This window comes from Acinonyx jubatus, chromosome X, assembly GCF_027475565.1.
Source record: "Acinonyx jubatus isolate Ajub_Pintada_27869175 chromosome X, VMU_Ajub_asm_v1.0, whole genome shotgun sequence".
NCBI classification, from domain to species: domain Eukaryota; kingdom Metazoa; phylum Chordata; class Mammalia; order Carnivora; family Felidae; genus Acinonyx; species Acinonyx jubatus.
The window spans coordinates 119,343,976-119,794,912 of NC_069389.1; the positions used below are offsets into that span (position 1 = coordinate 119,343,976).

General features: G+C 45.7%; 4 protein-coding genes, 1 long non-coding RNA gene and 2 pseudogenes across 36 annotated transcripts; 4 read left to right on the forward strand and 3 right to left on the reverse strand.

Moving 5' to 3' along the window:
• Nucleotides 1–8,560: 8,560 nt before the first annotated feature.
• LOC128311526 (melanoma-associated antigen 9-like) lies at nt 8,561–10,807 on the reverse strand (annotated as a pseudogene).
• A 365-nt stretch (nt 10,808–11,172) lies between these two features.
• LOC128311527 (melanoma-associated antigen 8-like) lies at nt 11,173–14,191 on the reverse strand. 3 transcript variants are annotated; one of them, XM_053201968.1, is made up of 5 exons: nt 14,137–14,191; nt 13,155–13,256; nt 12,078–12,998; nt 11,551–11,727; nt 11,173–11,408 (listed from the first exon to the last, which is right to left on the reverse strand). In XM_053201968.1, the coding sequence occupies exons 3-4, from the start codon at nt 12,981–12,983 to the stop codon at nt 11,680–11,682; spliced, it is 954 nt and encodes a 317-aa protein (XP_053057943.1). In that variant the 5' UTR covers nt 12,984–12,998; nt 13,155–13,256; nt 14,137–14,191; the 3' UTR covers nt 11,173–11,408; nt 11,551–11,679. The 3 variants fall into 3 exon arrangements, with proteins under 3 accessions (XP_053057943.1, XP_053057941.1, XP_053057942.1); XM_053201966.1 differs by having other exon boundaries at nt 11,551–12,012; nt 12,145–12,998; nt 14,137–14,180; XM_053201967.1 differs by lacking the exon at nt 11,173–11,408 and having other exon boundaries at nt 11,452–11,727; nt 12,038–12,998.
• Nucleotides 14,192–45,591: 31,400 nt separating this feature from the next.
• LOC128311528 (melanoma-associated antigen 8-like) lies at nt 45,592–47,705 on the forward strand. 4 transcript variants are annotated; one of them, XM_053201972.1, is made up of 4 exons: nt 45,592–45,702; nt 45,859–46,800; nt 47,151–47,327; nt 47,470–47,705. In XM_053201972.1, exons 2-3 carry the CDS (start codon nt 45,874–45,876, stop codon nt 47,196–47,198), a joined length of 975 nt encoding a protein of 324 aa, XP_053057947.1. In that variant the 5' UTR covers nt 45,592–45,702; nt 45,859–45,873; the 3' UTR covers nt 47,199–47,327; nt 47,470–47,705. The 4 variants fall into 4 exon arrangements, with proteins under 4 accessions (XP_053057947.1, XP_053057946.1, XP_053057944.1 ...); XM_053201969.1 differs by having other exon boundaries at nt 45,598–45,702; nt 45,859–46,733; nt 46,866–47,327; XM_053201970.1 differs by having other exon boundaries at nt 45,598–45,702; nt 45,859–46,733; nt 46,866–47,327; nt 47,473–47,705.
• Nucleotides 47,706–48,070: 365 nt separating this feature from the next.
• LOC128311529 (melanoma-associated antigen 9-like) lies at nt 48,071–50,294 on the forward strand (annotated as a pseudogene).
• A 9,745-nt stretch (nt 50,295–60,039) lies between these two features.
• HSFX4 (heat shock transcription factor family, X-linked member 4) lies at nt 60,040–62,041 on the forward strand. The gene is made up of 2 exons (XM_027052938.2): nt 60,040–60,657; nt 61,337–62,041. The coding sequence occupies exons 1-2, from the start codon at nt 60,160–60,162 to the stop codon at nt 61,925–61,927; spliced, it is 1,089 nt and encodes a 362-aa protein (XP_026908739.1). The 5' UTR covers nt 60,040–60,159; the 3' UTR covers nt 61,928–62,041.
• A 587-nt stretch (nt 62,042–62,628) lies between these two features.
• LOC128311467 (protein EOLA1) lies at nt 62,629–67,994 on the reverse strand. 11 transcript variants are annotated; one of them, XM_053201814.1, is made up of 3 exons: nt 67,282–67,994; nt 64,340–64,622; nt 62,629–63,539 (listed from the first exon to the last, which is right to left on the reverse strand). In XM_053201814.1, the coding sequence occupies exons 2-3, from the start codon at nt 64,590–64,592 to the stop codon at nt 63,223–63,225; spliced, it is 570 nt and encodes a 189-aa protein (XP_053057789.1). In that variant the 5' UTR covers nt 64,593–64,622; nt 67,282–67,994; the 3' UTR covers nt 62,629–63,222. The 11 variants fall into 11 exon arrangements, with proteins under 11 accessions (XP_053057789.1, XP_053057787.1, XP_053057786.1 ...); XM_053201812.1 differs by having other exon boundaries at nt 67,286–67,993; XM_053201811.1 differs by having other exon boundaries at nt 67,290–67,992.
• A 168-nt stretch (nt 67,995–68,162) lies between these two features.
• Nucleotides 68,163–345,221, forward strand: LOC106985752 (uncharacterized). Of its 17 annotated transcripts, XR_008289888.1 has the most exons (13): nt 70,751–72,983; nt 84,737–84,931; nt 99,724–99,850; nt 138,978–139,527; nt 156,077–156,152; nt 188,299–188,441; nt 206,996–207,318; nt 277,635–277,711; nt 311,981–312,152; nt 313,063–313,193; nt 330,075–330,145; nt 334,143–334,561; nt 344,938–345,221. It is a non-coding gene; the product is annotated as an uncharacterized LOC106985752 (long non-coding RNA). The 17 variants fall into 17 exon arrangements; XR_008289887.1 differs by lacking the exons at nt 70,751–72,983; nt 311,981–312,152 and adding an exon at nt 68,163–68,224; XR_003418186.2 differs by lacking the exons at nt 138,978–139,527; nt 311,981–312,152.
• Nucleotides 345,222–450,937: the final 105,716 nt, after the last annotated feature.

Here is a 450,937-nt window from a genome sequence, read left to right on the forward strand (position 1 = left end):
GAGTTGTTCCCTTTCAGATAGGTCCCAACAAAGAGTCTTATTTTCTTGTCCCCAGGTCAAGGTGTCCTTAGAGTTGGATTTAAGGTGGTAGCCCCCCTTTTATTCCTGCACCCCACACACTTCCCTCCTTGGTCTCTTCCAACCTCTTCTGTTGGTTAGTTTGTCCTACTCAGGTAGGGCTCAACAAAGTGTCCTATTTTGTTGCCCCCTAGAAAATGTTGTCCCCAGAGTAGGGTCTCATTTGTAGCGTCCTTTTCATTCCTGCCCCCCCTCCAATTCCTATCTCTTCCAACTGTTCCTGCTGGTTAGTTGGTCTTGCTCAGATAGGCCCAAAGAATAAGTCATGTTTTCTTGCCCCCAGGTAAATTGTCCTCAGAGTTGGGTTTAAGTTCGTAGCCCACCTTGTTTCCTGCACCCCACACGCTTCCCTCCTTGGTCTCGTCCAACCGCTCCTGTTGGGAAGCTTGTCCTGCTCATATAGGGCCCAACAAAGAGTCCTATTTTCTCTCCCCTAGGTCATGTTGTCCCCAGAGTTGGTTCTCATTTGTAGCCTCCCTTTTTATTCCTGCTCCCCCCATTCCTGCTTTGTTCTCTTCCAACACTTCCTGCTGTTTAGTTGGTCCTGCTCAGATAGGCCCCAAGAATAAGTCATGTTTTCTTGCCCCAAAGTAAGTTGTCCTCAGAGTTGGGTTTAAGATGGTAGCACCCCTTTTATTCCTGCACCACACACAATTCCCTCCTTGGTTTCTTCCAAAATTCTCCTTGTGCTTACTTGGTCCTGCTCAGATACGCTCAAAGAAAGAGTCTTGTTTTCTTGCCCCCTAGGTCAGGTTGTCCCCAGAGTAGGGTCTTAGTTTGTCGCCCCCTCCCTTTATTCAGCCCCCCCCCCAACCCCCACACACTTCCTGCTTTGGTCTCTTCCAACTGTTCCGGGTGGATAGTTTGTCCTGCTTAGATAGGCCCCAACAAAAAGTGCTGTTTTCCTGCCCTCAAATCAAGTTGTCCTCAGAGTATGATTTCAGTTGGTAGTCCCCCTTTTACTACTGCCACCCCCCGACACACACTTCCTGATTTGGTGTCTTTCAACTGTTCCTACTCGTTAGATGTTCCTTCTCAGGCCCCAACAATACTCCTGTTTTCTTGCCCCGAGTTCAAGTTGTCCTCAGAGTTGAGTATCAGTTTGTATCCCCCCCCCCCCATTATTCCTGTTTCCCACATACTTCCCTCTTTGGTCTCTTTCAACTGTTCCTGCTGGTTAGTTGGTCTTGCTCAGAAAGGCCCCACCAAGATTCCTGTTTTGTTTTGGTTTTGTTTTGTTTTGTTTTGTTTTTCTCCCTAGGTCAAGTTGTCCCCAGGGTAGGGTCTCAGATGGTAGCCTCCCGTTTTATTCCTGCCCGCCCACACTTTCTGGTTTGGTCTCTTCCAACTGTTCCTGCTGGTTACTTGTTCTACCTAGATAGGCCTCAACAAAAATCCTATTTTCCTGCGGCCTAGATCAAGTTGTCGCCAGAGGAGGGTCCTAGTTGGTAGCCTCCTCTTTGATTTCTGCCCCCCACCCACACACACACTTTCTGCTTGGGTCTCTTCCAAATGTTCCTGCTTGTTAGTTGGTCTTGCTCAGATAGGCCCCAACAAAAAATCCTGTTTTTTTGCGCCCAGGACAAGTTGTCCTCTGAGTTGGGGCTCAGTTGGTAGTACCCCTTTTATTCCTGCCCCCCACATACTTTCCGCTTTGGTCTCTTCCATCTGTTCCTGCTGGTTACTTGGTCCTGCTTATATAGCACTCAACAAAGAGTCCTGTGTTCTTGCCTGCAGGTCAAGTTGTCCTCAGACTAGGGTTTCAGTTGGTACCCCCTTTTATTCCTGCTTCTCCCCCCCCACACACACACTTCCTGCTTCCGACTCTTCCTACTGTTCCTCCTGGTTAGTTGGTCCTGCTCAGATAGGCCCCAACAAAGAGTCATTTTCTTGCCACCAGGTCAAATTGTCCAGAGTCGGGTTTCAACTGTTAGCCCCACTTTTTTCCCTGACCCCAATGCTCTTCCAGGTTTGGTCTCTTCCAACTGTTACTGCGAGTTAGTTGGTCCTGCTCACATAGGTCCCACCAAGAGTATTGTTTGTTTTATTGCTCCCTAGGTCAAGTTGTCCCCGGAGTAGGGTCTCAGTTGTTGGCCCCCCGTTATTCCTGCCCCCACTCAATTCCCACTTTGGTCTCCTCCAACAGTTCCTGCAGCTTAGTTGGTCCTGCTCAGATAGGCCCCAAAAAAGAGTCCTATTTTCTTGTCCCCTACGTCAAGTTGCCCTCAGAGTAGGGTCTCAGATGATAGCCCCCCTTTTATTTCTGCCTCCTCCCACTTTCTGCTTTGGTCTCTTACAACTATTCCTGATGGTTAGTTGGTCTTACTCAGATGGGCCCCAAGAAAGAGTCCTCTTTTCTTGCCCCCGAGGCCCAGTTTCCCTCGGAGTAGGGTTTCCTTTGGGTGCCCCAGTTTTATTCCTGCTCCACCCAACACTTCCCTAGGTGGTCTCTTCAACTGCTCAGGCGGGTTAGTTGATCCTTCTAAGATGAGCCCCAGGAAAGAGCCCTGTTTTCTTGCCCCCTAGGTCACATTGTCTTCAGAGAAGCATATCAGTAGGTAGCCCCTTGTTATTCCCACCCCCTCCGCACACTTTCTGCTTAGCTGTCTAACACCTGTTCCTACTGGTGAGTTGGTCCTCCTCAGATAGTCCCTACAAAGTGTCCTATTTTCTTGCCCCCAAGTCAAGTTGTCCTCGGAGTAGGGTTTCAGTTGGTAGGCCCTCTTTTATTCCCTCTCCCACACTTCCCGCTTCCGTCCCTTCCAACTATTCCTGCTGCTTAGTTGGTCCTGCGCAGATACGCCCAACAAGGAGTCCTAATGACTTGCCCCCTAGGTCAAATTGTCCCCAGAGTAAGGTCTTAGTTGTTGGCGTCCCCTTTTATTCCTGCACCCCCTGCTTCCTGCTTTGGTCTCTTCCAACAGTTCCTGCTGCTTACTTGGTCCTGCTCAGGTAGACCCCAATAAAGACTCCTATTTTCTTGCCCCCTGGTCAATTTGTCCTCAAAGTAGGGTTTCAGTTGGCAGCCCCACTTTTATTCCTGCTGCCTCACCCACACAATGCCTGCTTTGGTCCCTTCCAACTGTTCCCTCTAGGTAGTTGGTCCTACTCAGAAACCCCCCCCCCCGAAATTCCTGTTTCCTTGCCCCCAGGGCATGTTTTCCTCAGAGGTGTGTTTCCGTTGGTAGTCCCCCTTTTATTCCTGCCCCCACACGCTTCCCCCTTTGGTCTCTTCCAACTACTTTGGTAACTTGGTCCTGCTCAGATAGCCCCCAACAAAGAGTCCTGGTTTCTTGGCCCCATGTTACATGGTCCTCAGAGTAGGGCCTTAGTTGGTAGCCCCACTTGAATGCTGCCACCCCGCTTCAAGCTCTTGTCTTCTCCAACTGTTCCTGCTGATTAGTTGGGCCTTGTTAGATAGGCTGCAGCAAAGAGTCCCGTTTCCTTGCCCCCTAGGCCAAGTTGTCCTCAGAGTAGGGTCTCAGTTTGTAGGCCCCCTTTTATTCCTACCCCCTCTGCACACACCTTCTGCTTAGCTGTCTAACAACTGTTCCTACTGGTGAGCTGGTCCTCCTCAGATAGTCCCAACAAAGAGTCCCGTTTTCTTACCCCCATGTCAAGTTGTCTTCAGAGTAGCGTTTCAGTTTGTAGCCCCCCTTTTATTCTCTCTCCCCCACTTCCTGCTTTGGTCTCTTCCACCTATTCCTGCTGGTTACTTGGTCTTGCTCAGATAGGGCCCAACAAAGAGTCCTCTTTACTTGCCCCCTAGGTCAAGTTGTCCCCAGAGTAAGGTCTTAGTTGTTAGCCCCCCCTTTATTCCTGGGCCAACAGTTCTTGCTGGGTAGTTGGTCCTACTCAGGTAGGCCACAACAATCAGTCCTATTTTCATGTCCTTATGTCATGTTGTCCTCAAAGTAGGGTTTCTGTCGGTAGCCCCCTTTTGATTCCTGCCACCCCCTTACACACACTTCCTCATTTCTTCTCTCGTAATGGTTCCTGCTGGTGAGTTGGTCCTGCTCATGTAGGCCCGAAACAAGAGTCCTGTTTTCTTGCCCCCTAGGTCAATTTGTCCTCAGAGTAGGGTCTCAGTTGGTTGCCTCCCTTTTTCTCCCGCCTCCCCACATCCTGCTTTGGTCTCTCACAACTGCTGCTATTGGTTCATTGGTCCTGCTAAGATAGGCCCCAACAAAGAGTCCTGTTTTCATGCCCCCAGATCAAGTTATCCTCAGAGCAGGGTCTCAGTTGGTAGGCCCTCTTTTATACCTGCCCTCCCCACTTCCTGGTCTCTTCCAACTGCTCCTGCCGCTTAGTTGTTCCTGGTCAGATAAGCCCCAACAAAGAGTTCTGTTTTCTTGCTCCAGGTCAAAAGGTCCTCAGAGTAGGGTCTCAGTTGGTAGCCCCACTTTTATTGATGCCTCCCCTCACTTCCAGCTTTGATCTGCTCCCGAGGCTCCTGCTGGTTAGTTGGTCCTGTTCAGATAGACTCCAACAAAGAGTCTTGTTTCCTTGCCCCCATGTCAGTTTGTCCTCAGAGTAGGGTTTCAGCTGGTAGCGCCTTTTTATTCCTGCACCCCCTCACACACTTCCAGCTTTGGTCTCTTCCAACTGTTCCTGCTGGTTAGTTGGTCCTGCTCAGATAGGCCCAAAAAAGAGTCCTGCTTTTTTTTTTTTCCCACTAGGTCAAGTTGATCTCACAGTAGGACCTCAGTTGGTAGACCCCCTTTGATTGCCTCCACCAAACACCTGCCGCATTGGTCTGTTCCAACTGTATCTGCTGGTTAGTTGGTTCTTCTCAGATGGGCCGCAACAAAGAGTCCATTTCTCATGACCCCTAGATGAAGTTATCCTCAGAGTGTGGTCTCAGTTGGTTGTACCCCTTCTATTCCTGCCACCCCCCTCTGCCTGCTTTGGTATGTTCCAACTGTATCTGCTGGTTAGTTGGTTGTCTTCAGATAGGCCCCAAGAAAATGTCCTAGTTTCTTGCCCTCTAGGTCAAGTTTTCTGCAGAGTAGGGTCTCAGTTTGTAGCTTCCCCATTTATTCCTGCCCCCCCACCCCCCGGCTTCCTCCTTTGGTTTAATCCAATGTTTCCTGCTGGTTGGTTACTCCTGCTCAGATAGGCCCCCAAAAAGAGTCCTGTTTTCTTCTTGCCCCAGGTCAAGTTCTCCTCCGAGTAGGGTTTCAGTTTGTGGCCCCCCTATTGTTTTCTCCCCCCACGCTTCCCGCTTTGGTCTCTTCCAGCTGGTCCTGCTCAGGTAGGTCCCAACTAAGAGCCCTGTTTCTTGCCCCCAATGTCAACTTGTCTGAAGAACAGGTTCTCAGTTGGCAGCCTCCCTTTTTTCCTGACCCCCAATCCTGCTTTGGTCTCTTCCAGCTGTTCCTGTTAGTTAGTTGGTCCTACTCAGATAGGCCGCAACCAATAGTCCTGTTTTCTTGTCCCCTACATCGAGTTGTCTTCAGAGTAGGGTCTCAGTCGATGGCCCCCCTTTTATTCCTGCCCCTGCAATTCACACTTTGGCCTCTTCCAACTGTTCCTGTTAGTGAGCTGGTCCTGCTCAGATAGGCCCCAACAAAGAGTCCTGTTTCCTTGGCCCCAGGTTACATGGTCCTCAGAGTAAGGCCTTAGTTGGTAGCCCCACCTTAACGCTGCCACCCTGCTTCAAGCTTCTGTCTTCTCCAACTGTTCCTGCTGATTAGTTGGGCCTTGTTAGATAGGCCGCAGCAAAGAGTCCTGTTTCCTTGCCCCCTAGGTCTAGTTGTCCTCAGAGTATGGTCTCAGTTGGTAGCCTCCCCTTTTATTCCTAACCCTTCTGCGCACGTTCTGCTTGGCTGTCTAACAACTGTTCCTACTGGTGAGCTGGCCCTCCTCAGATAGTCCCAACAAAGAGTCCCGTTTTCTTGATCAAGATCTGTTTTTCCAGATCAAGATGTCCTCAGAGTAGTGTTTCAGTTTGTAGCCCCCCTTTTATTCTCTCTCCCCCACTTCCCACTTTGATCTCTTCCAACTATTCCTGCTGGTTACTTGGTCTTGCTCAGATAGGGCCCAACAAAGAGTCCTCTTTACTTGCCCCCTAGGTCAAGTTGTCCCCAGAGTAAGGTCTTACTTGTTAGCCCCCTTTTATTCCTGCACCCCCTACTTCCTGCTTTGGTCTCTTCCAACAGTTCCTGCTGCTTAGTTGGTCCTGCTCAGATAGGCCCTAAAGAAGAGTCCTGTTTTCTTACTCCCTAGGTCAAGTTGTCCTCAGAGTAGGGTCTCAGTTGGTAGCCCTGCTTTTTTCCCGCATCGCCCCCCCACCCCCCACATTTCCTGCATTGTTCTCTTCCAAATGTTCCTGCTGCTTAGGTGGTCCTGCTCACATAGGCCCCAAATTAGAGTCCTGATTTCTTGTCCCATAGGTTAAGTTGTCCTCAGAGTCGGGTCTCAGTTTTTAGCCCCCCTGTTATAACTGCCCCACCCCCACTTCCCGCTTACTCTCTTCCAACTGTTCCTGCTGGTTAGCTGGTCCTGCTTAGATAGGCCCCAAGCAAGAGTCCTGTTTTCTTGCCCCAGGACAAGTTGTCCTCAGAGTAAGTTCTCAGTTGGTAGTCCCCCTTTTATTCCTGCCCCTCCCTCACTTCTCGCTTTGGTCTCTTCCAACTGCTCCTGTTGGTTAGTTGTTCCTGGTCAGGTAGGCCCCCAACAAAGAGTCCTGTTTTCTTGCCTCCTGAGTCAACTTGTCCTCAGAGTCGGGTCTCAGTTGGTTGCTCCCCTTTTATTCCCACCCCCCACACACTTCCCTATTTGGTCTCTTCTAACTGTTCCTTCTAGTTAGTTGGTCCTGCTCACCTATGTCCCAACACAGAGTCCTGTTTTCTTGCCCCCTAGGTTAAGTTGCCCTCAGAGTAGGGTCTCAGTTGGTAGCCCCCCCCCCATTCCTGCACCCCCCCCGCGCACTTCCTGCTTTGGTCTCGTCCAATTGTTCCTGCTGATGAGTATGTCCTGCTCAGATAGGCCCCAACACAGAGTCCTGGTTTTTTACCTCCAAGTCAAGTTGTCCTCAGAGTAGAGTTGCAGGCAGTAGCCCTGCCTTTATTCCTGCACATCCCAACTTCCCGCTTATGTCTGCTCCAAATGTCCCTGCTGGTTCCTTGCTCTGCTTAGGCCCCAACGAAAAGTCCTATTTTCTTGCCGCCTAAATGAAGCTGTCCCCAAGGTAGGGTCTCAGTTGGTAGCCCCCCTTTATACTCGCAGCCTCGCCCCACACATTTTGCTTTGGTCTTTTCCAAGTATTCCTGCTTGTTAGTTGGTTCTGCTCAGATAGGCCCCAACAAAAAGTCCTATATTCTTGCTCTCTGGTCAAGGAGTCCTCAGAGTAGGGGTTCAGGGGGTACCCGTCTTTTATTCCTGCCTCCTCACTTCCCACTTTGGTCTCTTCCAAATGTCCCTGCCGGTTAATTGTTCCTGCTCAGATAGGGCGAACAAAGAGTTATGTTTTCATGCCCCCTAGGTCAAGTTATCCTCAGAGTAGTGTCTGAGTTTGTACCCTCCTTTTATTCTTGTCCTCCCCCAATTCCCACTTTGATCTCTTCCAACAGTTCCTTCTGGTTAATTGGACCTGCTCTGATAGGCCCCGACAAAGACTGATTTTCTTCCCCCAGGCCAATTGTCCTCAGAGGTGGTTTTCAGTTTGTAGCCCCACTTTCATTCCTGCCACCCCCCAACACACACACACACACACACACACACACACACACACACACACACACTTCCTGCTTTGGTCTCCTGCAAATGTTCCTGATGAGTTGGTTCTGCTCAGATAGGCACCACCAAGAGTCCTGTTTTCCTGCCCCCTATGTCAAATTGTCCTCAGAGTAGTGTCTCACTTGGTAGCACCCCTTTTATTCCTGCCCCTCCCCACTTCCCGCTTTGGTCTCTTGCAACTGTTCCTGCTGGTTAGTTGGTCCTACTCAGATAGGCCCCAGCAAAGAGTCCTGTTGACTTGCCCCCAGGTCAAGTTGTCCTCAGAGTAGGGTCTCAGTTGGTAGGCCCCCTTTATTGCTTCCACTTGCTGCTTTGGTCTCTTCCAACTGTTCCTTTTGGTTGGATGGTCCGGCTCAGATAGGCCCCAAGAAAGAGTCCTATCTTCATGCCCTAGGTCAAGGTGTCTTCAAAGTAGGGTTTCAGTTTTTAGTCCCCCTTTGTTCCCTTCCCCACTCTTCCCGCTGTGGTCTCCTCCAACTGGTCCTGCTTCTTAGTTGGTCCTGCTCAGATAGACACGCACCAGTAGTCCTGGTTTCTTGCCACCGGGTCAAATTGTGTTCAGGAGAGGGTCTCAGATGGTTGCCTTCCCTTTTATTTGTTTCCCCCACTTCCTGCATTGGTCTCTTCAAAATGTTAATGCTGGTTAGTTGCTCCGGCACAGATAGGCCCCAACAAAGAGTCCTTTTTTCTTGCCCCCAGGTAAAGTTCTACTCAGAGAATGGTTTCAGGTGGTTGCCCCCTTTTATTCCTGCTGCCCCCCTCACAGTTTCTGCTTTGGTCTCTTCCTACTGGTCCTGCTGATTAGGTGTTCCTGCTCAGATAGGCCCCAAAAAGAGTCCTGTTCTCTTGCCCCCAGTTCAAGTTGCCCTCAGAGTAGTTTCTCAGTTGGTAGCCCCCCGTTTATTCCTACCGCCATCAAAGTTCCGCCTCGGTCTCTTCCACGTGCTCCTGCCGGTTAGTTGGTCCTCTTCAAATAGGCCACAACAATGAGTCCTTTTATCTTTCCCCCAGGTCAAGTTGTCCTCAGAGTAGGGTTCCAGTTGGTAGCCCCCGTTTTATTCCAGCCACCCCTCCCCAGCACACACTCCCATCTTTGGTCTCCACCAAATATTCCTGCTGGTTAGTTGGTCCTGCGCATTGAGGCCCGAGCAAAGAGTCCTGTTTTCTTGTCCTCTAGATCAAGTGGTCCTCAGAGTAGGATCCCAGTTGGTAGCCCCCCCCCTTTCTGCTTTGGTCTTTTCCAACTGTTCCATCTGGTTAGTTGGTCCTGCTCAGATAAGCCCCAAAAGAAAGTCCTGTTTTCTTGCCCCCAAGTCACGTTGTCCTCAGAGTTGGTTTTCAGTTGTTAGCTCCCCTTTTATTCATGGTGACCACACACTTCCCACTTTGGTCTCTTCCAACTGATCCTGCTGGTTAGTTGGTGCTGCTCACGTAATGCCCTGATAACGCGTCCTGATTTCTTGCCCCTAGGTCACGTTGTCATCAGAGTAGGTCTCAGTTGGTAGCCCGCACGTTCCACACCTCCTCCTCAGGGGCACAGTTGTTCTCCAGGAGGACCACCCCCAAGACCAGCACCAGGAGGCTGGCCGTGGGCATGCCCTGCCTACTGCTTAGCATCCCATGACATATCAGGCCAAGGATGGTGACCAGGAAGAAGGAGTGGTCTCTGGCGTCCGCTTCCTTCACGTCAACACCAAAGACCAGCTGCAGATACTCGCAGGCTTGGCGGAAGATCGTGGGGACGTGGTCCTGGTCATCTTGGCTGACCGCCGCCAGCATCTCCGCCTGTGTGGTCGGTCGGCTGCTGAGTGCGATACTTGAGGAGCAGGAATGCCACCAGGTCAGCCAGCCTCATGCCGAATGCATCTGGGAGCGAGGGCTGGGCTCCTTCTGGGGCCCCTCTGGTGCTGGACCCCTCCTCATCGGGGCTGCTGGGGTCCTCATCGGACTGGCTCCACGGAGCACCTGCCATGTCAGCGGGGGAGGGGCAGGCATTCGGAAGGCTCAGACTCACTCTGTTGAGGGGCCCAGGCTCCCTCTGTCCTCCTTCTGCACCCTCGCCAAGAATGGCCGCAGGACCCAGGCCCTGCCCTCTGCCCACTTGAGGTGTCCCAGCCGCCTCCCCCAACCCACACACACACCCCCTGTGTCTGTGAGACTCCGCTGTGGAAGTCGGGCCCGACTCGTCCACCCAAATGCCCATCCTGCCCCTGGCCCTTCACAGAAGGACGCGGGTGCCCGAACTCCGGCAGGTTCCTTCTGTGTGTCCTAGGGACCTGAGTCCTTCGGTCCTCCCCCCATGTCCCCACCTGGACTCCCTAGCCCGGCCCGTGCCCCTGCCCTTTCTGACCTGGGATCCCGTCCCTCACCCCAAGGTCCTCAGCTCCCTCAAACCCCCGAGGTACAGTTGAGTGGACACAGCCTGCGGCCGCCCTCTCCAGAAACCCCGGCCTCAGCGGGGCCTGAGCGCCTCTACCCAGGGTGGGTGGGTGTAGTAGGCCCTACCGCTCTCCCTCAGGTCCAGACACCAGCTCCAGGAAGAGCCTGGGCCCGTCCCTCTGGGGCCCCGAGTCTACCACCCTTAGCCCCGCTGGGAGAAGGGCTCCGCCTGACCACCCTGCCGGGGTCTCTCGGGCTGCCGGCTGGACTGACCTGGATTCCGGGATGGGGGGCCGGCCGTGCTCCCTCACATGTCGACGTGCACGCCTTGCTGCCCGGCCGGGCCCCTTCTCTCTGCCGGCCCGAACCAGGCATCCCAGACCGAGGCCCCCACCTCTGTCACCATCCTTTCCGGGATCCTCACCTTGACTCTGACCGGCTCGGGCCGTGCCCCCGCCCTCTGAACAGCTGAGTCTGTGCGCCTCAGATCCAGGCTCTCACTCCCCGACTTCCTGGAGACAGAGGCAGGGAGCACACCGCAGCCACTGTCCCCTCCCCGCTACATTGTGATCAGCTGCCCAGAAGGCATCGCACTGAACAGAGATCCCAGGCCAGCCTGGCTCGGGCAGGGCATCTCCACTGCAGGACTCCCCCCCTGGAGCCCCACCGCCTCAGCCTTCTTTCATTTCTTCTGCTCCTCTTAGGGGACCTTTCCCTGCCTTCCCATGGGGACCGCAGCTGCTAGACAGTCACCTATGGGTGGGACGTGTCCTGCCTCTCCTAGTGTCCTCACTGCCAACACAGGGCCCTTCCGAGAGTGAGCAGAGCTCAGCGAATGTCCGGCCACAAATGTCCCAGTGAGCTGGGGACCTCTGCTCAGATCGAGTGTCTCCTCCTTTCTTGGAGACCCAAGCAAAGGCAGGCACACATCTCTATGTCCCTCGTCCAGAATGACAGACGACAAGGGACAAGAAGCAAGAACGAACATCTTTTATTGCTCCATGCCCTGAAACCATCCGTTTACTGCCAAGGTCTTCACGTTTGCAAGACATCCCTGTCTGTGCCCAGCCCAGGCACCGCGATTCCCTTCTGGATCCCGAACGAGGACGGAAGGGTTCCCAGCTCGTTGCACCAAACGGCACAACTCTGACTCTTGAACACCTGTGGCGTGGGTGCCACTCCCACACTGAGCCCGAAGCTCACGAAACCTTCTATGACAAGGAACAACAACTGAAAACTTCCTCGAGGAAACAAAGATCGATTTCCGAGGCCACGTAGACAGAGAACAAGAACCCACCCAAACGTGCGCTTGGCCCGCTTTCCCCCAAGCCGCCCTGGCCCTCCACTACTCACAACGCCCAGCGCCCGCTCTGCTCGCACTCGCAGGGGAGAAGTGGCCTGGCTTCGTGCCCCGCAGGAGAAGCTGCTCGACCCCAGGTGGGAACGGGCCCGGCTGCCCCTCGGGCTCAGGCCCGCTCTTCCTCATGGCTCACAGCCTCTTCGGACAGACACGGAGACCCGGGCTGCCTGCTGTTGACCGCGAGGATGTGCTGCAGCACTTGCACGCCGCTGGTTTCTGCGTGGGCCCTGGGACCCCACAGGAACTCGTAGCGTGTGGGCTCGCTGCCGGGCACCTGCCGGTACTCCAGGTACCCTTCCTGCACCCAGACTTCGGTCAGCAGCTCCCTGGGCTCCCCATAGAATACGTGCTCCCTGCCGGCATACACCCCCATGACCCCCAGCGCTTCCCACACCGCCTCCTCAGGGGCACGGTCGTCCTCCAGGAGGATCACCCACAGGACCAGCGCCAGGAGGCTGGTCTTGGGCATGCCCTCCCTACCACTCGGCGTCCCATCGCAGCTGAGGCCCAGGATGCTGACCAGGACGTAGGAGCGCTCGCGGGGGTCCACTTCCTTCACGTCGACTCCAAAGACCAGCTGCAGATACTCGCAGGCTCGGCGGAAGATCACGGGGAAGCTGTCTTGGTCATCTTGGCTAACCGCCGCCAGCATCTCCGCCCATGTGGTCGGCTGCTTGGTGCGATACTTGAGGAGCAGAAGCAGCACCAGGCCGGCCACCTTCACGCGGAGCGCATCTGGGAGCGAGGCCTGGGCCCCTGCCGGGGCCCCCCAGGTGCTCGACCCCTCCTCATCGGGGCTGCTGGAGCCCTGGTGGGACTGGCTCCCCGAAGCGCCTGCCATGGCACTGGGGGAGGGGCAGGAGCTCCGAGGGCTCTGGGGAGGACTCGGGGACCCGGCAGCAGCAGACCCCTCCTCCAGGGGGACCAGAAGGAGGACAGAGCAGGAGGAGGACAGGGAGGAAGGGGAGGAGGAGGAGGAGGAGGGAGATAGGTACCCCCCGTCCTCCTCCTCTGCTTTCTCCTCCTCCAACTCCACGTCCTCCTCCAACTCCTCCTCTTCCTCCGACTCCACCTCCTCCACCTCCAACTCCTCCTCTTCCAACTCCTCTTCCTCCGACTCCACCTCCTCCACCTCAACCTCCACCTCCTCCACCTCAACCTCCACCTCCAAATCCACTTCTTCCATCTCCTCCTCCTCCACCTTCTCCTCCTTCAACTCCACCTCCTCCACCTCCTCCTCCTCCAAATCCACCTCCTCCTCCAAATCCACCTCCTCCACCTCCTCCACCTCCACCTCCTCCTTCTTCAACTCCACCTCCTCCACCTCCCTGTCCTCAGGCTCTGGCAGCGGTGCATCCCGTGGCAGCGGGACCTCTCTTGGCTCCTCCTTAGGCTTGCAGAACACACTCCTCTCACCCAGGGGCATGATGGTCACCAGACCCTGAACACAGAAGAGGGGTGGCTCCTCAGGAGGAGGCCCAGCCCACAGAGCACGAGCTCCCAGGCCTGAGAGCGGGGCCGCGTGGGGGTTGGGGGCCGAGGGGTCCCCTCTGGGGTAGGATGAACGAGCCCCTGGCCCCACGCGCAGAGCACGCACCTCGCCTGGACAACCGACTGGCACGCGGCCGCGCCTCCTCTGCTCTGTGACCTCAGACTCCTGCCTCAGACCAAGGCCTCAACTGCAGAGCTCGCAGAGCCCCTGGAAGAGGGAGGGACGGAGGGAGGGAGGGGGGGAGGGAGGGAAGGGGCGCCTCAGGGTCTCAGGGTGGGTGCAGACCGCGAGCACCGCCCCGGGCCCCCACCCCCCACTGCGGCCAGGAGATTCTAGCCAGGACTCTGGGCGGCCCCGCCCCGGGAGCCCCCACCCCCCACCCAGGCTCCCCCTTCCAGCCTGGGCCTGCCCCTTCTGGGCCTCCGCTGACAGCCAGAGCGGACCCGAGTGGCAGGGCAGGCCTGGGCCCTACGCAGGTGTCCTGGGCTGGGAGGCAGCGCCTCCTCTCTCCCCTGCACCCCGGCCAGGGCCCGGGATCCTGCCTCGGCTGACCGGGGTCCAGCCCCGCACACCAAGGCCCTCCCCTCGCCCAGACCCACCGCGGGGGCGGCTTTCCGAGGGCGGCCCCGGGGCTGGGGTCCAAGGGGCCTCCGGCCGTCCTCCCGCAGGGCTCTCCCGGGGAGCCCCGGGCCCGCTGCCTCCCACCAGAACCCTCACGGCCCGGCGAGGTCCGGGCCAAGGCGGCTGGCGTCGCACGAGGCGACCAAGTCCGGGGAGGCCCGGGGCCGATGGCGGGGGGTGGGGGGGGGGGCTCACGTGGCTTCCTTGGGGTCCCTCAGCCCTATCCTCTCGTCCCCTTCCGGACTCCCTGGGCGGCCTGGGCCTCGGGCTCTGCCGCCTGACGCCGGCTCCTCGCGCGCAACCAGCTCTCAGTCGGGCTGGGACCCAGAGCCCGAGTCCGCCCACGCCTCACGCCCTGGTCACAGTCGTCGTGGTCGCGCCACCCTGCGGCCTCCACCGCCGCCCCCACCGCCGGACTCATTCCCCTCTGGGTCCCAGCTCCCTCGCTCCTCTCTCTGGGCCTCACCTCCAAGCCCACGAGGCTCTGCGCCCTTCCCGCGCCTGACGGGATTCGAGGCGCGGCCGGAAGACGCCGACGCCGACGCCGAGGCCCCCTCGCCCCCCCGCCCCGCCCCGCCAGTCTCTTGAGACCCGGATGCGGAAGTCCAGACACCCCGCGGGGCCTCATTCCCACTAGGGGCTTCCCTAGGCTGCCGCTAGGGGTCGCCTTCCGGGCCGGGGCCCGCTTTCTGGGGGCCAGAGTCCCTCCCTGGGTGTTCCCTCCGTGGCCTCCTGCACCCCGGGGATGGCCTGTGCGCGTGGCCGCTGACCATGGGAACTCGTGCCCCTCAGACCGGGGTCCGAAGGTCTCTGGGACGCACCGCCCAGGCTCAGTGACGGGGCGCCCGCCACCTCTGGCCACCCGATGCTGGGGCTCCCCGGGCCTGCAGCACGGACTGACTTCGTAGCTCTGGGCTGGGGTGGACCTGGTCTCCTGACAGCACCTGGGCCCTCCTCCCGTCTGCCCACCGGAGCGGCTGCTCCCGACAGACAGCGGCTCCTCGGTTCTCCCCAGCTCACCCATCCGACCCCCCTCCCCCGTCCAGGTGATCCGAGACCCGGATGCCCAAGTCCAGCCTCGCCCAGTGTCCCCATCCCTCCCGGGGGCCTGCGCGGACTGACTCTGTTGTGGGGTCCAGGCTCCTTTGCCTGCAGGTCCCTCTGTTCCTCATTAGGAATCGCCCCGGGACACGGGCCCTGCCCTCTGCCCACCTGAGGTGTCCCAGCCACCCCGCCCCCTGCGCCTCCTCCGGTGTCTCTGAGACCAGGCTGCGGAAGTCTGGCCCGACTCTCCTCCGCGAGTCCCCATGCCTCCCAAGGGCCCTTCTCAGAAGGCCTGAGGTCTTGAACTTTGGGACGTCCCCTCTGTCCTGGGGACCCGAGTCCCTCAGTCCTCCCTCTGACCCCCACCTGGACACCGTGGCCCCGTCCTGTGTCCCTGCCCTTTCCTGACCTAGGATCCTGTCCCTCACCCCAAGGTCCTCAGCTTCCTCAGATCCCCGAGGCACAGTGGAGTGGACGGGGCCTGCGGCCACCCTCTACACGTACCCCGGCACCGCGGCCCAGGCTGATCGCCTCTCCCCGGGGCGGGATGGGCCCTGCGGATCTCCATGAAGTCCCGACACCTGCTGCAGAAGAGCCTGGGCCCGTCCCCCCTATTATTCCTGCCGCCCCGCCACACACACTTCCGACTTTTCTCTCTTGCAACTGTTCCTGCTGGTTACTTGGTCCTGCTCGGATAGGCCTGAACAAAGCCTCCTGTTTTCTTGCTCCTAGGACAAGTTGTCCTCAGAGGAGTGTCTCAGTTGGTAGCCCCCCTTCGATTCCTCCCCCCTCTCTTCTTGCTTTGGTCTCTTCTAGCTGCTCTTGCTGGTTGGTTGGTTCTGCACCGACAGGGCCCCAACAAAGTGTTCTATTTTCTTGACCCCATGTCAAGTTGTCCTCAGAGTAGGGACTCAGTTGGCAGCCCCCCTATTACTCCTGCCCCCTCCCACTTACCGGTTTGGTCTCTTCCAACGATTCCTGATGTGTAGTTGGTCCTGCTCAACAGGCCCCAATAAAGAGTCCTGTTTTCTTGCCCCCTGGGTCAAGTAGTGTTCCGAGTAGGGTCTCAGTTACTAGGCCCCTTTCATTCCTGCTCACCACACTTCCTGCTTTGGTCTCTTCCAACTCTTCCTGCTGGTTAGATGGTCCTACTCAGATTGGCTCCAAAAAAGAGTCTTAATTTACTTGCCCGCTTTGTCCAGGTGTTCTCAGAGTATGGTCTCAGCTGGTAGCCCCCCTTTTATTCCTGCCCCCCAATTCCTGCTTTGGCCTCTTCCAACTGTTCCCACTGCTTAGTTGGTCCTGCTCAGATTGGCCCCCAAAGAGTCCTATTATCTTGCCTCCAGGTTAAGTTGTCCTCAGAATTGGGTCCCATTTGGCAGCCCCCCTCTTATCCCCCCCCATTCCCGTTTGGTTCTCTTCCAAAGGCTCCTGCTGGTTATTTGCTCCTGCTCAGATAGGACCAAACAAACAGTCTTGTTTTCTTACCATCTAGATCAAGTTGTCCCCAGAGTAGGGTCTTACTTGGTAGCCCCCCTTTTTTTTTCTGCCCTCCACACTGTCTACTTTGGTCTCTTCCAACGGTTCCTGCTTGTTACTTGGTCCTGCTCAGATAGGGCCCAACAAAGAGTCCTATTTTCTTTCCCCCAGGTCAAGTGGTCATCAGAGTAGGGAGTCGGTTGGTGCCCCCCCCTTTTATTCCTATTGCCCACCCCACACTTCCTGCTTCGGTCTTTTCAACCTGTTCCTGCTGGTTAGTTGGTCCTGCTCAGATAGGCCCCAACTACGAGTCCTATTTTTATTCCACTAGGTCAAGTTGACCTCAGAGTAGGATTTCAGGTGGTAGCCTCCCCTTTTATTCCTGCCTCCCCCTTCCTGCTTTGGTCTCTTCCAACTGTTCCTATAGGTTAGTTTGTCCTGCTTGTATATGTCTCAACAAAGAATCCTATTTTCCTGCCCCTAGGACAAGTTGTCCTCACAGTTGTGTTTAATTTGGCACCCCCCTTTTGTACCTGCTGACCACGCCCCCCCCCACACACACTTCCAGGTTTGGTCTCTTTCAACTGCTCCTGCTGATTAGTTGGTCTTGTTCAGGTAGGGCCCAACAAAAAGTCCTGTTTTCTTGGCCCCAGCTCAAGTTGTCCTCAGAGTTGGGTTTAAGTTTGTAGGCCCCCTTTTATTGCTCCCCCCCCCCCACTTCTCACCTTGGTCTCTTTCATCTCTTCCTGCTGCTTAGTTGGCCCTGCTCAGATAGGCTGCACCATGATTCCTGTTTTCTTTCCCCCCAGGTCAAGTTGTCTCCCGAGTAGGGTCTTAGTTGGTAGCCCCCTTTTATTCCCGATCCACCCAGTTCCTGCTTTGGTATCTTCCAAGTGTTCCTGCTGGTTAATTGTTCCTTCTCAAGTAGGCTGCAAGAAACAGTCCTAATTTTCATGCCCCTAGGTCACATTGTTCTCAGCGTCTGGTTTTATCTCTTGTGTAGTCCCTATATATGTCACTGCGGTACTCCTCCAAAACACACTTCCTGGCTTGACCTCTTTCCAACGTTTCCTTGCTGTGGTTAGCATTGTCCTAGCTCACATAGGCACGAAGCGCAAAGAGTCCTGTTTTCACCTTGTCCCACGGAGGTCTAGCGTTGTATCACACAGAGTAGGGTGTGTCTGGATGTGTTGCGCGAGCCCTTTCATCCGTGCCCGCCCCCCGACTGATTCCTGCTTTGTCCATTTCAACTGCCTATTGGATCTACTTGGTCCTGCGCCACAATGGGCCACAAAAGGGAGTCCTGTTTTCTTGCCCCCAGGCCAAGTCGTCCTCAGATTAGGGTCTCAGTTGGTAGCCCCCGTTTATACCTGCCCCGGCAAACGTCTCACTTTGGTCTCTTCAAGTACTCCTGGTGGCTAGTTGGTCCTGGTCAGATAGGCCCCAACAAAGAGCCCTGTTCACTTGCCCCAGTTCAAGTTGTCCTCAGGGTGGGGTCTTCGTTGGTAGCCCCCCTTTGACTCATGCCTCCCACACTTCCTGCTTTGGTGTCTTCCAGTTCTTCCTGCTGATTAGGTGTAACCGGCTCAGACATATAGTGTGCGCAGAAGGAAGAACCCTTGGTGTCCTTGAGCCCCCAGGTCACGTTGTCCATAGAGTAGGATCTCAGTTGGTGTCCACTTTTATTCCTGCCTCCCCATTTCCTGCTTTGATCTCGTCCAACTGTTCCTGCTCGTTAGTTGGTCCGACTCAGATAGGCCCCAATAAGAGTCATGTTTTCTTCCTGCCTCGTGTGTCAAGTTGTCCACAGGGTAGCATGTCAATTTGTAGCCCCCCATTTGTTCCTGCCCCCCCCTCCCAACGCTCTTCCTTGGTATATTGGTGTCCCTCTTGTTCCAGACATTTTAACTGACTGGTTTGGGGGGGGTCTGGAGTGTCCTTTGCGAGCGATAGGCCAACCAACAAAATGTCCAATTTTCTTGCACACCTAGTCATCTTGGTCTCATCAGAGTTAGGATTTCAGTTTGAGTCCCCCTTTTATTCCCTCCCCACCCCACTTCCTGCTTTGGTCTCTTCCAACTGTTCCTGCTGGCTAGTTCGTCCTTATCAGATAGGTCCCAACAAAGAGCCCTGTTTTCTTGCCCCCTAGATCAACTTGCCCTCAGAGTATGGTCTCAGTTACTAGCCCCCCCTTTTATTCCTGCCCCCCACACTTCCTGCATTAGTCTCTTCCAACTGTTCCTGCGTGGTTAGACATCAATCTCTCATATAGCCCCCCTCCCCCATAAAAATTCCTGTTTTTATGGCCCCCAGAGTCAAGCTGAGTTTCTCCTCAGAGTACTTCTCAGTTGGATAGCAACCATTTTTATTGCTGCGCGCCCGTCCGTAGCACTTCACCCGCATTGACCGGTATTCCAGACAGCTCTTCCTGCTGGACATAGGTTGTACTGCTCGTCTCAGAAATCGGCCCCATCAACGAAACATATTTTCTGCCTCCTAGGTAAAAGTTTTGTTTCAGAGTACGTCTTAGTTACGGTCAGCACCCCTTTTGCTAGCCCCCCCCCCGCCGCCGTCCCAACAGCTTCCCGCCGCCACCACTTCTCAATTTGGTCTCTTGCAACTGTTCCTTTATCCTGCTCAGATAGGCCCCAACAAAGAGTCCTATTTTCATGCCCCTAGGTCAAGCTGTCCTCAAAGTAGGGTTTAATTGGTAGCCCCCTTTTTATTCCTGCCACCACCAGCCCCAACACACAGTTCCTGCTTTGTTCTCTTCCAACTCTTGCTACTGGTTAGGTCGGTACCTGCTCAATATGCCCCAATAATAACACACGTGTTTCCTTGCCCCCAGGTCAAGTTGTTCTCAGAGTTGGGTATAAGGTGGTAGCCCCCGCTTTTATTCCTGTACCTCACACACTTCCCTTCTTGGCCTCTTCCAACTTCTCCTGTTAGTTAGTTGGTCCTGCTCAGATAGGCCCCAACCAAAAGTCCTGTTTTCTTACCCCCAGATTAACTTGCCCTCAGAGTACTGTCTCCATTGGTAGCCCCCTTTTTATTCCTGTCCCACAACGCTTCTTGCTCTGGTCTCTTCCAACTGTTCCTGCTGGTGAGTGCGTCTTCTCAGATAGCCCCGAAGAAAGAGTCCCGTTTCTTGCCCCCAAGGTCAAGTTGTCCTCAGAGTAGGGTCTGACTTGTGTTGCCACCTTTTAGAAGATTGAGTCTAACTCCTCCACTACTTCACGCTTCGGTCTCCTTCCAACTCGTTCCTGCTGATTAGTTCTGACATCAGCTCAAGAGGGCCCAACCCAAGTTCCTGTTTTGTGTTGCCGACCACCAGTCCAGTTGTCCCTCAGAGTAGGGTCTCAGTTGGTTGCCACCATTTTATTTCTTCCCCCCCAATTCCCACTTTGGCCTCTTCCAACTGTTCTTGCGGGTTAGTTGGTCCTGCTCAGATAGGCCCCCCAAGAGTCCTGATTTATTGCCCCTAGGTCAAGTTGTCCTCAGAGTAGGATCTGAGTTGGTAGACCCCGCTTTGATTCTGCTCCCGCCGCAGCACACTCACCCGACATCGGTGTGCTCCTAACTGTACACCTGGGTTTTTTGGTTGGTCCTGCTCAAGATAGCCCCACAAGACAGTCCTTTTTTCTTTGACATCCTAATTCAAAAATTGACGAGTCCCCAGTGGACTAGCTGTCTCAGGTTCTGAAGCCTCACCTTTTTCTTTCCCGCCCCCACCACTTCCCCGCTTTGAGCCCTGACCAACTACATCACTGCTGCTTAGTTGGTACTCACGAGATAGGCCCCAGTAAACAAGTCCAATTTTCCTGCTGCTCAGGTCCCACTATTGTCCTCGAGAGTAGGGTCTCAGTCCGTAGGCCCACACATGAAGCCACACCCCTCTTTGGTCCTCTTTCCAAATTCTCCCTGCTTGTATTGGTCCTGGTCAGATAGGCCCTAACAAAGAGTCCTGTTCTCTTGTTCCAGGTTGTCCTCAGAGTAGGGTGTAAATTGGTAGCCCCACTTTTATTGCTGTCCCCCCCACCCACATTTCCCACTTTGGTCTGCTCCAACTGTTCCTGCTGGTTTGTCGGTCGCTGCTTAGATAGTCCTCCACAAGAGTACTGTTCTTGTGCCCTCGGAGGTCAATTTTCCCCCGAGTAATGGTCTCAGTTCTCAGCCGCGTAGCCCCAACCATTTTATTCCTTCCTCCCCACACTTTCTGGCTTGGGTCTCTAAACAACCGTTCCTGCTGTTAGCTGTCCTGGCTTTAGATAGGCCCCGCAAAAGAGTCCTGTTTACTTGCCCCCAAGGTCATGTTGTCCTCAGAGTAGTGTGTCAGTTGCGGGGAGCCCGACACTTTTATTAATGCGCCGCAGCGCCGAACTGCCCCACTTTTCCCACTTTGTCCGGTTCGCAGAGTGTTTCCTGACGCGATGAGTTGGTTCCCTTTCAGATAGGTCCCAACAAAGAGTCTTATTTTCTTGTCCCCAGGTCAAGGTGTCCTTAGAGTTGGATTTAAGGTGGTAGCCCCCTTTATTCCTGCACCCCCACACTTCCCTCCTTGGTACTCTCTGTCCAACGCCATCTTCTGTTGCGGTTACGTTTTGTCCTACCGCAGGTGTTAGGCTCAACTAAGTGTTCAGTTATTTTGTTCTGCACCCTAGAAAATGTTGTCCCCAGAGTAGGGTCTCATTTGTAGCGTCCTTTTCATTCCTGCCCCCCCTCCAATTCCTATCTCTTCCAACTGTTCCTGCTGGTTAGTTGGTCTTGCTCAGATAGGCCCAAAGAATAAGTCATGTTTCTGGCCCCCAGGTAAATTGTCCTCAGAGTTGGGTTTAAGTTCGTAGCCCACCTTGTTTCCTGCACCCCACACGCTTCCCTCCTTGGTCTCGTCCAACCGCTCCTGTTGGGAAGCTTGTCCTGCTCATATAGGGCCCAAAAAAGAGTCCTATTTTCTCTCCCTAGGTCACGTGTGCTGTTTGCTGCCCAGAGTTGGTTCTCATTTGTAGCCTCCCTTTTTATTCCTGCTCCCCCCGTTCCTGCTTTGTTCTCTTCCAACACTTCCTGCTGTTTAGTTGGTCCTGCTCAGATAGGCCCCAAGAATAAGTCATGTTTTCTTGCCCCAAAGTCAAGCGTTGTATCACATGTAGTTGGGTTTAAGATGGTAGCACCCCTTTTATTCCTGCACCACACACAATTCCCTCCTTGGTTTCTTCCAAAATTCTCCTTGTGCTTACTTGGTCCTGCTCAGATACGCTCAAAGAAAGAGTCTTGTTTTCTTGCCCCCTAGGTCAGGTTGTCCCCAGAGTAGGGTCTTAGTTTGTCGCCCCCTCCCTTTATTCAGCCCCCCCCGCCAACCCCCACACACTTCCTGCTTTGGTCTCATATCTCAACTGGTTTTCCAGGGTGGATAGTTTTGTCCTGCTTAGATAGGCCCCCTACAAAAGTGCTGTTTTCCTGCCTCACAAATCAAGTTGTCCTCGAGAGTATGATTTCAAGTTGTAGTCCCCCTTGTACTACGCCTGACTCCTCGCCGACATCCAGTGACACTTCCTGATTTGGTGTCATTTCAACTGTGCCTACCGTTAGATGACCTCTCAGGCCCAACAATACTCCACACTCTTGCCACCCGAGTTCAGTGTCCTCAAGTTGAGTATCAGTTATGTCTATCCCCCCCCGCCGAATTATTCCTGTTTCCAACATAACTCCTCTTTGGTCTCTTCAACTGTATCCTGCTGGTAGTTTGTCCTTTGCTTCGAGAAGGGGCCCCACCAAGATTCCTGTTTTTGTTTTTGATTTTGTTTTTCTCCCTAGGTCAAGTTGTCCCCAGGGTAGGGTCTCAGATGGTAGCCTCCCGTTTTATTCCTGCCCGCCCACACTTTCTGGTTTGGTCTCTTCCAACTGTTCCTGCTGGTTACTTGTTCTACCTAGATAGGCCTCAACAAAAATCCTATTTTCCTGCGGCCTAGATCAAGTTGTCGCCAGAGGAGGGTCCTAGTTGGTAGCCTCCTCTTTGATTTCTGCCCCCCACCCACACACACACTTTCTGCTTGGGTCTCTTCCAAATGTTCCTGCTTGTTAGTTGGTCTTGCTCAGATAGGCCCCAACAAAAAATCCTGTTTTTTTGCGCCCAGGACAAGTTGTCCTCTGAGTTGGGGCTCAGTTGGTAGTACCCCTTTTATTCCTGCCCCCCACATACTTTCCGCTTTGGTCTCTTCCATCTGTTCCTGCTGGTTACTTGGTCCTGCTTATATAGCACTCAACAAAGAGTCCTGTGTTCTTGCCTGCAGGTCAAGTTGTCCTCAGACTAGGGTTTCAGTTGGTACCCCCTTTTATTCCTGCTTCTCCCCCCCCACACACACACTTCCTGCTTCCGACTCTTCCTACTGTTCCTCCTGGTTAGTTGGTCCTGCTCAGATAGGCCCCAACAAAGAGTCATTTTCTTGCCACCAGGTCAAATTGTCCAGAGTCGGGTTTCAACTGTTAGCCCCACTTTTTTCCCTGACCCCAATGCTCTTCCAGGTTTGGTCTCTTCCAACTGTTACTGCGAGTTAGTTGGTCCTGCTCACATAGGTCCCACCAAGAGTATTGTTTGTTTTATTGCTCCCTAGGTCAAGGTTTTTTTTTTTTTTTTTCCCAGTAGGGTCTCAGTTGTTGGCCCCCCGTTATTCCTGCCCCCACTCAATTCCCACTTTGGTCTCCTCCAACAGTTCCTGCAGCTTAGTTGGTCCTGCTCAGATAGGCCCCAAAAAAGAGTCCTATTTTCTTGTCCCCTAAGTCAAGTTGCCCTCAGAGTAGGGTCTCAGATGATAGCCCCCCTTTTATTTCTGCCTCCTCCCACTTTCTGCTTTGGTCTCTTACAACTATTCCTGATGGTTAGTTGGTCTTACTCAGATGGGCCCCAAGAAAGAGTCCTCTTTTCTTGCCCCCGAGGCCCAGTTTCCCTCGGAGTAGGGTTTCCTTTGGGTGCCCCAGTTTTATTCCTGCTCCACCCAACACTTCCCTAGGTGGTCTCTTCAACTGCTCAGGCGGGTTAGTTGATCCTTCTAAGATGAGCCCCAGGAAAGAGCCCTGTTTTCTTGCCCCCTAGGTCACATTGTCTTCAGAGAAGCATATCATAAGGTAGCGCCTTTGTTATTTTAATCCACCCCCTCCGCACACACTTCTGCTTAGCTTGTCTAACACCGTGTTCTGCACTGTGGTGCACGGTTGGTCCCACCTCAGATGTCCTACAAAGTGTCCATTATTCTGCCACCCAAGTCAAGTTTCCTACGGAGTAGGGTTTCAGTTGTAGGGCCCTCTTTTATTCCCTCTCCCACACTTCCCGCTTCGTCCCTACCAACTATCCTGCTGCTTAGTTTCACTCCATGCGCATATACCCAACCAAGGAGTCCTAATGACTTGCCCCCCTAGGTCAAATTCGCGTCCCCAGAGAAAGGTCTAGTTTGTTGCGTCCCCGTTTTATTCCTGCACCCCCTGCTTCCTGCTTTGGTCCTCCTTTCCAACAGTTCCTGCTGCTTACTTGGTCTGCTCAGGTAGACCGCCATTAAAGACTCCTATTTTTCTGCCCCCTGGTCAATTTGATCCCTTCAAAGTAAGGGTTTCCAGTGGCAGCCACCCGACTTTTATATATCCTTGCTGGCCTCCCCACACAATGCCTGCTTGTCCACTTCCAACTGTATCCTCTCTAGTAGTTTTGGTCCTACTCAGAAACCCCCCCCCCCCGAAATGCCTGTCTCACCCTTCTACTCCCCAGGTCATGTTTTCCTCAAGTGTGTTCTCCGTTGGTAGCGCCCCGCCTTGTTATTCCTATTCCTCTGCCCCCACAGTTTTATTCCGCGCTTCCCACCTGTGGTCTCTCCAACCACTTTGAACTTGGCTTCCTGCTCAGCATAGCGCCTGCCGGCACCCAACCCCCTAACCACCCCACCAACAAAGAGTCCTGGTTTCTTGGCCCCATGTTACATGGTCCTCAGAGTAGGGCCTTAGTTGGTAGCCCCACTTGAATGCTGCCACCCCGCTTCAAGCTCTTGTCTTCTCCAACTGTTCCTGCTGATTAGTTGGGCCTTGTTAGAAATAGCCTTCGGCAAAAGCAAAGAGTTCCCGTTTCCTTGCCCCCTAGGCCAAGTTGTCCTCAGAGTAGGGTCTCAGTTTGTAGGCCCCCTTTTATTCCTACCCCCTCTGCACACACCTTCTGCTTAGCTGTCTAACAACTGTTCCTACTGGTGAGCTGGTCCTCCTCAGATAGTCCCAACAAAGAGTCCCGTTTTCTTACCCCCATGTCAAGTTGTCTTCAGAGTAGCGTTTCAGTTTGTAGCCCCCCTTTTATTCTCTCTCCCCCACTTCCTGCTTTGGTCTCTTCCACCTATTCCTGCTGGTTACTTGGTCTTGCTCAGATAGGGCCCAACAAAGAGTCCTCTTTACTTGCCCCCTAGGTCAAGTTGTCCCCAGAGTAAGGTCTTAGTTGTTAGCCCCCCCTTTATTCCTGGGCCAACAGTTCTTGCTGGGTAGTTGGTCCTACTCAGGTAGGCCACACAATCAATCCTAATTTTCATGTCCTTATGTCATGTTGTCCTCAAAGTAGGGTTTCTGTCGGTAGCCCCCTTTTGATTCCTGCCACCCCCTTACACACACTTCCTCATTTCTTCTCTCGTAATGGTTCCTGCTGGTGAGTTGGTCCTGCTCATGTAGGCCCGAAACAAGAGTCCTGTTTTCTTGCCCCCTAGGTCAATTTGTCCTCAGAGTAGGGTCTCAGATGATGGTTGCGCAACTCCCTTTTCGTCATTCCCGCCTCCCCAATCCTGCTATTGGTCTCTCACCAACTGCTGCTATTGGGTTCACATTATGTTGTCCTTGCTAAGATAGTCCCCAAACAAAGAGTACTGTTTGTATCATTTGATCCCAATCAAGTTATCCCTCCGAGGCAGGGACCTCAGTGTTGGTAGACCCTCTTTGGGATACCTGCCCTCCCCACTTCCATGGTCTCTCCAACTGCTCCTGCGCTGTACATGTGATCCGAGGGTCATGATAAGGCCCAACAAAGAGTTTACAGTTTTCTTACTCCCGGTCGAAAAGGTCCTCATGAGTAGGGTCATCAGTTGAGGCGTAGCCCCATTTTAAGTAGAGATCTTGGCTCCCCTCACTTCCAGCTTTCATGATCTGCGCCCGAGGCTCCTGCTGGGTTAGATTGGAGTCACTGCGATTCAGATAGACACCAACACAGTGAGTCTTGTTTCCGGTTGCCCCCATAGTCAGTTCCTGTCCTCAGAGTCTGTGGAGGTTTCGCTGGTAGCTTTGCGCTTTTTATTTCCTGCATACCCCCTCACACACTGTCCAGCTACTGCGGTGTCTATGTCATCTCGCGAGCGGTTCCTGTCGTGAGCTCTTGTTCCTGCTCAGATATGAGGCCCAAAAAAGAGATTGTCCCTGCTTTTTTTTTTTTTTTCCCACACTTAGGTCAAGTTTGTCATCTCACAGTAGGACTCTCATTGGTAAAACCACCCTTTGAAATTGCCTCCACCAAACCACCTGCCTGCATGGTCCTGCGTTTCCGAACTGGTATCATATAGCTGGTTAGTTGGTTCTTCTCAGATGGGCCGCAACAAAGAGTCCATTTCTCATGACCCCTAGATGAAGTTATCCTCAGAGTGTGGTCTCAGTTGGTTGTACCCCTTCTATTCCTGCCACCCCCCTCTGCCTGCTTTGGTATGTTCCAACTGTATCTGCTGGTTAGTTGGTTGTCTTCAGATAGGCCCCAAGAAAATGTCCTAGTTTCTTGCCCTCTAGGTCAAGTTTTCTGCAGAGTAGGGTCTCAGTTTGTAGCTTCCCCATTTATTCCTGCCCCCCCACCCCCCGGCTTCCTCCTTTGGTTTAATCCAATGTTTCCTGCTGGTTGGTTACTCCTGCTCAGATAGGCCCCCAAAAAGAGTCCTGTTTTCTTCTTGCCCCAGGTTCAAGTTCTCCTCCGAGTAGGTTCAAGTTGTGGCCCCCTATTGTTTTCTCCTCCCCCCACCGCTTCCCGCTTTGGTCTCTTCCAGCTGGACTCAGCCTACAAGTAGGAGACCTCCAACTAATAGCCTGTTTCGATGCCCCCAATGTCAACTTGTCTGAAGAACAGGTTCTCAGTTGGCAGCCTCCCTTTTTTCCTGACCCCCAATCCTGCTTTGGTCTCTTCCAGCTGTTCCTGTTAGTTAGTTGGTCCCACTCAGATAGGCCGCAACCAATAGTCCTGTTTTCTTGTCCCCCACATCGAGTTGTCTCTTCAGACAGCAGGTGTCCCAGTCGAATGGCGTCCCCTTTTATTCTACTGCCCCTGCAATTCACATCTTAAGGCCTATTCCAACTTTCCTGTTCAGTGACTGTCCTGCTACAGATAGGACCTCCAGCAAAGAGTCCTGTTGACTGGACCCCAGGATTACATGGTCCTCAGAGTAAGCGCCTTAGTGTTGGGTGAGCCGCCACCTGTAACTGCTGCCTACCACTGCTTCCACAGTCTCTGTCTTCTCCAACTGTTCCTGCTGATTAGTTGGGCCTTGTTAGATAGGCCGCAGCAAAGAGTCCTGTTTCCTTGCCCCCTAGGTCTAGTTGTCCTCAGAGTATGGTCTCAGTTGGTAGCCTCCCCTTTTATTCCTAACCCTTCTGCGCACGTTCTGCTTGGCTGTCTAACAACTGTTTCCGCGTACCTGGATGTGATGCTGGCCACTCCTCAGATAGTCCCAACAACAGAGTCCCGTTTATCCTTAGGATCAAGATCCTGTTTTCCAGATTCAAGACATCCTCAATAGTTGTTTCATTTGTAGGCCCCGCCTTTTATTTCTCTCCCCCACTTCCACTTTGATCTCGTGCCAACTGCGTTCCTGCTGTTACTTGTGTCTTGCTCAGGATAGGGCCCAACAAAGAGTCTTCTTAAACTTGGCCCCTAGGTTCAAGTTGTCCCCGAGAGTAAGGTCTTACTTGTTTCTGCCCCTTTATTCCTGCACCCCCTACTGCCTGCTTGGTTCTCTCAACAGTTTCCTGCTGCTTAGTTTGTGTCCTGCCCTAGGCCCTAAAGAAAGTCCTGTTTTCTTCTACTCCAAGGTCAAGTTGTCCATCAGAGTAGGTCTCAGTTTGGTAGCCCTGCTTTTTTCCCTGGCATACGCCCCCACCCCCACATTTCCTGCATTGTTCTCTTCCAAATGTTCCTGCTGCTTAGGTGGTCCTGCTCACATAGGCCCCAAATTAGAGTCCTGATTTCTTGTCCCATAGGTTAAGTTGTCCTCAGAGTCGGGTCTCAGTTTTTAGCCCCCCTGTTATAACTGCCCCACCCCCACTTCCCGCTTACTCTCTTCCAACTGTTCCTGCTGGTTAGCTGGTCCTGCTTAGATAGGCCCCAAGCAAGAGTCCTGTTTTCTTGCCCCAGGACAAGTGTTGTCCTCAAAGAGTAAGTTCTCAGTGGTCTGGAGCGACCTCCTTTAGATTCCTGCCCCTCCCTCACTTCTCGCTTTGGTCTCTTCCAACTGCTCCTGTTGGTTAGTTGTTCCTGGTCAGGTAGGCCCCCAACAAAGAGTCCTGTTTTCTTGCCTCCTGAGTCAACTTGTCCTCAGAGTCGGGTCTCAGTTGGTTGCTCCCCTTTTATTCCCACCCCCACACACTCACCTATATTGGCTCTTCTATAACGTTCTTCTAGTATAGTTGGACACGCTATAGCTCACCTATGTCCCAACACAGAGTCCTGTTTTCTTGCCCCCTAGGTTAAGTTGCCCTCAGAGTAGGGTCTCAGTTGGTAGCCCCCCCCCCATTCCTGCACCCCCCCCGCGCACTTCCTGCTTTGGTCTCGTCCAATTGTTCCTGCTGATGAGTATGTCCTGCTCAGATAGGCCCCAACACAGAGTCCTGGTTTTTTACCTCCAAGTCAAGTTGTCCTCAGAGTAGAGTTGCAGGCAGTAGCCCTGCCTTTATTCCTGCACATCCCAACTTCCCGCTTATGTCTGCTCCAAATGTCCCTGCTGGTTCCTTGCTCTGCTTAGGCCCCAACGAAAAGTCCTATTTTCTTGCCGCCTAAATGAAGCTGTCCCCAAGTAGGGTCTCAGTTGGTAGCCCCCCTTTATACTTGCAGCCTCGCCCCACACATTTTGCTTTGGTCTTTTCCAAGTATTCCTGCTTGTTAGTTGGTTCTGCTCAGATAGGCCCCAACAAAAAGTCCTATATTCTTGCTCTCTGGTCAAGGAGTCCTCAGAGTAGGGGTTCAGGGGGTACCCGTCTTTTATTCCTGCCTCCTCACTTCCCACTTTGGTCTCTTCCAAATGTCCCTGCCGGTTAATTGTTCCTGCTCAGATAGGGCGAACAAAGAGTTATGTTTTCATGCCCCCTAGGCAAGTTATTCCTCAGAGCGTAGTGTCTGAGATTGTACCCTCCTTTTATTCTTGTCCTCCACCACAGTCTTATCCCGACGTTTGGATCTCTTCCAACAGTTCCTTCTGGTTAATTGGACCTGCTCTGATAGGCCCCGACATAGCTGATTTCTTCTTCCCCAGGGCCAATTGTCCTTCCATGAGGTGGATTTTCAGTTTGTGTAGCCCACACTTTCATTCCTGCACCCCCCCATACACAACACACACACACAAACAGGAGCCACACACACGACAGCGGACACACACACACATCTGCTAATTTTTTTTTTCATTTTCTATGGTCTCCTGCAAATGTTCCTGATAGTGCGTATGTCTGAGCTCAGCATGATAGGCACCACCAAGAGTCCTGTTTTCCTGCCCCCTATGTCAAATTGTCCTCAGAGTAGTGTCTCACTTGGTAGCACCCCTTTTATTCCTGCCCCTCCCCACTTCCCGCTTTGGTCTCTTGCAACTGTTCCTGCTGGTTAGTTGGTCCTACTCAGATAGGCCCCAGCAAAGAGTCCTGTTGACTTGCCCCCAGGTCAAGTTGTCCTCAGAGTAGGGTCTCAGTTGCGTAGGTCACCACGTTTAGTGCTGACTCCAACTTGCGCTTTGGTCTCTTCAACTAGTCCTTTGGTTGAGATCTCCACGGAACCAGATATAGCACACCAAGAAAAAGTCCTATCTTCATGCCCTAGGTCACATGTGTCTTCCAAAGTGAGGGTATCAGGTTTTTTTTCAGGTCCACCCTTTGATTCCTTCCTCCCCACTCTTCCCACACACGTGGTCTCCTCCACTCGGTTCCTGCTCTTAGTTCTGGGTCCTGCTCAGATAAGACACGCACCAGTAGTCCTGGTTTCATGCCTACCCCGGGGTATCAAATCTGAGAGTGATTCCAGGAGAGGTCTTATCTAGATACACATTTGCCTTCCCTATATGTTACAGAGTTGTTGTCCCTCCACCTTCCTGCATTGGTCTCTTCAAAATGTTAATGCTGGTTAGTTGCTCCGGCACAGATAGGCCCCAACAAAGAGTCCTTTTTTCTTGCCCCCAGGTAAAGTTCTACTCAGAGAATGGTTTCAGGTGGTTGCCCCCCTTTTATTCCTGCTGCCCCCCTCACAGTTTCTGCTTTGGATCTATTCCACTGTTCCTGCGTGAACATTATCAGTGTGTATCCTGCTCAGATTAGGCCCATCTCTCCTCCACAACAACAACGGAGAGTGAGGACAGGAAAAGAGAGAGATGAGGTCCTATCTGAGCAGTGGAACCACCTAATCAGCAGGAGACCAGGTAGGAAATAGACAAAGCAGAAACTGTGAGGGGGCAAGAGCAGTGAAAAAAAGGGTGGCAACCACCTGAAACGCATTCCTGCATACGACACTCTTGTACCTGGGGGCAAGAAAAAAGGACTCTTTGTTGGGGCCTATCTGTGCCGGAGCAACTAACCAGCATTAACATTTTGAAGAGACCAATGCAGGAAGTGGGGGAAACGAATAAAAGGGAAGGCAACCATCTGAGACCCTCTCCTGAACACAATTTGACCCGGTGGCAAGAAACCAGGACTACTGGTGCATGTCTATCTGAGCAGGACCAACTAAGAAGCAGGACCTCTTATGGAGGCAGTCACCACACGGTAAGAGTGGGAAGGGAACAAAGGGGGAACTCAAAAACAGACTAACCTACTTCTTGATGAACACCTTGACCTAGGGCTCTGAAGATAGGACCTCCACTTGGGGCCTATCGGACAGCCGTGACCATCTCCAACTCAAAAGGAACAGTGTGGAAAACCAAAGCAGCAAGTGGAAGCAATAAAGTGTGGGCCTCTCCAAAATGAGACACCTACTCTGAGTCCAACTTGACCTGGGGCACGTCAACACAGACGTCTTTGCTGAGGCGAGCGCTATCTGAGTAGGACCAACTAACCAGCAGGAACAGTTGCAAGAGACCAAAGCGGGAAGTGGGGAGGGGCAGGAATAAAAGGGGTGCTACCAAGTGAGACACTACTCTGAGGACAATTTGACATAGGGGGCAGGAAAACAGGACTCTTGGTGGTGCCTATCTGAGCAGAACCAACTCATCAGGAACATTTGCAGGAGACCAAAGCAGGAAGTGTGTGTGTGTGTGTGTGTGTGTTGTCTGTGTGGTGTGAGGTGTGTGTGTTTGGGGGGTGGCTGGAATGTGAGGAAATGGGGCACACCAAACTGAAAACCACCTCTGAGGACAATTGGCCTGGGGGAAGAAAATCAGTCTTTGTCGGGGCCTATCAGAGCAGGTCCAATTAACCAGAAGGAACTGTTGGAAGAGATCAAAGTGGGAATTGGGGGAGGACAAGAATAAAAGGAGGGTACAAACTCAGACACTACTCTGAGGATAACTTGACCTAGGGGGCATGAAAACATAACTCTTTGTTCGCCCTATCTGAGCAGGAACAATTAACCGGCAGGGACATTTGGAAGAGACCAAAGTGGGAAGTGAGGAGGCAGGAATAAAAGACGGGTACCCCCTGAACCCCTACTCTGAGGACTCCTTGACCAGAGAGCAAGAATATAGGACTTTTTGTTGGGGCCTATCTGAGCAGAACCAACTAACAAGCAGGAATACTTGGAAAAGACCAAAGCAAAATGTGTGGGGCGAGGCTGCAAGTATAAAGGGGGGCTACCAACTGAGACCCTACCTTGGGGACAGCTTCATTTAGGCGGCAAGAAAATAGGACTTTTCGTTGGGGCCTAAGCAGAGCAAGGAACCAGCAGGGACATTTGGAGCAGACATAAGCGGGAAGTTGGGATGTGCAGGAATAAAGGCAGGGCTACTGCCTGCAACTCTACTCTGAGGACAACTTGACTTGGAGGTAAAAAACCAGGACTCTGTGTTGGGGCCTATCTGAGCAGGACATACTCATCAGCAGGAACAATTGGACGAGACCAAAGCAGGAAGTGCGCGGGGGGGGTGCAGGAATGGGGGGGGGCTACCAACTGAGACCCTACTCTGAGGGCAACTTAACCTAGGGGGCAAGAAAACAGGACTCTGTGTTGGGACATAGGTGAGCAGGACCAACTAACTAGAAGGAACAGTTAGAAGAGACCAAATAGGGAAGTGTGTGGGGGGTGGGAATAAAAGGGGAGCAACCAACTGAGACCCGACTCTGAGGACAAGTTGACTCAGGAGGCAAGAAAACAGGACTCTTTGTTGGGGGCCTACCTGACCAGGAACAACTAACCAACAGGAGCAGTTGGAAGAGACCAAAGCGAGAAGTGAGGGAGGGGCAGGAATAAAAGGGGGACTACCAACTGAGAACTTACTCTGAGGACAACTTGTCCTGGGGCAAGAAAACAGGACTCTTGCTTGGGGCCTATCTAAGCAGGACCAGCTAACCAGCAGGAACAGTTGGAAGAGAGTAAGCGGGAAGTGGGGGTGGGGCAGTTATAACAGGGGGGCTAAAAACTGAGACCCGACTCTGAGGACAACTTAACCTATGGGACAAGAAATCAGGACTCTAATTTGGGGCCTATGTGAGCAGGACCACCTAAGCAGCAGGAACATTTGGAAGAGAACAATGCAGGAAATGTGGGGGGTGGGGGGGCGATGCGGGAAAAAAGCAGGGCTACCAACTGAGACCCTACTCTGAGGACAACTTGACCTAGGGAGTAAGAAAACAGGACTCTTCTTTAGGGCCTATCTGAGCAGGACCAACTAAGCAGCAGGAACTGTTGGAAGAGACCAAAGCAGGAAGTAGGGGGTGCAGGAATAAAAGGGGGCTAACAAGTAAGACCTTACTCTGGGGACAACTTGACCTAGGGGGCAAGTAAAGAGGACTCTTTGTTGGGCCCTATCTGAGCAAGACCAAGTAACCAGCAGGAATAGTTGGAAGAGATCAAAGTGGGAAGTGGGGGAGAGAGAATAAAAGGGGGGCTACAAACTGAAACACTACTCTGAGGACATCTTGATCTGGAAAAACAGATCTTGATCAAGAAAACGGGACTCTTTGTTGGGACTATCTGAGGAGGGCCAGCTCACCAGTAGGAACAGTTGTTAGACAGCCAAGCAGAACGTGCGCAGAAGGGTTAGGAATAAAAGGGGAGGCTACCAACTGAGACCATACTCTGAGGACAACTAGACCTAGGGGGCAAGGAAACAGGACTCTTTGCTGCGGCCTATCTAACAAGGCCCAACTAATCAGCAGGAACAGTTGGAGAAGACAGAAGCTTGAAGCAGGGTGGCAGCGTTAAGGTGGGGCTACCAACTAAGGCCTTACTCTGAGGACCATGTAACCTGGGGCCAAGGAAACAGGACTCTTTGTTGGGGCCTATCTGAGCAGGACCAGCTCACTAACAGGAACAGTTGGAAGAGGCCAAAGTGTGAATTGCAGGGGCAGGAATAAAAGGGGGGCCATCGACTGAGACCCTACTCTGAAGACAACTCGATGTAGGGGACAAGAAAACAGGACTATTGGTTGCGGCCTATCTGAGTGGGACCAACTAACTAACAGGAACAGCTGGAAGAGACCAAAGCAGGATTGGGGGTCAGGAAAAAAGGGAGGCTGCCAACTGAGAACCTGTTCTTCAGACAAGTTGACATTGGGGGCAAGAAACAGGGCTCTTAGTTGGGACCTACCTGAGCAGGACCAGCTGGAAGAGACCAAAGCGGGAAGCGTGGGGGGAGAAAACAATAGGGGGGCCACAAACTGAAACCCTACTCGGAGGAGAACTTGACCTGGGGCAAGAAGAAAACAGGACTCTTTTTGGGGGCCTATCTGAGCAGGAGTAACCAACCAGCAGGAAACATTGGATTAAACCAAAGGAGGAAGCCGGGGGGTGGGGGGGCAGGAATAAATGGGGAAGCTACAAACTGAGACCCTACTCTGCAGAAAACTTGACCTAGAGGGCAAGAAACTAGGACATTTTCTTGGGGCCTATCTGAAGACAACCAACTAACCAGCAGATACAGTTGGAACATACCAAAGCAGGCAGAGGGGGGTGGCAGGAATAGAAGGGGTACAACCAACTGAGACCACACTCTGAGGATAACTTCATCTAGGGGTCATGAGAAATGGACTCTTTGTTGCGGCCCATCTGAGAAGAACCAACTAACCAGCAGATACAGTTGGAACAGACCAATGCGGCAGGTGTTTGGTGGAGGCAATCAAAGGGGGTCTACCAACTGAGGTCCTACTGTGAGATCAACTTGACCTAGTGGGAAAAAAAAAAAAACAGGACTCTTTTTTGGGCCTATCTGAGCAGGACCAACTAACCAGCAGGAACAGTTGGAAGAGACCAAAGCTGGAAGTGTGTGAGGGGGTGCAGGAATAAAAAGGCGCTACCAGCTGAAACCCTACTCTGAGGACAAACTGACATGGGGGCAAGGAAACAAGACTCTTTGTTGGAGTCTATCTGAACAGGACCAACTAACCAGCAGGAGCCTCGGGAGCAGATCAAAGCTGGAAGTGAGGGGAGGCATCAATAAAAGTGGGGCTACCAACTGAGACCCTACTCTGAGGACCTTTTGACCTGGAGCAAGAAAACAGAACTCTTTGTTGGGGCTTATCTGACCAGGAACAACTAAGCGGCAGGAGCAGTTGGAAGAGACCAGGAAGTGGGGAGGGCAGGTATAAAAGAGGGCCTACCAACTGAGACCCTGCTCTGAGGATAACTTGATCTGGGGGCATGAAAACAGGACTCTTTGTTGGGGCCTATCTTAGCAGGACCAATGAACCAATAGCAGCAGTTGTGAGAGACCAAAGCAGGATGTGGGGAGGCGGGAGAAAAAGGGAGGCAACCAACTGAGACCCTACTCTGAGGACAAATTGACCTAGGGGGCAAGAAAACAGGACTCTTGTTTCGGGCCTACATGAGCAGGACCAACTCACCAGCAGGAACCATTACGAGAGAAGAAATGAGGAAGTGTGTGTAAGGGGGTGGCAGGAATCAAAAGGGGGCTACCGACAGAAACCCTACTTTGAGGACAACATGACATAAGGACATGAAAATAGGACTGATTGTTGTGGCCTACCTGAGTAGGACCAACTACCCAGCAAGAACTGTTGGCCCAGGAATAAAGGGGGGGCTAACAACTAAGACCTTACTCTGGGGACAACTTGACCTAGGGGGCAAGTAAAGAGGACTCTTTGTTGGGCCCTATCTGAGCAAGACCAAGTAACCAGCAGGAATAGGTGGAAGAGACCAAAGCAGGAAGTGGGGGAGAGAGAATAAAAGGGGGGCTACAAACTGAAACGCTACTCTGAAGACAACTTGACATGGGGGTAAGAAAACGGGACTCTTTGTTGGGACTATCTGAGGAGGACCAGCTCACCAGTAGGAACAGTTGTTAGACAGCTAAGCAGAAGGTGTGTGCAGAGGGGGTAGGAATAAAAGGGGGCCTACAAACTGAGACCCTACTCTGAGGACAACTTGGCCTAGGGGGCAAGGAAACGGGACTCTTTGCTGCAGCCTATCTAACAAGGCCCAACTAATCAGCAGGAACAGTTGGAGAAGACAAGAGCTTGAAGCGGGGTGGCAGCATTCAAGTGGGGCTACCAACTAAGGCCCTACTCTGAGGACCATGTAACATGGGGCCAAGAAACCAGGACTCTTTGTTGGGGGCTATCTGAGCAGGACCAAGTTACCAAAGTAGTTGGAAGAGACCAAAGGGGGAAGCGTGTGGGGGCAGGAATAAAAGGGGGACTACCAACGGAAACACACCTCTGAGGAAAACATGCCCTGGGGGCAAGGAAACAGGAATTTCGGGGGGGGGGGGTTTCTGAGTAGGACCAACTACCTAGAGGGAACAGTTGGAAGGGACCAAAGCAGGCATTGTGTGGGTGAGGCAGCAGGAATAAAAGTGGGGCTGCCAACTGAAACCCTACTTTGAGGACAAATTGACCAGGGGGCAAGAAAATAGGAGTCTTTATTGGGGTCTACCTGAGCAGGACCAAGTAAGCAGCAGGAACTGTTGGAAGAGACCAAAGCAGGAAGCAGGGGGTGCAGGAATAAAAGGGGACGCCAACAACTAAGACCTTACTCTGGGGACAATTTGACCTAGGGGGCAAGTCATTAGGACTCCTTGTTGGGCGTATCTGCGCAGGACCAACTAAGCAGCAGGAATAGTTGGAAGGGACGGAAGCGGGAAGTGTGGGAGAGGGAATAAAAGAGGGCCTACCAACTGAAACCCTACTCCGAGGACAACTTGACTTGGGGGCAAGAAAATAGGACACTTTGTAGGGACTATCTGAGGAGGACCAACTCACCAGTAGGAACAGGTGTTAGACAGCTAAGCAGAAAGTGTGCGGAGGGGGTGGGAATAACAAGGGGCTACCTACTGATATGCTTCTCTGAAGACAATGTGACCTAGGGGGCAAGAAAACAGGGCTCTTTCCTGGGGCTCATCTTAGAAGGATCAACTAACCCGCCTGAGCAGTTGAAGAGACCACCTAGGGAAGTGTTGGGTGGACCAGGAATAAAACTGGGGCACCCAAAGGAAACCCTACTCCGAGGGAAACTGGGCCTCGGGGGCAAGAAAAGAGGACTCTTTCTTGGGGCCCATCTGAGTAAGACCAACTAACCATCAGGAATAGTTGTAAGAGACCAAAGCAGAAAGTGGGAGGAGGCAGAAATAAAAGGGGGGCTATCATCTGAGACCCTACTCTGAGGGCAACTTGACGTAGGGGACAAGAAAATAGGACTCTTTTTTGGGGCCTATCTGAGCAGGACCAACTAAGCTGCAGGAACTGTTGGAGGAGACCAAAGTGGGAATTGAGTGGGGGCAGGAATAACGGGGGGCCAACAACTGAGACCCTACTCCGGGGACAACTTGACCTAGGGAGCAATAAAACAAACAATACTCTTGGTGGGACCTATGTGAGCAGGACCAACTAACTCGCAGTAACAGTTGGAAGAGACCAAACCTGGAAGAGCATTGGGGTCAGGGAAAAAAGTGGGGCTAACAGTTGAAACCCGACTCTGGACAATTTGACCTGGTGGCAAGAAAATGACTCTTTGTTGGGGCCTATCTGAGCAGGACCAACTAACCAGGAGGAACAGTAGGAAGAGTCGGAAGCAGGAAGTGTGTGTGTGGGGGGGGAGAAGCAGGAATAAAAGGGGGTACCAACTGAAACCCTAGTCTGAGGACAACTTGACCTGCAGGCAAGAACACAGGACTCTTTGTTGAGTGCTATATAAGCAGGACCAAGTAACCAGCAGGAACAGATGGAAGAGACCAAAGCGGAAAGTATGTGGGGGGCAGGAATAAAAGGGGTACTACCAACTGAGCCCCAACTCAGAGGACAACTTGTCCTGGGCGCAAAAAAACAGGATTTTTTGTTGGGGCCTATCTGAGCAAGACCAACTAACAAGCAGGAACATTTGGAAGAGACCCAAGCAGAAAGTGTGTGTGTGGGTGGGGGCAGAAATCAAAGAGGAGGCTACCAACTAGGACCCTCCTCTGGCGACAACTTGATCTAGGCCGCAGGAAAATAGGATTTTTGTTGAGGCCTATCTAGGTAGAACAAGTAACCAGCAGGAACAGTTGGAAGAGACCAAACCAGAAAGTGTGGGCGGGCAGGAATAAAAGGGGAGGCTACCATCTGAGACCCTACCCTGGGGACAACTTGACCTAGGGAGAAAAACAAAACAAAACAAAACAAAACCAAAACAAAACAGGAATCTTGGTGGGGCCTTTCTGAGCAAGACCAACTAACCAGCAGGAACAGTTGAAAGAGACCAAAGAGGGAAGTATGTGGGAAACAGGAATAATGGGGGGGGGGATACAAACTGATACTCAACTCTGAGGACAACTTGAACTCGGGGCAAGAAAACAGGAGTATTGTTGGGGCCTGAGAAGGAACATCTAACGAGTAGGAACAGTTGAAAGACACCAAATCAGGAAGTGTGTGTCGGGGGGTGGCAGTAGTAAAAGGGGGACTACCAACTGAAATCATACTCTGAGGACAACTTGATTTGAGGGCAGGAAAACAGCACTTTTTGTTGGGGCCTATCTAAGCAGGACAAACTATCCACCCGGAACAGTTGGAAGAGACCAAAGCAGGAAGTGTGTGGGGGTTGGGGGGGGGGCTGAATAAAGGGAGGGGGCGACAAACTAAGACCCTACTCTGGGGACAACCTGACCTAGGGGGCAAGAAAACAAGACTCTTTCTTTGAGCGTATCTGAGCAGGACCAAGTAAGCACAAGGAGAATTTTGGAAGAAACCAAGGAGGGAATTGTGTGTGGTGCAGGAATAAAAGGGGTGCTACCATCTTAAACCCAACTCTGAGGACAACTTACTTTGGGGCAAGAAAACATGACTTATTCTTGGGGCCTATCTGAGCAGGACCAACTAAACAGCAGGAAGTGTTGGAAGAGAACAAAGCAGGAACGGGGGGAGCAGGAATAAAAAGGGAGGCTACAAATGAGAACCAACTCTGGGCACAACATGACCTAGGGGAGAGAAAATAGGACTCTTTGTTGGGCCCTATATGAGCAGGCCAAGCTTCCCAACAGGAGCGGTTGGACGAGACCAAGGAGGGAAGCGTGTGGGGTGCAGGAAACAAGGTGGGCTACGAACTTAAACCCAACTCTGAGGACAATTTACCTGGGGGCAAGAAAACATGACTTATTCTTTGGGCCTATCTGAGCAAGACCAACTAACCAGCAGGAACAGTTGGAAGAGATAGGAATTGGAGGGGGGGCAGGAATGAAAAGGACGCTACAAATGAGACCCTACTCTGGGGACAACATTTTCTAGGGGGCAACAAAATAGGACACTTTGTTGAGCCCTACCTGAGTAGGACAAACTAACCAACAGAAGAGGTTGGAAGAGACCAAGGAGGGAAGTGTGTGGGGTGCAGGAATAAAAGGGGGGCTACCACCTTAAATCCAACTCTAAGGACACCTTGACCTGGGGACAAGAAAATAAGACTCTTTGTTGGGACCTATCTGAAAGGGAACAACTCACCGCCAGGAACACTTGGAACAGACCAAAGTGGGAAGTGGCAGTTGGGAGGGGCATTAATAAAAGGAGGGCTCCCAACTGACACACTACTCTGAGGACAACATGACCTTGGGGGCAAGTAAACAGGACTCTTTTGCGGGGCCTATCTAAGCAGGACCAGCTAACCAGCAGGAACGGTTGTTAGAGACCCAAGCAGAAAGTGTGGGGAGGAAGGAATAAAACGGGAGGCTACCAACTGAGACCATACTCTGGGGAAAACTTGACCTCGAGGGCAAGAACAGGACTCTTTGTGGAGGACTATCTAAGCAGGACCGACAAACCAGCAGGAACAGTTGGAGCAGACCAAAGTGGGAAATGTGGGGGGGGGACAGCAATAAAAGTGGGGCTACCAATTTACACCCTACTCTGAGGACAACCTGGAACAAGAGAACAGGACTCTTTGTTAGGGCCTATCTGACCAGGACCAACTAACCAGCAGGAGAATTTGGAAGAGACCAAAGAGGGGTGTTGGCTTCAAAGGGGCCTACGGACTGAGACCCTACTCTGAGGACAATGTGACCTGGAGCAGGAAAATAGGACTCTTTACTGGGGCCTATCTGAGAAGTACCAACTAAGCAGCAGGAGTAGTTGGTAGGGATCAAAGCGGGAAGTGGTGGGGGAGGGAATAAAAGGGAGGCTTCAACCTGAGACACTACCCTGGGGACAATTTGAATTAGGGATCAAGAAAACAGGACTCTTGGTGGGGCCTATCTGAGCAGGACCAACCAACCAGCGGGTACAGTTGGAGCACACCGATGTGGGAAGTGTGTGTGGGGGGAGCAGGAATCAAAGGGGGTCTACCAACTCAGATCCTACTCTGAGGACAACTTGACCTAGGGGCAATAAATCAGGACTCTTGGGGGGCCTATCTGAGCAGGACCAACTAACCCGCAAGAACAGTTGGAAGAGGCCAAAGTGGGAATTGGGGGGGAAGAAATAAAATGGTGGCAACCAACTGAGACCCTACTCTGAGGACAACTTGACCTGGGGGGCAACAAAACAGGAAACTTGGTCTGGGCCTCTCTGAGCAGGATCAACTAATCAGCAGGAAGAGTTGGAAGAGACCAAAGCGAGAAGTGTGGGGGTTCAGACATAAAACAGGGCAACCAAGTCAGACCCTACTCTGAGGACAACTTGACCTTGGGGGCAAGAAACGGGACTCTTTCTTCGGGGCTATCTGAGAAGACGCACTCACCAGCAGGAACAGTTGGAAGAGACCAGAGCAAGAAGCGTTGTGGGACAGGAATAAAAAGGGGGCTACCAATGGAGACAGTACTCTGAGGGCAAGTTAATCTGGGGGTAAGAAAACAGGACTTTTGGTTGGGGCCTATCTGAGCAGGACCAACTAACTAACAGGAGAAGTTGGAAGAGGCCAAGAAGGGAAGTGTGTGAGGTACAGGAATAAAAGCGGGGGCTACCACCTTATACCCAACTCTGAGAACAACTTGACCTGGGGGCAAGGAAACACGATTATTTTGGGGCCTATCTGAGCAGTACCGACTAACCAGTAGCAAGAGTTGGAAGAGAACAAAGCAGGAACTGTGTGTTGGGGCTGGTGGTGGCAGGAATAAAAAGGGGGCTACCAATTAAACCCTACTTTGAGGACAGCTTGACCTAGGGGCATGAAAATAGGACTCTTTGTTGGGGCCTATCTGAGCAGGATAAAGGAACAGTTGCAAGAGACCAAATTGAGAAGTGGTGGCGGCGGGGGGGGGGCTATAAAAGGGGTGCTACCAACTAAGACCCTACTCTGGAAACAACTTTACCTAGGAGGCAGAAAATATGTTTCTTTGATGGGGCCTATCTGAGCAGTACCAACTATACCAGCAGGAAGGGTTGGAACAGTCCAAAGCGGGAAGTGTCGGGGGGGCAGCAATAAAAATGGTGCTCCCAACTGAGAACGTACTCTGAGGACAGCTTGACTCTGGGGGCCATAAAACAGGACATTTTTTTGGGGGGGGGGCTATCTGAGATTGATGTCTAACCAGCAGGAACAGTTGGAAGAGACTAATGCAGGAAGTGTGGGGGGCAGGAATAAAAGGGGGGGCTAGTAACTGAGACCATACTCTGAGGGCAAGTTGATCTAGGGGGCAAGAAAACAGGGCTCTTTGTTGGGACCTATCTGATAAGGACGAACTAGCCAGCAGGAACAGTTGGAAGAGACCAAAGCAGGAAGTGGGGTGGGGAGGGAATAAAAGGGGGACTACAAACTGAAATCCTACTCTGAGGACAAGATGACTTGGTGGCAAGAAAATAGGACTTTTTGTTGTGGCCTATCCGAGCAGGACCAACCAACCAGCAGTAAAATCTGGAAGGACCAAACCAGGAAGGTGGGGGGGGGGCAGGAACAAATGGGGGGCTACAAATTGACATGCTACCCTGTGGACAACTTGACACACGAGGCAGGAAAACATGACTCTTATTGGGGCCTATCTGAGTCGGACCAACTAACGAGCAGGAACAGTTGGACGAGATCAAAGCAGGAAATGGGGAGGCAGGAATAAAAGTGGACACCAACTGAGATCCTACTCTATGGACAACGTGACCTGGGGGGCAAGAAACCAGGGTTCTTCCTTCTGGCCTATCTGAGCGGTACTACCTAATCAGCAGGAAGAACTGGAAGACACCAAAGCAGGAAGTGTGGGAGGCATGAGTCAAAGGGGGGCTACCAACGAAGACCCTACCCTGAGGACAACTTGAACTGGGGCAAGTGAACAGGGCTCTTTGTTGGGGCCTATCTGACCAGGACCAACTAGCCACCAGGAGTACTTGAAGAGACCAAAGCGAGAAGTGTGCCGGGGCAGGTATAAACGGGGGCTACCAACTGAGACCCTAATCTGAGGACGACTTGGCCTGGGGGCAAGAAAACAGGACTCCCTTTTGTGGCCCATGTGAGCAGGACCAAGTAACCAATAGAGCAGTTGGAATGGACCAAAGCAGGAAGTGGGGGGGGGCAGGAAAAAAGGGAGGCAACCAACACACACCCTACTCTGAGGACAACGTGACCTCCGGGGCAAGAAAACAGGACTCTTGGTTCGTGCCTATGTGAGCTGGACCAACTAACCAGCAGGAACAGTTGGAAGAGACCAAACCAGGAAGTGTGTTTGGAGGAGTGGCAGGAATATAAAGGGGACTACCAAATTAAACCAGACGCTGAGAACAATGTGACCTAGGGGCATGAAATTAGGACTGTTTCTTGCAGCCTACTTGAGAAGGAACAATTAACCAGCAGGAACACTTGGAAGATACCAAAGCAGGAACTGGGTGGATCGGGAATAAAAGGGGGCTACCAACTAAGACCCTACTCGGGAGACAACTTGACCTGGGGGGAAAGAAAACAGGAATCATGGTGCAGCCTATCTGAGCAGGGCCAACTAAGCAGCAGGAAGAGATGAAAGAGACCAAGGTGAGAAGTGGGGGGGGGGAGCAATAAAAGGGGGCCTACAAACTTAAACCCAACTCTGAGGACAACTTGAGCTGGGGCCAAGAAAACAGGACTTTTTGTTGGGCCCTACCTGAACAAGACCAACTAATCAGCAGGAGCAGTTGAAAGAGACCAAACCTGGAAGTGTGTGTGGGGGGGGGCGTGGACAGCAGGTACAAAAGGGGGGTGCCAAATTAAACACAACTGTGAGGACAACTTGTCCTAGGGGCAGGAAAATAGGATTCTTTGTTGAGACATATACAAGCAGGACAAACTAACCTATAGGAACAGTTGGAAGAGACCAAAGCAGGAAGGGGGAGGCAGGAATAAAAGGGGAGGCTACCACCTGAAATCCTACTCTGAGGTCAACTTGACCTAGTGGAATAAAAATAGGACTCGTAGTTGGGGCCTATCTGAGCAGGACCAACTAACCAGCAGGAACAGGTTGAAAAGACCGAAGCAGGAAGTGTGGGGTGGGCAATAGGAATAAAAGGGGGGGGCACCAACCGACTCCCTACTCTGATGACCACTTGACCTGGGGGAAAGAAAATAGGACTCTTTGTTGGGCCCTATCTGAGCAGGACCAAGTAACAAGCAGGAACCGTTGGAAGAGACCAAAGTAGACAGTGTGGAGGGCAGAAAAAAAAAGGGGGGCTACCAAGTAAGACCCTACTCTGGGGACAACTTGATCTAGATGGTAAGAAAACAAGACTGTTTGTTTGGTCCTATCTGAGCAGGAGCAAATAACCAGCAGGAGCCTTTGGAAGAGAACCAAACGGGAATGGGGGGGGGGATAAGGGGGGGCTGCCAAATGGGACCCAATTCTGAGGACAACTTAACCTGGAGGCAAGATAATAGGACTCTTTGGGGGCCAATCTGAGCAGGACCAACTAAGCAGTGGGAACAGTTGGAAGAGGCCAAAGCAGGAATTGGGGGGCAGGAATAAAAGGGGGGCTACCAGCTGAGACCATACTCTGAGAACACCTGGACAAAGCGGGCAAGTAAATTAAGACTCTTTTTTGGAGCCAATCTGAGTAGGACCATCTAACCAGCAGGAAGAGTTGGAAGAGACCAAAGCAGGAAGTGTGGTGAGCAGGAATGAAAGGGGCCTAGTAACTGAGACCCTACTCGGAACACTACTTGACCCAGGGGGCAAGAAAACAGGACTCTTTATTGGGGCCTGTTGAGCAGGACCAACTACACATCAGGAATCGTTGGAAGAGACCAAACCGGTAAGTGGGAGGGGGCAGGAGTAATAGGGGGGCTGCCAACTGAGTCCCTACTCTGAGGACAACTTGACATGGGGTCAAGAAAATAGAACACTTTGTTGGGGCCCTGTCGGTGCAGAACCAACCAACCAGCAAGAGCAGCTAGAAGAGACCAAAGCAAGAAGAGAGGGGGGAGGAATCGAAGGGGGGCTACCAACTGAGACACTCCTCTGAGGACAACTTGTCCTAGGAGCAAGAAAACAGGAGGCTTTGTTCAGGCCTATCCGAGCAGGACCAAGTAACCAGCAGGAACAGTTGCAAGAGAGAAAAGTCGGAAGTGTGTGTGGCGGGGCGGCAGGAATAATAGGGGGGACGGGCCCAGGCTCTTCTGCAGCAGGTGTCGGGACTTCATGGAGATCCGCAGGGCCCATCCCGCCCCGGGGAGAGGCGATCAGCCTGGGCCGCGGTGCCGGGGTACGTGTAGAGGGTGGCCGCAGGCCCCGTCCACTCCACTGTGCCTCGGGGATCTGAGGAAGCTGAGGACCTTGGGGTGAGGGACAGGATCCTAGGTCAGGAAAGGGCAGGGACACAGGACGGGGCCACGGTGTCCAGGTGGGGGTCAGAGGGAGGACTGAGGGACTCGGGTCCCCAGGACAGAGGGGACGTCCCAAAGTTCAAGACCTCAGGCCTTCTGAGAAGGGCCCTTGGGAGGCATGGGGACTCGCGGAGGAGAGTCGGGCCAGACTTCCGCAGCCTGGTCTCAGAGACACCGGAGGAGGCGCAGGGGGCGGGGTGGCTGGGACACCTCAGGTGGGCAGAGGGCAGGGCCCGTGTCCCGGGGCGATTCCTAATGAGGAACAGAGGGACCTGCAGGCAAAGGAGCCTGGACCCCACAACAGAGTCAGTCCGCGCAGGCCCCCGGGAGGGATGGGGACACTGGGCGAGGCTGGACTTGGGCATCCGGGTCTCGGATCACCTGGACGGGGGAGGGGGGTCGGATGGGTGAGCTGGGGAGAACCGAGGAGCCGCTGTCTGTCGGGAGCAGCCGCTCCGGTGGGCAGACGGGAGGAGGGCCCAGGTGCTGTCAGGAGACCAGGTCCACCCCAGCCCAGAGCTACGAAGTCAGTCCGTGCTGCAGGCCCGGGGAGCCCCAGCATCGGGTGGCCAGAGGTGGCGGGCGCCCCGTCACTGAGCCTGGGCGGTGCGTCCCAGAGACCTTCGGACCCCGGTCTGAGGGGCACGAGTTCCCATGGTCAGCGGCCACGCGCACAGGCCATCCCCGGGGTGCAGGAGGCCACGGAGGGAACACCCAGGGAGGGACTCTGGCCCCCAGAAAGCGGGCCCCGGCCCGGAAGGCGACCCCTAGCGGCAGCCTAGGGAAGCCCCTAGTGGGAATGAGGCCCCGCGGGGTGTCTGGACTTCCGCATCCGGGTCTCAAGAGACTGGCGGGGCGGGGCGGGGCGAGGGGGCCTCGGCGTCGGCGTCGGCGTCTTCCGGCCGCGCCTCGAATCCCGTCAGGCGCGGGAAGGGCGCAGAGCCTCGTGGGCTTGGAGGTGAGGCCCAGAGAGAGGAGCGAGGGAGCTGGGACCCAGAGGGGAATGAGTCCGGCGGTGGGGGCGGCGGTGGAGGCCGCAGGGTGGCGCGACCACGACGACTGTGACCAGGGCGTGAGGCGTGGGCGGACTCGGGCTCTGGGTCCCAGCCCGACTGAGAGCTGGTTGCGCGCGAGGAGCCGGCGTCAGGCGGCAGAGCCCGTGCCCAGGCCGCCCAGGGAGTCCGGAAGGGGACGAGAGGATAGGGCTGAGGGACCCCAAGGAAGCCACGTGAGCCCCCCCCCCCACCCCCCGCCATCGGCCCCGGGCCTCCCCGGACTTGGTCGCCTCGTGCGACGCCAGCCGCCTTGGCCCGGACCTCGCCGGGCCGTGAGGGTTCTGGTGGGAGGCAGCGGGCCCGGGGCTCCCCGGGAGAGCCCTGCGGGGGACCGCCGGAGGCCCCTTGGACCCCAGCCCCGGGGCCGCCCTCGGAAAGCCGCCCCCGCGGTGGGTCTGGGCGAGGGGAGGGCCTTGGTGTGCGGGGCTGGACCCCGGTCAGCCGAGGCAGGATCCCGGGCCCTGGCCGGGGTGCAGGGGAGAGAGGAGGCGCTGCCTCCCAGCCCAGGACACCTGCGTAGGGCCCAGGCCTGCCCTGCCACTCGGGTCCGCTCTGGCTGTCAGCGGAGGCCCAGAAGGGGCAGGCCCAGGCTGGAAGGGGGAGCCTGGGTGGGGGGTGGGGGCTCCCGGGGCGGGGCCGCCCAGAGTCCTGGCTAGAATCTCCTGGCCGCAGTGGGGGGTGGGGGCCCGGGGCGGTGCTCGCGGTCTGCACCCACCCTGAGACCCTGAGGCGCCCCTTCCCTCCCTCCCCCCCTCCCTCCCTCCGTCCCTCCCTCTTCCAGGGGCTCTGCGAGCTCTGCAGTTGAGGCCTTGGTCTGAGGCAGGAGTCTGAGGTCACAGAGCAGAGGAGGCGCGGCCGCGTGCCAGTCGGTTGTCCAGGCGAGGTGCGTGCTCTGCGCGTGGGGCCAGGGGCTCGTTCATCCTACCCCAGAGGGGACCCCTCGGCCCCCAACCCCCACGCGGCCCCGCTCTCAGGCCTGGGAGCTCGTGCTCTGTGGGCTGGGCCTCCTCCTGAGGAGCCACCCCTCTTCTGTGTTCAGGGTCTGGTGACCATCATGCCCCTGGGTGAGAGGAGTGTGTTCTGCAAGCCTAAGGAGGAGCCAAGAGAGGTCCCGCTGCCACGGGATGCACCGCTGCCAGAGCCTGAGGACAGGGAGGTGGAGGAGGTGGAGTTGAAGAAGGAGGAGGTGGAGTTGAAGAAGGAGGAGGTGGAGGTGGAGGAGGTGGAGGAGGTGGATTTGGAGGAGGAGGTGGATTTGGAGGAGGAGGAGGTGGAGGAGGTGGAGTTGAAGGAGGAGAAGGTGGAGGAGGAGGAGATGGAAGAAGTGGATTTGGAGGTGGAGGTTGAGGTGGAGGAGGTGGAGGTTGAGGTGGAGGAGGTGGAGTCGGAGGAAGAGGAGTTGGAAGAGGAGGAGTTGGAGGTGGAGGAGGTGGAGTCGGAGGAAGAGGAGGAGTTGGAGGAGGACGTGGAGTTGGAGGAGGAGAAAGCAGAGGAGGAGGACGGGGGGTACCTATCTCCCTCCTCCTCCTCCTCCTCCCCTTCCTCCCTGTCCTCCTCCTGCTCTGTCCTCCTTCTGGTCCCCCTGGAGGAGGGGTCTGCTGCTGCCGGGTCCCCGAGTCCTCCCCAGAGCCCTCGGAGCTCCTGCCCCTCCCCCAGTGCCATGGCAGGCGCTTCGGGGAGCCAGTCCCACCAGGGCTCCAGCAGCCCCGATGAGGAGGGGTCGAGCACCTGGGGGGCCCCGGCAGGGGCCCAGGCCTCGCTCCCAGATGCGCTCCGCGTGAAGGTGGCCGGCCTGGTGCTGCTTCTGCTCCTCAAGTATCGCACCAAGCAGCCGACCACATGGGCGGAGATGCTGGCGGCGGTTAGCCAAGATGACCAAGACAGCTTCCCCGTGATCTTCCGCCGAGCCTGCGAGTATCTGCAGCTGGTCTTTGGAGTCGACGTGAAGGAAGTGGACCCCCGCGAGCGCTCCTACGTCCTGGTCAGCATCCTGGGCCTCAGCTGCGATGGGACGCCGAGTGGTAGGGAGGGCATGCCCAAGACCAGCCTCCTGGCGCTGGTCCTGTGGGTGATCCTCCTGGAGGACGACCGTGCCCCTGAGGAGGCGGTGTGGGAAGCGCTGGGGGTCATGGGGGTGTATGCCGGCAGGGAGCACGTATTCTATGGGGAGCCCAGGGAGCTGCTGACCGAAGTCTGGGTGCAGGAAGGGTACCTGGAGTACCGGCAGGTGCCCGGCAGCGAGCCCACACGCTACGAGTTCCTGTGGGGTCCCAGGGCCCACGCAGAAACCAGCGGCGTGCAAGTGCTGCAGCACATCCTCGCGGTCAACAGCAGGCAGCCCGGGTCTCCGTGTCTGTCCGAAGAGGCTGTGAGCCATGAGGAAGAGCGGGCCTGAGCCCGAGGGGCAGCCGGGCCCGTTCCCACCTGGGGTCGAGCAGCTTCTCCTGCGGGGCACGAAGCCAGGCCACTTCTCCCCTGCGAGTGCGAGCAGAGCGGGCGCTGGGCGTTGTGAGTAGTGGAGGGCCAGGGCGGCTTGGGGGAAAGCGGGCCAAGCGCACGTTTGGGTGGGTTCTTGTTCTCTGTCTACGTGGCCTCGGAAATCGATCTTTGTTTCCTCGAGGAAGTTTTCAGTTGTTGTTCCTTGTCATAGAAGGTTTCGTGAGCTTCGGGCTCAGTGTGGGAGTGGCACCCACGCCACAGGTGTTCAAGAGTCAGAGTTGTGCCGTTTGGTGCAACGAGCTGGGAACCCTTCCGTCCTCGTTCGGGATCCAGAAGGGAATCGCGGTGCCTGGGCTGGGCACAGACAGGGATGTCTTGCAAACGTGAAGACCTTGGCAGTAAACGGATGGTTTCAGGGCATGGAGCAATAAAAGATGTTCGTTCTTGCTTCTTGTCCCTTGTCGTCTGTCATTCTGGACGAGGGACATAGAGATGTGTGCCTGCCTTTGCTTGGGTCTCCAAGAAAGGAGGAGACACTCGATCTGAGCAGAGGTCCCCAGCTCACTGGGACATTTGTGGCCGGACATTCGCTGAGCTCTGCTCACTCTCGGAAGGGCCCTGTGTTGGCAGTGAGGACACTAGGAGAGGCAGGACACGTCCCACCCATAGGTGACTGTCTAGCAGCTGCGGTCCCCATGGGAAGGCAGGGAAAGGTCCCCTAAGAGGAGCAGAAGAAATGAAAGAAGGCTGAGGCGGTGGGGCTCCAGGGGGGGAGTCCTGCAGTGGAGATGCCCTGCCCGAGCCAGGCTGGCCTGGGATCTCTGTTCAGTGCGATGCCTTCTGGGCAGCTGATCACAATGTAGCGGGGAGGGGACAGTGGCTGCGGTGTGCTCCCTGCCTCTGTCTCCAGGAAGTCGGGGAGTGAGAGCCTGGATCTGAGGCGCACAGACTCAGCTGTTCAGAGGGCGGGGGCACGGCCCGAGCCGGTCAGAGTCAAGGTGAGGATCCCGGAAAGGATGGTGACAGAGGTGGGGGCCTCGGTCTGGGATGCCTGGTTCGGGCCGGCAGAGAGAAGGGGCCCGGCCGGGCAGCAAGGCGTGCACGTCGACATGTGAGGGAGCACGGCCGGCCCCCCATCCCGGAATCCAGGTCAGTCCAGCCGGCAGCCCGAGAGACCCCGGCAGGGTGGTCAGGCGGAGCCCTTCTCCCAGCGGGGCTAAGGGTGGTAGACTCGGGGCCCCAGAGGGACGGGCCCAGGCTCTTCCTGGAGCTGGTGTCTGGACCTGAGGGAGAGCGGTAGGGCCTACTACACCCACCCACCCTGGGTAGAGGCGCTCAGGCCCCGCTGAGGCCGGGGTTTCTGGAGAGGGCGGCCGCAGGCTGTGTCCACTCAACTGTACCTCGGGGGTTTGAGGGAGCTGAGGACCTTGGGGTGAGGGACGGGATCCCAGGTCAGAAAGGGCAGGGGCACGGGCCGGGCTAGGGAGTCCAGGTGGGGACATGGGGGGAGGACCGAAGGACTCAGGTCCCTAGGACACACAGAAGGAACCTGCCGGAGTTCGGGCACCCGCGTCCTTCTGTGAAGGGCCAGGGGCAGGATGGGCATTTGGGTGGACGAGTCGGGCCCGACTTCCACAGCGGAGTCTCACAGACACAGGGGGTGTGTGTGTGGGTTGGGGGAGGCGGCTGGGACACCTCAAGTGGGCAGAGGGCAGGGCCTGGGTCCTGCGGCCATTCTTGGCGAGGGTGCAGAAGGAGGACAGAGGGAGCCTGGGCCCCTCAACAGAGTGAGTCTGAGCCTTCCGAATGCCTGCCCCTCCCCCGCTGACATGGCAGGTGCTCCGTGGAGCCAGTCCGATGAGGACCCCAGCAGCCCCGATGAGGAGGGGTCCAGCACCAGAGGGGCCCCAGAAGGAGCCCAGCCCTCGCTCCCAGATGCATTCGGCATGAGGCTGGCTGACCTGGTGGCATTCCTGCTCCTCAAGTATCGCACTCAGCAGCCGACCGACCACACAGGCGGAGATGCTGGCGGCGGTCAGCCAAGATGACCAGGACCACGTCCCCACGATCTTCCGCCAAGCCTGCGAGTATCTGCAGCTGGTCTTTGGTGTTGACGTGAAGGAAGCGGACGCCAGAGACCACTCCTTCTTCCTGGTCACCATCCTTGGCCTGATATGTCATGGGATGCTAAGCAGTAGGCAGGGCATGCCCACGGCCAGCCTCCTGGTGCTGGTCTTGGGGGTGGTCCTCCTGGAGAACAACTGTGCCCCTGAGGAGGAGGTGTGGAACGTGCGGGCTACCAACTGAGACCTACTCTGATGACAACGTGACCTAGGGGCAAGAAATCAGGACGCGTTATCAGGGCATTACGTGAGCAGCACCAACTAACCAGCAGGATCAGTTGGAAGAGACCAAAGTGGGAAGTGTGTGGTCACCATGAATAAAAGGGGAGCTAACAACTGAAAACCAACTCTGAGGACAACGTGACTTGGGGGCAAGAAAACAGGACTTTCTTTTGGGGCTTATCTGAGCAGGACCAACTAACCAGATGGAACAGTTGGAAAAGACCAAAGCAGAAAGGGGGGGGGCTACCAACTGGGATCCTACTCTGAGGACCACTTGATCTAGAGGACAAGAAAACAGGACTCTTTGCTCGGGCCTCAATGCGCAGGACCAACTAACCAGCAGGAATATTTGGTGGAGACCAAAGATGGGAGTGTGTGCTGGGGAGGGGTGGCTGGAATAAAACGGGGGCTACCAACTGGAACCCTACTCTGAGGACAACTTGACCTGGGGGAAAGATAAAAGGACTCATTGTTGTGGCCTATTTGAAGAGGACCAACTAACCGGCAGGAGCACGTGGAAGAGACCGAGGCGGAACTTTGATGGCGGTAGGAATAAACGGGGGGCTACCAACTGAGAAACTACTCTGAGGGCAACTTGAACTGGGGGCAAGAGAACAGGACTCTTTTTGGGGCCTATCTGAGCAGGAACACCTAATCAGCAGGACCAGTAGGAAGAGACCAAAGCAGAAACTGTGAGGGGGGCAGCAGGAATAAAAGGGGTCAACCACCTGAAACCATTCTCTGAGTAGAACTTTACCTGGGGGCAAGAAAAAAGGACTCTTTGTTGGGGCCTATCTGTGCCGGAGCAACTAACCAGCATTAACATTTTGAAGAGACCAATGCAGGAAGTGGGGGAAACAAATAAAAGGGAAGGCAACCATCTGAGACCCTCTCCTGAACACAATTTGACCCGGTGGCAAGAAACCAGGACTACTGGTGCGTGTCTATCTGAGCAGGACCAACTAAGAAGCAGGACCAGTTGGAGGAGACCACAGCGGGAAGAGTGGGGAAGGGAACAAAGGGGGACTAAAAACTGAAACCCTACTTTGAAGACACCTTGACCTAGGGCATGAAGATAGGACTCTTTCTTGGGGCCTATCTGAGCCGGACCATCCAACCAAAAGGAACAGTTGGAAGAGACCAAAGCAGCAAGTGGAAGCAATAAAGGGGGCCTACCAACTGAGACCCTACTCTGAGGACAACTTGACCTGGGGGCAAGTCAACAGGACTCTTTGCTGGGGCCTATCTGAGTAGGACCAACTAACCAGCAGGAACAGTTGCAAGAGACCAAAGCGGGAAGTGGGGAGGGGCAGGAATAAAAGGGGTGCTACCAAGTGAGACACTACTCTGAGGACAATTTGACATAGGGGGCAGGAAAACAGGACTCTTGGTGGTGCCTATCTGAGCAGAACCAACTCATCAGGAACATTTGCAGGAGACCAAAGCAGGAAGTGTGTGTGTGTGTGTGTGTGTGTGTGTGTGTGTGTGTGTGTGTGTTGGGGGGTGGCAGGAATGAAAGTGGGGCTACAAACTGAAAACCACCTCTGAGGACAATTGGCCTGGGGGAAGAAAATCAGTCTTTGTCGGGGCCTATCAGAGCAGGTCCAATTAACCAGAAGGAACTGTTGGAAGAGATCAAAGTGGGAATTGGGGGAGGACAAGAATAAAAGGAGGGTACAAACTCAGACACTACTCTGAGGATAACTTGACCTAGGGGGCATGAAAACATAACTCTTTGTTCGCCCTATCTGAGCAGGAACAATTAACCGGCAGGGACATTTGGAAGAGACCAAAGTGGGAAGTGAGGAGGCAGGAATAAAAGACGGGTACCCCCTGAACCCCTACTCTGAGGACTCCTTGACCAGAGAGCAAGAATATAGGACTTTTTGTTGGGGCCTATCTGAGCAGAACCAACTAACAAGCAGGAATACTTGGAAAAGACCAAAGCAAAATGTGTGGGGCGAGGCTGCAAGTATAAAGGGGGGCTACCAACTGAGACCCTACCTTGGGGACAGCTTCATTTAGGCGGCAAGAAAATAGGACTTTTCGTTGGGGCCTAAGCAGAGCAAGGAACCAGCAGGGACATTTGGAGCAGACATAAGCGGGAAGTTGGGATGTGCAGGAATAAAGGCAGGGCTACTGCCTGCAACTCTACTCTGAGGACAACTTGACTTGGAGGTAAAAAACCAGGACTCTGTGTTGGGGCCTATCTGAGCAGGACATACTCATCAGCAGGAACAATTGGACGAGACCAAAGCAGGAAGTGCGCGGGGGGGGTGCAGGAATGGGGGGGGGGCTACCAACTGAGACCCTACTCTGAGGGCAACTTAACCTAGGGGGCAAGAAAACAGGACTCTGTGTTGGGACATAGGTGAGCAGGACCAACTAACTAGAAGGAACAGTTAGAAGAGACCAAATAGGGAAGTGTGTGGGGGGTGGGAATAAAAGGGGAGCAACCAACTGAGACCCGACTCTGAGGACAAGTTGACTCAGGAGGCAAGAAAACAGGACTCTTTGTTGGGGGCCTACCTGACCAGGAACAACTAACCAACAGGAGCAGTTGGAAGAGACCAAAGCGAGAAGTGAGGGAGGGGCAGGAATAAAAGGGGGACTACCAACTGAGAACTTACTCTGAGGACAACTTGTCCTGGGGCAAGAAAACAGGACTCTTGCTTGGGGCCTATCTAAGCAGGACCAGCTAACCAGCAGGAACAGTTGGAAGAGAGTAAGCGGGAAGTGGGGGTGGGGCAGTTATAACAGGGGGGCTAAAAACTGAGACCCGACTCTGAGGACAACTTAACCTATGGGACAAGAAATCAGGACTCTAATTTGGGGCCTATGTGAGCAGGACCACCTAAGCAGCAGGAACATTTGGAAGAGAACAATGCAGGAAATGTGGGGGGTGGGGGGGCGATGCGGGAAAAAAGCAGGGCTACCAACTGAGACCCTACTCTGAGGACAACTTGACCTAGGGAGTAAGAAAACAGGACTCTTCTTTAGGGCCTATCTGAGCAGGACCAACTAAGCAGCAGGAACTGTTGGAAGAGACCAAAGCAGGAAGTAGGGGGTGCAGGAATAAAAGGGGGCTAACAAGTAAGACCTTACTCTGGGGACAACTTGACCTAGGGGGCAAGTAAAGAGGACTCTTTGTTGGGCCCTATCTGAGCAAGACCAAGTAACCAGCAGGAATAGTTGGAAGAGATCAAAGTGGGAAGTGGGGGAGAGAGAATAAAAGGGGGGCTACAAACTGAAACACTACTCTGAGGACATCTTGATCTGGAAAAACAGATCTTGATCAAGAAAACGGGACTCTTTGTTGGGACTATCTGAGGAGGGCCAGCTCACCAGTAGGAACAGTTGTTAGACAGCCAAGCAGAACGTGCGCAGAAGGGTTAGGAATAAAAGGGGAGGCTACCAACTGAGACCATACTCTGAGGACAACTAGACCTAGGGGGCAAGGAAACAGGACTCTTTGCTGCGGCCTATCTAACAAGGCCCAACTAATCAGCAGGAACAGTTGGAGAAGACAGAAGCTTGAAGCAGGGTGGCAGCGTTAAGGTGGGGCTACCAACTAAGGCCTTACTCTGAGGACCATGTAACCTGGGGCCAAGGAAACAGGACTCTTTGTTGGGGCCTATCTGAGCAGGACCAGCTCACTAACAGGAACAGTTGGAAGAGGCCAAAGTGTGAATTGCAGGGGCAGGAATAAAAGGGGGGCCATCGACTGAGACCCTACTCTGAAGACAACTCGATGTAGGGGACAAGAAAACAGGACTATTGGTTGCGGCCTATCTGAGTAGGACCAACTAACTAACAGGAACAGCTGGAAGAGACCAAAGCAGGATTGGGGGTCAGGAAAAAAGGGAGGCTGCCAACTGAGAACCTGTTCTTCAGACAAGTTGACATTGGGGGCAAGAAACAGGGCTCTTAGTTGGGACCTACCTGAGCAGGACCAGCTGGAAGAGACCAAAGCGGGAAGCGTGGGGGGAGAAAACAATAGGGGGGCCACAAACTGAAACCCTACTCGGAGGAGAACTTGACCTGGGGCAAGAAGAAAACAGGACTCTTTTTGGGGGCCTATCTGAGCAGGAGTAACCAACCAGCAGGAAACATTGGATTAAACCAAAGGAGGAAGCCGGGGGGTGGGGGGGCAGGAATAAATGGGGAAGCTACAAACTGAGACCCTACTCTGCAGAAAACTTGACCTAGAGGGCAAGAAACTAGGACATTTTCTTGGGGCCTATCTGAAGACAACCAACTAACCAGCAGATACAGTTGGAACATACCAAAGCAGGCAGAGGGGGGTGGCAGGAATAGAAGGGGTACAACCAACTGAGACCACACTCTGAGGATAACTTCATCTAGGGGTCATGAGAAATGGACTCTTTGTTGCGGCCCATCTGAGAAGAACCAACTAACCAGCAGATACAGTTGGAACAGACCAATGCGGCAGGTGTTTGGTGGAGGCAATCAAAGGGGGTCTACCAACTGAGGTCCTACTGTGAGATCAACTTGACCTAGTGGGAAAAAAAAAAAAACAGGACTCTTTTTTGGGCCTATCTGAGCAGGACCAACTAACCAGCAGGAACAGTTGGAAGAGACCAAAGCTGGAAGTGTGTGAGGGGGTGCAGGAATAAAAAGGCGCTACCAGCTGAAACCCTACTCTGAGGACAAACTGACATGGGGGCAAGGAAACAAGACTCTTTGTTGGAGTCTATCTGAACAGGACCAACTAACCAGCAGGAGCCTCGGGAGCAGATCAAAGCTGGAAGTGAGGGGAGGCATCAATAAAAGTGGGGCTACCAACTGAGACCCTACTCTGAGGACCATTTGACCTGGAGCAAGAAAACAGAACTCTTTGTTGGGGCTTATCTGACCAGGAACAACTAAGCGGCAGGAGCAGTTGGAAGAGACCAGGAAGTGGGGAGGGCAGGTATAAAAGAGGGCCTACCAACTGAGACCCTGCTCTGAGGATAACTTGATCTGGGGGCATGAAAACAGGACTCTTTGTTGGGGCCTATCTTAGCAGGACCAATGAACCAATAGCAGCAGTTGTGAGAGACCAAAGCAGGATGTGGGGAGGCGGGAGAAAAAGGGAGGCAACCAACTGAGACCCTACTCTGAGGACAAATTGACCTAGGGGGCAAGAAAACAGGACTCTTGTTTCGGGCCTACATGAGCAGGACCAACTCACCAGCAGGAACCATTACGAGAGAAGAAATGAGGAAGTGTGTGTAAGGGGGTGGCAGGAATCAAAAGGGGGCTACCGACAGAAACCCTACTTTGAGGACAACATGACATAAGGACATGAAAATAGGACTGATTGTTGTGGCCTACCTGAGTAGGACCAACTACCCAGCAAGAACTGTTGGCCCAGGAATAAAGGGGGGGCTAACAACTAAGACCTTACTCTGGGGACAACTTGACCTAGGGGGCAAGTAAAGAGGACTCTTTGTTGGGCCCTATCTGAGCAAGACCAAGTAACCAGCAGGAATAGGTGGAAGAGACCAAAGCAGGAAGTGGGGGAGAGAGAATAAAAGGGGGGCTACAAACTGAAACGCTACTCTGAAGACAACTTGACATGGGGGTAAGAAAACGGGACTCTTTGTTGGGACTATCTGAGGAGGACCAGCTCACCAGTAGGAACAGTTGTTAGACAGCTAAGCAGAAGGTGTGTGCAGAGGGGGTAGGAATAAAAGGGGGCCTACAAACTGAGACCCTACTCTGAGGACAACTTGGCCTAGGGGGCAAGGAAACGGGACTCTTTGCTGCAGCCTATCTAACAAGGCCCAACTAATCAGCAGGAACAGTTGGAGAAGACAAGAGCTTGAAGCGGGGTGGCAGCATTCAAGTGGGGCTACCAACTAAGGCCCTACTCTGAGGACCATGTAACATGGGGCCAAGAAACCAGGACTCTTTGTTGGGGGCTATCTGAGCAGGACCAAGTTACCAAAGTAGTTGGAAGAGACCAAAGGGGGAAGCGTGTGGGGGCAGGAATAAAAGGGGGACTACCAACGGAAACACACCTCTGAGGAAAACATGCCCTGGGGGCAAGGAAACAGGAATTTCGGGGGGGGGGGTTTCTGAGTAGGACCAACTACCTAGAGGGAACAGTTGGAAGGGACCAAAGCAGGCATTGTGTGGGTGAGGCAGCAGGAATAAAAGTGGGGCTGCCAACTGAAACCCTACTTTGAGGACAAATTGACCAGGGGGCAAGAAAATAGGAGTCTTTATTGGGGTCTACCTGAGCAGGACCAAGTAAGCAGCAGGAACTGTTGGAAGAGACCAAAGCAGGAAGCAGGGGGTGCAGGAATAAAAGGGGACGCCAACAACTAAGACCTTACTCTGGGGACAATTTGACCTAGGGGGCAAGTCATTAGGACTCCTTGTTGGGCGTATCTGCGCAGGACCAACTAAGCAGCAGGAATAGTTGGAAGGGACGGAAGCGGGAAGTGTGGGAGAGGGAATAAAAGAGGGCCTACCAACTGAAACCCTACTCCGAGGACAACTTGACTTGGGGGCAAGAAAATAGGACACTTTGTAGGGACTATCTGAGGAGGACCAACTCACCAGTAGGAACAGGTGTTAGACAGCTAAGCAGAGAGTGTGCGGAGGGGGTAGGAATAAAAAGGGGCTACCTACTGATATGCTTCTCTGAAGACAATGTGACCTAGGGGGCAAGAAAACAGGGCTCTTTCCTGGGGCCTATCTTAGGAGGATCAACTAACCAGCCTGTGCAGTTGAAGAGACCACCTAGGGAAGTGTTGGGTGGAGCAGGAATAAAACTGGGGCACCCAAAGGAAACCCTACTCTGAGGGAAACTGGGCCTCGGGGGCAAGAAAAGAGGACTCTTTCTTGGGGCCCATCTGAGTAGGACCAACTAACCATCAGGAATAGTTGTAAGAGACCAAAGCAGAAAGTGGGGGGAGGCAGAAATAAAAGGGGGGCTATCATCTGAGACCCTACTCTGAGGACAACTTGACCTAGGGGGCAAGAAAAGAGGAATCTTTGTTTGGGCCTACATGAGCAGGACCAACTAACCATGAGGAACAGTTGGAAGAGACCAAAGCAGGAAGTGTGTGCTGGGCAGGAATGCAAAGGGGGCTTCCAACTGAAAATCCACTCTGAGAACAACTAGCCCTGGGGGCACGGAAACAGGACTTTTTCTTGGGGCCTATCTGATCAGGACTAACTAACAAGCAGGAACAGTTGGAAAAGAACAAAGCATGAAGTGTGGGGGGGGCAGTAGGAACAAAAGGGGTGCTTCCAACCGAAACCTTACTCTGAGGAGAACTTGATCTGGGACAAGAAAATAGGACTCCTTGTTGGGGCCTTTCTGAGCAGGACCAACTACCCATCAGGAACAGTTGTTAGAGACCAAAGCAGAATGTGGGGAGGCAGGAATAAAAGGGGGGGCTACCAACTGAGACCATACTCTGGGGAATACATGACCTGGGGCGGGGGAAGAAACAGGACTCTTTCTTTGGGGCTATCTGTGAAGGACCAACTAAATAGCAGGAACAGTTGGAAGAGACCAAAGCAGGAAGTGGGGAGGCAGGAATAAAAGTGGACACCAACTGAGATCCTACTCTGGACAAGGTGATCTACGGGGCAAGAAACCAGCGCTCTTCCTTCTGGCCTATCTGAGCGGTACTATGTAATCAGCAGGAAGAGTTGGTAGACAGCAAAGCAGGAAGTGTGGGGCAAAGGCAGCAGGAATAAAAGGGGGGCTACCAACTGAAACCCTACTCTGAGGGCAACTTTACCTGTGGGCAAGAAAATAGGAGTCATTGTTGGGGACTATCTGAGCAGGACCAACTAACCAGCAGGAACAGTTGGAATAGACCAAACCAGGAAGTGTGTGTGTGTGTGTGTGTGTGTGTGTGTGTGTGTGTGTGTGTGGTGGTGGGGGGGAGTGGTAGGAATAGAAAGGAGGCTACCATCTGAAATCCTACTCTGAGATCAGGTTGACCTAGGGGAATGAAAATAGGACTCACAGTTGGAGCCTTTCTGAGCAGGACCAACCAACCAGTAGGAACAGTTTGAAAACACCAAAGCAGGAAGCATGGGGTGGGTGGTAGGAACAAAAGGGGGTCCACCAACTGACTCCCTACTCTGATGACAACTTGACCTGGGAGAAAGAAAAGAGGACTCTTTGTTGGGCCCTATCTGAGCAGGACCAACTAACCAGCAGGAATAGTTGGAAGACAAATTGGGAAGTGCGGGAGAGGGAATGAAAGGGGGGCTACAAACTGAAACCCTATTCTGAGGACAACTTGACCTGGGTGCAAGAAAATAGGAGTCTTTCTTGGGGACTATCTGAGGAGGAACAACTCACCAGCAGGACCAGGTGTTAGACAGCTAAGCAGAAAGCGTGGGGAGGGGTAGGAATAAAAGCGGAGGCTACCAACTGAGACCGTATTCTGAGGACAACTTGACTTAGGGGGAAGAAAATTGGACTATTTGTTGGGGCCTACCTAAGCAGGAGCAACTCACCAGCAGGAACAGTGGAGCAGACCAAAGCGGGAAGTGGGGGAGGGGCAGAAATAGAAGTGGGGCTACCAACTAGGAATGTACTCTGAGGACAATTTGACCTGGGGCAAGAAAACAGGACCCTTTGTTGGGGCCTATCTGAGCAGCACCAACTAACCAGTGGGACAGTTGGAAGAGACCAAAGCAGGAAGTTAGTTAATGGGTCCGGAATAAAAGGGTGGGCTAGCAACTGAGGCCCTACTCTGGGGACAATTTGACCTAGGGGACAAGACAAGAAAATGGGACCCTTTCTTGGGGCTTAGCTGAGCAGGAGCAACTAACCAGCAGGAGCAATTGGGGGAGACCAACATGGGAAGTGTGGGGGTGCAGTAATAAAAGGGGGGCTACCAACTGAGACTCTACTCTGAGGACAACTTGACTTAGAGGGCAATTAAACAGGACTCTTTGTTGGGGCCTATCTGAGCAGGACCAACTAACCAGCAGGAACAGTGGAAGAGATCAAACCAAGAAGTGGTGGGGGGGCCAGGAATAAAATGGGGCTACCAACTGAGACCCTACTCTGAGGACAACTTATTGTAGGGGGCAAGAAAACAGGACTCTTTGTTGGGACCTGTCTGAGCAGTAACAACTAACCAGCAGGAATCTTTGGAGGAGACAAAAGCAGTAAGTTGTGGGAAGGGCGACAGGGATAAATGGGGGGCTACCGATTGAAACCCTATTCTGAGGACAACTTGACCTAGGGGCATGAAAACAGGACTCTTTGTTGGGGCCTATCTGAGCAGGAGCAACTAACAAGCCCGAACAATGGAAGAGATCAAACCATGAAGTGGGGGGGGGGGGTGACAGGAATAAAAGGGGAGGCTACCAACTGAGACCCTACTCTGGGGACAACCTGACCTAGGGGGCAAGAAAATAGGAGTCTCTTTTGGGGTCTATGCGCAGGAGCAACTAACCAGCAGGAACAGTTGGAAGAGACCAAAGCGGTGAGTGTGGGGGGGGGGCAGCAGGAATAAATGGGGGGCTACCAACTGAAACCCTGCCCTGAGGACAACTTGACCTGGAGGAAGAAAATAGGACTCTTTGTTGGGGCCTATATGCATAGGAGCAACTAACCAGCAGGAATACGTGGAAGAGACCAAAGCAGGAAGTGGGGGGGGGGCAGGAATAAAAGGGGGGCTCATCAACTGAGACCCTACTCTGGGGACAACTTGACCCAGGGGACAAGAAAATAGGACCCTTTGTTGGGGCCTATCTGAGCAGGACCAACTAACTAGCAGGAACAGTTGGAAGAGACCAAAAAGGGAATTGTGTGGGGGCAGCATAAAAGGGGGCCTAACTGAGACCCTACCCTGAGGACAACTTGACACAGGGGGCATGAAAACAGGACTTTTTGTTGGGGCCTTTCTGAGCAGTACCAAGTAACCAGCAGGAAATTTTGGAAGAGACCAAAGCAGTAAGTATGGGGGGGGGGGGAGGGCAGGTAGGAATAAACGGGGGCTACCAAGTAAGACTAGGACAAGTCCTCTAGGGATTGCCATCTTCTGAGAGGTACCGACCCCAAGGGTCCATCTGACCCAGGCAGTCTTGGGGGCAGCCCAAGCCAGGACTAACCAGGGCCTGGCTCTTGACCAAATCTGAGAGACCAGCAACTTGTCTCCCCCATCCCTGGAGTGGGAGTGGACCTCGGATCATGGTTTCTCTTCCCATCCAGGGCCTGGTCCCATGAAACAATGTTCCTGGCTGCAGACAGGAGCCCTTCCTGGGAACTCAAACCAGATGTTTGCATATACTTTTGGAAAAGAGAGAAGCTGGGGGCCCTGTGCCCATCCCCTCCCCCACACTTGGCCAGTGCTGCCTTGCCAGATCAGCTGTGAGCCACCTTTGTGACATCACATGACAAATAAAGAGGCGATGACTTAGGTAGCTGGTTGCCTCACTACGAGATTCTAGAATTTTGTGGACGGTATATATTGGGCATCCCCATACTGACCGAAGGCATTTGCGACTTGAGAGGTCAGTGAGACATTCTCATGGCAAAAGTGCTCTTGGTCTAGACTAGCTCCATGGCTAGTCAGAGTGCTAAGGAGATACCCAAAGGGAAGCTGGCCCCATCTGGTGATGGAGAGCCAGCACCAGAATTACCATCTAGTTCATCCCAGGATCCAAATTTGGATTCCGGGGAGATTTTGGTGATGAATAGGGACCAAGCAGTGATCCAAGATCCAGGCCCCCAAGACAACCCACAACCACAGGCCCCAAACCAAGGCACCGCCAACGTGGGAGAAAACAACAGTATTCTTGGGCTCTCCTTCCCAAGAAAGCTTTGGATGATCCTGGAGGACAACACCTTCACGTCGGTGCGCTGGAACGATGCTGGGGACACCGTGATCATCGACAAAGACCTTTTCCAGAGGGAGGTTCTTCACCGCAGAGGCGCGGAGAGAATCTTTGAAACTGACAGCTTGAAGACTTTCATCCGCCTGCTGAACCTGTACGGCTTCAGCAAAATACGCGCAACCGACCCTTGGGGGATTCAGTCCCCAGGGAATAAGAGAATGCTGGTAAGTAGAAAGTCCTTGGTTTCCCATGTTTTCTGTCTTTTCAGCACCTTCCTAGTAGACCCCAGATGAATGATCTACTGAAAGGGTTTAATTTCCGAGGACAACTTTCTTTCTCGAGAGACATTATGGAGAGATGAGAAAGTCTAGGCTTTCCTATTAACCTACAACCCCCTTAGATGGAGTGTGCAGGTATGACTAAACATTCAGAGGCCAGGTAACGTCAAATAGGTATGTGAATCCCTTCAACTGGGCTTTATGTGTCTTTATTCAGTGAGTTTAGTTAGGTCCCAGGGCATAGTGAGCCTTGTAGACAACTTAAAAGGAACTTTTCTCCATAGTGGAACCAGACCATTATGACTGCTGTGGGAGGGGCCGGGGGCAGGGAGTGGTGGTGGGGGGATCCAGGGGCAGGGAGTGGGGGGGGGTAAGGGGGGAGGGGGAATGGGAGGAGGAGGGGGAGGGGGGAGAAGAAGAGGAAGGAGAGAGGTGGAAGGGGATTGTGGGGGGAAGAGGAGGGAGAGGGAGGCAAGGGGGAGGATGGGGGAGAAGGGGAGGAGGAAGGGGGAGGGGGAGGGGAGGGGAGGGAGAAGAGGGAAAGGAGGTGGCAGTCTCGGTGGCAGCAGACACAAATCTTCCCTCCCAGAATGACTAAAATGATGAATCTCGCATCTCGTTTCAGATTTACCGCAACGCCAACTTTCAGAGAGACAAGCCTTTCCTGCTCAGGAACATTCAGAGGAAAAGTGACCTGAGAGTCACCACCACCTGGCTAGGCACCAGTGCACCAACTCCAAAGAGAAAGAAGCCGGTGGCAGCAACAAGACAGTCCCCACGAATCCATCACGAGGAACCCGCCAACGACGACAAGACGGTCCTCGGCGCAGCCCCAAATGCTCAGGGTCCCAGCGGCAGCCAGTCCTTCGCCTTCTCTGGCATTTGGTCTCTGAGCAGCGCAGCCGGGTATGCCATGGCAACTCATGGCCCGAGTGAGCCAGGTGGCCTGAGTGGGGAGGGCACCTCCAGGAACATGATGTTTGTGCCCCTGGCTACTGCCAGAAGGGATGACACAGGGGAACTGCCCGTCAGCCCCCCAGTTTACCCCGACTATGGTACGGTGATGTCTCTGTATAACACCTGTTATTCCATCCTGCTGGCAGCCCTGTCAGTCATGTCCCCAAATGAGGCCCCCAGTGAGAACGAGGAGCAGGAGGGCTCCTCAGATTACAAGTGTGCCCTCTGTGAACATTTCAAGGAAAATCCGGGTCCCTAGGCTCACAGGCCACTGATGACAGCTAAAAACTCACCACTGTAACCGTTAATCTATTTTCGGCTTTAATGGAAACAAACACAACTCCGCGGGAGTAAATAAACAGTCTGACTAGAACGGCGAATCTGTGTTCTTTCTCACGTATGATGCTACACACACCTTATGCGATAAGCCCGGGGAGGCTGGGAATCCTGGTCTGAGACAGGTTCTGGCCCCCTACTGTCCTCTGTCCTTCGAAGCGGCAGCGTTTTTGCAGCCTCGGCCAAGGACCTGGCTAGGGAGCATGGAGGAGGCAAGCCCAGGAAGATCTGGTCCCCTGAGCCTCGCCCGCGGGTCAGGAGACAGAACCGCCTCACTCCTGACCTTGGGGGTGTCACCTCGTATCATTCGTGTGTTTGAAACAGGAGGGCTTTTCCTCACAGGTGCCCCTGTGATGCCGGGAAGTTTCTGATCAGCAGCTGAGCGCCTCTAGCCCAAGAGCCAGGGGCCTGCCAAAGAGGCCCACCTAAAAGCAGGGCCACCCCATCTGCCAAGGGACGTGGGGCTACTTTCTTGTTGCTCAGAAGAGACGGGCCATTCTAGTCAATGCCTGGGGGTTGGGGGGAGGGACAGCCCATCTTCCCCATCGGTAAGGACCACCAGAAACTTTGCTAAGAAAGCACACAACGACAACAAAAGATTTCCCACAGAATACACAACACGACTTTAATCATTTTCCCATCGGTGCTGTATTTAGGATCCTTCCTTTGGCCATGAAGTAGCTAGCTGTGGGATGTGTCGAACACGCATACTTCATGGGCCAAGGGACGCTTTGACAACAGAGCAAGAGTCATTTGTAAGAACAGACGGATGCTGTGTCTCAGTCTGATGCTGTCGTCATGGTGAACGGGGGCACCCGTGGCTGGCCACCCCTGCACACCCCTTTAGCGCCTGCTCCCAGCCTTCCCACAAGGTCCCCTGGATGCTGTTCAAACGTCCTATGAGTTCTGAGCAGAACAACGAGAGGAGGAAACACGAACCGGTCGTCTTCAGACCTATGTCTTTGTACGACCCGGAAGTCAGAAGGACTCAAGTAGTGGCGGCACCAAGACACTTACTGGCCGCTTCCCCTTTATCCCGAACGTCGAAGTCCTGGAGACTGCTGGCGAGCCCAGACAGGCATCTCACGAGGAAAGTCCCGCTGCCCTGTCCCCTGCATCTGAGTGGAGAGACCTGTTTCCACGAACAGCACACAGTGGCAGGGCCGATTCAGACTGAACCTGGCTTGTAGGTCTGCGGCATGATGGTCAGTCGATGGGTCACGATTTAGCCGGTTTCTCGGTAACCTTCCGCACTCGCCAGGCGTCCTGCCCCAAGGGCATCAGGTGCTCTGGGATGTCTACCTGGAAGATATCCTTTCCGCCTTTCCTGGGTATGGGCTCCAGTAACCACCTGGGGTTTGAAAGCACAGTGAGGTACTTCTGCTTCAGGCTGGTCAGTACAGCTTGATTCTCCAGCGCCACAACCTCATCAGGAGCTAAGTCCTCTGGGCACTGCACGGTTTCCCCAATGTCAACAAGCCCTGAGCACAAAGAGAAGCACACGATGGTTTTTCCTTCCAGAAACCAAGGCCCGCCTGTTGGAGAACATGATTATTCAAAGTTACAACCACCAGAGACCAAGAGGGTCTCCCCAAGGGGACACCGGGTACACTGGGCCCCTCGGACTGAGCATGCCCGACACGCCAAAGTCTGCTTAGGGAGTTCTGGGTGAGGCCGAGGGAGGGAGCGAAACGGAGTGGAGGGCCTCGTCCTCAACGACCACCCCCAAATAATGGGCTGGCCCCAGCCAGAGAGCTTAGGGCAACAGGCAGAGGTCAGACCAGAAGGGCCCCAGATGCTGGGCGGAACAGGCACTCAGGTCCCCGAGCACTTCAGCAGGTGGCAGGTGCTCGTGTGGGACCTCCCCCACCGAGGGCTTAGGGGACTCACCCAGGATACAGGGACAGTGGGGGTGGGGCATCGCACAGGAAGCCCAGCAACAGCCCGGGGTCTGGAGTCTGCCCCGACCCACTGTGTGCACCGTGCTGCCTCCAAGGTCTCTGTCGCACGCACGCACACGGGCACACACGCGCAACCGTGAGCGAAGGTCACATGCACACTTGGAACCTGTCCCTGTCTCTCAGGTCAGGTCAGAACCGGGCACTGAGGCCCAGAGCGGAAGCAGGGTTCACCTGAAGTCGTGGGACCTCAGCAACTCCCCCCATCCCCAGTCCCAGGGCCCCCTGCTGCCCCGCCGAAGGTGTGCTGCTTAAAGAAACCACGGCCCCCACACCAAGCAGCTCACACAAGGGAACAAGGCACAAAACTCCTGAGCAAGGTCCTGGGGAGTAGCCCTTGGGGGTGTCTCAGCAGCATGCGGCTTCTCATCACTTGCCAGCGATCACGCCACGGCCATACTTTTCCCCTTCCAGAAGCAAGGCCTGAATCTGAGCAGGGGTCATTCCAAGCCTCTCCGCCAGCAGCTCCCTCCATGCGGTGTCTTCCCAGTCCCTGTGAGCAATGTGGATGGCGATGGTACGGTTCCGGTGGCTGCTCAGCAGAGGACGCCAACGCGTCTCCAGGGTCTTGACCCCGTTTAAGACAAAACCTGCATAAGGCTGCCGGAAGGAGAGGCAGCCGAACTTCATCTCCGCAGAGCGCCTTGGGCCTCACCAGGCCTGCGGAGACACAGAACCACGAAGGTCAACAGGCATCGTGCCCAGCGCTCCAAGCTCATGACCTGGGGGCAAGACCTCTCCCCAGGGTCCTCCGGGGGTGCCCTGACACCCCACTGACCTGGACAGTGGGGGAACGGAGAGCCTTGGCTCCTCCTCCTCTGTCACTACACGGTCAGCTGACGGGCACAAAGGAAGGGGCCGGCGGTCAGGATGAGGTGTCCATCACATGGAGTCGTTGGGGACCTCAGAGAGGAGGGCGGGGATAGCTAGAGAAAGGCATGGCCAGGACAGCCTGTGGTCAGTTCTACATCGGAGGTCACTGAGCCCCAGGAGAGCACAGATGGCGAGGGGCCCCTCGGCTGGACGGCTCAGTGAGCTGGCTCTACCCCTCTCCCAGCACAGACAGGGACACCCTGGGCTTCGCCACCCTGGGGCTGCTGAGCGCAAACCCTTGGTATCCAACCTCAGCTCAGCGCTGGGGGCACCCTGTGATCGCACATGGTCCTGGCAGCTGTCTCCTCCCGACCCCTTTGGGCGCCACTCTCCTCTGACCCCTTCCTGCCCCACTGCTCTCCACCATCAACAGACACCCCCCGACCCTGACCCGGGCCTAGAGAAACCAGGAACCAGAGCAGGAACAACTGGTACCAGGGCGCACGCGCCGTCTCCATGCCAGGCACTGGGGTGGGCACAATCCACACATCACAGGATTCGATCCTCACATAACCCAGTAAGGCAGCGCTTCGTCACCCCGCTCTATAGCTGAGAAGGAGGCGCCGAGGGATAGAGAGACAGCCCATGATTGCAGGGGACCTGAGTGCACCTACCCCTTGTCCTTGCACCTGGACGAGGGGGTCCCTCCTCCTCGCGCACGGCAGAGCTGTGCAGTGGGAGGAGCACGACCCCAGCCTGAGCCTCAGCTGGGTCCTGGCACCTCAAGGAGCCCCAGTCTCCATCGGGGCCGCGAGGACCGGGGACAAGGTGCAGGGGCACCTAGCCCGGCATGTGGCACCTAACAGGACAGCCACAAACAGTGGCCGCCCCTCATCATTATCATCATCCTCATCACAGGGCCTGGGGCACTGCGCTGCACTCAGGAGCACCCCGAATCTGGATCATCTCTCCTCCCAGTTCTCGAAGGACATAAACCTGGCCTCAACCCCTCCTCTCGTTTAAGAGAACACATCTACTCTCAAAGATAAGGCCCTGGGATCACCCCTTTCCCAACCCACCGTCCTGCCGCCCTGGCACCACACCCCCTGCGTTCCCTCTGTCTGGGGCTGAGCTGCGCGGCCACCTGCCCTCAGCTGTGCTCTGGGCCAAGCACAGTTCTTCACTGGAGGACCTCACTCCGTCTGCTCTTGCTCAGGCAGCTCTACTCCCCTCCCCTGTGAGTAGATGGTCTCCCTTTCAGAAAGCCACACCTGTACACCCCTCACTGCAGGGACAAAGACCCCCCCCCCCAGCCCCTGAGCCCGCACGTGTCTCCAGCACCTGCCAACTTGTCTAAACCTCTGCATAGCAGAGGTCCCAGGAGCAGCGGTCTACACTCACAGTCTCTACTTCTTCGCCTCGCACTGCCCGCCCCCCTCCATGAACACACCGGTTGCCGCAGGCACCAGCGACCTGCCCCCTGCCTGTTCCATCTTCATGGAACTCACGGCCAGACAGCCCTGACGCGACTGACACCCCTCCTTCACTTCTCAGCCTTCCACGTTGCATCTCACTCACGGGTTGGTTCTGCTAACCACATAAGGCCCCAGCCGGCAGCAGAGAAAACCATTTCATGTAAGTGGCTCGTGTTCTCACAGCCTAGCAGACCCGTATCCAACAGGAGAAAGAGGACACCAGGCCTTCACACTGTCACACGGGAAGGATTTGGGGGCCCTACAGTCCAGTTCCCCTCAATCAAATCCTGGAAGCCTCCCCCTCCCCCCCCGGGAGGAGTGCCAGGGGCAACCGGCTGAACCCCGCACAGCCGGTGGCCTCGGTGAGGTCGCAGCCCTAAGGGCCCAGCGGGAGGCTGCGTGCGGACCGGTGCCCGTGCAAAGGTATGGTCGCGTTTCTCCGCGCACACGTACGTCGCGGGCATGTGACGGTGGCGGAAGGAGGGGACAGGGAAGGGTGTCCGCGGCCGCTCTGCGCTTGCTTCCAGACCTCTGGTCCGGGAACCCCCAGCCCAGAGGCACCGTCCCGCCGGGGGTCGAGCAGGCCGCAGCCGCACGGGCTTCCTGGCTCCCTTCGCGCGTGGCGGGTCTCCCCGCCCCCGCCCCCGCCCACCGCGGGCGCGCTCGGCCCATTCGGCTGCGGCCACCGGGCGGGACCGTCCGCTTCCCGTGACCCTGCGAGGCCACCAGCGCCGGGACGACCGCCTCCCACGCCCAGGCGAGGAGACGACGCGGCCCACCGAGAGAGGACAGAGCGCCCGGTCCGCGTCGTGGCTGTCCCGCCATCGCCGCGGCCCGACACCAGGAAACGCTGACAGGTGCCGGGCGCCGGCGGCCCCTCACCTGACGCACCCGCACAGACGCTGCCGCTCCTTTTTTTGCGGGGCCTACGCCGGCTCGTACCCACGTAGTTACGTACGCACACGGAGGTACGCAGCACGCCAGGGAGAAAGCCCGTAGGCACGCAGCCAAGCAGTTACGTGGACACGCACTTACGTACACACGCCCATAGGCCCGCAGGCCCCGGTCGCTAGGAGACGTCGTTGGACTCAAGGGGCCGGGAGGCGCGCGGGACCATCAGGCTTGATAGGGAGCTGGCGCTGGCGGCTGGAGCGGAACCGGAAGGAGGATAGAAATGGGGGTGGGGCGTTGGGGGGAAAGGGGCGGGGCGAGTCGAGTCTAGGGGTGGGGCTGTGGGCGGGGCGGCGGGAGGCGGAGCTGGGGGAGGAGTAGGTGGGGGCGGACCTGTGGGTTAGGAGCTGGGGTAGGAGGAGCTGTGAGGGCTGTGGAAGAAGCTGGCGCCAGTTGTGGGAAAGAGTTGGGGCAGCACCTAGGGCAATGAGCGGGAAGGAGCAGGACGGAGATGGGAAAGCTGCGGAGGAGTGGCTGTGGGAAGAGCAGGGTGGGCCTGGGGAGGTGTAACTGGGGGAGTTGCAGGGGGGAGCTTGGGGTGGAGCCAAAGGGGAAGCTGGGGACCACTGGGGAGGAGGGCAGAGCTGACAGGAGGAGCTGGAGCAGGGGCAGGATGGAGCTGGGGCAGTGGAGGCGGAGCTGGGAGAAACTGTGGGGGATCGAGTCAGAGGAGCTGGGGACCCCTGGGGGGAGGGCCCTGGGAGGAGCTGAGCGGAGTTGAGAAGCGGAGCTGGAGAGGGGCGGGGTGGAACTGAGGAGGTTGGGTAGGCGGAGCTGGGGCAGGAGGGGGCGGAGCTGAGAGAAAGCTGTGGGTGGGGGGGTTCAGGGGAGGAGCCAGGGAACCCATGGGTGTGGGGGTAGGGAGGAGCAGAGCGGAGCTGAGAAGGGGAGCTGGCGAGGGGCGGGGTGGAACTGAGGAGGTTGGGAAGGTGGAGGTGGGGGTGGAGATGGGCGGAGCTGGAAGAAAGCTTTGGTGGGTGGTGGAATCACAGGAGGAGTGGGGGAACCACCGGGTAGAAGGAGGTAGGGTGGAACAGGATGGAACTAAGGGGAGCAGGTGGGGAGGAGCGGGGCGGAGCTGGCGGACGAGTGGGACGAAATTTAGGAGACGGAGGTGGAGCCATGGGAAGAGCTGGGGAAGCACAATGGATGAGCACCTGGGGAGTAGCAGGGCCGGGCTGGGGGACCCTCCAAAGGCAGAAGTGGGGGACTAGGAGGGCGTGGCTGGTGGCAAGTTAGGAGAGAGAGGTGAGGTTGAGCCGGGCCGGTCTGGGGGAAAGGTCGGAGAAGTAGTAGCTAGCGCCGGGGGTGGGGAGGGTGGCACGGGGATGGGCAAAAGCTGGGAGAAGGTGGGGAGGTGACAAGCGGGGCTGGGGTTGAGTAGAACGACGTGGGCGGGGGAAGCTCGGAGCAGAAAATGGGGAGGAGTGGGGCGGGGCTTTCGAGGCTCGAAGTGGACTGTTGAGATAGCTGGGAGGGGGGAACAGGGCGGGGCTGTAGAGAGGCTGGGCGGGACTGCTAGGATAGTTCGGAGGAGGAGCTGCGGAGGGGCTGGTGTGGAGAGTAGCAAGGTTGGACTGGTAGGGTATCTGGAAGGTGAAGCTGGGGTGGAGCAGGGTGGGACTGGTGGAATAACTCGGGGGAGGAGCTGGGGTGGAGCAGGGTGTGGTAGGGGAGGAGCGGAGCGGGACTCGTGGAATAGCTGGCGGGGAGGGGCTGGGGTTGAGCAAGGCTGTGCTGGTGTAGTGGCGGGGAGGAGGAGCTGGGGTGTCGCGGGGCGTGGCTGGGGTGGAGCTACGGTGGAGGAGGGCGGAGCTGGCAAGGCCGGAATGTTGGACCTTGGGAACCGCGCGGGGCTTAGCAAAGGTGTGCCAGTGGCGCAGACCAGGCAGTGCCCTTTATAAGCGTCCAGTCCGCGCCGCACTCGTAGGCAACAAAGTGGCAGCCCCAGGGTCCTCAGCGACCTGAGGTGACCCTTAAAATGGACCCCGGAGAGCACGGAGGCGGGAAGAGGGTGGTACCCGCAGGTTGAATCCCGCACCTCCGGGCTGAACGCCCAGGCACCCTGGGATGGCCAGTGGGGTCCTGAGGGACGGACTTTATATGAACGTATTTTGCAGGTGAGAAGAAAAATTCCTACTCTGTTTCCTGCTGCCCCTCAGACCTGACATGTGCCAGACAGAGTCAACCGCCCTGTCAGAGCTGTTTCCTGCCCTCTACCTCTCAGTCAGGGACCCAACACACTCCCTGTCGCCCTGCTTTGTTCCTGGGGTTCCCTTACCCTCACCCTCCTTCCGCATTTGCTTGGTGACCAAATCCGGTGTCCCTGCCTCCCAAATGCCTGATCAGAATAGATGCTCCTCTTCTTGTCCCCACTGCTACTTCCTGAGTTCAGGTCTGAGGTCTGGGGCTTTTTACCTGAGCCTCCACACCCGCCTGGATGCCTCCTGTCTTTCTTCCTCTATAGGGGTAACTTCAAAAACATTCAGGTCACCCCTGGTACTTCAGAGTGGCCTGCAAGTGAGCTTTTTTTTCCTGAACACTTTTTTCAAAGCACGAGAATCTGTTTTACCTCAGCTACCCTGCTCTCACTCAGTAACCCACCCCTGCCAATGGAACAAAATCCGCAAGGAGAAATAGAGGGACTACAGATAGAATCCTTAAGGAAACAAAGTTTCTGGAAGAGTGTCCTGTATCTCTGGTGTTTCCTGAATTCTCTCATAGCTAGGGGCTTTTTTCATATGACTCAGGCAGATTTTTAACCCCTCTCTGGCCCTCGTGTGATCCCAGCCAACCCTGTAGCTTAACCATGCTTCCTAAAACACAACTTTGCCCAGAGGTGGCCCTGGCTCCTAATTCTTGGCATTTAAGTGCCTGAACCTCTCTGGCCTCAGTTTGTCCAGGTGTCAAATGAGGATAATATAAACGATCCTCAGGTTGTGAGATTACTATGAGCACTGAATGAGCCCAGCTCAGCCATAGATAACATGGCCTTGTTCAAGGGAGTCCTCCTGTCTCCTTGGGCATAGCTGCCTCTCTAGTCTCACTGCCTGGACCCTTCCCCAGTTCCCAGCACTCGGTGACTGTGCCCTCCACACTGCTCTCTCATGGCAGATACTCTCCCTCACTTCCTGTGTGTGTCCTCATGAAGCCTCCCCTAACAGTCTGAGCCGGGTGTCAGGGCCTTCTCCTTCTTCCTGACAACTTTCCAGAATCCTGTCTATGGTACTCCTTTTGTGCAAGGTTACCTTGGGCTTTTTCTGTTTTGCATGTGTATGTGTGTGCCCAGTTACTGCAGCTAGACTGGAATCTCTCTGAACAAGGACTCTGTCCACTTCACCTTTGTGCTGTCCCCAGAGCCTGCCTCTGCCAGAGGAGACACTCACTAGATGTTAACGATGGCGATAAACTGTCCAGTTTGAATCATCCAGGATTCATCGACTCTCTACCATGATGAGCTACTGTACCACACTAGGCTTCAGCAGATGAGTGACATAGGCCCTGACCCGGAGTCGGTGCATGCTAGTTGGATAAGAAAGGCAAGTATGTCAGTAGCTCTCATTTGAAGTAGGACCAGACACTGTCCACAGAAAGAACTGTGAAGTGCTACAAGGCCTCAGGAGAGGCCAGGATGCACCTCACTGGGAGATCAGGAAGTTTTCAGAAGCAGGCTGGTTCTGAGCTGCGCACTGAAGAATAGGCAGGGTTTGGAAGGTGGTGATACAGAGTCCAGTCCTGGGAAGTCAGCTTTAGACTGGGAAAACAGGAGATTAGAGGCAATAAGGAAGAATATCCCAGGTAAAGGTGCTTCTCGCATCCTGTCTCCTCTGGTCCTCGAATCAACCTGGCAAGCTAGGTGCTGATAGATCCACTTGATGGATGAGGAAACCAAGAGCACAGAGGCCAAGGGACTGGGCTAAGATCTCTCATTCGGCTGGGGTGGGGGAGAGTTGGGATTTAAACTCAGGATCAGCCAACCCAGAGTCCACGTGGCCACAAGACAGGTTGGGAACACAGGATGCACACTCTGAACCTGGTGCTAAGGCCATCAGCCTGCTACCCTGAGTTATGCTTCTGAAGTATATGGCTGATCCTGGGCCTTGCGTGTATTCTTATTTCCCATCTGGAAGGCAAGGGGCTCAGCCTCTGACCACTCCTACTCCTTCCAGCTCTTGTGCAGTGTGATTCAGGGGCTTTGATTTATTTCACTTGCCTGTGAGCTGGTCTACTCCTTTTAGATCACAGGAGGGAGTATTGCACTTGAATCAAGATAGTATGCATTTCACAGAATGTACTTTATGGTGGCTGTGAAAGAGTCAATTCTGTTTACTCAGCTATGGCTGGTGCTCTCTGGAGTGCAAGGAAAGACCGAACCAAAGGGAGGATTAATGGCTTGCTGTGTGACATAGCCACCCAAAGGCACTGTCCTTAGATTTTCATCCCCATTTGTGTAGCTGAGAAGTGTCAAATCAGGCATATGCATTTAGTTCTGCTCTTGAGTTTCCTGCTGATGGATTCTGCAGAATGACTCAGGGTAGCAGAGTTTCTGTCAAATCTATTGCTTGCTTCTGGGGATCTGTGTGGTCCAGAGCCAGGTGACTTTACCATATATGTCTTCCTACCAGGATAGAGCAGGGCTTGGACAAGGGCTGGTATGGAGGTGAGGGACTACAAGCGTCATCTGTAGTCCTACAAATCTGCCCTCTGAGACATTTTTTTATTCTATTTTTTAATGTGTACTTATTTATTTATAGGGGAGGTGCAGAGAGAGAGAGAGAGAGAGAGAGAGAATCCCAAGCAGGTTCCGTGTGTCAGTGCAGAGCCTGATGCGGGGATCGAACTCACAAACCGTGAGACCATGACCTGAGCTGAAACCAAGTCAGATGCCTAACTGACTGAGCCCCCCAGGTGCCTCTGCTTCTTCAGACCTTGAAATGCTTGCCTGTGTCCTCTTCTCCTTCCTTCTCCAGTCCTAGCGAAACTACTTTTTGGAGTCCATCCTATTTGTAAAATGACTGTTATTCATATCGAATTAATCCGAAAGTAGTACCATCAATTTCCCTCTAAAATACCAACAAGACCACCGCTTTAAACTGTTGATACACGAGGGGCGCCTGGGTGGCTCAGTCGGTTAAGTGTCAGACTTCCACTCAGGTCATGATCTCACCATTCTGGAGTTCGAGCCCTGCATCGGGCTCTGTGCTGACAGCTCAGAGCCTGGAGCCTGCTCTGGGAGATTCTGTGTCTCCCTCTCTCTCTCTGCCCCTCCCCTGCTCATGCTCTGTCTCTCTCTTTCTCTCTCAAATATAAATAAACATTAACAAATTTTAAACTGTTGGTACATGAGGGAGAGAGAAGAGTTGGTGAGAGTCGGCGTGTTCTGAGCGTTCACACCGTATGCAGAGAGGTAGTTTGCCGCAGCTCCTGTGCTGCCGTTTCCACTGTGGTAAAACAAAGCTGGCATTCCCGCCAGGCTTTGCAGTTCATAGCTTGCTTACCTGTGGGTCCTTAGGAAGAAAGCCCCTCTGGGTCCTTTTCCTCATCCTAATACCACATTGGATTCTCCTGGGGCTTCGGCGGTGACATTATCATTCTCTTCACTTTAGAGATGAGGCACCTGAGATTCAGAGAGAGGAAGTGATTTACCTCCAGATGCACAGTGAGTGACCGAGGCAGGACTGCTTGAGTCCAACTATGGTGACCTGCTTCCCCTACCCACGGAGGGTTGTGGTTGAATATGCTACCTAGAAGGCCCTTTCGAGCTTGAGCAACATTTGATGCTGTGAGTGTACTGTTTGGGAATTCAGTCTTGACCCATTCAGACTTATTTCTTGGCTGCTTCTCTGGTTCCTGGCCTGCTCAATTTGGTTCTGTACCTGCCCAACACAGTTGCTCTCCGCCTGTGGTTCAAGAAGCCCAACTCTTCTGAAGTAATTCTTCCACTGCACTCGGTGTCTACCCCCACTCATGCTAGACTGTTCATGTCGGTCATGGGAGAAAGACACTCTGTTATTTGCATACTTGTGTTGGGGCCCAGCTCAGGCTGTCTTCTCATTCCTACGTCACATGCTAACCACTCATTCCCAAGTACTTTGGCATGCTGGTTATCTGGAATTCATCCTGGTTTCCTTGTCCTTGCTTCTACTTATATACACTCCTCCCTTCTGCCACATTATCTGGGTCCCAGGCCTTTTCTGTGTTTGATTTTTCTTCTGTAACTCCCTGGGCTAGACACAGAGGCACAGTGAAGCTAATGAAGTTTAAGACTCAGCTTCAGGGTCACTTGCTTGTACAGGCCTGGGAGAGACCCTAACGTTATGGTTTATGCCAGTCATACGGCTTATAAAATCAACAGAAAATGAAATTTTAGCTGCTCAGGGCACCTGTCTTTCCATTCTGTTGCCTCCATTATTCTTGCTGTTGTGTTGGGTGGCAATGCAGCGGCCTTGGGCATATTGAGAATCTGACTAAGGAGATGCTAAATGGGGATATACTTAGTGTGCATTTGGAGAGTCCTATTTAAGGGGCTCACAATCAATTCCATACATATTTGGGTTATTGCTAGCTGCCCTATATTGAAGTAACTTTCAGGAATACCTATGCTTTCTGTACCTTGGCACACAGTGTCAGGAAAAAAGGTATGAGGTTGTAGAGGACTGGGTGTCGTGTCTTGGAGAGCTCAGTGCTGAAAGTGTGTCGGCAGTAGAGGAGAATCAAGGTTCACGGTGGACCGAGCCAGAAGCTGGTCTGTGGGAAACTCTTCCAGTCACAAATCAGATCTGTAAAATCGACCAACACAGGTTCCATCCTGTCAGGAAAATTCTCAGTGTGCAGTGTATGCAATCATAAACACAGCACGCATTATGTTAACATTTGGACGGGCCTGTATGAAGTGGAATTTTCCAGAATTCTTGTGACTGTGAGGCACACACCTGTATCAGAACTACAGACGTTGAGCGGCATGCCGAAAAGAGTTCATGTAGCTGGACTGAGACTGCTGTCATTTCAAAAGGTCTGCTTGCAAGGCTGGCTTCTGGGGACTTGGCCTTCAGAGGGTGTCCAGGCAATAGTAAACTGATAAGAAGGCTCACTGTGTTCAGACTGTTTATACAAACTACATGGTTTATGCTGAACACCTACTTTCCTTCTGGGCGTCTGAAATTTTGGTGCATGCTAGCTAGGCAGACAGTTCCTATGTGACCAGCCCTGACTACAATCCCAGGGCACTGAGTTTGGGCTTCCCTGGGCAGAAATGTCACATCCGTGTCACTGTATGTTCATTGCTGAAGGAATCATGTGGTCTGCGTGGCCCCTCATGGGAGGGATAGAGGATAAGGAGTCTGCACAGGAATTCCTCCAGGCTTTCCTCGTGTCTTTTCCTCTTGCGATCTGCCTGTGTGTCCTTACCATGTTGCTGTAATGCATTTTAGGTGTGAGTACAACTGTATTCTAAGTCCTGTGAGTCTCCCACTATGATAGACAAGAAAAGTAGGAATAACGTATTGCAGAAATATGTCAGGCAATTATTTAATAAAATATACTTTTATTTATTGTGTCATTTTTTTCTGAATTTTGAGATGTGCCTCACGTTTGTTGACTTTTTCAAATGTGTATTCCATTGTATTTCTTCTCTCATTTTAAATATTCACTTCTGTTACCAATCCTATATTGATATTTTTGTATTCTTATCCTTGGAGAGGGCCCCAACTGTTATAAGCTTCCGGTTCCACAGAACCTGGATCTGCCTCTGTTGTGGATACAAGACTTGTGACTTCTTGTTGATTTTGTTATTGTCACCCCATATTTCACAGGTGGGAGATTAAAACTGAATGGGGGAAGTCAAGTATATGTGGCAAAACTGGGACAGGATCCAGGTCTTCCAACTCCCAATTTAACGCTCTTTTCCTTCCATTCAGTAAAGCGTTTTGATGATTTATCTGTAAACAATGGTCAGGGTGCATTGGACATAGACTGGGTGGCACTTGGAAGACTGAAGTTCTACTCCCTTCTTTCAGTAGATGGGTCATCTTGTATGAGTCCTTCCCTTCCTGGGACATATTTTCTGCTTTTGTAAAACAAAGGCACTAGAATAGATGCTCTTTAGAGTAGAGGCCTTTCTCTCTTTGATGTTCTGTGAGTCTGTCATTCTAGAAACGCTGGAGTCACGCAATCATAGTTGAAACCATTTATCTTCTTGTCCTTGGGTCTTCTCTATCTCTAAAACAGAAGTAAAATACCTACGTCTCTCAGTTGTTGTCAGCTCCCTGGCACCATTCCTGGTAGAGCAGGTGATCAAAAGTTGCTTCCATCCTTTGGTCCAGTCAGGAACAAAGGTTGTGGTGTATAATTCTCACTCCTCCCCTTTGGAATCAGAGGATCTTTGATCAGCAAACCAAATTAAAAAAAAAAAAAAGAAATACACACACACACACACTCTGCTTCTGAAACTTTTAAAAATGGAAATATAATTTGCAAACAGAAAAAAAAAGCACAAATATTAAGTGAATAGATTAGTGGATATTCACCAAGTTAACACACCAGTAACCCACATTTATATTAAGAAATAGAACACTGCTAGAACTGCCTTGTGATCTCCTCCAGGTCACTCCTTCTGCCCAAAGGTAACCACCACTTTGGCTTGTTACATCTTATGGAATCCTACATTATGTACTGTTATTATTGTCTGGATTCTCAACACTTAATATTGTTTGTGAGATTCATCCGTATTGTTGCATGAACAGTATCTCCTTGATTCTCGTTGCCATACAGTATACCGGTTTATGACTACACTGTGATTTATCTATTCCACTGTTTGTGGACATTGGCATGGTTTCCAGCCTTTTGTTGTTACAAATAAAGCTGCTAGGAATATCCTTGTATTTACTTTCTTTGGCAAATATATGTTTCTGTTGCATATATGTCTAGAGGTGTAATTGATGATTTATAGGATGTGACCAAGTTTAACTTTAGCAGATACTGCCAAATAGCTTTCCAAAGAGGTTGTAGCAACTTCTATACTACCACCAGCAGGGTGTGAGTTCCAGTTAGTCTCCATCCTTGATAGCACACGTTGTCACTTAGGTGGGTTGCAGGGGGATCTTATTTTGGTTTGTTTGTTTACATAGATCAGACTTCTGTGGTGTACAATTTCATGACTTTGGACAGAAGCGCAGAGCCATGAATCCATTACTACCATCAAGATACAGAAAAGTTCCCTCACCCACGCTCCCCCCCCAAATGGCCTGGCACCACCTCTTTGTGTTCTACTCCTCCCCCATTCTCAGACCCTGCCACTGGCCTGATCTCCATCCCTATAATTTTACCTTTTCCAGATTCTCGAGTAAATGGAATCAAATGGTATATAGTCTTTTGGATCTGGCTTCTTTTACTAAGCAAAATGCCTTTGAGTTTCATCTGTGTGGTTGTTGTGTATCAGTAGCTCACTGCTTTTTATTGGTGGGTAGTCATCCATTGTATGGATGCACCACATTTTGTTTATCTGTTCAACAGTTGAAGGACATTTGGTTTGTTTCCAGTTTTTGGTCTATTGTTGTAAATATTCATATAGAGGTTTTTGTGTGGATATAAGTTTTCATTTCTCCTGAGTAAATATCCAGAGGTGGGGATTGCTGTAACTTCCACCACCAGCAAGGTATAGAACTGTACCATCACCACGTCATCCTCATACCTCATAGTACCCCTTTATATCCTCACTCACTTCCTACTCCACATCCCTTACCCTTGGCGACTACTATTTTATTCTGCATCTATGTCACTGTGCTATACCAAGAATGTTATTTACATGGACTCATATGGCACAGTATGTACCTTTTGATAATGGCTTTTTTTTTTCACTCAGCATAATTCCCTGGAGGTTCATTCAAGTTGCTGCCATGTATCAATAGTCCACTTCTTTTTATTGCTGGATAGCATTTAATAGTAGTGATGTATCACAATTTAACCGTTTACACACTTCAGTAGTTTTCATTTTTTGGCCATTTAATGAATAAAGCTGCTATAAACATTCATCTACAGGTTTCTGCACTAACGTAAGTTTTCATTTCTCTGCAGTAAATGCCCAAGAATGTGATTGCTGGGTCATCCAGTAAATACATTTTTAGTATTTAAATAAATTGCCAAACTAATTTTCAGAGTAGCTGTACCATTTTATATTCTGACTATCAATGTATGGAGATCCATTTTCTTGGCATCCTCACTAGCAATTTGGTGTCACAGTTTATTATTTTATTCACTTGGATAGGCTTGTAGTAATGTCTCATTATGGTTATAATCTGCATTTTCTTCAAAGGCTAATGATGTTGAATATCTTTTCATGTGCTTCTTTGCCTCTGTGTGTCCTCTGCAGTTAAATGTCTCTTCATGTCTTTTGCTCATCTAATAGAATGAGTTTTTTTGATGCCGAGTTTTGAGATTCTTTATATACTCCAGATACAAGTCCTTTGTGGGACATAGAATTTTCACACTTTTCTTCCAGTCTGTAATTTGTCTTTTCATCTCCTCTTTAGTGTCTCCTGTATATTGGAAGGTTTTAGATTTGATGAGGTACAGTTTATCAATTTTTACTTTTGCGTGTCATGCTTTCAATCCATTGGGCATCTTTGTGTAGGTATATTCTGTATTCTCTATTGTCTTCTGCTGATGTATGTGTCTCTACCTCCCCCAGTACAAGACTTTATTATTGTTATTGTTGAATTTGGAGAGTTGTTCATATGTTTTGGATATAAGACCTTCTTCAGCTATGTCATTTGCAAATATTTTTCCCAGTCTGTGATTATTCTTTTCATTCTCTTAAACAATGTTCTTTACCTTTTTTTTTTTTCTATTGATTTCTAGCATGGCCTGAGACCATACATTTAATGATTGCTGTTACTTAAAATTCATTGAGGTTTTTTTCTATGGCCCACACAATAGTTGATCTTTATGAAGGTTCCATGTGCGAGAAAAGAATGTGCTGGGTGGGATTTTATACACCAGTTTCATCAGATTGGTTGCCGTGCTGTCCAGGTAATCTGCAACTTTACTCATTTTTTGCCTGTATGTTCTGTCAGTTTCTGAGAGGAGTGTGGAAGTCTCCAACTGTAATTGCGTATTTGTCTTTTTTCTCCTTATAGTAGTGTCATTTTTAGTGCATTTTTAAGCTCTGTTAAGTGAGCACATTTTTATGATTTTTATCTTATTGGAGAGTTGACCTCTTTCTTGTGTAATGTCCCTCTTCATTTCTGACAATATTCTTTATTCCGAGGTTTTTGTCTGATGTTACTCTAGCTACTCCACAATATTTTGCTACTATTGTTGCTTTATACTTCTCTTTTAGATCAATTAAATATAGGAAAAATCTGTTTTACCTTCATTTCTTTCTTTTTAGCACTCTTGATTTGTTTGTGAAGATCCATGTTTCAGACTAATGTATTACTTCAGCTTGAAAAGTTACTTCAAATTTTTTGTTGAGTAGGACTACTGGCTATGATTTCCATCATTATTTGTGGTCTTCTGAGAAAGTCTTTATTTCTCTGTCATTTTGAAAATTAGCCTTATGGAGATATAATTTACATACTGTAAAATTCACCCTCTCAAATGTATACTTCAGTGACATTTGATCAATTTGCAAAGTTGGGGAACTCTCACCAAAATCCACTTTTAGAACATTGCTATCACCCCCAGAGACCCCTCATACCATGTCAGTCATCTTCTCACCCCCATTTCAGGCAACCACTAATCTGCTTTCTTCCCCCTTCCAGTTTTATTGAGATATAACTGACATACATCATTGTTTACATTTTTTTTCTGTTTTATTTTAGAGAGAGAGAGAGAGCACACACATGAGTCAGGGAGAGGGGCAGAGGGAGAGGAAGAGAAAATCCTAAGCAGGCCCCACGCTCAGCACAGAGCCTAATGTGGGGCTCGATCCCATGGCACTGGGACCATGACCTGAGTTGAAATCAAGAGTCAGACACTCAACCGAGCCGCCCAGGCACCCCCATCATTGTATACGTTTAAGCTGTAGAAATCTGCTTTCTATGCCTATAGATTTGCCTTCTTTGGAATTTCCATATAAATTGAATTATACAATACTGAGTCTTCTGCATCTGGGTTCTTGCACTTACCATAATGTTTTTGAGGTTCATCCATGTTGTAGCAGGTGTCAGAATTTTGTTCCTTTGTGTTGCTAAATAGTATCCCGTTGTATGGACGTAGTATATTTTATCTGTTTACTAATTGATAAACATTTGAATTGTTTTCATTTTTTGGTTCTATGAATAATGCTGTTATGAACATTTGCTTACAGGTCTTTGTGTGGGCATATATTTTCATTTTACGTCTTACCTAGAGCATACATAATTGCTGGTTCACATGGTAAATTTACGTCTAACATTTAAAAATTTTTTCAAAAAACATTTTTTTTGTTTTAGTAAGTTAAAATATTTTTAGAAGAGATTGAATACACTATTTAAGAGATACTTGAATAATGCTATTCTGTATTTTGTTCAAGGTGATACTTTTTAAAATGTGAAGCTACTCTTGTGTCATTAGATTATTATGCCTTTTACATCAGAACTAAAGTACATTATGTTTTACATTTTAAGGAACTAATTGCCAAACTGGTTTCCAAAGTGGCTGTGCCAGTTTACATTGACACCAGTTCATTTCTAAAGATAATTTTTTCTGGGTATAGAATTCTGAGTTGCATGGTTTCTGATGAGAAATTTCATGTAATTCTTATCTTTTTATTCTATGTAATGTTTCTCTTTTCTCTGGCCGCTTTCAAGATTTTCTTTAACTTTTGTTTTCAGCAGTCTGACTCTGATATGCCAAGGGGTGATTAACTGGAGACCCTGAACTTATATCTGTGCTTTGGTGTCATTTAATTTCAGGATATTCTCACCCATTATGACTTCATAAAAATTTTTAAAATAAATAATTTCCCATCCCCCTGCCTTCTTTCTGGGATTATACTATCTTAAGGCTGTTTTATATATTATCTTGGGTATTCTTTTCTGTTTTTATTTGTAATTTTTCTCCTTGATTTCAATGGGGGTAATTTCTATTGACTGATCTTCAGGTTCACTGATTCTTTCCCTGGCTGTGTTGACACTGGTGGTGAGCCCACTGAACATATTATTTATCTCCACTACCATGTTTTTCATTTCTAGCATTTCCATTTGGTTTTTCTCTTAGAGTTTGTGTTTCTCTGCTGCAATTACCTTCTGCTCTTGCATGATATCCACTTTTCCCATTAGAACTTTTAACGTGTTAATCCTAATGGAAGTTCCTTGTCTGATTGCCGCAGTGTCTGTGTCATAGCAGATGCTGGCTCTGATGATTGCTTTGTTTCTTGGGAGTATGATTTTCCTTGCCTTTCTGTGTGTCTTAATTTTTTTTGTTTGAAGCCATACATCTTGTGTGGGACAATAGAGACTGAGGTATATAGTTTTTATGCCTGGATGTGAGCGTGAATTTCCTTCTGCTAGATCTTTAGAACAGGGTGTTGAGTTACCCTGATTAGGAATTGAACTGAGTTTGAGACTGTCCTTGCAGAAACCTGTGCACCACAGGTTTCAAATTCCTGTAGCAACTCCTTGTACTTAGGGGGAGAGGTGGTTTTCCAGAACGTTTTGTCAACACTGAGCTTTAGGTCTTCCCTTCCCACTGCTTCAGGTGGTCTCTTTGCCTACTCTTCCTCTTCTGTCCCTTTCCCAGCACTATTCTGCTGTTACCAGTTACTGGAACTTGGTTGCTTAGTGGTGTGGGGGACTGGGAGGGGGCAGTTTCCGTTCTTCTGCTTGAGCCTCAGTCTTAGGTCCTGGGTCCCTTGGTCTCAGGAGTGTGGCCTTCGTAAGTCTTTTGCCCCTGTCCTTGGTCATTGTGGGCCCAGCACACATTTCTGCCCTTCTCCTAGGACTCGTTTTACTTGTTTTCCTGTTTTCTTCTCCCAGTTGGCATGGGTTGCTACCACGCAGTCTGTGGTCTTTGCCTCCACAGAGAAAGGCGTTTTCTTCCTGGAGGAAATAAGGGAAATGCAGAGGTGAGGATTCATAGCCCTCCCTAGTGTTCTTCTCTTCAAGGTCTGCATTTCAATGGTCCCTTCTTAGTGTTCTTTCTGATCTTTTCTGAGAGCAAAGCACCCAGTAGAGTTTCTGGGGTAGGGACTCCCACAGTATCTGAGGCTCTCAGAGGCTTTCCTCTGCCTTGCAGGTTTATATTCTGCATTCACCAAGTCATCTATGGTTCCAGCTGACCTCTTCTTCCTGGTTTTCAGTTAGCTAAGCCCAGATGAGTGAGTGCTTACATCTTTTCTCCTGCAGAAATGGTATCTCCTCAGGTTTGGGGCAAGTTTGTTGCTCTGTGGCCACAGTTCTCCAATGCATTTGAAAACATTGATGAATTTAAAGTTAGTCTGGCTTGTTTTTTGTCTTAACTATGGGAATGATACTTCTTCCAGCCTACTGCATCCCAGAGTAGAAGCTATCTCCTGGCTGATCAAATTTAGATTTCTTTGAGCTCAGACTGTCAGCCCCTCACACCCCTTATTGTTATTCATATATTGTAATGTGCAGAACATTTCCTTCTTATGATTGTTGCTCTCAAAATATTCTGCTCTGCTTTGCAGTAAATGCCTGTTGACTATTTTGTGGTATTCCTATTTTGGGGTATTTCAGATACCCCATTTATTCCTTCTGCTTCCCCCTAGCAGATACTGCCTGGTCCTATTTTGGGTTTCATTGGAATATCTTTTCATCTAGTTTTGTTGTAGATGTTGTTTATGGGTTTTGTTGTATTATTCTAGCACTCCATCTGTTTTCAGTGGGTGATTCAGGGAGACAGAAACTATGATGCCACTGTTAACATTTTCCTCCTAAAGTCTTGCCTTTCTTTTTCAAAGGATATTTTTGCTAGGCATAAAATTCTACTTTGACAGACATTTTCTTAGTCTATTGGTGAATGCAGTTTCAGAACTCAGTAAATACCCTGAGGGAAAACCTGGCGGAATACTGCACCATTTTGCCCTCTTCTTCTCACCAGAATCCTGGCTCTTCAAGCCTCGAATAATTTTTCTCCATCCCACAGAGACCACCCAAAGCTCTGCTGCTTTCTCTTGTCTTGGTAGAGGCTCTCAGTGTAGGCCTTTACTCCTATCCCTACTCATTTACCTCATGCCCAGAATCAGCAAACGTTCTGAGGAAAAAGTGGCTGCAGGGTGTCATTGCCTCTCTTTTCCAAAGTCCTGGTTGCCTAATCATTACTCTAATGCCTTCCAATAGATGTTTTACATTTTGATGTGACTTTTCTAGTTATTCTTTGCTACAGGCTACTCCATGGCATTCACACAAGTCCACCCCCACACTAAGTAGTTTCACATGAAATCTTCTCCTCACCAACTGAAGAAATTGCTGAAGGGCAATGTTTTAGGGGGTTCCTTCTCAGATAAATCCATCACTGCTCTTCAGGAGGAAAGACTCTCAAAGATGAATAAAAATGGCTGAGACTGAGGGAGACTGTTGTATTATCGCATCATTTCCATGACCTCTGTTTTTGGCCGGTAAAGGTAAGGAATTATTTAAGTTAGCATGAGTTGATTAGGTTAGAAAACTAACTTTTCACAAACACAGCAAATGATACCAATCCTAACTTACACACTTATAAGATCTGAATGAATGAGGCCCTGCTACCTTCTGTCATTATGAGACCCGCAGCACAGCTACCACTCAAAATTATTTCCTTTTGGTATGTTAATTGTTCTTGTAAAACACAAATCATCTTCTGTCTACTTTTCAAGGACTCAGGCATAGGCGCTCACAATAAATCATAGGTGCAATGCCTGTCTTTGGATATAGAGAGCTCCATGCTGTGGAATCTGTCAGAGAAGATGAACTCCCTTGAGAGTAGAATTTACTCTGCTAATTATCATGCTTCCTGCCACAAAGCCACGGCCTCCCTTGACTGTATATCCCACAGCTGTGCAGAGTGTTTCAGGCAAAGATTAGATTGTGTCTTCTGCAAGGTCTTCATCCTGGAGACTCTCCAGAAGGGGTGATAGGACCATAGAAAAACAGAAAACTGTTTTCTGTTCATGGGCCCCTTATTGCCATGAAAGCAGTATTCGGAACTTAGCTCTCTTATGCACCAGCTGCATGACTCTGGGTCACCGACTTACCTCTATGTGCATAGATTTCCTCATCTCTAAAATCATCCTAACAACCTTGGCTTCATAAGTCTGTTGTGAAGACCAACTTTAATAATGGGGCAGAAGTTATTTATCAGTTTCAAAGTGCAGCATACCAATTAGGGGTTGGTGTGATCGCTGTTGCCTTATCTCATTTTAGTGCTGCTGGAGTCCTAGGGCTGGAAGACGTCTAATCCCACATTTCAGCCAATGCAATAATCTTCAGCGTCCCAGACAGATGGCCTTTTAGCTTCTGCATGCAGAGCTGTTTCAGATGTAGGATAGATTTCACTTATGCTTGTATTCCAGTCCATATGTTGGGTCCTGGGAGTTCTGGAGCTTCTGATCTCCCGTGACTGGGGAGGGAAGGGCAGCGAAGACTTCAGAAGCCCAGAGCCATGCTATGTGTTTTGTTTTGTGTAGCTTCCAGTTTGGGAAGGTGGTAGCCTCCTGTTGGGATATCTAGTCAGTTCTGGAAGCGGGTTTGGTTTAATCCAGACCACCTTCTCTAAACACAGGGGAATTCCTAGGGGAAACCAAGTGCTAGCCCATCCCTCGAGGTTTTCTTTGGGTCTTTGGAATGGTTCTTCCTCTGAAAGGACAAAATCACCTGTGATTCTGATAAGAGCTGGAGGCACCTAGTGACCTAAGCCGGTACTCAATGGGATGGAGAAGAAGAAGTACTAGAGAAATAGGAGGGAGTCTTCAGCACTTTCCGGTTATCTAATGGACTAATTTATGCTGACCTTTTTTTAATATGTAAAAAAATAGTCATAGAATCTGGAAAGGTGATTTAATCTTATTATTTGAGACCATGCACATGTATTGTTTATTTCACATTAGTTGTTTTCATCGGAGGTTACCAAGAGATACCTTCTTAACATTAGACCTATATAAAATTAGCATAAACCTTTGTTCTCTGCAAGAAGGCTACAGCAAATGATCTCTAGAAGTCTCTTCTGTTTCTAAGATAGGTCTACCATTCTTGGATTCTTTCTTGTAATGCTTTTAGAATGACGTGGACTCTTCCAGTCTACTTGGGATAGCCTTCTTCTTACACAGCCTGCATGGTCTGTCACCCTCTCTTTGGTCTAAAACCCTCTGGTGACTTGTAGAACTCTTATTTGTAGTTACAGTTATAGTCTGGTATTGGAATTCTCTATAGACTGCTGCTTGGAGAAGTTCAACATCTTAGAGATGGTTTCAATGAAAGAATTCTATCAAAAAGAATTTGCTGAATTGCGATTGCAAACAAAATAGTTGTGTGGGGACAAAATGTACTCCTGACAAGGGAGCCTTATGTTTGTTTTCCAGCCTCTCCTTCCAGTGCTTCACTTCTAATCTCTCTGCAGAAAGAAACATTTCAACAGAAAACCCTGTGGAAATTGAGACAAGTTATCTTCTCAAAGTCCTGAACTCCCATTCCTACTTCAGAAGGAACTCCTCTGTTCACAGCAGCTAAAGCTAGCCCGAAATCCAGTTCCTTCCCAAGGAAATTCTGTTTGGATTTTGGATGCACACCTTTCCAAGCATTGTGTTCTTCAAATGTAAGTTCAATGGCATAAATGTCTTTCTGTGGCCTGGAAGAACTTTATATCTTTGTGTTTTCAAATAATGTGATAGTATAGTGTCTCATATTTTGCTGGTGCTATTTAGAAAATTCTGTATCATAAGGGGATTTTAGAGTTATGACTGCCTTGTTTTATCTGGATTATATATGGCTCCTTCATTCTGGGGAAAACCAAGTTCTTCATATACAGCATGTGTTTTCCCAACACCAAGGCTGAGAGACTTGGGAGGGAGTAGGAGCTGGCTCTCGTTCTGTAGGTGGTAGCAGTAAAGCACCGAGAGGCAAATGTACTTGCCAAGACACCGATTCTCAATTCCATTTGGGGGACATTCAGGGTGTCTCACAGGATCTCAAAGTGCCTCACAAAACCACTCGAAAATTCTCAAAGCCAAATTCATCTTAGTTGACTTCAATTTTTTTGGAGTTACAGCATTTTAGGGTGGAGGTGGGTGTGTTTTACAAAAAAAAAAGTAATACAAAAACAGCCGCCGCCCCCCCCCCCCCAACCAAGTAAAGCCAATAAAATGTAAAAACTCAAAAAACCTTTGGGAAGCAGTGGACTAGTCAGTAAGTACCAGAACAAGCATTAAAATAACCCAGGTCAGGTAACGAGAGGTATAAATTCTTGACTCATCCTCCATGGATTTGTACTTAAATACATGTCTTGTGTGATGGCGTGTCTGAAGATACTTTTCTGGGCAGGCTTTCTACAGCACTTGGGGACAATCCTAATGGTCTTTTGGGGTGACCTGATTTTTTTTCACTGCCTTTGAAAGGTGAAAAAATATATATGGATACACTTGCACAGTGAGGAATTTAATGTCGCTGGAGCACAGGCTTATAATGGGAGAATTATGCAAACATGTTTCGAAAGGTAGGCTGGGGCCCCATTTTTGAGGGCCTTGAATTCAACTTTCTTCCATAGGTAATTTGGAGGCACTGCAGGTCTTTGGACAAGGACTAAAGGAGAAATATGAAATGGCCAGAGTTAGACTCTAAGGATATTAATAAGGCTGGAATGTGTAGGTTTCACCAGATTGAGACAAGTGAAGACAGAGAGATCAACCAGAAACTTTCAACAGTCTGGGATGAAAGGTGTTATTGAGGTTTTCCAATTTTATTGTGAGCTCTGTTATTGTGTTGGTGTGTAAAAGCTGATGAAGTGTTACCTACCTCTTGGGATTCCATAGACTTTCTAGTTAATGCTGGCTAGGATTTCTCCTGGCACAAATGAAAACAAAAGGACCCTTTGCCTTGCCTTTCGAAGGTACTCATTCAGAATGGGGTTCTCAAGCCACGTATCGTACTCTTGGCATCATGAAGTTTATGTGGTTCCATGGAGCTCCAAGTTCAGATAGACTGTCTGCAGCTTATTGTGTTGAAAGAGGGGACGTCACATAGACCAGGTGTGAGGTGTTTGACCCACATGTGCTCTCAGACTTGTCACGCGTGAGCTTGAATGGTGGGGCTTCATTTCATTCTGATGTTAGAGGAGATGGAGGGATTTCCCTGCACTCGGTTTGACAGCCACTATTTGGCTTATGTTTCAAGGGGGAAATATAAGGGTTGTGCAATACCAGACCTGAGTTTTTCTGCCCCTAAAAGCTGTTTTCTAAGAACAGGAGTTGGTGGCTTTGGATGCCTAGCAAAGGTTTAAAGGAAAATTTGTCTTAATGAAAAAAAGGTATTTTTCCATACCTTCTGTTATATGAACTTGTAGCAAAGGAGACTTCCCTCTTTACATATTTCTTATGATAATACAATTCTATCTTCTTCCCATCAAGAGAAATAGTGGCTGAAAAATGGTAGAATAATTTTAAAGTTATAGGAGTACTGTAGCATCCACAGGAACCTTGGCACTTAAAGTTCATACGTAAGCCCTTGGCAGTGAGATGGGACATATTTCCTTGCTTTGAAACAAAGGAAACCTGTTGCATCACAGGTAAGTTGGTATATTAATGTGATATTGACTTTGTTGCTGTCATGCCCTTACACAGACTGTTCATCTGGTCCCCACTGTTCCACATACTGTGATGATGTGTATATTTTTATTTCAAAGAAGATCTGAACCATTTTATTTCTATGTTGACCTGCTTTCATCACTGCCCATGCCTACCCCATTCCACTAGGTGGCGATCTTACCCATGAGACTGCTGCAGCCGTGCGCACCGCAAAAAACGGCCAAGCAGTAGGCTGGGTGGTGCTTTCCTGTTCGGATGAAACATTTGTGGGTTGCCTTGTCCCTCTATTCCCATCAGCAGCAAGATGCAGTTTCATACCTGCCTGCTTTTCAAAGTCTCCTAAGTGTTATTTAGTACCCACTCTATTCAAGGTGCTATGGTAGGCACAGAGGCAAGATTTGAGTCAAACAGCTGTCCAGGCCCTCCAGGAGCTCACAGTCTAGTGGCAGGGGACAGATGGCCTAGAGCTACAGTAGAGGGCCATGGCAGGGGAGTGAATGCTTCAGACTGGAGGCTCTAAAGGCCTAGTGGTCCATGACCCTGGTTTGTGGGACTGTTGGCATAGGATGAGGAGTTCCCTGCCATATACTGGAAGGGAGAGACGGGCACTGTTGCATTATTTCACTGGTAGTGACCCTGTTCAGCCCCAGAGGCCAAGGCAGGAAAGCAGTAGCCATGAATGCTCCCTCCTATCCCAGGAACAGACTGGGCTTTAACCCAGTCTCAGAGACAGATGATCAAATGTGTTCCCATTGCTCTGGGACCACTGAGTGCAAACATGTATGGCTCTCTCATTTGGTTTTATTATGTAATTTTTTTATTTTTGGAAAATAAAAAAAATAGAAAATAACACCCATAAAAGTAGCCATAATCCATATTCCTATCAACAAGAATTAAACCATCTTAACATCTTGATATATCGATTTCCAAAATTTTCTATGTTTATTTTTTAACCATTATGCAGACAACATATTAGTATATTGCCCCTTTTCTCATTTGTCTTAACCTGTGTTCCTCCCATTCTTACAGGGCCTATTCTGGGATTCAGTTTTAGGGTGCCAATGTGCCTGACATAAACGCTTCTCAGCATGATGGCAGCAAAGAGAATTTTTATGTTGTTCTACCTTTTCTCTCTCCTTCCCCCTCAAATGCAAACTGAAATTTTTTTCTGGAGTTTAAAATTACAATTTAGAAAATGTGTAAAATGCAGATAGATGAAAATAAACAAACCACCTGTGGTTCTACCACTTGGAGAGAATCGTAGTTGATGTTCATTTTGGTACATTTTCTTCCAATCTTTTTTCTACGAAGTTTTTTTTTTTTTAGAATATTAGCTTTTTATCATATTTAATATTTTATAATTTGCCTTTTCAGTGAATTGTTTATATATTTAGATATTCTTCTACCTCATGATTTTTAGTAGTTGCCCAGTATTGCATCCTATAGCTATAACATGCTTGATAATTACTATTGCTAGATATTTAGTTGGCCTCCTTTTCTTTTGTGATTATAATAATGTATGTTCTCAAATATAAATCTGTACATGAATGTGTGATCATCAGGGTAAATTTCTAGAACTGCAACTTCTGAGTTAACCAGTGTGAACATTAGAAGGCACTCTTTCATTGTATCTTTCTTTAGCAAAGTCACATGTTTATTATAGACCGTGGAGACTGTGGAGACCGCACAGATATACAAAAAGGAGAATATAAAAGTCACTCATATTCTTACCACTCAGAGGTAACCACTATTAACCTTTTATCACAACTGTTCAGTCTTCTTTTCTCTATTTTCTTCATACTCTCCTGTTCATTTTTTTAGTTAATATATTCTGAAGAATCTTTTAGGTTCCTTATTCTCCTACGCATTCAGTGGTTACATAGCATTCCGTTGTATAGAAATACCGTAATTTATTTGACCAACTCGCTACTGTTGGGCAATTAGGTTATTTCTGTTTTCCATGCTGGAAACAATGCAGAGATGAGCTTTCTGTGGCCAAGTCTGTGCAAAAATCTTTGGTTGTTTCCTTTGAATAAATTCTAGATGTGCAGTTGTTGGTTCCTACATGTATGCACATTTTTAAGCTTGTGATTATTATTGCTAACTGGCTCTATAAATAATTCTCATCTTAGAGGCAGAGTGTGGGCATGCCCCTTTGCCCCTTTTGTCTGAATTCTTGATTGTCACTGAGTTTTTTGACAATATGATTGCAAAGAATTAGTGCCTTATTTTAAAATTTACGTTTACTTGATTGCTAGTGAAGCTGAACTTTTTTTTCTTTTCTTTATCCTTTGCCCACTTTTCTGTTCTGGTATAGATATTTTTCTTATTTACAAAGAGATTTTTTTCTAAAGGTTATATATTTTTGAGAGAGAGCATATGCATGAGCAGGGAAGGGGCAGAGAGAGAGAGAGAGAGGGAGAGAGAGAACACCAAGTAGGCTCCACGCTGTCAGTACAGAGCCCAATGAAGGGCTCGATCTCATGATGGTGACATCAGGACCTGAGCCAAAATTATTAAGAGTTTGATGCTTAACCAACTGAGCCACCCAGGCACCCCTACTGAAGAGATTTTTAAAATAAATTTAAAATATCAATTCTTTGTCATCCATGCTGGTTTTCTCTTTTGGCTATTTGTTGTGATGAACTATATGTCTAGATTTCCTAATACAAGTAAAACCTTAGTTTGCAAGCATAATTCGTTCCAGAGATATGCTTGTAATCCAAAGCACTTGTAGATCAAAGCGAATTTCCCCATAAGAAATAATGGAAACTTAGACGATTTGTTCCACAACCCAAAAATATTGATATAAAAGTGATTACAATACTATAACATAATACAAAATAATAAAGAAAATACAAAATATAAAGAAAAATAAACAAATTAACCTGCACTTACCTTTGAAAACCTTCGTGGCTGGTGTGAGGGAGATGAGAGAGAGGAGGGTTATTGTGTAGGACGACTTTCACTATCAGTAATGGAATCACTGCTATCTATTGGCTCAATGGAGCCTTTTCCTGCATGAGGCCATTGTATATGCTTGCATGGATGTTGACTACAGTGCAGTATTAATAAACTCTTGTCATATACTGTATTTAATGTAACGGGCAATAAGGCAGCAGAGGAAAGGGTCTCTATCTGCAGGCAGCCTGACCTAGAAGGAAGCAAAGCATTCCTAAGCTTACTCTTGTGTGCAAAAGCAAAGGACTGTCCATAGGTGCTTTGAAGTGACAAAAAATACACTAGTGCCAGTTGTGGACACCTTCCAGAGTTCTGAAAAATTACTGATTTCTGCCAAACACTGTGGCCTGAGACCGAGCATCCGAGCATGAGAGATGATCACCCACAATCCCACAGCAAGAGAGAGAGAGAGTGAGAGAGAGAGAGAAGAACCATTGGCTCAGTTGTGATCATGTGACGTTTGGCATCACATACTACTTGTATTGCAAGACATCACTCGTTTGTCAAGGTAAAATTTATTACAAAATTTTGCCTGTCTTGAAGAACACTCACACAATAAGTTACTCTTAATCCAAGGTCTTACTTTAAATTGCAGTCCTGGAAATCCCCTTTTGCTTATGGTGTAATATTCTTGTCTTACCAGGTTTGGTTTGCTGGCATTTTATTTAGGATTTTTGCATCTCTATTTGTAACTGTTAGCTTTCAGTTTTCTCTCTCTGCGTGTTTATGTGTGTATTCACCAAGTTTTATGGACAGGATAACTTAGTTTTATAAAACATATGGGGCTTTTTTCCTTCTATTTCTGTATACCGGGAACTACTTTCAGAGCATGGGAATTATTGGTTCCTTGTAAATTAGAAAGAACTTGCCCATAAAACTATCTAGGTGCTGTAGTAACCATTGAAGGAAATGACTTCTAACAACATGGTTTGCCCCATGTTCTCTACTTCTTTGTGATTACAATTTGCTGTTTCCTAGAAAAACATCCATTTTATTAAGATTTTCAAATTTATTAGCATTTTTCAAGCTTCAGGGAGATGTAATCCCCATGCCATACACTTCATCCGTTTTAAAGTAGTTTCTAGTATATTCAGAGTTCTATGACCATCACCACAATTGCCACCGTAAATTTTAAAACATTAAAAAAACAACAACAACAACAAAGAAACTCCATAGCCATTAGCACTCACTCTCCGTTTCCTGTTAGTCCTACCAGCCCTAGACAGCCTTTAATCTGTTTTCTGTCTCTCTACATGTGCCTACTCTAGACCTTTCATATAAATGGAATCACACAATATGTGGTCTTTTGTGACTGCCTTCTCTCACTTAGCATCAAGCTTCCAAGATTCACCCAGTTGTAACGTGTACTAGTACTTCATTCTCTCTTTGTTTTTTTTTTTAATAGACCTTTATTGTTTTAGAGCACTTTTGGGTTTGCAGATAATTGAGCAGATAGTATAGTGTTCCCATATACTTTCCTCTCCTGTATGCTCTCCTGACCATAGTCTTCCCCACTAACATCTTGCATTGGTGTGATACATTTGTTATAATTAATGAGTCAATGTTGATATTATTAACTAAAGTTCACAGTTTACATTAGGGTCCATGCTTTGTGTTGTAGTTCTGTGAGTTTTGACAAGAGCAAAATGTCACGTATCGTCCATGACAAGTATCCTATAGAGTAGTTTGATGAATAGTTGGAGTACAGGGGATTTATAGTGCAGTCCTTCCCTCCTCTGCCAGAACTTCTAGCCACCACTGCTCTGTTTACTGTCTCCATGGTTTTGCCTTTCCCAGAATGTCATGTAGTTGGAATCATACAGTATGGAGCCTTTTCACATTGGTTTCTTTCACTTGGTGGTATGCATTTAAGGTTCCTCCATAGTCTTTTTCATGGCTTGAGGGTTCATTCCTTTTGCGGGCTGAATGATATGCCATTGTCTGGATAGACCATAGTTTATTTTGTCCATTCCCATACTGAAGGAGATCTTGCTTGCTGCCAGGTTTTGGCAACTCTGAATAAAGTTGCTCTAAACATCTGTGTGCAGGTTTTTGCATGGACCTAAGTTTTCAACACTTTTGGGTAAATATCAAGGAGCACAATTGTTAGATCATATGGTAAGAGTATGCCTTGTCTCGTAAGAAACTGCCAAACTGTCTTCCACAGTGGCTAAAGCATTTCACATTTTCTCTAGTAAGGAATGAGAGTTCCTGTTGCTTGGCATCCTTGCTAGCATTTGATGTGTCAATCGTTTGGATTTTATCCATTCCAATAGGTGTGTAGTAGTATCTCATTGTTTTAATTCGCAATTCACTGATGACACATAATATGGAGCATCTTACCATCTGTATATCTTCTTTGTGAAGTTTTTGTTCAGATCCTTTGCCTATTTTTAAATTGGGTTTTTTGCTCATTGTTGTGTTCAGCGTTCTTTGTATATTTTAGATATAGGTCCTTTATCAGATATGTATTTTGCAAATATTTCTCGTTTCTTTTTTCATTCTCTTAACAATGTCCTTTACAAAGCACAATTAAAAAATTTTTTTTAAATTTTGTTTCTAAGTAATTCTACACCCACCATGCGGCTTGCACTCACAACCCCGAGATTTAAGAGTCACATGTTCAACCGACTGAGCCAGCCAGGTGCTGCACCTGTTTCTAGTTTCTTGCCATGCCCCCGCAACCCCCTCTACTCTGTCCACTGACACAAAGTGGTTTTCCAAACCGAACATTTAGTCATGGCATTTCACTGCAAAGAACAAACAAAAACAAAAACAATAAACAACAAAATAAAAACAGGAAAAATTTCGAATTTCCCTGGTGGTGCCTCACTTTCCTAAAGGTATATAGTTCCAGCTCTTTAGCCTGGCATATCCATGTGCTTCTTACTTACTTCTTTACTTTCATTTCACCTTATTCTCCCACCCCCATCTTATCTTAGGCTCCAGCAATATTCCGGGATGTTTAACATGTTCCCTGTGCTCAGACTCCTTTGCCTGCCCTGTCTGCTTTTGTTCTTCACAAACCCTGTCTGGGTGTCCCCTACTTGGAAAAGCCTTTTTCCAGAACAATGAACTACATCCAGCTCTGAGATTCTTCTGTGCTTCACATAATGTCATATCATAATTCTTTTGTTTATGTGTCTGTCTTCCCTCCTAGGCTGTGAGCTCTCCAAGGACAGATTGTGGCTGTTTTTCCAGCAATATAATAAGTGCTCAGTAAATATTTATTGAATGAATGATTAAGATGTTCCATGGACTGAATTGTGGTCCCTGAAGTCTAACTCTATGTGGCACTGAGTGTGAAATAATATGATACCACAGATTTCATGTCTTTTATTTTCTCTCCTAGTCGGCAAGCTCAAACCTTTCGTTTTCTTGGAGGTAGACATGATCACCTGGCTGGTATTAGAGGGGATGACTGATAAGAACCTGTTTCAGTGAATGTGGACTTGATGCTTTCTAAGGGCTCTGTACATGAAAGAAATCTCCATCCCCTCTTTGCTTAGCTCTTGGCATAACTTCTGATAGCTCCCCCACTCTAAGAGTTACTTCTTGGGCAATGAGAGATCAGTTTCCTTTAGGGGGGTGGACATTATGCCACATGGTGTCATTGCCCGATATCTGTAGGGTTTGGGATTCTAAGAAGTAATCTGTGGGCTGGGACCTCCTCCTAGAGGATGAACAGCTCCATAGGAGAGAGTAGTAGCTTAGAACATGCCAAAGAACCTCTAGTCCAAGGGCTTTGAGGGAGTTTATGGTCCCTTCTGGACCTGTAAGATATAAGCCCTCAGGGACAATAGTGCAGTTTGGTAGAGAATAGCCCAGAGCTCATCTGGGCTCAGATTCCTCAGGGTCAGCAAATCAATTTGGTTTCCCTGGGCTCTGTGGGACTGAACTTTAAGACTGCTACCCCTGGGAGTTAGATCCCCAGGAAAATCTCAGGGGACCTATTACTCACCTGAGTAAACAGGCTTCAGGAAGACCTGGAAGAGTCTTAGGAAGTTGGGTTGTTGAGCCCGTCTAGCATGCTGCATTGGGCTTTACACCCTTTATCATGGAAACCTGAGCACAGGTAGAAGTCACTGGGGAGGATTGTGGCTTAGTGACCTTTTTTCAGTAATGCTCAGCTGTGAAGCCTGTGTCCTTGGGATATTAGCACTGCCCCTGCTAGAGCGGGTTCTCACTCTCTTATGCTTTCCCAGAGTGGACCTCCAGTCCTAGTTAGGCCAGTGCACTTCCTTATGGACTAAGTGGCTTTCTTACCCTGATACCTTGGTGAGCCTACTGGAGATTATCATTCAGTAGACTTTGGTCTCATGGAATGAGATTGTTATTTCTGGTTCAGAGAGACTAAGGAAAAACTACAATTGCAGAAATGTCTTTGCAATACTGTGTAACAGTTTACAGAAAAACTTCACATATATTAATTTATTCATTCGATCTTCACACAAACCAGTACCTGGCACTTAGTAGACATTCACATGTTTGGCATATGAATGAGCATGGGGATTTATTATGCTGTTTTACAGATATGGGAACTGAGTCCCAAGCAGATGAATTGAACTTCCTAAAATCCAAATCTAGTTAGTCAGTGTAGAGCCTCAACTTAAAATTAGACCCATTGCAGGTTGACATTTACTAAGCACTTATTATGTGACAGGCACTTGACAGTGATAAATAAACATATTTCTTGCTTTCAAGGAGCTTACAGGTTTGTCAAGAAGCCAGACACATGAGGAAATAATCTCAACACAATGTGCTAAGTGTTAGAATAGAGAACTCCGTGCAATGCTATGGGGTCACAGAGGAAAGGTGCCTAATCCAGTCTAATGAGGTCATGAAAGGCTTCTTGAAGAAGTGACACCTCAGTTAAAATTTGAAGGTTCAGTAGAGGTTGGCCAAAAGTAGAAAGAACATCTAGGCTGAGAGGTCAGCATCAGTGGGGACACAGAGGTGTGACCCAACATGGTATATTCTGGGACTGCTGGAGTGTTCATTGCCAAGGGGGAAGTGGCAGGAATGGTGACTAGACAGGTAGGCAGGAACCAGGTCATTGAAGGTGTAAACTTTGCCTGGTACACCATTAGTTCCCAAACACTGCTGACTCATTCAAATCGCCCAGGGCACTTAAAAAATATAAAGATGTCTTACCCACATGCCCAGTGATTTCTCGATGAGCTGCGTTTAACAATCACCTCTTTAAAAAAAAAATAAAGTTTATTTATTTATTTGGAGAGAGAGGGAGCACAAGTGGGGGAGGAACAGAGAGAGGGAGAGAGAGAATCCCAAGCAGCCTTCTGACAGTCAACGAAGAGCCTGATGCGGGGCTTAAACTCACAAACTGTGAGATCATGACCTGAGCCAAAATCAAGAATCGGGCACTCAACCAACTGCGCCACCCAGGTGCCCCTAACAATTACTTCTGGAGGCAACAGGAAGCTATTGGAAGGTTGGTAGCAGGGGAGGGACATAGATTGTCATATTGGATCACTTTGGTGACGATGTACATGGAGGCAGGTCGATTTGAGAGGAATGCTCCTGGAGGCACAGAGACTCCAGCAGCATGTTGAATTGAGAGTTCATGGTGGATAGAATAAGGCAGTAGCAGTGGGGTTGGAGAGGAAGAGGCAGATCAAAAGAGATTTCAAAGTGGTGGAATCCTTATGACGTTATGGAAGAGAGGTGTCTAGGCTAATTCTCCAGGTTTCTGGCATGGCTTCTTGGGTAGAGGGTGGTATTTCTGACCAAGACCATAAATGGAGTGTGGAGAGAGAATGGGGGAATAATTGATAAATTCAGCATGGAATCTGCTATATTTGAGGTACTGTAGGACATCTAGATGGGAGGGTGGCTATTTAGTTTCAGAGCTCAGGATGATTGCCTGGGCTGGAGATAATAGACCTGAGCTGCTCTGTATGGTGGATTTGAAGTCATGTGAGTGGCAGAGATCTCTCAGAGAGTGTGTGGAGAGTGCACCTTCAATTATTCTTTCCCTTTTTGTCTTCAGGGGTTGTTCTTGTGAAAAATCAGAACCTTTTTGTTTGTTTTCAAAGTGTCAGTAAGGCAAAGTGGGAGAACGAAAAAGGCATAGAAGGTGGAGTTAGGGAATGTGAATTGAAGCCCTGCCTCTGCTGCTTCACCGTTCTGCAACCCTGAGCAGTCACCAAGCCTCTCAGCCTCCAGGCTTCATCTATAAGGCAAGGGTTGTAGGAATATCTGCCTCACAGAGTTATTGGGAAGATCCAGTGAGAACATGCATGCAAAAAACACCACGTAAAGAACCAGAAAAACATTGGTTTCCCTCCCCCAAGAAACTTGGACCAATATGTGGGAATTATAGGGAGGCAGACTTTGACTTAGTGTAAGGAAAGACTGTCTAATGCTTGGAGCTGTTGGATGATGGGAAGAGTTTTGGGAGAGGGGAAGGTCTGAGACTCTTGAGGTGTTTAAGCAGAGCTAGGTTTCTGAGCTTCTGCTGAGAGTTTTGTTGCCAAGGGTGGTGTCGCCCTGGATGACCTCAGCTCTCTTGTGGCTCAGATAGTGTTTGAGTTACTAGAATACTTCTCAACCCTTATTTCTGAACATTTTTACACTACTTAGATTTTTTTTTGAATTGTAAAAGCAATATAGGTGCATGGTTATTTCTTTTTCTTGAAAATCTCTTAAAGCTCTGGGCATTTTGGTTCCTAGGTGGAGTCTTGGTTTATATACCCTTAATAACTAGGCAGCCTGCTTCAGATCTTACTGCATGGAGCATTTATAGACATTTTGTTTTAAATTCTCTTTAATGAGGATTTGGTGGATGCTAAAATGTGTCTGTGTGGTGCAGTTAAGGCCTCTCTCATACAGACCAGCAGTACGGGGGTGGGGTGTGGGCATTCTAACGTCTTGACAATTCTGAGTTATAGGTTACTTTAAAGTGATTGATTTTTATTATTTGCAAGCAGAAATGATATTACAAACAGCTAACAACATTGCCAAGCAGAGGTCTTGCTAGAGTATGCTACAATGAGTAGGTAAAGATCATTTGAAATTAGCACACTAATTATTTCTATGCAAATGAATGTTGTCAGAGAGCTTAGAAACAGGTTGTTCTCTGAACTGGGTTAAACATCCCCTAAGAGCTCATGTTTATACTCTTAATTTGCTCAGAAACCTGTTGTTGGTGTTTTTTAAATAGAAGAAAGGTAAAATATGCCAGCCCGTGATTGAATTATCACTAATTCAGCAATAGTTTGAAAAGAATTATATTTTTATGTATTTATTTTATTGCCAATTATTAGTGTAACACACATTTGCTAAAAGGAGGCCTAGTTTTCTTGCTAACTTTCTACACACAGAGATTATTTTTCTAAATGGTAGATGTCCACCCATGCCATTTGATGAGGACTTATCTTTATGACTGATAGTTTAGATGACTTCCAGGCTCTTTTATTTTTGTTATTTATTATTTATTTGTTCGTTTGTTTGTTCGTTTTTCAGTAAGGTCTGTGCTCAATGTGGGGTCTGAACTCATGACCCTGAGATCAAGAATCTCATGCTCTACTGACTGAGCCAGCCAGGTACCCCGCTTCCTGGCTCTTTTAAGAACATCACCAAAACACTTGTTCCCAAATGATAGTAATTTCATATCTAGCAAATATTCTAGCTGGGAAAAAGTTACTGTAAGCCATATATAGGTGAACAGCTTTGAAAAGCAAGAATATGAGAAAATGCACTCAGCCCTAATTGTGGGAGCAGCTTACTTTCATCTTTTTCATTCAGCAGGCACTTCACAGTCTTGGAAGGCCCTGGGTTAGCTTTTGATTACACATTTTCATTGCATGTAGCGATGCCAAGGGTTGGTTGAGTGAAGCTTCTTGATATTTTGAAACAGTAAGTGTTTAATTATGCTTACCTTCTCCACCTCACTCCATGCCCCTGGTCCTCATCTACAGGACCTGGTGGATCAAGGAAGAAGGCCTGTGGTAACCTGTACCTAATCTTCTGAGATGACAGGTCTCGGAGGGGTAACAGTAGAGGTGGAAGATTCGCAGGGAATATGGTTGAGATGGATGTTGGGAAGAAGGGAGAAAGAGAATCTATGAACAAGCCCAAGTGGAAAGCCATGGAGTGTTAGGTCATGAACTAGACCACAGGAAGATGGGTCAGAATCGGGGGTAACAGACACAAGGAGCAATGGGGTAAAGTCCAAGCCTAAAGTTGGGCCATGGTATTCCAGCAGGTTGTTAAGCTTTGGTCTGACCATGGAGGGAAGCTAAGCAGATCGATAATCAGGCTGCTCTATAGAAGCCTTGGAGTTCATGTTCATCTATAGCTTCATAGATGTGTCTTTATACCAGTTAATTACTCCACACAGCTCACTGCTTGGACATTTATTTTCTGATAGACCGACTTGAGGAGGTGATGTAGTGTGTTGGAAAGAGCATTGCCGGGAGGCACCAGTACTCTGGGTTTTTAGCCAGTGCTCTGCCAGTGATTGCCCATGAAATCTTAGACAAGTCATCTAATCTTTGAGAGCCTCAGTTTCCCTGTATATAAAATGGGGATTGAGGAGGTAAAGACATATGGTTCATCTTTCAGTTGTGAGTTCTAAAGCATAGAAAAGAATTCTGTGGCCTTTGACATTTGGCTTGTTTTACTTGGAAAGAAATACACCCGCAGCACTACATTTGACCTGAACCTATGGAAAGCCCCAAAGTCAAAATCAAACTATCAATAGTCAAATCCTTTCCCTTGCTTGCTTGCCAGAGCCAGGGGTGTTGAAGATAGTCTGTTTCGTTGGGCCATTTAGCGTTTGTGGGAATGGCATGAAGCAAAGTGACTAGGGTTGAGCAGTTGTTCTTCTTGGCCTCTGCATATGCGATAGCTTACGTAGTGGTATTAGACCAGAGGCCCGCTGCACTGCAGGTACTCTTACGGAGCTGATAGCCCCTAGTGATGCACACAGCACCAGCACACGGGAGAGCTTTAGTCCTTTGCCCAAATCACACATGGGTCATTGGCTGAGGACTGTGGTAAGATGAGCTGCCCTTTCTGAATGGCGATAGATGGGCACCATCCTGTCAGTCCTGCCGGGGTAAGACAAAGATGTAAGGGGCTGCTAGTGGACTTTAAAATGTGAATTTAAAAAATTGTCCTTAATTATAAAAAAATAGCCTTAATTACAGCTTACCACAGGCAGGCTGTGCATTTCTGAGTACTTTTACAAACAAGGGAAGAAGCCAATAGTTTGGTAAGTGCTGGTGAGTTCTCATTTGCATGCTGTCCCACACCCAAATTGTAATGCTGCAACACCACAATTTGCAGACAAATTACCAGCATGACAAATTAGCACAATTTGTTAATTTCCTTTTTAATTGCCCTACAAAGAGTAGCGTTTCTGTCATTTGCCTTTTTTGACATAGAGGCTTGTCTTAAAAGCAGAAACACTTTAACATAGCTAAATCTATGTCTATAACAAGTAAAGCTTGTTTTCATTTTTCTTACCCAGCCGGATAAGATTTATACATTAATTATTCAACTGATGCATCTTAAACATTCCAGTTAAAATACACACTGCTGGCCAGAAATTGTTCAACCCCCAGCACACTGCAAGGAATAAATACTTAGAACTGTAAATGGGTAAACTCCGTCTTTCCATGTGGTGAGGTCAACAGAACTCACAGTGAACATACAAAGGATAGAGAACTAATTATTATTGAGATTCAGGTAAGTGATTTCTTAGGCATTTTAGCTGTCATGCTGTGGAATAATTGCAAACCCACCAGGAAGGAATTGCAAAACACAACCTACTTCTCTTTTCCCCAATGGCTACATAGAATTTTTTTTTTCTGTTTTGCAGTTTGTGCCAACCCTCTATTTAATCATTAAAAGGACTGTTATTTTAAGTATCAACTTCCTCAGTAACAGTGTTTGACTGAAAGCCTACAGAATGGTGACTTTGCCCAGAGTGTGACTTCAGTGAGCTGGTGAGTTTGAAGGCAATCGGAGCTATTAGTAATGGAATACAGAGCTCTGTGACAATTTTGTTTAAGTGTTGTGCAAGTTAATGTTCTACCTGACTCATGTAACCATCACTCTCCAGTCACATCAGTGTTACAGTTGTTAAATACCGTGTCATAGGCATCAAGTGTTCTACTATCATTTAAATATCAGTAACAGCAGCAGCAAATACTCTAGGCATACCACAGAACCCACGTTAGTGGGTAATCCAGCTTGGTGACAAGATTCTTCCTGCTTCTAGGTCTTTGCATATTCTGTTTCTTGTCCAGGAATGCTGTTCAAGTCTTGGTTTAAAGGCCTTTTCAAGAGGTCCCCCTTCCTCCCTCTGGTATTCTTGATCACTGTACCCATGTGTTTCCTTCATAGTATTTGTCACAATTGAAAATGATACTTGTATCTTTTTTCTTGTTAATTGTCTCCCCTGCCAGTCTATACGCTATACAAGGACAGAGACCTTGTCTATTTATATTCATCCCTGGATCTCCTTGCCTAGCAAAGTAAGTAGAGGCTCTAAATATTTTAATGAATAAAGGAGGCAATGTAGCAGAAATACAGGGAGGCAGGAGCTCAATGTGCTGAGAACTTCCAGATTAATCTTATGACCACATGTGGTCCTGCCTAGGCCTGTAGGACCTATCACAGTATGCCCACATATAGGCTGGACATTTCCACCTGATGGTCCACAGGCCCTTCCCGGTCAACATTCCAAGATTTAATTCATCAGCCTGCCTCCCAAATCTTTTCCCTTCTTAGTCATAGCTTGAATAATGGCACTGTCATGCCTGTCATCATCCAGGTAAGACACTTCGCCTTCGTTTTGCCCTCTGTCCTCCTCAACTCCAGCATTCAGTCCTGTCAGTGTGTCTTCCTGAATACCACTTGAATCTGTCCTCTCCATTGACATGACTCTGGTTCAGGTTCACATCTTCTCTTATTTATATTACTGCAAATACTTTCTGATGGTCTCTCTGTCTCCTCAGTCTTATACCCTAAAGACCACCTCCCTCTCCACCAAAAGTCAAACTCTATTTTCTCTCCTTCTGTCTAGAAATCAGTAAGGACTGGCAACGCACAGAAGTAGCTGGAACGCTACTGAGTAAGAGATATTCAAAGATTGCAGACATATGATTTCTTCAAGATTAATTTCCTTTTTGTTTTTCTCCTACGGATCCAACGGAATAAGCTATTAAAATGCTTTGAGCTTCTGAACGAAAGCACAGAACTGTGCCAGCAGAACAACATAAAGGTTTCCTTTATTTATTTTCCTCTAGCATCTATCTGTGATGGATGATATGACCATGAATCTTCACTTAAATATGGAATCCTGAAAAATCATAAAATCCTCAGTGTCAGAGCTGGACAGAGGCCATCTGGATCTTTTGTCTGAGGCTCAGAGAAGGGAAGGACCTTATTTAAGGTCACAAACTGAGTTAGCTGTAGAATTAGGACTCAGACTCAGTTCTCTGTATTTCTCAAGTCATCACGAGGCTTCACTTGGATGTATTATTTAAACATTTGGCAGCTCTGTGGCCCACTCCCCAGACCACTGTGGCATGACTTCCTTCCTTCATCTGACTTCTCTTTCTTTTTTTGCTTCTCTTGTGCCTGAGTGCTAATCAGTGAGATTAGGAAGAAATTATGACCTTCACAAGTGACATGTGCTGCCTTGGTGATTTCCAAAAGGGGACTTTGGAGCACTAGAGGTTTCTTGGAGCTGCCCTTGGGCTTCTGTGTATACCACCAGTCAGTGGGGTCCCAGGAAAACAGGGCTCTGGGATGCCAACCCCCACTTCATACTGTATGGGAAGTTTTGTTTTCATTTGTTTTATATGGGCTCACACTGCCACTGGATTTAAGTGATTTCATGTTGAAAAAGTTTTGAAAACTGCCTGAGGGAATGCACTTACTAGTTTACTCCCCCAGTTGAATATTCCAATTAAACAATATTTCTGTGATTTTGTATTTATTTTTATTTTTACCCTTCTCTTTACAATGATAAAAGGAAGAAAAACTCCAGGCCTGCTCATGTGGGTGTGGTAACTTGAATGTCGATTGTCCCAAACTGGCTAGTGGAGCAGTGCCTGAAGCTGGGACTTTATGGCCTCTCAGCTATGTGTTAGTATGAACGGGTCAGTTCTACCTAGTTTCCTGCTTTCCCTCTCAGGCCTGGGTGTACGTGAGATTACTAGATAGAAGGTATGTTGTCATAAGAATCTAGTATGTCTTCTGTAGCTTACTTGAATTCCTGGTCTTTAGTCTTTGATACTGACCAGTGGTGAGGAAGGGGGAATGTATGATTTCTGAGAGCCCAGTGTTGTGGCACCATAGTAAAACACTGTATGAATATCCATGGAAAGGGGAAATTGATGTTGAAAACTGACATGTGTCATGGTGTAGGGTCCCCAGGGATGGTTTTCCAGTTTCTGGCTTGGGAGGTGATGATGGCAGGGATGTCGGGGCTTGGGAGGAGGGACAAATGGTATTTCTGACTTGACCATTTTCCTTTGGTGTGTCCAGAGCTGGTTGACATACTATTTATACTTCTTGACATGATGAAAATCAAGGCTACTCCTAACTTTGGTGGGCCTGTGGCAAGGATGCAAACTGTAGGCTCACTTCCAGCTCCCCCTTCTCTCTAACCTCTTGGCTCCGTCCCTTACCCTGAGGGGCCTTCTGCACGTGCTGTAGATACAAGCCTTGCTCCACAGAGTATTGACCCCAGTCCAGAGCATTGGCAGTACTTGAGAGCTTATTAGAACTGCAGACTCTCAGGGCCTGCTGTAAGCCTACTTCACCAGGATCTGGATTTTAATAGGATTCTGGGTGATTCACAGTCACATTCAGGTTTGGGAAGGATCATTATAGCTCACATGTTCAAGCTCCAGCATTACTGGGTTGAAGGGCAACAACTGCCCCATGGCCACCCTTCATAACACCTTAGTAGGCCTAGGGTTGTTCCCACCTATGGCTTGGTTCATCCTTAGGAAGACAGAGCTAGGGAAGAGGATGGCACAGGCCACAGACACAGGCTTGGGGCATATGGACAGGGAATTTTAAGGTCATGGATATTCTGAGAGTAGCCTAGAAGAGGGAAGCATAGAGTTTGAGTAGACAAGTTCCTTGGCCCCATAGACTCCTTGCTCTATGAGGAGCGGTGTGTCTAGAGCAGGGCCAGAGCAAGGCCCTATAAAGTGTGATGCCTAGGGCAGGGACCTGGTTGCCCCAGTCTAAGAGTGATGCTGTTGACAGGTGTTCACAATGTCCATGTGGATGGGGGTTGGGTGGGGGTGATTCATGGCTCTTTGAAGTACTTGGTGGCTGTCAGTGTCTTGGTGGCTCTTTGGGGTGTGGGGAAGTAGTAGTGATGGGGCCATTACTGCTTTAAGAGGGAATCAAAGTGAACTGTTTTAAGCAAACTTTTTAGTAGCTAGGGAGGCACATTCATGGACTTATATATAGAAGGTACATAGTGAAGGTGGCTCCTTTAGTGCCTAATAACAATTCTACTAGACCAGCTGGCAGCCTGCACCAGGATGCAGTTGGATGTGGGTGTGGAGGGCTTTGAACAGCTTCCTCCAAACCTAAGATACAGTCAGTTTCCCTTAAAGAATTAAGAGCGGTGTCTGGTGTGGTTGAGGTGAGGTGGCTGGTAGATGGGGGAAATGTGTGTCCACTGCCACCTGGATGATGCTGTGGTTGTGAGACAAGCAGGTCTGAAGTGAAGCCCATTAGATTGCTGTTCCAGCAATCACACCTCAGCTTCCTCATCTGTAAAATGGATCTAGTGCTCCTTGCCTTGCCTAATTTACAGAGATGTTGGGTAGCTCTGTAAGGGAATGGATAGAAAAGTCCTTTGTAATTGTCAGTTGGGGGCACACATGAATAAATGAGAATCATGCTACCATTTGCTGTCTTTCCTTTGGGAGTATGCCTTCAGCTGCACCTGAGTTTTAGATTTAGGTTATCCACCCTTTAGCAATGCACAAGGCTCCATGCAAAGCCATCTCTGCCCCTTTGCCCAGCAACTTCCAGCCCCTTCCGAGCAGATACACTGCTGTGATTCTCATTTTTTGAGTTCCACAGTGGGGGAGGGGGTTTTATACTGGCAAACATTTCTGAAGAGACAAGTAATTGCCTCTGGAAAGAGAATGCTCTTCTCTTCCAAAAATTCATATTTGCTGGTTTAAATTGATGTGACTTTATTTTTTGGCTAGCACTCTGCAGTATTCCATGGAGCGGTAATTATTCCTTTGGTGTTGCAGGAGTTTGCTGAGAGAAAGGAACTAAATCTAAAAGAGTGAATCCATCTGGTACATGTGTTGAAGCTCTTTCTGAGGCCACTGACACTGAAATGTTAATGCTAGATTTTTATCTGCTGGTATCATTTGGATATTGATATAATGTGAGCTAATGCCCTAGGTCATTGAATCAAAGGCTGATTTCCATTCCCTTACATGGCACTGGACGCCCCACGCAGTGGATTGATGACTTTCTTTGCAGAGCGCAATGGTAATACCTTACCCTGATTCCAGTCCCGCCACCTGGTTGTCAGCCTGTGGTTGCCCCCACCCCTATCGGGGTAGGTACTAAATGTCAGCAGCCAGAAGACTCAGTGACTCCCAGTACCTGAAGCATCCAGAACTAAGGGTTGGCAGGATAGAATCACCCCACCCCCCAAGTGGTAGATGATATCTGGGATTAATCTGATACCTCAAGTATTAAGTGCCCCTGGGAAGAGCCCCTGAATCCCATGGGGGCTTGCTAATCTGCAGCCTTCCTCTTGATATTATAGTGTGAGTGAAGCTGGGATGTGCTCCAGGAACCTACTGACGGCTATCTTGCTCTGCTGGGGCTTTGACATCCAGCCTAGGCTTTGCTAGGCCTTTCCCTGAGGTGCTGGGCTCTGGCTGGCTGGCTGCCAGCTAGGGTCCAATCCAAATAAAACCTTGTGGAAACATGGTGCTGCCACCTGCCTGATGATTAGTGTCACTGCCGCTGCAGGGTCTCTCCTAAACAGATTGTGTTCTGAAATAGCTAGCTTTTGTTTGCCTTTTTTTTTTTTTTTCTTAAATCTTTGTAAGTTGGCCAGTAAGCTCTACTGGGGACAACTCTTTGGTCCTCATAGTTCTGAGTCTGCTCGATCTGTGCTCATTCTCCTTTTCCTGCTCTCCTGGCATTGCAGCCTTTGGAGTCCTCACTATCACTATAAAAGTTTTGCTGCAAAATATGGGAAATAGTCTGCTTTATCCCATACTCCAGTTTCACATCCATGGAAAGCTGTGGACATCTTATACTTCACTAAGGTTTGGACCCACTCACAGTTCCAGCCTCCTCTCTCGAGGAAGCATTAACCAAAGAAGCCATGGGAAATTTGCCAGCCTCCTATGAAATAAAATGCTATGTAGTAACAAGCAAACTGTCCAGATTTTTTAGCAAAATATGGCTGCTGTAGATTTTTCACAGTTTTCTCTTTCTTCTGCAGTCCAGTGTGAAATAGATTCCCCAGGGTGAATTGTCATTGGGAGAAATTCAGAGCTGCCTTGTGTCATTGGCACATGGCTGAGGAGAAGCCAATGAAAGGGTTACCACCATTTCCCCCAAAGCTGTTAGGGAAGGTTTTTGATTATTTTCTAAATACCTTCTACCTTCAGCACAGGATATTGTGATTATTAAAGAGGCACTGTCATGTATCTTTTTAGGATTATTGTCTTCTTTTTATTTTCTCAATAGTCACTGTGCCCAGGTCCCTCTTTAGGACCCAAAGGTGTTGTTTCTTTCTTTACCCACAGAATTTGTCCTTGCCCTTCTGGTAAATGGACTTGAATCGCTCCTGCTTCTGTCAGCTAGCAGCTGGGTTTACTTCAAGGTCGTTCAGAAGGCCAGACAAGTGCCATTACACAAATCACTGTTGACTGCCATCAGCCCACTGACCCTCCCTCCCACACTTCTTTCTCTACCCCTGCCTCCCACTGCTTTCCATATAGGTTTGGAGGTGTCATTTTTCTTTCAGGACAACAGACTTTTGGGTAAAAATTATGTCTAAAGGTACATATCAGCAGGCTTTGGCGACATCTAAAATAGGGTGGCATTTGATCTATGCAGTAACCAGCACTGTGCCACTTGTACATTAGCCACAACATATCTAATCTAAAGTTCTTTTTTTAAATTTCTTTAATGTTTATTTATTTTTGAGAGACAGAGAGTGAGAAATAGAGCACAAGCAGGAGAGGGGCAGAGAGAGAGAGAGAGACAGAATCTGAAGCAGGCTCCAGGCTCCAAGCTGTCAGCACAGGGCCCAACGTGGGGCTCAAACCCACAGACCGCAAGATCATAACCTGAGCTGAAGGCTGATGCTCAACTGACTGAGCTGCCCAGGTGGTCCTCAAAATAAATACTTTAATAATAATAATAATAATAATAATAATAATAATAGAGCTATGGTATGTTCTCCTGCCACACTGATGATTTCCCAATGCCCAGTTGAGAAAGAGAGGCCAATCTAGAGTAGAGTCATTAGCTCCAGGCTCAGGGCACATGGAGGGCCCAGAAACTTACATTGTACATTTGTTTTGGGGTCAGAAGGCTTCCGTGAGCTCCTCATGCTTTCTGGCCACACTGAAGTAGTATTTTGAGAAGTAAGTTTTCCCCTTTTTTAAAAAAAGATCTGTGAGCATCTCAATTTGTTTGGTTGTTTAGGTTCTTTAGCTCATATATGGGGTATACAAGTCTTGATTTTGACCATTTTGAAGCCTTTGTGGACTACTATACTTCAGTTGGAATATTTGTTACTTCAAGAAATCAGCAAATGGTTTGTGGTACCTTCTAAGATTTATGTAGCACATATTTATTGAGTATGTTTTATGGGTGAGGAGCTGTGCTGAGTGCTGGGAATTCACAGATGAGAAAGGTACAGTCCCTGCTCTTGGGTTGTCTCATAGTCTAGTAAGAGAGAGACAGACACATCAACAAATAACTGTAACACTAACAGCTGGGTAGAAAATTCCAGGTCAGGGCACCAGCATGAGCAGAGATTGAGGGCAGGAGGAATACACGATTTGCTTGGAGAATCACAAGCAATGTAGCATAGTGGAGTGTGGTGTGGATGTTGGCAGGAAGCTACTGGAGAAAAGACTGGGACGTAGATGTGGGTCATATTTTCAAGAGTTCAGATTTTTAGCTTTCTGAAGATGATTTGGGTATCCCTTGAATTCAGGATATTGGATCCACAGTAACAATTCTGTCGACATTCCTAGAACCTTTGTTTAGTTTAGCAGGAGGTGAAAGAGAGAGCTATTAAAACTGAAACAGTGATCCTCAGCTCTAGGGACCTTGTGAGTCAGAAATTAGAGCATCTTATATGGCTTGGAGCTAGAGCATGCTAGTCTGAGATGCGTGTGATATATCATTGGCTTAAGGAAGGGAGAGAAGATTTGCTTTGGAGGAAAGGTTGGGAAGGAAGGATAACAAAGCTGGATAGTTTTGTACCTACTCCCCAGTCAGAAATTTATAGTTTGATTTCATTACTGTCTTGAAATATTGTCATGTCCCAGAACATACAGAGATCCATATTTAACAGTAAGTGTGGGGGCATCTGGGTGGCTCGGTCTGTTGAGCATCCAACTCTTGATTCTGGATCAGGACGCGATTGCAGGCTTGTAGGCTCAAGCCCCGTGTCAGTCTCTGTGCTGAGCATGAAGACTGCTTGGATTCTGTCTCTCCCTCCCTCTGCCCCTCCCTTTCTCTCTCTCTCTCTCTCTCTGTCTCTCTCTCTCTCTCAAATAACCATATATGAAAAGCCCACAGCTAATTTCATCCTCAGTGGGGAAAAACTGAGAGCTTTCCCCCTGAGATCAGGAACACGACAGGTATGTGCACTCTCACCACTGTTTTTTTTTTTTTTAATTTTTTAAATGTTTATTGAGTTTTGAGAGAGAGAGAGACAGATCACGAGCAGGGGAGAGCCAGAGAGAGAGGGAGGCACAGAATCCAGAGCAGGCTCCAGGCTCTGAGCTGTCAGCACAGAGCCCAATGCAGGGCTCGAACTGCCAAACCACAAGATCATGACCTGAGCCAATCAGGCGCTTTACTGACTGAGCCACTCAGGCGCCCCACCACTATTGTTTAACATAGTGCTGGAAATCCTAGCCTTAGCAATCAGACAAAATGATGTAAAAGGCATCCAGATTGGCAAAGAAGAAGTCAAACTTTCATTTTTCTCAAGTGACATGATACTCTACATGGAAAACCTGAAAGACTCCACCAGAAAGCTTCTAGAACTGATACATGAATTCAGCAAAGTCGCAGGATATAAAATCAATGTACAGAAATCAGTTGCATTTCTATACCCCAATAATTAAGCAACAGAAAGAGAAATCAAGAAATTGATCCCATTTACAATTGCACCAAGAACCATAAAATACCTAGGAATAAACCTAACCAAAGATGTAAAAGATCTGTATGCTGAAAACTATAGAAAACTTATGAAAGAAATTGAAGAAGACACAAAGAAATAGAAAAACATTCCATGCTCTTGGATTGGTAGAACAAATATTATTAAAATGTTAATACTACCCAAAGCAATCTACACATTTAATGCAATCCCAGTCAAAATTGCACCAGCATTCTTCTCAGAGCTAGAAAAAAACAATCCTAAAATATGTATGGAACCACAAAAGACCCTGAATAGCCAAAGTAATGTTGAAAAAGAAAACCAAAGTGAGAGGTATCACAATCCCGGACTTTAGCCTCTACTACAAAGTTGTAATCATCAAGACAGTATGGTATTGGCACAAAAGCAGACACACAGACTAACGGAATAGAATAGAGAACCCAGAATTTGACCCACAAATGTATGGCTAACTAATCTTTGCCAAAGCAGGAAAGAGTAGCCAATGGAAAAAAGACAGTCTCTTTAGCAAATGGTGTTGGGAGAACTGGACAGAAACATGCACAAGAATGAAACTGGACCACTTTCTTACACCATATATGAAAAACCAACTCAAATGGATGAAAGACCTAAATGTGAGACAGGAAACCATCAAAACCCTAAAGGAGAAAACAGTAACAACCTCTTTGGCCTTAACTGCAGCAACTTCTTACTCGACACATCTCCAAAGGCAAGGGAAATAAAATCAAAAGTGAACTATTGGGACCTCATCAGATAAAAAGCTTCTGCACAGTGAAGGAGACAATCAACAAAACTAAAAGGCAGCCGACAGAATGGGAGAAGATATTTGCAAATGACATATCAGATAAAGGGTTCATTTCCAAAATCTACAAAGAACTTACCAAACTCAACACCTGATAAACAAATAATCCAGTGAATAAATGGACAGAAGACATGAATAGACATTTTTCCAAAGAAGACATCCAGATGGCCAACAGACACATGAAAAGATGCTCAACATCGCTCATCATCAGGGAAATACAAATCAAAACCACATTGAGATACCGCATCACACTGTTCAGAGTGCCTAAAATTAACACCTCAGGAAACAACAGATGTTGGCAAGGATGTGGAGAAAGGGGGACCCTCTTGCACTACTGGTGGGAATGCAAGGTGGTACAGCCACTCTGGAAAACAGTGTGGAGGTTCCTCAAAAAATTAAAAAGAATTACTCTACGACCCAGCAATAGCACTACTATGGATTTATCCAAAGGATACAGTAGTGCTGATTCATAGGGACATGTATACTGTAATGTTTATAGCAGCACTATCAACAATAGCCAAATTATGGAAAGAGCCCTAAATGTCCATCAACTGATGGAATGGATGGAGACTGATGAAGGGATAAAGAATATGTGGTTTACTTTCTTACACCATTTACAAAAATAAACTCAAAATGGATGAAGGACCTGAATGTGAGACAGGAAACCACAAAAACTCTAGAGGAGAAAGCAGGAAAAAACCTCTCTGACCTCAGCTGCAGCAATTTCTTACTTGACACATCTCCAAAGGCAAGAGAATTAAAAGCAAAAATGAACTATTAGGACCTCATAAAGATAAAAAGCTTCTGCACTGCAAAGGAAACAATCAACAAAACTAAAAGGCAACCAACGGAATGGGAAAAGATATTTGCAAATGACATATCAGACAAAGGGCTAGTATCCAAAATCTATAAAGAGTTCACCAAACTCCACACCCGAAAAACAAATAATCCAGTGAAGAAATGGGCAGAAGACATGAATAAACATTTCTCTAAAGAAGACATCCAGATGGCCAACAGGCACATGAAAAGATGCTCAACGTCGCTCCTCATCAGGGAAATACAAATCAAAACCACACTCAGATACCACCTCACGCCAGTCAGAGTGGCTAAAATGAACAAATCGGGAGACTATAGATGCTGGCGAGGATGTGGAGAAACGGGAACCCTCTTGCATTGTTGGTGGGAATGCAAACTGGTGCAACCGCTCTGGAAAACAGTGTGGAGGTTCCTCAAAAAATTAAAAATAGATCTATCCTATGACCCAGCAATAGCACTGCTAGGAATGTACCCAAGGGATACAGGAGTGCTGATACATAGGGGCACTTGAACCCCAATGGTTATAGCAGCACTTTCAACAATAGCCAAGTTATGGAAAGAGCCTAAATGTCCATCAACTGATGAATGGATAAATAAATTGTGGTTTATATACACAATGGAATACTACGTGGCAATGAGAAAGAATGAAATATGGCCCTTTGTAGCAATGTGGATGGAACTGGAGAGTGTTATGCTAAGTGAAATAAGTCATAGAGAGAAAGACAGATACCATATGGTTTCACTCTTATCTGAGAAACTTAACAGAAGACCATGGGGGAAGGGAAGGAAGAAAAAAAGTTAGGGAGAGAGCCAAACCATAAGAGACTCTTAAAAACTGAGAATAAACTGAGGGTTGATGGGGAGTGGGAGGAAGGGGAGGGTGGGTGATGGGCATTGAGGAGGGCACCTGTTGGGATGAGCACTGGGTGTTGTGTGGAAACCAATTTGACAATAAATTTCATATTAAAATAAAATAAAATTACAGTTTCAGAAAAAAGGTGTAGTTTATATATACAATGGAATACTACTTGGCAATGAGAAAGAATGAAATCCTGCCATTTGCAACAATGTGGATGAGAGTGGAGGGTATTATGCTAAGTGAGATAAATCATAGAAAGACAGATATCTGTTTCCACTCATAGGTGGAATTTGAGAAACTTAACAGAAGATCATTGAGGATGGGAAGGGGAAAAAATAGTTTCAAACAGACAGGGAGGGAGGCAAACCATAAGAGACTTAAATACAGAGAACAAACTGAGGCTTGATGGAGGGGGCAGGGGAGAGGGTAAAATGGGTGATGGAAATTGAGGAGGGCACTTATTGGGATGAGCACTGGGTGTTGTATGTAAGCGAATAATCGTGGGAATTTACTCCCGAAGCCAAGAGCACACTGTATACACTGTATGCCAGCTAACTTGACAATAAATTATATTTAAAGAAAAAGACCCAACTGAATAAAAACCACTCAATCCTGTGCATTGTTGGTTATGTTACATAAAAGTATATAAAGAAAAAATAAAATAAATGAAAATTAAAAAAAATTTAAAGTTTTTTTTTTAAAGTAAGTGTGAACAACTCACATCCAATTCAGATATGAAGGACCAGTTTGGCTCATTCATCTGGTTCTACTTCATAAGCAGCCAGGATCAAATGAGTAGGCTTGCAAGAGCAGCCAAAGATCGGGCCACTTAAGAATGCATGGGGCATGATAGCCTGGAGCTGTTGTTCACAGTACATCCTGATTCCAGGTATATGTAGCACTACCCTCTGGTCCAAAGCCACAAGCACTGGTCTTATTCCTAGCACACCATCTTTCAGATGGGCTCCATGCTGTTACAGGGAGCGTGGTTGAATGGATGCTGTGGTACACATGGAAACACGGCTCTCACTAAGATTCTCTCTCCCAGTGTTGTTTTTTTTTTTTTTAAGAAATTATTCTTTTTTTTTTAATTTTCTTTTTTTATTTTTTAAAATTTACATCCAAATTAGTGAGCATCTAGTGCAACAATGACTTCAGGAGTAGATTCCTTAGTGCCCCTTACCCATTTAGCTCATCCCCCCTCCCACAACCCCTCCAGTAACCCTCAGTTTGTTCTCCATATTTATGAGTCTCTTCTGTTTTGTTCTCCTCCCTGTTTTTATATTATTTTTATTTCCCTTCCCTTCTGTTCATCTGTTTTGTCTCTTAAAGTCCTCATATGAGTGAAGTCATATGCTTTTTTGTCCTTCTCTGACTAATTTCACTTAGCATAATACCCTCTAGTTCCATCCACATAGTTGCAAATGGCAAGATTTCATTCTTTTTGATTGCCGAGTAATACTCCATTGTGTGTGTGTGTGTGTGTGTGTGTGTGTGTGTGTGTGTGTGTGTGTGTATACCACATTTTCTTTATCCATTCATCCATCGATGGACATTTGGGCTCTTTCCATACTTTGGCTATTGTTGATAGTGCTGCTGTAAACATGGGGGTGCGTGTGCCCCTTCAAAACAGCACACCTGTATCCCTCGGATAAATACCTAGTAGTGCAATTGCTGGGTCATAGCGTAGTTCTATTTTTAGCTTTTTGAGGAACCTCCATACTGTTTTCCAGAGTGGCTGCACCAGAGTGGCTTCATCTCTATATTACTTTGCTGTGAGATGGACAGGCCCTTCCTGGGCTGCTCTCTCTCACTAATTATTGGGGCAGAAAGGGTATTAGTGGTCTTTTAAAAAAGCCCAGCACACATTCCTCCAGACATGAGCAGAGAAACCGCCTAGGAAGAAAAATCTCTGGAAGGCAGCATCAAGGTCTACTTGGGCAGGTGTCCTGTTGTCACAGAGCTGTCCCTGATGAGCCCCTTTCTACTCAGCCCTTGGAGAAATGAACACTTTCTGGAATTTAGCGTGATGGTTTTATAATACAATTTCCAAGTCTTTCTGACAGACTAAGTATCCCTGGTCCCTCAGTATAAAAAGTCTTAAAAAGAAAACCCTCTTCATTCATCAATTTCTATTGTTTTAATCACTGCTGCTTTTGGAATTATGATCCTGGAGGTGAAAGTCCTACAAAATATTTAGAGTTAGTGTTTAATCTGGAACAACCTGTCTGAAGGGTCAGGTGATAATTTTCTCTATTAAAAATAATGTTTTCTCCACCAGGAGTCCTGAGCACTGGGGAGAAAATTCCTATTACAGCCTTGCTGCTGCCTGTATATGGTTCCTTATACTGGATCCCCACTAGAATATATATATATATATATATATATATATATATATATATATATAGTGTCTTAAAATTATTTTTATCAATGTAATAGTATAAAAATTTTTTAAACTCAGGCTTATAACAACAGCAACAACAAAAACAATCAGACCAGCACTGTTCCTTCTCAAGGCTGTTCCTTTAGAGCAACCGCTTGTTAACTGTTCTAGCTATTGCTTTTGTATTTACCTGTATATTTTATATAATATGTTCATATTGCTATTACTTGATTCATTATTTTAGGTATTATTTGTTGTTAACTTCCTGTGATGGCGGATGAGAATCTGGCTATTATCGGTCAGGCTTGGCTAGTTTATGCTGCAAAGAAACCACTCCTGATCGCCAGTGGCTTCACAGAACAAAAGTTTATTTTTTTTTCAATTAAAAAAAATGTTTATTTATCTTTGAGAGAAAGAGACAGAGTGTGAGCAGGCAGGGGAGGGACAGAGAGAGAGAGGGAGACACAGAATCTGAAGCAGGCTTCAGCTCTGAGCTGTCAGCACAGACCCCGATGTAGGGCTTGAGCCCATGAACTGGGAGATCATGACCTGAGCCAAAGTTGGATGCTTAACCAACTGAGCCACCCAGGCACCCAACAAAAGTTTATTTCTTGCTCATGCTACATGTTCAGCCTAAGTAGGTAGGGAGCCTCTGGCTCATGTTGGTCCTCTAGACTGATGGAGGCTCCATCACAACACCTGATTCCGTGATCTCTGCAGAATGGTCAGATGATAGGGGGATTGCATACCGGCTCTCAGAGCTTCTGCCCAGTTATGATATAAGTCAGTTTCACTCCTGTTTTATTGATCAAAGCAAATCACATGGCCACACTTAATCTGAAAGGAGGCCAGAAAGTGCAGTCCTGCCTTGGATGTGGTAGGAGATGCCCTGGATAATTTTTGACCAGCCCTAATGACTGCCACATAGCTTGCTCCATGTTCCCATGTTCCCTATTGCCCTAATATAAGTAAATCATATTTTTTTTCAAAATCAATGTTCAATGTTTATATTATTATAGCTTTGTAAATATCATGCACTGTCAAGCCAATGCATTATGCTTACATGCCATTTTTTAAAAAAAATATTTTATTTCACCAGAGCTAATAATTGCCTAATTTTTTGTCTACTGTTATTTGTATTTATTCCTTATTTTTTCCACAACATTCATCAGATATGTCAAATAGTCCCCCATGTTATTTTTTAAATGCTAAAAACTGTCAGATAACCTATGAATTTTGTTTTTTCCTGCAGTCTTCTAACCTCCTACTTCAGTCTGGGATAGTTGCTCTCTAGGCTTGCTGAGCAAGTCTCATTCTGGGACTTCTGTTGCCAGTTTCCTGTGTTAGAGTTTTAGGTTTCTGGGGCTCATGTCTCCCTCTTTTTTGGTTTACTCACTTGTTTTGTTGGAGCACAAGCTCTAATACATTTGTAAGGAAAGGTGTATGGGAAGTGTACTAGTCAGCTTTTTTAGTAGGTTATGCTGTGGTTGTAAAAGATTCTAAAATCTCACTGGCTTATACGACAAGGTTTTTTTCTTTTTCGTGTCCTGTGTCCTTCATGGATCAGCTACAGCTCTACCTAGGTCTTTTTCAATCTGGGACCCTATCTGAGTAAGAAGCCCCTTTTTGGGAAAAGCATTTCTCATGGCAGAGGAAAACGAGCACCTACAGAACCAGGGGTGACTCTCAAAGCTTCTGCTTAGAAGGGGCATACCTCACTTTTGTTCATCTTTCTTTGGCCAGAGCAAATCTTATGGCCAGGTCTAATGTTCGTAAGTATGAAGTGTAATGCCAAATTATGGGGCGCCTGGGTGGCTCAGTCGGTTAAGCATCTGACCCTTGACTTCAGCTTGGGTCGTTGATCTCACGGGTCATGGGATCAGGCCTTGAGTCGGGCTCTGCACTGATAGCCCAGAACCTGCTTGGGATTCTCTTTCTCCCTCTCTCTTTGCCCCTCCCCAGCTCTCTCCCCAAAATAAATAAACTTAAAAAAATACAAAATTATACAATTCACTATAGGAAATAGTTTGGCTGCATATACAATCATAGGTTGATTCTCCCCCACCTGGAATTTTGAAGACACTGCTCCATCATTTCCTAGTTTTCAATGTCATTTAACAGCCTGATGCCCATCTGATTTCTATTATTCTGTAGAAGACTTTTCTTCCTTTACTCTGAAAGCTTTTAGGAGTTTTTTTTTTTAAGGATATTCTTTTAACTCCTACTGTTCAGAATTTTAATGATGATGTGAGTTTGTGTAGATCTTTGTGCATTTATTTTGCTGATCCTTCCTTGGGTCCTATCAACGTGGAAATTTATATCCTTAGTTTCTGAGAAATTTTCTTATTACTTTAATAATTTTCCTGTTTTTTTTCTTTCTGCAGTTTCAGTTATTTGTTTAAATATTTTTTAACATTTATTTATTTTTGAAAGAGAGAGACAGAGCATGAGTGGGGGAGGGCAGAGAGAGAGGGAGACGGAATCCATAGCAGGCTGCAGGCTCTGAACTGTCAGCTCCAAGCCGGACATGGGCTCAAACCCACGAACCACGAGATCATGACCTGAGCTGAAGTCGGATACTTACCGACTGAGCCACCCAGGAGCCCCTGAAGTTTCAGTTATTTGGATGTTAGACCTCCTTGATTGCTACTCTACGTTCCTTATCATTTTCTTTCTTGGTCTTTATGTTCTTCTTTTGATGAGACAAGTATTTTAATCTTCCTCCTTCCCCTTTTCTTGTATTTTGATTATCATATTTTCAATGTCCATCAATTTCCTTGTTTTCTGTCTCCCTTTTTCATAGTGTCCTGTTCATGCTTATAGATAGGATTTTTTCTCTTATCTCTTTGAAGAATGTGTGTGTGTATGTGTGTGTGTGTGTGTGTGTGTGTGTGTGTGTGTAATATATACTATAAAACATATGTGAAGTTTTCTTCTATTCTTGGCATCATTTCTGTTTTCTTTGGGTTCCCTTTTCCAGTTTGTTTGAAGCCTCTCTCATGTTAGAGGCTGTCCTCAAATGTTTTGTGATACTTGGCAGTCTATTCATATTTAAGAGTAGAGCCCTCAAAAGCTAATTGGAAGCGTTAGATGGAAAAGCAGAGCTTGTCAAGCGGTGGGGTTCACTGCCGAGTGATTGGCAGCAACTGACTTTATTGGAAGACATCCAAATGCCAGTATATACAGCAATTTCCTCTAGTGACCTTCACTTACAGATAGAATCGTTTAGTGTGCTTGTGGGTATTTTGGGATTGGAGGTAGGCTGGCTGGATTCCTGCCATTCCATATATTCCTGCCATTCCCTTAATTCCTCTATTTTCTGTTATGTGCCTCACACCACCCTCTACTGTCCTTGATGTTCCTAGTGCTCTGGGTGAGTCTAATCCGATGTTTTCAGAGAACACATCTCTTGCTTCCTGGAGACAAAAGGGGTAGATGGAGGTTACTTGGCTAGCTGCATGGGATGAAGGAAATGTGGAAGCTCACTCCTCCATACAGACTTCCAATTCCTGTTTTCCTGTATCTTACTCCTAACGGCTGTGGTACCTGGTATTTCTAAGTACTAAGCCTTCCCAGGATTCTTTGAAGGCTCATTGGCTCACTTTTTATTGGCATCTCCTTCTACAGGCACTTAGGGTAAAGCCTTCTCCATTCTTCTAAATTCATATACATTCCTTCATTTACTTCCCATTCTCAAAAAATTTGTGGACAGTTCTCATCCACAATGGTCTCCTTTCTTATTCTCTTCATCTGTGTGAATCTGTACCTCTTGCTCTCCTCTCTCCTTTCATTGTTTTCATTTGTTTTGTTTTAATTCCTTTATTGTTGTTTTAATGGGCCTTCAGGAGAGGGGGAGAGAGAATATAAATGAATGAATATATCACATGTGGTTAATCTGCCATGTTTAATCAGAAGTCAAGATGTGGAAGAATTTTAAAATGTAGTTTTCTTTAGCTCATGATGAACTAAACATGACCTTAAAATATACCCTTGATCTTCTAAATAAAAATAGCATTACAGTTGGATAGGTGACATGTTTTCACTACCAGAATTTAACGAGAAAACTTGAATGTTGAAAATGTGTCTCACACTGAGCATGGTAAATGAATAAATGAATGAATCAGTGAAAAAGAAAGGAAAGATAGTAATCGATAGTCTTGGTTTAATACTTAAGATCTCCTCTTTACCCTTCTCTGCCCTGCTCTAGGCCCCTGGAGACTGGCTTCTATGGACTGCATTGCCCAGGCTCCCTTGTCCTCTGGCTTTCAGTGGGTTTGACCAATGGCGGAGGGAGGAGGATCAGAGAGTTGGGAAAAAGAGACGTCTAGGCATTTATTTCTCTAGGTCCCTCTCTGCCAGGTCACATTTGGCAGTGATTGTGTTCCTTTACTTGTGACACATCTTCTGTCGGGTTTTCCCTTGCTGACAGCCTCAGCTTTTACCGGGTTCTGCTCTTATTCCTACTTCAGGCCTAAGGATGGTAACAGCCTCTTACTGCTGGTCCAGGCCTGCTGTATAATCCCTTGTTGGCCCCCTTTACTCTGCCCACACCTTCAGTTACACTGTTTTTTATGTGCTCTTCATTTCCCTCCAGTACCCTGGATGACACAAGCGCTCTAGCAGAGCTATCTCATCATCAACTAGGTACTTTTGGACAAAGTACTCCACTTGATGAGCCACATTTTTTCTGTCTGGAAAGTGCTGAGATGGCAAAGGGTAGTCTGGTTTCTGGTCTGAAAGCCCTTCTAGTTCTGCCATCTGTGCTTGTGTATGACACAGCAGTGGTCAGTAGCCAGCTGTAGCTCCAGTTCTCCTGGCTCTGTGGGCCACTGTGGGTAATCCTGACTGGTGGGTGATCACAAAACAATCGCTTTCTCCCTTTGGGAGGGCAGTTTGCTGGAGTGAAAGAGTATAGACTTTAGAGTCAGACCAGGGTTCAAATTCTGGCTTCGCCACTTTCTTACTAAGTGACCTTAAGTACATTAGTAAACCTAAGTCTCAGGTTCTTCATCTTAAGATGTGGGTATGTGATGGGCATTGTTTGTTACCTATCCAGTAGCCATCTCCTCCTTTGTTAAGAGAATGATGATTGCCATTAGATGTAGAGCTGAACTTTTTAAAAAAATTTTTAATCTTTTATTTAAAGACAGAGAGAGACAGAGCATGAGTGGGGATGCAGCAGAGAGAGAGGGAGACACAGAATCCAAAGCAGGCTCCAGGCTCCCAGCTGTCAGCACAGGGCCCATCTCTAGAACCAAACTCCTGAACCCTGAGATCATGACCTGAGCTGAAGTCAGACGCTCAACCGACTGAGCCACCCGGACACCCCTAAGAGCTGAACTTTTAGTTGGGTGTTTGATACTTGTAGCTTGTGGTAGATGTCACTAGTGTTTACTAACATCTGCTTCTGTCCCTCTGAGAGCATGAGAGACTAACTTCCACACCCTCTTGTAGTTAGATGGGGCAGTGTGACGAAGTCTGGCCAATGAGCCGGGAGGGAAAATGACCTGTGTCACTTCATGGCTGGAGCAGAGAAGAGCAAATGTGCAGTCGCCTGTCTGTCTTCTCCCTGTGGTAGCTGGCAGGAGTCTTCACAGTGGAGCCTCCATCAGTCAGGGTCCCTCGGTGACTGTGTGGAGCACAGACACTCCTCATCTTACAACAAGCATGCAGTCTGAGTGAGAAGTAAACTGTTGTAGTGTTAAGTCAGTGGCATTTTGAGGTTAATTTTTCAGTAAATGCACAGCTGAAAGCATCCCTATGCATTGGACATCATCTTCCTTGAAGGGTCGTAGGGGTTGGGCTTTCTGAATTTGATTTACATTTCCTCCTCCCTCATGGAATCTGTGTGAATACTGAAGAAATTAATATGCATGAAGCACTTAGAACAGGGCCAACAGGTAGTAAGTGCTATGCAGTGTTTGCTATTGGAGAGCGTGTATTTTGGAGTGTCTAGCACAGTGTGTAGCTCTCACTAACAACTGTTGCTGCTACCTTTATTTCTCTTGTAAGGATTAGACTGACCCATGTAAAGTCTTGGCACATAGTAGGCATTTAATACGAGGTCCCTATTATTTGGTGATTGTGCTTTTGTACTGATCCCTGGATATAGGCCCCTCATCTCTTGCTTCTCTTAGAATGGACATAAACATTGCTCTCTAAGACTTCCTTTACAACATAGTGGGTAGTTAAGTGTATGGATTTAAAAGGATGCTTCTGAATACAAAGTAAAGAAGACATTGAAATGACAATGCCTTAATTAAGCAGGAAAGGTACTAATCAGAAGGGGTGCTATCTGTAAGTTTGAAGGCAAAGTTATGCACAGAGGAGTTAGCTCATGAGAATCTGTGCTTGGATAATGAATATATGACTGTGTTTGTCGTTTAGAGTCCTTAAACACTGTCTGCCCATGTTCTTTACTTTGCAGATGATAGAACTGATCCCACATAGTGGAGGGAGCTGGTCCAGGATAACACAGTCAGTCAATAGCATAGGCAGTACTAGAGCCCAGGTTTCTTGACTCCAAGTGCACTACTAGGTAGAAAAAGCCAGGTTTGGTCTTTTAACATTTGTGCCGTTTGGAAACTAACATTGGACTTGCTGAGAAAATTAAAGTAAGTGTGCTTTCTACTCTGCCCTTTGCCCAGCTTATCATCTGTTTTCTTGGTGCTGGTTAGCTCATGCCTTTGAATACATCAGAAGTGGCTTGAATTTCTCTCTCCTTTGCTGTCTGTTCATTGGCTGCAAGAGTGTCCTGTCCACTCTGGCTTTTGCATGGGCTGCCCAGAATCACCACAGGCTTTGCCTCTTAGCCAACTAGAAGACGGCAGAAATGAAAGAGGCTTGTCAGTGTGTTTCCTTTGTGTGCGTTTCCTTGGACACAAACAGAGGAGGGGAGTTTCTTCTATAGGGCAGCTAGTCTCCCCCCATTTTGGATTTTGCTGAGGCAGGTAGTTGAACTCTTTAAGGAAGTCTGGATTTTCTCTGTCTCGGGAAATTACTGATAACATCAGAGCCAGAAGGAGGTGAGTAAAATGGAAAAGAAAATTCGTAAGAGTCACGCCAAGATTCAGATTTCCAACCCCACCCAGTTCTCCCTGAGCTCTCCTTTCAGCTGCGACTTGCTTCCCAGGAAGCAGAAAACAATAGTCTACTGATTGAATTTCAGTCTAAACTCTAGGCAATTAAAGGTGAGGGAAGTAAAACCTAGTTACATTTACAATCAAAGTCCATATATCTCCATTGGGAGGCATAATCTTTGTATATACTTTGCAAGGTGGGTCTGGTTCTGAAGCCAAACTTGGAAATGCATTTGTTTTGGTAATTATTCTCTCGCTTAAAGCTCTAGCTGGTCTTTTTGGAGCCAATCACTTCTAGAAAAGTGCAAAAGTCTTACAGTGAAGGAAAAGAAAAGCATATTAAGTATAACTGGACAGGGTCCATATCATGAGAGCTGGAAAAACCTGAGATCTTGGGCTAAAGGGAAAGCCAGTGGACAGCTGGATTTTATGGCAGGGAACATGGGATAAAGACTCAGTTGTTCCATTCTGATCCCTGCTTCCCACCCCACGGGAGAAGTTAAGCTTTGTCTATCCTGCTTAACTTCCCAGAGTATAGGTACCTTATTGTTTAGGAAAGTAGACTCATTTATCAGAGGTTCTGTCTGTGTATAACACTGTCACCTGTAAGTCATCTTTGTCTTTCTCTGCTGGCCCTTTCTCCTGTCCTTCTCTCCCACACTTGTTCCTTTAGTCAACGATTATGTGCTGGAGGTCAGCTGTGTGCCACACACAGTGCCAGCACCATGTGTATAATGGTAACTAAGACACTATTCCTCTTTTTTTTTTAATGTTTATTTATTTGTGTGAGAGAGACAGACAGACAGACAGAGTGTGACTGGGGAAGGGGCAGAGAGGGAGGGAGACACAGATTCGGAAGCAGGCTTCAGGCTCTGAGCTGTCAGCACAGAGCCTGACACAGGGCTCGAACTCACGAACCTTGAGATCATGACCTGAGCCGAAGTCAGACGCTTAACTGAGTGAGCCACCCAGGTGCCCTAAGACAGTGTTCCTCTTATGCATCGCTCTGCAATAAACCACCCTCAGGCTTTAGTGGCTTGACGCAACAAACATTCTACCATATTCCATAATTCAGGAATTTGGACAGGGCTCAGCTGAGAGACTTTTGTCATCGACAGAGATCACTCAGCAGTATTCAGCTCATCTGGTGAGCCCACCACAGCTTTACTTATATGTTTGCTGCCTTGGCAGGGATGGCTGGAGGGATAGATTCAGCTGGTCCTATCAACCAGGGTGCCTACATGTGGCCTTACCAACATAGTGGTGTCAGGGTGATTGGAGTTGTTAGGTGACAGCTCAGGGCTCTAAGAACTAGTATCCTAGTGACCCAGGTGGAAGATGCATGACCCTTTATGTCCCAGAATGTCACTTTCACTGCATTCTCTTGGTCAAGCAAGACAGTAAGGGCCAATCCAGGTTCAAGGCAAGTGTGATTAGATTCCACCTCTTAGTGAAAGAAATAGCAAGGACTTGGCAGCCATCTTTAACATCACAGACAGACAGAACTGCTCTCCTTGAGGAGATTTATATACCTTTGCGGTTGGAAGCAGACTGGTCAACAAATAATCCAGGGGCCCAGACTACCTTGAGAAAATGACTAGAAAGTCTATTGAGTTGTATCGTGAGTACCCTTTTATCACCAAGCAGTGGAGGGTCTGGAGTTGTTCCCTTGTCTTCTCCTGGGGGGTTCCTATGACTGAACCCCCAATCTCTTGCTCAGTATTCCATCACACCAGCAAACAACCACCTCTGTTGGCTGATACACAATCATTGGCGACAGTGCCCAGCCATGTGTCCACACATAGCTACCTCCATCATTTTGATTGGTTAAAATCTAATTGTTTGAAATGAGGATTCGCTAATAATTACTAATTATTTAGGCTTGTCCAGAGTGTTGGCATTGTTGTTCCATCTACTGGACAGTTCCCCCTCTACTTATTTTTTAGAATTTTTACTTATTCTTTAGAGTTCATTGTAAGGATCCCCTCTTCCTGGGAAACTTTTCCTGACCACCCTCATCCCAATTGGACTCAGATGCCTTCCTTTAGACTCCCTTAGCCACCCCCACCCCCAGCTTATCTCCATCATTACTTAACATATCTTATTGTGATCCTTGATTATTGACTTTCCAACTGCCTCCCCTCACAGAGATGTATTGTTAATGCATCAGACATGTTTACAATGGAAATGTCAGCTAAATATCAGGCCCTCTCTTAGGGAGCTACATATACTGGGGTGATTCAGACTGATACGGTTGCCGCATACATGGATTAACCAGATGAAGGCAGATGTTGAAGGGATCATCACAAATGAATTGAGTGTTCCCCAAAATGCCCAACTCTGAGTCACAGAGGTAGTGACAGAGATTGTGCCATTGTTCCTGTAGTTACCACGATGCCTGGCATAAAATAGTACCTTAGTAAATGTTTATTAAGGACATAAGTGAGTGTTGCTGGTACATTAGTTGAACATGTGGATATAGTCTTGTCAGCGGTGTTTTTTATTGTTAGAGCCCCCCCACCAAGATTTTCCCAGGCTGGGTCACGATTCCTTTCTTTAAGGAACAGTGGGGGCAGAGCCAGCATCTGGGCCTAGTCCAGCCCCTTTCCTGCCAGCCAGATTATGCTTGCCTCTGCTGAACCCTGGCTCAGTCTGATGTCGAGGGCTGCAATGTGGTACTTCCCGTATCAAGGTTTGGTTTTCTCCCTTGTTAACTTTTGACTTAAGCTATCACAACCATGTTGATGGATGAACCTTCGTTTCCTGTTGCCTGTGTCTTATCCTTTGGAATAATTTGTGGCAGCCCTTGACTGGGGACTATATGACCTAAACCTATTCTGGACAGACACACTTTGCCCTCTACCACCTTCTGGTGGACTTATATGAAGCTCTGATGATCCTTTCTGGTAGGGTTTCCTTCCAAAACTGGCTTTTCCTGCACAGAATATGATTTCTAGATCCAGGTTCTTAGAACAAAAAAGGCATAGTTTTTGTAATCAAACATAATTGGCTATGAAGGGACTCTTGTACTTGCTTGTTTTACCCCTCTGAGCCAAATTTTCTCATCTGTAAAAATGGGGATAATAATCACAATCTGATAGAGTTGTTTTAAGTGTAGTCTGCCATGTAATTGCTGAGAAAATGGTAGTTCCCTCCTATGTTCCGTCATGGTGTATGGACTTTTGTATTCAAAGCAGAGATCATTGATGCCTTTTCCCTTCAGCATGTCATTTACTTTAGGATATTTTCCTAGATGGTGAGAATGATTTGCTTCTAGGGCTAGCCTTGACCACACCATTACCAGAGCTTCTGGACTCTGCTTATATGGCATGCATTGTATCTGTCACTAAGATGGGATTGAGTCATCATGTAGGACATAAGTGGCCAGTACCTTTTAAATGCCCATTGTTGTATTTGGTTTTTAGAATATCAGATCTTTTGCAAGAACATATGCTTAATGTACACTAAGGAGCCCAAATATCAAAGCCTTCTGTATTAGGGTTCCCCAGAGAAACAGAAGTAATAGGAGAAATTCCATGATCTGCCATCTGCAAGCCAGACGACTGGTCAAGTCAGTAGTGTAGTTTGAAGGCCTCAGAACCAGAAAGCCAGTGGTATAGATTCCAGTCTGAGTCTACAGGCCTAAGAACCAGGAGTATCAAAAGCAGAAGATTGATGTCCCGGTTCAGTCAGTCATACAGAGATCAAATTCAACCTTCCTCTGCCTTTTTGTTCTATTCAGACCCTCAGTGGATTGGATAATGCCCATCCACTTTGGAGGAGACCATCTGCTTTACTCAGTCTACCAATTCAAATGTTAATCTCTTTCAGAAACCCCCTTACAGACACACCCAGAAATAATGTTTAATCAGATATCTGGTTATCCAATGGCCCAGTCAATCTGACACATAAAATTAACCATCACACTGTCAGAAAACTTCATGCTCCCTGCCTCACCTTTTGCACAGCCAAAGGTGTACTTTCAGTTACACCTGTAGGGATTCAGATCAGGCTTGCTTAGAATTAATTTCCAGTAAGATAGGAAGGAAATAAATATAGGTACCTGCAATTTGGGCAGCACTGCCCTCAAGGTCAGGGTCAAGGGCAGGGGCATTGCCTTGTTCTCTAGCCTACCTTGGTTGCTTTGGTCAGGATGGCCTTGCTGGTTTTCTGGCCTTTGAGTATCTTGTGCTATCCGTTCAACATTTTCACTACTCACAGTTGCTGACTTGTCTCCTTTTTATATGTATCTTTTTTTTCCTAGTAAAATAAGACACACATAATAAAAATGCAAATGAAATAAGTGTATTCAGTGAAATGTAAGCCTTCCTCTTCTAGATGATCATGTGTCCCCTGGTTCCCTCCTCTAGAGGAAGCTGCCACAACCACCTTCTTGTGGCTCCCTCCAGAGTGAGACTGTACATTCATAAGCATAAATACAGATACTTGCATGGTCTTGGGGCTTCCCATCTGGCTCTGCCCATCTATATGTGGGTCCTTTTGCTTTCTGGTCATTTCCCTGGAACAAGCTTTCTTTGCTATCCTGTTGTGGTTTCATTCTCTACTTTTCACCTGCTCTTCCCCTGCTGCCCTAACCTGCTAATACCCTAATCTGGAACAGGAAGAAGTAGAATTCATCATTTAGAAAGACAAAAACATTTCTAGTTTCTATTTCCATTCTATATTGTCTAACCCTGCAAAATTAAATTACGCCTGTTCATCTGCTCCTGACTCACTGTATTCTGTGAGAAAGCCATTTGCATTTTTCTTCACAACAACATCTTTCTCTTCAGGATGCTGTGGCAACTAATGTTTTAAAATTCTCAGAAAAAGTCATAATAATAAAACCTTCCCATCCTAAGCATCTAAAAATTGAATTGAGACCAAATCATAGAGAAGTATTATTAAAGAAGCTAAATAGTTTACAAACTCAGCAATGCCACATTGAAGATTAAATCCAGTAGATTGGGAATTCATTTAGGGTACATTTGCATTCCATGTTTCCAGACATGACCACATATACAGTTCACCAAATGCGTCTCCAGAGAATAAGATATGTCGAGGTATTTACAAAATGGTAACATCACACAGATAAAGGGGTGACTGATTCTATCTGGGGAGGTGATAAACACCTACAGAACACTGGGCTAGACTTTGAAGGCTGAACGGGGGCTTTTTGGCCGTACAGGAGCGGGGAAGGGCATTCTGAGCAGAAGGAACATATGAGAAGAGTGCAGAATTGAAGAAGTTCCCTGGGCTGTTCTGGTAATGGGAGGATGGTCCATTTTGATAAAGGCATGGAGTGTGTGGCTGGAAAGATAGGCTAAAGATAGGCTTTGAAAGACTTCTATTCCCTACTAAGAGATTTTTGTTTTTCTTTTCCCTGTAAAATAATAGGAGAGCACTGGACAGTTCTAAGTATGGAAGTGATGTTACCAAATGTTTATTTTAGCTTATTCTGTTAGCAGTGTGGAAATTGGATGGAGGGAGAGACACTGGAAGCTGGGATACCAGTTATCAGCTGTTTCCTTAGTCCCAAATGAGAAAGGATGGGGTTTGAACTACGGCAAGAACAGTGGGGATAGAGAGAAGGGGTGCATTTAGATGACCTGTCTGACTGATGAGTATTTGGAGTGGGTGGGGAGGGCAAGTGGAGGAAAATGAGAAGATGGAAGAGGGGGAGTGAGGCTGGAAATGAGCCATAGAATTTCAGAGTTGGAAGGGACCTCAAAGATCAGCTAGTCTAGGCTAAGCACCTTTGGTTGCATCCCTGCAAGTGGTAGTCTAGCCTCTTCTTTGAGTATGTCCAGTGTCAGAGCACTCATTACATGTCAAGGCAGCCTACTTCATCTTGAGATTGCTCTATTAGAAAGTTCTTCTTTAGGCTGCACCAAAATCTATCAACTGGTATCTTCTACTAACTTGGTCCTAGATTAAAACTCCTTGAGGCCACACAGACCCAGGCAAATCCTTTATCAGTGTGTAAGATCTACACATACTTAAAAGCACATTTCATATGCAGCTCTGTCTTCTCATGTCTAAGTAAATATTTAAAGTTCCTTCAGCTGATCATCAAATGACATTGTTTCCCACCCATCTATCATCTGTGAGGGCACAAAAGGCTTCCTATGGAGTAAAATGTGTCACTTCCTTTTCTTGTGACTTTTTGTTGGTTTAGATAAACTCAATGATATATATGAAAGGAACCTCAAATTAAAAGCAACTTGGAAAGGAGTCATATGGAAGTATTTGAGAATGAGATAATAAAGGCCAGTCTGATAACACAATTTCAGAAGCTTAGACCTTTGAATCAATCGGTTAGGACTGGTAATGCTATGCCATTAACATGGATGTCAGAAAACTGGAGGTGATTTGCAGAATGAAAGTGTTAGGAAACCATAAGCTCTGGAGTAAGAGAGGCTTTTAGAGATCAGCTGGTCTAAATTCATCATTTTACAGATGGGAAGATTGAGGTCTGAAGAAGCAAGGGACATGCCAAATGTCCCACAACTAGTAAGTGGCAGAGCAAAAACTAACCTAGGTCTTCTGATTCCCAATTCAATGCTTTTCTTCTACACTATGTGCTTCCTTAACTTGGGACACGAGCAAGAGTCCAGTCTAAAAAGGATACCCTTTTACTACCTTATCTCTGATCACTATCAACAAATTCTATTTCACTCTGAAATATATTTCAAATGGTATGGAATTATATGAGAAAGTATTAAATATTCTTGAATTTCTCTCCAAAGCACTCCTGCCACATTCACCAAAGACTTAGCAGTTCATGTTATTTGGAGTTTTGAATTGACGTGAACATTGAATTGACGTGAACACTGGATAAGTCCCCAGTATTGCAAGGAATTTGTGTACTGAATGTCTAAATAATATGGGAATGTTGATAAGACATTTAGAAATTGAAATGGAACTGTTAGCCAATAATGCATATTACTGTGTGATGACACACTGATGCCATGTAATCATATAATTGTAAAATCAGTATAAATAGAAATTCAGAATGGTAAAATTCCTCCTGACATGTGAGCAGTGTACATGAGTTATCAAGTATTGGAAATGGGAGCTGTTGCTAAGATTCTGGGGTATTGGACACATGGCACACACTCTGAAGGCACTCTGGATACTTTTTATTTGGAGAAAAAAGCCAATCTCTGCCAATCTTCAGATTTCACATTTATGTAGTGCCCCAAAAAGTCACATTAGTGGATCTCCCATGACTGTAGATCCCTCTCTAGCTGTGAGGGCTTCCAGGTGGAAACTACAGCAACTGAGGTGAACCATTGACCTTGTATGAAGATGACCCAAGCTTGGTTCTGTCTCATGAAGGACTTCCAGAGCCTTGTGAGCACTTAGCAGTGTGGCCAGATCAAAGTCTTCCAGCTTAAAGGCAGATTCACTTTATCGTCATTGTCTACCAGCCCAGGCTAGATGAATGTAACACATTGCATGAGCTCTGTAGTCATTTTACCAGAAACCAGCACATGTTGGTCCCAAAAGGCGTGCATCCCAGTCTAAAGCGGTCAGAGAAAGGAGGGGTCATTTTGAAAACATGCTTCTGTCAGGGATATGCTATCTATAGTCTGCTGCCAGAACTTATTTACGAGTAAGTATCCATTATCAATTTGCTTAGATATCAATGGAACAATCTCAGTAGGTATGTAAAAATGATTTTTTGGAAAACCCATTTAAACTCAGATATAGATCGTATTTTCCAGAAAACATGTACCCATAAGACATACCAATTTGAAGAGAATATTAGCATTAGAAAGGATTATAGAAAACCTGCTAAATGCCCTTTTTAAAAATGGGCCTAGCTGTACATTCCAGTCCTATAAGATAGCCTGCCATTACAAATCTATGGCATAATTTATATGATATTGATTTTATTGTCACAACTTTGGAAATGCTCTGTCATGTATATTTATGATGGTCCATAAATGTTCAAAATAACATTTGGAGAACAAGTCACTATTCAGAGTCAAGGAAATAGAGGGGTTAGAGCCCAATAATGGGTTCAGTGTGTTGATCTAAGAAACCTGCCTAAGACAGCTTCTCTTGAAAAGCAAGCAAAAGAAGCCCTCAAATAATAGGAGTTCAAAATGAAAATTCAAAACTGGTAAAGTGTGGAGCTAAAGTGGCAACTCCATTTGAAAGCCCTCATTTTGTCCTGTTCAAGATTCCTCAAATGGTTTATTTGTAAAAGGAATCGACACGCAAGCATCCAGCTATACTAGGCATCAAAATCCTGGTTGAGCAGATTACAGCTTTGGCATATTAACACATCCTGAACATGTAACCCACAGTCATAGACCTGGAGCTGCCTGCATCATCAAGTCAGTGCCTTGGGACTCACAGCTACAGTTGTATTGGTGCTAGCTGAGAGTCAATCTGTAGTATAACCCAGACTAGCTAAGGGGCTTGCTCCTGGGAGGGGATGGGAGGGAGAGTGGCTGTTTTGCTCCCATTTTCCTTGTCCTGCATTAGAAACAAAGCACAAAGTTGGCCAGGGTTAGTGTTAGCGTTGCTCACAGCTGCTGAACTCTGATTTAACCAGATGCCATAACTATAGCAACGGGGAAATATTGGAATTTTGAGTTTAGCATGCTAGTGAAATTTACTAAATATAGCACACTTTGTGGCGGGGTGCATATTGCAGGTATTTCCTTTATTTTTCAAATATCAAATAAGTCAGGCTTTGGAAGGAAAATTAATTTATTATATATGATGGCTGCTGAAGTCTCCCTACCTTCTTGATCTACATCTATAAATGTGTGTTTTGAAACCAAATGAGATAAATCAGCTTGATTGTCCAAGGCATGGCTGGAAATTGGGCTATACAAAAGCTATCTTCAGATTCACATAGGTGTTGGAATATTTATCTTTGGGTTTAGTGGAAAGAACCTTGGTTGACAGTAAGGAAACCTAAGTCCCAGCCTCTATTACTAGATCATTATGTGATCTTGGGCAGGTCTCTAAAGGGACTCTGGGTGTCAGGTTCTCCTTTTTTTTTTTTTTTTTTGTTAAGTGCTTGTGAGCTGAACTCTTCCAGCTCTCCCATTCTAGGATTCTGGAATATTTAGGGTTACGTTACTCCATGCTTTGGCTCTGCAGAATACTTACTAACATCTTGTGGAATGAGAAAAGGGAGACCCACATCCCAGAATATGGATCAGAGAGGTGGTGACATGTACAACTGGGGTTTCCTTACAGGTTTTCCTCTGGTTAGGGAGGTGCTCTCTCCACTCCACAGTCCCTCTAAGGGGACTGATTATTGGCTTCATGGTTCCTCAGTCCTCCTTTACCTCCAGATGGGCCTAGGTGACCCCCAGATATAGGTCATCATCCCACTCCATCCCATTCAGCAAGGCCCTGAACCCCATCCTGTCCATAATCAAGGGTGATTTAAAGGGTCCAGGGTCACTGAGGCAATGTGGCTGTATGTTCTTCATAGATTCTGTGCCTTGATCCTAATAAATAAATTCTTGATACTTGCCTGTGACCAACCCCTTGCCTTCTCCTCCGCATCTGGGAGCTCATTCCTTGTCTATTACCTATTCTCTTTTACCAGAGAGCCTGGGTCCCTGCCTTGGTGTCCTTGCCCTTTGAACCTGGAATTCTGTTGCTGTTTTCAGTCTTCTTCAGGTCTGAGTTTGGCTACTGCCAGAACTGTCTGGATTTGCCCATGAGCCTATCTGCAGAGATCTCTGTCAATACTTGTGCCTGAGAATCCACGATGCCCCCTAGCCTACTGTCCAGCACAGCCCCTTGTTACTGACTGCTGACCTTCACTAAAGCTGCTGCTCCCTTGCCTGGGCCTCTCCCTACTGCTTATTACCAGACCTTCTTAAGGTGTGTTCTGTGTGCTTTGCGGTGGCATTGCTGTGTTAACTCACTTCTGGGGCTCCCTGACACTGACTATTAGCCTCTACTTGTCATTGAAGACCCCACTCTCAAAGCCTTCCTAGGCCTGCCTGGTGTCTGGGTTCTAGGTCTCCCTAGGCTGGTCTATCCCAACCCCAGCCAGTTTCCAGTTATAGCCTACGAAGTCTGTATGACATTTCTTGGGCCAGGTTGTCCTATCTTGGCCCATTCTTCAGGATGGAAGCTATTGTGTCCAGACTCACCCACTCTGTGTTGGTTAACAAACAGCCTTGAAAAACTATGAAGTCAGTGACTTTGTAGGCTAAATTTAAGTTAAAATTCTGAAATGGACAATGAAGAGAATTTCTGTATCTCTGCAGCTTAGATAGGGAGAAGGGGTACTGTTGGGAATTTTTGAGCCAGCAAGAGATCATTAGGTGAAAGGTGAAAAATACCTTTATGATCTTTTTGGAAGTAAAGTTGCATGTGAATCTAAGGTGACATTGTTATTGTTAATAAGTAGCCTAGCTGTATTCAATTCAATTCCTTGCAAAGGTGCTTCTGGCCTAATGAAATAACCCAGAGTCCTGGCCCCAATAGCAGGGGCATGTGTACAGGTTAGCTATGTGCCCTTGTGCTGAGGACTTACTCTTTCTGAACCTCAAGTTCATCATCTGCCAAATGAGGCTTTGTGGAGATAGTATCTCTGCTCATTTATAAACTCTCAAGGTGGTATTAAGAATACCAGTTAGTGGATAGTGGATGTGAAAGTGTTTTAAGAACTGTAATGCATCATACAGATTATCTGGTCTTTTTTTTTCCCAGGTGGGTGGGAGCCACGGACATGGAACCTCTTGCCTAGTGTTGGTAGACAGCAAAGATTGGGATCAGCGCCCTTAGGGAATAAAAGATCAGAAATGAGGCAAACGGCCTGACATGGAGCCAGATGAGGCTAGGGAGACAGTACACAAAGCCAAGTGCTTTGGGGAGCCAGCAGAGACGATACATGGGGAAGTTTGAAGGAGAGGAATTTCCTGAGCAGAGAGGAATTTCCTGAGCTAGAGCACAGGAGCTACTGACTTCTTTTTGTTTGGTGCCTGCTGTTGCTGGTCTAGCAGCTTAGACTGAAGCTCCTTTGGAAGAAGTTAATAGGGTAGAGGAAGAGCAGACCAAATGTGAGGGACTATTCTTATAAGTACTGGCAGGATTTAGGGGCCAGCAAAAAGGGTACAAGGCCAGTATCAGCTAGCTCAAGGCAAACCCTGTTTATTTGTTTGTCTGTTTGTTTATTTATTTGTTTTTACATTTATTTATTTTTGAGAGACAGAGAGAGCACAAGTAGGGAGGGGCAGAGAGAGAAGGAGACAGAATCCGAAGCAGGCTCCAGGCTCCGAGCCATCAGCACAGAGCCCGACACGGGACTTGAACTCACAAACCATGAGATCATGACCTGAGCCGAAGTCAGACACCCAACCGACTGAGCCACCCAGGCACCCCAAGGCAAATCCTGTTTAAAGGAGAGTGGTAAGATTAGCCTAGATGAGCTTGAGTCATAGTTGGACGCTGTGATAATGAGGTTATGGTGTCCAGTTGTTTGGTCAAACACTACTTGGATATTACTATGAAGGTATTGTCTTAGATGTGATTAACATGTAACATATTTTTTTACATTTATTCATTTTTGAGAGACAGAGAGAGACAGAGCATGAGATGGGGAGGGGCAGAGAGAAAGGGAGGCACAGAATCTGAAGCAGGCTCCAGGCTCTGAGCTGTCAACACAGAGTCCGATGCAGGGCTTGAACCCACAAACCATGGGATCATGACATGAGCTGAAGTCAGATGTTTAACCGACTAAGCCATCCAGGTGCCTCAGATGTGATTAACATTTAAATCAGTTGACTTTGAGTAAAGCAAATTGCCCTCCATAATGTGGGTGGGCCTCATCTAATCAATTGAGAAACCTTAAGATCAAAGACCAAGGTTTCCCAAAGAAGAAGGAATTTGGTCTCAAAACTATTACATAGAAACCCTTTCTGAGTTTCCAGCCTGCCTGGTCTGCCCTGCAGATTTTTGACTTAAGGCCACAACATCAATTTTTACCTGAATTTCTAGCATATCAGCCTGTGCTACAAATTTCAGACTTGTCAGCCCCCACAATTACATGAACCAATTATTTAAAATAAATCTTTCTCCCTTCCCCCATCTCTCCCTCCACCACCTCTCCCTCCCTCCCTCTCTCTCTCTCTCTCTCTCTACACACACACACACACACACACACGTATATGTATATTCTATATGTATGTGTGTATACACATCTCTGAATCTGCATCTACATCTATATCTATATCTATCCTTTTGGTTCTGTTTCTCTGGAGGACCCTAACTGAGACAGACACCATGAAGATGGCAGCGTAGCTTACAGCAGAGACAATTGCAGGATCATGGAGGGCCTTGAGTGAGTTGTCATCATGAGTTCTTTTTCTGAAGTTGTCAGTCAGTCACACAGTATTAATTGAGTCTCTCCTGTGTCTACTAAGTATCTATTGTGCCATAGAAGTTGGTTGGTACAATGTCTGTCACCTCAGATCCCTGAGAGGTCAACTCAGAACCTGAGTGGAACGCCCTCACTTTTATGTCAAAGAAGATTTCTTTGCCTGAGGAGAGCACTGAAGGCTGTACCAGGGGGTGGGGATATGACTAGAGAGGGCCTCTAGCTCTGTTAGGTTGATAATGGGGTTACGATGGACTTCTGAGGGGTCATCTCATTCAGAGTTAATAGAGTCAATGCCATATAAAATTAGCAGTCATTTGGTCTAGCTTCTCATTGTACAGATGGGGAGAGTGAGCCTAAAAGAGGAGGAGCCATTTCCCCAGGCCACATAGCAAGTTGGTGGTGCAGCCAGGCCTAGCATTTAGATTTCCAGACAATAACTAAGGAAGAAAAGAAAGGAGAAGGAAAGAGAAAGGCTGTTTGATAAAGAGAAGTCTGGATTCCCATTGTGCTTTTTCTATGGGCCATTTGGTGAGTAATTGTCCCAAAGCTAGGCAGCATCCTATTTTTCACAGCTGAATAGAAAGAAAGGAAAATAGAAGAGTCTGAAAAGTAAATTGAAAGAAAATAGAAAACATATTTATAAGGGCCTTCACTGCTAAATCACAAAATTGAAGATGATCAGTATAAATGGGTTTCATTGAAGACCAAATTAGCTTTCCCATGGGCTTCTCTAGTAGCAAAAAAGCCACTGCACTCAGTCCAACTACCTTATTCTTTTGGCCCAAAGAATGTTTTCCCCTGTTAAAGGTACACGTTTGATTGCTGCAGGATCAGAGCTCCCTGTTTCTCCCCACATTTGCTCAGGAATTTGTTTATCTTCCATGAGCATACTAAATTGAATTGATCAGTGAAAATGACATATGTATTCATTTGTTCTAACTTGACTCTGATGGCTTCATCCGTTAAACTTTCAATGAAATTGTAATTTATTTTAAAAATAAAAAAACATGCTGGCAATTCATAATCACTTTGGAATGTGTCAAGATGAATCAGTAAAGGTGACTCTCTTTCCTTTGCATTCAGTATTGCTCCTTTGTGCCTGTGTTTTCCACTTAGGATTTATTAGTGTAAATCCCCCTTATACATCATGGGAAGTGTTAGGATTTATATATGGCGGAATATAGTCTGCATTAGGCTGTCTAAGAGAGTGCATGACCTAGTAGGGTTTTCTACCTTTATTTCTACTGTTCTTTGTAGAAATACATTTCATAATAAACTTTCACATTTGGGAAAGCACTGTTGTAATGGCATATATTACTGATACGGGATGCCTTACTGCACTTTCTGTGGAGTCCCTCGGCTCCTCATTGAAGTGCATCCTCATGGCAAAGCATGTTTTGCAGCCAGGAGGAGGACATTAACCCCTGTTCTGTCCCTTCCCGGTTTGGAGTATCAAACAGCTCCTTAAAGAGCCGTTTGTTTACACCCTCTCAGATCTGCAGACAGTATTTACAAAGCACATTGGAATCTTGGCCAACAGGAGCCACTGGGGTGGGGACGGTACTCATCAACTCTTTCCTTTGGTGGCTTTCCTTCTATTTTACTCCTCTGACATAGTGAAACCTGCTGTATGTTGCTTTGGTGATCTCTGTATTTTCCCCTTATCTTCCTTTCTCTTCTTTTTATATCCTTTTCTCCCTTCTCATAAACCAACTGATAGGGTGATTGACTGACTTTCATCCATTCATTCAAACATTCACCAAATCCTACTTTGTGCAAAACACCGTGCAGTGTTCTGAGTTTTTCAAGTTACTGTTTTCTGGTAATGTTGTTCCTTTTTAAATTATAAACATAATACATGTTCATAGTAAAAATACAGACACTGTAAAGGGATATAAAAGAAACAAAGAGCTCCTTCAAGGCCCTAGTCTGTCACTCCTTAGGCATAATCATCAGCAGTGATTTATTTATCCTTCCAGAACTTTTCTATACATATAAAAATATGTGTGATGTATACATTCATATATATATGTGTGTGTTTGTGTGTGTATATATACATATATACATATGTATGTGTGTAAATATATACATACATATATATACATATATACACACACATATATGTTTTTTCAGGAAACACTGATTGGAGCATTTGAAAACCAGTTTTTTAAGTCTACTTCCATATTAGTATATGCAGTCCTGCTGATTCCCTTTAAGGCTGCGTGGTTAAAACATAACTTTAGGAAAGCCCTGAGGTTCTGATGAATTTTCTATAGAGTGCACTAAGGATGGCCAATTTTGAATATATAAACTCAGTTTTCATTCACTGCTCTCAGATTTCTCTTACGTTTTCTATACTGGATCATTATCCAGTTATACATTCTGACACTTGAAGGATTTCAGTGGCTTGCAGATGTTTTCAGGAAATCAAAATTAGCTCAATCAGTTTCCCTCCCCACACACTATATATCTACTTTGGCCTGGGCCACACTCAAGGTAGCTCCCAAACCAGTCCCCAGAGCTTATCCCAACACTTGATAACAGTTTTTCTCCTTTTTGAAAGAGTTTTCTCCTTCAACTTCAGCCTACATTTTCTGATCTGGCCTTATTGACTATAAAATTTTTGCTTATTTGCACATGTTCTGTCGTCACTAGTTTTCGTTTGCCCATGTGCAATGTGACTCCTCCCTCAAAGACCTGCTAATTCCAGCTCACTCTTATTTGAGCATTTATTGTACATCAAACATGTATACCCAATTTCCTTTACTCCCTTCAACAAACTTGTGAGGGACATGCAGTAATTATCCTTAACCGATAGATGAGGCACAGGAAGGCTAACGACATTGTCCAAGGTCACACAACTAGTAGGTGGAAGAGCTGGAATTTGAACCTAGGCTTATCGCACCCTAAAAGCTATGCTTTTACTCAGCACATGTACTTCTTCCTCAAGTCAGCAACTGTTTCTTTCTGTAAGAAATTACAGAAATTAGCCTTTCTGTAAGCCTGTAATTCTCTAAGGGCAAGCCACAACCCCCACTCCCTAAGTATGTTCTGCATGCAGGCTCTGTGCAGGAGGGTGGTGCTGAGTTCTCGCACACTGGAATAGCATCTTCTTACAAGCTAAATCATGGGAGGGATCTTGTGTTGTAAGAAGCACTTCCTGCTTATAATTCAAGCTGAAAAAAGGATTCCCATATCATGAAGCCTCACAATCCTTCCTCTGCAGTAATGTTATAAGAATCAGCAGCTGCTGGGCATTTTTGTTTAATGTCTTCCTGCTCCACTTCAGTTACAGATACAAGCTTGCAACTCTTACTTTTGACCCATCCGTCAATATACAAGAGAGAAACAGTCTTTTATTTTACTTTCCAGATCAGAGTTCTCCACTTTCTGTATCAATGCTGCCTACCTTGGTTATTGCCTCTTTGAATTCATATTTATATGAATGAGGCACATTAGAGAACGCACATGGTACCTAGGAGAAGATTTCTGTCCTGGACTCCTCCTTTTGGTGGTCTCCAATCCTCATTCTCCCACTGTCTTCCCTTCATGCTTTGGGGATTTAGGATCTGGGTGTGGTCGTGGCCCAGGCACTGAATTGAGCATTTCTACATTGCTCGGAGTCCAAAAGAAAGGTCATTCCAGATGTCAGGTAAATGCGTTATATTTCTTCACTATTGGGTACAAATTAAATGGTAGGAAGAGTGTTTATACTTAATTTCAGGTTTTTAGCTTTATTTTATTCCCAGCATTGGGAAATAAACCTGAAAATCCAGAAAGGGAAAGGCCGAACCAATAGCAATTGCCCTGGAATTGTGGGACTTTGTCAATAATACATGTCTAGGTGGCATGTTTGTTTCAGTTCCAATCCAATTCAGTTCAACAAATATTTGTTGAACGCCTGCTGTGAAAAAGATAAAAAATGAATAAGACATGACTCTCACTCTATAGGAGTTCACAGTCTTAACAGGGAAATCAACATGTATACTATTAATTGTCATCCACGGAAGATAATAATAAATGTATATGTAGAAGTTTAAACAAGGTGCTATGGGAATATTGGAGGAATGAAAAGTTTAAGCAGGGAATCTGGAAAGATTATATTTGGAAAAAGCAGCTTTTTAAATGTTTATTTTTGACAGAGAGAGAGAGAGAGAGAGAGAGAGAGAGAGAGAGAGAGAGAGAATGAATGGGGGAGGGGCAGAGAGAGAGGGAGACACAGAATCCGAAGCACGCCCCAGGCTCTGAGCTGTCAACGCAGAGCCCGATGCAGAGCTCGAAATGTGAGATCATGACCTGAGCTGAAGTCAGACACTCAACCGACTGAGCCACCCAGGCGCCCCAGAAGAAGCAGCTTTTGAGCTTGGTCTTAAAGGATGGATGAGATTATAATAGGAAGTCATTGAGGTGAAAGATAGCTTAGGCTGAGGAACCACATACCCTGCAGGTGTGAAAAAGCCCAGGGAATGATGATTGGTCTGGTAGGGTGGAGAACAGTATGAAATAAAATTGGAGCGGTGAGTCTGACCCAGTTTATGAAGAGCCTTGATGCCTAGCTAAGGGTTTGGACTTGTTCTTTAGACCAAAAAAGTCTTGGATTACCACCCTCTCCCTCAATCGTAAAGGAATCTTTTCCCTGTTATCACAGACTCTGGTTCTCTTTGTACAGATACCTTCCAGTTATAGTCATATTTATTTGATGAAGCTTCTCTACATGAGAAATACTTGACTTTAGAAAACACACCACATGGGATTGATTTAAACAGCTCCAATATATCAATAATGCATTGAATTTATTTTTCTCCCCAGTAGTGTATGTAACTACATGTACTTTGATTATATTGACTAAGATTACAATCCATGTTGATTTAACCCGAGAATGGTTATTCTTGATCTGGGTGGTGTTGTATTTGAAATTTATCCTCCTCTGTCATTGGCTCCACTTACTTTGTGCTTATACGAAACTAGTTCTAGTTATTCCATCAGGTTTTTCTTTTACTAGCTCTATTTATTGTCTTTCTCTGGTATTCCTATAAGAATGTCATATTAAATTATATCAGATGCTTCTCTCTCTAAGATAGGTTAACTTTGCTCCATCGTCTCTCACCATTCAGCTTGGCATCCTATCACAAACAGCAGTTAGCTTCGTTTGGTGTGATTTGTGTTTGAAGAATCCATATTGTCTACTGTTTATCACTTGGGTTTCCCCTAGGTACTCATAAATGACTGCCTTAATAATTGTCCTCACAGCTTACCAGATATTGAAATTAAATTTATGAGTTTAATTCCCTGAATTCCCTGGGGATTTTTTTAAAAAAGAAAAATGGATCAAGGCAGTTTCATGACTCACAGCAACTCTAACATAATAAACCAGTGTGATAAAGAAAAACATTTTGCAGGGAAACAAATTTCAGTTTTAGCCTTCCAAATGATTATTATAAAAATTAACAAATAATATGATTTTTCTGAAATAGTAAAAGGCATCCGGTGTCCTTTAAAACTATTTATTTGTTGCACTCACACATATTTTTAAAGACTATAGCAGATGTGTAGAAAATGTTAATCCAATAGTTTATAGTCCTCACTTTGTGCTGGCAACTGTAAATTTGGTCTTTTTATATTCAAATTGTTGCACACTTGAAAAATAGCCCAATAACAGCAATTTTTAAAAGGTTATTTTGTAAGTACTGTTTGTTGGACATATGCTAAAGTACTGTTTCAGGTTGCTGAGGCAACCTGCTTGCTGCAGTTGTGGTTAACTATTTACAACTTAGCAATAGTGCACTGACCTGAGTCTTACTTTTCCTGAATGTAGTGCAGGTGCACTGTAGGAAGGCTGTAGGTGGACTATAGCTACCCCTGAATCTCTGAATGACTGGCAAGGATTGATGCACATTTGATAACAAGCAGTTGGATGCCTTAAAAAGGATGGAGGTATAGAACATTGAACAATACCAAGAACTTTGGTGGGGTGTAGATATCTATGGTTGCCCAGCCAAGACTCTATCTGCTACTGAAGCTACAGGTACGTGGAAGGACTAGGTTACATCATTCATAGCAGAGAAGTAATCAGTCTTCTCTGGCTGAAGCAGTTTTGATCCAGGGAATGAGCAACAAGCTGATGCTACAGTTCCTCTTCTTAATGCTCCGTTGGAAAGTGGTAAGACCTCTTTTCCTTTCTGAGCCAGTACCAACCCCCTTCCAATGGCTTGGTCTAGAGGCAAATGATATTTAAAAATGCTTTTGTTGTATAATCTTTTTCATTAGATATGGTGGATAATCTGAAAGCTATATCATGGTGCCTTTTGCTTTGGTGCCTGTCATGACCATAATGCACAGGTTTTTTACTTGTTTTTGTGAACATTTTTATTCCAAAGACTGCTGTCCAGGGCCGTGCAGCAACTGAACAATGAGAAAATACCCCACTGTGTAAATCCAATCTGAGGTAATACTCAGGATGAGAGAACATGCATAAGTTACGTACCAATTTGACAGGAATGGATTCCAAATCTGGCACACCATGGTCTCACTCCTCACCAGTATACTCCTGGAACAACAAGCACATGGTGAGCTCCTTAGAGTTTGTTAGTGGGAGGAAGCCTTGGGTTTCAGGAGAAAGTATTTGGATGGCATGTTAAGAAGCCTTTTCATTTTCGACAGAGTAGAAAATCTGCCTCTGAGCCTGTGGTATGATCTTTTCTCTGGATGAACACAATGACTATCTGTCTCACATTTTTCTGATATTTATTCTGCAAATCAGCTTCATGAGCCCCTGCCACTTCCCTGAATAAGCTTCCAGGCATTACCTGCATGCTGTGTTCCTGTGGAGGGATGGCAGTAATCTCTGCTAAGATAAACTGGAGCTTCTGTGGATACAGCGTAAATGCAGTGAAGTGTGTGTGGCTGTAAGATTTAATGCCTATACAGGTAATTTTTTTGGAGGGGGGATCTGGCATTTAATCAAATCCAGAGTCATTATGTAAATTTAATCACCTTGCAACACACTAGTAATTTTATTATCTCCTTTTCATTTGACAGTGCTTAGATACAAGTTGAGCTTGGAATTCCAGAGGTAGAATACTGCTGATTGGAGGCATATTAAGGAAAATGTATTGTGGAAATGAGGTTTAAAAACAAAAAACAACAAAACTTTATTCTTGCTATTGATTGTCATCTTTGTATGTGTACAGGTGTCCAACAAAGGGTTTCTAGAATAAAGTATACCTGTTTAAGGTTTTCCACCTTTCTTAAAGCCCCCAGTGAATTGTAAAGAGCCTGTTTTAAATGGACTATGTTAAATCTGCCCCTGCCAAATGGAAAACCAACCTTTATGCTGAATGTGATGTGGTTCAAACTCTCCCTAACACAGGGGCCTCCTTTACCTTGCATAGAGTTTTGGCTTGGTCAGTGGTTACTAGAATGATGTCTGATGTTGGATTATTTATGCTATAAGGTCTGTTTAAAATTGGAGACAGTAGGGGCTCCTGGGTGGCTCAGTCAGTTAAGCGTCCCACTTCAACTCAGGTCATGATCTTGCGGTGAGTTCGAGCCCTGCGTCGGGCTCTGTGCGGACAGCTCAGAGCCTGGAGCCTGCCTCAGATTCTGTGCCTCCCTCTCTCTGCCCCTCCCCTGCTCATATTCTGTCTCTCTCTGTCTCAAAAATAAATAAAAACATTAAAAAAATAAAATTGGAGACAGTATGTCCACTTATCAACACCATTTTTGATAGGTATTTAACAATTGCAATGGGATTGATGATCCTGGATAGACAAATTATCCATCACTACATCACTGTTTATACTTTGAGGCTGAGGAAGGAAAAACCTGGTTAAGTTAGATTTCCCAAAAGGTACTTGGGCTTTTTGAACCTGTGATTCACACTAATGGTCATGTCTTAATGAAAGTAATAAAGTTAAATACTTTATCTGTAATCTAAAGAGTGGGATTAGAAAGGATGCAAGGGGGAAAATATGATAATGTGTTAAACGCACCTTGCTAAGGCAGAAGAAATAGCATTTTGGATATCTTTTCTTTCTTCCACTTCTCTATTTTACTTTCCCGATTTTCTCTTATCCCTGAATCTTAAAGGAAACTTGAGAATATGCCTTGTCCTTCAAAGAATCCATGAGCTCCCACATCCATACATTAGAACATGGAGGCCCTTGGTCCCCCAGGAATTCTTTCCTTAAATCACTTGATGTCTCTCCTGCTGTATTTTGCAGGCATGGAAGCCACCAGCTTGAACAAATGCCCCTAATTTGGGCTCAGTTCAGATGAACAGGTTTCCGTTACCTAGAGTGCTACTTATTCCAGCAAAAACTTTTTTCTTTCTAAAAACCCTTAGTAACTCCATGAATCATAACATGGCTTTGTAATAGGAAATCAAAATGGTGTAATCTGGGATTAAGACTGAAATGTTTTACTATCCAGTTTCCCATCTAATTTAGTATTTGTTCTCTGTTTATTATTGGTACCTCAGTTTTCTCATCCTAAAATGGGGATAATAATCACTACCTACCTCTAAGGGTTGGTATAAGGATTTAACGAGACATTGGATATGAAAGTATCTAGTGGCCAAGAGCACATTCTTGATGAGAACAAGTTGAATCAGAATGACTTTATAGTTAGAAGATAACAGGTTGACTTTTGAGAGTTCCTTATACAAGTCCTATGTCAGATATGTGGTTTGAAAATATTTTCTCCCAGTCTGTACCTTGTCTTTTTATTATCTCCACAATGTCTTTAACAGAGTAAAAATGTAAATTTTTATGAAGTCCAATTTTATAAACTTCTTTTTCTATAAATCATGCTTTTGGTATCATATGTAATAGCTCTACCTAACCCAAGGTCTTAAAGATTTTCTCCTGTGTTTTTTTCCCTAAAATATTTTATATAGTTTTATATTTTATGTTTGGATCAGTAATCCACCTTCAGTTAATTTTTGTATAAGGTGTGAGGTTTAGGTCAGGATTAAATTTTTTGCCTATGGGTATAAAATTGTTTTAGCACCATTTGTTCAAAGTGATATCTTTTCTCCATTGAATTGCTGTTGTACCTCTGTCAAAAATCAGTTGTCCATATTTATGTGAGTCTATTTCTGGACTCTGTTCTGTTTCACTGATCTGTGGTCCCTTCCCTTTGCTAGTACCATACTGTCTGAGTTAGTTTAGATTTATAGTAAGTTTTATTTAAGTTTTTATTTAAATTCAAGTTAGTTAACATACTGTGTACTATTCAGGTGTACAATACTTCCATGCAACACCCAGTGCTCATCACAGCCAAGTGCACTCCTTAATCCCCATTACCGATTTCACCCAACCCCCCACCCACCTCTCCTCTGGTAACCATCAGTTTGTTCTCTAGTTAAGAGTCTGTTTCTTGGTTTGCCTTTTTTTCCCCTTTGCTCATTTGTTTTTGTTTCTTAAATTCTACGTATGAGTGAGATCATGGTATTTGTCTTTCTCTGACTTATTTCACTTAGCATAATACTCTCTAGCTCCATCCACATCGTGCAAATGGCAAGATTTTATTCTTTTTATGGCTGAATAATATTCCATTGTATATGTATATACCATATCTTCTTTATCCATTCATCATACAAAGGACAATTGGGCTATTTCCATAATTGTAGATAATGCTGCTATAAACATCAGGGTGCATGTATCCTTTTGAGTTAGTATTTTTGTATTCTTTGGGTAAATACCTAGTCGTGCAATTCTGGATCATAGGGTAATTCTATTTTTAACTTTTTGAGGAACCTCCATACTGTTGTCCAGAGTGGCTGTACCAATTTGCATTCCCACCTACAGTGAAAGAGGGTTCCCCTTTCTTCACATCCTCTCCAACACCTGTTGTTGCTTGTGATGTTGAGTTTAGCAATTCTGACAAGTGTGAGGGGATATCTCATTGTAGTTTTGATTTGTATTTCCCTGATGATGAGTGATGTTGAGCATTTTTTCATGTGTCTGTTGGCCATCTGTATAGATTCTTGGGAAAAATGACTATTTATGTGTTCTACCATTTTTAAATTGGATTATTTGTTTTTTGGGGGTTGAGTTTGATAAGTTCTTTATAGATTTTGGATACTAACCCTTTATCCGATATGTCATTTGCAAATATATTCTCCCATTCCATAGGTTGCCTTTTAGTTTTGTTGATTGTTTCCCTCACTGTGCAGAAGCTTTTTATTTTGACGAAGTCCTAGTAGTATTTTAGATTTATAGTAAGTCTTAAAATCAGATGGTATTATTCCTCCAACTATATTCTTTTTTAAAACATTGTATAGCTCTTTTAGTTCCTTTGCTTTTCAAATGAATTTTACAATCCATTTACCTAAAAATACAAAAAAAAAAGTTGTGTTGGGATATTGATTGCATTAAATCTGTAGATCATTTTGGGGAGAATTGGCATTTTTACTGTGTTGTTTCTTTCAGTACACGAACACAGTATATCTATATATTTAGATATTTTTAGATCTGTTTTATTTCACCATTGTTTGATGGTTTTCAGCATACAAAATCTGTATAGTATTTTGTTAGATTTACACCTAAGTATTTTAGTATTTCATTTTGTTTGAGCTACTGTCATGATGTGTGTATGTATATATTTGTGTGTGTGTGTGTGTGTGTGTGTGTGTGTATTTGGTTTTTCAGTGATATGTTATGAGTATATAGAAATATGATTGATCTTTTTGTGTTGATCTTAGTAAACTCACTTATTGTTTGTTGGAAGTTTTTATTTTGTTTTATTTTGTTTTGGTAGATTTCCTGGGATTTTCTGTGTAGGAATTTATATCGCTTGCAAATAGAATTTTATTTCTTTCTTTCCAATGTTTATGCCTTTTGTTTATTTTTCTTGCCTTATTGTATTGGCTAACACTTCCAATATGATGTTGAATTGGTGGTAAGAGAGGATATTTTGAATTTTTCCCAGTCTTAGGGAGAAAACATTTAGTCTTTTACCATTAAGTATGCTGTTACCTGTAGGTTTTTTTGGAAACACTCTTTATCAGGTTGAGGAAATTTACTTCTATTCCTACTCGCTGAGAATTTTTATCATTAATTTATGTTGACTTTTCTCAAATGCTTTTCCTGCATCAAGTAATATAATCACATAGTTTTTCTTCTTTAGACTGTTAATACTGTGGATTACATTGATTGATTTTTCTATTATTGAACCAACCTTGTAATCCCTGATAAACCCCACTTGATTATACTGCATTATTTCTTTATATATTGCTGGAATTTAAATAAATTTGTTGAGGATTTCTATGTCCATATTCATGAACGCTATTGGTCTCCAGTTTACTTTTTTGGAATTGTTTTTGTCTGATTTTGGTATCAGTGTTGGTTCACCACTTTTTTAAAGTTTATTTATTTATTTTGAGAAGAGAGAGCAGGGAAGGGGCAGAGAGAGAAGGAGAGAGGGAATCCCAAGAGGGAGAGAGAGAGCACTGCAGTGCTCGAACTCATGAACTCACACAGTGAGATCATGACCTGAGCTGAAATCAAGAGTTGGACACTTGAGTGACTGAGCCACCCAGGCACCCCAGGTTTGCCACTTTAAATAAGTTGCCAAACATCTCCTTTTTTTTTTTTTTTGGAAGAGATTGTATAGAGCTGGTATTATTTCTGCTTCAAATGCTGTATAGAATTTGCTAGTAAAATCATCTGAAGATTTCTTTTTCAGAAGCCTTCAACCACAAATTAAATTTCTTTAATGATTATAGATAGGATTGTTCAGTTCACCTATTTCATCTTGGATGAGTTTTGGTAGTTTAGGGTATTTAAGGGCTCATTGCCTTTTTGTCTTTTACAATAACTCTATGAAGTAGGCAAGACAGTTTTGCTTAACTCACTTCTCAGAGAAGTTCATAGTACATAGAAAATGTAAGTTAATATTGGTAGGATGAATATTGGTAGGATGAACTCCACTTCAAATATGGAAACTAAGGTTCAGAGTGGTGAAACAACTTGTTGAAAATTATTTAGCTCATAAGTGACAATGCTAGGACTCAAACCTAAAAACTAAAGAAGAAGAAGGTAAAGTGAGAAGGGAGCTAATTCGGCATCTATTTTCTTCCAGACACTGCTGGATGCTTTCATATAACTTGTCTCATTTAAATTCTGACAGTTATCTTGTAATATAGGGGTTACAGTCTCCATTTTAAAGTTGAGGGAAGTAAGGCTCTGTATTAGGATCCTAATAGGAAAGATATGATACATTCAAATTAGGATAGTTTGAGGAAGCTATTTACAAAGTATGGGCAGTGTGTAGGGTAACCACAAGGGCTAGTGAAACCCTGGGGCTAGTACAGTGGGGCTGTTACTCCCCACCCCCACCCAGGCTCCAAAGGATGAAGGAAAGGTGTCTTGAAGGAGAGATCTCTAGAGCAGGTAGCACTGAAATGAGAAGTGGTCTTTGGTCAAAGTAAATAGCGAAGTCCCCACAGGGAGGAAGCTAGAAGGAAGCTACACTTTTCTCCTAATCTTTGATCACAGTCCAGAGTTCTTTCTGGCCAAACCCAATCAGAAGCCAGCAGCCAGCAAAGCCTATTGACATAATCCACACCAGACAGTTTCCTGGTGAGGAAAGCAAGATAGAGTGAATCTAGGGGACAAAGATGTACAGTAACTTATCCAAGATCACATGGAAGCCTGGTAAGAGGCGGGTTTAGGATTCAAATTCCAGAGATCCAGTTCTTGACACTACACTTGTCTATCATGCTCCAAGAGACTGCCTTTTAGGGTCAAAGTGTCAGAAAGGGCCTGTGATAAATCCCCCAAGATGTATATGATCTCATTTTACTTTTCTTTGTCCTGCCCTGTAAATGTAGTCACTGTGGTATAATAAAGCAGCATTAGGGTATTGGAGAAAGGTTAGAAAAAGAATGCTAGGGACATGTGGGTGGCTTAACAGACTTGGGCTCAAATCATGATCTTGCAGTTCCTGAGTTCGAGCCCTGCGTGGGGCGGGATCTCTGCTGTCAGTGCAGAGCCCTCTTTGGATCCCCTGTCCCCCTCTTTCTGCCCCTCCCCTGTGTGTGCACATGTGCACACACGTGCTTTCTCTCTCTCTCTCTCAAAAATAAACATTAAAAAAAAAAGAATGCTGGGAAGTGAAAAGAGTTCTGTCTGTGTAAGGAACCAAGAAAGTTGATAGAAGTTAGGGGTGAGAATGTAAGAACTGAACTACAAGCAGGCCTTAAGCAAACTAGTCAGGATCAAAATATTAAGTGAGTGTTTGCTGTGTGCCAAGTACAGAAGTTGACAGAGGGTAAAAGGTTCTAAAAGGAGCCGAGGTTGAGTAAGATGGAAAGTAGTTCCTCAAGGAGCTTGTGTCATGCTGTGGGACTGGAGGTAAAAGGATTTGTGCATTCTGACTCTGTAATTCAGCTGATAAGCACTGGACCCAGACCTAGGTGGCTGTTGAGCAGCCTCCATGGTCTTTGCTAAGAGCCTGGCCTGCTGGTGGGTAAAGTAGGTAAGAAGAGAAGGAGCTGAGAGGTGACCCTCATGACTTAGCCAGCACCTATAATTTGCTTAGATGTATATAACTTGTATCTTAAAGCTCCTCACATTGGGCAAGGCAGGGCAACATGCAACCAGCAGGCACTGAGGTAGAGCTGGGGGCTCCAAGAGAGAGAGGGGAATGAGAAACTCTGCAAAACTGAGGGCTTGATCTCCCTACTTCTTTACTACGATTTCTATGATGATAGCCTCAGGCAGTGACATCCAGTCTGGTCTCCTCCTCTTAGCTTCTGTTGGATTGGTCTCTCCATCCATGGTTTTCTGTGCAGTCTCTGGTGGCCTAGGATCTGGTTTGAGCAAGAAAGACCACCTTGACCACCACTTCTTGCAATATCTAGCTCAGTAATTCTCCCTGGCTGAACATTAGAATCAACAGGGGGCAATCACAACTTCATGGGCATGTGACCAGTGTGATACACAGGATCCTATGCTCAGAAAGGGGCCCTATGCTGGCGGTTTAATGCTCCGTGATTACCAATTTAAGTTCTTTTCTTTTTTATTCTTTTTTTAAAAAGTTATTCTCAAGTTAGTTAACATATAGTGTAGTCTTGGCTTCAGGAGTAGAACCTAGTGATTCATCTCTTACATATGACACCCAGTGCTCATCCCAACAAGTGCCCTCCTTAATGCCCATTACCCATTTATCCAATCACCCCAACAACACCCACCATTTTAAAATCTTAATAATTTTATCTTTGAACCTGTGTTTTGTAAGTGAAGGAAGTGAAGGCCAGTGGGACAACAGAGAGTGCACTAGGGGCTTGGAACCTTGGTTCACATATGGTTTCACCTCCCCCTACTGCCCCATATCTTCAAGATGGGTTCTTGATTGTCACTCCCTTGACTCTTGGTACTCTGGGCCCCCCTTACCTTTCCTCATCCAAGTCCATCCATTACCCAGCAGGAGCCTAGAGGTGGGGAGGGTCCATGTATGTATTCTAAAGCCCCTCAGGGTGGGGCATGACAATAACCATCCTTGCATCTGGTTCACGGTACCAGGCATGTTCAGTGGGCAACTCAATGGTGGTGAGCCTCTTACCCATCCCTTATCCAAGTCCCTAGTGCATCCTTGTGAAGAGGTTATCATACCCTTGAGAAGTGCTTATATGCTGTTAGTTGGGGTAGCAGGCTCATGGGAAGGGAGATGCCTGTCTCAATTTCCCTGCCCTCTGATAAAGCACAGCATGTCAGTCCAGCACCTGGTGGAAGAGGGAACCTAACAGTTGTTAGACCCAAGCACACACATGGCATAAGTCATGGGGTGGGGTTCCCAGGCGCCTTTGAGGTACTATGCTTGCCACATGCGTATCTTTGTGCCCTAGAGAGTGTCCTTTGGGCTTATTACACATCTGGGTGACCCTCTCTTCCTCTTTCCAGCTTTCCTGAATATGATTTGTGCCTCTCTTCTGGTCAGCTCAAGGCACCTTCTAGGGATAAGGCATGAAATACAAATTGTGTAATTTTGGTGATTCTGCATGAGCTAAATGGTCTGATATTTTTACTTAAAACTGGCATTGCACAATAAAAAGATGAACAGTAAAATGTATGTTAATTAAAAATTATACTTTCTCTTGACTTAGAGTGACATTGAATTGTAAATAGAAAACACCATGACAAATTAAATGAGAGACCACAGGAAAAAAAAAGGAAAAATCTTTATATTTTAGTACCTTTAATGACTTTTTTCCCCCTGCTTTATGAACAAGGAGTTCCACGTTTTCATTTTGTATTGAGCTCTACAAGTTATGTGTCCAGTCGTTCTTGGGTGTATATTTAAAACATATGGTTACATCCAATTTAATTGATATTGGATAGAGCTCTAAGCGTCTGTATTTTTAAAGACACCTCAGAGAGTCTGCCATAGAAACAAATTACGAGTAAGCAAAGAAGGAAACCTAGAATAAACCCTGTGGTACTAGATTAAAGTCAGAGATATCCATTAAAAAAAAGTGTATAGCTATATCTATACATAGAAATATATATATACATGTAAAGATAGATACATAAGTGAACATTGATGTGTATATATACAGGGATTATTTTACTTGCATGTGTTTCCTAGCTCTGTCCACTGACAGGGCCTAGAAACAGCAACATTCAAATAGAAATCAGCTCACCTAGTATCACATTTTGTTTTCTAAATGCCATTCCCAAATAAAAAGAACCAAGCCTAGTAATAATTGGGGGGGGGGCAAGATACTAGCAGAGCTTCAGAGTATTACCCCACAAATATTTGTCAATTACTATGGTGGTTTTAACATGTGTCCACAAAATTTTTTATACTCCTCCCTTCTGGAGGTGGCGATTAATTCCCCTCAATTGAGTGTGGGCTGGACTTAGTACTAACAAAGTATAAGAAGGGAAATATAATAGTTTTACCATTTACTGTTTATATTTTCTAGTTAACATATAAGTAAGTTGAAAGTAAAAAAAAAATTTAAATGTGCCATGCAAATATTATCAAAAAGAAAGTGGGAATGGTGATTATCAGATAAAAATTTTAAAAATCTTTTATTTATTTTTGAGAGACAGAGTATGAGTGGGGGAGGAACAGAGAGAGGAAGGCACAGAATCCAAAGCAGGCTCCAGGCTCTGAGCTGCCAGCACAGAGCCCAATGTGGGGCTCAAACCCAAGAACTATGAGACCATGACCTGAGCCAAAGTCAGACACTTAACCAACTGAGGTACCCAGATGCCCCGGCTGTTATCAGATAGACTTCAGAACAAAGAAAATGACTCCCATGCTTTTTGTCCTGCCTTCTCTGGTTTTAATTGGGAATTTATGTAATTCCATTTTATCTTCTCTCTTAGATTATCAGTTACATTTCTTTTAAAATATTTGGTGGTTGCCCTAGAGTTTTCAATATACATTTTAAATGAAGAATCCATCTTCAAATAACACTACACCACTTTACTTGTAGTGCAGGTGCCTTATAACAGAGTGCTATGGGATCTTGTCTCCCATTCCTTGTGGGATTCTAATTTATTTCACTTATCCATATGTTATAATCAACCAATATATTTATACTATTATTACTTAAACAGTTATCTTTTAGATCAATTGAGAATTAGAAAAATAAAAGATTTTAATTTACCTTCATTTATCCCTTCTCTGACACACTCTTCCTTTTTTAAATGTAAATCTGAGTTTCTGACCTGTATTATTTTCCTTCCCCCTGAAGAACTTTTTACATTTTGTACAGGGCAAGTCTATTTTCATTTCCCTCAGTTTTTATTTTTCTGAGAAATATTTTGTTTCTCTTTCACTTCTTAAGGGAAATTTTGCTGGATATAGAATCTGGGTTGATGGTTTTTTCTTTGAATAAATATTTCAGTTCACTCTCTTCTTGTTTGCATGGTTTCTGACAAGAAGTCTGATGCAATTCTTTTGCTTATTCCTTTATAAGTGTCATGCCTCCCCACTCTGTCTTCTTGAAAGATGTTTTCTTTGTCTTTGTCTTTCTGCCGTTGGCTAGAGAAGGGCTGCAGTGAGAGCAATGCCCTCCCCCAGATGGGATAAGGTGCTGGCAGTCTCTTTCCCTGTAGAGTTATGGAGATGCTTTAAGCATATTTCACAATGATTCCTCTTCCCCTCTCCCTCCCAAGATCCACAAGAGGATCCTATTCAGATCTTTACTATGGGAACTTAATGGATTTCTTGGAATTTTGGGGTTCCCCTGTGCCTGCTATCCTCACAAGTTTCCCACTCTCACATTGGTGCACACTCAGCCTTCAGTAATTTTTTGAAATGACCGTTTTGGTATTGCTGCTAGCTTATGATTCCAAAAGCTTCTTTTCTAGGTAAGTAAATTGCAGCTGGATGTTCCTGACTCTCCAGATTTGGGGGTGGTAGTTTTCCCTGCAACATAATTTCTTTGATGGGTCTAAGATGTCACTGAATTTTCAGTTTGTTCAGTTTTCTTTGTAAAAATGGGAGTGTTGACCTCCAAGTTCTTATCAGAGATTAAATTAAAAGACTGTTTCAAAATTTATATGAAAAGGCCCAGGTCCTAGAATAGCTAAACAATTTTGAAAAAGAAGAGTAAAGTAGGAAGAATCAGTCTACCCAGTTTCAAGACTTATTATACTATATTAACCAAGACAGTGTGGTTTAGCAGACGGCTAGACACATAGGTCAGTGGACTAAACAAAGAACTTAGAAAGAGACCCACACAAATATGTCCAACAGATTTTTTTCTGTCTTTTTTTTATTTTATTTTTTAATTTTTTATAATTTACATCCAAATTAGTTAGCATGTAGTGCAACAATGATTTCAGGAGTAGATTCCTTAGTGCCCCTTACCCATTTAGCCCATCCCCCCTCCCACAGCCCCTCCAGTAACCCTCAGTTTGTTCTCCATATTTATGAGTCTCTTTTGTTTTGTTCTCCTCCCTGTTTTTATATTATTTTTTCCCTTCCCTTATGTTCATCTGTTTTGTCTCTTAAAGTCCTCATATGAGTGAAGTCATATGATTTCCGTCTTTCTCTGATTAATTTCACTTAGCATAATACCCTCCAGTTCCATCCCCGTACTTGCAAATGGAAAGATTGCATTCTTTTTGATTGCCGAGTAATACTCCATTGTGTATATATACCACATTTTCTTTATCCATTCATCCATCGATGGACATTTGGGCTCTTTCCATACTTTGGCTATTGTTGATAATGCTGCTATAAATATGGGGTGCATGTGTCCCTTCAAAACAACACACCTGTATCCCGTGGATAAATGCCTAGTAGTGCAATTGCTGGGTCGTAGGGTAGTTCTATTTTTAGTTTTTTGAGGAACCTCCATACTGTTTAACAGAGTGGCTGCACCAGCTTGCATTCCCATATACGCAACTGATTTTTAACAAAGTTGCAAAAGCAATTCAATGAAGGAAGGATAGTCTTTTCAACAAATGATGTGGGAGTAATTGAACATGCATAGGCAAAAACAAAAACAAAAACAAAAACAAAACAAAACCACCTTGACCTAAACCTCATATCCTATGCTGACATAATCCCCAAATGGATCATGTAAGTTTGCAAAATGTAAAACTGTAAATCTTTCAGAAAACAAACACAGGAGAAAATCCTTTGGATCTAGGACTAGGCAAAGATTTTTTAGACTTGATCCATAAAAGGAAAACAGTTGATAAATTGGAACTCATCAAAGTTAAAAACTTTTGCTCTGTAAAATATGCTGTTGAAGAGGATGAAAATACAAGTGAAACACTGGGGAAAATATTTGCAAATAACATATATGATAAAGAATAAAGAGCTGTCAAAACTCAATAGGATAAAAAGCAATCCAATTAGAAAATAAGAAAAATAGCAGCAGACATTTCACTGAAGAGGATATGTAAATGGCAGATAGATACATGAAAAGATGTTCAACATCACTGGTCATTACAGAAATGCAAATTAATATCATGATGTGATGTCACTGTACATCTATTCATCTTTTTTTAATTTTAAATTAAGATTTGATTTTTTAAAGTAATCTCTACACTTAGTGTGGGGCTCAAACTCACAACCCAAGATCAAGAGTCACATGCTGCACTGACTGAGCCAGCCAGGTGCCCCAGTATACATCTATTCAAATAGATAAAATGAAAATAGTGATAATACCAAATGCTGGCAAGGATATGGAAAAACTGGATTTCTCATACATTTCTGGTGGGAAAGTAAAATGGTACAGCCACTGTGGAAAATGGTTTCGCGGTTTCTTACAAAACCAACCATAAACTTACCATACAACTCAGCGATCATGCTCCTGGGCATGTATCCCAGAGAAACGAAAACTTCTATCCATACAAAAACCTATACATGAATATTCATAACAGAGCAATTTGCAATAATCAAAAACTGGAGCGGCACCTGGTTAGCTTAGTTGGTTGAGGGTCTGACTCTTTATTTCAGCTCAGGTCATGATCTCATGGTTGTGGGACCAAGCCCCACATGGTCTCTCTCTCTCAAAAAAAAAAGATTCTGTCTCTCTCCCTCTCTCTCCCTCTACCCCTCTCCCACTTGCACTCTCTCTCTCTAAAAAATAAAAAAAAAACATATTAAAAAAAAACTGGAAAGAACCCAAATGTTCTTTTGGTGAGTAATAGGTGAATGATTAAACAAACTGGTACATCCATACCATGGAATACTCCTCAGCAATGAAAAGAATGAACTAGACACACACAACAATTGGATGGATATTATGGGCATTATGCTGAGTGAAACAAAAGCCAATCTCAAAAGGTCACATACTATTGATTAAATCTCAAAAATGATAAAATTAAAGAGCTGGAGAACGGATGCATGGTGTCCAGGGGTTAGGGATGTTGGGAGAAGGATTGTGACTATAAAGAGGTAGCACGAGGAAGATCATTGTGGTGGTGAAATTATTCTGTTTCTGGTTTATGATGGTGGTTACAAGAATATACTCATGTACCATTAGGGGAAACTGGGTGAAGGATACACAAGACCTCTCTGTATTATATTTTCTTTTTTTTTTTAACGTTTGTTTATTTTTGAGACAGAGAGAGACAGAGTATGAACGGGGGAGGGTCAGAGAGAGGGAGACACAGAATCTGAAACAGGCTCCAGGTTCTGAGCTGTCAGCACAGAGCCCGACGCGGGGCTTGAACTCACGGACCGCGAGATTGTGACCTGAGCCGAAGTCGGCCGCTTAACCGACTGAGCCACCCAGGCGCCCCTCTGTATTATATTTTCAACTTCATGTGCATCTACAATTATATCAACACAACATTTTTTTAAATAGTAGCTTTATAGTGGAGCGACCTGAAAGATGACTCTTTAACCAAGTGATCAAGGCTGACATCACCAGGATGTCATGTTGATATCATGAACCCCCTGATACCATGTGATGAGAAAGGCACTTCACCACTGTGCTATTATTCCTGAAAATACATAATCCCAATTTAATCATGAGAAAATAATCAGGCAAACCCAAATTGGAGGACATTTTACAAAGTAATCTTTAAAATTGTCAAGGCCATGAAAAATAAGGAAACTGAAAAATTGCAGTAGATTGAAGGCAACTATATTGGACTAAAGAGACATGACGACTAAATGCAATGTGGTATCCTGAATTGGATCCTGGAACAGAAAATGGACATTAGTGGAAAACTAGTGAAATCCAAATAAAATCTATAGTTTTGTTAATAGTGTTGTACCAAGGTTAATTTCTTAGTTTTGATAACTGTACTGTGGTTATATAAGATTTTGGCATAGGGAATGCTGGATGTGCAACAGCTGTCTCTTCTGTTTTTTCAGCTTTTATGTAATTTTAGAATTATTTAAAAATAAACTAAAAATACACACACACACACACACACACACACACACACACACACACACACAGATTCTAATGTGTAGCCTGGGCTGAATATTGCTGCTAATTCATCCATTAGGCCTTGCCTCATGGGTCTACACTGTATTCTCCTACTCTACCCTTCCCTTCCGCCATCAAAGTTGCCATGCTCTGGAGGGATTTATTCTCAACTGGCTACCGACCTAAACAGGATGAGGCAAGAAAAATCTTTCTACCACTATCCTAGTAGGAAATTCACTCTAAAGTTACTAGCATGGGCACTAGCCTATCTCCTCCAGCCTGGTGCCATTATATAGTAAGAATTTCCATCTCAGAGGTTCATTCCTTTGCGTAAAGCATCATTACATCATTTTTCAAGCAGCACTTATGGATGTTGGAACATGAATTCAATAAGAATTATGAGTCATGTGAATTGGTGTTTCAGAACTTTTCCTGTAACACCACAAAACACTGGGCATCCATGGACGAGAAAGATAAATTTGTCTAGAGTCCCCCACAATCCATTTTCACTATCTAAACAGAGAAGGTTGGCCCTTCGTTGGAGGCAGGAGGCTGACATTGTGTGTGGTTAGAGTCAGGTGCTTCAAGACCTTGAAAAGGAAGGACGACCATAGAGGGTGATGCTTCAGTCTTAGACAACTGCCTTAGGAAGTGATAGTCAACATCTTGGATAGCAAACTCCTGTTGCTATGACAGCTTCCAAGAGCACACTCAGTTCATCAGAGCCTGGGGCTTATTCAGTTGGCTCCACCCTCTTCCTGGAGTGCTGTGTTTATTAAGAGGGCCCTGCCCTTTATTTTGCTAGGATTAGTCATTATGGGTTGGTGAACTGCCCTTTTTCCCCCTCCACCCCAGCTTTTCATCTGCACCCTAGAAGGGAGGGCTGTGTCTTTGGGCCTGCTGAGAGTCCTTCAAGAGAGCTGATCTGAGAGAAAATTAAGAACAGCTGGGGGTAGACACAATGACATCATATGCCTCTAGCATAAAAGGCAGCTCAGAAACTCCAATTCAAAAAGGAGAGAAAAATAATGGGAATTGGAGAAAGGGGCTGAGACTTGGGAACTATGCAAAGGCTGATTACTGGGGAAGACAACGGAGAAGATTAAGCTGGGAGCACAAGAAGTAGCTGAGATATTGGAACGCTGAGTAGGGACCTATTAATGTAGTATTTAGCTTTAGGAGTCTATAGACATAACAGCTAAAGCTAAACAAGGACATATTGGTAAAAGCTGTGAAAATGCCCTGAGGCAGCCTATAGTTAAGAGTAAAGTTAACAAAGGAAATGGTTAGACTGAGCTTTATTACAGAGTAAGTTACAAATTGGACCCTTTGCATAAAGACTTTCTTCTTTTTCGATTGTTCTATATGAGATTGCATGGTGTATATGTAAAAGTATATTTATTTACTTTTTTATTCTGGAGAAATTCATTCCTCTACATAAAATACTGATGTTTGTTTGGAGTAGTATATCTTTATGAAACTGAATGACAAACTTGTACAGCTTGAAGAGACATTAGAGATGTAGTTCAACCCTACTTTTACCCATGAAGAAATTGAAGTCTAGAGAGTTAGGTCATGTCAAGATCACACAGCTATTATGTGACAGAGTTATAGTTGGAACTTAGGTCTACCAATTCCCAGGCAAGTGCTGTTTTCACCCCACATCGATTTTACTTAGTTTAGGCATGCCCAAAGAGAGTCCAAACTTTTGTCCATATATTACCACTAGTGACTGCCAGTGGCTATCACAAGTAAAAAGCAGACCATCTGGAATGAACCAAACTGTCTGCACAGGATTTTCTCAGAATCCTTAATGTATCAGGCATGATGTGAAAAGGTCACAATGAAAAACAGAATGCCAAGATGGCATTTATTTTATTACATCTTTTTTCTATGTGCCATCCTTAAACATAATGATGTTGCTCTGTTTAGCAGTTTTTGAAATATTATATTATCAAGTTTAAATAGCAATATCTGGCAGTACGTAGTTATGTTATCTGTTTAAAGCAGCCACACACACAACTGATACTTCAAGCTGTGCAATTATAGCAGTTGCTACCAGTTGGTGATACCTTAATTGCACGTTTTTTCTTTGATAGGTGAATAAACCTTTGGAAGGGTGAATGTACAACATAAACCAAGTAGAATAATAATGGAGCTTCTATTATTCATCTGAGAAAGTGACAACCCAGGTGGTCTGCTCAATCAGAAAACTGCTGTTGTAACCTTAGAAATTACTGAGCATTGGTCCTCTTAAATAACATGTCTTATAAGGAGTGTAACTATTGCAAAAGAAAGACAACTTAACAGACCCTATTAGACAAAGCAGAATTAATGAACTAGTCAAAACAATAATTGAAAATAAACTAGAATATCGTTGAAGAACTAAGGAACATATTGGTAACATGAAGTAGGAATAAACAGTTACCAAGAAGCATTCATAAATACAAGCTATGAAAAATATTAGTTGAAGTAAAGAACTTGATTGGGGGTGAGGTTAATAATAAGATGGATACAGATGAAAAATGAATTAATGATCTGAATGACCAGATTGGATAATTTTCTCAGAAGAAATCAGAAAGGGAGAAATAGTTGGAATTTTTTTTTTAATTTTAGGGATATAGAGGATGGAAAGTGTCAAGTCAGTACAGCAAGAACCCAAGGAGAGGAAAATAAAGTAAGTGGAAGAAAGGTAAGTATTTGAAGAAATAAAGACCAAGAATTCCCCACTCTTAGTAAAACATGGATGACCTCAGTTTAAAAGAATTCAGAGTTTGCCAAACAGGGTATATAAGATAAACCCCATATCCAGACACGTTGTATTAAATTTTTAAAAAATAAAAGACAAATAGAAAACTTCTCAGCAAGAAAGAGTATATTATCTACAAAGGAACAAAATCTTATTGAAGTCTCAATACTCAAAATACAGGAAGACAGTGGAGTGCTAAGTTTCAAAGTATGGAGGGGGAAAAACTTGGAACCTAGAATTTTATACCCAGCTAGATATCATTTAAATGTAAGTTTGAAATATTCTCAGACATTGAAGGCCTCAAAAAGTTTACCAAAGACCTTTTTTAATAAGTCTAATAAAATAATACATACAATAGGTATAAATAGGTGGACTTTCCCAGATGACTCTCACAAGTATTTATTTAATTTATCAGATGCATCAACACTCCTCTTTGGTGGCATCTCCAGGATGGAGTTCTTTGAAGGGAGCCACTCTGGAGTCTGTATGCTATTTTGTAGAAACCTTGAGGGGTGTATTTCTGCTTTTGTTACAGTCTTGTCTTTTCTGTTAAGCTTACAAATTACCTGAGAGCACAATATTTATTTCTCTATTCCCAGGAGTACTTGTCACAGGGTCCTTTACATGGTAGGTATTCATTAGATGTCTATTCCAGGAAGGAAGAGAATAAGACAGGGAGAAGGGGGGTTAAGGCTGGAACATGAAGCTATGATTTTTCCCATTCAAGAGAATAGCTGCTCTATCCTGTTTTTGTGACCTCCTAATGTGTGTCAGTGTTTTTCACTTCAGTGGACCATGTTTCCAATGTTAAGTTTGACTCAAGTGATTCAAAGATAGTTGAGCATTATTCATTTCACTATCAAAATATTAAAGGCAACTTGCTTATTTTGACTCCATTTGATCATTTACTTGATTTTCCATGACCCTCAAACTCCCTCTGAGTCATTAACAATGGAAAGTGATATTCTTGCATGCCAGTAAATATTCCCAAGTCAGGAATAAGAAGGGAAAGTAATCCACAAGGGTTTTGTTTTGTCTAGAATTTGTCAATACATCTCCACCGAGTTGGTGAAAATCTCCCTTCAGTGAGGCAGTTCTTTTTGCTCTTCTGTGACTGTACAACAATTTCCCACTGAGACAGTATGGGTAATGCACACCTGTTGGCATCCAAACCCTAAAAGTTTAGTTTTGAATCAGGGACCTTTGCCTTTCAGGGAAGAGTTTGGTGGGTGGGTAGTAATACACACTTCTCCTTCCCTTGATACAATTTGTTGGTGTTTGGAGGCGGACAGAACAAGAGGCACCAGGGCTGAGAACGGCATTAGAGTTATTCCCTTATACCCTTCTTGTAGGCAAATGTCATCTTTACCACCCATCTTAAAAAGCATTTGTGTATATTTAAGATACTTGCCTGTGAAGAGTTTTCAAACTTTCCATACTAATTATTTTGTTGCAAATCTCAAAGATAAGTTGCTGGCCAGAACATAAAATTACAGTAGCAGGCCCTGAGAATACATGTATTGACCATGTGCATTTTGGAGGCCAACATTATCATTGGCAGCAAATGCCAGCAGATCCCCAGCCCACCATCCTCTGCTCTATGCTTTCATGTTTCAGTTCTTGGTCATGTGTTTTTAACATTGAGTTGAGGTTGTTAGCAGAAACTCTGGCATCTGGAATTAATTGAGTTGTTGCTTAGGTACTTGGAGTTTTAAAAATTCTAGGAAATCATGTAACATTTGGGCACGATGTGGATTTAATTCAATAAGTAGTCATGGAGCACCTGTGCAGTGAAGTCTCAGCTCTGGGCAGTGCCCAGGTACACTTATCAGTGTAAAGGAGGTACCAGGGGAGGGGTACAAATGAACAGGAATTTTAAATAAGGGATAGAATATATCCTTGTGAAACAAAGCATTCTTGAGAAGGTGGCCTTGGGGACTGGCATTAAATGACAGAATTTCTACAGGCAGAGTCATTCTAGGAGGCAAGAACAGCTTGAGTAAAAGTAACAAAAGTGAGAAATCTTAGGATCCATTTAGGGCTAGTAATAGTCGTCATGTATTGAGTCATTATTCTGTGCCATGCATAGTGTTAGGTACTTTGCATGCATTCTCTTTTGTTGCCACTCACAGCAATCTCATTAGTTATAGGCAGTATCATCTCTACTATACAAATCAGGAGACTAAGGCTTAAAGCAATTAAGTAACTTGGTCACCTGCAAAGCCCAGCTCTGTTGGGCTCCAAATCCAGCCAGTCTTCCTTCCTTCCTTCCTTCCTTCCTTCCTTCCTTCCTTCCTTCCTTCCTTCCTTCCTTCCTTCCTTCCTCCATCTCTCTCTCTCTCTCTCTCTCTCTCTCTCTCTCTCTCTCTCTCCCTCTCTCTCTCCCTCCCTCCCGTTTTATTGAGATATAATTGACATATAACACTGTATTAGTTTAAGTTATACAGCATGGTGATTTGATATATGTAAATACTGTGAAACAACTACCACAATAACTTTGGTTAACATCCATCAATTTACCATTACGCTCTATGCCTCAGAAATAAACGTGACTAGAAAGCAAGGTTCAGACCATGCTATGGAGAGCCTTACATGTTAAGTGAAGAATGCTAAACTTAAAGTGGCAGATTGTAAAGTTAAGGGGAAAGGGATTTCCCTGTAACAGGAAGTAAATGGTCAGTAAGGGATAGGCAAATTAGAGACCAATGAACAGCTCCAAAACTTTTCTTCTTTCCTCATTTGTTCTGCCCCTTCTTGTTTGGAGAATGGGCTGAGTAGGAAAGAGACCTCTCTGTTTCTCTTAGGACTCTTGTATAGAATTTCCACTTTAGGGGATCCTTTTTGTTTTGTCTGATTTCTTACCACTGCACATTGTTTTACCTCTGAGGAGGGAAGTTCAGAATCTAAACTTTGTCTAACTGTAAAATTGGATTGCTTAAATTTCAGTTTCCATTGTGTTACCTTGGATAGCTAAAACCCCTGTTATCTTTTTGACTAATTCTTCAGTTTGGGTCTTCTTTTTTTTTCTGATGTTTTTTTTTTTTAAGTTTATTTATTTTGAGAGAGAGAGAGCGCACCAGTGGGGGAGGCACAGAGAGGGAGGGAGATAAAGAATCCCAAGCTGGCTCTGCACTGTCAGCGCAGAGCCTAGTGTGGGGCTCGAGCCTACAAACCGTGAGATCATCACCTGAGCCAAAGTCAAGAGTCTGACTTAACTGACTGAGTCACTCAGGTGCCCCTGGTTTTGGTCTTTTATGTAGCTTCTCTTCTGGTATAAAAAGAGGATTCATTAATTGCTTATGGGTGTAATCTTCCTTCTCAGTCTCATACAGAAACTGGAAGGCCCTCTTGCCCTCACTTGATAGTTAGCTACCTCTTTTAACAACCTTGGTTTGGGATCCAGAAGGAGCAGCATATTAGGATCTTTAGAACCTCTAAGATGCAATCCAGTTTTTGACCTTCCACATAAAAGATAACCTGAGGATCCCTTAATGAATTTGATATTGGTTCAGGCAGAAACTTTAAAAAAGATTTTATTTTGAAATAATTTTAGACTTGCAAAAAAGTTGCAAAAATAGTACATAGAATTCACTTCATCCAGCTTCACCAAATGTTAACACCTTACATAATCATAGTAGAACTTAAAAACAAGGAAATTATCATTGATACAATATGATTAACTAAATTACAGACCTTATTCCAATTTTGCCAGTTTTCCCACTAATGTCCTTTTTCTGTTTAGGGATCTAATCCACCATCCCACTCCATCTGGGATAGTTCTTCAGTCTTTGTCTTTCATACCCTTGACACTTCTTAAAAGTATTCATCAGTTATTTTGTAAATTGTCCTTCAATTTGGATTTATCTGATGTTTTCATATGATTATATTGAGTTTATGCTTTTCTGGCAAGAGCACCACAGAAGTATGTCTGCCCTCAGTGTGTCATATCCGGGGGTTCATGATATCTATGCATCTCATTAATGGTGATATTAACTGTGATTATTTGGTTAAGGAAGTGTCTTCCAGGTCTCTGCATCATAAAGTTACTATTTTCCTCTTTATAATTGATAAGAATCTTGCAGAGGGGCTCCTGGTGGCTCAATTAGTATAGCATGAAAGTCTTGATCTCAGAGTTGGGAGTTCAAGTCCCATGTTCGGCATATATTTTACTTAAAAAAATAAAAAAAGAATCTTGTGGAGAGATACTTTGAGACGATGCAAATATTCTATTTGTCATTATACTTTTTCCCACTAATTTTTGCATCTCTCCATCTATCTTAAACACCATGAGTTCATACTGATACTCAAATTCCAACCTAACAGCACAGGCCTCATTTCTGACCTTTCTCCTTTCCTTATTTTTACCTCTTCTCTCCAACAGTGAGAAAGCCAACATTCATTATGTACAGTATATTCACAAATTTTATCAACCCTAGTGTATAGTGCTCTTACCTCCCTTCTTTTCACCCTGTTCCTGCCCATCCCCTTTAAGTAAGCAAGCTCATTCATTTCTGCTTGATCATTTCTGTGTTTTTGCACCAATGAGCAGATGCATGTACCCTTTTTTATACACCATTCTTTCCTACATGAAGGATAGAGTAATATAGAAACTCTTCTGCAATTTGCTTTTTCTCACTTAACAGTATATCCTAGAAATCATTCCATGTCAGTTCATAGAGATCTTACTTATTCTTTTATGTCTTAGAACTGCATTGCGTATATTTCATAGTTTATTTAAACATTCTTCTATGTTATTGGCATTAGGGTTTTTTCAAAATTTTGAATTAACAAACAACGCTGCAATTAAAAACCTGGTACATATGTATTTTTTATTGTCAGAGGTGTATCTTCATGGTTAATTCTTAGAATTGCTGAGTTGAAAGGTAAGTACATGTTAGTTTTGTTAGCCAATGGCAAATTCTCCTCCATGAGAATTGTACCAATGTACATTCCCACCAGCAATGTTTAAGAGTGCCTGTTTCTCTGCAGTCTCACAAATAAAATATATTTTCATTCTTTTACATTTTCATCAATCTATAGGTAAGAAATAGTACCTTGGTGTTGTTTTAATTTGTATTTCTCTAATTTTGAGTACGTTGGAGCATCTTTTCACATGTTAAAGGATATCTACATGGATAGATAATTTGTGAATTATCTGTTCATGCCTCTACCCCCTTTTCAATCAATTTTTGATCCTTTTCCCCTCAATGTTTGAGTGTTCTTCATATTTTAGGAAACTAGCCTTTTGTGATATATGCTGCAAATATTTTCTCCCAGTTTACCAATTGTTCTTTTACTTTATTTTTCATCTTTTTTTTTTTTTGCTGTGTGGAGGTTTGCTTTTATATTGATCAATTTGTTAGTCTTTAGTTTTCACTGGACATTGAATTTTTTTTCTTTTTTTTTAATGTTTATTTTTGAGAGACAGAGCATGAGAGGGGGAAGAGCAGAAAGAGAGGGAGACACAGAATCTGAAGCAGGCTCCAGGCTCTGAGCTGTCAGCACAGAGCCCGATGCGGGGCTCAAACCCACAAACTGTGAGATCATGACCTGAACTGAATCAGATGCTCAACCGACTGAGCCACCCAGGTGCCCGTGATTTTTTTTTTTTTAATGTTTATTTATTTGAGAGAGAGGGAGAGGGAGAGGGAGAGGGAGAGAGAGATTGAGAGAGAGAGAGAGAGAGAGAGAACGAGCAGGGGAGGGGCAGAGAGAGAGGAAAACACAGAATCCGAAGCAGGCTCCAGGCTCTGATCTGTCAGCAGAGAGCCTGATGCGGGGCTCAGTCTCACAAACCACAAGATCATGACCTGAGCTGAAGTTGGACGCTTAACTGACTGAGCCACCTAGGCGCTCCAGTTTTCACTGGATATTGAGTTCATCGTAGTTATAAAGCCTTTCCCTGCAGCATGATAAAGAGGAATTTGTATATGTTTTCTTCTAGTACTTGCATGATTTCAGTTTTTACATTTAGATCACACACACCCCCTATTTTTTTAGTTTATTCTCATGTATGGTATGAAGTATGGATCTTATGGTTTTCCAATGGTCCCTGAATGATTTATTTATTTATTTTAAATGTTTTATTATTTATTTTTGAGAAAGAGAGGGACACAGAGCATGAACGGGAGAGGGGCAGAGAGAGAAAGAGACACAGAATCTGAAGCAGGCTCCAGGCTCTGAGCTGTCAGCACAGAGCCTGATGCAGGGCTCAAACCCATGAACTGTGAGATCATGACCTGAGCCAAAGTCGGACACTTAACCAACTGAGCCACCCAGGTGCCCCATCCCTGAACATTTTATTTAAAAATGACTTGAAATGCGTCTTCATCAATGGTTTGAGATGCCACTTTTATACTAAATTTCCATATATGCTTGAGTCCATTTCTCAACATCTTTAAATAAGAGGATGTTTATACCCATTCTCTCTCATTACCTGGCATCCAGCAAGTTCCCTGCAACTAGGAATTTCCGCAATTCCTAGTGGAAAATCCTATTGCAGAATGTGCAATAACTGGAAAGCCAGAATAAAGGTAAGGTATAGTCATTGCTAATCTGACAGTCCAGTGGTGGTAACTTCAATCCCATGCAGTTCAGGATTTAATCCAGAATCTTCCCAGTCAGGAGATGCCTATGCATGGTAGGCCAGAAGCAGACAGTACTTTGGAGACTTTTGGAAGATTATGGAAAGCTCACTTTCAGTACACTTGGCCTTGCATTCCTGTAGTTTGCCCAGGTACTGTTGTTGGTTGGCTTTCTTTTTAAAACACTGTCTTTGGCTTCATTGGGACCAGCAGATTCTGCAAATGGACTGCCTAGAGAGGAAATATCTCACCATTATGGAGGAGATTCAGTTCTGTATTTATTACCTTTGGCAAACTCATGATACAGTAACTGCAAAGACACACTAATCACTCCAGTACCAAAACTCTCACTCCCACAACACCTGTGTTTAATGATGGTTTTTGTTTTCTGTATTTATGATACTTTGACATTTTGGACCCTTATGGACCCAGAGAGGGACTGCTTCTCCCAGAGTTAGCTAATTTTAGAGATAACTTGCCTGCAGCACATCTTTTAATGCAAACCAACTAATTCTGAGTCCATATCCCACCCTTCTTTTATCAGGCTTCTAGAGCCCAGGACCATATCCCTCTGCACTAAATCACCCTAGGGCTAGGTACTAGACAGCTAGGGACCAGCTCGATAGCCTAGAGCCTGTCAAAGTTATTCAAACTATCTGATCCTAAACCTATTCTTAAACCTACTGGGGTGCTTGCTTGCCCTGTTCCTTTAGCTTCTTCTCTCAGAAAACCACAATAAAGGCTTTTGCCTATGCTTTCCTTTTACTCCTTTTGCCTTCTGACTGACCCTGGTGCTTCCCCATATGGCTCTTCATGATGTGGCATGTCCCTTTCTTGGAAACTGTCACAAAATATTTTTTTAAGTTTATTTATTTTGATGGGGTGCCTGGGTGGCTCAGTCAGTTGAGCAACCAACTCTTGGTTTTGGCTTGGGTCATGATCTACCATTTCATGGGTTCGAGCCCCATGTCAGCAATGATAGTGTAGAGCCTGCTTAGAATTGAAAGAGAGAGAGAGAGAGAGAGAGAGAGAGAGAGAGAGAGAGCGCGCGCAAGGGGCAGAGAGAGAGGGAGAAAGAGAGAATCCCAAGCAGGCTCTGTCAGTGCAAAGACTGATGTAGGGCTTGAACCCATAAAATGTGAGATCATGACCTATACCAAAACCAAGAGTCAGTTTCTCACCTGACTGAGCCACCCAGGTGCCCCCAAAATATGTTTTCAATGGCAGTTGTCTCCTGATCTCATTATACCTGAATAATAATAAAACCTACATTTTAAAACACCATAAGAATGCAATCAAGCAAACCTAGAGTGTAGGAAAATTTACAGGACAAATTGCTTTATTTTTACTAATTTAATTGGTTAAAAGTATAGCTTTAATTACTGTTGAAATTTTGCATTCTTTGATAACTAGTGTGACTGAATTTTCCTTGCTGGTTTAGTAGTTGTGTTTTTTCCTGTGAAGAATTGAACTGTGTATTCTCGTCCTTTGACCATTTTAGTTAGAATGTGTTTTAAAACAAACTTGATCAAAATGATTCACAGATATAATTGTAAAATGTAAGATATAAAACTTTTGAAGGAAAGCATAGGAAAGAAATGTCCAGATCTGGGGCTTGGTGAAAAATTCTTAGAATTGACTGGAAGGTATTATGCTAAGTGAAATTAGTCAGAGAAAGAAAAATATCATATGACTTCACTCATATGAAGACTTTAAGAGACAAAACAGATGAACATAAGGGAAGGGAAACAAAAATAATATAAAAACAGGGAGGGGGACAAAACATAAGAGACTCTTAAATATAGAGAACAAGCTGAGAGTTACTGGAGGGGTTGTGGGAGGGGGGATTGGCTAAATGGGTAGGGGGCATTAAGGAATCTACTCCTGAAATCATTGTTGCACTATATGCTAACTAATTTGGATGTAAATTAAAAAAATAAAATTAAAAAAAATCTTAGACTTGATACCAAAAGCATTATCCACAAAAGAAAATATTTATAAATTGTAACTCATCAGAATTAAAACTTTTTTAAAAATTAAAAAAAATGCAAAACTTTTGTTCTGTGAAATACCATGCTAAGAGAATAACAGACAGTCTATAGACTGGGAGAAAATAGCTTGCAAACTACATATCCAACAAAGGACTAGTATCTATGATATATAAAGAACTCTGAAAACTCAACAGGAAAAAAACTCCCAAATAATCCAATTAGAAAATGGGCAAAATATATGAAGAGATTTTCACTGAATAGGATCCACAGATGGCAAATAAACACATGAAAAATATATTCAACATCATCAGGTTTTAGGGAATGCCAGTTAAAACCACAATGAGATATCACTATTTACCTTTTAGAATGGCCAAGATAAAAAAAATAGTGATAACATCAAATTCTGGTGAGGATATGGAGAAACTACAACTTGCATACATTGCTTGTGAGAATATAAGATGCTATAGTCACTTTGGAAAGAAGTATGACAATTTCTTATAAAATGAAACATGCAATCACTATATAAGAGCTATTGTACTCTTGGGCATTTATCCCAGATAAATGAAAGCTGATGCCACATGAAAATGTGTACACAAATGTTCATAGTGGCTTTTTCATAATAACCCCAACTAGAAACAACCCAAATGTCTTTCAGTGGGTGATAGATAAACAAACTCTGGTACATCCATACCATTGAATATTACTCAACAATGTAAAGAATGGATTTCTGATACATACAAAATCCTGGATGGATACTGAAGACTTGATGCTTAGTGAAAAAATGTCAATCTCAAAGGATCAAAAGTGTATGATTCTAATTATGTAAGCTTCTTGAAATGACAAAATGTAAAGATGGAAGATGGAAGATAGATTAGTGGTTGCCAGGAGACAGGGGCAGGAGTGATGGGTGAGAGTGACTATAAAGAAGTAGTATCTGGGAGTGCCTTTGTGGTAATGCATCAGTCTTTTATCTTGATTGTGATTGCATGAATCTACACATGTGATAAAATCCCATAGAACTATACCTCTCTCACACATGTGAGTACATATAAAAACTGGTAACAACTGAATAAGCTGTAGTCTAGTTAGCTGTATTTTACTATAGTCATGTAAGAAGTCACTATGGGGGAGGCTGGGGAGACCAGTCAGTGGACTCTATGAGCTATTTTGCAACCTCCTGTAAGTCTGTAATTTATTTCAGAAGAAAAAAATTTAAAAAGCAATGCTAGAGTTTTAATTGGAATAGCATTGAATTACACATTGAATTAGTTTGGTAGTCATTGACACCTTTATAATGTTGTCTTCTCATGTTCATGTATTTATTGCCTTGAAAAAATGTTTGTCATTTATTGCTTTTATCAACCAAGATAGCACATGGGAGTTTAATGTTTGCCTATATCAAGTTTAGGGCAAACAAACTTACTTTACTTTTAAGCATTTTACTCCAGATTTTCTGCATGACATGAGTTATTGGCTTCTTGGATGTTCCTTTTTTAGTATGTAGTTTTTAGTATGTGTTCTCTAGATTACTACATATATTCTAACTTTTCACAGTCTAAGTAAAGATAATATTACAGCACTTTATATGAAATGTAGAAACTTTGAAAAATTAGAGGTAGTTTAACCCCTCTCCATTTTTCATAACTTGTCATATGTATTATATCTATATATAAAGCCTACAAGATGAGAACATCAGTTTTGCTTTAAAAAAGTGCCACATATTTCAAGAAATTAAGAGGAACAACATTAGTTTTTTTATATTTACCAAGATATTTATTATTTCTGCTTTTATTTTTTAATTTTTTCCTTTTTTTTTCTTTTACTTTTAAGTAATCTTTACACCCAACATGCGACTCAAATTTACAATGCTGAGTTCAAGAGTTGCATGCTCTACTGACTGAGCCAGCCAGGTGCACCAACCTTTATTTTTAAAATGGGTATCTCGGGGCGCCTGGGTGGCTCAGTCGGTTAAGCAGCCGACTTCAGCTCAGGTCATGATCTCGCGGTCCATGAGTTCAAGCCCCGTGTCGGGCTCTGTGCTGACAGCTCAGAGCTTGGAGCCTGTTTCGGATTCTGTGTCTCCCTCTCTCTGACCCTCCCCCGTTCATGCTGTCTCTCTCTGTCTCAAAAATAAATAAACGTTAAAAAATTTTTTTAAATGGGTATCTCATTTTCATTTGATTCATTTCCTTTCAGCCTGGTGAAGAATTTTCTTTGGTCAAGAGGTCAAGTAGTGGGGCTCCTGGGTGGCTCAGTCAGTTAAGCATCCGACTTCGGCTCAGGTCATGATCTCACTGTTCATGGGTTCGAGCCCCACATCAGGCTCTCTGCCATCAGCCTGCCTTGGATCCTCTGTCCCCCTCTCTCTTTGCCCCTCCCCCTTCTCGGAAGTAAATAAACATTAAAAAAAAACCAAGGTCAAGTAGTATCTAGGCAGTAGTGCTATGGCTAATGAAGCCAGTAGGGTCACTAATACAACTATGAGGTTGGCTTGTCACACTTACATAGATTCATCTGGTAAGGAGACAGTAAGCCCAAATGGATTCAGTTGATTATACAACAATAGTAAGATCAGCATGGCATTAACATTCCACATCTCTAGTCTCACAGGATGACACTGAACCAGAGGATCCAGATGATAGATGGAACAATGGGCTACTCTGCTATTGAGGACTCAATTCTAAACTACAGCAGACATTTTTATAGCATGTAGCTGTACCCTAAGGGAAGGGGGGCAAGGTGATCAACTGACATTCAGGAGATGGAGAGAACAGTCTTGTGATAGTTCCTTACCAGGTTGCTTATTTCCCTTCTCCAGGAAGAGTTGCAAGGTGTTCTCCGAAGGCACAGGTCAGATTGTGGTCAAACCCTGACTAAGTGGTGTGTATGGTGACAGAAATACTATTGGGGCACTGTGTGGTACAGCTATTCTTCTATACCTGTAGTGTTTCTTGTAGTTCTGGTCTGCTGGCAAATAAGTTATTTTTACTTACGTTTTATCTGAAAATGTCTTTGTTTTGCCTTCATTCTTGAAGAATATATTTGCTGAGTATAGAATTCTGGGTTGGCTTTTTTTTTTTTTAATCACTTTAAAGATGGTGGTCTTTTCTCTTTGGCCTCCATTGTTTCTGATGCCAGCCATATTTGAAACTTTTCCCCTCTGTATATAAAGTGCTGTTTTTCTCTGGATGCTTTTGATTTTCTAATTATATTTGTTTTTTCAGCAGTTTGTGGTATTTTCAGAGTTTTGTTTTCTATCCTTATGGGGTTTACTAAGCTTCTTGAACTTTAAATTTATATCTTTTTCCAAGTTTGGATAAGTTTAAGCTATTGCACATTAAATGTTTTTTTTCTACCCCATTCTCTGCCACCTCTCCTTCTAGAACTCTAATTTCATGTATATTAGACCTTTGAATATTGTCCCATATGTTCCTGAAGCTCTGTTCGTGTTTTTGTTTCCTAATATATTTTTCTCTCTGTTCTTCACATTGGATATTTATGTTGTTCCATCTTAAGTTTACTAAAACTTTTCCTCTCTCATTTCCATCCTGCTGTTTGAGCCTATCCAGTGATATTTTTTTTAATTTAAGATACTTTATTTTTCATTTCTGAAATTTTTATTTTGTTCTTTTTTTATTGGCTCCTATTTCTTTGCTGTGATTTTATATTTTTTCATTCATTGTAAGCATATCTTCCTTTACTCTCTTGAGTGATTATAATAATCACTTTTAAATTCTTGTCTGCTAATTCCAGCATTTGGGTCATCTCAGGTTTGTTCTCTGTTGATTTGCTCTTGTAAATGGATCAAAAATTCCCAGTTCATCATGAGTTGAATAACTTTGGATTATATCCTATATATTTTGAATCGAGATTTTGGATTCTAATGTATTCCTCTGAAAAATATTGATTCCGTTGTTTTGGTGGATACTTTAATATGGTTACATTCAAACTCTGAACTTTTCCTCTTAGGTGGTAGTTGAAATCTTAGTTCAGTGCTTTGATCTTTAACGGAAGTCTGTCCCACATATGTGTGGTTCAGGAGTCAGCTAAGATTGGGATAGAGTCTGTAGACAGAAATTGGGGTTCCCTGGATCTGGCTCTCTCCTTTCCAGGATTCCCCCTTAGTTTCCAATGGCTGTTGTTGTTCTGAGGTGTGCCTGTAGTTCTTCATACCAGATAGATTGTGGGTTTGCTATTGGCGCATTAATTATTCTTGGTGTCTAAACTACCTGTAAGTTTTAGTTTGCCCTCATTCTAAAAGCTATTTAAAAAGTGGGTAACTCACCTTGTGCCAGCTTCCCTTCAGAACATGCCTGCTTCTTTTCACTCTCTAGTCTTCATATTGTTGTTTTTAACATTTTCCCCTGAGTTTATAGTTGCTGTCAACAGGAAGATCAGGATCAATAGGAGTTTACTCAGCCATATCAGAAGCAGAAGAAACTATCTTGCTTAATTTTTATTTCACTACTGCCAATTTGTCCTTAACGTGGGATTCTGTCCCAGAAGGGAGCGTTGGCAGGTCAGTGTTGAGAGTTCATAGGGGCTAGATTCCTCCAGTGCCTTCAGTCCTTCTTGCTACAGGCCCATTTCACTCACTTGATATTGGAAAGTGTAGAGCCTCACTTACTTTCAGCTGCTAATTCTCAGTTGTACCACCATGCTTTCCAGTGAATACCCATTGGCTGTTTTTCCTTGTGAGTTCCTATTCTGCTTGTGTTATTGTCTATCTTCGGTTGTAATGTATAACTATGGGGAGAAACTAAACCTTAAGTCTTGGCTAGTGCCCCCCCCCAATGAGTTTGATGGGAGAAGATATGCCTCCAGAGAGAAAACCTCTAGTGTTACAAATGGTAACTCAGCCTTCATGTTGCTTTCGTTCAAAAGAAGCCTCTCCCAGTTGCAGTCCTCTAGCTTTTAGGGTCCTGGTGTGTGGATGCAGGCAGAGGGAAACTCTTAGGGACCAGCCAATATATATGCACTTATTACCTAGCACCATCACACTGGCCAGCCCTGAGTTGCATCCCAAAGTTACCGTGCCACTCATGGTGGACACTAGTCTATCGCTTAATGTCTCCCAATGGCAAAGGGAGAGAAAATTGGTCATCTCAGGACAATGATAAGGAGAGAAAAAGGAGCACATTTGAAAAAATTATCACCTTAACTCCTGTACATTTTTCTTGTCCTTTAATTTGGGCTCTTTCTCCCCAGTCCTATCTTACTCAATAAGATATCTTACTTTCTCTCCAATCCTATCTTACTCATCCGCCTTTTGTTTTCTTAGAGGTTTCCTCGCTGTTTTTATGCTATTTTGATAGAATCATCTATCTCTGAATTCTGTGACATGTCCAGGGTTGGGTTCTGGAGAGAGGGCCAGTTCACAATTTTGCAATTTTAATAAGAACTGGAATAGCTATCTCTTTTCATTAAAAAATGAAAATACCTAAAAATTTTTAGATATATACTTCAGGACATTGGAACTTAACAAGAAATTCCTTCTGAACCCTAGAAGACCTTTGAGAATTTCAAACAATGAAGAATAATTAATCACCAGATTTGGGTGCTTCCCCAGTTAATGACATAGACATGAGATCACCATCTGGGGTATAGATACAAAGTGCACCTTTGCAAACATATGTTCTAACAGTATAGGAGACAACTTTGATTTTCATAAACCATCTCATCAATAGGCAGAAGAGTAATGAAGACTTTTCCTGTGGCATTATTGACCAGACATAGGGCTGTGATTGCAATATGTTATTGTTATCTAATAAAAGTAACAATATCTGATTAATTATTTTTTCCTTTGCTTATGAGCTTTGCATATAGTCTTATGAGGGTAAGTTATAATTTATAGCTTCTAAGGAGATTAGGCTGATAGAAAGTTTGAATGAAAAAAAAGCCATATCAAATTCCTCTAGTTCTTAATTTTGTCTGAGCTATTAAAACCTAATTAGACAAAGACTAAATTCTTGTTTATTAGAAGCTTCAGAAATCTTACAAATGAGTGCTAACATAGTTATGGGAGTCCATTGCTTTCTACTCCATAAAGTCTTTTGTAAAAGGCATCACATCATTTTAATAACAAGTGTGTGTTCCGTGAATATACTCATTCACTTTGAGAAAACAGCCGCAACCATTTACAATCTACTGATTCCAACTGTTTAAGCAAATGAGTGCATGAGCCATTAGCTGGCTTCTTTCCTTCTTATATCTTCTCTCTCATTAGTATACCATCCCCACCCCCATTCCTGTTGAAGCACTATTCATGTCCTCTCAGACCAGCTCAAATAGTAGGAGCCCAGTGCCTCCTCCGCAAAACAGAATTGATTGCTTCCTCCTTTATTCTTCTTTCTGTGTCTAACACCTAGCTCTGAACCTAGCTTGTAGTAAATGTTAGGTGAATGCAGTAAGAGTAAAACCAACTGTGAAATGTTATCATTTTTGGAGATTGGCCACAAAGATGATACTTTCAAAAAGCCCTTTCTCCTTTGTTCCCAAGACCCAAGCAAGCATGCTAAGACCACTTGTCTAAGACTTGCTGTGGCTATTTATTTATATTGGGAGCAGAGGGAACCAAGAAGCATGGCATTTATTGAGCCTGTGGATGCTGGCATTAGCTTGCCTGTGCTTGGGGGAGTAGGGCAAGGTACTCCTGATTTGTGTGCTTGGCCAGGGCATGCTGTGGGCACAGAGACAGGCCTCTTCCATCAATCACATGCTTCTATAGCTGCCATTGCCCAACAGCACAGGGGTGGATAACAAATGTGTTTTGGTGATATTTTCAAGGGGGGAAAAAGAGTTCTATTAGAATCCAAGGTGTTGATTTTCTTCTATAGAAAACATCCCCCTCCGGTTTCATCAGAAACCCTTCGAATTTTGAAACCTTTTAAATTAAAAGTATTGGAGATCCCTTTTTAGTTACATTGACAAATGAGTTACTCACCTCTGTCTCCTCCCTATTATGTTCTTCATTTGAGGCAAACATGATGCTCATTTAACTTTTGCATCCTCAGATTAACTGCAAGTGGGACAACATAATACATCCCCCCAGTGTTGGAGCTTAAATTCTGAGGACATCATTTTTCATTTTCAAATGAAGCTGACATCAAGAAAGAACAGGAAACCAAGCAACAGCGCTGTCCTTCTCTGTTTTGCAAAGTGTCTTTTGCAAGAAAAGAGCTTGTGGAACTTGGCTCCATTTCCCACAGCCATGGGATAAGGGTCGCATGTAAACAATAATATCCTGTGCTACTTGGGCCTCATTTAACTGTCTTTGTTGCTTTAGAAGGAACTGCCAAGTGGGGTGTTTCTCAGAGTTCATGCTTGACATTCCAGAAATACTATAGGGTCCACTTCAAAGATGGTACTCCACATGTGAAATTTGGGACTGTTGGTGTACTCTTGATGGTCACTGGGTGTCACATTGACACATTCTTTTAAATCACATGGGAAATGCACCCTCCATGAAGAATGAACCTGGTACTCTAAAGGTGGGCCTGTCATTGCAGGAAGCCTTTGCTGTTACTGCTTGGGCATTTTTCTAGAAATCTATGGTAGCTTTGAGCCTAGGATGACCATGCTTACTGAACCAGGAACAGTGAGATGATTTTTTCAAGATAAGCTTTTGGGTTATTGATAGAGCATTAAGCTGAGAGTCAGGAGACCTGGGTTCTACTGCTCAGCTGACTAACTCTTGACCTTGTGAAATGTCCTTGGTCTCTCTGGCCTCAGTTTTCAGTTTTTGAAATGATGGGGTTATACTAGATTATTTCTAAACTCCTTTCTGGCCCTAAATTTGATCAGGTGACCTAAAACAGTAAATACGAAACAGAGAGTCAGGAAACAGAAGTTTCCAGTACAGGCTCTGCTGCTCAGTACCTGTGATTTGGGACAAGTCACTTAGCCACTCAGCCTAAGGTCTCCATCTCTAGGGAGACCAGGATCTCCCCTACCTGCCTCCCCTGGTAGTTGTGACAATAAGGTAAAGAAACATGTTTTTTACTGAGCACTTAACTGAGTAACTGCTCTGGGGCACAAGCTTGATAGATGGCAAAGATGTAGAGGTTATTAGATTACCTGTTACTACTACTAATATTAGCTACAATTTAGTGAGCTCTTTCTATTGCCAGGCAATTAGGTCCAATATCCCATTTACTCTACATTTTGTGGATGAGGAAACTAAAGTTAAAGGAAGGTGAATCACTTCCTCAGGATCATGAAGCTAGGCAGAGCTGAAGCTGAAATTTGTACCAAGGTTCTGTTCTTTATTTTAAAACTTAAAAACATCTCACCTTCTGCCAAGGAGCTTGTGTTACTATTATTATTCCTTTTCTGGGCCACAGTGCCTGAATCCCATGACCTGGAAGCTGTGTGCATATGGGGGGAGGCAAGATAGGAGACTGGCTGGGCTGGGGCAGAAGGAAAGGTTCTTTTTGCAGACACTGCCTGAGGCAGCACAGTCAGTGAAAGGACCTAAGGGGCAGCCCAAGTGCACAAGCCAGAGGAAGTCCAAGTGCATTGCCTGGACTGAGGGACCAAATGTAGCAGGCATTCAGGTGGCAGATGGGGGTGAGGAGTGTAGTTGTGAAATGGAGCAGTGAAGTGCTTGGGGCCTGTTGCTAAGACCAGGTATGCTTTTTTTTTTTTTAATGCTTGTTATTTATTTATTTATTTATTTATTTATTTATTTATTTATTTATTTATTTTGAAAGAGAGAGAACAGGGTAGGGGCAGAGAAAGAGAGAATCCTAAGAAGGCTCTGCGCTGCCAGCACAGAGCCCAATGCAGGGCTCAATCTCACAAACCATGAGATCATGACCTGAGCTGAAACCAAGAGTCAGACACTTAACTGACTGAGCCACTCAGACACCCCAAGACCAGGTATTCTTTGAAGCTAGTTTTGATGTGCTGCTCATGGCCTGGGGTGTGTATGGGCCAACTCCATCGAAAGAGTCAGGCAAAAGGCAGAACAAGTCTTCAGTTTGCTCACCCGTAGAAGAAAGACAGTGGACTAAATGAGCTCTGTGGGTGCCCTTGTGTCAGACATCCCCTGGGATTAGCAATCTGCAGTACCAGCTCCTCTGCAGCTCTGAGATGCAAACAATGCTTTTGCTAGGACGTTGTTCTCTCTTAGAATGTGCCCCTGAATCTCTCAGATGCTAGGATTTAGTTTTGATTATGTCAGGAGCCGCATTGGAAGAACCTCTGTCTCCTATGAATTGCATAGCTCAGCTGCCTTCCTGCTATCTTTGCAAACTCTTCCCAGGGTGGCTCTGACACCAGGGGAAGTGGTCTTTCCAGTCTTTGGAAGGTTGGCCAACCACACCTAGTTCCCAGAGACATGGCCTAGTTCTGCCTCTGCTTTACTCCTCCAGGCCTGCTGATTCCCTGAACCATACTGGTGCTTCCTCCCACCTCTGCTCACTCTAGGGACTGCCCAGCCCAAGAGAGAACAGCCTGATTATTCAAACTTAGGTTGTTTGAAATGGGTGTCCCTCCTAATGTAGCACTTGTGCGTTTTAAGCCCTGGTACTAGATACGGCCACTAACTAGGACACATGCTTGAGTTAATGGCCTTGTTACAGACAGAGACAGGCTAGTAGGTAAGGAGATTGGTGTTACAATGACATTCTGGGAAATGGCTAACATTGAGGAGTCCACGGTAACTAGCTCAACAACAATGGCAAAAGCAAACACTTACATGGGCACTGTGCTAAGCACTTAAAATAGATTCGCTCTTTTAACCTTCACAGAAATCCTGTGAGGTAGCAGTGCCATTTCCTACTTTATGAGGTAACTGAGAGACCAAGGGGTTAAGCAACCTGTTCAAGATCACACAGCTACGGAGTGGGTATATGGATATTACTTGGATAGTCAGCCAATTGGCAATCATAATCTAGAAGACCTCTCTGTAGAGTCAAAACCCCAGTCCTGGGCCAAGGTGCCAGTTCAAGAGACAAGGGTGGACAAGAACAAGTCAGGGAAGAGGGGCTTATCCACCCAACAGGCGTGCATTGAGGACCATCCTCTGTGCCAGGTGTTGGGAGAAGACACAAATAAGATAGTATCTCATTCAGGCCAAGGCTTAGTTTCAAAGGGGGCTGAAGTTGTAAGCAGGACAACACATAGAACTTAGGGATGGTAATCAAGGCAGAAGGCCAGCTGTTAAAACTGGATCAGTCTAAGAGGTGGTTTTGGGAAAAGTTCTAGTCTGAAAGCATCACAGCCTCTCAGGCAGCTGTTCTAGGGGTACCAAATCTGGGAGGGCAACTTATTCTTAATCCCCCGGCCCTAGGGCTGAGGCTGAGCATTGACCCTGTGCCTGTGGATGACTTGGTCTGGGAAATACACTGGGCCTGAGCCTTTAGCTGAAAGGATCAGTGGGGTCTAGCTATGGTGGTCTCAGTAGGGTAGGGGAATTGAACTGGGGGTTAATGGAACAAAGCCCAGGAATGACACCCCAGCTCCTGTGGAGCCTGTTTTCCTTCTACCATTCCTTTGGAAGCATTGGGCCCAGTTGTGATTGAAAGGGAAATGAATTTGGAGCCAGGGGATCTGGGCTCCATATGTTGGTAGAAACTGTGATGTCTGAACATTCTTGTTGGGATAGCTGAAATTCTTAGTAGCAATTCCAGGAAGACCAGAGGACATCTGAGAAATATATGTGGATTGAAGTGGAGAGAAATACTGAAGTCTTCTGGGGGAAGATCTCCAATATCAAGAACCAGCTCCTTTTTTAATTGTTTTTTTTTCCAAAGTGACATATTAATCAAGTAATATATATACAAGGCTTTGTAACTATAGGGCAGGACCCCTGCACAAGGCCTTATTAACATCTTCATTGTTACAGATCATGGGACAGGCAACCTCAGCAGCTCACAGGAGATAGAAACATTGCCCCTCCCCACCCCAGTTCCTTCTCTCTGCATCCCAAAAGAGTCCTTTGGAACAGATTCTTAGTTCTCTTCTGTGTTTACTAGTCTCCCATACAGCCATCAGCCAGGGTCACTGCTACCTGAAGGCAGGGTTCAGATGGGTGCGGGAAGAGGAGTGTAGAGCCCCTTGCCCCTACGAGTAAGACCCATCTCAGTAAGACCCCGAGACCCTGTGAGGTATATAGTGCATTAGAGCCGTGCCTTGGGTGTCAGGCTGCCTGAGTTCAGATTCTGGTTTTGTGGCTGCAAGTAAGTTACTAAATGTCTATGGGGAACATCTACAAAGTGGAGAAGTTCATATTAGTATATCTGCCTCATAGGATGGTTGTGAGGGTTATCTCACTGCCTAGAAAGCACTCAGCCCAGCACCTGGCCCACAGGCAGCATTTGGTAAATCTTAGCTGCCACTATTCTCCTTTCCTCTCCTGCCTTCCTCCTTCCTTCTCCTCCTCCTGTGCTTTCTTCTTCTGTTTTTCATCCACCTTCATCTTTGGAGGACTTTCTAGAACCTCAGGCTAATGGCTTGGTTGGCTCTGAGCTGGTGACCCAGTTTAAATAACTACATCTGAGTCCCTTAACCCCTGTATTCAGAGCATGAACCCTCTAGGGTTGGGACTTTGCCTGGCCCTTGCCACTCACCCTCCCAGCCCTAGTGACTGAAGCCCTGTCCACTGACTTCAGAGCTCTCTGATGCCAATCATTAGTAATCCCGACACACTTGTTGCATGTGTCTTTTCTTTTGGGTAATAGTGGCCCACACAGGAGCGATCCTTAGCTGCCACCTGCCACAGTGATTCTACATAGTGACCTCTAATGAGCCTAGTACTTATCGCAGTGAACCTTTCCAACAACCCTATGAGGTTGCATAACTCATTTATTCACTCAGCAAATGCTCATTGAGCATCTTCTCTGTGCCTCTAGGGGTACAACCAGGGAATCACAGTGGTAAGAGAATGGAGAGTCTTAGAAGAGGCATTCAGGCAATGTGACAGAGTGGATAAAACCCAAACTCCTGAGTCTCACAAATGGGCCCTTAAAGTTTTGCTGTGCCACACACAGTTGCATGGCCTTGGGCCAGTCAACTCACCTCCCTGTACTCCATTTTCTCATATGTAAAATGGGCATATTGAATAGTCCCCATCTTGCAGGGCTTCCTTACTAGCCCCATTTCCTGCTCTGTACTTTCATATAATTTGTACATTTATTTTTAGTTCATATCTTAATATATTGTGATTCTGTTGCCTTCCAAGCTGTATTCTGAACTCTGGTGGGCAGGAACTACTTGTTTATGTTTGTATCTCTAGTGCCTCCCATAGTGCCTGGCCCAGGGTATATAAGCTGTTGCTGAAATGTTAACACTGTGTGGTGATTATTTTTCCAGATCTGTCTTCCTCATTAAGCTGTGAGCTTCCAGAGTACAGATCTTTGTCTCAGTATATGCAGAACATAGCAAGTCTGGCAGGATGTAGTAGGTGTGGCTTGGAGTAGAGACTCAGGGAATGATGGTTAAGTGAGTAGGGGAGTGAGGGAAGACATGAATGGAGAACAGGGGAAGACTGAGGACTGAGACACTTTCTTACAGGCTTGCTACTATTATTGAGGTCATAGTCAGCTTGGAATTAATTTGGAAATATAGTAGGAATGTGGGATAACAGATGGCTCCATTTTCCGAGGCCTAAATCAGACTTGTTCCAGAATTTAACACTGTTGACCACCTTTACCTTGAAATGCTTTACTTCTTTAGCCTCTTTAAGACCAAACTACTTTGGAATTCCTCATGCTTTTCTGACCCCTTCCTTGTATATATACATATATACATATATAAGGAATACATACACTAATACGCGCACACACACACACACACACACACACACTACTATGCTATTATCACATTTAACAAAATTAACGATAATTATTGGTATCATTTCATACCCAATCCATATTCAGATTTCCCTGATTTTCTCAAAGATGTAATTTAGTTTTTTAAATTAGTTTTTTAAAATTAGAATCCAAATAGAGCCCACACACTGCATTTGGCTATGTTTTATAAGTCTTTTATTGTTTTTTGAGTTGTTGGAGAAACCAGGTCATTTGCCCTGAAGAATGTCTCATATTCTCAATTTGTTTGTTTTCTCATGTTGTCATTGAACTTGTTTCTCTATCCCTTATATTTCCTCTGAACTGGTAGTTATGTCTAGAGGCTTTGATTAGGTTCAGGTTGAGGTGTTTGGGTAAGAATACTTCACAGCCAGTGCTGTGTACTTTGTATTACATCACCTCATGAGGCAAATCATATCTAGGTGCCTCATTTTTAGTGTTACTAAGATTGATCAGTGGGTTTAAATGGTATCACCTGGAGGCCTCCATTATAAAGGTCCCCATGAACCCTTCACCTGATGGTTTTAACAGCCATTGATGATTACTGTTTTGGTCTATTATTTCATTAAGAGTTGCAAAATGGCATTTTTCTAATTCTGCTATGCTTCTACATTCATTACTTGGGATTTTTGTATAATTTTATTCTTCAACCATTTAGTTACCTCGAATTAGTGTACCAAAAAAAAGGGCAATATAAATATTTGATACCTTCCCTTATAAAAACATCAATTTTCAGAATGAGTTGGTATCCTAGCAGCCTCCAGTGGTGACCAATCAAGTCTATTACATATTGTTATAAACTCATAGATTTTTATATATTTAGTATGTTTTGACGTAGTGTAGTCATTATTCATTTTGTTGCTAAAATTATTTCATCTTAGGCCACTGGGGGTCTTTTCAGGTTGGCTTCTGTTTCCTTTTGTCCTGATAGATTTCTTGATTTTTGGTTTGGTTTCAGGCTCATCTTATACAATTTCAAACCCAGTCCTGGAGTTAACCATTTTGCCAAGGAGCTCTCTTGTTCCCTTTGATAGGAAATGGTATTAAGAAAGCCCAATCTGAGGACTGAGTTTCCTCACTGTGGTTGGGTTGTCAGGTTTTATCTTTTTAGTGAAAGAGCTGGAAAATGCCTATTTTTTAAAAAGGAAACATGATGAATTCCTACTGATATTTTGAAGCTGAATTTAAGAGTATAGGGGTTTTACTTAACATTTTTTATTTTGTAACTGTATCTCATTTCTCTCATTCTGAAAGTCTTGGTTCCTAATGACATTGTCATTACTTGAATTACCCTATATTATATCTGTAACAGTTTCAAGGGAGCAATTCCAATGTTACTACTAAGATTACTGAATGCAGTTTAAGATTTCTTTGCTCTTCCTTTTGCCCTTAGAATAAATCCTACTAAGGAGGTAGTCAAAGGGTTGTGTTTCAGTCACTTAAAAAGTAATTTCTTTCTCTGTGTGGTTATGTTACCAACTTGATACATAGTTTGATTCATTTGCTTCATTTTTTTTCTCAGGTTTACAGCTTGTTTTCTTTCTTTTTTGAAATTTAATTTTACATTTAATTTATGTAAAACATTTACAGAGTTCCAAAGTCAAAACCATATAACAGGAGATATTCTAAATGCCTTGCTTCCATCCTGCCCTCATTCTTTTTTCTCCTTCCCTCTATGTTTAATTAGGTTTTGGCTTATCCATCTGTTATGTGTTTGAATATTAAACAAAAGAGAATAAGTAATTGTATTTCACCCCCATATGTTACAAAAATTTAGCACATACCATAAAAACCGTTTTTCTCCCTTTTTTCACTTAACATTATGCTCTAGAGATCATTCTATATCAATGTATGGAGATCTTCGTTGTTCCTTTTTTATGACTGGATAGTATGCTCTCCAAAAGAGGAACTGTAGTTTGTTCAGCTTGTCAGTCCCTGTTGACAGATATTTGTATCGATTCTAGTCTTTTTCTATTACAAAAAATGCTACCATAAGTAGTGGAGGTATTTGTTTCATGATTGTCCTCAGTCCAATCCTCAGTGGCATTCTTAACTCTTCCTTCGGCCTCCTTTTGTACACCTTATCACTTCTGAACCCTGGTGGTTCTTCCTTTGTACTCTTCTCTGTTTCTGCCTTTCTATCCCTTATGTTGTCACCCAGTTTTAGACACTAGTTGTCTTTGCCTGGGATATAGCAATAGCAGTGGACTCCCTACTTATTTTTCTCCCCAGTCCAGTCTGTGCTACACACCATGGTTAGAATCATTTCCTGAAACATCGCTTTCATCATAATCTATTCTCACTAAAAAATCTTCAATAGTAGCATACAATCCAAATTCCCTAGTTTGGCATTCAAGGGCCTCCATTAACTGAGCCAAATCTCCTTTCCTGATATTCATTCCCTCTGCTTTGGTCTATGGATACATTGATCTGCATATTTGATTTCCCAAACGTCACATTAATTATTACCTTTATACCTTACCTCCTCTTCAAAGTTACACTCAAATTCCAGATATTTGGAAACCTTACTGGAAACCTTAGCCCAAGCTGTCTCCTTCCCTTGAGCTCCTGTTCTTTGTGATATCCATTTGAAACTGAGCAGACTTAGCCTTTCACCAAATGGAAAGATCTTGTTGAATGAGGTCATTACCATGAGATCTAATAAATTCATTGATACATTTATCAAGCATTAGCTGAACACCAGAATAGCATCCAAAGGTGAAGGACCTTTGGATTGGTTTGAGTTCTTTTTGATAGTGACCAACAAGGATGTGGGATTCTATCTGTCTGAAGGAACAACTAGGAATATGTTCCAGGTAGCAATACTTGACTGAGAGATACAGTCGTAGACTGTGCAGACTGTGTGTCCCTTCCAAAGATGGATTTAATTCCACTTTAAGGAGAAGAAATCAGACTTGATTCTGGGGGAAAGGACTTATTTAATAGTATTTAGCCAAAAGGTCTCAAATCCTGGGAGAGCATTGCTTTTTCCACCTTCCCCATTAGGATAAAGCATGTCATTTTGTTTCTTGGAGACCTAGAACTCATTTAAACCTGACATTATCTTGGCCACCAGCCATGTGACAGGTTGGTTGGCTAATCTTACATTATAGAACACTGCATTTTATCTGCTTCCTTTCTGTACTTTTGTTGTTTGGGTTGAATTAACCTTAATTTCTTAAAGTTCCTTTTAAAACTTCACCATCTGGGGCTAGAACTATTTTTGGTTTATTTATTTACGATTTATCCTCTTTCCTTTCCTTGCAAAAGGATTTTAAGAAGCTTGCAAGTTTAAACATAATGCAAAGTAAGACATAGAACAGAATTGTCTATTTTAAGGAGTAGATATTACCAGATACCTTGCATGAGTGGAATGCTATCCTTGTTGAGCACTGACGATGACTGAGTTTTTGGCAGTCAAGGGTAAGGGTTACACTAGTATATATTACCTGAGAACTAGAAAGCAGATATATTCCTCTTTAAAGATCAGCTTCTCCCTGACATGAAATTCAAATTGGGATTTGTCATAGAAACCTTGTATAAGCACATTAGGTAACATAGTGACTTATGTTTTTAACTTTAATTTGTAAAAATTCAACACAGAATATAACACAGAAATACAACTCAAATCATCACTGTTTATATTAATTGAGTTAGGGGTTTTGTTTTTCTTCTTATTATTTGTTTGAAAATTAATTCAACTTTCATACACTGCTAGCTGACCACCACTTGGGGAAGCTGTTTGGCAGTATCTACTAAAGCTAAACAAACCTACCCAATGGCCCAGCAATTCCACTGCATGTGTTCACTGAAATATATATACAAGAATGTCCATTAGAGCATTATTTATTTAGTACCAGTCAAATAATGGAAACAACCCAAATATCTACCAATAGTGAATACATGAATAAATTGTCGTACATTTATACAATTCAATACAGTTGAGAAAAATTAGAGCTAGATACAAGAATATGGAAGACTCTTACAAACATCATATTTATTGAAATAAATCAGACCCTAAAAAACACATGCTATTTCAGCTTATATAAAGTTCAAAAAACAGACAAAGCTAAACCATGATATTAGAATAGGATAATGGTTAACTTTCAAAATGGAGGACAGGAAAATTATGGGGACATGATGGGACTTTTAGAGACTTGTTCTGTGTTGGTAATGTTCTGTGTTGGTGCCTGGAGCATGTTCATGGTATGTTAATTTATTAAGCTATACAGGTGTGAGCTGTACACTTTTCTTCATGTGTGTTATACTTCAGCAAAATTTTAAATGCGACTACATGTACATAATAAGATTTCAAAGTATGTAGAAAGTATATAATGAAAATGAAGTCACTCTTCTACTTTAAATCCTTTTCCCTCTCATCAGTCTATAACTATTGCCAGTTTCTTGTAATACCTCATTATTCTTCAAGAAACAAGTCTTCTAGTAAAAACATAGTGGTATGTATGTATCTATGGATATATCTCTGTTCTTTTTATTTACAAAAATGGAAACACACTATATACACTATTCTGACACATGCTTTTTTTATGTAACACTATGTCTTGGGCATCTGTTTCGATCAGTGCATGGAAAATACCTACCTTCTATCTATCTATCTATCTATCTATCTATCTATCTATCTACCTATCATCTATTTAAATTTACATCCAAGTTATTTAGCATATAGTACAACAATGATTTCAGGAGTAGATTCCTTAATGCCCCTTACCCATTTAGCCCATCCCCTCTCCCATAACCCCTCCAGCAACCCTCTTTTTGTTCTCCATATTTAAGAGTCTCCTATGTTTTGTCTCCCTCCCTGTTTTTATATTATTTTTGTTTCCCTTCCTTTATGTTCATCTGTTCTTTGTCTTAAAGTCCTCATATGAATGAAGTCATATATTTTTATTTCTCTGACTAATTTCGCTTAGCATAATACCCTCTAGTTCCGTCCACATAGCTGCAAATGGCAAGATTTCATTCTTTTTGATTGCTGAGTAATACGCCATTGTATATATATACCACATCTTCTTTATACATTCATCCATAAATGGACATTTGGGCTCTTTTCATACCTTGGCTATTGTTGATAGCATTGCTATAAACATTGGGGTGCATGTGCCCCTTTGAAACAGCATACCTATATCCTTTGGATAAATACCTGGTAGTGCAAGTGCTGGGTCGTAGAGTAGTTCTATTTTTAATTTTTTGCGGAACCTCCATACTGTTTTCCAGAGTGACTGCACCAGTTTGCATTCCCACCAGCAGTGCAAAAGAGATTCTCTGTCTCCACATCCTCGCCAACGTCTGTTGTTGCCTGAGTTGTTAATGTTAGCCATTCGGACAGGTGTGAGGTGGTATCTCGTTGTGGTTTTGATTTGTATTTCCCTGATGATGAGTGATGTTGAGCATTTTTTCATGTGTCGGTTGGCCATCTGGATGTCTTCTTTGGAGAAGTGTCTATTCATGTTTTTCACCCATTTCTTCACTGGATTATTTGTTTTTTGGGGTGTTGAGTTTAATAAGTTCTTTATAGATTTTGGATACTAACCCTTTATCTGATATGTCATTTGCAAATATCTTCTCCCATTCTGTCGGTTGTCTTTTAGTTTTGCTGATTGTTTCCCTCACTGTACAGAAGCTTTTTATCTTGATGAGGTCCCAATAGTTCATTTTTGCTTTTGTTTCCCTTACCTTCGGAGATGTGTTGAGTAAGAAGTTGCTGCGGCCAAGGTCAAAGAGGTTTTTGCCTGCTTTCTCCTCAAGGATTTTGATCGCTTCCTGTCTTACATTGAGGTCTTTCATCCATTTTGAGTTTATTTTTGTGTATGGTGTAAGAACGTGGTCCAGGTTCATTTTTCTGCACATCGCTGTCCAGTTTTCCCAGCAACACTTGCTGAAGAGACTGTCTTTATTCCATTGAATATTCGTTCCTGCTTTGTCAAAGATTAGTTGGCCATACATTTGTGGGTCCATTTCTGAGTTTTGTATTCTGTTCCATTGATCTGAGTGTCTGTTTTTGTGCCACCTACCTTCTTTTTAATGGCTCCATAAAGAATTCCATTATGAGGATGCACCATGTTTAACCAATACTCTATTAGTGAGCATTTAAGATTTTCCAGTTTTTAAAAAATTACAGTGATACATTAAACATCTTTTTACACATGCCCTTGCACACATGTATGAGGTATAGTGGACTTTTGCATCTTTTTATAAATTGTCTAATTGTCGGTGAAAATCCCATAGAGTCAAAAACATCCTTAAAATTCCCTTGAGAATGCTGGCATACCATATCTTTATCATCCCTGTTTGCCTGTTTGTCCTCCAGTATTGAAGTAGATCGTTGAGTCTGGTTCAGCACCTGATGAAGAGATGAACTTGTAGTTATGAGCCAAATTGAGTGACATATATACATCTTTAAACACCAGATTCGCAGTGAGATACTCACTCTCTGAGAGGCACACTTTAGTTGTTGTCTTTTCTATGTCAACTCTCTCTTCTGTCTTTCTGTTTATATCTTGGTCTCTCTGTCTCTTTTTCTCTCTCCCCTGTTCTCCCTCTCCCTGTCTGTATGCTGAGTGCCTATGTTTAAATTGTTATAACTCATATGTGCATATTCAGTGATTCCACTGTATATCCATATCATCAATTCCCTGAGTTGGTATTTGGGCACATATATATGTGCATGTATTTTCAAATCATATGTGTGTGCTTTCTATAGATACATCTTTTTATTATGAAAATTTCAAGCATATACAAAAGCAGATAGAATTCTATAATAAGACTCCTGTGCCCATCACCCATCCTCAAAAATGATCAACCCATGGCCACTCACATCTATACCACAGCCATTTTTCCTCTTTTTGTAATATCTTGGAGCAAGTCATAGACATCATAACATTTTATCTGTAAGTGGTTCAGTATGTACTTCTAAAGGATTGGGACTCTATAAAAACATCCACAACGCAATTATCACACCTCAAAATGAACAGAACTTCATTAAAATAAACAAATATCCAGTCAGTGTTCTAGTTTCCAATTATCTTACAGCTGGGATAAATGGATTCTTATTTGCTTGACTAAAGCTCTAAGTAAGAGCTAGATACTATAATTGATTGATAATAGCCTTTTGGTCTCTTTTAATCTATAGGTTCCCCTTCAATCCTTTTTCTTCTTGCAATTGATTTTTGGAAGAAAATAGGTTGTTTTTTTCCATTTTGAATTATCCATTCATCTCTTTTTTCTTTAACACAGATGAAAGCTGGCATCATCACATCTCAGTTCTGTGGAGTAGGGCAGACATGGTGAGAAGGGATCTATTTATTACTATTTTTGAATGGACACTCTGAAAAATAAAGGAAAAATGCTTTTTTAAGACAACATAATTGAGACAATGCCTTTGTTGTTTTTTTAAGTAGGCTGTAGCATTTCCCACACTCTGGATTTTGCTGATTGTATGCCCATTGTTAAGTTTCTTACTTAAGTAGTCTACGTATCCCCAGACTTCTGTGTTTTCTCTAAATTAGTAATTGATTTTAGAGGCTTAATTAGATTCAGGTTAAAGGGTTTTTTTTTTAGCATTTTATTTTATTTTTGTTGTTTTTTTAAGTAGGCTTCATGCCCAGCGTGGAGCCCAACCTGAAGGTTGAACTCACAACCTTGAGATCAAGACCTGAGCTGAGATCAAGAGTCCGATGCTTAACCAATTGAGCCACCCAGGTGCCCCTTTTGTTTTGTTTTTGGTGAGATTACTTCATGTATGCTTTTGTGCTCTCCATTAAGTGACACATACTATCTGGCTTTCTCTATTTTTATGTTATCAGCCTTTGATGATATAAGTCTAGATTCATTTATTCATTAAGGAGTGCAACATGGTGATGTTTTTCTTTTTTTATTCATTCTTTATTTATTAACTAGAATATATCTATACATCCACTACTTGTTTATCCAGGGTGCAGTTTGTATAAGGAGGCAAGATAAAGGCCTGATTCAAAATAATGAGCTAGTTTGCCAGCATTCACGAATAAAACCAATGAGTGATTATTTTTTAAAATATAATGATGAATGAATGGACTTTATGATGAATTAATGGTGTTTTAATCCATTGTTATTTTTTAAAGTCTTTCTTTTTTTTAATGTATATTTATTTATTTTTGAGAGAGAGAGACAGAGCATGAGCAGGGGAGGGGCAGAGAGAGAGGGAGACACAGAATCCGAAGAAGGCTCCAGGCTCTGAGCTGTCAGCACAGAGCCTGATGTGGGACTCGAACCCACGAACCGTGAGATCATGATCTAAGCTGAAGTCAGACGCTTAACTGACTGAGCCACCCAGGTGCCTCTATTGTTATTTTTTTAATCGAGAGGCAGGGGGAGAGAGAGAGAGAGAGGGAGAGAGAGAATCCCAAGCAGACTCTGCTCTGTAAGCTCAGAGCCTGATGCGGGGCTTGATCTCACAAACCAGAAGATCATGACCTGAGCCAAAATCAAGAGCTGGATGCTTAACCAACTGAGCCACCAAGGCACCTGTAATACATTGTTCTTATTCATATTGAGGCTTGCATTGGCCATTGGGAAACTCTTTAAGTTGGTCCCTTAGTCCTTTTTACATGACTCTAGTAGTCTTTGAAAATTTTCTTGCTGTGTATAAGATAGTCCAGGATCATCATGTACATGTCCTACTCCAGATATAAAGAACCATATTTATAGATGTCAACACAGTATAGTGAAAAGGGCACAGTCTTTGGAGTCCTTTTGGAATCATGGCCCTATGTCACACTGCCTGTATGTCCATAGACAATCTTAATACCTACCCACTTAAGTTTCTTCATTTTTATAATGAACTAATGATGAACTAATGGCACCTATCTTCCATGGTTCTTAAGAAGGACACACACACACACACACACACACACACACACAAGTACACACAAACACATAGTAGGTACTCAGAAATTCATGTTCCTTCTCCATTTCCTATTCTCTTCTTTTTCAAGTGACAACATCACATCCTCTAGAATTACTTAGGCTTCTATAGTTACAGCATGGAGTGTTTTCTTTCACATGTGGTAGATACTCAGTACATACTTGCAAATTGACTTTGAGGATTGATGTCATCAAATAATTGATGCCAACACACGTTAAGCTCTGTGAAAGTAGGCATTGTCTTAATGACATTGTTTTCAAAAAGTATTTTTCTTTGTTTTTCAGAGTGTCCATTCATTAGTGTCCAAATATTAGTAAATAGATCCCTTCTCACCATCTCTGCCCTACCCCCGAGAACTGAGGTGTGATGGTGATGCTAGCTTTCAGTTGTGTTAAAGAAAGAATAGAAGCATAGGTAATTCAAAAGGATAATCCAAGTTCATGAGTTACTCCAAAGTCACACATTTCAGTTTAAAAGACATTATCTGATATATATAGCAGATTTCCTTTCTTAAATTAGCTTTACTTACACTAATATTAAAATGGCTTTTCATTCCTCAAGGTCACAGCAAGTATCTCTGAACAAGCTACAGAAGCAACTTGAGATGAGGTGTTTATGCTAGATATTCTGCCCTGATACTCACGTGTTGCTATGGTGCTGCCCTCAACTTAGGATCAAGAGTTATGAAATGGTCAGGCAGTCTCAGTGTTCCAGACCTGGCAGCCACAGGGGAGGAGCAGCGCCTGCAAAGAGTGCAACCTCTTAACAATGAAACTAAAAGATATTTGGATGAAGTTAGAAAGAGTGATGAGGGAGAGCCTCCTCAATTAAGTAGTATCCTGGGATGGTCTTCAGCTCAGCATCTATCTATTCTAGGGTGAATTGGATTTTGAGAGACCTTGCTGGAGAATTCTTTTACCTAATGTCTGCTTCCCCCAATGTACTCAGTGAACAGGCATTATTCATTATTCATTACATGGCACTATTCACTTAGAAGGCATTGGCTTTTGAATAGGGAAAGCTGTTTGACCACCTCCCCAAAGGTCCCATTCTCCTAGCTCTTCGTCTTATGGTAGGGCAGAGGCAGCTGACTGAGGTGGCTGGAAAGCCCACCAGTGTTTCCTAAGAGATAAGCTCTGGGGCTATGTCTTGTCTTGGGCTGGCTACCCAGGATCCCTTTTCCCATAAGCCCCAGGGATGGACTCCTAATAAACATATGGGCTTTTTTTGTGTCAGAGTTTTTAGGGGCTTGTTCCATGCATTCTGGTCTTATATTCTCATAACCACTGTGGCAGCATGGGTATTATATACAAATTTGATAGATGAAGAATTGAATGTTCAGAGAGACTCAGTGACCTTTCACACAGATACTTGTCTTCCCTGCTTTGCCCTGGCTGCTGTTACCTCAGGTTCCACTTCCAGGTTAACATTTCTTTAATTTTAGGGACTTCATTGCCAGTCAGTCCCTAATGGGAAGTAGGAAGGGGAGAGCAACCATCCCAAATAGGGAAAGGTGCCCAAGGTTTTGGCAGCCTCACACAGCTTTTGTCTCACTTAATCCCTGTTGCACCTCTTCTTGTGGATCTGAAGTCTCCTAGCCCTGAAGTTAAAATTCTAAATCTGTAATCTGACAACAACAAATATATTTAGGGCATGATCGATGAGGCCTACTATTGGAAGTGGATCTGTCCCAGGAAATCTGGTATTCTTGGATAACATAGTTTTGAGTCCTTACTGACTCTTGTCCCTGATTTACTGACCTCTTGTCATTTACTCCAGTAGCCTCCCACCTCAAAGGTGACCTGCAGGATTCATGGATACAGTATGCTAGCTGAACCTGAGACAGACTGAAACTGCCGTCTACATTGTTGTTCTAACCAACTGAGCCACAGTACTTCAGGGATTGATGATGGAACAAAAAGGTGTGTCTCCATGTAAGGTTGTAGTCCAATAGAGAAGGAAACAAAATCTGGGTATGAAATATTTAACCTGAGAAGCAACAAGTTAATCAGACCCATGGAAGCATTATGTCGATGTCGAGTAACTGTCAGGAGTAGAAATTATTTAAATGCATGCTCAATATTGTTAGTATTTTTCTTGTTTATTTTACTTTGTGGTTAAAGGTCGCAGATAGGTGAAAAAAATGAAAAGGAAATATATTACTGAGGTTTTACCTCATCTCAAAAGGTTATTTTCATCACAGGACTTCTTTAAAATAGGTAGTAACTAGTAACCATTGTTAAGTAGAAAAAAAATTACAAAAATTTTTTTGATGTTTATTTGTGTGTGTGTGTATGAGAGAGAGAGAGAGAGAGAGAGAGAGAGAGAGAGAGAGAAAGGCAGGGGAGAGAGAGAGACAGAGAGAGAGAGAGAGAAAGAAAGAGAGAGAAAGAGAGTGAGTGGAGGAGGAGCAGAAAGAGAGGGAGACACATAATCCAAAGCAGGCTCCAGGCTCTGAGCTGTCAGCACAGAGACCAACACGGGGCTCAAACCCACGATTGGTGAGATCCTGACCTGAGCTGAAGTCAGATGCTTTACTGACTGAGCCACCCCGGTGCTTCGGAAAAAACATTTTGAAAGAAGAGTCAAGTTAGGAAACATTTCTTTGGAAATAAGATTAAACATTGTATTTTAAAAATACTCTTTATCCCATTTTCAGACTGCTCACTCTTGCCTCCTTTCCATCAATACTAAACAGAGTTATAATAAATCTTGCTCTCTTAATAGAATTATTCTTTTGATTATGTCATTTTTTTTCTAACCACTTTAGATCACAATACTTTGCTCCTGTGTGTGTGTGTGTGTGTGTGTGTGTGTGTGTGTGTGTGTGTGTTTGGGTGTGTGTGTTTTAGCTTAAAGACCCACTCATTTTGAAATTAGATTTAATTCATTATCTTTGAAACTTGAAAGCTCCACACCTCTGGTTATTTGTATAGAAAGTCCCCCACCTAGCCAGAAGGGCATAATGAAATGTCAGAGGGATGGCTGTTCATCTTTCCATTTATGGGCTTATTGTCTTTGACATCCTTTATACCACTTGATCATCCTCTGCTTGGGCCAACTAACACAAAGGAAAAAGAGACCTTTATTGCCGTTCTTTCATCATTTTAGAAGATCTCACCTTCATGACCTCTTCTTCAATGCTGTTGCCCAGCTGGGGACATGTGCATATATCTTCCACTCACCATACTACATGAGATGCATCTTAGGTGCTTGCCCCTGATCTTCTTTAGCAAAGATCTAGAGCAGGGGTTGACAAACTATGGCCCATAGGTCAAATACACCCCACCTCCTGCTTTTGTAAAGTTTTATTGGCACACAGACACACCCATGTGTTTACATATTGTCCATGACTGCTTTCATGATACAACAGCAGAGCTGAGTAGTTGCCAGAGACCAGATATCTCCCCCAAACTGAAATATTTACTGTGGCCCTTCAGGAAATGTTTGCCACCCCCGCTCTAAAGAACAGATGTCCAACATAACATGTACCCAAATCATCTTAGGTGTGTTTGCACATGTTTTAAAGATGAGAACAAAAGACTATGAGGAAAATATCCTAAGACCTCTCACCTAGGAGCAGAAAAAGGGTTTCCAGACCCTGCTTTGTCACTATTTCAATCAGTTTGGGCAGATCCCATTTCTTTCCCATACTAAGTTTGCCTCAAAGGTAAAATGAAAGAATTGAACCAGGTGATGTATAGGGGCCCTTCCAACTCTGACATTCTGTGGTTCCAGTGTTTAGTTTAATAAGATCTTTATAATACACAGATACATACCTACTTTGAGATTACAGGATGCCCCAATTTTTAAAACCTTCATATTTTGAGATAATTTTAGGTCTATAGAAAATTTATACAAATGCTACAGAGAACTGCTGTCCTCCCTCCAGCCAGCTTCCTCCATGTTAAAATGTCACATAACCATTGCACACTCCTCAAAACTAAGAAATTAACCTTGGTCCAATACTATTATTTAAACTATTATCTTTACATAAACAAAACTATTATTAAATAAACAGACTTTATTTGGATTTTACCAGTTTTGCCACTAATGTGTCTTTTCTGCTCCAGGATCCAGTCATGGATACCACATGGCATTTAGTCATCATATCCCTTAGTTTCCTCCAATCTATGACAGTTCGTCAGTCTTTTATGACCTTGACAATTTGAAGAACACCAATCAGTTATGTTGTAGAATGTCCCTCAGTTTAGTTTAATCTGAATTTTTTTATGATTAGATTGACATTGTGCATTTGGGGGAAGGCTACCCCTGAAGTGATGTGCATTTACAAGTCAATAATATCAGGGGATGCATGGTATTGATATGTATTACTAAGGATATATATGACTAATCCTGATCCCTGGCTAAAGTGGTTTCTGCCAGGATTCTCTCTCATAAAGTTATTATTTCCTTCCTTGCCTCTGTAATTACTAAATATTATGGGGGAAATACTTTGAGATTAAGCAGACATACTGTTTCTGCTTAAACTTTTGTCCATAAGACTTACTACAGCACCACTGGTAGATCCCACCTTCAGTATTTATCACTTGTGCTCGAATGGTGATTTTCTATTTCCCTCATTCCTTCTATGTGTATTGATTAGAATTTTTCTATTAGGAAGTGTGTACTTCCTTCCACGTTTATTTGTGTCAGTATGAATTCATGGATTTTATTTCGTGGTTTGGTTATTTTTTGCTTATAGCTCAGATTGTTTCAACTTTGGACATTGGGAAGTCTTTCAGGTTGGCTTCTGTGCCCGTTCAGTATGCCCCTGTTAAGTTTTTTAGGCTTCCCAACTTTTATATAAAAGGGGATGGTATCTGGGTTGCTATGATATTGAAAGTTTGGTTCTCAATCAAGGACAGTTTTGCTTCCCCCACCCCCAGTGATATTTAGCAATGACTGGAGACATTTTTGGTTGTTACAACTCCCAAACATCCTACAGTTCATGGCACAGCTCCCCATGTTCAAGGATTTTCTAGTCCAAAATGTCAGTAGTTCTGAGGTTGAGAAACTGGTTTGGATCATTCTTTTCTTGGTGGCTAGATGTGTGGCACACACACGCACAAAATACTGTCAGGGACAAAAGAATTGTTTTCTTAAAAAGTATTTTTTAAATTTTTAAACACTTTGTGCTTGTAAAAATGCAAAAATTAATATAAAGTTGGATGTCCTCTTCCAGCCATGATGGAGTAACAGGGACTTATTACCTTCTATCTTAACCAGGAAACCAAACAGAATATATGAAATAATGGCTTTTAGAGATTGGAAAGCAGACAGTACAAAAATGTAAAATGGTGATTCCTGACAAAGGGAAAACAAGGTGAGCCCCAGGAGTGTCATAGCTTATTGCCTGGAGTAACAGGCTTCAGCAGAGAAAGGGGGAACCCAAAACAATCCTAGAGACCTTATTCAATAGGAGAGACAAAAATAGAGTTCGTGGAAGCCAAGAAGGTTGGAAATTGCAAGGATCAATGCTAAGGAACCAGAATCTGTACATGAAGAGACAACTTCAAAGATATACAGAAAGTCTCCTTGAGTCTCTGACTGAATTCTGATCTACACATGTGTAAGAAAAACTGTTTAGTTATTGAAAGGACACCAGAAAGCAGTAGACTGAATAATTATCAGAGCTCACACAAGGCTAGGAATAGTTCATGTTCCCACTAACCAGTGTGGAAAGACCTGTGTAATACTTAGGATATCAGGTAGAGTCCTAAAAAGTAGTAGACCTAAATTATCTTTGGGCTAAAGGCTGCTATACACATGGCCTAACAAAGCTTATAAGCAAGGCTTGAAAGAATCAAACTGATTTTAAGTAACTTGGCTGCCTTCCACAACAAAACCCAACAATATTTAAAAGAATAAAACAAAATCCAGCACCCAACAATGTAAAACACACAATATTCAGTATCCCATCAAATAGTATTCACAATACAAAGAAGCAGGAAAATGTGATTCATACCCAGGATAAATACTAATCAAAAGGTATAGACTCTTAGAAATGACAGAGATAATGGAATTAGTAGACAAAAACATTAAAATAGCTATTATAAATACACTCTATATGATTATAAAGGTGCAGGGAACCTGGATGTGATAAAGCAATGGGAGATATAAAAAGGTTCAAATCAAACTGGTAGAGATGAAAAATATATGAAATGAAAAATGCACTGGATGGGATTAACAGAATAGGAACAACAGTAAATTAGGCAACTTAAAGTCATAGTGATAGAAACTATTCAAAATGAAGTACAGAGAGAAAAGACTGAAGAGAAAAATGAATATAGCATCAGTGACCTGGATAACATAAAGTGCTCAGACATATAGCATCAGTGACCTGGATAACATAAAGTGATCAGACATATACCCAACTGGAGTGTTGGGACAGTGGGAGGGCAGAAAAAATATTTGAAAAAATAAGGTTGGATAATTTTGAAACTTTATTTTTTTAATGTTTATTTATTTTGAGAGAGAGAGAAAGATTGAGCACACATGAGTGGGGATGGGGTGCAGAGAGAGAGGAGAGAGGTCTGAAGTGGGAGTCAGTCTCACAAACTGTGAGATCATAACGTGAGCTGAAATCAGGAGTCAGACGCTTAACTGATTGAGCCACCCAGGTGCCCCAATTTTTAAACTTTATGAAAATTAAGTATCCAGTGATCCAAGAATACCAACAAACTCCAACAAAATAAATATAAAGGAAACTATATCATGGCACATCAGAATCAAATTGCTGAAAACATTGAAAAAGAGAAATATTAAAAGCAACCATAGGAGAAGAGACATATTACATGAGGAGCAGAGATAATAATTACATCAGACTTCTTGTCACTAAGCATGCAGGCTAGAAGACAATGGAGTGGCATCTTAAATGTACTGAAGTCATCCTACAAATCCAAACCCAGTGCAAATAAATCTTTCAGAAATGAAGATGAGTTTTATTATTGTTTTTCTAGTCTTTGTTTCATTTATTTCTACTCTAATCTTTATTATTTCCTTCTGATTATTTTGGGTTTAGTTTGTTCTTTTTCTAGTTCCTTAAGATGTAAATTTAGGTTACTGAGATAATTCTTTTTTCTTAATGTATTTCATTGCTATGAACTTCCCTCTTAGAACTACCTTTGCTGCATTCTGTAAGTTTTGGTATGTTTTGTTGCCATTTTCATTTGTCTCAAAGATATTTTTTATTTCCCTTTTGATTTCTTCTTTGACCTATTGGCTATTTAGGAGTATGTTGTTTAATTTCCACATATTTGTGAATTTTCCAATTTTTCTCTTAATACCTCTAGTTTCATACCATTGTAATCAGAAAAGACACTTGATATGATTTCAGTCATCTTGTTTTGTGGCCTAACATATGATCTATCCTGGAGAATATTCTGTGTGTGCTTGAGAAGAATGTGTATTCTGCTGCTGTTGGACAGAATGTTCTTTATATGTCTGTTAAGTACATTTGGTCTCTGGTGTTAATCAAATCTACTTTTTCCGTATTGATTTTCTGTCTGCTTGATCTATCCATTGTTAAAAGTGGGGTATTGAGGACTCCTACTATTATTGTATTGCTGTCTTTTTTCCCCTTCATATCTGTTAGTATTTTTCTTAACATATTTACGGCCCCAATGTTGGGTGCATGTATATCCATAATTGGATATACCCTTTTGATGAATTGACCCTTTTATTATTATGTAATGACCTTCTTTGTCTCTTGTGACAATTTTTTACTTAAAATCTATTTTTTTTCTGGGATAAATATAGCCACTTCTTCTGTCTTTTGGCTACCATTTGCATGGAATGTCTTTTTCCATCTCTTTCAGCCTGTGTGTTCTTAAAGGTAAAGTGAGTCTCTTGGAGGCAGCATATAGTTGGATCTTGTTTTTTAATCCATTCAGTCACACTATGTCTTTTGATTGGTGAATTTAATTTATTTACATTTAAAGTAATTATTGATAGGTAAGGACTTACTATTGCCATTTGTTAATTGTTTTCTGATTATTTTGTAGTTCCTTTGTTCCTTTCTTCCTCTCTTGTCTTCTTTTGTGATGCTATGATAAAGACTTTTGAGACAAAAGCTGAGACAAGTTATAGAAAATAGACATGCACTACAATACATTTTAAAGGGGGTTTTTCAGACAAAAGCAAAATTATACCAAATGAAAATTTGGATCAAATTTGGCACAAAGATCACTGAATTTGTAGACATGTGAGTATATATGACAGACACTTCAAAAATCATTTTTATATTCTCCTTAAGTGAAAATTAACTGTTGAGGCTTCTGGGAAGATGGCGGTGTAGGAGGATGCTGGGCTTACCGCATCCTGTGGATCACTCAGATTCCACCCACACCTGCCTAAATAACCCAGAAAATCGCCAGAAGACTAGCAGAACGGATTCTCTGGAGCCAAGCATAGACAAGAGGTCCACAGAAGAAGGTATGAAGGGCGGAGAGGCGGTGCGTGCTACACGGACTGGCAGGAGGGAGCCAGGGCAGAGGAGCGGCCCGCTGGCCAAGCAGAGCCCCCGAGTCTGGCTGGCAAAAACGGAGGGGCCGGACAGAGTGTGATTGTACAGCAAGTGGGACTTAACATCTGGAAGGTTATAAGTTAACAGCTGTGCTCGGAGAACGGGAGGGCTGGAGGACAATGGGAAGGAGAGTTGTTGAGCCCCAGATGACAGAGCACAGCTTGGTGGGGAACAAAGTCGCTCCTCAGCACCATCTCTCTCGCCCATCCCCCAGCCAAAATCCCAAAGGGAACCAGTTCCTGTCAAGGAACTTGCTTGCAACACGCAAACACCCAACACTGTGCTTCTGCGGATCCATCCCTCTGGCGGGTTTGATTCCCTCCTGGTGCCACAGGGCCCCTCCCGAAGCGGATCTCCGAAGGAAAAGCCAGCGGAGCCTGCCCCTCCCACCCCTGTGCACCTTGCTGATCCACCCCAGCTAATACGCCAGATCCCCAGCACCACAAGCCTGGCAGTGTGCAAGTAGCCCAGACGGGCCACGCCAACCCACAGTGAATCCCGCCCCTAGGAGAGGGGAAGAGAAGGTACACACCAGTCTGACTGTGGCCCCAGCAGTGGGCTGGGGGCAGACATCAGGTCTGACTACGGCTCCGCCCACCAGCTCCAGTTATACACCACAGCACAGGGGAAGTGCCCTGCAGTTCCGCACCACACCAGGGACTATCCAAAATGATGAAACGGAAGAATTCCCCTCAAAAAAACCTCCAGGAAATAAGGACAGCTAATGAACTGATCAAAAACGATTTAAACAATATAACAGAAAGTGAATTTAGAATAATAGTCATAAAATTAATTGCTAGGCTTGAAAAGAGTATAAAGAACAGCAGAGAATCTGTTGCTACAGAGATCAAGGGACTAAGGAACAGCCAGGTGGAGCTAAAAAATGCTATTAATGAGCTGCAAAATAAAATGGAGGTGACCACAGCTCAGATTGAAGAGGCAGAGGAGAGAATAGGTGAACTAGAAGATAAAATTATGGAAAAAGAAGAAGCTGAAAAAAAGAGAGATAAAAAAATCCAGGAGTATGAGGGGAAAATTAGAGAACTAAGTGATGCACTAAAGAGAAATAATCTATGCACAATTGGTATTCCAGAGGAGGAAGAGAGAGGGAAAGGTGCTGAAGGGGTACTTGAAGAAATAATAGCTGAGAACTTCCCTGATCTGGGGAAGGAAAAAGGCATTGAAATCCAAGAGGCACAGAGAACTCCCTTCAGACGTAACTTGAATCGATCTTCTGCACGACATATCATAGTGAAACTGGCAAAATACAAGGATAAAGAGAAAATTCTGAAAGCAGCTAGGGATAAACGTGCTCTAACATATAAAGGGAGACCGATAAGACTAGTGACGGATCTCTCTACTGAAACTTGGCAGGCCAGAAAGGAATGGCAGGAAATCTTCAATGTGATGAACAGAAAAAGTATGCAGCTGAGAATCCTCTATCCAGCAAATCTGTCATTTAGAATAGAAGGGGAGATAAAGGTCTTCCCAAACAAATAAAAACTGAAGGAATTCATCACCACTAAACCAGCCATACAAGAGATCCTAAGGGGGATCCTGTGAGACAAAGTACCAGAGACATCGCTACAAGCATGAAACCTACAGACATCACAATGACTCTAAACCCATATCTTTCTATAATAACAATGAATGTAAATGGACTAAATGTGCCAACCAAAAGACATAGGGTATCAGAATGGATAAAAAAACAAGACCTATTTGCTGTCTAGAAGAGACTCATTGTAGACCTGAGGACACCTTCAGAGTGAAAGTGAGGGGATGGAGAACTATCTATCTTGCTACTGAAAGTCAAAAGAAAGCTGGAGTAGCCATACTTATATCAGACAAACTAGACTTTAAATTAAAGGCTGTAACAAGAGATAAAGAAGGGCATTATATAATAATTACAGGGTCTATCCATCAAGAAGAACTAAAAATTATAAATGTCTATGCAACAAATACAGGAGCCCCCAAATATATAAATCAATTACTCACAAACATAAGCAACCTTATTGACAAGACTGCGGTAATTGCAGGGGACTTTAATACCCCACTTACAACAATGGATAGATCATCTAGACATAGTCAATAAAGAAACAAGGACCCTGGATGATACATTGGATCAGATGGACTTGACAGATATATTTAGAACTCTGCATCCCAAAGCAGCAGAATATACTTTCTTCTCGAGTGCACATGGAACATTCTCCAAGATAGATCACATACTGGGTCACAAAACAGCCCTTCGTAAGTATACAAGAATTGAGATTGTTACATGCATACTTTCAGACCACAATGCTATGAAGCTTGAAATCAACCACAGGAAAAAGTGTGGAAAACCTCCAAAAGCATGGAGGTTAAAGAAAACCCTACTAAAGAATGAATGGGTCAACCAGGCAATTAGAGAATAAATTTAAAAATATATGGAAACAAACAAAAATGAAAATACAACAATCCAAACACTTTGGGATGCAGCGAAGGCAGTCCTGAGAGGAAAATACATGGCAATCCAGGCCTATCTCAAGAAACAAGAAAAATCCCAAATACAAAACCTAACAGCACACCTAAAGGAAATAGAAGCAGAGTAGCAAAGACACCCCAAACCCAGAAGAAAAAGAGAAATAATAAAGATCAGAGCAGAAATAAACAGTATAGAATCTAAAAACACTGTAGAGCAGATCAATGAAACCAAGAATTGTTTTTTTGAAAAAATAAACAAAATTGATAAACCTCTAGCCATGCTTCTCAAAAAGATAAAGTAGATAAAATCATGAATGAAAATGGAATTATGGCAACCAATCCCTCAGAAATACAAACAATTATCAGGGAATACTATGAAAAATTATATGCCAACAAACTGGACAACCTGGAAGAAATAGACAAATTCCTAAACACCCACACACTCCAAAACTCAAACAAGAGGAAAGAGAAAGCTTGAACAGACCCATAACCAGCGAAGAAATTGAATCAGTTATCAAAAATCTCCCAACAAATAAGAGTCCAGGACCAGATGGCTTCCTTGGGGAATTCTACCAGACATTTAAAGCAGAGATAATACCTATCCTTCTCAAGCTATTCCAAAAAATAGAAAGGGAAGGAAAACTTCCAGACTCATTCTATGAAGTCAGTATTACTTTGATTCCTAACCAGACAGAGACCCAGTAAAAAAAGAGAACTACAGGCCAATATCCCTGATGAATATGGATGCAAAAATTCTCAATAAGATACTAGCAAATCAAATTCAACAGCTTATAAAAAGAATTATTCACCATGATCAAGTGGGATGCATTCCTGGGATGCAGGGCTGGTTCAACATTCGCAAATCAATCAACGTGATACATCACATTAATAAAAGAAAAGATAAGAACAATATGATCCTGTCAATCGATGCAGAAAAAGCATTTGACAAAATTCAGCATCCTTTCTTAATAAAAACCCTCAAGAAAGTCGGGATAGAAGGAACATACTTAAACATCATAAAAGCCATTTATGAAAAGCCCACAGCTAATGCATCCTCAATGGGGAAAAACTGAGAGCTTTCCCCCTGAGATCAGGAACACAACAGGGATGTCCACTCTCACCGCTGTTGTTTAACATAGTGTTGGGAGTGCTAGCATCAGCAATCAGACAACAAAAGGAAATCAAAGGCATCAAAATTGTCAAAGATGAAGTCAAGCTTTCACTTTTTGCAGATGACTTGATATTATACATGGAAAATCCAACAGACTCCACCGAAAGTCTGCTAGAACTGATACATGAATTCAGCAAAGTTGCAGGATACAAAATCAATGTACAGAAATCAGTTGCATTCTTATACACTAATAATGAAGCAACAGAAAGACAAATAAAGAAACTGACCCCATTCACAATTGCACCAAGAAGCATAAAATACCTAGGAATAAATCTAACCAAAGATGTACAAGATCTGTATGCTGAAAACTATAGAAAGCTTATGAAGGAAATTGAAGAAGATATAAAGAAATGGAAAAACATTCCATGCTCATGGGTTGGAAGAATAAATATTGTCAAAATGTCAATACTACCCAAAGCTATCTACACATTCAATGCAATCCCAATCAAAATTGCACCAGCATTCTTCTCGAAGCTAGAACAAGCAATCCTAAAATTCATATGGAACCACAAAAGGCCCCAAATAGCCAAAGTAATTTTGAAGAAGAAGACCAAAGCAGGAGGCATCACAATCCCAGACTTTAGCCTCTACTACAAAGCTGTAATCATCAAGACAGCATGGTATTGACATAAAAACAGACACATAGACCAATGGAATAGAATAGAAACCCCAGAACTAGACCCACAAATGTATGGCCAACTCATCTTTGACAAAGCAGGAAGGAATATCCAATGGGAAAAAGACAGTCTCTTTAACAAATGGTGCTGGGAGAACTGGACAGCAACATGCAGAAGAATGAAACTAGACCACTTTCTTACACCATTCACAGAAAATTAACTGTTTAAATAAAACATGATAACAGTGTGTTGTGGTGTTTATAATATGTAGAAATTAAATATATGACAACAGTAGCACAAAGGACAAGAAGGAGAAAGAGATGTATATATGAAGTGGTATAATATTGCTTGAAGGTAGATTGTGCTAAGTTTAAGATTTTATTATAAACCCTAGAATAATCAATAAAAAATGAAACAGAGGTTCACTAATAAAACCAATACTGGAGATAAAAATGAATCATAAAGATAATTAATCAAAAATAAAGCAGGACTAAAAAAAACAAAGAACAAAACCAGATAGGACAAAAATTAGATAGCAAGGTTGTAGATTTCAACCCAACAAAATCAATAACTTCATTAAATATGAATGCTCTAAACACTCCAATTAAAAGACAAAGATTGTCAGTTTGGGTAAAAAAGTATGACCTAAGTTTATACTGTCTATAAGAATCCCACTTTAAATATAAGGGCACACAGACTGCTGGGAATGTGGTGGAGTAGGAGGATGCTGGGCTCACCTTGTGGCCTGAGGCCACCTAGATTACATCCACTTTAGCATAAATAACCCAGAAAATTACCCAAAGACTGCCAGACCAGACTCTCTGCAGCCAAACATAGACAAGAGGCCACAACCAAGAGGATAAGAAGGGCAGAGAGATGGTGGGTACTAAACAGACTGGTGAGCTATGGAGAGGGGAGAGGGGCAGGCCCTCACTCCAGGGAAGCCCACATCGGGAAGACAGATCCCCATTACATTTAGCTTGCAAAACCAGAGGGGCCAAATTTCGTGAGTTCTCACAACCAGTAGGACTTAACACCTGGAATTTTAAAAGTCATCAGCTCTACTCTCAGAGAGCAGGGAGGATGAGAGGAAGCTGAGTTTCCAAAGAGAGACCCAATCTTGCTCCGAAGAGACTGCAGGACAAAGAGCCCAAGGAGGTACTAGGCAGACCAGCAGTTTGAAAAATGCCTGGGGCCTACAGGAGGGAGAGTTGTTGACTCATCTGAACCTGTGTCCCAGAAGGACAGTGATTGGTGGGGGACTCCTCCAGGAACAAAGATGCTGGCAGGTACCACTTCTCTCCCCTGCCCCCTAGCCTAGATACTGGCAGGAACCAGCACCTGCCACCTAACTTGCTTGCACCACCCAACCCCCCAGCTCTCTGCTTCTGTGGATCCACCCCTCTGACTGGCCTGCCTTAGTCCCAGGGCTTCAGGGACCCTCCCACAGGAGACCAAACCTTGCTAAGACTGCCCCTCTGGCCTCTGTGCACGTTGTGGATCCACCCCTTCCAGTAAGCTCTTGGCCAGATCCCATTGAAGCGGTACCACAAGCCTAGCATTTTGCAGGCAGCCCAGACAGGGGCCAGAGTAATGGAAAGTAATCAAGCTGAGCAGGTGAGCCAGAAAACATTATGCAAAGTGAGAATAGACCTAGGCAACTCAAAAACCCCATCAAGTTTAACAGTTGCATTATAGGGATCCCAGAAGGAGAAGAGAGAGAAAAGGGGGCAGAAAATTTATTTGAAGAAATAACACCTGAAAACTTCCTGAATCTGGGGAAGGAAACAGAAATCCAGATTCAGGAGGCATAGAGAGCCCCTAATGAAGCCAACCCAAAGAGATCTACACCAAGCCACCCAGTAAATAAAATGGGAAAAACTAGGGATAAAGAGAGAATTTTAAAAGCAGCAAGAGAAAAGAAAGCAGTTACATACAAGAGAAATCATATAAGACTATCAGTGAGCTCTTCAGCAGAAATTCTGTAGGCTAGAAGGGAGCAGCATGATATATTCAAAGTGCTAAAAGGGAAAAACCTGCAGCCAAGACTACTCTATCCAGCAAGGCTATCATTCAGAATAGAAGGATAGATAGAGTTTGCCAGATGAACAAAAGTTAAAGGAATTCATGAGTCAGAGCAAAACCAGCTACTTCCCCATCACACATGATGCCATCAACCTTCCAGCCACCCTCCTGCCCATCTCAGCATGTACTGCCTGCCACCTGCTCACAAGTCAACATGCCAAGTAAGCACACCTTCACCTCAGATAGGGACTCAAAATGACACTCTCCCCCTCAAATTCCAGCCCCTGTACTCAAGTTTGTGTGCAAAAGTGGGCATGATTATAACAGCAGAATGAAGCAATCCCAATGGGGGCACTAAGTATGTAGAATATGTAATGGATAAAAGGAGTGTGCTAGGCTTGGAACACTACATATAGCATGATTCTGGTTACTGAAAACTAAAATAAAAAATAAATAAATAAATATAAGGGAACATATGGCTTAAAAGAAAAATACATAACAAGCAAACACTAACAAAAAGTTGGAGTGGCTACATTAATATTAGGCAATGTAGATCTGGGTATAAGGAATATTATCAGGGTTAAAGAGGAATAGTTCATAATAATAAAGAGGTCAATGCATCAAGAGGCATAACAGTCCAAGATGTGTATGCAACTGATGGGGGAGTTTCAAATATGTGAAGTAAAAGCTGAAAGAACTGTAAGGAGAAATCGTCAAGTCCATAATTATAGTTGGGGATTTCAATATTCCTCCCTCAGTCACTGATAGAATAGACAGAAAGAATATTAGTAAGGATACAGAAAATTCGAATTACATTATCAGCTGAATTGATCTAATTGACTTTTATACAACATTCTATCCAACGAGATCAGAATATACATCATTTTCAAGTACACACAGAATGTTCACCAAGAAAGACCATATTTTGGACCATAAAAAATTCTCACAAATTTGAGAATTTAAATCATGCAAAGGATGTTCTCTGACTTCCAAGCAATCAAACAAGAAATCAATAACAGATATCTGGAAATTTTCCAACATATAGGTTTTTAACAGCTTTTTTAAAAATATGAAATTTATTGTCAAATTGGTTTCCATACAACACCCAGTGCTCCTCCCAACAGGTGCCCTCCTCAATGCCCATCAACCACCTTCCCCTCCCTCCCACTCCCCATCAACCCTCAGTTTATTCTCAGTTTTTAAGAGTCTCTTATGGTTTGGCTCCCTCCCTCTCTGACTTTTTTTTTCCTTCCCCTTCACCATGGTCTTCTGTTAAGTTTCTCAGGATCCACATAAGAGTGAAAACATATGGTATCTGTCTTTCTCTGCCTGACTTATTTCACTTAGCATAACACTCTCCAGTTCCATCCACGTTGCTACAAAAGGCCAGATTTCATTCTTTCTCATTGCGAAGTAGTATTCCATTGTATATATAAACCACATCTTCTTTATCCATTCATCAGTTGATGGACATTTAGGCTGTTTCCATAATTTGGCTAGTATTGAGAGTGCTGCTATAAACATTGGGGTACAAGTGCCCCTATGCATTAGCACTCCTGTATCTCTATCAGCTTTTTAAGGATATAATTCACATACCATACAATTCAATAGTTGAATTCAACAGTTGAAAGTATCCAATTCAATAGTTGTTAATATATTCACAGGTATGTGCAACCATCATTGCAGTGAATTTTAGGACATTTTCATTACCTCAAGAAGAAACTGTTTGCTTTAGCTGTCAACCCTTCTATCTCCCCACTGCACCTAGACCTAAGCAACCACTGATCTATTTGCTGTTTCTATAGATTTCACTATTCTGGACTTTCATATGAATGGAATCATATAGTAGTATGTAGTCTTTTGCAACTGACTTCTTTCACTTAGAATAATGTTTTCAAGGTTCATCCGTACTGCAGTATGTTAGTACTTTGTTCATTTTTTATGGCCAAATAATATTTATTATGTAGATATACCACATTTTATTAATCCATTCATCCATTGATGGTTATGTGAATTGTTTCCATCTTTTGGCTGTAATGAATAATGCTACTATAATCATTCATGTACAAATTTTCCCTAATATTAACATCTTGTGTTGATGTGATGTATTTGTTACAATTGATGAACCAGTATTGATACATTATCATTAACGAAAATCCAGTTACATTAGGGTTCACCCTTTGTGTTGTGTAATCCTGTGGTTTTTGACAAATGCATAAGGTCATATGTCCACCATCACATATGACATCTATTGTATCATACACAGTATCATACACAATAGTTTCACTGCCCTAAATATCCCCTGTGCTCCACCCTTTCATCATTCCCCTTCTTCCTTCAACCATTAACCTTTTTGCATCTCCATAGTTTTGCCTTTTCCAGAATGTCATATATATTGAACCATATGATAATGTAGCCTTTTCAGACTGACTTCTTTCACTTAGCAATATGCTTTTAAGGTTTGTCCATTTCTTTTCATACCTTAGTAGCTCATTTCGTTTTATTGCTCAGTAGTATTCCATTGTCTGGATGTACCACATAGCCCTATTCGTAATCGGTTGCTCCTTGATGGACCACTTAACTATGACAGACAGTCCCCAGTTCTAAATCACAAAGTTCTCTATGCCAACCATAGACATGGACCTATTTGAACAAACAGTCCATTTAGACTCATTTCCTGTCAGGGAAAACAACTGATCATTGGGTAAAAAAAGAAATTAGCCAAATTAATGGTCACTGACTTGACCAGACGATTCTATCAAGATAGTCAAACCAATTGGATTTATGGGTCTAATCTGAGAGACAGGCAGTATGGTCCAGTTTTCACTGGCCCAGGAGTCCAGAGCTCTGGGTTGTACTCACAGCTCTACCACCAACCTCGCTTCTGTGGACCCCAGTCTTTGAAAGCTTTGCCTGCTCTGCTGAGCACAAATTCCAGAAGAGCTACAACTTTTCTCTCACTAATCTTCTGTGGCATATGATGTCATTTATATGCCAGAGTGTATATATTTGGGTAAGAGAACCAGGAACTCACACACACACACACACCCTTTGTCTTCTGCACATCTTGCAGAGACTTAACGTCTTTCCAGGGTATGGGGTTCATGCTGCATGCCCCTCAGGGCTTTGCAGAACTTCCAGAGAAAGGGGCTCCTGGGACATACTCATCCTGGGGGTTTTTTGGAGATAAGTAAAGGGCTATTTCTGAAAGCAGACTTTTCCTTGGCCCTGAGAAGGCCTTTTATTCCTGTATTATTAGGCCAAAATAGATGCCAAGCCATTGATGATTAATGTTGCTAGATGGAGCTGGTTCACTTTAGATGAACTCTTTTCCCCTTCTACATGACCATGTAAATCACAATGAGCTATTGCACTTCCTAAGTATAAACTCCTCCTTACTATCAGACACTGACTTCTATGAGTGCTTCTGAAGTTTGGGATTTAAATATTGGCTGCTTTTCACAGTGAAGTCTTCTCATTTTTCATTCCATGTGTCTTTTGTGGGGCAGAGCATTTTTCTGTGGTGTTCAAATATAAGCTTAGCATTTGTTCCTTCTTCTGCATGTTAATTTGGTCCACAAACGTTTTCTGAGAGACTCTTCACTTTCTGCTGGGCCCTTGAGCTGAGCTTAGCAGTGGGCTCTGTGGAGAGAATGGAAGTTCCTCTGACCTTGGGAAGCATGCAGGCCGGTCTAGATGGTTTTAGGTCTTGGCCAAGAGGCCCACCATGTCCCCAGCTGCCCATTTATAAACTCCTCACTCTCCATTCACTGCCACTCACCATTTGGCTTCTGGGGTTCAGACTACTTATATCTCACAGGGGTGCTGGCAGAAGCCCCCTCACTTGTCACTGTTGCTCCAAGCTATCCCCTACACTGCCTCCAGTGTAAAGGACTTCTTTCCCACTGCAAAGTCTTGCCTCTCACTCAGAAGGGCTGGATCTCCACTGGCTTCAGGATGAAGTCCCAGCCCAGGGCTGGTATTCAGTCCCCTCTCCACCCCAGTATTCTACTTCCCACTAAGCTCTCCAAGATCTTGGCCACTCTTTCCACAATATTCATGTTTCAGCCATCCCAGCATCCCACGTATATGCACATTGCTTTACTTTGTTCATGCAATTCCTATTGTCTAGAATTCTCCTCCTCTTCCTTGAAGTTATTTCCAATGAATTTTTCAAGCTATGGCTATGACATAACTAAGTTTATGAAGTTTTCTCTAATTCCCAGAGAGTTTATTTGTTCTCAGGTCAGGGAAGAGTGAGACCAGAGCCGAATCCTCAAAACCCTTACTCCATGCTGTTTGGTGAAGAGGACTGGCACTGAGTATTATCCAGAATGACTTGGAGTCTTCAGAAACATGGACTACCCAGGCTCTGCTGGCTGCTTGTTCATCAGGATGATGCTCATACCCTCTTCCATGAGCAAGGGTGCCTTCTTTGCCTGGCAGAAGATCTAGGGAGGGGGCCAGTAGGCAGGCCTTCCAGACCTGTCCTGAGAGGAATGGGACAGCCAGCCTCCCAGGCTAATATCCTCTCTGCTCACCCCAGGCAATGGTCACTGACCATTCACTGGGCACCAGGCACTGGACTGTTGCTGGGCTTCTGCACTCAAGGAGCTCACAGTCAAGCAAGGAAGATAGATCTTTCTACATAGGTATATTTATTTGCTGTGATTGCTGTAATAAGGTACCATGGACTTGGTGCTTGAAAAACGGGAATTTATTGCCTCCCAGTTCTGGAGGCTGGGAGACCAAACTCAAGGTGTTGACAAGGTTGGTTCCTTCTGAAGGCTGAGAGGGAATGGTCTGTTCCAGCCCTGTCTCTGTGGCTCCCATCTTCACATGGCCTTCCGTCTGTGCATGTCCGTGTCTTAATCTCTTCTTTTTAAAAGGACACCAGTCATATTGGATTAGAGCCCACCCTAATGACTTCACTTTAACTTAGTTGCCTTTTTAAAGACCATATATCCAAATACAGTCACATTCTGAGGCACTTGGACTTCAATATGTGAATTTGGTGCGGCGGGGGGAGGGGGGCGGGGGGGACACAATTCAGCCTATAACAATGGGTAGTGGCAGTTTAGAGCAATGGCTCTAAAAGGATGGAAATTCTTCACAGAATGCTATTGGGACACAGAACAGGGCTACACATGCTGGCCCATGTTCTCTTGCTCTCTTGACCAACACTGCACATTGTCAGTCAGGACGACCATGACCAAGACCTGTCTTTAATTGAGCAGACCACTAGTAAGAAGCAGACATGGATTTAAACCCACAGCCATGTGGTCCCATATGGTTCTTTGTCAGCCTGGCCATGACATCTTCTAGTTTGAGAAGCCCATGCCCCTTGCTTCCTCCAATCTGGCCCAGATCCTCTTTGGGAAAGGGAGAGATTCCCATAAACCTTTTACTGTCTCTCTCCTTCCCTCTTCAGTCTGGTGAGTCAAAGAAACATAGGCTTAGGGCACAGAGAGACCTAAATTGAAATATCAGCTGGGCTGCTTACTGGCTTTGTGTTTATGGACAGATAAGGCCCATCTCTGCATTAGCTCTGGTTCCTCATTTCATAATATGGGATGGTAACACTTGCAGGTGTGATTATGAAGCTTAAATGAGAATATGCAGAGAAAGGCTATGGAACCAGCCAAGGATGGAGTGTCTTGACCTCTGTCCTTGCAGATCCTGGCATGGGAGCTGGTCTGGAACTGCACTCATTCAGTGAGGGTCCACTGAGTGACACACAAGTGACTGAATCAATGGCAAGGGAAGTGGTGTTCTTCCATGGCAAGTCCTTCTGCCAGCTGTGCCTGTGACTTCAGAGGGAGGGTCTGGGAGTTCCTTCCACATCCCAGGCTGAGGGGAAAAGGATTTCCTTCCCTTATGAAAGGGACATAAAATAAAAAGCAAAATGTGGGGTGTGGAAGGTGAACAGAGGCTCAGGAAACATCATTGACCTACTTCTCATCAGCGTCCATGTGGAGTGGCCCAAGCAGGCTGCAGAGGTGAGCACTTGGCCAGGGCTGGGAGGTGTGGGAGCAGAGGGGTGAGTCTAGGAGCCTGAAATCCAGAGTGTGGTGTGGGGGAAAGGCAAGCAGCAGGCATGGGTGTATAGCGAGAAAGAAAGACAACAAGAGCTGTCTCTCCTGTCCGTGTCCTCCTGCCTTGACTGGAGTCACCAGAGTGCTGGTGCTGGGAGGCTGAAGGCAATGTTGGCAGTCAGGCTGCCCTCTGACTTCACTTCTGAAGAGCAAGAAGGGTCTTTGGGCCTTCTGTTAAATATAAACTGTCATCATATACTGTTTCATTTAATGGTGACAGATACCATATCAGGTAAGTAAGTACTCCAGGAAGTAGTGGAACTGGGATTTGAGCCCAGATCTCTCTCTGATTCTAGAACCTGCTTCCTATCCCCTAGGCTAACTGTCTCTAATGAAAAGAGAGTAGGATAAGGGATGATGAAGACCTGGCTTTGTGTCCTGGTCTGCCACATGCTGCCTATGTGACCATGGGAAGTTACTTAAACTCTCTGAGCCTTGTTTTCATTATCAGTTAAATGGGGGCAATATACACCCCCCCCACAAACACACAAACACATCCATTCAGGGTCACTGGGAAAGATAAACCAGGGAGTCTGTCAGGAAGTGCTTTGTAGAGTGTACATTCTCCAAGTTAACCCATGGCCCTGGTGTCCTACATGATACAGAAGCCAACCTTTAGGTGTCCCCTCCCTTCCTTCTTGAGAGTCCCACCCTCATTTTAAGTTACTTCACACTGCAAATCCTGAGAACACCTTCCCTCTCAGAACTTTCATCAGGCTTTCCCTTCAAAACCTCCCTTTGGGTTATCAGCATCTACTACCACCTCATTCATATTCTGCCTCCCTCCCTCCTCTGTTTCTCTCTCTCTCTCTCTCTCTCTCTCTCTCTCTCTCTCACACACACACACACACACACACACACGCACACACACACCAGGCAAATAGGCCCAATCTGTCAGTCACTTACTCAAAAACCATATTCCTAGTGCCACCTGTTTACTCCTTTAGAAGGCTGCTGCCTGGAGTGAAATGTGGGCCCATCAGATCCACAGTAAGGCCTGGTTGAGCCAGACTCCAGGAGTGAAGTGCAGACTTGGTGAACCTTGAATGCAGCATATCTGAGAAGGAAGGACTAGTACAATGGGAAAGGGCTTCTCACGAGGTGGTCCTTCTTTTATTTTTATTGCAAACAGGTCCTAGATCCTCTCCTAGTGCCTCTTTGCTGGGCACACTGTTATCAGTGACCATAGATTTCTCCCTAGCGATAGCTTGGTCCTGAATGACCCTAACTCCTTCCCACATATATTTCAACAGTTAATTCTGTCTCTGATCTTTCTCTATTCATGCTAAATCCCAGTTTAGGAAGGAAAAGCTATTTATCACATTCTTGCATGGCCCTTCTATACCAGATTGAGTGGGTGACAGACAGGAAAACTGGAAAGGAAATGCCTATAATATTTAGTTGATGTGGTCATCATATTTGATTTGGCTGCATTGCCCCAAATGCAAATACAAATGTCCCACTCATTTGCATGTGAGTCTGTTATTCAACAGAGGGTGGGGTGGAAGAGCCAGTTCAAGTCCCAAAGTGATCTTGGAGCAGAGTGCAGCATTAGCTGGGACTTAGAGCAGTTATGCTGGGCCCCAGATAGCTGGAGGTGCCATCTCTAGGAAGCTTCTGAGGGGACAAAGTTACATGCAAATACCTTATCTCAGCCAAGAGCAGCTTGGAAAATACCACAATCCAGTTTTGCAGAAACTCATTTCACTGGTACCTCTCACAGAGAAGGCTGTGGGGAGTAGAAAGAACACTAGACTTGGAATAGAATTACTCAGCTCAAGTTTGAGTTCTTCCACTTGACCTTGGGTGAGTTTCTTAGCTTCTTGGAGCCTCAGGATTCTCCTTGGCAAAAATGGGCTTAAAACTCCCTGCTCTTCTGACTTCATAGGGCAGCCTGTTCTATGGTACACATTGATCACACTTTCCAGAGATTTCTCATTTTACTGGGCCTTTGCAGGGAGAAACTTCGAGGTTTATATAGGCCCAGCCTTTTGGCCGTCAGGTTTATTTGCAGTTCACGTTGTTCAAGCCTGGCATTTGCCACAGAGCAGGTCAATGTTGTGGGCAAATAGCATGAGATCAGCCGGGCTGACCCAGGGAGGCACAAAGAAGTGCCATCACACAGGACCTCTGCCTGGGACAATTCTAGAGGCCATCTCCCAGGCCAAACCAGCCCTGGGATAAAATAGACACAAGGCTATGGACTCAGGACAGTTTCCCAAAGGAAACTGCCAGAATCAGAAGGACCAAGGCCTTTAGCTGAAAATTGACATATTTCTGATTGGACTGGTTTAAATACACAGGAAACTTCTTGTTGATCATCGTGAATCATATCTGAAGGGCTTATGCTTTTCCTCCATTTAGCAGCTCCCAGACCATGCTAGAAACAGTTCTGTAGAAACTTTACCCTGGGACTCCTCTTAGCCTTGCTGTGGAGTTTGGCCTTCTAGAAGGCTTCTGCTCCTCACACCCCTGTGTCCTGATAGAGCCCATGTTGCAGCCATTTTGATAGTGCGGTTGGAATCGCTGCTGGTGCAGAAAGCTGGCGCCTTCCTGCCCTCAGGTTTTGTACGTGTCCCCTCCTGCCTCCCAAGAACAGGCTGTCCTTCACCCGACATTCAGAGCCTTCCCTACTTCATCTTTTCAGTATGAAATAGTAGGGAGGATGGTTGGTTTTAGATGCAAGCAGATCTGACTTTAGATGCCAACTCTATCTCATACGTGGCCTTGGACAGTTACTATACATCTCTTTCCGAGCCTCTTTTTTCATCTGTCAAAGGGAGATGATAATGCCTCATGGAGCTGTTGTGAGGGTTGAAGAGAGGATAATAAATGCAGAACATCTGGCCCAGTGCTTGACCCATTGTGGCTGCTCAGCTATGAGCACTGCAGTTCTGTCTGCAGAGTCTGGCCCCAACTTCCCTCCAGACTTTCATCTTCTCCTCCGCACGCCCTGTGCTCCAGCCAGATTTAGTCCTGCTATTACCCTACCACTCTCTGAGCCTTTGCTTATGTTCATCCCTTTCCCTGGAACATCTTTCCACATCATGTTCACCTGTGTAAAATCAGACCTAATCTTCAAGACCCAGTACCAAGAGTGTCCATCTGAACCCCCAGCCTGATGTGATGGTTTTTCATCTGAGTCGCTGTAGCCCTTCAGCCCTCCCTTGTGCTCACCATGAATCCTGCCAAAACCACTGCTCTTTGTCAAGCCTTGTATTCAGTGCTACAGTGTGTCCTAAGTGAATCAGACCTACCTTCAAGGGATTTAGTCTGTTGAGCAACCAGAGAAATTGGGCCACTGCTAGCAGAGTATCTGTTCCGATCATAAGTAGCTGCCTCATGCTTGCTTACCCACAGACAGGCCCACAGGCTACTGTGTTTGGGGGAGCAGGTAGCTATCAGGGGTGTCCTCTCCCCATATTCCAACATCTTGAATCATCAAGGACTCCATCTCTCTGTGTTGCTTAGAAGCTTCTGATTCAGACCGCTCGAGCTAGCCCAAGGACATGGAAATAATCTGTGTGGCAATGAGAGCTAAGATTTTGGGGTTGGAAATTTGATTCTTCCCCACCCCGCCCCCCTTACTAGCTGTGTGTCCTTGAGGAAGTTACTTCGCCCTCTGTAAAGTGTTTCTGAAGAGTAAATGGGAAGGGCCAGGCACAGGGGGGTGCATGTTGGTACTCAACAAAAGGCCATTATTGTTATTTGTCCTGCCAACATAGAGGATACTACAGCATACATGGGCTTTTCTTGGGCTCCATTCAGGGGAACTTACATGCTGAAGTGCCAAAGGACTTTTTCACAATGAAGCTTTGCCCGTGAGGCTACCCCAAGACTTGGGTCCTGAGGAGAGTAGTTCACAGAAGCCTCATTTGCTGGAAAACAGTAGCTATTACTGAGAATGTGTTGATGTGAGGTCAGTCTGCAATGATCTCATTTAGTACTCTGGTGAAAGCTGTCTACTCGGATCTCATTGGTGTGTAAGGGAGAGTGTGTATCTTCCAGGAAGAGCTGCTTTTGACTGATGTGATTTGGTGGTTGTGGGAGACAATGAGGAGGGCATGGTGACAGGTGACCCATTAAATATGACATAAGGATGAACTTGGCAGGGCTTCTGTTTAACATTTAGTGCTTTTTCCTCTGTGGGTTTTGGGGACCAGTTTCCTGTCCCCTGGCAGTGTCCTGCATGGGCTTGGTTTTGGGCTGGGCTGCACCTTTAGAAAGCTGGAGTGAGGGAGACAAGGAGGCAGCCAAGGCTGTAGAGATACGTCCCTTTGAAAGCTGTTGAAAGGGTCCAGACATTGTCAAAAGTTGTGAGGAAATGTGGGTATGGTTTGTGCAGATATTAGTATCTGAGGTGGGCTCATCTTGTGGGTGAGCATGGGAGCTTGGGGACACTGCAAGTCCGGGGCTTGGAGGTGCATTGCCAGCTGCTGAACTGTTTGCAGCAAAAGCCTGCCAAGCAGCTACTGGGAAGAGGGGGACTGTCTGTCACCTCTGGTGAAGGGGCCAAACAAAAGCTGGGAAGGGAGGCAGGACGTGATTCAAACACACTGGGGCTTAGGGCAGGGCTCCAGGAAGGAGCTGGAGTACTAAGCAGAGAAACTGAAGCAGAGCTCATCCATATGGACTTGGCCAATGTGGCCGGGGTGGGGAAAGGCAGTGACTCTACAGCGTAGGCACAGGGCAATGGGGCTCCCCTAGTGCCCCCTGCCCCCAACTGCCTGCTGTAAGGCAGCAACATAAGCTGCTGAATGGACCCTGCTGGGGCTAGGGTAAGATCAGGTCTGGGACTGTGGGAAAAGGCCTTGAGTCTGGCTGTGAGGGACAGGCATCAACAGGGACCAACAAACTGGCTGACCCAATTCTCTCTTAGTTCTTTGTTATTTTCATTTAGGCACCATATTAAAGATTATTTGCATACATTTCCCTCATTCATTCAACCAGTATTTATTTACTAGACACCTGCTCCAGTCAGGCCCTGTGCTCTATTCCGAGCAGACTAGTGACGCTGAAACCGTGACTGTCTCCTCAAAGACTTCTGTCTACTGGGGTGGGCAGATGAGTAAACAAGTGGAGCGCAGCATGGCAAGGATGAAGGTCAAGTGCGTGCAGAGCAGCACCAGAGCCCAGCGGAGGGCTCCCCACCCAGCAGAGGCCCCTTCCTGGGGGAAGGGCAGCCCACTAGCACTTCTGGCCAGGATGCAGTAGGGAGGTTGATGCTTACCTCTTCTCTTGACCTCCTTCAGTAGGTGTAGTCTTCTTCTCACACACAGAACTTCATTTGGTGGGTGGAGGGCACATCAAGGAAAAGCATAGGGAATTCTAGGCTCCTCACGAGGGCTGGTTTGATTTCATTCTCACAGCTGGGACCAAGGACTAAGCCCAAGCACTCAGAACAGAAGTGTCTGTATGGACTGGCTCTGACACAGGCCAGAAGCCAGCAGGGTGGGTGGGAAAGGGCCTCAGGCAGGGGAAAGCAGAAATAGACAACTTCACTTGGGGGCCCAGGAATTTTCTCCAAGTTGGCAGCAAAGACTCGTGGGAAAATGAAACTCCCAGGGAGGCCTAGACATCTTTTCCCTCTCGGGTGAGGGATAGTTTTCCTGTGGAGATGGCTATGTGAAGGTCCTTGGTCCTCTTAGGAGAAAAGATGTCCCTTCTAATGATCCAGGGACTAGGGTTTTATTCTGAAATGGGATGGAGAATGGCAGGAAAATTCACCAAAGGCAATAATAGAAGCCACTAGTGGGAACGATTGTTTTTGCTTTTAAAAATGGTTCGACAAGTATTAGGAGGGAAATTATACTGTGCCAGAACTCAGGGCTTGGAAAAGAGGAGGCAGCTCTCTGTGGGCTTTCTGGCCTCTTTCCATCCTAAAATGTCCTATTTTTCTGCATAGAATAAGAAAGTGTACTTGTCCCCCACCCCCTTGCTTCCCTCCCTCTCTCACTCTGTTCCAGTTTCATAAAACCATCCTGAGGAGCAGCTTTGGTTCTGCCTCAGGGATCACGTGCACACCTCCGTGGCGGTCTGCTCTCTAGCGTCTCCTGCTGGTGACCCATCCAAGACCATTTACTTAGCTGCCAGGACTGAGTGCCACCTCCTTCCAGGGTCAATGCTGTTCTTGGTAGGACAGTTCAAAGGTGTCTCTGTTACCCCCACTGGAGAACACTTCCAATTGCTAGTCTTAGGAAAGCCCAGGATTCACAAAATCTCTCTGAAGCCAAGTGTCTCTTTTCTGTTATCACTATGCCCATTTTACAAATGGACAAAGGGTAAGCTAGGACTGTAAAAACTAGGAAATGCCAATGGTGCTAGACTGTGCTGGTATTGCTTAGTATTTGCACACACAGTTGTTGATTGCAAAGCAAAGCACCAGGCTCAGCCAGAGCCTAACCAATCCCTATTTTCCCCAAGTTCAGACTGGGAATAAGGACAAAGTAGACAACCAGAAAATTATTTTACACATGTAAGAGATGCCTCTGAAGTAATGGGACTCAATTGTGTTCATCCTGGGGTGGCAGAAAGATTGATGAATTTGGAGGCAAGAAGTCTAAGTTCAACTCTCCTTTTTGCCACAGACTAGTTGTTTGACCTTGGAAAAGCTGATCAGCCTCTCTGGCCCTCAGTTACCTCATTAGTAAAGGGACGGGAGAGCATTTAGCCACAAGGTTATTGAGACAAAGTGAGATCAGGGATGTGGCAGTACTGGGATACGGTGGCAGGCTCACTGTAATTACCCGCCCCCCCCACCCCCGCCGTAGGGTTTTAAGTGGGTGCTTGGTGCCTGTAGTGTTTGTGGGTCTTGTCTTAGGGGTATGCCTTCAGAGCTGGCCAGCCATTCCCAGAACGGCTCAGTAACCCAAAAGTCTTTCTGAGAGAATGCGGAGATGGTGGATGGTTAAACCAGGGAAGACTGGATCTGGCTACAAAGGCTGGTGTGATTCATAAACTGTCTCTGAGGACCACCTCCACAGCCCCCTGGTGTTGGAGCAACAGTAGTTCTGAGAAAATGCATAAGGCCTCGCAAGGGAATGACTGAAGGGAGACATTTCCTTGGTGTAAATTCTGGTCCCTTTGCCTGAAAGCAGTCTCATTCTCACACCACCTTCTGTATGAAAGGCACCCATGTAAATGTCTAGTCCATTGCACCCTGTCAATCCCCATTTTTCTATTGACTGAGGCTGTTGGGGAGTCAGTAGCCTCTATGGTTGCTTCTGGTTCTATTGTGTTTCAGTTACAATTCTGCTTCTGGATGGTATGAGCTTGCCTCAGAGGTGATCACAACATGCTACTGGAAACAAAAGCAAACACTTACAGAGCCTTACACCTTCTGCAAGGTAGGCACTGCTATCATTCCTATTTTACAGATGAGGAAACTGAGGTACAGAGAGGTGAAGTGATTTACCTAGGGACACAGCATCTAGGAAGCAACAAAACCAGGATGCAAACCCAGGGAGCCTGGCTACAGAGTTCATGCTTTGCTCTATTACAAGGGGTCTTGTGAGCTGAATCTTTCAGAATGCTCTTGTCCAATAGAAGTGATGAGAGCACTGAGCGCCCGGGCCAGGATCTCTCTTTGCCTGAATGCTGCCAACTGGCTATCAAAAGGCACAGTGGCTTTGAAGGAGGTATAATGCATTGAGTGGTGCCCTCTGCCAAAGATATGTCCACCCAGAATCTGTGAATGTGATCTTATTTGGGAAAATAGTCTTTGTAGATGTAATTAAGTTAGGGATCTCTAGGTGAGATCATCCTGCATTTAGGATGGGTCCTACATCCAATGACAAGTGTCATGAGAGGAAGAAGAAAAGAAGACCATGTGAAAATGGAAGCAAACATTGGAGCAGTATGCCCGCAGGCCAGGGACTGCCGAAGATTGTTGACAGTTACTCAAAGCTGGAAGATAGCCATGGAACAGATTCTACCCCAGAGCCTTTTGAAGGAGTGTGGCCCTGCTGACACCTTAATTTTGGACTTTTTAGCCTCCGCAATGTAAGAGAACACATTTCTGTTGCTTTAAGCCACCCAGTTTGTGGCAATTTGTATGGCAGCCCTAGGAAATGAATATACGGACCAAGCCCCCAGTGGTCTTGATGTACCATAGCTCCTCAAAGACATTTGAGGGTCGAGGTCAGCATGGGGTGGGTATCCATACCACCGACCCTCTGGAAGTGTCCAGGAGAGTAGAAGGAGTGGCTCCTTCAGGCCCACAGCCCTCTCCATGCAGAGGCTTCTAGCCCAGTGCTCAGAGGCCATGATTAATGGCAGAGCCATCTGCCTGCTAAGCCGCTCAAGAGGGGCCTTGGTTCCCAGTGGTATCCTGGAAACCCCGAGAGTGGCCAGTCATAATGACCCTCTAGAGGGCTCCTGCATTCCAGTTAATTTACCTCTTGGTTCACTTGAGCTGTATTTTATCCCTTCTGGTGTATTTTGTTTCATACCTACCAGATAAAGGGGATGGGGGGAGTGGCGGGAGAGAGGGGTCTTTGTTTGATGGACATTTTGACATTATTGGCATTGGCGTCGCTCGTGTGTGGAGGAGACACATTGGGAACAAGGGTCTTCGACTGATGTCCTCAAGACTTGAGGGCAACAGAAAGTAGTTCGGCCACCTACTAAGTTCATCCCTCTTTCCCAGGCTCTGTAGTTCCCACTCAGAGGTTGAGCTGATGGCGGTTGCTGTGTGGTTGGAAAAAACAGAAGGATGGCTGAAAGGCTGGGGATTTGAAATGCGGACGTCTGGGACTCAGCTCAGGCTCTTCACCCTGAAAGTGCCTGTCGGGTTTGTGAGGTCCAAAGCTCTTAGCTCACACTTGAGAAAACAGGCCCAGAGGGAAGCAGGGACTTGCCCCAGGCTGCACGCTTAGCTTGCTGCCAAGCCGGGCCTGGCAAGCAGGACTCTTTCCGGCCCATGTTGCCAGGCAGGCTTAGATCCTTTTCCTGGTCATCGTGAGAAGCCAGGGGTTGGGCAGGCCTCCTATATTCTTTTTCTAGCAGCAAGTCCTCTGTCCTTCCTCAGAACTTCCCGCCTAGTGCCCTGTGGTTCGTAGGGGCACTGTGACCACGTTCCACTTGATTATTTAGGTCCCTGCCTTGTCTCCTCCATTACCCCAAAAGGCTTAAGGTCAGGTCCTAAGCCTGATGCACATTGGTATTCTCCCCCTAATTCCAGGGCCCAGCCAGGGCCTGGCATGGAATAGGAATTCAGCACATGTTTATTGGATGAATGATGAATAGGTAAATGAATGATGGAAAGAAAATGTTTATGGTAACAGTAAAAAGTCTTTTGTGTTAAAGCACATACTGAGAGTGAATTAGAATGGGCTCATTTTTATATCAAATTAGGTTAGCACTTCGGGTGTTAGCAGAGAAAAAATTACAAATTCATGCACTCTCATTCCTCAGTGGTGGCTAACCCCCAAAGATGTGAAGGAGAAACAGTAACCTAGTGTTGTCGTTCTGTTTTGCTCTCCTTCGCTTTTGTTGCTGTGATACTGTGCATGCTCTGAAAGCCATTTTCTATCATTTCAAGCCTCTTACACAAATCCATAAAATTAACTCCCAACATTCTTTTTCTTCTTTCTTCTTTGCTTTGGCATAGTATGATTAGTACACCCTTTTATCATATTTGAAAAGTGAAATGTATTAAGTGGTACAAGCTCACCAGCCTCATGGGTGCATGTGCTTGCCCAGCTCTGATGAGCACGGGGTGAGTGGGGCCCAGCGCAGATTTGGACTCCTGGCCCTGGCAGCCCCGGGGCTCTTACCTGGGCTTCCTGCATTACCATGGTCTTCTGTAAAGCAGTTTTCACAGCCAAATGTGCCATTCAAGAGGCAGTAGTGGGGAGCAGCACAACAGAAGCAGTTAAGAGGGTGGGCCCTGGACTCCCACATTTCCTAGCTGAGATATCCAGGGCAAGTCACTTAATGTCTCTGAGCCTCAGTTCCCTCTTCTGTAAATTGGATGCAGTAGCATCCTGCCATTGGTCATCCTGGGTGACCTCCCAGGGCCATCCTGAGGGTCCAGTGAAGTAACAAAAGCCACAAAAGCCATGTCTCCAATACTTCCTTACTTGTTTCTGCCTTTTCTGGGCCATTTACAAGAGCAGAACTGAAGACAGGCCTCACCTCCAGCCTACTATTCAGCTGATCTTGAATATCACCAGGGCTTGAGAGAAAGTTTTCCTAAGAAGGGATGTTCCACAGGCTGTCAATGAACTATGTGGACTATCAGCCAGCAAGGTGTCATAGTGGGGACTGCAAATTGTGTTTGCATGAAGAAGGGAAAAATTATACCTCACAGACCTTCACTGTCAGACTGACTTAAGCCAGCCAAGCAGCTGGCTTACCATGTTCTTCCCCCACAGTGGCCTTCCTGGGGAATGGGGTTTAGAAGCATTTTCCAGGCCAGAAGAAACCAGGAAGGGGGATCCAGTAAAGGGAGGGGAGGCATGCAACCCCTGGGTAAGGGGAATCAAGTTTTTGTGACTTCCAAATCTCAGTGAGGTTATGTAAACATCTTTCAGAACTGAGCCAGAGTTTGTCTGGTATTTAAGGTGGGATTCTTTTGGGGAGATAAATCAGGGCGGGGTGAAAATGAGGAAGGAAGGCCTAGCAGGAGGGAGGCCATGCCCTAAGTCCAGTGAGAGACTTAGCCTCTTCCTATGCAAACGGAGGGGAAGGGATAGCTCCTCTCAGGCCCCTTTTACTCTCATGTGGCATGATTTTGTGGGCTGTTTAGCAAGCTGCCGTAAGTCACAGTCTGAGCAACGTCATGTCCTCTTCCTGACTCTGGTATGTTCTGTAACCTCCTTGCATCAGTGTCCTCATCTGCAAAGTAGTCTAAGTCAAGTGCTTACGGTTCTTATTTAGGTTGTTTTTGGCATCTCCACAGAAGTAGAGGAACATAAGGAAGGCTCTGGCCTCAGGATGACCCTGCTTGGCTGTGAAGTTAATTAGTAGGGCAGGAGGTAGGTCACCCAAACACGTTGAAATGAGAGGGAAGCTGGGTCAGGGCAGGCGTCTGGCCTGTCCCACCATAGCGCCAACCTTGAAGTTCTCTTGTCCCCCATCCTAGCCACAGTGAAGCCTCTCTGCTCTTGGCACTTGCCTGGACTCCCAGGATGCAGCGCTGCAGAGATGAATCCATTTGTCATGGTGCCACAACCTATCTAGGCACATCTGTTAACCTTTACTTTTAATTCCCAGGAATACTGAGGAATTCTTTGAGAGGTGATGTCCATGGACTCACTTCAGGCTTCCTGGATTCTGGGTGTTCTGGTGGTGCCTGTATCAGGAAGCTGAGAGGAATTGGTCCCCGGACTGACACTAGTTTCTTTTTTTATCTCAAGTCCAGATGGAGATGAGCACCAATTGACTCAATCCTCACGAAGCTCAGAAAGTGTCTGGCACAACCTAGAATCTGGAAGGGGCCTATCATTTCTAAAACCCTCTGCTGGGTACAGGAACCCCCCTGTCCAGAATTAGGTCTGTCCTGGAATACCTCTAAAGACATGCTTCCCCCTACTTCCTAAGGCAGTCTGTTCCAGGTTCAGACAATGCCAATTGTTTATGATGTTTTCCTTACTCTGAGCTGGAATTTCTCTCTCTAAAATGTCTACCTACCAGTCTTTGTCCTGTGTTCTGTGACTCTTTCTCATGACAGCTCTGGATGTAGGTGGAAGCGACAACCATGGGCTTCCACACACACACACACACACACACACACACACACACACACTCTTCACCATCCTGTTCTCCCTTCTAGTTTCTCCCCAAATATCTCATTCTTTAACCCATCTGGAACAAATTGAATTATTCAAGGAGAGGTAAAGATTTAGGTGGATTTTCCTTTGTGTTCATATCCAGGTTCCCCCAGGGCACTTACTAAATAAGCTTTAATTCACCTGAGGTTTTTCTTCACCTGGTTTGATACTATTTCTAAAATACATCTTTATACAGGCTTTACTTTTCCTTTTTTTGACCTCAGACTCCATATTAGTTTCCTACTGCTGCCATAACAAAATGCCACAAACTTAGTGGCTTAAAACAACATATGTTTATTATCTGAGAGTTTCAGAGGCCAGAAGTCCAAAGTGAGCCTTACTGGGCTAAAATCAAGCTATGGCAGGCTACATTCCTTCAGAAGGCTCTAGGGGAGAGTTTGCTTCCTTGTCTTTTCCAGCTTCTAGAAGCCACCTCCATTTCTTGGCTCATGGCCCCTTCCTCCATCTTCAAGGCCAGTGATGTAGACTGTTCATTTTCAATGCCTCCACCCCTCTCTGTTTGTCTGCTTCCATCACAAACTGACCCACTCTTTTGCCTCCATCTTTCATTTACTAGGACCCTTGTGATTACATTGAAGTCACCCACAATCCAGAATAATCTCCCCATCCCCAAATCTTTAATTTAATCACATCTGTGAAGCACCTTTTTCCATGTAAGGTAACATATTTACAGGTTCCAGGGATTTCGATGTGGACATCTTTGGAGACTATTATCTGTCTCCCACAGACTCCTTCTGCCTACAAGGCCATAGTGTTAACAGAACGAGCTTTGTTGACCATGAATAGATTCATCTCTGACTACCTTGTGACTACCCAGGCCCCAGCCTCCCATTGCAGAGGGGTGCTGGGCCACTAGGGGAAGGGGGTAAATTGCAAGCAGCTCCAGGGCACAGAATCAGCCCCACATGTGGTATTTGAAGCATCTAATTCTCCAAAACTCTTTTTTTGAGTTTATTATGGGCCTGGTGCAGGCAAGAATTTAGTGAAAGAATGACTGTCTCACTGGCTGATTGACTGGCCTGCTTCTGTGTCCATCTTATTCATATGACCTTCATACAACACCCATCAGCTCATGTCAGTTCTCTCTTCAGAGACGGTAGCACCCCTGAATTAACAGATTTGATCCCAGACTCAGCCCAGGCTATCTGAACCAGCTTGCAGGCACAGCTTCACCCCTCACTGGACCCATCCACAAGGCCTGCCCTCTAGCCTCACTGGACTGGGTAGGAATACTAGCAGCAAGCACATACAGAGTAGTTGCCAAGTTCCAGGGCCTGTTCTAAGGACTTTACCTACATGCACTCATTTAATCCTCACAACAAACCTATAGGTAGGCATCATAATTACCTCCATTTTACACGTAAGGAAGCACGCTTGGAGCAGTGCAGTACCTTACCCAAGTCACTGATGAGTTAGTGGTGAGCAGAGCCAGCATTCAAATGTAGGCTCTTAGCTTCAGAGCCATGGCTTTAACCATTGTGTTATATCACTTCTCAAAATATCTTGTACTTTTCTGTCTTATGCCATCTGCATCTTTGTCCTTGCTGCTCTGACCTTGGGGAAGTCAGTTTCTCTCTTAAGGTCCACTTATGCCTTGACTTACCCTTGCCACACTGCCTCCCCCACCCTGACTATTCTTTCCTCTAGTCTCCACAGTCAGAGTAACTTTGGGTCATTCTGCACTGCAGTATCAGCTGTTCCCACATCTGGGTCTCTGGGATCCAGCCCAGGAGCTCTATGAATGGTTCTGTTCTTATAGCTCAGAACCCTATGACCTGCTGTGCTGGCTCAGTGCAGGTGCCCCCCCACCCCCCACCTGAAAAGAGTAGCTGGTTCTTGACTAGGTTCCACACACTTCTATATTGGGAGGGAACCCTCTAGATCACAGGTTCTTAACCTTTGGTGGGTCTTGGAACCTCTTTGAGGTTCCCATGAAAGCCATGGAGCTTCTACCCAGGACAACACTCATGTGCACACAATGTAGACAATCTAGGGGGCTTCCTGGCACTCTGGAGCCCACCTGGGAGCCCTGGTTAAGAAGCCCTCCGCATGGAAGGAAAACTGGCCCCTTGTGAGTACCAGTCATGTTGCCAGGCCTTTTGAATGCATTGTCTCATTGAGTTCCCTCAGCCCCATGGGGACCAGACCTTATGCAGCCTGCCTTAAGTCACACAGTGGGTAAAGAGGTGGTGAGCACTGGCAGCCTGGCCCTCTAGTGTCTAAAATTCTGGCTTTCTCCAGTCTTCATCTCATAAGTGAGAAGCTGTAGGCGTGGGCCCTGGAGAGGAAGGATTGGCTACAATAGGACAGCAGTGACCCCACTATCTCCTCAGAACCCTGGGGAGGAATCTGGGAAACAAGTCTAATTGCTGGCCAGGGCACTGGGGACCCTGAACCAGCTTTGGCCCAAGGGTAGAGCAATTGGGGGATGGGTTGGTGGAAAGCCTGTCAGAGCAGAGGGGCCCGGATGCTGGGAGGAAGCAGATAGTGGCCAGAATGGGATTTCCTGAGGTGCCTGCAAGGTCAGGGGGAGGGCCTAAAGCCAGGGCAGAAGCTGAGGCCTCACTGGGAAAGAGCTCACCTCAACTTCTAGCCCCACACCAAGCACACACTGCCAGGGCATGATGTCAGTGCTGTCTGCTAGGCCTCTTATTGGCTCTGGCACTGCTGGAGTCAGCTTGGCCAGATTGAAGATCAGAGGACTAGACAGGGTGCAGGGTCACACAAGGTCAAAGGCATGAGGTCTGGGTCGGGCTCTGTCCCTAGCTTGTTGGGTGACTTTTGGTTGTCCCTTTCTGTGACTGGGCTGCAGGCCTCTATCTGGCCAATAATAACCTATCTCCAAGGGCTTCTCCCTGGTTGTGACATCTTTAATTCTAGAATCTCTCTCCCTGCCTCAGTTGGGGACCTGGGATAATCCTAACTTTCTTGAGCCACTATGGAAGTTAACTGTCCTTAGGGCATTTTCCCATGAGAAACTTGTCATTGCCTGCCCTTGCCTCCAAAAACTATTGGCCTATGCCCACCTCGAAGCTGGTGCCAGGCTTCTGGGTCACATGGACTTCTCTGCATGTGCCAGTCCCTAGTCCAACTGCTGCCTGGTCTCTCAGGAGAAGATTCCATTGGCTGGGAGAGCAACAGGCAGAAGTAGGAATCAGGAAGGCAGAGGAAGGAGGTAATGACATTTAACTTTGCCGACTCATTCTTCTGCCTTTACTTAGCTGGGAGTCCTCCATTGGACTTTGCATCTGTACTGTGCATTAACCATTCTCAAAAGCTCTGATCAATTTGAGGGTCCTTGTGGCTTCAGCTTGTGTGGAGTAGAAATGGGGTCTGTAACAAAGAAAAGAGCCATTTGATGTTCTGCTTCACACCTAGCATGTCTGGGCACCACCTCTCAGGCCCTTGTCTCATCCAGGTGGCATTCCTGGCTTCAGAATAGCTTTCCTTGGACTGGCTGGCTGGCATTAGGCGAACACTCCTGAATGGAGATCCTGTTAATGAATGCTGTGTGGGCTTATGGCTTGCTGCTGTCCTCCATTCAGACTAGCACAGCCTCCACCAATAACTAATCAAACTGCTAGATGTGCATGAGCCTGGGGAAGGCTTGACAAGCATCTTTTGCATACTTCCTGCTGGCAGCCCTGGGATGGGCAGGAGAACACTGTGCATCTAGTTTACTTAAAGATGGGGTCAATGAGTGAGTGAATAGCATTTGGGCCCTTTTGGTCACAAGCTGTGAGGCCAAGTTCATCATATTTGGACTTCCCTAGAATATATTCATGCAGGCTACACAGTGTAGAAGAAGCACTGGCTCATACTCTCAAGAAAGAAACCAAGACGGGCTTGCAACTTCAAGTCCTGGTCCCAACACTGGCTGGCTCTGTGACCTTGAGCAATTCCCTTCACCAGCCCCAAGCCTCCTTTTCCTCATTTGATGAGTGAGAATGATGAGACCTGCCTCTCAGGGATATTTTTGAGGATTGATTCCTACATATTAGTTGTACATAACCAAGTATAGTCCTGGACTAGGCCATAGGTGAAGTGTTGGGTCAGTCTGATTATGGCAACATGTCCCACACTCAGAGATGACACAAATCTGGCTGTGCCAGCTGTTACTATCAGGGTTAATGAGTGTCATAAGCATAGTGGGCCCTTCCTGGGGTGGACTCTCCCAACCCTGGTCAGAACAGAATTGCACAATTTGGAGAGTTCACCAACTAACTAGTAGGCTATTAGAGGTGCCTTCATATGGTCAGGAGCTTTGTGTATATGAAGCCATTTGTATATGTATGTATTGAGCCATTCTAGAATCACCCATCCATAAAACCATCTGAGGTCTTGCAGCTTATCAATCCCTCATTAACTACAACTTTTTTTCACTCTTGGTCCATCACAGTGCATCATCACCTGGGGGTGTGAGGAGCTGGTGACAGTGTTTGTTGATGGTATAATTTCCGTTGGGAAGAAAGCAGATGGAGTTACCTTAGGTTTTGTCATCATGACAGCTTCTCTAGGTCAGTGGCATTCCATGTGAGCAGCCACTGGGGCATAAGGCAGAGAGATCCACTCTGAGGACAGTGGTGTGAGGAAGATGGTAGAGTCCTGGGTTGGAGTCCCATTCTGCCATTGACTGTTCCTGACTGCACATGACTTATGTGTGGATAGTGCTTTCCATGCCAAGCGGAGCTTTCAACGTGGTATTTGCCCTCACAAGAGTTTGGGGAGGCAGGCACTCACTGTTTTCCAAATGAGCAAGGTGAGCTTTAGGGAGTTTAAGTGACTTATCCAAGGACCTGCTGGTCTATAAGTCCAGTATGAGGTTCTCAGCCCCATCTAAATGCTGCTGAGGGCTCCAGAGCAGTGCTTCAAAAACCACTCCCTTACCTCACCACCAACCAAGTGCTACTTTTTATAGTGAGCTGGTTTGCCTTTTTCTCATTGATCTATAGGAGCCATTGTATATTCTAGGATACTACTCCTTCATTCCTTTTATATGTTCTCCCAAACTGTATTAGCTTTTATTTTTGAAATATGTGTCATGGAAATTTACAAACATACAGAAAAGCCGAAAGGCTTATACAGTCAGCACTCATGTACACCTCCTAGGTTCTACAAACTAACATTTTACTGTATTAGCCTATCAGTCCATCTTATTGTTGATGCATTTCGAAGTTGCATTCAGTATGAATACCATTAATATGCGTTTACAGTTCTTTTTCTTTTCTGAGATAAAATTTGCATATAATGAAATGCATAAATCAGAATTGTTTCATTTGACAAGTTTGGAAAAATACATACACCTGCGTAACCAAATCTCTATCGAGAATTAGAACATCAGCATTATCCTGGCAAGTTCTCTCATGCTCTTTCCAAGTTGATCCCTGCTCCCATATTTCATAAACAACCAATGTTCTGATTCTTTCCTACCATAAACGAGATTGGTCTGTTCTAGAATTTCATATAAATGGATTCATACAGTATGTACTTCTTAAAACGTCGTCTTTCCTTCAACATCATTTTGAAATTCAACCATGTTGTTGCATATATCAGTTATTTGCTTCTTTTTTATTGCAGACCTTTTTCCATTGTAAGAATTTATCGCAATTTGTTTGCCCATTCTCCTATTGATGGACACCTGGGCTGTTAACAGGTTTTGGCTTTTGTGAACAAAGCTGCTGTGAATATTCTTTCATAAAACTTATTGTGGACATATGTTCTCATTTCTCTTTGGTAAATACCTAGGAATTTGCTTGATCCTAGGGTAGATGTATGTTTAGATTTATTGGAAACTAGACTAGACCATTTTCCAAAGTAGTTGTACTATTTAATATTCACCCCAACAATGTGAAAGAGTTCTAGTTGCTCCATATCCTTGCCAATGCTTGGTGTCTTTGTTCTTTTTTTAAGTATTTATTTATTTATTTATTTATTTATTTATTTATTTATTTATTTAGAATGCTAGTGGGAGAGGGGCAGAGAGAGAGGGAGAGAATCCCAAGCAGGCTCTGCACTGTGACCATGGAGCCTGACAGGGGGCTCAAACTCACAAACTGTGAGATCATGACCCAAGCCAAAACCAAAAGTCGAATGCTCAACAAACTGAGCTGCCCAGGCACCCTATTCTTTTTAATTTTAGCCATTCAAGTGGGCATAATGATATCTTATTGTGGTTTTGATTTGCATTTCCCTAGTGACTAATGATGTTGAGTGTCTTTTCACATACTTATTGGTCACTTGTGTATCTTCTTTAATGAAGTGTCCATATAAATATTGTGTCCATTTTTACTGAGTTGTTTGTCTTTTTATTACTGACTTTCAGGAGTCTTTCTTTTAAATATCCTGGATACCAGTCCATTGTCAGATATATATTTTACAAGTACTTTCTCCTAGTCAGTGACTCATCTCTACATTTTCTTAACAGTGTCTTAAAAAAAAAGACTTTATTATTTAGAACAGTTTTAGATTTATAGAAAAATTGAGAAGATAATACAGAGAATTTTTATATACCTCTTACCCAGTTTCCTCTGTTATTAATACCTTATATTAGTATGGTACTTTCGTGACCATTAATAGACCTAGATTGATACATTATTATTAACTAAAACCTATACTTTATTCATATTTCCTTTTGTCCTTTTCCTAATGTCCTTTTTCTGTTATGAATCCTATGAAGGGTATCATATTACGTTTAATTATCCTGTCTCATTCGACTCCTCCTGGATGACATAATTTCTCACTTTTCTTATTTTTTATGATCTTGATAGTTTTAAGAAGTACTGGTCAGGTATTTTATAGGATGTCCTACTGGGATTCGTCTCATGTTTTTCTCATGATTGGACTGGGTTTTTGGTTTATGTAAGACCACAGAGGTAGAGGGCCATTTTCGTCACATTATACCAACATGGCTTATCACTATTGATATTGACCTTGATCCCTGGCTGAGGTAGTGTTTGCCAGGTTTCTCCACTATAAAGTTATTCTTATTTATTTTGGGTTTACTTTGCTTACCTTTCTCTACCTTCTTGGTGTGGAAACTTGGTCATTAATTTTAAACCATTTTTCTTTTCTAATATAAACATTTGAAATTACAAGCTTTTCTTTAAACACTGCTTCACCTACTTCCCACAAATGATAATATATCATGTTTTTATTGTTATGCACTTCAAAATATATTTTAATTTCCCTTATGATTTATTCTTTGAACCTTATGCTATTTAGATGTGTATTGCTAAATTTCCAAATATTTTAGGGTGGTTTGGCTATCTTACTGTTATTGACTTCTTACTTAATTCCATTGTGGACTGAGAAAACCCACTATATGATTTCATTCCTGTCAGATTTACTTAGACATGGCTTATGGCCCAGCATACAATCTGTCTTGTTGAATGCACCAGGTATACTTGAAAAAAAAATATGTATTCTTCTTTTTTGGGGGTGTAGTGCTTTATAAATATTATTTATGTCAATGTGGTTGATAATGTTATTCAGATCATCTATGTCTTTACTAATTTTGGTTTAGTTATTTTATCTTTTGTTGAGAACAGTTTGTCAAAATCTTTAGCTCTGGTTTGTCTCTATAATTCTGCCCATTTTCACTTTGAAATTCTGTTATTCGGCACATATACATTTACGAATGCCATGTCTTCCTGATAAATTAGTCCTCTCTTCATTATTAAATGTCTCTCTTTGTCTCTGATAGTAATCTTTGACTTGAAATCTATTTTATCTAATATGAATACAGGCATTGCAGCCTTATTGTACTTACTATTTTCGTGGTATATGTCCTTTTCCGTCCATTTACTTTCAGTCTGTCTGTATCTTTATGGTTAAAATGCAAGATAGTCTGCCTTTTAGACCATTAACACTTGTTATTTGTGTGCCTGGGCTGCCATAACAAAATACCACAGATTGGGTGGCTTAAACAACAGAAGTTTATTTCTTTACAGTTCTGAAGGCTGGAAGTCCAAGATCAAGGTGTGGGCAGGTTTGGTTTCTCCTGAGGCCTCTCTCTTGGCTTACAGATGGTCATCTTATTGCTGTATCCTCACATGGTCTTTCCTCTTTGTATGCACATCCCTGGTGTCTCTGAGTGTCCAGATTTCCTCTCCCTACAAGGACAACAGTCAGATTGCATCAGGGCCCATCCTCCCAACCTCATTTTAACTTAATACAGTCACATTTTGAGGTACACAGGTTAGGACCTCATCAAATGAGTTTGGAGGTGGCTGGGACACAGTTGAGCTCGTAACAACTTTAAACAGAATTATTGATAAGTTTAGATTCAGGTCTTCTGTTTTTAGTATTTGTTTTCTATTTTCCCCTTCTGTTTGCTGCTGTGTTCTTCTTTTTCTGCCTTCTCTTGGATTATTTGGCTGTATTATAGATTTTCATTTCATTTCATTTCATTCATTCATTTTAGCCATACCTCTTTACCTTCAAACTTTCCACAATGTACTTAAATAATATTGTACCACTTTATGTCAAACATGGAGAACTTGCAACTCTGTATGTCTACCCTCTTCCAATTCTTTTGCTATAATTGTCATATGTGTATTACATATTACTGACATTATATACTCCATAATACAATGGTAGAATTTTTGCTTTAAATGATCATATGTTTTTTAAAGAAGTTAAGAGGAAAATTATATTTACCATTTCCAATGCTCTTCTGCTCTTCATTTCTTCTATCAATCCAAGTTTTCATCTAGTATAATTTCCCTTAAGCCCAAAGAATTTCTTTCAACATTTCTTGTAATGCAAATCTGCTGGTGATTAGTTCCGTTCATTATGTTTTATCTTAAAAAAAAAAGCCTTGGACTTTATTTCATCTTCATTCTTGATTTTTGCTGTATATAAAATTCTTGATTGTGTTCTTTCTTTACTGTGAAGATATTATTCCCTGTCTTTGAGTCTTTATTATATTTTATGTGTACTGAGTTTGATACCTCTGTATGTCATTTTCCTCTGGCTGCTTTCAGGTTTTATCTTGGCCTTTGATATTTAGTGGCTTGGTTGTGATGTGGTAGATAGGATTTTCTTTGTGTTTATCTTGCTTGGGATTCACTGGGATTCTTGAATCTATGATTTTATGTCCTTCATAAAATTTGGGAGATTTACTTCCATTCTTTTTTTCAAATAAATATTTCTTTTCTAGTTTATCCCCTCTCCTTTCCTTCTAGTACTCTAGCTATATGTATTTTGGATATTTTCACAATGTCTCATAAGTCCTTGAGGCTCTGGGGTGGGGTTTTTTTCTTTATTTTTTCTCTCTGTTCTTCAGAATGCATAATTTCTATTAATCTACCTTAATTTTTTCTGACTCTTCTGTCATTTCCATTCTGTTGTTAAGCCTATGGAGCAAATTTTCATTATAGATATTGTATGCTTCAGTTCTAAAATTTCCATTTTGTTCTTTATTATAGTTTTTATTTCTTTTCTGACATTTTCTGTCTTTTCATTCATTACAAGCATATTACACTTTATGTCCTTCAGCATAGCTGTAATAGCTTCTTTTAAAACCATTGTCTGCTAATCTCAACATCTGGGTCAGCTCAGTTAATTGCCTTTTCTCTTGAGTTTTTCTTACATTTTTCTGGTTCTTTTTTTATATGTAGATTTTTTATTGAAGTAAAATTGGTATGTATAGAACATTATGTAAGTTTCAGGTGTGCAGCATTATAATTCAAATCTGTATACACTACACAGTGGTCACCATGACAACTCCAGTTACTATCCATCACTATACAGTTGACCCCCTTCACCTTTTTTGACCACCTCCCAATCCCCTTCCCCTCTGGTAACCATCAATCTGTTCTCCGTATCTATGCATTTGTTTTTTATTGTTTGGTTTGTTCATTTGTTTTGTTTCATTTTAGATTCCACATGTAATGAAATCATATGGTATTTGTCTTTCTCCATCTGACTTATTTCACATCATCTGATACCCTCAGGGTCCACCAATGTCAGTGCAAATGGCAAGATTTCATTCTTCTTTATTACTGAATAGTATTCTCTCTCTCTCTCTCTCTCTCTGTCACACACACACACACACACACACACACACACACACACCACATCCTCTTTATCCATTCACCCACTGATGGACACTTAGGTTGTTTATCTTGACTATTGTAAATAATGCTGCAGTGAACATAGATATGCATATATCTCTTTAAGTTAGTGATTTCATATTCTTTGGATAAATACCCAGAAGTGGAATAGTTGGATCATATGGTAGATCTATTCTTAGTTTTTTAAGAACTCTCCATACTGTTTTTCCATAGTGGCTGCACCAATTTACATTCCCACCAACAGTGTACAAGGGTTTCCTTTTCTCCACATTCTCTCCAACGCTAATTATTTCTTGTCTTTTTAAAAGTTTTTAATTCCAGTTAGCTAATATAGTGTTATATTTTTTCCAGGTATACAATATAGTGATTCAACACTTCCATACATCACCTGGTGCTCATCATGACAAATGCCCTCCTTAATCCCTATCACCTATTGAACCCATCCCTCCATCCCCTTCCCTTCTGGTAACCATCAGTTTGTTCTCTATAATTAAGTGTCTATTTCTTAATTTCTCTCTCTCTCTCTCTCTCTTTCCCTTCTTGCTTTTTTTGTTTCTTAAATTCCACATATGAGTTAAATCATATGGTATTTGTCTTTCTCTGGCTTATTTTGCTTAGCATTATATCCTCTAGCTCCATCCATGTTGTTGCAAATTGCTACATATATATAAATACATATAATATCACATCTTCTTTATCCATTCATCAGTCGATGGACACTTGGGCTGCTTCCATATCTTGGCTGCTATAAACAAAAGGGTGCATGTGTCCTTTTGAATTAGTGTTTTTGTATTCTTTGGGTAAATGCCCAGTAGTGTGATTGCTGGATCATTGGGTAGTTCCAAGTTTAACTTTTTGAGGAACCTCCGTACTATTTTCCTTCTAGTACTAGTGGCTGCACCAGTTTGCATTCCCACCAACAGTACAGAAGGGTTACTTTTTCTCCACATCCTTGCCAACACCTGATTTTTCTTGTATTGCTGATTTTAGCCATTCTGACTGGTATGAGGTGATATCTCATTGCAGTTTTGATTTGCATGTCCATGATGGTAAGTGATGTTGAACATCTTTTCATGTGCCTGTTGGCCATCTGTATGTCTTCTTTGGAAAATATCTATTCAGACCCAAGTTTTCATTGGGTTGTTTGTTGTGTTTTGTTTTTTATTGTTGAGTTGTATGAGCTCTGTATATACTTTGGATATTAGCCCCTTATCAGATATATGGTTTGCAAATATCTCCTTCCATTCTGTAGGGTGCCTTTTCATTTTGATGATGGTTTCCTTTGCTGTGTAGAAGCTTTTTAGATTGATACAGTCTCATTTGTTTATTTTTTCATTTGTTTCCCTTGCCTTTAGAGTCAGGTCAACAAACACATTGCTAAGATCAATGTCAAGGAGCTTACCACTTATGTTTTCTTCTAGAAAGTTTGTAGTTTCAGTCTTACATTCAAGTCTTTAAACCATTTTGAGTTAATTTTTATGTATGGTGTAAGATAGTGGTCTATTTTCATTCTTTTGCATGTGGCTGTTCAGTTCTCCCAGCACCATTTATTGAAGAGACAGTCCTTTCTCTATCGTATGTTCTTGGCTCCTTTGTCATACATCATGTTGATTGATTTGCAGATGTTGAACCATCCTTGACTCCCTAGAATAAATCCAACTTAATCATGGTGTATGATTCTTTCAATGCATTGTTGAATTTGTTTTTTCTAATATTTTGTTGAGGATTTTTAAATCTATTTTCATCAAGGATATTTGCCTGTTACTTTCTTTTTTTGTGGTGTGGTGTCCTTGTCTCGTTTTGGTATAAAGGTAATGCTGGCCTCTTAAAATGAGTTTGGAAGCATTCCCTCCTCTTAAGTTTTTTAGAAGAGTTTGAAAAGGTTAGGTATTACATCTTCTTTAAATGTTTGGTAGAATTCATCAGTGAAACCATCTGGTCCTGGGCTTTTGTTTGTTGGAACGTTTTTGATTACTGATTCAACCTCCTTACTAGAAAATGGTCTATTCAGATTTTCTATTTCTTCATGATTTAGTCCTGGAGATGGTGTGTTTCTAGAAGTTTATGCATTTTTTCTAGTTTGTCCTATTTGTTGGCATATATTTGTTTGTAGTAGTTTCTTATTATCCTTTGTATTTCTGTGGTATCAGTTATAACTTCTCTTTCATTTCTGATTTCATTTCTTTGAGCCCTCTCTTTTTTTTTTTTTTCTTGGTGAGTCTAGCTGAAGTAGGTGCTGTTTGAGGGGAACTTCAAAGGAAGGGTAAGGTTTAAGTGGTTAGTTCTCTGGAGGCCGGATTTGAGTTCCTTGGCCCATCGCTTTTACTCCCTCTACAGGTTCTCTCTGGGCCATTTCTTCCATTCTTGTGCTTTAACTTCCATCTATACGCAGTAATCTTCCCAATTTTAGTCTCCAGCCTGAACCTGTCCCCATGAAGCCAAATGATTGTTGGATATCTACACTGAACATCCCACAGCCACTGGGATGGAAATCTTCAACACCCTCTAACCCTAGCTTTTTCTCCAGTGCATGGCACCAATACCTACCTGGTCACCCAGGCCACACTTCTCAGCATCACCCTTAATGTCCATCTCCCCTGTCTAATCACCCACAAAGTTCTGACAATCTATCTCCTAATTATTTCTAGAACCTATATCCTCCTCAAAAACACTCCTGTCATAGGTCTTTATCATATTTTGCCTGTATTACTCTAATTGTCCCTTCATTGGCTCCCCTAGATCCTCCTCTACACATGGACCAGAGCAATTTACCTAAAATGCTAATTCAACCACATCACCCCCATGCTTAAAACCTTCTAATGGTTCCCCAATCTGAAAAACTGAGGGTTTTAGAGATGGCCTTTTTGAAGGCACTACAAGCAGCATTAGTGTGGTCCTGCCAGACTCCCTGGGTAAGCTCAAGTAAGTCCCTTTCCTTCTATGAGCCTCAGTCCCTTCATCTAAAAAAATGAGATTGGAATAGTTCTGTGCTTCCCAACAGGTGTCTGGACTGCTAGTCTCATGAAATGCTTTTTCCACATGAATCTGGAGTTCACTGTGTTTGGGGAATGTTGCATTCAATAGCCCATATTGGAGAGTCATAATGCATGCTGGCATGTCACAGGCTCTGTGGCAATCAAGAAAATCTGTTAACTTACCTTCACTTTGCTTTACTCAAACTTTTGTCATCACAAAACCCTTTTGGAGCTGAGCATCTATTAGAATCTTGTGGAACCAACATTTGTAGAATATACTTTGGGTAATGCTGTAGTGGATGATTACCTAGGAACTGCATTGCTCTACTAGATGATGATTCTGCTGAAGTTACTTTTGAGAGAAGAGGATGGCATTTGTTTCAGGTCTACATCTGCCACAGTAGGTGCCCAGACAGAGAGCATTAAACAGGACGTTCAATAAGAAATGGGTAAATTGGATAGAAAGTACAGCTAGTTTGGATGCAGACAATAATTACCAGCCATGAGAGGAAACCAGATTGTTCCCAGAAAGAAATGAGTACAAAGTTTTGATAGACAGAGCATGTCAGCCACAGTGTGATAGGTATGTGACCTGTATGCCTGTGCTGCTGGTCATGATAGTTCAAGGCCATTCTCAATGGATTTTTCCTTTGGGAAAGTTAACCTCAGGGACTCCTGGGTGGCAAGAGGAGAAGCTACCCCGCTCATGTTCCTTTCATTGCACATAAGGCATCACTGGCACTTGTAAATGTTGACTCTAAGTAGTTCTACTATTAAAGCAGCTCTTTTATATCTCTGGACCATGTCCTGGACAAGGCAGAAGGCTTCGTGGCACTGGGCGTGGGGCCTGGCCTGCTGTATTCCTCAGCTGGGCCTTGCATTAGCACTGATTGCTGGCAAGGCTGTCAGCCCAGGGCTGTGTTTTTCTAATCAAGAAGGTCAATTTAGCGCTTGGGAAAGACTAGTCAGCTGGTCCACATTACTTTCCCCTCCTGGTAGAAATAATATAGGCAGAAACAGCGGAAGCTTCTGTGAATGGTTTTTTAGGCAGCCCCAAGCCATTGAGGCCCTCTCCTCCCCAGGCCTTCAAGGCTTCCCACCAGAGTTCACCAACACACCTTCCTATCCTGGGTCTGATGGGAGAGAGACTAGATCCTCTTGCCTACTGGTGTCTCCTAGCCCCTCGTGCTACCAGGGGAAAGGGGGAGCAAAAAGCATTTCCTGTTTGCCCATGCAGGAAGACTGAGGTTTTATGTACTTTATCAGAGTCCCTCTTAGGAAATATTTCACTTTCTACCTTGTTTTTGTAATGCAATGCCATTACTAGTTGTTGCGATGTATTGAACGCTTACTCTATCTACTACACAGCAGGCACTGTGCTGCATGCTTTCCATGCACTGGATCATTAACTCCTCATAATGACCCAACGAGGGTCAGTACTAATATTATCCCTATTTTGTAGATGGTGAAACCAAGGCAAAAAAAAAGTATAAATTTACTTGCTCCAGGCCATGCAGCAAAGAGATGGCAAAGCTAGGATCCCAGCCCAAGTCAGCCTGTTTTGCAATGCACCTGCTCTTGACCATGACACCACATTACATCTCTGTTAGTTGTTTACTCCTTTGGCTCTATCAGAGTTATTGGGATCTTTGAAGGCAAGGGCCATGTCTGGTTCATGGCCAGACTTGGCATATAGTAGGTGCTGAGGGGAGTCTGGTAGTCAGTGCAAGGCTGCCTGTGTCAGAGCATTATGTTCACTTGTCTAGGGTGTGAGGGAAAGTTCTCTGCCATGTAGCCTTAGGGAAACAAGCGCATCTGCTCCTTACTTCCCAAGACTGGCATCCCCCAAAGATAATTACTGTGGACTCTCAGCTGTTGAAGCTCAAAGACTATTCCACATCAGCTCGGTCTGTTTCCCAAAACAAGTTTGCATTGTTTTGAAACCATGGTGCAGGACACCCAGAGAGCAAACAGAAGTTGATCCCCACACAACAGGCAGTAACTAAGGCACCAAGAGTGCGTGGGACAGCTTTGCGGGGCTAAAGGAGAAGGCTGGCTAGTGCTGAAAGCATGCACATTTCAGGAAGGAGCCCACCCCTTCAGAAGGCAGCCCAGTCAGTTGAAGCAGGAGCCCTGGGGTTGTTCCTACCCTTTAACCCAATAATTCCCTCTCCTGAGATTTTATTCCTCAGAAAGCATTTCAGCAGAATTAAGAAGATACATGCATGGAGATGTTCATTATGATATCGGCAGTAGTAATATAACACTGGGAACAAATGAATTGCCCAGCAATAAGGGGTGGTTAATTAAATTATGGCATATCCATTCCATTGCATATTATGAGGCCATTTAATATGTTCTTTCTGAAACATGCAGCAGCCTGTGGAATACATGGAATAGAAGGTTTTGTGAAGAAGTACCATTGTATTTATATTGTGATCCTGCAACTTACAAACACTTTCTGCACTTAAATGCCCAAATATAAAGAGCTATATTAGAGTGATGGGATCTGGGTGATATCTTTTTTTAAAAAATGTCTTTATAATTGTTATATTGTTTTCACATTTCCAAATGGAATAGTGTGTGTGTGTGTGTGTGTGTGTGTGTGTGTGTGTTGGAGGAATCTACACATAATTTCTCCCCAAAACTAATTCTATTTGCAGTGGATTCCTATATCCACTTGAGAGTAAAAGTATACATATGAGGAACAGGGACAAGAAGCAAACAGGTGCTGGTGCCATTTGATGCATGATTAGGACCATGACATGTTATTAAAAAGAAGCCTGGATCCTTCCATGATACAGCTGGCTATTCATGAACCTTTGAAATGGATAAGGCTGTAGCATCTGGTCCATTGTTGCCATTCCTATATTGCCAGCCAGCCCTTATCTTAAGTCTTTAATTTGCAAATGGTTCTTGCCTATCAGTGAACAAGGATGAATCCAGAACCTTTCTCTCAGATGGAAAAAAAAAAAAAAAAGGAAGAGGACACTCTTCCCCAAACAAGAGAAAAAAGCTTGTCCCAAGTTCCAAGCTTGAATGTCCATTGGTATTGTCAGGGCCCTTGTAGGCAGAGAGCTTCCCAACTCCCACCATCAGACAGGGTCCCCTTTAGCCCAGGAGTAACAGAGTATGTGACAGAACAGTTTTTGGAGGCAGCACTGGCGACTCCCATCTCATGCAGCACCTTTGGTATTGATGTTCTGCTTGGCCTGACAAATATCAACCTTGTGTCTCTTCCTCCCATCTTCAAGCCAGACACATGGATAATTACACCTTGGTACTGTGTACAGTGAAATTAGCAGAGGTTCAAAGCATTTGGCTTTCATATCTCCCCACACCCACCATTCCTGCTACCCCCTTCATAATTGGCACCTTTTCAGATATTCAGCTTGAAATAGCTGGAAATAGCCCCTTGCATTACCATGCTAATTCACACCCAGAGGCAGTTAAACCCATGGATGACCATATCGGTGAGGGGAACCAATTGGCTGCCTTAAGTTGAGGCCTTTGGTGTTCTTACTTCAAAACTTTACTGCACTGGCCCTTGTTAAAGGCTAGGTTGGGATGTGGAAGGATATAGATATATAGATATATCCATTCTATCTCTCATTGCTCCTCATAGCCAGGGCCGGTATAAAGAAACTGATACTGAGAGGTGAAATGACCTATCCAAGGTCATGTAGCTAGAAGTGACATGGCTGGCACCTTAACCCAGGACTCTTGCCTTCAAGTCTGATGCTTTTTAGTAGGTGGCCTCTGGAGAATGTGGTCCGATATGGACATGTTGTAGTGGCATACCCTAATACCACCAGTGTATCCACAAGTCTTGGGTAAGTATACTGTATGCCCATTCCCTTTGCTGGGTATACGATGGGGCAGCAGTTAAAGGAGATGCACTGTCCAGCCTGGCATGCAGCTGCCCCCACCAAGTTCAAGGGTTTCCCTAAAAATACTTCACAGGACCATTCTCACAGCCCTTGCTGTTTGCTTTGTGCAGCTACCTCTTCAGGCCTCATTCCCTTGTACCAGTCTCAGCTTGACTATTAGTTACTATTTTTATTCTTCTTTTTATTTTAATGTCTTTAGTTGTAAAATATAACAAAGATGTACATAGCCAAAACATTGCATATAAACAAATTTCCATAAAGCAAACACTCACATAACCACCATCCACATCAGAAAGATAACATTGCTGGCACCCCAGACACCTGGCACATGTCCCTTCCCAAGCACTATGCCCCCACTTCCTACTATAGGAGACAACTAGCATGGCTTTTCCAACAATCACTTCCTTGCTTATCTTCTTAGTTTTACTACTTACATGTGGATCCTTGAGCATAGTGCTTTAGCTTTGCTTATTTTTTTTTGAACCAAATATAAATGAAATCATGCAATATGTATTCTTTTGTGTGTGGCTTCCTTCTATTGTTTGCAAGATTGATCCATGTTATTGATATAGAACATTTCCATTACCTCAAAAGCTCCCTCACGCTCTTTTGCACTCAATCAAACCCCTCCACCCCAGCCCCAGGCAAGTACTGATCTCCTTTTTGTCGCTATAGATAAGTCTTGCCTTTTGTAGAATTTCATAATTTCATATAAATGGAATATGTACTCTTTCATCTCAAGCTTTTTTCTTTTTTTTCTCTTTCTTTCTTTCTTTCTTTCTTTCTTTCTTTCTTTCTTTCTTTCTTCTTTTTGCTTACTACAATTTTTTGAGCCCATTCACGTTGTTGCATGAATAAGCAGGGTTTTTTGCTGTGTAGTATTCCATATCATGGAACACTTGTTTATCCATTTGCCTATTTATGACATTTGGGTTATTTCCAGTTTTTGACTATTACAAAAGAGCCTGCTATGAACATTTGTGTACAAATATCTGTATGAACATATATTTTCATTTCTCTTGGGTAATATTTAGTAATGGAACTGTTGGGCTGTATGGTTAGTATACGTTAAACTTAAAATTTTTTTTAATCTTTATTTATTTTTGAGAGAGAGAGTGGGGGAGGAACAGAGAGAGAGGGAGAGGGAGAACAGAGAGGGAGACACAGAATCCGAAGCAGGCTCCAGGCTCTGAGCTGTCAGCACAGAGTCCGACGTGGGGCTCGAACTCACAGACCACGAGATCATGACCTGAGCCGAAGTTGGATGCTTAACCAACTGAACTACTCAGATGCCCCAGATATTATGTTAAACTCTTAAAGAAACTGCCAGAGTTTTCCATTTGATCATACCATTTTGCATTCCCACAATGCAAAGTTGAAGAGATCCAGTTATTCCAATGTATCATTTTTTTCTTATATGGTTCATCCTTTTTGTGTCCTATAGAGAAAATATTTGCCTATCCCAAACTTGGAAATATTTTTCCTGTTTTTCCCTTGAAATGTTTATAGTTTTAGCTTTTATGTTTAGATTTATGGTCCATTTCAAGTAATTTTTGTAGATGGTGTATGATGAAGGTTGAGGTTCATTTTTTCCTATATGAATATTCAGTTGTAATCACACCATTTTTTAAAAGTCTGTGCCATCATCTATTGAATTACCTTGGCTCCCTTGTTGAAAATCAATTGGCCAATGTGTGAGAGGCTATTTCTGGACTTTCTATTCTTTTCCATTGATCTGTTTGTCTATCCTCACAACAATACCACAATTTCCTGATTATTCAATCTTCACTATAGTCTTTAAGGTCTGTTAGCATAAGTCCTTCAATTTTTAAACATTTTATTTGTAAATTAACATTTTTGTATGTAGTTCTGTGAATTTTAACACAAGTATAAATTGGTATAACTAACCCCACAATCAAAATACAAAATAATCCCGTATAGGGGTAGCCCAGCAAGACAGAAAACTTTTAGGCAATGACATTTCTACCTTAGCCAAATATCACAGGAAAAAACTATGACGCCACCCATACTCACACCATCATAGATAGATTGAATGGGGAGCCTAGATTTCCACCCTTTCCAGGCTCTAATGAGGCTCAGAGAAGGCTGAGTGGGTAGCTAGGATTTACATTCACTTCAGCCAGTAGTAAACTACTTCCTCCCACTGTAGTGTCAGTGGAAACCACCTGGGGAGCCTGAACTTCCAGCCTCTTGAGGAAGTAATAAGGGCCCCCATAGGCTCCCTGCTGTGGCCTAGGAAGTCTAGTGGAGATTCAGGACATTCATCACCACCCAGAAGTAACAAGGCCACTGCTCCACTCTGTGGAGTGAGTGGAAACCACATGGAGAGCAGTAACAAAGCACCTTCTAGCCATGGAGGTATTGGTGGAAGCCTGGCTGGGAGCTGGAACTCCCACCCCTGGTCAGCAATAACAAGGAGCCCCCAACCTTCAACACCAATAGAGATTGAATAGGGAGCCTGAATTTTCCCTTCTGGCAATAAAGAGATGGTATAAATTCCCTCTTCCCCTGCTGAATTGGTATCAGAATAAGCCAGATAAAATAGGAGGTGTAAATCAGATCTAGAGTCTCATAACATAGAACCCAAAATATCCAGGTTTCAGTTCAAAACCACTCATCTTACCAAGAACTGGAAGGATCTTAAACTGAATGAAAAAGACAGTCAATTGATGCCAACAGTAAAAGATATCAAAAAGAACCAGGGGCGCCTGGGTGGCTCAGTTAGTTAAGTGTGCAACTTTGGCCCAGGTCATGATCTTGCAGTTGATGGGTTTGAGCCCCATGTCAGGCTCTGTGCCGACAGCTCAGAGCCTGGAGCCTGCTTCAGAGTCTGTGTCTCCCTCTCTCTCTGCCCCTATCCTGCTCGCACTCTGTCTCTCTCTCTCTCTCAAAAATGAATAAAATTAAAAAAAATTTAAAGATATCAAGAAGAACCAAATAGAGGGGCACCTGGGTGGCTTAGTCAGTTAAACATCTGACTTCGGCTTAGGTAATGATTTCATGGTTTGTGATTCAAGCCCCATGTCAGACTCTGTGCTGACAGCTCAGAGCCTGGAGCCTTCTTCAGATTCTGTGTCTCCCTCTCCGTCTGCCCTTCCCCTGCTCATGCTCTGTCTCTCTCTCTCTCAAAAATAAACATTAAAAAAATTTTTAAAAAGAAGAACCAAATAGTTATTTTAGAACTGAAAAATACAATAACCAAAATAAAGAACTCAATGGATGGATCCAACAGGAGAATGGAGGGGACAGAGGAAAGAATCAGTGAACTTGAAGATACAGTAGATATTCAATCTGAGCAACAGATAAAAAAAATAGACTGAAAAAAATTAGCAGAGCCTCAGAGACCTGTGGGACTATAACAAAAGATATAACATTTGTGTCTTAGGAATGCTGGAAGGACAGAGAAAGGGGGTGGACTGAAAAAGTACTCAAAGAAATAATGGCTGAAAACTCACCAAATTTGGCAAAAGGCATAAACCTACCAAGAAGCTACACAAAACCCAAACAGTATAAACCCAAAGAAATCCATGCCAAGACATATCATAATTAAACTTCTTTGTATACAAAGAAAACACCTTGAAAGCAGCAAGAGAGAAATGACACGTTAACTATAAGGAAAAGACGATTTGAATGACAGCAGATTTCTCACAAGAAGCCATAGAGGTCGAAGGAGGTTGCTCAACAGCCAACCCTAAATCCCATGTCTAGCAAAATTACCTTTGAGGAATGAAGGGGAATATCAAGACATTCTCAAATGAAGGAAAACTGAAGAGATTTTTTTCACCAACAGACTTATCCTAAGTGAGTGGCTAAAGGAAGTTTTCCAAACAGAAAGGAAATGATAAAAGAAGGAATCCTAGACATCACCAAGAAAGAAAGAACAATGGAAAGAGCAAAAGTATGGATATATATTTTCCTTTTCTTGAGTTTTCTAAATTATATTTGATAGTTAAAGCAACAATTATAACAGTCTGATAGGGTTCTAAATGTATGTGGAAGAAATATTCAAGACGTTATAAATAGGAGAGGGTAAAGGGTTGTAGAGTGAAGTAAGGTTTCTACACTTCAGTCAAACTGTTAAATATTGACACCTGCAGACTCTGATAAATTTTATATATATGTAGTTATAATTTGTATATTTAAATTAAATTGCATTAATATATAATTACACCTAGAGCAACCACTGAAAAAGCTATACAAAAAGATACACTCAGATAGTACAGGTGAATCAAAATGGATGTTCAGTATCATTAGCCATCAAGGAAACACAAATTAAAAGCCAAGATATTGCTATAAACCTGTCCAAATAGCTAAAATAAAAAAATGAGGACAACATCAATGCTGGGAGGATACAGAGAAACTGAATCACTCATACATTGTTTGTGGGAACATAAAATGGTGCAAACATTCTGGAAAAATAGTTTGGCAGTTTCCTAAAAAACTGAACATGCAACTTCCATACAACCTAGCAATTGCCCTCTTGGCATGTATCCCAGAGAAATAAAGATGTATGTCCATATAAAACCTGTATATGAATGTTACAGCAGCTTTATTCATAATAGCCCCAAATTGGAAATGATTCAGATGTCCTTCAACAAGTGAATGGTTAAACAAACTGTGATACATCCATACCATGAAATACTGTTTAGTAATAAATGGCAAGAATTATCAATGCATGCAACAAGAATAAATTATCCCAAGTGAAACTGCTAATCTCATTTATGATTGGCCTTTTAAAATGGGTATGATTCAATGTGTATAACATTCTAGAAATGACAAAATTATAGAAATGGAGAACATATTGGTGATTACAAGGGTTAATAAACAGTGGGGGAAGGAAGAAAGTGGAAGTGGCTGTAAAAGGGCAACATGAGGGATCCATGTGGAAATTGGAGGGGGTGGTTATGGATATTCAATTGCTCCAGCACTATTTGTATCATGGTTCCCATGTATGTTATGTATATTTTTCCTTCTGACTTCTTTTGAGATTTTCTCTTATCTTTGGTTTTTAATGGTTTGACTATAATGTAGTTCATCATGATTTTCTTTGTATTTATTCTGCTTGAGGTTCACTGAGCCCCATGATTCTAGAAGTCATAATTTTCCTCAAACTTTAGGAGAATTGTGGCCATTATTTCTTAACATATTATTTCTTCCAATTCTTACTCTCTTCTCTGTCTGAGACTACAATTGCAAGCATATTATTGTATTTGATGTCCCACAGGTCCCTGAGGTTCTGTTCATTTTTTTCGAATTTGTTTTCTCTATTCTTCGTATTGGATAAATTCTGTTAATTTGTCTTCAAAGTTACTGGATCTGTCTTCTGCTTTCTTCAAACTACTATTAAGCACATGCAGTGAATTATTCATTTCAGTTTTTATCCTTTTCAATCCTAGAGTTTCATTTGATTATCTGGACAGTTTCCATTTCTCTGCTTAGATTATCTGTCTGTTTACTCATCAGTACCATATTTGCCTTTTATTCTTAGAATATTTTTTTTCATAGTTGCTTTATTTTTTTATAAAGTTTATTTACTTTCAGAGAGAGAGTGTGTGTGAGTGGGTGAGGGGCAGAGAGAGAGGGAGAAAGAGCAAATCCCAAGCAGGCTTCGCACTGTCCGCATGCAGCCTGGTGTGGGGCTTGAAGTCATAAACCATGAGATCATGACCTGAGCTGAAGTCAGATGCTTAACCAACTGAGCCACCCAGGCACCCCTCATAGTTGCTTTAAAGTCTTTGCTAATCCAACATCTTGACCATCTCAGGAATGATTTCAACTGACTGCTTGTTTCACAATTGCAAGGTTCCTTGTGTGTTTAGTAATTTTTTATTATATACTTGACATTACAGATGGTATCTTACCCTGCCTATTTATAGCCCATGCTTAGCCAGAGACTTTCAGGGGACCCCACATGGACTCTTACCCATTGAATTGTGTTTCCTCCAAATTCATAGGTTAAAGTCCCAACCCTCAGTACCTCAGAGTGTGACCTTATTTGGAGATAAGGTCTTTATAGAAGTAATCAAATTAAAGTGAGGTCATTAAGGTGGGCACTAATCCAATATGACTGCTATCCTTACATGAAGAGGAAATTGGGACACAGAGATGCCTGTAGATGGAAGGTGACTTGAAGATATATAAGAAGAGAGCCATCCACAAACCAAGGAGAGAGGGCTAGAACAGATCCTTCCCTTACTGCCCTCAGAAAAAACCTGCCAACACCTCAACTTTGGACTTCTAGCCTCTATAACTAGGAAACAATATTTTTTTAAGCCACCCAATTCGTGATAGTCAATTTATTATGACAACTCTAGCACACCAATACATGGACTTTTTGTGCTTCCTCCAACTTGTAGCTGTCTCCTGTCCGGTACCCTATCCCACAGATCACAGCCATTTTATCTTCCCCCAACTCTGATCTCTGCCTCCCAACCTCAGTATGACCACCATTCTCCATTTGGATTCCAATTGCTTGCCTGCAGTTAGGAAATTTTCCCCACACAGAGAACCAGAGCAATTGTGGATCTCTTCCCTTGCTCTCAGGGACTGAAGTCTTGTGCTACCTGTTGCCTAAAGTCTAATGTCTAGTTTCTAATGCCTGAAGGCAATTGTTTCATATCTTTTGTCCAGTTTTATGGTTGTTTACTATGGGAGTGCTACTCTGGTACCAGTTATTCCATTACTTCTGGAAGTGGAAGTTCCCTATATTTTTTCATCTAACCCCACCAACTTATTCCAGTATTATTATATAATTCCAAAGTAAACCCCAAACATCATGTAATTTAATTCTGGATGTGTTGATATTTTCTTTTTCTCTTTTATTTCAGCAGTCTTACTGTCATGTACCTTAGTATGGTTTTCTCTGAATTCGTCCTTGTTGAGGTTTGTAGGCCTCTTGAATCTGCAGTTTTATCAGTTTTATAATGTCCTTAACCACTAGCTCTTCAAATATTTCCTATGTTCCCATTTTCTCTTTCCTTTTCAGTGTCCTCCTTGGATGCCAATTACACATAGGTTAGAACTTCTCATTCTGTCCTCTGTGTCCCTTTCTGTTCAATTGTTTCTCTGTGCATATTCTATTTTATTCTAACCTATTTTCCAGTTACCTAATTCTTTCTTCAGAAAATCATCTAGAGCTAGTTTCTGTTGCTTACAACTAAAAACTCTGAATAACAGAGGACCTATAAGCCCTTGTTGAGAACCTGGAATATATTCTTCCTTATTCTCTCTAAAACCCAATCATCCTTTGGGGTCCAACACAAGGCTCCTCTCTTCTAAGAACCACAGCCTAAGTATTCCACTCATTCTAATAGTATTTCCTAAGTATTTGTTGTGAGCCAGGCACTGTGATAAGTGTTGAGGATGTAGAGATAAATTAATAAATTAGACCCTGTTCATTTACCCCAAAAGTTCCCATTACAATGATAAATGGACAATGAAAAAGAAATTGATAAGAACTGTAGTAGAGGCTAGGTGAATCCCTGGCTCATGGCTACCCATCCATGATGGGGAAATCAGAGTAAAAAAGTTGAGACTTCCACTTTTGATAATGGAGGATTATCCTTCCCACTAAAGAGAAATAAAACTGCTACTTTAAAACATTAAAGGATAGTTCTTCTAAAATATTAAAAGTCTAATAATATAATAAGGATTATGGGGCCAACATCTGAAAGAACACAGAATCAGAAAGATAAATGCAACAGTTAGGGCCTGTAGATAAAGGAATTTATAGGAAGGAAGGATATTGGGTATCTCACAGAATTGCTGGGAAGGTTAGAGAATCAGGCTTGTTGGCCATAGGGCCAAATCCACACACAAAATCATGGTCCAGAAGGAGCCCAGTGAAAACATCTCTATTGGCACCACTGAGTGGTAGACCTTGTAATTTGTCCACTAACATCATCATTGATGACCTCTGGCACCACAGGTATATTTGCTCCAGGAAATGGGATGCTGTGGCAGAGTCTCTGCTGGCCCTGCTTGTCTTCATTAACACTGACTCAAAATCTAATTGATATACTGTGCCCCAGCTTCAGAAGGAAGCTAGCCAAGTAACTGGTGCTTTCAGCTTCATCAAACCCAGGAAGGGGAGTTAAGATGCAGGGAAGCCAGAAACAAATAGATATCCACCACAGGCCCAAATCAGAATTGTGTGGCATTGATGCAGTTGGCCTATCTGTGCCAATCTGGCCACTCACTCCCACGCTCTTCGAGGTCACGCACTAAGGATCCTTTCTCTTGTGTGTGTGGATCATGTGTATACACTGGCCTTTCTAGGTTCCCTTTATCCACCACATTTCCTACTACATCAGAAGATATGTGCTTCCCCGCCCCCCACCCCCCGGATTAGGAAGCCAACTTGCCTCAACACTTACTACAGAACTCCTTGCCCAGAACATGAATCCCAGCCCACATCCTTGCTTTTGTGCCTTTAGCACATGGAATGCTTTTCTAGGGCTTCTCCCCAGTATCACGGGTCAAAGCCAAGAGTTTCTCTTACTTATAGAGCATCAAGTTCTAATTCTACAAGCAGAGCAATTGTCTGTTTTGAAACTTTGGAGGGGTGCAAAGCAGGGGACAGTCGAAGTCCTCTGCCCTTTCCATAGTAAGTGATTGCAGCCAACTCTGGAGCTTTGGTGTTTACTGTGATGTTTATGTCATTATTTGATTTCTTGGCATTCAAAATCCTCATTAATATACATTTGTGCCTCCCTGTGGAAATAAAGGAGCGTGTTCTCTGTGTATGTACTCACATTTCTTTATTTAGCCTGGCACCTGCCTTCTCTCTCAGCATGTTAGTTTAGCATCTGTGCTGTTCCCTTGCAAATCTCTAGAGCTTACAATTCTTAGAGAAAATGGTTTCTTTTTCTCTAGGAGGATTTTTCTCTTCCCCCTGGACTATTCTTTAAGGCTTTATTTAAGCTCTTATATCACAAGTGGTGAGCTGTGCCACCAACTTCAGCAGGTAGGGCTCCCGAGTACCACCTCTGCCCACTCCCACCAACCCTAGTTACCAGCTCCATTAGCCCCTCTCAGCAGAGGGAGGTATCCCAGGCCAGAATGACTGCTGCTTGTAAGGACCCTTTCATGTCAATCCCATAAAAGTTCTAAGGATGACTCACTTGTGAGGGTTCCTGTCACCAGCCGGGCCCCAGGCTAGCTGTGGGCAAGAGGGAAGATGTCACTGGAGCACTCCTGGGTATTTGTCATTTACCAGGCCATAAGAGAGCTGGCCCTCAGGTTTCAGGAGTTACAGCGAGGGACTGAGACTATCTCTAAATAGCCCTCAGGAGGCTGGCCCTGAGCCAGGGGACTTCCTGCATGGATTACTGGCCTACCAGCTGGTAATGGACATTTAGCGCCATTTCTTACAAGTATCTATTGCAGGGCTGGGAACAAGTTGTCAGCCTGGCCACTTGTTCAAGTCCTCACCTCTGGAGGTGACCCAGAAGGAATAGCATTGGGTGATTGTGTCCAGCCAGGCTACAGAGTATCCAGACCTACAGTTGCATCCTGGCTTCACCATGTACTCACCTTCTGACTTTGGACAAGTTTTCTCTCTATCTCAGTCTTATCTCCTCATCTGGAAGATGGAAGGGTTCAATGAGAGTGTCCACCAAGCACATAGGGTAGTGCCTGGCTCATAGTAGGTGCTTAATAATAAAAATTCATTGTTATAAAATAACACTGAACCTGAAGACTGGAATTTGAGCACCAATTACTTCAGTAATGATGGGAAACTCCTCCCCCACTTTCTTTGCCACAAGGGTAAGGAGAAACAGCACGTGCCCTGCCTGCCTCCTTAAAGCTCAGAGGGTTGAAAATGAGAAAAAGAACATGAAAGGGCTTTGATTCCTGTCAAGTGCTGCCCCCATGGGAGAGAGGATTGTCCCAGGATGAAGTTAGGAAGACAATTGGAACCAGTGGAAAGGAAGATGCAGTCATAATCTTCCAAGGTGGCAAAAATAATCCAAACTGAAGTAGGCAGAATGCCATCATGCTGGCTTGGAGGACTCTAAAGGAGAAGTGCTGAGAAGTCAAGTGGATTTTTCTTAAACAATGTGCCTTACCATCTCCCACCCTACCCCTACATTAGAGCACGGGAATACTCACATGCTGAGCTGGCAGAGAGGAGACTGTACTCTGCCCTCACTTCCTAGTCACATAACTTCCCACCTTTCTGGGTTGTCCTTTCTTCACCTGCAAACTCAAGACTCAATAGTACCCACCACCCTGCGTTGACAGGGGCTTAAGCAATATTACGAATGTGAACATGCCTTTGAGTCTATAGCGCATTATAGAAAGGTAGAAGGTTGTTTTTATTATGCATCTGCATCAATGAAAAATATAAATGGAAAGTTGATTTTTTTAAAACAGAAAGTTGATTTCAACCCAGCTAATATTTTGCACATGCTCAACCCCTGTTGTGCCCTGCTTCTTCAGGAATGTGTCTCTTCTGTGTTTCAGGCCTGGAAAAGGGAATTTGTACCTGTAGGGAGGGTGTATGGTGTGGTGTGTGTGTGTGTGTGTGTGTGTGTGTGTGTGTGTGTGTGTGCGCGCGCACGCACGCACATGTGTATTAGTTTTCTAGGGCTGCCATGATATTTTTTAAATATAATTTATTGTCAAATTGGCTAACATACAGTGTGTAAAGTGAGCTCTTTGTTTTGGGGGTAGATTCCCATGGTTCATCACTTATATACAATATCCAGTGCTCATCCCAAGTGCCCTCCTCAATGCCCATCACCCATTTTCCCCTCTCCCCACACCCCCCGCCATCAAACCTCAGATTGTTTTCTGTATTTAAGAGTCTCTTATGGTTTGCCTCCCTCCCTGTTTCTAACTATCTTTCTTCCCCTTTCCTTCCCCTATGGTCTTCTGTTAAGTTTCTCAGGATCCACATAAGAGTGAAAACATATGGTATCTGTCTTTCTCTGCCTGACTTTTTCACTCAGCATAATACCCTCAAGTTCTATCCATGTTGCTACAAATGGCCAGATTCCATTCTTTCTCATTGCCAAGTAGTATTCCATTGTATATATAAACTACATCTTCTTTATCCATTCATCTGTTGATGGACATTTAGGCTCTTTCCATAATTTGGCTATTGTTGAAAGTGCTGCTATAAACATTGGGGTACATGTGCCCCTATGAATCAGCATTCCTGTATCCTTTGGATAAATTCCTAGTAGTGCTATTGCTGGGTCATAGGGTAGTTCTATTTTTAATTTTCTATGGAACCTCCACACTGTTTTCCAGACTGGCTGCACCGGTTTGCATTCCCACCAACAGTGCAAGAGGGTTTAGGGCTGTCATAATAAAGTACCATGAACTAGAGGTCTTCAACAACAGAAATGTACTATCTCCCAGTTCCAGTGGCCAGAGTCAGATCAAGGGGTCAGCAGGTTTGGTTTCCTCTGAGGGCTATGAGGAGATTCTGTTTCCTGATTCTCCTCTAGCTTCTGGTGGTTTACCTGCAATCTTTGGTGCTCCTTGACTTCACCCCCATCTCAACCTTCATTTTCACATGACATTCTCACTGTGTGTGTCTTTCTCCACTTCTTATAAGGACACCAGTCATATTGGACTAGGGGCCCACTTTACTCCAGTATGACCACATCTTAACTTAGCTAATTATACCTGCAACAACCCTATTTCCACACTCTGAGGTACTAAAGTTCAGAACTTCATCATCTGAGTTTGGGGAGGGAAATGATTCAACCCAGAACAGCATTTGTGTGTTTTGATGAAGCACCACTTTTAAAGGGCACCCAAGCCTCTGCCTTCCAAGCCGTTGGGGTCCCTCTACTCCCCCATCTCTTCAGTGTCTTCTCATCCCCAGTGATGGCATAAGCAAAATGGTCATCCAGGGCCCAGGTGGCTGAGGAAAGAGGTGTGTGGTGGGGCAGAGAACTGCCGAGACTTGTAGCCCTGCACACCTGCCTGCTCAGACCAGGACAGAGCTCCCGCCATTCTCTGAACAAACTCCATTCTGTTCCCTGCTGATGCCAAGCACCCCCTTCTCTGGGCTACTCTGGCCTGACCATCTCCTGAAGGAGCACTTTCTAGCTCCTTGACCTCTGCAGCCCTGCTGGGCCTGGCCTTTCACATGGCTACCTTAAAAATATTTCTGCTGGGGACAGCTGGTATGAGCCAGCTGCCTCTGAGGTCCCCAGGGCAGGCCTGGGTCTGCATGACCATGGTGGAAACTTTGGGCATGTACACGCTTCCCTTTCCTCTGCCTGTGCAGTCCAGCCATGTGTCAGACTTCAGAATGACATAGCGCTATCTTGCCACCCCTGCCATCCCTGGTCACTTCTTGATCCAGAAAATTTTCTACTGACAGTGCTGGTCAGAATCTGGCCCCATTGTTCCTGTGCTCTTGCTGCCAGGAAGCTCAGAGCCAAGCATATTTTGGTGCCAGTGGTCTTACCCAGGGCTCATTTAAATGACCTCTCCCTTCTCTGCACGTTTCTGCTTGTCACTTAAAAGTTCCACCACTGTCTTTAATCTATGTTTGCATTGGAAGCCACCTCAGATCCTTAGAGAAATATGAATATTAATGGTGTTTTTCTTACTGCGAATGGGCTGAAAAAAGAGAGGTGTTTCCTTGACTTTATTTATAAATGAGATGGTGAGCAAGCAGACGGTGTCTTCATAGGATATGGCCAGTCTGGCAGAAAGGGCCATAGGCATAGTGTAAAGATCTGGGGTTGATTTCCTGCTCTACCTCTGACAAGCTGTATAAAATCAAGCAAACCACTGTATCTCTGCAAGCTTCAATTTTCTGACCTGTCAAATGGGCTCATGATCTTTTTCTTCCCACTTCAAGAGGCTCTTGTGGGTACTAATAAGATCAAATGAATAATAATCAACACTGTTTTAGTCTATATCGTGTGCCAAATACTGTCCTAAACACATTATATGTATTATTTCATTGAATGCTCACAACCACCTGAAGAGATAGGTTCTGTTATTGTCCCCATTTTGCAGAAGAGGGAACTGAGGCTCAGAGAGATTAAGAACTTGCCCCAGCTCACACAATGAGTAAGTTTCTAACTCATGGGGTCTGGCTCCTGATTACTTGCTCTTATCCACTGCATATCCTGCCTCTCACAGCGCAAATGAAAGTTCAAGAGATGGTATGAAGGTTTTGTCAATGATAAGGTACAATCCAAATTCAAAGGAAGTGCCTGTATTTTCATTTATTCTAGGACTCATCTTCCCCCTCCCCAAAGTGTAGAGGTTGGCCCTAAAGTCCCTTAGGTCTTCTCCCTCTCTGACAAGCTCTCAGTCTGTGTGTGTGTCTTGTGGAATATGCAAAAAACAGGTACACAAATGTGTTATTTATTGTACTTCTTAAGTGACCATATTAGTTACCAGGGTAAAGTGATACTCATGTTAGAAGTTGGCACACTGTTTGTATTTTTGGCTGCATGATTTTATTATGAAACAAAAATCACAAAATAGCTTGGCACCAACCCAAACATTCTAGATGTGTGTGAGGCCCATTCCCCAGCGACCTATCAAAAGTCTTGGCTCTCCCAGACCATAAAAGCATGTGTTGCTACCAGAGAATAAGAGCTTATGCCATCTCAGCACCATGCGAAGCCTATTGAGGATACCAGCTCCTGTAGGCTTTCCTGCAAAGCCCCTGTACACTGAGAGGGTATGCATTGGAAGACAGTTACCCAGAAGCACTTGTCTTTAGCTGCCCAATGGGAGTGTCTGGGAGGAGTGCTAATTTCTAAACCTTGGCCTTTTTAGGGAAGGGATAAGGTTAAAGTCCCTTTGATTTCATCCTCAGTATCTTCTAGAGCCTCCAGCACTGCCAGGCTTCCTGGCCCCCAGTATTTCCTGCCACATAAACTGAGGCCTTTTCAGCCCCTCCCACAGGCTTCTCCCTGCACACTTATCCAGACCCTCGAAGCATCCTAAGTCACTTGCACACAGGACTCGGCATGTTGTCAGGTGGGGCTCCCAGTCATGAGGCCCTGAGGCAGCCTAGCAGCCTGCCACTTGGGCAGTTGAAACACAGTAGGCAGAAGTTTGTGTGCTAAGCAGAGCGACTCTAGGGGGAGATGGGGCAGGAAGGGAGGCAAACCCCAAGCCTGGGACCCAATTCTTGAGCTTGCTTGTAGCCCGCCCGACTGGCTGTCATGGGGCTCCTACTGCCAGTCCATCTGTATGTCTTCTCAGTGCCAGGGCCTGGTCTCCTGCGATCCCCACCTCTGCCTCCACCTATCCTTGTGCTTCCCAAGAAGTGTGGCCCTGCAGTTATCTCCTCCCATGGGGTATTCTCATAATCTTGTCCCCACAGGAGATAGGACTATAGAGCGCACTCAGTTTACCTCCAGAGTAGTGGCCCAACTCAAGTGCGGGAGCCAGACGCCTGTGGTCCCCTTGGCTTGGGGTGCTTGCAAAGACTTTGCTAGGCCCTGAATTTCAAAAGAGAAAGCCTGCAGTAGAAGTGGAAGCCACAGTGCCCTTTGCTTCGGTGTTCAGGAGGTACGGGCAGTGGGGGCTAACAGCACACTGGTGCCACTTTTCTGCCAGTGGCTGCTTGGCTGTGCCAGCGTCCTCCTCGGCTGACCACACAGCCACAAAAGCGGGCTCCACTTGGCTTTTCTTCCCTGGGGGGGTTTGCAGGGCTATGGATTCCCAGGGCTTCTCCCCAAGTGGCCTGGCAGAATGAGCCATTCAAACCTCTTCCTGATTTTCCACTGTCTGTACTTCTCCATCACAGCTCAGACCATGTTGCTCCCTCCTCAAAGCTTTCCATGGCCCCCGCACCCTAGGGGCTCAGTCCAAAGCAGATGTGACCTTCAAAGGCCTCTGTGGTCTGTGTGCAGCCCGTGTGCCCAGCCTCTTCTCTCATGGCCTAATCTATTCCCTCTGGCCTACTTGAGACTCCCTAGTAGCAGCCCCTACTTCTCTCTGTCCTGCCCTGGTATGGATTGTCCTTCTCTTCCCAGATCTGAGGTAGCCTGCCCTTCTTTTATGGTTATATGAAACTCTACTTTGTAGTGCGACTCTGGTATATCTAGGCATGGAGTAGGTGCTTTTATATATAACTTTTCACTTAGCTAGTTCCCCATGCCAGCCCTATTACATAAGCACAGTTATTATACTTCTGTTTTACAGATGAGGAAACTGAGGCACAGAAAGGTTTACTGCACACCCACTACTAGTACATGGCCAAGCTGGGATTTGTACTTAGATCTGATTCCTCTTCCTTCTAGTCTACCTCCAACCCTTCCTCTGAACCGCTGCCCACCTCCATACCTAACCTCCTGCCCACTGTGCTGGGTCAGGGTCCTTGGATGCCACCGTTTCTGGTCTCTCTCCCTCATGCATTCCTCCAGCACCCAGCCCAGGTTTGCACGGTCCAGGCTAGAGTTGGGCAACCTGGTAGGAGTTAGGGGTCTACCTTGGCTGGCATGGGGTGTGGGAAGCCATGGGATGGAAACAGGCAGGCCCTGCCTTGGTCAACCTCCCTTCCCTTCCTGAGTGAGGACAGAAGTGTCTGCTTTGATACCAGTGGTCTGGGCTGCAGACACAATGCTCCTGTGGGTAGCCATTTCACCCCTTCTGTGTGTTACATGCAGGCACTCAATAAATCCTGTAGATAAGGCCACAGCAGGAGCTCCTGCAATTTCAGAGATCCAGGGAACTTCTTGGTGACCCTGTTGTCTGATATCTCCATTCAGCTTGGCCCAAGGCAATTGGCATCCTCAGCCTCCTCCTCAGGACCCAGGGCTGGGTTACTAGGGGGCCTAAAGCCTCTCTCCTTCTTCCCACTCCCCTCAACTCTGTACACTCTACCCCTTCCCTGGGCCATGAGCAAGGCTTCCCCAGCCACACTGAGAGAAGTCACAGGGATTGTAGCTAAGGGTCAGACTGAATCTGAGAATGAGGCCACACCCCCCAACCATGGGGCTGGGCCTCATGCATCTGCCACAGCCCACTATCAGTTCTGAGGGTGCACCATGCTCCGTGAGCTCTTAGTGCCTAGAAAGAGATGCTTAGCCAAGCTGGGCTGCGTCTATGAAAAGGAAGCTGTGTTTAGGGTTTGACCAAATCCTTGACAAGAAAAAGCAACCTAGCAGCATTTTAGAAAGGAAGTGCCCACTGTAGCGGCTAGGGCAGCATGGAGTAGGAGAAGGGTGGGAAGATGTCAAGGGGTTTGCTCTGGTTTGCATGGACTTCACACCTGCACTCTTCTGCTCTGTTAACCACTAGCTACATGTGGCTATTTTGCCTTAAATTAAAAGTAAATATAACTAAACATCCAGTTCCTCCGTTGCACCAGCCCTATTTCAAGTGTTCCTTAGCCACATATGGCTAGTACCTACCATATTAGACCACACAGATCTAGAACATTTCCATCACTACACAAAGTTCCATTGGACAGCACTGTCCTAGACTGTTTAGGCCAACAAGAATGAATATGGCTGGGGTTCTCCTCTAAATACCTCTCTGCCTCCTCCCCACCTGTCCCATACAAGACAGGCCTGTACCTTCCACCTCTGCACGGGTTACTCTTCTCTCTCAGGTGCTGTATGTATGTGTGACTAACAGCACCCCATACTCACCCACTCGAGTGGTCCAGTTGCCTTACTTATCTTGTTTTGCCCTGGAGCGTACTTTCAGCTTTTACTGGAACTGGGAAGGAAAAAGCTTTACCTGAGGAGCACTTCACAAAATTAGGTGAGCTAGTTGGAGCTTTTTTGGGAGCTAGATACTGACAGTGATTATACAAAAGTTGGGTGAAGCAAACTGCCCATAGCTCTGAAAACCAGATTGAAATGTAGTCAAGAGGCTAACTCCCCCTGTCCATCCGAAGGAAAAGAGGACACAGTTGTTTGTTTGTTTGTTTGTTTGTTTGTTTTAGCCAAAAATAATTCTTAAATGCTGTTGTCTGTCAAGATGAACTCCAGTCACTTGTTGGCACATAGGAATTTGAGAGAAAATAAAGATCAGATTTGACCAATGAGGCCCGACAGGCAAGCGCAGGTCTTTTTAATAAATGACAGGCAGTAGAAATCACTGGTGTCTGTGGGGACTTGGGAGGGAGGGGGTACAGGAGAGAAGTGATGTTTCTGTGGAAAACTGGTGGTTTTCAGCCAAGTGGACCTCTCTGGTTCTGAGGGGTGAACAGCTGCCCATTTGGGGGCTGCTGGGAGGTCCCCAATGCAGAATGGATGCAGAGCTCTACAGTAGCTTTCATGTGGGAGCCCTCCCATTCTTCACAATGGAGGGAAGTGGGGACAGGAGCAGGGAGGGGGGTGCATGGGAGATGGGAGAAGGTCTGGGAGGAACCAGCTGGGTAAATGGGCAAAACAGGCTACTCAAAACTCCCTTTCCCAATAGTCTTGGATGCTTCAAAGAGAAAGAAGGAAGATTCTTTTTGTAGTTTCAGCTTGAGATAAAGCACATCAGATCTGGCTTTGAATGAACAATAGCCTTTTCTATTTTCCCAGGTCCCTCCTGCCCTATACTAGCATGCATCCACACCCCTCCCCCATCTCAGACTCACTTCCAAAAATGAGGTGTGTCTTCCTGAGGGTAAAAGGTATGCATATATCTCTGTATTATTTCTTAGAACCACATATGACTCCACTTCAAATAAAACATGTAACTTAAAAAAGAGAGAAATGAAAGGAAGTAGTTTCCTTGCTGGAGGCACCTCAGGCCAATCCCTTCCTTCTGTGGGCCTCAGTTTCCTCCTTTGTAAAATGGGACTGTTGGAGTAGCTGATCTCTGAGGGCCCTTGCAGGCCTGCCATGCCAGAATACTGGCCAGCGAGGACATAGCAGGGCCCTGGGCAATAGCTCTTCTGGGGGCGCCTGCGAGGTGGTCTCACCAGGGGCTGCATCTCTGCTTGACAGAGGAAGAGGAGTCCAGAAGAGGCAGTATGGCCGCTCGGGGTCAACCAGCCTGCTGGTGAGGGGCTGAGTCTAGAAGTTAGGTCTGTCGCTCTGAGTCGGTAATTTTCACCCCCACGTGAAGTCCCATCCAAACAGCAATGGTGGTTACAATGCACAGATGGGGAGAGTCACAATGCAAGTGTTTTCTCCTAGAGGTTGTCCTCTGCTTCATCCTTGGTGACACAAGGCAGCCCAGAAAGGTGGGAGGGTGAGCAGGGTAGACACACGGAAAGGTGGGATAGTGTTATCTAGCACCAGAGCCATGTTTTGGCCGCATTGGGAGCCGGAGCTTCACCTCAGGGATACGCTCCCTGGTCCCTCTGTGTGTGCATGCTGCCAGCAGCTCTGGGGCAGCAAACTCACTTCCTGTCTTTCCTACAAAGATTGTTTAGTCTGGTGCCTCCCTTTCATCTTGGGGGATGGCTGCCGGGGATTGATTTCTCTGGGAAAATATGTTTAACTGGGCCAAGTCTATTGGAAGTGGCAAAGCATGTGCATTTTAAGCCCTTTCTTGAGGGAGGAAAATAGCCTCATGCCCCCTATCACCACCAAGTTTCTTTTAGAGCAGAGACCCCCATGGTGCGCCTATCAATTGTGCAGTGGAGCTGGAGCTGGCATTTGGCAAGGCTCTCTGAGATGGTCTTTGAGGTGGTGGGCATGGTGACTAGGAGATGCGTTCTGGGAAGGTCCCTGAGCACCAGGCTGCTCACAGGGCCCCCAAGGAGAGCATCTTCCTTTCTTTCCTGAGAGAGTAGATGGATGGGGAGCCCCATCGGTATCAGGATGGCCATGGCAATGGCTCCTAGGAAGCAGAAGCCACCCTACTGCTCTCAGAGGCCCCAGGACTGGGGCAGATAGCATGTGACTGGGTGCTTATTCTTTGCTAGTGGAGCCTGTAGCCTCTGGGACCTGGGAAGGGGGCAAGATGCAGGCTCACCATTCACCAAGGACTCTTTCCTCTGCATAGTCAAAATAGCTAATAACAATGTGACTTCTCCCCAAAACTCAGGAGACTCCATAGAGGCCAGCATGATTTCATCCATCCCTGGGGGGCCTCCACACATTTGGGCTAGTTTTTGCAATCAGCAATAAAAAACCCCTGCATTAGTCATGCCATGCCTAGAAATCTGTCTCCCAAAACCTCACTATTAATGCAACCAATGAAAGATAGCCCTGGAGAGGGCTCCTTCAGTGGTTGGGGCTCAGCACTCCCTTAGTCCCTGGCTCAGGAGCTGAGGAGCCAAGGTTTGGGTCTGTCCTTGAGGAGCACACCATCTATGGTCTACCATGCTGAGGAGGGGCAGAGTGAGACAGGGGGCCCCAAGGAAGGCTGGCTCACTCAGCTTGAGGGAGGTGACCTAGGAGGGTGGCTGGGTAGGGTTCAGTGAGAGCCAAATGTGACTGAGAGGGTAGGGAAGAGCAAGGTTAGTGTGCCTGGAGCTCTGACTTGGTGTGGTGATAGGGCCCTCCTCCGGGAGCCCCCCTCACATTCTGCAGTATCTCTAGGAGGGCATAAATGACAGCACTGAATGAACATGGCAGGAGGACTGCCTTAGGCCTGTGCTTTCTGAACTCTGAAGCCCTGGGAGCCCCTGATATCCAGGGGCTGTGCCAGCAAGTCTCAAGATGCCTGCGAGGCTGATGAATGCAGACCACTCCAGTATGGCTCCCCCAGAAGAAGATACCCCATGAGCACCTAAACCTGGCAAGGATCTTGAATACTACTGTATGGTTTTCCTCCCCGCGCATTCAGTGTTTCTGATGAGATCACCCATGATGAAAGTGCATTTTGGGGGCTTTCTCGGGAACATTTCTGAAGGTAGTGTACCATCTAATGGCTATGGCAGGCACTAGTGGCAACTGGTGCTGTTTGTCCATTGAGCACCTCCAGCATGCCAACAACTCACCTATGCTCGTGGCAATATCCCTAAGAGTAAGGAGGAGATTTTTAAAAATAATTTAAAATTAATTCAAAGAAATAAATATATTCAAATTAGACATTATTGTAGAGAAGGTACCCTGATGTTCACATCTTACATAACCTTGGTGTGGTTACCAAAAGCAGGTGATCAACACTGGTACAAGACAATTAACTAGGCTGCAGACCTCCGGCTTGTGATTTTATTTTGCCACTTTCAGATGAGTAAACTGAGGCTCAGAGAAGTGAAGTGGCGTTACCCAAGGCTCCACTCCCAGGAAGTGGAGTTGCTGGGGGTCAGACTCGGGGTTGCCTGCCTACTCTGTCCACTATAGCACCTCGTTTTAAACAGTGACCGCTGCTGTGTGTGTGGTGTTTAAACACCATTAGCCAGTGTATCAGTTAGCACTGTACAGTGCTACTGCAACAAATTACCACATATTTAGTGGCTTAAAACAGCACACATTTATTATCTTACCGTTTTAGGAGTCAGAGGTCCAAAATCAGCTGCACTGGGCTAAAGTCAAGGTGTGGGTGGGAATATGCCCCTGTTGGAAGCCTTATCGAGCATCACTTCCTTGCTCTTTCCAGCTTCTGGAGACCATTGCACTCATTGGTTTGTGGCCCCTTCCTCCATCTGTAAAACCTTCCACCTCTTGCCAGGTGGAAGATAGACAATCACCTCTATCTTTTAAGACCCTTAACTTAATCATATCTGCAGATTTACATTTGCCACATAACATAACATCTATGGGTTCTGGGGATTAGGATGAGGATATCTGTGGGGGGTGCATTACCCAGCCTACCCGAGCTGTACATGAACTCAAGGCCGAGGAGGAACATGTCAGAGAAAACAGGGCATCTCATACGTGGTTCCAGCTGGCTATTGAGGCACAGGTACAACCCCTGGTAGCACAGGCTGGCAAGAGAAGAAGCGATGTGTTTTGCGGCTGCCGATGACAGAAGCTCCTTGTGAAGAAAGGACTGAAGCCAAAACATGTTAACTGAAAAGAAGGTGAGAAAGCAAGCAAGAAAGTGGATTTCCACCATGCAGTCAATACCCCTGGTGGGGAGAGCGACAGGAGCCACAGCTGGAGAGGCAGGATACTGGAAAGAGTGGAACACCAAGGGCTCCCACACCCATAATTTAGCAAATGCCTCCAGACGAGACTGACATCTATAAGGCCGTGGTGTCCAGAGCTTCCACCATGGCTGGGAACCCCCAGGCTTCCCCGGGCTTGTGGAGTCCTTTGGAGCCTCTCCCAGTTCTTATTACATGTCACAAGGTAGGCTCAGACCACCTCGCCTAGGGGTCTGGGCTAGAGCCTACCACCCCCATCCCTGGACTGGATCAGGTAGAGCTGTCACCCACACAGAGAGCTCTGAGAGGCCACGGGACAACCTGTAGAGATACATGGAAGCCCAGCCTCATACTAGGGGCTGTAGAGCCAAAAAATGGCAGTTGGCCACAGGGCGGGCTCTAGCCCCGGGAGCTGAGCAATCCCAGCATCCCAGGGAAAGTAGCCCTGGAGCATAATGCCTTTAGCCTCCTGGCTCTGAACCAGCATTCCTTGACACATGGTGGTCCAGTCTTTCCTTGAACCCTCCTCCTGTTATGAGAAATTCTCCTCTCTGAATGTGTGATTAGAAACAGGCCTTTCTGACTCCAGCGTCTATCAACCAGCAAGGGGCCCCCAAATCACTCAGGGGAAACCTACTCCCTTTTCCTGCACATGAAAGGCCTTTGGCTGTCTGAAGGCAGATTCCGTGCCTGCCCTCTGCCCCTCCCCACCCTGCCAAACATGCACACATTTTCTGAGCTAAGCAGTGAGGCAAACAGGGAGGGGGCCAATCCAGAGGAGGCCTCAGGGGCTTGGGACAGGCGTGTGGCTGGGCAAGTGAGTGGGAGCTTCTTCAGTCATACTGTGAGGTCAGTTGCATGCTCTGCCCTGACCAGCATCTACGGGAATGATGAGTTTCTTTCTCTTGTTTCCTCTCTCCGCCATATCCCTTGATTTTCCTAGACGTACATATGTGATTAGAATCCACTGACTATAGTAGAACTGACAATTAAGGAAGAAGAAATTGTCAGCCCTGGCTCAAGAGCCATCTTTTCCAACACTTTGAGGCAAACAGATCACCAGACCCCACAACATGACTCGACCTGCATTTAGAATGAGGGCAAACACAGTCACCAATACTTTCCTATTCCTGCCAGGCTGAAGGGACTGAGAGGTACAATCTGGCCTCTGACTGCTAGGCATAGTCTCCCTGATTTGCCCAACAACCTGATGTTTGTTGAGGCCTTTGGGCGTGGCACCCCCAGTCTTAACTTTGCCAAGTGCCTGCTTTCCCAAGTGTGAAGTGGGGCCCCGGACGATCTTCGAAATGAGTGCACAATCTGGAGAGCTGGCTCCCCTCAGTTTCATGGATGTGAAAGTTTCATGGATGTGTGGTCAGGAAGGGCAGACCAAATAGAACAACTTGACCCTGGGAACAAGTCCCACATGCTTGGAGTGCTCATCTTGGGTGTACGTGCAATTAGAAGGAAGCAGAAAACTCCCAGTAGAGGCCGTTACTTGACTACTCAGGAAGGCACCAAGGGCCCAGTACAGTGAAGCCTTCATGTTTCTGTTGGAGAAGGAGCACTCAGTTCAGGCTATCAATCAGCCTGAATAGTCAGAAAACGTGTGTCCAACTGAATTGATTCAGCCTTAGTAGGCCCATTGATAGAATAGGGGTGGAGGGATGGTGAGGTTTGATGGTTTCTAAACCTCTGGTGATCTATCACTAGAGTCATGTTTCCAAAGGGCATGCGCTTACCTAGGAGGATCTTTTCACAGGTCAAGTAAATAACGGTTCAGTTGCCAGGCCTGAAGTCCTGAGGCCCAGGCCTTGGAGTTACTATTGACAATGGAGCATCCTCTTTTCAGACCGTGTAGCGAACACTTTTTAGAATGGCTTCCTCCATTTAGAAGGAGAGTGAGAATGCTGCATCCAAATACCTGAGTCACAGGGCAGCCGTATGGACCAATAACCCACGCAGGAGGAATGGGCAGGTGTTTGGAAAGATCCAGAGTTCTGTTCAGAGTTAGGCATTCTGCTTAAAATTGTGTGCACAGGGTCCTTTTGCATGCATGCATACACATGCATCCGTGTGTGTCTGTGTGTGTGTGCATGTGCCCCGTTCGCACAGGGCCCAAGCTCACTGCACTCATGGGATGGAGAGGCTAAAACTCTATAGAGTATGAAGTTATATGGAGAGTGGGTTTTCGTGTGGGAATTAGGCACTGGCTTGGAGAATGGCCCTCTCCAGCTCTCAAGGAAAGGAGCCCTGTTCAGCATGGTAAATGCTGTGGCTGCTGTAGTGTGCAGGGACACTCAGCAATTTGCTTCTGTCCTCAGAGCCTCAGTTTCCTCAGCCATAAAATAAGGGAGGACAAGTGATGTCTAATGCCTCACAGCCAAGCCAATCTGGGAGTCCATATTTAGGACTTGCTTATTAGTCATCTCTCCCCTGTCCCCTGGGCTGTGTGTCCCCCATGAAAATGGCCAAATGAGGCCACATAAAACTCCACATCCAGAAATACTTTGTCAGGCCCCAGGCCTTCTCTAAGGGAGAGTCTCAGCTGTGATCCTGGGGGGTAAGAACAAAACAGGAGCCTGAGCCAAAGGCATGGCTTTTGAACACTACTCACTTTAGCCCAGGTTTGAAAACAGGGTCTTCAAAACAGAGGTCCTTGTAGCCTGGTCCACCTAGCTCCAGTAAGGGGGGCCTGGTACCACTCTCTGGGATCCTATTGTGTGTCTTGTGCAGAGATCACTGAAGGGAAAGGCAGTCCCCTGGGGAGCTGGCTGTGGGAAGAGCTCCATTTTCATAAAACATAGCAGAAGTGATGCTCTTTTGCTGACTGCCTGCAGAATGAACCTACAGAAAAAAAAAGCTATCTCTGCTACCAGAAGGTTCAGCTAGACATTTAATGCTGATGACTCAGTTTCTTAAGTGCAAAATTTCTTTATTACTTTCTAAGTAAAAGCTTCACTCCTTGTTAATGACTTTATGACCACCAGCCAGGCTCTGGGAGAAAGAAGTCCCTCAGTAGCCACCACCTAGGGCCCAGCAGGCAGCGTGCAGTCAGCAGGCACACATTTCCACTTTAAACTCCCCAGGATAGACAGTGACAAAGTGCCATAAACAGAAACCTCCCTGCTTGGAAGGAGGGGCTTGCCCATTTAGCCAAGCTGACATCCCCCAGGGAACACCTGGGGCTTGGCAAGGCATTTCTGGAAACGGAGTTGTATGTGACCTCACCTAGCCCCTTTTACTGGAGGGCATTTGTCTCTTTCTGAACCCCAGTTGAAAGTCTATATTCTCTTGGAATAATCTCCAAGATGCTTCCACAGCATTTTGAATCCACACATGTCTCCTGTGAGCTGGAACAAATAACCTCTGCTCCTACAACATGGCACACCTCTTCCCCTGCATTGCTTGGCTTCATCCTCACAGCACAGTGAAGGATGAAAGATAATCATCCCTGTCCTACAGATGAGAAACTGAGGCAACTATTCAGCGGCGGTGCCGGGCTTTGAGTCCCAGTCTATGGGGGTCCCCAAGTAGGAAGCTTTCTCCCATCACCTCTTGGTTAGCCTGGGAGGCTATCCCAGAAGCCTGATATTCTCAAGCTTGCCAAGGTCTTGGTCTTCACCAACAGCATCCCTCTGGGCTCTGCATGCTGGGGGTGGGGTGGATCTCAGCATCCTCTGAATAGTGAGGCCTTGCAGCTCTAATGAACCTCTAATGCTGGAGGCAGGGTCTGGGAGCCCGGCAGCAGGACTCAGGAAGCCGGGTGGGACAGGGGTGTGGTAGTGAAGGGCTGGGAGGTGGAGAGTCATGGTCAGTTTGGAGGAGGGAGGCAGCCCTGAGGAATGGCAACCAAGAGGGAGAAGATGGAACCCAGATAAAATACTTTAAGGAAGCGGAATTGGCAGAGCTCAGAAATAATTGACTGTGGAAGAAAAGTAAATGGGAGATATCTTAGATGATTCACAGGTTTCTGACTCAGGGTGTTGGGCTGGGGTGTCAATTTGGCGGTCATTGGCTTCTAGACTTAATTTGTCCAATGTGGTGTCTACTAGCCACGTATTACCATTTGAATGTAAACTAATTTTAATTTTTTTAATCTTTATTTATTTATTTTTGAGAGAGAGAAAGAGAGAGGGAGACACCCTCTCCTTCAGACACATCTGAAGCAGGCTCCAGATTCTGAGCTGTCAGCTCAGAGCCCAACACGGGACTCAAACCCATGAACTGTGAGATCATGACCTGACCTGAAGTTGGACGCTTAACCGACTGAGCCACCCAGGCGCCCCTACATGTAAACTAATTTTAATTTTTAAAAGGCTGAGTACAGAGTTTCTGTTTGTGATGAAAAGGTTTTGGACATAGGTAGGGTGATGGATATACAACATCGTGAATATAATTAATGTCATTGAATTGTGCACCAAAAATGGCTAAAATGGCACATTTTATATCACATATGTTTTGCCACAACTTTAAATAGAAAAAAGATTGATTACAATTAAAAATTCATATCCTCACCTTAGCCATATCTCCAGTAACTCAACAGCTGCATATGACTCGTGGCTATTGTATTGGACAGTGAAGACATGGGACATTTTCCATCACGGCAGAAATTTCTATTGGACAGCGCCACTGTAGAGAGTAACTGGAACCCTGGGGCTTGCTGGGATTGCTGGAGCTGGTGAAGGGAGAGGAAGACAGAGGAGTACTGGGAGGAACTCCTGTGAGGAGCTCCACCTTTGAGGAGGACTTTGCAGTAGGGATCAGGAGACAAATCCAAAGTGAAAATCCAAAGTGCCAGAGATCCCAGGAGGAACAATGAAGCACATTCCAGAAAATATACATGGCTTGCTGTTGCCTCAAAATAGCCCATGCTTTCCTACCCCTGGGCCTTTCTTCATTGGGTGCTATCTGCTGGGAACATTCCTATTGCCATGCCCACTCCTGTCCAAATGTTGCCCAGGATCTATGGGCCCACATAGCCTCTCCCCCACTGGCTATGAATCCAGAATCTCCCAACCAGAGAGAAACTGAATCAGGCACTGGTGGTGTTTCAGATTAGGAAGACTTTTTACAGATTAAAACCTGAGAAGGGTTTGCACAAGGGAATCTGCTCTGTACCCTAGTGTATATGTGGTACTCTCTCCAAATCCGGGAATGCCGGGCTTCTGGAACCCAGCGGAGAGGAACTGCATAGTGGCCTTGGGACAGGAATGAAGCTCAGAGAGAGGGGGTGGGGATGAAATGCGGTAGGAGGGGAGAGTCCTGCAGGCAACAGTAGAGAAGAATGGAGCACAGTCAACCCAGTGACTGGGAGGGCTGAGTCCAGCCCTGGGCAAGGCTGTGCACATGGGCAGTGCCCTTCTGGCTACCTGTGGCTGGGGGTGGAAGGGGCTGGGACTGGAGGATGGCCCAGCTGTGTTGCACTGTAGGTACATCCCGCACTTGCATTTAGAGCTCCACCATAGTGAGATGCTGCCAGTGGCGCCACAGAGGCTTGTTTGGTCGCATTGATCTTGCTTGTGTTTCTTAGCAGTGCCCCACACATGTACCTGTGCCCCTGGAAGAGGCCTCAGTGAGCCTGCATTCAGCCCCTTGCTGATTGGGGCTCGGTGCAGACATGGGCTAAGCCTCCAGCTGGAGCCCCGGTGCAGGCAGAATCAGCCAGCAACGCCTAGCGGCACCTCCTTCTGCTCTGCCAACCTGGGCTGTACTTTCCAGAAGAGCTGCGCTCCTTGGGTCGGGTGGATGCAGCCAGTTCTTTTGCTTCCTTCACCTGGGCTGCAGGTCCTTGAGGAGCTCGACGTGCTGCGGACATAGGGCGAGTCTCCACAAAGACCCCTGGCCAAGTTCAGTGCAACCGGTGCTCCCTTGCAGTGACTAGTTCTGAGCCTGTCCAGGTGCCGGCCGGAAAGGCAGGCAATGCTGGCAGGGTAGAGCCCGGGTTTGTCGGTAAACAGGTGGAGCGCACTTGCGAAATGTTGCTCCATGGTGATCCAGCTTAGAGCCACACTCCATGCGGACACAGACTTCCTACCCACCAGCGGCCCTGGCTCACCCACATATCGGCTGTCATTTGGTGCAGAGGGGCTTTCTGTGCTGATCCGGGTGGTGGTCCCTAGCAGAGCTGTGCACACTGTAGATGCAGGCTGCATGTCTGCAAGACAGTTTGGTGTGTTTATGCAGGCGGGGGCGTGGCCTGTCCCGGTACAGGTTGCAGTTCCTTGAGAAGCCTCACTGTTTTGTGGAAGCTGTGTGGGTCTGCGGAGACACTGCCTGGTTCTCTGCAGACAAAACCTCATTCTCTTCAGACGCAGCCTTATTCGAGTTGGATGCAACTTCATCCCGGGCAGACACAGTCTCCTCTTGGATGGATGCAGCCTCATGCGAGAAATGCACCACCTTGTCCTGGGCAGCCATAGTCTGGTTCTGTGCCGACTCAACTCACACAGAGCTTTGGCTTAGGTGGACACAGCTTCTGTCTGCTCACAGAACAGCTGTCCACACAGCCGACTTCCTCTTGTGGAGTCTTGCCCCGTACAGATGTAGGTTGAATCCCTCCTAGACACAGTTTGTGCCTGGGCAGAGAGCCACCTTTCTTGTGGCCGTGGCCTGCCTCAGCCTGCCGAGGCTTATCCTGTACCAGTGTTGTCTGAGCCTCTCCGCTGGGGCTCCTTGCACATGCACCCCTGCATCTCTGTAGGAAGCTTCGCCCAGTGCTGACCCAGCCAAGCACCACCATGCAAAGCTGTGTGCCACAGGGAGCCCTGGGAGGTCCTGAAGAGCCACATTTGTAGGTGATGCCGCCTCTGCTGCCGGGTACTGGCCTCATTCCCAGCTGGACCAGCCATCAGTGCATGGCCATGCTGTCTGCAATGGCAGTCTGCATCACCCAGAAGAGACATGGTCCTTGGTGTGGACACTGCCCGTGTCTCCAGGGTGGGTGCTGTTCTGTTCGTCCCGCCCACCTCTTCTGGCAGATCTTGGCCTTCTGGGCTGGGCTCCATGTACACGGCACCTGCATCTCTTTGCAGAGTCTTGTGCTTTGGGGACATAGGCCTCTTTTCCCCGGGGAGTCTCCTCCTGTGTGGACACCATCTACATCTCCTTAGAGGGCCCGGATCCACATGGATGCATCCTGCATCTCCTGGCAGAACCTCATGTTATGTGGATGCAGCCATCATCTCAGCACAGAGGTTCCGTCTGTGTAGACATGGTCTTCTGGGGTGGGGCCACCTGTGGATCTGAGCTGCTTCTCATCTACTGCCTGCCTACTGCCCCAGATCTCTCAGGTAACCTGGTCCCTGCAGCTCAAGCCCCCATCCTGCCAGGCTGCTCTCCTTGCTGTGACATCTTCTCAGGCAGCTATAGGCCCAGCTCAGTGCTGGGGCCCAAGTGCCTGTTCAGCGCCTTCACACCCTTGGGGTCCGGACTGCTGCCAGCACAGCCTGTCTGCGTCTCTGCTTTCTCTGATGAGGCTGGAGGTGCTGGAATCTGCAGATACTCCAAGGCTTGCCAAGAATGAAACAAAGTGCTAGGGTGGGCAGCTGAGAGGGCCAGGGTTGCTGAGAGGGGCTGGAGGCAGGTGAGGAGGAGCCAGAGGAGAGGGAGAGGGAGAGCTGAGAGGAGGAGCCAGCCAGCCAGAAAGGTGGTGAGTAGGTGCCTTGGCTGAAGACTGAGTATTGATACAAAGAGAAAGGAGGTGGGGAAAATCTTGCGCGACTCCCTGATTGGCTCTAGCTCTGGTCAGAATGAAGCCTGGAGAGTTCCCTATGAGGGACTCTACTTCCCCAGCCTGCCCTGGAGGCAACCCTGGAGAATTGTTCCTAAGGAGTAGCCCCCATCTAAGCAGAGGTCCTGTCCAAGTCAGCTGGAGGCCACTGACTCCAAAGGAAGGACCCCCACAGAGAGCATAACAGGCAGTAGCTACACACGTGGAGCGCTCAGGGTTTCCAGCTGGAAGGGACCATAGAGAAAGTGCAGCCTGGCATAAGAGTCAAGACAGAGCCTGAAGCTCAGGTCTAACTCAACCACCTGTGCCCTGAGTCACCTTGGTTGGTCCCTCAACCTCTCTGAGCCTCAGTTTCCTCATCTGTGACAGTTCCATGACCACTAAGATCCCTCCCTGCTCTCACTTTCTAGGATCATTGAAGCTCTTTCATTCACCCCCTTGCTCTGTAGATGGGCATCTGAGTCCTGGGGAGGGGCAGGCTCAGACTCACCCAGCGACCACCGTGAGTTGGTGGTAGCAGGGCTGGAACTCCAATGCCCTGGCTGTAAGTCTGGGCCCTTTTCTTCTGGTCCTTTCCTAGAGCAAGCAAGGCTATGGGAAGGTGGAGTATAGTCTTCAAGAGAAAGGCCTGGGGAGCTTAATCTCTGTGGGCTTGTGATTCTTTCACTGCTGAATCCTCACCCTGCGATGCCAAGAAGATGCTGGCCTTCTTGCAGATCAAGTGGGTGGCAAGCTCAGAGCATCCTTGTTACAGTAACCATCCCCATCCTATGCTCAGGATCCAGAAACATGCCCTGGTGGCTCCCTGGTGCCCAGCCACCCAGCTTGAGGAGGAGGCAGGACGCAGGACATTGGACCCAGGTCAAAGCTGAGGAACTAAAGCCCGAAGAGGTAAAGGAGTAAAGGGGTGTGGGCCTGTGGGCATCTTATATGTTGAGGCAGAATTCCTGGATGAGAGAATCCAAAACACAGCTTCCCACCTCCCTGGCCCAGACCCCTTTAGAAGCAGTGGCAGCCCCCCCAATCCCTTTTGGAAATTAGGTCCTAGAACAGAGCCTTTCCACTACTCAGACACAAGCACCACTCTGTTCACACTACCTGGACCCCAGCAAGCTATGGCACATGTGTACAATTGAAATAGTGATAGAGTACCTAACTCATCCATGAACATGTGCCAAAAGGGATTTATTGCTCCCTCTTTGTTCCATAAGCTAGATATTTAGTATCTCTGTCTTTGAAAACATTCTCAGGAGTACCATGCAGAGGTTTTGCTGTCAGCAGATTGCCAAAGAACCAAGGCAAACATCACATACCTCTCTTATAAAAATGTCATGACAGACTTAACCAACTCTTAGGAGAACCTGCTCACTGTTGTCCCACACTCCTCAAGTCCTTCCCAGTCCTATACCTGGTCACTGGATTTTAAGTGGGCTTAAATGAATGGAGACCTGATTTCCAGTCTGAGCTTTGTCATACATTTGATGTGTCCCATTTACAGGTTCTTTGCACTACCTGGACCCCAGGTTCCATAGAGGTGGCATAAAGGCAGTCTACCCTATGTAAGGGTAACTAGCCTGTACTGTAAAGATAAAGCCATTTTTGGTGGCCTGAGAAGTAGTTATAAAACATGTCAATATCCAAAATAAATCCCAGTATTATGCAACTACTAAGTGGTGAGCAAACACAGAAGCCCCATCAGACAGGTTATATTATCATCAACTTAACATTTTTGATTGATGTTTCATAAATGATCAAATTATTTTGTCATGAATTATTGACGATAGTGAACCCTCTGTGCTAGACACTATTCTCTGTGTCTTATGTGTATTGACTCATTTCATCCTTATAACACCAACACCGACCAAGGTGGGTACTATTATTTTCATCCCCTTTTACAGATGAGACAACTGACTCCAAGACAAGTGCTTTGTGAGTGGTGGGGCTGAGACTCAGACAGGCCATGCACTTTATCACTGCTCTCTTCTGCCTCCTATTCCAACACTTGCCAATTTCTCTTTTCCCCATTACTCTGAGGCATGAAAGATTAAATCATTTAACCTCTTTGAGTCTTAATTTCTTTAACCATAAAATGGGAAGCCCAAAGGACCTACCTAATAGGGTTGTTGCAGGGATTAAATGAGAAAATGTGAGAAGACCCTGTTACACAGCACATGCTCCACACATTCTGACTGTTGTAAATGGAGTACATGGCAGTATTTAAATCCTATTCTGGCATGTGTGATGTGTGCAGGAACATGAATGGTTTATACTTGCTCTTTGGGGACATTCTAGGGACAGTAAAACTTGCTATTTGGGGACATTCTAGTAATGGCTACAAGAGTTTCTGATACAAATGCAACCAAACAAGTGTTGTCAAGCACTTTCACATACATCTTCTGTGGCAACCCATAGACAGCCTTTTAAATGTTATCATTCCTATTTTGCAGAAGAGAAAACAGAGGCTTGGAGAGGCTGTGTGGATTTCCCAAGGTCACCCAGCTAGAAAGTGGCAGAGCTGGAACTCTAACCCAAGCCCAGTATGCACTCTGGACCATCCCTGTCCCTAACAACCTTTCAGGTTTTCTGATAGACTCAGGTATTTTCACTGATTGACGGTCAGGCTGAGCAAAGGCAGAGGGAAAATAGCTGAAAACCCCGTCCAACCAGTGAGAGCTAGACCCATGTATTGCCAATGCATTTGCATCTCCCACAGTGTTCAGACACTTTACCATGACTTTTCTGAACCCATGCCAATGAGGTCTTCCTCAGGGTCCTTGTTTTAACAAAAGGTCTCTTTTAGAGATTTAAAAAAAAAAAAGCGCTGCACTTCAATTCCATGAGGTCACTCCATACAACAAGATTGGGATTGCACTATCCCTCTTGCCTCCCATTCCTATTGTCCAAAGAGTCTATGTGATTCAAAAATAAAAAATAAAAAAATGATACAAAAAGCTAAACAAAAATGGAAATAACCACCCAGATTCATTTTTTTCTTTTTTAAATAATGGCTTTAATGAGCTATAATTCACATTCCATAAAATTCACCCTTTAAAAAGTATACAGTTCAGTAATTTTAGTACATTCACAAAGTTGCACGACCATCACCACTATCTAATTCCACAGTATTTTCATTAAGCAGTCACTTTCTATTCCCCACACCCTCAGGCCCTGGCGACCACTAACCTACTTTCTGTCTCTATGGATATGCCTATTATGGACACTTTATCTAAGTAGAGTCATACAATATATGGCCTTCTGTGACTAGCTTCTTCCACTTCACATAATGTTTTCAGAGTTCATCCATGTTGTAGAATGTACCAATATTTCATTCATTTTGATGGCTGAATAATATTGCAATGTATGGATATACCACATTTTGTTTATTCATTCATCACTTGCTGGGAGTTTGGGTTGTTTCCATCTTTTGACTATTTTTTTAACGTTTATTCATTTTTGAGAGACAGAATGTGAGTGGGGGAAGGCAGAGAGAGACAGAGACACAGAATCTGAAGCAGGCTCCAGATCTGAGCTGTCAGCACAGAGCCTGACATGGGGCTCAAACTCACAAACCACGAAATAATGATCCAAGCCAAAGTCAGACACTTAACTGACTGAGCCACCCAGGCACCCTTCCATCTTTTGACTATTATGAATAATACTGCCATGAACATTCGTTCCTAAGTTTTGTGTGAACATGTTTTCATTTTTGGGGGGCCTACACCTAGGAGTGTAAGTGCTGGGTCATATGGGAACTCTGTATTTAACCTTTTGAGGAACTGCCTGACTATTTCCAAAGTGGCTGCACCATTTTACATTCCCACCAGCAATGTATGAGGGTTCCAATTCCTCCACATTCTTGCCATTTTGAATTTAGCCATTGTAATGTGTATAGAGTGGTGTCTTAGTGGGGCTTTGATTTGCATTTCCCTGATGGCTAATGATGTTCAGCATCTTTTCATGTGCTTATTGGCCATTTGTATATCCTTTGAAGAAATGTCTATTCAAATCTGTTGCCCTTTTAAAATTTGTATTGTCTGTTTATTTGGTGATGTTCTTTATATGAGCTCTTTATATATGCTAGTTACAAGTCTTTTTTTTTTTAAAGTTTATTCATTTATTTTGAGAGAGGGAGAGACAGAGAGACAGGGAGACAGGGAGAGAGAATTTCAAGAAGGCTCTGCACTGACAGTACAGGGCTCAATCTCACAACTGCAAGATCATGACCTGAGCTGAAATCAAGAGTCAGATGTTTAACCGACTGAGCCACCCAGGTGCCCCTTGTTACATATCTTTTATAGAAAGTATGGTATGCAGATGACTTATTATGGTTTTGTTTTTCCATTCTCCTAATAGTATCTTTTAAAAAGCAGACATTTTAAAATTTGATGAAGTCTCATTTATCAACTTTTTTCCTTATAGATTATGCTTTTGATATCTAAGAAATCTTTACCTATTTAAGGTTGCAAAGGCCTTCTCCAATGTTTTCTTCTAATTTTATAGATCTAGGTTTTACATTTAGGTTCATGATGCATCTTGAATTAACTTTTGTATATATTATGTGGTATGGTTCAAGATTTGTTTTTTTACACACATTCTCAGCAACACACCTGGGAGCTCACAGTGTGTATGAAGTGATCAGTATGATGTTTTAATATTTACATGCCATTTTAATAAAATGAAAGGATCAAATCCCCTACTTTTAATATATATTAAATTATATATATTACATATGAAATTAAATATTTATGTATATATTCCACTGAATTGCCTTTAATACCTTTGTAAAAAATCAGTTTTCCATATGTGTGGGCCTATTTCTAGACTCTCTATTCTGTTTCACGGATATATTTGTCTTTCTTGACACCAACACCACTCTGTCTAAAATATAATTTTATAGTAAGTCTTGAAATTAAATAGTGTGAGTTCTCCAACTCTGTTCTTTTTCCAAGTTGTTTCAGCTATACTAGGTCCTTTGCATTTCTATATGAATTTTAGAATCACTTTGTTAATTTCTACACAAATACATCCTAGAATTTTGATTGGTATTGTATTGAACCCATAGATCAATTTAGGGAGGGTTGACATTTTAACAATATGAAATCTCTGTCCTATGAACATGGCATATCTCTCTGTTTACTTGGGTCTTTTTTTTTTTCTTAGCAGTGTTTCATAGTTTTTATTGTAGAGGACTGTCATACCTTTTCACAGGTTCATCCCTAAGTATTTCATATCTTTGATGTTATTTGCTCATCAGTAGTAAAATAGGAAAACAACCAATTTTTAATTTTTTTAATGTTTATTTATTTTTGAGAGAGAGAGAGAGACAGAGTGCAAGCTGGGGAGGGGCAGAGAGAGAGGGAGACAGAATTTGAAGCAGGCTCCAGACTCTGTCTGAGCTGTCAGCACAGAGCCAGATGCAGGGCTCCAACTCAGGAACTGTGAGATCATGACCTGAGCCAAAGTTGGATGCTTAACCAACTGAGCCACCCAGGCGCCCCAAACCAATTTTTGTTTATTCGTCTTGTATCCTGTTACCTTGCTAAACTCACTTACTAGCTGCTTTTGTACATTTCATCGCACTTTCCACATAGACAATTATATTGGTTGTGAATAGGCAATCATTGGTTGTGAATAAAGCTAGTTTTACTTCTTCCTTTCCACTCTCAATTGCCTTTCCTCCCTTCCTCCCTCCCTTCCTTTTGCCTTCCCTTCCCTTCTTTTTTTTTCTTGATTGCCCTGGCTATAACCTTCAGTACAATGTTTTATAGAAGTGGTGAAACTGGACATTCTTGCAGTACTCCCAAATCTAGGAAGAAAGCTTTTATTTTTTTACCATTAAGTTTTATGTTAGCTGTAGATTTTTTTTAATTTTTTTAACGTTTATTTATTTTTGAGACAGAAAGAGACAGAGCATGAACGGGGGAGGTCATAGACAGAGGGAGACACAGAATCTGAAACAGGCTCCAGGCTCTGAGCTGTCAGCACAGAGCCTGACGTGGAGCTCAAACTCATGGAACACGAGATCATGACCTGAGCCAAAGTTGGACGCTTAACCAACTGAGCCACCCAGGTACCCCTGTAGATTTTTTATAGTTGCCCTTCTTCAGGTTAAGGAAGTTCCAGTCTATTCAAAGTTTTCTGAGAATTATTACCAATAGCTGTTGGATAGCGTCAAATGCTTTTTTGACCTTCATTGCAATAATATGAATTTTCTCTATTAATTTGTTAATATGGCAAACTAAAATTGATTGATTTTCAAAAATTAGACCAACCTTGAATTTCTGAGATAAATTCTACTTGGTCACCATGTATTATCTATTTTATGTAATGTTGAATTTGATATGCTAAAATTTTATTCAAAATTTTTACATTTATATTCATGACAAATATTGATCTGTAGTTTACTTTCCTTACAATATTATTGTCTGGCTTTGGTATCAGGATAATGCTGGCCTCATAAAATGAATTGGAAAGTATTCCCTTCTCTTCCATTCTCTGGGAGAGGTTTTTATATTTTCTTTTATTTCATCCTTAAGTGTTTGATAAAATTCACTGATGAAGCCATCTGTTTCTGGAGTTTTCTATATGGGCTAGTTTCTAACTACAAATTCAGTTTCTTTAATAGATATAGAGATATTCAGATGATCTATTTCTTCAATAGTCAGCTTTGGTAATTTGTGTCTTTCAAGGAATGGAAAATTTTCCACTTTTTTTAAGTCACCAAATGTATTATTATAAAGTTGTTTATGATATTATCTTATCCTTTTAGTATCTGTAGAATCTGTAGTGACATCACTTCTTAATTCCCAGTATTAGTAATTTGTCTTATCTCTTTTTCCCTTAGTCATCATGACTAGAGGTTTATCAATTTTTTGATCTTTTGAAAGGATCAGTGTTGGTTATAATGTTTTTTCTCTATTGTTCTTGCTTTCTATCTCCTTGATTTCTGTTCTGATCTTTATTTTTTTCCCTGTATTCCACTTACTTTGGGTTTAATTTGCTTTCTTTTTCTTGTTTCTTGAAGTAGAAGCTGAGATCATTGATTTGAGATTTTTTTTCTTTTCTAGTGTAAGCATTTAGTGTTATAAATTTTCCTGTATTTAGCAGCTTTCACCAAATTTTTAGATGTTGTGTTTCCATTTTCATCCAATTCAAAATATTTCCTAATTTTTAAATTTCCTCCTTTATGTGTGGGTTATGGACTGTGTTATTTTCCAAATAATTGGGGAATTTTTCAGAGATACTTCTGTTATGGATTTCTATTTTAATTTCATTGTGGTCAGAGAACAGACTTTGTATGGTTTGAATTCTTCCCATTTTACTGGAACTTGTTTTGTGACCCAAAATATTATCTATGTTGGTAAATGTTCCATGTATATTTAACAAGAATGTACATTCTAATGTGGTTGGGTGGACTATTCCATAAATGTCAAATAGATCAAATTTGTTTATAATGTTTAGATCTTCTTTATCTTTAATGAATTTCTGTAAACTTGCTCTGGCGATTATTGAGAGAAGGGCATTGAAATTTCCAGATTTAATTATATCTATTAATCCTTGTGCTGTGTAAATTTTTGCCTCATATTAGGTTCATAAGCTCATACATTCTTGGTGAACCAACCCTTTTATCATTATGGAATGACATTCTTTATCCCTATTAACATTCTTTTTTTTTTAAGTTTATTTATTTAGTTTGAGAGAGAGACAGTGCAAGCAGGGGAGGGGCAGAGAGAGAGAGAGAGAGGGAGAGAGGGAATCCCAAACAGGCTCTGCACTGTCAGCATATAGCCCAACATGGGACTTGAACTCATGAATGATGAGATCATGACTGAAATCAAGAGTCAGTTACTTAACTGACTGAGCCACCCAGGCACCCCTTTGTTAACATTCTTTTTTCTGAAACTTACTTCATTCTGAAATTTAATTTGTCTGATACTAATATAGCCATTCCAGATTGCTTTTGATTAGTTTTGGCACTGTATTTTTCATCCTTTTACTTTGAATCTGTTTATGTCTTTATATTTAAAATTCATTTCTGTAGGGAATATACAGTCAGGTTTTGTTTTTAAATCCAATCTGACAATCTCTGCCATTTTATTGTGGTGTTTAGATGATTTATATTTAATATGGTTATTGATATTATTAGATTTGAGTCTATTATCTTGTCATTTACTTTTTATTTGTGCCATATATTCTGTGTTTTCCCTTCCCACACTCTTTTTTATAAACTTCTTTGGGATTACTGGAGTATTTCCTAGATTCCATTTTATCTCCTTTGTTAATTTTTAAGCTATCATTGTTTGTTTCATTATTTTTAGTGGTTGATTGAGGATTTACAGGGTGCATCTTTAACTTCTGCTCCGCCTTTAAATAATATTATTAATTAATAATATTAAGTAATACTATACCACTTCACATATAAGAATGCCATAACAGTATACCTCCATTTCTCTTCTCTTGTCTTTTGTGCTATTATCATAGGATTTATTTTTACTTATGTTATAAACCCCACCACACTCAATTGTTACTATTTTTATTTAAATACTCAATTATATTTTAAAGAAATTTAAATAATGAGGAAAATCTTATATATTTAGCCATGTAGTTTCCATTTCCAGTGTTCTTCATTCCTATGTGTAGATCCATTATTTCCATCTGGTATCATTTTCTTCTGTCTGAAGGACTTCCTTTAAAATGTATATTGCCTGCATGCTGCTGCTGAATTCTTATAGTTTTTGTATGTCTGACAAAGTCTTTACTTCGCCTACATTTTTGAAATATAATTTTACTGGGTACAGAATATGAGGTCAACAAGTTCTTTTTTTTTCATCCAATACTTTAAAGATATTGATCCACCACCTTCTTATTTGTGTTGTTTCTCACAAGAAATCTGCTATAAATCCTTATTTTTATTCCTCTATACATAAGATAACTTTTTCCTCTCATTGCTTTTGAGATTTCTTGTCTTTATCACTAGTTTGGAGCAATTTGATTATAACATGCTTTGGTATAGTTTCTTCATGTCTCTTGTGCTTAGAATTCACTGAAATTTTTGAATCTGTGGGTTTATAGTATTCATTATATCTAGAATTTTCTTAGCCTTTATTTCTTCAAATATGTTTTCTGTTCCTTATAATTTTCAAGGACTCTTATTACACATATATTAAGTCTTTGAAGTTGTACTACAGATCAGTAATGCTCTAATTCTTTTTTATATAATGTTTTTGTGTTTTATTTTGACAGTTTCTATTACTATGTCTTCAAGCTCACCAATCTTTTTTCCTACAATGTCTAATCTTCCATTATTTTCATCTAGTATATTTTTCACTTCAGACATTGTAGTTTTTATCTCTAGAAGTTCAATGTGGGTCTTTTTTAGATCTCACATGCTCAACTTAACTTTTTGAACGTATGGAATGCAATTATAATAATTGTTTTAACATTCTAGAATATCTACTCATTCTAGCATCTGTTTCAGTTCTGGATTGGTTTTGATTGATTTATCTCCTCAATATGTGTCATACTTTCCTGCTTTTTTTGCATGCTTGGGGTTTTTCTATTGGATGCCAAACATTATGAATTTTACCTTGTTAAGTGCTGGATACTTTTGTATTATTATAAATATTCTTGAACTTTGCCATGGGACACAGTTAAGTTACTTGGAAATAGTTTGAACTTTTCTGATTTGCTTTTATAATTTGTAGGCAGGACTAGAGCAGTATCAGTCTATGGCTCAATATTTCCCAGTACTGATAAAAGAATCACATGTATGCTCTACCCATTGCCCTGTGAATGAGATTTTCCAGATTGGCAGGTGGGAACAAGCATAATCCCCAGAATTGTGTAAGTGCCAGACACTGTTTTTTCTAATTGTTTCTGGATGGTTCTTTCCTATGCCTCGGGTAGCCTCTCACATGTATGCACTGATCAATACTCTACTGGATACCCAAGGGAGACTTTTGGCAGATCACTGGAGCATCCTGTCTGTTCAGCTCTCCAGTATTCTTCCCTGTGAAATTTAGCCTCATTTGTCTTCCTGGATTCCTAGTTTTGTTTCCTCACCTCAGGGAAAACAGCTCTTGAGGGAAGGGGCTGTGTTTGGTTCATCTTATATCCCCCAGAGCCTAGCACAGAACCTGGTCCTGAGAACTTTGAAATCCATTCTGTGCTGGGGCCAATGACCCATATCAGCTTTTTCCAGGACTGTTCAAACAGCCTCTGTATGGGTCTCCTAGCCTCACTGCCTCCATTTCAGCGCCATTATCTACACAGTCCCCAGTGTGACCTAACACACCAAGTTTGCCATGTCACCCCTCTGCTCTTAAATATCAGTGACTCTGTATCACCTATAGGATGAAATCCGGAACCACAACCAATTCCAACCCCACCTCCTTCTGCCTGTTCTCTTGCCATTCACTGCCACCTACTTTACCACAGTAGCCATTCCAAATCTCTTACTCTTCCCTTTAACCCTTCCATATCATCACACAAGCTATTCCTTCTGTTTGACAAATTCTCTGCATCCTTTCTGCCTGGCCATTGTCAGCCATCCTTCAAATGTCATGTCTCTTGCAAAAGCTTTCCCCTACCCCTTCCAGTAGAAACTGGGGACCCCCACAAGCCTCTATTAAAGTGTGTTTCCTGACTGTACCACAGGCACTGGCTCTCTGTATTCCCCCATGTAACCATGAGCTACTGGTGGAAAAGGACCGTAGCTGATTAATTTCTGCATCCCCAGAGCAGAAGCTCAGCAGATGCCCTCTGAATTGGCCAATTGCTGAATCAGTGTTTGTCAAGAGGAATTACTTAGCACGTATGGATCCCTGACACATTTCACCTTCACTTAGCATCAGCAAATGTATCACATTCTCTGTTTTTTCCATTGCCTCTCCAACACCAGGCTTGAGGGGCTGGTGGATTTATCTGAGAGGATGCCCAGCCCCTGCCTGATTCTGTTTATTGATCTTAGTTAGGCTACGATCTGTTACCCAGCTCTGGATAAGTGCCTTTACTAGTCCTTCTCTTTCCTCTCTCACTTCAGATCTGTCAGCCACAGAAATGTTGTTCTTTCCTTCTCTTTGCTTAGTTCATGCCATACTGATCATTTGTTTACCATTCTGGAAGCCCTTGAATCTCTTTCATGACTCCATGGAAGGCTTTAGAAAAAGAGCTATAACACCAAAGGAGAGAGCATGCCCAGCAACTAGCACAGTGCCTGACACACTGTAAGCACTCATTACACAAATGTCTATAAGCAGCAGTTCTCAAATGTAAGCATACATCAGAATCATCCAAAGGCTTGTTAAAACACAAAGCTCTGGGTGCCACCCCCAGAGATTCTGATTCAGTAAGTCTAGAGTGGGGGACAAGAATTTGCATTTCTAACAAGTTTCTGGGTGATGGTGATACTGTTGGTCTAGGTACCACATTTCAAGAACCACTGGTCTTTGGAAAGTATGTAAATGAATAAATGAAAGGGAACTTGTGAAATTACTCACTGTACCCTGGGGACTGTATAATTGCAATTAGTTGGCAAGGAATGCACATGGTTGCTGAAGGTTGGAGGTAGTTCAAATGTTAAAGAATGGAATCTTGATGAACGCACATGGGACAGGGAGGTTGGGGGGATACATAGAGAAATAAGGGCAGACTAAGGAACAATATAAAGACATGAGGTGACTGTGTGTGAGTAAATTGGCATCCCATATCCAATGTCTCCAGTGATGTTTAGCCAACTCTTACAGATTAGCTGCTTGGTTACCTGAGCCTTAATCCAGATCTAGCCACAAATTAAGGAGTCTGCAGAGCAGAAGAGGATCTAGGCAAGAAAAAAGATACATGCTAGTAAGGAAGTGACATACAGGGCTGCTGGATTAGGTGAACTAGGTCTAGCATCCTAGAGATTTGTTAATGCAGGGAAGAGAAAATATAAGCAGAAATTTTCATAATTTCTAATTAGTTGTTTTTCATATCTACTCATTCTTATTTCCTTTATGCCTGGTTGGATATATGGGGTTTTTTTTGTTTCTTTTTTAAAATGGATGTTATTTATTCATCTCTTTGAGCATCCTAAACATATCTTTTATTGAGTCATTCTTATTTTGTCATGAGCAAATTCATCTCCTGAGTGTTGACTTCTTTTTTTTTTTTTTTTTAGTTGACACTCCTAGTATAGTTTTCTTCATGTGTTTTGAAATTTTGGCTTATCTCACATAGTTGCACATTTTCTTCTTTGCTCACATCCTTTCTTATTTAGCAGTCTTTTTTTATTTAAAAAAAATTTTAACATTTATTTATTTTTGAGAGAGAGAGAGAGAGACAGAGAATGAGTGGGGGCGGGGCAGAGAGAGAGGGAGACACAGAATCCAAAACAGGCTCCAGGTTCCGAGCTGTCACCACAGAGCCCCACGCGAAGCTCAAACTCATGAACCATGAGATCATGACCTAAGCCAAAGTTGGACACTTAACTGACTGAGCCACCCAGGCGCCCCTCCTGTTTAGCAGTCTTGCTAATAATTCCTCCACCTAGAACCCGAGGGCCCCCAGTCAAGAATCAGGTGTGAAGTTTGTGGCTCAGGGCCTCCATCCTTCTGCAATTTTTGGAGTGCCACGAGGTTTACAGGCAGCTTGAGCCAAGTCCTGTGTTTGTTTCATCCTATATCCATAGGTTTGTAGCTTGATGTAAACCATTGCTCCAGTCAGGGAGTAATTGTAATGTTTATAAACCCTTTTATGAATGGGGAAGCACCACATTAATTTGATTTCAAGCAGTAAAATCCAGTCCGTTCTCATTACCCCACAGGAGCAGAATACCTGATTGTCTCTGTCTGCTTCTAGATCCAGACCTCAGCTGGCTGTGGCTTCATTCCTACTTAGCAGGTATTTTTTATGTTCCATTTTTGGTCCCCTGAGATATTTATTTTATTTTTTTAGTGTTGCTGTGCCTTTTAAATTGTCTCTTTATAGTATATACTTGCCATGCTTTGGTGTGGGTATCTCAAAATGTAAAATTAAAAGACATCTTAACTAGTAGTCCAAATTGGTTTAGCTCTCAAGAGTCCTTTACTAGTGTTGTTTGGACTCTTCAGTGATTTACAAAAGACTGTATTAGTTTCCTAAGGCTGCCATAACACAATGCCACAAGCTGGACAACTTAAAACAACAGAAATTTCATTCTTTCACATTTCTGGAAACTAAAAGTCTAAAACCAAGACATCAGCAGGGACATGTTCTCTTTGAAGGCTATAGAGGAGGATCTTTCCTTGCCTCTTCATAGCTTTTGGTGGTTGCTGGCAATCCTTAATGTTGCAATCACTGCCTCCATCTTCACATGGCATTCTCCCTATATCTGTGTCTCTATTTTCACTTCTTCTAAGGGTACCAGTTATTGGAATGGGGCCCACCCTAATCCAGGATGACCCCATCATAACTAATTACATTTGCAAAGACCCTATTTACAAATAAGGCCACATTCACACGTTTAAAGCAGCATGAATTTTGGGAGGACACTATTCAACTCAGTACACTAGGCTATTGGCCTAGTGGCCAGCCCTGCTCCTGACTGAGGCAAGGAGGTACTTAGTTTACCTCCCTATTCCCAGCTCTAGCTGAAGCCGTTTGGCTCCCCCATTAAATGTTATATTCAAATGTCGGATTGAATTAAAGAATGAGAAGCCATCACTTAACCTTACTTCAGTCAGAACATTGGAGTTCATGTCCAACAGTGGATCAGTAGCAAATTCCCATGTATGAAAGTTGGCAAATGGTTTTTTCCCTTTGTACCCTAATACTCCTGAGCAAAGTGCTCAGGTCCAGAAGGACAGGCACAGTTCTTTCAAGAGGTAACCTGGGAATTCATAGTTGGAAAAGGAAGTCCAAGAATACTTCATTTACCTAGCATCATTTTACCTTTTGTTCTGGCAATAAACAATCCCAAGTGGCTAAACTTCCTGCATTTGAACCTGCTCTGTACTGTATTGCTGTTTCTGCCCCACTGTCAGTGGCCATTTCTGATATCTGTCAGCCTCATTTCTAGTAGCTCTGGTCCTCTCTAATGTGCTGCTTCTACGTGCTACAGGCAGAGACTTGGCAGCAGAACTTGTTAGACATGTGAGTGTAAGACAGAGAGACCGTGTGCAAAGCCTGCAGAGTTCTCTGGCAGAGGAAGGGCAGAAGATATAGGATTATTTCAGCTCTTCAGAGACCTTTCTGAGGTTGATAACTTTATGATTCTGTTAGGTGACCTTGGAATAACTGAAGCTTCACTGCAATCTGCAGCATTCACAGACTTTAAGTTTGGACGCAGGCTCCCATTTGTACCACTGGAGGCCTAGGAAGGTCAGAGTGGTGAAGGTGCGACCAGCCCACAGATTAGGCTCTTCCTGCCGTTCCATCTTCCTCCATCTTGCCTTACTCAGTGGTTTCCTCCCAGATGCCTAGGGCAGAGCAAGGCTCCAGGTACCGGACCCTGGGTATCACAGCAGGTAAATTCTAGGGGATACTACAGGCAGTATAGCATGGTAGAAAGAAGGGCCTTCAAACCAGCCAGACCTAGGTTCGAATCCCCACTCTGACCACTTATTAGCTTTATGACTTGGGAGAAATAACTTAAACTCTCTGGTCTTGATTTAAATGTGTATAAAATGAGAATAATAATAATGTGTACCTTGCATGGATGCTTTTTGGGTATAGTTAAGACAAAGCAATAAACGCATTTAACATACTGTAGACACTCAATGGTAGCCTAGCATTCATATTATTGATGTTAGTCTTTTTTTTATTTATTTGTTTATTTTAAAAGAGAGAGAGCATGCACGCAAGCAGGGGAAGGCCAGGGAGAGAGAGAGAGAGAGAGAGAGAGAGAGAGAGAGAGAGAGAATCCCAAGCAGTCTCCTCACCATCATCGCAGAGCCCGACTCAGGGCTCAAACCCATGAACCATGAGATCATGACCTGAGCCGAAACCAAGAGTTGAATTCTTTACCAACTGAGCCACCGAAGACCCCCAGATGTTAGTCTTTTAAATAAAAACTTATTTTATTTTGATAAGAACACTTATAATGATATCTGTCTTCTCAACAAAATTTTAAGTGGACAATATATTATTGCTGACTATAGGTTCAATGTTGTACAGTAGATCTCTAGAACTTACTTATCTTGCTTCACTGAAAACTTTATGCCCCTTGATTAGTAACTCCCCATTTGTTCCTCCCATCAGTCCTGGCAACCACTATTCCATCCTTTGATTCTGTGAATTTAACTATTTTAGATACGTCGTATAAATAGAATTGTGCAGTATTTGTTTTTTTCTGTTACTGCTTTATTTCACTTAGCATAATGTTCATTATGTAGCATAAGATTCATCCATGTCATTGCATATTACAGGATTTCCTTCTTTTTAAAGGCTGAATAGTATTCTTTTGTATGCATATACATTTTCTTTATCCAGTCGTCAGTGGACATTTAGGTTGTTTCCACCTCTTGGAAACTGAATATTGTTGCAGTGAACACGGCAGTGCTAATAACCCTGTAAGATCTTGGTTTCGATTTTTTTTGGATAAAGACCCAGAAGTGGGATTGCTAAGTCATATGATAGTTCTATTTTAAATTTCTTGAGAAACCTCCATATTGTTTTCCATTGCAGCTATATCTTTTTGCATTCCTACCAACAGTGTGCAAGGCTTCCAATTTCTCCACATCCTCACCAACCTTCACTGTCATTAGCTTTCTTGGTGAAAGCCATCCTAACAGGTGTGAGGTGATATCTACTGTGGTTTTGATTTGCTTTTTCCTGATGATTAGTGATGTTGAACATTTTTCATATGTCTGTTGGCCATTTGTATGTATTCTTTGGAAAAATATCCTTTCCAGTTTTTGGCCCATTTTTAAATAGAGTTATTAGAATTTTTGTTATTGTCGTTTTGTTTTGTTTTGTTTTGTTTTGCTATTGAGTTGTGGGATTTCCTTATATATTTTGAAGATTAACCACATATCAGTGATATAGTTTGCAAATGTTTTCTTCCATTCTGTTGGTTGTCTTTTCACTCTGTTGATTGTTTCATTTGATGCACAGAAGCTTTTGTTTGTTTGTTTGTTTGTTTGATTTCATTATTTTTGGCATTGTAGCCTGTGCTTTTGGTGTCATATCCATGAAATCACTGTCAAGACCAATGAAGCTTTTCCCCTATGTTATCTACTAGTTTTACAGTTTCAGGTTAAGTCTTTAATCCATTTTGAGTTGATTTTTGTGTATGTGTAAGGTGGGGGTCAGTTTCATTCTTTTTAATGTGGATATCCAGTTTTCCCAACACCATTTTGTTGAACTGACCATCCTTTCCCCATTGTATATTTTTGGTACCCACGTCAAAGATCAGTTGACTGTATATGTGTGGATTTATTTCTGGGCTCTCTATTCTATTCCATTTTTCTCTGTATATGTCTCTATGCCAGTGCAATACCATTTTGATTACTGTACATTTGTAATATATTTTGAAATCAGGAAATGTGATGCCTCTAGCTTTGTTCTTTCTCCAAATTGATTTGGCTACTTGTGGTCTTTTGTGATTCCATATGAATTGTAGAATTTGTTTCTTCCATTTCTGTAAAAAATGCCACTGGGATTTTGATATGGATTACATTGAATCTGTGGACTGCTTTGGGTAATATGGACATGTTAACAATATTAGTTCTTCTGATCCATGTATATCTTTTAATTTATTTGTGTCTTCTTTAATTTATTTCTTTTTTCTTTTTTTAATCTTATTTATTTATTTTGAGAGAGAGAGAGAGAGAGTGCACATGCAGGTGGGAGAGGGGGAGGGGCAGAGAGAGGGAGAGAGAAATCCAAGCAGGCTCCATGCTGTCAGTGCAGAGCCCTAAATGGGGTTCAAATTCACGAACCATAAGATCATGACCTGAGCTGAAACCAGGAGTCAGACACTTAACTGACTGAGTCACCCAGGAGCCCCTAATTTATTTCTTTTTTTTAAAGTGATCTCTATGCCCAACATGGGGATTGAACTCACAACCCCAAGATCAAGAGTTGCATACTCTACTGACTGAGCCAGCCAGGGACCACTAATTTCTTTCGGTGTTTTTTAGTTTTTAGTATGCAAGTCTTTTACCTCCTTAGTTAAGTTTATTCCTAGGTATTTTATTATTTGTGGTGGAAATTGAATTGTTTTTCTAATTTTCTTTTCAGATAGTTCAGAGTTAGTATATATAAACTAAACTAATTTTTGTATGTTGATTTTGTGTCCTGCAGCTTTATTGAATTTGCTCATTAAAGTTATAACAGTTTTTTTTAATGGAGTCTTCAGGGTTTTCTACATATAAGATCATGTCATCTGAGAACAAGGACACTTTTACTTCTTCCTTTTCTATTTGGATATGCCTTTTATTTCTTTTTATCACCTAATTATTTTGGCTAAGACTTCCAGTACTACTACATTGAATAGAAGTGGCAAGAGTGGGCACTCTTGTCTTATTCCTGGTCTTAGAGGAAAATCTTTCCATTTTTCACCATTGAGTATGATGTTTTAGTTGTGGGATGTTCATATATAGTCTTTATTGTGTTGAGGTTCTTTTCTTCTATTCTTAGTTTACTGAGAATTTTTCTCATGAAAAGGTGTTGAATTCTGTAAAATGATTTTTCTGTATCTATTGAGATGATCATGTGATTTTTGTCCTTTATTCTGTTACTGTGTTGTGTTACATTACTCATTTGCATATATTGAACCATCCTTGCATCCCAGGGATAAATCCCACTTGGTCATGTTGTAAGATCCTTTTAACATGCTGTTGAATTTGCTAGTTTTGGTTTGCTAGTATTTTGTTGAAAATTTTGCATCTATATTTATTAGGTATATTGGCCTGTTGCTTTCTTATGATGTCTTTGTCTGGCTTTAGTATCAGGATAATTCTGCCCTCCAAGAATGTGTTTGGAAATATTCCCTCCTCTTCCATTTCTTGGAAGAGTTTAGGAAAGCTTGGATTAGTCCTTTAGTATTTGATAGAATTCACCAGTAAAGCAATTTGCTCCTGAGTTTGTCTTTGTTGAGAGGCTTTAAATTATTTAAAAAAAATTTTAATGTTTATTTTTGAGAGACAGAGCACGAGTGGGGGAGGGGCAGAGAGAAAGAGAGACACAGAATCCAAAGCAGACTCCAGGCTCTGAACTGTCAGCACAGAGCCCAATGCCAGGCTCAAACTGTGAGATCATGACCTGAGCCAAAGTCAGACACTTAACCAACTGAGCCACCCAGGCTCCCCAGGAGAGGTTTTAAGTTATTAATTCAATCTCCATACTAGTTATAGGTCTGTTAAGACTTCTTTTTCTTCATAACTGAGTCTTGATAGGTTGTGTGTTTCTAGGAATCTATTTATTTCTTCCAGGTTATCCAGTTTGTTGGCATTTAATTGTTCATAGTAGTTTCTTATGATCCTTTGTATTTCTGTGACATCAGTTGTAATATCTCTTCTTACATTTCTAATTGTATCTACTTACTTCTTTCCGTTTTTCTTATTTTAGATAAGGGTTGTCAGTTTCATTTATCTTTTTAAAAAAGCAATTCTTAGTTTTGTTGATTTTTCCTTTTTTTATATTTTTTTATATTTTCACTTATTTCTGCTCTAATCGTTATTTCATTCCTTCTGCTAAAATTAGACTTAGTTTGTTCTTCTTTTCCCAGCAACTTGAGGTGCAAAGTCTTTTACTTGAGATCTTTCACTTTTTTAAATGTAGGCACTTATTGCTATGACCTCCTCTCTTGGTACTGCTTTTGTTGCATCCCATAAGTTTTGGTATATTGTGTTTTTGTTCTCATTTGTCTTGAGATATTTTTTAATTTATTTTTTATTTCTTCTTTGACTCAATGCTTTTTCAAGACTGTAGTGTTTAACTTCCACATATTCGTGAATTTTCCAGTTTTCTTTCACTGTTGATTTCTAGTTTCATTCCATTGTGGTCAGAAGAGATATTTGGTATGACTTCACTCTTCTTAAATTTATTAAGACTTGCTCTGTGATCTAATGTGATCTATCCTAGAGAAAGATTTGTGTGTGCTTGAGAAAAATGTTTATTCTGCTGCTGTTGGGTGGAATGTTCTCAGTATACCTTTTAGATCCATTTGGTGTATAGTGTTGCTCGAAGTCTCAGTTTCCTTATTTATCTTCTGTCTGTATAGTCTAGCCATTATTGAAGGTGGAGTACCGAAGTCTGTTACTATTATTGTTTTGCTGTTTACTTCTGCCTTCAGTTATATCAATGTTTGCTTTCCACCTTTAGGTGCTCTGATATGGGTACATATATATTTATAATTATATCTCCTTGGCAGTTCAACACTTTTATCATTATATAATATCCTTCTTTGTCTCTTATAACAGTTTTAACTTCAAAGTCTATTTTGTGTGATAAAAAGCATAGACACTCCTGCTCTCTTTTGGTTACCATTCACATGGAATATCTTTTTCTATCCTTTCACTTTCAGCCTATTGTGTCTTTAAATATAAAATGAGTTTCTTGTTGACTGCATATAGTGGGATCTTCTTTTTCTTATCCATTTTAGCCACTTTTCACTCTGTGTCTTTTGATTGCAATTTAATCCTTTTACATTTAATGTAATTATTGATAAGGAAGATTCACTATTGCCATTTTGCTAATTGTTTTCTGTTAGTTTTGTAGTTCATTTTTCTGTCTTGTCCTCTCTTTCCTCCTCTTCTTCTCTCTTCCTTTGTACTTTATTGATTTTTTACATTGATATGCTTTGATTCCCTTCTTTTTTCTTTTGTGTAACATCTATAGGTATTTTTGTGTGTGTGGTTACCTTGGAGCTTAAATAAAATATCTTATAGTTATTACAGGCTATTTTAAGTGATAACAAGTTAACTTCAGCAATATACAAACACTCTGCACTTTAATTTCTCCCAATATGCTTTGTTATTGCCACAATTTACATCTATTCAGATTGTGTATCTTTAAATAAATTCTTAGTTATAGCTGTTTTTTAATACTTTTGCCTTTTAACTTTTATAGTATAATTAGAAGTGATTTATCTATCACTATTACAATAATACAGTATTCTATATTTGTCTATACATTTAACTTTACCAATGAGTTTCATACATTCTTATGTTATTATGTTGCTGCTTACCATCCTTTCATTTCAACTTGAAAAACTCTCTTTAGCATTTCTTGTAAGGTAGGTCTAGTGGTGATGGATTCTCTCAGCTTTTGCTTATTTGAGAAAATCTTTATCTCATTTTCATTTTGGAAGGACAGTTTTGCCTGGGTAGTATTCTTTGTTGGAAGTTTTTTCCTTCACCATTTTGAATATATCATCCCACCCTTTTGTGGCCTGCAAGGTTTCTTCTGAAAAATAAGTTCATAACCTAACAAGAGTTTCCTTGTATGAGACAAATCACTTTTCTTTTGTTGCTTTCAAAATCCTCTCTGTCTTTGATTTTTGACAATTTGATTATAATTTGCCTCAGTATGGATTTCTTTGGGTTCGTATTTGTTGTCTTTTGGGCTCTTTGGATCTGGATGTCCATTTCCTTCTGCAGAATTGGGGTGTTTTCAGCCATTTTTTAAAATGAGCAATATAGATAGATAGATAGATAGATCTTCTTAATTGTTTCTCATAAGTTCTTTAAGCTTTCATCATTATTTTTCATGCTTTTATTGCTCCTCTGGCTAAATTGTTTTCAATAACTTTTGATTCAAGTTTTTATTTCTTTCTTCTGCTTGGTCTAGTCTGCTGTTGAACCCCTCTAGCAAAATTTTCAGTGCAATTATTTTGTTTTTAGGCTCCATTATTTCTGTTTAGTACTTTTTTTATATTTTCTATTTCTTTATTGAAATTTTCACTCTGTTCATGCATTGCTTTCTTGGCCTCAGTGCACATCTTTATGATAATTATTTCGAATTCTGTCAGACAAATGATATAACTCCATTTCATTAGGGTCAGCTTTATCATGTTCCTTTGTTTAGAACATCTTTGTCTAATTCTTCATTTTATTTAACTGTGTTGGTGTCTGCACATTAGACAAAGCAAGCACCTCTATTAGTCTTCACAAACTGGCCTCAGACAAGAGAAGACTCTCACCAATCAGCCTAGCCAGAGATTCTGGGGGCCTCTACCAACTTTTTCCTTCCCCTACCAACTGTGCTTTTTTTACACTCACTCTGTGCTGAGCAAGGAACTTTGGAGCTATGGCACCTACCAGTCTAAACCACCATCTCCATTTCCCTTAGATGGCTAAACTGCACTGGATCCATCCAAGTTCCACATCTAGCAAGAAAGAAGCAAGTCCTCTGGGTAGCTTCTTTAGAAAAGCTGGGGTGCTGGATGCAGAAACCTACCTCCTCCTTCCCCTGAGAGAATCTGGGTGCCAAGGGGTTTCTCCCTGATCATATAGCACTTTACTGGATGCAGGGACTCTGGTAAGAGGGTGTCCCAAGCCTTCCTACTGGCCTTAGAGAGTGTGGTTTTATGTTCACCTGGGATACAGGAGCCTTTCAATTCATTTCTGGATTTCTAACAGAAGGGAATTTGTTCATAAATTGTTGTTGAATTGGTGTGTTTGTGAGGGGAAAACAGGGCACAGGGCTTCCTACTCCATCATCTTATTTACATTACTCTGGATGTTAATCTTCTGTTCATCCATTTACTCAGCAACAGAAAATTCTTATAGTTTCCTGTCTTTTCCTCTCTTTTCAGACACAGTAGCACAAGAGACAAACAGCCTTCTGTTCCTGCTGAGAGATTGCTAATAAGCACTAGTCCTCAGCTCCATGAGTTGCAGAATGAGTCAGTAATACAGCTGCAGGCTTTAGGACAGTAGGCATATATGACCAGCTCTCCCTCACTTTGCCTCTGGCCCCTTTTCTCCTAACACTATGACTCTCAGGGCTGTAGACAAGCAAGTCCAAATTGGCAGCTCACCCCTCCAGGGGGACCCAGGGGGCAAGAAGCCCTCAAGCTCAGCATCTCACAAGTACTCAGAAGATATAGGCACAACTGTGTTCTCTACCCTTTGAAGAACTTCTTGAAGACCTTCAGAAGCAGAAGGAAGGTCTTATTCCCTTCCCTTCCTCCTATCCACATCTTCCACCTGCCCGTTTACCACCTCAGTCAGCATCTGAGGAAACAGATGGATAAGCAGCTACTGTTACAGAAAGGCCAACATGAAGATTCCAATACTGGGGCCATGTTGCTGGTCACAATCCATCAGCCATTTGCAATAGCATTTTTGATGTTTTCAAATCATTTCTTGACTATTTTTTTAATCCAATACCCATTTTAGAGATGAAGAAACTAAGGCAAAGAAGGAAGTGGATCCCTGAGTGAGTCAACAGCTGAAGTGGGGCCAGAGCCCTGGTTTCTTGCCTCTTTTGGCTCCTTCTATTCTATGTGAGCCCTGGAAGTTTGGAATGAAGGATTCAGAAGATGATGACCTGTATGTCTACTACCTGTTAATTAGTCAGCCTGAACTTCTTTGGAGGCCCTAGGAACTCAGGGCTTCACTCTAAACAAAGGACTGGCCAAGATGTGGAAAGGGAAGGCCAATGTCTTCATCCTGGTTTTGTCACTCAAGCTCTAGACTCCTAGATATCACACACTGGCCATGTATGAAGAGTGATCCTGGAGAGAAGGGCACCCAGGGAGGTCAGGAGCAGAGCTTGGGTGAGAAACCAGACCCTCACCTTCTCTGGGTCACTACAGGGCACTTATACATTCTGCCCTGCTATGGTTGCCTTTCTGAGCTTCACTTTCCCCATCTGTAAAGTAGATTTAACATTCTCATCAACTGTCTTATAGAGGCTATTAGAAGGCTCAGAGGTGATAGGGTTAAGTGAGTCATCTGTAATCTCTGAAGTAGTATCTGCACCTGACTTGGCACTCAATCCCATTCATGGAGCAGCTACTGGGAGACAGGTGCCAAATTAGGCATTGTATGTGAATCATCTCCAACTAGGCCTCAGAGGACAAGTGACTTATCCAATGACACTCAGCTGTTCACTGACAGAAATGAGATGAGAGCCTTTTCTGATCAGTCCCAGAGCTCTGACACTAAGCTGGAGGTCATATTGCTGTGTGCATAAGGTTGTTAGATTTAACAAAGAAAGGACCCCAGTTACATTTGAATTTCAGATAAATAATAAACAATTTTTAGTGTAAGTATATACATTGAGATATTTGGAACACAGTTATACAAAAAAATTATTTGTTTATCTAAAATGCAAATTTGACTGGGCATGCTGTATTTTTTTCAGCAACCATATGTGTATATGGAGTTGGCATTGCAGGAGCAGCAGGTAGGCAGGCTGTCTATATATTCATTTTGAAGCATCTAGTCAGCAGGCAATATGCCAGGGAAAGAAATGATCTCCCCACCAAAGCAAGTCACTGGTACTGTTCTCAGCTTGGGGCTACCATAAACTATGGTACTGATGAAAAAGCCTGATACTTTGTCCTTATGAAAAACCCTCACCTAGGCTTAGGGCCCTTCTTTTTCCGTTCCTAACTGTTCCCAAGACCCTATTTTTTCCATTCATTGGGACCCATTTGGGGGTTATTTTTAAAATATTTTATCAAGGATAAAAAGGATATTTTAAAGATAGGCAAAGGTTTAAATTCTAAGTCCATCTAAAGATGAGGACTAGGATTTTTAAAAAGTGTTGCTACCTGTTTCTGGCCAAGATGAAATAACAGATATCAAATTTACTCTCCTTCCTAAACAATCAACAGACAATATATATTTTTAAAAACCAGTATTTTTCAAGATGCTGGATATCAGGTAATGAAAGACAAAGATGGGACACAAATTAAGTGAGTGCTACAACTGTCCCAGCTTATTGCCTAGAGAGAGATGCCAGGCTGTGGAACAGGGAGGGAAAATCCAGAAAAGAGCTTGGTGCTTAGCATATGGAAGGAAGCCTAAGACAAGTACACGATGCCAGAGCAAGTGACTTCTTTCACTTTATGTGTTGTACTAGCTTCCTATAGCTGCTAAAACAAATTGCCACAAACTTAGTGGCTTAAAATAACACAAATATATTATCTTACAGCTCTGGAGATCAGAAGGCAGAAATGATTTGGCAGGACTCCATTCCTTCTGGAGGTTCTAAGAGAGAATCTATTTCTTTGCCTTTTCAAGCTTCTAGAGGCGCCCATATTCCTTGGTTTGTGGCCCCACATCACTCCACTTCTGCTTCTTTCATCACATCTCCTTCTCTGATAACAACCCTCCTGCATCCCTCTTATAGAGACCCTGTGATTACATTTAAAGCTAATCCAGAAAATCTAGGATTATCCCTCCATCTCAAGATCCTTAAGTCAGTCACATTTACAAAGTCCCTTTTGGCATGCCAGGTAACATACTCTTAGGTTCTGAGGATTAGAACATGGACATCATCAAGGAGCATTATTCAACCACAGTGAGAAGGGTGCTTATGTTTTCATGAATAAATGATGATGATAAGGCCATTTTCTTTTGAGTACTTACTATCTGCCATAGAGTTTTGCATTTAACTCTTGCAGGGACCCTAAAAGGGTATTATTCCATCCTTATCCTTTCAGTTGCCAAAACAACCCAGCTAGGAAGTGGGGGACCTGGGGGAGGCTTCTATTCTGAGGGGTATACGTACTCCCTCATCTCTGTTCCTAAACAGCTGACCACTTATGTTACAAAGTTCTATGTTAATATTCCATCTTCTGCATTTCTTTTTTTGAAAACAGCTTTAATGTTTTTGCAGAGAAAAATGATACATGCCCATTTAAAACTGAAAACAATAGTGAAAGTGCAAAGAAAAATTAGGATCACACTAAATCTCATTTTCCAAAGATAACTATTGTTAATGTTTGGCAAACATTCTCCAGACTGCTGTCTATGCATCATAGATATGCTGTTCTATAAAGCACTTAATCTCCACCCTACATCGTGACTATCTTCCCATGTCAGTACTTGTCAACTCCTTAAAACAGGCCAGCTGAGTCAAAGGCTGTATACATTGTACATGTTAGTACACATTGCCAAACAGCCTTCAAAATGTATCAATTTGCAGTATTTACCAAAATCGCAAGACCTTCGCTGGTTTAGTCAACCTTTTATTTTATTTTTTTTCTATAATTTATTGTCAAATTGGCTTCCATACAACACCCAGTTCTCATCCCAACAAGTGCCCTCCTCAGTGCCCATCACCCATTTTCCCTCTCTCCCACCCCCTATCCACCCTCAGTTTGTTCTCTGTATTTAAGAGTCTCTTGTGGTTTGCCTCCCTCCCTCTCTGTAACTATCTTTGGCAATTTGATGGGTGAAAAATAACATCTTTTCTTGGCATTGCTTTGATTATTATTGATAACATCTTTCCACACATTTATTGGCCATCTATACTTATTCTCTTGGGGAATGGTCTATTCAGGGCCTTTCCCTATTTTTCTATTGGGATGTTTGCTCTTTTCCTTATGATTTGCAAGAGCTCGTTGTGGAGAGGGCTATAAGGCCTGTGTCATATCTGTGGCAAATATTTTTCTCACACTGTGTTATTTTATATATTTTTTATATATCGTGTATGACATATATAATTTGGTTTATGGCATTTTCTACCTAGAAGGTTTTCATGTATATGCAGTCAAATTAATGACCTTTCTCTCTATGGCTTCAAGGTTTTCTGTCACATTTAGGAAAACCTTCTATAACCCCAAATGAGAATTTCTATAATGAAAAGAGCTCCATGTGTTCTTCTTGTACTTTTATGGCTTCATATTCAACATGGGAAGTCTATGGCACATTTGGAGTTTGTTTTGTGTAAGGATTGAGGTAGAGGTGTGACTATAGTTTTCTAAATAGCTATCACCATTTATGGAGTAATACATCCTTTTAACACTGATTTTAAATAGCACCTTTATCATACACTAGACTTGCATATACACTTGGATATATTTTTGGACTTTCTGCTCTAATCAATTGATCTTTTTTTTCCCCCTGTGCAGGAATTTTTTGCTTCCCTAGCTGGTAGGGAGAGTTTGTCCTCATTGTTCTTCTTTCTGAATATTCATGGCATGTGTTTATTCTTCTTGATGATCTTTTGAATAGTTTTATCCAGTTCTGAAAATCCTTTTACAATTTTTATTGAGATTTTATTGAATTTACAGATCAATTTATGGATAATTGGTGTATTTTATTTTTTAAATGTTTTTAAATATAATTTATTGTCAAATTGGTTTCCATACAACTCAGTGCTCATCCCAACAAGTGCCCTCCTCCCTGCCCATCACCCACTTTCCCCTCTCCCCTACCCCCCATCTGCCCTTAGTTTGTTCTCAGTCCTTAAGAGTCTCTTATGGTTTGGCTCCCTCCCTCTCGGTAACTTTTTTCCCCCTTCCCCTCCCCCACGGTCTTCCATTAAGTTTCTCAAGATCCATGTATTTTCAATGTTGACTTTTCATACCCAAGAACAAAGCATGTTTCTCCATTTCCCCAGGTCTTCCTTAATGCCCCTTCATAGAGCTTTATAGTTGTATTTCCCGTGGTTGCTGTAACAAATTATCACAACCTGGGTGGTTTAAAACAACCAGAATTTATTCTATCACAGTCTGAAGACCGTAAGTCCAAAATTCATATCAGCAGGCCAAAATTAACGTGTCATCAGGGCTGCAGTCCTTCCAGAGGCTCCAGGAGAGAATCTGTTCTTTATCTCTCCCAGCTTCTAAGGCTCTGGCAGTCCTTGGTTTATGGCTACATCAAGCCAATCTCTGCCTCCACAGTTACATTGTCTTCTCTGTGTGTCAGTGTCACATCTCTTCCTGGCTACCTCTTAAAAGGATACATGTGATTGCTTTTGGTCCCACCTAGATAATCTAGAATAATTTCCCTATATCAAAATCCTTAAATTAATCATACTTGCCAAGTTACTCTTTCCATATAAGGTCACATTTACAGGTTCCAGGCTGGGGGCCATTATTCAACCTACAACACTACTTTTTGCTACCACTTAGGTTTTGAAGCAGTGTATTCCCATGGCTGTAACTCTTCTTTAAACACCTACTAGTCTCTCTTTTATTAAGCAAATCATGAATAATAAATAAAATTAATCGATTGATTGATTGATCTCTGCTTGATCTAGAGATGGGAGTAAGGAGAAGGTCCTGGAGGGGTACTGTGGAGCAGAGGACAATTAAAACTATGCCAGAACTCACTATAAAGATCTGACTCTTTGATTCCTGAATTCACAAACCTGGAGGTCTCATCCTCTGCCCTAGTTTTGAGACCCAATTTCTCAATTGCCTCTTAAAGTGATATACTAACTGGTATGCATTGAACACAAATTCATGTTTGCATATGCTGAGTGAACAGGGAATTGTGGAGACAGATTCCCTAACTTGTGCCCTTACCCTGAGACAACCTCTTAAAACCGTATTCTTTGCCAGCTTGGAATGCAGCAGGCAGAATAGCAAGGTGGCTGAGTTGGAGTCAAGAAAGCTGAATTTTGACCCAGCTATACTCCTGCTAGCTGGATGTGACTGATCACTTAGCCTCTCTGGGCCTCACTTTCTTTGTCTTTGAATGAGGATGTCGATATCTTTGTTTCCTACCTCACAGGGCAGAGGCCAAGCATGCATGACTTTTACGCACCCGCAAGAGTACAGCTTGTGCAGAGTGAACACTGATGGCCATCTGAGCATGTACTCCCAGGCGGCAAGTGGTGGACTGACCCAAAGTCTGGGCAGGCCATGTAGGAGGAACCAGACCCCTTGGAGACATCAAGGCAGGCCTGCAGTGAGGTACATGTGCTCACATACCACCCCTGTCTCTTAGCAGCCCAGACCTGGGGCCTGGTAGCTGAGAGATTTGCTGCTCATGTTGAGCCTTGTAAATGAATAAAGCAGGTAATTTCACATTGATATGACAACTACAGGAGAGATTTTGCCCATGGTTGCTTTGTTGCCTGGGATTTCCTTGTAGCCAACTTTAAGGCCACAATTTCTATATTCTTTCTCATCTCTCTCTACCTCCCCATAGAGATGGGAGTGGTAGGTGGAAATTAAGAAAAATCTACATTCCTTGGGAAGATTAGTGAGTTTGGCTTTTTGGAATAAATCTTAGTCCTGAATGAACACATTGTTAATGTGGTATCTAGGGGAGAGCAGAAAGAAAAATGGCATACTGTGCACTATCTTGGATTCCAGAAAGAGAAAGCCAGTTTGTGAGTGCTAAGGCCTCCTGTTAGAGCTGGCCTTCTGCTCTAAGGCATCCCTGTGGCCCCTTCTCTGCCCCTCTGGGATAGGCCACCTGAATCCTCAGTCCTCAATTTCTCCAGTGTCATGCCCTGATGCTCCAACAACCACATAAAAGGGCTGTCTTCCCCACCCCAAGCCCAGTGCCCCTAATGTTCTTCTTCCTACCCTGACTCACAACTGCATCCTTCCCCGCTCCCATGCTGGCCTCTGCACTCACTGAGAAGCCACCACAGTGCCTTTAATAGCACATGGCTTCAGCATCTGTGGAGAACAGCAGTGAGGACCATCCAAGTGCTGGGGTGCTGAAAAGCACAGGCATTCAGATCCCATTGCCCATGGAGCATGCAGTACTCCAAGGATGATGCAATCCATATCATCCCCAGGCTAAGTTCCCAGAGGTCCCTAAGACCAGCAAATAAGCTGCCCCAGAGCCCTGTTGGCTGCCTACCTCACCCTCACCTGCTGCCATTCTCCATCATCACATAATACCAATCTGCTTCTGGCGCACTGTCCCCATGGGTGCCCTTTCTGTACAGAACAGGAAGTTACTCCCTTCCCACTTGAGTGAACCTTGGGGCCGGCCAGCTTTCTCTGTGCTATGTGATGATTTCTGTCACCCACTCAGGGTAAAATTGTCCCTTGCCTGTTTCCTTCAGGTCCCCAGCCCAGAACAAGCCTCTCTAAAGCAAAGTGAATTGGGTAGAGTCTCCTCAAGGGTCCAGGAAAGTGAACATTTAGTGGTTGTTCCCTGACTAATGCTGACTCAAATCCAAGAATCCACAGTTGGTCTAACTTCCTCATTCCTTAATTGGGGAAACTGAGGCACAGGGAGATCACATCTCTAGTCCTCATCAGGGTTGAATCCAAGTCTCTTGATTTCCAGTCCTGTCCTCTCTGTACCTCACCACCCTGCTTGCCCTTTGGGCACGTGGCTGACAGGGCCAGCCTTCCTCAGCTTACCACTCTCAAAATAACTTTGACAAGAACTCAGATTTCACAGTCATGTCAGTGGGGTGTTAAATGTGGGCGTGAAAGGTGGCTGAACAGTGGCATCTTTAACTTATTGGGAGTCAGCCTATAACTGCGAGGCTCAGAGCCAACAGCTGCGAGCCTGACAGGCCTGGATCCTGTGGCAGTGGAGACAGATTCACCTTAGGGAGCCCAGTAACATCCGAATGGACTCCAGTAAAAGAACATGTTTTTTTACTTTGATAAACAAAGGCGTTGTAGGGGGTGGCCATGGGGAACTACCAAGCAGGTATAAGAGTACCTCTCAAGTTTGAGCCCCTAGGGCCTTCCCAGGGTATCTTGGAAACTTCCACCTGCCAGTTGTCAAAGTGGCCGTTAATCCTGCTGAGTACAGAACTGGGGGACTGGAGTGTTCCCTGGGGCTGAAACTGAGACAGGCCTGTAGCAAGAATGCTTAGTGTAAACTTATTTGCTCTTCCAAAGCCCAAGCAACCTGGGCACAGAAAGCAGCTAAGCAAAGATGAAGGCCCCTTAAAGCGCTGGGCAGACTGTGCTGCCGTGATCTTGTAATCTCCTGTGAAGAAAGGATTATGGGTCCACCATGCAAACAGCCAGAGGGAGGGCCAACTGCAGTGGTGGCTCTTGAGCTACACACAGTGTGAGAGCCAAGAGGTACAGTGTCGGCATTCTTGTCAACGTCCTTGTTATCATTGTGGCCCTCCAAATGACTACCTGCCATTTAGTGCCTTCTATGTGCCGAACATGTGGTAAGCATTCACTTCTACCCTGATTCTCTCAACCACCCTGTGAAATGGGTATTGGAGTTAGCTATCTTTTATAGATAAGGAAAGCAAGGCTCAGAGAGATGAAGTTACTCACCAGCCTCCCAGCTGGTAAGCAAATGGCAATGAGGTAAATGGGACCTGGCTCTTGTTCTCAAGATATCAAGATAGAGACGGAGTAAAAGGCGAAGAACTCCCATTTATTGGGTATCCACTATGCTCCAGGAATGGTACATGCATTTTTCCGTTTAATCCTCAAAATAGCCCCACGAAGATGTTACTATTAATATCTCCCAGTTTAGGGGTCAGGAAAATGCATTCTGCTAAGTTAAACAACTTGAACAAGGTATCACAGCTAATAAAAGGAGAACTGGGATTCGAACCACTGAGCCAGTGGTTCTCAAACTATTTGGTCTCTTTTTGTATTCTTAAAACTTATTGAGGGCCAATCCACAGATACAGAAAGCAGATCAGGGGTCGCCAGGGGCTGGAGGGATAATAGAACGGGGAGTGACTGCTCAGTGGGTATGGAGTTTCCTTTTGGGGTGCAAAAAAATGTTCTGGAACCAGATAGAGGCGATGGTTGCACAACATTGTGAATGTAATAAATACCAATGAATTGTAAAATTTTAAATGGTTACAAAAATAAAATGGTTAATTTTATGTCATGTGAATTTCACTTCAATTGAAAAAGAGGTAAATGAACAACAACAACAAAAATTTGTTGTGGACCCCAAAGAGTTTTTGTTTACGTGGGTTATAGATCTCTGTGTTAGCCATATTAGCAACACAACTGTTAAAATATTTATTTATCTATCTATTTATTTTGAAATTAAAATAGTAAACTTATTTCCTGTGAATATAAATAATATTTTAGGGGCACCTGTGTGACTCAGTTAAGCGTCTGATTCTTCATTTTGGCTCAGGTCATGATCTTACAGTTCATGAGTTTGAGCCCCGCATCAGGCTCCACGCTGTCAGTTTGGGATTCTCTCTTTCCCTCTCTCTCTGCCCCTCCCCCACACGCACACGTGCATGGCACTCTCTCAAAACAAATAAATAAACTAAATAAATAAATAAGTAAATAAATAACATTTTAATGAAAATAACTGTATTTTCCAAAACAAAAACTCATACTGAAAGGAGTTGCATTATTTCACATTTTTTTCAAATTTCTCTAATATCTGGCTTGATAGAGGACAGCTAGATTCTCACATCTACTCAATTCAGTAATGATATATTCTTATGGTTGAAGTATGTGAAGGAAATCCAGCCTCACGCAGATAGCAATTGGAGAAGGAAGGAATATTTTAATTGACTTTTCATATAATTATTGACACTCTTCTTTGATATGACACCGTTACTCGACCAGTAGTTGTTTCTTACAGGTTAAGTGCAGCGTGGAATGTGAAATTATATTAATGAACTTCCCATACCTGATTCCACTGACCCCCACAGGACTCTCTCATCCTTTGAATGGATCCTTTACACAGCTATGGGTTAGTAACATCCTACTTTAGTCACCTGGGAAATATAAGTGCCCTTGACTTATGCAGAACTTCCCATATGTTGATACATTTCACTCTACAACATCAAAAAAATCACATTTTATTACCATAACCATCCATCTCATTGGAAGAAGTCTTTAAGTATTGGGAAGCTGTCAACTTGGATACAAGTTTTTCAAATTTTTAATTTTGGCTTTAAAGCTGAAATTTTATCATTGGCAAAAAATACTATCAGTTGTTTTCCTTGAAGTGATGGGCTCACTTTGTTCATTTACGAGAAAATGTCTGCCAAATACCCAAATCTGAATAACATTAGTTAGTCATTCTTTCAAGTAAATATGATGTTCTATGAAAAATCAGCCAATTCAGTTCACAATTCAAAACAATCACACAGCTGCTTTGCCTTGAGTCAACTGTTGGGCTTTGATTTCCAGCAGAAGTGCTTTAAGCCTATTTCCCATTTTGTCACACAGAATTTTTAAAATATGGGTAGTCAAGGGTCAATATTTAATAAAGTTAATTACTGCTTTGCTGACAACATTCTTAAGTGAAGCTGGTTTGTTGTTTTTTTTTTAACTGCAAGCACTTGGCAGTGAAGAATCCAATGACAGCTAGTACAATTTGGTGCCACTGCCCTGATTCACACTCAGGCATCTGCTGTTTTACTCACTACTGCTTTTTTTTTTTAAGTATAATTAACATGCAATGTTATTTTAGTTTCAGGTGTATAACATATTGATTCAACAATTCTATACATTACTCAGTGCTCACCACAATAAGTATAGTCCCCATCTGACACCATACAAGGCTATTTCAATATTATTGACTATATTCCCTATGCTGTACTTTTCATCCCCATGACTTACTCGTTTTATAACTGGAAATTTATACCTCTTCATCCCCTGAACCTATTTTACCCATCCTCCCACCCACCCATCCTCTGGCAACCATCAGTTTGTTCTCTGTATTTAAGAGTTTGTTTTTTAGTTTGTTCATTTGTTTTGTTTTTTAGATTCCACATGTAAATGAAATTATTCGGTATTTGTGTTTCTTTTTTTAATTTTTAATGTTTATTTATTTTTGAAAAACAGAGAGAGACACAGAAGGAGAAGGGGAAAGGCAAAGAGAGGGAGACACAGAATCCAAAGCAGTCTCCAGGCTCTGAACTGTCAGCACAGAGCCCGATGCGGGGCTTGAACTCACAGACTGTGAGATCATGACCTGAGCCAAAGTCAGACACTTAACCAACACCTAGGTGCCCCTGTGTTTCTTTATCTGATTTATTTTACTTAGCTTAATACTCTCCAGGTCCATCCATTTTGTCACAAATGGCAAGATCTCAGTAATCCCATTGCTGGGTATTTACCCAATGAAAGCAAAAACACTAATTCAAGAAGATATATGCACCCCTATGTTTATTGCAGCATTATTTACAATAGCCAAGATATGGAAGCAGCCCAAGTGTCCATCAACAGATGAATAGATAAAGAAGATATGATGTGTATATACACAATGCAATGTAACTCACCACTGCTTTTGCACTGTCTGTACCAATGTCAGTCCAGTAGAAAAGTCAAAGAACATTTGAGTGTTATTGTGAAAATAGTTTTGACCTTGAAGATCCCCTAAAGGGGTCTTACAGACCTCCAGCACTCCATGGATCTCACTCTGAGAACAGGTGTATGAGGCTATGCATACATCTGCTCATGCCACCTCCCTTAATTAGGACCTTTGATGGCTTCCTATCACCTGTAGAATCAGGCCTGACCTTGGCCCACACTGTTGGCCCAGGACACAGGGTTCTAGCCAAATAAGCCCCTCACCATTTTCCAAATATGTCCTTCTATGCTCTTGCCCATGCTTTCCCCTATACCAGAATGCCCTCATCACCATCTCTGGCTATTGAAATACTACTTACCCTCCAAGATCCAGGTCAACTATTGCTTCTTCCAGGGAGCCTTCCAAGGTTTTTAAGTGAAAACAATCATGTTTTCCTCTGAACTTCCTGATCCCACTCTCAAGACATCTTCTCTAGCACTTAGCAGGCTGGTGTTATATTAGAAGGTGGTGTGTCCTCGTCTGTGAGCTCCCCAAAGGCGGACACTGAGTCTTTCCTCTCCGTTTCCCCACAGGACAGCCTTGTTCATCACTGGGGTGGTAGATGTTTGGTGACTTGAACTCCACTGCAGGGATTCAGCTCTAGTGCCCAGAATGTAAAACTTGAAAATGCCATGTGGCTATAGCTGTGAATGCTCAAATCTCAAGGAGTGTGTTCTGACTTGCATCCCCAAGGAATGTCACCATCAGTATTGACACTTGCCCATGCTTCTTAAAAATGATCTTATTGCAGGGGTAGGTACTAATTCTGGGCTACTCCAACCCCACGATTCTTGGCTCCTAGGGCAGGAAGAATCCTCAAAAGGGAGAAAGCCCCCTGGGACCAGATTCTCCTGAAGGTGCTATGTCTCTTATCTCCTGTTTCTCATGTAACACAGTTCATGGCCCTGTGCTGTACCATAGGTCACACTGGAAGCCCAGATGCTCCCCTCCCAGTTTTCCTCAATGGCTTGCAATTCAAACAGGATCATGCTAATGGCTCCCAAAGATCACCCAACACTCTGCTCCCATGTGCCCAGCCCTACCTGGGCTGGAAGACTTTATCTCATTTAGAGCTCACCTTAGGACCTTGTAGAATCACAGTTGATGCCTGCAGAGATGCACTTGTTTGTTTCAAAGGCCAATTTAATTTTGATGCCTTTGGCCTCAATAGTTGTTTCCTGATTTCCAGGAATTGCTCTCAATTTAGCAGTTGCCAGCTCACAGCTCTATGCACCAGCCCTTTGCCTGCCTGTTGTGCTATAACTTCTCTCTCCTCATTGATCATGTTGGCTGGCAGGGGGGTGGAGGGGAGAAAGAGAGACCTATACAGGCTGTATGTAGCATGACTCATTTGAAGGAGGCGACCTGGGCAGTGGTGACCGAGGGACTCTGAATGAGGGCCCAGAGAACCCAGAGGGCAAGACATGGAGACGGGCAAGGAATATAGTCAACTGCTCAGTATGAAATGGTGCCACAATGGCGGACTCAGATAAACAATCAGGACCTTGGGCTGCATCAACAGAGGCAAAGTATTCAGAACAAGGGAGGTGAGTGTGCTGCTCTCTTCTGTAGTTTAGTGTATAAGGCATGGACTCTGTAACCAGAATGTCTGATTTGACTTTTGACTACCACTTATCTCCATGCCTTTGGGCAGGTTACTTAACACCTCTGAGACTCAGATGGTTTGTTTCATCTTTTCAATGAGTATAGTAATAGAAACTACTTTAAAGTAGCTGTCATTGGGATGCTAGATGCCAAGTGTTTGGCAGTGTCTGGTCTGTACAGCTCCCCTCTGCTGTGCTCTGGCCAGTCACCAACCAGGTATTCTGGCTAGTTCTGGGCCCCGCACCCAGAAGGACCCTGTCAAACTAGAGCATATCTGAAGGAGGAAAGGCTGGGAGCAGAAGAACTCCCATTTGTCTAGTGGGAGAGAGGGCATCTACTGATGTGGCTCGCAGGTTCCTTGAGGACAGGGATGGGTGGCAGAAGTGACTACGATGCAGGTTCTGGTGCAATAGAGGGAAGAAGACCCCTCAAGGATTCAGAATCATGCTAGTACTGGCTGCTTTAGCAAGGAGGGAAGTTGAGACTGAGGCTCCTTTTGGCAGAGGCATACCACGAGAGACTAGATGGCCACAAAGAAATGTTGCAGGAGTGGGAGAGTGTTGAATGGCAGCCAGGCTCAGGCCTCCAGGGTGTCTGGAGTGCAACTTTGTTCTGTGCCTACCCCAGGCTGCAAACTGCAAAGGCATTCTGCTCTGGCTCAGCTTACTTTGAGGGGTGCAGACCATTCCTAGGGACCCACGAGTTGCACAGCAGCCAAGGGCATCACTGTTGGAAGTGCAGAGGAACACCACCAGTGTGTTTGCTCTTGTTGCCACAGCAGCTGGAATCTGGTGTATGCCACCACTGCCCCTCAGGGCCCTCAGCAGCCATACAGAAAACAATGCACCACCATAGCTTCCTGGGCAGCTGTGGGCACCAGAGCCAGAAGAACCCCCTGCATTCTTCACTCCAGCCCTCTCCTTTTCCAGTTGAGGGGCCTGGAGCCTGTGGGGAGCAAGGCCTTCCAGTGTCACACTGAGATGTAGGAATGGAGTCACGAACCCTAAAGTTTTGTCCTGCCTTGTGCCCAGGGACCCTGAAGGCTCATTCCCCTTGCAAATGTAAATAAGATGGGCTGGGCCCTCACCAGGCCCTGAGTGCAGCAGGCTTATCCGGGTAATGAGAACCTAGGGGCTGTGTGCCAATCCCTGCTCTGTCCCTCACTTGCCAGGAGACCTTGAGGCAGGGCAGCTTCCTCCCATGAGGCCTCAGGTACTCCAGTTCTGAAAGGAGAAGGTGGCAGTTGGTCTTGTCAATGGCCTCTGTGCCCTGATGGCCAGGCTTCTAGGAAGTCAGTGACCTGTGATCCATTGGTGGGGATGGATGGAGTAGGGTAAACGTGGCTCAAAAAAGATATGTCCAAGCCCTAACCTCCAGATACTGTGAATGTGCCCTCATTCAGAAAAAGGGTCTTTGGATGTAATGAAGTTAAGAATCTCGAAATGAGATCATCCTGGATTATCCTGGTGGAGCCCAAGTCCAATGGCAAGTGTCCTTATAAAAGACAGAGGAGGAAGAAGACACAGAGCAGAAGGGAAGGCCATGTGAAGTAGGAGGCAGTGATTGGGGTGATACAGCCACAAGCTAAGGTACACCAAGGATGCTGGCTACCACCAGAAACCAGAAGACACAGGACCCGCCTCTAGATCCTTCGGAAAGAGTGCAGCCGTGTCAACACCTGGATTTTGGACTTCTGGCCTGCAGAAGTATGAGACAATACATTTCTGTTCTTCTGAGTCACACAGTTTGTTGGAACTTGTTGCAGCAGAGCTCCGGGAAACTCATACAGTGCACCGTGCTACTCCTGAGACCCTGAGCCTATGGACCATGCAAGGGCCCAGCCCCTGCCAACTGGACCCAAGGAGCTCCTAAGTGGCTGACCATTGCCTGGCTGGGGGGAGCCCCTTTGCCTTCCACTGAAGGCTGAGACAACATGATGCCCCATCCCCTGCAAGGCCCACTCACTGACCATGAGCTCCCAGCTTTGTACTTAACTGCTTTGGAAGGGGAGGTGGGCATATGAAGCCTGTGGATCGACAATAATTAGATTAATAAAAACAAATTTACCCAGCAGCAGAACAGGCACAGAAAGGCACATTAGGTGTGGAGCTCTCAGAGGATCCTCCTGCCTGAGCTGCCCCGTCCCCTTCTGCTTGACAGAGGCCTTGGGTAATTTGTGTCTGAGGAGAGGAAATTTGCCTACGTTATGAGTAGCAACCTTTGTCTTCACTCTCCCTGGCTAATATGGGCTGAATATTTGTGTCCCCACACTTTTATACGTTGAAGCCATACTTCCCTATGTGATGGTATTTGGAGGTAAGGCCTTTGGGAGGTAATTGGGTTAGATGAGGTCATGATGGTGGGATCCCCATGATGGGATTAATGTCCTTGTAAGAAGAGGCCCCACAGATTCCTCTTCGCATGCGCATGCACCAAGGAAAGGCCACATGAACACACAGCAAGAAGGTGTCTATTACAAGCCAGGAAGTAGGCCTTCACCATGAGCCAGATCTTCTGGCACCTTGATCTTGGACTTCCAGTCCCCAAAACTATGATAAATAAATGTCTCTTGTTTAAGCCACTGTGGAAGCCCAAGCAGACGAAGACACTGGCCTGGTGATTGCTGCACAGTGGCTCACCAAGTCTGAAAAGGAGGCATCACAATCACTGGGTAGCCATACAGTGTCCCCAGGAGTGGAAGGCAACCTGGCCTGGGACAAGTCCCTGCTGGGGATGCTTGACTTCAAATCCTTTGCCAGGCCTGGGCTGGTGAGGTGGGGTGGTTGACAAGCTTTGTCACAGACAAGGTTGTCTATGGTCTTGTGTTCTTGAAGTGGCCCTTCTCCTCTCTGGGCCTCAGCTTCTTCCTCTTCAAATGGGATGATACCCTTCTCCAGGACAGCTGTGAGGGTCAGAGTTCAATCATTCACACTGGGTAAACACTCAGTAAGCCAGAAAACTTTGGGCAGAGTAGTGCTCTTGTCCTGGAAGGGGAGGTGCTGAGGAGGAGAAGGCAGAAGGATGAGCCCCTCCTGGACCTTTGTGGGCAAAGTGAGTCTAGAGAGGAAATTCCAGCAGTCCAGGGAGGTTTGATTTGGGTGCAGAGTCCCTGATCCCAGGCCACCTCCCAGGAAGCTAACAGTGGCAGTGGCAGGTCCCAGCAAGACAAAGGATAGGTCAGGTGTCACACCAGCTCATTGACAATAGCTGGCAGTATCCAGTGCTCACAGCTCCTGCTAATTCCTGCTTTGCTTCACCATGGCTCCAGCCCAAGTTGTAGCAGTAGTAGAGAGATGCTATCCTGCCCCCACTGGTGTCCTCTTTGCCTGAGATCAGCTGCCCAGCATGTGGCAGGAAGTATCCAGAAGGTGGGACCAGGCCTTGGCTATGAGAGCCACACAAACAAGCATAGTGTCCACAGGCCACTGCAGAGGTGAAGAAAGGGTAGAGGAGTCAAGCCACAGGTAGCAGGTGGCAAGCCAGAGCTGCCAAAGAGCCAGGGCTCCTGGACTGTCTTTGTACCAGCTTGGTTTTGAAAACAACACCTCTGATCCCTATTGGTTCAGTCACACTGTTGCCTAGGATTCCACTTTGAGGCCTACCCATAACAAAAACCATTGACATTTGGTGGTATATCCAGGGTGGTCAGGGAAGAGAAAACCACAAAAGATTTTCTTGATCTTCAGAGTGGGCTTTTACCACCTCTTCTCATACTCTTTTAAAATTCTGATTACATCATTCACAGTTCTTCAATTGCTCTTTATTCCTGAGCCTTCAGGGCCTCCTGCAGAGGCAGAGATAGCAGAAGGGTACATGGAAGGAAGTTACTCCTTGTGCTACAGGAACAATATCCAGCACAATGTCACCTTGAGTAAGGCCCAGGTAAAAATCATTTTCGACTAAGTTTACCAGTTTATTTTTTGTTGTCCAGACACATTCTGGGAGGTGCCTTCATTTACCCAGAGGTGGAGGGAGAAGGAGGCCAAAGCCATCCTTCTGAACTCTCAGGTCAGCTGCCCTTGACCTTTTGGGGTGCTCAAGACTCATATGTGCCAGTCCCCAGGAGAGCTGACAGGCCACCTAGTAAAGGAACAGTGTCAATCTTCCAGGCCACACCAATCCCGGGGGCAGGAAGTCATCTCGTAAAGCTGCTGGGCTTCTCACCTTCAATTGGGCCTGTCCATGGAGTGGGGCTGCCTTTTAGTACGGGGCCACTCTTCTCAGACAACTCAGTATGGAGTGGGGCCTGAGTGAGAACTCTGGGCTTCTAGCTGCCACTTCCCCTAGAGGACAAGGCCACATTTTTTTCTGCCTTATATGTGATTGCTCTTGTCTCAATCCTTCAAAAATCATTGTCCTATAACAAGACCCTGGTGTTCAGAGGAAGCTCTGAAAGGAGCTGTTATCTGCTGCTTTTAGACTTTTCTGAGTCATGAGCAGTAACAAGATTCCCTACACCAGCCCAGAGGCACATCGAGCTAGGCAGGACACCAAGGAAATGGATTCCACCCAAAAGCATGGGGGAGTGCTGTCTACATATGTTGGAGCAGGCCAGAGCATGAAAACTCTGGGTCAAGGTCCAAGGTTCAGGCAGGAGTGAGGAGTGAGTGAGGGGAGCTCTCTGCTTCTCCCTACCTTCCACGGAAGCCAGAGAAGCCCTACTTGGACAGCTTTAAAAGTTGATCTACTATGTAAGGTTCCCTTTGGCACAGAGCAATATGCTACTGTAAAACACTTACAAACCATGCTGTTGAGAATAGGGGCACTTTGGCCCAGGGAGAGGAAGGACTTTACCCAGCTGCTGGGTGAGCTGAGGTAGAACCCAGCCCTCCTCACTGGCCAGTGGCCTCTGTAGAACACACACATGTGGTCTGCACTAGCCATGTGGGAAACAGGCTTGAGTCCATGTGGGGTAGGGAGGGCTCAGGTGTAGACTGGGACCATTATATGCAGGCACGGGTTCCCCGAGAGTGTTCACATTTCCCATGCATGGTGGTGGCTGCCACATGCCTGCCCGGCCAACACACTTCACTCACTCATCTGCTGTGAGAGATGAGAGGTGAGAGAAAGAGACAGAGACAGAGAGACAGAGGGAGATTTATTTTAAGGAGTTGACTTACATGATGATGGGGACTGGCAGGTCCAAAATCAGCAGGGCAGGCCCATAAGCTTGAGTTGAAGGCTAGAATCTCAGGCAGGATTTCTATGCTGCAGTCTGGGCTCAGAATCTTTTCTTTCAGGAACTTCGATCTTTGCTCTTAAGGCTGTCAACTAATTAGATGAGGCCCATTCACATATGGAGGGTCATTTGCTTTACTCAAAGTCTACTTATTTAAATGTTAATCACACCTGAAAAATACCTTCACAGCAGCATCTAGACTGGTGTTTGACCAAACAAACTGGCCACCATGGCCTAGCCAATTTGACACATAACATTAACCATCACATTCACAGCCCCTCTTCAGCAGCCCAAGGAAGCAGCTGGTTAAACCAGCTGGGCCCAGCAGGTTAAAGGCCAGACCTGGAAGAGGAGACAAGAGGGTGGCAGAGCAGGGAAGGGTAAGGAGTGGAAGGTCAGCTGGTGGAGGGCACAGCCCGGGGGACTGTGAGGCTCAGCAAGAGGGTGTCCCCTACAGGAATAGAGGAAGAGCAGGTGCCCCTGTGTCCTGGAGATAGGGCCTATTGGAAGTTACTCCTGCAGAAGTTCTTAGTGGTGAGCCATGGGGGAAGGGCCCCAAGCCTGGATTTCGGAGCTGGAACCAAGATTTCTCCTGGAGCCAGGACAAGCGTGGAGGATCCCGACAGATGACTTGGTTCACATGTAGTTTGGAGGCATCCACAGAATGGGGGGTGGTGTTCATGGGGCCTGCAGGCAAGGGCCTGGAACTGCTGGTGGCCCTGAGCATGGGTCACAAATCAGAGACCAAGACGGACAGAATATGCTGCTGAGTGGTGGCCTACCTGTGAGGGGAGGGAGGTGGCCTTGACTGGATTCTGGCAGCTGTTCCCCCACCTCTCCACCTCCCACAGCTGCCCTTGGCCTAACATTCTGGCCTCTTCTCAGAGATCAGTGATCCATGCGGTGAGCTAGGTGGGAGCAATGTGTCTGTTGGAGGCCCAGGGTTTGGCCTAATTCTGCCTTCCTCTCTGGGGATACATGTCTTTGCATTTGCTGCCCCCTTCTCACCCAACCCATAATGGCCACAGCCTTGGGTTTAAACCCACAACTTGACCTTCCATAAAGACGAGGGAGCAGTGTCTAGCAGCTTCAAGGCTCCTGAGAGCAGGCCAAGGCCAGATAGGAGCAGTTTACTCATCAGAGGGAACTGAGATTTGTGCAGATCCCCCTCCCACCCCCTGTCCACTATCAGTTTTGTCACTTCCCCTGGGGGTCCCCTTCTTCTGGCTTTCCCCTTGTCTTCTGTCCCAAATGATGAAGCTTTCTTTGGTGTTCTTCGGTGTTCTGGGTGTCCCTTTGGTGCCAGCTGACAATGGCTCTCTGAAAGCTGCTTCTCCTCCCACTGCTCTGGCAGCCTTGCCTATGTATTCTCTCCAGCCCTTCCTTGAGACCCATCTTGGTGGAGTTCTTTGCCCCAGTGGCATGGTTGGAACTCACCACTTCAGCTTTGGCCACCAAGTCAGCAGGTCTGGTGGAGTTTCTCATCTGCCATGAAGAACAAGAGAGTGCCCAGGCTTTCTGTACAACCTCTTATTTAGGGTCATTCAAATCCTAAGGCAGATACTAATTGTACTCTCATTTCATGGAGGAGCAGACTGAGCCTTAGAGAGGATGGGTGGCCTGCTCAAGGCAATGGAAGGGGTAGAGACAGTCTGGGAATCCAGAGCCCTGCCACCCCTAACCACCTTGGGGTTGTGCTAGCTCCTCCTCCGGCCACACAGCCTAGCAAAGGCCCCTTCCCTGCTCTAAACAGAGAGCCAACAGGTCAGGGAGGAGGCTGGCTAGAAGCCTCAGCTCAGGCCTGAAGTCATTAGGACTGTCCCAAATGGGGAGGGGATGTCTTTCAGTGCATACTGCTCGATGAGGGGCCATCTAAGGAGAGACTCAGAGTTCAGTGCAGGGAGGGCTTCTATCCCCAGATCCTCCCCAGTGCTGCAGTCTTGAGCTCCCAAAGCTCTGGGTTTTTTAATAGATGCTTATTTTTTAATTTTTAATCTTAATTTTAATTTTTTTATTTTGTATTTTAATTTAATTTTATTTTAATTTTTAATTTTAATTTTTATTGTTGAAGTGTAGTTAATGTACATGCTATTTTAGTTTCAAGTGTACAACATAGTGATTTCACAATTCTGTACATTGCTGAGGGCTTGCCACTTTTAGTCTCCATCTGTCACCATGCAGTTATTATTACTCTGACTATATTCCCTATGCTGTACTTTTCATCTCCCTGACTTATTTATTTTATAACTGGAAGTTTGTACCTCGTCATCCCCTTCACCTATTTTGCCCATTCCCCACACTCCCTTTCCATCTGGCAACCACCAGTTTGTTCTTTATATTTATGAGTCTTTTTCTGGATTTTTGTTTGTTGATTTGTTTTATCCACATGTAAGTGAAATCATATGATATTTATCCTTCTCTGTCTGACTTATTTCACTTAGCATTATACCTTCTAGTTCTGTCCATGTTGTTGCCAATGGCAAGATCTCATTTTTCTTTATGGCTAAGTAATATTTCATTATATGTAAATACCATATCTTCTTTATCCATTCATCTATGGATGGACACTTAGGTTGCCACCACATCTTGGCCATCGTAAATAATGCTGCAATAAATGTAGGGGTGTATAAATCATTTTGAATTGGTGTTTTTATTTTCTTTGTGCAAATACATAGTAGTACAATTGCTGGGTTATAAGGTAGTTCTATTTTTTATTTTTTGCGGAACCTCCATACTGTTTTCCACAGTGGCTGCACCAGTTTGCATTCCCACCAGCAGTACACAAGGGTTCCTTTTGCTCCACATCCTTGCCAACACTTGTTAGTTTTTGTCTTTTTGATAGTAGCCATTCTTGACTAATGTGAAGTGATATTTTGTGGTTTTGACTTGAATTTCCCTCATGATTAGTGATGTTGAGCATCTTTTCATGTGTCTGTTGGCCATCATGTCTTCTTTGGGAAAATGTCTGTTCCCGTTCTCTGCTCATTTTTAATCAGATTATTTGTTTTTTTGTGTGCTGAGTTGTATAAGTTCTTTTATACATTTTGGATATTAACCCCTTACTGGATATATCACTTGAAAATATCTTCTCCCATTCAGTAAATTGCATTTTCATTTTCTTGATGGTTTCCTTCACTGTGCAAAAGCTTTTTATTTTGATACAGTCCCAGTAGTTCATTTTTGCTTTTGTTTCTCTTGCCTTAGGAGACATATCCAGAAAAATGTTGCTAAGGCCAGCATCCAAGAAATTACTACTTATGAGTTCTTTGAGGGTTTTTATGGTTTCAGGTCTCATATTTATGTCTTTAATCCATTTTGAGTTTATTTTTGCATATGGTGTTAGAAAGTACTCCAGTTTCATTCTTTTGCATGTAGCTGTCCCGTTTTCCCAGCACCATTTATTGAAGAGACTTTTACCAGTAGCCCATGCTCCTGGGCCTGTCATGGCTCCCCAGGGACAACAGGATCTATATCAGGCTCCTTAGGTGCCCTGCCACTATCCCCCACAGCCCCTGTCAGCCTGCCACCCTGATACTCTAGGTCCTCCAGGATATGGACATGACCACTCCTCTGACGTCATAATCTAGAACCTTCCTTTTCCCTCCACAGTGCTTCTCCTGCACTTCCTGCCTTTGCCTCCTGCAATAGAGGGCTATAAGCTGTCACCTCCTCCTCAGTATACTTCCCAGCAGTACCTGCTCCCACTTCCAGCTTTCCTGAAGTGCCCATCAGGAGGGGTTTTTCCATTTACCCCTGCCTGCCCAACACCCTTGGATTGCACCTCAGTATTCTAGCCCTTGTCACAGAGTGTTTGTGGCTTAGTGTTGCAGGTGGCAGAATCTGTCCACCCTAGAAGAATAGAATCTACTGTAGGCCAGCAATCAGCCAGCCTGGGGCTTGGCCCAGAGTTGGTGCTCAGGGAGCAGTAAGGGAGCTGGCCCTTCCTTCAAGGAGCTTCTTGGAACTCATCCAGCAAAGACTGTGATGGAAAGACATTCTAGAATCCTAGAACCGAAGTCTGGGACAGTGGGCAGGGCCCTCAAGCAGCTTGTGCAGAGTATCCAAGCCAGGTTGAGCATCAGGGACACAGGAGCTGCTGATTAAAATGCAGATTTCCTGGGCCTTATGCCAGAGCCACTAAATCAGAATCTCCGGGTGGAGGGAGAGGGGGAGAGCCAGCTGCATTCTGAAAAGAGCTCTACAGGTGGTTCCGATGTGTGCTGCAGATTGGGGAGGCCAAGGCCCCAGGTCCTGCAGCGAGTCATTGCAGACTGGGACTGGGACTCTGGCTCTTGCCTCCCACTGTGGGGCCCTCTCCCCTATGTCATCAGGCCTAGTTGGCTGCCAAGGCTGAGGAGCTACGTCCATGAGTCACTTGCTGACAACAGACATGTGCCTCAAGGGCATGAGTCATAACAGACCACAGCTGACGATGGGCAACTCCAGAGATGTCAATGGGAGATGTTTGGGGATGCCTCGTCTGTGCTGCCAGCCTAGGACTGGGTGCTGAGGGCAAAAACAGTCTAAGATAGAAATGTCTGTGCTCCTGGGGCAGCAGTGACCATCTTTGGCAGGAAATCTGCACATCCTTCAATCCTTCAGTCCAGCCTTCTGTCCACTGCTTTGGACCCATAGTGTTTGTCTAGTGCTCAGCTAGGAGCTGGAGCCATGGCAGTGAACGTACCATCAGGAAACCACAAGGAGCAGGAAGACCATCCCTCAGATGAGGTGTAGTGAGGGGCAGTGCATGGTGACACTCCGTGCATGTAGACAGGGGTCAGCCTAGTCTGGTGGGCGGGGCAGACAGAGGATAAGGAGGCACCCCGCAGGGATGGGGAACCAGAGGAAGAGGGCAGTTGCAGGCAGAGGAGACTGTGTGTGTATAGGCTCTGAGGCACATGAGGAAGAGGGAGGCCTATGGGGCTGGCGCCCAGACTGGAAATGGATGACCGGAGGGAAATGTGGTAGGGCATGGGGAAGCTGTAAGAGGGCAGGGGCAGGGCCTTTGAGGCTCTGGTTTGGGTGTTTTATTCTATCTTAAGAACAATGAAAAGGGCAACAAACATATGAAAAGATGCTCAACATCACTTGCAATTGGACAACTACAAATCAAAATCAAAATGAGATATCACCTTATACCACTAAGATTTTTAAAAAAACAAACAAACAAAACCCCAGAAAATACCAAGTGTTGGTGAGGATGTGGAGAAATTGGAACCCCTGTATATTGTTTGTGGGAATGTAAAATGGTGCAACCTCTGCGGAAAACATTTTGGTCATTCTTCAAAAGGTTAAACAGACAGTTACCACATGACCCAGCATTTCCACTCCTGGGTACATACATACCCAAGAGAATTGGTGTTCAGAGAACGAATGTCTATAGCATCATTATTCATAATAGCTGAAAGTGGAAACAACCCAAATGTTCGTCAACTGGTGAGTGGATGAATAAAATGTAAAATGCGGTCCGTCCATAATGGACTATTATTCAGCCATAAAAGAGAATGAAGTGCAGATCTACGCTACAACGTGGACGAACTCTGAAAACATTGTGCTAAGTGGAAGAAGCCAGTCACAAAAGACCACATGCTATGTGATTCCATTCATGTGCAGTGTCCACAATAGGCCAATCCATAGAGACAGAAAGCTGATCAGTGGGTGCCAGTGGCTGGGGGGAGGGGAAGAATGGAATGACTGGTTAATGACCTGGGTTTTTTGGGGGGTAGGGTGATGAAAATGTTCTGGAATTGGATTGTAGTGTAACTTCATTAATATAATTCATGCCACTGAATCATACACTTTAAAATGGTAATTGACAGATTTCATCACACACACCCATATTAAGTACAGTTTTTAAAAGCAGGGGCAGAATGATGGGAGGGCCAGTTGAGGGTCCAAAGCAGCAGATGGGCTAGACTGTAGGACTGGCAGGAAGCCTGCCAGTCCTGAGCACTTGGGTATCTGTGCCTCTCTGCCTTCCAGCACATCTGAAGGCCGCTCAGCTTCAATGAGACAGTATGTGGAGGCCCCAGTACACAGTAGGTGTGCAGCCAGTGCCATGCAGGGAAAAGGGAGCTCCGAGGGAATGAAGTAACCTGCTCACGGACATCCAGTTAAGTGAGCAAGTCAGGACTGTCTGGAGTCACACTGCCCGGCTCCTTATCTCAATTTCGCCCCTTGGAACTGCTGTGTCCTTGTACATAACATGCAGCTGATAACAGCAGTCCTGTCTTGCTTCGAGTCCCACGGCACCACTGGGCCCACCGGCCCTGGCTCACTCCCTTTGGGAAGACTTCCCCACATGGGTCATCCTAATTCAGTTCAAGAGCAGGAAACATATAAAATATGTTCTTATTTGATGGCCTCTGTTGTTGGTCTGGGAAGCCACTGAGAGAGGAAAACCAGAGGCAAGTGCCGGCTCTTTTCCTGAAAGCATTAATGAAAATGTTAACTTTTGCATTGGGTTCTGTGCTGTTCCAAGTTTATTAAATCATCAGAAAAAGTGGCTCCCAAGGGCAAATCTTGAGAACATGGGGAAACCCTGAGGGTCTCTTTCCCAGTCTCTTTCCCCAACTGGTCCCTTTCCCTTTATGCCCTTCACTGTCTGACCCTCCCCCACCCCTCACCAGCCTGCTGCCCCAAACTTCCAGTCCCTAAAATGGGGGTCATGTGATGCTTAGCCTCATGTGTGGCTTATAATAAGTGCTTGAGGGGCACCTTGGTGGCTCAGTCGGTCCAACTCTTGATTTCAGCTCAGGTCATGATCTCACAGTTGTGACATCAAGTTCCATGTCAGGGTCTGCACAGAGCATGGAGACTGCTTGGGATTTTTTCTCCCTCCCTCTCTCTGTGCCCCTCCCCTGCTCGTGCATGCACTCTCTCCCTCTCTCTTTCAAAATAAATATATAAACTTAAAAAAAAAATAAGTGCTTGGGGCTCCTGGATGGGTCAGTCGTTTAAGCATCCAACTTCAGCTCAGGTCATGATCTCACGGTTGGTGAGTTCAAGTCCTGCATCAAGTCTCTGCACTGTGGTGCAGAACCTGCTTGGATTCTCTCTCCATCTCTCTTTCCCCGTCCCCACTTGTGCTCTCTCTCTCTCTCAAAGTAAATAAATAAACTTTAAAACAATAAGTGCTTGATAGAGTCAGTGACAATTACAATGACTTTAAATAATTTTTAAAAAAGCACTGGTCATTTTTCTCAGGGACCTTGCTTTTTCCCATGTAATTGATGATCTAAATTGTAAGACTGTCTTTTTCCACAGGACTCAATAGACTTTTTTAATGACAAAGATAAAAGCAGCTGTCCACCCTATTCTTTGTGCTGACTCAGCTCTTCCTGGGGAAAAGGCTACTCCTCCATGGCCTGGACATTCTCCAAGCCCCTCCTAGGACTGGCAGGGGTCTCAGGGCCTACATCTCCATTAGGAGCAATAGGTACTAGGGCCATGATACTTTCTGGGGCTCATGAAAATATTTTAATTTCTTTTCAAATCAGAAGGGAAACAATGAACTTTTAGGAGGAAGAAAATATTTTAATATGTACTATTAATGTGAATTAATATACATTAATATGAACTAACATACTCATCTTTTAAAATATTTATTTATTTATGTTTATTTATTATTTATTTATTTATGTTTATTTATTTTTGAGAGAGAGAGAACACGTGTGAGGGAGGGGCAGAGAGAGAGAGAGAGAGAGACAGAGGATCCAAAGCAGGCTCTGCGCTGAGAGCACAAAGCCCAATGTGGGGCTTGAACACATGAACCATGAGATCATGACCTGAGCCAAAGTCAGACGCTCAACTGAGTGAGCCACCCAGGCACCCCTGCTTATTCATTTATTTTGATAGAGAGAGGGAGGGTCAGAGAGAGAGGGAGAGAAGGAATCCTAAGCAGGCTCTGTGCTGTCAGCACAGAGCTGAACACCAGCTCGAACTCATGAACCATGAGATTGTGACCTGACCCAAAATCAAGAGTTGGATGCTCAACCCACTGGGCCAGCCAGGCACCCCAACATAATCATCTTTATACCAACACAGTCGTAAACTATAATTGTTATTTATTCTGCTACTGAGGAAGAGGCCCACAAGGCGGAAGTGTCCATGGCCAGAGGGGTCAGTGCAGCCCTGAGCCCCCTGCAGGAGGGCACTTTCCCTCTGGTCATCTCATTTCTGATTCTGATCACTACCACCAACCCCGCAGGTAGACAGGATGGCGGGTATTTCCCTGCTTTCCACACAAAGAGGCTGAGGTTTGGAAATAAGAGGTGACTTGTTTGATGTCACCCAGTCCTGAACTTTCTGATGTCCCTTATTGCCATTTCGGGTCCCCTTTCTGCCAGGGAGATATCAGGTGGAGGAGCCCCTACTGCTGAGAGGAGAGCCCCTCACCCTGCCCCCAAGCCTCATCTGCCATCTTCTCCAGCTGCCTCCAGGCCACCAGGAAGAGAGCTACACTGTCGGAACAGTACAGGTAAATGTTAACCATTAATTCTGGTCAGAAACATCATTGCCAAAACCTCCATAAAGCTGTGAGGCTATAGTTGATCAGTGTCCTGGGAGTGAGCACAGAGTAATAACTCAGCTTATCCAGGTTCTTCAGAGAAGCAGAGCCAAGAGATGAGATAGACAGACATAGATAGATGGATAGGTGGATGGGTGGTGAGTGGTTGCATGGATGGATGGATGGATGGATGGATGGATTTTAAGGAACTGGTTCACAAAATTGTGGGTACTGGCAAGTCCCAAATCTAGAGGGCAGGCCACAAGGCTAGAGACTCCGTCAAGGGTTGATGATGTAGTCTGGAGGCAGAATTCTTTGGGAAGCCTCCTCAGAAGGCCTTCCACTGATTGGATGATACCCACCCACATTATCAAGGGTTAGTAGTCTTCTTTACTTAAAGTCAACCAGTTGTACATACTCCCCACAACTACATACCAAAACTCAGATTAGTGTTTGACTAAATAACTGGGGATCATGGTCTGGCCAAGGTAACACATAAACTGACCATCACGGACGGCACCCATGCCACATTGGTAGAGGTCAAACCTTGCTGGCTTATTTAAGTACTTGAGTTCTCTGTAATTTTCCTCCTGCCTCCCCAATCAGGAAGGCCCAAGTCACGTTCTCAGCTAGAAGGACCTTGAACTCCCCAGTCCAGTGGCTGGCCTTTTACCTAGGTCAAAGTGATGCTCTGTCCCTAGAGTTCCTTAGCCCAGCTCATGGCCTCTTGCTGCCAATGCCTACTTTGTCACAGCAGTTGTAAGCAATGGCCAAAAGTGAGTACTGTCAATGCCTTCCCTGGGGAGTCCTGGTTTCCTGGGCTATGTAGTCCCAGGCACAGCGGCAGATAGGACCAGCCACAGGGCCCAATCCTTAGGGTCTTGGGCTCTTCCCTCTGCAGGGGTGGGGTGCAGGGAATGAATGTCTTTGCCTTTCCAACAGAAGGGAAAACACAGCCCCCTCTAGGCATCCACACTCAGAGGAAGCCACATGGAGGCTACCATGGAGGTAGGCTACCAGCACAGGACTCTAAAATCTCCATGGTGTCCTGGAGCTTGGGAGCTGGCTGAATGCACTAGAAGCATCTAGAGTTAGTTGTTCAAATTGCAACTTGTGAACCACATGTGGTTGTCCTAAAATCAAGTTTGCAAGTCTCAAGCAGCATATTTGGAAACATGAAACAGAATAAAAAGAAAAAAATAATATTCAAGTACATTGTCTTAGTCCATTTGAGCTGTTATAACAAAAATACTATACCCTGGGGGGGGGAGGGGGGCTTAAACAACAAACATTTATGTCTCACAGTTCTGGAAGCTGGGAAGTCTAAGATCAAGGCACTGACAGATTTGCTGTCTGCTAAGGTTCACAGATGGCCGTTTTCTCACTGTGTCCTCACAAAGCAGAAAGGTCGAGGCCACTCTCTGGGTCTCTTTTATGAGGGTACAAATCCCATTCATGAGGGCTTTACCTCATGACCTCATCACCTCCCAAAGGCCAGGTTAGGATTTCAACATATGAATTCTGGGGGGGCACATTCAGTCTATAGCATTCTGCCCGTGGCTCCCCAAATTCATGTCCTTCTTATATGCAAAATACATTCTTTCCACCCAACAGCCCCAAAGGTTTTAACTGGTTCTGGCATCAGCTCTAAAGTCTAAGGCCAAAGGCTCATCTACACCTCATCTAGATCACCTATGAGCAAGACCCAAGGTCTGGTTCATCCTGAAGCCGATTCCTCTCCAGCTGCGAACTGCAAAAGCAAACAAGTCATAGTAGTGGGACAGGCATAGGATAGACAGTCCCCTTCCAAAAGGGAGAAATGGGAAAGAAGGAAGGGGTAAATGGGCCCCACGTAAATCTCAACCCAAGAGGGCAAACATTAAACCTTAAGGCTCTAGAATAATCCCCTTTGGCTTGATGCTCTTTTAGGCCCACTGGGCTGGCAACAGTACCCTCTGGCTCCTTGAGATGGCCCACAGCAGTTCTCTGCCTGGACCCTGTCCCCAAGGTAGCTCTCCGCTGGTGCTCTCAGGCTCTCCAGGGCTGGATCCCCAAGCCATGGCTCCTCATGGCCTCCCTGTCCTTTGAAACCCAGGTAGAGACAGCCATTGCCTGGTGTGTGCACCGTGAACCTGTGGGAAGAACACTGCATGTTTGCAGATGAACAGCATTATGGTTCAGTCCTGAAGGGTCTAAGAAGTCCAACATTCTTCCTTCACTTTGACCTCCCTTTCTCTGTCTCCTTTAGTCCCAGCTGGCTGTGTTTCTGCTGGTGACACCCCATCTCTATGCCTACCTAGCCTTTGTTGATTATGGTCTGTAGGTTACATCCCTGCTAATCTCCATATCAAAGGGTTGCTTAGCCACACTCTTAGGGTTCTCATTTTTTCCAATTTGGGTGGGCTGAGAATTTGCCTAGTCTTTGAGTTCTGCTTCATTTTTGCTGAACAATTCCATCTTTGTGTCCCTTCTCCCTTCTCACATTCCTCTATAAGCCATCAAGAGGAGCCAAGTCACACCTTCAACACTTTGCTAGAAATCTCCTCAGTAAATATCCTATTTCATTACTTACAAGTTCGACCTTATACAAAACACTAGAACATGAATACAATTCAGCCAAGTTCTTTGCCACTTTATAACAAGGATCAGCTTCCATTATATTTAAGGTGCATAACCTGATGTTTTGATACATATATACACTGTAAAATGATCAGCAATACTGTACTATAATACTTGAATGCAATTGACAATAACATGTCCTCATTTTCATGTGAGATCTCATCAGAATGGCGTTTTGCATCCAGAAATCTGAGGCCTTCTCTCCAGCGCCCATCTTTCCCACTCACGACAATGGAGGCTCCAACCTGCACCCATTATCTGTTCCCAAGCTGCTCCCATATGTTTAGAGCTTTGTTACAGCAGCGCCCCACTTCTCACTACCGATTTCATAGTCCATTCATGCTGCTGTGACAGAATACCATAGACAGAGCAGCTTAAACAACAATTTCCTCCTCCTAGTTCTAGAGGCTGGGAAGTCCAAGATCAAGGCACCAACAGATTTGGTGTCTGGTGAGAGCCCACTTCCTGATTCATAGACAGCTATCTTTTTGCTGTGTCCTCACAGGAAGGAAGAGGCAAGGGAGGTTTCAGGGGTCCCTATTATAAGGACACCAATCCCATTCCTGAGGGCTCCACCCTCATGAATTCATCGCTTCCCAAAGGCCCCACCTCTTAATACCATCACTTTGGGAGTTAGATTTCAACATATGAATTTTAGAAGCACACATTCAGTCTATAGCAGCATCTTAAGTAGTAATGCTAAGTATTGGTTCGTGAAACTTTTGTTACACTTTATAGTGATTTGTATGTATACTTGTATTGGGTCTTGATGCAAAACATATTTCTTACTATCAAAATGTTTGAGGGATGCCTGGCTGGGTCAGTTGGTAGAGCATGTGACTCTTGATCTCCAGGTCATGAGTTTGAGCCCCATGTTGGGTGTAGAGCTTATCAAAAGTTTTTTTAAGATAAAAAATTAAAAAATAAAGTAAAAAGTGTTTGAAAGTCACCAATGTATCCAAACAAGCCATTGTGCATGTGGGAAAATTGAGGCCTAAAATTAGGGACAGGACACATGTTAAGATCTTATAATGATAGAGAACAGAGAAGGATTCGAATTCAACATGTGATCTCCTGACCTGAACCCACACACTCCAAGCCGGCTGCTGGGCTGTGGCAATTGCCACCCAGGACTCCATTCACACGACCATGTAAGCTCAAGATCCTCTAAACAATCCCAAGCACACCTTAGAAGAACAAAAGCTATTTTTACTGAGAGTTGGGCTTTGTAAAGTACATTCAAGTATACAGTACAGTATTGGTGATCATTTTATAGCATATACATGTAGGAAAACATCAAGTTAGGCACCTTAAATATATAAACAAGTATTTGTCAATTAAACCTCCATAAAGCTGAAGAAGAAAGTCACAAAAAAAAAACCTGCATGCACCTTTGGGTTGCGGTGACAAATACAAAGTAATTTTATTCCTTAGGGGATGCTGTGTTTTTGTATATTTCTGCCTGCCCACCATCCACTCTTGTGACCTCTAAACACTCTTTCTTTTGGGGTGTCTATGCACCAGTCAGGGTTCAGTTGAAGCAGCATGGTCAAGATGCTATACAATGACAGGGTTTTCATAGGATGGGACCCGCTGCCCTGGGCAGGGCGGGGGGGGGGGGGGCGCTGGTAGAGGGCTCTAAGCATCAGGTGTTCAGCTTTAAATCACCCAGACCGACAGGAGGGAAAATGGGCATGAGCAAGAACAAAGACAAACTGGTAGTCCCATCTGTCCCTGACCACCTCCAACCTGGATACCATGGGTGACCTGTAAGGGAAGCTGGCATCCCTCACCAAGAGCTGCAGTCGCACTTGGCCCTGCTGAAGGAGGAAAGCTGGCCGGGGCTGAGGCAGCTGTGGGGCTAGTACCCACCCCATGTCAACAAGAGTAGCCACCAGATCAAGGACACTGTGCACAAGCTGCCACAGCACTGGCTTCTGCTTCACTTACATTTTCCAAAAGTCACTTGATTCTCATGTGGCCCCCACTGGCCAACAGTTGTACCAAAAGGGGTTCTGGGCACTGAGGTGCTGGTTTCACTCGACTGGCACAAAGCAAAGCCACTGTTTATAACCGATTAGTGCAAGAAACAGCAGGAGTTAAAAATCTAGAAAACTCCATCATCCTGAGCAGGCTGTGTATTCACTTCCTCCTCACTAACTTCACATCACCTTGTAATCTGTGGGTTCAGGGCCTCACCTGCCTTTAGATATAGGGTCCCAAGAACATTACTAAGCCAGAGGCCCTATTCTTGTTCCTACCTTTTCACATAGTCTCCTGCCTCACCCCCTGTTAGGGACTGAATGTTGGTGTCCTTCAAAATCATATGTTTAAGCCCTACCTCCCAATGTGAAGATATTTAGAGGTGGAGCTTTTGGGACGTAATTGGGTTTAGATGAGGTCATGGGGATTGAACACTGTGTTGAAAGTAGTGCCCTTATAGGAAGAGGAAGGGACAAGAACACTCCCTCCCCCTCTCTCTCTCTCCACCATGTAAGGACATAGCAAGATGGCAGCTATCTGCAAACCAGGAAAAGGGCTCTCAACAGGAACCAAATCTCCGAACACCTTGTTCTTGGATTTCCCAGCTCTAGAATTGAGAAATGTTTATTATTTAAGCCACCCACTCTGTGAGATTTTGTTATAGCAGCCCAAATTGACTAATATACCCCTTGAGTATTTCTGGGAATCCCCAAAGGAATTCTTATTAGTTTACACACGTCTGTCCATTTATCACTATGCAGAGTTTGCCATTCTCTTCCTCTCCAGATCCATTACCGTATGTTGATATCTGATTCCCAGGGAGCCCCTTATAGAAACCACACTGCTACCTGGGCAAAGGCCATGCCAAAGGTCTGGTTCTGATACTGCCCAAACTGCCCACACCTCTTCATGACACAGTGGACTGGGGTGGTAGCAGGAAAAGGGGCAACAACCTTGACTCGGGCTCTGAGAAGCAAGACACATTGGGCCCAGAGGCCACAGGTCTCTCAAAAGAGCTGTAATTCATGCTGCTTTGTACAAAGTGGTTGCACCTGGGATTCACAGCCCCAGCCACTTAACTCCTCTTCCCTTCTTCTACCACCTGGTGATCCCAGAGGGCCTCAGGCCTATGAAATACCTCCATGCTCTGCCACTGTGTGTCTGGAAAGCTCTGTGCACTGTTTGGAAATCCTTAAGCTAAGCCCCTCAGTAACTGACTTGGAGTTTGTGAGTTAACCTACCCACTTATCCCCCTTTCCTGAACTCAGCCCCCAGCAGGAAGAATGTCTCTCTGCCCCTCACTCAAAAGGAAAGTGGTCCTGATTTCCTCCCAGCGTCCTTCTCTCAGCTGGGATGGAAGTTCAGCCCAGGCTCTCAGGAGGGACAACCCCCTCCCAACACTGTTCATCCTTTTCCAGATGGGAACATAAAAGTTCCAGGTTTTTATACCCCAACCACGAGCCTGTCTGTTCTTATAACCTTCTGACAACTTCCATTTCGAAAGGGAAAAACCTGCCAGAATAACGCAAACTAGGTTGAGTGGCATCCACAATTTGGCCAAATATGAGCATTCCATATATTGTGCTATGGAAGATAGAGATTGTCAAAACAATAGGAGTGTCTTGCAGCTTGGTATGGGACCCTGGTAGCAGGGCCTCACAAGAGATCATCAACAGGGGAGTGGGATACTTCACAAAATGGCAACCCTTCCTGGAACAGTGTCTCCTTGGAGTTTAGAGAAAGGATGGTGCCTTTCTTTCCATGACAAACAAATGTTACTGAGACTAGTACTTATTAATGTAGCCCATCTCTTGTGCCTTCTCCATCCCATTCCATATTACCATCATAGTCATCTCTTTTAAACTTGACCTCAATTCAGATGAGAGAACATGCCAGAACAAAACATCTATGAGTGAACAGGCCAACAGCACTCAGTTTCACAAAAGGTAGGGATCTGAGTTCAAGTCTCTAGTCTCTACTTTTGGTGATGATGTGTGGTCATGTGGGATGCTGGGCAAGTAAGTCAGCCTTCCAGGTTACAATTGGACAGACGTATGGAGTGAGGAATTTTCTGCTAAGAATGTGTGTCATGAAGGGCTGGTAGGGACTGTAGGGACCTTTGGGGACTGCAGGAGGTGGTCCTTTCCTCAACCTGCTATATGGAAGGAGGAGGCACTTACAATGACTCACAAGGTGCTTATTAGCACTACCTGAAGAATGCCAGTCACAGGCACCATGGCCTCAGAAGAGGTGGGAGTTCTTTTGGGAATCCATGCCTGAATGGGTCTTGACTACACAGTTAAGGGTGTTCCTGGGACCTGGTTTCTGTCTAAGGAATTCCTATAATCTTCTTAGGGATCACCCTCCCAGGGATTTCAGGTACAGGGGAACCCTAGGAAGCCCCTTTGGGGCTGGCCTCCCAATTCACTGCCTTCCCCACATTACTGGAGTTGATCATCATTAATGGGCCCCCTAGTGAAACCCTTGTTGGGCAGCCATAATCAGTAGGTGTTAGCACTATCTAGCAATTTCCTTGGGCTGCCAACAGACAATTGTCCAAGGCAGGCAGCTTGAAATAGAACCCAGCAGAATAACTTGGTGGTCAAGGAGTGCCCTGGGGTCAAAACGGGGGTTCCACCAAGGGCCCCCGTCTCCCTTATCTAGACAAGAAATTCTCCTCAAAGTTGCTTCCCTCATGCTGACATTGCCCATCCTTTGTCAAAACAAGTTAAAAATAAAAAAGTACAGGGATGCCTGGCTGGCTCCATTGGTAGAGTGTGTGACTCTTGATCTAGGGGTAATGAGTTCAAACACTGCATAGAGCTTTTAAAAAATAAATAAAAGAGAGGGAAAAAATTAAAAAGTAGAAAACATTTTCTTAATAGTAAAATAAGCTAGAAGACGCTAAAGGGAAAGTAGATTGAGGGGCAAAAAGTAAACAGTGCTGACGATGAAGGTGAAGGCCAGCCAAAATATGCCCACAGGTGGCCCAAAGAGGTAGGTGACCACAGTTGTGGGTAGCAGCTACCCTGTGGCCAGCCAGCGCCAAGCTACATTCCCAGCAGTGTCCCCAGAGGTAGTGTCCTAGAACTACATACACCCCACCCTGAGCCTCAGATGGAAGCCCCTTAAAGCACAGCATTGTGCTTGGATGACACAGTAGCTCTGGAATCAACAGACATCTCCTCTAAAGCAGGTCAAGGACAGCACTTCTTGAGAGAGGCCTCCTAATTCCATCAACCTGAGGGGCTACCCTGAGACGTGGCCTGTGCTAGCACCTGGAATTCCACTTGGCCTCACTGCCCATGGAACTCCCAGTCTGATGGGGATAATTTTTCCTCCCAGTTTTATTGAGGTATAATTGACAAATAAAAAACTGTAATATATTTGAAATGTACAATGTGGTGATTTGATATACGTAGACATTATAAGAGGATTGCCACAACTGAGTTAAAAACATATCCATCACCTCACTTATTTACCTTCTTTTTTTCTAATGAGAACACTGAATTTATATTCTCCTAGCAAATTTCAGTTATACAATCTGGTGTTATCAACTATAGTCACCATGTTTTACATGAGATCCGTAGACCTTACTCATCTTAAAACTGAAAGTTTGTACCCTTTTACTAACCTGTCCTCATTTTCCCCCACCCCTCATTCCCCTGGCAACCACATTTCTACTCTGTTTCTGTGTGTATGACTTTGACTTTTCTCCCCTCATTCTAATGTAGTCCAGCTTGTCCACCTTTTCCTTATGCTTCGTGTTTCTCATGCCGTGTTTAAGAAATCTCTCCCTGCCCTTAAGTCATGAAAATATTCTCCTTTATGATCTTCTGAAAGCTTTATAGTTTTACCTTTCACATTTAAGTCCTTAACCCACCTGGTCTTGATTTTTGTGTGTGATGTGAAGTAGGCACCCTATTTCATTTTTTATCCTTATGGATACCCAATTGTCCCTGCACAATTGATTGAGAAGGCTATTCCCTCCCCACTCCTGTGCACTGTCTCCCCTATCATAAATCAGACTTTATCTGTGCATGGGGCTGTCTCCAGGTTCACGATTCTATTCCATCAGCCTGTCTGTCCAGCTTTATACTAAGACCACAGCATAAAGATGTCAACAGCTACTTACCCAGGCTATGCTCATTAAGGATTAGAAGGCTAAAGGTTGGGTATAGCTACATTAGTTAAGGAACTATAGGTAAGGATCTTGAAAATCAATTGGAAAGGCTTGGAGTTGGCATAGGGGGCAAAGGGGTTCCCTAGCATGTCAGGGAATGGAAGAGATTGATTCTTAGGAGGGTGAATGGGCAGTCAAGTCAGGGCTCAATAGGGGAGCATGGGGCTAAAGAAAGAATACATGGGATTATTGGAGTGTTCAAGGCTGAGATCACAGAATCATAGTGGCCTGGATGAAGGAGGTGGCAGTGGAAACAGAAAGGGAGGGATGCGTCCAAGAGACATTTAGAAGAGGAAGTTAAAATGATGGCGCTTTGTTATGAGTCAGGGGAAGAAGAAGGGAGTTGGAGACTGAAAGATGATGCTAAGCTTTCTAGCCCCGAAACTGAGAGATGATTCTGGTTTGATGAAAGAGACCCATAAAGTAGTTGGGGGAGTGTGTTTTTCTGCTACGCAGTCCTGAAAGTTCAGTTGGTATTCCAGAGAGAGCTGGAGTGGTCCTGACTGCGCACAAAACCCCCAAGCCAGGCTGTTGAGCACTAACACGCGACCTGTGGCTTTGGGCTTTGGGGTTGAAGGGGGACTTTGAGCCATATTCAGACCCCCTAGGCAGTGTTGAATGGATTCACTTTGCAGTCTGAACCAAGTTGTATCATAAGGACGTCCTAAAACACACAATTTGCTAAGTAAGCAACTACCTTTCCAATGGCAAAAGTCACCCAGATTAAAACAACAGCAGCAATGTGGGGCGCCTGGGTGGGTCAGTTGGTTAAGTGTCCAACTTCAGCTCAGGTCATGATCTCATGATTTGTGAGTTTGAGCCCCACATCAGGCTCTGTACTGACAGCTCAGAGCCTGGAGCCTGCTTCAGGTTCTGTGTCTGCCTTGCTCTCTGTCCCTCCTCCACTTGCACTCTCTCTCCCAAAGAATAAATAAACAAACAAACAAAAAACCCAGCAGCAACAAAAATAGTGACCAAAACTAAAGGAAAAACTAACTTAAGCTAATTCATGGAACACCATGAAATATATCTAATATTGAGGGGCGCCTGGCTGGCTCAGTCAGTGGAGCGTGTGACTCTTGATCTCAGGGTTGTGAGTTCGAGCCCCACATTAGGGGTAGAGCTTACTTTAAAATAAAATCTTTTAAAAAATAAATAAAAGGTATACTGAATACTTTGTAAATGCTTGAAATATTTTTTCTATTGGCCTGGTCTGTTTAAATGCATAGCAACCTTCCTCTAATAGTATTACTGAAAAGCCAAAAGCATATTTACAGAGACTGGATGTGTATAAAGAGCAGATAAATCAAGTCTCTTGAGAAAATCAAGTCCCACAGCAGATTGTATCAATTGTAAGACGACTACAATAGTGTTCACAACTCAATTACACCACCAGTTGGATTTTTAGAAAGACACCATTCACATTTTAGGTCATAAAATCATTCCCTTAATCCCTTAAACATCAAATAAAATGAAGATTTAAGATAATATTCACTTGGTTAGCAATGATATGAAAATCTTTGGCAAATAATTACAAAGGATTTGGCAACATAATAACTAGCTAATTCCAGCACATATTTAACAAAGAATGTGTTGTGGGTGTTTACTTTTCCTTTTTCTATATGAAAATATAAAAGCTTTTCATTCTTTTTTTTTAATGTGTATTTATTTATTTTGAGAGAGAGTACACATGAGCAGGGGAGGGACAGACAGAGAGGGAAAGAGAGGATCCCAAGCAGGCCCTTCCCTGTCAGCATGGGACCCAAGCCAGGGCTCAATCCCATGAACTGTGAGATCACAACCTGAGCTGAAAGCAAGAGTTGGATGCTTAACTGAGTGAGCCACCCAGGTGCCCCTAAGAGCCTCTCATTCCGAATACTGTTGATGCTTGCCAGGAAGCCAAAAGTGCTGTGAGAGCATGTCCTGGGCATGAGGGGCCGAGTCAGTAAGGCTAGACCCCTGGAAATGTCTTCCCCTGAAAGACAGTCAGAGTCCATCGTCCAATAAAGCTAAAATGTAGCACAGGCCACAAAGTTGTCATCTTGAGTTTCTGTAGCCAACTCTCCTTTGTTCCCTGGCATGAGAGCCAATGCTGGCTTCTGGGCCTGAGAAACCCTATGCCCAAGCCATCCAGCTTTCAAGTGCAGAAGTCTTGTTTCAGAAAAGCCAGAACAATACAAGTATCCTAACCTAGATACTCATCCCTGTCATTCATTCACTCCTTTACTGACTTATCCATTCGTCCACCCACACAATCACTCATCCACTCACCCATTCACTCACTCATTCACTTGTTCATTCATCCACTCATTCAGTCACTCATTCACCAATTCAATCATCCATTCGGTCACTCCTTCATTTACTCACACACACACACACACACACACACACACTCATTCATTCATCCACTCACTCACTCACTCACTCATCCACTCACTCATTTCACAAGCATTTCTTGAGTGTTTGCTGTATGCCTGATGCCAAGAGGGCTGCAGAGTGTATCAGGCCATGGCCCCTCGTATCAAGGAGCTCACTCCTAGTGAGAGACAGAAGAATAGACAAGGGAACTACACCACAGGGCAGAAGGAAATAAGGGTAATGTGGAGATAGGAAGAGCCAGGGAGTGCAGAAGGAGAAGTTAATTCCACCTCTAAAATACTACATCATTTACTTCTTTCGTTTATTGCCTCTCTTCTCCACTAGAAGGTCAGCTCCGTGAGAGCAGAGGCTTTTATTGGTCTTCTTCACTGCTGTAGCCCCTGTGCCTAGAACACTGCCTGCCACACAGTGTGTGCCCATTAAAATATTGAATAAATGAGTAAGTTGTGGGGGGAGAAGGGAGAAATGAGGTAGAACTCTTTGGAAATGCTTCACAGAAAAGGGAATCCTGGGCATAGACCTTGTAAGAGAGAAGGGTGTTGGTGGATACCTAGAACTGAATGACATCTCGGTCTGAGGGAGCAGCGGGAGCCATAGCCTGGGGGTGGGAGATCGCCTGGCATGTTCAGGGAACAGAGTTGTCTCAAATACAGGAATGCAGGACATCAGGAGAATGTTGCCAAATAAGATTGAGAGCAGATCACCAGGAGCATTCAAAGCCAAGTGCTGCTTGTTCTCCTGGCCGTGTCGGGGTCTAAAGAAAGAAATCTGCCATCCACTTACTGAGAAGGCTGAACACCTAGTGGATCCAAGCACACCCTGGGAAATTGCAGAGGAGCTCTGATTCCCCTTCCGGAGTACCTATTGGGCACCTGCTGTGTCTGCATGAAAAGACTAACACAGAGGAAAAACCAGTAGCAGAAGGTGAAACAGCAAAAGCCCTGGCAGGGAAGGAGGCAGGGGTGGGCCCCAAGCTGGGCCTCCTAGTCTGGCTGTCACTTCTGTGATGGGGACAGGCCAGCTGATCCCAAGGGCCCCTGCAGGCTTGACATTCTGGGACTCTAATTAAAGCCTTGGAAACTTCATTCCAGATAGCTGGGGAAATCCTTGGGTTCAATTTCACCTCCCAGGGCTGGCAGTTCAGCTGGCACTGAGGCAGTTAAAAAGGAATGGAATGGAAATCCAGAGGGCCTGCGTCAGCCTAATTGTCTCTCAGCAGACTTGTTTGCTTCTAGATGTCAGCAACTCTTATAGGAATGCAGAACAGCGGCCTTTTCACAGGCAAGGGTCTGGAGGTTGGTTTCCCAAACTTTTCTTTTTACATTGTGAAGTGGATGGGTCCCGTAGTCCAAGAAGAAATCAAAGGCCAAGACTTTTCCAAACTCATCTTCCCAGAAACCAAACAAGAAAGGTGGGGCTGTGGTCCAATGGACTACAGGGCCACCCTTGTCATAAACAAGTCTCTGTTTTCATGGAAGTCGATCCCACAGGTGGCTGGGCTGTCCTTTCTGGGCCCATGCCACTAAGGCTCATGAGAGGCCAGCAGCACCTCGCACCCTTCCTGACACACAGACTGTGTCTGCATGGAGGAACCAGCTTAGGGTAAAGGGCTATGACCAGTGAAACAGCTGGTTACTAGAAAATCACCAGAACCAGTCACGAAAAACAAAGTAAATACACACCTCAGACAAGCTCTTATCTCTTATTTCTGCGGTTTGACTGAGTTTCACTCTCTAAAAAGTGTGAGTGTAGCATGGTCCAAGCCAAACACCAACCCTAAGGAGGCTCAGCGAAGCCACTCAGTTTTTAAGGGTGAACGTAAGCAGCTTCCCACCAGTGCAGGGGGATATGATGAGAGTGGGTGGGGAAGGGAGGTGGGAGGCCAAGCCCCAAGAGGGGTTCAGCCTTGGAACCTGGTAGCTGTGGCACAATTGCTAGGTGGGAAGCCAGAGGTGAGATCCAAGGGGAGAGGCAAAAGATCCAGCTGTGGAACCTAAGACTGAGGAGCCCATGCATGAGCCTGGGGGAGGAGCCAGGGAAGGAATTAGGAAGACAGATCTGGGCTCCAGAGCCTGGGGGACTCCCTGCGGGCATCTCCTCAGTGGTATCCATATATGTGGGGAGGGGTGGTGATGAAGTTCAGGTTTGGTCATAGTCCACTGGAGGAGCTTAAGGAATATCCAGGTGAACGTGTCTAGCAGATGCTTGGACATACATCTTTGGCACTGAAGGGAGAGGGAGGGCCCGGGAGCCCCAGGGACGATGGCCCCTCACACACCCTCAACCTCCTCTGTCACCTTGGTCACCAGGTCCTCCACATTGTTTCTGGCTCACCCAAACCCCTCTGGAGCCCTGGAACCCCAAGTCTGGGGCTTCAGGCCCCTGCGCTGTCCCAGGGGTGAGGTCCTCTGGGGCCCAGCCACCCACCGCGAGTGGGGCCCACAGCCCCTTGCCCGGCCAGCCTCTTCCTGCCCTCATGCCTGCACCCTCAGGCTGGCCCCATGGAAGTCTCACTCTCCAAGGCTAGTCCTCTGCCCCTTAGCACCCGCCCAGTTGGCTCTCTGAGGAGGACCAGCTCAGGGCTTGGTGGGGAGGGGGGCCCCCAGACTGCAGCCTGCGTCTGTCTCCTCTGTGCATTCCTGCCACACTGGGGACATGGGCCATCTCTGTGCTGACAGGCAGGGTTCTGCCACTAGAGCCACTGGTTACCCCGGAAGCCCTGGGTGCACCTCCGCCAGGCAGGGACCTGCCTGCAGCTCAACGAGTGGCCTGCTGTCCTTTGCTGAGAGGCCCAGCACCAGGGGAGGCTGGGGAAGCCACCGGCCTGCAAATGGCAGTGCCCTCCCACTTGGGGGGAGCAGCCCGCTCTTCAAGGGCTGTCGGGGACAGACAGACATTCAGGTAGGAGGTGAAGGGGACCCGGGGCTGAGGCCCCGTGCCTGGGTTCCTCTGACAGCCTGGGAAGGAAGGGAGAGGTGAGGGAGAGAAAAAGGGGCCACGGAAAGAGGGGAGGAAGGAGGGCACCCATGGTTTTCCTGGGCACCCATTGGAAAAGCGCCACCAGTCGGCACCAGGGCCAACCTGGGACCAGGGTGGCTAATTCTGAGACGTGCTCTGTGTTCTCGGGGCCCATGTGCTGGACAGATGCCACCTTCAGCAGGTGAGTGGGATCACTACACCAAGCCAACTGAATCCCTGAGGAGGAAATCTCCCAGATTTTCCCCAGCCTCGGACCCATTGCTCCTGGTGGTCTTGGATGGGACTTCTAGGTCCTCTCTCTGGAGACCGTGGGTGCCTGGAGAGACCCTGAAGAGAGCTCTGGCCAAGGACACAGAGACCCTGGGCTGGCCCTGACTTGCCTGTCACCTTGGCTACAGGCCCTGCCCCCTGTGGGCCTGGCCTCCCCCACCTGTCAGCAGCTTGGGCTGGGGACCTGGCTGACCTGACAGGCCCTGCCTGTCCCTCCCACAGGCTCTCAGAGACTGGCCGGCTCAGGACTCCAGGTTTCAGGCATGCGAGGGCCCCCTGGGCCACCCTGGGTCAGCCCTGGCCGCCTTATTGATGCACAGGGATGGGAGGCCAAGCCAGCCTTGGGCCCATCTGTCTCCACCCCTTCAGTCCCAGTACCGCTCCAGGGACAGGGTGCCCCTTCCACTGTGGGGCTGATAAAGAGCTTCATCCCTAGCTTGTCCTCCCCCCCTCCACCAGGGCAATGCCAGTCCAAGGCCCCTCTAGTCTACCCAGTGTGGGCTTCTGGGGCTGAGGGTTGGTCTCTGGGCAGTGTCCTTTGCTTGTTTTCTGCCTCTTGTTCATTTTATTTTTAGCCCACTTCACCAGGCTCTGTCTGGCCTCGGCAGAATGGGAGCATGCCCAGAGAAACTGGTGAGCACATTAGCAAGGCAGGTGGGCAGAGGGTCCACTGAAGGGCTGCGAGGCCAGCTGAAAGATTGTTTGACTAGCTTCATCTATTTATTAGTGCGCTTGGAAACTGCTATTTATATTTTAACCCTCCAGGGACAGCCATGCATCTGTGGATAAAAAGAGTTGGTGTGTTTCCAGCCTTGAAAGTAAGAAGTAATCAGTGGTCACAGACCTCGCTGAGACTGCTGGAGTGGGAGACTGTGCAAAGTGTGGCCCTGAGATGCCCTTATAGTAGCTGCCAGGGGTGGTGGGTGTCCCCATGCCTGCACACCCTCAGTTTGGAGGGGTTGTGCGTGCTGGGGATCAGTATAAGCAAAGGACAGTACAAGCCCATGAAAAATGTCACAGCAATCATGTAAAGGTTTCACAGCTGGGAAAATGGGGACACCAACCTCCCTTGCAGAAAGTGCTAGAGGCCACTGGGAGAGTCGAGTGAACAAGGCTAGAGCCAGGGTTCCTTCCCTCTATGCAAGAAGGTGGCATTCACAGGCCTAGAACTAGCCCCCTCTCCCCCTGCCCCATCCCTGAAGGTGTCTGTGGTCGGCACTGCACCCCGCCTCTGAGCAGGTGCCGAGCACCCAGGTCCAGCTTCTGCGCAGCTGCCAGGCCAAGGGCCCCATGGGATCCCTGTGGAAAGTGGAGCTAGATGAGCCTCTCTTTGAGGGAGGGCCATTCCAGCTGAATCCGCCCTGATCCTGCCACTGGGATCCCAGAGGGGCTGACAGGTGGGAGTGAGGCCACCAAGGGGTCAGCCTGGGGGAGGTCAGCAGGGGTTGGCCAATTGGATACCGGACTCCTGCGCTCCTGCCTGAGCTCAGGCTCAGGGCTCCTGGCAAGTGTCTGACCCTGGCTTCTTGAAGCCGACTGGGAAACTTCCTAACATTAAGGCTTTTCCACTGAGAGCTGTTTGTGTCTCAGAGGCCCCTGTGTTTGGTCTGCTATAATGGCGATGTTTTGGGATGCTTATCAATAAGCATTTTAACAATTTGCCAGGGCCTGCTTGTTATTTTGGGTAGCACTGGCTGCTGTCTCTGCAGCTTACTAATGGGAGACAGTTTAAGGACATGTGTAGACATAACTGAGTTCTTCCTGGAGCAAGACTAGCTTGCAAGCATCTCAGAACTTAACAGGAGAAAAGCAACCCAAATCCAGCACCCCCTCCCAGGAGATCTCTTTGCCTTGCTAATGGCACCCAGCAATGTGCATTTCAATTCCTGGCAGGGCGTTTTCTGTGGAGTCTGGCAGTTCTAATGGTCTCCTTTGCCTTGCATTGTGCGTTCCGGGCCCCAGGCGTTCCGCCTGCTCGGTCTTGGCCTTCAGAGCTACTGGAGGGAAGGAAGCCGCCCCTGCCACCCCTGCCTGGGCTCCCCTGCGCCTCCGCCCTGGCCCATCCAAGGGCGCCTGAGTACAGCTCAGGTTGGAGCTCAATTAACATGTCAAGCCGATAGTTTATGGCTAAATCTACATACGTCATAATCTAAAAGCAAACATTTGCCTTCGATAGCTCTAATTTACGCATCGACTCAGTTTACTGTTCGCGTCTTAATTATTTTTTTTGAATAGCTTGGTGGCAGAAAATCAAAGCCTGATGAGTTTTATATTAGACTCTGCAACTTCTTTTCTTGTGTGTTTTTTCACGTAAAACATCTCATTAATACAGGTAATCTGGAGGCTTTATATTTAAACTTTTCCTGCTCATAAAACAAACTGAATGAAAATGTAACTAATCTGTAGAGAAACTTTCTCTCCTTTTGTTTTCTTATCAGATAAATCAGCAAACACATGGGTGAGAGAGGAAGGCTGTGAAACAAGAAAATGAATAAAATTCCAATCAAAGGTATGTTAAAGGAGTTTTGCAGGCCCTAGGAAAATGATGTTCCACGAAAGAAGTTCAGTTAACACAGTGCATAGGAGGGGCATGTTTCTTCTTCCTTCGGCCTTCATTTCAGAAAGCGTTTGCTTGAGAGAGTCCTCTTGGGCCCCAGCACAGTTGGATGAGGGCCCAGGGGCCACAGGCCACAAGCCACAGGCACAGTAAAACCAGCGCCCGCCTGCTGTAAGCCTGCCTTTTCCCCGGTAGAGCTTTTGCTGCCTTTCTTCTTAGCGTCCGGGCCTCTGCAGACCACTGAGCCACGACAGGGCTTGTCTGCGGCCCCTCTGCTGGCCAGTCAAGAAGCCAGGAGGTGATCCGAGAGCTACCCGACTCCATATCCTTGGCTTTTGGCCTCGGTGGCCAGAGGAAACTCCCCCCGGATCTCAGCCTAGAGCTTAAAACTCTTGGAGGCGACTGTGAGGTTAGTTAGAGAGGGTGCTGGAGGCAGAGGAAGGCTCTGGGGTTCAGGCACATCTCTGGGCTTTGTAGAAGCGTCCCCCCTCCCTCCTGAGCCCTGGCCCTGTCAGTCCCATTGCCGGCTTTGGCTGGGGACCCAAATCTCAGGACACAAAGAGGCTATTTAGGTGCAAATATCCCTAATGAATAAAGAAAGGAGATTCACTTGCCAGATTATTTAAAGCAAGTTGTCTAAACCATTTCTCTTTAGCCAGCACGTTGGCCCCGGTGGTGGCGGGGTGGGGGGGGGGGGTTGGGGGAGTTGCTGTAAGACACATAGCAGCCCTCAAAAGCCTGTCTTCAGAATCCCTCCTGGAACCAATACCTGCAAGGAGGAATTGACAACCAAATTACAAATTATTGCCATGAACTGAGTGCAAAGGTGCCTCTAGCGGGCCACGGGAGAAGCGCGTGTGAACCGGTTGATTTGACTAGACTCTTCCCAGCCAACAGATTCTCAACCAGCCTCGTCACCAGGAGACTGAAGGTGAGGAAGTGGCCAGATGGGACTGGAGACTCCTTGGACATTTCCTGACTGGCAGGGCTTCTCTCTGGCCCCTGCTGGCAGGGCTGCCAGTGCCACCACTGCCTGCCTGGTGCGCCGCCTTTGGCTGAGAGGGGCTGGTCGGGAGCCAGGTCGATTAGAAGCTGTGCTGGGCTTGATGGCCATGCCCTGGTACCCTTCCAGTTTGGCTTAGGAAAAGGCCATGATGGGAAGGAAGAATCACAGGGCTGGGCTTCATATCCTCGTCTGCCATTCCTACCTCTACTCCAGTATTAAAACGTTTTGCAGACTTCACATAACAGCTAGTGATACTTTATCATCCACCGATCAAGAAACACAAAAAGACAAATAGCCACATAAATATGCAAGGCAAATCTGTCTATAGACAGACAATGCTTGGTATACACATGGGTCCATGAACTCCTGCCAATAATGCCCCCATTCATTCACTCAGCCAACATTTACTGAAAACCCACTACGTGCCAGCCCTGTGTTTGATGCTGGGCCCAAAACAATGAAAAAGACACAGCCCCTGCCTTCTGTGTGTGCACACTCTACTAGGGGAGGCAGACAGGAACCACGTACACATGGTCTTTGAGAAAGTCAGTATCACTGGGCTGAAGTCCAGGAGTCGGCAGGTTTGTGCTCCCTCTGAAGGCTCTGAGAGGGTCCTTCTGCACTTGCTCCAGCTTCTGGGGGCACCTTGGCTCATGGCCATATCCCTAGGTTCTGTATTGCTCCTCATCTTAGCACACTTATTGTTGGATTTAGAGCCCACCCAGATAATCTAAGATGAGCTCATCTCGATTAACTTGATTACCTCTGCAAAGATCCTTTTCCCAGATAAGGTCACATTCATAGATTCCCGGTGGACATATCTTTCAGAGGCCACCATTCAACCCACAACAGTATGAACATAGGGGTCTTGGGAAGCACACACCCCAATGTTGGGGGCCATTTCCGGTGCTCCCCACAGCTTGCTGCTACTGCTGTCTGTGGTGTTTGATCAGACCTTCCTGCTACATGAGTCACCTGACTTCTTCTAGTGTGTTACATACTGGAATCTGCATTTCCTCTGAGTTGGTTATGTCTGTCTCCCAACCACTATCTATCTATCTATCTATCTCTGTCTCTATCTATCTCTATCTCTATCTCTATCTCTATCTCTATCTGTTTATCCATTCAGCCACCAGAAGTGTTTTTCTAAAGGCTGGCTTGGCTCCTGCCCTTACAAGCCTTTGATGCCTCCCCAGTGCCTGTGGGATGCTCTCTGAGCTGCTCAGATGTTGAGTCTGGCCCTCAACATCGGGTGGACACAGCCTACTAGCCACCCTCTCCCCACTCCCCCACCCACCCTCATGAACATCCATGTCCCATACCTGTCCCGTTTCTTCTCCCCAGGATATCCTGGGCTCCTCTGTCCCCAGGCCTCTGCTCACGCCTTCCTTGCCTAGGATATTTTCCACACCTGCTCACCTTCTTTCTACCTTTCCAAGTTCAGCTCAAACCCCACCACTTCCTAGAAGCCTTCCCAGTCCTGCAGAACTGAGAATAACTCTCTCTAGTCCCTTCCTGAGGGTCCAAGGGTCCATATCAGGGTGGCCAATTCTCCTAACTAGGAGTCTTTTTCTCCCCCTGTGGGATAGAGTTGAACTTGCCTTCCAGTCCCCGACACCTGGTACATGGTAAGAAACGTAGTGGGTTTTTGCAGAAAGAATTTGAGGGGGATGTGTGCATCTTATTGCTTCTTCCATTGCTTGGTTGGCAAGGAAGCTACCCAATTCCCAGAGGGGTGGAAAGCTAGGAAAACCAGCTGAGATGGAAGGGGTGCAGTGTCATCTGGTATAATAGATGGCATCCAAAGAGACTCACTCCTGCCCTGGCCTCTCTTGCTGCCCCTTTTCTGCCGGATGCCCCTGGTCCACCATCTCCCAGGCATACCCGCCCTTGTCTTGGCACAGTTGTCTTGGCACAGGGATTTGACATTCATTCTGTTGACACCTGAGTGCAGATGTCCCCTGAGCCCCCTTTCCTGGTTCCTCCTTCTTTCAACCAAAGCCAAACCTCTCAGCTCCTCTGGCTGCTGAAATGTAAGGCCCCCCAAGGCCATGGCTAAACATCATACCCAAACCCCAACTCAGCCGCACCCCTGGAGTCTATGCCCAGAACCTTTTTGACTTGGCCCTCCTCAGGATACACAGCCCCTGGTAGCCATCCTCAGCCGCCCCCTTGTGTCCTACCCACTCAGGGACTTGCTGGTTTTGTCCCCAGCTTCTTCTTGGCCCTCAGCCTCCTCACACCTGCTTTCATGGGAGCATCAGCCTAAGAACTCCATTCTGCCATCACTATGGTGCAGGGAGGGGACAGAGCATGAACCCTGACATCAGCCCTGGGGTCACATCCCAGCTCTGCCTTGTACTTGCTTGTGACCTGCTTGGAGCCTCAGTTTCCAATGAGCTGTTCATTCACTTAGAAAATTTTCATGGGTGCCAGACATACTAAGTGCTAGTGATTGAGGTTGCAGCACTGAAAAGGACAGAAACTATGCCCTCAAGGAGTTCAGGGCTTGGGCTTATGAGGCGCTAGCCATGCAAATGATAATGATGGAAGGAGATCAAGGCTATAATGTTGGGGCCCCATGCTGTGCTCTGATGTGCCTGCAGAGCTCTAAACAATCTCCCACTCTCAAGCATTATATTATAAAAACACAGCAAAGAGCTAAGGGCTAGAGAATTCTGCAGTTGCAATAAAAAGTCACTTTTCTTGCAAGGATTTCAATAAGACAGACTTTTTTAAAAAATGGGTGTATTTGGCTATTGCCAGCTAAGATAATCAGCTGTTCCAAATGGACAGAACAGACATGAACACCACCAAGCCCATGCAGAACAGCATGCAAAACCAAAGTCAAGTTTCTGAACCGCCAAAATACTGTGTGTCCTCAATTTTAAGATGGTGTCATTGAAAAGATGCAAATAATTTGATGTGTTTTTTTTTTTTCAGGAAGAAATAAGGCAGCAAAACCACGTTGAAGTTATCCCTGTATAGTGCCGAGTGTGACAGCATTAACGAGTGAGAAAGCACGGGCTCTGAAAATTCCCTCTGCAGCCCACCTCCCACCTGCCAGAGGCCTCAGGCACACCAGCCACTCTGCACAGACGACACTTCCACCCCCTCCCATGTCTGTGGCCCTACGTCCCAGCTCCTTTCATAGCCAAGAGCTAGCCGCATAGTGCTACTCTGGCTGCCTAGCGATGTTTTTCTGTCCCATGGGACTCACAACAGGAGAAATGGTTGTGTGCAAAGGAGTGACAGGGGAAAGGAGCAGCCGCATCCCTCCCTGGGAGGGGTCCAAGACCTGGACCGCAGTAGCAGCTGACACATGGCAGGGAAGCCAGCAGAGGAAGAGAAATACTTAGCAAGTGAGTCGACGAGATTGCTTGTTGAGTGGCTGTGGAGAGAAGGGATCTGGGGGAGCCCAGGTTTCTGGGCAGTTACTGACACATGCACCCCAGGAGAGAGAAAAAAATGGTGCCAGGTAGGATAACCACAGGGCTGGATGTACCAGGGCGCTGAGTGTGCCGAGGCTCCTGCTTTCCTGTGGGAGCAGCTCTGCGGTGTTGGGGAAGGAACTGGGGAGGCTCAGAGGTGGTGGGTGAGGCTGGCCATGCAGCCTCCCTGAAGGGCCATCTCTGGGGCCATCGCCTCCAGCTCAGAAACTAGTCTTCTCTCTCCTGAACTCATGGGCAGTCCATCAAGTGACCCCCACCTGTGCTGCTCCGCCAAGTAAGGCCGGCCCGCCGGCAGAGCCACTGCCTGGGCTCCCAGCCAGTCTCCCCGCAACCCTCCCCCCACCCCCTCAGCCGTCCCTGCGCACCAGGGCCAAGGGAAGGGCCTGCTCTGTCCTGGACAGATGCTTGGAAGTGTTAGCTTCGGGGCTGGTGGTAGTTTCCTCTCAGTTCTTCTGTCTCCCTCCTCCTCCTTCCTCCTGCCTCTCTGTGGTACTGTTGCTAGAGTGTGTGTGCTGGCTTCCTATGGCTGCCATTACAAATGGCCACCAAGTGAGTGACTTAAGAGGATAGAAATGTATTTATTCATGCAGAAATGTATGTATGGTTGCATGTATTCTCTTCCAATTCTGGAGGTCAGAGGAGAAATCGAGATGTCCACAGTGCTCTGCTTTGTGTGAAGGCTCCAAGGGAGAATCTTCTGTCACCTCTCCACTTCTGGTGGCCCCTGACATTCCTTGGCTTGGGGCTGCACCACTCCAATCTCTGCCTCCAGCTTTACCATCACCTCCTTCCCTGTGTGGTTCAAATCTCCTTCCCTCTCTTATAAACCCTGTCGTCATTGGATTTAGGATCCACCTGGATAATCCAGAATATCTCATCTGGAGATCCTTAATTTCATTATATCTACAAAGACACTTTTTCAAATAAGGTCACATTCACAGGTTCCAGGTAGACATATCTTTTGGGGGCACCATTCAACACACTATAGTATGAATATTAGGATTCTCCATCAACCCCAAGATCGCAGTCCGTGCCTCCCACAGGACACTCAGAGCGAAGTGCCCACAGCCACGACAGGAGGGAAGACCACAGCTCATATCAACTCTCCAGAACTCGTGGGGAAGGCAGCCCTGGAGGTCAGGTGACCCGACCCCATCGCTAGCCTGGCAGGGGAAAGGGAGGCTCTTCCTTGAGGTCTTCCTCCTGCTTCTTTTCTGCAGGTGTTGAGGGAGGGGACATCTCCCCTGCACCAGGGCTGCCCAGACTCCTCTTAGAGAGTCTCCCATTGCCCTGTGGGCCGGGGCCAGAGTCACACACCGGCAGGAGGCAGCAGGCTCTGAAGCACGGAGGGTCCCCACCCTGGTCCTGGGGCTAAAGACCCTGACATCCACGACTGTCACTTCAGGCCACTTTGAGGGCAAGTGGCAGCGGTGCAGCCGATCTGGTTGTGCAGCACACACGGAGAGGGAAGTGGAGGCGTTTTGCAACCCACAAAGGGCCATGCAGGAGGCATTCTTAGAGATGCGGAGCCATTCCTCCCACCGGTGTGGCCTTGGGGCCGGACTGGTCTGTCTCCTGCATCCGACATCAGACTGGACAAACTGACTCCCCTCCTGCTGAGAGAAGCCTGGACTGGGGAGAAAGGGAGGGCTGGGGGAGGAGGGCTCTAAGAGGGGGAGCCCGTGTGAAGCTCACCCCCCCTCACACATTTCTGAGAACGTAGTGATGGAACAGAACAAGAGAAAGACCATGTCTTTCACCAGAGGGGGGAGGGGACAACCCAGTGACCAATTTCGGTGATTAGCTGCAAGAAGAGGGTCCTTTATTCCAGGCGTGTGTATGCCTTTTAATTTCCTCTTGTGGGCTCCTGAGGGGGCCCAGTAACCACGCAATTGGTATTCTTCGCAAGCCTTGGAGGTTGCGGGCACTCTCTAGGAGCCAGCTCCAGGTGGTAAGGACTGCCACCTGCACTCCCTGCCTCCAGATTAAGTGTTCCGCACAAACCTGCCCTGGGCAGGGGAGGGGAGGTGGCGGGCTGGGACCAGGTCTGCCACAGGGGTGCAAGTGGGTTTTCTCCCCGTCTAGAGGAGGCAGCAGTGAGGTCCAAGTTGAAGTTGGCACCTTCCTAGCTTTGTGCGAAACAAAACAGAAATGTCCTATTGGTGATAAAGGGACTTGGTCCCCTTAAGCAATTGAAGGCACAGGAGTTACAAAGCAGTCCAATTAGGGGGTGGTGATTTGCATGACAAGAAGACCCTTTGCTTCATAAAAGAAGTTCTCCCGAGGCTGCATTAGATGGGGGGGGTGTGGGGGGGTGTGGAGGGGGGTTTGAAGATTCCATTTGCTAAACAGTGTTTCACCCACAACGCTGCCACAGAAAGCTCCGGTGTGAAACCAGTGCATCTGTACTGACTTCCAGGCAGCCTCCCAGCCCTGAGATGGGCCAGTCGGCAAGAGCACACGGTCCTTGTACTAGCTCACACGCACACACCCCTTCTTCTGCTGTGCTCTGGCAGTTTCTCAAAAACAGATGCAGCTTCTCCCCAGGCTGGGACCTGGCTTTGGAGGCAAACGTAGTGGCCTAGTGCCTGGGCCCAGGAGGGGGGCGGGGGCAGGGGAGGGAGGAGTAGGGCAGGCAAGACGGAATTTCTGTCCTGCTGGGCCGCCTGCAAGTTTCAGGGCCCCTTTCCTCTTTGGAGCCTTAGGGTCCACATTTACACAACAAGGGCATTTGCAGCTTCACCATTTCAGAGACTCCATTCCTGAGCTAGCTGGGTGGCCCTGGGGATGCCCTTGACCTATGAAATGGAATATGCCCAGAATAATGGCGAGGGAGGACAAAAAAAAAGGTATACATTTCTGAAAGTACTTTAGAAACTGTAATATTTGAGGCACTTGGGTGGCTCAGTTGGTTGAGTGTCAGACTCTTGATTTCAGCTCAGGTCATGATCCCAGGGTTGTGGCATCGAGCCCTGTGTCAGGCTCCATACTGAGTGTAGAGCCTGCTTAGGATTTTTTCCCTCCCTCTGCCCCTCTCCCCCCAACCCCGCTCGCGTGCTCTCTCTCTCTCTCTGTCTCTCTGTCTCTCTCTCTCTCTCAACAAAACAAAAGAAAGAAAAAAGAAAGAAATTGTAATGTTTACGGATGTTGGAGACATGAAGGGAGGATGGAACCCATGTCCCCATAAAAAAAGGTGTCTTAAAAGTCACTCACGCACCATCAAAACACTCAGGTGGTCGGAAACCTGCTCAGTAGGTGTCTGTGTGCTAAGTGCTAAGGTGTTTCAGGGATCACCTTCAGGGCATTTCCATTCCAATCACTGCTCATTGGAAGAAAGCCCTTCCCCCTGCGTGGTAAAATGTAGAGTAGATCCCCAACATGCAAATCTTGAAATTGACAGAAATTAACTGGACTGAAGTTGGATATATAGTAGGAGCTTAAGAAAATGACTTGGAAGTGCTCACTAGAAATAGAGTTTTGGAAGAAAAATTAATTTCTTAAGCTTGTCTGGGACTCACAAAGTAGAGATGCTGGGGCTACTGTAGTGTGATGGATAGCGGTCTCTTCTTTGTCCCACCCCCACCCCTGACCACTGCTCAAAGTGAGCAGTTTGCACACACCTTAAAGATTCAAAGTCGTTTTTAAAAGCTCTGAAATCCAGGTGTCAACCAGAGAGTTGGAGGAATTTGAAGGCTATACAGTGAACCAGGAAAAAAGGCAACAGAGGAAGAAGAATAGAGAGAGAAACTCAGGGGAGGGGAGTTGGAGAGGGGAGAGAAGAGAAGGAATGCCCACGTTTCCTGGTTATTTTAATTTTCACATCACAAAGTGCCACCCACCTGTCAACCATGACACTTCCCTGTGCCACCTACTGTGACCACTGGGAGGGAAGAACGTGGAACTCAATCCTTCCCACCCAGCCTGATCTGCCTACTGCTGTTAGGCCACAAAGGAAGGAAGAGCCTCCAAAAGTTGCCAAGGTTCTCTCTCTCTGAGGTAAATGGCCAATTTCCACAGCCACTGGAGTGAGAACGCTGACCCCAACTCCCCTACTGGACTTACACCTCAATGCCACAGGAGCCTGGAGTCAGACCGTAGCTGCCTTGGGTTGGCAGGGACACCCAGGGTTCAGTGAAGGAGGCAGTACCAGAATCCAGAAGTCACCAGTCCAGTCTCAGTCAGCGATGAACTGATTCTCCGAACCCTTTGGGCCAAGGACAGGCCACGGCCTCCATGCTTCTAGTCCCTTCCTTGAAGCGATCGGGTAAATCACATGATGAGCCTCAAGCAAGGGACTTTAAGCTGGTGGCTTCCAGCAGCTTCCTGCTCCTGAACCACCACTGTCTCTCTCTGAAGTCCTTCCATCGTCCTGCCCCAACCTGTGCAGGCCCTAGGGAGGCTCTTACTCTGTTTGCATGGTGAGCACCGGCCTCTGTGCCAGCTTCGTCACTAGCCAACTGTTTTGGTTTCCTGTGGCTGCCGTAACGAACTACCACCAACTCAGTGGCTTCCAACAACAGAAATTTACTCTCATATAGTTCTGGAGGGTGGAACCCCACACTTGGTCAGCTGGGCTGGCCGCTCCTGTAGTCTGTGAGGAGAGAATCCGTTTCATTGCCCTTTCCAGCTTCTGCTGGCTACCTGCACTCCTTGGCTCATGGCCCTTCCTCCAACTTCAAGGTGTGTCCCTCTGGTCTCTGCTTCCAGCATCATGTGGTCTTTCCCTCTTCTGTCATGTCAAACCTCCTCTGCCTTCCTCTGATCAGGGATGCTTGTGATGGCACTTAGGACCCATGCAGATAGTCTGGGATGACCTCTCCTTCTTGAGATCCTTAATCACATCTGCAGTGTCCCTTTCGCTGTGTCATATTTATAGGTTCCAGAGATTAGGACGCAGACATTTTGAGAGGCCAGAATTCTGCCTACCACACCAGGTAGAGGTCTCTGGGCAACTGAGTCACCTCACCTCTCTGAACCTTGCTTGTTTGCTGACCTATTGCTTCCAGGAAGACGGTGGATGTCACGGCACATTACATACTGTGAAGTGAGTACCAGCACAAGTGCTGAGGCTGGTTCTTGTCCCTTCCGATGAAGCTGAGGGCCCCTTAGTTCAGTCACGTGTGGCCTTCCCCAGGTGTGTCTTCATTAATGCTCTCCAAGTTGAAATTGTCCCTAAGCCAACTGGCTCCTCCCTCTCTGTCCCAACGAGTGACAGTGGACAGTAGAAGATCTTTGGGTGGGTGGCAGCCATTCTGGCTTTGAACCTAGGCAACCATTGTTCTGTGTGGTGGTTCCACGGAGATGCACGTATATATAAATAGGATCATGAGGGTAAAGTTCTCTTTGTTCTCTGAGTAGCAGTTAAAGCAGTCTGTGCTTGTCAACCCTCTGCTGCCTCTGGAACCAGCCACAGTGCCATCCCGGCCCTCTGCCAGCTGCTGTCCACAGTCGCTTTGGTGGATCAGGCCCTACTGTCAACCTCAGCTGGCCAGCCTGCCTGAGGGCAGGTCACAGTTTGTCCAGTAGCTGATAGGAGGTACGCAAAAGACAGCAAGAGCTCCAAATGGAGAGATTGGTAAAAAACCCCTGGGTGTATGACCACAGCTGCCTCCCAGAGCTTAGCAGAGAATGTGGAAATTACCAGCAAGCTTTTAAAGGGAAACCATTATCTCTCAACCCAAACCCAGGGAAGTCACATCTGCTACCACCAGCAGATGGGGGCGGGGTGGTGGTGCTTCAGCTAAGCCTGTGAGAAACTGAGAACAGAAAGACACTTTCTGAACTTGGCCTTCCCACCCTTTCATTGTGCCAGCATGGAGACGGGATCCTTGAAGAGTGGGCAGGGAGGATGACTGGTGGGTAGAATTTGGACATTACTCCCCAAGAAAGCCGGGCTGGGGGTTTCCACAACGGGTGCTGCCCTGCCCAGTTCTGGTCTGTGGCCTCTTTCTGAGGGGCTCTGACATCTTCAGAGCACGCCACAATCTCCCAGGGCCTTCTTCAGCCATCTTGGTGGCTGGGGTGCCCTAAAGCCCTGAGAAGGGACAGGGTAGTAACACTGTCCATTTTACAGATAGGGGGTGGAGCCAGGGGGAGCTCACTCGCCCAGATCACACAGACATGGAACTGGCAACAGAATTCCCCCTGCCCAAACCTGAGTCTTTGGATTGCAGTCCAGTACTTGAAGTACTCCACCGTCCCTCTGAATGCAGGAGACCGCATTGCGGTGTTGGCTGCATTAGCGGCCTGTTGTCCTTGTGTCCTTCTGAGCACAATTCCACAGCATACTGCTTTCCACTAAACAGCAGCCCCGCTGTTTAGAAAGCCCACTCCACGTGCCGTACCAAATGATCTTGATGTATGAATTAGTCATTCCATTTCTCTAACAGGAAACTAAACATACCTTTTGCATACTTGTTTGCTAGTTTCTATTGGTTTTTATTTTGTTTTTCTTTCCTCTGTATAGCCTAAGGCAATTTGGCGCCAGTTACAGACCCTGAGTTGGTAGGTAGACACAGTCATGTCTGTGGCCTGACCCCAGTGCAGGTAAGGATTCTGGAAATAAAATGACTCACTTCTCTCAGGATTTGGGGGTGAGAAAGTGGCCCCTTCCCAAAGCAAGCTTAAAGATCAATGTGTAGACACCCTGTTGGGGGGCCAGGACACCTGGTCCAGGACCTGATCTGGAATGGAGGGATATGTATGGTCTTCAGTGGTGCAAACACGGAACATAGTTCTGGCGATTTCAGAGTGGCACGTCACACAATGTGGGTAGGGACCCCTGAAAGCCCACAGGATCAAAACTCTTTTCACAGTAAAACCAAGATGCATTTGCCTTTTCAACTTGCCTTCTCTCACAACCACACAGTGAATTTTTCTAGAGACGACAGCTGTGATATCACAGCAGGCTGGATGCAGAAGCAGATACAAGAATGTGGCTATCTTCTATTACGCCTGACTTTAAAGAGATTTGTAAAAATGTGCAAAAATGCCATTCTTCTCTTTGGTCATTTTTGTGTTGGAAAGTATAGTGATTTACATTAATATGCAGTGGTTATATTATCATTATTTTAAAATGAATTAATAAATAAAGTTTTCTCAATCTAAATTCCTAAAGCTAAAACTATCAATAGATAGAGCCTTCATAACCAAAAGTTCTGTGAAGTCCTCAATAATTGTTGGAGCATAAAGGCACCCTGAAACCAAAAGGCTTGAGAACTGCTGTCCTCAAAATTGGGGGACACTCCCATGGGACATTTGGGGACACTGTGTGGAGCAGGAAATTGCCCAAGGTCACCCAGTGATTTACTGGCAGAAATAGGACTTCAATCTGGCTTTGATTTCCAGGGCATTTTTTTTGTCAAAAGCTTCAGTGACTTGGCTCTAGGGCAAAGGCCTAAAGGAACCACAGTGGCCTGCCCGCCCCACCTACCAAATACTTGCACTTCCAGTGAGTCTCAGCTCTCTAGCCACAAGGTAAAGGATTTTACCTGGCCACCACCTTGAAGAATTAAGGTAAAGCAGAGAAACTCACCTAGACCACATGATGAGCCAGTGGCCTCTCAGAACCAGGATCTAGGCTTCCAAACCTCCTGTCAATTACTCTTGTACTGGGGACTCTGGCCAGCAGAAAAGACCCTCCCTGGGCCAGTGAAAAGTATTACAATTGGCCAGAGCTCATCATTAAATTCTGCACAGCCTTGAAGAGGCTGATTGCCCATACATCAGCCCTCTCCCCAGCCCTGTCCACAAGAGATTTCTGCTCCAGCTTCCTTCCCTGCTTTGAGTTGCTCCTGCACCTACACAGAGTACCTCACAGTGCTCAGTGTGTCCAAAACCCAGGGAGTTTCCACAACTGCCACTGTTCTTGCATCAATTCCCAGGTCCCCACAATGCAACCTGTGTGCACAGATTGTTAAAAAGTGTTGTCTCCGTGCTCCATGGGCCTTTTAGTCAAACCCCATTTGATCTTAATAGCACTGGTGCCCTTGTGTTATTCCATACATTAGACTGAGCTGTGGAATTGACATGCATTCTCCATGAATTGCTACTGGAAGGTGAGAGGGGAGGGACTGTGACTTGGGTGCTGCTGCTGATCTGTGTTAGTTAATGAAACCCCAGCCCCGCACTCATTTGTTAAAACCTTGGCTTTTAAACAAGCTTGACATTTGAGCATTCTTACTGGTGCTCTTCCAGCCCATCTGCAAACTGAGAAGGGAGCTGTTGAATCTTGCCTTGCGATAGACTTCCGTGGCATCCTGGCCTGGAGTCTTCAATTTCTCAGTCCTGGCAGTGGGTCAGGTAGAGCTCAGCACTGCAGGGAGGACTGGCTGAGGGAGGAAGGAGAACACACTCCAGAGAGGACAGTGCCATAGCCCTACTCCTCCTGATATGTAGCATTAACTATTAACCAAGAATCATTATTTTTGTAGATTTGTCACAATTGCCTTCTACAACTAGCTTCCTCAGTGCTGTGCTAATTATCTGTATGTGCTCCTGTGAATGTGAATCATTTATTTCCAATTTACATAATCACAGAGGGCTGTTGATAACATGCAAATGCTTCAGAGTCAATGCATTAGCATTTGCCTCCAGATCATTTTATGCTCTGACTCGACAAGTTCATTCCTATCATATATGAATTTAACCTTTTACATCCCCGAAGCAGCCAGGGAAACTGCCTGCATCTCTGCAAGGGTCATTTACTTCACATGATGTCTCAAGTTAGGTGCTCTCTTGTGCTTAGAGGTTTAAAAAAAAAAAATGATACAACTTCCAAAGCTGACAGAAGAAGAAACAGAAAATTTGAGTAGTCCAATATCTATTATTGATGTTGAAAATTATTTAAAAACCATCTTGTAAAGAAACCCCTGGCCCAGATGGATGTGAATCCTTCTAAACATTTAAGAAATAACACTAACCTGGAATGCTGGGTGGCTCAGTCGGTTGAGCATGGGTACTCAACTTCAGCTCAGGTCATGATCTCATGATTCATGGTTTCAAGCCCTACATTGGGCTGTACTGTCAGCATGAAGCCTACTCTGGATCCTCTGTCTTCCCCCCTGTCTCTCTGCCCCTCCTCTCTCTCTCTCTCAAATAAATAAACATTAAAAAACACTAACCTTACATTAAAAAAAACAACACTAACCTTACAAAAGCTATTGCAGAGAATAGAAAAGGTGGTAGCACTTCCTTTTTTTTTTAATATATGAAATTTATTGTTAAATTGGTTTCCATACAACACCCAGTGCTCATCCCAAAAGGTGCCCTCCTCAATACCCATCACCCACCCTCCCCTCCCTCCCACCCCCCATCAACCCTCAGTTTGTTCTCAGTTTTTAACAGTCTCTTATGCTTTGGCTCTCTCCCACTCTAACCTCTTTTTTTTTTTTTTCCTTCCCCTCCCCCATGGGTTTCTGTTAAGTTTCTCAGGATCCACATAAGAGTGAAAACATATGGTATCTGTCTTTCTCTGTATGGCTTATTTCACTTAGCATCACACTCTCCAGTTCCATCCACGTTGCTACAAAAGGTCATATTTCATTTTTTCTCATTGCCACGTAGTATTCCATTGTGTATATAAACCACAATTTCTTTATCCATTCATCAGTTGATGGACATTTAGGCTCTTTCCATAATTTGGCTATTGTTGAGAGTGCTGCTATAAACATTGGGGTACAAGTGCCCCTATGCATCAGTACTCCTGTATCCCTTGGATAAATTCCTAGCAGGAGCACTTCCTTTTTTGATGAGATCACTATAACCTTGACTCCAAAACCTGACAAGGATATTACAAGAAAGAAACATTATAGACCAATTTCTCTCATGAACATAGTCTCACAAGTCCTTAATGAAATACTAGCCAATCAGGGGTGCCCAGGTGGCTCAGTCTCTAGGGCATGCAACTCTTAATCACAAGATCATGAATTCAAGCCCCATGTTGGGCATGGAGCCTACTTAAAAAAAAAAAGAAAAGAAAAGGGACGCCTGGGTGGCTCAGTCAGTTAAGCATCTGACTTCAGCTCAGGTCATGATCTCACAACTTGTGAGTTTGAGTCATGTATCGGGCTGTGTGCTGACAGATCGGAGCCTGGAGCCTGCTTCAGATTCTGTGTCTCATTCTCTCTCTCTGCCCCTCCCCTGCTCACACTCTCTCTCTCTCTCTCTCAAAAAATAAACATTAAAAAAATTTAAAAAACAAGAAAAGAGAAAATAAGAAATATTAGCCAATCAAATCCAATACATATACACCTATAATATATATTAATATGCTTTATATATGTTAGGATGTCCTTGGAACCACAGTAGAGGGGACGGCCATCTTGCCAGCGCAACCCAAGGAAAAGCCCCGAGTCCCGCTGGAACGAATTGGAGGTCAACCAATCACCGAGTGACAGCACAACCTGACGCGAAAAAGGCCCACGGGACCTAAACCCTGAACCGCTGCAGCTTAAAAACCCCAACCCACCACACCCGGGCGCGACTTCCCTGACTCCTCTCTCTCTCTCTCCCTGAGTCATGGAACCTCGCCCGAGACCCTTGTTCCCAATAAAGCCTTTGACTGCTAAAATTTTTAGTTCTTGACTCTTACCTTTACCCTAGCCTATGCCTGACCCTAACAATATACACATATAAATATACACATGTATCTATCCCCAAATTACATTCATTATACATCCATGCATATATATTCATATGTTTATTGCCCCATTCACGTGTGTGTGTGTGTGTGTGTGTGTGTGTGTGTGTGTGTGTTTGCAGAGAAACAGAGGGAAAAAGAAAAAGAGGGAGCACTTCTGGTGTTTTCAGGAATCACCTCCTTGTATTCCTGTACTTGACTCAGTGTCTGCTTCTAGGGAAACATAATTTAATTCAACAACCAATTGAGTTTAATTCCAGCTATGCAAAGGTGGTTTAATATTAGAAAATCAATCAATCTGAGTAATCATATTAACAAAAAAGGGGGAAAGCATACAATTATTTAAATAGATGCAGAAAAGGGGCACCTGGGTGGCTCAGTCAGTTAAGCATCCAGCTTCGGCTCAGGTCATGATCTCACGGTTCAGTTCGTGAATTTGAGCCCTGCATCGGGCTCTGTGCTGACAGCTCAGAGTCTGGAGCCTTTCAGATTCTGTGTTTCCCTCTCTCTCTGTCCCTCCCCTGCTCGTGCTCTGTCTCTCTCTGTCTCTCAAAAATATAACATTAATTTTTTTTAAATAAATAGATTCAAAAAAGCATTTGACAACATTCATAGGCACCCATAATCAAGCAAATGAACAAAAATCTCTTAGCAAATTAGGAGTAGAAGGGAACTTTCTAATCAGATAAAAAGAAGCTACAAAAACCATGGCAACCATTCATAATCAGCAGTGAAATATTAAAATCTTTACCCATATCCTGGGAATGAGGAAAAGTTGCCCACTATCCCCACTTCCATTCCACATTGTACCAAGTGTCCAATGTAGTTAAACAGAAAATAAATAAATCTATTATTCACAAGCTACATGATTGCATACATAATAAATCCAATGGAATCTATAAACTATTAGAATTCATAAAGTAGCAGGATACAAAGTTAATATGTAGGAATCAGTTACATTTTTAAAAATAAACCCACGAAATAAATGAAAGATGTGCAAAACTTCTACACAGAAAATAAGAAAACATTATCGAGAGAAATTAAGAAAATCAAAACGAAAGGAAAGATATGTCATTAGTAAGGGGCCAGAAGACCAAATACCGTATATAACATAAACTTTCCTCACATTAACCCAGAGATTTGACTCAATTCGAGCAAAAATCCAAGCCGGCTTAACAACTTTTTTTTATATAGCTAGATATCAAAAATGTTATAATAAATATGACAATGTGACATTGGTGCAAGGACAGTTAAAAGTGAATTTGAAAATGGAACAGAATGGAGTCCAGACACAGACCCACACATATATCATTAGCTGATTATGAAAAAGATTGTCTTTTCACTAAATTATTATGGGTCAGTTGAATGTCCTATGGGAAACATACAGTGTGACTCCTCCCTCATGTTACATACCCAAACCAACTCTAGGTGAAGTGTAAAAGGTAGAAAACCATGTATTTTAGAGGAAAAAAGGAGAACATCTTCAGACTTTAGAGTAGGCAAAGGTAGTAAACGGGACACTAAATGAACTAATCATATTAAAAACATAATATATTAGGCTACATTAAAATTATCAACTTTGGTTTATCAAACAAACATTAAGAGTGGGAAAAGGCCGTTCTCAGAGAAGGGAGAAGATATTTGCAATGTATATATTCAGGTCCTCTGCCAATTTTTCTATTGAAGTGTCTTTTTCATATTGATTTGTAGGAATTCTTTATATATTGTACATTCTGGACAGTTCTCTGAGATATATGTTCAGTATACATATCCAAAGGACTATCTAGGATATATAAAGTAATCCTCAAACTAGTAACAAAACACAGATATCCCAGTAGAAAACTTGGCAAAGGACCCGAAGAAACACTTCACAAAAGAGGCTATCCAAATGGCCAAAAGATGTGCAACCTCAGGGGTCACCAGAAAAAAATGCAAATTCCAACTCCTAAGCAATACCACTACTGTAATAGACTCTGTAGTGTGCTACCCAGATTCCCCTTCACGACTGAAGCACCCAAGCAGAGAGTGTTGACAGCTGACAACTCTAGATGAGCTCCCCCTCCTGGTGATTGCCCTAGGCTGTAAAGAGCCACCTCGCCTGAAGTCACCTCCTTTTCCCAGGAGTAGGGTGCCTCCGATGACTGGTTGCTATGAGGTGCAAGACTCAGTCCCCCGGCCTCAGTGTGGGACAATTCTGAAGGGTCATCCTGGCTACAGATGTAGACTAATCAGACCGCTCATATTCTGCTAATGGGAATGTAAATTGTATAACCACTTTGGAAAACAGTATGGCAATATGGCTATATCTACTACAGCTGAACATACATGCATGATCCAACTATTCCACTGCTAAGTATTATAACTGAAATGCATATATATATATATATATATATATATATATATGTTCACCAGTGACATGTACACAAACGGTAATAACAGCAACGTTCATACTGCCCAAACTGGAAACCCAAATATTCATCAGGTGCAGAATGGGTACAAATCTCAGAAACATAATGTTGAGTAAAACAACCAGACACAAAAAAAGCAAGTTCTTTATTATTCCTTTTAAGTAAAGTACAAAATTAAGCAAATGCGGGTAGAATTCAGAATAGTGGTTACCATCGGGGGGGTGGGATTAGTGATCACGAGGGACATCATGGGGACTTGGGGGGAAGTACTAATGTTCTGTCTCTTGATGTGGTTCTGATTCCACAAGTGTGTTCGCATTGTGAAATTTATCCAGTACACACACGATCTGGGCACTTTTCTGTATATAGTACTTCAATAAAACAATCTTGGAAAACATAAAGAACACATGCACATATACACACATGTAGAAACCAGCAGAGGCACAGTCCCTGAAGTGGCCTTTCAGTTGCTAACTTTCAGTCTTCATTCATTCATGGAGCCCCATGGGCTGTGGTCAGGCCAACATTTGAAGCAGACCATGGTTCAAGGAAGGCCAGACTTAACGTTTGAGAATGCTCAGACTCCCGCCGCCCCTGCCCCCATGCAACCTGACTCCTGAGGCCTGGGCTGAGCTTTGGCAGTTGGGTCACCTGGCTGAGGGTTGGGAGAGATGCTTGAACCAAATCAGAGGTTTTACACTCACCTGCCTTGGCCTAGTGACGGGAAATGTGGGGGGCAGGCATGGTTTTGTCAGTACTGAGTGGGTGGTAGCTCGGGAGGGGAGACAATTTTCTCTGATGAGTCAGTCGAGATAGAAGCGGGGTACTTGGTGTTGATGAAAATAAAAAGCCTTCTTCCCTGGTTATTGGAAAGGTTCAGCAGGTACACTCTTTGATAAATGGTCACAGTAATGAAATTCACACTCTTTAATCACAAGGGCTATAACTTAATTAAAAACACATCGAGGATTGATTTGGGTTGGAGAGCTCTCTCAGTTCCTGGGCTTTATTAAATTTGGTGTTTCTTTGCTCAGCCTCATCTGACACGTGTAAGTACAGAAGTCGATGGCTGAGGAACTGTCACTATCCTGATGAGATGAACCCAGCTCTGGGTCCTGGGCGGACCAGGCCGAAGGGAGACGGGGACCAGGATACCCAGCGAAGGGGGCCCAGGCTTGCAGCCTCTCCCTGCCTTTGCCCGCAGCATGTTCCAGGCAGACTATAGGAAACTGGAGTATTCACTAATCTGAGCCCAAGGCAAGGCTGTCCTTGAGCCCCCTGACTTGGGTCCCTTGGGAGAGATCTGATGCTGGGGAAGCCAATCGAATGCTCAGAGCCAACTTGTGAGATAAAAGCTGTTGCTGTTTCCCATTTGACACCTGTGGAAACCTGGGAAGAAAGAGGGGTAATGACTTGTCAGGGGGTTGTGGGGTCTGAGGGCCCAGGCAGACACTACCTAGACCCTGCTTCCAGGTAGGCATCCCCCACACAACACACACATACACACAGATCAACTTTCCTCGCCTCTACATCTGGGCAGATACACCTGCATACACGCACACATCTACACGCCTATCTGTACTGCCAACATATACACATGCATGCACACACACACACACCCATGTACAGATAAACCCAGATGTGGATGCATGTTTACACTCCACTGCACTCCCAACACACACACAAACATGCACTACAGTGCATATACCTTCACACACACACCTGTGCACGTATACCTGGATACAAGCATGTGTGCACACTCCCCCCACGCCCACACCCTCCCCACATCCGCACTTGTGAAGATACAGTCACAGACATACATTGATACCACTGCATTCACCCCCAACACGTGTATATAAACACCAACACCTGCTCAGAGGCTCAGATGTATGAACACACACGTGATGTGCACCCCATAGCCACCCTCACGAAGATATATTTGATACAGACACACATTCAACTACCCATCCCTTCCACACCACATACATCCACACTCATCATCTCTACACATGCACACCCATGTAGATAATACCCAGATACAAATACAAGCACATATATGCACATCCACACACATGCACACAGCACCAGTGCAGTCATTTACCTATACCTACACACATACACACACACACACACACTGCACCAAAATACAGACACATACTCACACAACCAAACAGATCTGCACCCCTCACACACATACACTCATTTACTACACACACCTAAACACATCTGCACACACACACACACACACACCCTGTGCAGATGAACTCAGACACATCCACATATCCATAGACATCCACACAATACACACTGACACACATCCATATACATACATATGCACACACCTACACGCACACTTTATACACACATATACACACCCGTGTGTATATACCACGTGTAGACATTCACCCATGCCCAGACACGAACACACACATAAACACACATGCACGCATATACAAACACATATGGCGTATACACACATTCACACACACGTATCAATACCCTCAAAGATAAACATGTACATGTATATACCCACACACTCACACACAGACATGCACAAAACCAACAAACATGTAACTGTGTGGGAGGTATAAGTACATACTTGCACACTCACTCCCATCCCCAGACACACATGTATAATGAACACACGCATATTCCCAAACATGTACACGCTCACACTCATTTACTTCTGAGGGCCATCTGTTAATGCCAAGCACTCATTGTGCTTGTGCTTTCTAGAAATGTGTGGCTGAAGGGCAGTCCTGAGAAGCCATGTCTAATTAGCATAATACACGCTCCCTGCCCACGTGAGCCCTGGAAACCTTGGTCATGCCCTGGCACAGCCAACGGTGGAAGCAGGGCCCTCTCCTTGCTCTCCTGAGAAGGCAGTGGGACCAGTGGCTACCTTGCACTAGCAGCCTACCTGTCACACCAGCAGTGCTTCCTTCAGCAGGACCCATGCCACCACTCCATGGGGCCCTGGGAGCTTTCCTGGATCAATGACAGCAAGTGATAGGAGACAGGAAAACAATGCTGGAGAGGATGACCGGGCTGCAGTCACACAGGGCCTTGTGGCCTTTGTGTTCAGAGTCACCAGAAGCCACCCAAAAGTTGGAAGTAAGAGGAAGCTGTAGTCAATCAGATTCACGTGTGTGAAGGACCCATCTGGTGCCCTGTGGAGAATGGCAAGAGGAGTGCAGTCTGGATGGGAAGAGGCCAGGGTGGAAGCTGGCGCAGCTGTCCATGTGGCAGTGAGGAGGTTAGGCCACAGTGGAGGTGGCATGACAGGTGGTGAACTGGCTGGAAGAGGATCTGGCCAGGCTTGGTCACCAGTGGGATGGGGCCTGAGGAAGAGGGAAGGGGGGGGTGAGGGGTGACATTCAGATTCCCGGGTGAGGGCCCCGGGGGCACTGTAGAGGTGGGCGGGCCCCTGTAGCCACCGAGATGGCAGGGGCTGGGCTTTATCTGAGGCTCAGTGAGGAGCCGCCGAGATTGAGGAAGGCCTTGTGTTGCACTGGCGGACATTAGGTTACTGCGAGTGGCCAGATGGGGGATCCCGAAAGGCAGGCAGGGGCCTCAGGAAGTTTGCACCAGCTTGGGCGAGGTCTAGGGCTATCAGACCAGAGCCAGCAGAGCTAGTCCTTGCCTAGCACCTCAAGGCGGCTGAACGGGAGCAGAACAGCACTCACAGTCCTGGAACCTGCCCAGGTACCAGGCAGCGGCAGTGGAGGGGAAGCAACCGGCTCCAACCAGGCTGGGCCTGGGAAAGACGGGACCCGGGTCCTACAAACAATGGTCCGGATGTGCCCTTCACCGGAAGACGGACGCAGGACAGGAGTTGTGCATGGAGAGCAAGGGTTGTGGGCGGAATAGGGTGCCTGCTAGTAATGGTGATTTCTGGGCCAGTGGGCTAAGGACTCCAACTGGGTCGTCACGGACCAGTGCGCTTGAACGTGTTCACGGGTCTGTGCACGCACCACCGCGTGTATGTCGCCGCGTACGGGGCTGCACGTGCGTCGCCACACACAGGGCCGCGTCTGCGTCTTCGTGTGTGCATCACCCCGTACAGAGCCGCGTGTGCATCGCCACGTGTGCGTCGCCGCGTACAGAGCCGCGTGTACGTCGCCGAGTGTGCCTCGCCACGTATGGAGCCGCGCGTGTGCATCGCCGCGTGTGCGTCGCCGCGTGTGCATCACAGTGTACGGAGCCACGTGTGCGTCGCCAAGTGTCCGTCACCACGTACGGAGACGCGTCTGCGTCGCCGAGTGTGCGTCACCGCGTACGGAGCCTCGTGTCCGTTGCCGAGTGTGCATCGCCGCATGTGCGTCGCCAAGTGTGCGTTACCTCATACGGAGCCGCATCTGCGTTGTCGAGGGTGCGTCACCGCGTACAGAGCCGCGTGTACGTCGCTGAGTGTGCGTCGCCACGAACGGAGCCGCGCGCGTGCGTCGCGGCGTGTGCGTGTGGGTGAACAGTATATGCGCGCAGGTGGAAGGGTGCGCGGGTGCTGAAGGGAAGGTTTGCTGGGAAGCTGCTACCGCGATGCCCCTAAGCTTGCCTTTAAACCTATCATAAAATTATCAGGTGGCCTCCTGTGTCGCCCCTCTGCCACCTTAATTCCTTTCCACTTGTCCCAGCCCCACCCCCCCTCCACACTTCATCTTCCCCAGATGTGTTTCTCCGCAGGCTGCTGCGGCCGGCAGGAGGCCTGCTGGGTCCCCGATGGCTGGGCGTGTGGTTGCTAAGCCTTCGAAGGACAAATTTCAGCCGGGCACATGCTAGCAGTTTGTTATTTGTTTCCTCACTCATAATCCAGAAAGAGTCTGGCTGCTAAATTGCACGTGCTCATTAGGAATAGAGGTTACCCGGGGTCTGGGCAAGATGCAGCCTGTGACAGCCAAAACTTGTTTTTTCAGTGAGGAGGGAAGATCCGAGCTGGAAACCCGTCAGTCCAGGTCTGGGTGCAGACAGAGTTCGGAAGCACACAGACACAGATGAGAGACAGAGAGGCAAGAAAAACTGAGTTGGCACCTGAGTTTTGGGATTAGGCCTGAAGCCTGCTTTTGGGGAAAATTCCTGCAAATTCCTTCTACCTTTCCTCCTTTCATGAAGGTTGAAGAAGGGCATGGGCACTGAGGCTTCCTGGATACCCTGTCCCAGCCTCACAGTAGGGTCTTGGGAGTCTCCTAGAGATGGAACTTCTTAAAAGCCTAAAGCCTCGAGGTAGGGTTCCCTGTCTCCCGGGCATTTCCATCTTAGCTCTAGCCCCTACATAAAAGGCAGTGCCCTGCATAAAATGCTCTCGAGGCCCCAGGAAAGGTCTTCTTCCTCTTTTTCCTCCATATGGCTCACCCGCCACATGATGCAGAGCCCAGGTCTGTCTCTGCTGACCCTTGGCCCTGGAAAAGCAGAGGGAAGCTCAGCTCCTGCCTGTTGATTACACTTCAGTGTGAACACAGGCTGGGTGCTTAGAGCCACCATTCTTCTCTCTAATGGACCGACAATGGGCTTGACATCTGGGTAAAAGTGTGCCAAGGGTCAATGCTAGGGGACAAGTAGAGCAGCCCTGGGGACAAGTAGAGCAGCCCTGGGTGCAAGTACCTTCTCAGCTGCCCAGTTTCCCATCCACAGACAGGGCCAGCCAACTCCCACGGTTGTTAGGAGGGTATGAGCAACAAGGGCTGGAGAAGCACTGTGCAAAGCGCTGAGCTCCATGCCCACATAAGGCCTTTTTAGTGTTTGTAAAGGAAATTTCAAGGCCCCATGAAGCCCCAAAGAAGCAAATATTTGTACATTTACAGCAAGGCTCCCACATGCCTAGGAGCACATCTTCTGAGTAAATGAACCCCCAGGTGCTATGTGCCTCACTCTTACTGGGTTACCTGGGGTCTTCTAAAGAGGGGCTCCATTGCAAATTCCCATTTCTGGAGTCTTTACAACCTCAGCACGTTTCCCTTTTTCCAATGATATTTTGAAGGGCCCTTACGTTGCCCATAAGGCCAGGGAGGCAGCTATTTTTTTTATATGAAATTTATTGGCCAGTTGGTTTCCATACAACACCCAGTGCTCATCCCAACAGATGCCCTCCTCAATACCCATCACCCACTTTCCCTTCTTTCCCACCCCCCTTCAACCCTCAGTTTATTCTCAGTTTTTAAATGTCTCTTATGGTTTGGCTCCCTCCCTCTCTTTTTTTTTTCCTTCCCCTCCCCCATGGTCTTCTGTTAAGTTTCTCAGGATCAGGGAGGCAGCCATTTTGAAAGCTTACTGTTTTGACAACAGGGCATGTGGTACAATTATTTACCAGGTTGCTAGCAAACTTTTGGCCCCACTGCAACATTCAAACTGTGTATATGCCTGATTGAAAATTCTCCATGTGGTTCTGGGTTCTGCTGTATGTGTGTGGGGGGTGGGGGATGGGGGGTGGGGGTTGGGGGGGTGGGGAGAGAATCTATCAGCAAGGAGAGCTCTCTTGAGCTGGGGTGCCCTGGGAGTGTCTTTTAGGGGTCCATGCTTTTTTCCCCCCCACATTTCTCATGCCTGCCGTCAGAATGCTCATAGGGAATCAGGCTATGTCTCTAGAGGTGAGATTGATGGGGAAGAAGCCACAAGTCAGGGTTGGGGAGTGGTCTCCACCATCTGCAGTAGTAATTACCCTAGAGCAGAGATTCTCAAATATTTTTTTCTCTGGATCCCCTTTATAGTATATCTATTGATATTTAATATCTTAGAAGTTGAAACTAATTTAAAAATATTTGCCAATTCATTTAAAAATTAAAAATAAATCCTTTTGTGATGTTTGATTTTATGTGTCAACTTGACTGGGCCATTAAGTACCCAGATATCTGGTCAAACATGATTCTGGGCATTTCTGTGAGGATTTTGGATGAGATGAACATTTATATTAGCAGACTGACTCAAGCAGATTGCCCACTCAATGTGGGTGGGCCTCATCCAATTAGTTGAAGGCCTGACTAGAACAAAAGTCTGAAAAGAAGTCTGACCCTCCCCCAAGTAAGAGAATTCCTCCTGCCTGATTGCCTTCCAACCACAAGGTAGGCTTTTTCCTGCCTTCAAACTTGAACTGATTCATCAGTAACCACTAGAAATAATATATAGATATAACACCAATTAACAAGGATGGAGGGGAGAGAGAATAGAGTAATAAAAAAACATTCCAAGAGAAAGAAGAAAGAGAAAGGGCTTGTAAGTCGTCTTTATATATTTTAGCTATAAACCCCCTATCAAGTAAATGATTTGCAAATATTTTCTCCTAGTTCATAACTTGTCTTTACTTCTCTTCGCAGTTTCTCTTGAAAAGTAGAACTTTCCATTTTGAGCCTTTTAGCCTTTGGACTGAAACTGCCATTATTTCTCCTGGTTCTCAAGCCTTCAGACTCAGACTGGAAGTATACCTGGGCTTTCCAGCTTGCTGACTCATCCTGCAGATCTTGGGATTGATCAGCCTTCATAATCACGTGAGCCAATTCCTTGTAATAACTCTGTCTCCCTCCATATATACGTGTGTGTGTGTGTGTGTGTGTGTGTGTGTGTATGTGTGTCTTGTTAGTTCTTGGTTCTGTTTCTCTAGAGAGACCCAGTACACAGTTACATGTCAACACAACATTTGTTTTATGAAAAATGACTGTATTCTTCTAAACAAAAAAATATAACATGAAGAGTGGTACCATTTTACAATTTTGCAAAACTGTTTAACGTCTGGCTTAAGAGAGGACAGCTAGGGGTGCCTGGGTGGCTCAGTCGGTTAAGTGTCCAACTTGGGCTCAGGTCATGATCTCACTCACAGTTTGTGAGTTTGAGCCCTGCGTTGGGCTCTGTGCTGACAGCTTGGGACCTGGAGCTGCTTTGGATTCTGTGTCTCCTTCTCTCTCTGCCCCTCCCCCACTTGTGCTCAGTATCTCTCTGTCTCTCAAAAATAAATAAATGTAAAAAAAATTTTTTTAAAAGAAAGGACAGCGGAGTTCCCCTATCTGCTCCTGCATTCCATCTGTTGTGACATCACATGTCACATAGCCTCTGGAAACCTCCACTGTACCCATGTGAGAGGAGAGTGGCAAAGGCAACTCTCACCTTAGTGTTATTATGAAAATGGTTTGACTCTTTCAGACCCATTGGAAGGTTCTTGGAGACTCCCGGGGTCCCCAGACTACATTTTCAGAACAATTGCCCTAGAGATCATAACATTCATCCTTGACTTAGCAAAGTCTGATGTTAATTTCTGCCTCTATTCTCTTCCTTAAAATGCTTTAGTTCTATTTTCCCTCTTCCAATATAAATGCTATTGTACTAGTGTATTTTAATTCTGTATGTAATCTAAAACCTCCATAAGATAGCATTCTTATTGTTTTCTGCAGCCTGTGTTCACTCAAATTTGCCCATACATTTACCCTTTTAGGTAGCTTTTTTAGTTTTCCTTGAGAAGAATGTTCCAGATGACCTAGTTTATTATTAGAAACAGAAATCAGTAGCTTTTGGAAGCTGTTTACGCCCTTTACTTATTTATCAAAGTCCTAGTTATCAAAGGCCTTCAAAGCCTTTTTCTTCATTCCACATTCAGAAGAGATGTACTGAGGGCCCACTGTGTTCCAGGCATTATTCTAGAGCTGTGCTGTTCAGTAGAACCTTCTGCGATGGTGGATATGTCCTACGTCTGCGCTGTCCAGGAGAGTAGCCTCATGTGGCTCTTGAGCACTTGAAATATGGCTGGGACAGCTGAGGAACTACATTCTTAACTTTGCTCAATTTTAATTAATTTAGGTTTAAATGGCCACCTGTGACTAGTAGCTGCCCCATTGGGTAGCATAGCTTTAGATACTACAGTGAAAATGACCTGAACTGGCAAAACTCCCTGTTGTCATGGGGCTTATGTTCTAGCAGAGGCAGACGACAGGGAACAAGTTCTAGTGTAAGAGTGCTCCCCCCCTGCCCCGGGCCCAGGCTCAGTAAATGTAGCTTGAACTAAACGGAGGAGGTCCGATGGCAAGGTCTGAGCTGTCCACTAGGGGTATTGGAAGGAACATGGGCTTTTAAGGTTAAACAATCTGGGTTGAATCCAGCCTTTGGCTATTTACCAGCTCCATGACTTCAGCAAGTTCCTGAACTTCTGTGAGTTTCAGAAATCCCATTTAGAAAGTGGCTGAGTGGCCCTGAGAGCTGAATGCAGTGCTGGCACTCTGAAGTAGCTCAAATGTCCCTTCGCCTTCCCCTCCCCCACGCCCATTCTGCTGTTACTTGTGGCTGCCCTCCTGGCCTCATGGCTGATGCCCCAGGCTGTAAACCTGCAGGCCATTAACACAACCAGGGAAATTCACACTAGCTGCTTCAAAGGCACAGGACCAAGTCACAGAGGAGAAGGGGCCCAGTGGGGACAAAGGGGTGCAAATGACAATGAGAGGAATGTGGCTTTTTTCTGGACTGAGCTCTTGCTTGAGAGTGTGTGAAGGGCCCAGGCACTTGCCCCCTTGACCCAGTCTCCTCTCGCAGCTCAGAGCACACAGAGCAAGCGAGGGCCCAGCTCCTCCTTGTTGAACATTCCTTTCCTTCCATCTGAGCAGATGGATTTCTAGGGAAAGACAAGTTTCAGCCTTTCTTGTGGGTACCGCTTGGGGCCCAGGAAAGTGCCTTGTGATCTGGGGGTTAGTCCCCCAGGCTGTGTGGACTGCCTCTGCTCTTGCCTCTGACTGGGACCTTGCTGTTCCAGGGGACCCCCCCCCCTGGGGGGGGGGCGGTAAGTCAGAGGAGGCTCACAGAGAAAGCAGGGAGCTAGGTAGTAAGGAGCCCCTGTTGTTATATAAGTTCGTATTCCCAAGCTGCTGGAGGGAGAGTAGCCCAAAGCATTCTGGGAAGGGGAGAAGTCAGGCTGTGGCGGAAATACCCCTGCAGAAAACAGGAAAGCTGGCTTCAAAATCTGAGTCCATAAAACAAAAATAGCTTGCATTTTATGAGGGCTTAGGGCAGTAATCTCTTCCCACCTCTGTGATCCCCCTCCTTCCCTGCCCCCTCGGAAGGCCTCGATTCCCCACCACCCCAATCCCCAGTGTCCCCCTGCCCCCACCATGCCATCAGTGCTGCTGCTGGTGGCCCTCTGTTGTGCCTCAACTTCTGACTGCCCTCCACCTGCCCCACAAGCTTGCCACCAAGAGCAGGTGTTCATTTAGTGGCTGATGGCAAACCTTCCTGAGACATCTGCCTTCAAAGAAGGAGGGCCGTGTGCTTTAGCTCCCAGGCAGACCTGGGGAAAGCACGTGCTAGATACAAGGTGTGGGGCTCCCAGCGAAGGGAGGGCACACCACCAACTCGAAGGGCTTTCAGGCTGGCAGGGAGCTCCCAAATCCCAGCACAGTGTGGCAGCCACAGCCCAGGAACCCCTAGCCAGGAAGTGCCATGAAGGAAGAGTCTTGGTCTGCCTTACTTCCCACCAGATCCCCCGTACAAAGAAGGAACGTGGTAAACACTTAGCAAAAGCAGGCAAAATCCCAAACAGGGGAGGTCCTTCAAGATGCAGAAGCAAGGCTCCAACAAGGTCATAGTCACAGGAGGTCATTTGCAGCCTTACTTTGCTCTCCAGCCTACTCCCTGCCCCCTGCAGTTCTTGCTTCCAACACCCTTGTTCCACACCCAGCTGAAGGGACTTGCCCTGGGAGCCACACACACCCACGGCTCAGGACACATCTAATAGATGTCTTGAGTCCTCCTGCCAGGCATAGGGTATTAAATGAACTTTCCACTTGACGGAACAAACTGAGGCTCAGAGAGGTTAAATCCCTCACCCCTAGTCACACAGCAGGGAAATGAGGGACTGCTGAGATTGGAGCTCACATTTGCCTAAATCCAGAGCAGTGCCTCAGTCATAGAGGGTAAACAAAGGACCAGAAAGAAACAGCACAGGGAGCCAAAGAGACTCCAAACAAAACTCAAACATGTGCAGATGGGCCCTGCAAATGGGCAAAGAGCTTGGCAATGCTTCAAGAGGGGAGTGCAGGGGGATGGGTCATCAGAATTAACCTTCCAGTCGCTTCCTGAGAAGCCATGCCTCTCCTCTCTCAAGGAGGAATGAAGATATGTGATCCCCTGGATTGCAGTTTATTCATGGAAGTCCAGGGTGAGATCCATTTGGGAGCCATGCAGCACCTGGGGTCACACACTGGGCAGAGCAGGGTAGGCCATATCCTTGGGAGGCAGAAAGCGGGGGTTCTAAACAGGGCTCTTTCTCCTCCTCCCAGGTGGGTGGCCTTGGGAGAGCTGCTCTGACTTCCAGAATATTCCTAGTTCCAGCTTTGTCCATGTCTGCTCCCTTGGGAATGTTGAATTCATTTTGGATGAGTTCTTGGGTGCTTTACAAAGAAAAGAAGATAGGTTCTGCCTACAACTATGCCAGAGAGAGAGCAAAGTAGCTCTGGGTGCTCTCTGCCAGCCGACACACTTGCCTGACACAAAGTCGCCCACCCACCATGCCCAAACCCATGGTCACCGAGCAGGTCTGTGGTGAAGGGCAAGTTGGCTTTGGGTCTCTGAGGTAGGGGCCTGGAGCAGGGGCAGGTCTGGCCCCAGTGTCCTTGGGTGTCCAAGTGTCCCAGTGTCCTTGGACACCCAGTGTCCAAGGGTGACTGCCTTGTTCAAGACAAGGATGCTGCAGAGAGCAAACCTTCCTGTGGGAGGAGTCTTTTCCCCTCACCAGGGATGCCCAGGCCTCAAATCCTAGGAGTGTGCAGGCTATTGAAGGGGGGCAGAATCTACCACCCCAAAGTACGCCTTTTTGGCTAGGGATTACCTTGAGCTCCTATTTTTAAGAACCGGCAGACTCAGGAGAAGCATTGAAAACAGTGTACAAGTTACCCTTTTGTAAGAGACATTTACATTTATAAGGGAAATCTCCATTTGTAAGGGTGGCTGCCTCCCTGTACTAGGAAGAGGGGAAGACTCTAATCTCTAGAAACTCTTATCAATGGAGAGGGCCTCTGACTTAAACCTACATAACAACCTTACCCTTGTTTACCATGCTTTTCCTGATAACTTCCCCTGGCTGGCTCCCCCACCCCCAACATCTTTTGTTTTTAGCTGAAGATGGTATTGTAGGTGCTGGCGTGGGCCATTTCAGGGAGTTGCTCAGTCTTCCTAGGTCTCTCCCTTGGATACAGGAGGTATCCAGGTTATTAAGCTTCTGTTTGTTTTTCTCCTGTTAATCTGTCTTTTTATTATAGGAGGGTCTCAGCCAGAAACCTGGAAGCCTAGAGGGAAAATGATGTTTCAACCGCTGCAGTGTGCCGGAGGGGCACCTCCTGTCAGCTGTTGGGGCAATCTGGCTTTCCTGCCACTCACATGATTTGTATTGTAAACGTTTCTTTTACTCCACCTGATGTGCGATTGGGACTGATGAGGATGCAAGCTGGCATTTGATTTCTAGGCAGGGAGCAGGACACCCCAGATAAATGACTGATCCAGGCTTCTGGGGACTGCTGGCCTGCTGGCCTGAGCTGGCTGTGTGGGAGTGGGTGGCAGAGCGGGTGGCTTGTGGTCCGATGTCACTAAGCAAGGGGCTGTTAATTGAAAAGTATCTGACACCTTGCACTTCCGTAAGGCTTCTTCCTTCCAACTGTGGCATGATGAGTGCTTGCACAGGAATTCAGCCAGCCCTGGGTTGCTTCCACTGCCTCCGGACCCATGGAGATTTCTCCAAGCAGGGCAAAGCGCTTCTTTGCCACCCTTGACTTTAATCAGTCTCAGGATGGGAAACGATTAGAAATTGAAGAATGATAATTTACAGATGTGGTAGTGATTTCTGAGATCAGATCCCCCGTATCCTTATTTGGGATTGCTACAAATAAGTGGTTCACTCTCCAAGGCTTGGTTTGTGGTTCAGTGGTACCTGGTGACAATTCACAATGTGCTTTTCCCATCTCCGATTTGTACACATCACCTCTGCTGTCCCTGAAGTGTGGACGCTGAACTGACCAGGCCAGGAGCCTCATGAACTAGATGAGATGCCAAATACTTTTCACTTTTTGAAGGTCAGTGAAATCACTTATAAAACCACAATTGTTGCCTCTTTTGCTTGGCCTCAAGTTGCTTCATACATCATCAAATCTTTATTTGGTCTTTATATGGCCTCAAGTTGATTCATATATCAAACCATTACATGGTCTTTATTTGCCTTGGATAAATAATGACCGTGGGTATCATGGGGATCCCATCTCACCCCAGGCTGGGTGGGGAGGTAATGTAGGGTGACGGTTCATGGGCCTTCCTGACTTTTAACCCCAAACTGGACCTCAGCCAAGCCTTTCCTGGGGTGGAGGGTGGTCCACCAGTGTCCAGGCAAAGTTAGAAGCCAAAGGGGTGTTCTCTGCTATGGGATCCCAGGAAGGTAGAGGTGGAGACTTCCAGGTAGAACCCAAACCAGTGCAAACTCGGGCAGGCAGTGGACATTCGGAGCCCACCGCACATGCCTTGACACCAGGGCCAACTAGGAGGATCACAGACAGGCCTTCAACACAATGGGGAAAGCCAAGAGGCACAAACCAGCATCTTTGGGTGCCAGGGCACTGGGGGCATCAGAAGGGGCAGAGAAATGGCTGCTGCAGAAGTGCAAGATGGAGCAGAATGGCCCAGCTGATTTTGGTTTTAAATGTGGCAAAAGGAGACATGGACACTGGAGTTTTCTTTTGCTTTTTCCTTCTAGCTTAGGTTGCCAAAAGGATTTATAAACACGGGAGAAACTAGCAAACGTAGTCAAGAGCTAGAGTGCTTTACTCTGTCTAGGGAATCCATGTCCTCTTTTGGCTGTTTGTCCCCAAGGTCCCCCAGATTTCTCACGTGACTGTAGTTGAGGTTGTGGAACTGATTTACACGGGAAGCTCACTCACAGCTGGCAGCCAGAGCACTACCACCTCTGGAGCCACTCATATTCCTGGGCATCCAAATGGTGTGTTCTGTTGGGGGACAGGTTTGGAGGATGACGGGCAACATGTGTGTGAGTAGTGCTAGAATTTTCCAAAGGAAATAAGAATACCTTTCCAAGTATTAGTATGCTTAATTCTACAATCCCATTTCCCCACTTTCAGTATGGACTTAGACAAGAAATATTCGTTTATGCTGTCATGACTCAATCTCAGTATAGTAGACTTGTCAAAGTGACTTTTTCAGCACAATAAGGTTTGCTGTATTTTTGACACCTGTTTTGTGGGGGGACTCTTTTGTATAAATAGTTGGAAAAGCAATATGGTCATTGCTGTCTTTGAGGTGGCATTTGACTTTGTAGGCAGAGGGTTTCTTCTGGGGGCTGGAGCCGGGATTTTCCCTATACCCTCTGGGGCCAGCCCCCCCCCCCCCGCCTCCTCTCCCATCTCCCTGGGGCCTGACTGGCATTCAGAGAGCAAGACTCCTTGAGCTCACATCTGCCTGTGTGGCTTCCCTGCCTAGAACCCTTCCATTGCTTCCCACTGTTTATGGGATAAAGGCTTAACCTGCCACAGAGGGCCCTCCCTGAGCCACTTCCAAGTGGTCAGTCTGCCCACATGACCCTGCTTCCTCTATGTTAACAACAACAGAGCTGGATCTTCCAGGTGCCTTGACTACAATCACTCATGAGGCTGTCTCAAATGACCACCTGTCACCATGTATACCACAGGAGCACTGGGACCGTGGCCATTCTCCATCCTGCCCTCAGGAAGTGGACCTGATCAGATCACAGCAGGCCAGGGGCAAAGCTGGATGGCCTCTCTCAGCCCTTTCAGTCCCTCTATTTCCCATTGTCATTTTGCTCAGAAGTGTGTGATTGTCCTGAAGCAGTGGGTACTGAACGAAGAGCCCTGGTGTAGAAGTCAGAAGTCTTGGGTTCTAGTCTCCCACCCTCTGCAAGTAACTCCCAGGGAGTTGAGATTGGAGGCTACTAGGATACTGGTCAAGTTAATCTCCTTGTGTGTTGTTTCTCTTTCTTCCTTCTGGACCGGTTGGATGAGTAATCACTGAGGCTCAGGGATTTTTTTTTCTTTCACTTTATACTATATTTTGGGGAAGGGGGAACCAGGGAACCCCAGGGAAACCTTCATCAGTGGGATAAAGAATAACACATACACACAAATGTGTACAAATGAGCACATGCGCATGCTTCCACACATGCAAGCATGCATGCATCCACACACAAACACGCTCATATGTGCAGGCACCTGCACACATGCGTGTGTATACATGTGCACATTCACCCACACATGCTATCAAACACAGTCAACCTCATCTCTCATTTCTAGTGTCCGCGGGCTGGCGGCCACCTCTCTCCCCACCTTCCTGTCCACCAGGCCCTGTGGCAGCTCTCCAGTCTGCAGGGGAGATTGTGTGATGGCTTCCTCTGCCTTTTTGCAAGCCCAGTCCAAAAACGCCTGGCCTTGAGTTTGACTCTTCCCTACTTTTCCTTTGATCATTTATATTGTTCTACTTCTGCCATCGGGGGGGGGGGCCCATTGGGCAGAATCAGGGGACTCCTTGGATGGTCCTGTGTCACTGGCCACTGGCCCTGTCATTTCATCATTGAGTGCTATCTTGGAGCCTGGGCCCCTAGGGCTGCCGCTGGGAAGGCTCGGGGCTACACACTCAGCCTTGCTGCTCGCCGCCTGGGTGACTGGCTGGAAATGGTGGCGGCTTCCCCCTCACTGGTACCTACCAAGGGAAGTCAAGTAGAACAACACTCCAGCCATTCCTAAACTATTGTGTCACTCTTGGAAATGTAGTCAATATGCCCACTTGAACCTCTGACTCTTGGTCTTCCTTTTTGTAGCTTGGAAAAATATTTGGGGTTCCAAGCCAAACACTTCTCCCACAGCCGTCTTCGTGAGGCACACACGGGTTTGGGGCTTTTTGGTTTTGTTTGATTCATTTCTTCTAGCTTTTTTGTAGCCTCACAGCAACATTCTCTACTTTTCTAGGGCTTTGGGGAAAGTGTCACTGGCGACCTGGGCATCATTAAGAGCACTGGGCTTGGGTTCTGATTCTGCCACAGATCCTAGGATCTGAGGCAAGCCAGTGAACAGGCGCCCAAGGCTCCTGGAGGATGTAGTGACAGAATTCGGGTGCACAAATGCTATACACTGTCTGTCCATCACCACCTAGTTTTGGTTGTTGCTATTGCTCCTGACAGTGCTCACTGTGTTTGAGGTCTGGTCTTCTGGGATCCATGAAGATAAGCCTTCCACCATCCCTGTGCAGAGGGGGCATGTTTTTGGTTGGGGAGAGAGCTAATCCCTGGCTATTGTCTCCTTTGAGTGGCCTACCTGGGCACCCTGATTTGGCTCAGGTAAACATCCTGACTTGAGACGTTTCTGCAAGGTTCCATGAGACACCGACTCCTTCCCCAGTGGGTGCCTAACTGACTCCTGTCCACATACCCAGGACCCTCGTGGGGCTTTGAGGGGGAATCTGGGAGGCCCACTCAGACCACAGAGCCTCAGGCCAGCCCTGGCATCTGTCTGAGAAGACTGGCTTTGCCCAATGTGGTTCTGACTCTGAGAGCTGAGCTGCCACCATGAGCTTTTGTTCCGTTCTCTGGGTTGTTACAATACTTTCCCCTAATCCTCAGTCCCATTCCCTCAGCGCCAGTGGGGCTCTCGCCAGGAGCACTAGGGTCAGGCTCAGCACCCACGAAGGGTCTGTATTCCCATTCCTTGCCTGCCTTGGCCTTCAGCTTGCCATATCCCTGATGGGTACACATCTCCCATTTTCCCTTATTTTTCTTTTGAAAAAAAGCAACAGTTTCAAATGCTTTTAAAAGAGAATATGGGAGGAGAGCTGGGTTGTACTGTATTATGTATTTGAGAGGCATTTTGACATTTATTCCAGAAAATTCCTTTGGATGTTTAATATCCATCATCTGGCTGTCATTGCAGGGTGGCTGCAGTGGTTTGCTAGGGCAGCAGTAACAAAATCCAAGTTAGGAGGCTTAGAACAATAGAAACGTATTAACTCACGATTCTTAGCCAGAAGTCCAAGATCAAGGTGTCAGCAAGGTCATTTCTTCATTTCCTTCTACAGGTTGTGAGGAAAGGGTCTGTTATATGCCTCTCTCTATGGCTTATAGAGGGCCCTCTGTCCTCACGTGGTCTCCCCTCTGTGCTATCTTTCTCCAGATCTCCTCTTCTCATAAAGATATCAAGGGGCACCTGGGTGGCTCAGTTGGTTGAGCGTCCGACTTCGGCTCAGGTCATGATCTTGCAGTTCATGGATTTGAGGCCCATGTCGGGCTCTGTGCTGACAGCTCAAAGCCTGGAGCCTGCTTCAGATTCTGTGTCTCCCTCTCTGTCTGTCCCCTGCTCATGCTCTCTCTCTGTCTCTGTCTCAAAAAATGAATTAAACACTTCTTTAAAAGATATCAATCAGTCAGATTGGAGTAGGGTCCACCCTAATGACCCCACTTTAATTTGATTATAAGACCGTGTCTCCAAATAAGGTCACTTGTTCTGAGGTACTGGGGGTTAGGACTCCAACAACTCTTTTTTACAAGGGAGTGGAGGACACAGTTGAACCTATAACAGTGGCTCTCAGAGCCTGGGCATTCTTAGCCCAGATGGAGTCTTTCTAGCTCTGTACGGGAGGCTCACTCCCTGCTCAGAGTTGCTATGGTATCAATTTGAGTGACCCCTCCAGAAAAGGGGAGGCTATTACTGTCCTCTAGGCCCAAGAAGAGGCTTGGGAGGCAGCTCCAAGGAAAGCACAGAAGTTGGGCAAGGGGCTGATGCCTTAGATGGTGGGGGCCTCAGTCTCTTCTTGGGGACCCAGCAGTGGCCCTGAGCAAGGAAGGACAAAGGGCAAGAACTCAGTGTGTAGCCAGCACCACAAGGGGCTTGGGACCAGGGGAAGGAGGGCGGATGTTGGATCAAACGTGGAAGTTGTTGGAAAATCAAAATTGGATACTCCACCGTTTTTTGTCATGCTAAGTTTCCCAAGGCAATGCTACAAAGAGAGTTTAAATGTAATCCCTTCAGATCGAAACAGTTTGCACACATTTGAAGGAAAGCTCTAAACAGCTTTTTGATCTTCCTGTGCTCTGTGGCCAAGCTGGATGGATTTGGTTGAGTGAGATGCTCGGTGTGGTGTCTGCCTGCTGGGAAACAGCTCTGTGAGGCACACCTGCCAGTTAGCCTGCTTTCCCAGGAGAGAAGTAGTTGTCCATAGCCCACTAATAGCAGAGAAACCACAAAACTCAAACTTTCCAAGAGGGGCCCAGGCATGGCTGGCCCTACTTCCTTGGAGAAAATGGCTTTTTGTCTGGGACTTAAGCTCTTTCTGAGTTAAGTTTATAGTGTTGTTACGTCATTGTGCCTATATGGTAGGCCCCAGCCACAGAGGTAGCAGCCATGAAATGTGCTCTTTGTTTACAGCAAACACACTTGAAAAGAAGTTGAAAATGGTTCTTCCAAACCACTCTCCAGTGGTTGAGATAGCAGTGCTGTGTTTTTCTCCCTCATGAGGAATACAGCCGAGATGGCCTTGCTGCAAGAATTTGATCTGAGCTCAGAAGACAGCCAGTCCTGGCTTGGCTCTCACTCTACTGTTGCTGGAGGTGCTGTTGCTCCTTCTTCTGGGAGAGACTCCAGAGGAAGCGCTCCTCGTCCTCTGGGGGGTGGAGGGGCTGAATTTGCTCTGCCACTTTCTACTCGTTTGGCATGGCGCAGGATGAACAAGGCCCCTACACAACACCTCAGAACCAAACCAGCAAGTGTAGTCTCTCTGTGGCAAAGGTATGGCTCTCGATGGAGGCTCTAGGGGGCATCTTTGGCAAGACACCAGCTTTAGTGTGCCCTCGCATCTGCCTGACATGGGGTGGCTCTACACCCTTCAAAGCACAAACACACACTGTGCACACTCTAGGGGCCGGGCTGGGCCACAACAGGGTCTTTGGTGGCAAAAGGCCCAAGGCCCTCGCTGATGTGAACACTGGCCTTCCAATCTTTTCCTTAGCCAAGGAGATCTGGCTAGAGGCAAGTGTGGGCCAAGAAGCAGAAGTGACTGGGGTGGACAGGTATTCCCAGGTGCTTTGTAGATTGCAGCACAAGTCTGAGAACAACGTGCTCGTTCTCCCAATATCTAGTGCCATTTTCTAGTTAAGTTTGATATCACAGTCTGGGATTTGGACACAGCTTGTGAGACCTTCTTATTATTGCCAGTATACTGCTGTGGTTTCTCAACTCGGAGGCTTGTTTGGTGACTCGTTTTCAATGCAAGTGCTTCTTTTGTCAAGCAGGCCCCTTACAGCCTGACCATGATTGTAATGAGCTACCAAGTGGCCCTGCCGGGGGGGGGGCCCCCTGCACTCCTGAGGCGGTTCACTAAACTCAGCCTGCGGGAATGAACTCCCAACTCTGGGTGGACTGTTGAAATGGACTAAGCCAATTTGCTGGGACTTTGCTATGATCAAACACGTGTGTTTTGAATGAGTTTTTGTTTTTTTGTTTTTTTTTTTGTTTTTTTTGTTTTTTTTTTGGTTTTTTTTGTTTGTTTTTAGAGAGAGAGATGGAACATGAGAGCAGGCAGAGAGAGAGAGAGAGAGAGAGAGAGAGAGAGAGAGAATCTTAAGTAGGGTCCATGCTCAGTGCAAAGCCTAATGTGAGGCTTGATCCCATGACCCAAGCCTGTATCATGATGTGAACCAAAATCAAAAGTCGCTTTTTAAGTTTAAATATCATTTGTGGGGAGCCTGGGTGGCTCAGTCAATTAAGCATAGGACTTCGGCTCAGGTCATGATCACCAGTTCATGGGTTCAAGCCTTGCATTGGGCTCTGTGCTGACAGCTCAGAGCCTGGAGCCTGCTTTGGATACTGTGTCTCCCTCTCTCTCTGCCCCTCCTCTGCTCACACTCTGTCTCTCTCTCACTCAAAAATAAACATAAACACATACATGCATACATACATACATTTAAATCTCATTTATAATATCTCAGGGAGTAAGATCTTTCCAAACTGGAGATAAGTGAGGTGGCCGTACCCTGTGTGACAAATGGAATTACTGCTTTGAGTGTTGCAGACTTGGTTGGGTGGGCTGTTTGTTTATTGAAGTTGGCTGTCTCTGGATGGTTGCTTTGCTTTGTTTTTAATCTATTTTCCGTAGCAGACTGGGGAGAGGTTACTTTTGATTAAAAATGTTTTTTTAATGTTTATTTATTTATTTTAGAGAGGGAGAGTGTAAGCAAGCTGGGGAGGAGCAGAGAGAAAGAGACAGAGAAAAAGGGAGTGAGAGAATCCCAAGCAGGCTCTATGCTGACAGCTCAGGGCCCAACTCAGGGCTCAATCTCACAAAACGTGAGATCATGACCTGAGCTAAAGTCAAGAGTGAGATGTTTAACTGACTGAGCCACCCAGGCACCTCTGGACTAAAAGTGATTTTTAAGAGCAAATTGTTTTTGCCATTAGTATACAGTCTGGTTACCTGGTTACCATGACAGCAGCTGGTATTCTTGAAGGGACATTCAAGTACGGGGGGATCAAGAGATAAAGCAATCCCAGAAGATCCTCCCAACTCTGATGTTTCTGAACTGTATGAACCAAATGTCAATTTGTGGGAGAAAATATTTGCAAATCATATATTTGGGTTTTTTAAAACTATTTAGAGAGAGAGAAAATAAGCAAGGGAGAGAGAGAGAGAGGGAGAGAGAAAATTTCAAGCAGGCTCCATGATGTCAGCGCATAGCTTGATATGGGGTGTGATCTTACAAACAGTGAGACCATGACCCGAGCTGAGATCAGGAGTCAGGCGCTTAACCGGCTGAACCACCCAGGTGCCCAGCAAATCATGTATTTGATAGGGACTTGTATCCAGAATATGTAAAGAATTCAACAATAAAAAGACAAATAGTCCAATTGAAAATGAGCAAAAGATCTGAACAGACATTTCTCCAAAGAAGATACCCACATGACCAATGAGGAAATCAAATCAAAAGCACAGTGAAAGAACACTTCACACCCACTAGGATGGCTGGAAGTTTTTAAAAAGGAAAATAAGTGGTGTGAGGGTATGAAGAATCTGGAACCCTCCTATGTTGCTGGTGGGAATGTAAAATGGTGTAGTCAGTTTGGAAAACAGTCTGGCAGGTCCTCAAAATTTACACATGGAATGACCACATGAACGAGCAATTCTACCCCAAGGTACAGACCCAAAAGAGCTGAAAAGCTATGTCCACGCAAAAAGTTGTATGCAGAAGTTCACTGCAGCATGATTCATAACAGTAAAAAGCAGAAGCAACTAAAATAGCCATTAACTGATGAATGTATAAGCAAAATGTGGTTTATCCATATTACAGAATATTAGCCACGAAAAGATGGTTGCACCTTAAGCACACTGACAGAAGCTGTATGCGTCCTTTTATGCAAAATGTCAACAGTAGGGAAATGCACACAGACAGAAAGCAGCTGAGTGGTTGCTAGGGGCTGGCGGACGGGAAATGGGGAATCCCTGATGATAGTGGGTATAGTTTCTATTTGGGGTGATGGAAATATTCTGGAATTAGATAGTGGTGACAGTTCCACAGACTTGTGAATTTACTAAAAATTGTACACTTTCAAAGGGTAGATTTTGTGGTATGTGCGTTATATCAATTTTTAAAAATACAATAAACAAACAAACAAAAAAGGCCAGTTAGGGACTTCTCACTGCCTATCAAAGAAATGCATGTTTGGTATTACCCTTGGTGACATCTGGGGATCTCTGCCCTTTGGCCTCTTTTTTTCCAGCTTCTAAAACTTGCTTCCTTTTTTCTTTTTTTCTATTTTTTTAAAGGGTTTATTTTTGAGGGAGAGAGAGGCAGTCAGACTGCAAGTGGGGTAGGGGCAGAGAGAGAGGGCGACACAGAATCTGAAGCAGGCTCTAGGCTCCGACTTGTCAGCACAGAGCCCGACATGGGGCTCAAACCCATAAACTGCGAGATCATGACCTGAGCCGAAGTTGGATGCTTAACCTACTGAGTCACCCAAGGGCCCCCTAAAACTTGCTTTCTAAGGCCTCTTTGACGTTGATTTCTGTGTTAATCTAGGAGTGGGGTCAGAAGTAACATACATGGTTTGGTCTCAGTTCTCCAGTAGCAAGGATGCAGTGTACTGAAAGAAGCACGTCTTAAAGAATTCTGGAGGGGCTGCCTAACTTCATGGTTAAGAATACATGTTTCCAAAGCTAAACCATCTGGGGTTGGGATTCCAGGGTACCGCTTCATGGCTGTGGGAGTTGGGCAAGTCACTTGACCTCTCTGAGCCACCACACCCTCTTGTGTAAAATCAGGATAATCCCAGCACCCACCTCCCCAGTATTGTGAGGATTAAATACAAACAGTCCTTCGCACAGTGCCTGATGTATAATAATAAATGGTCACCTCCAGTTGACTGCTGTGGGGCCATAGGGGGCAGTAAACCAGAGTGCTTGATTTCATGGATTCCGGTGTTTTCTCCGTCACTCACTAGCTGTGACCCTGGGCAATCATCTGCCCTCACTGATCCTCAGTTCCTCCTCTGTAAAACTGGATACACATCCTGCTTTGTCTTCCTTTATCATCCTGCCTCTAGAGCCTTTTTACGGAGGAAAAGGGGTTCTATCTGGTTTAAGGGGAGGCAGTTTCGGCTCAAAATGGTCCCTCCTGGGCCAGCATTTGTATTTTTGTCTGGTACTCTCTTCCAGTAGAGCCTGGCATGGCCCAGACGCCCAAAGAAGGGCACTCCAGCCAAGCAAGGCTGCAGCCCTGTGGTGTACATCGGGCTCTGTCCTGACCCGCTGTGGCCCAGGTCTGTGGTTGTGGACTCTGTGGTCTTGCACATGGCCTCCGCTCTCCCACCGGTCAGAGCCCTCTCCAGGCCCTCTGCCTGCCTCCCTCCCTATGTGAGGAGAGCCTGGGGCCACCGGCAGGCTTGTTTGTTTGGATTCCCAGTGGGCGAGGAGCCCACTTGTGCAGCTCTCCTGTGCCACAGCCCCCCAGTGCCAAGGCCCTGCTGAAGAGTGCTTGCAGAAAAAGTGCTCCCTGGCTAAAGTGAGTGTGGTGGGGGTTGACCTAAATAGGAGTTGATTCGCCAGTCCTTCTTCCTTCCCTGCAAGAGGATGCAAGTGGGGCTCTTTCTCGAAGATGTTGTCTTGTGGCAAAATATACGTAACATACTATTTACCATTTTAACCATTTTAAGTGGCCACTTTAGTGGCATTAAGTACATCCCCATGGTCGTACAACCACATCCACCACTATCTCCAGAATTCTTGTCATCTTCCTTAACTGAAACTCCATCCCCATCAAACAACAACTCCTTTCCCCCTGCCCCAGGGTGCCCCTGGCACCCACCATTCTGCTCTCTGTCTCTGCCATGCTGATGACTCTAAGTGCCTTTATCCAAGTAAGATCATGCTTATTTCCTTCTTTTTGGGGACTGCTTATTTCACTGAGTCACTGAGAATAATGGCCTCAAGTTTTATCCATGTTGTAGCAGGTGTCAGAACTTCCTTTTTTAAGGCTGAATAACATTCCATTTATATAACATATCACATTTTGTTTACCCATTCATCTGGCAGTGGACATTTGGGTTGTTCTCAAAATGATATCCTTTTATACAGAGTCCAATGGTGGGAGGAAAGAACACCAGGGAAGGGGTGAGAAATAGGGTGTCCACCTATCCCAGGGCACGTGCCCTTCCCCTGCTTCTCTGTCTCCTTGCAGAGCTTGGCCTTGGCTGAGGAAGAAGGAAATCAGGGGAGCCCTTGAGAGTGAAGGACACTGAGCTAAAATCTGAAGGGCCCTCTCACGTCTCTCCCCAGCCAGGCAGCAGTAACAGGGGCGAGCCTCCCTCTGGGAACCTTACTGAAGGTGGGCCGCTGTGATCCTCTCCATTTCAGAAGCAGGGCTACCAAAACCCATCCTTGAGCCCTCCATCTGGGAAACTTCAAGGTGAGTGGCCTGCCCGCCAATCAGAGAGCAACTTGGGAGGACAGGAAAGCTTCCATCTGCATCAGACTTTACAAAAGTCTGCAGTATTAGCACACTGCCAGGCTGGTGCCCAGGTTCAAAGGATGAGAACAATGCTTCCCAGGTCAGTGTGTGTTAATACATCACAGCCATTACACAATTTGCACCGGACTTTGAAAGTAGCCCGTTGGCCAAATCTGAAATACCCAATTATATCCACCTTTGTTGAAGGACAGCCTTCCCTAAAACTATCTGCCCAGGATGTTGAACGTGCACGTATTTGTGGAGTTGCAACCCCCCCTCCTTTCTTCTAACTCAGTCCCCCTCCAGCACAGCATGCTGACCCCGGCCTCCACATCCCCAGTTGATGGCCTTTCTGGAACATCTGCTGGTAATTCCTAAACCTAAGGAGTATGCCCTCAGTGGGTCTGTCTTGTGTCCTAGGGCACCCTTTCCCATATTTAAGACAGATGGGGAAGTGGTGGCTTGAAGGTCCCAGAGTTGCAGCCTATGTTTTCATGAAGCAGTTATTCCGCCTTGGGGTATTCCAGTTTATCTGGGAACACTTTCCATCATGGACTGTGAATGGCACAAGCATTCTGCCTGATGGGTTCAAATCCAGTCACGAGCTGCTAATTTTCTGATGAAGCCATCAGACTTGAGAGCTCTCTTAGCTCTCTTAGTTCCTCAAGTTAATCATGCTTGAAAAAGAGGGTTCAAGACACAAATCTGACAAATCCACACATGGATGGGCCTCTGGATAAAAAAAGCAAAAGGCTTCTCTTCTTTGGAGGAAATGTTTGATGGACATGCCCATCAGCTGCTTCAGATGGCTCATTCTCCTCCCAGGAAGGACCAGAAAGGAGAAGATATACTAAACACTAGACAGCAGAGAGCCAGGTCTCAGGATATGCTCCATGAGGAGGTGGACCACTTAACTCAGTAACATTTTCTAAGACCCTAGTGTGGGTTCAGCGCCATGGTGGCATTGTGGGACACAAGACCACCATGACTGATTGGATGAAGATTGGGAAGTAGACTGGGGGATGAACGAGTAGGGCAGGCACACCTATGCTGTAACAGGCCAGGAACTCTGAAGAGGGCCTCACAGAGCCCAAAGCTTTGGAGCTCTGGAGATTTGATTCAAGCTTGCCCTTTGAAGCTGGCCACTTTTATTCTTCCTGACCCAGTGCCAGCCCAGGACAAGGATGGGTGATGTGACAGGGCTTGCTGTTTGGAGTCTCCTCCAGAGACAGGGGAGTCTAACTGCGCCCCCCCCACCCTATGCCTCCCCTTCTCTGTCTCCATCTTCTGCCCAGGACCTTGTTTTTAGGAGCCAGAAATGAGATAGCATTTGAGAGCAAGTCTACAAAGTGGGAGCTTTCTCCTGGCCTCTCTCTGGGGATGCTGATGGGGTGAGAGAAGAGGAAATGCAAGTTCAGTGGCCCCTCAGAGTCTTCTAAAAAATTTTAAAAGGAAAAAAAAAACTATTGAGAAGTGCTGGGGAGAAGGCTAGTGGTTGAACGTGAGAAACAGATAAGGGGACCCCTAAAAGGGGTGAAAACAACCCCGTTCAGATAAAATGTAAATACAAGCCTTTGCATTAGTAAAATACTCAATGAAATGAATAATTTTGTCTAGCCACGCCTTTTGTTTGGATCCTAAGTGGGAAGACTGTGGCAGCTCTTAACAAGTGGCCCCCAGTGACTTTCTCTGTGGCCAGGACATGCCCCAAGTGGTGGACTCGGCCCCCACCCAAGCCTACTGCATTCCCAATTAACACTTTTCAAAATGAAATTTAGGGTGCTTTTTTTCCTTCTTCATAATGAGGTTTCTTCCTTCCCTGCTGTCTTGCTACAAAGCTTGATGCTGTCTGAGTGTGTTCATATGGTGCTCGAGTGCGTTATCTGACCTTGATTGGTGTTTGGGGAGCCAGTTAAATAGATTACATGGGGGTTACCTTGGCAACTGTCTTCGCTGATTTAGCAATGCAGTTCATTCTTGGACACAGGACTCTCAGGCAACTCTGCGATCCCACCACTGTGTGTTAATCATTAACACCGAGTTGGACATCAACTCTGCCAGCCAGCAGCCAGGATGAAGCTGGGGAAGGGTTGGACAGTCTTTTTAGCTGTGACCGAGGTGGCCACCAAGGGGGCCCTACATGTAGGGCCCCAGAAGAAGGAGAGGGCCAGGAGCTATCCTTAGATCTGTCTGTCCCTTTGCCCACAATCCTCAAGGGTGTTGAGGAAGATCACATAGCTTGATCCATTGGACTACAGATGTGTTTGTTACAGAAAGGCTGCCCAAGCCTACTTCTTCCCTAAGCTGGCAGGGTGACCATGCTGGTTGTGACTTGTGGCCAGTATGTGCCTCTGGCCCCAAGGGACTGCACGGAAGCAGAGACTGAAGCTCCATGGTGTGGAGGCACTAGTCCCAATCTGCTCCTCACTCATGGTATGACTTTGGGAAAGTCAGCTCACCTCCTGGAGCCTTGGTTTCCTTTTCCGTATATAACATGGGATAACAGTAGTGCCTCCCTCCTAGCACTGATAAGGACACATAAAGCACCTGGCACCCAACCAATGCTAGTGATTATTATTACCTGGCTCTGTGGCTGGCAGAGTGGATGTCTAGTCATTGTATGCTGAAATAATTTTAATTATTTAATCTGAAGCCAAAACTCACCCTGTGCCAAAGTAATTATTAAGTCTGTTTTATGTATGAGGCTGAGGCTCTGAGTGGCTAGCTAGTCCAGGTTGCACAGCTGTTAAGACACAGTGCTGGGATTAGAACTCAAATCAGTCTTATCCCTATCTTGGGCTCCAGAGGCGTGTCTGCCCAAGAGCAGTCAGGTTGCAGGGCCAGAGGCACCCATTGCTCTCCTGGAATGTGCGTTAGGAAAGTGGCCCCTCCCTGAATCGATGGTTTGAGGCCCAGGGTAGAAAGCAACTAGAGAATTAGCCCACCAGGCCTACAACTTGTATAAGCTGACAAACTTAGATGACAAGAGACAATGTCACCACACAGCCATAGACCCGCAATGCCCTAGATGCGCTGGCTCTCTGGCTGAGGGGACTAGTCTTGGTCTTTTCAGTACCAACAGGAAAATGAGAAGGTTCTGTTCAATAAATCCACATACCTGTAACACACTACACGGTTGGCAAAAATGTTCATGTCCACTTTTTCCTTGACCAGTGCAACAGCCCAGGGAGGGAACAAAGCAGGGATTCATCCTCCCATTTCTTTAATGAGGGGCTGAGGGCAAGAGAAGTTACCTCTTTGATTGTGCACCTTCTGTACATGCACCCACACTTCATTATATGTAGTTGATGCCTCAGTATTAGCGGAACTGAAAATGGGCCTCAAAGAGGACCCATAGGCAGACAAATGGCTTCCTGAGTGTTGGAGTTTGTGACTGTCTAAGCTGGTAGCGCCCTTACAGAGCCCTAATCTGAGCCCTGGGTTCTTTTCCTTGCTTCCTTCCTTGTCAGAGATGCTGGAGAATGAGCTAGATTGAGTGTGTTTTAGGAAAGAGCTTGCACTGCTTTGGCAAACTTCACATGCCCACTATCCCTCCCCCAGCCCATGTGGTATGGGGAAAGGGCATGGACTTTAGAGCCAGACAGAGCTGAATTCAAACCCTGGCTTTGCTGTGCTCTCACTATATTGTTTCCTCCCTGTGAATCAGTTTCCTGGGATAATAGCTACTTTCCTGGGTTGTTATACAGAATGGAGGTAATGTATGCAAATTACTTTATAATGTAGGTAATGGAATACTCTTGAACATTTTTTCAGCAAAAGTAGCATGAGATCTGTGTTTTAAGAGCACATGAATTGCTACTAAGAGGATACAATGGGTTGGGGGAGGGAAATTTGGAATACTCCAAGCAAAAATGATGATGGCTTGAACCAGGGCAGTAGCAGTGGGGCTGGAGAGAAGTGGGTGTATTCTGTATTTTTAGGATGTAGAATGGAAAGGACCAAGGAGGGGAAGGAGTCAACATAATGGCTTCCTGACCTGACCCACAGTGGGGGCAGTGGTGTGACAGTGCCCTGTGATAAGATGGGGAGACCTGGGGAAGAAGCAGGTGTGAGGAAGGGGAAGGGGGGTGATGAGTTCCATTTGTGACAATGGGTTTTGGGTTTGAGGAAACTGTAGAGTGTCTAGGGAAGATGTCGAGGGGACAATTGCTTACATAGACTCTGAGGTTTAGAGCTGTAGATAACTTGTTCAGGGAGAGTGGGAGCAACAGGGAGCCCCAGAAGAGTTCTAGGCCAGAGCGTAGCATGATTGTATGTGCAACTCAGAAAGATCATGTCACGAAACGTGGAGGACAGATTGAAGGGAGAGACCACAGGCAGGGTACCACCAGTCATGAGTTTATTATAGGCCCCAGATGGTGGTGGCAGTGGGCCCGGGAGGGATGAGATGGCTCCCAGACGTGGAGGAATAAGATGGACTGGACCTGGTACTTGGTTGGCTGTGGAAAATGAGGGAGAAGGAGAAGTCAAGGATGACCCCCGGTTTCCAACTTGGGTGACATAGCAGAGGTGGGGCCATTTTCTGAGGTGATGAGCACTGAAGGAGGGGCAGTTCTCCAGGGACACTGCCAGAGTGATGGGACCTCCCAGAGGAAGTGTCCATAGCCAACACCCAGTGCCCAGGAGAGGGGCCAATGGTAGGTGAGAGGGCATCCTGCAGCGTCAGCATCTGCCCTCGCCTGGGGACTCAAACATGAGGCACCACAAAGAGAGACGCCTGCTCATGGCAGGTGTTGGCGATGTTGAGCCCACGGACCAGGGGATCCCTCCAGTGACCCAGAATGCTTTGCCATCTCCTGAGGAGGAGGTGGCAATTTGTTGGGATATCCAGGTCAATTTCTGGGCAAAGGCCAAGTGAATTGGTGGGTCAGCTACCAAAAGTGAAGGTGTGAGGTGCACAGTGCCCCACGTTAGGTGATGTGGGGGGAGGCCAAAGATGTTGAACCCCTCAGTCCCGCACTCCTTTCCAGAGGACGTGTCTGATATGATCAGAAACAGCTCTTCCAAACTTCTAGTGGGTACTGAGGCCTCCACAGCCAGACAGGTTGTGGTTGCTTCCCAGAACGTCCATGTTTTAAATATTGGGGCACCCAAAAAATGCCACAAAGGAGTTTGGCTGGCAAGAAAGTGATGCAGTTTGTGATCTGTAAATGTGGGCAGGTTTAAGAAAGGACACGGGGAGGTGTTGAGGGCACTTAGCAGGGAGGTGGGGGGAAGGCAAGAAGCCTCTCTCACATGCAGAGCACCCATGTTTTCCGTGCACTTTCCTGGCCATTAGTTGTCACATCCCAGTGCCTTCAAAGCAGGCTCAGGGCAAGGACAACTCTCATCATTTGACAGCGGGGAAATTGAGGCTCAGGGTAGAAAATGTGAGTTCATAAGGATGATCCAATGAATCCTGCCCCATGAACTGGTTGGTCCTGGACCCAGAACTCTGGCCCCCCAGCCTGGTGCAGGTTCCATTTCATCATTTTGGCCTGAGGCAGTGGTGTGCTAGAGCTGGTCAATACTGGTTCTCAAAGAGGATCAATTTTCAGAAATTTTGGAGTCAGCTGACAGGTGGCATCGCATTGGTAGTTTGAAATCAGCTGCGAAGTGAACATTTACGCCATGGGAATCAACGAATGCTACCAGCTCATCGCTGCAGACCCATTTTCCAGCACCTAAGGCTGTGCCTGCTGCCAGGGGCTGTGAGTTGTGCTTTGGTAGCTGTGTGTGTGAAGAATGTCCAGCTTGGAATTAGATGATAAAGGGATTTTGGGTCAGCACTCATTCTTGAGCCTTACAAAATGTTTCTAGCACCTGCCCCAGGGATACCCAACTGGTCATGCTGATTTACCCCTGAGACTGAGAACTGAATGAGAATTTCCAGTCCCTGCACTTGCCCCACCAAGTCCTAAATTATGAGCCACTGCAAAGCGGGACTCTTTAGCACAGTGTCTCATTTCACTTCCACCGTATTATTTTGGTATTGAACACATCTGTCTTGGACTTTTAGCCTGGCTTAGATCATTATGGAAAAGGAGAAACATGTCAACACCAAATCCCAAGGAGGAAGATTCAGGGATGTAAGAGTCCCGAGCAATGAAAGACACAATTTAAGAAAGAGATTAGAGCTCCACAAAAATAGGTGTATTATTTGCTGTACATCATCTTATTTCATATGTGAAAGCAAAATGAATTGGGGGGTTGCAGACTCTTGGAGTGAAAGGAGTTACAGAGAAGGCAGTTTCTGCTGTTCACCCTTAAATAAATAGCTGCTGTTCTTGCTTGTTAAAATGTAAAATTTCCAGATCTAAATGTCAGAGAATTCTAGGAAAAATTGCAAAACCATTACTTCATAAACATGTAATTGTGCTATTACTGCTAAATGCGATGACATTCTATAAATATCACAGTTCAGGCCTCACAGTCTATAAATAGACCCAGTTAATCACCGGAAATAGATTTTATTTCTTGAATTATAATGGAGTAAATTACAGAGTCTCCATTTTCCCGTGGCATAGTCCACTCCCAGTTTTGGTGGTATCTTTCCCTCTACTTGGGCTCCTCAAGCTATAAATACTCTCCAGTGAATATCAGGACAAGGACAATGGGAGGAGGGGATCAGTTCTACTTGCCAGAGCCCTAGTCTAGAACCCTAGGAAGTGTTTAGACTACTCTGCTGAAGTCTGTCACCCAACACTGGGATAGATGGGTGTTGGCAGGGCTGAGTGCACCGCTCAGGATACTATTGTTAGGGGTGCATGCAGCTGATTAGATAAGCATGGCATGCTGTAGACTCAGAAGCAGATGGAAGGGTAATCTGAAATGCCTTCTATTCAGCACCAAGATAGGCTGGAGGATCCCAAGTGGTTCAAACTAAAGGCCCTAAATCTGTTGTTGATGCTTTCCCAGAATCCCCTGCTTATATCTGGCAGGGGATATAAACACCTCACTAGGTCACAGCTTTGGCTGTATTATAGCTTAAACCATGCCCCTACTTATACAGTGGAGACTGGCTCATGGTTCACTACAGAAAAGAACGTATTCTCTCTTTCTTCCTTGCAATACACATGTCAGTGCCATAATGGGATTAGACCAAAAAGTTAGATATCCTTTGTGGTCTCGGGGATTCTGTGGCCAAGGGGAGTTATCATCAACTACTTGCTTTTTGGGGGCCTCAGTTTCCCCATATGTAAAACTGGAGGGCAAGAGGGATGTAGTGAGATAGAACAATAACTGAGCCAGGAGAGATTTATTCCAATTCTGACTTCACCTTGGGCCATGACCTTGGGCAAGTCTTCTTCCTTCTCTTGGGTTTAGTTTCCAACTGTATTGCAGAAAGGAAGAGGGAAAATCTTGGCCATTTGGTCAATGCTTCAGGTCTGCATGTTGACTCAGTCAGTCATCCACCTCCTCTAAGGGAGGTCCCGGAACCCTATTCTTTGAGCACCCAGCTGGGTTATGATTATTATTCTAGAAAGACTTTTCTGAAAGTGTGATTTGTATATCCCTACCCTGACTCTATAAAGTACTGGGGGTAGGGTGGACTTTGTCCAAGTTAATAAAGTAGGAACACTGAGAGAAAATAAAGAATCAGGGGAAAAGGGAAGAAACAAACTTGGTATTTCCAAGAGTTAACACAATTTGTGGAATAAACATAACATTTAGCCAGGATCTGACTCGTAGCCAGAGTTAAAAAGAAAAAAACAACAACAACATGTAGAACCCCAGAGTTTTTATCATCAGAAAGAAGAGAGCATATTTTTATCCTCAGAGAGACATAGTTTTCTCCAATGGCCCCAAATTCAGAAAGAAAGGCAATTTTTAAACCTGGGGATTTAGAATTAAGATACTCAGTGGAACACTAGTCAAGAGTTTCAAATTAAATTTGGAAGACATTCATAAGACTATTTCTAAGATCAATTTTTAACCAAGCCTTGGCCTCAGTATTCAAGCAGAGCTTTATGGGTGTAGTTCTTCCAGGGGCTGGCCTTTTTGGCTTGGGGTCAGATGTGTTGAGATATGACTGTCTTTGTAGAGTGCCCCCAAGTAGGTAATTATTTCCCCTTGACAAAAGTATCCCCTTCACTTTGGGTTAGTAACTACTAGCAATTTGTTTCAATGACTGGAGTTGCTCTGCATTTGAAAGGGTCAGCAGGTCCTATGGGCTGAGAGGGGGAAGTAGACAATGGGTTAGGCTTCAAGGGGTTTGTGCTCAAGGCAAGAGAGAAGACTTCTCCCAGGGAGCTGTCCTATGGTGTCCCAGAGGCTGCAGGCTTCCTGAGGGAAGAAACTGTCTCTCTGCCCAATGCTGACCAAAGCCAGAGGGAAAGGAAAGGCTGGCAGAAGGGTCAACAGCACTCAGCACCCCACACAGCATGTGGGTGAGCAAGGACTTGGCAGAGGCTCCCACCCCATGATGGACAGCAACTGGGTGTCCACAGGTTTAAGTCGTGTTGCCTTAGGCATTGGCTCCGTCTTGCAGGGCCTGACAATAAGCCTCTCATACAGGGTGCTCATGGGGTTCAGGGAGTTTAGACTCCAGGGGTCTCAATTCATGTGTGTCTCAATGAGGTCCCAAGCCCATTGGGTTGGAGAGGTGATATGAACAGCAGGCCTTTGGTGACATGGGCCTGTACTGGGTTCTTTTCCTGTGTCACTCAATTTGTGTCCATGCAGAAACATGGTCCCTGAGATTCATTCCATCTCTGTGCCAAGCAAAGAAAGGTCCGAGCATAGATGAAGCCACTCAGTGCCATCACACTTCACAGTCTAATGGGGAAGACAGCCACAGGAACAGTGTGGTGGGAAACATGAAAAGAATATTAAAGAAAGAGTGGGAGCCAGATGACTAGCAGGACTTGGTGGGCAGATAGTGGCAGAGTATGAGGGCCAAGTTGTTGCAGGGCCAGATCCTATAGGGCCTTGCAGGCCATTCCATGGGACTTAGAATTTATCCTGATGACAATGGGAACCCGTGGGAGAATTTGGAACAAAGAAGGGACATGGTCAAGACTATGTGGGGGGCACAACTTGGCTGCAGTGTGCAGGACAAGCTGGAGGAGCAAGCCTTCCTGAAGAAGAGTACGGAAGTGGACCTAAGAGATCCTGCAGGTAATGTGGCTTTTCTGTTGGTTGAATGGGTAGGAAATGAGAAGGCAGTATTGGCTTTGTATGGACTTGAACCATACTTTGCTGGATGCCCGTACACAGCCACTGATGGCCATGAGACTCTTGTACCTCATGGGCACCACCCTTAGGGCTCCCCAAATGTGTCATGAGCCCCTCTCCCTCTGCTGTTTACCAAAGACCTAGGAATTTGGCTGGGCAGAGTTCAAACCAGAGGTCAAAGGCTCTGCCAAAGTCACACAGCTAACCAAGACAAGGGAAGGGATGGTGGAGCCAGGGTTCACTTCTAGATGTTCAGATACCCCAGCCAGGTCTCTGGGTCACTTTGCCCTGCCACTAGTTGTCAGACCCTTCCTCATTGGGTATGCCTGCCTGTGTGTGTGAACCCAGTAAAGCTGTAAAGAAATTGTTTAGAAAATATTTAGAAGACAGTTCTTAAAGTCAAGGAGTGAGGTGCACCCATTCCTGACAATGCTCTCCCTCCTTGTCCTCCACCCCCTTGCCCTCCCCCCAGCCTGCCTGCCCTTCTCATGCCTAGCTGATGGAAGACTATGCTGTGGGTGTGGGTCTGTTCACTTTCATCCAACCTGATGCACTTTTCAGTTAGAAAATATAAGTGTCCCTGGAGGCCCAGCTGGCTCTTTGTTCTCTTTGTTTGGAAATTAGTTTAGAGATATCAGCTAGCAGATTAAAAAGCCCATATCAGATCTGTTAAAATCTCTTCCCTTCCAGATTTCATTTCTGCTCCTTCAGGAAATTTCTGCTGTTCTTTTAGAATGATGGATTTTCTTTCTGTTTGACTCTGGGAGAAGATGGCTCTTCTTACAGAGAGGGTCTTGTGAGGCTCTGTGCTGGGGGTGGTGATGGGCTGCAGCAGGACTTACTTTTCCCTCAAGGTCTTGGGCCTCAGTGGGCCTGATCTCTGAAGTGTGCAACCCCCACTCCCTTCTCAGTTTGCTCTGCTTCCCAGCAAGGCTGTCCTTGGTAGTGGCCCCTTCCTCCCATCCTCCCTACCCCTGCCTACCCCTATCAAGACCTCCAGGGTCTCAGTGCTTTTGCTCAGGGGATCTGAGATGCAATCTGGACTGCTGCTGGGAGTGCCATCCATGATGCTTAAAGTGGGAAATGGCTGGGCAGGATGCATGCCATTGTCTAAAGCCTTTGAGCAAACTCACTTCATGATGCCCCAGACACACACTGGAGTGTATTGCTAGCTGGATGCATGTCCTTCCTCTCTCCTGATTTCTGGGGATGGTAGTGGAACAAGGCCTCACTGGCCACATGCGCATCTTCCATCAACTGTTCCTTCTACCGAGAGGCTCTAGCCAGGTGTAGGGTTCATAGAAGGAGGGACCTAGATGCCTTGCAATTTGTGGTTCTCTCTGAGAACCATACTCAGAGGGAGAGCATATACTACTTGATCAAAGACCCAGAGCAAGGAAGATGCCACGCTGTGATTCACAGCCAGGTCTGCCTGGTACCAAAACTTGGCCTTGTTCTACTACACCACAGCTGAACACTGGTGATCATAGGATGGGTGCCAGGGTCTATTTGCAGACTGGGTGGGCCTTCTGAAAACTCTATTGAGGAACACCTAATGCCAAGGAAGAGTAAGGAACTGCATATGAGGTCCCCTCATGGACCAGATGCATGAAATCACCCAAGAGATCAACAGGTATGGCACCAAATAACATGGGGGCAATGGGGAGGCTGGGCGCAGAGAAACCCAGAGTTTGTAAGCTTGCCAAGGAAGAAGCTGATGGAAACTGGTTTCTTCTTCCAAAGAGGTTTGGAATGGGGGATATCAGAGGCTGGGGACCTTGTGGGCAGGTGAGGCGAGGTGCCTAATGGAGAGCCAGTCAGAGATGGGTAGAGGGCCCTATAGGGTGGGCACATAAGCCAAAGATCAGAGGTTCAACTGCATCCGGTGTATCCCCCCTTCTTACTGAGCAGCTTTGGCTTGCTCATCTGTAGAGTGGGACTAGAAGCCCTGCCTGGCAGGCTGTTGGAGGGTTCAGATTATGGAGAAATATACTGAACATGGGAATGGACACTGCCGGTTTGCAAGGCAACTATCCAGTCACTCAAGGAATCTATTTTTGAGCCCCTGCTACACACACTAGGCTGGGCTTTTAGGACACTTCCAGCTCTCAGTCCTCCATTCTGTCTTTAAGAGAAGATATGCCCATTGGCCAGAGAGGTTGAACAATGAAGGCAGAGGTGAAAGCAACTCATTCACTCTTTCTGGTTTGAAGAGAGGCCTTTGGCTGGGACAGGGACTCCAGGTTCTTTGGAGGCCCCATCTCCCCCTCCCTCTCCAATCCTCCCAGCATGTGACGGATTGGTGCTGTGTGGTGCTGAATCTAGGCCCACTCTTGGGCGGGCTCTGAGTTGACTACCCTGGACGTCCAGCCCCCCAGCCAGCTCTGCAGTCCCTATCTCCCTTTTCTCTCCAGGAATTGCACCATTCCCAATGTTTCGGCCTGTTATTTCAGTAATCTGAAATTATCACATCTAGTCAAAGGTTTAATACTATGTATTCAGGAACTGAAGTCTTCAGCTTACATAAAACTGCACTTCTCAGAAGCCAGAAGCCACAGGCAAGAAGACAGGCTTACAGCTACCCACAGGACCATGTTGGCCTTGCATCTGACCAGGACCCATTGTTCTTGCTTCTCATTTTCCAGGTGCACTCAGCCCAAGCACCTTGCACTCAAGGCCCTCTGTGGCTTGGTCTTGCTTCAACTTCTCCACCTGTATCTCCCCATTTTCCAGCTTCCCCAGGGTGGCCTCCATTCCCTGAGTTCTTCCTGTGCTTTCCAATCTCTCTGACCTGGCTCATGCTGTTCCATCTACCTATAATTTCTTTCACTTCTTTCTCTGCCTGTAGGAATCCCACTTATCTTTTAAGGTCCAGTGCAATGCCAACTCTTCTAGAGAGCCTTCCCAGATGGCATGATGCATAAACTTATTAATGCAATGCTTGTGCTGAAGTAGATGCTCAAGAAATGTTTGTGCTCCTTCCCTTTGCTGAGCTGCTGCTCCTTCCCTAGGAATATTCATCTTACCTTCTTCTCTGTTCCTGCTGCAATTTGCTTGTTCTTGAATCTAAGAAGCCTTTCATCACTGAGGTTAATGACAGGGCTCAGTCACCAACTAGCTGTGTGATGGCTTACGCAAGCCATCTCAATCCTGAGACTCGGTTTTCTCACCCGTCAATGAGAATGCTAATACCTGCTTCACAGCATTGCATATGGATAGAATGGGATGATATACACAAAGCTTTCAGAAGACAGAGTACCTGGTCTATAGCAAGCATTTAATATGGGTTTGTCATTCTTATTACTTTAATAAAATATAGGGACTTCCATGTCCGCCAAAGATGGAATAGTCCCCTTCCTCCCAGGTCCTCTCTATGACAACTAATAAACCCTGGGCATGATGCAATAAACAGCATAGGAAGACCCACCCCCCACCCCCCGCAAAGGAGAAAGAAGATAGAGGACTGTCTAGTGACTTTGGGACATGAGGAATGACATGGTGGTGAGTTCCCTGGGTTTCTTCACTGCCTCCTGCGTATCCCTGACAGCACACTATAGATACTTCCAGCCTGGAACTAGCAATAGGCATGGATAACATGACCCAAGAAAAGTCTTCTCCCTCTAGCCAAAGAACTGGGAAAAGGTGACTTAGTGGAACAGAAATTTTTGATGTTACCTGTCCTACTCCAGCCAAAGAAGAAAGAAAAAAACTACTCCCTTCTTGCAGTATCAGCAAGGTCAAGTGGGAAATAGAATTTCTGGCCTCACTCCAATAGCAAAGAGGTAGAATGAGACAGTGAGAAGTGGTGCTAGTTGGTACTAAACTGTTCCAGACATGGTAGTGTCAGTGGGGTCCAACAGGAAGATGCACTTCCACTTCCATCTTATGGCAACAAGGCAGTGCCAAGGGTGTAATTTGGCACTGCTCCTTTGCAGAGATGGTATTATAAGGGTGCACTAGGGAGCAGAGCATCCACCACCAACTGGACTCACATAGTATGTTTCCACAGGGTGACTATCTCTGCAAAAATGAAGATTAAAAAGATCCAAAGTTTCACAACATGATTCCCAAATTGTATGGAATATGTATGAAAATCACCTGTCATACCTAGAATCAGGAAAATCACAACCTGAATGAGAAGAGACCATCAACAGATGTCAACAGTTAGATGACAGAGATGTTGGAATGATCTGACAAGGATTTTAGAGCAATCATAGTAAAAATGCTTCAGTGAGCAGTTATGCATATTCTTGAAGCAGATGAAAAATAGCAAGTCTAGGTAAAAAGAACAAAATTAAAAATTTTAAACTGCAAAATACAATAACTGAAACAAAAAAAAAATCTCAGTACATGGGCTCAACAGAAGAATGGAAGGAGGATATGAAAGACAGTGAATTTGAAGATAGAACAATAGAATTTACCTAATCTGAACAACAGAAAGAAATAGATTGTCAAAAAGAAAAAAAAAATGAACAAAGTCTTAGGGATATGTGGGACTATGCAAAGATGTAACATTTACATCATCAAAGTCCCAGAAGGAGAGGGGGGGGAGAGAGACAGAGTGGGACTGAAAATATTGGAAAAAATAATGGATGAGAAATTCTCAGATTTGGCACAAGATATAACCCTCCAGATTCAAGGATCTGGGCAAAACCCAAGAGAGATGAACTCAAAGAAATCCATGCCAACACATCACAGTCAAACTTCAGAAAACTAAAGACAAAGGGAAAAGAACCTTAAAAATAATTAGAGAACTAATTCATGGCCTATAAAGGTATGTCTGAGTCTGCTCAGGCTGCTATAACAATACCATAGGCTGGATGACTTAAATAACAGAAATGCATTTCTCACAGTTCTGGAGGCTGGAAATCTGAGATAAGGGTGTCAGCATGGTCAGGTGAGCCCCCTGGCCTGGTTTGGAGAGGTCTGTCTTTTTTTTTAAATTTTTTAATGTTTATTTATTTTTGACAGAGAGAGAGAGAGAGAGAGCATGATCAGGGGAGGGGCAGAGAGAGAGGGAGACACAGAATCCGAAGCAGGCTCCAGGCTCTGAGCTGTCAGCACAGAGCCCGACACAGGGCTCGAACTCACTGACGGACAGTGAGACCATGACCTGACCTGAAGTCTGATGCTTAACTGACTGAGCCCCCCAGGCACCCCAAAGATGTCTGTCTTCTTGCTGTGTTGTCACACGGGGCAGAGAGACATCATCACTCTCAGATCTCTTCTTATAAGGGCACTAACCCTCCAACCTCAGGACATGATCACCTAAACACCCCACCTCCTAATCCCATCATTTTGGGGATTAAGATTTCAACATATGAATAGGGATGCATGCATTCTGTCCAAAGCAAGGTACAATGCTTTGAGTGGCAGTGTATTTCTTTTCAGAAACTCTGGAGGTGAAAAGGAGGTGGCACAACATTTTTCCAGTGCTAAAAGAAAAGAACTGTTAACCTAGAATTCCATACTCAGAGAAAATCACCCTAAGGAATGAAGGCGAAATGAATAAATTCTCAGGAGAATTTATCACTAGCACTCTTACCCTAAACAATGGCTAAAGAAAGCTGGTTAAACAAGAAGTAAATGTTAAAAATAAGAAAACCCAGAACTCAGGAATGAAGAACAGAAAGAATAAGAGTTTAAGTTTTCTAAATGATGTTAGATGATTGAAGCAGAAGTTATGACATTTATAGAGAAAATATTTAAGACAATTAGACTATAAAGTGAGGGAAGGCAAAGGGACATTAATGGAGATGAGGTTTCTACACTTTATTCAAACTGGTAAAGTGTTGATATCAGCAGACTACAATACAACCACTAAGAAAATATACAAACAGATATTGTCAAAAACATTATAGATAAATCAACATGGAATTCTAAAAAGACAGATATTGATAGAGTGGATTGAAAAACATGACCCAACTATATGAGATCTACAAGAAAATCATTTCAATATAATGATATAGGCACATTGAAAATAAAAAGACAGAAAAACAGTATCATGCAAACATTTATCAAGGGAAAGCAGGAGTAACTATTTTAATATCAGGTAAAATAGACTTCAGAGCAAAGAAAATTACCAGAGACAGAAAGGAACATTATATAATAATAAAAGGGTCAACCCAACAAAAAGACATTGCAGTCCTAAATGTGTGCACACCAAACAATAGCACTTCAAAATATGTAAAGCAAAAACTAATAGAACTGAGAAGAGAAATAGACAAATCCACAATTGTAGCTGAAGACCTCAACAGCTCTCTCTCAACAATTGATAGAATGACTAAACACAAAATCAGCAAGAGACTAGAAGAACTCAACCACACCATCGTGCAGCAAGATCTAATTGACAGTTATAGAGTGCTTCACCCAACAATAGTGGAACAAGCATTCTTCTCAAGTGCCTACAGAATATTCACTAACCTAGACCATGTTCCGGGCTATAAAACAAACCTGGACAAATTTAAAAGAATTGAAAATATACAGAAGGTGTCCTGTGGCCACAATAGCATCCAAGTAGAAATGAAAATAAAACATCTTGAAATTTGTGAGACACGGCTAAAGCAGTGCCAAGCAGGAAATTTATAGCACTAAATGCATACCTTAGACAAAAGGAAGAGTCCCAAATAAATAGTCTAAGTTTTTATTTTAAAAACATGGAAAAGAAGAACAAAATAAACCCAAAGCAGACAGAGGGGAGAAATAATAAATAACCGAAACCGGTGAAATTGAAAACAGAAAACAAGATAAAAATCAATGAAATAAGGAGCTAGTTTTCCAAAAATATCACTAAGGTTGACAAATATCTAGCAATATTGACCAAGAAAAAGAGAAGAAACAGGGAATACCACTGCAAATCCCACAGGCATCAAAAGAATAACAAGGAAATACTATGAAAAACTTCACACACATACATTTGACAACTTAAATATAATGGGTCAAGTCTTTGAAAAGCACAAACTACCAAAGGTCTCTTCACTATGAAAAAGAGAGTATGAATAGACACATGACCATTAAAGAGATTGAATGCATAATTTTGAAAAACTCCTGAGAAAGAGATCTCCAGCCCCAGATGGTTTAATTGGCACATTCTACCAAAGGTTTAAAGAAAAATTAACACCAATTTTACACAGTATCTTCCAGAAAATAAAAGTGGAAAGAAACTCCAAACTAATTTTATGAGCTCAATCTTACCTTGACACCAAAGCCAGATAAAGACAGTACAAAAAATGAAAACTACACACTGATATCCCTCATGAATGTAGAGACATATACATTCTTGAAACATAGATTAGGAATATAATTCAGCAATATATGAAAATAATTATGTACCATGACTAAGTGGGGTTTATTACAGGTATGTAAAGCTGGTTCAATATCTGGAATCAATGTAATCCATTATATCAACATTCTAAAGAAGAAAACTTGCACTGAACAATGCAAAAACATGTGGCAAAATCCAACAGTCATTTATGATAAAAAATATAAGCTCATAGTAATTTAGGAATAGAGGATATTATGGACTGAATTATGTCCCCCTAAAATTTCTGTGTTGAAATCCTAACCACCGATGTGACTATATTTGGAGATAGCGCCTTTAAGGAGATAATTAAAGTTAAATGAGGTCAGTGAGACCCTAATGCAATAGGACTGGTGTCCTTATAAAAGGAGAGACACCAGATCTCTATCTCTGTCTCTGTCCCTCTCTCTCCCTACCCTGCATGTGCATGGAAGAAAGCCCATGTTAGGACATATTAAGAATGTGGCATTTGCAACCCAAGGAGAGAGCTAACCCTGCTGGTACCTGGACCTTGGATTTCCAGTCTCCAGAACTGTGAGAAAATAAATTTCTGTTGGTTAAGCCATCCAGCCTATGATATTCTGTTATGGCTGCCCAAGCAGACGAGTACGGGGGGATCTTGCTCAACTTGATAAAGAATATCTATTTTTTAAAAAAACCCTACAGATAATATCATAGTTAATAGTGAAAGAATGAATATTTTCCCTCTAAGATCAGGAACAATTAAACTTTTATTCAACACAGTACTGGAAGTCCTAGCCAGCCCAATAAGGCAAGAAAAGGAGGTACCAAGAATATAAGGTTGGAAAGGAAGAAATAAAACTGTCCCTATTTGCAGATGGCATGATTATCTACACACACAAAATCCCAAGGCATTTACAGAATGAGTAATCAATGAGTTCAGCAATATCGTGGGATATAAGAAAAGACCCCAAAAAATCCTAGTTTTATATACTAGCACTAAGCATGTGGAAACTATATTTAAAAACACAATACCATTTACAATCATTCCAAAAAAAAAGAAATACTTAGCTATAAACCTAACAGCACAAGTACAGTACTTTTATGCTGAAAACTAAGAAAATCTAAATAAATGGAGAGACATACCATGTTCAGAGATCTTTTAGTCTTTTAACTCAACATAGTGAAGATGTCAATTCTTTCCAAGTTGATATGCAAGTTAAATGCAAGTCCAATCAAAATATCAGCAGGATTTTTTGGGTAAATATAGACAATATTATCCTTAAGTTTATATAGGAAAAACAAAGGAACTTGAATAGTTAAAACAACTTTGAAAAAGAAGACTAAAGGAGGAGGTATTGCTCTGCTTGTTATTAAGGCGGGTTGTATAACTGCAGTAATCATGACAGTGTGGTTTGGGCAGAGGAATAGACACGAAGATCAATGGAACAGAACAGGGAACCCAGAAATAGACCCACACAAATATGCCCAACAGATTTTTGACAAAGTTGCAAAAGCAATTCAACAGAGAAAGGACAGTCTTTTCGAAAAATGGTGCTGGAGCAATTGGATATCCATAGGCATAAATAAATAAACAAATAAAAATTTTTAAAAAGTAAGAAAGAAAAGAAATCTAGACCTAATCTCCATAACTTGTAGAAAAATGAACTCAAAATGGATCACAGACTTAAATATAAAATACATAACTATGTAAAACTTTTAGGAGAGAAGATAGGAGAAAATCTTCAGGACCTAGGGCTTAGTGAAGAAATACCGAAACCACAATCCATAAAAGAAAAAACAGATTAATTGAATTGCATCAAAATGAAATACTTTGCTTATGAAAGACCCCATTAAGAGGGTGAAAAAACACATTACTGAGTGGGAAAAAAAAACAATTACAAACCACATATCTAACAAGACTTTTATCTAGGATAGCGCTCAAAAATATCAACTAACCACTCCCAATAAGCACATGAAGAGCTGCTCAATATCATTAGCCATCAAGAAGTCCTAATTAAAACCAAAATAAGATATCTTTGCATATCCATCAGAATAGCTAAAAAAAAAAAAAAACAGTGATAACACCAAGTGCTGGAGATGATACTTACAAACTTTATCACTCATACATTCCTGGTGAGAACGCAGAATGCAATTGCCACTCTGGAAAATAGTTTGGCAGTTCTTTATGAAACTAAACACAAAACTACTGCATGATTTATTTCACACACAAAAAAATCTATACACAAATATTCATAGCAGCTTTATTGGTATATGGGACTCAAACTTACAACCCCGAGATCAAGAGTCACATGGTCTATTGACTGAGCCAGCAAGGGGCCCCATAGCAGCTTTATTTGTAATAAATAGTCCTAAACTGGAAACAACCTAACTATCCTTCAGTAGGTGAATGGTTCAACTGTGGTCCATCACACACTATGGGTACTGCTCAGCAATAAGCAGAAATGGACCAATGATACATGCGACAACTTGGAAGGGTCACAAGGATATTATTCTGAGTGGAAAAAAAACTTAATTTACATAAAATTCTCAAAATGAAAAAATTAGTGATTAGGGATGGTGGGATGGAGAGGGAGAGGGAGAAGAAGAGAGAGTGTGAAGGGGTAGCACAGGGAAGATCCTTGTAGGAAGAAATAGTTCTGTGTCTGGATTGCAGTGGTAGTTATAGGAATCTGCACACATGACATAATGACATCAAACTATACATAATCTACACCAATATCAAATTCCTGATTTTTTTTATTGTGCTTTAGTTACGTGAAATGTAACAATAATTGGTGGAAACTGGATCAAGGGTACACAGGACCTCTCTGTAGGTAGTATCTTTGCAGCTTCCTGTGAATCTATAATTATTTCAAAATTCAAAGTGAAAAAGGAAAAAAAAATGTCTCCAAGGTGTGCTATGGGGGGAAGAGCATGGGCTTTGAAGTTAGCCAAGCCTGGGTTTGAAGCCCATCTTGATTTCTTACTAGCTAGCTGCAAACTTGAGAAAGCTACTCTGTTTCTCTGAGCCTTGGTTTCCTGCTCTGCAAAGTGGGGGTAATCATAGGGCCTACCCCACAGGATTTTTGAGAGGATCCCAACTGATGTGAAAGTGCTTGTCTCAGAGCCTGGCCTTCATGGTAGCCTGATTTATTGTGACTTTCACTTATTTCATTCATCCTGGGATGAAAGAGATTGGATGGCTGGGCCACTCTTGCCACCAGACAAAAGCACCTTAGATGTTGAGCGGGCCCCATTTGGTTCTGTGTGCTGCCACCCAGGCTATAGCCCAGGCCCTGCTCTGTGGCACATGCACCAGGGGCCTGCTCCTGCAGCATGGCCCCTGAGGCAATGGGTGCAGAACTCTTGAGCAGGAGGTCTGGTATGCTCTGAGGCATGGGCACGACCTGGTATGGAATGTCCGCTTTCAGAGTCCCTCGGAATCTGCACCCCATGACTCGCCTGGGCCCAGATCATGGCAGGGTTTCAAATTGCTTGTCTGGAAATGCACAGTGATAACAGATGTTATCAAAGTGTTTTCATGAAGGATGGTCAGGACTAGAAAATAATCCCACTGTTTGCTTCCTCTGGTGATGTTGCTCCCCCCACACCCACTTTTTCTCAAAAATGCTTTTTTTTCCCCCAAGACCCCTTTTCCCCCAAGACCCCTTCACCTAGCCTTGGCCTTGCAGGTCTTCTCCATTGAGGCTCCAGCCTACCTGCCTGTGCCTGCCACTGCACCTCTCACATGCTAGTCTCCACTGTGGATGAAAACAACTGCTCCTTTCCCCCGAATTTAGCTCTCCAGGCATTTGCTGCAGCTATTCCCTTGCCCCAGATTGCTTTTCCCACTCCAAATATGTTCTGCTCATGTCCTGTCATTCCTTCCAGTGCCCCCCCACAAGCTCTTCTCCCCTCCCCCAAGATCTGGCTGGGGTCTGTTCCCCCCTGAGCTTCCCCAGCCAACCAGGTTGTGCTTATGGATCCTCGAGTTTCCTTGAATCCCCCCTACCCCCCAGGCTGTAAGCTCCTGGACACCTATCGTATCGGCTTCTCAGTAAATGTTTGTGGAGCAAGTGCCTGATGCCCATGGCTTGCATACAATGGAAAGTGGCCCGAGCCCTGCCAGCCTACAACTATGCTTGCAGTGTCCCCACTTATGCTGTGGAAGATGGAGACTTTCCAGTCAACATGAAGGAGGAGAAAAGGCCGGAGAGTGTGAACTCTGTCATTGGCTTGGCAGTTACCCAGCATACCCTTGGCCAGGAGGTGGCTGGGCAACCCTGGGCTCACAGACAGCCATTGAGTGAGCCTCATAAAGGGGGTCTGTGTCCACAGGCCTGACACATCTGGACTGTGTACTTGCAAAGCCAGTTGATATGCTGGATGGCACAGGCAGTTTCCTGTGAGTTGTTATGGCCAAAGACCTATCCCTGCCCCCACCCCTGAAAGCTTCAAGCAGACTTGAAGATATTCTGTTGGGCTGCTGTGGGCTGAGAGGCAGCAGCTGGAGAAAGAGCACTATCTGGAGAGTCCAAAATTCTCAACTCAGGGTACAGCTCTGAATTTTACAAGCCACATGTAACTCATGTATGTCAGTGCCATTTGGCTGAGCCATGGTACCTTGGGGCATTGATCCCGGGAGTCAAAACTTACGTTCATGCTTGTCCATTGCTGCTGTATTTGTAACAGCCAAAGACTCGAATGTCCCTTGATAGGAATGGTTAAACATCCTGTGGTACATCCATCCATATCATGGAATATTACTCAGCAATAAAGAGAAACAGACCACTGATACATTTTAGATGCCTCGCCGGAGAATGCCACCGTGGGAAAAGCTCCCCAGGCTGAGGCATGGATCCAAGGCTTGGGTTCTGTCCCAGGGACGGAAGCAGCACCATCTCGTCTCGGTGGCCCATCTGTGCCCCACGGAGGGAGAATGAGGTGGTTCAGGGCTCCCTGTCTTGCCAGGCCTCCAGGATGATGTGCTCAGCATTGGAAACTCTACAAGTGGAGCAGTTGAAGGCTGTTTGGGGGGTTGCCGACAAGGTTCCCTGTTCTTTAGCTGGGCTAAAGAATACCAAATAATACCAGAAGGCATTATTTATCCTGAAAAGTATTCTCTTCCCTCCCACAGGGACTGCACATGTAGGTGTGGAGCTGCAGTCAGGGAAATTAAAATATGCAAATGAAACATGCAAATGGAAAAAGCAAGGCATTGCTTGCCCTGGTGTTCCCAGGGTTTTCTTGAATAGCAACAAATTAAAGAAATGCTATGTAATCAAAGTTTATATCAGGCCTTAAGAAAGAAAAATTCCATTATCTCTAAATATAGCGACATGTTTCAATGTGTGCCTTTGCGTCTTGAAATTGTGTCTGCCTCGCCTGGCTGAGCCAGTGCACACACAGCACTGGGTTTCGGGGAGTGTTGGGGGTGGGGGGCCTCCCCCTTTTCTATGTCCTTTTTGAATGTAATTAACAGATTACAATTAGCAGAGAAATGTAATTTGCACTACAAACCCTTTTGACCCAGATTTGGTCCCAGTTTTTCTCCTGTGCAACTGGGTTTGCCAATTCCCACTTGAAATTCCAATCTGAGGGAGGGGCTGCATCTGGAGCAGGGAGCAGGGGTCCTCTGTGAACTCGCCCCCCTCTACTTGGCCCTTGCTTGGCAGGACTGGATCTCAGTGCCACCCTCTTGGGACCTCCTGGGCCGCTTATACTGCCCCCGGAGGTTTGCACGTTGTCACGTTGTGACGTTGGTTTGGAATTTGCAGGTGTTACAGTGAACAAGCCTTGCATTTCACTTCACATCATGGACTCAAGTTAACCAAGATTTTCACCTCCAGTATCCTGATAAGAGATGGAGCTCTTATCGGGGAAGTTGAGCCCCAAAGGCTGTGCTGCAGAAATGAGTTCACCCCACTTCCCCCGAGGTGAGCATTTTGCTTTGGACATTTCGTAACGCCTGATATAAAAACAAGGCTGATGTTTTGACTAGGGCTTGAAATGTCAGCAGCATAGTGGAGGACTTTCAATGCACTGTCAGGAGTGGCTGTGGGCACAAGGAGATGGAGAAGGACCCAAAGCTTAAGAGTCAGGGAAGAAACTCCTGACAACGTTCCTGCTGCTAAAACAAGAGAAGGCTGGAGGACAGGGACCATTTACAAGCATCTTTTCACTTGCCCTAAATAGACAACACAGCTCCTCTGAGAGGGTTTATACAGCTTTCTGATTTGGAGACCAAGCTCCAGTGATCTGTCTGCTGATCAGGAAGCAAGTTGTGGTTTTTTTTGTTTGTTTTGTTTTGTTTTGATTGCTGCTTTTACAAATCCAAGGTGAAATCCGCACCTCATTTGTATTTTACTTAACCCTTATATATTGCTCTTATATAGCAATTAGTGGGTGCACAGTACCGTTCTAAAACCTTTGCAAGTAGTAACTCATTTAATCCTCACGACAAGGTGAGCACTGTCATCACCTTGGTCTACAGAGGGGGAAAGTGAAGCACTGTGGTCCTCCACCCCATGGAATACTACCCAGGAACAAAAAGGAACAAACTAGTGATATTCACTAACTGGATGGAGGTTCAAAGAATTATGTTGAGTGAAAAACCACAATCGCTAAACATTACCTGCTAGATGATTCCATTTATGTAATACTCTTGAGATGCTGAAATGACAGAAATGGAGAACATGTTAGTGGTTGCCAGGGGGCTAAGGATGGGTGGGCCAGGGGAAGTAGGTGTGGTTATAAAAGGGCAACAAGAGGATCCTTGCAGTGGTAGAACTGTTCTGTGTCTTGACTATATCAGTGTCAATGTCCTGGTGATGATATTGTACTGCACTTTTGTAAGATTCTGTGGCAGACTAGGTAAAGGGTGCAAGGGATCTCTCTTATAGCTGCATGTGAATCCACAATTATCTCAAAATAAAAAGTTTAATTTAAAAATTCATCTCATGTGTGATCTATCTTTTCCATAAATCTTACCCAGGAGTGTTTGGCCCACCTTCACCCCTTATTTAACCCTTCCTTAGCCCCTCTGTGCCTCAGTGGCCATACCTGCAAAATAGGGATATTAGTAGGATCCACCTCAGAGGAATGTCTGTGGAGCCCTGTGGGATATGGCTTCTCCCTTGAGTGCTAAGAGCTAGTGATAGGGCTGTGCTCACACAGGGGTGAGTTGAGAGCAAAGATCTGCTCTGTTGCCCTTCTAGCCTTTGCTAGATGGGACTATGGACAGACCCCTTCCTCTCTCGGGCCACGGCCTCTTCCTGTGGAATAGGAACACAGGGGCATTGGGTGAGTCAGTAGCATGGGAAGGAAACTGCTTTGCACGGAACAGTGCCTGGCCAGCACTCATACGACTTGTCCTGTTGCTATACCATCTTGCCACAAGACTGCCCCCAGCATTAAAGTGTTGGCTAAGTCTAGGCACTTGAATTGCACATCTGGCTCAAGCGAGCCTTATAAAGATTACTTATTTTTTACTTTTATCAGCACAATACTTGTAAACGGTTTAAAAAGCCAAATAAATCACCAGGTTTCTATTGAAAATGGCATCCCCTGCCCCGCCCCTCATCCCCCATTCCTCCTCCATGGAGTATGCCTCTTCCAACTCTTGTAGCTCTTGAGCTTGTAGTAGGTACTTCAAGTGCTCTGTATAACATGTTTAGACTACAGTTGTTTGGTTTCACCATTTTAGAAAATTATTTGACTTACTACTGTGGGAAATAAGGATTTATCTCTCTTGGGTCATCCCTACATACTCTACCCTTTCCTCCCCCAAACTGTCAGTATAAGCATACCACCATTTTCACTTACATCAGAGTGTGACATTTCCACCATTGAACTGGCCATTTCCCCCAAAAAGGCATCCCCCCATCTCGTAAACCTGGCTGCTGGCATCCACCAGTTCCAAGGCTTCCGAGTAAACTCTGTTCTCAATAAGCTTCACCTGCATGCCTCCCCAGCAAGTCGGCCTCCTGTCCTCTGTCAGAGTGCTTGAATCCAGTTAAGGGAGGAGGTTTGAGGGCTAGCTACTCTTGATACACGTTATGAATCAGTCTTCTTGACCTCAGTCCTATCTCATGCTCTGCGTTTAAGAAGACCCTGGTGCCTCCAATTCCTGAGTCCTCACAGTTTACATTTCCACTCTCCTCACTCTGCAAACTCACCCACCACTCATCCATTCGCTTTCCAGATGCATCTCTGACTTAAGGTTGCCTCATTCCCCTCTTTTCTGCCCCTATGGGTGTAGCCCCTTCTGTATTTCTTTCCTGGCATCTGAGTGGGCTTTGGGGAGGGAACAGAGATAAATGCGGGTGTTGAGACTCTTGAGGCCAAGAGTTTGGCTAGAAAGGGAAAATTTTTGCAGTTTGGTCTCAACAGCTGCTCCTGCCCCTACACAGCACCGCCCTTCAGTCCCAACACTGGCGTCCCCAGTGCAACACATTCAGGCCAGACTGGTCACTTGGCCTTTGTGGAATTCTAGGCCACAAACCTGGCTGATCACAGCATAATCACTGGGGTAGGGATCAGCAGTGGCAGCCACTGAGAGGCTTTTGATCAGGAAAAACAATGGTTTCAATCAAGGGATAATGATCTTCTTTCAATTCTAAGAAATAACTTTGGCCTCAGTTGCTACAGAAGACTGAGGCCACAGGGGGATACAGGAAGAGGCATCTTATTGTGATAACTCAGTTTTCTTTCCTGCAGAAAAATGCCAACCCTCTTGCCTAGTGTCACTGTGCCTTTGGGGCCCAGAGCCACCGCTACCATAGTGATGAAAACACAGACCCATCTGGCATTTTTGGAAGCAGAGATTGCTGGTAAACACCTGTCTCCCATTTGCCTCCACCACAGAATGAATATGGCCTGGGAAGTGGTACTGGGGAGCAAGGCAGCCTAGACTAAGAAAGCCAATGAGAGTTTTAAACAAAACCTGTTCCATCCTCCTCTTTTCCCTCCTTGGCATTCCTGCACATCCCTATAATTTCCCCTGACCAGGGATGGCAAGAACCCTAAACACCTGCCATCGCCCTCTTCCTCCTGGTATGGCAGACATTGCTAATCAATCATGGTGTTCGTCCCACTGAGCCAGTCACTTCCAGTCTGTCAATGTTGGAACACAAACAGAAACCCATGTGCCATCCTTGTCCTGGAGTCTAAGGGTCTTAGTCGCTGAGAGGACCTGCTCCAGTTGGCAGGCGAAGTGCTTCCCAAGTGTGCGGGGGCTGCAGATGTCTGCCACATGGTCTGTCTGTCCCACACTCCTTGAAGGGTGAGCCACGCCAGAGCTAGATCATTGCTGTGGTCAAATGGGAGTAAGTAGAATCCTCTATCATCTCAGCCTCCTGGGCACCATGGGCCCCAAACCCCCAAATCTGGGTGTGGTGGAGTGACAGAGCAGACTCTCTGAGACCTGCTCGGTGCCCTCAAGAAGTTAAGAGGTAAGTTAGGGATATACACCAGGTCTAGATAAAAAGACCCATCTGTGCCCTGGCCAAGCTTGTCAATATCTGGATGCTGTTCTTTGTCAAGAGTTTAGCCATGACTTTTCCACATCAATGTGTGGCCCTAAGATGGTCACCAGCAATTTCCCAGGCTGATGTGGTGGGTTCCTTCAGAAACAAAACTCCAACCCCTGAGCCCCAGGTGGTATTGCCTGAGTGGGTGTTTGTTGTTTTTCTTTTGAGAGATGAGCAAGAGCTTACCTGACATGGGATGGGAGGGCCCCTCACTGGAGGATCAGGGCTAGAAACAAGACGAGAAGACTGGCATCTTGCGTCCCACATTCTGTCTCTCATCCTCTCTGCTTCCCAGGTCACCCTGAATGCAGGTGCATGGAGGAATCCTGCAGCACTGGGCATGCACTTGCCTGTCCACATACAGTGGGTTCCAGCAGGCAGGGGCCCCAGGGACCAGGCGGCCTGGCCCGTGTCACAGCTGCAGGCACCAGGCCAAAAGCAAAAAACTGCCAGCCAGCGAGTCGGCCCCACGCCAGGGGGCATTAGCAAGCTGGCCAGCCAGGCCACCCAAGCTTCCCCCCGTCTCAAGAGCTAGGAATGCAGCCCAACAGAGCTTGGGGCTGGTAAATGGGCATCCAAAGTCCAGACAGAGGTCAAGAGCTAGCCCAGAGCCCTGAGGTTTCATTGGTGGCATGGCTTCTCAGCCTGGTCCCCAGGTCCTCACAGGCACCCATCCCTAATCCAAGGTCCCATCTATGAGAAGACCCCTGGTGAGTCTGCAGCTCCTGCCCCACCCCCAGTGGGAGACCATGCCTAACACAGGGCTGGGCCCAGGAAAAGCCCCACGTTTCTCAAGGCTTCTTATCGAGAGCAGACCTTGCCCCCGTGGTTTGGCCAAAACTGGCAAGGGAGCCTGGGTTGGCTGGGGAACCGGGGCTCCATACCTTCAGCAGCCCTGTCAGTTCTGCTTCCTTTTGACAGACTGGAGTGGGGCCCAAAAAGGAAAGAAATTGTCAGCTGGTCAGGCAAGACTCAGGCATTGGGAAAGTGAGGCAGGGCAGAGGGCTCCAATTTCTTTTCCATTTCCTGTATATTCTGCACTGCTTTCAGTGTTTTAATTGATTACATCAACCATGCTCATTTCCCTGGACAAATTGGTCTTTACACAGAAGAGGCAATTACCTGGGCTTGTTCCATCCCAATCAGCAGAGCAGGCGGGAGCCTCTTTGGGGCCCCACAAGATTATATTATCTCAAAAGACTCAGAGACTCAAAATGAGGGCAATTATTTCAGCCTCATAACCGTTTTGTTTGCCTAAAAATATCTGGTCCTGGTGTGGGTCCTATAGGGCAGGAGGAACAGTGACCTAAGTCTACCTGAAGGCCCTGAGCTCAGGAGACTTTGCCCAGTGGCTGTGGACAATGGTGGGGAAACAGAAGCTCTGGGAAGGAGAGGGTTGGAGGATGAAGAAATTGGGCAGAATGAAGGGCTGATTCACTTCACAGCTCTGACGCCTGTAGGTTGTGTGGCTTTGGACAAGCCGCTGACCCTCATGGAGCCTCACTTGCCCAATCTAGAATGGCTTACTAAAATTCTCTGCCTTGACATCATGGATGTCAATGTGTTTTGTCAACTCCCAATGCTCTGCCCTTGGGAGGGTAGACCAGGCACCTAGAGGCATCTGTGGGAGCAGGAGTCCCCAGGTCTGATGGAGGAACCCTCAGAACCAACATGGAAGCCACTGGCACTCGGGTGTGGGGTGGGACTAAGGGTAGGCCAGTGAGAAATCTAAGAAGGCCTCACCTCAGGGTTGCACAAGTACAGAGTCAGCACCCACGAGTGTGTGCCTCAAGATATTTTGCATTTCACGTGGCTCACTGGCCTTGCCTTGCCCCCAACCCTGTTTGAGGCCTTCACTTTCAGTCATCTTGGCCAGGCAGGGCTTGAGCTGAGACAGATATGGACCATTTGCTTTAGATCCTAGTGGTTCTAGAAAGACTTCTTGGGTCCATCAGTGTTTCTATAGTAAGCAGATATGGCCCTTAGTACATGAGGCAGGGGCGAGCAAGAATGCAGAGCAAGCACTGAGCTGGGAGGAGGATGCTGGCTTTTAGGTCACATTCTGCCACCTGTTCACACCATAAGCGGGGCCAAGTTATGGCCCCAACGTGCCCATTGCACTGTTGCACGATTGGCCTGGATCATCTCTAAAACCAGTTCTAGCTTGGACGTTCTCTAAAATGATTACCTTGAGGGTTTCAAGAAGTCCCAATCCCTTGGGCCAAGGCACCAGTCTGATGCAGACTGGTTGACAGGCAACACAGGGCAAGCATGGCTCCCCTTCTCTGACCACAGGCTGTGCATCCCTAGGGAAAATGCTGTCCCCATGCCCAGGCAGGATTGATTGCTTTGTTCTGACCAAATTCAGACCAAAGCAGATGCTGAGTTTAAGGTCTAGGATTTTTAAATTCTCAAAAGAAACAAGGTCGCCTTATGTATTAATCATTGCCCAATTTTATTTTTGAAAATGAAAGCTTTCTTATTAAAAAAAGAGAGAGAGATACTATTTATTATTTATTTATCTTAAAATGTTTATTTATTTTTGAGAGAGCAAAAGTGTGAGCAGGAAAGGGACAGAGAAAGGGATAGAGAATCCCAAGCAGGCTCCACACTGTCAGTGTGGAGCCTAATGCAGGGCTTGAACTCATGAACCATGAGATCATGACCTGAGCCAAAATCGAGAATCAGACGCTTAGCCAACTTAGCCACCCAGGTGCCCTGAGATACTATTTAATGCAGACTTTAATGCAAATGAATAGATGGAATCTGGAAATTATTTTATGGAATTTGTTTTTAAAAGGTGCTTACAGCCAAACCAAAGTGTTATAAGTCAGGGCCCTTAGACCCACGTTTCACGTAAAAGTTACAAATCTTGGAGAAGCAGGATCTGTAAGCAAAGTGCTGACTCAGGCTTCATGTGAAGCCCTGGGCCCCATGGTATCTCAAAGGGATTGTTTTATGAGAGCCATCTCCAGCTCTCCAGGTCCTAGGCTCACAATACAAGTGCTCTGTGACAGCAATGACTCAGAACACAACCCCCTGTGTCCATCTGAAGACCTTCAGTTGGCTGCTTGGTGCTGTCTCCATGCCATGGTTTCTGGTCAGTTCTTTACCACTGCTTGCCCACACAATGGCCACATCTTCCTACCTGTTTCCCGCTTCCCCACTTACACCTTCAAATGTACTTCCCTTCCTACATCTCCAGTGGATGTCGGAACTTTTGACTCTGACCTTAGCATGTCATTGCTTATAACCCTCCCATGGCTCTCCCATTGCCCTCAGGATCATGTCAAAGCTTCTGGTGGTGGCCAGTAAGGCTTGCCCTGCTTCTCCAACCTCCTTTCCCACTGACCCCACCCCTAGCCCACATGCAGCCACCTTCGACCACCCAAGGCTCTGCTGGCACTTCAGCCCCATGATGCTTCCAGGCCTTTGCTAAAGCTGATTCCTCTGCTGGTAATGATGTGTGTGTGAAGATGCTGCTTTTTCTTCACAGCCCAGCTCCACCTGGCTGTGCTTTGAAACCTCCACAGGTCAATTAGTATCATCCTCCCAGTTCTAGGAACATCAGAAGCCAGAGCTAACATGATACACTGAGCTGAACTGTTGGTGGCAGTGCCTGGGTCTATCTCCCCCATTAGATTATGAGGAACACTGTGCAGATTGGGTCTGGTTCATCTCTGAGCTGCCAGCCATGGCCACATCACTGGCCCAGAGTCTCAGCTCGGTGGCTGATAGTACTTGGGAGGACCCAACCACAGCTATCTTTAGCCCTGGCCCTGACACCCAGGAAACAATGAATGCCAGCCACTGTCATTGTGAAATCCTAGGAAGTAGACAGAACAAGTGCTACTTGTCTACTTCTCATAGGTGAGAAAACAAGGTCCAAGAGGTGAAGTTGCATGTCCAAGGTCATTGTCTTGGTCTGCTCAAGCTGCTTTAACAAAATAGCATAGACCAGGGGGCTTGTACCACAGACTTCATTTCCCACAGTTCTAGAGGCTGGAAGTCTGCCATCAGGGTATCAGCATGGTTGACTCTGGCGAGAGTTCACTTCTGGCTTGCAGATGGCCATCTTCTTGCTGTGTTCTCACATGGCTTTCGTGTGTCTTCTTGTAGGGGCACTCATCCCATGCATGGGGGTTCCACCCTCATGACTCAATCCCCTTTCAGGGGCCCTCCCAACACCATCACCTTGAGGGTTAGTCCACAGCAGTCCCACAGCAAGTAAGAGGTCTCACTTCACACCCACACTGTGAGCCTCATGCCTCCCACCCATGGCTTCCCTATAGGCCCAGAAGCATGGCATGCTGTGGGACCTTGTTTAGTATTTGCTCACGTGCAGCCTGGAAATGGAGGAGGAAGCAGTTAAAGGCCCTGTGGAGTGAGCTCTTGACCAGTGGGAAGTGGGGGTCTGTAGACACACTCTTTTCTTTTCTGCTCTGAGACACATGGCCCCAAGATTCCATTCACATAAGGTTGAGTGGTGGTCATAAGCAGCAGCAAGTGCCCACTTCTGATCACTGCTTCCAGAGAAACCCAGACTAAGGTACTCTGGCACCTTGCACAGAGCCCGGCACATAATAGATGCTCACTAGATGTCAAGAAGAGGTCAAGTACACCAGGAAGTTGACCTTGCAGAAATCCATCTCTGGCGTGCCCATACATGCATTGTCGAGGGTCAGCCAGAGAACTGGGCAGTGTTCATCACAGGATCTGGGACTGGCCTAGGCCCCTCTCCCGTGTGGGATCCTGCTCACTTTGCAACAGCTGAGAGCACCTTGACCTCATGCCTCTTGTGGTTCAGACCAGAAAGATGGGGATGTTTCCTCAGTTAAGCAGCCTGCAAAGTGTAGCAAGTGTACAAATGGGAAGCTCACCTAGAGCCGCTGCTTTCTACAGAGTGTTCATCCCCTTCTGGTCTGCCTGCTTTGGGTAGGTAGCTCTCCAGTGCCTTCAGGTATTTTGGTTTGGTTTTCTTTTGTCCAGAATCTATAGTTGTCTGTGGGAGGATTGGTCCTGAAGGAACTTACCTAGTACTACTAAGGTAGAACCCCCTTGCTGACCCCCGGATGGATTGAATCCTGTCGTCACTGGGCCCAGGCCCAAGATGGGATAGGGAATAGTCCCCATGAGGAAGGTATGACCAGTAGAGGCTCTGTGCCAGGGACTCCATCCAACAGGCTACCCTGGGGACCTCTTCCTGTGATTGGTTGGTCCACAACTGACAATGCCACCTACACCCTGTGCTGCCCAAGCTAGGGCCTCCTTGGCCTCCAGTCCTTTCTTGCTGAATGCTTCTGGCCACAGGTCGGGTGACCACTAGCTCTCTGCAGTACCCGAAGTGTGGAGAGCATGGCTGGCCTGCCTGCTAAGTGGCGCAGGCCCACGTTCCCTCAGGGATCATTGGCACTGATCAGCATCAGTCCTCATCTGGTGTCTAGAAGTCTTTCTATAGATGTGCTGCTCCCTTCTCCCCCTAGGCTCTGCACCCCTTCTTGGGAGGATGTTTCTCTCCTCCTAGGTCCTTGACTTATAAGCAGAATGGGGGAGGGATAGGAATGGATGGCTAGGGCTTGCCCCCTCGCCTTTGGGGCAGAAAAACTCCAGTCACAGGGTGGAGGCAGGGCTGGAAGACTGTCTTGCACCAGGTGGGGACAACTTGGGTTGAGGCTGAGGCAGGCACTGATGGGAGACAGGGCCTGACACTGTCTCAGGAGGAAGAGACAGGTCAGGTCAGTGCCAGAGGGCAGGATGGACCCGGGACTGTTTATTAGTTTCTTGTGGCTGCCATAACAAATTACCACAACCTTGGTGGCTTCAAACAATACAAGTTTGTTCTCTTACAGATCTAGAGGTCAGAAGTCTAAAATCAAGGTGTCAACAGCACTGGTTCCTTCTGGAGACTGTAGGGGATAATCTGTTTTCTTGCCTTTTTCAGCTTCTAGAAGCTCATTCCTCCATCTTCAGAGCCAGCAGTGGAGTGTCTTCAAATCCCTCTTTGCTGCCTCCCTCTTTCTCTTATAAGGACCCTTTGGGATTATACTGAGGCCACTCAGTTACTGCAGGAGAACTTTCCCATGTCAGGATCCTTAACTGAATCACACCTGCAAAGTGTTTTGCCATGGAAGGTAGCATTCACAGACTTCAGGGATTAGGATGTGGACATCTTTGCGGGAGAGGTATATTATCAGTCTAGCACAGGCTGGGAGAGGCTGGGGCCACAGAGCAGGTAGGCCCCTGTCTTAGTCTTCTTGGGCTGCCATAACAAAACACCACAGGTTGGGTGGTTTAAGTAGCAGAACTTCATTTCTCACAGATGTGGAGGCTAAAGATCTGAGATAGAGGTGCCAGCATGGTTGAGTTCTGGTGAGAGCTCTCTTTCTAGTTCAGATAACCAACTTCTCACTGTGTCCTCACATGGCAGAGAGCAAGAGCAAGCTCTCTGGGTCTCTTCTTATAAGGGCACTAATCCCATCATGGGTCCCCACCACCACGACCTCATCTAACCCTAACCACTTACAAAAGGCCTCATGTCCAAATACCAGACTGCGGGTTAGGACTTAAACATAGGAATTGGGGGGAGCAGGGGGGAATTTGTTGGGGACACATTCAGTCCACCACAGCCCCCAAGTAATCCTGCAGCAACCCCTAAGGAGGCCCAGCAGAGTAGGGGCAGAGGCTGAGCCCATTGCCACAAGTCACTAAGCAGAGGCCAGCAGCAGCTCATAAGCAGGCTACATGCTAGGATCTGGACATCCATCAGCAGGGCCAGGGCTCCAATGCCTGAGCCAAGATGGAATGAGCTGGGCTGGACTTTAGGATGACCTCAGGTCCCATGGACACTCACAGTTTCCTGGGGCTGAGCCTGAAGTTCAGGGTCAAACTGCCCCAGAAGTGTGGAGAGAAAAGAAACAGGCTGGGAGCCAGGCAGGACCTGACCCCAAGCCCCATCCTCATTCGGAGAGAGCTGCAGCTGTGTCTAATTGGGGCATGATTTGATTTGAGAAAGGTCAGTCTATCCCTCAGTCAAGTCCATTTTACCATCACTTATTGAATACCTACTATTCTAGGCCCTGAGCTGGCTGGAGGGCAATGCAGTGAGGAGCAAGTCTTGGTCTCTGTCCTTCAAGCTTGCAGGAGAACCAACACACACACACACACACACACACACACACACACACACACTAACTCTGCAGGGGTAAATTGTTAGAGAGTCAAAATGAATTAAAACAGATTCTAAAGCAATCAGGAAAGGCTTCCTGGATATGGCAGTTCCCAGAAAGACTGGGAAAAGATTTGACTTGGCAGAGCAGAAGGCATCCCATGTGAGAGGACATCAGGCACAAGGTGAGGCAAGCATGGCATTTTCTAGAAGACTTAGAGCTGCTAGCCTGGCCAGTGTGGAAGACTGGGATGTGGGTAACTCCAGGAAAGTTGGGCCAATTTGCTGCGGCAGGCAGGGAGCCCCCCCCCATAGGGCTTTCAGTTCCTCTGCAAGGATTCAGGACTGTGCCCTTCACCCAGCACCTCCCCTGCTCTGGTGGCTGTGGGTGGTCAGTGGCCAACTGGTACACCAGCATGGCTTTGCCAGCCAGTGGCTCATTAGATTGGTCAGGCACTCCCCTGGGTCTGAGTAGCCTCAGAGTCTTGACAGTTCTTCATTGTGAAAAGGGGTCCTTCTTAACCCCAATGATACATGTAGGTCATCTAGACAGTGACCATAGCTGGTAGCCCCTGAGGCTATTAATAGGTGTTCCTAATCTGCTGGTAGTCGGGGCGGGTCTGGAAACCCGACAAGAGGGTCTCCTACTGATCCAGGGTGAGGAGTACAAGTGAGGGTTCAAAGCAGCTGACTTGGGAAGGGAGGGAAAGAGACCACAGAGTCTTGATTACTTGTCTCCATAATGGAGCATATTCCTACTGGAGGCAAAACCCTATGGACTAAGTTAATCTATATCTGAAGTTTATCTATATCTGAAGAGTTGCATAACTTCATGTACTATGTGGACGATTATGACGGCCCCCCAGTTCTGGGGTGTGATGATGCTTTGGGGGCAGCACTCAGAATGCTTTGTCTCTTCTGCTGCTGTATCACGTTGCAACCCTGTGGTGCATTCTCTCTTGCTTTTAGAGCTTACATGTCCATTAATAAACTCAAGTTCTTTTCCAGCCCTGGGCCAGTTGTCATTTAAAGATGGACAGTCCCTAATGCGTGCCCTTCCTCAGACAGGCATCCTCTTGTTGACTGCACTGGACCTACCATATCTCCTCCTGGCCCATCCACCTGACAGCCGGGCAGATACCAACCAACCCACGGAAGTGTCATGCTATAGCCTTGCTTTGTAAAGCAGATGGGGTGGTGGTGGGCCTGTTCCAGAAGCTGTGAACATGGAAAGTAGAATCAGGGCCTTCCCAGCATGGTGGCCAGGGTCTGGGGCTACTGAGAGATCCTAGAAGTATGTAGGGGGTTGAATGGTGGCCTCCAAAAGATGTCCATGTACTCATTACTGGAACTTGTAAATATTGCCGTATATGACAAAAGACGTGATTTAGTTAAAGATTTTGAGATGAATTACGTGGGTGGGCCCTAAATGTTATCCCATGTATCTTTATAAAACAGACACGCAAAGGAAGACAGCCTGTGAAGACAGAGGCAGAGACTGGAGTGACATGGCCACAAGCCAAGGAATGCCTGGAGCCATTTGAAGCTGGAAGAGGCAAGGAAGGATCCTCCCCTGGAGCCTCTGGAGGGAGCTCCCCCACCCCTGCCTTGATTTCCCATTTCTAGCCTCCAAAACTGAGAGAGAGTAAATCTATGTTATTTTAAGCTACCTAGTTTGTGGTGCTGTGTTACAGGAGCTCCAGAAAACTAATGAAATGTGGGAAGTTCATGCCAAAGTGATCCAGACCTATCTCTGGTCCCACAACAAAGTCCCCTGGGACAAGACCCGACCTTAACCCAATCATGACCAAAAGGTTTTTAGCTCAGACAACTAGAAAATTTCTCTTTTCCTATAGAGAACATAATGGCAATCTGTGAAAGAATAAACATTGCCCTGGAGAGGGGCCATCGCAGGCAGGTTTGCTGAAAAATATCTATTCCTTGGCGAGGGGTGGGAGTGTACTTCATCCCTTCAGACCTCTCACTTAGCACACATGTATTTTGCGCTCAGGACTCTTATAATTGTGTTGGGGAGTTGGACCTTACCCCAGAGGAAGAGAGAGAAAATGTGCATGTCGAATACAGGCAACAGCAAGGTAGACAGGGCAACTGACACATCCAACCTTAGCTCCAGGGGCCCCAAGGGGTCTGGGCCAAATAGAACAAAATCATAGGGAGAAATATGAGATCCTGAATCTCGAGGCCATAAGCCATGTGCCTCAGAAGCTGGCGATGGAAGTGGGCATCGGCAGCAGGGAAATGTGGCAGCCGGACAAGCCATGGTGTGCCTTGAAGAGGTGGAGCCTCCAGAATGAAGGTGCATGAAGAAAGTGCCTGAGGACAAACACTAGTGTTTGGGGAGAACAGATCCCAGATGGGAAGGAGACATGAGCTCGCAGCATCTGAAGTGGGCGTAGGGGTCGTGAGTAATGTCCTAGGCTCTCCTGAGGGCCGGCCTGGGACTGGGGGCCCAGGGTTGTAACATAAGGCCTGAGAAGCTAGAACAGCTGTGGAAATGCCCAGAAGCAGATCAGCACTCCCCACAAAGAAGCACTTGATGGCAGCAGAGCTACCAAAAGGTGAAACGTTCTACCATCTTGTGAGTCATTTTTGAGGCCAAGTTGAGCATAAGGTTTAATCGTGATTTGGTGCTTTAAAAGGTAGAAAGCAATGCCTCAGGACACCAACTTCGCCTCTCTGGAGCAAAGAGTGGATCTCCCTGACAGCTGCCCTGTCGCCTGCGCAGGCCTTCTCAAAGAGGCTGGGTGTCAGACAATGGAGTCCTTTGAGCATTTAGGGACCTTGGCTGAAGATTTCAAAGCACGTTGGTGAGAGTTTGCACATGAGGACAAGGTGAAGGTCACCATCATTATTTGGGGTGTGGGCGTTGTTTTGCTGGAGATTTGTGTGTTAGAATCCAGAGAGGCAGGATGCCGATCCTTAACAGGACAGTTGGTATCTTTCTTAGGAAATGGCATTTATTTTTAAATGAGCAGTGGTACCCTTTCCATCTATTCTCAGGGATAGATACGGAAAAGCTGGCTGACACAGTGCTGGTGTGGTGGTGGCCACAGGGGCAGTGCTAAAGACCAGGCAACCAGACCAAGGTATAGCTGAAACAGCGTGTTAACAGGGTCCAGCTCTTGATCCCCAGCGGCCCCTGTCTGCTGACTGCCAACTACATGGCATGCTGCACGTGAGCTAGGTAGGCTGCCACGTGGTGAGGGGGCAGACAGAGAGTGCCAGCCAGGCAGCCTGCCAGCCTGCTCTCTTGGTATTTGGGCTGGGCAATACTAGAAAGACTACAGCCTACAAAATGTGAGGCCAGCCTCAGCAGAAGCTCAGGAGCCCTAGACACCCCTTGAGGCTGCAGACAGGAGCCATCCTCTGTATATTTGGTGTTCATGCTGTTGTTACTGAAGTGTGTTCTTGTGTGAGCGAGAGATTGCCTATGAGGAAGACATGTTGCCTGGGGTGCAGGGAGTGCTGGGCAACCTTGAATCAGGCAGAAAGAAGTCTGGAGCCTCAGAGAGTGAGTGAGCCGTGCCATGGGTAGCTGGAGGCCCAAACCAGGAGCCAGAAGAGATCTGAGGCCCAGGAGAACAAAGGTTCTAGAGACTGATGGTGGGGAAGCCACAGGCAAAGGGAAATTGCCTGGGGAGAGGAAAGGATAAGACATGGACAAGGTGGAAAGCAAAACCTCTCGAGACAAACAATGGGCAGGTGACATGCCCACAGTCCCAGGAGGCAGGAGACCGGAGTTGATGTCAGCCAGCCACCACCACCTTATTGTGGACCCTTTCTGATGCCCTTCCCCTCTTGGGTGGGGCCTCAGTTTCCCCATCATCAAGGAGCCTGGTCCAGATGATTGTTCTAGACCCTTCCAGCATGGCCAATTCATGATCTTTCCTCCTTTTTCCAGAAAAGGGCACTCACATCACCCTACCCATCACCATAACGAAGAACCATAAACTTGGGGCTTAAAATGACAGAAGTATGGGGCGCCTGGGTGGCTCAATCAATTAGGCATCCAATTTCGGCTCAGGTCATGATGTCATGGTCCATGGGATCAAGCCCCATGTTGGACGCTGACAGCGCACAGCCTGCTTGGGATTCTTTCTCTCTACCTCTCCCCTGCTCACACATATGCTCTCTCTCAAAATAAATAAATCAACATTTAATAAAATAAAATAACAGAAATGCATTCTCTCAGAGGTCTGGAAGCCAGAAGTCCAAAACCAATATCACTGGGTTGAAATCAAGGTGCTGGCAAGGTCATGCTCCCTCAGGAGGTTCTAGCAGAGATTCTGTGCCTTGAGTCTTCCAGCCTGTGCCACCATCTTCACCTGGCCTTCTCCTCTGTGTCTGTGGCAAACCTCCCTCTGCCTGTCTCCTCTAAGGACATTTGTGACTATATTTATGGCACACCTGACTAATCCAGGGCAATCTCTCATCTCATGATTCTTAATCCTATCTACAAAGTCCTTTTCCTACCATATAAGGTAACACAAGTTCAAGGGATCATGACTTGAATCTTTTGGGGGACATTTTTCAGCCTACCATGCCACCAATTTGGGCCTTTCTTGGTTATTTCTACAGCCTTCCCATGTTGACTCCGATGTTTTCATAAGATTTACTTGTTTTTAGCTGTCAAAATCAGTGGAAAAACAACCATAACTCCCTCTCTATATCCAACACTTAGCCATGTCCTGGTATATTAAGACAAAAGTCCCCTGTGGCCCACTTCAGACCTCACCCTTCAGCTGGAACCCAGCTGCACCTGTCACAGAATCCAAGTCCAAACACTCTGAAGGCCTCCAAACATTCTTTATAGCATTTGGCAAAGCTTCGTGTGTGTGTGTGGGGTGGGGGGGGCAATGAACTGCAGAGAAAGTTTTAAAAACCCTGAGGCTCTGGATGTGCATTGGCCTCTTGATCCTCAAAAAGCCCTTGTATCCTCGGTCTGGGGTCTAAGGCTGACACATTTGGAAGCCAAGCAATGCCATATCACTGACAGTCTGCACTAGAGCTTCATTTGAGGGAATGGATAAATCCAGCGTGAGTTACCTAAGGGCAGGAGGCCAAGACATGTTGGAAAGTACCTACCAGGTTACAGGGCTAAAGGGAGTTGCCAAAAAGGAAAGCACGGAGAGCCTAAGAGCCCAACACCCTTGCCCGCCTGCCCTGTGCCCTACCTCACACCATTTAGGGAAAGCATGCTGAGAACGTGGAGTTTAAAGAATGAATGGGAATTCAGCCTCCAGCTTCTGCTCACCTTGTGATGATGTGGCTTAGAGGCCACCAAAGACACTATCACCATCTCACTTCAGAAAATCATCACCCAATCTCCCAGGATTTGCTTCTCTGATCATAAAGTTGGCCCTGACCAAGTTTGCAGGCAGCTGGGGACATTACAGAATAGCCAAAGTCAAGGTGCACATGATGGTTAACCATGTCTGTCAACGTGCCCAGGCCATGGTGCCCAGGTATTTGGTCAAACACCAGACTACATATTGCTTTAAAGGTATTTTTAAAATGTGATTAACATTTAAATCAATTGACTTTGAATAAAGCAGATTATCCTCCATAGGGTGGGTGGGCCTCATCTAATCAGTTGAAGGCCTTAAGAGCAAAGACTGAGGTTTCCTAAAGAGATAAAAGAAATTCATCCTCTAGACTGCAGCATAGAAACCTTGCCTGACTCTCCAGCCTTCAGCCCTAAGACATCAACAACAACTCTTACCTCGGTGTCCAGCCTGCCAGACTGCCCAACACATTCAGACTTGCCAGTCCTCACCTCACAATCATGTGAGATAATTCCTTAAAGCAGACAGATTGGAGAGAGAGAGAGAGAGAGAGAGAGAGAGAGAGAGAGAGAGAGATGAGAGATAGATCATCTATTGCATCTGGTCCTTTGGAGAACTCTGACTAATGCAATGCCCATGGGGTCTTGGAAGGCTTCTAAGTTTTGAAGGGGAGTGAGTGGATCCTGGACACAACCTCTACAGCCCACCCTGTAGGGAGAGGAGGTGTCTTCGGCACCCTTCTCCACTCAACACTGTAAGGAGCCCATCAGCTCCCTGAGTTGGCCCACCTTGTGAATACATCTGTCCTTCCCTCCAAAACTCTCTCCCCAATGGGAATTGTCCTCCACTTCCAGCTACAAAGTTCTCCCTGGTGGGCCCAAGGCCTGGGGAGCTCACCCTCCTGGCTCATTTCAAAGAGTTAGAGTTCAAGTTCTAGCCACACCCATATCACTTCCCACAGAGGAGGATAGGAGGGCCCTACATTCCCTGATACCCATTAACTCATGTGGTTGTCACAATACTTCTGTAAGGTAGAGGCCATTCCACCCACATTTTCAGATGAGGAATATGAAAGCTCAGAGGTTATGTGGCTTGCTTAAAGTCACACAACTAGTACAGAGGTAGCTGAAAGCCAATCACCTTTCTACCACACCCAGCACCCAAGATTGCTGTTCTCTAAATGCAGCTTAAAAAGGAAGACTTGTAGAGGGCCTGCTCCAGAAATAATCTCTGCCTTCAAAGTCACATGGGGGCTCGGGCTTGACAAGGTGTGTAACTGATCAGCAGTTGTTAGTTACCTATGTGCAGCTGAAGGATGTGGCCGTTGGGAGTTTGAGGCTCTTGAAACACAGAAATCACTTCAGATGTGGATTCTGCCAGCTGGAGTGACAAATTACCACTGCTCGTTTGACCAAGTTGGGGAGGAGTCTAAATAGAATGGAGCATCTGAGGAAGAGAGAGAGAGACTTTCTTCCAATGACAGTGTTGTCATTGAGCTTGAATTTCAATAGAGGTGGTGAGGGCTCCATGGAGACCGGGACATACTCTTCGGGGGAAGAAAAGCCTGAATTCAGCTCCAGCCAGGACAGCGGCCATGCTGGAGGGAAATTCAAGAGAGGCCTCCCCACCAGGACTGCAGGAAGAAGCACAGAGGCCTGGCCAGCGTGGGGGAGAGGTGTGCCCATGAAGCTGGGCCTGGGGCCGTGTGGAGAGACGAGGGCGGTTGCCCAGCTGGCATATGATCTCCATCCTTGCCAGGCCGGTGAGCGGAGCTGAAGAGACTGTTGATTGTACTTCCAAAGGCATTTCGGCTCTGAATCAGAATCAACAAGCAGAGCAAATGAGAAACATTGGATGGAGGGAAGACTGACCTTGGCTGGGAAAGAAAACAGTGCAGGAGAAATGAAGCTGTCCTGATTATGGGGAAATGTAGACAGATAGGATGAGGGGGTTCAGGGCACATTGATGAGTCCTATTGGCCTTCCATTTGTCCATTTATCATCCATCTTTCCATCTATCCTCTATTCCAAGCCTCCCTCCAAACCTGTCTGAACACTGGTTCTGGATAAGACTCTGGGCTTGGCTCTTTGGTAGAAAGCACAGAGAGGAATCTGACATGCATCCTCATTCCAGAGCAGGACACTCTATCCCTGCAAATTCTGCCCTGACCTGGCCCCTCCCCAAGTGGTCACAGCTCTATTCTGCCTTTGCCTATAAGCATTCTCCCTACTCCACCCTTGCCCCCAGAGAACTGGAGGGTGAAAATGTGGCCCAAAAATATCAGACCTCAATCCACAAAACCTGTGAATGTTCCTTTATAATGGCCAAAGAAGAAGAAGAAGAAGAAGAAGAAGAAGAAAAAGAAGAAGAAGAAGAAGGATCTTGAGATGGGGGAAATGATTCTGGATTACCCGGATGCACCATAAATGTAATCACAGGTGTCTTTATAAGAGGGAGATTTGACATACACAAAAGACAAGGTGACGTGTCCATGCAGGCAGATATGGGAGTGATGTGGCCACAAGCCAGGGAGAGCGTGGAGCCATCAGATGCTGGAAGTGGCAAGGAACAGATTTCTCCACCAGAATTTGGAGGGACTGTGCCCCTTTTGATACCTTGATTTAGCCCCAGTAATAATGATCTTGGAAGTTTGGCCTCCAGACTGTGAGAGAAGAAATTTCTATTGTCTCAAGCCACCAAGTTTGTGGTCATTTGTTACAGAAAACTAATACACTGTGACAGGTTGGTTGTAAAGGTTCAAGAAGAGCCTGTATTTATGTGTAAGCTCTGGCATGTGGTATTTGCTCAGTGAATGGTCACTTCACTGAGCATTAACAGAACATGCCAGGCCAAGGGGTTATGCATTAAAAGTCCAGTTGAGAATTGTAAACTCTCCGGCCTCCACAGGCCTGGTTACATGGAAATCCTCATTGTTCTCTGAGGAGAATTAAGAAACATAGTTGATTTGATTCATAAGTAGAAGACTGTCTTTTTTTTTTAATTTTTTTTAATGTTTATTTATTTTTGAGACAGAGAGAGACAGAGCATGAATGGGGGAGGGTCAGAGAGAGAGGGAGACACAGAATCGGAAGCAGGCTCCAGGCTCTGAGCCACCAGCCCAGAGCCTGACGCGGGGCACGAACTCACGAACCGTGAGATCGTGACCTGAGCTGAAGTCAGACGCTCAATCGACTGAGCCACCCAGGCGCCCCAGAAGGCTGTCTTTTAAATACACCTATGCCACCAAGCCTAAAAATGTTTCAGGGTTGAGAAAGTAAGAGTTCTGGATTTGGGTCACATATGATGTCTTTGGGAGGCTCTTCCCAGAACATAGTAAGACTACATTGGAAAGATAGTGGACAAGAGGTGATGCAGATTTGGGTCACTAGGGTACTGCTGTCATCACAGAGCCAGCCCCACCATAGGCTTCCCACCATACAAGCTCCCAAAGCAAAAGGCTCCCTGAACCCACAAGCCTGTAGGCTTGGCTGCTTTATCCCAACCTGCCAGGTGGCAAGCCCAGAGCCTCAGGGTGAGTAGGTTGTGAGGACAGTCTCAGTCTCCCATGTGGCCCTGCCAGCCTGGCTAGCTCCCAGAGCACAGTGTTCCCCAGGCTCTGTTTCTGGACCCCTGACCCTGGTAGCTGGAGCTCAGGCTTTGGTCAATGGGAAGCTAAGACAAGCCCCAGTGGCCACCCAATGAGGATGTCCCCTTCCCTCTGTGTGGCAGCACTCACTAAACCAAGCTGCCACGAGCCCCATTGCCATACAGCCAGTCTACAGTGCAGCAAAATGGCTCCCCTCCTGCCTGATCACAGAGAAAACTCCATCAGAGGGCTGGTGTGTGTGTGTGTGTGTGTGTGTGTGTGTGTGGCCATGCACAGCAAACTGCTGCGGTTATGACATGCTACCAAGAACCTCATTGTAGGGAAGCCAGATGAATCTTCTCCCCTATTCTCCTAAGTACCTTCCTGCTCAGTTTAAGCAGCAATTTATTATGAATCTTATCCGATAGCAATATTTCTACTTAGCAGCACATATATAAGCTTAGCTTGGTTCAGAAAGATGTAACATGAGATATATCTGCTCAGCCACTGTCTGGAGCCTTATAACTGAAACCTTATAATTAGCATGAAGTCACCAGCTTGGTCCCACTCAAAGGGCATAGAGTGGGGTCTGAAGGGGGGATTGCTAAAGGCCCATCCACAGAAAATGTTTCCTAAACACTGTAAAGAAGGCATCCAAAGAGCCCTCCCACATTGCCCATGGACCCCAATGCTATGCCAGCCATTCTCCTTTTGGCTAATACTAAGCCTTGGGCTGTCCATCCCTAGGTCCTCTGGAATGGAATGCAGGCCAGATGGGCCGGTTACAATGGGCTACCCCCTTAGTTTTACCTTCTCCCCACGCCCCAAGCCTGGCTTTCTGCACATGACTGAGAGTTGGGACTCCTAATGGGTGCCAGTCACCCCTGGACCCCATCCACAACTGAGCCAGGGTAGGAGAAAATCAAAGAAAATTCTAAGTCACCTCTGTGCCAGGCACTAAACTAGATGCTGGTGACTCATGTGAATCAGATACAGTACCCCCACTTGAGGGGCTTCTCAATCATAAGGGAGCCAGATGCACAAGCATTTAGAAGCTATAGAACTTTTAGCAAGTCACTTCACCTCTCTGGGCCTCAGTGTCCTCACCTGTAAATGGGGGCTAATACAAGTAACAAAGGTTTGGTTTCTAGCAAGATAAGACATGGACAAGTGCTTCCAAGAGCACAAACAGGGAGCGAGTATTATAGTAAACCCATTGCCCACTATGTTCACCATGCCCAAGGAGCAAGCGAAGGGTCCAAGAATGTTGCCTTGTTCATTAGAAATCTCTATAGGGCTTTGCCTTGGCTTTCAACCAGATGTTCTCATGGCCTGTTCATCTCTGTCCTTCTGGCTTGTGAACCAGGACTTTCTGCTGAGATATCTAAATAAGAGCCACACTGCCCACAAAGGTGGGCATGAGAGAGATTCCCATTCCTTACCCCAAGAAGGCATGGGAAAGTAGAGCCATTGCCTCCTCCAGATTGGCACCAGAAACCATCACGTCTTGTGTCATGGAATTAACTCTACACCAGGAGTCAATAGCCCTGGCTTTAGTACTTGGTATCTGTGTGATCTCCTTGGGACTCATTTGTCTCATTTGTAAAATGGAAATGAATTAGTACCTGCCTCACAAAGTTGTTATGAGGATGAAGAGAGTGAAATTGCAGCTGGAACATGATGGCGTAGACACACTTGTCCTTATTCCTCTCATGAAATATGGCAAAGCTCCTGAGCATCACATATGAAACAAATATAAGGAGACTCTGAAAGGTAGAAGAAGCAGACCAGCCAGGGACCAGGGGACTCAGGGAATGACATAGTAAGGAGGTACCTGGGGTTTCTTTTTGCCTCATATATCCCAGACTTGGAGTTGAAGAAGCCAGCAACCCAGAAACATCCATGGGAACACATGAAAAAAGGCCCTAACAAAAGCCTCGTCTTGCTAGCCAAAGGACTAGGAAAGGGAAAGCATAAAAAGATAGAAATGTTTTGGGAGATAGCTTCTCTACTACAACCAAACATCAGAGAGAAACTATGACCCTCACCCCTTCCCAATCAGCAAAGGCTGAGTGTGAAGCCCGTACTTCCACCCTGACCAGGCTATAACAAGGCATCACAACTTCCCCCACTTGAGAAGAGTATTGGAGAAGGCCAAGTAGGGAGCTGAGATCTTCATTACTTCCAGCACTAAGGAGACCTCCACCCTTCATGCCATGGAGGCCACACAGGGAGCAGTAAGAAGCTATTCTTCTCTCTTTCAGACAGGAGGTAGCATTGGAGGCCCAATGGAGCATGTGAATTCCTACTCCCACTCAGCAGTAACAAGTTGTCCCTTCCTCAACCCCCTGCCCCCAGGGTGTCAAAGGAGATTGAGCATAGAACATGGACTTCCAACACCACCTGGCACTCACAAGGCAGCCCTGAACAGTGTCAAACAAGCCCTACTGTAACAGATCTCAGTCAAACCCAGAGCATCACAACATAATACCTCAAATGCCCAGGATATAATCAAGATCAGTTGTTATACCAAGAACTAGGAAAATCACAACTTGAATGACAAAAGATAATCAGCAGATACCAACAATGAAACAAATCAGATGTTGGAATGATCTGACAAGAATTTTGAAGCAGCTGCCATAAAAATGCTTCAGCATTCAAAGGCAAACATGCCTGAAACAAATAAAAATATAAAAATCTTAGCAAAGAAATTGAAGATATAAAAAATAACTAAATGAAATTTGAGATCTGAAAAATGTGGTAACTGAAGTGAACATATCTCTGGATGGACTAAGTAGTAGATTGGAGATGACAGAGGATTACCAGTGAATTGGAAGATAGAACTCAGTCTGAACAACAGAGAAAATTGAATGGAAAAAAATGAGCAGAGCCTCAGGGACCTGTGGGTCTATGATGAAAGATCATTATGTTGAAAGATCATTAAAGATTCATGTCATTGGGGCGCCTGGGTGGCTTAGTCGGTTAAGTGTCCAGCTTCAGCTTAGGTCAGGATCTCACTGTTCATGAGTCCAAGCCCCGTGTCGGGCTCTATGCTGACAGCTCAGAGCCTGGAGCCTGCTTCCGATTCTGTGTCTCCCTCTCTCTCTATTCCTTCCCCGCTCACATTCTGTCTCTCTCTGCCTCTCAAAAATGAATAAACGTTAAAAAATTAAAAAAAAAAAAGATTCATGTCATTAAAGTCCCAAGAGTAAAGGAAAAAGTATGTGCATCTGAAAAAGTATTCAAAGAAATAACACCTGAAAATGTCCCAAATTTGTCAAAAGACACAAACCTACAGACTCAAGAAGCTGAATGAAACCCAAAAGGAATAAATTCAAAGAAATATATGCCAAGACACATCACAGTCCTAAAAACAAAAATACAAAGGAAAAATCTTGATTGAAGTGGAGGAGAATGATACCTTACTTATAGGGGAAAATTTTGAATGATGGGCAGATTACTCCTCAGAAACCACAGAGCAGAAGAAGGAAGTGACACAGCATTTCTCAAGAACTGTCAATCCAGATATCCAAATTCAGAATACATTTCATTCTGAGGGAAAACCAGGAGAATTTGTCCCCAACAGACCTCCTCCCAAAGAATGGCTGAAGGAAGGTCTCTAAGTAGGGAATAAATGATTAAAAAAAAAAAAGTCTTGGAACTTTAGGAAAGAAGGAAAGAAGGACAACAGAAAGAGTAAAACTATGGGCAAATACAGACATCTTCCATCCTCTTGAGTTTTCTGAGTTATGTTGATTGTTGCAGCAAAAGTTATAGTATGAGGTGGGCTCTGCTTTAGGGTTCCCAAACAAATGGAAAATGAAACAAGCAGGATACTAATGTCTATATACAGCAAGGAAACTTCGTATGGAAATATGACTAGAAAGAAATATGGCAAAATCTTAACAGCCGTTGTTTCTGGGAGAGGGAGTTATGGGTGGGTTTCCCCCTTTGGCTTTTTTTTCTTGATGCTTTTCTACTTTTTTAAAAAATGTTTTTATTTATGATTTTTGAGAGAGAGAGAGAGAGACAGAACATGAGTGGGGGAGGAGCAGAGAGAGAGGGAGACACAGAATCGGAAACAGGCTCCAGACTCTGAACTGTCAGCATGGGAGCCCGATGCGGGGGCTCGAACCCACAAACTGTGAGATCATGACCTGAGCCAAAGTCAGACACTCAACCGACTGAACCACCCATGTTCCCTGATGCTTTTCTATTTTTGCTTGAATTATCTCCGTAAGCATGCTTGACTAATTAGAAAAAGAGAAAGCATACGGCAGAATGACAAAGAGTTAATTCGATAAAAGCACATTACTTCTGGAGAATAGAGAGGAGAATGATTCATTACCCTTGGGAGAATTTAAGAGGGCTTCGCGAAAAAGATGGCATTTGATTTGCCCTCCGAAAGGATGCATGGGGTGGAGAGGAAGAGGGAAGACATTCCAAATTGGAGAAATAGTATGAGGAAAATCAGAAAGATGAGAAAGTAGAGGGCACATCAACAAGGATGGAGTCGCCCAGTGTGACCAGCCTGTAGCGCTTATGAAGGACATAGGTGAGTAACCTGAAAGGGTGCCCAAACAGGCCTTCTGTACTTGGCAGGCCCCCAGGGTGAAAAGCAAATGGTGTATTTGCCTTGTAGGCTGAGAAGCTGCAGGGCTTCTGTAAGTATGGGTGCCTGCCGCTTGGGCCGAGCTCGATGCTCACCTAACCTGGCCTTCTTTCCCAAAGGAAATGCGGAGGCTTAGTCCCAGGCTGTGCCGGGTCCCTCCCTATCCTCCTGCATTTCCTTCTTCCTTCCTTCCTCTTCTCCTGAGCGTGTAGCTTCCCTCTGGGGGAAGATGAAAAACAACTCGATTGTTCTTCCCATCTGCTCCCCCCGCCCCATCACAACCAAACACACATTTTCTCTCCTCCCTTCCCACCACATTCTTTCCCACACTCGGGCCTGCTCTTCCCAGCTCACACACCTCTGACACAGGCACGCTCTTTCTCAAATCTCTCTGTCCCCTTCTCTCAGTTCATGTGTGTCTGTCTGTGACTCTCTCTTTCTGTCTCTCTCTGGCTCTGGCTCTGGCTCACTCTCTTTCTCTGTCTTCCTCTCTCTGTCTCTGTCTCTCTCAGTTTTTAGATCAACAACTAAATCAGGTTCGGGCCTTACAGCTAATGAACGCCATTTTTCTTCAGGCGCCACGGTTTCAAGTGTTGTCACCCCTGACAAATCCTTCTCGGCAAGCAGAATTCTGGCCCTAAAGCCAGGTTGAGGCTGTCAGTGGTGGTGACATGGGTGAGGCCCCTAGGAGGGGGCGTCCCTGACCCCAGCTTCCCTCCAACCTCTGGGGCAACCAGGGCCTTTCAAAGGCTTCGCTCCTAAGTAATCCCTTGGGAGCCTTGGGGGCTTCCCAAGCCTGAAGCCCAGCCCCTTCCTCCTCCAATGGGCTTCAGGGAACCGGCTTCCCTGGCTATCAATCTTCCCAAACTTGCAACTGAAGTGGTCATCTTGGGGATCTAGGCAGGGTTTCCTGCTTCCAGCCATTGTCAGGGGCCCTGGAGGCTGGATGAGACGGGGAGCTGCCTCCTCTGTCTTCCATTCCTGGCTCCTGAGCCCTGGAGCAGCCGCAGCGCTGCCAGTTGCCCAGTTCCTGAGGAGCTGGGAGGTGGGGCTTTCCCCCCAGCAAATCCTCCCCCATCCTCCTCCACCCTGTTATCAACCTGGCAATTTGTATACTTAATAGTATGACTAAGTGACAATTACATAACACGCCTGCCTGAAGTTGAGATAGAAAATGTTGTGGCTGAGGTATTTTTGTTTCTTACTTTCCAAGCTTGCCAGGACGTCCACATGTAAGAGCTCTCACTCTATTTCGGGTCGGTGCTTCATGAATAAAACAGAATATTCTGCCAAATTCAGAACACACCTTTTATCATGCATTGGGAGGTCAGGTGGATTGCCCATCCTCTCCCGACCTCCCGAATCAGCAGGAAGTCCCTGCACTACCCGCCTTGCTTCATGGCTCCTAAATTCCCCTGAAGCAAGGGCAGAGAACACACTTCCTTCGATGACAGGCGACCTGGATGCTGATAACAAGGGCTTCCTGCCTGCTTTGCTTCCAGGCTTCTCCTTGGGCACTGAGTGCAGAGTGGAGCCAGGGCTGTGGGGTGGTGCCCACAGCCCCTGCTGGCTCCTTTGCCTTCTCCTGTGGCCAAGGGTGCCAAATCAGGGGCTCCTCTTCCTTCTCACACTCCATGTTTCTGACAGCCTGGGGTGGCTCTGCCATGAGGGTGACTTTAAACAAAATCCTTCACCTCTCTTGCCTCTACCTGCATTCTGTGAAAGGGAAGAAGCATCTACCTCACAGGCTCCTGTACAACAACAGTGAAATGGATTGGGCACATGGACCCTGATCCTTGTCTGTTGGCTCTAAATATGAATGCTTCATAGCACTTAGTTCGATCTACTATAAACCCAGAGCTGAGACGTGAGATTTCTTGTCTGCAAAGGTTTCCCCTCATTGGGATTCCTACCTTGTGCTTTTCTGCCTTGGGAGGTTAGGTGCCATTACCCACATCCATCTGGGCTTGCCAAGTTTGGGCTCCAGCAAAAGTCCTTAGCCAAACACATTTTCTCTCAGCTTGGGAAACAAATTCTGTCAGAAAGGACATTTCATCTCCATGTACTTGCCTTGTTGACCCTGGAATCCTCAAAGTTGGACCTCATGAATTTTGAGGGAGGCCCTTTCCCTTTCCCGACAATCAAGCCCTCTTTGCAAAGGTTCCAGCACCAAAGATTGGCCATCCAACCCCCATTCCAGCCTTGGTCACGTGGAACACACTGCTGGTATGGAGGCAAGACCTGGCTCCTCCCTAAGGAGCTGACGTGGAAGCAACCACGGCCCTCCCATGGGTCAGGCCACTTCTATCCGTATTCCCTTCCTTTGTGGGTTGAAAGTCTCAAGCTTCCTCCAGAAACACTGAGCTCCGTCATGAGGATGGAAATTGGTACGAGAAGTAGGCTACATTTTTCCTGGCTACAAGCTGAATGGTACAAGGTGCTGTTAAGTGCTATGGCAGGTATGGATGAGAACAGAAAAAAAGACTGGATGTTTCTGTATACAGGTAAATATGTCTATGAAACCTCAGCACAGAATAAATTAGAGGTTTATTAAGGGGTGCTGTCAAGAGGAGGTTTGAATAATTAATTCTTATGGAGGCCAGAGATGGTTCCAGTTCCTGAGTGCACAGAAGGCAGGTGTGGACCTGAAGACCTCTGCTCCCGGCCCCTCCTCCCCCCGCCCCCCCTGGTCTTCCCATATGTCCCTACAGCAGGATCCTCCCAAGAGCCACACTGTTTTGCCTGCTGCCCTGCAGAGAGACCTCAAGGCTCCCACAGACTTTAGGGGCCCATCCCAAGGGGCTAAAGAAAAGTCAATAGAGATTCACAGATAAAGGAGTTCTGAGGTCTAAGCAGTTGTAAAACTCTGCACATTCTATCCCCATGTTGGAGGACCGTAATGCACATAACACAGAAAAGGCCGTGACAAATCCCGTGGTTTAACTATGAAGAATGTAATATTTCTCAAACATATTTGAGTTAAGACATTTTGGTGTGACACCCTTATTAACAAAGGGTCCATGCAATGTGCCATAGGAGACAGGGGTAGACACCACCTGCAAGGGTGTTGGAAGGAGCACTGGGCTAGGAGTCAAGAGACTTCAAGTCTGGTCCTGGCCTCATCACTGGCTTGCTGGGTGCACTTGAGTGAGTCCCCACCAGCCTAGGCCTCTCTTGGACCTCATGGCTCTGAGAGTCTCTACTAAAGAGGTGAAGGAAGGAGACATTTGGCCATGGAGCAGCCATGAGGGTCCAGAGTACATAGTCCCAGGCCTGACTGCCATTTCCTGGTTCTGTGACTTCAGGCAAGCCCTTTGCCCTCGTTGGGCTTCATCTTCCTCTCTGAAAAAGAAGGGGCTAAGCTATCTGGGCTCAAATCTGTGGTCCTCTGGTCTTACTGGGGGTTGTGCATTGGAGAGGACCTGTGCTGGCCTGGTGGACTAAAAACCCTGGCTTAGGCACTGTGGTTTGGGACAAGCTCCAGTCCATATCCATTTACAGATAGGAACAATTGCTCTTTCTATCTATAATTTCCCAAGTGCTTCTGAGACTGTGGTTTGAAGGAGGGCCCTTGCCTTGTTCCTTTTGATTACATGGAGGCACAGAGCCTCAGATAGGTCCTCCCATGTGAGCTATGACCCCATTGTTGGGGACTGAATTTTGTCTCCTTCAAATATACACGTCAAGGTCCTAAGCACCAGTTCCTCAGAATGTGACTTTATTTAGAAATCGTGTCATTGATGTCACTAATAAGATGTAATTAGTTAATAGAAGGTCATACTGGAGTAGGGTGTGTCCATAATCCAATGTGACTGGTGTTCTTATATAAAGGAGAAATTTGAAGACAGACACACATATAGGAGATGCCATGTGGACATGAAGGCAGAGATCAGGGTGATGCTTCTATGAGCCAAGGAGCACCAAAGATTGCCAGCAAATCACAAAAAGCTAGGAGAAAGGCAGGGAACAGGTTCTCCCTTATAGCCCTCAGAAGGAACCAACCCAGCCAACATCTTCACCTCAGACTGTGAGACAGTATATTTCTGTTGTGTGAGCCTCTCGGTATGTGGTACTTTCTTATGGTGGCCACTTTCTTATGGTGAAACTAGTGCATCCATGTTCCCATTCCCCACCTCTGACTTGGCCCTGCCACTTACTCTTGGTGGGCGGTGTGAGAACTGTGTCCAGGCCATGCTTCCTACGCCTTTAAACCAGAGAGACTTTCCATCGGTCGGTCAAGTGCAGCTGGCCTGACCAGCCAGAGCTGACATGTTACCCTTTAGACAGAGCAGGATTAAGAGCCTTAAAAATGCTCATTTTCAAGCTCCTGGGTGGCTCAGTCGGTTGAGCATCCTATTTTATTTTGGCTCAGATCATGATCTTAGGGTCGTGGGATCAAGCCCTGCATCAGACTCTGTGCTGAGTGTTGAGACTGCTTAAAATTTGCTCTCTCTCTCTCTCTCTCTTTCTCTTCCTCTGCCTGTCTCCCCCTCTCCCATGTTCACTTTCTCTCTAAACAAAAAAAAAAAAAAAAAGGCTCAACATTTTGACCCATGAATTCTATCTCCGGGATTCTGTTCTTGGAAATTCACCTGTGTGCAGAAAAGTTTCATACCCAGAGAGACCCGCCTCAGTGTAAAATGGAGAAAACCCAGGAGTCAATGAAGTGCCCACAAGTGCAAGTAGTTAAGACAACAATGCTCCATCCATTTGACTGGAAGAGTATCATCTCAGCTTGTGTTCACCCCAAAAGGAGGGTCTGACACGTTTCTTCTGTGAAGTGGTTCCAGGGAATAGGAGGGAGGGGCTGGAAAGAATGAACCAGATATGTTTTGAGTTGGTCACTGCTGTGGTCAGACCCACAGAGAACATTCTGAAGACCCAAAAGAGTGTACCTCGAATTGTCTGCCCAAGACGTAGAAGAGAACAATATTTATCTGTTCGTCAAAGGATGCCCCAGTGAGTGTTGAGTTCAGTGTCCAGATTTGCACATGTGCCAAGAATGGTTAAGCAGACCACTTGGGTAAGATAGCTCTGGGCAAAAAGTAGACCTGCCCCCTTCATAGAGCAAAAAGCTGGGACATGGGGGTCTGAAGCTATAGGCCAGGTGACACAGGTGGGTAGCCACTACAGGTGATATTTTAAACAAAGGTGTGATTACATGGACAATGCTTATGATAGCATGTTAAAGTGGGATCCCGTGTATATAAAAATCCAGAACTTGTGCTTAGAAAAAAGGCAGGAAGAAATATGACAAAAGTTAACCGTTGATTGTCTCTGGGTGGTGAGATCATTTGTGGTTCTTTCTTTTTAATTTTCTTCTTTGCATCTTTCTGTATTTCCTACATTTTCTTTAACTAATAGGTATTACTTTTTATTTTATTTTTATTAAGTTTTATTTATTTATTTATTTATTTATTTATTTATTTTTGAGAGAGGGAGAAATGGAGAGAGAGAGAGTGCAAGCAGGGGAGGGGCAGAGAGACAGGGGGACAGATGATCTCAAGTGGGCTCTGTATGGACAGTGGAGAGTCCGATGTGGGGCTCCAACCCACAAACTGTGAGATCATAACCTGAGCCAAAGGCAGATGCTTAACTGACTGAGCCACCCAGGAGCCCCAATAGGTATTACTTTTTAAAAAATGTTTATTTATTTATTTTGAGACAGAGATAGTGTGAGTGGGGAAGGGGCAGAAGGAGAGAGAGAATCCCAGGCAGGCTCCATGCCCAGTGCTGAGTGATGCAGGGCTCAATCTCACGACTATGAGATCATGACCCGAGCCAAAATCAAGAGTCAGATGTTTAAACCAACTGAACCATTCAGGCACCCCTTAATAGGTACTACTTTTAAAATGAAAACACGTTACAGCAGTGGTTCTCACATGTGAGCAGGCATCAGAATCAGTTGAAGTATTTGGGGAAACAGAGTCGATGTGCCAAAGACCAGCTTCCTGGGCGTGTGACCTGGGCAATGGCACTGGGCCCCATGTTCAGAAGGGCCCCATGCTTGGTTTAATGAGTCATTGTCACTGACCTGAAATTCTAAAGAAATTTTGAAGAAGAGATGTGGCATTTTCATTTTGCACTGAGCCCCACAAATTATGTAGCCAGTCCTGGCTGCGCTCTACTCCCAGAATGTCTGCTTCGATCTGTTTGGGACAGGGACAGGGCCCGAGAACTTGCACTTCTAAGAAGCTCCAGGTGATACTATTACTACTGGTTTGTAAACTACATTTTGGGAACCACTGTATTAAGACAGTAAAAAAGATTGTGCTGACAAAATAGCTCCCAGGTGCATTTAAGAAAGTGTTTACAGACCATTAACTACTTTGGAATAGAGAAAATATATTGAAGATCAACCAGAAATGGAGATATGGGAGCTCCCAAATGAGAATTCAAGTCAATGAGAAGTCCCAAAACATGGATCAGGGACAATGGGACCCCTGGAGATTCGTGACCTGTCCAGCACGTGGCTTGGCACTGGTTTTGATTCACTCCCTGTGGGTTCCCATCTGTGGTGCTCCTTTCCCACTGGCAACAGCAGGCAAGCTGCTTAACCCAGGCTCAGTCTTTCATCCTTTGTGAAATGGGATAACAAGATGTGCTTCACAGAGTTTTGGGTGGTGGTTGACACCTTGAGGCTCTAATTTATGATTCTTGGGGACACACCCCTGGGGGGACCTCGACTCCCCTTTCTCTCCTCCAAGAGATTGTGAGGTCTCCTTGGGGGTGGGACCCCCGGTCTGACCTTCTGGAGTCCACTGGTCTGGGATGCTCAGAGGCTCCTGAGCATGAAGCTAGGACCTTGGAGAGGAGGTTGGGGAAGGGGTACAGAACTTTGCACAGTGCCAGGACTTCCTGCAGTTAGAATCTGTGGGAGACCCCGTGGGGTCCCCAGTGAGCCAAAGAAAAGGGACAATTCCCATCTTGTTGTGTTACTGCCCCAAATGGTGCTATAAGTCTATCTCTGGCATTGCCCAAAAGGAGAGTCCTGGCAGCAAGAGGAAAGGACAGGACACAGATGTGGGATGGTCTCTGTCCCCCATCCCACTCCCTGGTCTCCTCCCAGACCTGAGTCTGGCGAGCTGGAAGCCCACGCATCTCTCCTCTGCTCTGGCTGTTTTTCCCAAGGGGGTGTCACGCAAAGGTGAGGAAGGCATGGTCAGCCAAGTGAGCCGGGCTGCCTCCCAGCCACCACTGTTGTCACAGGCTGGACAATCATCAGTGCTAATCCAAGCGGCTGGGAAGTGAGGCTTCCGGGATCGATGTTAACACCTTCTTGTGCTATTCAGCCAGGTCTTGCAAAGGCCAGTGAAGAAATTCATGCCATGCCAGCGGGCTAATTGGTCATTGCTTGTGTCTGCTATTGAATCAGGTCTCTTTGGCCCATAAATCAGGGCCAGTGATCTCACACAACAGAAAGAGTAGGCTGCTGGCAGTCAGGAGCCTCAGGCTCTGCCACCATCTGACACTGACCCATTTGGGTGACTTTTGGCAAAGGTCCCATCACTCTCTGAGGCTCGGTGTCCAGGCTGCCAGAACACAGGTGTTCAAGACCTTTTTGGGCTCACCTCTGGGGTCAGAGGCCAGTGGAGGACCATGATGCCCAGCCAGTCCAGGCTTACATACTCTTGGGGAGTATCTGCTTCCTGGCCTTTTCCAGTTTCTAGAGAGTGCCTCGTACCTGGCTCATGCCCTTCCTCACATCACTCCACCTCTTGCTTCCTTAGTCACATGTCTTGCTACTGACTCTCACCCTCTTATAAGGACCCTTGTGATTACATTTAGGGCCCACCGGGAAGACCCAGGAAATCTCCCCAGCTCAAGCCCTTGATTTAATTCCCCTTGCAAAATCCTCTTTACCATAGAAAGTAACATAATCCCAGGTTCTGGGAATCATGGTGTTAACATCTTTGGGGGAGGCATTGTTCTGCCGACCACATCTTCTCTGAGTGGGCCACATAGGAGCCACCTCAGGGGCCTCAGAGTGGGGTGGGGGGAGGGTCCTAAGAGACCACCGATTGCATCCAGCTCTGTCTATTCCACCTCCCTGGCTAGAATGTCAGTCCATGAAGGGAGGGACACAGCTGGCCATGTTCATTGCCAAACATGACCCTGAACATGTTCCCTGCCCAAGTGCAGAGCCTGCACGAAGTTTGCCCTTGGTGACATTGTGCTAGTTGCATGTTATGGAGTGAACTTGCAGACAATACATGCAAGTCTCTTGATTCTCAAAATTCGCTTTCCCTCCTCGAACAAAGGTAGCAACTATTTTACCTCTTTATTTCTTTTTAACAAGGTCTTACGATGGGGAAACAGGCCCAGAGAGGGACTGAACTCACCCAAAGCTACACAGGGATGGAGTTGGCATTCAACCTGGCTGTGCCGTATTCCAGGCCCACTTGGCTTCTGGTGACTATGACCCACCCCCCGGCCCACCCTGACCCCCAGCCCCTCTCATGGCCATTGAGGTGATAGAACATTACTATTCCCTCTGGGCTGCTCACACCCATACTGCCATGCACCCACTGGCACGGATGCAGGTGGCAGATGGCAGTGGCTCAGCATTTCTAAGGGGGCCAAGCAAGGGCTGCTGCCTTCAGTTCATACAATCACATGCATACATACTGGTATACACTCATATGTATGCACATGCACACGCATACACACAGAGCCAGATGCTGCCTCTGTGGGCCAGGCTCAAGGCTGCCTGCCCTCCCCTCACCCTAGAATTGCAGCCACTGCCTCCCCTGCCCCTACCACGTGCCCCTTTACCAGCCCTCCAGGGATGGTGGCAGTGGGGGAGGGGAAGCATAAGCAGAGATGAAAGAGTGGATTTTGATCCATCCTTTTGGAATGGCTGTCCCATCTAGGAGTCGTGGGACAGGATTTTCCATGCCTTTCTGAAAGGGCCACTCAGAGTCTCAGCCTGTGGAATGAATGGGACACTGAGGGTCTGTTCCAGATTTGGCTTCCATTCATAGAGCGGGGCCTTTTGACTGGATGCCCAAGAGCAGACAAGGCTGGGGTACCGTGGAAAGGGGGGTTAATGCGCATATGCTCTGTGCACAAATGTGTGGCCATGTGCATGTGGGGGGGGGGTGGTGCGTGCCCTTGAGCATGCTTCTGGATGGGAGCACACATCTGTGCATGGACAAGTGAATGCTTCCCTGGGTGTGCACGTGCCCTTGCATGCACCCATCTGTAGGTTGTGTGCACACGTGTCTGTGTGTGTCCATGTGTGTGCACTTGTGTATGCGCGTGTGTCTACGTATGTGTCTCTGGTACTCAGCTCAGGCCACTCTAACAAAATAACCAAAGATTGGGTGGGCTTAAACAACAGACAGTTCTTCCTCACAGTTATAGGGGCTGAAAGTACAAGATCAAGGTGCCGTCAGATTTCGTTCCTGGTCCTCAGCTGTCTCTCTGCCTCATACACAGATGTCTTCTTACTGTATCCTTACATGGTGGAGAGAAAACACTCTGGTCCCTTTTCTTCGTATTATAAGGACACTAATCCCATAATGGAAGCTGTACCTAAACCTAAGCACCTCCTAAAGGTCTCACCTCCTAATGCCATCACCCTTGGAAGCGGGACTTCAGCTTAGGGATTTGGGGGGACACAAACATTCTATCCATAGCAGTGCCCCTGCGTGCAGTCCTGACTGTGTCTGCATATATGCACATGCGTGCATGTGTCTCTATGTGTGCACACACACGTGTGTGTGTGTGTGTGTGTGTGTGCCAGGCAGTTGCCATCATTGTCCCCTCCAGATTTTCTGAGCTATTCCCTCTTACTAGGACTGCCTCCTGCTTTCTCCATGTAGGATCTGGGATTCTGCGCTTGTCCAGCCCCAAGCACAGCCGTCCCTTCACCCCTCCCACATGGCTGTGAGGGTGGGAAACGTCGACAAGGCCAAAGGCATCCCAGAGCTCACTGGGAGCTTCTGTGGGCTTTCAGTCTCCCCCACCCATTATTCCTTCTGCTTCTTTCCCTGGTAAATCCCTTAAGGCCAGGTCCCATGCCCCCTCCCTGAGAAGCCCTCCTTGTCTGACAGTTTGCACCCCAGAAGGCTTAGTCACTCCCTTGCCTGAGTTCCCACAGTGCTTTGCACGTGTCCCTCTCACAGCACTTGCCAAGTGGTACTTTAGATATTTCTGTCTCCACAGCTACCGAGGCAGCACCTGGCACCAGTTCATTTTGTCATCCTCAGCACCCATTTGTCGGGTAACTGAGAGAGCGCCTACCACTGTGCCATGGAGACCCTGGGGCCACGCCCAGGGGGACACAGTTCTCTGGCCCGGCCGTCTCACTGGTACAACCTCTTGGTGAGACTGGAGCATGGGAGGCAGGGCTGGTCAGGAAACACTGTGCTGTGGTTTCTCTCTCCACCAATGCCAGCCTGCCCCATTCACAGCACAGAGCATGCAGGTAATCGGGGCTGGGGTTGCAGGTGGGCTCCCTCCATGTCTTCCCAAACAGAGCCTTTCCCCACCCTGGCCAGGAGGCCTGCAGCTCTGTAAGCACGGGGCTGACTGTAGGCCCAGAGACTGTGCTCCCCTCCCAGGACTGAGGGGAACGCCAAGGCCTGTGGTGTCTCAGCAGGGCAGAGACAGGGCTGGGCCTCAAATTCGGGGTTAACCCATGCCTTGTGTGGCATAAGAAATGCCAGGGAGCTGAGGCTGCAGGCACTTCCTTTCCTGTCAGACACGTGGGCAGCTAAAGGACAGCCAGGTCTGAGGTTCCGGAAGGGCTGTGACAGCTCCCGGCACTGCACCCTTCCAAGGAGAGGAGCCTAAGGGGCTGTGCTGGCCAGAACCCCTGACTTCTCTGAACAGAATCCTGGAGAATGGGCCGCATACTATATTGCCTACCCATCACCTTGCTGAGTCTCCAAACTGCCAACTTCAGCACCCACAGGGACTTCCAAATCTCCACTGCTAGACGGGGAAAGAAGCCCAAATGATACCACCTGAACTTGGGGCACAGGGAGCCCAGACCAGACAGAGCTTGACCAGAAATGGCAGGGTGGGGGTGGGGAGGGTGAGGGCGGGAGAAAGGGTCTTTGGATGTTTTATTCCTTTTGCTTTGTGATGACTGGCTTTGAGCCCACACATTTCTTGAATACATAATAGGGAGTTGGGCGAGACCGCAGGAATAAATGTTATTAACACACAATCATTGCAGTCCCAGACAGGGCCTTCTTTCACCAGGTCGGGTCAATTAGCAGAATAATGCCAGGCAGCTTTTCGTTTTAAAGGGTTTAATTAAAGTTTGGGTACAATGAACATGCAAGCCACCAGCCTGTCTTTCAAGGCAAGTATTATCTGGAAATTGATTGTAACTTATGCTCATTTCTAGAAGTGTAATTCCTTGGAAGACATTGAAGGCATTTCCCCCCGCCACCCCCATCATCCCCCTACCCACCCTGCCCTGCCCCTCACACCATAATTAATCAGCGGTACCCTGTCTTGCTCAGGCTTCAGTGGGTTCAGGGTTCCTCCGGGGTCAAGCCCTGTGACACAGAGGTTAGTTACCAAGTGCCCTTGAACCAGCCCCTGTGGCCTGGGGCAACAGGTTCCGTGCCATGTGTGCCAGGATGGCAAGGGACAGCCCCTGTGCAGACGCAGCTTTCCCTTGCTGCAGGCCCCATAGGTCAAGACAGGCCCGGACAGGGTACAGCTTAGTTGTTTAGTTGGCTGGGTGGCTCCTCTAGCCAGGTGATGGTTCACGAAATGCCAGCCGGATGTCTCCTTTGTGTCTGGCACGGTGATGGGCATTGGGTGGAGTGAGGTCCAGACAGGGTCTCAGTCCCCAAGAAGCAACAGTTTAGAGGCTCTGGGGTCATTCAAGCCACCGTGTGGCTTTGGACCACCATTTCCTCATCTGTGTGATGGAGACAGCAAGAAACTTCTTCCCGGGGTTCTTGTATGGACTCCAGGCAATGTTGACTGAGATAAACCTCAGCTCAAGCCTGAGAGAGCCCTACCAGCTTTTGTCTCTGCCACCCCTTTCACATCTTTAGCTCCAGGTCGCCATGCCCACCGGAACTCTGGTTGCCCCATGACAATCTCCAGGACCAGCAGTGTCCACAATGGGGAGGACGGCTCTGCAGAGTGGAAGGAGCACCCTGTCCCTGGAGCGGTACTGGGACTGAAGGGGTGGAGACAGATGGGCCCAAGGCTGGCTTGGCCTCCCATCCCTGTGCATCAGTAAGGTGGCCAGGGCTGACCCAGGGTGGCCCAGGGGGCCCTCGCATGCCTGAAACCTGGAGCCCTGAGCCGGCCAGTCTCTGAGAGCCTGTGGGAGGGACAGGCAGGGCCTGTCAGGTCAGCCAGGTCCCCAGCCCAAGCTGCTGACAGGTGGGGGAGGCCAGGCCCACAGGGGGCAGGGCCTGTAGCCAAGGTGACAGGCAAGTCAGGGCCAGCCCAGGGTCTCTGTGTCCTTGGCCAGAGCTCTCTTCAGGGTCTCTCCAGGCACCCACGGTCTCCAGAGAGAGGACCTAGAAGTCCCATCCAAGACCACCAGGAGCAATGGGTCCGAGGCTGGGGAAAATCTGGGAGATTTCCTCCTCAGGGATTCAGTTGGCTTGGTGTAGTGATCCCACTCACCTGCTGAAGGTGGCATCTGTCCAGCACACGGGCCCCGAGAACACAGAGCACGTCTCAGAATTAGCCACCCTGGTCCCAGGTTGGCCCTGGTGCCGACTGGTGGCGCTTTTCCAATGGGTGCCCAGGAAAACCATGGGTGCCCTCCTTCCTCCCCTCTTTCCGTGGCCCCTTTTTCTCTCCCTCACCTCTCCCTTCCTTCCCAGGCTGTCAGAGGAACCCAGGCACGGGGCCTCAGCCCCGGGTCCCCTTCACCTCCTACCTGAATGTCTGTCTGTCCCCGACAGCCCTTGAAGAGCAGGCTGCTCCCCCCAAGTGGGAGGGCACTGCCATTTGCAGGCCGGTGGCTTCCCCAGCCTCCCCTGGTGCTGGGCCTCTCAGCAAAGGACAGCAGGCCACTCGTTGAGCTGCAGGCAGGTCCCTGCCTGGCGGAGGTGCACCCAGGGCTTCCGGGGTAACCAGTGGCTCTAGTGGCAGAACCCTGCCTGTCAGCACAGAGATGGCCCATGTCCCCAGTGTGGCAGGAATGCACAGAGGAGACAGACGCAGGCTGCAGTCTGGGGGCCCCCCTCCCCACCAAGCCCTGAGCTGGTCCTCCTCAGAGAGCCAACTGGGCGGGTGCTAAGGGGCAGAGGACTAGCCTTGGAGAGTGAGACTTCCATGGGGCCAGCCTGAGGGTGCAGGCATGAGGGCAGGAAGAGGCTGGCCGGGCAAGGGGCTGTGGGCCCCACTCGCGGTGGGTGGCTGGGCCCCAGAGGACCTCACCCCTGGGACAGCGCAGGGGCCTGAAGCCCCAGACTTGGGGTTCCAGGGCTCCAGAGGGGTTTGGGTGAACCAGAAACAATGTGTTTCTGGTTTGGGTGAACCAGAAACAACAGAGGCGGTTGAGGATGTGTGAGGGGCCATCGTCCCTGGGGCTCCCGGGCCCTCCCTCTCCCGTCAGCACCAAATTTGGGGCTAAGGATACAGTTTCATAGTTACTGTTTCTTCTTTCCTCCACTCCAAAAGAGAAAGGTGGAATCTGAGAGCCTAAAGAATTCCTGACATTCCTCCCCTTCCACATTTAGCCCTGGAATGGACTGGACACCTCCTGATGGAGCTGCTTAGATTTTCTGTGTAATGACAATGGGCCCAGACCATCAGGTTTATTGCAGGAAGGTAGGCCTGTGCACTGGGAGGTCTGGGAAGTGCCTGTCAGCCCCACCCTGAGGAGGGAAGAAAGCTGATGGGTGTAGTCACAGGGACGTGGGCAGGGCTTCTGGTTCCTGGTGGACAGTGGACAGCAGTGCGAACTGCTGCGAGAATGATATCTGTGCAGCTGCAAAGGGTACCAGTGTTTTAGTGTGAGAGGACTGCCATAGAATTCCAGCATCTTCTGTGAAATTTCAGGAACGTGGCTCAGCTAGTGTAAGCCAAGCTTCCACTCTGCAGAAAGGCACAGCCAGGGATACTTCAATGTGGGTCAGAGAGGCACAAGAGTGCAACTGGGGGGCCAGGTGGCCTTGGGCCTGTGTCTTTCACTCTATGCCTCTGGGTTTTCTCTTGTCAAGTGGGACTGCTCACTGGACTTCCCACACAGGGTGGCATCAGGATGACCTCAGACCAGCGGGCAAATGCTGAGCACAGAGTTGGACAGCGATATGATGCCAGCGCTTAGAAAGCCTTGATTGCCGTTCCAAAATCCAAGGCAAATGTGCAGCAAGGGTGAAGCAAGAGAAGCAGTCATTGGCGCCCCACCCTGGAAGAGCCTGCAGGCAGTCCCCCGGAACAGAGCTGTCTAAGCCTGGGCTGGAAGACCACACACCACTCAACCAGCCCTCTCTCCTGCCCCTTTCTGACAGTCTGATGTCCTCTGGATTCCCTTATTCTGGGGACAGTCAATACAGGTCTTCTTCCCTTCAAACCCCCCCAAAGCAGTATGGCATGGTACTGGAGTCCTATGATGTGGGGTCTGATACCAGCCTGTCACTTACTAGCCACGTGATGTTGGACAAGTCACACTCCTACCCATTCTAAGCCTCGGCCTCCATACCTGCCAAGTGCAGGCTTATTGCACAGAAGAGGGGCCAAAGTTGGTTGGTTCCTTCTACATGCTAAGCACAGCCACACCCACAGCATCCCTCACCAAAGCAGGTCTACTCTCTTCCCAGCCCCACCCTGATAGGCCCCCTTCAGGTCCCTGTAACTCGGTCCCACTCCCAGGTGTCAGGAACTCCAGGGCCAATCCTGGTCCTGCTGGTGAGGACAGGATACCAAGGAAGGTTGTTAAGGTGTCCTGATTGCCTACGTCCTGGCCTTCTCTCCATCTTCCCAAGGGCCTTGGTTTTATCACCTGGCTTGGAAAGAGGAAGCCAGTGCAGGACGTTGTCATTGGCTATAAGGTCATTGGATGACAGCAAATGACAATCCAATTGGCAGCTGCTGGGGGTGGGTGGTGAAGAGAGGTAGAGAAAGCCCTGGACTGTGAGGTAGGACACTTGCAATCAAATGCCCTCACCCTGCCTAGTTCTGAGCACCCACTCATGGCCATGTGCTCCTTGCCCCCTTTCAGAGCTTCAGGGGACTCCCTGTAGCCTTTGAAACAATTCTTTGTTCCTTGTCTATCTTCACTGCAAGATGGCAAGCATCAGGAGAGCAATGGTGAAGTAGCTCTCAGTCACCACTCTGCCTCCAGGGCTAGCACACGGCCAGCACCTGGTACATATGTAGTGGGCATAAGAGTCAACAGATGGATTGATGCACAGAATGGACAAGAACATGTTTGGGAATCTGTAAAGAAGCCAAGGGAGTTCTCCTACGGAAGCCCAGTGGGCCAAAAGCGAGAACAAGGACTCAGGCTTCTAGGTTCTTCTTTCTGAGACAGCCCAGTAGAGGGTGTCTCTGCAGAATGCCTTGGCTGGGCTAATTCTTTCTTCTAAACTCTGTGTTGGTCAGGGCTGCCTGACCAACGATCAGCGTTGAGGCCCAAGGATCAGCCACACGGGGGCCCAGAAGGAAAGAGAGGCCAGAGCCTGCAGCACACACATCTGTGGTCGCCTTCTGTAAGGATCTCAGGATCCAAGGCCAGCACACATTTGTACTGCTTCCCAGAATCCGGGCATTTTTCTTTCAGAGTAATGAGGGAGCATGTTAAATGTGAGGGGAGGCAGGGGAAGAATGCTGCTGGTCGCCCCCTCCCCCAATGATCCAAGGGTGTAGGCCTGCTATCCTTGTTCAGCTGTTGGAGCTGACCTGTGCTGGGGTCAGATGACAAATAGCAAGGGAGGGAGGGAGAGAGAAAAGTAGAAGGGAGGAAGGAAGGAGGGAGGGAGAGAAGAAGGAAGGGAGGGAGTAAACTTTGAGGCTGCATCTCCTAAAGTTCCTGATTCCTCCCAAATTATATTGGTCTCAACTGCTGTCCCTTGCTCCTAGAATGGCATCCTCCACTAGAGGTCTGTTGGGTTTTGTTAATTTGTTTTATGCAAGTGTGCAAACAAGTGCCACGTAGCCATTAGCTGTCTATAGCCAGCTCCTGAAACCCAGCTCCAAACAACGACTCCTCAATAGAGCCATCTGGGAAGTGATTTCAAACTCTGCTGTCCAAGACCAGTTTTAAGACAGAGAGCACACTAAGGATCATTCTGGTCTCCCCTCTCATCATACAGATGGGATTGCTGAGGCTAGAGAGGAGGCAGGTCTCTCCCAAAGTCACCATGTCAGGCCCAATGCAAGGGACAGTCCCCTCATCAGCCCCCAGCTCCAGCCTCATCTGAGATACGAGGCCTGCAGTATAGCCCTGTGGCCAGCATGGGAGGTGCCTCTGGACATCTCATGGAGGCATGTCCATTTGGGAGACTGGCAGCCCATGGTGCTGGCTTGGGTTACCAGGTGGGCATGCACCGGGGCATGGGCCTACAGTGTCAGACTTTGGGACAGCCCCTGAGCAATGCTGGAAGCACAGAGATATTGAGCTCCACAGTCTGACCAGGCAGCAAGTCCGCACTCCCCACCCCCGCAGGCCTGAGCACACATGCCCAGGAAACACAACCCGGAGACACTTCCAAACAAACACGCAGTCAAATAAAGCCCTACAGGCCTGGCCCAGACAGGTGCCAAGTTCCTGCTGCTTTTGTGGGAACGTCTCCTGTCAGCAGAAAATCTTGGGGAGGGGGGCGCATCACAGCCCCCTGGGTCCAAGACTGTGGCTGGTCTTGAGCTCTGGTCCCTAAAGCCTGACCTGGAGCCAGGGGACCACTGGCCTGAGAAACTGACTTTTGGTGGGCAGGCTGCTCTGAGATGTGGTACTGCTGTAGTGGGAAGAGCGCCGTCTGAAATTGGGCTACCTGTGTTCAGATCCCGCCTTTGTTGCTAGCTAGCTGCCTGCCCTGATCAGTCAAAGGGCCTTAAGAACCAAAGTGTGGTTTACCGAGGAGGAAGAAATTCTGCCTCAAGCCTGCAACATCAGCTCCTGCCTGAGTTTCCAGCCTGCTGGCCTGTCCTGCAAATTTTGGACTTGCCAGCCCCCACAATCGCATGAACCAACTCCTTAATATATTCCTTATATATTTATATCCTACTGGCCCAGTTTCCCTGACGAACGTTGCCTGATACAGTGAGTAACTGTAAAGTGCTTGGGATGGCATCTGGGACATAAGTAAGTGCTACACCAGGGATTGTAGGAGAGACACGAGGCAGCTGGGGCCGAGGGCAGGGGTGCGGAGCAACAGTGTGGGCAGTGCCTGAGCACTCACATTTGCCCTGACCATCCTTCCACTCATCCCCAAGGAAGCTCACGTGCCCAGCAGACTTCTCCAGCTAAGTAGGGGGTGAACAGAACCCCCTGACACTCATGAAATGGTTTCCCACTCAAACAGGGTCAACAGAACTGTTATTCTACCAGAGCCTCTATAAAGGGGCTGCGTAGTACTTTAAATCCAGCTGGGAAATACTCTCTCTCCTGAAAATTCAAAGCCTCCATTGCCTAATGAAGACTCTCATTAGTCCAACCACAAAGAGCACCATTTAATGTTGTTTAACCCAGGATCCCCCAAACTCTTTTGATTTCAGAATTCTTTTTTCTTGGAGCACCTTCTATTCACATCTGGCAAAACTCATGGTCCAGCTCCAACAGGTTAGGATTTTCTAGGATTTCCACAAGACCCATAAACCTGGTTGGTTCTCTATTAATTGTCATCCATTCATTGGGATGTTGGGGATGTTATGACTCACAGACTACATTCTGGCTAAATGCAAATATCTGTGGCCACAACACCAGGCATTTGACTGTCTGGATTGGACGCTTGGCAGATGAGTTGTGCAGTGGGGTGTAAGCCCACTACAGGGTGTATCCCACAAGAAAGGTCCACAGCCGTGCTTCTGAGCTATGAGGGGGTTGTAGATCTTTTTGAAGGGCTGAGAACTTCTTTCCAGAAAAACACACAGAATCTCATACACGTGCACACACAATATTCTGGGTCCAAATCCAAGGGTCTCCTTGATCACCTGAAGCTCTCCCTGGTCTTCCTCCAGGTGTCTAGACTTGGCTTGAGAACCCCTGGAGTGGTCTTGGGGCTCCTGAATGGGGCTCACCTCTGACAGACTTTGACCCCAAAGGAAATCTGGACTTCTTATTTGTCTATGTGCAAGATTGGGGGGGTGGGGCAGGCAGGCAGGACACTCAGCCCCTGCCCTTCAGACCTGGCATTCTAACATAGGTCCTGAGATAGGTGCTTGTCATCTCCCAGTCCTGGCTAAATTCAGAAAGCAACAGGAATTATAGGAGTGCATGGGACAAGAGGGCCGGTCTGGGGCTTCTGCTGAGGGGTTCGAGAATGGTTGGTATTAATCACAAAGATAGCTTCTTAGAGGTGGGGCTTTGAGCTGCAATTTGAAGAATGTGGGTTGTGGCTTGGGGGGGATCTAAGACCAGTTGTTGCTTGCATGAGGGACAACTCAGGCAAAGCCTTGGGGATATGAAGGGGGGTGCATTGGAGACAGTGGGGGTGGCAGTAAGGAGAACGAAGCATGGGTCAAGTGGAGGGTAAGCGTGAACTCACAGCAATTTCCGCCAGAAATGTCAAACCCATCCTACATTCAGCGAACATCCCAAGGCCCTCCTCTGTGCGAAGTCCCATCTGCCTGGCTGGCAGGTAGGGCAGGAGGCACTCCCTCTGTCAACTCAATCCCTCTGGAATTCCCCACAGCAGCTGTCCAGAGCCTCTCCACCAGCCTCCTCCAGCCCTAGCCCCACCCTGACTCTGCCAGCAGCAGGCTCAGCTTGGGCTTTGCAGAGAAGACCAAAGTCATCCAACCGGAAGCTTCCATTGTCCCCTCCACCTCAAAATCACCACACATCTCCTTTCCCTCTCTTCCTTCTTTCTACTCAGTCTCAAAGGAAAAGGGTTGCTCTTTCCCCTGTGTATGGCTGACCCAATTCCCTGGGTCCTGGATCCCCTCTTGCCCCATCTCTTCCAGGGCCTCACTTCTAGAAAGAGTTCTTTGCTCTGGTTGGCCCAACATCCTCTACATCCTTGTAATTACCCCTGCTTCTAAGGCTGAAACAGCAAGCAATCTCTGATGCATCCTCTCCTCCCCTCACCTCTACCAAAAAAACCTTCTCCCCAAAGTGTTGGCTCACACCCCTTTTCCCTGACGAACCCTCTACTCACGCTATATCAGCTAAACCATCACAATTTAGGAATGCCCTCCTAAGCACCTCCCCCCAGATTACTTAGGGCTCCTATGATCTCCCACATCCTGCTGCACTGGGTACAGCCCCTGTGTGAGACATGTTACACCACATATATAAATGTCCTGTATCTGTTTCTGCAACGAGCCTGGAAACTCAGTGAGGACAGGCATGTCCTGTCTCTCTTAGCCTGCACTCTCCAGAAAGTCGAACCTGAGACAAAGGCCTATGTGTGAATATTTTTCAGTGGAGAGTGACCCCAGGAAGCAGAAGTGAGGGGCATGGGGAACAGTGCAGGGAGGGAAAGAAAGTCAACAGAATAACGTGTTTATCAAGTTGGCCACTGTGAAAGGCAACTGGCTGATTGAACTTATGGGCCCATCTAAGAAGCCATATGAAATGCATCTCGAGATCATCCATGACAGAAGAAAAAGAAAAGTCGTTACCTCATGGGATGTTAATACCCGCGAATGCCAGAGTGCACGTGTGAGGGTGCTGAGTGCATTTCCAGAATCCCATCCCTAGGCATCAGAGAACCCCAAGGTAGGAGAGGAGAAGCATCAATCATAGGCACTGCAAGGAATTGGCAGGTTGCATCAGCATGAAGGTGGCCAGAATCTCCACAGAACTGGTCACAACAGCAGTGGCTGAATAAAAGATGGGTGAGGCCAGGAGAATCTGAAATGTCTTATACAGTCCATTCCCTGTACCACTCGGATTTGTGCCTTCCATTATGCCCAACTCTCCTACTACAATATGTGGCCTCCATTTTCGAGAAAATAAAATGCTGTCCATTTTATCCATCCCAAAGGTCCCTTCAAGGTGATGCCTGGCTGCAATGTTTGCAAATACTTAAGGCAAGAGGGTTATTGAAAAAGTGACAGTTAAGGGGTGCCTGGGTGGCTCAGTCGGTTAAGCTTCTGACTTCAGCTCAGGTCACGATCTCACGGTCCGTGAGTTCGAGCCCCGCGTGGGGCTCTGGGCTGATGGCTCAGAGCCTGGAGCCTGTTTCCGATTCTGTGTCTCCCTCTCTCTCTGCCCCTCCCCCATTCATGCTCTGTCTCTCTCTCTCTCTCTCAAAAATAAATAAACGTTAAAAAAAATTAAGAAAAAGTGACAGTCCCTGGGGCCCCAGCTGATCCCTAGACTATAATTGAGGTCATTTTCTCCCTCCTCCACCCTCTCTTCTAGAAATGTTCTTCCATGGGCTAGTACTTTGGCTGGTCTGTGTTGCTTGTCTGGTGAGGTGACTCAGGCCTCTATCTCCAAAGACTCTAAGCTTTTAGCCACCTTGCTCTTATTGGGCCAGGATTCCTACAAGTGGCCATTCAACTCTATTATTGGACATACAAGCATCAAGAAAATGGCCCCATTGAATTCCCCAGGCTCTAAACATATTCCTCCTTGCCACCATTGTATGGCAGCAACCCTAACCCCTCCTTTCTTTTCCTGCTGGTTTGCTGGCATGAGAAACCCAAACTGACCAGATGGTCATTGCAGCTTCAAGTTCAATGGAATACTTCCTGTGACCCCTGGTGGAAACATTCTGTCCCATCAAACCAGAACTTCTAATCTGGCAGAGACTAAAGCTTCAGGGACAGGAAGCACAAATTCAACAAATGGGTCTCTGGGAATGATGGTGATAAGGTCCACTCCTATATCCACACCTTGGCTTCCAGATCTGTGGGTTCTAACTACTGGGAACCATATATCAGCCATTGGATCCATGTATACACTGCATTCTGAGGGATAGCATGTCAACTCCATAGTGTGTTGTCCCCAAGCTGGCATCTTAGATAAGCCTTTAACAGGCTATTCTATTACACCTGCTACTACTGAGTGATTTGGTACATGGTGACCCCATTGTTGTACATCCTTTGCCATGAACATGGCTTTCTAAGCATGTTCTTTCCAGGACCCTAGCCAATTAGTGTATTAATTTTGCTAGGGCTGCCATAACAAAGTACCACAAATTGGGAGACCTAAAGGACATAAATGTATTGCCTCTCAGTTCTGGAGGCTAGAAGTCCAAAATCAAGGAGTAAGCAGGGTTGGTTCTTTCTGAGGGCAGGGAGGGAGGCTTCTCCTTGGTTTGTAGATGGCCACCTCTCTGAACTGTGTCTCCTCACATGCTCTTCCCTGTGTGTGTGTCTGTGTTCTAATCTCTTCTTCTTGTAAGGACATCAGCCATTTTAGATTAGGGGCCCACCCTACTTCAGTATAACATCATTTTAACTAATTCCATCTGCAATGACCCTATTTCCAAATAAAGGTCACAACCTGAGATACCAGGGTTAGGTCTGCAACATATAAATTTGGAAGACAGACAAAATTCAACCCATGACAACTAGCTAAGCCACCTGCCACTACCCACTGGTCCATCCTTTTATAGGCCAATTCTCCCTCCATACCAAGTTAATGACCAACTCTACCACTTGCAACTCCACCAACTGGGAATGTTTCCCATTGCCACTGCTCTTTATGTCATTTCTGAGGTGGACGGGAAAGTAGCAACAGTCTATTTCTTTTTCAGCTTTCACCAATATATCATGCTAACCAATCTGAGAACCAGGCCTAAATTATTTTATCCTCTATCAGTTGGTCATAGGGAAACTCCCTAAAGCACAGGTATGGGCTGAGGGAAAGGCATGATCAATGTAACTGATATAGATGACACAAGAGCCTGGACCATCTATTTGTGTAATTTAGTTGAGTTTATGGACCTTCTTGGATCCAAAGTCAAATTACTATTTTCATCATACAAAGGATGTAGTTGCTTGACCTTATAAGGTAATGGGTCTAATAATACCTAGCTCATGGAAGACAACTGCAGTCTTATAGTTACTCAGGGTTCCATGGGCAAGCACTAATTCTCTACCAAATCCCAGTGGCATTCCAAGAGCTGTTTTATAAAAGGAGAACAAAAAAGGGGGGCGGCGCCTGGGTGGCTCAGTCAGATAACCAACTTTGGCTCAAGTCATGATCTTACAGTTAGTGGGTTTGAGCCCCCCATTGGGCTCTGTGCTGACAGCTCAGAGCCTTATGCCTGCTTTAGATTCTGTGTCTTCCTCTCTTTCTGCCCCTTCACTGCTCATGCTCTGTCTCTCTCTGTCTCTCAAAAATGAATATACATTAAAAAAATTTTTATAAAAAAATTTTTAAAAAAGGAGAACAATTCTCTAATTCTCTGCCATAGAAAGCACGACCTTGCTCTAAAACCTTACGAGTCCACACTGTGACTCTGCTATTTGAGCTTGCCAAAGCCTCCACACAGCATTCTCTTCTACCACAGACACATCTAGCACCATTGGACCTGATGAGTCATTGGGCTCAAGAGGCAAAGTAGCAGGTACTTCAGCCTGGGCACATTGCAGAGCCCTCTCTTGTTCTCAAATCCACTTAAAACTGGCAATGTCTGAATAACCCAATAAATATCTTGGAGAAAAATTCCCAGATACATTCTAAGCTGCATCCAAAATCCAAAAAGATCCACCAAGTTCTGTGTCTCTTTCTTAATGGTAGTCAATTCGAGGAAAAATAATTTATTCTTTTTCTTTTATTTTCTTTTTTAAATTTTCCTTTCTTTTTTGTCTTTCTTTCTTTTCCCTTTTTTTGAGAGAGAAGGCATGCTTTTACATGCACATGAGAGGGGAGGGGCAGAAAGAGGGATGCAGCAAAGGTGGTCATAAGAGGGAAGTATGTAGCAATCCAGGCCTAGGATTCTTAAAGAAGGAAGAAAGGTCTCAGATACACAACCTAACCTTACACCTAAAAGAGCTGGAAAAGGAAGAGCAAATAAAGCCCAAAACCAGCAAAAGGGAAATAATAAAAATTAGACCAGAAATCAATATCAAAAAAAAAAAAAAAAAAGAACAGATCAATGAAACCAGGAGCTGGTTCTTTGAAAGAATTAACAAAATTGATAAACCCCTAGCCAGACTGATCAAAAAGACAAAGGAAAGGACCTAAATAAATAAATTCAAGAATGAAAGAGGAGAGATCACAACCAACACAGCAGAAGTAAAAACAATAATAAGAGAATATTATGAGCAATTATATGCCAATAAAATGGGCAATCTGGAAGAAATGGACAAATTCCTAGAAACATATAAACCACCAAAACTGAAACAAAGAGAAATATAAAAATTGAACAAACCCATAACCAGTAAAGAAATTGAATCAGTAATCAAAAATCTCCCAACAAACAGGAGTGTAGGGCTAGATGACTTTCCCAGAGAATTCTACCAAACATTTAAAGAAGAGTTAAAACCTATTTTTTTGAAGCTGTTCCAAAAAATAGAAAGGGAAAGAAAACTTCCAAACTCATTCTACGAGGCCAGCATTACCTTGATTCCAAAACCAAAGACCCCACTAAAAAGGAGAAGTACAGACCAATTTCCCTGATGAACATGGATGCACAAATTCTCGGGATACTAGCCAACTGGATCCAACAATACATTGAAAGAATTATTCACCATGATCAAGTGGGATTCATTCCTGGGATAAAGGGCTGGTTCAATGTCCACAAATCAATCAATGTGATACATCACATTAATAAAAGAAAGGATAAGAACCACATGATCCTTTCGATAGATGCAGAGAAAGCATTTGACAAAATACAGCATTTTTCTTGATAAAAACCCTCAAAAAAAGTAGGAGTAGAAGCATCATACCTCAAGATCATAAAGGCCATATACGAAAGACCCATCACTAATATCATCCTCAATGGGGAAAAAGTGAGATATTTTCCCCTAAGATCAGGAACACGACAGGGATGTCCACTCTCACCACTGTTGTTCAACATAGTAGTGGAAGTCCTAGCCTCAGCAATCAGACAACACAAAGAAATAAAAGGCATCCAAATCGGCAAGGAGGAAGCCAAACTTTCACTCTTTACAGACGACATGATACTCCATGTGGAAAATACAAAAGACTCCATCAAAAAACTGCTAGAACTGATACATGAATTTAGCAAAGTCACAGGATATAAAATCAACATACAGAAATCTGTTGCATTTCTATACACCAATAATGAAGTGGCAGAAAGAGAAATCAAGGAAGTGATCCCATTCACAATTGCACCAAAAACCATAAAATACCTGGGAATAAGCCTAACCAAAGAGGTGAAAAAGCTATACACTGAAAACTATAGAAACCTTATGAAAGAAATTGAAGACAACACAAAAAAATGAAAAAATATTCCATGCTCATGGAGTGGAAGAACAAATATTGCTAAAATGTTGATACTACCCAAAGCAATCTACATGTTCAATGCCATCCCTATAAAAATAACACCAGCATTCTTCACAGAGCTAGAACAAACAGTCCTAAGTTGTGCATGGCACCAGAAAAGACCCCAAATAGCCAAAGCAATCCTGAAAAAGACAAACAAAGCTGGACCCGGACTTCAAACTGTGTTACAAAGCTGTAATCATCAAGGCAGTAAGATACTGGCACAAAAACAGACACATAGATCAATGGAGGGAAAGAGAATCTAAGCAGGCTCCACGCTGAGCATGGCGCCCAACTCGGGGCTGGATCTCACCACTGTGAGATCACGACCTGAGTCAAAATCAAGAGTCAGACACTTAACCAACTGAGCCACCCAGGTACCCTGGTTTATTCTTTTTATTAAAGGAGATGCTGTGGCACATTTAGATCATTAGAGCCCTAACAATTTCGCTGTCACGGCAGCCTATGCCCCTTCTTGGGGCCTATCTCCCACCCTCTTAATTGCATGTATCCTATAAAGACATCTGGTGTACTTTACCACTTGATGCTCACCAGATCCAATTTGCATGATGTCAGCAGTTTCATCAGTATGATGGACCTTGTGGTATTCTAGGAAATGTCAAGAAGACCAAGGTCCCCACAGACCACATCAGGAGAGAGCTGAGAGCAGAGAATTCGCCTAGCCCTGGGACGACACACTGAATATGTACTGATGGCCTGCTCGTATAAAGGCAAACTTCTTTTAATCCCACTTACTGGTGGGGATTAAGATAATGCATTCTCCAGACCAAGAGCCACACACCGAGTGCCAAAGGATGTTCTGGTCTGCTTCAGTAGAGATAGCACAAGCAGTGCTGCGACCACCTGGTTAAGTTTGCAGTAAGTGGCCGCCATCACCTGCCACAGTCCATCTGGTTTTTGTTGGAACCTTACGGGTGAGTTGAATAAAGATATGATGGGAGCCATTACCCTCGTACCCTTTAGGTCTTTGAAAGTAGAACTGATTTTTGCAATTCCTCCTGGTGTTGCTTCTGATTTACCATCTTGGCTGAGGGAACAGACAGTTTCAGTGCTTTTTACTTGCTTCCTCCTGTCAAAATAATTTTTACTCCACAAATCAGGGTACCAATATGAGGGTTCTTCTAACTGCTAAAAATATCTATCCAAATTATATACTTTGTGATTCAGGGAAATGACCACAGGATGGGTCCACAGATCCATTGAACCATTGGGTCAGAACTCAATTTATCAGCTGACTTCATAAGTTCCCACTCTAATGAGAAAACCACTGTGGCATTTTGGGTTTCCTGATACTAGTGTAAGTTCAGACCCTGTCTCCAACAGCACTTAAAAAGTAGAAGTAGTTCCCTTTCCCTAGCATAATTACCTTCACAAATGTCTTTATGTCTGTTTGGGAAGGATTGGGAGAATATTTGTCATATGTAACTGCAGTGACACTGTAGGGTTCTTCCACCAAGAAACCAGTCTCCCCTTCAATCTGAGATCTGGGTTTGGGAAGTGATATAGATTTGGAAACTGGGTAAGGAATTGAAGTTTTCACTGTGGTGGCTAACATGTACCCTCTGCTCATAAGGTTTAGATATTTTTTATTATACTAATCAAGGGACACCCCAGCTATCTCTCCATCTATCAGTCTTAGGAACACAATGGTTTGTTAGTTATCACACATATCCCTGCAGGTATGGCACCCTGGTTGCTACTCTGACCTCGCTCCCCACTATAATAATGGCAAAGTGTCACCATCTGTCATTTTTGAGTCTCATCGTGTCTACTGGTATCAGGGAACCCAGTGTCATGGTGGCATCTCATACTGTAAAACTCAGCTTAGAGAGGACAGCTACCCACCTAGCTTCTCAAATGTGCTAGTGCCCTCTCCCCTGTTGCCTTGGTAAAGGAAATGTTCTTTGTCCCATGCAAGGAACCTAGTCAAATGGTAGGTTTTCTGGTGTCATATAACAGATATGCTCTAACAGCTTTCTGAACATTATGCTTCCATTCTCAATACTATAGCATCCTCAAGACTATATATACCAAGTTATAGCATCTACATCTCATTTATTATAGGCTATTGTCATGTCCAAGTTTCGAGGAGCCATCCCAACAGAGTATTAGGATCCATTCCGAGTGTTTTTGAACATTGAATGCCTAGACACAAGTGAGTGCCACTATTTTAATCAATTCTCCCCCATCTACTCCCTGGGTCCAGCACCTTCAATATCCAACTTCCATAAGTGTCCTCACAACTGTCACAAGCACATATTAGCCAGTCTCTGCAGTTCTTTTGTCACGCAAGCTATTTTCTTTCAAAACAAGAACTGTGCTTCCAAGCTTGGGGTATACTGAGATCTGAGTCTGGCTGTCATCCTGGAGGCAATAAGAGACAGTGGAGGTGAGTCTTGAAAAGGGAAAGCATCATTTGCAAAGCACATGCATCAGGTGTGGCCATTGCAGGGTCTCCAGACAAGGGTAGGCTACTGTCCCCTGGCAAAAGAAAAGAGGCTGCCAGCCTGGAGGGTTCTGGAGAATATGGGGTTCAATATTCTCAGGCTTATCCACCCAAATGTCTCTATCCCAGCTCTCAAGGCCCCACTATTTTCCCATCAAGACCTTGATATAGAAGCTATCGAGTCTATATTTAATCTTCCTCACAGCACTCTGTCCTTTCAATTTGATGTTGGGTCTGCTTTTCACCATGGTCTGCCCTAGTGCTAAAGGAGACGTGAATGCCTTTAAATGCTTCCATGGAGGCCCTCTAGCTTTTGCAGGGTTTGTGAATTACAAGCTTGTAATTTTCTTTATTGCAAGTTTCTAAAAAATAACAAAAGCCAGAGGACCCCCAAATCCTTATGATTCCTGCCATCCCCATGCAGTTTGAGTGCTACAACTACCACACAACTAGATGCTTGACAGCTGAGAATCTGAATAACTGTAAAGCCACTACATGTCAGGGGCTGTCACCACTTTTCCCACCAGAAATGGGGTCTTTATTGCCATCTGACTAGTAAGAGATCTGGTTCCAGAATCCCATCCTCGGGATTTCTAAGACCCTCCCTAGTACCAATTACCTAGTTTTCCAGAAATCAGAGCATAAGAGAAAAAAGCTTATCTGCAAGTATCTTCATTGGGAAATATGATCCCAGAGAGCAGGAGTGAGAACTGGAGGGAGCAGGGATGGAATAGGGAAGGAGGAGGGAAGAGCCCAAACAAGGCTATGATATCTAATTACGCACTATAATGTGTAACCGGTTGCTTGATGCCATGTAGCCCTCTGAGAATCCACACGAAACATGTCTCAGAGCTAGGGACGGGGTGGGGGGAGGGAAGAAGTTACCCTTCATCTCCTTTCCCCACTGGCCAAAGTTTCACTGCACGGAAACTTAACCCCCCTGCATGTGTGCCTAGCAGACAGGTTCCCCTGGTATTCCACGCCCAGGATAGAGACGTACGGTGTACAGTTGCTTCAGAGGTAGCAGGAATCAGAGACAGGTGAAGCTAGGCAGATCAGATATGGTAGCTAAGATGTGTGGGTAACCTTCCCCCCTCCCCTTGTTTTTCAAACAGATCTTTCTTCCATGACCAGTGTAGTGCTGGGGCAAACTGCTCAGGAGACGCTTGGGAGAGAGTGTTGAGTGCCTGCTCCTTCTCAGGTTGGAGAGTGAAGCTTAGGATTCTTTCCAGGCCCAAGAACCTGGTGGTGGGAAGGACGAAGATCACAGGCAACAGAGACTACTGGTCCAGAGGCATCTGGTTCCTTTCTGCCAGGGGACGGAATGCCACCATTTTCCAAACCGAGGGACAATGGACCACTCCAAAGAAGTAGGAACGGGGGGAGGGCAGAGCTGGGCTCTGGGAGTGGGGGAGAGGATCCACTCAGGACCGTGAAAAAAAATCATAACAGCATCCGTGTAAAGTCCTGTCTGCTCCCATCTGTAGCTGGGGTTTTACAGGAAGTGGGCTACAGGGTTCTTCAGGAGACAGTGAGTGGAAGCTGAGCAGCAGCAAGCGGCTCTGGCTGCCTCTCTGGGAGCTTTCAGTGGGGGATGAGCTCTTTGCATTTCTGGGTGCTCTTGGCAAAGGATAAGCTGCTTGCATCTGAGCCCCATGGCCTCAAGCAAATGGATGGACATCCATGGGCCAGATGCCTTCGATTTGCACCATCCCACAGTCCCAGGAAACCACAACTGAAAATCAATAATCACTAATAAATCGCTAAGTAATGTTACACTGGTGAAATGACCATTTCATTAGCAGGAACAAGCCCTGAGTGGAGAGCTGGCTAGTTCTGGCCTCTGTCAGGGGCAGGAAATGCTCACTGCTTGCTGGTCGTCCAACTGTAGAGAAACATGGTCCCTTGTGGCTACAGCTTTTTAGGGCTACAGAAGTTTTTCGAGGCTTCTGCTCTGGTTCCCCCAGCCTCACTGAGCTCATGGAGAGGCATGGTGGGGTGGTGCACTGCCACATTCACGCTTCAGGAACAAGGAGCCAGTGTGTGGCTGTGGCTTCACAGCCAGGGCCAGGACTCTGGAATGGACAATGATGCATCCTGGGAAGGGGGGTTTCTGTGGGATAGGGCAGGATGGGGAGGAAGCTGACTTCCACCTGGTCACCGGTAGGAAGCTTCTAGAGACCTGTTTGCAAGGGTCAGTGTGGCACCACGTCTAGCTTGCTTAGACTGAAGCCCTAAAGTGGGGCACCATGGCCCTCCTAGCCAGTCAGGCATCTGCCACCAGGTCCAGGGGATTTGATTACTAAGGCTGGTTGTTTTGCTGCAACATGACACCAGCCTGCGCGATCTGGCTCTGGGCATCACGTTGCCAGCACACAGCTATGAGATGGAAATTTGGCTGCTGCAAAAGGCACCGATTTTGCCTTATTCTCTGAATCTCCTTTCTCTGAACAGCAGGGACATTTCAGTCCCATGTAAAGCACACACTCTTCCTCCTGGCAAATTCCCAGTACCGTAATTCCCTATATAGTGCCACCTTGGAAGTGCCTCGGGCAGCATCTCAGGGGCAAGAAGACTGTTCTGCATCGTAGGTCCTGAGACACTGAGGGAGTAATGAGGTACTCAGGGAGAATGTGCTTGGGTAGCAAAGCATCTGCTTAGCCTCACTTGCCTCTGTGCTCAGGAGAAAGGGCCGGGAGACAAACTTCCTTGCCCTTTTGGTTTCATGACTCAAACTGTACCAGATGCCATCCATGCTCATTCCTCAAGACAGCATGGCTTCCCCATTGGTGGACGTGCCATGTGGCCGGAAGCAGGACTGTGACGGCATAGCCGCAACTCCAACACGACCAGTGGCCACCCTGCAGCCAGGACTGGTCTCTCGGTCACCAGGGCAGGTGAGATGGCGGGGAAGCGCTCCCTGGAAAATGCTGCACATAGGAGGTCTAAGCCCATGTCTGAGCCACAAAATAAAGCCTAGCAATGGGTCTCATGCTGGGCCGGTTGCAAGATTGAGCGAAGTCTCCAGGGTCTTGCCTTCCAGGCCAGACGTCTTATCATTTGAAGGAGCTGCCCCTACAAGGCACCCAGTATCACTGGCTCTTTAGAGGATCGTTCCCTCCATATTGATTTGTCTGTGTTGCCTCTTGGTGCACTGAAGTCATTTCCTATGAGGGGCTCTTGGGATTTACTTGGCCCAGCTCTGTCACAGGGCAAATGCCTATGCTTTGCCCTTAGCAAGGATTTTGCAGCGGCAGGAGGTATACACTGGCTGTATATGAATAACAGCTAACCTCTGATAGGTATTAACTCACTGAATCCTACTCCTACCCTGTGAGGTAGGTACCCCAATTAGCCCCATTTTACAGATGAAGAAACAGAAGCACAGAGAGCATAAGCAAGCTGTCCAAAGTCACACTGCTGGTAAGTGGCAAAGCCTGGATTGAAATCAGGCTGGCTCCTAGTTGCTTGCTTTTATACTATGCTATGTAATCTCTCCCAGGGTCGGTGTGAGGATCCAATGAGTTTGTACGGGTCAGATATCAGCATCTGCTGCTAAGGGCCCTTCCAGCCCTCAAGTGGGGTACATGTGTTCTCTCTAATGAGTGTGAGATGGTTTGTCTTTGCCAACCCCGAGTGGACAGCCCAAGTCCAGCACTCTGCACACAGTAGGTGTTCAGAAAAGGCTCCTTGGTGCAGTCAATCACTCAGATACACAGGCATTTGTATTTGTACATTGCATACCAGCTCTGTGCCTGCCCCTGTGCTGGGAACACATGATGAACCAGAGCTGGCGCCTGAAGTCAGGCAGTACCTAGTCTACTGGGGAGACAGGTGGATCCCCAATTTACAGGCCAGGGCCATGAAGATGGCACTAGAGTCAGCTCAGCCACCAGAGGCGCTTTCTGTAAAGGGACGATTCCTTCTCCTGGGCTTTGGGGAGGAGGTGGGTCAACGAACCCTGCACACAAGAGCACTAAGGCTTCAGCTGAGGTCTAGTGGCTACAGAGGAGTGCCCCAAGTGAGCTGAGGAAGGAGGGCTCTCTGCCACCTGCAGGGAACAGCACGTGCACAGCACGGAGGTGTGAAAGAACAATGTGTTTTGGAACAACCAGTTGTTCGCTGTGTCCATCACATGCGTTGTCTTCAAGGAGGCTGGGGGGCAAACCCAGAGGACAGAGCACTGAGACAGAGGATTATTCTCAAGTGTTCAAATCAAATGGAATTTGACTTTTGCTTGTTTCAGACTTTCTTGGGACCCGTGATCCCTTTCTTCCTTCTAATTTCTCCCTTTTGGAATAAGAATGTCTATCCTATGCCTGTTCCACTATATAACTCAGGGTTCGCCAAAGAAACAGAGCAACAGATATCTATATCAATCTGTTGATCGATCAACAGATTGGAGATTTATGTAGCGGTTGACTCACACTAACAGAGGCCAACAAGTCCCATGATATGCTGTCTGCAAGGTGACCCAAGACAGGCAGTGGTGTAATTCAGTCGGAGTCCAAAGGTCTGAGACCCAGGGGGCTGCTTGTGTACCTCTGGGAGTCTGAAGTTCCAAGAACAAGGAGCTCCAATGCCCAGGGGCAGGAAAATATGGATATCCCAGCTCAAGAGGAGAGAGGAACTTGCCCTTCCTTCACTTTTCAGTTCCATTTGGGCCCCCAATAGATTGGATGGTCTTTGCCCACAGTGGAGAGGGTGGTTCTCCTTGCTCAAACTACTGATTCTTGCATGAATGTGCTCACAGATACCCGCCAGAAATGAGGTTTTACCAGCTATCTGGGCATTTCTCTGCCTAGTGAAGTTGACACATAAAAAGTCATTACCCCCATTGTTACATTTTGGAAACAGACAACTTTTTACAGGGCTTCACAGGCTTACAACAGTGATGGCTCTGGATGAATTCTATCCCAAGTCTCATCCATATCTGATTTCAATGACATTAGGATGAGATTTTGGACTGAGAGCTGGTGCCAGAATGAGTCGAGACTTGGGGTGACATGGGGATGGGGTGTTGAATGTCATTTGCATATGAGAAAGACACATGAACTCTAGGGGCCAGAGGGCAGACTGTGATAGGTTGGATTGTGTCCCCCTCCTCAAATTTGTATGTTAAAGTTCTAACCACCAGCACCTCAGAATGAGACCGTATTTGGAAGTAGGGTCATTGCAGATGTCATCAATTAACCTAAGGTGTGATGACACTAGTGTTAGGTGGGACACTAATCCAATTCCACTGGTGTCCTTATAAAATTTGGGGGCTGGGGTATTTAGACACAAAGATGTGTTGTGAAAAAGGACAATGTGAAGAGACACCAGGAGAAGATGGCCATCTGCAAGGTAAGGAGAGATGTGTGGGAGAGACCCTTCCTTTACAGCTCAGAAGGAACGTCTTACCAGCCCCTTGATCTCAGACTCTGGCCTCCAGAAATGGGAGACAGTACATTTCTGTTGTTGAAGCCCTCCAGTCTGTGCTCCTTTGTTATGGTAGCCTGAGCAGGCTAAGGAATTTTAGTATTTTGGAGTAAGGACTTTTCCCTGAGGGTAATAGGGAGCCATGGAAATATTTTAAGCCAGGGAGGAATGAAGTAAGCTCTGTATTCTAGAAATTGACCCCAGCAGCCGTGAGGAAGATGCATTGGATGGGGCGAGACAGGAGGCAAGA

Coding starts and splice junctions, on each gene's coding strand:
- LOC128311527 (XM_053201966.1), bottom strand. CDS start 12,983: ATGCCCCTGGGTGAGAGGAGTGTGTTCTGCAAGCCTAAGGAGGAGCCA. Junction 12,013..12,144: donor ATCTTCCGCCGAGCCTGCGA/GTATCTGCAGCT, acceptor GCCCAAGACCAG/CCTCCTGGCGCTGGTCCTGT.
- LOC128311528 (XM_053201969.1), top strand. CDS start 45,874: ATGCCCCTGGGTGAGAGGAGTGTGTTCTGCAAGCCTAAGGAGGAGCCA. Junction 46,734..46,865: donor ATCTTCCGCCGAGCCTGCGA/GTATCTGCAGCT, acceptor GCCCAAGACCAG/CCTCCTGGCGCTGGTCCTGT.
- HSFX4 (XM_027052938.2), top strand. CDS start 60,160: ATGGCTAGTCAGAGTGCTAAGGAGATACCCAAAGGGAAGCTGGCCCCA. Junction 60,658..61,336: donor CAGGGAATAAGAGAATGCTG/GTAAGTAGAAAG, acceptor ATCTCGTTTCAG/ATTTACCGCAACGCCAACTT.
- LOC128311467 (XM_053201814.1), bottom strand. CDS start 64,592: ATGAAGTTCGGCTGCCTCTCCTTCCGGCAGCCTTATGCAGGTTTTGTC. Junction 63,540..64,339: donor TGGCCGTGGCGTGATCGCTG/GCAAGTGATGAG, acceptor GTTCTCCAACAG/GCGGGCCTTGGTTTCTGGAA.